The 576,716-nt window shown below is 38.8% G+C and overlaps 3 protein-coding genes and 1 long non-coding RNA gene across 7 annotated transcripts; 3 read left to right on the top strand and 1 right to left on the bottom strand.

Annotated features, from left to right (window-relative positions):
* Positions 1–252,676: 252,676 nt before the first annotated feature.
* On the bottom strand, positions 252,677–254,477 carry LOC138718188 (uncharacterized). Its single transcript, XR_011337021.1, has 3 exons — positions 254,357–254,477; positions 253,670–253,840; positions 252,677–252,766 (listed from the first exon to the last, which is right to left on the bottom strand). It is a non-coding gene; the product is annotated as an uncharacterized lncRNA (long non-coding RNA).
* A 35,143-nt stretch (positions 254,478–289,620) lies between these two features.
* On the top strand, positions 289,621–464,493 carry CRIM1 (cysteine rich transmembrane BMP regulator 1). Of its 2 annotated transcripts, XM_069852493.1 has the most exons (17): positions 289,621–290,083; positions 303,374–303,547; positions 370,909–371,151; positions 381,650–381,770; positions 393,672–393,793; positions 404,219–404,401; positions 408,325–408,522; positions 425,292–425,420; positions 437,484–437,640; positions 442,300–442,421; positions 445,983–446,192; positions 449,591–449,806; positions 451,473–451,694; positions 455,511–455,705; positions 457,100–457,222; positions 458,898–459,085; positions 461,595–464,493. In XM_069852493.1, exons 1-17 carry the CDS (start codon positions 289,753–289,755, stop codon positions 461,769–461,771), a joined length of 3,111 nt encoding a protein of 1,036 aa, XP_069708594.1. In that variant the 5' UTR covers positions 289,621–289,752; the 3' UTR covers positions 461,772–464,493. The 2 variants fall into 2 exon arrangements, with proteins under 2 accessions (XP_069708594.1, XP_069708595.1); XM_069852494.1 differs by lacking the exon at positions 425,292–425,420.
* An 881-nt stretch (positions 464,494–465,374) lies between these two features.
* Positions 465,375–495,142, top strand: FEZ2 (fasciculation and elongation protein zeta 2). Of its 3 annotated transcripts, XM_069852491.1 has the most exons (10): positions 465,375–465,644; positions 466,963–467,071; positions 470,125–470,241; positions 472,161–472,305; positions 476,955–477,223; positions 479,884–479,964; positions 484,652–484,727; positions 487,177–487,242; positions 492,472–492,500; positions 492,951–495,142. In XM_069852491.1, exons 1-9 carry the CDS (start codon positions 465,412–465,414, stop codon positions 492,480–492,482), a joined length of 1,107 nt encoding a protein of 368 aa, XP_069708592.1. In that variant the 5' UTR covers positions 465,375–465,411; the 3' UTR covers positions 492,483–492,500; positions 492,951–495,142. The 3 variants fall into 3 exon arrangements, with proteins under 3 accessions (XP_069708592.1, XP_069708591.1, XP_069708593.1); XM_069852490.1 differs by lacking the exon at positions 492,472–492,500; XM_069852492.1 differs by lacking the exons at positions 479,884–479,964; positions 492,472–492,500.
* A 16,386-nt stretch (positions 495,143–511,528) lies between these two features.
* On the top strand, positions 511,529–543,749 carry LOC138718182 (visual pigment-like receptor peropsin). Its single transcript, XM_069852487.1, has 6 exons — positions 511,529–511,831; positions 520,862–521,067; positions 534,682–534,781; positions 536,908–537,012; positions 540,982–541,205; positions 541,867–543,749. Exons 1-6 carry the CDS (start codon positions 511,711–511,713, stop codon positions 542,302–542,304), a joined length of 1,194 nt encoding a protein of 397 aa, XP_069708588.1. The 5' UTR covers positions 511,529–511,710; the 3' UTR covers positions 542,305–543,749.
* The last annotated feature ends 32,967 nt before the right edge of the window (positions 543,750–576,716 follow it).

Raw genomic sequence — 576,716 nt, 5'->3', positions numbered from 1 at the left:
ATATATCTCAGGCATCTATCCAAGGAAATGAATATGTATAGCAGCCTCTACAAACTTCTGTCTCTTAAATTTGTTACTCAAGCCCCATTTAACCATAGAGCTTCGTTTGTTTTCATGATCACTGCTTGCATGATGCCTGGTACTGGGATTCATTGGTGCCAAACTAAAATTAAATTTGGTTTTAAATCCTTGGAAACCCTACAGAAACACAGAGTGATTGTGCTACAGAGCACAGAGTAGAGAAGTCTGACTTAACATGCTGTTTCTCCAAAAACATGTTTATTCTTTTCAAGGAATATATTTGTCCCACTAATCACAGATATTGCCAATCTGGCGACATTTAAAAGATATGAAAATCATTTTGATAGAGATGTAACTGCTTGGGATTTAGTGATATAATTCTCACTGAAATTAAACTGTAGCACACAATGGGAAACATTTGAGAACTACACAGGAATAAAGACTTGTGATTTCTGGCACTGCCTTTGGCATCATGAGTACCTGTGCCTGGAAGAAATACAGAGTATTGGTGTTGCAAATTCCCACAACTAACTTGAAGCAATTCTTGCTGTCTGACTTTAAGACCAGAGTTTTCATGTGCCACCTCTTGCTCATGATGTCTTACAAAGTGAACCCTTCCCCACCCCCACCCCCCAAAAAAAAGTCCCTCTGAATAACAGTTTTCTTCTAAAAACATGACTGAAGTAATAAGCATGCTGTATACCAGACTGCCCTGCAGTCATGCCACTGGTGACCTGCAGCACCTTTCTGCATGGCCTGCAAAAGATTTTAATCATAGCTGTTCCTTACATAAATTGCTGACAGATGAGGAGACAGTGGCTGCAGAGCCACTTTTAGCGATGTCCCCTCTCCATGGTGATCAGTGTGGCACCCAAGAGCAATCCCATACCAGGGACAGGCATTTGGTTTGCAGCCTATGGTCTGCTGACCCACCTGTAAAGTAGTTCTCCCCAGACAAAACTTAGAAAGTACATGGTGCAGTCTATAATGCAATTTTAAATGGTATTTACTTCACCTTTCCCTCCTCTAGAGAAGGAATCAGTTTATCTGGCTTGATTTCTTTTCCCCTTGATATTTCAATCAGTAATTTCATCCATATTAAATGAATACCACCTATAGAAGGCTTAATTGTAAGTTACAAATAAATATTCTTAGAGATTCAGATCATTTTTCAGATTGTGAATTAATCTCACCTCAGATTTTGCAAATGTGTTTTTTGTTTGTGGATGCGTGTGGAATATTCTACAGACATACAATTCCAGCTATGCTCTTCTCTGTAGTTTGTCCCAGCGACTATTAAGGTAGTTGGTCACATAGTTCTTATTGAAATTGCACCCAGGGTTTAATGAAGTTTACAGTATAAAAAGCAAGACATTATTATTGTACTTGTTGCTTTGGATAATCTTGATTGTACGCACAAGCACCCACACATTTAACTCATCTACGTTTGAATACAAGGTTTTAGACTGAAGTTATCTGCTAAATTTATTGTGGGGAAAGCCCACTAAAAGTGCCAGAGCTTAAACCTCTGAAATAGAACAGTATTTCTGGGCTATATTCCCACATGGTTTACACAGTTGTAGTGTTACTATGGGCAAGGTAAATATGTTGGTGTTTCAGTCCAAGAACGCAGCTTACAGTCTCTGCAAGTGCCCAATTGTGTAGCATTTCCCCACTCTACATGACTGTCACACAAGAACCAGCCTTCCTGTCAGTGTTTACATTCTCTTCCAGGAGAACAAATGTGTTGGAAAAATCCCTATTATCTCTTCCAAGTTCCCTTTGGTCAAACATAGGACTGTACGGGGGGGATTGGGTGCTATACCCATACAACAGGTACTGCTTTTCAATAACTGCTTGGTGTCTCCAGAGTCAGAACTGTATGGCATCACACAACTCTCTCAAGGTCCTGTGTTGTCATTTCACTCAGACACAGTCTTTTTTTTTTAGTGTGTATTCTCCCTTTCTTCTTTTTCTCTAATGTGTTCTCAGGAACAAAACTTATTGGTAGTAAGTACCTTACAAGCAAACGCTTGAGATACCAAGGATTATTAAGGAAGTATCTGACAGTGATATTTTATGCTTGTTCTTTCTCCTTGGTACTCTCAGGAAGCCTAATTAACATTATGGGATCTGAATACAATATTAGTAATTATTCTAAACATCCAAAACATTCATACTTATTTAGTTCCTACCTGATAGGCTCTACTGTCCAAATATTTGCCAGGGAGTCAGCCCGCAGTTGTGCAAGATTTTCACATGACTACACATATCAGAAAAATACTAGAAATATTGTAGATGGTGGATGTCCCTATATTTTCCATGTTCCTTGGTTTTCTCACAGCATCATCTGATGCAGTGTCAATTTCTAAATTACATCAGGCAAAAGTAAAGGATCTTGAATTTTGTCTTTCCTCATTTGAATACTAAGAAGTTGCAAAGTGTTGACTTTCAATGTTACTTTTTCTGGCAAAGTGAAAAAATATATAGAAGAGAAAAAGGGCACATTTAAAATGTCATGGTACTTTGAAAGGATGAGGGGAGCCTCTAATTATTTTAATTCTAACCGCAATCACTAAGCTATAAAATTCCTGTCCTCACCCTTCTATTAAAAAATTAACAGTTTTGGACTACTTTGCTAATTTTTTTGTCATACTTCTGAAAGTCTAAGGTCATGTGAACTGTCTGCAATTAGATTACCCTGTTAATAGTATTTCAGGATGCTGTACCTCTGTGGCATAACCTCAAACACTTTGTGTAAACAGAAACCACCTTTTGGAGTCAGTGGGCATTTTGATGAGCAGTTATTGAACAACCCCTTAAATCAGCTTGTGGGGCAAGGCAAAGCACATCGATGTGGCTGAGTGGGAGTCTGGTTTTGTGTTGTAGTCAGCAGCTGGAGAAGGTTGGATAGGACAGTATGTTTGACTCAGCCCTCAGTGTTACATGTAGAATAACATTCTAACTACACAATCCTGCTGTAAATTCAGATTAGCTGAAGGCAGGGAGACAAAAGGTACCTTTATCCAGAAATGCAGAATTTTATCCTTTGTTTTAAGATGAACCCATTCAATCACCTGTGCTCTTTATCTTATTACTGACAAACACTTAGCAGTTGTGCGGTCAAAACAATGTTTTGCCCAAGAAGAAGAAGTGCAAAATAGTTTTAAGGAATGAAAATAAAATATTGCTAAATTGTATGCAGACTATTTCAGATTGTTTCCTGTTTGGTTTTCCATGAAGAGTTACACATTGCACTATTTGTGTTAATACAATAGATTTTCATTAAATACAGAATAATATTGTGACAGATTAAGGAGAAAATGAGTGTGATCCTTAGCTTGAGAACTGGGCTAAAAAAAGTTTCTATCAACTTTATTCAAACTTTTCCTACCCTTTTCAAGTTTAGAGTAGTCAGAATTTCCCCTGCCTCTTTCTGTAGAAGATGATGCTTTTGTGAAGCGAAATAATTGTTGAAATTGGGTCACTTGAAGAGGCAGAGTGGTCACGTCTTCTCCAAAGTTATGGCTTTTAAATATTTTCATATTTTTTAAATGGAGAGCTTGATCTCTGCTAAGTATCTCAACAACCCTCATTTATATAATTCAAGAATGTCTCAATTAGTCTAGTATTAATTAATGTCCTTAAGTGTTTATAGTTGATATGACTGTCATAAGTCCCATATCCCTAATTACTCTGCTAATTAAAGGAGAGTCCCATGTTTGTCTTAGTCACACCTGCCTCTGGAATTTCTGTAGAAAGCAAATTTAAAATGCATTTTTCTCTGGCAGTATATGGACTGCATTCTAAGCTTTAATGAATGTAACATGATTTCTTCCTAACAGATATATTCATTCTGCAATAAATTCAAAAGTTTTCTCTAGATGCATCAGAGAAACTGGAAGCACAGGTACAGCGAACTTCAATAAAATACCTAGATTTTTACAAGAGAGATATTAACTAAACTTGAGCTTTCAATGCATCCTGCTTTGGCTATTCCTCCCAAATTCACAGCAATGAGATTATCTGGAAGTTGTGCATAGTTTCAAAGACTATATTTGAACTATCATTCAGGAATGATCTGAAATCCCATGTCCTGCAGCACCATTTTCCTGTTCTTCTGCATCCTGGTACCTAAGGCCAGGGGGCCAAAGAGGTGAAAGCCCAAGTAGGCAGATGGGATAGAGCTGCTACCTCCCTGCTCACGCAAGCCAGGCACCAGGACTGCAGAGAGCACCATTTAACACACCTGCCCTCTGCTTAAATATAACGAACAACTGCAGTTCATGAAGAAACAAAATAATAATTTAAAAAGAGCAAAGATCCTGAAAAAAAAATCCACCTCCTGAAGGGAATTTTGACTTAGCTTCAGGCTGTATGATGTACCAGACTAGGTCCTCAGGTATTTGCTATCTGATATGAATAAAGCACTAACACATGCAGTCCTTAAAGATTCTTCTAAATGACAGAGGAACTAAGATACTTACGCTCACTAGCAACCTGACTCTGCAGCTTCTTCCTGCAATAAGGAACCCCTGGGTCCCAGCCTGTTTGGGTTCCAGATTCCAGCATCTCTGAAATTTGCCTTGGCATTTCCAGCCTTTCCTTCAGTAGCACTAACCAGGTCAGAGAAATTCAGTACATTAATAAAGATATAATTGTACATCTCCATTGTTGCTGTTGTATGACTTACTCTCTCAAGTATAAGAAGCAGATAGAACTTTTCTCATGGGGTGGTGAAGAGCACTTCACAAAAGGGTATACCTGTTCTTTTCCTGAGAGCTTATTCAAAAGTCATAGATAAAGAATAACTACAAAGCTCAGGTGAAGGTATTTTCTGATGCAGATATGCCAGCATCATGAAATCAGGATGATTATGAAGGCAGGTAGAGGATACATTTTTATCCATGAAAGAATAATTTCTGACCTTTAAAATGCACTCTTTATTTAATATTAAAGAGGAAAACCACATTCCAGGCTTCTAGGATATCAGAAGATTGTATATGGTTAGTGAAGGAAAAAAAAACCTAAAGGACAAAGGATCATTTCAGTCTAAACAAGTACAAATGAGTGCTTCTTCTACTATCATTTTTAAAGCCAAAGTTTTTGTGCTATTGGTTGTCTGAATATATGCTTGCTTTGCATTTTTTAACACTACAGTGTATACAGTGCCACTTACTAGGAGGAACTGAAATTTATTACTGTTTGCAGGATTTTTATGACTTGGAACAATAAAGTGATTCAAAAGGAGTGAACATTTCAGTAAAGATTTTTTTTCAACTGTGTTGTCCATTTTTTCTATGGAAGAAAAACCATAGGTAAGAGGATTAGACTAAATCACGAATAAATGCCAATTTTTTTCTCTTTCTAGAATAACACAATGCATCAAAGGTTTCAATCATTTCACACAAGTTTAAAATTCCTAGTAGTCTAGCATAAAAGAAGGCATTATTCAGCATATAGTGCTTTTAGTTTTTAAAAGAACATGGTGTTGCCTGCAGAAATTATACATGTCCAGAGCCACATTAATATGAAGAATATGAATAAAAATAGGTCAAACTGAGAAAGTTTGGATATAAAGATGACTCAGGCCCAAAATCTAGGCAAGAGGTACTCTGCAGGGTCCAGACTGTGATTATAAAGCTCAAGTAGGGACTTGAGGCTCCTGAAGCCCATAGTGAAAATGTTAGACACTGTGGTATGAACCTATAATTGCACCCAGATGTGAGTGATGTACTCTGATACTCAAATAATTTTCCATGGATGTCGAGCACCTTTATATAAGAAGCCCAGATACACTATTGCAACCAGCTTCCCCTGTGCAGACTACACAACTGACTGGATCTGTGCTCCAGCTGTCTCACACGCCCAGGATGTGGGGCACTGCTCCTCTGCTCTACTCAAAGGCAGCTGACCATGAGACCCAATAGAGCTGTTTCTGGCCACACTCCGAGCTGAACAGAGAGAAAGAAACAAGGTGCTGAGGATGACATGGAGAATGCCGGAGAGGAGCCAAATGTCTTCACAGGGAACAAGACCCAGGTCCTCCCTTGGGCCAGACATGCCACCAGCCACTTATGTAAAGTGCAAGCCAGCTTGCAGAGAGAGCAAATGTAGCTCACACCCACTCAAAAAGTACCACATAGACATAACCCTCTGTAAGAAAGGAATGACAGAACAACTCTGGCTGGCTGATCAGAAACAATAGGACGCCTGCAGCTTCCAAGCCTTGCAGACAAAGACTTGCAGATTCAGATTTTTCTGAATGCTGCATGCAAGCTTGTGTAACTCTGTCCTGGACTGAGAAACGCTGCAAAGCAGGGATGCAAAGCAGGGATACAATCCAGGGCTTGTGCAAGCACCTCAGTCACGGGCCCTTCCTCCACTGTAAGGTGGGAGAGATGATAGATACGAAGCCCTGGGGGACACACGAAAGCTCAGAGCATGTTTTTTTTGCCCTGAAGCTGTGAAATAGTGGGAAGCAGATATAGGGAGGGTGAGTACCAGCACAGCCTCCCAACATTGCAGCCACAGCTGGCAAACAAGTGTATAAGCACGGCAAAGACACATGGGATGTCTAAGGAAAAAAAAAAAGTCCTACTCTCCCAGTCTCAGAGAAACCCCCCTAAAAATGAGAGGTATGCTTCATTGCATGCAAAGAGGAGTGAGATTTGTGTTTAACCAAATGAAGAGAATTACAATCTCACTGCTGAGTACCTTCACCTGCTTTACATTTCCTTTGCCTAGTAAGAATTGGGCAATTTTGGCAAGTCACGCCACTGGTGTCCAAAGTGAGGAGGAACACAGGGACACCTCAGCACCCCCATGGCAGCTGGAACCCTCATGGCTGCCCAGAGCCAGACCCACTGTTTGCCTCCCAAAGCCGACTGGCAGGTGGGAGATGTGAGGAGCTGAGCAGGCAGGGGCTAGGATCTCTAACACAGATGAGCTTTGGGAGGAATATGGGCATATCGGCCATATTGGGATAAGGTGTGGAGCTATGGGGGCTGAGGGGCATTGGAAACTGGGACAGAATAGGTCAAACTGCATCTGAAGTGCTGAAAGTGAGAATTTAGAAGAGAGAAATCCGCTGGGAGCCATAGTGGTAGCTAAGTTTACAGCCATAGGAAGTTATTAAATTCTACTGTCTTTCGTACCTTCAGAAAAAAACCACCTGAAAAATAGAAATGAGCTAGTATAAAGGGGAGGACATTATAAATAAAAAAAAAAGTAAAAAGAAAATCTGAATTTCAACCTAAAGATCTCCTCTTTTCAAAATACCCTGGAATTTTCATTTTAATATCTTCATGTGAGGCTTAGTGTTACAACACTATACTCAGGCTCTGAGTTTCAAACCGAGATAGGTAGCTAGAGAGACAGTGGCAGATAGCTACGTAGGTCTGCACAGTTCAATCTGCTATTCTTCCATTACAATCCAAGAACCTAATATTTGATAAATTCTTTGTCATGTCATAGCTAATGAAGAACAAAATATGGTAATTACAGCTGAGTGAAAAATCCCACTAAGAAAGGAAAAAAAGAGAAGAGCAAGAGAGATTTAGAAAGCTGTCTCCATCCAACATCAATCTAAGCCCAAGCCTCAGAAAATCAATTAGAGGCAAAAATCTTTGTGAACTGGGCTTTGATTTTCATAGTTAGCGTAAACATTATAAAAACTGGCATGTCAATTCAAGCTGGAAATTTTCATGTGGAAAATAAGAGATCTAACTTTTTTTTAATTTTCATTTTCAATTGGCAAAAATGAAGTTGAAATAATCTTTTGGCATCAACTAGTTCGATATCAGTAAATCAAAAACAAAAATGCATAACCATAAAATTCCTACTTCATCTACTAGATACCCCAAATCACCTATTTCTCAGACTAAGACTACTATTTTTCTGAAGCAGGCAGTAGAACCATGATTTGCTGTGACTCATATTTACCCCAGCATGAATCTACACATTTGCAATGTCAAAAAGAGGAAACTTTGATATGAATAAAAAACCCAGCTCAGGCTTTCCTGTAGAAAAGAGCATGACAAATTGCAAGATCTCCTTTCAGCCTGCAGGTTAAAATTGATGTAGAGATCAGCAGATCAGCTGATAAGCGTGAAGAATACAACTGTATCTGGCAAGTATTATAACCTTCAAGAACACTTGGCACATCTTAAAAATCCGTTGCTGTGAGGTGATGCAGTTTAAAAGGTTAACGAATTTATAGATGTCTCACATTCTCATTTCTAGCATGGATCTTTCCAAATGTGTCACATGTACTCACCCTTGTTGAAGATTAACTGCACAACAACTCTGTAGTGTTAAAATGAGCTGTGTGTGAGTTCTGGGAGAGCAAACCCAGGCCACAATACTTACAACAACGCAAAAATATCTTGATAACTTAAGTAAACTGCCAGGTTTCAAGAAACTTTCCCAGAAACATTTACCTTTGGTCTGTGACCAGGTATTAAAATTTTTACTTCAACAGAACTTAAATAGAAAAGGTTTCTGGGGTAAAAAACCTAAACTTCATTTTACAGAAGCTACTTAATTTTAATAATGTACTCAAGACTGCAATAGTATGATTACTAGCCCTGTCTGTTTTTCCTGCTTATGTCAGTGTTATACTTCGCATTGCATTCATCTTTTCAGTAGACAATAAAGACAATGCCTTCTAAAAGGTGTTTACCACTTTCAGTAATTGTATAGTTCTATGAACATATCTTCAAATTCAGGTATAATGTCCATAAAGCCATCACATGCTGGAATCCAGTTTCTTTGCTAATACCCATCATGAAATTCACTTCCACAGAGGTATTTTTAATAGCTTCCTGTCTAGAAACGACTATGAAATATTTTTATAGATAAATGGAAATTTGTTTTTCTCTGATGGCTATCCTATTTCCCTGTAACATACTCCTGTTGTCTGTGTAGTCCTTACCAAGAGATACTGCATTCCTCAAATAATAAAAGCAATCCTTCAGGTGCTGCTCATTCTGTTATAGCCTTTACAGGTGAGTAAGTAATTGCCTGGATTTGATTTGTTCTACTAAATTTCTTTTATGTCTTCTAACTGCAGCAACCTTAAAGATGCTTTTGCTTTCCTGCTAGTGTTTAGCGGGGTACGTTTTATGAGATCTATTTGCTAAATCTGTACTTTGCCATACTTTACTCGCCTTTGCTTTCCCTTTAAAACTTTTCTTTCCCTGTTCTTTCTGAGCGAAGTCCAGCTTGTGACTTGGAAGCCCAGATTGAAACTGAGGAGAAGGGCAGGGACCGTACCTCTGCCAAGGACTGAACATGGTCCTGTGCTGATGATGCAGTGGGCAATGCTGCTCAGCTGACAGTTGCGTGCAGGCAAGCATCAGCAGGGATACTATAGATAGGGATAGCGGTCCAAAGCCTTCCACCTCTAGCATCCATGGGTGGCTGTTGCTGAGGTAACTAATCATGAAGGGGATATCCCAGCTAATTTTGGGCACTGGTCAGCAATGAATTATTATTGCATTTGGGAGGGGAAAGAAAGAGAGAGGGATTTTGAATCACAAGTTTGTCCTCAGGGCAGATTTCATACAGAGCCTGGCTCAATAGTCTGTTGAGAAGTAGAATTTAGTTGTAAAGCTGCAGTTTCTCTCCCTAAACAAATCAAATTTTCCTTAAGGAAATATAAAGCATAAGATGAAAGATTTTCTTTTCCGGGAGATATTTCCAGAGGGGGAAAAATGTAGTAACTTTTGTAGCTGGCTTTAAAGTCTGATTTTCAAACTCTGATTGGTCCATTCATAAATCCTCCCACAAGCCAAGTAAAAACCATATGACTTTGCTTAAATATAATTTACTTTTTATTTTACTTTTTTTTTTCCTGTCTTCATCTTATACTTCATTTTCAAGTAAATGACTAACCTTCCTCCCACCTATGCTTTCAGGCTTCAGGCTGAATGTGATTTGTTTCACTTTAGTACTACATGTTTTAAAACATGAGGGAAACATGCACTCACAAGGAAAAGCTATATAGCAAGGTGTGACCAGAAAGACTTGAAAAAGGAATGAGACAAGGTAAGCAAGTATAATAAGGGATGTTTCCAAAAAAACAGGATATGTCATGCAAATCCATATTGGAACAAAATCAAAGTATATAGAGTCATTCCGCTACTTGCAGTAACTTAAATCTCTTCACTCCTTTCTCCCTCTTCTTCTTCTGCTTGAGAACACAATGAAGGACCTGCACTGCTCACTTTGAGTGGCACCATACTGCAGAAATAACCTCATGAAGTCCAGTTTCTCTGCCTAGTGAGAACTTGTTACACAAATTGTTGCATTCTATTACAGCACCTGTCTTAGCCGTTCTGCTGAACTTTGCTTGGCTGCAGGAAAGACTTTGACGGTTTTGTCCTGAAGAAGAAAGGAAACACAGTTTATTTCTACTGAATGCCGTTCCCTTTTGAAAAAGTCTCATCCTTTTCTTTCCCAACTTCTAGAAATCTGGGTGATTTTTCCAGATTAATCTAGCTCTCTTGCTAGAGTCATGCTGGTGTGTTCTCGCCTTAACCTCATGCCTGGATGCCCTGCACAAAAAGGATCCTGCAACTATAATTAAAATAGATCCATAAGCTGGTTCACCAGCATGCCTGTACTCGCTCCCATCTGTTAAGGGAGCAATAATACCCACTAACAAGGTAATAGGCCAGTTTCAACTGGGCATAAAAGCCAACTGAAGATTAGCTTAGAGAGGAATCCTACCAAACCCAGCAAGTGACATATTTTCTGCCAGTAGGACCTTCTGTTTGCGAACAATGCCAGCTCAAACCCAAATGCTTCATTACACAGGATTGTAGCACCTGCTAACATAATCCAGTGAATCAGTTCCTTTCCTCTGCCTCTAGTTTCCTTGTCAAGATGACCGGGTAGACCTTTGATGGCATAATATCATTATTTATGCACACTTCTTGGTGATATTTGAAGCAGCACCTCCTAAGTGCTAAGACCCTAACACCTCTAATTTGAAGGTGTCCTCTGTAGAATCCTTGTGCATAGACAATAGAAGGTTCAGTTTTGAATCACTGCTCTTCAGAAATCATATCTTTTCCCATGCGTTTTACACAACCCAAGGGAAAGACCGAGATAAGAAAAACAAACAAACAAAAAAATACCACCCCCCCCAAAAACCATAAACAAATTGAAATTGTGGTTTTATATAGCACCTTACAGGCTGAGTGTACCTACCAGCACCTGACAGCAGTATGAACTGGGTGATCCCAGCTGTCCTTACTATATATTTTAAAAGCACAGAGCTTAAGTTCCAAGAGAAGGTTTAGTGTTCTGGAACTTAAATGGTCAGAAGCACTTCCCTCTGATCTGGAAGAAGAAAATTTCAACCTAAAATGAGGCTGAACTTCAGAGACATCTGGTCTGCTCTCCAACATGCTCAGCCTTACTTGCTGACCCCTTGAGGGAGACATTTTCTGAAAGACTCACCCATACCTCAATCAGACAGAGCAAGGATGCTGCTCTTGCTTTCAGGGCTCCTTAAAAAGTTATGACAGGACTTCTGAGGGTGGGTTTACTGCAATGTGTCAAAATGCCACAACTGGTGATCTTGGCCTTACAGCAGTAGGTGGTGTGCTACCACACAAGACGTGAAAGCAAGCATCCTGTACTGTAGCTTTCAACTAATACTACATAACAGCACAATAGTATGGTTTCTAGTCTTCTCTAGCTAGATTTGGTGAAAGGTCTTCTGCTATAAAAACTTGGCTGTATATTTGAGGCAATCTAATAAATAATTAAAGAAAGTACCTACCTTAATGAATTTTTTAGAACTTTAAATTTAATATTTTATTATGAGATTATTTTTTTTTCAGTTTTCCAAACAGATTCTCTGCAAGAAAAGCTTATTTTCAGAAAATTCATGTCTGGGTTTGCCTCAATTCATGTCCTCTATATCTTTTATAGTGGTCAAAATCCTAGAAGAAATGGAGGGATGGAATCAACCATAAGCTGAAACAATGAGAGCAAAAAGAACAGAGGGAGATTCAGCACACACACAATTCTTACTCCGCTGTGTGACCCATGATACACAGGGTACACAGAGCAATGGTAACAGAGAGGCTAAATCCTCTGCTAGCATTCCCTCTGCCTCTCTCCTGAGGCAAATATGTTCCTGCAACATATTTCTTTGCTCTAATGATAATTTTTTAAGTGTATAAAGCATTCTGTATTTATACCACTCCAGTTAGTCTTTGTGGTACAAGAAAGCTTAATTGGGACTGCCACTGCAATTTATTCATAGATATAATTCCAGTGAGAAAGGACAGTAACACAGGATTGACAGAGAGTCCTGTGTGGCTGTGAATGATGAAAAAGAATGTTTCTTGTAATATGCTGACACTGTACAGAATTAGGCTTTGTGTTTGGCAGTCATAAAATGTCTTTTGGGATGAAAGGCAGACCTTTTGGTTTAGATAGCTCCTATTTAATTATGTGGCATCCAATGTAATAGGGTTTATTGAGAGGATTCAAAAAGGGAGACGAATGGAAAGGACTTTCATACATATTCTCAGTTTTTCCCCGAATCTTTTTTATTATGCAAGTACTCAGGGATCCTACTAGAGTAAATTCTGATTAAATACTGGAAGTGCTTTCATATTTTAAATAGTATTAGACAACGTTAGGAGTCTAAAGCTTCCCTTGGATATGTCAATCGGTTGATTTTTTTTTTTCAGTAACTGAATGAAACCCAAAGAAATCATTAGGTGTTATTCAGGATTTAGTCATTTTTTTTCCTTATTTTAACCTAAAGTTTTCCATGTTTCATTAAATTACATTATTTTTGTTCTGATTGTTATTTCCTATATAGGAAACATAGGCCAATTGGCCAGTGTACTTCATAAACCCAGATTAATTGATTTCAGACAATTTCTTCAATGTATGGTGAATAAATTGTATTTTATTATTGTTCTCCCATGAATTTTCAATCTCCTCCTGCTTTGTGTCATCTGAAAATGTGATTGGCATTGCCTCCATTTCATTATTCATTTAATTCATGGAATCATTCAACATATACATGGGATGGCCTGAAGTGAAGAAAAATGGACAATGAGATGCAAACGCTCTGTATCAGAATTTGTCAGCAAGACATAAAATGAGAAATCCAGAAAATCAGTCTGATTTCTGAAGTGTTTTAATGAACCTCTAGGCAAGATTCATTAGGGTTATAACAAGAATGTCACATTGATTATTTCTTGGTTAGAAACTATTTAATGTTTGTTAGAAGTAGTTACATTCTTGGGAGACGTTCACATGAGAATCTGGATCCAAACTTCGTATTGAGTTGATATCAGATGTTCACATATATTATGTTAATTTGGTGTAAGAAACTAGGACAGATGAAAACAGTGTTAACAATGTGGTAAACAAAAGAAAGCACACAGAGCTTAACCTACCTGGGCATAAGCAAAGAATTATTTGAAACTGTAACATACCAATACACATACCAAATAAAAATATCTATGTCCATAGAAGGTGAAATACGTAGGTATGTTGATCCTTTTTCTCTGGATACCTATGATTTCCAGATAAAACATTACATGCAGATAAATGTTAGTAATTTTAAAATGCCATAAAATTGTCCAGTGATTGCTATGGTAACAGAAAATCAATCTGTCACAAATACCAGCTAAATAAAGAATAAAAACGCCACTTCATCTTTTTTTTTGAGCTCATAATTAACATGGTGATATAAAAAACAAGTTCCTCATGGCATTTTGTTTCATTAAATTCTTCTCTATCAGAATCAAGGAATCATAGAATAGTTTGGATTCGAAGATACCTTTAATTGTCATCTAGTCCAATCTGCTTGCAGTGAGCAGCGACATCTGCCACCCAGCCTGGTGTCATCTGCAAACTTGCTGAGGGTGCACTTGATCCCATTGTCTGTGTCACCGGCTAAGATATTAATCAGTACTGGTCCCAATATGGACCTCTGAGGGTCATCACTTGTCATCAGCCTTGATTTGGACATCAAGCCGTTGACCACTACCCTCTAGATGTGATTATACAACCAATTCCTCAAATTATACAACCAACACCCACTAAATCCATATCTCTCCAATATAGAGAGAAATATATGGAAGACCATGTGAAAGTTTTATTTACTTGTTTTGTGCTATACTTACATATTCATGAAAGTATTCAGTTGTATGGATTATGCTGTAACTATAGGGCAAGAAAAGGCAGACAATAGGGTGTTGTTTGTTCCCTAAGTTTGCTTAGGACAACTTCCTTCTTCAGGATCATACAGCTATTTTCTCCCCTCCCAAAGTTATTCAGCAATTCCTTTTCTACTTATAAACTACTACTTGAAACTAAATCTCAAAATTACTTTTTTTCATTGAATTTCTCTAAAGCCTGGTAATAGTGTGGTTGATTGTCACTAGAAAGAGGTGAAAAAGCCAGGTATGGAATGTCTGCATAATCTTTAGAACAGTGAGTTGATCACTTCAGATTGAGTTAACAAGCCCAAAATTCACTAGCTTTAGCTGCAAACCTCTATCTTAAGAATATATTGGGCTGGTACAAGGATGAGACTGTTTAACAGTCTGCATTTACCTTGCTTTTGGCACATTTTAAATACTCATGCACAATTTCTGAAAGTTTAAACCGAAAGGTAGCAAAGTTTCCCTGTAAAATTTCTGGATTCATCATTTACCATAAAGATGAATGAAGGCTCACTTGAAGTGTTTTAGGGCACAGGGAGAGAAAGCACTAGTGTCTGCCATGAAATCTATCATGATGGGCACTGTTGCAGGAAGAATTTATCTTGTACTGGCAATAGCTCTGAATGAACATAACTTTGTTACAGGTTTACCAGGCAATGTTGCCAAGCCTGCAGTCCAAGTGGCCCCTCAGATATGGACTAATGATAATATTGCCAGCACATCTCCAATAGAGAACAGCAGTGGTTGCTGGTGAAGAGCATAATAGCAAAGCAAGCACACAAGCACATAGTAGTACTTCCCTATGTGGCCATAAAGCTTTTTGTCATACCACAACTGCAGGAGAACATTACAGTATACTTTCATTCTTTCTGGGAAAGCTAATTGCCTCCATTATGTTCAGAACCCATATGAATAACAGTCCTTCACTTCCCAATTCATTCCTATGAGAACTTCCCTTGATTCCTTGAGCTTCGAATAGCCTGTGGCAACTAACAGAAACTCTTGGACCCAGATGTTTATATGCAAGCCATCTTTGTTGTGAAATTTTCCAAATGTGGAGGATGATTTCATTCACACATACCTAACTTTTTAAGAACACACTTAGCTGTTTAACTATCATGCCTTGTTTCAAGAAAAGTCACTATATTTTTGAGGCTAGTGTGGCCATACATTTCCAAAGTAGCCATGCAATGTATGCATGCATTTATTTAAATAAATAAATATATGTTGTACAAATAATCACAGAAAAGATAACTGAGGACATAATGAAATGTCTTTTTTACAGATTATTTTTCCATCTAGCACTTTAAAAAGATAACATCTTCCTCTAAGAGATGCAGTCAACATTTCTGACTTTAATTTTACACAAAAAAAAAATCTTGATAGCATTTAACATTTAATTTGTACTCCCAGATCTTTCCTGGAATGACCCTTTTCGAAATTACATTTGAATGTGGGATTCTCATACAGACGAATGCTAATACAAAAGAATGCTGAAGACAACTATTAGCCAGTACCAAAACTTATATAAAGAATTCTGATTCCCAGAAAAAAAGACTTATGTGATCAATTTTATTTTATTATTAAAATTGTTTGGCCAGCTTAACTGTAAATATTATGCTTAACTGTGTAAACAGATGATGTTAATACACAACACTATGGACTCATAACCTCAGAGAAAGAGATTTTCTAATCAAATGCCAATGTGTGTTATAATTTGCAAATTAAACATATATGTAATGTATATATATTCTATGCCATAATAGCAATCACACACAACAACTAACGTTGCCCTAGATCCTTTGTGAAAAGTGCTCTGAATTTAAATTCCTGTTGAAATAAAATTCCTCTCAAGAAACCAAACTGTATTCCATTCAAAATACTTCAGAAAACAAAATCCCATTTTAGAGGCATCTGACATTTTCATGGTGGCTATATACACAATAGATATACTTTATATATCGTGATGCAAACCAAGGGCTTATATTTTCTATTACAAGTACATTCATGTGTAAGCAACTTGCAGGCTAAACTTTTGCAACTGAAAGGACAGAACTTTTTAAGAAATAACTGCCAGCAGAAGGAACATCACAAAAAATTTTGAAAGCAGTCATGAATCTCATTATGGACAAATAAGGGAGAAATTACTGAGGAGTACACAGTAATATAGATAATATAGATAGCAATAACTGTCTCTCAGGAAAGGCACCAAATAGGCAAATTTATTTTAAAGTGGGTAATAACTGTAATACTTCACCAAAAGAATAGTAAGACAACTTCTTAAGGAAACTGATTGAAAAAGGTCTATTTCCACTACCTCATTGTTAATAAGAAAAGGGTGCTGATTTTCATCTATAGAGCAGTGATTCATTTCCTTCACCTCTCTAGAGCACATGCTTCTGGAAAGAAAGACAAGGATGCCATTATATGAAAACACATCTGCCCCATGTGGACATGTCTACAGTAGCTTTTTTTTTGTATCTCATTAAAACATGCAATAAGTACCTGTGAAAAATTAAAAAAGAAGGAGAAATCCAGTCCATGTCCAACTGGGGTTCAAGGCAGAGAATCTATTTCTTGTTTTTAAAATCTGCTTCTATATATATCTAAACTTGTTATATCTTCCAAAAAAAAACCATGGAGTAACCAGCAATTTTCAAGCAGGAGAAAAAAAGAAAAAATAAGAAAGCACAGCAAAGGAATTTACATTTATAGCAGATTTATATTCTCTTTGTGGTGTCACATTCAGACAGAACACATGACTTCATCTCTTTAATTTAGTGGTGTAGTTTTTTTCATTGTCATTTCCCCTAGACTCACTAAGTTAAAACAAAATGCAATTAGATATTTTACTGGGAGCACAGATCACCCCCAATATAAACTGTCTTGAAATGAGCATGAAGAAATCATGACAGGTGGAGCTGGCTTAAAATATAGGACCATACTATTCTAGCTTGCACAACGCAGAGTTATTTTACCGATTAATGCTGTGCCTTTGGCTGTTAGTATGATACTGTCTTCAGTTAATTTGTCCAGTTCATACAAAGGACCTGGAGCCATATGATCAATAGACAGTGTAGTGATAACTACTCTGCTCTTTATTTCCTCTACTGACTCAATACAGTGTGAACATTAACAGCGTTACAGGTAAAGGATGATGGAAGTCAAGGAAATAGTAAAACTATTTGAAGACAGTCCCATTTTCCTAGTATTTAATTCTTATAAGTCTCCACCTTTACTTTCAAATGACCATATTCTCCCTTCTAAACATTTCAGTTTTCATTTGAGGTGGGACATATTAAAAAAAAAACAAACAAAACCAAAGCAAAATGAAACTCACAGTGATATAATCGCTTGGCAGCAGAACATGAAGAATCTCCTCCAAGACTAATGCAAGCTTGAAATGTGAATTTTCATGGAGGTACTAGAACAGCTCCTTTCAGCATTTGCAGGACTGTGTGAACTTGTACATGTATCACAGGGAAAATTGCCTTTAATACCACTCTTATCTTCTTTTCTCCTGTTTTTCTCCTGCACATTTCAGCATATCCATATGTTACTTAAGAACCCTCCTCACTCAGGGTTTTATATGTTCTGGGTACTTTGGACTTCTCAGTCACTTTGAAAGCCAAGGCACCCACATCAAATATAGATTTGGGCACTATACAGCCCAGATCTACCGTAAAGCTTTCAGTCTCTGGGCCATTAATTTGGTGTGAAAGAATGGGATATTAATATATTACACTTGCTCTTTTTTAACTATAAAACCGTTAGCTGGGTCCCCGTGTCCTAACAAGCTAATAAAAATAATTCACTTGCAGTCTATCAGTAAGAGACAAGGTCAATTGTATGCCTCCTTTGCTCTCCAGTACTTCCCAGAAGACCATGATATCCAGTAAACTGATAGTTCTTCATAAATAACCACATATGCATCTTCTAAGGAGCTCAGCTATCCAATGTCAAAGCTGTGTTGCATCTGTACTCTAGACTTTGTTTGCCAGATTAGTGTAATTTTTAAGAATAAAACATTTATTTGATTACTGCATTTCTGCATTCTCCCTTCCTAAGTAGTGCAATCTTGCATCATTTGTGGAGACATCAACAGTAACTAATATTGTAAATAAAACTAAAATTATAAAGAACATTTTGAGGATATGAAATATTACTAAAAAGGAGAAGGAAAAAGTTTGTCATAAGAAGAGGATGTTGCTTGATAGCATTTAAAAGCAGTGACCTGAGGCCAAGTTCAGACTCAGCCAGGGAACCTCACTGTGCCTTGATACACTGGTCTTTGCAGAACTGAAAAAATGTTTGGAGATAGAAGAACATCATCACTTAGAAAAGTTAAAATACATGGCAGGATTAGGAACTGCCAAGCTCATGACATTAGTCATTATGAGTTCTGACAGTTTCTCCATAGGTAGATGACCCTTTGATCATGGAGGTGATGTTAGCCCACATTGGAACATCTGATACCAGCCACTGTCAGAGTCAAGGCAGAATGGCCTGAGCCGTTCTCGAATGCCTCTGTTTCCCAGTGCCTGTGGTAACTCCCTGACAGATGTGCTGGTATTCTTAACAGCCATTATCACTTTGTGCTGACTGGATCCCACACCAAGAATCCTCAAACATGAGCAAAGTGGTAATCCAGCTTCTCAGTACCTCTGTTATGGTGTGGAAAATGTCATATTGCACACAAGGAGGAAAATAAAGAAAAGAAGAAAAGAAAAAGAGAAAAGGGAGGAAACCAGAACAATATGCCAAACTGCAGGAAGGAGAATTGTTAATAAAAAAAATTTCATTTAATTATTTCCTTTTTAATTCCTTCCTTCCAGCTCACCAGGCCTTATCCCCATACTAACTACTGTTTATATCTTATTCATTTATTATTATTGTGATATGTTGCCCAAGTATATCAGTTCTTTCTAATCTTTCCAAATCTTTTACCTGCACTTTATTTTTGGTGAATGAAAAGTCATAATCTCTTCAGTGGTTCAGGCCCATGGACCAGGATGGTCCATGAAAATTACAGAGGTCATATTTTTCATTGTGAAAAAATTGCTGACATGAATTAAGCATTGTTTTCATTGAGTGATCTTGCGTAGTCACTTTGGTTTATATTCATTATCTCTTACTTTTTACAAATACATTATGAAGACAAATTTCATACTCTAATCTGTTCTTAAAGCAGTCACGGTGGCTATTTGTTATTCATAATTCAAAACTGATAATGAGTTTCCTAAATGGCATGACATTATTTCTGCTTCCAGCTTTGTGGACTGAGCTATAATAACTGCAGACAAATCATTTTAGGGGCCCAAATTACTACCATACAAGCACATTTACCAGTACAGTCACTATTTTGTGGTAATAATAAAATGAGTGGTTTCTAGTTTAACTACAAGTGTACCTCTTGACGTTATCCATGTCGGTACATACAACCTGTTCGATCACAGCAAGCTTTCCTGTAACTGCAGCACTCCGCAAAAAGAAGCTGTAGACACCAGAGAAGTGACTTCATGGCTTACTGGCAAAGTATTCTCGCAGGGCAAACAGTGGTACATCACTCACACAACAGAAGCTCGGAAGAAAGGTCAGATTTCCTTTCAGGAGAGCACCCCAGTCCCTACTGCAGGGGCTGCTGCAGCATGGAGTGTGCACAGGGATGGGCACAGGGAGCAGTGCTACGTCCTGTCTCAGTGACAGAATCCTGGAGATGGCCTCAAAATCTCTGGCCAGGCATATCTCATGGCTTTGCCAGATCGACCCTTAGACCTCCCAGCAGAATTTCTAGAACTGGGGCCATTTTGATGGAGCCTTTGAACATAAACACAGTTATAATCCAGTCGGTCTGCATGAGAACATTATGTGTTACTACTGCATTTTTCCAATGATGCCACAACACTTACAGGCCTCATTGTCCCTCATACGCTCTCCCCACCTTCCCATGGCCAAGGACGCCATCTCAGCCCCAGAAGGCAAATGCTTCAAGTGAATAGGTGTTTCTCTATGTTTCCATCTGCCTTCCCCTAACTTCTGTGGAAAGAAATTCAGTGGGGAAAAAAAACATATCTTCTTTTCACAGTTTCCCTGGAAAACAGAAAATGGGAGAATTTCTTATTTCTACCTGAGACAGATGTGGAGAGAAGAAAAACACTTCTAGATGAAACAAATACTCTGTGTCCACATACATGACAAATGACAACAAAACTCATCTGAGACTCATCCTAATTTTGAGATAGCCTGCTGGTGACCTGTGGGTGGATGGAGGAAGAACAACTGTATTGTTTCTTTATAACTCATATTGAACCTGCAAAAAAGTACTCTCTCACATTATGCTTTCCTGAACAAAGACCATCATTAAGGTAGTAGCTGGAAATTAGTATAAGAAAAAGCAAGATTCTTCACAAATCAATCCTAAACCTATTTGTTCTCACACTTTAAATGGCAGCTTCTGGCAATGACTAATACTTAGATATATTCTAAGGACTCTTAGAAAACATGACAGCTGTCCTGTCCTGACATTTAAAAGCAGATTCTCAAACAGCCCACAACAGGGAAATATCCAGTGCTCTGTGGATCATTAACTTCCTTAGGAATCCCTGTATAACAGAGACCACTCAGGACCACTTTATTTCATTACCACAGAAACTTCTGCAAAAAGAATTATTAGGAACTCAGTACTCTGTTCTTAAGACTTCGTCTACATCAGACCACTGTGTCTCATATGAAATGACACACAGAATGTCCCCCTCCATATATTTCCTTCTGCTATTTGCATTTATTAGCTATCAGACTATGATGCGTGTTTAGCTCACTGTGTATTTGTGAAAGGCATGATGTTTTATTTCAGATACATGTTTTTCCTGAATTGTTAAGAAAAAGCCTGGTAGAACCAAAATATATGTCCCAGACTCACCTGGAATTGTGCCTTACCCCACTGAAAGAATCATTGATACAGTTTTCTGAAGAAGATCTCTATGCAATGGCTTGTTCCTAAAGCCTGTTTATACTCATCCCTGTAAGTCTACTTCCCTTAATAGGAAAATGTGGTTCATTTTCAGTTTAGTTTACCTTAATCTAATTTTCTTTTTAACGAAGATACTGGGCAAAAAGCATTAATAAAAGAAGATGGAAGTGAAGAAAATATAGCACAGTGGATCAGGTCACGTCACAGAGACTGGCCTGATCCTGATTTCACAACAGCCACTATATTGGGATAGAAAAGTGCACAAGTGAAAGACAAATTCCATTAAAAAATAGTTCACCTCACCAGCTGGTGAGAGATTTGTTCCCTTATTCACTGGTTTCTAACGCTGCAAACTCTTCTGCTGTCAAGCACCCATCCCCGAACTTCCCATCTATTTGAGTGCAGGTGCTTACAAAGTATGAATTTATCATTCTTTGACCAGTAACTTCTGCAACTCTGACTACTGATGTGAAATTTTGAACATATCCCATCTCCAGTTTGGGCCATCTTTTGTGACATAAGTGCATTTGAGATATTAACATTCCAAGAGATTAGCTAAATAAAAATAAACTAAAAATTCATTGATTCAAACACAGTAACTGCAAAACTTTTTTTAATCTGCTAGATTTATTTGCCTTACATTGCTGGGCAATGGAGAAATACAAGAAAGGTGGAAAGCACAGTTTCAAATTTTTGTATGGTCACCTAACACTCTGATCTAAGGAAGAGAGACAAGCTGAGATCACTCTTGGAGCTGCAAACTCCGTGTCTGCTTTCATCTATTTGCTCTCAGGCTGTCAGTGTCCATCTATAGAAATGGAGTTAATAAGGATACATCACCTTTGGAAACACATATTCTGTTATGGAAACCAGTGTGCTTCTGTTCAGAGATATTCTCAAATCATTGTTACAATGCCTTAGTTGTTCACAGTACTGTCTTGCTACATACTTTTCATTAGCATCCCTAGGATTCTTGTGAAAGAGTCGGGCAAGTGTTATAAATACTGTTATCCTCATTTTACAGAGGGAAAAGTAAGACTGAATGCTAAAATGATTTGTTCCTCACTGTGTACTGAAGCAGTGCTAAAGTCATGATTTAGAACTCAGTGTCTTATAATACCAAGATCCTTTCTTCAGCCTCATTGCTTCCCAGTGCCTCTTCTGAAGACACAATAAGTGTACCAACAAGAATTCACATAAAATATTTTCTTCCCTCAGCAACTTGCAACTCAGCTATCATGTAAAAATGCCATATGCTCTTTGAAGACAATATACCTGCCAACAATGAAAGTAATTTGAGTGGTTTAATCACTAAATTTGCAGTTATGTGATTATTTCTCTGAAACTAGTGAAGCATGCTTTGATTAACCATGTTTGAGGATGGATCAAAGATGGCTCAGAGATTTTTGACAGAATTGTCGAATTCAATTATGTCATAGATGGAGATAAAACTAAACCAATGTCAGACCTAAAAAGAATTATACAGAGTTATACTTAATTGAAAAACTGAAGCTTGGAAGGAAAATGTGAAACTATAATGCCATAATAAGGTGTTAAATATTGCTTAATTACTGTCTTTTTAATGTTAGTATACAGCAACATAGCATAAGAATCTGTACATGTGTTGTAATAATCATTTTATCACTTGGCAGCCATATAGATTAACGAACTTTTGAGTGTGCTATGGGCCTGTCTATCATAGAGGAAATAAAGGAAAACAGTCATAAAGAAAGAGGGTGGAACACTGTGAGATGGTAGGCAAAGGGAGCTTATGTACGTTTCTGATGGGAAAGCTGGACCATGGGCTGCAGGAGGCCCCTCCAGGTCCAGGTCAACCTCTCCACAGCCGTCAACATGTAACAGAGACTGTAAAGAAGTGGGCACAAGAGTTGTTTCAGGTGTTCTTTTTTAGTACAGATTTCAGTCCCATAATACTTTCCTTTTGTCTTCATGGTGCTACATACTGGATCCATAGTGCAACCTCTTCAATTGTATTGTATGTTTGCCTTGGCCTAAATGATTGCTCCTCCTTTACTTAGTATTAAAATTCTTTTTCCTTTTCCTCTATAGAAGGAGAAATATGACTGGATATGCGTATTAATATATCTTCTATGCTATTCAGGTGCTCATGCTCATCAATAGAGTACTTGAACTTCTTCTGCAAGTGCCCCCTGCCCTTCTTCTGAGCCACTATATTGTCATTAATGTTTAATGGCTAGAGGAATGGGTGAGAGATAAAAGACAGAAAAGTATGTGCAGATTTTACTCTGCAGAGAAACCTGGTGACCCTTACTATCTGGTTTTTTTTTTTACAGTGCAACCAGGAAGTCAGCTAAATCCTACTTAATGCAAGTGATGATGACTTAAGATAAAGAAAAACAAAACTGAAAAAATTACACAGAATTCTCTAATGGTATTTTCCGCAAATATATCATTATACAGGCACTAAAGTTTTCTCTAAAAGACATTAAACTTATGATGAATTTCTTTTCAACACAGTGATGCAGTACAACAGTCCAAATTTTAGGCCAATATATTTAATTAGTTTTCCCCTAGCCAGAATAGCATGCCTTCAGGACTTTCATAAGGACTTTCAGATTGCCCTTGCATGCCAGGGAAACCTTTAAAATTTAAAGGAAAAAAAAATTCATTTGTACATTCTGCAAGCTGAGGAAAGAAATCCTGCTTGGTGTGATTTGCTATAATGATAAATTTATCAGAAGCTGTTCATCTTATCTGCTGCAGAACTGCTCTTTGATGACATTAATCTGCAGTAATGATTACAGGAAAGTAATTCAAAGCTGCTGAAAGGAAAAGGTGACATGATGCTTCCCATCTCTTTTCTGAATGCTGCCTCAGATTCTTCAATAAATTACAGATGCATAGGAAGAAAAAAGATGGGTCACATGCAGCTGAATGCTTTGGGGAATCTGGAAACATGGAGCAATAAGAGCAATATTTAGACTATTTCTGCAATGAAACATACATTGTAGATTCAAGGTAGATATTTTGCAGTAAATGGGACAGATTCAAAAGTTTTGAGGGTGTTCAATATTATATATTTTCCACTAACTGTCAGTGAAGATGAATTGCAAATTATCAGTAAGTTAAAGGATCATGGTATTTCATGTGAGGTAGATTCAGGGTACTTTTTAGCATGGCCTTTTCAAAATAAGAACACATTCTATGACAGATTGTAAGAGACTTCTAGAGCTCATCAAGTCAGATCTTTGAGCGGTACTTCTAGGCTGGCAAGAGATTGAGTCACAAAACCCTGGCCTAGCTGTTTATGTAGAGCATATGACTTCTCTGGTGACTTCACCCAAAGCTGCATTTCATATTTCAAGAGTTTTCCAAGCTGCAACCTGTGGTCATTGCCTTTTGTTTTACTGTTTCTCCTTGTTTTACCAATGACTTCTCAAGTTATAAACCAACACAACATTGCTCCCTGTCTCCCAGTTCTGCCTTGTTGATGAAGATTCCTAAATTGTGCAAAATCATAGGATACCTTACAAGGTTATGAATCACTCAATAAATTGTCATTTTAGGGTCTAGCTCAGGTGCAGTATTCTAGTAGGAAACAGGATATCACCACTGTGAAATTCTGCATCGAGTAAATGTTACACCCGTGTGGAAATCATTTTGCAAAACATTTATCAGAGTCAAAAAGTCAGTTGTTATGTCTACTGAGGCATTTGAGAAGTGTTGAAGGTCTGCCCTGGGACTCTGTAGTGCCCTGTCTGCACCCTCACCAGCAGCCTTTAAAACAGCTGTAGCAGGACCTGCTCAATTTCACTCTCTCTAGTGCTTAGGGGGATGTCTCCTGCTGTCACACTCAAACATCACTGTGCCCTGCCAACTGCCCAGCACCACATGAGGGATGGCAACCATGCTCACTGACAACAGCAGCCAGCCCTACAGCTTACGCTATTTCTGATCCTTGGCTAACAGCTCGCACTGCTTATGTTTCCTACTTCATTGGGAAGGCCTGTGCATGCATGTAAAACTGAAGGGTAGGAAATTGTTGCACTCACCCATATCGAGTCCTCTGTCTGCTCTGGTTTACCATAGGTCTTGGGGGAATGGAAAGTAGAAATGGAACGTCTACCTTATGTTGACAAGACATCATCAAGTGAAAGAATTTTTATTTTCTTCTTAATGTAGTTCAGCTTAAAACTTCTTTGGCCTTTCCCAGGTAAGATCACATGAAAGAGGATCCTCTGCCACACCTACAGTAAGAAAGTATGCTTGTAGCATCATGGCCATAGTTCTAGAAAAACGTCAGTGCCCTTTGCATAAAGAAATTTATTTTCTGAGCCATTGTAGCATGCTCTGCAACAGTCAGTTAACCCCTGGACAAAAAGCAGATCAAAACTGGCTGTTCACTGAGTCGAGAGCACCAATAAAAGTGATTGCAAGTGCGTCTCTTAAAATAAAACCTCAGACTAACATTTTTCTGTAGCCTTTGTATCTGGCCTTGTGAAAACAGATCTTCATAACTGTGATTCAGATAAAATAGAAAATCAGGATTTATGTTTCAGTTACTCATTAAATTGTGTCATCCCAGAATATTAAGAGCAAATCATGCTGTACAATTAGTATTTGCATTCACACAGATGATAGTGACTGTAGGATTGATCTCAACTTTCTTCTACTGTCTTCCCTCTGAGTCCAGATGCTGTATGTGAAGAATAAATGTAGTATGAGAATCATCAAATCTCAGATAAGGATCTGTAGAAAATAAAAATGCAGCAATGCCAACTGCTAGCCATATATATTCTCCTGCATATCTCTTTTAAATGATTGTCTCCTGTCTTTCTGTCTTGACAAGGCCAAATTTTTGTCTTCTTCCTGTATTGGCCAAAGAATGGGGATGAGACAGGACTCCCTTTGCAGAGGGATGAAACAGCTGTCAGGAATGTTCAGGCATCCCAGAACCAGAGATACTGCCTCTCACTAGGCTGCTATTGTGGTACATGGAAGCTGAGTAAAAATTACACTGGATGTGTTGTCTTGGGCACATCATTTGTGAAAGGTGCACTGGTTATAGTAACTTGGCGTTGGAACATGTCAGGAGGGCATGCTGACAGGAATTATCTCGAATATCCGTATGGAATAAGTGCAGGTAGGCATGGCACCTTCTCGTACAAGTTGCCAGGGAGCACCCTTGAAACGGTGATTCCCAAGTGAGTATCATCTTTTTTTGGCTATGTGCAAGAACTCTGGGTGTTATAGTATACCTTTAACTGACATTTTCCTATAAGAAACACCAGCTGGAATAGCATCATCTTGCTCCTGAAGCCATTCTTGGAGCTCAACATTGCAAGTAGTCAATGCATTTGGCTTTGATTATGCTTACAGCATCTTGGTCCATATAAACACAGCAAATGAAAATATGGGATTTGATTATTTCAGTACTTAATGCTTCCTTTAGCTTCAGGTGAAGTAGCCTAAAGAAAAAGATAAAAATTAGAACATCTTATCTGCAGTGGTACTGAACAAGAATGAATTATTCAAAATGAATCTAAGGGGAGGAACATTTATCAGTGCTTATCAATAGTAAAATTATTCTCTACTATAAACATCAGAGAAGGCAGGTTTAAGTAAATGCCATGTGTTTTTGAAAATCATGTCCTAAAGATTTTCTTTCAGCACATAAGAAAATATATCCTTCCAATAACTGCAACACTGAGGATAGAATTATAAAGTAGCAAAAAGCTGAGGAAAAAAAAGAAAGAATTTTCCTTATGAAAACACAAAAAATCAAATGGTAAAACACTCATTTTTATACAACAGACACATGAACTCTTTCCAGTAATGACTAGAGGGGAAATGTGAAGCCTATGTTCAGGGATTATAACAATTTTGTTAGGAAAATGCTCTTAAAGACAGTTTCAAAAGAAAACTACAGCTGTTATTTTTCCTAATCCAAGTTGAGAGTTTACAGTACTTGGACAGCAATGTGTTTGTTTTGCTACACAGCTACCTACAAGCATGCCAGAAGCTGTAGAAAGAAGGAAAACGAGGCACGTGGAAGATGTGTGTGTTGACTGGAGCCAGTGTTTAAAATATAGAACAATTACTATCATACCACCACAGTTTGACAGAGCACATTTCTTCCAAAGTTAAACTAGTAAAAACATCTAGCTTTTCTTAAGTATTTCTCATCAGAAGATCTCAAATTATCATCTATAGCAGCTATTAGAGCTCAGCCACAGGTATTCTTCACAGCACATCTCTGACTTTCCATACTGTCTTGGCCTAGGAGAAATGCTGGGACACTGTGCAGCCCTATAAGCAACTACTACTCCCATCCCTGGCAAATCACACTCCAAGATACCTCAGGGAATTAACATCATCAGGTCCACATCATTGCTGGTTTTATCACACTGTAGACACATCAGGACTGGAGACATCCCTTACTCAGGGGCACAATCAATGATAACATTATGCTGTCTCTGAGGTCACATCATGATCCCATCCAAGTAAGGAGAGGCAGCTTCAATGCCTCGGTAATCAGAAGCATATCCACGTAGACCCCAAAGTTTTTTTTCACTCTAGTATACTGCAGGAACAAGTGACACGCTGAAAATGGAAGCCAGTAGGAAATATTTTTGATGAGTAAAGCCCAAATAATTGTTACGGAAAGAAGTAGTATTTTCTTTTTTCAGTTTCTGATTTTGATTTTAGTACACTTGGATAGCTGTTGCTTTTATATCTAATAAACATGGACAAATTTTAATGAACTTGGAGGGAGGCATGGCCCACAGTCCAGGCTCAAGAACTGTGGAGCAGAGGTGCAAGGAGACCTTTATTTGTTTTTTTGCAGTTCTTCAGGCACATGTCCATGCTGAACGAACATATGTCTTTCCTACTTTGAGAGCATAGTCCAGATCATAGGAGGTATTCATCTTTGTTCCCTTAGCAAACATAGCCAGTAAAAGCTTCCAGGCATATCTAAGCTCAAGAGGCACCAAGATTACAACCTTACTATCATAGCCCAAGGCATGGGCTGAAATACTGAAACATGACTATTCAGGATCCAGGAACCATTTGGGAAGTTGCATGTCATGGTACCATTCCCAGAAGGCTCCACGATGAAGTCTTTTTTGAGTATGAGATGATATTAAAGCCTGAGACGACCATATTAAAATGTTACCCATCTCTTAGAAAGAGGTTTGTTACACGAATATCAATGACATTAGAGAAAAAGAACCATGTCTATGTATGTAATTTTTTTCCCCTGGTTCTTTGTATTCCCAAAGGGAAAGAAATAAAAGGAACAATTAATGGCTAGTTGCAGTTCTACCTTCCTACCATTGCCTAAAACAGCTGAAAACAAAGATCTATGCTTGACTTACGGGCACAGAAACGTATTACTGCACAGTGAATTGAGACTTGATGACTGGGCACAATTACTATTCAAAGCTGACTTAGTAGCTTGGGATAGATATTGGTTTTAACAGCAAAATAATCACAAAGCAGGCTTCTGGAATTAGGGACTCTTCAACATTCTTATTCACAAATACGGTAGAATTCACGTTCCTCACTTGCACTTTTGTAGACATACTTCCAATTTTTTTTGTCTACATAGAAATGCTCTGAAAGTATCAGAGAAGGTTCTTTTCTAGAGAGTAATGAAAAAGGTAGAAAGAAGCCAGTACACAAGACTGACAAGATTTCAGGAATACAAGGGGCATGTATATCTGTTTTGGCAATAATACTAAATATACATATAATACTAAATATACATATAATACTAAATATACATATAATACTTGATGCCAGAAAAGAAGTTCTATGTGTTTAGCTTAATACAAAGAATTATTATTATGTGAGCTCATGGAAGAGCTACATGGGGAAATATTGTGTCCTATGTTGAAAATATCAGTTGGAAAAGGTAAATATAAAATGATGAACGAAAAAAAGTGCTTTTTTGGAGAAGACATCCTATCTTCATTTAATAGTACTGAGAGAATGAGATCAAATTTCTCAGACAACCTTCTCTGTATTGAGCTAAACACATAGAATTCCTTTAGTATCCAGATGGAAGACATATCTTCCAGAAACAAAAAACTACTTGTAAGCATTCTCCTGTGCTGTATTTTTACTTATTTTCCAAAGTGTGGACTCCATAGGGTACACAGTATACCACAGACTGCAACAGTCTCATTATTGCTATAATTATAACTTTTACAATTCTACTCACAGTTCTCTGTCTGAGCATCCACAGGCACCTTTTATGCTCTGAGCCACTGTGAATCCATGTTCAGCTACACCCCCCTACAACCACCAGGGCCTTTTCTAACTAATTCTTTTCAAAACAGTGTCACACTCTACAAATTATTGATTACAAACATTAAGAATCTATGTTATTTTCCATGGTTTATCACTGAATGTGTCCAGCTTGCTTTGTAAAGCTGGCCTGTTATTCAAAATTTGGTGCCTAAAGCAAGAGTTAACAGATTCTTCCCACCACGTACAAATCATACATATACATATACGTATGCGTATGCGTATGCGTATGCGTATGCGTATGCATAATTAATTCTATTTCATTCTATCTCACTAGTTACTGCAGAGATGTTTTTATTTGAATAACACATTTCTTTGATTTACTTATATGTGGTAATAGGCTTCCTTATCTGCATTAATGGGGACTCTGCTGGAAGTCTTCACACTACATCAGCTTTTTTTCAATTTACTTTCACACATAAAATCAGCACCAAGACAGTCATTCAAGAGTTTACCCAAGACATCATTAGGAATCCTGAAATGTAGTGGGAAATAGAAGAATACGTTTCCCTTTCATGTTTCCATATTTTCTTGGTTAGGTAAGAGTAGGCCTTTTTAAAAATTACAAAAAAACCACAACATAAAACTGACAGAATGAAGTACTTAGAAATGCTGATATTTGCCAATGTTATCAATGAAGCAGTAATATTAATGCTCTGTTAAAAGTTATTGATTCTGTGGGAAAATAGTTGTTCCCAGGAACTTCAGCTCCTCTCAGCTATCAACCACTTTTATCAAAGTTGGAAATAATTAGGAAGTAAAAAATCAAGCTTATTTTCCCCTCAAAATGTTTGCAGCTGGGCATCCAGCAAAATTATCATAACAATAAATTTGAATTGCCAAGAATAAAGGTTGTTGACTGAGAGTAAAAATAGTGACAATTCCCAAAGGCAGGGAGTGGTTTAACAGTCTCACAACATTAATGTCATATTTATATTTCCATTGAGTTATCTAACAAAAAATGAATAATCTTCAGGACTGTCTGCAACCATTTTTATTCTGCCTTACAATTTCAGAAAGTAAAGAAAACTGCAAATTTCAAATGTGCATTGAGTTTTAGGTAATAAAAAGTACATTAATTTTTGCAAGAAAAATACAGCTTTTATTTCAGATAAAAATATTTTTCATTCAAATAAAAGAAGGCAAATAGGATGACCTATCAAGTGTATACATCACTAGATATGTAGAAAGATTATATTGTGAGAAGACTACTGATATTTCAGAATTTGGCTTGGCATCAGAAGAGATGAAACATTATCTGTTTTAAACTCTAGAAATGAAAATTTTAATAAAACTAGAGTAGGTTACTCAAGACTTCAAAATTTTGAAAGGGTGCTTTACTTTACTTAAGTTTTCTAAATAAACAGAGGTTGAAAAGAAAGGGAGAAACTTCCTAATTCCTGTATTTATATTTAGTGACAAAAGAAATTTCAAACTTAAAAAAAAAATGTGAAGAGGCAAAATATCATTGCTTTCACTACTCGATTTTAGTGCAAAAGTAAAAACTACTTCTTTTGCAGCCTGGGCGAAAAGGGTATTTTGACAAGTTTAAAATTATCTATTCATCAGCTTTAGTAATTAGTTTTTGCTTTGCTTTTCTGTGTATTACTACTAGGATTTCATGTACTTTTATTAACTTCTTATTATCCTCTAGCTCTTTTGCTTCATACAAATGATATTCCAGACCAGATTTAATAATTAAGCCATATTGTGCAGTTGCTGCTGGTCACATTGCAGACTTTACAGCCTGTGGACCGGTGACAATTGCATGTATCAAACCTCCATATTTGTAGTGTAATTGCAAGTATAATTTATGTAATTGCATTATCTTTGTAGATGGTAATGGCAAATAACAGGATGATAAAAGGAGAGAAAGGACTGCTTTGGATAGAGCAAGGGCAGTCAAGGGTGTGATGTGGTATGGGTAGTTAAATGGAGAAAAAGAAAAAATTGTACAAATGACAGATGACATGAAAGAAAGTTTGGAAAAGCAAGGACCAAGAAGAGGGAAAGAGTGCAATGGGAAGGAAAACTGTTACAGCAATGATGACAGGAGAGCAAATGTACAGGGCAGTGAGTTTACAGGCTGGGACTCAAGCATTCAAGAGCATAGTTTAGCAGCTGACATAAAGGAACTAACAGATTAAATGAAATTATTAACTGAGGCAATGTCTGTTTAGAAGGAAGGAAATAGGTTAAGTTACCAACTAAGTCAGCTACCTAGGGGAAAAAAAGAGCAAGTAGCAATGAACAGATTAAGCAGATAAGTAGCAGACAGCAGCATCTCAGTGAAAGAGTTAGATAAGTTATTTAATAGGTCAGTTATCAATGGGAAGAGAGATGAGTCAGCAAATGGACAAATAAGTAGATGAAGTAGTAGATTAGAAGCAGTGAGACGTAACGTAATTGGTGAGAATTAGCTGTCAGAAGCCAGATACCTGGAAAGAGTTTCTTAAAGATGCTGAGTAATTGCAGCAGGACAGGCAGAGATGCCTGCAGGGATGCTGCTCTACTAGCCAGGTGCTTGCCAAATATCACTTAGGGGCTGAAAGCAGAAGTGGAATAAGGCTGTAGCAGTGCACATTTGCTTGCTTCTAGTGAGAAAGGAGGAAGGAAGAGGCGGCCATGGTTCTCAACAGGGGAATGGCCCTGCTTCTTGCGTATCTTAGGTTGCATGTTCCCAGCTTCATGCCTAAAGCTTGTTTGGAAGATATGTAACAATTCAGAGCCCTCACACTGCAGTGAAAGGGTGACAAATGGAAAATATGAATCTTGTTAACATAACTTTGTGTGCTTACTATACAAATAAAGTACCACTCATTTGTTAGCCTCGTTTCCTGTGATGTTTCATCAAGCAAAATAGAGAGCTATGATTCAAGCTTCACTTTCAATTTTACCAGCTGCTCCTTCCTCCCCCCAGGTTTAGCAGAGAAGACAAGCTCATTTCTGAACTATCTGTGGCTTCTATACTATTGGACACATGTAAATATGTTGTGAACCAGGATGCCTCTTTGGTGCATGGGGCAGCAGAGATGAGAAACAAAACTGATGTTTACCAAACAAAAATAAAATAAGCAAATATTAAGTGAATATACATATAGGTCCTATATATGTTACCTTTCTCAAAGGTATATCATTAACTTGAATTTTTAAACAGTAAGAGTGATAATTATTGAGGGGCTTATTTAAATACAACTGTATTATTTGATGTACTGCTCAATATATTGTGCACTTATTTCTTGGCTAATGGTTGTTCTGCCTTGGGAAAATGTGGAAGTTTGAAGGACAAGAGAAAGTAAATTTTTGTTAATGTATTTTCATTGGGAAAGCAAAGAGATCTTATGAAGGACAGCTGGGATGTAAAGCTATTCCAAACAAAGACAAGGAAACTAGAAAAGGTGTCTGGGGAGAACGAAAGAAGCTAGGAAGGCTAGTTTCTAAGAGATTCAGCATACATATACAAACAGATAAAACTACTCTGTGATTTCCTCTGATTTTATTTCTTTATGTATAAATAAGACTACACCCCCTATATATCCAATAGTTCCAACAGTCCAGTTTCTATGACACCTTAAAAGGATTACTTTGAATGCCTTGAAAGTCTTTTCATCATGTCTTGGAAAGCGATGAGACAGAGGGAAGCTCTGCATGTTCCTAGAAATTAGTGTCATACTTCTTATTTATTTGCCCTTTGCATAGACTGAATCTTCAAAGGTCTCTCAGACTGGACTGCTGTGCACTTGATAACAGAAAGGGCATATGGTGGATGCCAGAGTTTGCTTTGCATGCTTGCGCTATTGTACTTGTGTGCAAGATTCTTTAGCTTTGCACACACAAATTGATGGGTGCTCAGAATTTGCAGGTTTTGGAAAGAAAGCTTTTGCCTTTTGAGCCGTTCATCCAGTCATAGCTTCAATATTCAAAGGGAAGTTAAATGAAAGTTAAAAACTGGAAGAGAATGAGTACTTCCCCTTTGCTTTGGAAATTTCCTGTTTTTTTCAAACTGCCTCCAGAACTGCCATTAGCAGGCCAGAAAGGCCATCTGCTCATATGCTAAGGAGTACATTTTCTAGGCTTATGAAGACAATAAATTTTAATATATGCTTTTGTTTACACTTTTTAAGTTTTGAAGTTTGGGGGCTTTTAAATCTGAAATTACAAAATTTATCTCTTCCATTTGCAGTGGGTATGTACTTTCTCTTCCTTCACAGAAACAAAAAGGACTGCATAAATAATCATGGAGAGGAGGAAGCTGATTCCCTTTCTGTCTGACTGCTAACAACAGGAGTCCTTGATCAAATAAGAACAGTAACCGAATGAGATGTTTTTCATGAGCTTCAACAGCATTTTAAAAATTAAGTACAATAAGATTTAATATAGAACAACAATAAAATAAACACAACAATAAAAACTGCCATAAAAATATATACCTGTAAAATTTGAGGTTGACTACAATTTGCAGACCAGAGTACAGTGAAGTAAGACAGTAAAGAATTTTAGGAGAGCTATGAGAGAGTGGCAATATAATTCATAAGTGTCTCAGGAGCATGACTCACACAGTCTACAAGACCTACATTTTCATGAATTTCTATAAATGAACAGATTTAGTACTGTTTAAAGATGAAAAATAAAGCTTTCCAAAGTTATGTTGGTAAATGTAGATATATTTTACACATTATTAGCTATGTGTACAATGTTCCCAAGGATTTAAAAAAACCCAAAGTATAGGAAAAAAATAAAGCTGGAAACCCCACTTCTATAATTCATTGTAGAAATAAGCTACAATAGCATCATCGTGCATTATTCTTTATCATGACTGCAGTCGCATGAAAACTGTACTCACTTGTGCAGTTCTTGGATGTAAATTCTTTGCTATTGCAGCATGGTTACCTTTTATCTTGCTTTCATTTAACTTCAGAAAAGAAAAGAAAATTTGAGTTTTAAATTTATGTGTCCTTTTTCTATGAGGAAAAGTTCTTATCAGAAGATAAGAATTTATATGCATTTATTTGGAAGATATGTCTATGCTTACACACACACATATATTTTAAATCTCTGAACTTTCTGGATGCCTTCTCTCTCTTACTGAGTCCCAACCCCTGGTACTTCTCATGTCACAGTAAAGAAGGATTAATCCAGGAGCAACAGGGTTTAAATAGCCAGGAAGATCTCATCTCTATTCTTCTTCCATTCCATCTTCCCCCACGACTTTGCGCAAGTTCCCTGACTTTTCTGCTTTCATTTATGCTGCCCACCTGAGTGTTCCAATCCCATTCTCAAGCCCAGAATGCTGCAGACATAGACATCTTAGGGGAACATGGTGTCCCTCACCTGATGCGGATGGAGAAGCCCATCTTAGAGCTGTCTCTGCCACCCCAGAAAACTTTTGCTTTCCAAAGCATAGTGTAAACACATTAATCACGAGGGAAAGCCAGAATCCCATGTAGGACAAAACCAGGGAAAAGATAAAAGATAAGAGCCATGGGGCTACATGTGTTTATGTGCACTGTAGCCTCCTTTGGCTACCATGGAGTTGATGTGATTTCTCCAACTGGCAGTGCCTGGCAAGCAGTCCTTCTTCAATGGTGTAAGGAGTTGAGGCACTTTAGCAGTAATGGCTCTGTCTATGTACCTAAGCTAGATAATAGTTACATCCTAACTTTTCAAGCTTACTTGCATATAAAAGAGGCAGAATCCTGCTCCTTTCAGAATTCAGGCCTCGAAACAATCAGCTGCTGTGCTTGTACTTAGTTTCAACCACATGAAGAAAGCCTCTAAAAACACAAGAAAAATTCCCAGTTTGAAGAGGGACTAAAGTTGAATGTGTCTCTAACACAAGAACTAACTCTTGATGCTATGAAGAATATGTCCAATGTGGTAAGAGGCTGAGCAATGGTTGCTGGTAAAGAAACTGCCTCACCTTGTTCAATGCATACTTTTTTTCCCCGCCAAGAAACTCTCTTTTATCTCCTTTATTTTTACTCCTCCTATCTACCCCCTAATCTTTCCCTCAAGGTCTTGGCTGAACAGAGGGCTGATTTTTTTCCTGCCATCCCACACACATCTTGTTTTTTCAGTGATTAATTGTAATCTCTGAAGCAATGGAAAGCCAAAAAGCCCAGTAAACTGTATTCATTTAAAAAAACATAAAAGCCACATCAATGCATATATTTACATGGGTGAAAAATAGAGTAGCATATCACCCTACAATAGACAAAGCTAAAAACTGAATTATATCACCCCATCAAAGAGGACCCATTAGTGAAATAAAACCCAAAGCCTTGAATGCACTGTGGAGCAGTAGAAATTCCTAATGCTTATATGAAAAATAAGAAGTGTTATGAAAGCAAAGCAGTAGGAAGCCTAGTGGGCAAACAAAACTAGTAAGATTAATACTGAAATAGGTGCTGCAGTAACGGCAAGAATTGCTTAAGGGTGAAAGATCTAAGTGGTAAATTAATATATACACATTTCCCTACTTAAGGGAACAAGAATTCCCCTACCAATGCTGAATGAAAATAGACCCTTTTGACTCATAAGTGTTTTGTAAAGATCTTTTTTTTAATCTGGAGAAATGTAAACAGGGAAATTTCAACCTCAAATATTGCTCAGCTTAAGAGAACTGTGTTCCAGTTGGATGGATGGATGAATATAAATAGTGTATTATTATGTATATTATAAACTTGATTTTTGGCTGAAGAGGAAATAAAGACATTTCTTGTTGAGCTGAAATGCTGATGTACTTGCTGAAACTGTTTCTGACTTAAAATAAATCAAGTGTAACAATTTGGCCATGGTAAATATGCTAATAACTATCTGTATGCGGTTGATAAGTCTTCTATGTCGCCAATGTTTTAATTTATTAACTAATGTGGCAATGATCACTAGAAAAATGAATAAGTGAAGTAGTCAAACAAGAGGTATAGAAAGCATGTTCAAGGAGGTGACTCTTCAGTGCACTTTCCTCAGGCATGCTTCCAGATGCTGTGCTACCTCACTTTTCCCAGGCTGTGTAAGAATAAATAACAGTTTTAACAAAAAAAATATTAACTATACATCTTGATATAAATAACCCTATGATTTTCAGTAAAAGTTTTGGTATGATTAAGAGACAAATCTAGGGCTCTTTCTAGGACAGAGCAAGTTAGGGCTTTTCTACTTGGTGCTTGAGCTCCAATCTAGCACAGAGTGACTTTTTCTAAACTGATGCACCTGAGGAGTATACCTTGTTTATTGGAACTAGTCTTATCCTAGATAGCCTGATGGCCAAGAGAAGTGTAACAAAACTGAATAATCTTGTCTAGACCTCTCTTTAGACATTTGGGCTGTTGGCTACTTTGGCATTGGATTAATGACAGTGACATCATCAGAGCAATAATTGATCTAGTTTTAGCTCAAGTGGTCTGTGTTCAATATTTTTCACTACAGAGTAGAGAAAATATAGATATTTCTTAGGAAAAGAAACATACGGGTGTTCAAAACAAAAAGTCATCTGATACTATTTAATTAAACCCTGTTTACAGATGCCAGTTGTAATCCATACTGCCATTTGTTTTTACGATACAAAGAGCAAGAATTATTTGCAGAAACTGTTGAAACCTGCAAATAGTTTCAAATCATGAACACTTTTTAGAATTCAAATATTTGTGGCAATTCATGGGCAGCAGAGAAAAGACAGGCAAAATTAATTACATAAATTTCTCATTGTGGAGTATTTCACTTGCTTCTTAAGTGTAAATCAAGAAATAAATACAGTTTCAAAGAAACTTGAAACAAGGAAGGTACACAGATGAACTATTCCTGGCTGCAAGTACATTGCTGTGGTAAAAAATCACCTATTACTCTATAATGCAATTTCGACTTTGACAAGTCATTTAATTTGAAAGTCCATATCTATGCACAAAACACAAAAACCACGTTTAATAAATATCAGTAAAGCCCTAGTTGCGCTTACACGGTATGTTCAGTTTTGTGCAATACCTAGCAATAGGTTAGAAAACCCATCTGGGTTACAGATGACAAAGTTTGCTTGCATATTTAATTTCCTTCTCTTCCCCTCCTTCTTTATTTTTACCCTGTATATTGTAAACATTAAATGATAGGAATTTCAGTGTTAACCTTACCTTTTAGAGTTTGCAGAATATTTAAGCAACAAAAATTATAAATAGCATTCTAGCAGGAGATTGTTCTTTGATTATGAGACAGGATTTTATAGAGAAGAGAAGTAATGCTGTCTTTTCCAGCTCACAAAATAATGACTTTGCTCATGTTTGTCTGCTATTTCTGATGCTTCCCTGACATTAGCCTTCAAAAACTGCTACTCTTACATTGTTGAGGTCTTTGAATGTGATATCTTTCCTGCAACTATTTTTATCAATTTCTGCCTTCCTTTTTTTCTGTCCCTGTATCTCTTATATGTTGAGATCTCTCTAATTTAATTTAGTAATTTCTTCATGGTGGAAGACATTCACTTCTCGAAACGTTCATATGTTTGTGTTTCCATGAATAACTATCTACAGTAATGCTTAAAGGGATGGATAAAAAGGTGGACTGATAAGTTGTGTATTATAAAAGGGCTTAGACAGTTGGAATAACTGAGCAATGCCGAAATGGCAAATAACAAAACCTATGTCTAGATTGGGTGATCTCCTCTAACTATAGGTGTTAAGAATACTCATGAAAATTTTGTGTGAAATATTGCTAAAAATAAAATGGCCACGCTAATAGTGGTCATTAACCTGCTGCAGTTTGTTGTGCTGGCTGTCATGCTTTCTTTCATGCCCATGTAGTCTCATGGGCATGCCATCACTTGGCAAATTTTCATCGACACTAGAAAAAAAGTTGAGATCAGACTGAATGGGCTGACAGAGGATGTGGAAAACTGCAGTATATCACTGATTTGCTTAGTTTGAATATTCTATCAAAATAGACTGTTATGCCACTTTGCTGGTACTTTCTATCATTCACAGGTGTAAACTGTAAAGATGATTGTTCTGAACTCACAGAAGTCTGCCTGCGTGACACAGGCTGCAATGTCTTGCACATTGTCACAGTGTCTTGGAAAAACAGAGGTGTAAAATCGCTACTTGAAAATGCTCTTTAAAAGGAATTGTATAACACCCCCACAATGGTAACTGAGAGACAGGCACTTAAGAAACACAAGTATATCCAGGAAACCTTACACAAAATGTGGTCAAAACCAAATAAAACAGATATAACTACGAAGAGCACATTCAATGCATGATATCACCTAAAATGTGCTATGCTGGAGATTTTCTGAAATGAGAAGATTTAAATCTAATTTAAACTTTGCTAAATCCAAGGACTTCCCAAGGTCATAAGAAAAGCCCCAATATGAAAGTAATGAAACTCTTGTGTGAATTTTAGCATTGAAATATAAACTAGAACACGAACTTAGATTTATTTTAATGTCTAATTTATATGCTCTTTCATTTATGTCCCTATATAACATCTGAGTCTATTCTTTGACTCCTATTGCCATAACTCTTGGTTTATTAAATAACTGTCTTTGGTACTTCTGACTCTTGCTTTATAAAAGGCACATTCCTTGGCCACACTTAAAACCTTCCTTGAGGTCTATAAAGAGTCTTGCAGATATTATTTTTCAAAATGTCAAACAAAACAAAAAAATATGACATTTTGAATAATCAAGTTAAAAGTACATTTACTGTACTGTGAGGATCACATCTGGCCTGTTTTAAAGAATTTCCTTGGAGCTGCAAAGTTTCTGTTCTTGTTTTTTCCTGTTAAACTTCTTAGAATGCTTCATTGCTATGAGAGCTTAGACTACAAGGGAGCTGCTACCATGCAGCTTTATTTGCATAATGTGATATAGAGCAGTAAGATCTGGAGTTTTCTTCTTATTTGAGAATGCAAATTAACACACTTTGCTTCCTCTGGACCTTTGCAGCACAACACCACTGTTTGACTGATCATACACAGCTGACTCTGCACTCCTTGTCTACATGGTCACAGAAAAAGGGCGAGGAATAAGATATCACTTGTGGCACGTGGTTGGATGGACTCTTAGCCCAAGTACCTGGGGGAATGCAAGCACTGGACTCTATTGCTGTGCTGGGAAGGTAGGCTGGTCTGAACAGAGAGGATGCTGCCAGAGGTATGGTGCAGCAGCCATTGAAGCACTTGCTATGTCACTGTGTATACCAAGTATCACAGTACATTCAATTCATGCCAGAAAAACTCTTTTGAATGCATGTCTATGCCTTGAGGGAGTGATCTAGCACTATATAATTATTTCTTTATAGCTATATTATCAGCTTGCAAGTTTCCTTATCCAGCATGTCTGCTCTAACTCAGTCCTGAATGGCACTGTTCCCATTTGACCAGGTAACACGGAAATACGCAAACAGCACTTAGAGAAAGAGCTAAAAGATAAAATTAGACCCTTTTCCAAGAGCCATGACCTCAGCCATGAAATGACTGGGATATACAGAAGTTCAGCAACTTCCACAAAGAGAAAGAGGGAGTACTTGCCAGTGCAGCCTCATGTGGATCGCCCCAAGCTAGCTCCAGGCAAACAACGCATCTACACAGCACTGTGTGGCAGAGCTCAGAAATACTAACTGTGAACTTGAAGTTGCCTTGTCAGAGCTATGCTCAGGCTTACTAGCATAGCCAGTCTGCAAGGCTAATTAGCTAATACACCGTGCTGTGACTAGACTGCTCCTGCTACAAGGGCTGGCCTTTTCAGGATGGATAAAGGATACATTTGGCTTCATTTCATTGTACAGACTGCCCCTGTCATTCATATCTAGTTTTGATGAGGATGCAGGTTCCCTGAACACTACCCTTTTACTCCAAGTACCACCAAGCCCTCTTGACGCTGACAAGAAGGTAATTAATAATCAGTGTATCGCTATTCTGCAGGCTTCAGAGGAACAGAGAAAATCAGCAAGCAAGCTCTGAACAGTTTAGCTCAAGGATCAGACAGGGTCTTGCTGAGTACTGCAAATCTCAGCATGGTCTCACTTAGTTGTCAGGTGTTCCAGCAGACTGTGGTGCAAAGGCAAACCAGGTTCAGGCACATAAACTCCTTGGCCTCCCTCTATGTGAGAGGGAGGCCAAGCTGAGGTTGTGGCCCAAAGATCAGACTCTTATGAGTAGGAAACCACCCAATGCTGCCTCTCCACCCAGTGGACTGTACACACAATTCACAATGCACCCTTGAAATCTCTGCCTCCACTTCTAACTTATTCCTCTTAAGGATCTGGGAAGGAAACAGAAATTCCTGTGGAGGAGTAAGGAGATTGTGATCACATAAACTCACAGCAGCCTATTTCATGCAAGCCTTAGTGAAGCATTTATTGTTCTTGCTATTTTTCTCAATGTGTGGGATTTAGTCAGTTTTCAGTTCTGATTTTCACTGATTTAATTGGGATAGAAGAGGAAACATCATCAGTCTTTGAGAGTATCATCATGTAAGGCCTTGTATTATCTATTTTTTTCCTTTCTATTGTCTTGTTTTTTTTTCTTCTTGTATAAACTTGACCTGGAAAAAAATATGATCTCATCCATAACAGAAACACTCGACATGGTCATTCACTTCTAAACATTTCCGCCTCAAAACATTCTAATTTCTTTGTAAAATAAGCAGTTTGTTCTTGACTTTTACTTACAGAATATTTATTCATTAGTTTAGGGCTAAATCTACAAAGGAGCCTAAATCCCAGCTAACTGTCCATTCTGTACCTTACATTGATCCCCTCTTTCCTCTTATGCAATACCTCAATTCCTAGAAAGTACATTGAGGTTTAGGTCTTTCTGAACGCTGGTTGCAGTGTTAACCTATAGGCTATAGCTCACTCTGAAGCTTCCGTATGAAATAATATCTCACAGTACCTCACTTCACAGCTAGAAAAGTTACACAGGAAAATGAAGACCAGCTCCTACCTAGTCCAGGGGCCACTGGACTTTCAATGAATATTTGGCACATTAGGGATCCTGACACTTACGATGGAGCTGTGCCTGCTCTGGTAGGGAAAGGGTTAGGAAAGGAAAGGGGCTGCTCAAAGCAAAAAAGCCTAAAGGTATTCCTCTAAAGGCCTGCCTCTCCCGCACAGCTACCAAGATCTCAACATCAGTCTCATCCCTGACTTCAGTCTCCCAGACTATCACCACAGCAAGGCTGAGTCTAAGGAGTGCATATGTAAGCAAGCTTGAGGCTGTCATCACAGCAATGATGGTCATGGTCAGTGGAAGTTAATCTTAGTCTGACAAACAACTGCAGTTCTTGTAATTTCCAGCTGTTTTTCTGCAGAATAGTACAGATTTTTCTTAAAGTAATTAAAACAATAATCATCTTATGAAAACACTTTACAAGATAATCTCCTCTTCAGTTTCCTTTCTATTTTCTAGGGAATTACTATGGATAACATATAAAATAGGTAATTAAATTTAATTTCTATTACTATTTTGACAGTCTGAACTCATTCCAAGGTTGACAGATTTAATTCCTTCACACATGGCTTATATTGTTTTTAAACAGAATAATAAGTGGCATGATATTGTTTCTTGCTGTGGCATCTATGTCATTATTTAGCAATATATCCAAATTATTTAATCTGAATTGATAGCCATTAAAATTTTCAAAGTAGAAGTCTAGTAGGGATAGACTGAAACAGCATCACTGCAATCAACTGTACCATGCTGATTCATACAAGCTCAAAATTTAGCCTGTGCTATTGCTATCACTTTTTCTTTCCTCTCACCTAATTTTAGTGTATTTTCTTACCAACTATCTGGACCAAGGCATGGAAAACCCCTGTGAATTCACTCTAAGCCCAGTCCTGCAATGCAGTGAGCTAAGCAAGGGGTGGTGTGTCCACTTTCAGTTCTAAATCATGTAGTTTATTTCACCTCTGAAATGATAGACCTGTATTGAAATACTGAAATCCTTAACTGTATATATAAATATTTGCATTCTGCAAAAGTTAATAGCTTTTTTGTGTGCAAGGGTAGAGGAAGTTTAATAAGGTCATAATTTCCTACCAGCTATACTAAGAGAGGGTCACTTGGAGGTGCTGCACATCCCAAAATGAGATGCAAAAGTCCATAGGAATACTTTGATAATGACATTGCTCTTTATATTTCCACATTGCTGACTTTTAGTTTTATTTTCACCTTATCTATTATAAAATGAATGTGAAGATACAGGCTAACGTAGAGCAGAGTCTCTGATAGCTAATCTTGAAGAGAGCAATATGCTAAAGCAGAAAATAAGCCAAACTTAAAATAAATATATAGACTTAATGACTACAAGTGTATATTCAGTCCTTTACACTTGTGTTGCATTCTTGGGAACCGTCTGACCAAAATAATTTTTGGCTTAGTTTCTGACAAGAATGTCATGATACCACAATTTAGATTTCAGCTTTTTGTCTGCAGGGCAGAGAATTTAACTTGTGTGCTATCCCAACCCCACTAAAGTAAAACTAAGGAGCTACAATTTTAAACCAAATGTGCTAATTTGAGCTAAAATAGAACCAGTTTTCTAACTTGGGCTAAGCCTTATCTAAGAAACGTTGTTTTTTTAAAGTTAATTGAACATTTTTCAGACAGTGTTTCTCTCTAGAAGTGATGATATGGGGCATTGTTACGTGGAAAAGCCATTGCATATAGTTATTTCTATAGAAACCAAGGCCATCCTGGAGCTGACGGAATATCGTAAGTCAGAGGTGAAAAAGGGTCACACCTGTAGGGAGAGGCAGACCGGACAGGTAACCCCAAACTGACCAACAGAGTATTTCATCCCATACGTGTCATACACAGTATAAAACTGAGGGATCAATAGGGTCAAATTCTCTTCTTTGATGGCTGGGGAAGGCAACTGGGTTTATAACTGCTTGTGTTTGGCTGCACATTACACTGGCCTGGGTCTAAACCATGACACCCTTTAATTATTGCAGACACAGCAGCTGCACCAGCGGAAACTGTACTCTTGGACTCCCCGTACTTTCCTCTTGCAGACTTCAAAACACATCTCACCCAACAATAGCACTCACTGAAAACAGAAGTGTGGGCCAGCCTGTGATGTTCTGCAGAAGCTGTTGTAATCTTATCTCAACCTACTAAAGAAGAAGATAGTAGCTAGAGAGGCTATAGATGGGGCAGCAGCTAAAGGGATGCTATGTTAAATGGGAGAATAACACTGTGGGGATGGGGATGGAATTAAAGTATTTATCTTCTCAAGAAAATAGCAACATCCATTATCTCTGCTTATCTACGTTGTTGCGAATATGCCTTATGTAAGAAACTTCCTTTTCCTTCTTCAATTCAAGGTAAGAAAATGCTTTCTTATTTCACCATAATTAGTACAGCATTAAGGAAAATTTTATATAGTCACGCTGTGGACAAGACGAGAAACATTTTGGGGGTTTTGTTGAGGAATGATAGCAAGATTTAAGGAAGCAATTACTAAAGAATGCAGAGTGACTGTAAAAATATTCCAGAATGTCTATTTGCAACACAGGACCTCTGGCATTTTAAAGGCCCCTGAAGGTACTGACACACTTGCATAAATCCTACTGGAAGAAAGTGGAGAATGTGTACATATTAATAGTTAGCTTCATCTTATGAGAGCAAATCCATCTCCAGCAGTATTGTTAGGCTAATCAATGTTTTCCACTAGAACTAAATCAGTTTTTGCCAGCAACAGACTACTTCTGCCTACACAGGTGGTCTACCTTGGCCGTTGCCAATAGCACAGGGAGCTGATCAGGTTTAAGAGCCACAGTAGCATACTTACTTTGGGCTGAGGTTGTGCAGATGTCAAAAAAAGCAGACATTTCCAAGACAAAAAAAGTGTGATAGAACTTCATGGATACCTTGGCTTGCTTCAGGCAGAAGCTTTGCATAGCTGGCCTCAGTTTACTGTTGCTGAGTTCAGGGGGATTTTTACAGGGCTTTTCTTGCAGCTGACAGAGCATGTCATAGAATCATAGAATCACAGAATCATAGAATAACCAGATTGGAAGAGACCCACCGGATCATCAAGTCCAACCATTCATATATATGTCATATATATATATATGTCATATATATAATCAGCATCTTGTACTGCTATGAAGGAGTTGGTGCTGAATGGCTGAAAAATTATTTTGAAAGAGAAAAACAGAGATGAAACACATAAATGATGAAATAATTGTGCTTTCATATTTGTTGGGTTAGAAGTGTGCATCCAGGCTAAGCTGTAATGAAGATCTCCATTGAACCATTATTAACATGTCCAGAATCCAAACAAGTGTGCTGTTCATAAGCCAAATTCCATAAAGCAAATGTGAAATAGACAGATTTACCTTGAAGAATCTGTAGTCAGGGACTGGAGTACTTATTAGAAATTCTTGGCTTCCCTTCTTCAAAGCATTTAAATTCCAAGAAATTGTTTACAAGAAAGCATAGGGAAAAACTCCAGCATGAAGTGAATCAACAGGAAGAAAGAAATGGCTGTGAAGTAACTAGGAGATAAGTGGATTAATCTGGCACAAAATTTGGCAAGTTTTTTTTTGCTTGAGGTTTACTAGCTGAAATTTGAACTGAACATGGAGCATCCTGTGGGGTATTTAAACTTCTGGAATCCCATTTATCTTGGGAAGTAAGATGTTCAGTTGCTTCTACAGGAAGATCAGTATTCCAGAAGATTATCTTCAAGCTGCCATGATTTGTTAAATGAGGGGAAAATATGCCAGTTGGTAATCAATTGATTTTTAAACATTACAACTATTAAAAATTATTAAATACAGTCAAAGTAAACCTCAAACCAAAAAGGTCATTGTGACTGAGAAACAAAACTTTAGGGTATCTCTAAATAAAACATAGATTATTTTTTAATGTGTATTTGTTACTGTATTTAGTGAGTTTGTTTTGCTCCTGAAGGAAAAATTTGATAAAATCAAACAAAGTCTCAAAGGGCTACAACTCTGATGAATCTGTTCTGAATGTAAAATTTGACCCCATGTTAGAAACCACAGTAACTGTAAGAGTTACTAATGCACAAAGGGTTATTGCAACTGTTAAGAGCAAGCCTGTCTGACCTGTAAGACTGATGAGATTCATGTACACGGTTGGTACATTAAAGCCTGTCCAGACCACTTGCTTCAAAATGCTTCTTCTGGTTAACTGGTTGGGGCACAAGTAGCAACCACAGATTGCTCTTCCCTTCAACCGTTGCAGATGGCACAACACATTAAGAAGAAAATCATTATATTCTCCTGATTCTGCAATAACAACTGCCTTTTGCTGAACAGATGACCTTTACTTCCTTTCAAACTCAGAGGACAATGAAGCTACAAAGCACAATCTGGTCATCTTTGTGGAAGCAATGCAAGATGCAGAGGAAAGAATTTACAATGCTGTTACACTCAGACTTCTTAATTTATTTTTTTCGTTCTGAAGTTTGATGATAAGATTCTAGTAAATTATGTGCTTATGTTAATGTAACATTAAGATTGATAAATCAAGTTCTCAAATGTCATGAAATACAGAAGTCAAGCTGAAAGCTCAATTTTTCCTTTGGTTCTTTGCCTCTTTCTTTAAATGTGCTCTTTATAATCTTACAAAGTATTTCTCACATTACAGAGGAGTTAGCATAACACAAACTGGAATTCTCTCAAAAGCTTTATAAATAGTAAACACATGAAAGAAAATGCTGTGTAGCTAGGATGTATGAACAAAGGAATGATTTATTCACAAACATTTCCATATGTTCTTCCTTGATTTTCAGTTTGGCATAATTATTTCTCTGTCTTGATCATCTCTCTGTCATTTGTAAAGAGAGATTTTGGATATCGTTGCTATCACAGAGGTGCTCTCTCTCCCAGAGAAAGTGATATTCATGTGCAAATGAAAGTATTCACTGGTGAATACAAGTATTCATTTTTTTCCCTGCCAATATTGCCAGCTACTGAATATAAACCTTTCTAACCTCAAAGGAAAGAAGAGGAAAAACTGTGGATGTAAGAATTGATTCCTGGATAGTCGTGACTGAACAACTCTCGTAGCAGCAGGTAAAATCCTCCTTACAGTCAAAATAAGCATCAATTACTTGGTGGCAGCCATCCTCAAATATGGGCAAAGAAGATAATGTTGATCATTTGCCTTACTGCTCCTTCCTTATGCACCAGTCACCCCCCTCCATGACAATTTTCTTATTCCTTTACGAATAAAGCCCTTGCAGATCGGCAGAGGAGGGATATCATAAATGAGACTGGTTCATATGCACATATGTCCTGTAGTTTCACAGGAGGCTGGCATGTAGGGCTCCACCTTCTGTCAAAATCCCAGTCAAGTATCAGTGCTGTTTTCCCCATAATCTGCCTCAAGATAGGAAAAGTACTCTAATGGACCACAGACTACATAGCTACTTATATGGGTGTGCAAAGTATCTCTTCAACACGTCTAACAAAAGCTGTGTTGAAACATGAAAATTTATTTTTCAAAGCAGGACATTACCAGCTGGATGAATAGCAAAAAGCCTTGAAGATTACATGACCCATGATCACAGTCTTAAACAAACAGGACTATTCAGGCTTCCTTGGAAATGTAAGTCTCTTTCTACAAGAGGGAAAGAGACCAAAGATTGTGGGCATGAGGATGGATATAGGCTGTCATATATGGACTTTCTAAATAATGCTTTCAGATTATGATTATTATATGACTAATTTAAATCAAGTGTCTCAGCAGAGACCCTTACTTTGTCATATAAGCAACTATTGAGTAAAATTTTCAAATATGATTATGTTTTAGTCCTTTTCTTATAGAGTGAAAGTGCTTCTGCCTTCAAATTGTGCAGCTCAGGACTTCCTGGTGTCTAATGGGCAAATTCAGAGTGTGCAGAAGAAAAGAACTTTAGTTTCCACCACTTTAAAAAAATGCAGTTTGGAACACTTGAGACACAGTGATTCACAAAGTTATCTGCATCGTAAGATTGTCAACAAATGAGCTTTGTAGTGCAGCATTTAAGGGCAGATCATATGGAGAACACCAGGGAACATGATTCCTTCCTCAGCACTGATCCACTGACACAAAGCCTCAGTAGGGACAGGGTAGGCTGTAGTCCTAGATCTCTCTCTCCTTCCGCACCAGGGGCTGCACACCTTTGGCTTTACCCTGAGGCCAAGGAGTCCCATTCCTGCCCTGCACATGGGCCAGTCCACCCATGGCAGCACTGCACCTTCGTAGGAGACTGGCCCTACATCTGAAACACAGTCAGAAAGAATAAAGACAGGAGAGTCCTAAATGCCTGTAGCAATCAGACCTGTTTTCTGTACACCAGCCTTCTCCAAATCATTGTTCATGAAGCTGTCAGAAGATAAACAGTATTTGAGCAGTCTGTACTTTATTTCTCAATATGAAATGTAATATGATATCTTGTATATACTCCATCTAAATATGAATGGACAGTGTTAGAAGTTAGCTAGTCAAGCATATTACCCTGGATAACATCTACTGAGATTTATCAGGCTCCTGACAGCAATTTTCATCATACAAGTAAGCACAGTATTATGTCTGTGACTGAGCACTCTTGAAATTTTGATAGCTTTCAGTCAGAGACATATCCCTGGACACAAAGAGAACTTTTACAATTCTACCACTGCATAGTTGTCCCAGTTTTAAATAAATTATATGAATCTTAGCCAAAGATGTGATGCATACTGCTTTATAGCAAGTACCTGCTGCATGTACATTTTTGAGTGGTCTCAGATTACCCTTTGTGGAGTAATTTTTACATATTGTGCATAAGGCTGTGTTCACCCTGAGGATATATTCAAGGTGAAAGCTTGGTCTAAGTGACATGTTTTGTATTTTGCACCTGTATTGAAGATCAAGAGGGAGAAAGACAACTCCAGATTTGAAGGGAAGCCACAGAGCCTGTTCCAACAAAGCAGCGGGATTTTCTCTCAGACCAGACAGGGTAGGAGCAAGTGAAAAATCATCGGACCCTCTTCAACTACCATCATATACTGGTGAAAGGAACAAAAGTCTGTGCATTGTGTGAAGAAAGGATGCTTTGCCACAAAAATCAAGCACCACAAATTACTTCCTGTTCCTACTCTGTACAGTGAGGGCAAGCTCTTCTCTGAGGCTCAGTGTTTTGGATACTCCTATCGTAACCTTCATTTGGACATTACATTACATGGCATGATTTAGCCTAATGAGAAAAACTCCCTGGCAAGCCAGTTTTTTTGACATAAACCTGTTGGTACATCATAATGTTATTTTTAAGTCCCCTTCCATTAAATGTAATTCTTTGTGTCTTAAATTATTTTGGACAGTTTCCTTTAACATTAACTAGAATTAACATTTACATTGTGATATATTGCAAATGACAGCTGTTGGAGCAACTTTTTCCCCCAAGAACTATATTTCCTACCAGCAAGGTAACCTCAGAATTTTGGGGAATTATTATATAGTGTTGTTTCCAATCAAAATAAATGCGTTCAGTTTTCCTATAGGCAGTGGCATTAAATAACAGTTACACAGCTAGATCCTGTTCCCACTAAAATTGGTGACAAAACTCCCATTGACTTCATGAGAGGAGGATTTAGATCATGGTTGATTTACTTTAACATTCATAGAAATTATAGGTTAACCTCTAAATGTAGGGAAAGTTAGGCCACATAAGCCACCAAAGACCTTGATATTTAAAACATATCTCTTGCTGCTACTTACACATCATCACATATACCATCAGTCTCCCCTTCATACACTTTCATTAGTACAGAAATGTTTGTGAATGTGGTGAAAACAACTGGAATAATTAAGGCTGGTTTTAGGGGCAATTGCAATCAGCAGGAAGGGGAAGTTTACCTGCTCTCATTTTTCCAGACAAGGAAAAGAAATCTTTTGAAATTTAGCTGCCAAAGTACAAGGAAAGGGGCTTTTTCATGTTTAACTGTACCCATGTGCAAATTTAAAACTCCCTTATTGTTCCCCTAGGTCCAGCGATCTCTAAATTACCTAACCTCTTAAATAACATTCTATCTTCTTGTGTCAGAAAAATATGCTTTCAGCTGTATGATATCTGGTGTGCCATTTATTTTTCAGAGATTGTTGTTGTTTTCAACTGTGCATCGAGCTTTCCCAGTCAGCTCTGCCATTCTCCACTCCAAGGAAGGAGTGTCTCAAGAAGTCACTTTACACGGAGGAGCCTTTCACTAAGGAAATATATAAGTCCTGACCTGTGCAGAGAGGGTGAGGAACTTCTCCATGCAGTTCCTGCAAATCCTTTTTAAGAAATCAACTTCCTTCAGGAGAGTGTCTCCAGGTTAATCCTTCCAGGTCTCCACAGCAGCTTGTGGAGTGCAGTGTTATTCAATGTGAACTAAAAGTTTCTGGAGACTCTGACCTCTAAGACTGCATATGCTACCTCATTTCTGCAGTGATCCCGAGAGACAACATACCTCCACAGCATGAGTCCCTTCCTGTTTTTCAGGCTTCAAGGAAATGGATGGTTATTTGTTGCAGGCCCAAACCAACAGTAAATATCAATATTTCTTGCCTGACTCAGCTGCACTGCTTAATGTATTGATCATCCCTTGTCTTCCCATTCCTGTTTCTGTGCACTGAAAGAGGACAAATAACCAGGTTCACAGCATTTATTCATGTCAGTTTACTACAACACTGGTCTCAGGGGCACAACAAGAATTCCTGCTTCTTCCCTTTCCTTTGCAGTGGTGCAAAATGCAAGTCAGAGCTTAGCCTTCCTAGCCTTGTTTATGAATAAAATATGTGAATGTAGAAACCTGGAAATGTTATTGGAAAGGGCAGATGGAATGTAAATTGCCTGCAGTCCTCATTGTCATCCATACTGCCAGCTGCAGAAGAACCTACAACTCCACTCTCTTCATCGCAGCTGTATCCTGCCTCAGTTGGTAGCACAGTTGCAAAAGTGCAATTCCTTATCCTGCCATGCAGATCACTTACAGAAATAATGTTAGGAAAATTGTAAGAACCAATAAATTAAGATTATTTTTTTCCAGGTTCAGATCAGTTAATAATACTACATTGCTGTCTTAGAATCTAAATTCTTTGCTAAAACTGAGCAAGCTGTAATACATGGGAATTTTGTAAATATTAGAAATCCCTTCTGTATCCAAACAGATAAAGAATAACATTGATAATTTTCCTGGTACAGTAGAAGAAATACCTGAGGCAATAAAATATTACAAGGGATGTTTTCCTCACCAAATTTTATAAAATCTTGAAGGCTTAGTTGATTCTAGTTCTTTTTCTATAGATATTTAAAGAAAATGAAGAAAATGGCTATTTTTGTTATTTTCAGTTGTAGTTTTTTCTTAGAATGCTGCAAATTTTTTCATAGGACATCAGACAGTGTTCCTGCCCTTAAAAAAAAAAAGTGGCTTTGTAACTAAATAATGTTACTCCTATTGTCAAAAGAAGTCATCACTGAAATTGTACTCGTTAAAATTAAATATTTATCCTCTTTAATAACATGTACCAGTTCTGTTACACAAATATTAGATGTCAACACGAGGGAAGGAGCATAAAACAGACATGAAATAATAACAAACTCCTTTGTATTATAATTATGTATATAATAACAATACAAAACTCAAAAGTGTTGGATAAAAAAGCTGGTACTGTATATAGTGCGTAGTATTAGGATGGGGGAAAGCCATCTCTTTATCAGGAAAAATGTCACTGAAAATTCAGTGCTTCCAGCCCCCGGAGTTTCATTTGAGTTTTTTTGTATAAAGAAGTAGACTAATCTTGTTTTAAGTCAAGTCCTTTGATAGGGAAAAACGCTCAAACCAACCAAACCAAGACAAAAAAACCACCCCAAACAAATCAAACAAAAAAACCCTAAAAATTCCAACCCTTAAAAAATTTAAAAGGAATATTTTTTTTTGTTTCTTTTTATTTTCAGTAAAAAGCTATCCCCCTTTAGTTTACTGTTCCCTAATATTCTGATAATAGTGCAAAATACATGAGGTACCAGGACACTTAAAACAGGAACTGGTTGTGCTGTCACAGGATCATTTAGGTTTTGCAAAGTACCACTTCCTTATGACACCAATGTAAATATACGTGATTTTAGACATCACTTTGGATTTACCTTTGTGATCTCCTCAATTTTAAATGGCAATAGAGAAGCCCAGCAGCTTTTAAAACTGCCAGCTACTGCTACAGGTTTAAAGACTAGTCATAAAATGCAAATGGAGGGATAACTAACATGGGGGGGATGAATAGATCATGGTGATACAGCAGATGCTTCAAAATACATTGTTTTCCTTCAATTTAGGATGCAGAAAGTAATTTAGAAAGAAGAGTGAGGAATGAAGGTTTCCCGCTTTTCAAAAGTAAGAGTAAGGTATTTCCCTGAAAGACCTCAGATTGCAGGAGCTGCAAACAGCCTGTGGGAAGCTGTTCCACACGGGATCTTACACAGAACTGTTTCACTATTTGTTCTCTGAAAATGCTGCCTAGCCCCTCCTTTCAGTCTGTATTCATTCAGATGAAAATACGAGAATGAACTTTGACAAAACAGAGGGATTGCAAAAAAAAAAGCCTACGTCAATCAGCCAAGCTATATCAAAGTTAATGAGCCAGTTTATCCTGGCTGAGGTATTGGCCCCTAATCTCTGTGAAAGAATTCATCTGCCCATTTGGTACAATAAAAGCCAACTAAGCTGTGAAATTTCCATTTCCGAGTTGGATAGGTCTGAGGAGGCGTGTCGTGGATGGAAGCAGCCCTGATCTCAGTGCCAGCCAGGTAAGGAAGGATCCCCCTCTGGTGCTGTGGCTGTGAATTATCACATGAAAGGCAGCAACTGATACTCTGAGAAGTATTAATCTGAAGTGTACTATTTCTTCTTTTCTGTCCTAGAAGTAGACCTCCATGTGCGTAAATAAATACTCAGCCCAGTGCCAAATGTCAGCCAAGCTATCCGCCAAATAGAAGCTTCCACATATTTATTTATGAACTATCAGCAGTGCATTTTAATGCTAGTATGGATTACTTGCACTCGATATCACCTGGAAATTTCTGTTAATCAAAGGTGCTTAACCTGCATGTCACTCCTCAAGCTGATGAGAATTGTTAACTTTTACAAAGGTGCCTCACAGTTCACTTCCCTGCATCCTGTGTTTATAGGCATGTGTTGGGAGTTCTTGTATTTCACATTTCTGATATAACTTCTACAAGTGTGAAAGAACATCTGATGAAAATGCCTTTCTTACCCCGGCTCTAGAAGAAAACACCACCAGTTAAAGGCCTTCTTGTGTCTTTTAATACCGGGTTTTCAGGTTTTGTTGATTTATTTTCACTATTTTACCTCTGCCATATTTCCCCCAATTCTTCCTCTTTCCATTACTTCAGGGCTAAAAGAGAAACTGTTAACATTAACTATTGCTGGTTTTGCTCACAGGGTTGATAAAGGGAAAAAATTGACAAAGAGAACACTAACTCTCCATTAGCCTCTGTTCTCATTTACATCCAGCTTAATTTAAAACCATATGTGTATTTCACATTGTGCCAGTGTAAATGACTACACAGGTGCAGAGCAGTACAAAGTCTGCCCTAAAAAAAAGGGATGTTCAGATCATCTATGAGCACTGTTACCCAGGAGACCAGTTTATGTAGTGAGGTTAGAGGAAATGACTGTAAGAGAAGTCTCACCTTGAGTTAATGATCCAACACACAAAAGATTTAAAGAGTGAAAATTACAGAGGAATGCATGACTCAAATTGTACATACAACTGAACAGACAGAAATGCATATAAATGGACTCAGTATTTCAAACCTCAGGATAATATGAATAGGATTAACCTCAAGTAATCTACCTCCTCTAGGACAGACTGCTAAAGCATTTTTTAATTTATTTTTCAGTAAAACCACCCTTGTATAGCTTGTCACATCAGCACAGTCTCATTGAATTGATTACAGTGTGACACATACAGCCAGATCACTGAATGTACAAGGATTGAAAGCATGATGGAAAAACAAAGGAAGGAGTAATTATTGGTGTAGTCCACTAAGTGCTTCAAAATCCAAAGGGAAAAGGCCACTGGAGATGAAATCAGAAAGTGGCTGTGTTTCCTTGTGCCTGAGAGATGCTATGTGGGTGATGAGTGGCTATGAGGGAGCCAGGCCCCTCCATACGGGTAGGGCTGGGTACAGGGGTGCTTTCTGTGAGCTCCTCAGCCACATTGAGCCATGGGGCAGAGAATATTATCAGGGAATTAGTGGGTGGTGGGTGTGGCCAGGCAACAGTCTGGCTCCTGGGGGATGCCTTCTTCAGGCAAACCACAACCTGTCCAGGAACATACAAGAAGGTAGCATGTTTCCTTCACATATGTCACCTGTTTTGTCCTGGGCAATCCACTACTTTGCCCCTCAGCCCAAATACAGCCAGGTGAATAAGTCCTTCCTCTTCGTGTTTCAATTGAGGGAGGCTGTATTTTCTTCTCTCTTTTATACTTAGAATTTTATCATTTGGGGAATAACTCTATTCTCAGAGACCACCCAGAAATTCTTGAAAGAAAATCTCATTCTTGTTCTTAACTCTTTTCCCTTTGACTTGTTTTGCTGCTCTTCACTTACACTACTCTTTGCCTTCTTTTCCTTTATTTACTCTGCATACCATATCAGTGTTTCAGCTCATTTTCTTGTACTTTGATCTCATGTGCTCATTCCCACAACAAATGTCGTTTCCAAGAACCATGATTCTGGGGTCCTGACTCCCTTGCCTTTTTCTTCAACCTCCAGAGAGACTGCAATACATTTCTTTGCCTTTTGAGCTCTCTTTTATTTTCACTTGATTTGGCTCTTGATCTCCTCTTATGCTTTCCTTTCCCTGACAATCCCTGATCATGTCTCTTCTCCACATGTCACTTTTTGCATTTGTGCTGAAGAAAAACAGGGGATAAAGTCAAAGTTGCCTTCCACCTCACCTTTCAAATCCTTCCTGACATGCTTTACTTTTGACCTCTTTTCACTCAATTATTCAGTCCCTCCTTATGTCTCTTATGGAATCTAATAATTCTTGTTTTCACAAACTTTGCTTTGTGCTTTTTCACCTCCATTCTCTATCCTTTCTTCAGAAGATTTTGCCTTTATGTATTAGTTACCAAAGCCATGAGTTCTAACACCAACTTGGAATATCTTAATTATTGTATCACCTCTTAAGATATTTTAATTGACTGCTTGTGATGTAAAAAATCCTTTTCATTGATATTGAAATATAAATATAATACAAATAAAAGCATCTTGTGGATTAACTTCTAACAGATGCATTAGGCATGTGGAATTTGATATATGATGAAATGTTATTCTCATATATCTTTTCATTTTATTATGAAAAACAGGGCTTCAGTTATTCAGGGTTCACAGGATTATGAATCAACAAGTCACACTGAGGAAAAGAAGAGATATTGTTCTGTTCTAGGCTTTTTTAGGTAAAGCTGTAGAGATTGCCCTGGGATTGTTGCACTTGAGGCTAGATGCAAAGTTAAGGTTCATTTTACTCATCCTTAAGCCTCAGTGGAAGTCACAGACTCTTCATATGCGTCTGTATTTCACTACATTTAACATGCGTTCTCAGAGGAAACTGCTGGTTTGGGCCTGGCAGAAAAGGTGATTTTCCCCCTGCCCTGCCAGCAGTCCTGGGACCTGACTCTGGGAGCCCAGGTCTGGTGGTGAATCCTTCTGAAACACAGGCTCTTTTCAGCCTAGCCCAAGAAGCAGGTAAGTGTTTTCATCATAGTGAACAACTTCAAAGGGGCAACCCCACCTTCAAATATCTTGCAATCTAGTTTTTTGAAAACTGTAGTAAACACATTATTCCAAGTGTTTGTAATAATTCAGACAGAGGAAATCTCAGACAGGGATTTTCTGAATGTCAGCCTAGCCTCTGCTCCCTGGGGTTTTTGCTAAGGTAGAAGTGCCTGAACTTCGCTGACCCCTATTCATCCTGCCCTGTTAATCCTCCCTCATGGTGGGTTAAAACCAACAGGCAAACCAGGTGCAGCACAGCGCAGCACAGCCCCAGAGAGGGAATGGTTTGGGAATCCCAGTCAGGATGGGGTTACCTACCAGACCCGGAGTCCAGGGCCTCCAGGTATCTATAGGATTACACAGGGGCTGAAAAAGAGTCTGGTGGTCCTTAAGGGATCTTCTTAGGAGTCTAAGCTGGCTTGTAAGTACAGACATACTGCGTGTGGAATGTTTCACAAAAATGGCATGTGTTCCAGGATATCAGAAGATACTTGAGAAAGCGTAACTTAAGGAACTTCAACTATGGGATAACACACACAGTGAGACTCTCAAAGACATTTCTGGCATGGTCATCAACACTTTTAAACAGAATTTTGTACAATTAAGGTTTTGCAGTAGTCCCATGACAAAAATCGTTTGTTTAATGAGCTGGCATTCAAAGCTACTAATGCTACTTACTGTTTTTTTATTAGCAGTTGTGAACACCCACCTAAAGTCTGAGGATGTTGTTGGCCTCAGAAAACAATGTTTCTGAGGGAAATGAGATTTATTTTTTCCATCTGATCTACCTTGCTCAAAAGAGAATAAATGCTTAAAGTGTTTTAGTGCCATAAGTAAAGCTCTGGAAAATTATCCTTGATGCTGAACTTTTTCATCCTGTGAAAGTCTGGATTTTCAGCAACAAGGAATAAAACTTATTATCAAGATAATGATTCAGGCTGTGAATTTATCTTGCTGCAGATTCTCTGAGGTAAGTCCCCCTAAGAATAATGCACAGACTGGAAAAAAATGACAGACAGATTAATTTTTTTGTATTTACCAAGTAATTGAGTGTTTTCTCAGTATTTAGAAAAGTCAAGTAGTTATATGGTTTGGTTTTGCTATTCATTGACTTTGGGATTAAGTGTTCTCTCATATACAGTATTTCTCACATTCTTATGGCTTTTGTATAGTCTGTATTGATTTACTATATATTTAATCAAAATTTCTCATGCCACATGTTTTTGCTCTCTTGATACTTTCAGCAAGGAGTAGAATCATTGCAAACCAACATCTCCTTAAAATGCAGCCCTCCCTTCCACCACCAACAGTAATATTATAAAATAACAGTGATTAGTCTCTGTCACTGTAAAGCACTTAACCCATTTTTGACAATCCAGCCTTGGTTTCCATGGAAACAGAAGACAGTAACACAGAGGAGAGGACTAATTTTTTGCTTTTTTGGAGTTCAGCTGCCTTCCAACTTCATTCACAAATCCCCCTTCCTCCATATTTTCTTCTTGAACCAATAGATTTTGGGATTCATTGATTCAGTCATCTGAGGTTTTCACTCTGCTGTGACTAGTTTTAAAGAAAATTTTTGGCCAGCAAAATTTGACAGGTTGATAGGCTTGGATACTGGCGTCCTGAGTTAATACACCAAGTGATCTGAAGTCAGTTTCTCAGAGATAACAAGAAGCCTTAGTGGAGCCTACTGGTGTTGTAATTTAGCAGGAGTAAGACAGATAACATTGTAATACCTGGATTATTCATTTTATAATATTGAGATACAAGTGTAGAGATTACTAGCAGCATATACATTCAAATAAGATTTGGGTTACTATGTCCTTAGAAGGAGGGTTTTGGCCTTTCTGAGAAAATAGAGATACATCTTTAAAGTCATGTGAAATATATTAATATCTCACTCTGGTGCCTTAAGAACTGATGAAAGGATAACTTGACTTTAGGTTAGGTCCAGAAAGTACTTACTAGAGTTTTAGAAATGAACTATATCAAATCAGATTAGTTTTCTGTCTGTATAGATAAGTAATTTTAAAGGTCACAAAGGTGAATCAGTTGCAAAGCATTATTTAGCTCATAGTAATGCTAAAGACAAGTACTACATTCCAAAACTGAGGAAGTTGAGCTTCTTTTCCATGCAAAACTTTTCCATGAATAAAAATGTGATTTTTCACTATTTTTTTCCTATCACAATTTTTTTAACAATCGCTTTTGGGGATAAATTAGTTACCCTAAGTAACTGATTCACTGCATTTTCTGTTCAAAGACTGCTCATATAAATCACTAAAAGCGTAGAATGACGTGTTGCTTAGACAATGCAATAAGTCTCTCTAAAACGTAGGAGACTGATTAATTCTTAGGGCTTTGATTTTTTCTAGTTTAGGAAAAGTATAAGAGAGAATAACAGAACATCAACAGGACTGGGTAGGGAAGTAAAGAAAATCCATTTTAAAGTGTTCTTTTTCTTTCTCATTATTGGCATTGTGGCCTCCTGAAGCCAACAGGATTTGTAACTTTCGTTATTACTTATCTTACTATCTGCATTATGTACTATATGGGACTACTCAATGTGGACTAGGGTTTCTTTGTGACAGGTATAGTGCAAATGCACATCTGTCCCTGTCTTGAAACGCCAATGGCTTTGATTTCAGTAAACACCACCTTGGTGTTTAGGTGTTGCTTTTCATCTGTTCTTGTTATAAAGTTGCTTGGTTTTATTCCTGACAGGGGAAAACAAAGTAATATAGTCTATATACATGTGCTTCTTTGTTACACCCCCAAACTATAATTTATTTTCATATCTGTGCATGTTCCTCCATAAAGAGCACATTGTGGCACTTTATCTTCATTCCACTGTTCCTAGAGAAAAAAAAATATATTAAAAAGTCTTCTCAGTCTCCCCATGCTCACTAGGAACAGCTGCTCTATGCACAGTAGCACCGGCAGCCCAAAACAGAAGCATTGCCACCAATGTCTGTGCTTTACCATCTGACTTCAAGCAATGGGGATGTACCTGCCAGACCAGCATAACCTCTCCAGAAGTGGCACATTTCTGAAATACCTCATGTTTTTCCTCTGTAATTGTAGGGGAGACTTGCCTGGTACCATTCTTTCAACCTTGATGCTTCCTTCTTCCTCCCTTCGAGTCCCCTCCAGACACACGCCCACTCATTCCTGCAGTTTGTCATGAGTCACAATGCTGCCCCAGGTGCCACCAGCGGTGACAGAGCAAGAGTCTTGCCACCCTAGAAACACCACCTGGCTCATAGAAACCAAGCCCCTTTGGTACCAGTGGAGTTACCCCAGACCCTCGGAGAAGCAAGAGCACATGGATAAGCACTGCCACATTGATCAATTTTCAGGCATCTCAGGAGTTGTCTAGACTCCACAGCAGGTGCTATCAAGGTTTAAGCAGCTGTTGGCATGTATTTACATCTTTAGCGACATCACTTTGTTCGTATAGTCATTGTCACTGCTAACAGGATGCTGTTTCCAACAGCCTTATCTCTAACACCTTTAGCCACCACACAACCATACATCAGAAGAAAAATAACTGGATTTTTTTGATGAACAAAATAAAATTAATCCCCTAGATTTATGTATACAGAGAACAACTATCTGACAAGATAACTCATGTTCAGTTTGATTTTATTTTTTTTTTTACAATTACACTTGTCATCACTGGGTGCTTTTTACTAGAACCACCACGAGACAAATGAGCAACAAATATACAATATTTGCTGCTGTCATCAAGGGATACATTTCGGCTAACAAAGCAGAAGTGAAACCTTCCAGTTCTCTTTCCCTATCTTCTCAGTTATCCAGACCCAAAAACTTGATTTTAACCAGAGTAAAGACCTCATCCAATATATTTATTTTCTTCCACAACAGCTAAGCATTAACAGTTGGCTCACACTTGTGTTTTCATAAAGGGAATCTTCCCCAGTCCACTCCTTTCTTTTCACAATTCTTGTTTTACAAGAAAGGTGCCTTTAGAAAGTCATACCATGGGACCTTTACAATAGGCATTGTGCAGTGGTACCAGAGAGAATAATGTTGGCAACAGTTACTTACAGTCCATCCACCAAGTAACACAAAAGCAATTTGCAGAAATACAGGTCTAAAGAGGACCTTGAGAGATTACCTCATTCATCTTTGTACCAAGGCAAAGAGGGAATGAGTGGAGTTACTCAGTAGAAGGGAGTAAATACGGTACAATGATGTCCTTCAGAACAAAAATTGCTGTAGGGAAGTGAATATCAAACTGCAAAGCATTTTTAATAGTTTCAGTGAAAGTTTTTATCTTAAGAGTAGTAAAAATTTTATATATAAAATTTGTACTGTTTGGGGGAGGTTATACTTTTATTTAGCTAAATTTTAATGCCAGTGAAAATAAAGTAACAGGATGCCCTGCGTAGAAGTTAAATAATTTGCAGAATATAAATTAAAATGGAAGGATGCAATGACTGAAAATGTAATATTTGACAGAATTCCTTCATTTTACTTCCATGTTCTGAGGCACTAGCATTGGTTTTTTTTATATTTTGTCTGTTGCTACACTTTAGAGGTGAGTATAACAACATAAAATTGAAACGAAAGATAAAATTTAAAATGTAATGACACCAAAATTTTTAGACTGTAACAAATCTATGTTATAGAAATGTCTTATTTTGTTTCCTATGGATTTTTATGTTTTTAAATCAAGACATTTTACCTGATGAGGATTCAGTACTCTGATTCCTTTTCTTCAATATTCATCTTTAAAGTACTCACAACATGAATGGCGATAAACTTCTGATAGCTCAAACCTTACCTTACAAGGGCTTTAACAGAGTGACCTTAGTACTGAGTGTTAGGAGAACAGCCTGCTAAAACCTCATGCCAATGTATAAACAATCTTTCCCAGAGGATATAAATTCTCTATCACAGTTTTCTTGTGATTTTTGGAAGTCAGTATGTACTCTAAATTTTGGCTCTGTGAATGACTTTGTGTCTCTCTTCTGGCTTGTTGGCTCCATTTTTTCTTACTCCCCTAACCTTCCTGGGTAAACTGTGTGAAAGATAATTTAGGTTGGCAGCTCTCTATTACTCTGCTCAATATGTTTCTCCAGCACCCGTGCCCTGTCCTCACTCATACACTGCATGAAAATTTTAATGATTAGGCTTGTATCCATGATTTGAATTTAGAAAGGTGTTGGTGGACTTCCAGAAAGTAAGGCATATATCTTCACAAAGAGGACTGCAGCATCAGTGGTCTCCAAGGATGTCTAATAGCTGCAAGTAGCCCTAATTAGTGAGAGGAATCTGAAAAGAAAAAAAAAAAGACATTAGGATGGACATCTGGTGCAGTTTCCTGATTCTTACCTCTTAAAAATGTAACTTGGAGGCAAAAACTGTAAACTGAGTAGTAATCCTCCTGTGTCCTAGTGGATCATGCACTGTGAAAAACATAACACTTTGATCATTTCCCTCCATGTATAAACAAACTCCATCTTCTGTTCCCGTTTATGCTTAAAATAAAAAGGTGCTTAGCAGTTCACAAGCCAGAAAATTTGTCTATTAATTCCCTTATTGCTACGATAATGCTCTTATGTGCTATGAATTTTTTTCTACAGGAGTCAAACTACGGTTGCAGAAAAACAGTGTATGCATAACAACAACAAGCAATTATCAGAAGAGGAGGAGGACAATCAAAGAGCTTTTGCACTTTTGGAGTGTCGCATCAGCTAGCTTGGAAAAAGCAAATGTCTGAAGCATCAACATATCACACAGCATTAATTTCTATCTGAAGTAGGGCAATTCTAGTCTAAGTTGTTCTGCCTCCCAGTTCCCTCCACTGTTATGTCTTTATTTCCTGGACTGCATGTCATGTTATTTTATTTCTCTCTGCAAGCAGTATTTAAAGAATTTAGAGACCCATAAACAAATCACCATCTTAGCCAAACCTAATATTTTTATTAATTAATTAGACACACTAAAAAAAATAATTAGACACAATTAATTACCCCCCAACCCTTCCTACTTCCAATGATGCTGTGGCAGCAGAAGAACCACAGCATTAAAACTGTCCCTTGTTTCATGGAAAGTGTGGTGAAACATAAGAACCAGCTCATAAAAGAGAATTGCTGCATCATACTCCAGATTGCTGCCCTTTGACTTGTCATTTTTTTTAGGCATCCCAGGGGAAATAAAACATGATAACACATAAGGAAAATTGTTCTTCTTGGGAAAAATCTCATAAACAATTATGACATGAAAAGATACAGAGGAAACTATTGGCAGCTTTTTAGAAGGTGCACTTTTAAATATTTCCTGTAGTAGTCTTAGAGTTTTCTCCAAACATTTCTCTTTTCTGTTTGTAGGCCTTCCCATGCGGAATTTCTTAATAGCCCACAATAAAGACAGAGATGATCCAGGTAGGAAAAGAAAAATTAAAGAACCACAAAAGAGACCAAAACAAAAAAAATCCCAATGAACAAACATAATGCAAACAATTAAAAAAAGGTAAAATTAGCACCTCTAATTCATACCAAGTGTTTCCTCTAATTTCAGATTCAATTACATGTATACAACTATTAATAGCTTCCATTAGTGAGCACTAAGTAGCTCAATGAAACATCATCTAGCCATATACTGACACATATTTTACCTGATTAATTTATTTATTATGCTCTATTAAAATTGAGTAAGTAACTAAAATATACATCAAAGGCTGATCTTTATGTCCTTCATTCTGTACCTACATTTTGTTGAGAGCAAAACTAAAGGCTACAATTACCTGTTGCCTCTATGTCCACTATTTTTCCCTTTTTTACCCCCTTTTTTGTCTTTTTAGTAGGTCATAGATCCATACCTAAATGCATCATCAAGAAAACAAGGTTTGGAATTGATTTTATTTTGCTGTAAATGCTTTTATTTCTGATGGGGGTGTCATTCAGCTTGAATGCTTTGACTTGGATCCTCAAAGACAGGATTATGACTTAAATTATTACAAGATACCAAAAATCTAAGAAATTTTGGATGGTTTATTAACCTCCTACCAGGAAAGAAGTAAGAAAGATAAAAAAACCAAAATTCTATCTTCAGAAAGGAACTTCTTTCTTTTTCTTTGTGGAATAATAGATTATTAGAAACAAACTCTAGTATGCATTTAATGTACCTATTTCTTCCCTAGGCAAATCCAGATGAGTGTTTCTTAGCTTTCTTTCCAGAAAACACCTTTCATGCCACAAAAACATATGTAATGCCAAGCGTGCACTGAAAATTCCGTGAAGAGGAAGCACATTAATGGAGTTAAAAAATATATTAATTAGTTCCCATAACTCGTCCACCCAACACAGGAAGTTGGAAAGCTATGTGAAGAGAGGAATTTGTTTATGAATTGGGAAATATTTTTTAGTGGTTTAAGTCCCTATTATTGTTTCTAAAGACAATAATATTTTTTACCAGGTGCCTGCCACTTCTCCTTAGAAGGAGGCATGTACCATGGAAGTGTATGCTGTTAGAGAAATAGTACAGTGTGTTCTCATTATGTATTGTTTTTTTGAAACATTACGTTCTGAATGGGTCATGGGCAGCTAATTCCCAGGGAAATCAGTGACATTCAAGTGCTTAAATACTAATTAAAGAAATAGGCCATCCATCCAAATATGGAAAGGAAATAAGACAAATATTTTAGTGCTTATGGATTATATTTAAAGCACAAAAAAAGATCCTGTGGTAAACTTGCCTCCTGGCTGTTGGGTTTTAGCTACTGATCATATTAAATTTGGTTTGTTACCAACACCTCAGGGTTTTCTTAGTCCAAAACTGGAAATATCAGTAGGATGAAGAATTCATTGTTCTTCTGGAGAAGAGCTGCTTAGGTGGGAAAATAGGCCCTTATCCTGTAATATCTCATGCTACAAGATCCAGTGCAATTAAATCCTGAGACTAATTCTGTAGCTCAGGAACCAAGAGTGCAAGGGGAGAGTCAAAGAGGTGGTTACAGAATATGTTCTAACCTGTCACAGTAAGAAAAGGTTCAGTTTGATCACTGGACATGTTTTCTTACTCTCAGTTGGAAATTATTGATGTACAAGAGTGAACAGTGAGTTAATGTCAAGGTTCTTGTGAAACTGAAGAAATCCGTGATAGAAATTTTTCAGTTATCAACTGAGGCTTACAGTGAAGAGTGCATGTCTCATGCACGTGTTTTTGAACAGCACAATGATTTTCAGAAGGAAGAGAAAGCATGAAAGATGATGATCGCCCAGGCCACCGACACACAGCAGTCACCAATAACAACATTGAAAAAGTGTGAGATGTGATTCGAAAAGACAGAAGGCTAAGATGTTCATGCAGTAACTTAGAAAGTTCATTTGGACAGGGAAAACGTTCAACACATTCTAATGGAAGAACTGAACGTGAAAAAGGTTTTCATAAAAATATTTCCAAAAAAAATGCTATCATATGAACAAAAAGAGAATTGCAAGGAATTGTGCTTGAACCTTTCGCAATACATTGTGGCTGAACTTTGTCTGTGAGGAAGTTTTTGTCTAATAACATAACTGTACATAAGTACTCACCCTACTGGCCAGACCTGGCTCCCCTCCTCAAAGATCAAGTCAGTGCTCAAAGGAACGCATTTTTTGTTGGTAGAAGATGTGAAAGCAAAAACAATGGAGATCCTCAACAGCCTTTCAGAAAATGATCTGAGGAATTTCCTTGAAAATTGGCAGCATCATATGCAGCTGTGTGTAAGCTCAGAAGGAAACTATTTTTCAGGTGATCATAGTTGATTTTCTTAATTTGCTAAATAAGAGTTACAGGCACAGTCTCAGGTTTTTTCTGTGTCAGATTTCACATTTTAGCAACGAGAGAAGTGCTTCAGAACACCTCTGGCCGGACTGGTTTGCTGTTGTTAGGAAGATGAGAGTTGTGACCAACATGTTCCTGTGCTGGAGGAAGCTTTAACGCCGAGAGGTCAATAGAAAAACTATAGTGAAAAAAGTTCTTCCCAAATTTTCAGTTATTTCTGAAATTATTGTTGTTCCCAAATTTTCTAGTCCATTTTCTATCTTTGACTGAAGCTGTCAAGTTTTCTGCATAGGCTGAATTTACATCTTCCTGCAGTTTATGCTTTGTAAAAATCACTGAGGATGTAACTATCAGCCTGAGGAAAGTAAAACCCAAAGCACGGCAACTAATTAGACACAAACCAGGATATTTGAACCAACTATTCATGTAAACGTAGTCTTGAAAGAGCTGAGTGAAAACCTTTCATATTTATGGTGTCAGTTAAACAGAGTTTAACCCTGATGCCACTTGCCAGATTTTGCCTGAACAGTATCAGTAGATAATATTTCCCTAAAGACAGCATAACAGACCATGCTCAGTCCACAGGAAGGTGAACCTAGGATTTTAAATGCTAAGAGCATTAATCTCTGCAGCTTCAATAAAAGAAATTAGCTTCTCAGCTGGTAGCAGTTTGTAGGCTGTCATTTAAAGCTACCAAACCCTGGTGCATCTACAATCATTTATCTACAAATCAGTGGCTCTATAAATCTCAAGAACTGTGTATCAGACATCTGAATATAATGTATTCATACTTCTGATGTTTATGCAGGTAGTTCACATAAGGCTTGTGGCACTTTCATTAGATGGACAGTCAAAAAAAGGTTATACTTCAGAAACAACATTAAAAGAAATCTTGATAACAAGACTTCAACTACAGTTTTCACGTATGTCATCATAAATGCCTCAATCCTGAGCCAAAGTAAACTTATTTATAAGTAGTACATATTCTGCAATGGGAAATCTCCAGGAAAGTGTTTCCTGATAATCATTTTCCAGCAGAAAACACTGTAATGAGGAATTCCTAAAAATGTGGAATTTGAAAGGTGGACGCTGGTCCTGGAACAAGGTGAAAATATGACTATCTATTTATAGAAAAAAACAAATTTCCTTCTATAAACAGTACTTAGGGGGAACCAAAGCAGGATTTTATAGCTTCATTGTATGTTGCAAAGTACTCCAAGCAGACCAGGGAGCTGGCTAGAAGAAAAGTAGGGAACTTGACAAGCACTGTATAGGCTATCCAGAGCCAGAGATATTTATCATGGTTACATAATTGAAGGTCTAAAAAGTATCTACATGCAAATAGAAAATTAAATTACAAATCAATCGCTAAAAAAGAAGGTCCCAGGAATTTTGAGAATTGAAGATTTATTGTTGCCTCAGTTTTTATTATCATTATTTTTAACTAATAACACCTTCAATTGCAAGGAAAAAGAAAAAAGAAACAACTAGAGTGTTACCATTTTTTGGTGTTCCTTTCTGATACCACACATATTTTCCGAAAGGATGTAAATATTTCCGGCAGAAGCGGTCTCATATTAGGTGTCCAAAAACTGAAGCATGCAGAAGAACCAGACATATTTAAAGAACTTCATTTACTATTGTGGTGGCCACAGTTCTGTGTGTTGGTTTGCAATACACAGATTCCTTTTCTGTAACTGGGGGCTAAAGGTGTAAACTGTGCATTCAATTAACAAGATGTGCTGGACTAACAAGAAATGGCATTATCTTTATCTTTGTTATCCCTGTCCCTTTTCCACATTATGTACTGTTAAGAATAGGTTGGTTCAGCAAATGGTTCTTATAATATTGTCAGCTTCCTAGATCTGATTTAGATTTAAAATTAATAAAGTTTCCGTCACTGACAGGTTTCAAATTAAAAATGGGAAATAGAATCCTGTCAGCTTCCACACAAATAAAAAGGCAAATAAAAAGAACGGAATACTTCTTTACAGTTATATATCCTTCTTTTTAAACAAACTTGATGACATTTCAGATCTTGGTTGAGTTGCTTTTTGGGCCTTTGAAAAGCTTGGGGTTTAAAATAAAATTGCTGCTGCTTCCCAAAAGAGGTTACTTTGGAGGAGGCAACAGTAATGATTGGGTACACCATGAGGCTGTGTAGGGAGAGCCTTGGAGCCTGGAGTAGCAAGGAACAGAAAGTACTACAGTTTGTGTTGAATCACAGAGGTTCTTACTGACTCTGAAAGCAGAAAAATTATGGAAGTTTGAAGGCTATAAAGAAGTGACAGAAAAATCAGAAAATAGTTCAAAAAGTTGAGAACTGCAGTCATTTCATGACTGTGGCTACTCACTCAGTGTTGCTTCTTCTTGCACACTTACTCTGACATAGTCCCTGTTCAGAGCTTCTATGCTTTATTTCCCTGTGCTCCTGAAGATAAAAGCCTAACTATATTAATGAGATCATAAGGCATTTATTATGCCATAAAACACCAAAACCAGATTTGAACATTTGGAATTTCTTTTTATTTGGAGATACTTTATTAGAACATTATTAACGGGCTCGGTAGTTTTAATATCTCCACTGTACTGATTTGCAGTGGGGGTTTGGCTAGGATTTGTGGTTTGCTTTTTTTGAACGTGACTTAAAGAAAGAAAGAGAGGAGGCTCTTCATACAAGATGGGTTGCCCTGAAGCTATGACAGAATGAAATTTTGGAAATAAAAACAACCCACAACAAAGAACTTAACTCTGCTGAAGCTACCCTAATCACTTCCTATGCTTTCTGAATTTTCTGCTGAGGTACTGAGGACAAATTACAGGTCTGAATGTGAATTTTCTTATACTCTTTGCCTTCTGAATGTTTCAAAAAAACCCCAGTTTCTATAAAATAAGTTGATTTACCCCTCATATCATCACACATTCAGCAAATTACTTAAGCACATGCTTCTGTATCTTTAATCACATTGTTTTGATGGATTTGGGTATAATACTCTAGCAGGTTTTAAAAATCGTAGAATCATAGAATCACCAGGTGGGAAGAGACCCACCAGATCATGAGTCCAACCATTTCTATCAAACACTAAACCATGCCCCTTAGCACCTCGTTCACCCGTGCCTTAAACACCTCCAGGGAAGGTGAATCAACCACCTCCCTGAGCAGCCTGTTCCAGTGCCCAATGACCCTTTCTGTGAAGAATTTTTTCCTAATGTCCAGCCTAAATCTCCCTTGACGGAGCTGGAGGTCATTCCCTCTTGTCCTGTCCCCGGTCACTTGGGAGAAAATATTCAAGTACTTGAGTGCTTTGCTGAATGAAGTGATAGAAGCAGTAAATATAGGCTAAAAATATGTGTATACTACCTAAGCAGCAAAAATGCCAAGTAAGAATTAACTTTCATCCTTAATCCTTTGGGTTTTACCACAACCAGAAACCAGTCCTGAATACTGCTGAATTTGTCCATCTACTACTGACAATTAACAAATAGACCTTAAGACTATTAAATGTCCATAGTTGTCTTACATATGATGTAGGTCTCAGAATAATTGAAAGCATTTCAAAATTCTCTTTTTTTAAATAATATTTTCCTTAAATCCAGACTACATGTGTTGTAAAATAATCAGATGATTATATGATCGTTCATGTAGCTTAACTATTTCTTCCACTCTAGCAATTCTTAAATATTTTGTCTCTCCCCGAAGCCTCATGTATTTCTCACTTGAAATGAGATCAAGAAAACATTCTATATGATAGCATGAAATTACTTGATTTGCTTTTCTTACGCAATATAATTTTAAATCCTAAAAACTTTAAGTTCCACATACAAATTTGTTTCCTTTATGTCTGCTCATTTTAAGACAGATATTCTATCTATATCTGTTTTATATATACTTTTACAAATAGATAGATTAGCTATGCTTCTTCTCAGAATGTACTAGAGGGTTTGCCTTTGCAGGTACAGTTGCTCAAGGAAAGAAAAATGTAGTCTTGCACACAGAGTGGTTTGCTGGTTCTTTTAAAATTACTTTTTCATATTCTTGAACTGACATTGTGCTACTGAGTGTCCTAAGCTCCACCACCATACAGCAATAACATCCCAGGAACTGATGAGCAGAGACAGCCTGTCAATCATCTTGCCCCTTGCTGCCATAATTTAAACAGATGCCTTATGGAAGGGCCCATTTTGAGAGGGAAATCACTACATCCAGGACAACAAAAGCATATTTGCAAGTTTGGTTCTGAAAACGTAAGTCATACTGCATCAACATCTTGAGTGCAATAAATAACACCTCTGTAAAATCCACTGTGATCTAACTATACTTTCTAGACATTACCACAGGACTATCAAAGAGGTGGTAAACATTTCAGTAATGTGAGCCATGAGACTTGCTGTATTAAAACATAGCTAAAGAAAGGATTCAGTTTGCATGCCTGGAATATTCATCTGTGTTTCCCAAGCTTTATGAAACATTGTACCATATAACAATGCTTTGGCTTTTGAATTAAATTAGATGAAAATTACTTTCTTTGAGAATTTTACTAGAAACAGTAGACCCAGTAGATCAGCCACATAAAAAGTACATGAGACTTTGAGTCTGTAAAGACCAATTTTATAGAATCTAGATTTATATTATAGACAAAGAAAAACTGCCATCAGATCATTTATAATTACAAACACAGATTTTCTCTGTGTAATTAAAACACAACTTTGTAATTATGAGAATGAAAAATCTGGCATATGAGCTTTTCCCAAGTACATTAACAACACAGTAGCAAATGTAGTACATACTGACAAGCAGAATTGATTACTGTCATCAGCTATTTTACTCAAAGCTTTCTTCCTGAAACTTTATTTCAGAAACTGAAGCCACGTTTCTTAGGTACTATAATTTTATAGTATAATAAGCATTGAAATAGTAATTATGAGATTCTGGAAAAAAGCTTTTTTTAATGTTGCTTAAAACATTTACTTTTTCTCAGGCTTAACGTATTTTGTTTTAGATCCCAGTTAAAACAAAGGTCAGTATATTCAGGTCCTCTGAGGCTATATCATTGCTCTTCATCCATAAGTAATAATCAGGAATAAAGAATTGAAAAAAGTAGAACTGTAATGTAATATTTAGGCCTACTACTTACTTGTTTCCTCTGTTATTCAAGACCTATAAAATTTTCAAGTTTATAAGAGTTATCATCTGTAGTAAGATAAAATAGATTCTGCAAGTCTCCAATATTCCACTGACAGTATTAATCATCACTCAGTAAATTATGCTTGCTTAAATGCCCTGTTCTTCTTGGCTACTTATCTTTTGGATGTGCTCAGCTAACTCTGTGGATACTCTGAATCAGGATACATCCACTGATTTTTGTTTTCAAAATTCTTAGCCAAATGGAGCTTTAATTCTAGGTAGGGTTCCAGATGTTATGGTAATATAAATACTAAACCCAGAAATTACTGTAAAACTTGAGTAATTTTAAGAAGTTAACCTTGTCTTGCTGATTGCTTGAATTAGAAAAGGTTTGGATATACCTGAAGAGATTATTTTCACTTCCATGGGCTTTCCTCTACATCTGTTGGACAATAGGAAGTGCCCTGAAGTTGCTTTAGTGGAGGTTTAGATTGGATATCAGGAAAAATTTCTTTTCTGAAAGCATTCATGAAGCTTTGGAACAGGCTTCCCAGGGAAGTGATGGAGTCACCATCCCTGGAGGTGTTCAAAAAAGGTGTACAACAGCACTTTGGGACACAGTTTAGTAGGCATGGTGTTGGGCTATATCCGGACTTGATCTTAGAGTTCTTTTCCAACCTTGATGAGTTTTTTTTTAAAAAAACCTTAAATATTCTATGATTCAAGAACTTATGGAGAGAGATTTATTAGAAATCAACACCAATGTTTCAGTGCCTCAAAGTTAGCTACCTGTAGGTAGGAGTTGAAGATGTCATCAAGACACAGAAACTGAGAAGGCTTTGCCAGCCATGATCACAAGTCCCACACATCCACTGCATAGCTTAAGCCTCATCAGAAATTAAAGCTTTGAGCTACGTAACCCAACTATTTATAACTTCATCAGAGTCTCAGCCCCTGTATCACAAGAGCTAACTGAAGAGCAGCAGTCATGTGGAGATGAGAGGAGAGTTTCGTTCTCTTTCTCCACTGTGACCCAGTCTTGGTGCTTTGTCATTTCACTTTTCCCCTTGTCCCATGAACACATTAGTTGTTGTCCTCCTTCCTCTAGCACCTTATCCTGTGGTCATTTTTGGAAGGTGATGGCAGATTTTGCACCAAATGGATACCCTCTGAAGATTTAGAAAGTGGCCCATTGGTTCATTAGATGCAAAGGATTTCTGAGAGACAAATTCATATACATACAGGAAATGCAACATGATTCTCTGTTCAGACAAGGCAGAAAGCAATTGAACTTATGCTGGAGAAGTGCTACAATCCCTTTTTCTTCCGTAAAGTCCACGGGTGGGTGGGGGCAGGGAGGTGGGGAATAACTTAATGCAGGTGATGGCTGATGCCTCGAATAGCTGGAATACACAACACAAAACTTACACTGAGCTGGTCCCTGCTACACAGAAACATGTTCATTCTAGATTCTGGTAAAATTAATAGACATTCCTAAGGGCAGGCAGATAAGAGGAGAATGGGAAAGAGGTGTGACCATAAGTCTGACTAGTTTAAAAAATAAAAATATTGTAAAGTCTACACAAAGCAAATTATGTACGACATTTCTAAATGCAAACATTATGGCCATTCAAGGATAATGTATATGTACTTTATGATAACCAGCAAGATTAATTACACTGATTAATTACCCTCAGGTACCTCCATACCAGCTTCTTCCTTCTCTTTTCCTGCCTCTACTGAACTGTGATTGAAAATCAAGTATTGTCTTTGCAGTTTCAAAGATACTCAAGACCACTTTGTGACTTTGAGCTCTTTTACAATTACAACCATCCAACCCATAAATTCAGAGATTCACAAAAAGTGTTGAAACAGACAAGGTGTCTGCCAGTTCTGCAGAGGAGGAATGGTCAAATCATACTGATGCGCTTCACATAAATTCCAGTACTCTGTGGCCACTCTGTTGAAAGCTCACCAAAACAGAATGAAAGATTAGAGAGGAGGCAAAAGCAAATTTTGAAATCTTTCAAATGTGTCCCGACTGGCTTTTATTTCAGCTTAAATTGACATTGTTCAGCAATATGGGGCTCAGATGGCTGTGACCAATCATGGTGCAATGCTGAGAGTATAAACTGCACTGAGCCACATCAAGTCAACAGTAAAAGCTTAAACTTAGTTTTAGCTGTAGGTCTGCTCAGACTCATCTTTGTGCAGTCCAGAACAGTAATTGCAGGCTCAGATATCTTCAGCTTGCCATCAGCTAAATCAGAAATCTCAGCTCCAAAACTCCTTGGACTACAGGCTCTGAGCTCAACATCCAAATCCAAATTCAGTCAATTGCAATGGTTTTAATTTGGTTTGGGCATCAGCTTTTGTTATGGAAGATTAAAACTGAAAAATACTTCTCCAAACAAGGTTCAGGGAAAAGTTCTGATTACATCTTCATTTTATGGACATAAAAGCAGACCCTTTCAAGCCAGCAACATCTGTCACAACACACAGTGCCATCACTTTTCAACTTGCACAAGCTCCCTGAAGGGGACTGCTGGCACTGTTAAGCAAACATCCCCTGCCCCAGAGGGATGCGCAGTGCTGAGATTTTTACCCAGGCTCCCCAGGCTGCTTGTGGAGAGCAATAGTGCCATGCCCAAGATGGCTAACTGACTGGAAAGCCACCAAAGCCCATCAAGTTCAAAGTATGGACTGGATGTTGTCCTCCTGCACCCCTAGGCAACACCCAGCCAGCCAACAATCAGTTCTCAAAAATGCATCTTGCTTGATTTCTTCTGATTGAAATTCCTCCATGAGTAGGTGCAACATGATCCTCCTCCCTTCACCATCAGTGCCCTGCCATCTTGGCAGGAGACTCAAATTTTCCTTTCCACTTTTTTGTTCCTTTCTGCAGAATGGCATAGCTTCAAAAAGAAATACAGTCAACTTCCCTTTTCTGTCCAGGTGCCTGGCTTAATCTCCCAAGGGGAATATTCTCTTGGCTTTTGTGAGACCTGATTTAAGTCATCACTGTGAAACAGAACCTGTGTCACCATGAGAGGTGAAGGGCAACCAGTGTAATGTGGCATTGCCATCCCCAGCACCACTGTATTATGCTGTTATTAACCCCCCTCCTACACAGCCACTTTTTCAGAAGGCCACCTTTGTCCTGCAGTTAAAGGAATGCCTAATTTACGACTCCTAAGAAGCTTTAAAAGTAAGCCTAATTATGGTGATACCACACAGCTACTAGAAAAATGACTACTTAGAGATTTAGGCAACTGCTGAGAGAAGGGTTTTGAGAACCTCTGTGGTACCTAAATATGATGCTGAAAGAGGCAATTAGGTGCCCATATGTGGACTGAGTTCTCTGCTTCATCTCACTAATGCAGTTAAAGCATGTATTTTGACTGCAACGCCAAGCAGGGTCATCGTACACTCAAATTTGGGTATATGTCACCCAAACTCTTTGCAGAATCAGGATCAGGACAAGAAGACATCACTGACAATTAAAAAAAAATGTTCTAAAGTATGTACAAAGTCATTACTAACATTGAAAAGGAAGAAATCTACATAAAGAAAAAAAAAAGGAAAAAAGAACAAAGATCCACCCTTAGGGCATGTTAAAAAAAAGGGACTAGGCAATAGTTTTAGACAATAAATACAGAAAGTTCACTTCTTCTAGTGATCAGTGATGCAGATTAGTGTCCATTTGCTGGTTTTGCTCAAACCTAATTTCTTAGCTCAACCATCACAATAACATGTTATGAGAATCTTGGGGGAAGATGATATTTTTCACATTTAGCAACATTTCTGCCTTTGCACACACAAGGAGTTGTGGTTTCTGGTAAATCTGTTATCTTTATTTCTGTTTTGAAGTAATCCTACCTTATTAGTTGACTAATTACATAGTTCATCCATATTTACTGTTCTCAGGCCAATGTTACTTCATTTCTGAAACATCTTCACTCAGAAAAATAAGAAAAAAAACAAGCCAGGAAAGGCTGGGGAGTGGGAAAAATTATTTTTAGGAGATTCAGCGTAGGAAAGAGCAGGCCTGATCCAGAGCTGTCTAATCAGTACCTAAACCCCCTTGCAGCCCTTTATCAGTGTTTTAAGCCTTCACCAAACAGTGGATATTTGATGGCTGATTATAGAAATCCTTATTTTTCCATATGAGCTGTAATACAGTTTTAATGTATTCCCTCTATTTGGTCATACAGCTAGTTTTTATTATCAGCACTATGGAAGGAACCCAGTTTATCTGTGAGTACAGATGTAGTCATTTGCAGAGATGGCAAAAAAGAAAGTAATTATTTACCAATGTGCTTTCTTTTGTTTGTCCTCTTTCAGAGAATTACTTCTGGGTTTATAGATGTGACCATGAGTTACTGTTAGGACTACATTACAAAAATCCAGTATTACATTTCCTTCATAATCACAGGTACTCCCCACTGATCACTGGGTAGTTTATGGGTTGAATTTTTTTTTTTAAGAACCAAGTTATTCCAAAGCAACCCTTTACTTTAATTTCCTCACAAAAATCTTACCTTAATGCTCTAGCATCCCAGTGATGCATGTCAGTATTCAAAATATGCAACTTATCTTTTCTTATCTGCTTTACAGTTTTGTTTCCTACTACTTGCTAGAATAGCAACAACTGTTGAAATACAATTAAGACTCCTACTAATCAGTTTGTTCATCCAAGCTATCTGCTAACATCATATACAGACAAGATAAACAGGCAATTACCATGGAGAACATTTGCTAAACAAAGCTATAATTAATAATAAATGAAACTGAGTTTCCAACTACTTAAATACAGTAGTTATTAATTATCATATGGCCTCAAGCTATTTGTGTATATAATTTACAATTCTGCATGATCTCAGCTGCATTCTTTAAAACCTCCAGAGTTATCTTATGCATAAATTTAAACTCCAGTATGTTGGTTATGAAAGTTTCTTCTGGCTTCTGCCCCAACACTCTCTTTCATAATGCCAAGAAATGCAAGCTTGTATTTATCTGGAAGAAATTACAATTTTTAAACATCAGCATATAGCAGATGCCAAAACTATAGCATGCAAGTGAATTAAATCTGGCTGGCAAACCTGTTTTGTCACCTGTCATACACAATCAGTATCCAGCTGTACAATAAGCAATGAGAAGATAGCCAGCACTGTCCTACATATTGTTCACTTGAAAAATTATCAGCAGATTTATTTTCATCACCAGGCAGCTTTACCAGCCAGTTTCCAAAGTACTATGTAATTTAAACTCTTATTACATGCAGTACCACTTCTTTGGAAAATTAGATATTCTACATAATGTTAAACCAGATATATTTCCTACTTGAGGCCATAGTGCTATGCGATGCCTTCAGCATTTAAGTGCTCGCCCTGAAACGGGGACCATGGAATACTAGGCTGCTGCTAATACTAGTCACAATGCATTTTTACAGCAGTATAGTCCCCAGCTCCAAGATTATCACTTCCTTCTACATCTTCATTTCTCACCATGCTACTTTCAAATGGCTCCAAGAAGTCGTAAGTCTTTTCCTGGAGTCTTACCAAATTTAGAAGCTGGGCTACCAACAGGGGTGTGTGTTTTCAGTGACAAAGAACAGACATTTTTGAACAGGCCTGTTCATATTTGCCTGGTGACATAAGGCACTGTAAGAACTCTGTTGTAGGAAGGAAAACCACAACATTCACATGGGCCGGTCCCACTAGCATTACTCACGTCTTTCTGCCAGCGTACCCAAGATCTCTTTCACTTCCTTGGGCTACAAAGCTCTTACTGTACCTTATGTCCTTTTTTAAACCGCATTTATTCTGGTTTTACATCTTCTGACTGCCTTGTCAGCCACCCCTGAGAGAAAACACCCTTTGGTTGACCTAGTCTACCTTCAACTAACTGTCAGAGATTCAGTCATATCAATCAGACTTGCCTACATATTCTGTCATATATATGTCAAATAATTGTCTGCTGGAAGTATAATACAGCAGAGAGGAAACAGTCTAGGAGATTCCTGGCATGTGTGGAAAACTTCCTCACACAACTTGTGAGTGAACCAACTAGGGAAGATGCACCATTGGACCTGTTGTTTTTGAACAGAAAAGGACTTGTGGGAGATACGATGGCTGGAGGATGCGTGGTGCACAGCAATCATGAGATGACAGAATTCTCAGTTCTAGGGAAAATAAGGAGGGGAATCAGCAGAACTGCCACCTTGGATTTCTGGAGGGCAGACTCTGGTCTGTTTAGGACACTGGCTAAAAAGTTCCTTTGGAGGCAGTCCTTAAGGCCAAAGAGGCCCGAGAGGGCTGGATACTCTTCAAGAAAGAAATCCTGGTGACGCAAAAGCAGGTCATCACTGTGTGCCGAAAAAATGAGCCATCGGGGAAGAAAAACAGCCTGGCTAAGCAGAGAGCTCTGGGTGGATCTTGGAAAAAAGAGTGAAATATATGAGCTTTGGAAGAAGGAGCAGACATCTCAGGAGAACTGCAAGGAGAAAGTGAGATCATGCAGAGAGAAAATCAGAAGGGCTTAGATTGGCCAACTAGAGCTTAGATTGGCCAATTCTGTGAAAGATAATAAAAAATGTTTCTACAAATATATAAACAACAAAGGGAGGGCAAAGGAGAATCTCCATCCTTTACTGGATGCAGGGGGAACAATAGCAACAAAGAATGAGGATGAGGATGAGGTACTTAATGCTTTCTTTGCCTCAGCCTATAATAGTAAGGTGAGGTGTTGTCTGTGTACTCAGCCTCGTGAGCCAGAAGACAGGGAGGGAGAACAGAACAAAGCCCTCATAATCCATGAGGAAATGGTCAGAGACCTGCTAGGCCAATTAGACTTTCAGAAGTCTTTTTTCTATGGGAAAGTTCCACTTGAGTGGAGGTTGGCAAATGTTACACTCATTTACAAGAAGAGTCATAGGGAGGATCCAGGGAACTACAATCCCATCATTTATGGGAAGATCATGGAGGCTCTAAAAAGGAATCTGAACGCACTAGATCGATGGGCTGAGACCAACGGGATGAGGTTTAACAAGGGCAAGTGCAGAGTCCTGTACTTGGGACACAAAAAGCCTGTGCAGTGATACAAGCTTGGGGAAGAGTGGCTAGAAAGCTGCATGGCAGAGGAGGACCTGGGGGTGTTGGTTGACAGTCGGCTGAATATGAGTCAGCCCAGGTGGCCAAAAAAGCCAACAGCATCTTGGTTTGTATCAGAAACAGCATGGCTAGCAGGACCTCACTGTCTACAACTATCTGAAAGGATGTTGTAGCAAGGTGGATGTTGGTCTCTTCTCCCAAGTGATAGGTGATAGGACAAGAGGGAATAACCTCAAGTTGCACCAGGGAAGGTTCGGATTGGACATTAGGAAAAAATTCCTCACAGAAAGGGTTATCAGGCACTGGAACAGGCTGCCAAGGGAGGTGATTGAGTCATCATCCCTGGAGGTATTTAAAAGAAGAGTAGATGAAGTACTTAGGGATATGATTTAGTAGTGGACAGGTACGGTTGGGCTTTACGATTTCAAAGGCCTTTTCCTACCTAGTGATTCTATGATTCTATGATTCCATACTGACGCTGCTCTTCTCTGTCCCACTGAAGATGTCGAATCTCAGTCTTAGATTGGCCCAGTTAAGAAAAGGTCAGTGAAAATACTGAATTACCATTTTTTTAAAAAATACGCATATTCTCTACAAATGCCTAATTAAGTAATTTAAAAAGAGATTGTCTCCATGAAATGCAGCATCAGCCTGTTAGCTGGTATCCCATAATGTTCCCCATGTAATTTTCTTTTAACATGATCAATTCCTGAAGGTGAGTCAAGTTGGTAATAAGCACGGTAATTGCCATAAAGTATCTAATGACTTCTTCATGTGTCACACTTTTGCTGTTCATCTTGTCAATTGTACTCAAGTATGAAAGGCAACCTTCAGCCCAATTCAGATTCTAGTCCTTGGAAATGCATGCTTTTAACTAAAAGTTGTAACAAGATCTTTGGCCTCTGTGGCAGACCACAAATAACAGACTTGAAATTATCTGGGTGTAATGATGGCAAAAGTGGCCGTGTGCTTGTTGCAGGCATGGTCTGAGTCCATAACTGGATGTTGATAACTGGAGGTGGTATACTCTGGCTTATTTTCTGGGAACTTTGTGGTTTTAAGCTATGTGTTGTTAGGCAATTTCTTGAGTAACAATTTTGTTTTAAAAAAAATTTTAAAAAACAAACAAAAAACAAAAAGAAGAAGAAATAATTCAAACCCAATATTTCTGCATATTTTAATAACTGACTTTTTTCCAAAAATTAAATCAAAATACCATGCAAAGGAGGTAAGTGAAGGGTTTGCAAATCTGAAAACTGCCAACAAAGGATAGCTACATTTCTAATAATGACCTTCTAACACATCTGGAAATCTCTCATTGACAAAGCATTCTTGGTTCAGGAAAGTTATCCTCCAAGGCAGAGAAATGTGGGGTAGAAAAGATGAAACCTAGTATCTCTGCTCCCCACAGCTCCCACAGATGTCTGATCGTTTGTCACCACCTTCTGCTCTGCGAGGTTTGGAGTCAGCACCAAGATGACTGGTTTAAGTCACCACAGTCCCATGTTTCTGGGAAGACACTATTTGCAGCAGGGAACATCATTAGACATGAGTGGCAAGTACAGCATCAATGGGAGCACTTATGGAGGAGAGGAGAGATGGGACATGGCAGCAAGTGCTTTCCCAAAAAGGACCCCACATGGTGATGAGAAAATATTCTAACAGGTAAGGTACAAAGACTTCACAGGAGCTCAGACAGCCCAGTGCAACCCAAAATCAGAAGAAAATGGATAATTTGGGAAATCTGGAATTGTGGAGATGGAAAATGCATTTTGTTGTGATCAAATACCTGTCAGGGTGTTTCATTTGTGGCCACAGGTACAAAGAAAGTTATACAGAAATTTTGGAACAATTGTGACAGTGATTAATTCTTAAGGGAGGAAATTAACAAATTTCCTTTTGGTCCACACAGATGTCACTGAACTTTATATTGTTACATGGGGTTACTGCTGCGCTCTCCCCAGTGAGAAATCCCTGTAGAATTTCTGTGACTAGACTTCAAAGTCATCTGAAGAGGGTGGCTGCTGTCGTTGGTAGCCACGTGAGTCAAAGATAGTACACGCTCATACACAGAGATAGAGATATCTTTTCTGTGGTAACGGGGGGAAAAAGTGGCTTGGACATAAGCATGTAGAATGCAATCAAGCCACACAGGAGTTGCCTGTCCACATGAGGTCCATACTCCCTCTTGATGAATACATGGAGTACCAATACATTGCAGCTTTATTACCTGGTATGTGGAGTTAGTGCTTTTCCTTTTTCTGCAGAACACCAGGCACCAGTCCTGTCCACAAAGCTATTTCAATCCTTGTGAACAAGTTTTAGAAAAACTCTAAAGGCATAGGCTTTGTATCTAATTTCTCTCCTACTTTTTTTGAAAAATCTTTCGGTCAGAATCTCTGATATTCTGGTTGAAGACGGTGTACAACTAACCCTGGGTGAAGCCAACTGTGTTTCTTAGCAGCACACTTTTTGTTTAGATTCTCTGTAAAAAGAATACTTTATTGGTCTTTTAAAAGCAGATTAGAAATAGAAGGGCTTTCTTCACCTCTTGAAATATTGATATCTCTAAACTTAAAGAATTCGGCAAATATTAATTGTAAGAATGCCTGTTCTGTATGAAAACCTTTCTGGTCATATGATTCTTTTACACATTGTCAAGGGATGTGACGGTCTTTAAACAGCCACCCTGATGTTCTTGGGGGCACAAGTGTTCAGCAGTTCATTGTATCAGTTGGATCACATTGAGAGGAGAAGGAGGACCTGGGGGGTGTTGGTTGACAGCCGACTGAACATGAGCCAGCAGTGTGCCCAGGTGGCCAAGAAGGCCAATGGCATCTTGGCTTATATCAGAAACGGCATAGCCAGCAGGTTTAGGGAGGTTGTCCTGCCCCTGTTCTCGGCACTGATGAGACCACATCTCGAATCCTGTGTTCAGTTCTGGGCCCCTCACCACAAGAAGGATGTTCAGGCTCTGGAGCGTGTCCAGAGAAGAGCAACGAAGCTGGTGAAGGGGCTGGAGAACAGGCCTTATGAGGAGCAGCTGAGAGAGCTGGGGTTGTTTAGCCTGGAGAAAAGGAGGCTGAGGGGAGACCTCATTGCTCTCTATAACTACCTGAAAGGAGGTTGTAGGGAGGAGGGATCTGGCCTCTTCTCCCAAGTGACAGGGAGACAAGAGGAAATGGTCACAGGCTGCACCAGGGGAGGTTCAGGCTGGACATCAGAAAAAAGTCATTGGAAAGTGTCATTGGAAAAGTCATTGGAAAGTGTAATTGGACCCTGGAACAGGCTGTCCAGGGAGGTGGTTGAGTTGCCATCCCAGCAGGAATTTAAAAGACAGGTGGATGAGGTGCTGAGGGGCATGGTTTATTGGCTGATTGGAATGGTTGGACTTGATGATCCTGTGGATCTTTTCCAACCTAGTGATTCTGTGATTATCTATAGATTTCTGAAAATACCTTCATAGTAGAACTGTTTCTATAATTTCACTTCCCCAAAATTTTTATTTATTAGTTCTGCTTGTACTTTTAAATCTTCTTCTACTCAACTAGACATGGTAAAAGTGTAGTAGGAAGAAAAATCTTTCTTTTGTCTATGCTGGCTGAAAACAATTCATATGTCTTTGCGTGTCTAAAACTGCAAAGAGAAACCCGAAGATAGCTCCATGGTACAATTTTTTTCTCATAAACAGTATTTTAAAAGACTTAATTTTCTATTTATTTTCTTTGGGAAAAAGAATATTAACATTTCTGGAATTTGTCCAAAATTAGCCTTCAATTTGTCTGAAAGATTTGTAAGAAGGGAACACTTGTCCCACTAAAATGAATGGAAGTTTACTATGTGACAGCAATGGTGATAGAATTCTATTCAGAGATCTTAGGCACCACTGGATGAATGTTATCTGAAAGTCAGATCAGATATCGTGCCCCAATATCAGGCATAAAGTACACATAAAATGTAGCTGGCACTGCTTCACATGAATTAGTTATTTTTTCATATTTTAGTGTTAAATGTTTTGTTGATATTTTCCCATAAAATAAAAAAAAACCAGAAAAAAATATGTGCATTCTAAAATCATCTATGCCATTAAATAATGTCTTTTAGAACAAAGTAAAATTAGGAAATGTTTTTATTATTATTTATTTATCATTTTATTTATTATTATTTAACCCAGTTAAAATGCTACTCTGGAATGACCCCGAAGGAATGATAAGCACGTCACTATTTTGAAGTGGAAGTTTTCTTAGTTTGAAATTCTTTTGTTAAGTTGACATTTATAGTTTCTGACACCTATCCACAGGATCTCACCTTCTTTCAAGATATATTTTGGGGATGAATGGACAGTCATATTCTTTTATGTCATCTTCCATCTCATAAAAACAAAGTGCCTGTGCCAACATCACTTTGTTCTATTTCTAGGACATGTTGTCTCAGCAGGAGTCTAACTGAATTGTGAGATACAATCTCAAAATATCTTGGTTATTCATTTTTTTTTTAAATTTTATATCCTTTACATAGACAGATATTTCTCTGTCATAGGCAATGGCAGCGGTCCCAGAAGCTCTCAACAACAGACTGAGAAAGAGCAAGAAGTTAAGTCCTGAAAATACTTCTTTTCTTTTCTTCCACCAGGAAATCAAATGTTTATCCTTATGAATTACAGATTACAATATTTGCCAGGCCAACGGTCCTCATGTGGGTCTAAAGATCTTGTTCCACATGAAAAATCATAAAGAGAAGAAGTTAAAGAAAAGGAGTTTGCTAACTGCTTGTCAGTTCATTCAGGAAGCAGAATGCTTATGTTCATAACCCACTGGGTATTGACCCACTCTCTGCTGGTAAGTTGACAATATGTTTGGACTCAATAACATAATAAATTAGTAAAAATTCAGTGTTGCTAAACCTTTCAAATAAATTCTTTTGGTGCTTAGCCTTTTTTCTGTGAGATCCCTGTGAAAGTAAAATGGTTTTGCCTAAAAACAGTGCCTGAAGACAGTCAGACTTGTTTTCATACAACTTTCTGCATTGATTACCAGATATTCCTTAGCAGAGGATATTAAAAAACATTAGTATGCCAGAACCATGTGGGAAGTGGAATGCACATCTCTAGCTCTTTTTATAAATTAAGTTAATAATCTAAATTGTATTAAATTCCATCAGGTGCACTGCCTTTGCCCTAAGCAACCATAAAATACCACATCCCTGTGGGATTCTGAGATATAGGAATTTTTCTCCTTGACTATGTTGCTGTAAACTCACAGATAAAGAAAACAAACAATTCAGTCATAGTTTCTCAAGGTTATTTGATGGAGAAGACTTAGAGATGATTTCAGCGCAGGCAATCATCAAAAACAAGCTTTGAACAGATTTTGTGTACAGGGCAATGAAGGAACTGAAGCAGCTATTGCAGCCTGGTAACATCAGTTCTGCTGCAACATTTCCCCCTGAGCACAATCTAGTTTATTCAACTTTATGCAGAGAAGGTCCAAAATATTACCTTTGCTGATTTCACATAGTTGGATGGGATTTATTGAGTGTGTAAGGGGATCATAACGTGAAAAGGTTGTGTCAACTTGTAAACTATATTCAGGGACACCACTCCTTGGCAGGTTTCTCATTTATGTAGCAGAGGAGAAAGGTTTTTGGTCTGTGGCCTCCTTTGTTCCAAGTACTTTACCTGTGAATTATGCATCGACTTCTGTTAGTGGTCTGAGTTTACACAGAAGTAGGATATAGTCCTTCTGTAACTTCCAAATAACTTCTTCCAATTACTCAGTAATAGTTGGACTCTTCCCAGCATAGGGATGCACAGCAATTTAGGAAATATGATACACATAAATATGAAACATACTATCATTTTCTAAGGAAATGTGGACAATGATTTAAAAACAACTATGTGGATTTTAACATCAATAAATCATGTGTAGAGAACTCTGAAATCAAGATGAATGCCTAGTAATTTCAATAGTGTGAAATGGTATTGCCTTGGCAAGATTTTTTTAGCTTTTCCAGATGCCTTTTATCTTATCTGCCTCTCAAAGACAACAGATATTTAAAGCTAACATTATCACATCAACACCTAAACATATAACATTCATGTTTTCTTCACTCAATCAGTCTCTTTCACATGGGTGTATTTAAAAACAAACTTTATTTAGATCATACAACAATGTCTGGCTCAGTTCACAAGGGAGATAGAGGTTGGAGGTACCAGTGTCTCTGCCCAGCTGGGTAGAGATACCTATGATTTTTGTATTAGGGATCCTTGGTGCTCATATGTGAGCTTGGACCCCTACATTTTCCCAACTCACATTGCTTGTATGTTAGATCCTACTCTGATTCAAACCAGGAGCAAGGATTCAAATAAAGTGCTTTGGGGAGGAGCAGGGCACCTGCTTAGACATCACTTCTGCCTTACAAATACAATGGTTGCACCTCCTTATACAAAACTATGTTTAAGCATAGCTCTGAAAAACAAAATAAGTACAGGTCAAGATTCCATTTATCAAGTCTAGCAGGTGCCTAAATTTTGCTATGGGGCATAACATAGGATAATAGTTTCTCCTCCCTTTATGTGCTCAATGCAATCAACCTTAACATAGGACGTGTATGTTCAAAACCCACATTCAAATGATTTTCCTTGGACTCACATCTACCCTCATATGCTATGCTCTAAAGCTTTCTGGATTAAGCCTTTCTCCTTCTCAACTTGCCCTACATTTGGTCGGTAAACAACCAAACAACTAATTAGCCCACCATGAAGGCAAAGTGTGGATGTTGGTGTTGTGTATCTTGCTGGTGTCCCTTAAACACAAACCTTAGGCCTTGCTCATCTTCTCTCTGGCCTCATGAATTATTAGCCCATGAAGATGGGAAGGGCTTCAAGATCAAGGATTTAGAGAAAATTTCACTGCAACAACATGTGTTATTGTTATGATACAAGGTGCAATAACTATGAATCATCATTAAGTGGGTTCAATCTGACAGATCTGGAGAATCAGAACTGGCTGCATATGGCTTGTAAGCATTACTTAATAACCACAAGGTTCTTGTTAGATGCAGTAAAAAAAAGCTCATGTAGAGTTAGGACCCTGACTACTCTATAGCAAGCAGAAATTAAATTCTACATTGTTCTTTCTGGGTTCCACAGAATTCTGGCATGTGGAAAATGCTATTTCCTAGTGAAATAACTAGAGGAATGAATAAAATAATCAAAGTAGCAGAACTGGGTTGCTTCTCTGGGTACTAAACTGTTAGGCTTTTCCTTATCACTATCTTTAGAATAGTTTAATTAATCTGTTCTTTTGGCAAAGTCAAATAATTCACAGTGTTGCAGAAGTTATCGGGGGAACCATGGATGGAGGGAGTACATTTTAGTATATAGAATGCGTAGAAACTGGTTGGATAACTTAGCTATCTGGATTTTCCTGGTAAAATAATCACTAGTGATATAATTAATAACAATTACATTCAAAGATTCATCTTTATGTCTCAAGCTTAAGAACACAGTGAAATGGATAGGGCTGATTGTGGCTTCTAGAGTTACTTTTTCAGGTTGCCTGTAGACTCATTAAGACCATATTGCATTGCATGTGCTTAGTTCACATTTTCAAGGTCACCTACTACCAAAAGGACTGATAAATACATGCGCGAAACCTCATTGTATTACTCCCTCTTCCACACTGCTTTAGCTAAGATAACCTGCCATTGCATCTGCTGCTCATTGCTAAATTGCTGTTTTCACAAATGTTTAAATACAATCATATACTTTAAAGAAATTGTTCCTTTTATTTTCCTTTATTCTAAAATATATGAAGTGGAAAAAAGTGCATGCTACAGCTAAGCACATGTAATGGTGCAAACAATCTTTTCATTTCTAATTCAAAATTGCATTAATTAAAAAAATTATACAGTCCCATAGCATATGGGTTGGCAATATTCTACTATTTATATGCCTTATAGATGTACAATGATCCTGGAAAGAGGAGATGGGAGAAGGGACATTAAACAATGCAATAACACAGAACCACAGAACACTGAAATTATTGCTGTTGCTTTCCAGCACATTGGAAGATTTGTTGCTAATGTTTATTTCTTGTCCTTTCAGCCAAAATGTCACCAGCCACAATTGTTCCTGACTAAATTAATCATATTGGGCCATATGTTTCCTAATGATCTGCAGATCACAGTTGGATAGCAGCTGTTGTAGACCAAAGGTATGAAAAATAAACAAAGAATGCATCACCATTAAAAAGCTGAAAGGTTCCTGTGATTACAGATCTCTATCAGATTACAAAGTGTGGAGTATATTGACAACAAGATCTTTGCAATGCATGGGGGAAAATGATTTGCTGTAGCTTTTTCAGAAGGCACGCACATGTCAGCATCTCTGTAGTAGCTTGTTCAGGTGAAGGAAAATCAGTTAAATAAACACCTCTATCCTAGCACTCCATAAGAAAATATCCTTACTTACAGATAGAAATGGCTAATGAAACTGGAATATTCCTTGGCATAACATTTTCACCTTATTAGCTTGACAATCCCCTACTCAAAGTTTGCACTGTTTAATACCTTTGATTTTAGAGGAGTTTCTCAATAATCATGCAAATCAATTACACTTACCTCAAGTTACTAATTTGCTATAAAACACCCACGAATTTAATTACTGATAATTGCATTTTAAAGTGAAAATTTTGCCATTAGATACTTTTTCCTCAAACCTCATTTTCAGCTTTGTTACTCATAGCTTCTTCTTAATGAAGATCATCTTATGTTTTGAAATATATGCAAGCACAACATAAATTATAAGGGAAATGGCTGCATGCATTTTAGAATTAGAGAAATAGAAAAACAGCATTTCTCTTTCTGGTAAAGAAGTGAATAAACAAAATTAGGTAAGATATGAAAAGGTATTATAAGAAGAATTGTTTTACTTAAATCTCAGTACTTTCTCCAGAACATGGAATATAAATTAATAGTACTTATTCTACAAACGCTGAAATTTAAAAGTGAAAATTTAAGTTTTAATAAGTTGGAAAACCAGCTGAGAACGTATAGGAAAAAAAGTAATGTAAGAAGCATTTTTTTTCTTCTACGTACAGTTGCTGCCCACCTTCTTTCTTTCAGTCTCAACACAGTCCAGAGCTATTAGGTACATTGAAGATTTATCAAAAAAATAAAATATGTCACATGCCTTCTTTCTTTTTTTTTTTTGTCATGCTGAACCTCTGCTTTTTACTTCACGTTGCTTTGCCATTATGAAGAAAGAATTTATCAGTTTTCATAGCAGTCAGCATTTTCCCCCTCATTAGAGGCACCTAACAGAAATGCAAGGCCAGACTTCAGCATGCTTCAATAAGGACTGCATTTTTTCATCTTCAACTTTTTCAGATATAGCTGAAGTTACTTAAATATCTAACTATTTGATTTACAGATGCAATCAGGTAGCTGCATATACAAGTGATTGCAACTGCAGGTGTTAGATTGGGAACTATCATCTGAAATTCTAGTTCAAAATGTACAAAATAATTACCACTGAAATAATTCAGGGATTTTATGTGTGTTCATTGAACAAGTAACCTTTGACACTTGGCTTTCTCCCCATGTCAGAAACTGTTTATATCCCTGGGTAGCCTTCCAGCGGGTATGTGCTCTAATTACCTTCCCTGCCTTTCTGTTTCTTATACCACACAGCACCACTTGCTCTGGCACAAGTGAAACATTTATTCTGTGTAGGTTGTGCACTTAGTTCAGTTTCAGAATTTGTTTTATATAAAGAACCCGCAGACAAAATTAGACTCTCACATAAAAATGGTGTGATCCACGCACTAACTCCCTTCCTCTAATCTCTAATCTTCCTCTAACTCCCTTCAGCTACATCAACAAAACAATTCCCAGCAACATTGAGGGCTTTATGTAAGACCTTAACAACTGAGCACAGTGGGTAAAATCTGACTCCCCACGTTAGTACTACATCTAGCAAACAGATTCAAAATCAATGATAGTATTTTACCCTTCTGTCCTTTTATATGCCCTTTAACTGCCCTTGGAGCAAGATAATCAGTACACGTCAAACAAAAAGATAATGGAAGACCTTTCTCTTCAAAATGTTTTGCATGAGACAAAGTGACTTTACCAGGTCATACTGCAATTCTGTGCCCACAGATACCTATTTTAAGGACTAATGTCACCTCATCCATATGTGTAGTTTTATGTACAAACAATTTATAAATTACTAAGGGACAACAGGTAGATTGCCTGTAATAATGTGTTCCTTCTGCACTCTTATAGGAACAATAGAAATCTTAACCTGCTGTCCCTGGACCCTTTCCTATAATTTCTGTTTTGTCCAGGTTACAGAAGGGCCATTACAGTGACAAACAAGTTTCCAGGTAAGAACTGTATTGATGGTCACTGTAACTGCTCTTCTTGCACATCCTCTTATGAAAACTCTGAGGCTTGTAGAGAGAAAGAAACAAACACTGGACACTACATTTTTTATGGACACCACCAAACATTGTACATCAAAATAATGTAAATTATTCAAAAACCTTAAGTGTAACAAAGAAGATTTTAGTATTTAATTGAAATATTTGTAGTAATTTTATTCTATTTATTTTATTCTAATTGATATATAATTAATGGTTTAAAGATGTTTTTCAGTCCTAAATATTGGCTATGTCATACTCTTCTCTCTTCCGTGCCTAGATGAAATTTAGAGGCGTATGTCATATGTTTTCCTTTCATTAGTCCCCTACAGGATGCATGTTGGTGAAATTCATTAAGAGGGGTTACAAATGCTATTCTTAATTGCCTGAATTCCTGTGAGTGCAAAGAAAAGCATTCCCCAAGCAATACTGGAAATAACAGCAGAAAATAATAAAAAAAACCCACATTACATTTCACCAAGCAAAAATGCAAACTACAATAATTAATCAGGTGAGATGAAGGAGGGTAACAAGAATTAATATCATCTCCTGAAGAAGAGGAAGATCTCTGGGTAGCCAAAATACCAAGAGAGCTTAGCAGTATGTGAGCGTGGGGAGCTAGGCACTAAAGGTTTAATTTACTCAGGACTTCAGGGCATCTGCTAAACTTCATTGAGAAAGGACTGTCTTATCCTGCAAGAAGAAATGGCAGACATACACCAGGCAAAAGTCTAGGCATGTAAAGTTACATGAAGTAACATTTAATAGCTATGGGGCTTTAAAATGTCCTGCTGCTAATTCCTGAATCTTACCACAGGTCATCAACAGAATAATTAGAAATATTTCTACTGACATCAGCAGGTCTTGGGCCAGCTTCCAAGCAAGGTGATGGCAACCAGACAAAGACTTTGCGTCAAGCTACAGATGTTGTCTGGGAGGTAAGTGCAGAGTCTGTTTATTATGATTCCACATAGAAATCTGCAAATATATCAGGGCTTCTTAATATCATAAGATAAGGATAATTAAAAAGGAAATTAGAGTAGAATGACAAATGTGGCTAGGGGGGTTGTAGTCAATTAACATATGGAGATTGGCTGGGTTATTGCTGTGAGAGAGCATGATGCCAAATGAAGCCTTAAAAGGGTGCAAATGCCAAAATTGTCTAATACTATTTCTCTTAATAATACAAAGAATTAGCTTCAAAAAACAAGCCAAACAAAACAAAACAAACAAACAAAACTCCACAAAGATGAACCTTAAGGTGGAAATTTAATGCTTTCTATAAATTAGGAATTCCCTATTGGATACCTCCAGTTACCCTTTTTTTTTAGCTGCTAAAATTGTCTTGGAGAAAATATTACATTCTCTATGGCTAAGAAAAATTCTGGAATGCAACAAAAGAGATGTCAATCCCCTAGGAATGAATTAGTGCCTTCCATCCTTCTCCAGCATGTGGCATACCATGTTGGAAGGAACCATGGTCACAATGTCACCAACCACTTGTTGACTGTAATGTGATTTTCTGTGGATCCATTCTCCCCATCGTGTTCGGCCCTTGATATTTACCTTTGTGACATCTGGAGTTTTAGAAGTCTCTAAAACTTCACAAAATAAAATTTTATAAATTGATAAGAAAGAGACCAGGTCTTTTCTGAACACCTTATTGTTGGTCATCTGACTTTTGGAAATCTTATCTGTCTCTGAGATGTAAGGAGCAAGATACAGCAGATCAGAGACCAATAAGTACTAAAGAAACTTCCTTCTTTCAGATTAGTATCTAAAAGGTTTTGAGCATGCCCAAACATCTTCAATCACCAACCTTTAAATTACTCAACATACCACCCTTCCTTCTGCAGGGCTGTTGATCTTCCTGCCCCTCAGGAAGCTACAAAACTGCTACCAGAGCTGCAGATACAGACAACACAATTCTCTCTGTGTCTACTGCAGCATGGTAGTGACAAGCCCCTGATTATTTCTGGCTTTTGGAAAGACAACAGGTACACATCAGGCTATGAAATGGGTGCAGTATGCAGCAAAAAGAAGGGCAAAAACTCTTAAGAGCTGTCATGTTTTCACAGGCTGTAACACAGCCTTGGCACATGCCAAGTGGAGAGGCAGAGCGAGCTGCCTGGGAAGTGTGTAATGTTTATCTTCCCATCACAGAAACATTTTTCCTGGGCCTGTCATCATGCATATTGAATACTTGCCTGAAGGAAACAGAAAGGTTTGCAGTGCTTCTCTGTGGATACACCAATATGCCTTTCAGCATCGCTGAGGCAAGATAGTCCCACTCTGTGGCCGTGGGACTGGGTCTCAACCTGCTTAATAAGCTTTGGAGAAAAATACAGAGGGGATAGTGCCACATGCCACATGGCAGAAAGCATCTGTAGTTACGGAGAGCAAGGAAAGAGTTGTATGGGACAACTCTTTGAAAAAGTCTTCGTGGAAGAAGGTGTCTTCAAAAAGAATCCTAGAAAAGTATCACTCCTTTGTGGATGTCAGAAAGCACAGAGAGGACGTTACTAATGCCTGAATAGTCATACCAAACATATACAACTATCCTGCCCCCCAAATGATGCTCATCGGGACAGACAAACAGTAAGATGTTTGCAAGCCTGCAACTATAGTCCTCTGTGTTTGACATTATTACTGGAACTTGTGCATGTATTTAATGATTGCTATGGTATGTTGTTGCCAGGGCTCAGGTTAGGAGAAACATGTGATGCTTTTATTTCAAACTGAATTTAGAGAACTTTTTTTTTAGGCCAAATATATGCTTGGTAAAGAAACTAACATAGGGGTCCAGAGAAGATTTTTTTTTTTTCCACTGAATTTTATGCCTGGATATGACAGATTTGGTGGTACCTTATCAAATAAAAAGAAAATTGAGAAAATATAGGACGGAAAAAATGGTAGAACTAGTTATGCATTTGGTAGAGGTACAGCAAGAGGTAATTGACCACTTGCTACCAAGAAAAAAATAAGTTCAGTAGGTTAAAAGGCACTGGAAACAAAGTTGATGGCAATGTAATTACTGAAAATGAAAATGGTTATGATTTTTATCGGTCTATAGAAGAATTACACAGAAATATCACTGCAGCTGGTGAATCTTAAAAGGCAGCTGAGGAACAAAAACATGCTTTATTGCCAAATGGCCTCTCTGGCAGCTGCTGTGCAGTCAGTTACAGTGGGGATGCATTTTCCAGGAGACTGCTCTACATGACAATTCTCTTGGCCCTTCTGCCCTACAAGGCCCTTTTCACACTGGAAAAGATGGTAGGCATGAAACCATCCATTTCATTTTTTAATTCCTTTTCTCTTAGATATCTGCGGTCCCTGGCTGTGGCAGGATCATAGTAGCACAGCCAGGAACTGCAAGCCGAGGGTACCATAGATGATGGGCAGCCACCAGGTGCTCAAGTGGGCAGTGCCCCATCTCATGCAGAATAAAAGGGGATGAACCTTTCCCCTTGAGCAAAGCCAGGCTGAATTCTAACATACATGCTGTATATAAAGATTTCTTTTTAATTCTGCCAAAATTAAATCTACATGCTAAATGACTCTGTTATTCATTAGTGTACAACTAGGACCATGTTCACTGGTATATGCTGCCTGCTTTGAGCCATCTAGTGATGCAAAGCAGCTGTAAACTTAACTTAACAGCCTGATTAACCAGGCTTACAGCTGTTTTGAGGGGCTGGAGAAAAGCAACATATCTGGAGTCTACTGGTAAATCTGTCCTGTCAAAAAAGAAAAAACTTGCATTATTGTTTTATGACATCTTAAATAATGTCTGTCATAAAGAGACCTTTGCTAGCTGCCATTTGGTAAGACATGGTTCTCCACTTTGTTGCACAGTTTTTCAGCATTTCCTAGTCACAAGAGAAGAAAAACACATCATAAAACCAGAGTTTAAATAAACAATGTCTTTGAGAAATATATGGCATCTGAGAGCATGAATTAGGAATTATTCCTAGTTGAAGCAGAGAAACAGAGAGATGAATGGCAGAGGAATTACATATTGTGGAGACATTATATTATCTTACAGGAAAAAAAGACACTACTAACCATGCCCTTCAAAATTTTCCCAGTGTAGCAGCAATCTTATCCAAGAATAACTGAGAGCCTCTATGTCACCCTGGCAACCTCCAAGAAACCTGTGGATGGTGTAGACCCATGGAGGTAGACAGATTGTGGTATATCACCAGCATTGTGCTTTCTCAGATGTGGCTTGTCATGGCTCTTCTGCCAGAAAAGGTCATCTGTGTGGCTCCTGAAAGGAATGCTGCCATTCTGCCCAAGGCCTCCTTCCTTGTCCATTATGCACACTAATGAAGGGTCACCTTAGGATCAGGCGAAAGAGGATTTCAGGAACTGTCTCTAAACTGATGGGAAATCCCAATGCGCTGGTGTCACAAATAGCAATGTGAGAATATTTAGACACCCCCACCCCTGCCTTCCATGGCTGCAATGTTGGGCTGAACCACAGTGTTTGTAAGCTGACTTTATATAAACTCCTCCAATGAGTGACACATTTTGAAAGACAATCACAATCACACTTCCACTGAAACCAAAGAAAGAATTGTTCTTTCATGTCTTCCCTTTCATTCTTCCCCTTTCTGTGCTTGCTCAAGGCTTTGCCACACTTCCCCTGCCCTTCTCTCCATACTATATAGAGACCTTATTTCTGTCTCAGTCCTTTGCCTTAGCAGGCAAACATGTCTAAGCAAAAACAAGAAGTAAAAAAAAAAAAAAGCTTTTTCAGAATTAAATTCCTTAAAAATGAAAGGGAACAGACAATAACAGTGCATCCCCTTGATCTTGTTAGCAATATGTCTGGTTTCCTTCAATGCCTCTTTGCAATGTAGTTTTGAGTTTCCCTTTTCTTCCATTCCCATTTCTGAATTCAGCTGGAACTCTGGGGACTCACCAGAGCAAGTCATCTTCAATGGGAAACTCTAATGCAGGGAGATAAAGGTCAAACAAAAAGCTAGGCTCATTATGGAGAATAAGGAAGAGCATTTTTTTGGCTGCAAGACCTATCAGGCACAATAGGAATGGTTGGACTCGATGATCCGGTGGGTCTCTTCCAACCTGGTTATTCTATGATTCTATGAATACTGACCCAAATGGATGCAGAAATTAATGTCAACATAAAATAAAACATTTAATTTCTATTTTCATGATGGGAAAATTCCATAATAACTGATCTTTCCCTGGAAATAAATTGATTGACATAGCCTTTAGTTTTCCAACGGCAAATCTTTCTGTAGGAATTACTTCCCTCAGCCCTTGTCATGCCTTTTACAATGAGCAAACAGCTTTACAATATAAAACTCTTTTATTTCTTATTAAAGTAAAATACTGACCTGAAATAGGAAAATATTCAATGTTCTTGCTCTCTTGCTGTCCCTTTGTGCCAAGTCTTATACAGCAATTTTGTGATTTGGGCTGTAATCTACGGAAATTCACACTTTACTGATTCATGCAAGTTCTGGTGGAAAGTACTCTTCCGGTAGGTTATCTTGAGTGTTGGAGTGCTGTAAAGGCAAATTAAACTGAACTTGAGCTCTCCTTCTCTTTCTCGGTGTGCAAACAGATGGAGGGGAAGACAGCCCCTAGCCTGCACACCAGCAGGCAAATGGCAGTAAGGGCAGCAAGCATTTAAGAAGAGGTTTGCACCCAGCTGATCGCACTGGAGCTGATATCTGGAGATAAATCATTCAAGGTTAGAAATTTAAAAGAGTTTAGAATACATCCACTCTCTCTAGATATGCTAGTGCCTACTCAGGCTGGAGGTACAAGTGGAACTCATAGTTTAATTATAAAACAGCAATCAAAAAAATCTGCTTATGTAAGTATGTGTTTCCATTAGGGAAGAAAAATCATTACCGAAAACAAGATAAAAAGTTAATGTGCAAATCTCCTTTTTCTGTGCATAACTTCATTAATGCTGGATAACTACTCAATACTTAGCAAGATGTTAATTGTAGAAATCTGTTAAAACAGTTGAAATCAAATGCAACCTAGATGCCTTCTTAGCTTGTAGTTATCTTAAGAGAACCAAGCTCGTATTTTTTTTCAGTGCTTTTATGACATGGTTTTTCTTCTGTAAATAAAGCTTATGGCCTTAAGGCAATTGCCTTGCTGGGAATACAACAGTCTCAGGTATAATTTGCAAGCAAAAATAATCAAGATGACTGGTTCCCATTTGTTTATTGAATGAATCATGCTGAAATTGCAAGGAAATGTTGGGACAAAACAGCTTGTTAACAGAGGAGAACATTTTCCTCCTCATATTTGCAAGCATTGCAACAACAGCAGTGTAGGACATGATAAGAGATTTGGGCCCTCCACAGTGAAGACTCATGCATCACTCATCCTTTCAGGTGCCTTCTATAGACAAGAACACCTGGCCTTTCAACTTGACTTGCCATTGTGGTTTCATTTTCCAAAATCAATTGCAAAACCATGGTTTTCAGTTACGCAGAGTTAAGCCCGTTACACCTGGGCTAGCCACACACTGACTGCAGGTATGTTCATATAGCCACAGGCAGGCAGAGGTAAGTGAGGCTTTGTATACTGAGCTTCAGCCCACAACCATGTAGCCACCTAAGACTGAGTCTGCCCTGCATGAGCTCATATTCCCCCATCTCAACGCTGGTCATTATCTCAGGCCAAGAGCTGTGCTCACTGCAAATTCATGGCTTCCCCTTTGCTACTGAGAAGCATCCAGCTGGCCCACAGCACGAGCACAGAGACCTGACGTTTGCCTGCCAAATGCCATACACAATACCAGCAAAATACTATAATTGGTTTTGAAAACACATTATCCCAAGAGGGGAAAAAATTTCAGTTTAATGAAAAAGCCAGGAAAATTTGGTCTTCTGGCTACATGAAATTCAACTTTTTTTCATTATTGAGTGCTGAGCACCTCGCACACTTCCAGTGATAATTATAACAGCAGTAGCAATAATAATGATAACAGGAAAGCAAAATCTGAAACAAAAGGCAGAGTTGAACTCAAAATACTTAGGAGATGTTAAGTTCCATGCTGAAAATTATGCACCGAAAAGGTACAATTTAGGAAATCATACTTAACCAGCAGGAATAAAAAAAAAATAAAAAAGAAAGGATGAACTATTTATGAGAAAAAGGATGAAACTGTTCAGAAAAATCTTTTGTCACTGAAACTACAAAAGCAAATGATGAATCAGCTTGTGACATGCCATTAGAAGGAAATATCTCTTCCCTGTAAAAATGGCTTTTATCCAACTCAGAAATACAATCATTATGTTACATTTCATGGGATATCATTTCTTAGGAAAAAAACCTACACCAAATAGACTTCCTGGGCCAAAATAAAGCCTTTTAACAAAAGTAACTACTTCAAACAAACAAAAGGCTTGTGGACACTTTCATAAAAGATGATGTCTAAATGATATTATTGCAATGACAAAAAATCATGGTTTAAAACATGCTCATTGCTACCACCTCCTCCTTTTACATGGCCCAAGACAGGCTTTATTATACTAAATCCAACCAAGTCTAGGTGAAAAGATACTATTAACAAGTACTAGCAATTCTCTGATTATAATCTGAATTTGCAGAGCAAATAACCTTTCATTGGTCAGAAAGTCTTTGAAGTTGTTGATTTAGGTTTTATGGAAAAATTCAATTGTCAATCTAATCTAGTGTTTGATGAAAGCAAGTAAGCATGTTAACTATACTGAAGTGATTTTTTGCTCATAAAGTAAGCTATGTAAATATTTCAAGTATGGCAATACTTAAAAATTCATGCCTATGCATTACACATTTTTCTTCATATGTTCTGAAAGTTAGGTACATTCAGGAAGGAAAATCTTCCTGAACTGCTACGACAAACACTGCATAATGAGACCTATGGCTTTTCAAAGCACTACTTATGAATACACAGAATAATGGATTATATCACATTACAGATATAATCTATAGACTCTGGGATATTGTATTTATCACAAGTAGCAGAGATTTAAGAGTTTTACTGTTAAATCCCCTGAGTTCTGACAAAGCAATACCTCTATGTTTTCTGCATATTCTGTATAAATACACATATGTGTTTGGAAAAGAATATGTGTGTCTGACTTCATATATCTACACACTTAAAAATAAAGAAATGCATGCCAATAGTAACAAATATTTCTGAAAAAGAAATAGCCAGTATATATATTTCTTGCTTAGACAACCTGGAGAGCGTGAAGGATACTGGGTTTCATACTAGGCTTCTGCTTTGATTTGTCTCCAAGGGTTGGCTACCTTTCTCCTGTGACTCCACTAGGTACTGGCAGAGATTGCAGACCTCTTACAACTAGGTTGCTGGTGCTGAGCGACCATAGCTGAGCGATGGTGATAACTCCTATGGTTATTGTGCCTTGGAAACAGACGTGGGGAGAGAGCAATGCTGAAAGCCACAAAAATAAGTTTTTGAAGAATATATGCTTAGAAACTTCAGCTTTCATATCAGTCTCATGACTGCAAACTTCTCTAGCCTTTTAAGGCTAGAAGTGGATCCTAGGTCTCTTTGGAATTATCCCCTTCCTGGCATACCAAATAATCCAGTTTTAGTTCTGTAGATCTGCAGACTGTTCAGCTCTTAATTACAAGGAATGTCAGTGTTTTGGGGACTCTTTCTTGATCTTCTTGCACTAGAACTACTATACTCCTAGGGAAAAATATAGGTGTTTGCTCAAGAAAGAAAACAAATATGTGGCAGGTTAGACTGCAATAAACAGTAAAAAAGGTATCAATTCAAAACTGCTCAAAAGTTAGGGTGTTAAATTTAGTTTCTGTAGAAGAGTGTAACAGACAGACAAGATAGTTGAAATTAGTATACCTCTTACATATTTAACCAAAAGGATCTCACCCACTTTTTAGAGACAGATGAAAACACATAACACAAACATTAGAACTGTACGCAGAAAAGCGCATCATTGAAAAAACAGTGGAAATCCTTCATCCTTTTGTCTTCTTGTGTTACAGCAAGGCACAACAGACAAATGAACTAATCAATCATAGCTTATACACTCAGACTCCTAAGGCTTGCAGGATGCTCTGTAATTTGTGATTTGACCTCTTGGTGCCTTCCTTTTGCTGAGGCTTTTACAGAAAAAATGATGTGCCAATAACAAGTGACACAAGATTCATCTTGTCTGACTGGATAGGTCACAGCAACAGTTTGGGTTAGTCTATAGCCACCTGTGATGGCTAGGAAAGATATACTGAGGTTCTGTGGAATTACTTCCTAAAAACATCACCAGGAAAGCCACAAAACACACCAAGATCTATCAGATGGAGTATCAAGTGATCCATAATACAGATACTTGGTGATCTTCTCTTGTCTCCTGTAGCAGCAAGCACTAGAATAGAAATATCCTGGCTTAAAGGAAGGAAACAAAAAAAACCTGAATATCAACTGGTAGCACCCTGCACTGCAATTGTGTCCACTGCACTGCTCCAGTGCAGGCAAAGCTTTCAGCGTAATAGGGCTGGGGCCATAACTTCCACACTGCTGTCACTTTGCTGCCAGCAAATGAGCGTAGCCAAATTTAGTGATCAGGGCAGGCTTCCTATTGTGTCTGGCTGGTCTTTAGGTCCTAAGTGGGCTTGCTAAGCTCCCTGGCTGGTGCTGGTGAGGCCTGCAAAGTGCTGCAATGTCTTTTGGATGGTGTACCAATGCACTCACTGTGCTGGCCCAGGATCAAGAGTGCTGGGAGTACATGTTCCATGCACCTGCTTGCTCAGCATCCTCTGCAACTGTATCTATGTCAACTGTATTAGTGCATTATTGACACTTAAAAACCCATTTGTTATCCCCAGCCAGCATGGATTTACAGCCCATTGGGTAGTAGCCTCTTGCCAGAGTACTTATGAACACTTCAAAGCTATGATAGTTCACTGGTAACAATAAACGTCATGGTGTTATATCAGTCCGAGTCCCAGACTGCTGGAGATTAGTGACCCATACTTGCTTATGCATTAGGAAGGCAGCAGTGGGAGTCGTGGGGTTATCTGCTTTTTTTGTCTGTCCGTCTTTGCTCTTTCTATCAGGCCATAAACTGATGTACTGAATGCAGCTGTAACACATCCACTCCTGCCACATCCACTCAAGATGCGCTGCCTACACACACACACTCACCTCACTCATTGCTCTGCTATTTACTTGTGATTTATGGTCTGCTGGTAATACTCATAGACTGGGATTAGAAATGTTGCACAGAGTGAATCAATTATACTGTACTAGATTGATAGGTCACCTACTGTATTTAAAAATAATTGAACTGTGAAATGATTAGGTAAACTGAGAATTTCTATGAGTTTGAGTGCTAGGTAATTATAAAATGGCAATTATGGAAGAACAAAAGTATATTAAGCAGCAGTGACAAGAATAAATGTTAAATTTCTGGCACTTCAGAGGTCTGTTTTTAACTATAGTATGTATGAGCTATCATCAAATCAATGAATCTAAGCATGGTATGAACCTCCAAGAAGGAAGAGTTAAAATGGTATCAAATGTCTTAAAAAAATTTACTGATTTCTAAGAAAGTAATACCGATAATCAAGCTACTAGTGAAAGCAAAAGTAAGTATGAAATATTGGTGAAATAACCATAAATGGAAAGTTGCAAATACCAAAAAAAAATTTGCTTTAAATTAAATAAGTTATTTTACTAATTTTTTACAAATATGGAGCAAAACAAACTGCATCATTTTTAGAAAGAGTTTTTTTAATAATTCAGGATTAGGCAAGGAAGATAATTCATACAGTGGTCTTATATTGAAATCAGTAATTCTGGTCACAACCAGAAAAGTAGGTACAATAGCATTTCAGACAGAAAAGAATATTAGCAAAGTTCAGATAGTCTCTAATTGTGACAAAGGACTGAATACTGGTGTCATAAATATAGTCTGCTAAAAAAGTAAATACAGAGTCAATATTACCACAGACATATATGCCTTGTATTCCGCCAGATAAGATGAGTGACATTTTTTACTCTCGGACACATGTACTTTCCAGTGAGGGCTACGAAAGAAGTCTCCTGGAAGTTTTCTCAAGAATAACTACATCATTACAAAACTTTGGTCACCACTGAGAGATGTTCTAGCATCTCAGCTATGTGGAAAAGGGAAAATACAGAAAAACCTGATCTGGTAATCTGTAAGCCAAAGTGTTTGTATTCGATAATGTCAACAACAGGCCTCTCATCTGCTTCAGGAGAAATAAGAAAAAATAAAACTTACCTTCACCAAGAGAGGGATGCTCGCATGTTCCCTTCTCAGTCACTGTGGGAAGGCAGACTTCAACATGGTCCATGTGTTTCCCCAGCAATTTTTCCCAGGACCCTGTGCTGGTAGTGGGAAGAACTCAGGGACATGAGAAAGGCCACAGCTGTCCTTCTGACCCCACTATTCCACCCTCTGCCTCCCAAAGCCCATTCATCCTGTAATTCACAGTAAATGGCCCCATGGTTCCCAGTGAATCCTCTTGTCGTATCTCAGTATGAAACATTTTAACAGCATCTCTCATCAAAGAGTCACTACTTAATGGTATCATAGAGTCTTGTTGATCAGATTAAGAACAGAGCTGCTCTAATCTCAGAGTTTTGGATTTATTGAGAACAGTAATAATTGAAGCTAAAATTACTGAAATAACTTACAGAAGTAACATGTACTCCAGATTTCCATTTTAAATAACCTAAAGTTTCATTCTACAGTATCAAAATATCATCCGGCTTCTTTTTTCATGTTTATATTGATTTTACAGTTTTGCAACATCAATAGTGAGAGCACACTCTATGTCATAAGATATTCTATGATTTTTTTTTATTGTTACATTATCAGGAGACTTTATTAATAATGATTTACCATCTTGTTTTCAGGTTCAAAATACCTTCTGCCTGAGTTGTATTGACAGTATGTGCAATAATCAAAGTTTTTTCCAAGTGAAACCTTTTCAAGGACAGTTTCCTAACAGCCTGTAAAAACTTCATTTATCCTGGCAAGTAATTATTCCCAGAAGTAGTATCATGAAGTCAATGTGACTATCAACCTGATCAAGAAGAGCAATGATGATCACAATTGACTATATTTCCCTAGTGATTTGAAAGATCTCTGGTATTTAGAACCCCTTCATCCACTACCGAGTCCAGCAGGAGCTGAAGGGCTTCAACAGCATTAAAGGCACTCAGTGTCTCCTAGGATACTACTCCTGAGGGAGTAGTAGATTGTGAAAAAAAATGTGATTATCATTTGACCATGTGGAATAGCATAAATTGACTAATCATTTTAAAAATAGATAGATCGATAGATCGATAGATAGATAGATAGATAGATAGATAGATAGATAGATAGATAGATAACAACAAACTCAAGAGAAGACCCCAAGTAATGAATTGCTAACCTAGCTTCAGAAACCGACTATGTAATCTGTGATTTAAATACATGACACTGCCTGTACGGTTCCTTGACTTCTTGTTATTTTAAAAAGCAAGAATAAGTTCCTCATAGCCCTTTACACAGTTTTTATATCATCATTACAATATACATCTGGAGCAGAAATCTCACTATGAAAACACATAACATTCTCTGACCATCTTTTTTATCATTGTCATTTGCCTTGCATTTTATAACATATATAACATGTGTTTACTTTCCCCATTGATGCATAATAATGGTGATGGCTGATCTGTCTAGTACAATCAGCAGCCCATGAGAAATTTCATAGAATTAGTTTCTGGTGTGCATTGGGGGAAGGATGGAGGCATCACAGATGTTGGACTGTGATTTCTTTGTCTTCACTTAGTCTCTTAACAAAATGCAAATACTCTTTCTGTCTAGCATGATAATTTGTCTAGTGCAATGTTCAATGATAACAAGGGAAAAATGCTTAACCTAAGGTACTATACTCTGCACTCAAATAAATTGCCTCTTTAAAATGTGCATGCACAACTTGTGCTTGCATAACTGTGAATTTAAACTCTCAGTCCCAGTGAACAGCTCCTCTGATACTGTACTTATATTAAAGGAAAACTTTCAGGACATTCCTAAGAAACTAATCCCTGGGAGGGATGAAATTCAGGAGAGGCTAACAAGGCTGCACCTTTGATGCACTCTCCACACAGCAAAGCCAGACAGGATTATGCCAAAGCCTTTAACAAAAGTACTTGAGGAATTTTAAACACAGAAGTATCTCCAGTCTTTACAATATAGGTCATTTTTCATTAGGCCTTCTTTTGTACTGCTTCTAACCTATCCCTCTTTCATATGCAAGTCAGTTTACTGGGATGATATGAGTAAATGTCACAAAAGTGCCTGTGTAGTCATCATGCTCTGCAACACAGCAAATATTCCTAGAGTATGTCAATGTAGGGGTTAATATATGAAAAAGAAGCACTTTTCTTGTTCTTTACATTAGCCTTTCTTCCTAAAAATTATTGTATTACTATAAATTTTAAAAGTTATGACCAGTGATATGTATATACACTACTTACAATCTTTTTTCAAGAGAAGGGAATTTATGTATCTAAAAATACTTTGAAAAATCTGTCACAGTTATATTATTTTCCAAAACTTTGGTTAACTCTCATAGCTGCACACTTCAACGCTCAATTTGTTATTTATTGATAGTCAGTTCATTGTCTGAACAATAGTGTCAAAATCATTCCTACTCAAGAGCAGTTTAGAATGGAAGAGAAAGTCACCTCTGGTAACATTTCAAAACACACTGCTAATTACTAGAACTATGTTTTGACTAGTAACAATACAAGAATCTTTTTCAAAGACCTGACACCTTAGCAAGAGAAACCCCTATGTCATTTCATTGCATTTTTAGAGGTTTTAAATGACAGAGTTGGTTCTGAGAAAGTGGTGATAGTATGGCAGAATGTCACAAGATGACTGTGATAAATGCAGCAGCAAAAGAAAAGAATGCATAATAGACAATGAACCTCAGAACCTATTATTACTGCTCTTCCAAGAGGTAGGATTTCCTTAAATCAATTTCATATTTCAAAGGGTTTTAGTCAGCATTCCAAAATGTTTCATTTAGAATGTAACAGATCAAAATCTAGAGACGCTGCCCAGGTGATTCCTGTTAATGTAATGAGAACTGGCTGCGAATGCCTAAAGAAATATTTTTGAAGATCTCACTGTCACTATTTAAATGAAAAGTCAAGCCTACTTAGCAGCTCAACTTTGTGTCATAATAATTTTTCCTTATCCTGCTTTTAAGTACCTATGAAATATTTTTTTCTAGAGGGATCAGAAGAAGAGGATTTTAAACAGTCGTCTCTGAATATTTCATCCCTAAACATTTTGGGTTCTCAGAAAAGCCCTCCATAGCTCCTGGAGGGCAATAGCAGCCAAGGGACCTGATCAGAGATGTCCATTTCACAGAATCATAGAATCATAGAATGGTTTTGGTTGGAAGGGACCTTGAAAAGAATCTAGTTCCAATCCCCTGCTGTGGGCAGGGGCACCTTCCACTAGATCAGTTTGCTCAAAGCCTCAGCCAACTTGATCTTGAATATCTCCCGGGATGGGGCATCCATGACTTCTGTGGGCAACCTGCTTTCCAATTCCTCACCACTCTCACAGTAAAATATTTCTTCCTAATATCTATCTAATTCTCCCCTCTTTCCACTTAAAGCCACTAACCCCTCTCCTATCACTACACTCCCTGCTAAAGAGCCCCTCCCCAGCTTTCCTGCGGGCCTCCTTTAAATACTGGGAGGTCACTATAAGGTCTCCCTGGTGCCTCCTCTTCTCTAGGCTGAACAATCCCAACTCTTTCAGCCTGTCCTTGTGTGGGAGGTGCTCCAGCCCTCTGGTCACCTTTTTCATATTTTACTACTAGAGTCATGCTGTAAGATCAGTGTCATTCTGGGCCATCCTTCAGTGATTTGATTTCCTGGGCAGGTCAATGGATACCTAAATGTCTGTGAAATGGTTGATGGCAACAAAGTAATGCTTCTGTATTTCCTTTAATGACTATATCTAGCTTTCACTGCAACTCTACCCCATTAATCCCACTCGAAGAGCTAAAACACTGAGGTTCCATATATCCGTATAATGGGTTGCATGTGTTTTCAAGGTCTCTTTCATTTGTAAGTTTTCCTAACTCTTAAAGAACCATTAATGAAGTATCTGAACTCTTTGGCATCCTACACAATGTAATAAAGCACTTCATGCTTCAATAAATTCCTGATAAGAGTCTCTCACCACCTCTCATATACCAGTCCCAAGGCCCAGTGCTCCTGTGCCTGCAAAAGTTAGAGTGTGCAAAGTCAACTTGCTTTGCATTTGTGGCTGTAGCAGGAAAACTCATGTATGTTAAATCCTGGTCTTGCTTGAGTGGATGTACAAAGAAAACAGAATTTCTTTCAGTGAGATTGTAGAGACTATAGGTGTCTCCATACTTTTGCTCAGGAGTACACAACCCTGTTTTCTGCACACAGCTCAGAGGCTGTGGTTTCACTGCTTGTGCAACTCCATACTGACCACAGAAATTAGCACAGTGTGGGCCATTTTGGATGACCTGGAGTTGTTCTGCTCAAGCTCACCTTCAATCTCTGCTGGGAAACCTTATTTTTGATGGCACTGCTGCTGGTTGCAGCCAGCATCTTTCTTCAGAGTTCCCTCTCATTCCCAGGAGCAGCTTGAAGGAGCCACAGGACAGCACTGCTAGCAAGCTATCCCCTTCCACAAGCACCTGGTCCTTCACTCCATAAATGTCTGCAATGACACCGTGTTGTGGTGGAAAAGGGGTTTGAAGCATGCTAGACACAAAAGTGGCATCCAGCATGATGTGGGATTTGACAGGCATCTTTTTCTTAGATGTAACACTAGGACCCTTTGCCTCTGTGCAGGGTGGCTCTGTGCTTGCTCCTACTATCCATCTGAAGTTGTTCAAGTTTTTTTACTTTTCCTCCTTTAATTTTCTATGACTAGGGGATTTTTGGTGGCAAGTCTGATTCCTGTTTCTATGACCGTGCTATTGATGTTTACCTCAGAGAGCCACGCCTGGGCTTGTTTAGAAGGGTAGATAACGAGTCAAATAAAGCCTGTGTGACAGGTCAAAAGAGAATAAATCTCTTTAAGAGCATAAATCAGTCTCCTGGAGCTTGTCCGTATAGAGGCTAAAGACAAAGTGACAATCAAAGATGACAGAGATCAAGGGCTAGAGTAGCCATGCTGTCTTGCAAGGAGTTTATAATCTTTTGGTAATTAATCACCAATAATGGGGCCTGATCAACAAAAACCTACAAAAACTACTGTCCCCCACCCTTTTGCCCAAACTGAACAAAATATGGAAGTGTCTTAGCTCTGTGAAAATGGGAAGGGGTCTTGAAATATTCCAGCATATCAGTTGGGGTAATTCAAATTAGAGTTTTTTACACAGATAGACTTTTAATTGTGGTGAGTAAGAGAAGAGAGACTGGATCTTCTTTTGCCATTTTTCTTTTTCCTATTTTTGTTTGTATAATTATTCTTGTATAAAAATTGTTATTGTTCTATAAAAGATAACTTACCATCCAAAATTGTAGTTTCCTGGCATAGAAATTTGATGAAGGAAAGTAATTCATGCCAGAAAAGGGAACACTTTTTACACTCCCAGGTAAGGCAGCTTATCTAGGCACCTCTCAGCCAGGAATGAAACATTGCTCTTGATTGTAGCCCACAGCACAGTCTCTTTATACTGCTCCATCAAACTAAACCAGACTTCAAACTTGATCTATCCAACCTTTGCAGTGTTGCCATTTAAGCTTCATGCTGTGAGACCTCCAGCTAACAGCAGCATGTGGGACCCTGACAGGACCTTGCAGCACCCACTAGATGCCCCTGGCACAGGCTGTGCCAGCTTTCTCCAGCACCACCCTGAGCAGGCTGGTGATCAGATCACTAAATGGGCCCATTTTGGTGACTGTTGAGGATCTGATCCTGTCATTCTCATGCAGACAGTGTTACAGACCAGAAAGAGCTGCTCTCCTTAGGGCTGTTCCTAAACTTACAGGTTCATGGCCTGCATGTCACTTACATGGTGATATACTCAGCCCTTTATGGAAATTAAATAATCCAATTTACCCATCCTTTAATTTATTTAAATTATTTTTCTATGAAAACAGTAGATTATTCTAACATTTATCAGCCTTTCAGGATTTCTAGATATAATAAACATTAAAACACACCAATGCCACCACTCTCCATGAAACATTCAAGTCTCCTGCTAGAAGGATCAGACAAATTCTGTTTATGGTGAACAAAGGTTCCTGCTTCAGGGAAAGGGTAGCAGTGGGGAAAAAGAAAGGGAGAAGATGGAGGAGGCTTGGGCTTCCTCCATATATATGAGTTTGTACTCCAGGCTTTTCCTGGGGAAGTCCTGAGGGAGTCCAAGCCACAGAGCTCTGCCAGTCATAATCAACTTCACCTTTTGCACTTGGATGCTCAGCTTAGCTGGGCACTCCAGAAGGGATCTGATACTCATTCAAAACACTCAAACAGCTTTTTTTAAGATCAGATGATGCTTGGGGCATCCTTTCTCTTAGCAAATTTGGTCCTGTACCAGCAGAGCCAGGATGTTCTTTTTTAAATGCAGATCTAAGGGCCTTTGTTTTCCATCTGTTCTGCTTTCCCTGTGTGTACCAAAATCCAGTGGTTGCCTTGCCTACTGTTGCAGTGCAGACATATTCACTTATGCTACATTCTGGACCAAGAAAAAAAGAGAAGTGCTCTTTCAAAGAAGGAAGACTGTGCTATTACAAGAGCCTGGTGGGAAGGTTTCATGTCAGTTTAGGATATCCCATTGCTTCATTAAAAAAATAGGGATGTTGATAGTCTACTAAATATAGTTAAAGGGTGAGTTTGAAGAGAGCTGAATAATTAAGGATATTAATTTGATTTAATCAATTTCCAGGGATGAGTTATGGCTGGGGAAATCTAAGAACCTTTGAATGTCTCAGTTTGCAGCTAAAAATTGATTTTTAAAAAGTAATAAGCTGAGAATGACCGAGAAACACATTAGCTGAAATCAAAGTGATGAGTTTAAAAAACAACCAATCAGAAGAAGACAGATCTGACAACATGAAGTAAATTATCTAATAAGTGAGATTAGGTTGAAATATTATGACTAAGAAAGCAAATCAAGCCTTGCAGCCAGCAAACACTATGCTTTAAAAAGAAGGTAGATTGTTCTCAAAACTCAAGTTAGATGAAGGTATTATCTAAAACAAGAAGTAGAAAGAAATCTCAAAATACAACTGACAAATCTGCAGTACTCTGTAACTAAGGCAGAAGTTGTGGAATTTCATCCCAAGGTGAACCTAGTCTGCTTTATGGTCATCAAAAATAGTGTTTAACCCTTTAACAGAAGCAATTTTTTACTGCTTCTTCCTCTTCAAAATTCATCCTTGGTTTGTCCTTAAAGTCTTGGTTTCTGCCTGAAAATCAGTTGTGGAAGTGGTATGAGATCAGAATCAAAGTTATGAAATTTGAATGAGATAGGAAATTAACATCCCAGAATGCTTTATCATTTGTTTGGGGGGGTTTTGTATTAGGGAAAATATATAAATATAAATATATACCATTCTTTTAAGACAGGTTAAAAAAACCCTCAGTGCTGCACTTGTAACAGCTATGTCTGCACCCTGAGCTGGCGTTCCTAAAGTAAAAAGTAAAATGGAAACAAGTTTTAAGTAAATGTTTTCCTCCATCCAACACAAACGAGTTAAAACAGCGCTAGCACCTTTTCACCAAACACTGCACATGAAGCTTCAGAAATAAAGTCATAACATATTACTCTGCACAGATTTTCAGGGAGATTAAATCCACCACTGAACCTCAAATGTAACACCTCTGTGGACATCTGGTTACTAGGCTGGATTGTCAGCCAGTGCCAACACCAAATTACTGCAGATGCTGGTGCTTAAAATCTCAGGATATTAGGAGGGTTGGCTGTTACCTGTACTGCAGGCAAGTGAGAGAACGTCTTGGTTTCCAAAACCTCACTGAAACCCTGTTTGTCTCCCTGGTCATTTGTGCAATGCTCACTGGTACAAACTCTGAGCCCTCAGTCATTTACCTGTCCCTCAGCCTCAGAATAATTTAGCCCTTACAGTGAACTTCTGAGTAATTAACACTTTCATTTCCCTACAGGTTTCCGTGTGTTTTCACATACCAGGGCATCTTTCAGAAGATAGAACACTCTGCTTTACTTACTCTCTGTTTCATACAGAAACACAAATGCTCTCTTAGGAGAAAAATAAGAGACTGACATTGTACTGCCTAACCTCTGTTTCACAGTTCCTCCTCCTCCATTTCCTTCTCCTCCTTCTACTCCCCGTATGGCCATGTCCCAGGGAGTTCCTGGTGGGCTCATGCTGATCATTCCCAACCACCATGTGAAATACCTTCACATTTATGATATTTCACCTCCATCTAAAAGACATATCGTTGCCCAAGGTATTCTCAGTATTAACTGGAGCCACACTAACCCCTGTCTGTGTGTTGCAGATAAATTGTTCTTGGAGACCTATCTGCTTAACACCACATCTAGCAATCATGTGCTCTTCTTCTGAGACATCATTAAACTTTCTGTTTGCTTCTTTGTCACTTGTGAAACCAACTTTTTTTTCAAAAATCCCAAATGTCTGCAGTGCTCAAAGGAGCTGAGTATAGGCAAGAGTTGGGCTTGGATTTTCCAATTTTATCTCCATCCTTTCTCTAGGATAAAGCATTAGACTTTAAGTAGTGAATGGACATAAATCCCAATGATTTCTACTTCCCTCTGCCCCCAAGTCACAATCTATCTGTGTGCAGATGAAATAAAATTAATTTTATTTTCCTAAAAGATATAATGAGTGTGGAACCAAGTTAAAGAAATGAAAAGCAGGATATGAAGCTTTCAATAAAAGTATTTTTTTTAACACATGAAGAAAAAAATAGTTATGTACAGTAGGAATCTGAGAAAATAGATTATAAAATATCATTTCTGCAACATGCAAATGTGAAATAAACAGAGTTTTCCAAATCAAATGAGAAGGCAGAATTACATTATAAATGACTGAAGCACTCCTTACACTGACTTTTTTTAAAAAAAGAGCAATTTGAAATCTCTGGGACAACATGACCTGATGAGAATTTTTTGTCTTTCTCTCCTGTAGTGGTCTATGCAGCAACATGAGGTAGCTTTGCAAACTAACTATCACAAGCAAAGATTTTAAAATCTCTGAAGACTCAGAAATATCAGAACTTGATAGAACCCACTGTGCTTCTGTTGAAGCATTGACACCCTGTCATTCACTGCTCTGGTTAGTTATAGTCTTCATATTCCTTTTCATAAATCAAGCACTACTAAAGTTTTCTTCAGGGAGAACTGTTTAATTGCTGAGCCACATTAGTGTCTGCATAAAAAAACATCACCTGCACCACTTTATGTATTAAAGAACAGTTTGGAAATCGCCATGAAAAAGACCTTTCTCTTGCTGCCTTCATAACCTTATACCCAAGGAAGTCAAGTTCACACTATGAATTCAGTGTTGCTGAACTGCTAGGTACGTTGATGTCAGAGAATATATAGTAAGACGGGCAAGATCAGGTTTGTTCCCAAAAACAAATGCTCACATTAAGAGCCAAGCTAGGGCACACAGGAAAGGAATGGAAAGCCCTGCCTCACCCGAAGAGTTATGTTTAAGCACTTAATTGCCCTTAATTTAGTATGTGTTTAAAAATGCAGCTGAGCCTAGAAGAGTAGGAAACCCATAGAGAAAAACACTACATGATCGCCAAATTAATGATTTCCGTGTAACATGTATACACGAGGATGAAAGAGCACACTTGCATTCCCAGGTCTGGGATGCTGCCACATAATGTGCATGTTTTCACAAAATGTTTTCCATTAGTAAATATGTGTTACCTAACAAGTTACATTATCCTTCCCTATATGCAGAAGTTGTCAAATATTCTGTACAATAAGAAGCTTCTGCACCCTTACTAGGACAAATAAGACTTTTCTGAAATGTACTTAGAATCATAGAATCATAGAATCATAGAATGGTTTGAGTTGGAAGGGACACAAAGATCATCTAGTTACAAACCCCCTGCCACAGAGACACATCCCACTAGATCAGGTTGCTCAAGGCTTCATCCAACCTGGCCTTGAACACTTCCAGGGATGGATCATCCACAACTTCCCTTGGCAACCTGTTCTAGTGCCTCACTACTCTCATTGTGAAGAATATCCTCCTTATGTTTAGTCTAAATCCGCCCCTCTCCGATTTATATCCATTCCCCCTAGTCCTGTCACTACAATCCTTGGTAAAAAGGCTCTGCCCATATTTCTTGCACATTCCCTTCCGGTACTGGAAGGATGCTATAAGGTCTCCTCAGAGTCTTCTCTTCTCCAGGCTGAACAATCCAAACTCTTTCAGCTTGTCTTTGTATAGGACGTGCTCCAGCCCTCTCATCATCTTTGTAGCCCTCCTCTGGAAACATTCCAACAGTTCCATATCCTTCCTATGTTGAGGATTCTGTGGCCAGTTCTGCTTGACCAGTGGAAGGATAATTGATAACTATTAATATGGACAAATACTGGCTATTTTTTGTCAACTGAAATAAGGGAAAAAGGAAACACCCAAGGCTAAAAGCCAATATTGAGGATGGTGTGGCAGTCAGACATCTAAAATTAGTTAAAATTTCAGCACTGGTTCATTAGCTTTGTGGTTTCAGCTGTTGAGTCCTAAAACCTCCACCTCTGAGTATCTTGTCTCAGACGGTTACCTGCAGAAGCTGGTATTTCACACAACAAAGCATTTCCCTGACTGAGATCAGTTCAGATGTAAGCAGTTTGTGACAACATCTGTAAACACAAAACACACCGCAATGTGATACTCACAAGATATTATTTTTACTTTATATGTGGCTCATTAATATCAAGAAGCTTTAAATAACTCTTAGGAGAAGGGTGTAGGAACAGGCATAGGAAAATAAAAATAAACAAGGCAAGTATTATGATCTGGGCAAAAATTACAAAATAAAGATGAGCAGACTTTAGACCTTGTTCCAGCTTCATCTTGATTCCAGCTTAAATCCAATGAGAATCTTCAATCTGACTTTAATGCCTGTTTCATTAGTATATAATTCCCTGTTTGAATTTCATTTAAATATGTATATACACATATATATATGCATTTATAAAATATGTGTATGTATGTGCATATATATATGCTGTACACCTACTAAGAACCGGAAAGGAATAGAAAGACAGATGTATAAATGCACTTTACAAAATAAAAATGGATTATAAACTACAGGAAGACAATAAACCTGCCTTTTTCATATCTGAATTCTATCAGGAAAGCAATCTCTTTATACTTTATTCCTTTTCTTTTTTTATTTTAATATGTGCTTACAGTATATTGTTTTCATAATAGATTGGCAGTGTGCTGGGAATTAAGTCTGTGTTACACACAAACAGATGTTATTTTATAGAATGTGATTCAATGCAGTGGTACTAGGTTTTAGCACATAGCCTGCATCCCACTTACCCATTGGCAGTTTGTGTAGTTGAAAAGCAGGAAAATACCAAGTCTACGTTGTAGAAATTATTTCAAGATATCTGTTTCCCAAACTTTGTTTTTACGGGAGACTTTTCCATGAGTAGCTTTAAACCAAAGGTTTTGACCAAGCAAGTAAGTTGAAAAGCATTTCATAGAATCATAGGACATTAGGTTGGATAAGACCTTTCAGATCATCAGCTCCAACTGTACATGTCTACTACTAAATCATGTCCCTAAGCACTTGATCTACCTGCCTTTTAAGTAACTCCAGGGATGGTGACTCAACCACCTCCCTGGGCAACCTGTTCCATTGCTTGAGAACCCTTCTGGTGAAGAATTTTTTTCTAAATGTCCACTCTAAACTTCCCCTAACACAGCTTGAGGCCATTCCCTCTTGTTCTATCACCTACCACTTGGGAGAAGAGACAAACATCCACTTCTCTGAAGCCTCCTTTTAGGTAGCTGTAGAGAGCAATAAGGTCTCCCCTCAGCCTCCTCCAGGCTAAACAACCCCAGCTTCCTCAGCTGCTCCTTGTAAGACTTCTTTTCCAGCCCCTTCACCAGTTTCATCACTCTTCTCTGGACATGCTCCAGGACCTCAATGTCTTTCTTGTAATGAGGGACCCAAAACTGAGCACAGTATTCGATGTGTAGCCTCACCAGTACAGAGTACAGGGGCAGAATCCCTTCTTTAGTCCTGCTAGCTACACTGCTTCTGTTACAAGCCAAGATGTTACTGGCTTTCTTGGTCACCTGGGCACACGGCTGGTTCATGTTCAGTTGACTGTCAACTAACATCCCCAGGTCTTTCTTTGCCAGGGAAGTTTCCAGCTGCTACTTCCCAAGCCTGTAGTGCAGAACAAGGCTTTTGTATCCCAAGTGCAGGTCTCAGCACTTGGCCTTGTTAAACCTCATCCTGCTGGCCTCAGTCTTTCTGTCAGGCAAATTTTCCCTCCTTACCTTTTTATTCCAGACTATGATGAAGCAGAATTCATCTTTAAAATCCTATATAAATGTACCTGATAAAAGGAGGCAACTGGGGACAGCTTACACAATATTCTGATGGCACAGTTTGCTTGTCATTTCCATTCGTTCTTGGTTTTTTGTGGTCTTAAGGGAAAATGTTGTATGTAGACAACTGCCATCTTTATTTTGTCATAAATTCCTCACACATCTGGAAAGCCCTTGCATTCAGCACATCCTTTGCCAATGATGCAAAAGCAAGCATCTGCTATGTGCCTTTTCTGTAGCACAAAAAAGTTATGGAGTATGAGAAAATTATATCAAGTTATTGTTCTCTTGATGCATTTTTTTTGAGCTCATTTTGTGATGGTACATATAAAGACGGATAGTGGCTTTCTGAGAAGTTTTAGCAGAGTCCTAAGCAAATTTACAAAGGAAAGCTGTAAGTGTGTGTTGTTATGGCTCATCCAATATGACAGGGGAGAATCTAATGATGCCAAGCTTGAGAGTCCAACCTCTGGGGCAGAAAACGCCAGAGTCTCCAAGCATACCTTCAACAAAAGGTCTGTATTTTAGGACCACATTCAGAGTCTTAAAACAGCAAATGTCTCCGAGAGGAGTGCTTTTCCAGCAGGCCTGAACTGGGAGTGGGTCTGCACTTTCCTCCCTGCTTGTCACAATGCCAATGCAGGAACCTGGGAAGCAATTAGCCCTGAGACAAACCAGCAATCCAGGGTTAGCATCATGCTTACAGCAACCAGTGAAAGAGGTTTTTGCAGATCTCAGTAAGCAGCCTTGGCCTTTTGACTTTCACTAATGGCTTTTGAGCAGCAACTTTATTGGAAACTGTCTCCTTCCACAGGTGGAATACTTGTGTGTGTGTGAGTGTGTAAGTGTGTGTGTGCATGCACATATGTTTCTAATTAAATCCGAATCCCTTGTGAAGTAAGACATTTGCTGGGGAAGATGTTTCTTTTCCCTTTTTGGGTTCTCCTTCAGTTTCTTAATTCTGGAGAAAAAAGTCAAAAGACAATGCACAAGGGGATCATGCTTCTTCATTAGACATTTTTTGTTTGTTTCAAAAGTCATGTTTTTCATTTCTGGAACATTGTTTGGCACTGAGAAAATGGAATCATCTAAGTATTAGCACAAACAAATGTATCTAGTGTTGTGCTTACCAGCCATTGGTAGTGAGTAACAAAGTCTGCGAAGCATATAAAAAATGCTGATAAAGCTCACCCTCAAAGGAATCTACCTATGTTCATCATATGCTTCATGATTGAGAATATCCTCTGGGGAGTTAAACCCCCAGAAGAAAAGGCTGGAAGGCTGGAGAAAGAACTGGATCATGAGGGTGAATAACTTGAGCCATACAACCATGGGCAAAGCGAAGAATGCATAGAGCGGTCACAGCAACCATGGGCAATACCATGGTCAAAGCCTAGCGTACTTATGAAACAATCAACTTTAAGAGAACTTTATTTTTTACACAATTTCTCCTAACCTGTTCCCAGAATAAAATATTGTCATGACTTGCTTCAATTAATTAAACCCAAATACCTCTAAGCTTCCACAAGCCTAGCAGTGACAGACCATTGTCCTTACCTCTGGATCACACACACATTAAACTGTCACATTCAGTGTTCTTTGAACATTGAGTATGTCCACAGACATAAGAAGGCGGCTTTCTGCATTGTCTCCTCCATAAGACCTTATGCCATATACACTGCTTGACTGCCAATCCCAGGTTTGATTAGGTTGGACAGCTGTAGAGCAGAAATGACTGTATATCTGATTTCCTCTGATTCAGACATAAGATATCCCTTAATGATGGGGGACCATTTAGAAACAAAAGTACTGAATAAATTGTGCAGAGGTAAGTTTTCCTCTTCCTACATTTTTTTCTTACTTTATCCCCCCGAGTAGTATGCCGAAAGGCCCGAGGCTTTCTTGAATCTTTTCACTCCCTTGCAGTTACATTTTGATAATCTGAGTACAGAGTTCAGGCTATATCTGCCTTCTGATGGCTCTAGCCCCTGCGAGGCAGCCTGTTCATTCCCCTTTCAGCTACAGCTAAGAGACTAGGACAAATATGAGACTGGAGTTATACAGATCTGCTGTATAAATCAACCAGACAAGGAACACAATTTATATAACCAACCAGACAGTTTATGTTGCAGATTCACTTGTCTCAGTTGCTTTTTTAAGACAGTACTCAGAGAAAACAGCATTGTTGCAATGATATGCAGATCCATGATGTAATGTGTCAGATTTCAATATGCTCAAATAATAAATCTCTAATCTTTACCACTCGATCGTGGTCAAAAATCTCCTGAGTCAGCATGTGAGACGCTGACATTTCTAGTGGTAATCTGACATTAGAAAATTGAGTACTTCGTATTGTGATAAACACCACATTGTGCGGGCTCGGTTTTTTAAAGAAAAACATCCCATAATTTAGTCCACTGCCAGTCTATCATCTATTTCAATAACTGTTGTTTATTTTGAGTCTCAGTCAAGTTTGTGGATAAACTCACTGAATAATTTAACCTTGAAAGAATATGCTGCCGCTTTAGTCATAGGTCTAGACATTTTTAACACATTTTCTCTATCTTCTGATTTAGTTCCATAAAATATCAACATTTCTCTAAGGTATAACAGCCCTTCTTCTGGAACAGGTATTCTTCTTTTCTTCAAGCCATTTTGAACAACAGCTCCTAAATCATGATTCCTTGCAGCCAGTTGCCAAATCAAACAAGCACGACGTATGGGAGGCTCTCCGAAGGGATCTAAACAGGCAGGACCACTGGGCTGAGACCAATGGTATGAGGTTTAACAAGGCCAAATGCTGGGTCCTGCACTTGGGACATAAAAACCCTGTGCAGCGCTACAGACTAGGAGAAGAGTGGCTAGAAAGCTGCCTGGAGGAGAAGGACCTGGGGATGTTGATTGACAGCTGACTGAACATGAGCCAGCAGTGTGCCCAGGTGGCCAAGAAGGCCAATGGCATCTTGGCTTGGATCAGAAATGGTGTGACCAGCAGGTCCAGGGAGGTTATTCTCCCTCTGTACTCGGCACTGGAGAGACCGCTCCTGGAATCCTGTGTTCATTTCTGGGCCCCTCACCACAAGAAGGATGTTGAGGCTCTGGAGCAAGTCCAGAGAAGAGCAACGAAGCTGGTGAAGACGCTGGAGAACAAGTCTTACAAGGAGCAGCTGAGGGAGTTGGAGTCGTTTAGCCTGGAGAAGAGGAGGCTGAGGAGTGACCTTATTGCTCTCTACACCTACCGGAAAGGAGGTTGTAGAGAGGAGGGAGCTGGCCTCTTCTCCCAAGTGACAGGGGACAGGACAAGAGAGAATGGCTTCAAGCTGTGCCAGAGGAGGTTCAGACTAGATATCAGAATGAAATTTTCCACAGAAAGGGTCATCAGGCACTGGAACAAGCTTTCCAGGGAGGTGGCTGAGTCACCATCCCTGGAAGTATATAAAAGATGGGTAGACAAGGTGCTCAGGGACATGGTTTAGTGGCAGATAGGACTCATTGGACTTGATGATCCAATGGGTCTTTTCCAATCTGGTGATTCTATGATTCTATGATTCTATGATTCCAGTCTCAAGTACACTGGTGTTAATTTGGGAACTACACACATTAGAGCTTCTCCTGGCTGTGAAAGGCAAAGAAGTCTCTGTACTGCTCTGAAGAGGGACAACAGGAAAATGCTGCTGCATGAGTGGGGAAAAACTGACTTCCTATGAAAGAACAATTGTTTCAAAATCAAAAAGCTTGTATCAAAAGCTTTGTCTGCAGGTCTCATCAAATAAAATGAACATTAGAAGTATTTTTAAAGTTAATAAAGCTAACAAAGAAATAATGCGGACGTTACTGTTCCTTTTGTCTTACACTCAACGTCCTAGTTCATTGCTGATTTTGATGACCACCAAGGATGTCAGAATGTAGCATGCATGCACTCGTGTGCCCTCCTGCCATACTCTTTCTGAGCACTGGTGGAAGAGGTAGATCCCAGATGGACACGGGAAATCTGCACATCTTTGCATCCCCTGTGTCCAGCTGTCTTTGCTAAAATGCAGCAAGGCCATTCAGTTCATCAAAATTCTGTATACTCTCATATCTCCTATCTTGAATGTAAATGATAATGTTCTCTTATAAATATTTTAGTTCCATTTTTTTTGAGATCCCAGACAAGGAAAAGTAACTATCTTCTTCTTCTCTTTCCTCTCTTATTCAGACTCTCAAAAAATGGATTCACACACTAGACCCATCTATTTTTCTGGATCATTGCAGTTTTATCTGTCTATTTCCACTTACTTTTCTGGCAATGGGCACTGCTGATTGTCAGCAAAGATCTGGATTTTATTGATCAAACTTCCCAGGTCCTTAAAGGATTTATCAAATTTTGGCACCTAAAACTCCCTTATTCACCTTCTTTTGGGCAGTATATTATGAGGAGACAGACATCAGCAATCTACATTTATCAAGCAGAGATACTGATTACTGAATGTTTGGCAATGCTTTTATACCCTTGTACCTGTATAGAACATGTATTCCTTCAATCTTCAATTTACTGCAAAAGCTCTTTTTTGACACTGGAATCCCATCTTCCCCAGGCAATGTCAGAAGGGATTTAATAAAGAAGGTGACAATCACATAATTACCTCCAGTCTCATATTTCAAAGATCTCAGCCTCATACAAGCAACAGCCTATTGAGTTCTCCATGGATTGACCCAAAAATAATACTGTTATCACACCTTTATTTCCATCGCCATCCTATTTGAGGATTCAGTTTTAGTTTATGCTAATATCCCAGGTCATGAAACAATATGACCAGGGAAGAGATGTATGTCTTGATCAGCTCTTCCGTCTTCAAGGAACAAGTATGCTGAAATCCAGGCAGAAGAATAGGCAGGAAGTTGAGAGCATTTCACATTATCTGGGGATAAAACAGTCCACAATGATCACCTACATTGTCAGATAATTAAGATAAGGAATATTTTGATAAAAGACAGTTTTTCTCAAGATCTTAAGAATGAACACATAGCGATTATCAACCCTTACTGTTTACATGTCCTAAAATCAGTAACTAAAACACTATTTTCTCCTAAGGGAATAAAATAGTGTGTAAAGTATGTCAGACGTGAAAAAGAGTAAGGCACAGCAGATTGGACCTTGTGGCAAAGTTCTGTATAACTTACCAACAGGGTACTGTGGACCTGGCCTGGCATGAGTTGAATGGCTCAGAGTAGGTGACATGTCCCACTAGATAAGGCTACCCAAGGCCCCATCCAACCTGGCCTTGAACACTTCCAGGGATGGGGCATTAGTTGGTGGAATAGTTTCCCAAGGGGTGAGGTGGAAATTGCATTGCCTGGAACTTTTAAAAATAGAATACAAAATATAAGCAAACCTACAATAGACAATGATCTTGCAAGGACAAGAGGAACTATTCAGCCTTTTCCTTCTCTAACATTTGTTCTTACGTACAATTCACATCACCTTGTTCAAGGTATGTCCTCCCTGTGTACTCAAACAGCTGCAAAGTTCAAGAATGGTAGTCCTCGGCTTGAACACTAGATTACACACCTCCAGTGTTAAATTCACAGCTGACAACATCCTACAGCTGGAACTGAAACCCTCATGTCCGCTAAACTTGAGCAAAAAAAAGTGCAGCTAGACCATTCACTCCCCAGTTACGTGGCTTTTTACTAAATTTTTAGACAAGAGAATGAACACTTGAAAATAGCTGACAATGAGGATGAGGTAAGAAAATAACAGGTAAGAAGAACACAGATGTAATTTGGATGCCACAATGAATAAGGTTGTGAAAAATATGGGGCAATGTTTGCTTGTTTCCCATGGGTACAAAAAAAATCTTGGTTCTTAAATAGAGAAAATATACAAACAAAAGAGAACAAGTAAGATTATCAAACATCCGGATGAACTTGGAAAACAGAACGAATACCAGGGTGGCAGAGGCAGTTAATATTAATTGTTTCACTAACACCTGATATAAATGTGGTATGTTAGACAATTATTTATGATACTGGTTTATTCAACATTTTAAAGAATATAGACTGTATAAAAATGAACCTTACTTTTTAAATTTACACCGGATTGTAAGGAAAAAGGTAAGATCATAGTATTTATGGGCAGATTGCTGTTCAGACAAAAGGATTTTCAATACTTTTGATGCTATAGGATGCATGAATGAATATAGTTTCAAGATATTTTAACAGTAACAGAACCATAGAATGATTTGTGTTGGAAGGGACCTTAAAGAGCATCTAGTCCCAAACCTGAGCCATGGGCAGGGACACCTTCTACTAGATCAGGTTGTACAAAGCCTCGTCCACCTGGCCTCAAACACCTCCCAGGATGGAGCATCCACAACTTCTATGGCCAACCTGCTCCAGTGCCTCGCCATCCTCAAAGTAAAAAGTTTCTTCCTAATATCTAATCTAAATCTCCCCTCTATCAGCTTAAAACCATCACTCCCTGTCCTATCACCACAATCCCTGATAAAGAGCCCTTCCTCATCTTTCCTGTAGGCTCACTTTAAGTTTTGGAAGGCTGCTGTCAAGTCTCCCCAGAGACCTGAATTATTTTTCTAATGTAATATAGCAATGTAATAGTTTGACTTTCAAATACTCTTGTAACTAATCCAAACCAAGGGCTTGTTGTGATACTGATGCTTTCAAACAGGAATGCCACCACTTGGATCTCCTGAATGGACTTTGCTGTCAGTCTGGACTAGATTACAGAATAACTACTTTGTAATGGGCTGGCTATTCAGCCATTTAGTGAATTGAAATTCTTCCTGTAATAATTGGCAATGGAAAACTGAGCTAAGATGTTCAGTCTATTGCAATGGGAGAAAGTTGGCCATCACACAACCTGCTTGGCTTTCAAACTAGACTGCCTAAGCAGACCCAGAGAATACAATATCTCCTAGGAAAGGAGCATCTGTAACAGCATACATTGGTCACCAGGTCAAACGCATTGTGTTTAAACACAGAATCATTTATGGTACAAGCAAGGTGGGGGGGGGGCAGTGTTCAGAAACCTCCTTTCTCCTTGTGGATTGCAACAACAAATGGGATGGATTGCAACCTCTGAAGGAGCAGTGCCACAGTTAAAACACTGGGTGATTCAGTGAAAGCGAATTCTTGTTCAAAGAAGGAAACCAGTTGCCTCTTGTTCCAGCAGCAACTGAATGTTCTGTACTGGAAGATATGCAATAAAGCTTATCACTCTGCTCAAACTGTTCCCATAGGATTGCTTGAATGGGGTAAGGAGACGAGAAAATTTCTTGCTCTACAGAATCGATACAGTCTGCATACAGGAATTATTCTGGTGAAACTGGAATATTTTTTTTCTTCCAAACTATTCATGCTTGGAAAATTTTGCCTAACAGATTGTTATTTACATCTGCTGTGGTGCTATGAAGAGACTCTATTTTCCAGGACCACATTCAGTTTGTACCTCAGACAGCAATGAGTGACTAAAGCTGAACATTAAATGTTATAAACTCTTTGTAAACCTCAATGAAGTGAAAAATCAATATGTCTCAGTTCTTACCAGAAAAATTATCATGCAAAGGAAGAACCTCATGTGTTTGCTTGAATGACACTGAACACTTACTGAATGCTGTTAGGGTGAGAAAGAGCGATCTATCAAAAATCTGTGTACACAAAAGAAACTGAATTATACCCCATTTCCTAGTCTCTCTGACTCCTCTCCACTGCTTTGTGGAACAAAGAAGAAATTGCTACCTCTATGAGTTGTGTGTGAATTTGCAGGCTCACATTGCACCAGCTGAAGTACAGAGCAGACAGTTTCACCAGGATTCAAGCTGTTAATGGCTAAAATTCTGGCAAATATTAAAGCTGCATTAGAACTAAACTTTGCTGAAGTTAACACAGAGAATTATCACCCTTACTACCAGGGCCCGCAGAAAGGGCAGCTAGAATAAGTATCACAGGAAAGCATGGCTGAGAGCTGGAACACCCGTAGAACCTGTTTGGTTCTGGCTTCTGTGTGTTAGAAAAGGCAAGCAGGAGCAGGCTGCCTTTTATGGATCCTCCCAATCACTCCTTTGACAGTTATCTGGTAAGCCACATTTTCAGGTTTGTAGCACTAAAACTTGGCTTTTTCCAGGTCTTCCTCTGCCAGAGAAATATTCTATAACTCACTCACTCCAAATAGAGCCTGAGTCTGCAGCTACTCTGCTTTTCCACCTATAATTAAGCATGGGTATACCTGTCATTATCAGTAGGCTTTGATTTGGGAGACCACTTTTGAATTAAGTGGCCCCAAGGAAATTCTTCCATAGAAAGAAATGCAGTACTTATTAACCAAAGGGTACACAGCCATTATAACAAAAACTAAAACTTTACATGGACACTTAAAACACTTCACATGCACATTACCTTCCCTATATGACCTTATTTCATTCCTACAAATAATATCTCACCCAGCTGGTATCTTTTGCTTCCCCTTTTAAAACTCATTTTTTCTTCACCATGCCTAGGCTTTGTTTCTTTTCTGCTCCTACTTAACGTCCCTGGAGGCTCCAGGTGAATCTCACTAAAGTTGTTTGCTCTTCTTTCTGGGAGCAAGCTGGAATCTGTCTTCGAAGAGGGTTTCTAGGCTTTACCTCTAAGCTCGTTTCTGCTCTGGAAAGAAATAATTTCAAGTTTGCAGAGTTCTCTAGGTAGTTAGATACACAGCATTCATGGAAATGTATGTGAATGTAGCTGGGCTTATATAAGACTGTCAGTAACCTAAGATGAAAGACTTCCAGGAGTAGTAAAGGGCTACACTGCTTATACCAGATGCTTCTGGCTTGATTGCTTATGCCAAGGAGCATAAGAACAGAATAGCTGCAGATGCTTTTGAGGGAGAAGCTAGGAGTTTGGAATAGTAGCCTCTCCTAGAGTGGGAGAATATCTCCCTTTAAAGAAGCAGCTGTTGCTGCCTTCAAACTGCTCACACCTCGGGAAAGGGAGGTTCACTATCTCTTCTTCAGCTTCTTTGCATCCCACACCAGCAGCAGTTCGGCCACTGCCAGCCTCCACCTCTTCCTCCTTAGGGTAGGAAAATGCAATTCTGTGTTTCTTGGATAATGGACACATACTGCACAATGACCAGCAAAGACTAGCTTTGGGCAGGGTAGCAAGAAGTAGAAAGCTTGTAAGTGGTTCTCCTACATAAGCAAGGAGTTTTGTCCCCACATTGTTAGTCTTCACAACATACCACTTACTTAAAGATAATCTGGGGCTTGAACATATGAGTTATTTTTCTCTGAAAACTACTTTGAATCCACACGTGTGCTAATCTCCTAAGAGGAATCCTTAGCAAACAGAGCAGCTCCTTTGTTAGTTTTTGAAGTAATGAATGCAAAACTCACTTTTGCGAAACCTGTAGCCTAGATATGAGCATGTATTTAAAAACAAAACAACAAAAAAAACCCAAACACACTAACACTAAAGGGAATCACTGCTTATGTTTTCTTGAAATTGCATATTTGAAGAGAATTTATAAACTCACTTTACTTGCAGATTTTTTCCACAGAAGCCCTGTCAAGGGCATGTGAAATAGAAACACTGGTTTGCCAGTGCCCAAGAATAACTGGCATCAGGCCTAACTCATTATTTTATCAAGGATCTGGCAGTCAATCAATAGGAAATTATCTGTGCTGTATTGACATAAATCATAATTGGTTTCCCTTGAATGCCATGCCACGTCCTTAACAGAATGAGTTACTCTATGCTCTATGCCAGATTTTTTCTTTATCAGTTCAGCTCAAATCCTTCTTTGAATGCAGATGAACAGTGGTATACCCAGCAGAGTAATCCCTGGGAACACAAGAATTGCCTTACCCAACCCAGAATCCTGGTTCTAACAACAGATAATACTTGACATCTCAGAAGTCAGGGAAGTAAGGAAGAAAATTCATCTGTTCAACCATGCATTGTGATTATAGGAAACTGGATTTTAAGAGGCTTCTGTGTTTGTTCTCTAAATAGAAAATTTGGCTGCATCTCTTTTTCCCTTTCTGCATAGTATAATACATAGCATATGTGCCTATCAATACAGCATCACATTCACATCCTCAAAAGCCTGCCCAGAAGTTGTTTTCTTACTGAGTACGACCTTTTCCTTAGAACCTGAAAGAAGAGGTCTGTAAACCTGGGGTTTTCTTTGTCCTCTATATCTCAACTGGCTGTTTCTTCCATAGGTACAAGTGTTACCGAAGTTCATGGTGACAACCCAGCCTTTCAAATTCTACTAGTCACATTCAGCCCATTCAGGTATTTGAAGAAACCCAGCGCAAAATTAAGCCAGCTTTGCGTTGAAGGCCTGACACCTTACTTGCCATCAGCTGAGAGCTGGAGTTTTCTGCAAAGCTCTGTTAGTGCAAGGACTGCCAGCACTCTCTTTCTTTGAAGGTTGCTTCTCTGATGATCAGTACCAAATGGGGCTCACACCAACTTCTCTTTCCCTCCAGTATTGTTTTCTCCCATTAAAAAAAGACTGAAGAAGCAGCAGTGAGGATTACTCTCCTAAGACCTGCTGACTCTCTGTTCTGGACTAGAAAGAAGTAGAAAAGAAAAAAAAAAGGAAAAAGCTATAAGCTATAAGAAAGGATTAAGGATGGATGTGGGAGAATTTCATATGCACAGATTCCTCATGAACGGGAAAGTTTTCCACCATGCTACTGTCAATGAACCAAATCATGCCAACTGGCTTCTGCCTTTCTGAAGGAAGCCACAGGACCCAGAGCAGACCCTGCCTCAAGAAGTGCTACTGAAAGGGTAAACTGAGCTGCTGATGCTAAATTAAAAGAAAAGCAGATCCACTGTGTTTACAGCAATTAGGAGCAAACCTAGACTAATGTAACACTAACACTGCAGTAAATCTCCCCTCCTGTTTTCCCCAGCCTTTGTTTCTGTATTTATTATACATATTTCCTCATTATACATCAAGAACTATTCTACTTTGAAATTTTTGGTGGATTAGTAACTCATAAATTAAACAAACTGCCATTTAGAAACTTCTTGGGGTTTTGGGTTGTTGTTTTGGGGTTTTTTTTCCCTTTTTTTTCAACAAGATCTTCTATGTGGAACAACACGTTGCAGGATGTACTTCCATCAGCCAAAATAAGCATATTTTGTATCTGTTCAGGCATAAGGCATACATCTTAGATGCACTTGTATTATCTCACTAACAAAGCCAGACCCAGGACTTTAAATGTCCTGTAATTTCTTGGCACTTAACTGTGTGCTTACAGCAATATCATCGGCTGACATTTTGTTGATTAAAAACAAACCAAGTAAAGCACATGCAGACACTTGACTTAAATGATTATTCACATACTCTCATAGTTCAGATGAAAAAAAACATGTTTATTTCTGCAGCATAACAATTTAACACATAAGGTGGTGTAACAACAAAAGTTTTTTCTCCCTTTTAGCAAAATTGCCCTTACTGTAGGCCTGAAAGATACATCTACAGCAAATTGTTAAGTGATCTTTTAAATATCTTTCACTGTTATTATACTCCTGGAAGCTATTCTCAGCTTTAGAAAGATCTGCTTGCTTTAAAAAAAGAAAAAAAAAACCCCAAACCACACAACCCCCCACAATCCTTTTAGATTGCAATAATTTAAAAATTAAATAGATTATTTCTATATTGTAGACCACAAAAAATATTCAGGCCATATAGATGCATACTATTAATAAATACTACTAATAATTAATAATTAATAAATACTAATAATAGAACACAGTGATCTCAAAGAAGTTAACAACTGTTCTGATCCAAGAGCATTGAGGTTTAACAAGGCCAAGTGCCGGGTCCTGCACTTGGGGCACAACAACCCTGTGCAGTGCTACAGACTAGGGGAAGAGTGGCTAGAAAGCTGCCTGGAGGAGAAGGACCTGGGGGTGTTGGTTGACAGCAACTGAACATGAGCCAGCAGTGTGCCCAGGTGGCCAAGAAGGCCAATGGCATCTTGGCTTGGATCAGAAATGGTGTGACCAGCAGGTCCAGGGAGATTATTCTCCCTCTGTACTCGGCACTGGAGAGACCGCTCCTCGAATACTGTGTTCAGTTCTGGGCCCCTCACCACAAGAAGGATGTTGAGGCTCTGGAGTGAGTCCAGAGAAGAGCAACGAAGCTGGTGAAGAGGCTGGAGAACAAGTCTTACAAGGAGCAGCTGAGGGAGTTGGAGTTGTTTAGCCTGGAGAAGAGGAGGCTGAGGAGTGACCTTATTGCTCTCTACAACTACCTGAAAGGAGGCCTCAAGCTCGGCCTCAAGCTCCGCCAGGGGAGGTTTAGGCTGGACATTAGGAAAAAATTTTTCACAGAAAGGGTCATTGGGCACTGGAACAGGCTGCCCAGGGAGGTGGTTGATTCACCTTCCCTGGAGGTGTTTAAGGCATGAGTGGACGAGGTGCTAAGGGGCATGGTTTAGTGTTTGATAGGAATGGTTGGACTCAATGATCCGGTGGGTCTCTTCCAACCTGGTTATTCTATGATTCTATGATTTCATACAATACAACTAGATATTTGAGAATATAGTTATCATGCCAAAGTATGATTAGTCACTTATGCTAGAATTACATAACAAGACCACGAAACAGGATAGAAAAAGGTAAAGAAATACAGAAAAAAAAATGCATGTCATACTGTGAAGCAGAGAAGGAGACACTTCCCTGTGACTCTGTGTGAACCTGAATGGCAAAACATAAAGAATTTAACTGTCCTAGGTAGGTATGAAATGAAGTCATTACAGTAGATATCAAAGTTTACATGGAAAAATACTCCAGGCACAAGGTAGGAGTTTGAAATGCTGTGAAGAGTAGAAAATGGATAAAGAGAATAAAATCATTATACTCTTTAGGAAGATAAGCCTAGGGAAAGCAGCTCTGTCATCAGGTGCATGAATGATCTGTTGTGATGATATATATTCCACAGAACAGTTAATTATAGTTATCTCTCTCTTGCAGATATGCAATCAGAGCAGATCTTCATTCCAAGATACTAAAATATTCCCAGGAAATATCTGAAATAATAACAATACAAGAGGAAGTGTAAGCAGCAGTGGGAAGTGATGCAATACAAAAACATGCTTTCAGCATCATTGCCAAAACGTCCATTTTATGCTAAAAGGTTAGTAACATTTTCTTTCTCTTATAATAGCTTCATAGACAGATACATCCTCAGAATAATTTCATGCACAGATAACTTTGTCAAGAGGGTCTCAGGAGAATTTCTGAGAAAAAAGGTATCTGTCTCACACAAAAAAAAATAATAATAACAGCAACTTGGGACAAAAGTTTGATAGATATGAACAAGTGAGAATAGCAAGTATAAGCAATTCTGACTTGGATGAGGGACAAGAGTAACAGAACAGAGGAGAACAACATCATAGGAAGAACAAAAAGGGAGAGAACAGACTGTATTTCTGAACATCTCAGTTGCTTGTGTACTAATGCGAAAAAGCTCAAGGAGCTGTCTGGCAGAGCTGGAAGTCCTTAGACAAGATCAAAATTATGAGTTGACTATAATAAAGGCCTGGTGGAATATTTGCATGGGTGGAATACTTAACAGTCTATTCAGCCAGGGAAAAGGAGGGAAGAGGTGATGCTGGGTGATAGAATGTAAAATATATAGATCTATATAAAAACATCTTGATAACAATAAGGAAAAAGAGCAAAGGTATTATCCTTGCAAATGTCAGCAATCAAACCAGGAGGATCAAGCAGAAGACACTTCTGTGAGAAATTAGCAGAAAACCCCTAAGGTACAGTCCTCCACAGTAACAGGGTTCTTGAAAGCTCTGAGTGTCTCTTGGGAAAGAAACAGAGAAGGCTCTCCAGAAACTTCCCAAAGAGGAAATTTGATGGTTTCTTTGATGTAGAAAATTGTCAAAACCACCAGAAGGGAAGTAGGTCTGAATCTGAGCCTAGTCTGCAGGGAAGAGTTATTTGAAAATGTCAGAGTGGAAAGTAAAAATAGGAGAGAGATGAAGAAATGAGAGTTAAAGTTTCACCACAATTGGGAAAACGGACTTGGCAATAAACTGCAAGAAGCAACTCAAAGAACTGGTAAATAAGATCCTCTGGGAAACAGGGAAAAGGAGTTCAGAAATGTTGACCCCTAAGGTGATAACAATGTAGAATGTTCCAGTCTGTAAGATGGTTAGGAAAGGTACCAAGAAACCAATCTGGTAAATCAAAAGGACATCAGAGAGAGGAAGGAGATTTACCAGAAGGAGAAATAGTCTTACTACTTTGAATGACTAAAATCAGAAAGGTCATTGTATGAAATTAAATGTGAATTATATATAAAAGTGAGAAAACAACATGCCAACAGTCCATAAGGAGAAAAAAAAACCACAAAGGAGCTGGGGAGGCCTTGGGGTGGGGGGAGACAGAGGAAGTTAAAAAGCTGAAGTGCTTAGCACCTGCCTTTGCTTCAGTATTCAGTAAAATGCCAGGCAAAATCAAAAGCTATCAGACATAAGGAGTAAGAATCAAGGTTACTTAAAGGAAAGATAAGCTACAGAGCACTTTAACGTGGGGTTGGTTGTTTGGGGTTTTTTCCAAATTACTAGACCTAGTGGAATTCACCTTCGGTACTTAAATGTGGTGCATCAGTGACAGAATCAGTAATGGTTGCCATGAGAAAACTTTCATGAACAATGGGTCTGGAAAACGTAATAAGATCAAAGAAGCAGCCTATTTAAAAAATGGTAGAAAAGAGGAGAGTGAAGAGTTCAGTTCACATGAGTTCCCAGAAAATCCTCGAAAATCAGACAAACCGTTTGTAAAAATCAAGACTACAGAGAGACAGGTAATAGGACAAGTGGATTTGTCAAGCACAAATCAAACCAAACCTATCCAATTCTCCTCTTTGACAGGAAATAGGTTTTGCGGACAGAGGAAGACATGACAAATGTCTTCACTTTTGTCAGAATCTTAAAATTGTGTCTTGTGACATAACAAAAGAGCTAAAGAAACTTGGTCCTAGGTGAAGCTATTAAAATACAGGAAGGAAAATCAGTCAGATACCCAGAGGAAGGTCCATGGTCAAAACAGAAAGCAGGATCAAGCAGATTGTCACTACAAATGTATCCTGAGCTCATACTACATATCATAGTTATTATGGCCTGGAAGATAGCAAAGGCCATATAATTGTCACATTTTCATGTGACACAACAAATTAGAAAATCAGGTTAGAATCCAAAGTGAACTTAGCAAATTGAAACCATGTTCTTTAGAAATACTGACACGGTAGAAAATCTGCAGAGAAGGACCACTGAATTTGATAGATGATCAAAAGCTGAACATCAGTCACCAATCTCATGTTGTAAAAAAGTTTTACTAGAATGTGAAAACAGAAATATTTTCCGAGACACATAGAATATGTCTTCCACTCCATTTCCTAAAATTCTTTGTCCTAAGAAGACTTTGTCCTAAGAATACTTTAAGTAATACAAGCTCAGTGCAAGAAAAGAGTATCCAAATCCTCTTTATAAAGAATAATGATACATGAATTGAATGTATCATTATACTGAACAGTACTCCGAATTCACATTGGCAAGAATACAGACATGCTATCAAAACCTGTGACATGAATATAGTCTATCTCTGTCATGCACACATTTGGCATGTGGAAGGATGCACAAACCTCAGACATCAATTGATCTCAGGAAGAAGGCTACAAGATTAAAATCAATTAACAGTAAAGCAAAAGTCTTCTTTATCATCTTATCCCATCCTCTCATTTTGTTACCATTCCCTTTTACAAAGCAAATGATAACAAATTCATTGCAACTTATATCTATATTTATAGCCGCCTTTTGATCATCATGCACTGCCACATTTTAAACCACAGCAGAACACGATTCTTTAGCTTCCTTCTTTGGAAACAGGATGTATTGGCAGAAGTATATAGAAATTTTCTTATTTTTGTATTATTAACTGGAAAACAGCTCCAGATCACCCAGCTGCCAACCTGTAACAATGATAAATAAATCACTCAGATGCTTAAACGTGGTTTTCCCAGCAATGTTAGAATATGCTCCGTTGGGTTTCAAAAACAGAAACAGCCATAAAGGTCCCCAGAAAACACAAGTTTGGGTGAGTTTTCTGAAGGAATCACATCCTCTGTTGGTGTAAGCAAACTTGCTCAAACTTCCTGCTCTGACAATCAACTTATAGCCACATGGGATACAGAAAGACAGTTGCAGCACCTTCTCCGGTGGCTGTACTGGATATTTCTACATCACTGAAGGCTCAGCTCCTCAATAAAAAGGTTAAAATGATAAGACACAATAAAACAAGTATTCATAAATACATTTTTATGTCTTTTTTTTTAAACACTAATTCCAAGGAACAGAGAATGGAAGCCCCTTTGAGACAAAGCCTTTATAGAGATACCCTAATCATGGGGCTATGAATGGTTGCCTGTAGGCTGCCATCACTAGTCACGCACAATTGGCATGGTTACAGTTTCCTATCTTTTTTCCTATGTATCTGCATAATTCCCAACACTGTGTAGCATGGGAATTCCAGATTACTCATGAGAGCATAGGAATTACTACATAATCTCTAAAACTCATTGTTGACTCTTTTTAAAAAAATGACCTGCAGTTCTGCATAAACTGAGTAAGAAAAATATTTTATTTTTAAGGTTACCTATTTCACATTACTCTATACAATATAGAATTTCCTGAAGTTTTTAAACATTTCGAGAAAACCAAAATTTAACAAGGAATAAGTTGTAAACAGTGCCTATGGATACACATGATGAATAATTAATAAGAAATATATCATCAAAATGTAATTGAAGGAAGCCTTTTTAAGCATCAAAATATCTTGATGTGAGTAATGAGCTCACAGTACTTTAAATAAATGTGTGACTGTCAAGTGGAAATCAAATAATTGAAATCAGTTTCCTTCAAATTAGTTTTTATGTTGAAATAAAGTATTTCCTGAAGCAAATATATTCACCTTTTAACCTCTGTATTTTACTTACTCAAGTTGCCCTCATTTTTTAAAGTTGTTTTTGTGCTCAACCAAACCTCCTCTTTAATACGTCATCTATTCTGTGACAGATAGAAGCCTATTCATAGACCCAAAAATTAATTTGATGGATATCTTTATGTTTATCATATGACACCCTACAGAGTTCTAGGCAGCTTCAAATGGAGATTGGTCACAAATATCTCCTTAGAAATTTTGCGTTATGTATGTAACAACTATAAGGTTCAATGAAAAAAAGCCTTGGATTATGAGTTATCACTGAAGTAATATATTATTTAGCCAAATTTATTGTGCTGTTTGTGTACGTAAGTACCACAGCCATTTGTTATTAGTAAGGGATTTGACTGATAGCCCAGCAATGATCTGGAGGACCAACCTGAGATGGATACAGGATAGATGAAAGCAAAGCCATTAGAAAGGTAAGAAAGAGGCTGAAGTAACCAGAGAAAGAGAGAATAGGAGGTAGGAGAGCTGTAGGAGGCAAGACAAGCTAAAGCCTCTGAAGGTACCGGACCTTGAAGCTAAGAAATAGGCAGATTCTGAGAAGGGAGCCAGAGGAGGGATGGAATGCTGTGACGTGACCTCAAAGTTCAGTAAAATCTTATGCCCTCAATAATGAGATCCGTAATTTGTGTTAGTAATATGCCATATGTTCTCTCTAAATAGAGCTAAGAATGTACACAGGCTTCCTGATGTGTGAGGCCTATTTACTTGTACAAAATTTAATAAATGTTATTAGTAACTTCATTATGGGGCATGGGTGCAACAGCTCTCACCAGTCATGTAGTAGGATGCATAGAAGCTACAGGAATGACCTTTAATGCTTCAGAAACCCATCCAGGAAAACCTCTCATGGCATCTCCTAGTCAGGGGTAGGAAGGAGCAGTCACTGTTAAGCAGCCAATAATGTCCAATTCCAGATAGAGTCATCAGTCCTCAGCATATATGAGTAAATCTGAAGTGAGACTGTCCAAGAAAGGATTTCATTGCAAACTTCAGCTGTTTAAGTGTGTTGCCTGATACAGAGTGCTGCTGTGGAAAGTGGAGCCCAGGGCTGACATCTGACAGCTGGGATACACTTGGGCTGGAAAAATGACACAACCCTAAAAGGTACCTGTCGGTTGAGTTTAAGTCAAATTGCATTTTATTCCTTTTCTTATTTGGTTCCAGTCATTCTTATCCTTGAAAGTATGATCTTAAAACTCTGATTTAAGCTTGGCTAGCATTCCTGGAAAAGGACAAACTAAAGTAAAGCGCTCCCACTGGGAGTTCTCAGACTGCAGGGGGGGTAGTGAAGTAATTATATCAAGCGTGGGCAGGCAGGCCTGAGGAACCAGGAGCCCTTGACACCAAAGAAACAAAGGGACATAGTGAGGAAACACAGCATCTGATGACAGTTTCATACTAGGCTGCAAAGCAGCTCTGCACAGGTTGCCAGATACCTGCCTTTAGCCAAGGCAGGCACCAGCCTGTGCTCCTCCTTTAAGAGGCAGGCACCTGAGCCCCTTGCTGCTATGGAAACCAATGCACTGGCAAGACGTTTGCAAAAGAGTTTGTTTAACACAGGTGGACATGCTTGGAGTCCAAGATCTGAGAGACTGGTAGCTCCCAGCAGCAAGGTAAAGACAGGAAAAGTTTCAGCTGACTGCTGGCAGAAGGGAAGAAACTGAAGCTGGCCAGGCTCTGTTTGAGGATCAGCAGTGGGGAGGGAGGTGGGGAAGAGGTGGGAGAGTATGTGTTTGCTTGTGGGAGGAAAGCACAAACAAAAGGTTTGGGTTAAAGATCAGGAGCTCAGATTATCCTGTGAGCTATGAGGTTGAGTTTGCTGATGTGATACACTGGGACAGAAAAATATAAATAGTTTACTTATTGTCCTACAGCTGCTAGCGTTAAAGGCTTCTGCAATACTAATGAAGCCTTTAATTTGAATGACATCTGGAAAACTAAGCCCAAGGTAGACAGTTTTCATCAGCAGATAAATGGCCCACGCAGACCACCACAAGGTAGTCGTGCCAATAATTCTGGTAACTGCATAGGTAGAGACACAGCCAGCTTTGTGCTTTTGCACCTAACACACACAGACGTGCAGATTCAATAGTTCATATGGACATTCAAGTATGAATTATTATAATAAATAAATTATTTATGTGAACAAGTGTAAACATAGAACAAAAAATTACATCCATTTACAGTGCATATTATTTTTTCTCCTGCATCCCAATTTCAACTGATAAAGAATTGTACATCACTGTTCTTGGTCAACTTTCTATAATGAAGGTGAAGTGTTTCCAGTAATATAATTTTGTATCTCTTCCTCCATCATCCAGTTGATACTTGGTCCAGGGCTTATTAGACAAAAGCTGAAACATTCATGCTAAGGACCACCACTGCTGCTCTGGGATGAGTTTATAGCATTAATCAAATGTTACTTCATACTCATGTGAGTTGGCAACACCTAAATGAACCAGAGTAACAGAATCACTACATAGCCCCTAATTAAAAAGTGTTTTGCTGTCTCCCACATTGAAGAGAGGACCAAATTAGAAAAAAAACAAACCTGAGTAAAAGTATTTACTTTAAAAGGCATCCCCTTCTCCTGGGACAGACTTAAAACAGCCTTGAGCCCATCAGAACGCAACCTGCGTCACCCTGAATCAAATACGAAAAATGATGCTGACATTTTTCTATGGGCAGAGAACTCTAATCTATCTTAGAGTTAACATTGCTTATCTCAACATCTTGAAAAGGTCATTAAGTACCCACATATTTTGGCTGGCTTTCTAGGTGGAAGAAAGTAATTTTGCAGAGCTGCTGGTCCAGCCACTGGCAAAAGGAAATGTCTTACTGCATGTCACTCACTCCTGCCTTGCTACTAGCAAATAAACCTCTTTAAACTTCTTGTGTTTTTAAGCACAATAGCTTCAATAAAAAGTGTCAGGTCTCCAACAGCAAAACATGTTCCCTGTGTCCATCTTCTCTACTTCTGTTCTGTCCTTCAGTTTGGACTGGGGTACTGACCCTGTTTGGAGACACTAACACAAATAATATTGTTGATTTGCTGGCAAGGAACCTTGGTCTGCCATCTCACAGGAAGTGAGGAATTGCACTTAAATAGCTCCACAGAAGGGTTAGATAATTCAGTGAGTATTTGCTTAAATAACTGTTCCAAGGGGAACAGTTTAATTCCTAAGCAAATTCCTCTGCTGGGTTAAAAACTGGTTTAATGGCAGGGTCCAAAGAGTGGTGGTTAATGGAGTTAAATCCAGCTGGAGACTGGTGACAAGTGGTGTCTCTGAGGGTTCAGTGCTGGTCCAGTGCTGTTCAATATCTTTATCAAGGACCTGGATGAGGGGATCGAATGCACCCTTAGCAAGTTTGCAGATGAAACTAAACTGGGAGGAAGTGTCAATCTGTTGGCGGGCAGGGAGGCTCTACAGACAGATCTGAAAAGGCTGGATTGATGGGCTGAGGCCAATGGGATGGGGTTTATTTAACAAGGCCAAGCACAGAGTCCTCTGCACTTGGAACACAACAACCTTGCGCAGCACTACAGGCTTGGGGAAGAGTGGCTGGAAAACTGCCTGGCAGTGAAAACCTGGGGGTATTGGTCAACAGCCAACTGAACATGAGCCAACCGTGTGCCCAGGTGACCAAGAAGGCCAATAACATCTTGGCTTGCATCAGAAGCAGCGTGGCCAGCAGGACCAGAGAAGTGATTCTCCCCCTGTACCCTGCACTGATGAGGCTGCACTTCAAATACTGTGTTCAGTTTTGGATTCCTCATTACAAGAAAGACATTGAGGTCCTGGAGCATGTGCAGCAAAGAGTGATGAAACTGGTGAAGGGGCTGGAAAACAAGGAGCAGCTGAGGAAACTGGGGTTGTTTAGCCTGGAGAAGAGGAGGCTGAGGGGACACCTAATTGCTCTCTACAACTACCTAAAAGGAGGTTGCGGAGAGGTGGGTGTTGGCGTCTTCTTCCAAGTGACAGGTGATAGAACAAGAGGGAATGGCCTCAAGCTGCATTAGGGGAAGTTTAGAGTGGACATTTGGAAAAATTTCTTCACCAGAAGGGTTCTCAAGCACTGGAATAAGCTGCCCAGGCAGGTGAGGTTCTTGAGTCACCACCCCAGAGGTGTTTAAAAGGCGGGTAGATGAGGTTCCTGGGGACATGATTTAGTAGTAGACATGTATGGTTGGGGCTGATCATCTGAAAGGTCTTATCTAACCTAATGATTCTATGATTCTATGCTTTTAATAATTTTCTTTTAGTTTTTTTTCTTTTTCTTTTACTCTATTCTCCTTTGTTTGCCATTATGTTATATTTTCTTCCCTTATGTCACATCCTTTGTGTTTGGAAGTATTTTAAGGGACTGGGGTAGAGCTGGGAGTGTAAGAGCTGTCTTTTAGCCATTTAAGTTTTAATGAGCAGCCATAAACAGCTGACATCATGTTCACAGGCCGGAGGATTAACTTCTTGTTGGTTTCTCAGAGCACTGGTCCCTACCGAAGCTCTTCTAAAAAGTATAAAGGATGGGAAAAGTAAAAAAAACCCACTTGGTTATGCTCATCAACCACTGATACATCAGGACACTCCTCCTAAGACTCCTGTAACTAAACCCGTTAACTCTCTCTGTGGCTATGGCTAGTAGAAAATGGCTTAAGTCAAGGAAATAGCTCTGTCTTGGCACAAGAAATACAAACCAAGGTTCCAGAAGATTCAGATTTGAGTGAGAATTTCTACAGTTCCTGTATTTCAACTGAGCTGTCTTTGATGTCAAGAGACTCGGCTACAGAGCCTAAGAACAAAAGTCTGTCTCCATACCACAGACCCTCTGTCATTTTTCCGTGTTATAAGCACACAGCAGGCTGTGCCTCAGCAAGGTCTCCAGTTCATGCAGAAAAGGAACCAGCTAGACAACTGACACTATGCTTTCTGGCTTTTTTGAACTATTTCAGAGTAACTAGCAAGATTAATGCTGAAATTATTACTGGTAATAATCTATAAATATTGGTGAAGTGATAACATTTTCCACTTGGTGGCAGATATTGCTTTTAAAAATAAGCACAAAGCTCATAAGGTATGTTTAATAAGGTCTTTTACTGAAAAAAAAAATCTCTGCCATCCCTGATGGGCTCTGCTTGGATGTAGGGCTGAGCTGCTGCAGCTGAGCTGAGCTGCAGTTTTGGGGCAGGGACATGCCCCAGGAGCCGTGTTGCACAGCTGCGTTTCCTCACATTCTTCTGGGCCTATCCAGCCCTATGAGTGTCCTCTAAGGATGACAGGAAGATTTTACCTTTACCATTGAAGGAGTCCTTAGTGCTCTATGAAACCCCCAGTCCTTGGAGAAGGCCAGAGCATGCAGGTTTTGAGCATGAGAATGTCAGCAAATGTTTAGCTTTCTGCAGGCTTTGTAATTGAGGAGAGATGCTCTTTCTGCTCCTCCGTTCTCCCATTTACCTTGTCCGTAGGCAGCTTGGTGCTGAAAGGGCCATTTTTTTCCCCCATTCCTTCATGTGGCACTGTGCTACGGCAGAGCACTCAATGAGGAAGGTTAAATACACTGTCCCCGGCCCAGGGCATATGAGATGCAAACTGCTGGGAGCTGGAGAGTCCTCTGGGGAGGTAATGCTGGACCATTGCTGCCTGCTCTCCCCAAGGCATCCACTGTCAGTTTTTCTCAGGGCAGAGCACTGGAATTACTGAACTGTTAGCCTGCCGCAGGACAACTGACTTTTTGTTATTTTCTTCTAAGGTCTCACATCATGGGAAGGCAGAGGACAGATTTTACTCTAGCTAATAATGAACACCCCAGAATCACGTGAATTCCATCGACCTGCAGGCAGGACTGTTGCACCTTCAGTCAGGTTACTGACAAGAGACAAGGTCTATATAGTAGCTAACAGTCAGTTAAGTCCATGAATCTCAATGTATTTTTGCATTAAAATCTTTTCTTAATAAAAAGGAAAATATTGAGGTTTTGACATGATCCTTAAAATAAGGCTTTTTTTCTGGTGAAAATTTATGCTCGTCCTCAAAATATGGCCATTGTCATCTAATTTTCAGCTCTGAGAATACTTTTTGAAGAAATACTATGTACACTGAGAAAAAAAAAGTATTGCAGTGATACTTCTCTTCTGAGCAGAAGTGTGTTGTATAAAATAACTGTGTCACATGCTCTTGTGGACTGATGTGTCCTTCATGTAGCAGAGCCCTCAATTTCTAAATAATGCCTTCATCTCTAATGTAGCTACATACTCTTTCAACAAAGAAAACATATCCTCAGACCATGACACGTACTTCTGTAGCTGAGGTTTATTTGAACAGCACTGAACAAGAACACATAGCTATGCTTCCTCTCAGCACAAAGCCACACTCAATGTTTCCTTCTCTCACCAGTGAACAGGAAGCCAAGTGCTTCTGCCTAGTTATCCTGACCTTTCCGCTATCAGGAATTGATTCAGACTATTCAAGGAGCAGAGAAAGAGACTCTCTTTTTGCTTTGGTAATGTGTTTCTTGGTGGCAGCATAGCCCTCTGACATTGTAGCATCTCTCTTCAGCATTCATTTCCTCTTGGACCTCCAGTTTGATAAAAAAAAAAAGCAAACAAACAAACAAACAAAAGCAAAGCAAGAGAATATATAAACCATTACCATCTAGCTAGGCATCTCTTCTGTCTAAGTGTGGCACTTCACCATTGAATTATAAAGCCAATGAATTACATCCCAGAAAGGGTATGGGCTATTGCTTAGTGATGCTAATGATATCTCCCTTCCTCTCTGTTACAGCCACCTCTGTTTCAAGAACTGACAGTGGAAGGAAAGTGGCTTTGTTATAGCCAGAGAATAATACATGACACAGACAAGTGATGACTCCTATGAATGGCCCACTGAGAGGGCCAGATGCCAGAAATTTCCTAGCTCTGCCTCAAAACCAAAATTACATTTATTTCCACTTTTCAGATAGTTGGCATATTGTTTTCCTTGTGCTAACTCAACCACACCATGTCCTCACACAGAAAGTGCTGGAGAGCTTGCAGTTGGAGAGTCACTTTTTCTATCTCATCAGTTTGTCTCTTGCTCATCCTGACCTTCTCACAGGGCTTATTTTCCTCTTGCTGTTCACTTTTCCATGTCCCACTCTCTGCCACTAATGCCAGTGACAAGGTGGCTATCTAAATTTCCTTTCCTTCTAACTCTAAAGATTTTTCCCATCCCAAAAGAAAAATTTAAAGGGTAGCTAAAATATTAATTGAACATAAAATTTTGCTCAGAATTTTTCCCCCTGTGTTTTTGATATGTTGTATTTGCTATGACTAGGCTGGTCATTATGTTACAGAAAAACAAACTGTTATAAGTGCAAAACCATCAAGATTAGAAATGTGTAAAATGACAAGTAAGTAATTAGCACAGTTTAGCCCACTTTTCTGATTTCTATTTATTTATTTATTCATTCATTCATTCATTGGCAATTTTGTATAGCGTTGGAAACTTTCTTTCAAGCCAAGTGGACTACTGAATACCCATGCCATCTGCTTGAATATCTGATTTGCAATACGCCATCTATATGACCTTCAATTTTCAAGTCATTTTATAACTCACCAGTCTGTACACCTGGCATAATATCCTCTCTGTGTACCTGATAACTGGTTAGCACATTTTACACTCTCTCATGGCAAACAACAAATATTTTCTATGCTCATCACAGCTTTGTTCCCCATTCCTCCCTGTGCCTTTGCTATTACAGGAGGATGACATAATGAATTTGTCAGAATCAGAGTCATTTTCACCTGACATTTTGCAAGAATATATTTGCTTTTAGCACTTAGGTTTTATATTGTAGTTTAGCTTTTTTTACCAGTGAATCAAACTCTGTTAGAAAATACCAGGGTTGTATTTTATAAAAAGAAAACTGTGCAACTCAGCATGGAAATGGAGACTACAAAGAACATGCAGGACAAAATGCAATGGACAGAGAGCATTACTCGAGCACGTGCTCACCACGTGGTATTCTTCATACAAATAGTATCTGATGCTATCGTCACTAGAATTGTCCAAAAGAACGAACAAAGGCAAACAGCTTGCTATGTTCTCCAGATGGAGTTAAGTGAATGTCTGCCCCTTAAAGAATTTTCTGAAAAGTTTATATGTCCTGTCCATGAGCTGCCTGGTTGTCAGTGATTTTTCAAATGCATTCAGCATTTCCTTCTTTGCTCCCATCCAGTCAGATGCTGCTGATGCAGCAGTACCAGAAATATGACCTATGTTAGAAAGGAAAATGCTCACCCAGCACATGTTCAACATGTGCCACGGTGAAGATACCAGCCCAAACAGATAACAAAAGGCAAAAAAGATGTCTCCCACTTCTGATCACTGACAAAGTAAAGAACTGAAGCTCTTAGATGAGGCTTTTGTGGTGAAGGAAACTCCCTTAGGGCAGTACAGGACAGTTGGGTGGGAAATGGTTTGCATTCAGCAGCACAGTGGAGAGCAAATGGAGGTAAAAGAAGTTTACTGGCTTCTGCGGGGGCACTAAGGAATTTGTTCACATCTTACTGCCCAACCTTGGTCATTGGGAAAAGCAGTTAACCCACTCTTTGGTTAAAGAGAAAATGGGTCATTTTTCTGTTGGGTTCATGTCATGTTTTCATTGGGTTTTGGCATGAAAAAGGATAAGGCAGGCAGGGTGAAGGCATCTAGTGTTTCAGAAATGAACGTCAGTAGGTCAAACAGAGGTGCACCTCTCTCATAAAAGAAACAAGGGTGCCACTGAAATCCATTTCCCTGCAAACCAAGATGACAGCTGGTAATTGGTATTGAAGTGTTTCCCCGTCACCTCAGTTAAGTTTTGCAAAGTCTGCTAAGACTAAAGTAAACATTATCTAGTCTTGGTTAAATGTTGCCAAACAGGACTTGGCACTGTGAGTAGAACTGGCCATGCACTTTCTGATGTGTTTCTTGACTAGATAATACAGATTAGTTATAACCAACGCTGTGGTCCAAATAATGTTTTTAGGATAAGAAACAGGGAAAGGAGTCATCTCTGTTTGCCCCCACAGCAGTATCAGAGTAGTCAGTAGGGCACCTCAAGCCTTGCTCTCTCTTACTTAGATCACAGATTGTGGTCTGTTAATGCTGGGTGAGAGCCTGAGCTATGTCTGCCCATACAAGGGTCAGTTTGCCATCAGCACGTCAGGTTCTTCTGCTTGATGCCTGTGCAACTATTGAATGCAACTTTTGACATAAGGAGAGAAACACACTTGCCATAATTAATGCACATACTCTCAATGAAAGAAAACAGTAGAGCAAGTATTTGAAACTGGTTGCCTCCACAGCCTGCTGGAGTTACACAGGTCCCTAACTCATGGTCAAAATATGTCTTTTTACTCAGACGGTATCCAGTTTCATCCAGTCATAAGAAAGGAGGAAATCCGAGCAGTGTTCAAGCATAACCCTTGTCGCACATGACTTATCGTGCCACTCAGTGAGAGACGGCTGAGACCCATCTCATTCTTCCCTTCCGCGTTTTATCCAAGGCAACTCCTACCTGTTTTGGAAAATTCTCTGTTCTTTTAAGCCTCGAAGCTTTTAGTAACCTGCTGTCATCTATGAAACCAAGATCAAAGGCAGCAAAAGTGCCTGTCTAATCTTGAATGTAATCCTTCTTACATGGTGTTGTTTCTGAGCTGAGGATACCAGTAGTCCTTCCATCTTCATCTTTGAACTCAGAGCTTAAGTCAGCAGGTCTCTCACACCGTAGCCATTACAGATCTGACTATTTTCCAGCTGTCCACTTTCTGCTACTCTTCATGGTGTGTAGTACATAAAGACATGAGCAGAGTTTAGTTTGTGACTAGTCCCACAGCATATGACAAAGCTACCAGAAACTGGCCTGGAATCAGATCTGTCATTTTGATCAGCAAAATGAGAGTTCCTTACTGACTCCTTGGAAGCAAGACCATACAGGTGAGATACTACAAACAACCTTCCCTATGAATTCCAACATACTGTCCTTATCTGACACTACAGTTCCACATGTAAAAATGGGTTTGACAGAAGTGGAAGCTGGGAGGCCAGCATCACCAGACCTTTAGGAAGCTGGAAAAACAAAGAAACAGACCACTGTATTTTCTTTAAATGTTTTTCACCACATGGATTGTCTTTTAGCTTTCATTCATGCTTTATATCTCACATCTGTGTGCATTTGTTAGCAGCATCCAGCACAGACCACAGACCTTCCCCCGTGTGCATCCTCTGAAAGCCTGGCCTGGCTCTTCCTTCCTTGACAGGGAAATTAACATCACCCCTTTAATCTTCCCAACCTTTTCTTGGGCTTCAATATTCCAAATATTATGTAGTTCTAATTATTCCAGTAAGACACTAAAAAATCTCAAGTGCTTATATTCCCCTAAAAGCTGGCAAGGGATGTGTAAGTTGTCTGTGCTTTTGTTTCACTTAACTTACTAAACACTTTGTTTTCCCTTTCTCTCCCGCTTGCCAACACAAAACCAAAATCTGCAAGCTTCTCTCTAAGCCATCTTGTGCCAAATTTTCCAGGAAGTAATTTGTAGTGCGGAGTCCCATAAGAAGCTGTTGTTCCCATAGAAGACATCTGCACTGAGAACAACAGCACAAGGAGAGATGAATAAAAGCTACGTAGCTCTTACGCTCTTTACATCTGTGTAGCTATAGCATTTAGTAAGCAAATTTCAAAGTTTCTGCTGTGATTTTTAGTTTAATCTACGACAACATTTGCTGCATATAGGAATTATTTCCTTTACAGATCTTAAAGAAACGATTTATGATTTTTATCTAAGATTCAACACATTGATGTTACTTACCTATAGTGCATTTAGGATAATAGGTCTAACTTTAAACAGCAATCTTTTCTTAAGCTTTTAAAAAAAACCAGTGGACTAATTTAAAAGCATTTGTCTCCCAGGTAAGTAAAGTTAGTCATTGTTCATTGAGAAAAACATAGCTGCATATTTACCTTAATACATTTTTCTGTTGATTAATTATGTAAAACAATATCAGTTTTTCTACCCTGGTGTTAAGGAAAGACTTCTATTTAAAAGAAAGACTCCTGAGAAAACAAATTTCATTTCAAAGGTTATTAGCAAAGAGAAGCCTTTGTTTTAGTCTTAATGGAACCATTCTCTTAGGATGACACAAATATCCATAAAGCAACATGATTTCATTTGGGTTTTAAGAAAACAAAAACAACTTTATTTTCCCTTGACGCAAAACAAGATTAGCTGGGTTTTTTTTGTTGTATTGGGTAATACAATAATGACTGGATTGTTTGTCTCTGGCCATCACATAAGCATGCAGGCACATAAAAGATTTCCTCCACAGAGCCGCTTAAGAGCAGGAGGCGGTGTGCCTGGAGCACAGCCCTCTTCTCCCACCTGCTGCTGCCCCAGCTCCCAGGGCACAGATGAACCCCACCCCTGCAGAATCGCACTTGCCTGCTGGGCAAAGCTATCTCCCAAAGCAATGCAGATTTACTCCTACAAAATTTGCTCTCTCTGCCGCATTGTCATGCAGTCATAGTGAGGGAGGGAAGGAGGGAAGAGGAAGCTGGACTGGGGTCTCATATTCTCTAGACCAGCCAATAGACCTCATCTGGTATACACAGAAAATGAAGCGGCTGCTTCCTAAGTACTGCAGGGTGTATATTGTCCTGCGGTCTGCAGCTGTGGGGGAGGCTATCCTTCCTCCAGCCAAAACCCACAAAGGGCTTTGTTTACATCAGTGCAGCTGTGAGGTCCCCCAAATGCGAGCCAGCTGTTAAAAGCCAAAGTGAGCTCCTATACAGTGTGAACCAAACTGTCCTCCTGCATCTGCTTCTTCAATCCCATCCAATAAACTGTCCACTAGTAAAAAAATGGAACGAGGCTGCAAGACACAGAGCACATGCTAATGTGATTGTAATGGTTGGTCAGTATACCCTACCACGGCAAAGGAGACCTCCAAGCCCCTGGCAAGGCGCTGGAGAGAATCCCTCCTCTTTACAGTGGGTAAAATGGTAATATTCCAAAATATTTGCCTGGTTTTTACCAACCCTCAGACAGGAAAAATCTCCAAAAGGATAAAGCCAAGATGAATCACTGACTTTTCCAAATTTGTTAAAAAAAAAAAAGGAGAAAGGAAAAAAAGAAGGATCAAAATTTGCTCATAGCATGAATCTGAGAGCTGGCTGGACCTAATAAAAATCTCCTCCTTTATACATGTTGCCCTATGAGAGTTTGTGACGCCTAACTTCTGGAGGATTTTTCTTTTTTTTTTTTTTAAGTAAAAAAAAAGACAACATCAAAAACCCTTTTACAGCACAGAAAAAGAGATTACGGTGTTTGTAGCAGGTATCTGCAGGAAATTCTCCAGTTATCAGAACATGAACATGTTCTTAAATTAAACTGCTAAGAAAGTTCAACAAGTAGAGCTAGGTTTGTTTTCTTCATGGTTTATTGTGAGCTCTAGATACCTTACACTTCCTCAGGGCAGAGCCAATATCGCATTGGGAAAACATGTTATGCTCCAGATTTATTTGCATATACAAGAAGAGTATTTTGCAGCACAGTTTGATAAACAGTTTTTAAACAGCAAATGCTACCGATAAAAACAAGGGCAGGGGTTATGTTGTGTTTTTCGAGATGGAGGTTTTCTTTGGAGGCAGCTGAAAGGAGGTCACATAGAAAGCCTTATGCTTCCTAGAGCCCTCCGGGAAGTAGTACTCTAAACAAAGGCATTATTAAAGGAGTCTTGTGCACATCAGTAAATTAGCCCTGGTGCCTTTACTACATTTGTATCAAACCCCATATTAATATGGGCATCAGTTCTATGACACATTGTAAAGGTTTAGGGACTATAGCACAGATGTGTTACAGCCATTTGCTTTGTATGGTTTGGAAAATAGTGTTCAATACAATAAATCCATTTCCAGAATGTGAGAAATAGACTTAATTTCTAAATAAGAAAATCATTTTTAGGAAAGGCAACGGTTATGTCAGGGAGTTAGAAATTAATTTTGATAAAGCATTTGCCAAATATTAGAAAATGTAAATGATGCATAAATAATAATTCCATAATAAAAATAAATGCCTTTGCATTTAGTAGGGACTTTCCCTCTCTAAAATGGCATTTTTTTTACCACTGAACAGCTGATGTTATGATCAGCAGGAATAAGAAGGAAAAAAAAAAGTCATGATTAAATTATTTTAAATGGACAGCTAGCTAAATATGTAAATAATTTATGCAACATTCATTTCCTAATATTTCCTAAGAAAAAATATCAGGAACTCTCCAGTCAGATTTTCCAAAACGTCCTGAAGGATTGTTGAAAAATGACCCAACTGTTCCTACATCTGCTTAATTAATGCAAGTGAATGTGTCAAATACTGTTCCTGGTAATGGATTAAGAAATTATCTACAAGCAGCTTTCAAAAGCTGCAGGCAAACAGAATTTCTCAATATCACTATGCAGAATATCCTGCCCTGCATGAAGGCATATCTGAAAAAGTTCAGGTAAAATGAATGGGTTATAAAAATATGTACAGCCTTAAATTTTCTTGAAGCAGACCAAAGCAGCATTACCATAATAGTTACATCTATCATGTCTCCTGTCACATAATTCCTGGCTCTCCTGCTTGAGCTTCGCTGATCTTGAATGCGTATTTCTCTCTTTTTTGCCAGTGTATCTGTAAAGCTTCAGGCAAATTTCTCTCACTGATCCCTTTGCACATACTCCCTGAATCAAGCCAGAAAGATGCTTCTCATCTGCTTCTACAAATTTCCGCTCCTGACATATTCTGTGATGCCTTCAAGGAGTGAAACCCCTCATAATAGTTGGCATGACTCAGGAGAGCGGAGATCACCATAATATTACTTTGAAAAATGCCTTTTTTAATTCGATGAATATAGTTGACCGGTACTTGCATGATTATATTGCTTGTGCACAAATAGTTTCCTCCATTTACTTACATTCCTAGCCTCTTTTGATGAAGACAAAAAACTACAACCTAATTTTTACAGATAGGAAGGGCAGAAGGCAAAGGAAATGTGGAAGACGGGGTTTGAGATGAAGAATCCAGATAATTTCATTGAACTAGAACAAATATAACACTATGATCCAGGGAAGGGAAGCAAGTCTCTAACCACCTCCTCTTGGATCATGGGAGCTTTGTTCTGCTCCTCTAACTCTTGGGTGTGTACACAAAGGGAACAACTTTCCTTATTATTAAAGACTGAGGCAAAGAAGGCATTAAGTACCTCAGCCTTGTCCTCATCCCCTGTCACTGTTGTTCCACCTGTATCCAATAGGGACTGAATATTTTCCCTAGTCCTCCTTTTATTACTAATGTATTTATAAAAAGATTTTTGTTATCTTTCATAGACTTTGCCAATCTGATTATCTGCACGATCTCATTTCTTCCCAGTAGTCCACCCAAGATGCCTGTCCCTTCTTCCAAAGCTCATAGACATTCCTTTTTTTTTTGATATCTCTGAAGATCTCCCTACTCAACCAAGCTGGTTTTTTCCCCTGCGGGCTTCTTTTCCGGAACATGGGGATGGCTTTCTCCTGAGCTGCTAGGATTTCCTTTTTGAGGAGCACCCAGCCCTCATGGACTCCCTTGCCCTTAAGGACTGTCTCCCATGGGACTTTGCCAACCAGCCTTCTGAACAGTCCAAAATCTGCCCTCTGGAAGTTTAATGTGACTGTTCTGCTAATCCCTCTCTGCACCTCACCTAGAACTGAAAAACCTATCATTTCTTGGCATCCTCCAACTGCCACATCCCCCACAAGGCCTTCTCTGCTCATGAACAGCAGGTCCAGGAGGGCACCTTCCCTTGTTGGTTCACTCACCAGTCATGCAAGGAAGTTGTCTTCCACGCACTCCAGGAACCTCCTAGACTGCTTCCTTTCTCCTGTATTGTACTTCCAGCAGACATCCAGAAGATTGAAGTCTCCCAGGAGGACAAGATGTAGCGATCTTGGGACTACTCCCAGATGTTTATAGAAAAGCTCATCACCTGCTTCTTCTTGGCTAGATGGTCTATAGCAGACTCCCATCACAATATCCACCTTCTTGTGGGCTCCTCTGATTTTAACTCACAGGCAATCAATCCCATCATAACCATAATCGAACTCAAGCGTATCAAAGCTCTCCCCTCTCTCTATTTGATCACCTGACATCTCTCTAATCTAGGTAATTTCTTATTTAAAAGGTCACAATTTTGAGCTTTACCCATTGCAGCTAGAGGGTCTTCAGATATGAACAGGAAAGCAGGATGCTCCCTGCCCAGCAGGCTGCCACCAGGCACATGATGAGAGAAGATGCAACACTCCTTAGATGTCTGTAGTGTCATTTCACAGTACAGTCAGTCACCAAATAGGAGGATATGTTCCTGACTCTGTTAAGTTTATACAATTTGAAGTCTAATATGTAGGCATCACATTATCTGTACATATTTTTGATCTCGTTCCATGGTCTTGTACATGTACTGCTGCATTTCCTACTTTGTGTTTTGCCACAAAACTCTTGCTGCACAAGGACTTTTCTCTTGCTATGCAATCATCCAGTCTTCTTCATCACTGGTGATGCTTCCCAGTCATGCATCATTAAATTCTACACAGGCTTACTCTTTGCATCAGGACCTTTGATGAAAATATTAAATCCAACCAGTCCTGAGACTGTACCTTGAAGAACACCATCCTCCACACAGATGTTTCTCTTTCAGCAGAACCTAGGTCTTCAGCCAACTCAAAGTATTTGCCCTAATCCTTATCTTCTCTAGATAAGGCAATAATCCCCCAAATGGCATATACCATATATTTTACTGATAGTTAGAAGCATTCAATTTAAGGTACCACCTTTCTTTTCCCTTGAAAATCAGTAGCCTTAAGAATATTTAAATATTGAGTTAGTCTGGTGTGAACTGCGTTTGAAAGACTTTGTTGAACTCTATCTACTGTTCCATTCCTGTCTGGTTTTCATTATTATTTCCTTCAAAATTCTCTCCTCTTCCACTGAGTACTCCTTAAGTCTTGTTTATGGAAGGCTACTTAGTAAGTCATTAACCTGAAATGCTAGACATTTATCTGCCATAATTTTATGCTCAAAAGACTTGGTAGGTTATGCCTTAAATGAACATAGTTAAAGTACAGGAAAATTCAGCTGAGGAAGGCTAAGAAGCTGACTTCTATTGTCAAATTTCAATTCCTATATTTGTTTCCTGGCACTGTTATACCACAAAGAAACCAGAGTATGCTGAGAGACAAGAATCTCCAGGACTGTCTTCTAGGAATCTCCCATGCCAAATTCTTTGTTCTTGCCTGTGGCATGTGCTTAATCTCTGCGCCAGGTCCTCTCCCTCCACCTTGGCTCCACCATCCATCACTCAGCCCTTTGCCTCTGTCTATGTGCAGAAACCAATGCCCTTCAATGAGAGCCCTCAAACTCATATAGGGCTGGGGAGCACATCAACTCTATCTCTCCCTCTCATCCCACCTGGTTTGAGGATCAAGGGTCCCTACTACTGCTGCAAAGTACAGAACAGCCCCACAGTGCCTCCTCTTTGATAGAAGAGGGCCTGGGAAAGTGGCAAAGACTGGAAGGGTCCAGGGCTGCTCAGTCTCGTCTGAGAGTGCTCAGACACATGCTCTCCATGCCTAGAGGAGCAGTGATAGTCAGCAAGGCCCCAACAATTAGAAATTTCAGACAAGGATGGCCAGATGAAATATCCCTCTTTTGATCTGCACTTTGTAGGTTGCTCTCTGGCAGCACAGCATGTATCCACATGAGTTGTTTGGTGCCTGAATCCATTTTTTTCCTCTTCGTCATATGTAACATTTATTTCTCACATACAATATGCAATGATTTCAGAGTTATTTCAGGATTCTGGAAAAAATCCTCCTCCCAGATGGTTTCCACCTGTCTTGTCATGTGTTCTGCTGCCACTCCTGATTCCCAGGAGCTGTTTTACTTTTCCTTCTTGATATAAAAGTATCACTTTTGTATTTGAGCTACATTCAGTCAACTTGAACATCTCATATTGAATATATTCTACCCCTTATTCTTTTTGCAAGCCCTTCACTTAAAGGTTAAATAATTTTTAATAAGTTCTAACACTTCCTCTAGAAGGCTCAGTTCACTCTGATATTTGTCACTTTTTACTTTGTCGCATACTTTCTTATTTGTATGAATTGACTTCTTTGCTGTAATAATTTTTCATTTGCTATGTGCTTACTCCTACCATCATTCAGAAGTGCTGTTGACTCAAATAACTTTGGGAACATTTCCTCATGATTTTCTCCCTCTGCTTGGTTGGCAAATTCCTGCTAGGTTTTGTAATTTTGATTAAGGGAGACTTCTAGCCTCCTCCACATTCAAACCCCTCAGCACTTCAGTCCAGTTGACTCTACTAAGCACTTCCTTTAATTTCTCAAATTTCACCCTCCTGAAATGACTCTATTTATTTTAATCAACTCATGTTCATACAATGCAAGGTAATTTTCTACAATCAGCCCCTCTAGAAGGTCCTTATGCCTTCAAAAAACTTAGTATAAAACAGGTAAGTACAAATTCTCTTTGCCCTTTAGTGATTGTGACAGAAAGAAAATGAACAGCATTTAAGGACTCTGAGTTTTTATGATCATAATGAAGAAATAAGATCTATAAATGCAGTTTTCCTTCACAATGAGCCTTAAATCTGTACATGCTTTGTCTGACAAACTTTGGGTTTGCCAGTGTATTGAAATAACATGTTCTGAAGGCAAAATTGTAACTTTATGGGAATGAACAAGGAACTGAGTTTAGTAACTTTAGGTCTTGCCCAAGAGTTGTGCAAGTAATACCAGGTGTGGAAGCTCTCAGCCCACCCTCAGAGAAGATGGCTATATATCTCGTCCAAAATGTCAGGAAAAACAGGCTGATAAAAGGCACCCAAGAGTAGATTCATTTTTTTATAGTTTTTCATGTACTGTGTGTATTTTTGCAAAAGTTCTGGGTAACAGTTGGGAGTTCAATGTGGTGAGAAAATGTTGACCTAAAAATAAAATGTATTATCTGGCAGTAACATGATGTCTTTAAGTGAAAAATAAAATACAGGTCCAAATTAAAACACAGGTGTTATACTAACAGGCACAAGGGTTCAGATGTTACGTTCATATGAGGAGATAAAGTTTTTGCCGTCAGATTAGGCTGTCCCTGATTCATCACTCCTGCAATTAGAGATGGATGAAAATTTTAATAAGAACTCACGTTAACTGGTTTTGTCCCCCAAAAAAACAGGCTTAAATGACCCAAACTTGTAGCTTCATGATACTCAATATTCAATATTCAAGAAGAATTCAGATGTCTAGCCTGCACTCTGAATGTCTTTGCAAGTCTTGAAATTTCATTGCAACTGTTTACTCTGTAAAATGTTCCTACCAGCCATTTGTTTTCTTGTTTTGCTCAAGAGCATCCATCGCTTACCCATAAGAAAGAAGTGTTACAGCATACCACAAGAAACAGAAAAAAAAATCCCAATAACAGATAGCCACCAGGACATCTTCTCTCTAAGAAGTCTGTGCGCTTGTTAGCCAGTAAGGAGGGGTGTGAGGCAGGAGTGGAGGTGCCTATTGTGAGAGGTAGCACAGGTAATTTCAAGATATTCTATTTATCCTTATACTATATGCTTCAGTTCAAGCCCAGTGAGTGGGTTGTCACAGAAAGGTCTCCAGGACAAGTCAAGCTCCGTCTCTGCAGTAGCACAGAGTAGGGAGCGAGGCAAACTGTCCGACCACACTGCAACAGCTACACAGCTACTGCTCACTTCCACCAGAGACATCCCTGATGTATGCTCCGTGCTTTTGCACTGAGCATTAGAAACATAAGAGCATTTAGTACTTCTAAAAGTCAGTGGGTATTAAGTTCCTATTTCCCAGTAAGATGCTTTTTGCAATGCAAAATTCCTTTAAACAATGTTATCCTTAGGCATTTCATATTCTGTGTACAATTACAAGTCACAATTAAAAATTGGACTTGAACTCATGATTTGCTTAGGGTCTTGTGAAATTTTCCCCAGAAGAAATAAGCCACAGTGTGAGCATTATGTGACAAATACCTACAAATAAAGATGACACACATGAAAGTCCTAATTAATCAGACCAAGGAGAAAGTTCTTAATATATTCCCCAGTTTTATGCAAAGCACTCATACAATGTTTTTATTTCCGCAGTTTCTACAAAGAGATTATTATGGGGTTAGTCTAAGCCAACTGAAGCAGCAGACTCTCACTTCTCTCAGCTGTTTTTCAGATCCCAGGCATTCCTCTTCACTCATCTACTCTATACCATGAAGCCTGGTCTTCTTTGCCACCTATCTTATACCTGAGAATAACAAATATACAAAAGAGGGAAAACAAGAGCAGTAGGAGCAAATAAGAGTGAACCACATATTATAATAAAGTATACAGCTTTTCTTCTTCTCTAGTATTTACTAGAAAATAGATATCAGGTTTCTGACTGACCAAACCAACTGCAGCAGGCTTTGAAGATGAATGAAGCTTTAAAACATTGTTTAAATACAGGTTTCTTATGATCCCTCCTCACAAAGAATTAATCAGTTCAGCATGTGAGGGGGTGGGTTTGTCACTGTTGAGTTGATGTCTGAATCCCCTACAGACAAAGTAAACCTGTTTTCTTTTAAAGAACAAAACTTTGTTTTTTCCTGAAGAACCACAATTCATAGTTCTTCCCAAAAGGAAAGAAAGAATACCTATGTTTATATTTTTGCTCTGAGCATGTATTTTTTTTTCACTTGGGTGTTCAGCTATTAACATAGTACTTAATAAATTGAGATTTTTTTGAAACCTGCCCTCAAAAATGTAGAAGCTTAAGACAGCTATCAATGTCGTCAATAATTATGTTTTACAATTTCATGGTTGTCTTGTAAGAATTCCAGATAAGTCAAACAAGAATGATTAATTGCTATGGCAAAATGTTATGGACATTAAAAAATAATTTGTCATTGTAATGAATTATACTCTTGTATTACAGCTAATTATTAATGCTTGCTTAACTTTGGGGAAGGAGGGTGATAGTTATTTGATTACTGATTATAATTTTCTAATTACTGCTGGCAGCCAAATAGTTTTCTTGCACTTCCCAAATAACAGCTATTAGGCTAAAATGTGCCTGGGCAAATCTCCTATATGTTTGCCCAGCTCTGCAAATGGAGATCAGAACAGGGTAAAAGCCAGGGCTCAGGCTGAGACATCCTGTTCTTTTTCACCATGCAAATGTATATTCTTCTGAATTTATTTCTCTGCCATTCTTCTCTTATACTGTCTGCACCTTCCACACATTATGAGGAGATTTCTTCTAGGAAGAAAACTTGGAGGAAAAATGTGGATTTCTTTTAGCTGGTGGCAGTCAAGAACACTATGCAAATAACATACTTCACAAAAACACTATGCAAACTCTGTTTATGGCCACTGCCTGTAACACAGACTGCTCAGGCATTAGCAACACCTCCATCAAGGGCTATTGCTCAGAAACCAGCAGGGAGATGAACCAAAGACAGAGATATATCCTCCACAGGAAGAGGAACTGATACCAAGTTAAAGAGAATTTTAGAGAGACAGGCCTTTTACACCCTCTTTCATTTTGCATCAAAGGTGATTTCAAGAGATACTGCAAATCTCTTGCCTTATCACATGCTGGTTAATAGGCTAACTACTTAACAAACCTCCAGGTAAATGCAGCATGGCACTAATCTTTCCATTTCTATTCATAATAAATACTTTGCTCTCCTATCAGAATTCTCACCCATTTTCCAACGCTAACATACTGTTCAAACATTTCCAGCAGCGTTTTGTTCATATCTATGCACCACATTGCTTTGCCAGGTCAGTTTGCCATCCATACATTTCAATCTTGCTCTCAGATATGAGTTTCAGTATCTTTTGATATGGCTACTATTTCACCGCTGTCACAGAGCCCCTGTTCCCCATGGATGGCACTTAAGCTCTCCTCATTTATAACAACATTTCCTTAGATTCCAGAAAGCCTGTGGATTCTATTGTATGGTGCAAACATGTGCTACCTGTAAGAAAGCTAAAATTGAAAAGAACTGGACTAAAGTGGATAAAAGTAAATTGCTATAAATATAAACCCCAATTTTACAGGTTTTGCTCTACCTATACTACCTTTAATAAAAATCCTACATTTACAATGTCACTCTTTATTTAGTAAAACAACCCTTGTTTGAAGATACTTACAGGAACCACCTCTGCACCTTCCACTTAATTTACTAAGTTCACACACTCTTTTAGTCCTCAGAGGTTATCAATTCTTAGAAGACTGTTCATTAGTGTGGGGAACTCCTTTTGTATTTTATTAAGTAGCTGAGCAATACATGAAACAAATTCTTGTAATCCTTCATGTATTTACTCTTTGGTCCGCTGGTCCTTCTCTTGGGCAGCTGAATGACCTCAAACACAACAGTTGTACCACTGAGGAGTCCAACAAATCAGTACTTATCCAAGTCAGTAAAATCAGGACCCTGTTCTGACCTCTTGCATAACATTTTTACTCCTCCACTTCAAGAAACAGTAACTAAAACCACTGCCCACAGAGTTCCACTTTGTAAAGATCAAGGTAAACTTAAATGATAGTCTGACTTGATGCAGTGAACAACAAACTGCCACAGCAGAGGAGCAGGTCCATGTGATGATTACTTAAAACTGTAATTTGGGAAAAGAAGTGGGGCAACCAGCAATGGCAAACTTTTCTGCCTGTCTCATGAGAAATGTTTGATCCTGTACATATGAGTGCATGGTGACCATTTCCCTGCTTGCTTCAGAGATGAAAGAGGCTAGCAGAGGCTTGGAGTTGAATTATTTGCTGAATTTTGGAGTGTGATTTAATTACAACTACAACCATTGCCAACTATATAGATTTCTGAGGTGTTAAATTCCTGCAGTAGATGAGCAGATTCCCTTAGTTAGCTCCTAGACACTCTTTTGGTGGGTTTGATATCTGTCTTAAATCACACCAAGGACCTTATCTCATCCTAGAGATGCGCAGATGCGAGCTTAACGTTAATTTATTGGTTTGGCAAAACAAAGATTAATTTAATGGTTTTATTATTAATCAAAGTATTAGCTACTGTCTCTAGCTTTATCTTGAGTATCAGAGTCCTAGAAATTAAATTTGTAGTAATAATATAAAAAAGACCAAGAACCATCTCAGTAACTGTTAAAGAAATATGGCAAACTTTGAACAGAGCCAGAAGGAAGAGAAGATAGTGTGAATTAATCTTAGCCAGAGAGAGTCTTAGAAACTCTCAAATTACAGCCTGCTGTCTCCTCCCATACACTGTCAGCAGTAGCCAGCTCCGAACAAGTCAGTATGTGGCTGTGAAAACATATAAAGATAACCAATATCCCAGGGCATCTGAAAAAGCTGTCTCCAAACTCAGACATAGTCCAGAGGAACCAGTAGGGACTCTGGCAGTAACAGATAACAGTGGCTGGGAGTAAAAAGTCTATAATTCAGCTATATTTTCCACATATCCCCTACTGTTGTTCCTGAGAAGATGATCGTCATCCACCAACTACAGATTTAAGGCTACTCACACACATTGAAAATTGACTATAGCAGCTGCAATTAACCTTTGCTCTTCAGCAAGAAAAGCCAGCTTTTAATGGGCTGATACTGAAACCTACGTGGCGTTTGAAAGCATACAAGTATTAATGGGGGGTGGTTCCTGAGGTGCCTCCTACATAATTGTGCTCAGGAACTGACAATCAGCCTCTTGCTAAAAGTCATCTTCTGATGAGCAATATTTAGAGTGAATTTAAACTCTCAGGACATGTCATCTGCAATGCTTACAGAGCACCAGAAAGCATTAGGAAAACAGACAGAAAATGAACACATCAACTAATATGCCTCAACTGAGTCTCCATCTGCAGCTGAGCAACGGGAACATAACTCACCACCTTTCTCATCCTGATCCAACTCACATCCTGACATATGTCCCATGAGAAATCTTGGGCAACCAGTGCTTCAGTGGACTTCATGGTTTCATTAGGATATTTATTCAAGAAGACTTTCCCATTGATCAGGAGGAGAAGACCTACCAGGCAAAAGGCTCAGAGCTTTCGCAGAACTTGGGGCCAAAGGAAAGCCCCATTAGGTCTTGACTCTAGCCTAGTGAGAGAGTGAGTCTGATTGAGGCTCATCTCCATTGCAGGACGGGGGTTTTGACCCAGTTTTAATTGAGCTCTGAGTTTGGCAGACAGCTTATTTAGCGTGCTGCAGCTTGGGCATCTGTGAAGAATCAGACCACATTTGGCTGTGGGACTCCTCATCTGACAAGAAGGCGTGAAAGGGTATTTTGCAAGAACCATGCAGTGGAATTTCTGTTATTTATGGGTTTTTTTCCTGTTAAAATTCATGGAGGTTTGTAAGTATTTAGTGAATTGATTTTTATCCTAACCTCTTCTCCCTCCATATTTTAATCTTCTCAATGGAAAAGAAGAGGGAGGGGATGGCCTGTGGGGAGAGCAGATAAACAGTTTGTGAGAAATCATAAAGATTGGGTTTTTTTTTCCTGGGGGGAAATATTTCTTTAATACCATCCCTACTTTTACTGGGAAAGTGGATTTGGTTATTTCAATTTGCCCCAGAAATGTACTTTCATCCAAGGTTATATTGAACTAACCTGTCTAATGTTTCTTTTTTTCCCTGAGCTTTTCCCTAAAGAGGTCAAGATTGTTGTGGCATTTGAAATCTGCCAAGTAGGTATTCATTCAATTTTCACCAAATTTCTTCCTCCTTTCCTACAAGTGCGGTTACTGCCTTGCTACAGGTTTTTCTTTATAAGAACAGCTGCAAAATCTTACAATTTTTTTGTGCCAGCATCTCTGTCAGGCTGCATCTTTTATGACCAAGATCTCAGAACTTCAAGTAGAGACTAAAAATGAACATATTCAGATGCTGTTAAATAATCACAGTAAGAATAACAAATATACATATCATTTTGAATTATCTCTGTAGCATATAAGAATGAAATAGAGTTGACTCATCAGGTTAGGTGTTAAACATCTAAGCACGTGCTGTTCTTTGGAAATACTCAGATAAGTCTAAGAAATCATGTTTTCCAAGTGCAAGATAGCTGAACCGGTTACTAGATAGTATTACTGGTAATGTGTCACAGAAGAGTTTGGCAGGAGTTCATACAGGTACCTTTGTTACCAATGACTATCTATTCACCATTTAAATTTAAAAAATGTATCAATCTCTTTTTCATGAAGTATAACATATTGAAAAGTTCTATTACAACCCAGCAAATTATAGTGGCTGCATGTATACCATGAAGTATGGCATGTGGGCTGTGAGTTCTGCTATGTACACGTCCTCCTGAATATTGTCAAGTTGAGCTTTTCTTCAACCTCAGCCTCCCCTTAGCGTAATAGGAGAATGCATTTTATCTAAAATGGGCAAGTTCCTAAATTTCTCCTGTTCTGTGATGGACTGCAGCCCCACTGGCTGTGAACTGGCTGGAGAAAATTACACTATTTGTGCAGAGTGAAGGTGGCAAGACATGGCCCTCAGAACAGCAACAACCCTGAAGGCAGGGAAATATTCAGGAAAAGCTTCTTCTTCTGAGGCTCTGACCTTGATGTTCTTCACCAGGTTTCTCCTGCTGCCTCTCACTCATCATGCAAAGGACAAGGAAGAGCTGTTAATGTGATGGATTAAATGAAAGCAATTATAAAATTAAACAGGAAAAGGAAAATATATGAGAAAAAGAGACATTACACTAAGGACAGTGTAAAGGCAGCTAGTAGTATGACCTAAAGCCTCTGCACAGTGGAGATGTCATTTAGGAAATTACATCTTTTGTATAAAGCCAAGAAAAATGTCAGTCTCTGGTCTTAGCTAGGCACCTTACTTTGGAATATTTGTAATTTTTTCCCACCCTCCTGAGCTCCTGTGACAAAAACAAAGCATTATAGTAACTGACGTTCAGCATAAATGACCACTAGACTTTGGTGAATTTGCCTCAAGAGCATGCACACACATTTCTTCGGATTTCATTGTAATCTTTGCAGAAATAAAAAGAGATCTCTTGTAGAAAGAGGCCTTCTTTTCCTGGATGTCTGAAGGTGAATATATATTTATGATTTATTTGTCTTGCAGTAACACGAAGAGACTCCAGCTGAGATCACAAGACTGCTTTTTTCCAGGTGCTCTTTACACAAAAAAATACAAGTCCTTCCCTCTGAAAGTTTACAATCTAACTATGGGAGACAAAGCATTATTGACTCTGATTTTGCAGAGATGGCTTTAAGACAGTAAGAAGTGAAAGAATCACTCCAGAAATCACAAAAGGAGCCCATAATCTAAATTTGCCATGCTTTATTGTTTGCTAGAGTGGCACAAGTTTTGCTTGCCTCCTCTTCTGGTCTATTAGGTTTGTTCTGATACTGCGATAAATGGAGTCCTGCAGATGGTGCATAGAGCAGGCACAGCAGCCAGGAGCACACCAGTCCCTGCTCATCGACAGTCCAGGTCATACTACAAACCTTCTGTCCAGTGTCTCCTCCTCAAGGTGAGCTGGGGCTGTTTGCTTTAGAAAACAGTGCAAGAGGCCCCTTGAAATGATCCATTTCTGCAAAGAGGAAGTTTTCGTCCTTCCTCTCAACTATCAGAGATTTCCTCATCCTCCAAAAGTTTGAGATTTTGGCCTTTTGGGAACATTTATTACCACTTTACTTTGGATGATCTCATCATTCATGTAAAACTCAATTCCTACATAAGGAATGTATATTAATGAAGAGGTCGAATAAACTCAGAAGGGATTAATCCTCTCTGGTCTCCATTGGGAAAAACATTTCTTTTAGTCTTGGCCTGTTTTCCAGACCAATAACTTTTTGCATTTATTGACTCTTCAGAGAATATTCTTCCAGCTTTGAGAAAGTTAGCTAAATGTTCCTTTCCCCTATAGGTATCCTGTCTTTCACTTTAGTCACCTGTACAGTACATTTTGGTAAACTATTATCAATTACTTCTAAAGTCCTCAATATTTTTTAAACACTATTACCATTTTATCTTGTACACTGCTTATTTGTTAGGAAGAGAAGTGACAATAGTGTCTCTTAGTGCATCTTGTTATTAGGACACAGCAGAGGTGAATTACCTCTGACTCTACCCAGCAGAGCAAAAATGCATCAGAAAGAGTAAGCATTTCCAGAAAAGGTCTCACCCATGCATACAGAAACACCTTTCCTCCCTCCCTACTCCCACTAAACACAGGTATTATCTTTGCTAATATCCAGCTTTACAATAGTAATTCGTTTTTATAGTTTTCCTGACAAAATATACAGTTGGACTAGAAAGTTCACACACATGTTTAGCTAAAACCCTGGGAAAATGTTTACACTTCATTGGCTGCAGGAGCTTCTTACTGTTTTACTTCTCCCTCCAGTATCCATTGTCAGATATATTCCTGCCTTCAGTCTTGTCTTTACCTCTATATGCAGCCTCATTTCTTTTACTAAAAGGAAGTTACAGTGTTTATTTGAGTTTTGAATAATACCTGCTATATTGGGTTTGCGTGGCAAGGTTTTAATAGCAGGGCATCTACAAGGGTGGCTTTCTTGAGAAACTGCTAGAAGCTTCCCCTATATCTGACAGAGACAATGCCATCCAGCTCAAAGGCTGACCCACTGCTTGCCAAGCCTGAGCCAATCAGCAATGGTGATAGTGCCCCTGAGATAAGGTATATAAGGGGAGGGGGGAACTCTGTATTTTGCAGCTGGAGACAAGAGTGAGAATATGTGAGAGAAACAACTCTGCAGACACCAAGGTTAGTGAAGAAAGAGGGGAAGGAGGCACCAGAGCAGAGATTTTCCTTTTCCCTTGCAGACTGCAGTGAAGAGAATAATGGGGCAAACTGTGATTCTTCTGCCCATGAAGGTTAACAGTGGAGAAGATATCCACCTACAGCCTGTAGAAAACTTCATGCCGGCGCAGTTGGATGCATCTGAATGAGGCTATGAACCCTTGGGAAACCCATTCTGCAACAGAGTCCTGGCATGACCCGTGGATCAGTGGAGAGAGGAGCCTACCCTGGATTAGGGGTACTGGCAGGACTTGTGACCGCATGGGGGTCCCATGCTGGATCAGCCTTTTCCTGAAGGACTGCACCCCATGAAGAACACACATTGAGGCAGCTTGGGAAGAACTGTAGGCTGTGGGATCGAGAAGTTCATGAAGGACTGTCCCTCCTAGGAGAGCCCCCATACTGAACCAGGGGAAGAGGGTAAGGAGTCCTCCCCTTGAAGAGGAAGGATAGGCAGAGGTAACATGTATTGAACTGATCACAACTCCCATTCCTGACCTCCCCTGCACTGCTGTGAGTAGAAGGTAGAGAAAATCAGGCATAAAGTTAAGCCCAGGAAGTAGCGAGAGGTGGATGAAAGTGGTTTATGATTTGGTTTTATCTGTCTTTATTTGGCTATGATATGATCGGTAATAAATTACATTAATTTTCCCCAAGTCAAGTCTGTTTTATCCATTACAGAAATTGCTAAATGATCTCTCCCTTTTCTTATTTTGAACCATGAGTTTTCATTATATTTTCTGTCCTCTGTCCTCTGTCCTGCCAAGGAGAGAAGTGATAGAGTGGCTTTGGTGGGACCTTGGTGTCCAGCCAAGGTCAACCCATGGCACCTGACTATTCTGAATCAGTATCCACCTCACCTTCACTTTCACTATCTTCTTAAAAAACATGCAGCTGAAGATCTTCATACCTTCTTTTAGTACTTTTTCTGAGTTATGAGTCAGCTTGACTTAGCAATTCTCACCTCAGCACTACAATTTTTCACACACCACTCTCTTCACCCATCACAAAGTTTTTCTGTTTCTCAGAGGCTCTCTGACTGCCTGCCTAGGCTCAATATCATTACGGTAGTTATTTATCTGCTTATATTGAGTACTTCTTTTTGAAAATCTTTCCATGTCACTTCTGCTACAAACTCTTAATGATACAAACAGCTTCGTGAGCCTCCTCTGCATTCAAGCCTTATATCTTCCAGTCCAGTCTCACAAAACTGATCTGCCTTATTTTATCAAAGTTAAGTGTTTCAATTTATTAGTCTTACTTGTCTTAGTTGTGCTTGTCTAGCCACTCAACTCAAATGGGATTTGTTCATGTTGACTTGGTCCGTGGTTACTTTCTAAAATGTCATTTCTTCTACAACATCAGTAACTGTTAATCTAAATCAAGTCTAATAAAACACTGCCTCTTGCTGTTTCAGAAATTTAGTGAAAAACTGTTGGTTATTATACCCTTGCATATATGATGCACTGTTACTAGCAATTTTTTATCCATTCTTTTTCCTTGCATGTTAAGGTCACCCAAAATTACATTGTTCATGCTAGATTTGACTCTGGGATCTGCAACTAACTTACAGTACCCTCCGGGTAGAACTTTTCTTGAAAACTATCTCAAAATGGACAGTGACCCAAATAGGGTTGGTTTGGGGCTTTTTTTAACCAGTTTTATCTCCATTTTCCCAACTACACACATCTAAGTGTCTATATGACATTCACGTCAAGTTTCATGTTACAAAGTAGCTAATTAGGGATTTTGTATAAAAATGATGTGGTGGTTTGTGAGTTTGTTTCTTTGATGAGAGGCGGACAATGATATATTTGATTTTCTCCTTAACCAGATTAAAAACAGATCAAAAGATTTCTCCTCATGCCCTTAAAAATATACATTTGGGTGGAAGCCAAGAAAAGAAAATATGATCTGCATAGATGAATCAGTCTTAATAATTTATTAGTCTAAGAAAAGAGGGCTTATAGCTGAAACTTTTCTGTATTTTTAACATTTGGTGCTAAGGCTCCATACAAGATAGCTATAAACTACACACAATATTGCTGAAGTAATTAATATTTAGAGAAGAATATGCATATCTACATGTAAATTCAATTTATACCAGTGGTAATCCAATGTAAGTTCACACTTTGGGAAACAAATATTTTCCAAATAGAATTGAAACACTTTATTTTTCAGATACTATTTTACAGTAAGTCTTCCTGCATAAATTTTGTTTTCCTGTACAAATTGTGTTCAGGGGAAAACAGCAGAACAGATACATTTGCATTTATGTTAAAAATGTGGTTGTCACTGATCAGGGAGGGAATACATAAATTCTGATTTTAATTACCAGAGAAAAACAAAGCAGCCACTATTTCAATTGCAACTGTGCTACTTCGTAAGCTGCAGCTGACTGATATCTTACTACTCTCCTCTATCGGAAGCCAACCACTTCCACAATAACACACAACTGAGCTTACTATCCTTGAAAGTAATAAACAGTGCAAGTGTATAATCTAGGATTCAGTATAATAGTTGTGCTGTTTATTTTAAACCCCAGGAAGCTCTGTTCAATTCCTTCTCTCAGGTGTTTTTTTTGAATCCCTGAAAAGAAAAATAAATATGACTTTCTGTGTTCCAGAGGCACTTACATTGCATCATGTGTCTTTATAATTAACACTTTTTTTATAAAGGTGCTTTTTTCCGAATGCCTGCTTTCTCTTTCTGTTCGAGTGAGTGGCACCCAGCTGGGGAGTTGTAGCAAATGGTCAAAGGGCCTTTCAGCACTCCCATTAGGACCTGCCTTTTTAAGTGTTTTATAATGTGGCCGTTTTTATTCACATCAGGCTAAATCTAGGCAAGTAGGTCCCCATCTTAGGAGTAAATTGTTTGTTCAGAACTGAATTGATCCAGTTGTTTCTCAAGAATGCCAAAAATCATGGTTCCCAAGGTCAACTTCCACCTTGCAGGGGACCCAGGGCATAGCTAGGCATTACTTAAACCTTGGTTTGGAACACGAGTGCCCTCAATCCCTTTCATTTCTCGCCCATCCTCCTGGTCAGCTCTGTCATTCCTCTTTGTGCAGGACCTTAAGTGAGAGCCACTTCATTCTTCAGACTGTTTTGGGAACTTCCCCATTACTGTAAACTAATGTATTGCTATTTTGTCAGGAACAAAAGTGACTCCAAGCATTATCTACAAGGATCATGCTGCAGTTACAGTCAAGACTGCATTGACAAGCAGTGCGGGGGAAGACAGACACGCCAGCATGGCCCTGGAGAGGACACAGAATTCGTTCCCAGGAAGGCTTGCCCCTGCCACCAGTCCTCTGCTTGGGCGTGAGGCAGGGGAGCACTCTAGGCTCACAGCCTCTCCAGATTTCTCCTGCAACAGGCTGCACACTGCTGGTAAAAGCAGCTGGTGATCAGACGTAGCATAAATCCTGCTGCATGGCTTTGCCTTGATCACATTTACTCAGTGTAATATCAAGTTGCTGTTTCCAGATAGATTAGATGATATTTTTAAGATTAATGCATTTTGATTTCAAGAGTTCTTTTAAATTATTACTTGAAGTATCTCAAATCAGGAATTACACTGTTTTCTCTTTAAAACACATTGATTGCATTTTAAATACATTGTACTCTATTCAAAACAGAATGTAATAGCCTTTAGCCCACACTGTTGCAGTACTTCTTCCCACTGCTGTTTTTAGCAACATAAACAATGTATTAATGTTGGGGTGTGAGGGGTTTATTGTTGTTTTTTCCTTCTAAATGATTAGGTCCACTTCCATTTCAACTGAAATACAGAGACTATTTTCTGAGTACTAAATAAAACCAAAGGTATTGCTTAATCCTATTATTGGAGTCATCATTTTATTATCTATGGTTCATCATAGAAATTCCAGGGGCTCTCTAGTGTCCCGTTAGCCATGTCTGCAAATGGAAGCATCCCCAGTAGTGCATAACTAACACTAAATTGTCTTGAGCAGCTAAGCTGGTATGTTGCCCTGTATTTGATTAAATTGTTCTTTTGTTACCTTAATTGTAAGTGACTTTGACAGTTTTATTTTCCCAGTTCAACAGTCTTAGCAGAAAGATAAAGTTCATATAGTCCCTATGTATCCCACTATGTGAAGCTTAATGCCTTCTGTGAACTGTATATAAAATCATTTTTTTTTAAATGCAATCAATACGTTACAATTACTCCCTCTACTTTAATGCTTTTAACCTTTGGCCTTTTCAAATCTTTGTATTAAGTGGCACTGTATCCTCAACTATGTAAATGGGATTCTGTACCATTTTATGCAACTTCTGTCTGTAAAAATATTCATCCTTATAGGAAGAAGTAGCACAACAAAATTATAGTATTTTTCTTTCTATTTTCCTGTTTGATGCAAATTTTGTAAAAATGCTTTTGGTCAGCACTGCTGTTCACTGAGGAACTAATTCTTCCATGTTTACTCACCACAGGTGAGTGCCAAATAGAAGAAAGCATAGTAGAATTTAGCTTCAAATATTACAGTACACACTGCACCTATCTACAACATCCCAAAGGGTGAAACAGCCACACAGGCCAAATACCAGCTAGGTCATCCTGTTCAGAGCTGTGACAATTTAAAATTAATCCCAACAGTGTGCACAAATATTTTTATTAAATGTAGTTTTATTTGACTAAAGCATTTAAGCTTTTTCAGTTTGCTATGGAACATGTACTGCAGAAAAGTATATCTCAATTTTTGAATGCTTTCTGGAGGCTTACTCTTTCTCCATGTTATTCAACCTCTCCTAGCTAATATCTGTTTCAGGGCTGCCCTCAGACATGGCCCTCCCTTTGCCTGACCTATTTGCATGCTAGACACAAAAAAAGATGAGGTATGCTGGGATGCAGACACACACCCAACATGTGCTGCCAAGGCAACAGGAACAGGATGCATTTTCTAATGTTTCAGATAAAGAATGGATGATGTTTCAGTCCTGCCAACACCCACCATTTCCCTTGGGAGAGATGAACGTTGCCAGCAGATCTAGAAGTCATGTAGGGTAAACACTTTGCACTTGGCTTATCTTGAGTTTGTCTGATTAAGGTAAGTACAAAGCGTGACTTTCAACAATATTGTTTAGAAAATGGAATCTGAGGCACTTCCTTCCACTCTTATATATATCTATATATATAAATATCTCAACATTAAGACAGCCTTCATGCCTTCTTCCTGCACTGTGATCTGAGAAGACATAATCTGATCCTTATAGTACATGTCTTCTATGTAACACTGGCACACATCTTCGACCACTTGTGATATTATTTAGTTTCAACTCTTCCATCAGGTTCATACACTTATGCAGGTGTCACGTCAGTCTAAACAGCAGGTAGTTAGTCACAACCTTGGCACAAAACTATTTGCATTGAAATCCAGAAAAGGACAAATTAATCTGTAGCTGTGGATAGATACACAAAAAATAAAAAGGCAAATTCAGTTAAATAATTCACTTATATCTGCTTAAAAGTTCTCTAAATTAAATGAACTTAAAAGTTACACTCCACAGCAAACAACTCAGTTGTGTGATGCTGGGCATGGAACTTTCACCTTGCTGCAGGATTCCACATGTCAGCAGAGGGATAGCTGGGAATGTTCTTGGGAACAACAGAGCACAGGAAAGAATCTGTTAATTGTCTTTTGGAAGCGTTTTTCATACACAGGAAGGGAGTGTCATGTCCATTTAGAAAGAAATGTATGTGCCTGGAGCATAACAATTTCTGTGAGAAGCCTGAGGAGTCTGGCATTGCAGGAAGCCTTACGCAGCCAGTTTATACATTATCAGATACCAGCTTCAACAGCCTTTCAGATACCTTCATAGTTTGTCAGAAAACAAGTAGGAAATCCACTTTATGTACCTCTCTAAATGTATATGAAGTATACACATGTTGCTGAGGCATGCATACTGAAGCAGCTCAAAGCCCTCCAAGCTGAAGCTGCTGCAGCATGCAAGGCACTCTCATATGAAATAGGAGACCTATGTGCAATAAGATGCTCTGTCTTGCAGCCCTTTGCCATCTCCCACATCCCTAAATGGTGAAGATGAAAACTTTCTCACTAGGCTACAGAGTCAGACTCAAAACAATGTTAGAAAGTGAAATGTTTGAATATATCCATGGTATACAAGGGGACACACACATTGTTCCTGTGTGTGAACAAATCTCTGATGATGAACCAGAATTAAACTGTTTCACCCTCCCTAAAAGCAGCAATATAAATTGGGTATAACATTCACCATAAATAGTATTTGCATATTCATAGATATCAGACAAGAATGTTATTTATTATTATTAGACAGACTGCTATTTTGATCAAGACAATTAGTTTTTCATTTTCCCTAAACCTGATTTAGCTGGTTTAGTAACAGCAGTTGATGCATCACAGAGGTAACATTTGATTATCTTTTTTAGTAACCCACATCATATGAAAAATTTTAGTGGTTTTGGAAAGAGTAAGCCAATGTTATAGGAAATATTTCTAAAAGCAAGGTAAGTTTGAAAAGTTGTTCCCAAAATTTAAATTACAGTTATTTGCAATAAAAAGTTTTTAGTGATCCTCTGACCCTGAACAATTTGTAAAAAGAATATATAGTTCTGCGCAACTTTAGTCACTGTAAGATGATTTTTAGAAAGTATAACTTTAAATAAAGTTATAGTTGTAGGCAAATCTGAAGAGGCTGTGAAATAGAAAATCCTGGCACTTCATGCTTACGCTGTTATATTTTAATCTACAGAATTATCCAAACAGTCTGCATAAATGTATTGAATTTGGGAAGCTAATTGGATTTACTGGAAATACAATTATGTACCTACATATTCAGGTATTTCATGTCCTCTGACATTTATTTTTCAGCCGCAGAGTTTTCATTTTATTCAGCTGCTTATGTGGAAGTCTTGTTTAGGATAGCAAATAATAAAGATGTTAACATTATTGGCTTTCGTGCAAAGGAAATTCTTCTAAAATACATGTCACCATACCTTGAATCTCTGGATTTTCAGAATTTATATATGCCCTTGTCCAAGTTTGTATCATCTAAACAGCAAGTGGCCATTCCACTCCACCCACTGAAAAGCTTTCCAAAACCTCTCAGTAAATGAGGGTTTTTTCTAGTATCTTTTCTTTCTCCTTGCATCCAACAAAAGCATTTTAATATTACATCAGACAAAGTTTCCCTTGTGAACTGGCCTCATTTCCACACAATATTAATAACATGATAAACTTTCAATGCATTTTTAAAATCTGAGATAGAAATAAATCCCCATATGACAGACATAGCTGAGATATCACATATGTGAAAGTAAACACATATTGAAATGCTTTGCCAAATATGAATGTGTGCTCAAAGATAAGTATATGTTTAATTGTTGGGACATTTTTTAGTATCAGTAAAGTTTGTTCCACTTCTTTTTTTCTTTTTTTAACAAATCTTATTAATAAATCATAAAAAACATTTTAAAAGTAGAGTTGTGATGGTTTTGTGAAGGGTTTCCATTCATTATATTCTCAGAATAATGTTTTTATCAATAAATGTTATTGTTTATTTCATATTTTTATATTATCTAAAATATTTTTATGAAGTACATTACTTTATGAAAAAATGTCTTTTGTTTGACTCAGCTAAATTATGACCTTTCCTCTTTTTTAGTTTATATATAGAAACTGTAATTTGATTTCCTCTTATTTTGTTGTTTCATTCATTTCAGCTATTACCATTGTGGGTTTACTTGTGTATGCATAAAATTAGCCCTTAAAATGAGGCAAATAATGAAAATTCCCCATAACATCATGATTATTTATTAAATCTAAGAGCTCCACAGTGAGTGTAAGCTACAAGTTAAGCTCTTCTATGTAAGTTAACAATTCAGTATGTTGCAGACAATGTGACCAAGCTCTATAATTATCATCTACAGTTTATTTTCCAAATGAAAGACAACATTTTTTTATCAGAAAATTGTGTGTGTCAGAAAATTGTGTGTCTCAGAAAACTGCAGACGCATTTCTATATTAAGCTGAATATTTAAGTGCTGAGTACGTAATATATGAAGAAGCTGGGGGCTAAAATCTATGCCTGTATACATAAAATTAAAAGATAAAATCATAAACAAGGCTCTCTTATGCCATATTCTTTGCAGATAATTATATTATGTGCCGTACCTCCTTGTAGTAGCCACTCACCTTTTCCTGACTGGGCTGAGCAGCACACAATTGCTCTTCTACTTTGTACAATAACAAAAACAATGAGGTCAGGACCTCAGTTGGGACTTTGGGGTGGCAGTGCTATTATTATGATTACTATTAGTCTTCCTGTTATGTTTAAGATACTATGCTATATGTTCTTTTTCTAGCCCATGTCAAAGCGGCCTTTCATAAGCCAGTAAAGAGCTGATGAGATATTCAATCATTTCTTTTCCTCCTTCCTCAAACCCCACTTCTTCACAAAAGAAAAAGAAATAGAACTTGAATGGCAGCAAAATAACTAAATAACTATGCTTAGTGCTTACATAAAATTCACAAAGATATTGCCTAAGATTTTTTTTTTGTTTATGAAAGTATTGAAAACATCTGAACAGAGATAGAAGAGCAGGCAGAACCAAGTGATGATCCTTTACACCAAAACCTCCCAAAATCTTGCGGGTTTGGAATTTCATTTTTTATGCCAGTGATATATAAGCCCCATATCTCATAGTAATATCACTTCTATAAAGTTTATACAGTTGTGTTTTCAGAAAGTATAGATCATATCCAAGCCAAGTATCAAAACTTATTCATATTCTCTTACCAGTTTACTGTGAGCTTTGCCTGCTGCAAGAAATGCAGCCAGTCCCACATCACCTAAAATATTTGCTCATCTTAGAAAGAATTTCCCAAAAACCCAATTTATTTTCAGCACAGTACATCAATTCATACAATAGAGATTAACTTGCATGAAGAATTTGTATTTATTGCTAAAATAGTTAAAATTGCTAATTTATTTCCACTATTATGTGAATTCCATCAAGTTTGTTTCTGGTTGCTCTACAGCAACATAAATGAAGTGACACAGCTGAAAAATCTGTGCCAAAGCTATACTTTTACACTTGCAATTCTTACCCCACTTGTACATTTTCCTTGTTATTTAAGGGGGAATTCCCCCCAGTTCTATACATACATTGCCTTTCAGAAGCATCTCTCTGTTTTTTTTCTCATCTGAAGTATAAAAATCAGTTGCATTGTTCCATCCATGCCTTGAAGAGAGACATTCACACAAAAGTTGTGGGGCCCTTTCACACCATGGAACATTTTTATTGTTAGCAACTAAAATCATCCTCACTATCTCCCACATCCTCACTTCCTGACTACAATACCATACTTTGCTTGCTGCCTGTACAACAGTCTTTATTTGAAGCTCTTCCCCAAGTTCTGGGTCCAAGTTTCTATACAGAAGGAACCTTCTGACCTTTTCCAGAGACCTAAAGATATCAGGGGAGCCATAAGTCACCCAAATCTGGCAATAAACCTGTCTGCATGTCTATTCTTTTTGCTCTCTCTCCTACGCTTTCATATTTCATTGTGTCTCTCACTGGTGATGGCTGTATATACTTACTTAATAGAATACTCTCTCTTGTGCTCTTGATAAAGACCCCAGCATCCCACCCCAAAGATTTTACTGGCAAATGTACAGAGATGTTAAATAACCACAGCAGAACTATAGGTGAGAGTTTCCAGAACTTATGGGTTTGGCTGATCCAAGATGTAATAACCTGCAAACTGTCAGCAAGCCATACAAAACTGATACTGCTGTGGTCTCCCCACAATAGGCTGGTGACAAACTGGGCAGGTATGCAAACCTGCTCTTGACAGCTTCAGTCCTACCCGCAAACACCCCTCAGAGACTGCAAAGGGTGAATGAAGAAGGGAGCTATAGGAAGGTGATGAATCTATGGGGCTACTAAGAGCTAGTTGCAACATTTTGCTTTCCAGTTGTGATTGATGAGGCTAAGGAAAGGGTCAGCATGAAGATTACTCTTTTCCTCATTCTCTGAAGAGGCACAAGATAAACTGCAAACAGGCTGCATGTTTGGGGTTTTTTTTTACCTTACAGCAGTGGCTAATGATCCCAGTAAGTAATACATTTAATAAAATTATTTGATGCAACAATTTGCATCTGTGTTAATTTGCAGGATTTGCAAAAGCAGAGCCAAATGCTGACTAGCAGAGAAAAGCAAGAGAGACCCAGCCACATTTAACCTGGACAAGCTTCCCTCTCAGCACTCTCATATGGCAGCAAGCAGAGCTCCGCGTGCAGCTGAGCACTTTCAAGGGGTTTGCAAACATTTTATTTCTGAATAAAACCTACTTTTCACAATTATCTGAATCATTCTCCATTTTGGCTGTTGAATTGGTCATAAAGAAACCACTTAACATTGTTTTAAACACTTTCCAAACACCTCCCAGAGCTAATAACACTGCCAAAAATCTTGCCAGCAAACACATGTGGCCCATAGCTTCTGTTACAATGAAATAATGGAATAGGCACAGTGGTGTCTGCAGAGGCCCTTTATAGAGTTCACAATAAAGTGAAGGGTTCCAATAAGAATGTGGCACAAAATAGTCACCTGCTTTTCAAAATCACATATATGGCAGACATGTTTGTTTCTAAGGGGAATACAAACACACAGCATCTTCATATTTCCAGTAGTCAAAGTCCTGGCATATTAACATGGACAAAGCTAAATGTCAGAGCAGAAAACCCATTAAAAGAATCACATTAAATTATTATTTACTATGATAGTAATAAAAGAAAACGTGCTCTGAACTCAGGTAGGCAGGTTGTAATACTGACTGTAAGATTTCTCTCAGAAGAATACAGGTAATTTTAAGTAGATAGATGGAAATATTCATCAAATACCTACACTGCTCAGTAGTTTATCAGCCTTTTCTCAATCATGTACACCAAAAAAAACTGATTTTCAACACAAATCCTTAGGAACAACCCTGAGGTCAAAGGCAGCCAGCCTGAACCAGGTGGGTCATGCTACCTGCCCTGCACAGGTCCCCATATACAGTCTGGTTTGGGTCCTCAGGAAACATAGAATCATAGAATCACAGAATAGTTAGGGTTGGAAGGGACCATACAGATCACCTACTTCCAAACACCCTGCCATGGGCAGGGACATCCCACTAGGTCAGGCTGCCCAACACCCCATCCAACCTCGCCTTGAACACCTCCAGGGATGGGGCATCCACAATTTCCCTTGGCAACCTGTTCCAGTGTCTCACCACTCTCATGGTGAAGAAATTCTTCCAAATGTCTAGTCTAAATCTGCCCTTCTCCAGTTTATACCTGTTCCCCCTTGTCCTATCACCACAAGCTTTTATGAACAGTTCCTCTCCAGCTTTCTTGTAGCCCCTTTCAGGTACTGGAAGGTCACTGTAAGATCTCCTTGCAGCCTTCTCTTCTCCAGGCTGAACAAGCCCAACTCTCTCAGCTTGTCCTCATAGCAAAGGTGCTCCAGCCCTCGGATCATCTTTGTACCCCTTCTCTGGACCCGTTCCAACAGTTCCATATCCTTCTTATGTTGAGGATTCCAGAACTGGACACAATACTCCAGGTGACGTCTCACAAGAGAGGAATAGAGGGGCAGAATCACCTCCCTCTCCCTGCTGGCCACACTTCTTTTGATGCAGCCCAGGACATGTCTGGCCTTCTGGGCTGCAAGCGCACATTGACGGCTCATGTTGAGCTTCTCATTGACCAGCATCCCCAAGTCCTTCTCTGCAGGGCAGCTCTCAATCACGTCATCCCCCATCATGTACTGAAATCAGGGATTGCCCCGACTCAGGTGTAGGACCTTGCATTTGGCCTTGTTGAATCTCATGAGGTTCTCACAGGCCCACTTCTTCAGCCTGTCCAGGTCCCTCTGGATGACAACCTGTCCTTCCGATGTGGCAACTACACCTCTCAGCTTGGTGTCATCTGCAATATTGCTGAGGGTGCAACATGGAGAGGGGCAGCTCAGGCCACGTGCACTGTGTCTGTGCATGGCCTGGGGACTTTTCCCTTGATGCCTACAGGCAGGGACTGGGAGTTTCTGTCCCATCCTCCAGCCCAACTGCTGCTGCTGTTGCACCAGCTCCAAGCACCTTGCTGAGAGGGGCAGACAGGACATGACCCAGTCTAGGCAATGGGATCTCCAACTGGGAAGAAACTATAGGTGTCAGTGAGAGCAAGGGTCAAGATCAGGCACTTACCTGAGTATACTTACCATACTTACCTGTATGATGTAAAATGTTTCCATGTACAATGAAGCACAGGAAAAATTTATAAAGGAAATTAATAACCTGTAGCTTCCTAGGCAAGGTGTCTCTTTTGGTGAATATCTCAAGCAGTTTTCACTGTGCTTGAATAACCAGCAATTATTTGCTTTATCATCTTTTCTGTTCATTGAATCTGGACACCTGATCGGGAAAAGGAAATTCTGCCCTGCAATTTAGATCACAAGTCAGGCTAAAAGAAACTACTGAATATTAAATGTTCTGCAAGATTTATAAAATTTCCATGAACCAAAGAAGCTTTTTAAAATTACTTGGCTAACAAATGTAAAAAAAATAATTCTGGGAAAATAAGTGGTGCTTCATGAGAGTTCCAGAATAGAAGTAACAGCCATTATGTTGTCCGAACACAGCTCTATATTTAGGTGATTACTAACTTTGAATGAAAGTATAATTTTTGGAAGGGATCTCCTGAGGGAAACTCCCTCAAATCAAAGCCTGGCAACAGCCCAATGCCTTCCTACCTTTTATAAAACTTCTTTTTTCAGCCAATACTGTAACTTTAAAAAGCAATGATGCAACTCCTTCAAACACATAGAGTCTGCATCCTTCAAATAGATCTACCTTTTTAACTCCCACCCTAAAGAAAGAAAAGATAAATGGATGCAATAGCCTAAGTAGGCAAGACTTAAGTTGGATTTGATTAAGGAAGCTCTTAAGTAATCAAGATTCCTTCCCCTCCAATGGAAACATGAACTATGTCCTCTCGTACAATAGTGCTCCCAAGAAGGACTTCCTGTGGATGTTTTGTTAGCATTTTTGTATGTCCATGTGCCTGCCTGCGATAGTACGAGTTGCTGCAACGTGGTGGGATTTCTCTGTTATATGCAGTTCTGTGGTACTCACTGCCCAGCTCAGCACACTGTCGAGACTCACACGAGAGCAGAGCATGTATTCCCTGTTGATTTGTCACCACAATTAAGCAGACTCATAGATTCTAAGGCTGGAAGGGAGTACTATGACCAACCCTAGTTTCACATTTCTCTTTTTGCAAGTAAAGGATCGTTTGAGCAAGACTGGAACAGGCCAGCATTAGAGGAAACAGATATCCTCATTCCTCATAAAGACAGTATTGAACAGAAATGTCAGGGTAGGACCTTGTTTGTTCTGACATAACTAGAGACAATAATAAGCACTTCTGTCTCAATCTATAACCTTCACTCAGGTTTTATCCATTTTTCTATACTGAGTTAATAAGCTCTGTGTTTAAAACTCAACTGCTCCTCAGTTTCAGGAACAGATCCATGAATATCACTAACAAAAGTACCTGCTTCTTCATTCCCATAGAATATTCACAGGATGATCACAGGAAAACAGCCTTTCAATAGTTTGTGGTGCACTAACTTACTAAGTTTCTCCAAAATGCAATGTCCTAGCAACCAGAGCTACGTTAAGGCTACTGGATGATCACTAGACTCCCTAGGAGCCCTGATATGTAAGATTATACTAACTAATTTAGAGCAGAGGCATCATTTGTGAGAAGACACAACTATAATATGAACAAACAGTCTGTGCAAATACAACCATGGCGTATGGCTGGGGGCATGCACTGCCAAAGAGCTGGTGGATACAGGCCTTTTGGCTCTTCTTTCCTTCTTACCCTGTCCATCACTCCTGGTTTCCTGAGCTGCAACAGACAGTATGAAACAGCTTTCCTCCAAGTAGCAGGGAAGTCACAGCTGCAGAACATCCATCATTCTTTGGGACAGAGTAGGATAACATAAAAGAACATGGAACCATACAAGTGGGATGTACAACCTCAGAAAAACACGTCTTCACAGGAGATTCTATAACAAATTTTTGTTTTTCAAAAAGAAATATAATATATATATTAAATATATATCTATAACTCCCAACCAATCCAGTCTTTGAGAGAACATTTTTCCATACCCTCAGAAACACTGCAGGTACATAAATATGTATATATATGTGTATATATATATATGTGTGTGTGTGTGTATGGATGGAGACAAGGGGAATATAGCCCCTCCCACAGTAGGGGAAGATCAGGTTCGTGAACACCTGAGGAACCTGAACATATACAAGTCTATGGGACCTGACAAGATGCATCCCAGAGTCATGAGGGAATTGGCTGATATGGTGGCCAAGACACTCTCCGTGACACTTGGAAAATCATGGTAGTCAGGAGAAATCCCTACTGACTGGAAGAAGGGTAGCACTGTGTTCTTTTTTTAAAAGAGTAGAAAAGATGACCCTGGGAACTACCGATCTCTCAGCCTCACCTCTGTCCCTGGGAAGACCATGCAACAGAGCCTCCTAGAAGCTATGCTAGAGCACATGGAGGACAGGGAGGTGATTTGAGACAGCCAGTGTGGCTTCACCAGAGGTAAGTCCTGCCTAACCATACTAGTGGCTTTTATGATGGAGTAACCACATCAGTGGGCATGGGAAAAGCAATGCATGCAATCTCTCTGGACTTCCATAAAGCCTTTGACACAGTCCCCGCAACATTCTTCTATCTAAATTAAAGACATATGGATTTGATGGGTGGACTGTTTGGTGGATAAGAAATTGGTTGCAAGGTCACATTCAGAGAGTAGTGGTCAATGGCTTGATGTCCAGATGGAGATCTGTGACATGTGGTGTCCCTCAGGGGTCTGTACTGGGACCAGTGCTGTTTAATATCTTCATCAATGATATAGGCAGCAAGATCAAGAGCACCCTCAACAAGTTTGCAGATGACACCAAGCTGAGCAGTGCAGTTTTCACACTGGAAGGATGGGATGTCATCCAGAGAGACCTGGACAGGCTGGAGAAGCGGGCCTGTGTTAAGCTCAGGAATTTCAACAAGGCCAAGTTGAGGCAATATGCAGTTTCATTACACTACAGGGGATGATGTGATTGAGAGAAAGACTTGTTCGTTGATGGGAAGCTCCACATAAGCTGGCAATGCACACTCACAGCCCAGAAGGGCAACCATATCCTGGGCTGCATCAAAAGAAGCGTGGCCAGCAGGTAAAGGGAGATGGTTCTCCCCCTGTACTCCACTCTCGTGAGAACCCACCTAGAGTATTGTGTCCAGTTCTGGAATCCTCAACATAAGAAGGATATGGAACTGTTGGAATGGGTCCAGAGGAGGGCTACAAAGATGATCAGAAGGCTAGAGTACCTCTGCTATGAGGACAGGCTGCAAGAGTTGGGCTTGTTCAGCCTGGAGAAGAGAAGGCTCTGGGGAGACCTTATAGCAGCCTTCCAGTAGATGAAGGGGGCCTACAATCAAGCTGGGGAGGGATTTTTTACTAGGGCATGGAGTGATAGGATGAGGGGCAATGGTTTTAAATTGGAAGGAGGAAGATTTAAATTAGACATTGGAAAGAAATTCTTTATTATGGAAGTGGTGAGGCATTGGAACAGGTTGCTCAGGGAAGTTGTGGATGCCCCCTTACTCAAAGTGTTCAAGGCTAGGTTGGATGGGGCATTGAGCAGCCTGGTCTAGTAGGAGGTGTCCCTGCCTATGGCTGGGGGTTTGGAACTCAATGATCTTTAAGGTCGCTTCCAACCCAAACCATTCCATGATTCTGTGATACACTCACACAGCTGCACTATCCAGATCACATTTAGAGCTTAAGTATACTCCCAGGAGAATTCAGTCCATCAACAACAAACTCCACCATTTTATCAGCACTGCATTAAAAATAAATCTTGTTTGAAGTCTGGTACATGATGCTACCACACAACAGGGGAAGACCCAGGCCTGCTTCACCTGCCAAGAGTGAAGGGCCACTGCTTATGAGTGCAAAGGAGGAGGCTGATTGAAAGTATTTGGATGTACACAATAAAGGCTAAATTCAGGGAAACACCTAAATCAGTAGGCAACAGCTTTCAACCTCTCTTGGGTAAGGCCAGAAATTACTTTCACCTGCAGGAAAGTAAAGTCTAATGAACATTTGCAATGTAATGATAAAACTTCAATTCACTTAAATGAAAGCACCTGACTATAAAACATAATTTATTGCGTACTGAATGAGAGAAAAGGCAATTACAAACATAAAATAGAAGAAAATGCTATTATATACTGGATGGAAATTGCTATACTGTAACTAAGATAAATTCACATTTATGTATATATCTAGGGAAGTTCCAATCTACGATGGCTACCTTGGAAAACCATTTTGCTTTTTTGCAGTTGTTGACTAAGTAATGGAGGTTACATTTCAGTGAATGGAAGAGTCGAATGTTAATAGCAGAAATGCTTTATTTTTGGCTTGGGAAGAGTATTACTTTTCCAAATGAAAAAATGGATCCTGCAAACATTATCTCTCCTGCCCATGAGCAAATTTACCGTTGTTTAAATGTTTCTAATTTGTGCTTGCTTTCAAACAGTCCAAAAGTTAAGCAACAGGACTTTGCTCTGAACATGAGAATTTACCAAATAATCTGAGTAAAACACTTTTTAATCTTTGGGCAGTTATACTTTTTTTATTTAGACTCTATATTATTCATAGAGGTCACTGGACATCACAAATGATAGTATGTCTGACTCTTTCCTCCCCAAAACTTTTAACCTGCAGACTGTGAAGCAGAAAACAGTGAATTATATTCTGTCCTTCTGACCTTTTCGTTAAGCCAAGTCTGCTCTGCAGTTTCATCAATGAAGAAGTCACATTTATATTGCCCTCCTTCCAAAAGGCTGCTAAGCACCAAAGTGACACAAGGGTATTAAAAAAACAAATCTGAACAAATTACACCACTTTCAAATGCACATCCATACTGCACATAGTAGACCTGATCCAATGCCCACTGAAGTGACTTGGGATGGCATTTACCTCTTTTAACTTTAGACATTTAAAGGAGGGAAGAGCTACACCTCAGCCAGATTATGCCTTTGTAGTCAATGGAGGAGAATAGGTCCTTCAGGGTGTCTCATCTAACCAGTTTTGGAATTCACAGAATCACAGAATCACAGAATCACAGAATAACCAGGTTGGAAGAGACCCACCGGATCACCGAGTCCAACCGTTCCTACCAAACACTAAACCATATCCCTCAGCACCTCGTCCACCCGTGCCTTAAACACCTCCAGGGAAGGTGACTCAACCACCTCCCTGGGCAGCCTGTTCCAGTGCCCAATGACCCTTTCTGTAAAGAATTTTTTCCTAACGTCTAGCCTAAACCTCCCCTGGCGGAGCTTGAAGCCATTCCCTCTTGTCCTGTCCCCTGTCACTTGGGAGAAGAGGCCAGCACCCTCCTCTCTACAACGTCCTTTCAAGTAGTTGTAGAGAGCAATGAGGTCACCCCTCAGCCTCCTCTTCTCCAGGCTAAACAACCCCAGCTCTCTCAGCCGCTCCTCATAAGGCCTGTTCTCCAGCCCTTTCACCAGCTTTGTTGCTCTTCTCTGGACTCTCTCCAGAGCCTCAACATCCTTCTTGCGGTGAGGGGCCCAGAACTGAACACAGTATTCGAGGAGCGGTCTCACCAGTGCCGAGTACAGAGGGAGGATAACCTCCCTGGACCTGCTGGTCACGCCGTTTCTGATACAAGCCAAGATGCCATTGGCCTTCTTGGCCACCTGGGCACACTGCTGGCTCATATTCAGTCGGCTGTCAACCAACACACCCAGGTCCCTCTCCTCCAGGCAGCTTTCTAGACAGACTTCTCCCAGTCTGTAGCACTGCATAGGGTTGTTGTGCCCCAAGTGCAGGACCCGGCATTTGGCCTTGTTAAACCTCATGCCATTGGACTCTGCCCAGCGGTCCAGCCTGTTCAGATCCCTTTGCAGAGCCTCCCGACCCTCCAGCAGATCGACACTTCCACCCAGCTTAGTGTCGTCCGCAAACTTGCTCAGGGTGCACTCGATGCCTTCATCCAGATCATTGATGAAGACATTGAACAGGGCTGGACCCAGCACTGAGCCCTGGGGAACCCCACTTGTCACTGGCCTCCAGCTGGATTTCACACCATTTACCACCACTCTCTGGGCTCGGCCATCCAACCAGTTTTCCACCCAGGAGAGTGTGTGCCTGTCCAGCCCAGAGGCTGACAGTTTCTCAAGCAGAACGCTGTGAGAAACTGTGTCAAAGGCTTTGCTGAAGTCCAGGAAGACCACATCCACAGCCTTGCCCTCATCCAGTAGCCGGGTCACTTTGTCATAGAAGGCGATCAGGTAGCACTCTGGAGCTCCTCATTATTTTTTTCCCCCCATTGATTATAAAGTGATCACAGAATGACTCAGATGACTGATTTATAGACATCTAAAGTTAAGTTCCAGGAGGAACTGGAAGTTCTGGCTCCCAAAGGGATTTGTTGGTTTCTTTTTCACTCCCTACAAGGTAGCACCACAGTGCAAGTGTAAATCAGGACAAGGGAATTTTCATTCTCTGTTGTTATAACTGTGAAGAAGAAAACTTTAGAACAACCTGGTGGAGGATAGGAGCCCCCAGTTCTTCCCTGAGAAATCCAGAGTGCCCCAGCATGCATTTTCTGGGTTGCACAGATCTATGGAGATGGATAGCAAAGCAAGCATTTGTTTAAATTAATGAAAATATATTAAATGTAAACTTTAAGTTGTCCTACACCTTCAGGAAATATCACGTTCTTACTTTACACAGAAGACACCCCATGCTGTCTCATGTAAGCCCCACACACACGGTCCTCAGCCAGGACCTAGCACAGGAGTTGGGGAAATCTCAAGTGATTATAGAGTTGTGCCCTAATCCTGTGCTAAGGGAACATCCCTCTTATCCCTACCTGAGGGCAGATAGTGACACTTTTAGGCCTTCATTATCCCCTCACAGTACTGTCTGGCAGATAAGCATTGATGGGTAACAAACAAGATGGCCATGGGCAGCAGAGGGCAAAGAAGAGTACATGCAGCTGTAGTCACTCAAGACCATGACTGTTTCATGGACTTGCTCTAAAGACAGAGTGGAACTTGCTCTGGTTTAAATACGCAGAGAAGTGTCTGTTCTATACACCTCTGCATTTTCCACTTGCAGCATTTTTGGTGCAATTCTAAGTTGCCAGCAAAGTATCTAATGTAATTCAGAAACAGGGCACTGAGACAGACAGGTAAAAGCCTTTCCCTTTTGTTCTAACTCTGTGACAGCTGAAAGTAACTGAAAAAAGCCACTAAATTAATTGAGAACAGAGTCAACCCTCTTCTGTTTTGTTCTGTGAACTGCCAGGAGACACTAAATATAGAATTTATGCTGTAATGTGAGGCAGCCTTTCTCATACTTAGTATTAAAAAAAGTTCTTTGGTTTTATATCAATTATTTGATTTCTTATTTTAATTGTTGAAATTTACTTATGAAACCAGATATGGAAAGATTCTAAGTCAGGAGTTGTGCATGAGTAAGAAGTACAAGATTAGGCTCAGTGTTTAGCTACTGTAAATGGAAAGTTGTCTTGTTTTTTCACAGACGTATGTAACATTCTGTATATAACAAAAGCGGTTTAAAAAAAAAAGAAAGGAAATAAGAAGGAAAAGAAAGGGCTTGAATTTTCAGTGGTGTACTTTCAAGCATTTGCATAAATACTTAATGCTTCCAGCTTTGCACTCTCAAGAATACATAAACATGATAACTGGTTTCTTTATGAAAGAATAACGTGGGCCTAAAAGACTATATAATAAGATTCAGCCTCCTTTGCAAAAATTGCTAAAACCCTGATACTAACGTAGTATGTGCCCTTAAGGAAGGCACACATTTAAATGCATTAATTATAATGTGTCGAGTGTATTACCCAAGAAATGGATTTCTTTTTTTTTCCTTCAGAAGATGCTAATCAGGTCCTATGGCAGATTTTTTTGAGAGTGGAAGTCCTAAGCTTTTATGCTTTTCTTTAAAATAAATTATGAGGAACAAATTTCATTCTCTTACCTTCATTTTTTTCTTGCTATTATATTTTCCCCTGTGCTGCCCAATCCATTCCAGAGATGATGAGCCCAGAGACTCATCAGAGAAGAACTGCCCATTTTTCTAAGTCCTGTTTGGAGATTTTATGCACAAAATCCTCTCTAAGTAAACACACAGACAAACTTTAAATTAATTACTTTTGTGATGGTAAGGTTTTCAATTAATTACCTGAGAACACTGGTGAACAGGGTTGAATTTTAACACTGGTAGTATGAATGCATTTCCTTCTTATGCTTGGGAAAATGATCTCTTCACCTGAAGCTTCATACAGCTCCACACAGCATCAAGTGGTCAGCTTTGAGCCACAAAGACAGATTTCTGTGAACATAAAGATTTCATTGCTGCAGATAAACAATAGTTGCAGTAAAACATGTTTGCAAATTGTCTTTTTTTTATAATTGCAAAACATTCAAATTAAATAGGACATGGCAGCCTGACCTAGTGGGATGTGTCCCTGCTCATCAAAGAGGGGTTGGAACTAGGTGATATTTAAGGTCCCTTCCAACCCAAACTATTCTATGATTGTATGATTCTACAACATAATCTCAGTTTATTTTAGTCATTGTATTTGGATTGGTCTATCTAAGACTTCTCACCTTTTTTCTGACCCAGTGCATGTACAACAGTCCTCCAGTCATACTTGCACAGGAAGACAGATCAGGAAGAAGGCTGGGTACCTGAGTCAGTAATGCATGACTTGGTCATGGAAGGTAGGAAACAAATTAATGAATTTAGCTCATTACATTTATCAAGACTGTTTTCTGCTTTGGCTTCATTTCACATAACTATTCCCTGACTTCTGCCTCACACCCGCTCTGAATCTGCATCAAACTGCAGCATCCAAGAGCAAGAAGGAATAATGCAGAAATCCACTGATTTCTTGGCCTTGAGAAGACAAATGTACCCTGGATCCCACAAAGAAGACAGAAGATGAATGGAGCAGCTGGACTGTGAGATTGAGTACTTAGCTCACGTGAGTACAGCTGGACAAAGAGGCAGCATGGGACTTGTAACTCCATGGCTGAAGGTTGGGGATCATGTTAACTGGAAGTGATGTGGGGGGATTTGTGACAGAAAGGGAAGTTTGCCTCTGTCTTTCCTCCACTTCACATTATTTTATTTCACTTCTTTTTCTTCCTTCCCAAGATTCATTAATCTGGCTGAGTTCAGCACATGGGAGAACTGAATAATGACGATTTTACACCCTTGCCGTTCACGCAGATCAAGTCAGTATTTGGGCATATTGACTTCCTTCTCTTCTTGAACACGAACCTCACTCTCAGGTCTCCTTCGCTGTTGGTCCTCAAGCAGGTACTTACTTTCACTTGCAATTGTGAGGAAGATGCATCTTCAGATGGATGTAGTTTCTGATAAAATCCTATTACAGGTGTTTGAAATAAAGTAAAAATGAGCTGGGCCTCTTTTTCTCTCTCTTTTTTCCCCCTGTTAAGTTATTAAGCCAAATGTGACCATTTGTCAATACAGAATATACTCTCCTTGCAGAAGAAGAAAAGTTGGCTTGATTAAGATACTAACATGTGAGGAAGCACCATGGGCTTAGCTCTGCATAGAGCTTATTCAGGCAGGCATTCACAGGGAAGACCAAATGTACTGAACAGTTAACCAGCCATGACCTTTGATAAACAGGCTTGCTGACACTCTGCTGCCTTTCTGTAGTCAGTCTTGCACTGTACCTTGTACCTCTTTCTACACAGCAGCATGGAAAGAAAGGGACTGAAGTCAACAGCGTTATTTCAAGTTCAGACCACAATGTCTGAGCTGACAATAATCCACTGTCCTCTGCATTTAATGTGGCTCTAGCCAAGGTCGCCTTGAGAAGTGGTACACAGAGAGGACGTTCTGTAGATGCTCTCCACCAGCAGTGCTTGCTCCCCCTCCAGCCACTGCAATATTTGCTTAACACCTCTGATTCTGGGGTAGACTTTAAGTGTTGTTTAGTGGGCGGGGAAAAAGAGCAAAGGTAGGGGAAAAAGGAAAATGCCACAGTTTTTTCTGCTAGTCACACTGAGAATGTATAGCCGAGGGAAAGGATGAGAGATTGATGATAACTGTCATTTAAATTCAAGGTGTTAGGTACTCAACAAAACCACCACAGAAATCCAGAAGGTGACAGTGTGGTATTTCTCGGTAGTTTGTCTATTTTTGTTGTTGCTCTCAGTTTGTTTTGCTCAAATCCTGAACTGAGATTTTTTCATTTAGAAATTAAAAAGAATTCCTGAGCTAATGTGATACTGAGTCACTGCAAAACAATACATTTTCTTTATTTCCAGGTCACATTTTATGCTCAAAATAAAACAGTAACAAAAATAAAAATACTTCTATGTTATTCAGAAGAAGACTTTGTTAGGCAGCCAAGAATTGTCCCTCATTATTTCAGGCTGTCATTGAACCTGACTTTTGTACTAATAATATTTTTATTACTTTTCATTATTTGGAAACATGAGCCAACACTAGCCAGATATGTCTGAGATGAGTGATCACAGCTCCCAGTCCTGCACACATAGTTCACAGCAGAAGAGACACCCTTGACTTCCTCAGCACAGAGCACACTGCTAGTGCAGAAAAGCCACCATCAGCCCATGTCCAGGCATGGCAGGAGAGGCCCTGGGAAGCATGCAGGAGCTCACACCCCAGAAACAAATGCAGGTGCTCTACAAGGAGACCCCCAGTGGAAAGGAGTAAGTTTAGGTATAGGGGGTACTCAGGAGATGTCAGTGGTATCAACATTCATCAAGAGGCTTTGATCATTACTCTAGTGATCTCCTCATTTCTCAGTGCTGAACTTCTCGTGTTTTGGGGATATCTTATTCATTCAGACCCCCTTGTCATCAGCATGTACAAGCCTTATGACTTTCTGTCTCTCATCACTTTCTAGGAAGTCCCTATCTGTAGCTGGGTGTGTATGCTTGCTCTGAAGCCTACCACCCTTCCACTTTATCCCATCCTGTTTTGGTTTGGCCACTATTTCAGCACCTGCTTACAGAAATATAATTTATGCAATTGGTTCTTGTAACATATTGAAGGATATGGCAGAAGTTTCCTATTTGTTCTTCCCTCGGTCACTCTCTCTATCTGATAAGAAGTTCATTACACTTTCCCGTCTCAGATATCTATTTTCTACATACGTCAGAATGAAGCATTCCCAAAGTTATTTCAGGAAGTCTCTGAGAGCTGAAAGCACAATTCAGATTTTATGCATTTTATTTTTCATTCTTTTTAAACTAGGGATATACACACTCTGTGGCTGTGTCTCCTTCTTTTATGAACAAAAGGGGACTCTTTTGTCTCTTCTGGGCCCCTCACCACAAGAAGGATGTTGAGGCTCTGGAGCGAATCCAGAGAAGAGCAACGAAGCTGGTGAAGGGCCTGGAGAACAGGCCTTATGAGGAACAGCTGAGAGAGCTGGGGTTGTTTAGCCTGGAGAAGAGGAGGCTGAGGGGAGACCCCATTGCTCTCTACAACTACCTGAAAGGAGGTTGTGGAGAGGAGGGAGCTGGCCTCTTCTCCCAAGTGACAGGGGACAGGACAAGAGAGAATGGCTTCAAGCTGTGCCAGAGGAGGTTCAGACTAGATATCAGAATGAAATTTTCCACAGAAAGGGTCATCAGGCACTGGAACAAGCTTTCCAGGGAGGTGGCTGAGTCACCATCCCTGGAGGTGTTTAAAGGACGGGTGGACGAGGTGCTAAGGGGCATGGTTTAGCATTTGATAGGAATGGTTGGACTCAATGATCCGGTGGGTCTCTTCCAACCTAGTTATTCCATGATTCTATGATTCTATGATCTGACAACACCATGCTGCATGTTTCATGATTGGGTTCATATTCCTTCCACCTACACCAGTGTCTATCACCATCCACATACATACCTCCAGTTAGCTCTCTCAGATTTTACAGAAAGTAGTCCTTCATTTCTCTTGATAAGACAAAGATTCCTACAAATATTCCTACAAATATAGCTTTAAAAGCATTTGTAAACATAAAGGTAGATGCAATTAACACCACATTGATTAAACGATCATTTTAGTAGGAGAAAATCAGGGGAACTTGTGTTTTCACTGCAAAACAAAGCAGCCCATAACTTTCACAAAGATGGAAGAGTTTCACAGCACCGCTAGGAAAAGGAAACTATTGCATAACCATACCTTCCATGCCTTCTCCATTAAAAAAGAGCTGTTTGAAAGCAGTTGTGATCACAAGAATGTGAGTTCTCACCATTTCTAGTCTACTGTATGAGGACAGCACTTGATATTCTTATCCCATTGTAACATTATGCTGACCTCTGAAAACTCAGACTGAAGGTTTCATTTCTATTGTGCCTGGTCATGGCTTCCACAAGGTGAATCACTCTCCCTAAAACTGCACCCTGCCACACCACCTACCAGTCCTCTTAAAGGAGAGATTATCAAAAGAGATTATCAAAAATGTACATTGCCCCACTAAAAGTGGTAAGTCTCACCTCAACTACTTGGAGTAATTATTAACTTTTGGTGTGGTTAATATCTTGTAGTTGCCTGACTTCCAATTCTTTCTCAAGAGTAAATAGTTCACATAGCAAGAGCCAACAAATTCCTGGGATATTTTTAAAGTATGAGATCCTGAGCTGACACAGATGTCCTGCTACCTAGCCAGAAAATGTGACTGCCCTGGCTACTACAGTGCTTCACCAATGAAAGAATCTGCCTCTTCATCTAGTGTTTTGAGGATATTTTGAGGTCCAGGTCTTCCTTCAGTTGGAAGAAGAGATTATGGTCAACCCAGAAGTGGCAAAGAGCAATTCCTTCAGTTGAGGTTATCCACAGAAAATAAGCTGTTTCTCTTCTGGCTGTGTCCTATGCTCGATATTTTATTACCTACCCAAATGTGCTCATCAAAACAGATCTTCCAGTACTATTTGATTAATTTTCTAGGCTATGTGCAAAGTTGTAGCTTTACTTGAGATCCAGTTCATAGGTACAAGAACTTTATTGTTGAGGCTTCTCTTAAATAACATCAAGTAAAGAGACGGAGCTTTCTCACAAACACCTCAGCCTCCTACAGAGGTTATGGACCAAATGAACGGACATGAAATCTAATACTTTAATCCTTGTTAATACTCTCTTTCTTGAACTTTGCCTGCCTATGCCCATTACCACACCAAGCCAAAACCTGAGGTTCTCACACTTATCCATTCCCCAACACAATTCTAGATAAACGATGCATTATCCTCATTGTATTTCTTTTGTAATCTGTGGACATGCTAAGACAACTACCCATGTTCACCACTTGTTTCAGAAAAGTACTTTGATATGAACTTTAAGACAACTTCAGAATTAACAGAAATTCTACATACAAATTACTAGTTATATTATCCCTAACTTACAATGCCCAAATTACTTAGGCTGTTCAGATACCTTTGCCCATTATCTGGTTGAAATAACACTGTGATTAGGAAGGGTACGTGTCCCTCTATTAGATGATTCCATAATATTTAGACCATTCTGTAACTCTCACCACAGTAAAATAAGGCTTTTAACTGCATCGGTACATTTTCTCAGATGAATACACTGACTGAATATATAAAGTATACAATCTTGATTTTTTTTCTGTAGGGGATTTGACAGTCAAAGACAGGACAAGTTCCTGGGCTTTTTTGTTTGAAAACTGCAGTCTTCTGCAATATATTTATGTTTTCTTCAAAGTTATAGAATCATAGAATCATAAAGGTGGTAAGAGACCTTTAAGATCATTTAGTCCAGCCATCAGCCCGACACCATTGTGCCCACTAAACTGCATCCTGAAGTGCCACATCTACATATTCTTTTAGCATCTCCAGGAAGGGAGACCCCATGACTTCCTCGGGCAGCCTGTTCCAATGATTCGCCACTCTTTCAGTAAAGAAATCTTTCCTATTATCCAATTTGGACCTCCCCTTGTGCAACCTGAGGCCATTTCTTCTCATCCTGTCACTCATTACTTGGGAGAAGAGACCTGAACCCACCTTGCTACAACCACCTTTCAGGTAGTTGTAAAGAGCACTAAGGTCTTCCCTCAGTCTCCTCTTCTCCAGACTGAACAACCTCAGCTTCGTCAACTACTTCTCATAACACACGTACTCCACACCCTTCACCAGCTTTGTTGCCCTCCTCTGGACATGCTCCAGTGCTTCAATATCTTTCTTGTACTGAGGAGCTCAAAACCGAACACAGTATTCAAGGTACTGGCTTCACCAGTCCTGGGTACAGGGGCACAATCATTTCCCTTCTCCTTCTGGCCACACCATTTCTGATACAAGCCAGGATACTGTTGGCCTTCTTGGATACCTGGGAACACCGCTGGCTCATATTCAGCCAGCTGCTGACCAGCACCCCCAGGTCCTATTCTGCCAGGCACCTTTCCAGACAGTCTTCACCAAGACTGCACCATTGCAGGGGATTGTTGAGACCAAAGTGCAGAACTTGGCACTTGGCCATGTTGAATCTCATAAAATTGGCTACAGCCAATCCAGCCTGTCCAGGTGCTTCTGCAGATCCTTCCTACCCTCAAGCAGATTGACATTCCCACCCAATTTGGTTTATCTGCAAATTTACTGAGGGAGCACTCAATCCCCTCATCCAGATCACTGATAAAGATATTAAGCAAGACTGGCCCCAACACTGAGTCCTGAGATTATATTGAGATAACAATTTGCGTTTAGTCAATAAAAAAATCCCATTACATCTTCATCTTAGTTTCACATTCTTTATCGGGCTTCGTGGCTGGAGTATGCCTTCTTAATGGAGAACACTTCACCATGTGCACAGTGTGCATGCGATCTGATTTCTGCTCCCCTTTCATGCACCACTTTGCATGAAGAAAGCAGTGACTGAAGGGACACACACTTATCAGTCTTTGTCAGGAGCTGGTAGTGGCAATGCCAGGAAAGATAACAGCCCAGAAACCACTTAGCACCAAAGGGCAAAAGAAGAAGGAAGAAAAAATAAAAGCTTGCAGGCAGTGGAGAGCAAAGACAGCTTTTAAAGGTATATGGACACTTTATTTCAATTGGCACAAAAATACATGTTGCAGGAGTGTCATGAGTTTGTAGGCACAGAAATAATTATTTGATAAATTAGCACTATTAAGTGTTCAAAAACAACATTCCAAAGTTTTGCAAGCTACAAAAACCAAGTATTAGGTATTGAAAAATACTGTCTTTATGTATTTTTTCATGCTGCTTAGTAGGATTTTTTACAGGCATAGGTACTGGCTCACACATTATGCTAATTCATATTAAAAATGCTATCTTTAGAAGTCCACTTTCAGCCGTGCTTAAAAAGAATATGCAAATATACCTGTCTGTGCTATTCTGAATTGTGAGAGACTAGTTGTCTGTTCTGCTACGTGGTTAAAGTAAACTGAACAATGCCTTCTAAAAGAATTAAATTAAATTTTCTGCTGAAAATTGAGGTGTTTGATATTGGTGGAACTGAATGTAGAGCTCTTTTGAACAGCATGAGAATGAAGACTACTCCCATAATATTTCAGTGTTATCCCATTATCAAAAAAAAAAAATCCCTTGCACAGTTTAATCAGATTTAGGGTTCCTTAAAGGTGAGTAAGTCACCACAAAGCCACTAAGAATCATATCATGCATCTCTGCTCCCTGCCCCACAGGGCTCTAACTAAATTATTTGTCTTGTGGTAGCAGAATGTGCAGACTATGGGGAACAGCTGTGTGCAGTGCCCTCCACGAGGTGATGTTTAAGAGCAAGTTAGACTGTATCCATAAGCAATGAGAGTCTGCACATGTTTTTTCCCTGCAGGGAGGGTCAAGACATTGCTTGGGGGCCTTTGCAACTCCCGATTTATTTCTATCACCTTGATGCATCAAGACTGGGGAGCAGCAAACCATTACTCCTACTGCACATCATCCTATTTATAATATCCACATGTGCTCACACCAACCCACCTCAATTCCTTGTTTTGTTCCTCTGCCCTGCTGTGTATCTTTCCATGCTAAAACAACACGAAAGAAAATCCCACAGCTGCCTCTACATCTTTCTTTTAAACAAGTCTAAGCCGACCTTCAATGCTTAACTTGCCCAAGCCATGAGGCAGCCCTTGCTTGGGGTGAGCCTTGGGCACCTTGGAGCGAGCTTTGGGCACCTTGGAGCTCAGCAAGGAAACCCTAAGCACAGGCCTCGAGGGAACATTCTGTGCACAGTGGTGTCTTGAATGTAGCAGATGGAGTTGTCCCCACCGTCACCTCTTCTTCACTTTATCAGCCAAATCAGCAGCTGGATATGCACAATGCTTTGCAGTACCATCTGACCAACTTTAGCCAGAGGTTTCAGCCTGTTTGCTTAATCAAGGGGAACAACACACAGCAGCAAGGTGCTACTGTAGAAGTCAAGTGAGGTGGAGACTGCAGAGTGGTGGCAGCATGGAGCAAGTTCTTCAGCTGGCACTGTGTTTGGCCAAGGGAAGTTGCCTTCACTTGGGGTACAAACTCAGCTGCTTTCAGGACTTCCCCATGTTATCCTGCTCCTCCAAACTACCTGAGACAACATGGCCATCCTTTATAGGAGTCCACCCCCAGGAGTTGAGAAACTACAGAGCAAGATTTATTCCTCCGTGGTCAGTGATAAAGCAGCATACCTTGAAGACTTTTCATTAATTTTGTCCATTAAGGATGTGTATTAAATACTTATAAAGTGCACAGCATCAGCCATGTAAAACTTCAGTGTAGTAGGGAGGGACAACTAAATACCAAATGGATTTTAAAGCATTTCACTTAGCTGACAGTGGCTTAGTGCATTCCTAATGTATTCATCTCATATGCTGAGCTATATGTCCCAGTGACAAGCTAAACAGTTTCAGAAAACCATTTTTCAGTAATTCTTACAAACAAGAAAACATCAGCTATGGTCCAGCTGAGAAATCTTTTTCACTTAACAAAGTGTAATGCCTCTAAAATATGTGGTGACCATCAATGCAATTTGTAAATAAACAAAAAAACCTGAGTATTTCATTATTTGCACTTGTCTGTACTTGTTATTAACATAAAGTAGAGCGAACGAGAACAGACAGTCAATCTGTTCTATAAGTAAACATTATTGGAAAATACAGCTGCATTACCAACAATGTTCAGCTTATTATTCTAAATGGATTTTGTAAATTGGTCTCCTTAATATACTACCACAATTTTTATAAATTTCTCTATTAGAACAATTTATGGAAATAGTGTCATGCAGATTGTTAGTAAATTGAGTCTGTTTTTCTCTTATTCCCGTTCTCCTCTGCCAGTGCACAATCCAGCAGTTATAAGGATCAGATTCTTCTCTCAGCAACCCTGGCCCGATTTTTAGGAGAGAGAATCTAGATCCTCATTTTTCACAGAATCACAGAATCACAGAATAACCAGGTTGGAAGAGACCCACCGGATCATCGAGTCCAACAATTCCTAAAATCCCCTGAAATAAAGAAGGACTCTTCAAAATGTTTCTGTAGCTGAGCTAAAATTAGTTTACCCATTACTAACAGGATGCTCAAATATTTCTTTTCTTCCTCTTACCACAGTATTAGGCTAGATGGCAAATTCTAAGTTTCTTTTAAAATAATTTGGTTAAATTGTCCATGCAAGTATTGAAAGTTACCCAAGATTTCAGCAAATTAGGGAGAAAAAAAAAAAAGCACACCTAAGAAATCAGCAAAGTGTGTAGAAAAGGCAAATATAATTAACAAAAATGTGGAAATTATCCTTGCTCCAGGCTGATTTGTGAAGGATTTGCTAGCATTCCCCCATTACACACAATCCTGACTTAAACTCCTTACATTTTTACCTTTTCATCTATCATAAACAATATAGGCCACAAAGAAATGCATTCCAGATGATACAGCATAGCATTGCAAACAACTTAATCTCAAAAAACTGAAAAACGTGAAGCTAGATCTTGTGTATTTTCAAAGAACCAATGGAATCCCATTATTTGAATAAGTTTAGTACAAAGCTGTTAATATTTCCAGTATTAGGACAGTATCCTGGATTGTCCCACGTAAAACTGCAAATCACTTTAATGTTTGGAGCATCATAGAATAAGGATCATGTATAAACTGAAAAAATATAAAACGGAGCTGGTAGCTCAAAAGGAGGGCCAGGGGGTGGGGTGTGATTTTGCCTCTCCAGCTTCCGAAGGCTCACAGAGGTAGCAAAATACTTGACAACAAGTGTAAATAAATGTCCTTGTCCCTTCCCTCATTAAGAAGTATTTCATGGAGGAAAGGCACAGGAAACGAATCTTGTCGAGAAAGGTTAATAGAGGTGCTGGAGATCAGAGGCATCAGGGAGCAGGGGGCTGCATGAGTAGACAGCACAGAGATGCTGCCTAAAGCACACTGTCCCACCAGTGATAAGCAGTAAGTAAGGTAAGTAAAATAAGAAACAGCTGAGAAGTAAGAGAGGAGACAACTGAGACAGGCACAAAACAAGGAAGTATACATCAGACCAGGTGAGGTATGAAGGAAATGTATCTGATTATTGGACAGGGGTGAGAAAGAAGATATACTGGAGATACATTTAAGAAAGAGCAACAGTTCTAGAGCAGGGCCAATAAAGGCAGGAAGGTAAGATTGCTGTCAGGTATGATTTTGCCATCAAGCCCAGAGATTTTGGCAGGTTTCTGCTGCTCTTAGAGGATAAATGGCCTAGTAGTGAGCCACAAAGCTTTGGGATAGGAGCATCAATTGTGGTGCAGACTTGCTGCCATTTCACCCACTCATGCTGCCTGCCTTTTGTCCCTCCTAGACACAGGGACTTCCTCTTAAAATGTGTTTCTGTGTTGCAAGAAATTCATATCAGACTCCATATTAGTCTTGCATTAATGAATATGATAATATATGATTCTTTCACCCGATAGAGAGCATCAATAAGACATCCTGGACCCTGCCTCAGATGGAGCAATTTACTTTTACTATAGCAGCAATCTGTAGATTTCTTTCTCTAATATTAATAAAGGCTTAGGCAAAACAAGGAAACACACCATGATCAGCATATAAACGTATTTTAAAGAAGAAAAAAACATGTGTAATTTTAAAAAAGCCCAAAAATTGAAATCCAAACTGATGACTTGGTTCTGCTTTCTTCATGTTCTGTACTAATTTTCTATTTAATATTTGTTTTTTAAAATCAGCTTCATAACGTGATTAAACATTTCCAAAGGAATGTATAAATGTGAAAGTTACAAGAAGGCATGTGTCAAGGGTCCTCCAAGCAACAGGAGATCATCAATGTGTCATGGTTGTAATACAAGTATGAACTGAAGCCACACAGTAAATTATAAGACTTACTCCTCTACATTTGTTTTAATTGTGAATTGTTTTTCTTCCTCAAACTTATCATGATGTAAAAATGTTGCAAGAAAGTCTCTTAAGCACCTGGACTTCGCCGCAGTTTGGATTTTCATTAATAATGTTTGCCATCCACTTCCTAGCTAGCTTTTTGTGCTTGGGGCTGAGTTTGTTTCCATTTTGTGGCAACCTACTGGCATGCAACCCCTAGAAGTGAAAAAACACTTTCATGATGTTTCTCTCATCTTCTGATTTTAGCCAAAAGCAACAACCAGATCACCGGTAGGTCATTAGGTAGCACTCTCCCTGTTTACTTTCCTTCCCCGTAGCTTTTGTATTGTTATTTTAGACAGCTTTATTATCACAGTTGAGAATTACATGAATTGCACCATTATATCTGTACAAATGAAACCATCCATACTTTATTTTAATACACATATGCTCACATACATGTAGGCATCATTACTAAATCAGCAAGCAATGTTGTGTTTGAAAGAGAAGACCAGGATGCATTTAAAAGAAACATTTGCCCTGACTCAAATCACTGTCATGTTTTCAAGGTGTATGACTCATCTGATGATCTTTTTCTTCCTTTCCCCACAACAGGTAGAACAGTGATCAAGAAATAAATGACAGAGTCTTAACATGCAACTAGAGAGATGTAATTAGAAGCTCTGAAGGCTTAAGAAAGGGAGCTCCCTTTGTAACACTCGGCTTGCACTTGCAGGCATTATTTTATAGTCTTGTTAAAATACAAAACCAGCATAAAAACAGGACAAGGACTCTTGATCATAGGTTCTGTTTCAGTTTCATTGCATGGATGTTACAGTAGTTTAATATATTTTCGCAGTGCCCAAATTCTTCAAATAAATGACATGAATAGATTCCTTTATACAGACACCAACAAATGACTGAAAATTCCATTAAATGCACATTCCACCCAGAACACTGGAAAAAGTTGAGACAACAGGAAAGGTTCTGAAACATCATTAATGCGTAGGATGCAGGTCTTCACGTTGATTTAAAATACAAAAATGTGGTTGAGGATCAGAACCTGCCCTACTGCCAAATAAGGATGGATATAAGGCACCACCAGAAGTTCTCCCCTTAACTGTGGCTCAAAAGCTGATTGCATAGACACACCAGTGAAGAATCAACCTTCTCTTCACAGGGTATGAACTTTTACCATGATCTATACTTTATCTGGTAAGTACCAGAAAAGAAAAGGAAGTCTAAGCTGCAACTAAGGTGAATGAAAGAAGAAGGAAATACATCATACTATGAAAAAAAAAAAAAAAGAAAAAAAAGAAGAGACATCTAGGAGAGACCAACCGAAGCAAGTGGAAGAGAATGAGATGAGCAGGCATGGCTTGAGAAACAGTTGCTACAATGGGAAAGGGGTGAAGACAACTCAGTGCAGAAAAGGATGCAGCAGAGGGCTGAGCAAAAGTAAGATTTAACAGAAGAGTATATGAAAGCTAGAAAGGAGGTCATATATATATTTATACACACACACGCTATAGCAGGTGGGAAAATAATTCCATCTTTCTTTGAAAGATGAAAGTCAGTCTCAATTGAATTCCCTTTATGGGCCAGGTGATGGGACTGGTCACTCAGACCACTGGGCAATATGACTATGAAATCCTAATGTTTGCTCTCTGAGAAATGTGTCACACTTCAGCTAAGACAGAAGTCCCTTGCAGCATGCATTTCCCCGTCCATTCTCTCACATATTTACCTTAGGAGCACAGTTGGGTGAGGACTTTCTCTGTCCCAGACTTTTGCTACAGCTGGAATTTTAAGCTGCTCAAATATGTCTACATTTCAGAAGTTTGCCTGAATTTGGTAACTTTGGAAATTTTATTAGGGATCAATGTTTTACATTTTACTCCTTCAGAGGGTAGATTATAAAGGAGCACTGCTTTTGCAAAAGGTCCTTAATTTAATTAAAACTTACTGTGAGATTTTCAATTAAGAATCCTGGGTTTTCTCACTAGTTTTGTTTTTTCTGTCTTTGTTTTCTCTTTCCCTCTTCACTGTACCAAAGTCTGTCCCATTGCTCCCAAACTAATATAGTAATATGACAAGAAATATCCCTTTTTTATTTCAAAGGGTAGAGATACAAGAAGGTAAAAATCCAAGTTCAGTAAATATTTCAGAGCAACAGAAAAAATAATCAAGGGACAGTATGAAGCAAGTACAATCGTTTTGCCTTCTGTGCGGTTTATACGCATCTTATTTTTGCTTATTTCCAAAGTGTTCTTCATAACCTTATAACCTTTCAATAGAGACTTCTTATTTTGTTTGTACCGATTTTTTATTCTCATCTTTAGTAACTCCACTTAGTTTCCAATTTCTGTACAACCTCTTATTGTGCTTGAGTCAGTGAGGGGGTCGTGATTTAGCCTGTAGGTCTCTCACTACCCTTCCTCATCTTCCTTGCACAGGGATGATTTGCAGCTGTGCTCTTTGTAATGTTTCTGCAAGCAACAGCCAATTAGCCTCAATTCCTTTTACTCAGATTTGCTTCCTGAGGGTCCTAAGTAAGCTGGCCTCTGACATGGCAGAATACAGATTTGTGTCCACCCATAGTCTCTGTTGGGCTGCTTTTTCTCCTTCTCCCCCCAAGAGTAAGGAACTTCATCATTTCTTCCTTCCCTGGCATTCACAGCCTACCCTGCCCTGCTGGTTAAGATTTAATCCAAAAAAAACCCAGGGTCCCCTCTTATCTTCTAAAAAAAGTCATCAACTTTTTTCAGTTGTTTCTTTCCAATCATTTGCCTTTTTATATCCCTGGATGACTGCACAGTTAAAATCCCTTTTCCCCACTGGTGATCCTACAGAAACTAATCATCCCTGTTTGGGGATTGCTGGGGAATCTCTGACATGGCATTGTCCTTGATGATTTCTCATTTAATTGATCCACTCTTCAATGTGACTCCAGTAACATTTGCACTGGCAGAACCAAAGCTAAACAGTATAATTAACCTGAGAAGGAAGAAAACAGCTCTATTCCACAGAAAAATGTATAAAACAATTTACAGTTCTGCAGGACTTTGAACTTCGTGCTCATATACTGGGAGCTTTTGTTAGAACAGAAAGAATTAGAAGGAAAAACAGCACACCACTATAAAATAAACAGCGTAACAGATTTGGTACTCTGCAAATCCTGAATTCCTCTTAGCTAAGTTTGAGGGTAAAGGAAATCTTCCATGTTTTAATAACAGCCCTTTCTGTTCACTAATCAGGCAGCCATTGCCTGGTCTTTCTACCTCCTATTTCCCAGGTTTCTTTATGTTTTGGTCATCAGAAAATTTTGATTTGAGTTACTTATCAAGCAAATGCTCCTACAAATAGTTTCTGGACATTCAAACACAGAAAAGATCCTTGTAATAATTTGCACTCCCATTTGCCCATCTTCAGAAGACTGACAAGGAAAACAAAGCAAGCCTCCACCATGGTTCTGCAATCGTAGGAAAATATTCTACATTTGAGAAAGTGGGAAAAGTAGGAATAGTTGTCAGGATATGAACTCCACTTTCCTTTCAAATCAAGGACTACTAGAATGCTACTGCCAAGGTAAGGAAAATCTCTATCTGTTCCCCACAGCCTTCTGAAGCCCCTTTTCTGGTTTTCTAGGACTTACACAGCTTTATAAGGCACCTCTGTAACCTTTTCTGTCATCTACTGTTTTCAGTTTGCTGTCTCCCTGCTCTCAGGAAGCACAACCCTGCAAAAAAGAAAGTAATGCTCCACAACAACTGGTCTTCACCATGAAAAGCTGGCAAAACCATTACTGGACTGGAGGGCATTTTTTCCTCTCCAGATCTCCAAGTGGAAATCCATTTTGTATAATTTCAAAAGTATTACTTTTCATCTGTGAATTAGCACAGCATCATATGCTTTCTATGTCTGTACAGGAGCTCAAACCTAAAGAAAATCTGTCATGGTCAAGCACAGCCTGAGTCAGGATTCCAAGCCATCCAACAGATTTTCTGTATTGTACAATAACCATCTCTAGCAGGAAATTATACATAATAGTAACGATCTGTGTTGTTTGCAGAGCCTGTCTACAGCCAAGAGGTGTCCAGAATGTGGGTAAAGACAGTCCTTGTGAGAAAGAGCCAAGAATAGGGACATCAATCTGGCCTACAAGGCATATATCTGAGGTATAGATGAAACCACCAGAAAAGAAGCTTCACTGGTCATAAAGGCATAAAAGTATTTCCCTCTGTTTGTAGAGAGTTTTCAGATATGCAGCTGTAAAGTGCTTGATAAGAAAAATCCTTCATGATACATATCTCCAGAAACAGATTTAATTAGTTGTGGAGTATCATAAAATGCCTAGGAAGTAGCCATTTGATGATGTATTCACCTGGGAGAAATTTGAGAAGCAGTTCTTCAGACCTGCAGACATGCAAGATGAAAGAATAAACTGATCATTAGCCAACAATGAAATTAAAATCAAGAATACAGTAACTGGAAAAAGTGATTATCACCTCCATTAAATTTTATCCAATTTACTATCAAGTGTGGTGACAAAAGGATAAGAGTTGGTGTCCCAACACAGACCCAGTGAGCTGCTGCATTCCAGACAAGAGGAGATGAAAGGCACCCCTTTGCACTGAGGGTTAGGTAGGACTTTCTCATATCAAATCCCCTGTTTTCGGGATCACAATATGTTCACCAGGAACTGGAGAAATAAAGCTAGCATTGATGAATAATTCAGACAAGACTTGAATTTGGAGTCGCTGCTCAGGCCTGAAACAAAATGCTGTTTTGCCCACAGATGAGCTGTGGGATTTCTAAATTAAGCTGTTTTTTCCATGACGTGTCTGAAGCTGCCAACAACAGTCCCTTCTTACCCTCCACAGGCCATACTTTTGCAGGGCCGCCACTTGCTTCTGCCAACTATTAGCAAGTGATGGTGTGACTTAGCCAGTGGCCACAAAACCTGCCTTGTCTCCACAAAGCCAGCTGTCCATGACAAGGTCCTTCTGAATCTCCTCTCAGCTCCAGGTGTCTACCTGCATCTTGAGAACTCCCTTCCCGAAAGCAAGGCACAGTGCTCCTCACCTATTATCATAAAATCATAGAATAGTTCGGGTTGGAAGAGACCTTACGATCATCTAGTTCCAACCACCCTGCCATGGGCAGGGACACCTCCCACCAGCCCAGGCTGCCCAAGGCCCCATCCAACCTGGCCTTGAACACCTCCAGGGATGGGGCAGCCACAGCTTCCCTGGGCAACCTGTTCCAGTGCCTCACCACTCTCATGGTGAAGAAATTCTTCCTTATGTCAAGCCTAAATCTGCCCCTCTCCAGTTTATACTCATTCCACCTCGTCCTATCGCTACAAGCCTTTGTGAACTGTCCCTCTCCAGCTGTCTTGTTGGCCCTTTTCAGGTACAGGTAGGTCTAGTAAGGTAACTTATTTAGACTTATTTAGGACTAAAGCTACCTTACATAGAAAGATCATCAAAATACTTCACTGAACTGTCAAGATAATCCACCAGTAATTTCTTAGCTTGTTCTTATAAATCTACCCAGGACTATCAGTAGACCAAGCATACTCCATGAATCTACCATCAAGTGTGAATCTGCAAACCAAGAGGATAAACTTCACTTTGAATAATCTTCATGTCTGTGATTAGACATGGGTATTTCTTATTTCCATTTTTCAGGCTTACTCTGAAGAACAGGTCATATTTAATGTCCACTATATGGGGAACAGCCCACCAAAGGAAACTCTACTTGGGATAATTCCACAAGTATTTAGAAGAATACAAAATTCATTAATTTTCCTCCTAGTTCTCATAATACGCCTATAACATTTTACAGAAAGAGAGGTTTCAAGATACTAATTCTGTTTCATTCCTCAAATACCATAAAAATAGCTTTCTTGATGTATTTTGATATTTCTGATCCATTTCCTGATCAGAAATGCAAAATTCAAAGGTTAAGAAAATGTGAGAGGTTAGCCAAACATATTTGCACCTCAAAAATTTTACATTTATGGTTTTCGCAAAATCTAAATGTCATTTCATACAAACAGATTTTCCCACAGCTCTCCTTAATTCTCAGAGAATATGATAACAAGGATATAGCCAAGAGATAAAATCAAGATTAATGAGTCATAAATAAGGCACTTAAAGTTGAATCTGTGGGATGATGCACACAGGAAAATGATTAAATGGTCGTGATGCATCATTCAAGAGTAAACTTCAGGAAAAAAAAAAAGTATGTATCACAGGAAATATATTTGCATTAGAAGAGAACTGCATAACCCAGCAAGGCATTTCCGTTTCTAGTTATTTGCTACTGTGATTCAGTGACTGGATCCTGGTTTTGTGAAAATGTTCCTGTACACTGTACAAAAGAAATAAAAAGTCATCCATTTTGATGTTAATGTAAAGGAATAAAATCTGAAAACAATATCTGCCTGCAAGAGACCCTTATAGAAAGATGGTATCCAATTAAAAGCAGCCTGTTACCTCTATTGACATAAAGCTCTTCAGCAGCATGCACATTTGCAGTGCCCTAGGCTATCTTAATCTATTATTTTTAGTTAATTCATTGCTCAGGTGTCAATTCTCTTAGGTTTGTTTGCTGATAAAAACAATCTGTTTTTTCACATTATCTCTAAAAGAAAAGATCCTGAATCAGGAGTGCAGAGCTAGAAACTAGCCTACACTAAAGAAAACATGGAAGAGGTTAAATTATTTTGAACTATTATTATCAGCTAATGTAAGTTAAAAAATTGAAAACCTCAAATGTTTCATTTGCAAAGTAAGGGCGACTTGACCTAACATTTTCCTTGGAGAACAATTTATTCTTTTAATGTTGTGATTTTTAGTTTAATGACAATGCTGAAGATTGTCTTTTCCCATTGTTTGTCACACTGAAACACCAATCATAGCTTTGAAATACATTCTCTCAAAGGAAAGACATTTTTTTCACATTGATAACAGTCTAAGATGATAGTCTTAGCTTATGCTAAACACAACAGGGAATTATCAAGACGTCATTATTTTTCAAACATATTTCTGAGAACTAGTGTGTCTAGGTTTCACACTAGCACTAAAGTTGATTTAATATAATATAAACTTGCTTTAATATCTCATAGGTCAAGTTTAAAAAATCATTTATGAGAAACACTGTCTCTGAGAATTACAAAGTATGACGGTTCAATGGCAAATCTGAAAAGTGTCTTTTCTTTCTGGGTGTATAGTTCTTACTCTGTGAACAGCTTTTTGGATTCTGAAAGTTTCATTTGTTGAAGGTTAATTGACTCTTCTTTTGACAGAAAAAAAATCAACTTCAAGCAGAACTTTGAGAGCCTACTTTCGCCCTAGTACTCTGTCATGCTAATGACTTCACCCTGTATGATGACATGACACATCAACTCAGAGTGGGACAGCTTACTGCATCTTGTAAATGTATACAGCTTCTAGTAAGCTAGTTTCCCTTATCAAAGCCCACGTATTCTGAGGCAAAAGGATCGGAGTACAATCCAAAACAGTGAGTTCTGGGAAGGAAATTTGAGACAGGTAGATGAGACAGAAGAAAGTCAGTTATTTCTTTCCCTTAGGCTCTACTGACATAGGAAATTTTTGTTACAAGTAGGATCCAACATATTGTTAAGAGGCTTTGAAACCTGGTTGGCCTTTTTCTGCTTTTCTTTGACCACCAAGTGCAGCACCACGAGAAGAGAAACAGTACAACAGGATTTGGCACCAGCTGCCATAAACTGTTCCAAGTTCTTGAGGATTAAGAACTGTGGCTGTACCCATACCTGATTTACACTACTACTTTTAAGACTAGAATTTGACATATGAATGAATACAGAACTGAATTTAGAAAAGGCAGAAAATGCTGTTATTAGAGCAGAACAGTCCCTCAAGCAGGTAGCTGCCATCTGAAGACAAATATGGCTGTGCTAAGGGACATGCAAGCAGCCATCCTCACCACCGCATCCAGCCTTGCAGCTGTGGCAGTTGCAGGGTGGAAAACAACTCTACTCATCCTCTCCATCCTCCCTCTGGGAGAAGGCACAGGCAAGGGATAGTCTGGTGTCCCACATGGACACTAGCCCACAGGAAGCTGGTAGATGTGATTTTCTCATGTCCTTCACACGGCTCTGGTTGCTTCATATGTCACTACCACCTGGTGTTGGGAAGAGCAACTGGGAAACATTTAAAAACCCTGGCTATCATAATCCCTTGAGCCTGAGGCAGGACCAAACACTGACCAGATTTGGAGAACATGCATTTGTTCTTTCAAAATATGGAGCAAGGAGTCTTGCTAAGGATACAAATAAAGTGCAAGACAGAGTCTCTCAGACAGCCTGTATGAAACACCTTTGAGTCTAGAAATGATACTTGGAGAAGTGTCAGAGTCACAGCTGGTAACCGACCCTATGCTGTTAATTCCTCAGAATATTTTTCTGCTACGCTATGCTCCTCAGACACCACCTGGATGAAGGATATCACCTGGGCACCCTTGGTGCTACTAAAGTCCCTGTGGTATTTCTGAACTCCTCAGGATGCACTATCTGTCCTGCCTCACTTTCAGATTGGGGTATTAAACTGTGACCTAAGACATCAGCTGGATTATATATTTATCCAGGCTGTCAATAGACTAGTACAGCATGTGACTATACACTATTAAACAGCTTTTGGCTTTCGTGCAAAGCTGGCCATCATTCAGCCATGCGTAAAGTAATTATGTATAGCACTTCATTGTGTTTAGCCAACCTGAGACAGCTGCTTAAGTGGTAAAGAAATAGATTTCAGGGAATTTGTCCTGACTCCATTTTTCAGGTGTTGCATGACCAGAATTTTCCAGCACAAAGGGCCGTGTAATGAGACCTCTTTTTAATTCGCAGATGGGTGTGTACAATCAGGCCCATGATGAACTTCAAGCTGAGCTGGGGAATTTGGTGCAGTTTTATAATGCTTTTTTTTATTGAGGTATCCAATTCTTTAGAGCTGCTCCTAATAGCTACTTAATTATTGTCTTAATTTTATTGTCTAGGCTTGAAGTATAATAATGCTACTATGTTACACATATTCCACAAATAAATCTTTTTCTATTTACTGTTAGCTGATTACCTCTTCGAGATTACATACTTTTTCTTCAAACTCAAGCTCATTTGATATGGTTGAGAACAATTTATGAAACACTATTTGAATCAAGAATCATTTTTAATGAGTATATTTTGCAAAGGGAAACAACACCACAAAGGGAACACCAAAACAACACCAAACAGGGAAACAACACCACAAATAACACTAATTAATAGTTTTGTTTGATCCAGGGAGAAGGAAAAAGCAAATAGAAACTCAGTCATTGATTTTTTTCTCTTGTAGAAAATAACCCTATGTGTTCTCCATTGTGTTCAATTTTCATTTCTTACTTTGTGTAGTATATGCAAGTACAACATCTAAGCAGAAATAAGAATGGGAAAATTCTCTTTCTGATAGTATGCAGTAAGTAACATATTTCTTGTGACATTTGATCAGAAACAACCTTTGTTTTAAAACTGCTAAAAATATGTCAGTTGGAGAGGCACATTTTCATTTCCTACCTATTTGTTCAGTACGTACAAACCAAAAAAGTGAAACAATTAGACAGGTTGGTTTAATAATTCCTGAAGAAGGAAGCAGGCAAGTACTGTTCAGTTCTTTAAAGCTTTCCCAGTTGTATTTCTTTATTTCCTGCATTCATCAAAAGGTTAAAACTTCTTTCTCTCTCTGCCCATTTCAAGACCCTTACCTAATGACTTAGTAAGCAGGATCCTAATGAGTACATGATGACATTGAGATCAGACATGGACCAGCTTCGCAGTCAAGGGCAAACAAGCCCTCCCCAAAGGTCGGTACTCCCCACACTAACACAGAGAGACCATCATTTTGCAACAAAGTACTAGTTTGCTCTGCAATAGCTTCAGCTTCTCCAGTAGTGATACTGAGTGCATTGATGCACTAGCTCCTGAGCAACCCTGCTAGAACAACCCGTCATATTATTCTCTATAATACAGCCTGCTTCCCACCAGGCAGTAGGACTGGGATAAACCACTACACATCCATTTTCAGTCCCTGTGTTCATAGCAGCCTCCTCCATGGGCAACAGGTTCAGGTACTAAGACTGGATGAGTTCACTCTGTTGAGAGACAAATAATCTCACTCTACACTGTGAATCAGGCTGGAAACTAAGAGGGTGGTGCGCAAACAGTAAACTAGATCAAGAGAAGTTAATACCCTGTTTTGCTCCAGCAAGGCTGTATGGGAGGGTCCAGAAGCTGATGGCCATGGAGCAGGGAACTCGTCTGCAGATACACAAACTCAGTAGGCATGTTTCTGATTTTGTGGAGCACTTCTCAGCAATGGTCCCTCTACATTTGTTGTTCTAATGATCAGAGTTTTTAGGGGTTTTTGTCACAATACCCAAGTTTCCTCTCAGGGTCTTCTGAGAGGAAGACCTTCTTGCATTTCACATGGAACAATGACAGTCCAGGAACATGATTTTCCCTGTGTGACGTAACGAAAAAAAAATAACATAGACTTCTTTGATAACACTTAAATTACCAGTACAATTTATAGAACACAGAGATTATACAGATGTTTCTAAAATACATCAAGTAACCAAACAGGGGCTTTGACAGCAGTCATATCTATTTGCTATAAAACCCTAGATATATAGAAAGAGTTGTACCCTTTAGGACAACTTCGTGGTTGCTGTAAGTTATTCTGTCTGCCACTGACCCAAGGGATTACTGTTACACTGAGAAGCAACACGAAAAGGAGTGCTTCACCCTCCCCAGGTCCTTGTGCAAAGCTCCAGGGCTTTGCAGGCACCAGGACTGGCTCAGGGTTTCAGCTTTAAGGAAAGCAATGAAGGCATTTCAAATGGCAGGTGCAGAGCAGGTACAGTGAAAAAAAGAGTGAAGTGAGGATCTGGTCTGTGCCACCAGACTGCAAATAATTATGCCAAGGCAGCCTTAGTCCAGGGTTTTCCACAGGGATATTTGCTGGTCAATAGATCAGAATACCTAACTGACTGCTTGCCAGCATTTTCTGCTTTGCAAACAAAATTAATATCATTCCTTAGGTATACACATTGTAATACCAGTGTGTGTTTGGATTCCTTCCAGGTTTGACATTTACTTTGAATTTCCTGGATTTATGTTTGTGGAGTTACCTTTATAAAGCAATTTGAAATTTACAGATACACAAATACCCCTCTAGGAGAGCCAGGCTGTGTTGTTGTTGTTCACAGAATCACAGAATCATTCAGGTTGGAAAAGACCTTTGAGATCATTGAGTCCCACCGTAAAACTAACACTGCCGAGTACAACAACATTGGTCTCAAATGCATGCATGTCATATGGCAAGTCAGTTGACTTTAATCATGGTGGACATGAATGTCTCATGGGACTTACAAATCCATCAATTGCTAGCTACAGTAAGGGTCAAAACTCATTTAATGTAATGTCAGCAAACATGTGGTGTAGACTGATGAAACTTCTTCTTGTGGTCACATCCCAAAAGGCCACCCCAGAAGGGTCTCACAGGGATCTTCTCTCTGATGAATTCCCCGGTCAGGGAGAGAAGGCAGCAGCACCACCTGGTGCAGTCACAAGCCCAGCAAAGGGCATATATATCGCCTGAGCTTCTGCCTAAATATTGTGTTTCTGTGGCAGGGATATGCAATATATTTTTTGCTCTCCAGATGATTAGTTTTTAACTGTATTGGAGGTCTTTCACTGTATGTTAACCTACAACTATTAAAGCCAGAGATGTTGCCCTTCTCTGTAGCACCTATGCATGCCACCACCACCAAAACTGTATGGATGACCCTATCTTTCAAGGACTTTGCCCATCCATGCCTGCTGCTTTCCAGAGCACAGTGTCTCCAGAGCAATTCAGAGTGAAGGGCAGGCTCACTGGCTGGCTCTTCCCCTCCTTCTCGTCCCTTGGATGTTTCAGTATGTATTGAAACAGCAAAATTGAGCAACCAGCCTCCAGCTGGCTCTGCATTATTCTAAGCAGATATCACTAAGGCAGAGGGAGAAACACATTTTGCCGAGGCTGCAAAGAAATGCAGTATTTCTTTTTAAATATTCATAGCCAATTTAAAAAGGGAAGTACTACAATTGCTTCAGGACTGCCTTTGGCTCTGATTTGAAACAGCTGAGCGAAGCCAAATTCTCAGCTGTTTCTGCAAAGTGATTAACACCTGTTGAAGATGGAATAAAAGTATGAGACAGAGTTTAAGAGTAAATATCAAAGATCGTTATTGTAAAGCTAACAGTAACATGAGCAACTGATCACATCCCCATCCATTCACACTGCATCACTCCTGGGAGGGAAGAAAGAACATTAACACATCCACAGCACACAAGCAATGTGTGCACATATTTTCATCCCTTTCTTCAACTATAGGTAGAAGAATGGCTCCTCAACTCCTGTTACCTGAAGAAAATTTACATATAGTATTAACCCAGCATGAAATAACATCTACCCAGGCATGCGACTACTTGGGGCAGACAGATGTATTATAGCATGTGTAGTTGTAGTACTTGGTAGCACATCTCGGGTAGGGTGAGTGTCCTCAGTGTGTGATTTCCCAAATTTCTTTTTTCCTGTGCTGCAGGGACAGTAGAAGTGTATTGTATCTCCCCATATGTTCACTGAAGGCAGCTACCTGCCTCAGGGACCAGGATTTCTCCTCAATGCCCAGACAAGAGCCTCACCCCAAAGGGTACAGGAGAAGGGCTGGTACCGCTGGAGCTCCCCATCCTCCCTAAAATGCTCTCCCAAGGGCCACAGTGAAGCACCAGGCCATGCAGGTTGCTTTGCTGCAGTTCTTCATGTGTTAGCTACTGACATGCTCATTTCTCTGAGGCTGAAGCTGAAATTGAAATAAGTGACCTCACGTTTTTTACCCCACAACAGTTTCTTCCCTGCTAAAGATCAGCTGCAGGCTGCTCCCTAATGCATCAACCCTTTACGCAGGTCTTGCAGGCAGAACATGAAACTGGGCAAAGCAGGAGCTACTAGGCATATCTTGGGGGGTGGGATCACACACGCTTCCAGGGAGGGAAGCACTTCAGCCAGAGTTAGAGTCACACTTGCAGGCTCATCTTTTGAGAACCTGACTCAAGAGCACCCATTAATGCAGACATATACAAACGTGAACCAGACCACAGCTACATGCATCAGCCAACCAGCTCCTTGAGGCAAGGAGTCCATAGCAAGGGCAGCTAGGAAAAGAAGCTCCCTGGGATAGCACTGGTTGGGACAGAGCCTGGCTCTGCACTCTCTCAGGCACCAATTAGACCTCCACAACATCAGGCATGTGAATTGTCACAAACTACTCTCAACAGTAAGGATTGTGCTTGTACCTGAGCCATGTTTTGGTGTGTGCCAAAATTGTCTGTGGCATAGAGAAGGAGACCACATGTCAGCTGGACTTCTCACCTTGTACTACCATCTTTCCACTATCTGCTGCAGACAGCTGCCACCTCAAATCATGTAAAAACCTGGATGAGGTGAACAGCAGCACCCCTGGCTTTCCTCTTGATGCAAACCAAGGAACTGCATCTTGCTTCTCTCCTGCAGATGTGTCGTCCTTCAGACTGCACCCAGATGAAAAGGCTGACAAAGTGGCCGCTTCCACTGCACATCACAGCACAAGTCCTCCATTCCGAATGGAGGCAACAACATAAAGAGTTGCAGAGGCCAAAAATTGTTATGCATGTTTCCCCAGAACCAATTTATTTTTATTCGAGAAGGCATAAATAATAGAAAAGCCTGGATTTTGTCAGCTGATCTCTTATTTATTTTCTCTGGTAATTTATTGTATCTCCATTTATTTCTTCCTCTGATTTCAGTTTCTGCTCTGGATTCTTTTTGATTGTGGTTTCCTTAAATATCATGCACACAAATTAAATAGCAGTGTTCAGAAAAAAAAAAGTAGTCACGTGTGTAGCTAGCAGTGTTCAGGAAAAAAAAAGTAGTCACCTGTGTAGCCTAGAACCCATGCAAAATGCAGAGAGTACAGAGAATGAGAAAAAAAGTATTGACATTTTGATTCTGTTTCATTTCAGTGTTGTATATAGAACACTGTATTTCTGAAATTATTAAAAATAAATAAATAAAGTAGATATAGGAAGGGTTGTGAAAACATGCTTTGAAAGGATAAAGAAACTGGAAGACTATCCATAAGAAGAGAGATTATAAAGATTGAGAGAGAGAAAGGAGTAAGAGATGATATGCAATAGGTGTAATAATGAACTTTGAGAAAAAGTAATTCAATACATCCTATTTCCATTATATAAAAGGACGATACTACCACTGCAGAGTAGAATTTATTTCAATATATCATGAAAGTTTATTTATTCATTTCAATTATAAAATGTTCACAAAGTCATTGGATGGGCTTAAAAGTAATCCATAATAAAAATCTACACATTATACTTAATGCATTTTTTCAACAATTCACAGAATCACAGACCACAGAACCATAGAATTGTTGCAAAAGATCTTTAAGATCATTGAGGCTAACCATAAACCTAACAAAGCCAAGCCCACCACTAAATCACATCCCTAACTGCCACATCTACACATCTTTTAAATACCTCCAGGGATGGTGACTCAACCACTTCCCTGGGCAGCCTATGCCAGTGCTGAACAAGCCTCTCAGTGAACCAATATTTCCTAATATCTAGCCTAAACCTCCCTTGGCACAATTTGAGACCATTTCCTCTCATCCTATCACTTGTTACTTGGGAGAAGAGATCTACAGCTGCCTCGCTACAACCTTCTTTCTGGTAGTGGTGAAGAGCAACAAGGTCTCCCTTCAGCCTCCTCTTCTCAAGACTAAACAACCCCAGTCCTCTCAGCTAGTTGTCATAAAACTTGTCTTCCAGCCCCTTCACTAGCTTTGTTGCCCTCCTCTGGACACGCTCCAGCAGCTCAATGTCTTTCTTGTACTGAGGGGCTGTTCTTGCTGGCCACACCATTTCTGATACAAGCCAGGATGCTCTTGACCTTCTTGGTCACCTGGGCACACTGTTGGCTCACATTCAGCTGGCTATTGACTAACACCCCTAGGTCCTTCTCCATCAGGCAGTTTTCCAGCCAAGCATCCCCAAGCCTATGTCATTTCATGGGGTTGTTGTGGCTCAAGCGCAAGACCTTACACTTTGCCTTGTTGAACCGCATGCATTTGGCCTCGGCCAATTGTTCGTTGTATACCGTTCATCTTGAAATGTCCTGCTTGCACCTCTATAGCATCTAATGCCACCAGCTTCATTGTTAAGTTACTAGCTGGACTAGTGTGACTAAGGGTTGAAATGTTGGTGTCTCTGCAACTGTACAGCCTTTCCCAGATCCAAATGAGCAGAGATAAAATAATGTATTTAATCTTAAATGTAGTAGTTTATTACTTGGAGCACTTCATTTAAAAAAAGCATAACATTCCACATGTCCACTAATTCAAACTAAAAAAGTACCAAAAAAAGAGGCTACTGAAAGTAAAGCAAGGTTCATAAATCTTTTTAATGCTTGAATAGCTAACAAGGAAGGGCATGCAAGGACAGACTTGGTGATATAATCATTACCAAGAAAGGATTTTGTATCAGATACTACAAAAGTGTAGAATTTAAAACATTTGAAATTATTGCCCCAACATGAATTTCCTTGGGCCAAATTACCATATTTCTGGTAATTGCTTCAAGCATTATCTGCAATCACAAATTACTTCATTCTGTCATTCACATGAAAATAATCCAAAGACTGTCCATGCAAGTTTGAAACTATTTCTCCCTGGGCCACTGCTTTCAGATGAATGTTGTAGAGCAGCATTTTTGACTGCCAGGTCCCCAGAACCAAATGGGCCCATCTGACTGCAGCACTTACACACAGAAAAGAAGCAGCAGAATCCCCCATTTACAGCTTCTAATGATTCCTTTACTTTTACAATTGCCACTGTTTAAAATTGAAGGTGATCATTAAATTCTCACATTCTCATTCCAACTTTAAGGGTCATCAGATCTCATTTCTGGAAGAGGTGGTCTTGGTGGTGTCCTCACTGAAATCAAAAAAGTTACTATACCAGACAGAAATTTCCATCTATGTTTATATAATAGTGTTCTCCTCAAAACAAGTTTTCTGAGCATCATTCCTGCACAAAACCTGCACAAATGTAGTCACAATGAAACTTATATTAAGTGCCTAAGCTATCTGAGATTCGCCAGTAATTTGACTAGCTACAATTAGCTGGATGTTTTCCAGAGGGATTCTTTGGGAGAGAAGAAAGGCAGGGAGGATAATGTGACCTATGGAATCTTCCGGCATTTCAATGAATTGCATTTTCTTGTATCTATGGATATAACCCTACGTATTTTGGTATACTGCTGTGACAAAAGCTTATGCATTTCGTAAAGGAGACAGTCTTTAGGCACCCATTTCAACCATGGCAGCAAGCTCTGCAACTGCTTAGGAAGCCAAATATTTGGAAAGGCCTTGGCTGTGAGCTACCATAGTTACATTATCATCCACTTCAACTCAGGCCAGATATATCCATATGAACATCAGAACCAACTTGGGTAAGAGATAAGAAGTGGGTACATAATGACATTTTTTCTCTGTTAAAACAAAACCCTGAGTTATAAACACCAAGGGTGAGAAACATTGATCCTCTCTGACTATGTACGAAAGAAAGCAAAATCAACAAGCAGAAGTTATTGAAACCACACGTTAAATAGAAGAAGCAGGTATCATTTGACACCATTTATTCATTAAGAGGTTTGGTTATTACAGAAGTATGAGACCAGGCAGAGCACAACACAGACAGGGGTGCAGACATGTGACAACCCATCAACCCACCTCTATGATGCTGAGAAAGGGGCTTTGGTTTGGCGACCTTCTCACACAAAGGCTCAGGGCATTCATTTCAAATCCAGCAAGGGCTCCACGTGGCAGGGCATGCTCCATTAAGAACAGTCTAGGGAAAATCCAAGATTTGTTTCCTGTGCTCTTGGGCAACAAGGCAACAGTTTGTCAGCATATGGTCTGAAAAACAGCTACAATCTGAGCACCAAGGATCGGGGCTTTTTCTCTGCTTTTTTCTTTTTTCCAATTTGTTCAAAGCAGAAATCAAACTGACAGTCTTGATAATCACAAGCAGTGTGCTTTGGCAAGTACAGTATCTGTTTCCAAGTAGTGGCAGCTGAATATAGCAGGCAATTCCCAACATCCTACCCTAGAGTGGGTACTCTCCATCTACCTTTGCTGTGTATTACCTCAACTGCCAAGTACTAAATAAATAGAATAGAAAGAATGTTGTCGGGTCACATCAAGACCTGAAAGTTTAGAATTTCTATAAACCAACATGAACAAGACTCTGAAAACCCTCCCTTACACCTTTATGTCAAAAAAGAGTAAGGTAGCAACCTCTGTATTTCAGTATCACACAGGTTCACTGGGTAAAATTGAAAATGTAGTTCTATCATTGTAGCTTAAGTTGAAAAAATTGGAAAAAAATTAAAAACATAAAAGGAAAAGTAAATTACATTTTATAAAACATCTCAGTGTTTCAACCTGAAGATTTTGATTTAATGTGATAGGTGATCTTGGAGGTAAGCATTCCAGATTTCATGTGCTTTTTGAGCTTTAATTAAATAATTTGCAAAAGAACACCATATGCATGCAGGCTTCTCAAGGGATAAGCATGTAAATTTCTGCCTTGATATTCACAGACTGTTGAACCCATTCAAGCATGGATGGAGGCTCAGGGTTTTTTTCCTTTTCTTCTAAGTAAATGTCTGAGCATCTAGTAATCTTTGTTACTTTCTTCAAGGTTAAAGTTCCCCAACATACAAGTTAACTATTTCTGAGAAATTTTCCAAGAAAGAAAACAAATCTTTGTGAGTGCTTTTGTTCTCCCGTAGTAATAATAATAAAAAAACCCAAAAACCATTAAAGCATATGTAATGCAGCAGTCAGTACCTATTCTAGCTGTGCAGCAGTACTAACTTAAAAGAGCCCAGAACAAAGGGAAGGCATGAATAACTGCTAACACAGGCACCAGGTGGAGCAGCACATCCATCCATACCCTGACTTGTCTGACTCATCCAGCTTGTTTTTATAGACATTAACCATGAGACAAACTCTACTGTTATATGCGGATTTGATAATACATAACTAGTTGGTGGCTTAACAACTTACAGCAAAAATAAGGCAGTAATCATGGCAAGGGGAAAGAATAAGATACCACAAAAGGAGTTGAGTGAGCCAGCAATTTTTCGAAATCTTTGGGAAGTTTGTCAGACTGAAGTGATTTTGGAAATAGGAGCAGTTTATAAATTGGCAATGCTGCTACAGACATCACTAACTAAACTAAAGAAATCTTCATAAATCTGTAGTATATATTTTAAAACCTGAATAACAACTGCAAGTATCGATTCTTTGATCAGAGGGATGACATGAGTGACAGCTACACAGGTGGGGTAGAGCAGTGCAGGAGATGACCAGACCTGAGATTTAATTCTAGGAGAGACTCACAACCCTTTGACCAGAAAGAAAGCCCATCTCAAACTATTCCTTACACTGACTAGGATAAAAAAAAAAAAGCCAACGAGTCTTAAAAGTAAGAAAAATGAGTCCCAGTCTTCACTGTAGTCAACAGGAAATTTGCCAATAACTTCAACTGATGTTAATATCTGCTGAATCCTGCTATTAAAGCGGCTGAAAATATTTTCTAATGGGAAGAAAGCACTGAATTTAGCCTTTCCACTCATTAGAGACAGCTATTATGATGATTTGGCATTTGTTAAAATATGTAACGCAACTGCAGTAACAGGGAAAGGCTCTGATGGCCTACAAATACGATCACAGTTCTTTAATTTATGATTTCTAGAATCACACGCAGGGTGGAGAGTTTTACCCCACTGCTTCATCACATTCATCTCAGCTGCCTCACTGCCACAAAAGAAATTCTGTCCAAGAATGTTAACCTGAAAGCTCCAATTTAACTTGCTCCATTTTTATGCTTAGGTATGTTCCCTTACGGAAAACTATTTTAAAAGTAGCTTTTTATACACAACTGCAATTTCCTATGCAAAACTTTGTGTGGGAGAAATAACAGCATGATGTTTGTAACCTGTAAACTCAATCTGGGCACAGTTTAGTGTTTGATTTTGGTTTTTTTTTCACTTGAGCTCTACAAAGCAAGAGATCAACTCTGCAGTTTTCAAGTTTTATTAAAACATAAAACTAGTGTTCTGGAGTTGGAGGCAGTCCTAGACTTCCAATAATCTCAGATTTATATCCTTCCCCCCCTAAAAACAATTCCAGATTGTGGGATATGCGTTGGATATGGCTTTATATTTAAGATTTCTTAAAATTCCAGTGCACTCTATCTTAAATTCAATTATAAAATTCATTTAAGAGCTTCAAAACACCAAGAAAATATGCTTATAAAATTGTGTTAATTAAAAGATTCTTCAAGGAAAGCTTCTCTTCTGCTGCCTGACTTTAATCCTCCATTTTCACTTGAAATGTTATAGTCAATAAGGAAAACCTTTCACTGAAGAAACTTCAGAAGAATGAAGATTTCTTACCCAAATGTTAGACACTCTTGTTTACATGCAGATTATCCATACAGTTCTCTAGTCATTCTTCTCACTGGTGTTGTGCAGGTATATGTGTTTGAAATAGGTATATATATATATATTATATATATATATATTATATATATATCTCCACTGAGAAAACACTTGAAATCTAAACATTAATTTTATTCTTAATAAAATGGTATTATACACAATGTCTTAAATTTCAAAAACTAAACGAGTAGAACTTACGAGATAAATGTGTGTTGTTATACCCTTGTTACATAGATAGAAACCATGAGTCTATCACAGATGAGTCTACGGAGGTTGTTCAAAGGGAGAAGCAACTCTGCGTGCAAACATACTATCTATAAGAAGAGTATGAATTCGAGTTGTACTTTTTTTTCCCAGAGTGTTGACACAATGTCTACCATGCCAAACAAGAGGTAAACTAGCAGAAAAAAATAAAATAATTTAGCATTTAAAAATTGGGTCCACATTATGTCAAATCACTAGCTTTCAGGCAAGAACTACACTGTCCTTTAGATCATGCCTTGGGCATATTGATAAATACTGTTTCATATTGATTAATATTATTGCATAAAGCATACAAATATGAAGATTCCTGCTGAGAAGCTGTCTGTTCATAGTTAATTTCCAAAACAGAAAGCAAGAACTTCTGAAAAGTAGCTGAGGTGATGAGACACACTGTACATTTTTATTTCTTAATTTTGCTGATAGAAGGTGTCAACACTTCCTTTTGCCAAACTGTTCTATAGTTTACTTTTTCCAAACACCTACTTTAAAAAAAATTAATTAAATAACGAAAATTCCATAAAATAATGTCACAGTGTCATCTTGGGACCTGTGCCTCACTGAAGATAATGGCAGCTGCCCCCAGTAACAGTCAGATGTATTCCCACTACTCAGTCTTATCCATCTGTGTGATGCATTTGAACCCACCGAGGTATCAATTTCTGTGGCATTCCAAACACAATATTCTTGTGATTTAAACAGCTGGGGTTTTTTTACTTGCTGTGAAGACACTCATGGCTCATCCTTAAAGGAGGAAAGTGCTGCAAATCTGATTGAGGGACATCTGAAAATTCAAATAGAGTTTGACTCCAAGACAGTAGCTTATACTGCTGGAAAAGGACTGAAATTTCAGATCCTCTAAAATCTCTCCCTAACAGGAATTATGGCACCAGCCAGCAGCATTAGGATTTCATGAGTTTTTCCCTAACCCGGGAAAGCTCTGATCTCAATGAGGGCTGAGACCACTCCCATTTCATCCTTCACTTCCTTACCTCTCTTCTATACTTGTGAAATAGTGAGAGAGTTCAAGAGGTAGTTACACCACTTCTATCTTAGTAATCTATTTTTTTCTTTCCTATTTTGCTAGGTAGAAGATGCTCATGTATTTTTGTGCTCTTAATTTTCCTAGTGTTAAGAAAGAATCAAAATGTAGCTTTATATTTCCAGATGTGCACAAATTTATTTTAAAAAGTGAAGAGGTGGGCAGAAAAGTTCCCATGGCTTAGAAATTATATGTAACATTGCACAAAATTGCTCTTTAATGTATTTTCTGAGGTCTCTGCTTAATCCTGAAAGACTTGAAATTGTCATCTTCAATTTCTGGTAAATAACTTCCATCAAACTTCTGTTTATCAAGACTGTCCTCGTCCAAGCCTGTGCTACCTATTACGGCACTCGTGGGGCTGGGCGTAGAAATTAGTCATTGCAGAGGAACAGAATCTGGAGAAGGAAGCTCGATAATTGGCTCTGAAATGGTGGTTTCAGCATTGCATAACCCAGCTTGGTGCTATGCCTATGTCCAGCTTTGAGAAAATGTGCCTTCTGAAATTCCTAGCTAAACAGACATGCACTTCAGGGTTCATAAACAGTGTGGGTTTTCATCAGGTTGGCAATTTGGATTCATTTTGATGCAGTGCTGTTGTCAATTTGTTGACTTGATTTTGATTTGATGTCTGTAATGCTCCATTTTTACTTTCATGGAATATTAATGCTAGATTGGTTTTGATTTCATGGTTCTATTTCAGTTCAAGTTTCTTAACTAAATGTATTGAACTGATACTTCTAAGGGAATTTTCAAAAGTGCCTAATCTGCACATTTTTTTCAGTACGCAGCACCAGTGTAGAGTTTTTGAAGACATGGGTAAATATCAGCTAGTCAACCCAAAACTGTAACTAGCACTCAGTGCAGGAGTTTGTCCAATACAACAGTAAGCAAAATAAAAACATCATTCAATGGTGCAATTATTTGTGTGGAAAAAAACCAACAACAAAGATTTGCATACCTTTTATTTATTTTTAAGAGTAATTATTTGTAATATTTTCTAGGATGAAACAGAACATCCATTCTTGAATACTGTGAGAGTCATCCAAGGTTGACAAAGAAAATTATGTATTTGCGCACCCAGATGCAGCTATCTGAAGTGGCCAGTTAGTCACCGTGCACTACCTTCGCTGCAAGAGGGGACAGCAGTCCCTGCTTGCTTTTGCTGTCTAGAAGAATTTATTTCCACTGCCTGTCAGAGACCAGTCTATCAAGTTATGTGTCTAATGCTGCATTGTGCAAATGGTCCACAGAGCATACAGAAATGCACATGGAATTTCTGTATTCAGTCAAAGGTTTTCTGATGAGGGGCAGGGATTGCTAAACTGTCGGGAAAACACATCAGAGGGTGCTTTGTGTCATTTCATTGTTCTGTAGTGAAGGATACTGAAGAATCATTAAGTTCTGCATGCATAACTCCGTACATTCAACTATAAAATTGTTCTTCACCCAGTATGTATACATATTGCCAAGTTGGAAACAGCACTGCAATTTCCTAAGTCTTCGCCCTGTGCTTGAACTCCAAGGCAGTCTCATCTCTACTTCTGCACTGAATTTGGAAGTATCTCACAGCTAAAGTGAGGCTAATTCAAAGCTAAGGACTTTTGTGACTCTCAACACCTTAATCCACTGCTGGCTTGACTTGATATTTTAAAAGATGGAAACTGCAAAATGTAAATGTTCACAACCTCAAGACTATTTCACCTTTTCAGCTCAGTTGTTCTTTGGCCTTCTCCAGGCTCTCAAGTTTTTTCACTCTATTTTTATATGCTGAATAGCTAACTTCGGGCTGTCGCAGGTCACATTCTTACCAGTAGCTGAGGTTATTTTTTGCTACTCACCATCCTCAGCTCACTCTGCTTATGCCAAGCAGCAATTCTCACCCTGCAGTTTTCTTTCCGTAAATCAACCAAATAATCTCAGTCTCTGCAGAAAAGCAAATTAATCTGGTAAGCAGTTTGTTTTGTTACAGCAAGGACTTGCAGAGGTTAAATCATGAAGGTTATTGTTTACCCATGTCCTTTGGAAGTCAGACTTGGCATGCCCAAATAGGCAAGGGCTGCAGTGAGAGTCTTGACATTCGTACTACTGCTGCGTCATCCTAGACTTTTACCATTTTACCAAGACAACTTTGCGTTTCTTGTGATCCTGTTCTTTTTACCAAGACAACTTTGCATTTCTTGTGATCCTGTTCTTTCATCCTGCCTGCTTATCAACACTCCTACCCACTGAGTTCCCAGGTCTCTTCATTGCAACCCCTTCCCAAGCTTCCTCTCCTCCCTATCCAAGAGGCCTTTTCCAAGCACTTGCCATATGCCTGGCCCCACCAGTCAGTGCTGTACCTCTCATGATTTTATATTTTTCAGTTCCCAGAGTAAACTGATTAGGTGAGAATCTTGGCTTATGGTTTTAAGAAAGTTTCCTAGACCTTGTGGTAGCAAAGAGAAACTGAAAAACATGACGCAAGTGCACCCTAAAGGCTAAGAAACCTGAAGACAATAAACCACACCTTTTCTTTTTAAAATCTCAGTGTTAAGTTTTTAACCAATCTCAGGGCTTTCTCGGACTTACCTTGTGATGTTTGAACATATAGGATTGACGGTGTTGCAATCTGACCAACCAGGTTGGAAAACAGCATCCTACAATCCAGCTGTTCCCTGGAGCCCACTTCCCACTGGCCCCACCAGATTACATCTCCTAAAATATCCTTCTTCTGAGATGTACTAGGGACTCCTGCTCACTCCAGAGGGTCACATAATAAGTTAATGTTTTCCTGAGCCACTGCTTCCCCATTGGTGTTTTTGGAAAAGCTAATGACCATGTTAGTTTTCTTAGCTATCCCAGGGAGAGTGGCATTTTTCAGGCAAGAGTGGATATTTGGAAGCAGGAGAAAGAGGTGTGATCAAATCCATGTGTTTTCTGTTCCCAGAGGAGTACACTTTCAGCTCTCACCAGAAAAATCCTTTCTCACTTGTTTTTCCTCTGCAAAGAATGATTCCAGGCACTCCTTCAGCTTGGTAAACATACATAACCTGAGGTTGGATTTTTCCAAGTAACAAGCTTTTGTTTCTTGTGTTCTAATTTCCAAACATAGCAGGCCCAGAATAAAGATTTTTGTAAGATTTGCCCATCAAAGATTATTGACTTCCTGCCTAACAAACATGGCATTTCATTCCAGCTGCCGACTGTTTTTCCTCTGTATCTTACTCTGCTTTCAGATCCAACTGTCATGCTAGACAGAAGAGCCTGCCTCCATTATTTCCTCTCTAGCCTCAGTAAGTGCTTATATTTTAAATTTAGATTGATTTTTCCCTCTGTTCCATGAACACTGTCACTTGGTCTTCTGACCACACCAGTCCACTCACGACAGCCAACAAAATTTGCAAGACACAGTCTATGTTTTGTAAGTAGACTGAAGAATGCTGAATTCTAATGAAACGAGGCCAACATAATAAAAAGCACTGAAATTCAGTGCTGATGTTAAGAACATCACTGTTAGATTTAGCCCTGCTGTGATAAGAACTGCAGGGGTTATTAAATGTGTCCTTATTAATAGCTCAATTGATGGTTTCAGTAGTGATGCACAAGTTGCTGCCAGGTGTTAGATAAAAATAACTAAACACAGTACAGTCACAACTGTGCTGATCGATGTGGGTTATGACAAAGAGTCTTTTAAAGGGAAAAAAAGTATTAGAATCATAGAATCATAGAATAGTTGGGGTTTGAAGGGACCTTAAAGATAATCTAGTTCCAACCCCATCGCCATGGGCGGGGACATGTCACACTAGAATATTCCCATATAGAATATTCCTATATAGAATATTTCCCATCTTTGGTCTGATTCATAAGCCTCACTCGAAATAGCCTTTTTGTTGTTGTTGGGTGAACAAACAAATTACTGGAAATTCCAAGGGGCTCCAACGACATAAACCCGCAGCTCCTGGGTACACGACTCAGCTGATGGGAGATGATATGGGGCATCTCATCTTAAAAGGCAAATAATTTCATGGTTTCCAGGCTGAAAGGCTGCATTGAACAAAATCAGACACAAGTGTACATGAGAAAATCTGCAGGTCCTCTGTCTACCAATCAAAAGCCTAACATGTGCCATACACAAACCAGATAATTAATGACAGTCTTGACTTTGCTCCTAACCTTGTGAAGAACATGTCTTCTGCCACTGCAAAAAAAATCACACACTTGAAGATGAGCTGTCCCCCTCTTCTAAATATGAACTACAGCTACTTCCCCAGATCTATGCTTTGCTGGATGAAGGTCAGGATGTAAGGAAATCACGCTGTTGCTGTGGGTTAAGGCCTACTGAGAAGAGGTTCACTGGGACTTTCACAGAGGCATTAAAAGCTCCTGTAAATGGAAGCAGCCAGTTTAAGGAGGATGGACCAGGATGGAAGGCACAGAGACAAGGGAGACTGCAGTCTGCTCCAGTTGCTGCTTGATCTTTGAAGATAGCAGAGCCTTTGTTTAATATATGCTTTTAGGCTAGGATTGAAACACTCAATAAAAACATACCTGGAGCTAACAGACAATTAGCTTTTATTGCTACTGCTTTTTGTCTGTCAGTACTCCTTAGATTAACTGCTTTACTTTTATTCCAGTATTTGAAGAAATGGTGCTATTACAAGACTTTCCTCAGAATCGGTGAAGTGGTTTGTTTTGGTAGATAAGAGTACATTATAACCCATAGACTGTGCTAAACGTACTAAGTGGAAACTGAAAATTTTATAGGCAAAATGCCTGACTTCTGCAAGTGGCATTGTCCACCTTCACTGGGAGCTGGGTTTACCACACACGAAGCTTCCTGCTAATTGAAATCAGTTCAAAAACGTGCATGGGAAGCTTTTACAAACTTTACAGAAACATAAACCAGTGGATGCCATTATGCTGCTGAACTCACAGCCTGAAATGCATGTTAAGATAAACAAGCTTCTCTTTGGATGAGCTTTGCCTCCACCCCCAGAGCACAGGTTTCACCTGTAGAAGAAGCAGAGCAGAACCTTTTTTCTGCTGGTGTACACCAAAGGCTGCTCTCCCACAGAGACTAAGGGGATCAGGCTCTCTAGAGGGTACTGCTTGTTTCTCAAGGTCAGACAGCATCAATGCATGCTTACATTTTCTCATTTTTAACTTATATCTCTTATTCTCACAGCCCCAAGAGAAAGAGGAAGGTGTGATCTATCTCTTGCTGAAGATAAAATGCAATAGCCACTTTTGCTTTCTGAAAATGGCTGGTAGCTGTGTTCCTCTTTCTGTTCCAATGACTGCCTTAGAGAAAAGCCAGATGATGTCTCCGTTTAATTCCACATGCTGGAGTAGTGACATTGGCAATATCAAGGCCAATACTGTGCCCATTTTTCCCCATGGTAAAAGCTGAGAGTGTCTTTAAGAATTCTGTTGTCAGCTATGTCCATTGCACCACATAGCAAGAAATAAAGCAACAGCCAGCCTAGGGATCAATATTAAACACAGAGATGATACAAATCACTGGGAAACTGAAATGACTCGCGGGCTTTGTGTTCAGCTCCACACCTACATCCTCATGGTTATTACTTTAAAAATAAAGTGAGGTAATTTACATTATTTGCTTTAACACTGCTATAATTTTAGTGACAGTTATGAAGGAACTGTGTTTCTGTAAAACTCACACTTTGCAAATACTAAGTTATACAATTGTTTATCAACATGCCGGTTTTATAAAACAATGGAAATATGGTAAATGCAACTAAAACCATGCAGTTAAGTTCAAACATAGATAAATAATGAATGGAGACATCATTTTGTCATGAAAACCAAGTGACAGATTAATAAAATTTTCCAAACATTTCAATATATTTATCATACACCTCCACTGAGCATTTCTAGCTGCAACGTGTTTGTATAAGATTATTTTTTAAAAACTAAGTTTTAGCAAATGTTTACTTTCCCAGAAGAATAATAATTCTGGACTGGGCCAGTGGTCCACGGGGTGAAATTCATAACAACCACAGCATTAATGCAGCTGCATGCTGGACTTGGCCTTCATCTTTAATATTCTTGTGATTAAAGCATAAATGAAACGAAATGTTTTCATAAATGAAAACAAGTGAATTCCTGACATCACAGTTGTCAGCAAGATATTTTTTTCCACTTACTTTTCCAGCAATAAAATTTCACCCACAACTGAGACTGAGAGTTGTTCTTAATTTGTTGATTTTTTCATCGTAATTTTCTTTTTCCCTAAGATTTCTGACATCTTTCTTTTTACTTTGACCTCCACTTAAAATGGCAATAACACCTTGTTTTTCTTCTTTTCTGAGTAGCTGAGGCTATTTTTTCCTAATTATTCTTTCCATGTACCTTGCCTTGCATTAGTCAGTAATGTTTTTTAGCTTTCACCATACCATGCTTTAGCTTGCTTTCCTCCTCCTGAGTCCCTCAGTCATCTCTCATCCAAACTAACCAGGATCACTTTGTCTACTGAATATTTTTTATCTCAGTGCTCACACACTTTTCAAGAAAAATATGCATGTAAACACATTTGTATTCAGAAAGGATGCCTGAAGCACTTCAGTTTTAACCTTTGCCCATACAAAAAATTAACCATTTAATCCCACTTCAGTCATTTTTTCCATCTTTCAGTCAAGATTGCGCAGCACTTCAGCTCTCATTCTGTAAAACCCTATTCGCCTCAGCCATCCCTCTCATGAGGGATGAAGCATTTTCTGAAAAGAAAAATCAATTAAAATGTCATCCTTTTCTTCACTAGTTTTTTTGTTAACTTCTTCAGGGATTTTTTTTTTATAGAGAAGATGTTTATCAAATGAAACACAAACTGGCTTAAAAAGATCTGAATATTATGTCAGTATCTCCAGGTGTCAGCACTCTGACCTTGTAAAATCCTTTATTTTTGTCCCTCATAAAGAATAAGTTACAGAAAAATACAACACGTGGTGAAGACTGAGACAAATCTTTCACTGTACTGCAATGCTCACTCTCCTTAACTATGGTTCAGCAAGCTTACAGGTTTTCGTGCAGGTTTCCTGATTTCACTTTATTGAAGACTTAGTTCTATTTGGTCTTTAGTACCTCTGGTTATCTGTTTAACGTGTTTCCTACATCTATAAATTCTCACCTTTTTGTCCTCTTTATTTCATTCAGTTGGGCAAAAGTACCATTTTTTGAATAATTTCTGTTTGCTTCGGAAAAAAAGCACGTGAGCCTTGCCCCTGAACCTCAAGTGTTCCCTCTTACTGTCCTGCCTTTCATAGTATTTCACTCTCTTAAATGCTTCCAGGTGGCCTTCACACTAGTGTCTAATCATCTGCACATTTTAAAGTACCTTTATCTGTAGGATTCTTTTTACCATATTTCTTACTAAACAAAATATTTCTTTCTAAAGCAAAGTGTTAGGGTGATAATTAACTTCTATAACCCATTCCTTTGGAATATTCATCAGTTTTTTTAATGGAAATATCTAAATTTAGGTTGAAAACCAAGTAATTTGATTTTTTCTAAAGCACTGAGCTCTCTGGCACCAAATGGAACGGCTCAGAACTTTTAAATCATGATATTTGAAGGTAAAAAGGTAAATCTTTGCATACCTGTTATTTTTAAAGTCCTGAGCTACGACATTTCAGAGGAAGAAAGCAAACTTTACATGGCACTACAAACATCCAAAACAAACAGATAACATCCAGGAAACTAGGCCTGCAAAAACATTTTAGATATATTATAGAAAGCAGGTCTGTTCATGCTTTAGGGCCTACTCATAAGCAAAAACTTTATGAGCAGAAATCTGAGGACATCAACTAATTGCTGAAGACAACAGAGCAATTTAAATCTGATCCTCTGGATATAATATTAATTATCAACATTTTTACAGTACTTCCATCAATATCACATACACAAAGCCCCCAGAAATTAATTTGTGACCTCAGCCTTTCTTTCCTATAGCTATGTACAGATTGACGTACTTTCCTGAGATGCACTTAACTTCAGTTAATGAAGCTATCATTCAGTAAAAGAGAAATGCTTGAACAAAGCTTCTGGTATTTATCAGGTAGGTGTAGAGAAGTTATGAGCCATGGGATCTGACTGACACCCAGCAGTGACAAGTCTTCATGATACAGAAATTCAGTTAAGGTTTAATTTCCAAAAGTATCTGTATCCTTGTTCTATTATTTTGCTATTTTTCCAGAATCTCCCATAAGCTGAGTGGCTGCAAGATCGAGCATTTGCAAAGCAATTGTAAAACACATTATTCTGCCACATCAGATTAGTTAGTCTGGGGCCCTTCCTAGCTTTCTTGTTCAGCCTTATGTCAGTACCTATGCCAAAGAATCATAAGAAAAAAAAATAAATCAGCATCAAAGTAAAACAAAAGTGTATTTTGTTTTTTATTATTAAAATAATGCAAATAAAAGCAAAACATTTTTTTAAAATTAGAATACACATGAAGTTCAACAGGAATTTCTGAACTCAGTTCTGAGTCACTCTCCTACAAATTTCAAAAGCCAGTGGAATTCTTGACACTTAAACAAACTACAGCAAGTCAAAAATATCTTAAGATATGATTCACATGATGTAATCCAAGTCATTCATATAAGTCCATTCCTCTAATAAATTACTTAGTTAATTAGGGCTCCACCATGAGTCAACACAAAGATAAGGGCTGTTGTGCTAAAGCTGTAGTTTCACTTTGTTATTCCAAGCAAGAGATTAGACAGTAATCTAACGTGATTTTTAGTTGTTTCAAATATGGGAAAAAGAAAATGCACTTTGATTCAACAATAATATGTTAATGTTCATCATTATTTTTACCAGTTTTGATGGCCTCCTTCCCCAAGAGGCTCTTATTTCCTTGAGACATTGAATTTCTGTTTCTACGAAGATTAAATATATGCTAAGATGTCATGTTTGAAAACATTTACTATATCAAAATCATTTTATTTTTCAATATTAGTTCAAATGCCAGAAGGTTCTTCCTAAAATGTCCATAAAGGTCTTTCAGGTACATTTTGGTACTGATTACACAGATGGGAGCAAGTTCTCAGTGACAGTAAATAAAATGTCTTCAACTACTCCTAAATGATTTATTCCTTCTGATGTTCCACCCCACTAAGTAACTATTTCTTGATTCCTTGGTTACTATCTGCAGTAGTAATTGATGGCTTCTGCAGTAGCAGTCCTTACGTACAACTGTAAGTAAAGTAGCAAATGGAATGGAGTGGATGCACTAACTCTGAAGACAACACAAAATGGAAATTCCTACTAGAGAACTGCTTAAAGACATGTTGTCAATAACCTTCTCAGTCATTAAAAGAACTACTGGCAAATCTGTCAAGAGGAGATGTAAAGATCTTCTCAAAAGAGCTCATCCAGGTTCTTCTCTAATGAGACTATCCAGGCTCTTCATCAACAGACAGACAGATAGGCACATCACTTAATTCCTTGAGCCACTGGAGCCTATATATAACCCCATCTTCCTACAAGTCAAACCATAACAGTGTCTCTACCTACACTCCAAATCTATCTCCACAGTGGCCATAACTAATGACAGCAGCATCTTTGAAGAGAAAACCCGGTCACATAGTGGGCAACCTCCTAACAGATGTGACAGGTTCCACAGCTGGCACATCACATGGGTTTCTTTGCCCTGCTGTCTCTCATAAGTTTGCTGGTCTTTTCTTTTTTTCCCAGCTGGGAGTAGTAGACATATATTTAACAGGAAGTAGAAGATCTCAACTTAATTGTACAAAGAATTCAGGTGACTTAGAAATTGGAAAGATGATATTTAGTGTCAGAAGCCACCTGGCAATGTCCAGCATTATAAGGTTTCCTTACATCTGTCATTTTAAAATGACAGGTGAGGGTAGAGTCTTTTCCTTGCTCCTTTTTAGTCTGTTTGCATAGCATATGGCCAAATCATTATTTTTTTAGGTCAAACAGTCCCAGGTATACAAGCTGCAGAGCGACAGTGACACTGCTATGAAGAGCAAGCTGCCCTGCCCAAATTCAATGAATACACTGTAGAGATTCTAGTGGGTTCATGTAACATTATACCTATAAATTAAAAGGTTTTGGTTTTATTCTTCACCGATATTCTTCAGGCTTGAAATCAGACAAAATTTTTCGTGGAAAGGGTCATTGGGCACTGGAACAGGCTGCCCAGGGAGGTGGTTGAGTCACCTTCCCTGGAGGTGTTTAAAAGACAGGCAGATGAGGTGCTGAGGGGCATGGTGATTGATAGGAATGGTTGGACTCGATGATCCAGTGGGTCCTTTCCAACCTAGTGATTCTATGATTCTATAATTCTATGAATATTGCAAGTGTGGGTTGTCCATCACTTGGCATCTTCTGCATTCAACCATTTTATAAAAAATTAAGGTAAAATAGGAATACCCCGTGGCAAAAGAAAAGAGTACTTATGGCCAGTCTGGGCTCATTTTGCACAGGGATGGGTTATCAGATGAGCCCTTGCAAGGGAGATGTGGAGCTTCACGTGTTCTTCTGCTTTCATCCCCAATCCTCTGGGGCAAGGCTGGCTCCTGCCATTCCTAGCAGGCTGCCATGTTGGGGACGTGCTCCCCTTGGCAGGGTGGGAGTTGCACGGTGCTGTCGGCACTAGAGGGCACTCCGGGATTAGCAAGCTGCAGCTCTGCGCTCTGTGCCTTGATGGGGACACCATGGGTCGGGCTGAGCACCGAGTTCCCATCGCGTATTTCCCACCAGAGCGTCCCTGGCATGGTGAAAGCAATTCCCCTTCTGCACTCAGCCTGAGATAGGAGGAGTTTCCGCTGCTAGTGAGGACCTGACCAGATGGTATTACAACTTTGTCAGCATAGATAAATAATGGTTGCTTTAGGTGTGAATTAATGAGCTCGGTAAGAAGTGATGTGGTTCATGACAGATGAATGATCAGTGTAGCGCAACTTCTCAGTCACTGTGCTGAGTTTCTTTCCTTGTGGGGCAATAAGTATTACTCTGGCTTCACCTCCGAAAGTCCTCTCTTGAAGAAGCTCAGTTTGCCGGTGCTCACACATCTTGCAGAAAATGCCATGCCTTCGTGAATGAACATCTCCATCTCCTCCCCAACAAGACAGGGAGAATGCAGATTTCCAGAGGTCTGCTTTTCCTCCAGTGCTAGCAAGAAAACAGTTTAAGAAGTGTACAGTTGATGGGCTAAAATATGAAAGAGGGGAGAGGGCTACTGTACTAGGGTGTCACTTTCCAGAAGGCAGAATAAAACTTTTGCTGAGGTTCAAAGGCTGCCTGTGGCTGGAACGTGAGAGAAGCCTGTTCCCAGTGAGCTCCACTGCCCTCTTCGTGATGGGAGACTTAAATTGACCTTAAACCATCTCCAGCTGTGCCTTAGGAAGTCTAGCCTTAAATAGTCTCAATGATGTTGATTCTAAAATATTCCCTTCATGACTAATTCATATTTTTCCTTGATATTTAATCTAATTTGCTGCAGGCTAAGCCCTTTAGTATTTTTGGCCTGTTCACAAACGAAAATGACTAGACCCTGTACTCCTCTTCATTCTCTCTGTGGATCTACAGGTACTTATTATCTCTCCCTGGTCTTTTTTCTGTTTCTTCAATAACTCTCAGAGCATAAACACATCTGCTACTCTTCTCCTTCCTAGTTAAGGGAGAAGCAGATTCCAGGTGTTCAGAGATGGCTGAAGCAGATGCTGTCAGCAAGTTTTAGGTAAATGCCACAGCCCCCCTCATTTCCCCCCACATCTCTCTGGACCAAATCCTTTTGTGTCTAAATGCCTTTAATTACCACATATATGCTCTTACTGAAATACTTACACCTGGGGTGTTCTGCTTGGTTTTCCGGGTAATATACGAGAATATCTTCTCCACTGCTTCTGTTGGCTTTAATTTAGCAGTTATTGCGCATTTCAATCATATTTTAAGCAATGTATGCTTTGCAGCCTGTGCTTCATATGTCCCTTTCAAATAGTAGTAGGTCTGAGATTGATACTGAGCTATAAGATTCCACAAGTCTTTTACAGAGAGCTTCTCAGTGATAGGAAGGAAGGAAGGAAGGAAGGAAGGAAGGAAGGAAGGAAGGAAGGAAGGAAGGAAGGAAGGAAGGAAGGAAGGAAGGAAGGAAGGAAGGAAGGAAGGAAGGAAGGAAGGAAGGAACCTGCTCAACAAAAACTGGCATTCTATGGCCACCAAGTTTCTTGCGCTCAAGGAGCCAATGACTCTGTCATCCTGGAGGGAAGGTTGTATTCTTTCCATTTCTTTAGAAAATACTCTGAAAATCCAGACTGCAAACAAAGTGGCTTATTGGCTTGTGCAGCAGCTTGGACAGCAGTGCACATTCCAGCCCAAGTTTTCATAGGCAGCCTTGGGCAGCTATTTTCCAACGTCCATCTCCCAATTTCACCTCTACAAATTGGAGGTAACTTTCCTTTCCCATCCGGGAAATGCATAGATACTAGTGAGATATTTGGATACTACTAAAAGAGTGCAAGGCAAAACTTGCATGCAGTCAAATTGCAAAACTCCTAAAAGACACACAAAGTAAAAGGAAATCTTATTTCATATTCTTCATCTTTCATTTACCTACCTGTAACACCAGAAGTTCCCTGGACTCACTGCTATTCCCTCACGTTGTCTTCATAACTGAAGCTTTGATCTGGCCAGATCACTTAAACTTGAGCAAAGCTTTTTTCATGCCCTGCTCCCAGCAGTGGCTGGGACAAGTAAACGAGTTCATTGGAACATGGATTTATTTGCGATTTGGGGTACCATAAAATGACTAAGCCGCATATAATAATATATGCAAAACCACTTCTAATCTGTTTTATGTGGGTAGCTAGGGCCCGGCGGTCGGAAGATCTCGCGATGTACGGGAAGGTAGGACCCCCTCCCGGGTAGCCAATTGCGTATCAGTTCATGATGTAAGCAGACGGAAGTGACGTCGTAAGCCCAAGCTATATAAGGCTGTGTTAAGTATCAATAAACGCCATTTGCCGTCCACCACATTGGTGTCTGCGAGCTGATGGTCCGAGTGGCCTGGGGTTGGCCACCGTGTCGTTCCTGAACCAGGTCGCCACGCCACGGGAGGCAACGCCACCCGAAGGCAACAGTTTTTGTCATTTATAAAGACATTGTTTGAGGGCTAAAATGGAGAATGAGCAATTTAATATCAAAAGATCACTTTTTGTAAAACGAACGTTCTACCTTAGAGGGGTAGAAAAGGAGAAGCATTTCCTCCTACTGCCTGTGCCGGCTGCCTGTGTCCTCTAAAGCAATGATCCAGACCAGATCCTTCCAGTCTTGGTCATACAGGCATGATCTATGAAAAAGCAGCCAGTGCTGGAACATACCTTTCTAAAATAATAAAACCAAAAAGTTAATTTAGGCATGCTATAGGGATATATGTGAAGCCATCAGGGAAGAAGCAAACCATGCAAACCGAGATTACTTTCTAAGCCGTTGTCCCACAGAATTACTTGAACACGTTAATCTAATTTTGTCAGATAACTGTGGAGCATTTGGGCAATATAATTCAAGTTGAGAAAGTGTGGCCCTTTAAAAAAAAGTATTGGATACACTGCTTATGCCCTGCACAGTCTCGATGAGTGTGCACAGTGAATGTGAAGGATGCCTATGAATATGTGTACACAGTGAATGTAGAGGCCTGCCAGATACAATATCTAGCGCTTGCAAAATTGTGCTCATGTATACCAAAGAGTGTCACGGGGCTGGAAATCTCAGATAAAATAAGCAGCTCTTCAGAATCCTCCCAGATATTCTACATGAAAGAAAAAATAATATTCAGGAAAAAATGTACGTATTTCAACCCTGTTATAAAATATTTCATTTTACTTTTATTCCTTCAGCCCATCGGCCAGTAATCACTAATGAATGTAAGTTACCACACTGAAATGGATAGAATTACTCGCATATTGGCGGGTAAATAGGTGGCTGCAGTATTCTGTGCAGTTAAACATTAGTGCCAATGGCATGAGATGTAATTAGCATTAGTGTAATAATAGCATCATCTCTTGTCTTTTTTTTTCCAGTCAGGAATTAGAAATAAGAAACATAATGACGTCAGTCTGCATGAGAAGAGTGATGGATCTGCAGAGTTTTACAGAACACTGCAAGCATCTTGCTAGTGCAAACAACAAGAGCAACTCACCATAAAATTAAGGGAGCAAACACTATCCACTCAACAGCGTATAACACAATGTTGTTCTTTATTATATAGTTTAAAAGGGGCAGATTTACTTGGTCATAAATTAATAATTCAGAAGGTGTAAGAAGGCACAGCCAATTAGCTGCAGTAATTTGCATTTTTATGTTCCTTCATTAGTTTTCTAAGCTTCTTCTATTATAGCAAAGCAAATGCCATCTTACAAAAGGTGAACAGCCAGCCAACCTGTTTTTTGTTTGCATGGTAATGAAGCCTCTTCAATTATTGAAAAGCCAAACAATTTAATAATTTTTAAGACAAAGCTTTGTTGCTACAATATCTGTTCTTTATGTTGGCTGTCACAAAACATGCTTTTTAAATGTAATTTATTTTAACCTGAAGCAGAAAGTTTATCAGGTGGTTGATTTTCTGAGGTTCCTAAAATCATGCCTAACTTTAATCGTGAGTGATGCCTTGAAGGAAGGTATAAAAATTCTTTTAACTTAGAGGCTGACAAATAACTCTGCATACGATGGCTTTGTTTGCAGGGTAGGGTCTCTTTACTGTTGTTCAGGAATAGAGTGAGAAGGGTTTAATATCTGAATTTAGAATCATAGAATCACAGAATCATAGAATAACCAGGTTGGAAAAGGCCCACCGGATCATCGAGTCCAACCATTCCTATCAAACACTAAACCATGCCCCTTAGCACCCATGCCTTAAACACCTCCAGGGTGTTTGACTGTTAGTGAAACATCCCTTTGTTATCAAGAAAGGCAGAGATGCTCCCCCATACTGCAGATATCTGCTGGCACTTGCACTTTCAAACGCTTCCTGCCGCCTGCGCCAGGGTTCTCCCTTTTGGTCATTACTATGTATGGGCACAGTCCTGCTAAAGCTGATGTCTTTAGCTTCTGAGAAATACTCCTGAGGCCTGCATGGCTAAACCTGTGGGTGTGACTGAAGCCTTGGCCACCAGAGTGCCAAGTGTGCTTTGTCTCTGCCTTCTCATGCAGGGCACCAGCAAATCCCACTGGCTTCTCAGAGAGCTGCTCCTAACCTACAGCTGGCCTGACACGTACTTATTTTTCCATTTTTACTCTGGTATTTTCCTTTCCGCATGCATTCCATGTGAAGCCATTTCATTTTATTTTTATAATTGTTTTATTTTTAACACAGTTCCTCATTCCAGATGTAGATAGTACATACACGCACTCAAGTGTACATATAAGCAAAGTTATGCTGAGGCTGCACCTTTACATAAATGTTTCTGTGTCAGAGTGTAAATGAAGAGAACTCTCCAGATGCTTCAGAGGGCTGGTGGGGACTAATCTAAAAAAAAGAAAAAAAAGGGAAAAAACTAAAAAATATATAATATGTTTTTTATATGTTTTCTCGGGCAACCTCTGAAGTGACTTGGCTCTTCACATTGTCATGAATGCTACTGGATGGCTGAAAAATCATAGAATCATAGAATAGTTTGGGTTGGAAGGGACCTTTAAAGGTCATCCAGTCCAACTCCCATTTATAGAAACATTTGGGAAGAAGAGATAGGAAACCTGCCCTTTCTCCATTCACCTGTGCAGGATGCTCATCATTTGGGATCTTTGGTTTTTCTAGGGACAACCTGGATTGCTGCCCCCCACCAAGCACCACAGCACCACTCCCCAGCCCACTGAAGTCCACTCCATGTTCTTTCCAGTTGTTTCAGCATTTTTTTTTCTTTTAGCAGAGCTGGAGTTCACGAACTCTAGAGATAATCTTGGGCTTTTTGTCAACAAAGTACAAGAAGGCACAGTTTCTGTCATTTCAATGATAGTGCAGATAGTATGCTCATAATACAGACCAAATGACCCACCATAAGAGCAGCAGCAGAGTGTGTTGGCGTGTTGTAAAAGGCTTGTTTCCTTTTAGAGAGGAAGAGGCTGCATATGAAGGCCAGACTCTGAATCACTCCAAGCAGAAAGGGGAGGGTGGCAGAGGAGTGGATGGCTGAATCAGCTGAAAGAGCTATGACTCAGCAGCAAGAAACATTATGCCAGCAGGTACAAGGAGGTGAAACAGGTGCCAGCAGGTGCAACAAGAAAGGAGAAACAAAATAACTTGAGTTAATATGTGCTTTTAAGTAGAATTCACTAAAAGGAAAAAAAAACATTTGAGCAAATAAAGGCATCTGAAGGCATAAAGGAGAACATTTTCTAATATCATAGTAGTGGTGGGAGTTTATGCCCTTGGGTTCTTCCACTTCTCCCTTTGTCTTCAAGCCCAGCCCTATCATGTCTCTTGCACAACCCCATGTAAGGGGACAAGGGCAGCCAACAGGCAGGCTGAGGCTTTCATTTGTATTCCCACATCAGGAAAGACCCTCCTCCTGACTACCAGAGCTGTAGTGCATTACTCTTTCCCCTTCCTGCATGGACAGAAATTAGTATCTCTGAACATGTTGCTTTGCAGATCAAAGACCAGATTTTGTTCTTTATGTTAAACAGAAAAATCATTCTTTCATTACATAGTGAAAATTAGAACATTTCATATGTGTGTGCCTGATATTTAGCTTAGAAATTCAAATTATCTGCAAAGTACATTTTTCAAGAACACCAGTAAGTCCTCACCACAGATCATCTCAACAGACTAACATGTCTATTTCACATTTTTTACCAAAAGATATCAATATTGGAAGGAATCTGTTGATGATCTAATGTGACTGCTTTCAAAATACATCTACAGGACTCCCATAAATTAATTTAGGTATCAAAACCAATAGTGTGATTATGCCAGACTGGAAACAGATTATTGTCTCAAATATTCTGTTCAGAGGAAGTCCATTGTAGTCTTCAGTAAGTTCTTCCAGTTCCCTTCTCTATGGTAAGTTACTTCAGACCTAAATTTTTCTAATTCTAGGCAATGGATTTTTATAACGATTGTCAGAGAAATTAAAAATGCATATGTACCAATTTTCTGGTTTTTACTCAGTAAAGGAATCTGAACTTTAGTCTTTCATTTTCAGCATATTTTCCAGCCCTATAAGCTCACCCAGAGTTCCTGTCAAATGCTTTTTTTAAAGGAAAACAAAATAAATTTTATGTGTGTATATATATATATATATAAAAAAACCCCAGAATTCTAAAAATATGACCAGAATAAGAACAGGGTACTGTGAGCAGTGATGGAACACAGCAGTGGAAGGATGCTAAATCCCATCACAGGCACACTGGCAGAGCTGTACAATGCCCCACTTTCTACTCTGTCAGATGCACAAAGCCCCAAGCCAGACCTTGCCAAGGAGCTATGGCCTCTGTAGCACCTTCCCTTTTCCCTCCCAGTAAATCTACACCTGCTTTTATTCATATGCTCCTGATTATTGTTCAATGGTCATTTTTGCACTTTGGTCGTGGTGCACCACAGGAGCTCCACGTGTATCTGATTATCCATTATAAAATCAAATCCTTTTCAGCCCTTATTGCCCAGCATGGAGTCTCTTCCGTCCTGTAAGTGTGGCTTACACTGTTCCTCACTGCATGGGCTGCCAAAAAAAGTCTTGTTCCATTTTGTAAAGAAATTCAGATTTCTCTCTGTCACTCACCAGCCTTATTTATCATTTAGTTCTCCACCAGTTTTAGTGGTATAAGTAAACTTCATCAACGAAATGCCATGTTTTCTTGTCTCATTAACGAAGATGTTGTAGCCAAGGGTGAAACTCAAAAGGAAACATCCTTTACCATGATGATCCCTCATTTACAGTTATAAGACCTATTAATTTTTAATTAAATTCATAGATATTAGTATGTTTTTCTATTGTGTTATTTTCTTAACAAATTGTCTTGTGGTGTGAATACATGTCCTTTCAAAAAGTTTATTAGATAACAATATTATCTTGATTGAAAAGAACTTGTAATCACATCAAAGGGTGGTATCAAATTAGTATAACAAAATTTATTTTTGCAAAGCTAATGCTGATGGACATTAATTGTGTTTAAGCAATCTCAGTTTGGTAGGCCCTTAATTTCCCGAGTTAGTCCTGTTACCATTTTTAAATATTGGCACAACATTAGATTTTTCCCAATGTGAAAATTCCCATGTTTCAAGACTGTAATCATCAACATTAAATGCCCATGGGGATGTTTTGCTAGTTCTTTGAAACTATCAGATACAAGTTAATTAGGCATGCAGATTTGCATTTGCTGAATTTTTCATTCAATCCTTTCCACACAGACTGTTACAGCCAATACTTTTAACATTATGAGCATGGGAATCTTTCTATTTGTTCTCAGAAGACATAGCTATATGCTTATAAATGATAAATTTCCACTATGTATATACCACATAACAAATGAAATGCTCTGTATATTAGGATAAAATAAGTTGTAATTAAGCTATGTTATTAAACATTTTTACATTTAACTGTTATGGCTATATTTGCCATAGAAAAGGTCAGATAACTTAACTGAAGTCAGCATGAAATGCCAGAAAAAGCAGATATACCATATTTATTCCTCTACATCTCATTTTCTTGTGGTCATTCTACTCATTATGAGTACAAAGTATGACTGAATCTAGACAAACGTGTTAAGGGCTTCTATTAGCAAATTTCTTGGTACAGCTATCATTATTTTTTTAAGTTGCTATGGAGACTTACTAGTTTCAGGCATCACTGTTTCGATGATTTTCCATAGCAAGACTGCTTGGGCTCCAGTGCGCACCCCAAAACAACCATGAAAGTCCTGCAGGATCATTTACCTCCAGTTGAACATACTAAAATACCTACACAATTGCCTAGAATATGGTTGTAAGCAATAAGTTTTGCTAAAGGATTTGAGCTGATGACCTACTTACTGAAATTATTGTTAGCTAGAATGAGTTTCTTAATTAAGATTTCAGTTAAAAAAATAGTTTAAAATACATAGCTGGAAGAAAATAGGCAAAGCAGAGTAATCTGTTAAAATAATATTTTTATGCTTACCCAATAATTTATATTTTAAACCTCAAGACCAGAATGCTCCTGGCAAATCTCAGACTTCTTAGAAGTTAAAATATTTAATTCTGTCAGGTTTCTTCTCTCGTTCTTTATGCTTAAACAGAAATAACTATCTCCATTTTCCTTTTAGATAACTGTTGCTTTGTAGAATTGTGGAAGAAATACATTTCAAGAGTTGCATACCCCAGTGGCAGTAGTGTCAAATGACAAAAATAATAAACCACCTTCATACGGACAAAGTATATAGCTATCGTGTGGATGAATGAAAAATCTCACAATGCAGCTGTGTAAAATATTCTGTTCTGAATTTAAAATACCCAGGGCCTGATATGCCTTCCACCCACTGTGCAGAGATATAAACAGCCACGAGTAATTTGGTTTATGCCAATGGACGCAGCACGCAGGAACTCAGTCTAGGCTGGGACCTCGCCTCCCAGAAAGGGTGGGGAAGAGGATGCTCTAAGTTTACTTCCTGGTATTTATATACACTGATGCTTCTCAGCCTTTGTTGTAGCCTCCTTCCTTGTCTCCACTTTCTACACATTAGCTTCAGTGATATTTTGTTGGAAAATCCAATACTGGCCAAAATCTGCAGGATAAACAGCCACCAAATATAGCCTTCCAGATAGGAAAAGGAGAACAGTTCAAGTGAAAACCAAAAAGAAAGTTAAAGAAAAAATCACTAGTCCAGTGATAGTTCAGACTGTTCAGATCAGTGATTCCAAGACCTGGTTCATTATACAATAAGGCCACAGAATAATTACTGCTGTTGACTAAGCGAGGATGAGGTTTTCTTAGAGCACTCAGCCTCCTGACTTCTACCCTCTTGGAGAGCAGATGACCCCACACCTGCCTTGCAGCCCTCAAGTGGGACTCTGCAGGAACAACAGCTGTCCTGTTCCCTCTTACTTCTCATCGTCGCTAACATCCACAGGTCTGACTTGCTTTCCTGGAACTCTTGTGTAACTCAGAGCTGTGGTTGGATGTTTTTATAAGTGTAGCTTTTCTTTGCCAGTTTACTGAAGCCTACTGATAAAGAAAAAACAATAAGAACAACAAAAAAATCTTTCTATTTTTCTCTTAATAATTTTATTTCAGTATTTGTAAGAAGCACCAATAAGGATCTTCAGTTTTTTAGATGTGTCCTGCTTTTTATTTTTCTAATGTTGCATTTTGTGAGTTAATTTTGTTTGCAGGTGTTTTGCCTGTATTGCCAATATGTTTTCCATTAACATACATCTTTGTAAGCCTACATAGACAATATGATGCTCATCTAAGATTTTTTTTCCCAGAAAATCCACACACAGTGTGTGTAACTTTGAGTTTTCACTTCAACAACAGCACTTTTTGCTGAAGAAAAAAAAAAAAAGAGCATTTCTCTTAAACAATCTAGATTCTCTACTTGCTAGACATATATTAGCTTATGGCAAGCCTACATTGGGTTGCAAGCCTCTGAGTGAGTTTTGAACTAGTGACTAACAAACTGAATGGCCAAACTGGTGCTATGGACACAGATGTGTAAGTTAATTAAATTCTGTGACAAGGAAGCAGAATAGTACTTGTATTTATAACCAAGTGGGAAAGTCTTAATTTTTTTTCAAAACCAAGCTTATGTGGAATATCTCTATTGTAATTCAAGAAGATAAAGATGCAAGATTGTGGCACCCAGTGTAAATGGGCAATGTACAGAATATGTGGACTAGTACACCCTGTATTTTCCCTAATACAGAGTAAGTTAACAACATAGAGTGAAACACATAACCAAATAAAACAATGTGTTTGTATTCCACAGATCTGCCACTTCTTGGTCTGACATATCAAAACAGTCTGTATTTTAAGACTGAGGGTGGATTTATGCCCCAAATCATTTAAATTGTACATCAAAATGACCAAACTATGTCAGACCACAGGTTCATCTAGTCTAGTAGTCTAAAATGATCCCTCTAAATCTGTGAAATGATCTCCTCAACCTGTGACAGCGTGGGAAACTTCTGCTTATGTAAGTAATGTTTTACTTTAAATAAAAATAGTCTGTGATACATGACAATAATAGCACAGTTAAAGTCTGAAGTATCTATCCATTCACGAAGAGTGGGCTTTTTAGTATTATTTCAGCCTCTGAAAAAAAAGCACAATCAACACAGTTACAGTGTGTGAGATGGTAGTAACTAACAACTGAAAAAAAAACCTAGCTTTCTGATAAATTTGTTCCTAGTCTAGCACAATAAAAGCATTTTACTTACAAAAAGATTGCATTTACAGTTGAGAAAAAGTGTTCCTGCAATCTCTCAAACCTTTTAGGAGGAACACAATATGAAGATTTGTTTCTGCCCAGCATTTATAAGCCATATTTTGCAAATACATTTTTAATAATTCGTGTGACTCTGAATTCATACCAGCAAGTCAGAAGCAGCTGTGAAAAGCACTTCTGAACAGAACTGATCTGGTGCTACAAATTATTATAGACTAATTGCACCCAAATGATTGATCCCTACAGTCACAGATGGACTCCCCCACCCCATCCCCAAGACTGGAATGTGTCCCAAAATGAATTAGATGTAAACTGAATGACATTAATCAGCATGAAACAGAAAGCTCAATGAACTTCCATGTAAAGGGAAATGTGCCCTTAAAGCTCTACTCAGTCAGAGCCGAGTATGATTAAGAACCATGAATAAATGACTAAAACTCAGGAGTAATGGTATTTGAGCAAAGGTATAGCTCTGCTTTCACTTCCTGACTTTTGACTACTTAACTGTGTAATTTTATGTTTGCATAGTAGATTGCAGAAGCGCATGTATGGACACTGTGGCTAACAGCAAGGAATAAAATTAAGAGCAATGAACAAAAAACACAAAACAAATAGCTGCTACTGTTCATTTTAAAGGATTCTATCTACTGAATATGTGGTACTAAATTGACAGTCATGTCAGGAGAAACTCGAGCACCTATGGGCTTTGGAAATGCTGGTCAAGCTCTGCCTGGACAGTGCTGGGATGAGGGGCATTCTGTGTTCTCGCAGCTGACCTGCACCAGAAACAAAAGCCTGCTTCTGACTGACAGCCAAAATGAGTTATCAATCACAATAAATTGTGCACATCTTCAATCCTCTCCTTTCTTACAGTGAAAAAAAATGAACAAAATTAACATGAAATTACTTGAACTCCACTGAGATTAACAAAATAGTTCCAGTCTCATTAAAACTGCTCAGAATGTAGCTTAGTTTGGGGGTTTTTGCCATGTGACATCTCCATATTAAAAGACTGACAGCTTCTCTTATGCCAATCTTTCATTCCATTTTGATTTTTCATACAGTGAAGAAAATCCCTCACACAAAAATTAGTATAAGTGGAAAAAAATGGTTTGCCAAACCCAAATAATTTTCTTTTTCAAAACCAGATATCATATTGTTTTTTAACTAAATAGCTGTCATGAAAACCTTTCACACAGACTTTCCTCTATTTCGGAATTTGTACAAAACTACTAAATTCCTTCTGTAGCAGTTACACTTATTTTACCTTTATTTTAGGTTCTGTTCATAGGTAAAACATGTTGAAATACAGATTTCTTTAAAGTAAAAGGGGTTGTAAAAGTGCAGCTAGACACCTAATGATACTTCCAATGGCATCAAGTCGCATAATTTCTATGCATATGGCAAAGATCTTTTTACTCAATATTTCAGATTCAGGTAGCATTTGATACTGGACCTGATGCACGGGATCCTGAGTTGTTTGAGGTTCCACCTTCTTCTGGGGACCGCATCCACTTCACAGCATTTAATACTGAGGAGCAATACAGAGCCAGAGGTTTCCCCTTTTGTGGCATGAGAGGTGAAACCAATCTGTTCATTCCTCCCTTTGACCACACAGCCTCAGGAAAGGCTCTGCCAAATGTAGCCACGAAGTGATTCCTAAGGTTGAAACCCAGTATTTCAGGGTACAATTTCTTTTTCTCAAGTAGATGATCCCTAGACCATAAAAATCTGCTGTTTCTGCCAGTTAATGTAGGAACATTAACTCTTGTTCAAGCTGCAGTAAAACTGAAAGTCTGGATCCAAACACAGCTGATGACTCACTTGGAAAGCTGCTACAGCCACACATAACAGCACTTGTAATAGCAGCCTTCTTTTTTTTTCAAAAAAAAATAAAGAAAAATTACATGCAAAAAATGGAAGTGGATTCTCCTTCATTTATGTTATGGAGCTCTATATTCACTCTTGTGTTTTTCGTGCATACTGAATTTTATGACTTCAGACTCTGAAGGTGAAAGAGTAAGAAGTCATTCCCTTATTCTTGCTATGAATACATAGTAGATTAAGTGCAAATATAATTCTTAAAGTAGATGTGCATTTGGTCTGTATTATGTTAATTATACCTCTGTATATCTGCCACCCAGTTAGCTCCCAATATAGCCACGCAGCTTCAGTGGCTTTACACAACTGAAAGGAGAAAATAAATCATAGCTTTAATGAGAGTTCAAAACTCTGTAACAGAATTTGCTGGAAGAAAAATGAAAATAAGTCAAACTGGAAAAACTTTGAAATAAAAGAGAATATTTCAGTAGGTATTGAAACATGACCTAAAAATGCCAGTAAAGCACTCTGCCTTTTCTATTATTTGAACTGCTAGAAGTATCTGTACTCTCTAGAGTAAAAGCAAGTTTTCACTCCTAGTAAAATTGCAACATGTGGATTTTTCAGAGTGGTATATTTTGTGCTACTAAACCTCACTTATTTAAATTGACAATTGTGCTTATGAAACACCAAAACTCATTCAAGGAACGTTCAAAATAGCCACACTTGTCCTTTAAAGATGAGATCTCAAGAGAACTAATTGATCAATATTCAATCTCTCCAACCAAGATCTTATCACTTGGAGTGTATGTGTGTGCGTGTTCTAAGATATTATCACAGGATGTTTGGTAAGCAGCTTGCTTCAGGAGAATATAGAGATGAGGAAAAAAAGTTTTCTGCGTAAAAAGTCAGAGACAAAAACTGGCAACACATGTAAAAAATTCACATTTTTGCTGTATTTCTTTGCTCTTGGACTTATAACGTTCTGAGAATCTGTGTTAACTCTGACCAGTTAAAAATAAGCACACAACAACTGCAGAAGCTCCAATTTTCCAATTGCTATTGTAAGGAAGACAATTGTCCTACATATGTAGAGTAACCCTGGAAGTGAAATCTATATTAGCGTACCTACTCATGACTTTCTGAACATTGCATGAAGAATGACTGGGGAATCACTCCAGCTGTTTGCTTGTTTTCTCTTGGAGAGGGAAGGCATGTTTGACACTGTTACATTATCTCTGCAGCATAGCTGCAAAGCAATTGCAAGTAGCAAGATAAATTAATTTTTAAAAGATAGCACATTCCTCCATGTGACACACAGAAAAAAAAGTCACATTTCAGCTTTGAATTGATTTATGAAAACTGTCTTTTATTTATAATGAGTAAGACTTTAACTGCAGAAAAACAGCAAATAAGCAGAGAATGCCGTAATACCTTCTTGGGAGTTTATAAAATTGCAAGTCTGAGCTTCAAAGTATTGGCTTGGGTTTCAGGGTTTTTGTCACATCTGACATGTGACACATGTGCAACAGGTCATTTATGGTTGCTCAAAGTATATATGAAATACTACACTCTAACCCTGAACTTAAGGAAAGAATCAATTAAATAAAGTATATGTGCCCAGTAATGTCCCTACAGTAAATCAAATAATTACACAAAAGTTATCACAGAACATTCATTCTTCCTAAAGTAACTACTATTTCAAAATACTGATATGACGTAAACTTGATAACAATTTTTAAAAAGCCCATAGTGTTCTGTACAGCGTATCCAATTAATTTTGTGTCTTCTGTCATTCATTTAAACAGAGTACAGACAAGTACCAGTTCCATGTGCACAAACAGCAACACATCTGAAAAGAGCCTTATTCCCAAAGGGGTAGCAGCCAATACACTTTAGACTAAACCTAAATATCCTTTCTGAGGCACTTTCTTCTTCAAAAGAGTTTTGATTTTATTTTGAGATTATCATAAAGGAAAGAGAGGCAGATTCCAAAGTCTTTCACAAACTGTGATTTAAGAAATATAATTAAGGTATACATTGTTTCATGTTCACGTAATAAAAACTTGGAGTGTGAAACAGAAACTCACACTCCAAAAATCAATAAGAGAACTTCAAATATAATGCCAAGAATGTTAAATCCATCATTTGCTTAGATAAAGTTAGAGCAAGTGAATGTTTTAGAGAACAATGGCAACTACCCAGAAGCCAGCTGTGTACATGTTTTTATCTCTAAAACAGCTGCTACATTTGACTAAACTACTGAGGGAGAAAGTCTCCTCTCCCACTGGACACTATATTAAGTAGCTTGCTGTAATTGCTGCATAGCACTTGGCAGTTGCAGGCATGGTAACAGTTAGCATTAATAAAAGTAGAAACTGTTCTCACAGTTGCGTGTCTCACAGTTGCATGTGTGAAGCATATCACATTTAGTGAGACAAACTGGACATCCACAGTACAGATGACAGCAGATTGTGACAGAACAAATATGTTCGACTCAGTGTATATCCATGTGAACACATACAGCACCAGAAGTTAAGTAATTATGTAGTAAGAAAATTAGATAATTATTAGTGAAATCACTACTTATTAATTTTGAGTTCTTCCAGAGCTCAGTGTTGCACTAATAAAAATTAGGAACTTTGAGGGACTGTTTTAATTTAAGCATGAATGTCTCACTACATAAAAAATAATGTGGCTGTATGCATGCTTAGATACATTTTTCCTTATACCTTCATCTGTAGGGAGGGAATGAGTCAGAGTAGCCAGCATATAGCTCAATCTGTACCTGTCTATTCCCAAAATATCACAACAAATATTCAAGGATCTTTTCAAGTGACAGAAGTAAAGGTCAGGGTCATAGCAAAGGGCAGTTTGTGGAGGAGGGGATTAGCATTTCTCTAAGTGATTTCTTCTTCCATCTATTTTTTATATCCACTGTAAACAGACCTCTCTAATTTCAAACACATTTTTTGAATTCTGCAGAGAAGTCAGTTCTAAAAAGGTGACATCCAAAATAAATGTTTTTGTTGGTTCATACATCAGCTTTCCTTTCTTCTCTAGTATAAATACAGGTGGGAGAAGGCATATTTGTGTGTATGTTCTGCGTATACACAAATATCAGGATAGCCTCTGTTTAGCATTCTCTACTCACACACTACTTAGGCAAAGGTATTCGCTTCAGAGCCTTGCTACTAAGATTTCTTTTTTGCTTCTATTTCATTGAAAAATAATTATTTAATAGCTTGATTAAATTAGCATTTATCTGTTTTATCTGGCTAGTAGACTAATGCTAGATGAAAGTTCCAGGTGCTCAGCTCCCTTGCAAAACAGATCTTTATTTTGGATATCCAAACAGAGGGCAATTTTCCAGCATTCCCACCACCCCATGCACACACCAAATTCTCCACTTTAAACAGCTGTAAGCTGTGTGCTAGGTCATCTCTGAATTCATACAGACTGCATTCACTTTTCATTTATTTTTAAAGATTGCTTTGAGATTAGAAATTGGTAAATGGCTTTGTGGAAGGGTGACCCCTTCACTGCCACCCTCTATCTTGTCACCACCCAGTAATAAATGGCTGCTTCAAAATGCAAACTGAACACAATGTTTCCCAAAGATTGTAATATAAAGTGCTTGTTTCAGGTTTTTTCCCACTTGTGTTTTGGCAAGCAGTTTTCCAGGTCAACATGAAATTCATCAGTAAATAGTTTTCTGTCTCTCAAAATGTGTAGCCAAAAAGCATAAAGAACCTGATTCTCAATAGCTCTTCAGTTCAGGTCCTCACCTACCATTTTGCAAAATGAAGACAGACAAGGAAAACAGAACTACTGATCTGACAGCAAATCACAGTCACCTCATACAGGTATAATTGATTCCCATTCAAGCTGCTGCAGATGGCGCCAAATTCTTCTCTCCTTACATATGATAGTTGGATCAGTAAAGGATCTTGACCTCTCTCCAGCCTATAGAAAGAGAGAAAGGAAGATGCCACCCTCAAGTGTGTAAGAGGAAGAAAGACGATATAGATTTTTCATGCTTTTAAGCTAGTCAATTAAACTAGGAGAGCAAGAAAGGGAAAACGTTACTTAGGGATGAAGATGAAGGAAAGAGAGTGGTTTTATATGCTTGCTTCAGTGTGGATTTTGTGCAGCCTGTCAGAAGACAAGCATCAATTTTGTGTCTTCCTGCTTCTGTGTTTCAGATAACCATTTCCCTAACAGGAAACTTCCCCTGCCCTAGTTTTCTTTAGCTTGGACCTCGCTGTAATACACGGGTTTTTTTAAAATTACATTAATATTAAAAAAACTGATTAAATTGGATGGTCAAATAGAAAATTGATAATGACAAAGAAATGATAAAAGAAGAATAATGTTTTGGGGGTTTGTGAGGAGCAGAGAGAAGGGGAGCAAGCATATACATGTGTATTCATGCATGGAAAAGTAGTCAGGCTTAGTGAAACACTGATTGAGGGAAAACCAATACATCTTGACTGGAGACCTTGGAGTACAAGGTGAGGAGATGGGGGTGGGGGGGGAGGAGGGAGGGAGATGTACCAGTATCATTAATTAATGTGTCTGTGCTATTAATTCAGATACACTCTCATTACTATATATTTGCCTATCTCTACCTTTCAGTAAGATAATAAAATGGATGAGTCTATGATTCCTCTTCCACCTCCCCCCCAAGCAGACAATTCTCACTTCTGTTTCAGATCATCACATATAACAAGCTTCACTAGCAGCAGAATGAATTGAAAGCAGCTCCATGAAAAGCAGATGAGTCATAGAATCATAGAATCACCAGGTTGAAAAAGACCCAAGGATCATCGAGTCCAACCGTTCCTATCAAACACTAAACCATGCCCCTCAGCACCTCATCCACCCGTCCCTTAAACACCTCCAGGGAAGGTGAATCAACCACCTCCCTGGGCAGCCTGTTCCAATGCCCAATGACCCTTTCTGTGAAATTTTTTTCCTAATGTCCAGGCTAAACCTCCCCTGGTGGAGCCTGAGGCCATTCCCTCTCATCCTGTCCCCTGTCACCTGGGAGAAGAGGCCAGCTCCCTCCTCTCTACAACCTCCTTTCAGGGAGTTGTAGAGAGCAATGAGGTCTCCCCTCAGCCTCCTCTTCTCCAGGCTAAACAACCCCAGATCTCTCAGCCGTTCCTCATAAGGCCTGTTCTCCAGCCCCCTCACCAGCTTTGTTGCTCTTCTCTGGACTCTCTCCAGAGCCTCAACATCCTTCTTGTGGTGAGGGGCCCAGAACTGAACACAGGATTCGAGCAGCGGTCTCACCAGTGCCGAGTACAGAGGGAGAATAACCTCCCTGGACCTGCTGGTCACACCATTTCTGATCCAAGCCAAGATGCCATTGGCCTTCTTGGCCACCTGGGCACACTGCTGGCGCATGTTCAGTCACTGTCAACCAACACCCCCAGGTCCTTCTCCTCCAGGCAGCTTTCTAGCCAGACTTCCTAGTCTGTAGCACTGCACAGGGTTGTTGTGCCCCAAGTGCAGGACCCGGCATTTGGCTTTGTTAAACCTCATGCCATTGGTCTCAGCCCAGCAGTCCAGCCTGTTCAGATCCCTTTGCAGAGCCTCCCTACCCTCCAGCAGATCAACACTTCCACCCAGCTTAGTATCGTCTGCAAACTTGCTAAGGGTTCACTCAATGCCTTCATCCAGGTCATTGATAAAGAGTCTCTAGGGAATAGACCAAGTGATAAAAAAACAGGTCACCAGAGTTCACCTGGAGTTCAGCTCAGATCATCCCGAGTCTTGGGAGGCTGCCTGAGGTGGTAAGGAAGTAAAAGTACACTAGATGAGATCTACTCCCACAGCCCGACGAAGCTGCATACCACAGCAATGACCACAAATGCCCAGGTGTCCATCCCTTATGCAGCAGCAGCCACAATGCAAAGAGAGAATGCAGACCCCATCCCTGCCTGATGCTCCTCAGATGGCTCCATAGATGCTGGCACAGCTTCTGACAGTCACTGCATACAAGATCTGGCAGTGTCAGGACATGCACAGAGTAGGACTCAGAAGATGCCAGGGGGAGAAGATGTTCAAGAAGTATATGGATAGTCCCAGCCAAGCACCATCCATCAGTACTGAGATGGCAGAAATATATCATCTACACCAATGGCATAGATAATGATGGGGTCGCTCCCCAGAGTTGTCACCAACAGCACCCAAGACTCTCCCTTGTTGCAGGAATGCAGTCTACACCCTTCCTGTTCATGGTTTGGGTGCTTTTAGAGGGATTGTTTTTCCCAGGCTTTCCCCATTTTTTTTCCCCACTCTGGTGTTTCCCTCTATATTTTGCCCATCTGGAGCACGGTGTTGCAACGCCATGCTGATTACCATGGTTGAGTTCAAGAAGAGCTCAAAGCAAGACAGTAGAAGCACAGATCAAGACTGCAAGACCTTTGTTTTCCCCACACCTTGGATTACACCTCTGCCAAAGTGTGTAACTGCATAAACAAAGCCTAGACTAAAGAAAAACTCAAAGACTAAATCAGCTTAAAATTAAGACATGTATAGTAACTCGGGATTTTTTTCCTGAATTCTTGTAATAAAGTAAGGATTCGGGGCTTTCAACATATAGCAAACACATACAAGAGTAGTTTGGGAAGAACTGGGAGGGTAACTATAAAATGGTAGAAGTCAGTTCTGGAAAAGAATTTCTGTGCTGTTTGGCTGGCTTTGAAGGATTTGTTCATTTTAATACTGTAGGTATTAAATACTGTAGGCATTAAAATGTTCTGTTAATGATGTGTTAAGGCAGACACAGATTTACCAGAGGTTCTTGGCAGATCCAGGCTATATCTTCCCCACTGGGCACACAAGGTCTTGGACAGACAACATTTAGTTCTTATTTAAATCAAGGAAAACAGAATAACTGCTTTCTAGGTCTGGGTGAATTATTAACGTCAATTGTCCTTTTCATGCTCCTGATTTTTGCCAGAAAGATGACTGTAGGAATGTTTCATTGTGAATTTTACATATCTCTCTCATCTTTTGTTGCTGTGGTGCACGAGTCCACCTTGATTCAGGTTATACTGTTCTCTGTGGCCAGGAGGTGTAGCCAAAGACACTGAGTCACTTCTTCAGAAGGAGTGGCCTTTGAGGATGTGGTTTTAGCTTACTGGAAAAATTAAATCCTAAGGCCTACCTGTTAGTCACAAATTCTGTACTGAAATATAGGATGGGTTTGGGTTTTTGAGCCTGCAAAATCACCAGCAATAATTTATTGAAGGCAACAGTCCTGTATTTCTCCTTAAGCACTTCAGGAAAAAAAAAAAAAAAACACTAAATTATCTGCAGAGGTGAAATGAAAGATCATAGACTATCAATGATCCTCTATAGATGTTGTTAGAGAATCACATAGACACACCGACTGAAAAGCCAGATTGTTTTATCCTTATTGGTCAAGTTCTTAGTAACTGTTGAGATGATTAGTTTAATTATATTCTTGAACATGAAATCTCTCTATGCTAGTTCTTAGGTTAGCATGATTTTTTATTATTTACCTTGCTATGTTAAGAGATGGATTCTCAACAACAGCAAATCTACACTCCTTTTTTAAGAACAGGCCACCAGCATATATGGCAAGGAAAGGTTATTCATGTGCATGGCTGAAGACTGGCAGTTGGGAGAGCTGAACTGCAGCAATGATCACAATATACATTACACTCAGCATCTAAACTACTTCTCTTGTGTTCACAGCCCAGATTCTTGTTCCAAGATGCTCATCTCATGCAGCTGACATGTGGAAGATTCATCACAGATTCCTGTCAAGTCTAGAGCTGGACTTACCTGCGTAAGTGTTGTCCACTCCATTCCCAACCTCCTCTGGCCTGGGTGCTTCCTTTCCCTTTTCCAGACTCCATTATGGGACATGAGCACGTCATGAGAAGTTCCATTCCTCTACAGATCCACCTGGTAAGGAAGGCAGCAATTCCTAGTGCACCACCTGCACTGTGCTGGCTGAGGTAACAACCTCTTCCTCCTGTTTCCTCACTCTCTATATCAAGGGCTGCAATAGCTGGGGGGTGGGAGGCGGGTAGGGTCGGGGGGTGAGGGCGGAAAAAAAAACCAAAAAAAGAAAAAAGAAACAACAGCAAGACACAGATGCATTTTCTTGTCTGGAAGCACAGCATCTGATAAGGATGCACGTGATTTCAGGCTGTTGACAGCAAATTGGATGAATGCTGTTTTGCACAGATGTGCAACTAAGCAGTCACTGTATAATACTATGTTCCCCACCTTAGAAGGAAACATTTTTGAAAGAAGGAGCGCTATCCAATTCAGCATGATTCACAACCATCATTGAATTAAAGAGGATGGTTTGTGTTTCTGGCTAGTTATACTTGTGTGACTTGGTGGGGTGGAGGAAGAGGAGCTAAAGATGACTGCTTCATTAACTTTGTGAGAAATCTTTCAATTTTAGGATGAAGCCAATCTGTTTTAGCTGAAAATCAAATTTCAATAACACACAGGATGAAGCCTTGAAGTTGGCACAGAATGCAATACTTAGCGGGCTCAAAACTGATGTAATAATTGGTGACAGCTTCATTAGTTTTTTTCCCCAAAGTTTGGTCTTCCTTTTCAACTACTACCATTTGTTTGATACAGTTCAGTCACTACCAATGGAAGATGAATTTAAGTTCTGATCTAAAAATAAAATCTTCCATCATGTCCTTATTAATTCCCAAGCCGATTCCTTTCACTTATTTTTATTTTAATCTACCCCACCCCATCACCACTCCCTTCAGAACTGCCAGTTTACTAACTGAGCATTTACATTTTTTGATTCATAATACATCATCATAACAAAGTTATTCTTGGTGGTGGGTCTCTGCTGCCCTCATGACCTTTTTTTTTTTTTTTTAAATCAAAGCAATTCCTTGTGCCAAACTGAAAGGCTTGAACAGTAAATGCAGGCCCAAGGTTACAGGATGAAGCTGCTGCAGGTCCCTCAGAAAGCTCATATTCTTTATAAAGTTGTTGAACACTGAGTTGGCTGTGCCAAAACTTTCAGAACTTTAGAAGTAACTTAAGGGAGCAACTCCTCCCCAAATCTTTTAATTTATGCAAGGAAGGAAAAGAAGTATTCAACTCAAATAGGTTTCAGACATGGAACCAAAGGTGCCAAACGTCATGCTGAACCAACTTCTTCTTCTGACAATACTTAAGTCACGGCCAATTTTATATCAGATTTTCAAGAATACGTGCAAGGAAGATCCAACATCTATAATAAGGATTGTTATTTTACTTATCCAATCATAACTATCCAATTACACTTTATGTAAAAATATCACATATACTATATTCCTTCAAAAGTTTTCTACGTAAATTTCCTTCACAATGTAAGTTATGTATCTTCCAGCATTCTGGTGAAGGAAATAATTTCAATATTCACACTTTGATACTGAAAAAATTTATCAAAGTTAAACTTCAAGAAAAGGGGCTTTGCCTTTTATTGAATGACTTGAAAATGGTTCAGAATTATTAATTATATTAGTCCCATTCTACTAACAAATAGCACTGGCAGTCCCAATAAATCCAAATCAGCATGTTTAAAGAATTTTCAAAAAATCTAATATTCACCACTTATTTTTGGTTGAAAATGTCATCCTTAGACTCTGATTTCAAACCATAAACTTAAAGAAAAAGATTTTACCTGCAGCTGATAGACTTGGGTGAACCTAAAAAATGTCAAAAAATATAATGTTTCAGTGTAGCCAAGAATCTGTGGGAGTTATTAAACATGTGAGAATTTTAAGTAGGAGTAGCTAGAATCTAAGCATAATAAACAATATCACCGCACAAATATTAAAGCTTCCCATAAAAAGTTGTAGGGATTTTTGTTGGTATATTCTCAGTGATACCATTCATTCCCTAATTTTCCTGAAAATGATGATGCTGTTGTAATTCTTCCAAGGTTCAGTTCCTAGTTTTGTTGCCAGAGTTGCATGTAGGGATGAATATGAATGGTGCAGCAGTGGCACAGCCATGGTTAAATGATATGGAACAGTCACGTTCCTCCTTTTTTGGAGCAACCTATCTCTTGCTGGTTAAGCTGACACCTGGGGTATTTATCCTCTCCAAAGCCTTGTGAAAAAAATAGTAGATTTGTCTCTACTCCTGCAATGAGCTTTTCTGTCTCTGCTCTTTCCTGTGATTTACCTGATTTTTTCCTGATTCCCTTCCCTACTGAGTCCCAGGCCCTGCTCCTTCTATCCATTTGTGACCTCAGATGACAACTTTAGCTGCTCCATTAAGCTTGTCAGGCTCCTCAGGACATATAGAATCATAGAATAACCAGGTTGGAAGAGACCCACCGGATCATTGAGTCCAACCATTCCTATCAAACACTAAACCATGCCCCTTAGCACCTCGTCCACCCGTGCCTTAAACACCTCAAGGGAAGGTGACTCAACCACCTCCCTGGGCAGCCTGTTCCAGTGCCCAATGACCCTTTCTGTGAAGAATTTTTTCCTATCTTACCAATGCTTTCAAATGCAGGTCTCTAATACTGACAGACCCCACCAAAATGTGTGAGCAAGTGTTTCTGCAGGGATTGTCCTATAATCCTCCAGGTCTCACCCCTCAACTTCACTTTTTCCAGCAGGGAGCACTACCATAAACTTGACCTCTATTGGTTAGATTTTTTTCTCCTGTGTAGCCCATGGATCCACCTCTGCCTTTCCATTTGTATTACTAATTTGGGACTGCCTACCCTCTCCTCTTTGTCAACCTACATCCTTTCCTGTTGCTGAAATAGAGATTTCTCCTCTCTCCTCCTGTCACAGGGAAAAACTGTTCAGTGTGCATAGCTTAACCAAACTGGAATCAAAGCGCTTTATTGATTTGTTAATGGCATAATTAACTGCCAGTCAGTAGATCCATAAATTTATGACCAATATCAACAGTAAACCAGATAAAACATAATACTAAATGTTAATGAAATGCTAATAAACACACAAGCTTCTAAACTCCCTTCTGTGAGTAATCCCAGAAAGGCCTATTCCCCCCTACACACAGTTAAATACATATTTATGCATACGCACACACACATACAGCAGGGGGGGTGGCTTACAAGCTCTCTTCTCCCAGGAACCCATCTTTCTCTGCTTGCAGACACCTTCAGAGGGAGATGTGGGTGCTAGCAATTCATGAGTACCCATGCTGCTCCCTGCAATCCCCTAATGCATGCAATGATGAGGAAACACACATGGAGGGCACCCACAAAGTCCCTGAGTGTGAGTCTCTGGTTGTTGCATCTTACACCATGAGGCTCTTGGCTGGGTGCTGGCTACCCACAGCTCTAATGAGGAGGCTGCTCTTCTCTCCCGGACAGAGGTCAAGGTGCCCACAGGGTGAGTCCTTGCAGTGTTGAATTAGGTTGTGTTGATTGCTATTTCCCCTTGAATATCTCCACCCTCTTCTTGAAGTTCTCTCAAACAGAAGATTTCAATTTTTCTGTTATATGTCTTCTCAGGCAGACTATGTTTTAAAAGCCTCTTTGTGAATTCCAAGTTGCTTTTCAATCCAGATGATTAGATTGGGGCAAACATCCAAGCAGTTTTGGGTACTCCATGCAAATACACGCTGTGTATCACCAGTTCCCTATCTTAGGGGTGTTTTTACCCAGCCCATTTGCCAAAGTTGGGCCATATGAACACCCAGACACCAGGATTTTTATTACTATTATCAAAAGCTCTATTGAAACTTTCACACAGGTATGTAACTCATTTTGACTATTCCTTTACTGAGTACTTCTAATGCCTGACTCATGTTTAGGCTATCAGGCTATAGATGCCTCCTTAGCAGCAGAGAATTTAGCTTGTCTGATTTTTCCCCAACTCACAGCCTTGTATTTTGTACCATTCTCATTGTAAGCGTGGGAGCTGCAAGGAGAGTGGCAACAGCCAATTTGGATGGCTGCAAAAAGAGAAACAGGCTTCGATATATAACTCCGAAACTCAGTGCAAAGACCCAAATCCATCAAATCAGAAACTAGCTAGAAGAATTCAGTGCTTGTCAATATTTTTGTGATCTGTTACAAATGCAAATGTTAGCTGACTCATTTCAAACTGGTTTTGACAGTGCAAGTTTGGAGTTGTTTTTCTCTGAATGATGATGGAATATTTTGGAAGGAGTATTACCAGAAGCCTGATGTATTTTTCATAGGCTGAGAAATAAAAAAACTAGAGTAATTCAGAGACAGCTTGCTTTGGTTTTGGTAAATTTTATTTTGTTTGCACTTTCTATCCTCTCTCAGTTTGTCTTTATTACTTGCTTCAAACAACCAGTGATATAAAACCACTTGAAACCCATGTGATAGAAGTGGTTACATTTTATCTATGCCCTCCAATCAGTCCAGAAATTCATCTCTGTTCCATCCTCCTCTCTGTCCTGAGATGTTTTACCCTTCCTTGTCTGACATTTTTATCTGGGAAAAAATATAACCTTACATTCTAATCAGGCCAGAATTTTATCAGTAAATAAGGTATGCCTTTCAGAAATCAAAACTTGCTTGGTAAGCAGCAATTGATCCCTGGCTTTAATAATGGAAGATGTTCTGAACTGTTAATACTATTACCAGAAGATTATTTGTGAAGCTATTAAAAAAGGCCTAAAATTAGGTTCATCCAGGAAATATAATAGTAATTAGCTATATGATACTCACAGGGACTTGGTTGCAGAAATTCCTGCCTGAAATATTTGCACTATTTTTCTGTACCTTGCTGATTCACAATTTCATTTCACGTTCCAAAAGAAAGTTTATCTTCTGTCCTATATCTTATTTCCTCTACATGATGTCCTAAATTGTACTTGAAGCCTTGCTTAAGAATTATTCTAAATAAAGATATTTCATTTGTTTTGGCACTTTCTCTTCACAATTTTTCCAGTTGTCTTCATGCTTTCACCAATAATTTTAAAATACAACTAAAGAGAACTCCATCCTGCATTGTATATAGCAAAGAAAGATCATATTCTATCAGTTGAACATTCCCGCTGCTGGAGAGAAAGCGTGAATGATCCTGATTTCTTTCAGAATTTGGCTTCAACTGACCTAAAGAAATCAAAATGTGTTAACTGCCCCCATGTAAAATGCATGTGGAAGATGGTGCTAGTGGAAGAAAGAAACTATGTTTCTTTCTCTGGCCTATTGTGTGCTATCTTCACCTGCACATCCACTGAGAGCTCAGTAGCTCAGATTTAACCTACAGTCAATGTTTCTTTGTTGTATTGCACAACATCTCCTGCATGGATAGAACAAGATTTTTTTCCCCTATTAGTGTCATGTTCACAATTATAACTTCCTTTATACTGAAATTACAGTTTCTCTAGTTGTCTTTCAGCTGGTCTACCATGAGGGTACCCCATTGCAGTAGAGCAAACAGGCAACTCACTTCTTCAGCAAAACTTCACAGACCTGAAGGCCTCTGCACTGACAGCTTCTAGCTGTTGAAAAGGGATGTCGGAATTCTCAGCATCCTGAGAAGCAGCATTGGTTACCTGAACGTGATCAATAGGAGTCAAAGAAAAGGTGAAAAATAACAAGATGCAAAGCTGATCAGAATGTGTGAACCTAAGATTCAAGAGAAGTCCTTGCTTCAGAGTTTTAGTTTTTCATTTCTCACAGTACAGTTCCTAGGATCTTTCTCCCTCCTCAGCTTCAGCCCATACAAGGGACAAGTAAACATTACATTTCTCAGCAGTATATGCTGGCTCATTCATATATGGATTCGCATCAATGCCCACCACTACCTCTTACATATTCACAGGAAACCTACTGTTTTCTTCTGCTTATGCTCTCCATTTTCCCACTTAGACTCAGAAGGGCCTCTAAGGTAATCATATATCTCCCACACACAGTAGCTGATCTATTATCTGATTTCCTAATCTCTTTGAATGGGAAGATTTTACTCACCACCTATTCAGTGACATGTTCTGTGTTCCAATTCATGCAAACATTTGGATGGCAAAATATCTGGCAATGATCTTTCCAAATTCCACTCACAAGACATTCTCTGTTCACTTGATATGTTGAAATGAGGTGCTTTACACCATAAATATAATTTTTGTGCATTCTTTTTATGGTCTTCTTATTTCAGTGTAAAGAAAAACAGCTAAGAATAATAATTGAACAGAGAGCTGCAGAGTAACACAGATTAATATAAAATGATAAGAACTAAACAATTCAGCTTCTGTAATAGCAAATATGTCTCTCTATCCTATTAAAATTCTTTGAAAGAATTAATACAATGATAGATAAAAGCAAACTGATGGATACAATTAATTTGTTCTTTCCAAAGACTTTTAAAAAACAAATCTCCTAGAAGTGGCTCTTAAGATTATTCAGAAATCTTAGGTGCCTGAGGGTGCATCCACATCAGCATTTTAATTCAAATCGCCCTGATTTTCTGTGCTTTGGATTGCATTCTAGAGCTGCCTCGGAAGGCACAAATAGGTTTCCTTCCAGACTGAGCTAACCATAAGATCTAAAGCAGATCTGTCACAATTCAAATGCTACCCACTACTTAACCTCTAAACTTTGTAAGAAGAGATGTAGCTGAATGCAAACCACGAAAATGCATGAAGCATGTACATGAGGACTCCAACTGTTTTGGTCTATCAACTTGGTTCTCCAGAGCTGTTCTGCCAACTGATGCAGATCTAGCCTAGGGCTAATATTCACCAAGTGAACATTACTATACCAGCTTATCTATCATAAGCTAGGATGTCCCTTTAGGGTAGTAAAAAATTAACTTCACATGAATAATCATCTGCCTCTCCTGGTAAAATAAAGTCCCTCAAAGCAACTTACCATGCAGGGAGAACTGAAATGTGTGGTGGAGACTGCTGCAAGGAACCCGGTGGTGGGAAAAGACTAAGGCAGCTTGACACACCAGTGGAGTGAAAGGACTTAAAGTTAACAGGCAGTGGGGCAGATGGTGAGACTAGGAGGATTTGAAGGGAACCTGGAGGATAAGGGTCAAACTGAGATGGAGCAGTGGAGCTTTCTTCAGGTGTCTATGAAACAGGGATTAATGCTGTTTGTCTTCTGGCAAACTGTCACCCCTTTCTCAGCCACAGGGCAGAGCAGAGGAGGCAGGAATTTGCTGTTTACGCAGCACGCACTCCTCTTACAAACAACCCTTGTGCCCTTTGGCATAGACGAAGCTGTTGGCTCTGCTATTGCTGGCTACTGCCTACTCCGCCCGCATAGCAAGCTGGCCCTGTCTGTTTTGAATGATACTGCCCAAAGAACAAGGGTCTTCACCGGTGCACCAGCTTACAAGCTGCCTCGCCAGCTTCACTGACTGGGACAGTCTCCAATGGTGTCTGTTATGACTCCCCTATGTCTTCAGGAATATTCTCTACAGTCTATATTTAGAATCATAGAATCATTTAGGTTGGAAAAGAACTTTAAGATCATTGAGTTCAATGATAAATATTTCTAATATTACGACCAGGCCAATTGCAAATATCACAAAAGGCAAGTGTCCTGAGATATTTCACTGCAGTCAGATCATTCCTAGCAGCTAGTCTAAATGCTAAAGGCAGAGAAAAATGTATGTAAGATCAACAGAGTCACTAACTGACTCTGAGATGAGGCTCTTCTCAATTCTCAGATTGAGACACTCCACATGTGGTTCAATTATTATCCTTGCATTTTTTGGCATTGAAATCTAAATACTTAAAATATGTTTCTACTCTGCTGTTCGCAGCAAAGCAACATGTTCTTAAGACTACAGTCTTCTCTTAAACACTTCCCAGGTATTTTTTTGCTCTTTGGATGTCTCTTAAATGGGAACGTATCCAGACCAGAAATCTAAAAATGGAATTCCAGGTACTGTTTGTATTGGCGCTTTTCTGCAGCTCTCTCCTTCCTCTTTGCTACAGCTTCTCTGTGTGCAGCATTAAATTACAATGTCCTTTTTCTACTGACATATTGTATTGCAGTTACATGAGTTTGCTACCTACTTTTAGGCCTGTTTCAATACTCCCTCAGAGGTTAGTATTAATAATAACCGTCACTCTTTTCAATATTAATTCTCCAAGACAGACTTCATCAACTGCCTACATGCAAAAAGGTTCTTTAGATACCAGCATCATGACTTTGTGCTTACTCATAGAAAATATTTTACGTAAACTCAGTGCTTAGAAAGAGAAATAGCAGTTGAAACAGGGCTATAAAAACCTGTGCATTAAATTGTTTTGATGTGAACAACAAGAAGCTTGGCTGAATGGCCCATCTCAGTGTCTTCTGGACATTTTCTCCACTTTGAGGTATTGTGACATTGATTACTTTTTGTTTATTGAATATCTTGAAAAATCAAAGTCTGATTCCAGCAGTAGTGACTTCAGCAGGGTTGCTTCAGTGAAAACGAAGGCAGAACCTGCACATAGTATGTTGTGTTAGGTCACCACATATTCTTTTTGACTCGCTTCCTCTTCATTTTTAATGTCTCTTTGCTGCCTTTTTACTGAAAAAAGCCTAGCAAGACACTCTGCTTTCATCTGAAAAAGTAAACCTGGCTGATCTCCAAGATTACTCAGTTTAAGTTACCTGGAACATTGTTTTACACGGGAACCACATGTATTTACTGGTAGGAAACCCAGTAATTTTATTCTCCATAGGAATCTTTGGATGCAAATATTAGTGGTATAAGCATGGAGGGAAAAAGGGTTATTCTGAATGAGAAGCCTACTGTTCATGAAAGCAGTGTTTGATACTTCAGCTAAAATAATTCTTTACAGGGAAAAAGAAATGCAGAAGTACATTAAATAAGTAGTCAAATGAGTCTTTTAAAAAAAAAAAAAAAACAAAACAACAAACCAAACACATTGCTATCACTTTTACAAAACACCATGGGAGGGTGGATTTTGGTTTCATTCCCCAGCATGTTAAATCATAACTAGGCAGAGTGATTTCCTGATTTGTTTTTAATTGCCAGCATACACAGACTGTATTTTCAGCATGAGTTATTTTTATTTTAGATTAAAGAAAATGGGAACAATAACAAAGTCTTCATGAGAAAATACTTTTCTGTAACGTATCTTATTGACTGCATTACAAAATGGGAGCTGTCTTTTCAGAAAACCAGTCAAGAAAAGTCAAAACACTCAGAAAAGTAACTGCCTAAAGTCCCAGAATAAGAAAGGATCTAGGCACAAGTCTGACTTCAGTGAGACTTGTATGCATGCTTTATACAAAAACATACCTAAAAGTCTTCATGAATCAGGAGTTGGTTTTATATATACATACATATATAATAAATATTTGTTAATCCCTGTTCATTGTTATGGATTCATTAATAAAAGGATCATATGTAACATACACCTAACACGGTTCCCACTACAACTTTACATATATGTTTTATTCTGTATTTGCCCTGTGGCCGAAGGTAGATTGTCAGGAGGGGAATTGGCATTTGCTCATTCTCAGCTCTTAATCTGTATTAAAAAATTCACATTCTGCTGTAACATTTTCATTTACATCCCCTTCAGGCCAATAAAAATCATAATCATTTTCCTGCCTAGTAACTGCATGGCCATCAGCTTTAATTTCAGCTTAATTTTCCCTTCCTAAACATTTTTGTCTCATAACAGCTGGTCAATATATTTCTTCATTATGTCCTTTTTTTCCAAAAGCAGTTATGCCATGCTCCCAGTGATATACCTTCTTGACAACACCTTTGTCCTAATTGTTTCATCCCTTGTAATTTTATGCATACCTTACTGACAGATGCAGAATGACTGGGAGGTATATACCATAGATTCTATTTCATTTACTGTATTCATCCAAATCCTGTGCAAAGTAAATCATATCAATAATAAATCAAAAGTCCAGAAAGACTTTAGTTAAAGTTAGTGGGATGGTGGGCTCTGATACAGAGTTTCTATTTGCACACAAAATACTACTTCATTTTCTCCAAAGCTTTCTAAGCAGCAGGTCTAACCTGCATTAGTGAATGTGTATGAAATTATTTCAAAAGAATTGCAGACACACACAATTTCTACAGATAATACAGAACAACCAATAAACTCCATGAGTTTTTATATTCTGGCCACTCAACAAAGCTATGTGCTGCCTTGACCAGCTGGGACAAGCACCAAGTATAGCTAACTACATGACTGATTAATCATCTCTGCAAACTCCAGATGTGACTCTGTCTCAGTTATGTGTCCTGTGACGATGTGAAGGATTTGAGTTCCGTTCAATTTCTGCCACTTTACTACCCAGAGCAATTATTAAAGTTACAAACTGCATTCTCAGGAAGCAGCATATTTTCTGAAGCTGCTGTTTCAGAACTCGCTCTTTCAGAACCCTACTTATTCAAGTAATTCTGCACACTAACCCATGGCACTCTTTCAGTGCCTACTCTTCCATGATTTAAGAATATTCAGAGAGTTCTAGTTACAGACACAAGTCCTTTGGCATATCTAAAGAAATACCAGGCTACTGGCAGGTTCTTAAACCAGAAGAGTGTTTACAACAGACACGTGAACATTGGGTAGAATCTACTAAATAGTGCTGTTTGTCAGTGGACTAGACCTTTTTTCTTGCTCATGACAAATCAGTGATGATGTATAAATCAAGGCAAAGAAGAGAAATAAAATTTCCATAGAAGTGCTGAAAAAGTGTCCCATAGCCTAATCTGATGTGTCAAATACTCCCATTGCTCAAATCCCTGGCAGAGAAAGAAACTGTCTTTTATATTTAAGAAAAAGGTAGCAAAATTATACAGGCAAAAATTATACTACAAGTAGCGTTAGTAATTTTGGTTGAAATTCAGCAAAGCTTTTTAGAAAATACTTAAGTTGTCTGCTTTTGTAAACTGGAGTAATAATTAAGATGTCCTTAATCACCTCTTTCATTTAGTGAAGGAAAACATTTTTAAGACCAAATCAAATGGAGCTTGTACTTAGAATGCCAAAGCAAATTAAGAAATGGGATAAGGGAATGGTGAAAAATAGGGAAAGTGAAAATAGGGAACATAAAGTTTAAATATTTTTAGAAATACATGCTAATACATAATTATTGTTGATGTATGACAATATTTAAAAACAATACCTCCTCTTACCTGCTTCTCAGCTTAGCCATCCTTAGTGTAATTGGCTGGTTTTCTAAATGCACCTTCCCCAGGACAAATATTAAGGTAGAGGATGTGAAGAAGTGCATGAGTGGCTCTCAAGAGAGGCTCTCCATGAACACAGAGCAACACAGAATGAAACTTAGGGACATCTGTACCAGAAGCTGACAAAAGCAAACCATTTGTGGGAAGAAGACAGCACATACAAGGACAGACCTCATGAAAGTAAGGACAACAAGCATGGGGATCAAGAGGAAGTATTTGGTTCAGTTCAGTTCAGTTCAGGTGATTCTTGCAACCTGACTGCCACTGAACTGTCAGACTTCAGCCTGAAAGCTATGTCAGGTGTTTGCAGGCTTAATGAGTGTCCTATTTTCTTCCTCTTCTGTGTCAGTGACAACTTACACATATTCCTTTCTGATGTGTATAAAGAAGACATCAAGGAACAGTGTAAAAATCTCAGTGGTGGAGTTATTTTTTTTTTCTTGTGCCCGTGATAGATAGATGATGGCTGAAGTCTGTCACTCAAGTGTTCTGCAACCTCTTCCCTGCCTGGTTCCTGGAAGTTAGGTATCTGTACTCAAGGACAGATGCAATGTGGTGTAGTGGTGTTGCTTTGGGTTCTAACTGTTGGGAAAGAGCTGTGAAAGGCCTCCATGGGGTCTTCCACCCCTCACCTTGGAAGCTGCATTCAGGCTTAGGCCCTTAAATTTGGTTGTTGCTTGAGAGGTTTCTGTTTTATGCATGTTTGTGCCTGGATCCGAACATATTTTTCTCCTCAAAACAGAAGACAACTAAAACACTGACAACAGATCCTTCTACCTACTTTTATGATGAATCTTCAGGTGCGATAGCTAGGTTAAGGAGAATGCTCAGGCTTATGACTCATCTCCGCGTGAATGGAGAATTTTTTAACCTCTAGCTTGTGGTTAACCTGAATCCCTCTAAATGAAACTCAGAGCATTCCTGTCAGTGGACAAAAGTGTGGCAAGGCATAAGGCTAGACATCATACGTCTTGAAGTCTAGAGGAGAAAACAGACCATAAAACCAGGAACTTCAAAGGTTTGGTTTCTGACTGTACTTTACTTATGTTATCAAAAACATAAGCTCATGTATATATATTAGTAGGGTTCATTGATACGTTATTAGCTGTGTGGTAGACAGAAACATAGACACAATACCTGTTTGGGTAACAGCCCACTCAGAGCTGAGTAGTCACCTCCTAACCACTCAGATCTCCCATTTCTTTGATCCTTGAAAATATTTACCTTTCACTGAAAGTCAAACCCTCCTTCTAGTCAACTAAACTATCAGCTGCACAAACTTTTGAAAAATAGCTGCAAAAAGTTTTCTACCAAAAAAAGCACAAATTGATTTGTTTGGTAAGATCTATTCTCTATAAACTTGCTCTGATTCCCTGTTTATGGATCTGTTCCCTTCTGGAAATATAGAATGCACCTGCTTGCTTGGTTGTAAAGGGCTTCTGTGTGATGGATCACTCACATATATGCCTGTCCCACATACAAACTGCTTTGCAGAACTATATCAAAAATTGGCTTAACACTTTAGATCAGCAGCTGCAAGTTTCAGTCTCACTGGTTGTTTCTAGATGCTTCATACTTTCACCTGTGTCATTTTTGTTGATTGAAGGTAAATTTCTGAACTCCTATCCTTGATTTCTCTGGGCAGGTTTTCTCTTTGCACTTTGAAATATATTATTATGTCAGGATAGTTTTGTCCCCCGTTTACTTAATTTCCTCTAACAGGTGAGACAATTATGTCTCAAAACAGTAAAATGAGGGCGGTTGGTGCATTCTGAGCATAAATGCCTATGACCATTGAATGTTCTTAGGTCCAGGTGCCTAAAACCAAGACTGCATTAGCTAGATTAGCAAAAAAAAAAAAAAAAATAGAAACAAAACAAAAAAAATAAACAAAACAAAAAATCCCTGAATTGCCTGAGAGAGTGACTGAAAGCTTTCACGTTTTGCAGTGTATTTAAAGGGAAAGAAACAAATACAGAAGAGAACTGGTACAAGGTATGGTTATTTCTGGTGCCATTCACAAACGTTTAATTCTTGGGTGCTTTGGTGAACTGTATGCACTGCTGGCTTTGTTGTGTACAGAACACCTTCAAGGATCAAGATTAAATAGCACTGGGAGCAAAGCAGAGTATTTTCATTGGCAGATAACACATAGCATTAGGGTTTTTTTTTTTAAAAAAAGCAAGTAAACTGGAAGTTAGTCCATTTCCCAGGTTATAAAATAAAGTAATCTGCTGAGTTTCAGCTGCTTATAGCCAGCAATACCCCAAAACTTCAGCCTCGCCTACAACAGAATTCCCACTACCAATTTACACTTTGAATTTACTAATATAAATATAAAGCACTCCTGCAGTTCATCTGTTATGTATGCCATGCAGCTGTGCTGTCACTTTTGTCTGTGGCAGGGACTAGACGCCGCTACGAGCAGCACTGATCTCTTGCTCACGCAAGGCTGTATGACGTTAACTATTACTACCTGAGCAAGACATGTTTTCACCCCTATTTATCAGAGCATTATTCAGCCAGGAATTGAAGGTTTCAATATAAATGAATAATTTTAGCAGCAAGCAACGCAAAACTGAGGTGCCTTTCACCAGTCTCAAAATATCTTGTTTTCCTGGATCACGTCCATAGCCTGTACGCCTATGATAGCTGTAGCCTAGCTGAAGTGACTCAGTTGGAGTCAGGATGTAAAGTGAGGATTTTAATATAGATATTTATGCTGAATCTAAGATTATTTCACTTCCATATAGAATCATAGAATGGTTTGGGTTGGAAGGGACCTGAAAGATCATCCAGTTCCAACCTTCCTGACATGGGCAGGGACACTTTCCACCAGACAACACTGCTCAAGGACCCATCAAACGTGGTCCTAAACACCTCCAGGGATCCACAGCTTCCCTGGGCAACCTGTTCAACTGTATCACCACCCTCATTGTGAAGAATTCCTTCCTAATGTCTAATCTAAATCTTCCCCCTTCCAATTTAAAGCCATTCCCCCTCATCCTATCACTCCATGCCCTTGCAAAAGGTCTCTCCCCAGCCTTCCTGCAGCCTCTTCAGGCACTGAACTTTTGGCATTCTGGGTGCAGTTAGGTGCCATCACTGATGACTTCTTCAGCACTGTGTGCTCCAAGGGACCCCAAGGTAGCATAAATTTTAAAACTAGGGTCTGTCCCATGCATCAAGAGACTTTACTATGAAAAGATACTAGAAATAAACCAGCATGACTGGTGGAAAAATCCTGAACTTGGCAGAGGCCCCAACCCAGACAAGCAAACTGCTGATAGCATTGAGGCGGGCTGAGAGAGCCGCTGTTGGAAGCAGAGCTGCCTCTCTCCCAAGGTCAGCTATTTGAGGTACAACCAACAGGACAGGAGGACGCTCCCTGGCTGAGCCCCTGCCAGGCACCGCGGAGGAGCAACAGCTCCCATTTTGCAGCGACTGGAAGTGATGTACGAACTCATTATTCCTACCCAGGGCTTGCCAGTGGCCTCAGACAGGGCTGAACCCTCTCCGCTTTCAGGTTCCCTTCAATCCACAGGACTCCCATGCGCACTGTGTCTTCTTTTCCTCTGCAGAAATAGTGGGTTTAGATGAATTTTCACAAGCATAGTAGTTGTCAGGCTTCAAAGAAGATGAATAATACAGTTAAATAACTTGATGGTGTATCCTTTTTATTGCAGTAGAAATATTGCACTAAAACTCGTGGGTTTATTGCCCTCCTACAGACCGTACGCAGTGTTCCTTACTCCCATGTGGGGCATGCTTAGAAATCTTGCCAGTCCAGCATGTCCCATGAATAATTATACATTGGTTTGCCTGGCCTGTGACCTCAAATCACAAGGCCTTTCTAAATTACACCAATTGTTAGTGACTGGGGAAGCCCCTCTGTGATACTATTTGAATATATGCTCAAACCTAAATGTGAGTAATTCTTTATAGCAAGTACAATATTGCATTTCCAGGCAAGCAGGATAAGCAGAGTGTTAAAATATACTTGTTTCAAAGAACTCTGCTTTATCTTCTGAATAAATCATTTCAGCGAATAACAGCAGTAACAACCTATTCATTTTAGCATCAAAATAGCAAGAATGTATTTTAAAGCAACTATTTTTTCCTGACCCAGGAAATAGCCTGCTTACCTCCTTTTTTAAATACTATTTTTATAACTCCCGGTGGCCTGCATTCAGGATAGAGTTAATATTTTTCTCCATGACGCAGTAGACAGAACATGCTGAAACTTTATGAACCCAGAAGTGTATTCTCTATGATAAACAAAAACAAACTAAAAAAAAATCTCTAAGGACTCCATAACTCATGTGGCTTTTACCATCTGGCACACAGTCCTGGCACACTGTAAATCTTCGCAAGTGGAAACTCCTTTACAGACCCTAATACATAAAACCCATATGCCAAATGCTCTTAGAGGCTACCCTCTTAAGTTGTAGACATCACATTACAGCAGCATGAGATCTTCTGTAAAGAGAAAATTTTTATGATATTTCAGATAGTAAAAAAATCCATTACCTCGAAACCGTAGCAGCATGGATGCCGCTAGTGAGGGAGCTTTTAGAGATGGTGTCCTTCATTAGAAAGGTCACCGATCACACTCAACACAGACAGCTGGGACTTGAGCAAAGGCAAAACAGGAGAACAGGTTGAATGCTGAGAGCTTTAAAGATAATTCCGGGGTTATCTCTGGAAAAAATTAAAACAACTCACATCAAGACATTTAGTAATATAAGATAGCAAGGTTACATTTGATGAATACCAACCGTAATGACAAATATACTCTGTGTAAATCTGAGCTTCATGACTTTTGGCAAGGATATGAGCCAGCAGCTCAAAAGTCCTGGCATAGATCATCAACATGCCTGTAAGTTTCTGCAGGCATAAATACATCTGTTAAATAATTTCTTCTCAGTCTATAAAGTCATAAGTGTTGACCACTTCATCACCAAGCTCTGTTATAGGTCACTTCTGGCCTGCTCAGCATGAAGGGCCAAAAGCCCTGAGGGAGCTTTAGGCAGGTTCCCTGAAGTGTTATGTCTCTTTCCTAGCTTCTCAGAGGACACAGAAAAGCAGAAGGCCTTTAAAAAGGCAGATTACCCTGTATAAGGACTATCCTTATAGGTTACTACATTTTGATGCAAGAGGCATAAAAAGGGGTCTAACCCTATGAATAATACACGTGTTGTAATGTGTCCAGCTCACCTGCTCTGTAGAACCAACATCTTTTGGATCTGTTAAAATGAAGTTAATGAATATATGGGATAGCTGCATTCTCCTCAGTCCTCATTTGTGCTTTCTCTGAGGAATCATCAAAATTTCTTACCTGAACTGGGGAAGCAGAAGAACTGCATGAGGATAAACCCAAATTATTCCACAGTTTATTTTATTCACCAGGCAAGAGTTGCCCAAATGTTTATGTCACACAGCAGCTTTTTCTGATGGCATCGCTCAAGTCATACAAGGAGTGGCTGAGGAAAATGGGGTTGTTTAGCCTGGAGAAGAGGAGGCTGAAGGAAAACCTTATTGCTCCCTCCAACTACCTGAAAGGAGATTGTAGAGAGGAGGGAGCTGGCCTCTTCTCCCAAGTGACAGGGGACAGGACAAGGGGGAATGGCCTCAGGCTCCACCAGGGGAGGTTTAGGCTTGACATCAGGAAAAGATTTTTCATGGAAAAGGTCATTGGGCACTGGAACAGGCTGCCCAGGGAGGTGGTTGATTCACCGTCCCTGGAGGTGTTTAAGGCACGGGTGGACGAGGTGCTGAGGGGCATGATTTAGTGATTGATAGGAATGGTTGGACTCGATGATCCAGTGGGTCTTTTCCAACCTAGTGAGTCTGTGTTTCTGTGATTCATGCAGGAATATCCAGGTAAGCCTCTGCTGCTGCATCTGGCTTCCCCTAGAAAGTGGTGACTGAGCAAGGGGAATTCAGTTTTATTTTAACCTAATGCCTGTACACAGAAAGAAGGTGACACAACTTAAAGATGGTATTTAAGGTATAACAAGTAAAAATTAATCCAGTCTGGAAACCTAGCTTCTTCTCCATTCACACATCCACTTAAAATTTGCAATTAATTACATTTTTTCTCTTAGATAATTAGGTAACTCTAGCTCTCCTTTGTAAAAATCTAAATAGATATTGGAATTCCTACCATAATAACACAAGCATCAACTTCCACAGCTGTTCATGGCCATTTTCTGTCACTAATGTCTGTACCAAGGGAAGCAGAGGAAAGCATTTTTTCTTCGTGTGCTATCCAGTGACTTTTATCCCGAAGTGCATTCTCCATTGTTCACAACATTCAAGTACAGAACCTCTGCCAACATTTTAGTACTGTTGGGATACTTTTATTAAAAGGATAAAGATATTTTTAATTTGAAAAATGTTTGAAATTTTTATGGCCCCAAATTTAGTAGTAAAGCAAGAATAAAAGAATTTGATTTTGGTCATGGTATGTTATTTTTCATACTTTAAATTACTAGTTATTATCTGATTATTTATTCCTTTTACCATAGCACCCACTAACTCCATCAGAGGCTAAGATTTCACTGTACTAAGTACAGGTAAAAAAAAGACAAGGAAAAAAATATTGCCCATTCCCCTAAACCTTTAAATCTAAGGGTACATGCAGCAAGTCCCTTGTAGCCCAGGAGTTATAAACAGGGAAGTATCAAGAAATGGTAAAGCCAGTTTGATCGATATGATGGACTGACAGCAGTTGAGATAGCCTTGCTGCTCTGGAGGGATTCACAGGAAATTTCATACATGAGAATTTTAAGGAAGCATTTACAGGCAGATGGCATGCTAATTTTGCATAGGTTCACAGGGAAAACTTCCAAAACCTAACACCGTAAGAGAAGCAGACTTAAAAAGGCATATTCCAAAATGTTAATGGGTGGATGATAGATGCTAAAACATTAACATGGCAGGAAAAGGAAGCAAGATCTTAAAACTGATCTGAAGAGATGAGCGGGAAAAACAGTGCGGGAGGAATTCTGAGTAGGAAGAGTAGGACACTACACTGTAGGTGTTGAAGGGGAGGGAGCCCATGTGGTAGTGCACAAGAGGGGGTTTGAGCACAGTACTATTGCACAACTTCAGGGATGCCTGAGTGATACCACAGGCCTGCATGATGTTGAAGAAAATGATGTTGCTTGTTCTCTAAAATCTCTGTAAGGATGGACACCTGAGCCTGAATATGAGGAGCTTTTAAGGGGTTTTGTTGGAAGTATCATAAGTGGAATCTCATTTTCTATTAAGTGTTGAACTAAGATTTCTGATATAAAAGGGAAAATATCCCTATAAGTCTTAACAGTAATGTCTGCCAGTGATTTAAAGTGCAGAACCAAGGTAAAGTGAGTTAAAACAGGGACTATAGCAGAGAGTGTAAGAGGTCAATATGACTTTAAAACTGATATTCAACAGATATATCTGAAACTACAATTCAAAAACATTCTATATAATCCTTAACATGAAAAATTATTAGGCAAGAAAAGTGAATAAAAGACCAAGTCAGAGTTGGTTGAGAAATTTTATATTATCAGCATTTTTAATTAAAGTGAGAAAACCATAGGCTGTCTATTCATACCACCTTCTTTAGGAATCTTGTTGAGGTTTAGTTTCATGATAAATTTAAGCTGATCTAAAAACAACTGATGCTGAAATGCCTGATCCAGCTTTCACCACATTTCGGTTACTTCTTTTCTATTACCAAGATGAATAATTTTAAAGTTAACCCTGGGAAAAAAACCAGTTTGAGCTTTAAGCAAAGTGCTTTAAGCAAAGCCAAATGACAGTCCTGCACTTGGGGCACAACAACCCTATGCAGTGCTACAGACTAGAAGAAGTCTGTCTAGAAAGCTGCCTGGAGGAGAGGGACCTGGGGGTGTTGGTTGACAGCGACTGAACATGAGCCAGCAGTGTGCCCAGGTGGCCAAGAAGGCCAGTGGCATCTTGGCTTGGATCAGAAACGGTGTGACCAGCAGGTCCAGGGAGGTTATTCGCCCAGTGTATTCAGCACTGGTGAGACTGCTCCTTGAATCCTGTGTTCAGTTCTGGGCCCCTCACCACAAGGAGGATGTTGAGGCTCTGGAGAGAGTCCAGAGAAGAGCAACAAAGCTGGTGAAGGGGCTGGAGAACAGGCCTTATGAGGAACAGCTGAGAGAGCTGGGTTTGTTTAGCCTGGAGAAGAGGAGGCTGAAGGGAAACCTCATTGCTCTCTATAACTACCTGAAAGGAGGTTGTAGAGAGGAGTGTGCTGGCCTCTTCTCGCAAGTGACAGGGGACAGGACAAGAGGAAATGGCCTCAAGCTCCACCAGGGGAGGTTTAGCCTGGACATTAGGAAAAAATTCTTCACAGGAAGGTTCATTGGGCACTGGAACAGGCTGCCCAGGGAGGTGGTGGAGTCACCTTCCCTGGAGGTGTTTAAGGCACGGGTGGACAAGGTGCTAAGGGGCATGGTTTAGTGTTTGATAGGAATGGTTGGACTCGATGATCCGGTGGGTCTTTTCCAACCTGGTTATTCTATGATTCTATGATTCTATGATTCAGTGGATTGACCTGATCTCTCCATGACTGCACAAGTCACTATAGCTTATGCAAGGGGCGCAAGGGAGAGGGCAGGAATGAGCAGTTCTGAATGGGACGGAGGGTGGAAAGGCAGAATTGCTCCTTTCCAGGGCAGCAGCTTTCAGTCAACTTAAGCCAGCGGTACTAAAGAGTCAAAGCTGAATGTCAGACTTTGGTGCACTGAATGATGCTTAGGAGGAGACTAAGTCTCCTATACTTTGTGTATTTCTTTCCACACTTCAACAATTTTACAATAAGTGAAAAATATTTTTCATGTAAAAGAGCAGTGGTAAAAAAAACCCAAACTCTTCCATAAATTACATTTTTTCATGGTGAAAAAAAAGAACTTTCACCACATATTTTCTTACACATTCTTCATTTACTTCAGTCTTTGCATTCCCCAAAAATGCATACATATTTTACATTAATTTCATAATTCAGTTAGTTGTTGATTTAAAGGTTGTAGCAACTTTTCACTTTTGCTGAATTTCTCTATCCTTAATTTCTTTCTAGATTTAGCAAAACATAGTGTCAATCTGAAAAGTAGAGTTTGTTTTCTAATTTTTTAAAGTATGCTAGAATACCCACAAAGTTGTTCATATTTTCTGTATGTTCTGTTTTTCTTTTTGGTTTCATCATGGATTTTCTCCTTTGAGCTTGTGCCTTATACAGTAATCAAGCAAAAAGATACATTATGTAGAAAATTAAAACTTGGCAGGATAACGTTGCAAAAACTCTACAAATGTAAATAAATAAATAAATAAATAAAACTCCTAATTGAAATTTACTGATGTTCAGGCTTATTGAACTTAAGAAATGTAAGCTTGAAATCATAGAAGTAGATTTTAGACCGCTGATTATTTTATTTAAAACTGCTTACATGCTCATCCAATCAGGTAACTTGAATAATGTATTATTTATTATCCTTTCTCAACTAAGCAAACCAGCTTGTAATTTAAATACCTAAACACATCACTTGTGCACATTTTTTGTGACCCATAAATGAACCTAAATTGCATTGAATACATTCCCATTGTGAATGATTTGGGAAGGGCACTGTTAATTGCTAACAGTTAACTGTTGTAGATAAATCTCAAGCAAAAACCAAAAAATAGTTACAATTTCCATTGTGAACTAATTGTTTTTCTCCACCAAAGTGACATCTGAGCTTATTTTAGGTTAGATCCAGAGATGCCAGTGAGGAAAAGCATTGTCCTTGTAAACCTATTTTATCAGCTTTGATTTGCTCTCTAATCTTAATTTTGTTTCCTCCTCTTTTTCTGCTCATTTACTGCTTTATTTCTATTTTTAACTACTGGGATCTGAAGTATGTTGCCCATAGTTTGTATTTTGTATCAGCGTGTCATATTTCAGATCAACATTGTATTTTTTGTAGTATTTCATATCAACTTGTCTTACCTCTATGAAGGTTTCATGACAACAATGACATCATAAAAAAAGGCTATGTGAATTTAGAAACCAAGTAAGAAAAGTCAACAAGGCCTTCTATTGCAGTAATTGAAAACTGCACAACTGATTCATTCTGAATGAAATAATATCCTAAACAGATCTGTTCTAATGATATAAGTGTACACAATATCTTTCCTCTTTTTTCCTATTTTAGGAATTCATGCAACATCTTAAAAAAAGATATTCAGAAATCAAATGAATAGAGTACGTAACTAAGGTATATAATTATAAAAAGATGGGATAAAATTGAAGTGCTGAAACAATTCAAGCTTACATCAAAATGTATTAAAACTATGACTATTTTCACATAATATATGCAACACTGTTCTAAATTCTGTGCAGATTCAGTACTACTAAAGTGCAAAAACAAAAAGGCAAGACCGTACTTGTCATGAGCTGAAACCAGGCATAGCTGCAGCTCTTGCTTTGCCTTTGCTGTTGTGGCTCCTGTAGTGGGTCTGGTGATACAAAAGAGGCTGTTAAAGACCAGTTCATAGCTTCTTCTGTTTCATCTGGGACCCTAGCATCCTTCCAAATATGTTGTATCACATCTCCAGAGGCCCATATTAATCCTTAAGGGCATCCTGTTCAGGGAAATTAAATGTAAGCATGTACTTAATCACTTTCCTGAATCAAAACCTAAACCATTAACTTTGTTAGTGCAATTTATAATAGATTTTGTAGGAAGAGCAATTTCTATCATATTAGAAGAAATAATCCACCTTGCTGCCTTATCCTTTTTAATAACTGATATTCTCCTCTGCCATTTTTGTAATCCTACATTAACTGTGAGATTCCCTACTGAAGGTATAAAATAGGCCTTATGAAAGATATAAGAAAGAAAGAAGCCCAACAGTATGTTCACTGAAACTATGTTGATTCTGTGCTGACATTCCCCAAAGACAATGAGACATGATTACCTACCTATTTCTTATAAGTTTTGTTATTCCTAAGGATGTGGTAATTTTTCTCCTATAACCCTTCTTGTGAATAATTATATGAAATCAATAACTAAAAAAAAGACTTTTTATTTTCAAAGGACATTCATTTCCATGTAATACTTGACCCACACTATTAGACTAGAATAATATATCTAGTCAATAGAATCAGCTTAATTACCTAGGAATTATGATATATGATAGATTATAGAATAGCTATCCCATTATAAGGAATGTTGTTTAAGGAGTATCTGTATTGCTTGGAAAAAAAAAAAAGTTCACCTAAATATAGAATAATATCACAAAATTATCTCATTGGACTCTGAGATTCTGATTCCTTCATTATTCTTGATCCTTTAAAATTTAAGGAAAATCAAATCCTTTCAACAATACACAAGGAATATCTTTCTCTTTTCAAAGAGATTCTCATCTATCAAGCGTGTAAAAAGCAACAAATCATCATACCTCATCCACAGCATCTGTTGCTAAATTTGCCTCTTTTCTACTTACTCAAATGTGAGGAATATTTCTAGAGGCCTACATTTTATAGAGTTGACATGCCAAAAGTTCACTGACCACATTGCCAGCTTCATAATAGCTTTGTTTGCTAGTTACTTGTTTCTGAGTGCACTTGTTCAAAAGGCTTTTGAAGCTGCTGATGTGTTGTATTTAGTTCTTTCGAAATGCTGAAAACAGTGTCTTATTATGTTTAGCTTTTAGCTTACTTTTGTAACCGGTTCTAATTGTTTAATTTACCCATGCTTTTTTAAGGTGGACAGCAGCAGAAAAATCCTCTATTCTTAAATTACCTGAAGATTATCCTTCAGTGAACCGTCATTACATCAAATTAGCAATTAAATAACTTTTTCACAGAAACTAAATTACAGCTATGAGGTTAAAGTATTTAGATGGAATTTAAGAGTTCAGGGCTTGGCCAAGGGTTCCCTGCCCAGCTTTGGGAAGGAGTATCCATGTTCTTGCACCCAAGTTCACCCTTTGCAAATGGAAAAAATAGCCCATCTCTTCTTCCCCACATTTGTACATTATTGGGATTATAGGCAATGCGGATCAAGAGTTTTAACTGATTATACACTAAGGATCATAATTTGTTAACAAATTTAACAGGTTCATGATTTGAAGGGTAAGAATAGTCCTGATGAGATGCTCTATATGTGACCTACCTTTTCTGGGTCATTAGGGCTATTCACAAAGTATGAAGACTATTGTGACATTTTTGCAATTAGGATGCTGTAAATTGCCTTTTTGCTCCCATTTTTAAGAAAGACGTAGAGCCAGCTTCTGGATTAGCCAGCATGATAATGACCAAGATAGAACGAAAGGAGCCTTTATTTCCCTTTGTGCCATGACATTCTGAATCCAGGCTGAAGGTTATATCTAGCCTACCTTTTTGTGACACTGAAAATGATACGTGCTTATCTCTCAACATCAGGTGCACTTTTCTTCAGCTGTCAGTTAGACTCCATTCTGTTGTTAAAGGATTTGGCAGTTTGCAACTATTAAAAACTGCTTGGAAGCGATATTGCTGTCCTTGGCTGAGCTTCACATTTTAGCTGCATCACTATTTAAAACCTCTGTATTTTCCATGTGGCATGAATTATGAAGCATCATCTTTCAGGAGAATGGACAACAGCATTCAATACAAACATACAGAGTATACCTATCTTCCTAACATCTTGTTTATGTATTTAGTATATTTGTTTAATATTTACTTAACTGCACATAAGAGAATAATATCTGTGAGTTGCACCAATGAAAAGTAGAATATATAATCATCATAAAAATGAAAGTCAGAATGATAGAATAGTCTTTGTATATTCACACCAGCAGGAAAACCTAGAAATTACCTGAATTTAATGTTCCCAGATCTGAAATTCCTAAATAAAGAACAACTCAGGCTCTTCAGCATTTTTCATACAAAAGTAACATGACCTTAAGGAGAACAAATAAATTTAAGATATTTTCCATTTGACAGAGAATTAATTCTGATTTACAGACACCTCCTTAGAGAATCCTCTAACAGTAATTTCTGTTCTTAGCAACAAAGGAAATTCAAAGTTGAGTACCTCTGTGACTTATGTTATACTAATGTTTCTGAAGGGTTTTTCAGGGGCTGGGGTGGGGAGTGGATTCTCATATGAGAAGACCATGGATATGCAATTATTTCCTCCATCTATTACATGATAAACATACTTTAGAAGAAGAGTGTCTAAAGTAAAAAGAGTGTCTTCCTTTTTAATTGAGATTGATCTGAAACCATGCCTTTATGCTTGGAAAATATTCATTGTCTTCATTTGTATCATGTTTAAATATACCTGATCCTTCTCCTACTCAATTTAGTTGTAAAGCCCTGGAAAAGAAGCCTTATTCAGATAAAATACATGTGTTTCTCTGTTTATATGTGGATTTAATATATATATTTCCAAGCAATGAATAATTACAAAATACGCTCAAAAGATTTCTCCAAGTCTCTTACTTTCTCTCTTAATATGTTATACCCTTGGTAGGAAACTTCTCATTCTTTGAATATTTAAGGCAATAATATTATCTGTCAGCGTCAAGTATGAAGTTAAGACCATTTATGAATATAACCTTCCTGCTGGGCAGTCATTAAAAAGATTTTCTTTCTGATTCATGTATAAACATCTAGGTTAGATTCTTAATAAAAAGTTGAAACAAAAATAACAGAACTATTTGTGGTTTGTTACAGTCACTTCTATATCCAGTTGACCTTGTCCCAATTTTAGCTTTGTTTCCTTTTTCTATGCGGCTTCTGGGAACCTGCTTTGAAAATAAAATCTACTCAGAGGGTCAAATCCTGAATTTCTTACTCTGAGAAAATTTCTGTATGTCTTTGCCTGGCAAAAACTTGAAAACAGTTGCCTTTATCTTTTTTTTTTCTGAATCAGATCTAAAGTTCAACTGCTAAGGCAATGGGAAGCTAAAACAAAATAGGATATAGTGAATGCAGTCTATTTGTGCCAAATTAAGATTCATAATAGTGGAAAACAAAATACTACTCAAGCACACAGGAATTTTAATAGTAAATAATGGTTGTAAATTCAACATTAAGAATTTGGATGTGGGAAAGGGACAGGGCAGGGGAAGTTAAGAGGTGAAAGAAAAAAAAAGACAAAAAGATGTAAGCTAACTTCACCTATGAATCTAACATTAGCTTCAGCAAACTTATTTCCAATACAAACCACATGCTAAGGACTAGATTATGCCTTTAATTCTCAAGTACAGAACAGTTTTCCCAGGTTTTCATCCTGAGATGAGGGGGAGAAAGAGGTAGTGCACATGCTGCTTCCTTCCCCCATAAGTTAAGGAAACATTGTCCTATCTTTTAACATTGCACTGAGCTATAATGCAAGATCAACACAGATACCTGCCTCTTCTTTGTCCCTTCTTGCCACACAGTGACAAATTTCCCTGTTTGTAATTTATGCTAAAAAATTATATTCTGCTCTGATAAACTAAAGGAATCGCAAAACTTATACCTCAAAGATTTCATAAATCCGGTTTTGCCAAGAGACATAACATACATTAATTGCGAAACACTAATAAAAAATCAGAAGGCTTAGTTTGTAGCTACCATTGTACTGTGAGCATTTCAGATGCAGAAGACAGACATGTAACTCATAATTTCCACATAAACTTTTTTGATCACATAAGTGGTGACAATGGCTGAGAACAAACATTCATACGTGCAGGCCTGTGCCCTGGTCAGCATTGCAATTCTCCATTAACAGAGTTAATTGCTAAGTATCAAATGCTTTGACTCAGTATACTGTCAGTGGCTAAGAATAGATCTTTCACAGCCCGACCAGGCAATAGTAAATGAAGTACTCCACAATGCAGAACAGAGCCTGTGACCTCCACAGTGGCAGAGGTAGACTGTGTAGATGTTCACTGGCCACCCCTTGACTTTTTCCAAATCAGCTACGTGCTAGCATACAAAACCAAATTGCCAGTGTGTCTATGAAAGCCATGATCTGCAAACTCTATCCCTGTCTCCTTTTGTTTTTACCAGAAACACAGAGAGAAGTTTTACAACCGCCTCACTTTATGCTGAGTAGTAGACTCGTAAGACTAATAGAAGCAGTCACGTCATTATGACAGGAAAGATCCGTGGGCCGGTATATCCTGCTCTTCTGTTCTGATGAAGGAAGTACATACCATTTGTTTCTTCTAGTAGTATAGCTGTTGATATTGTGTGGGACTATCAACAAATACAGACCGGATGTTATTCCTACTGAAGTATGTGTTGATACTCCCATGAGGAGGACAGGTGCTGAGAACTTTTGAAACAGGTGCTGCAAAACATATAGCTAAATTTGGAAGAGATTTTTGGATACCACCTACGTGACAGGACATGCAGTATTGATTTCAAACTATTTAGACATTCATCTTGTAGAAACAACACACAGCAAAATAATTTGAGAGGAAGTCTGCAGCAGCACAGATACCTAGTCACAAAAACATGGCAGGAGTTTTACAAGATGATATATTACTAAGTGAACAATAAACCACCATATTCAGCATTTAACATTTTACATATTGCATTTTATGCCCGGCAAAAGATTTGCAAGAAAATGCCGATGTACTTAGAGTTTTGAAAAATTATCTTCTTGAGCAGTCAACAGGATACAGAAAGGCTCTTCTGAAGAGCATCGTGAGCTGTAACATCCTTTGGAAAACAACAATTTATTTTCAGATAATGTATGTCCCAGGTAAACTACATTCTATTAAGTAAAATAGTAGATTGTAAAGCAATCAGATACATTTGATCTCAATTAAAAATGGTCTTAAAAGAATACTGAAGTAACAAAATGATAAAATGTCATGTTTAAAATAACTTTGATTTTACCTACTTGAACATATGTACTATAACAGTTTTGTTCTACAGTGCACAAAAGTTCCTGGCAAAGTAAAGATTGTGCAGGTCTTGCTTTGGTAAAGAGAAGTAAAAGAGAACATTTTTTTCTTTCTGCGTCTTTTGCTTCATCCATCATCTATCTCAGACTCTAAATGGTGGAGAGGAATATGGCATAAGATAGGCACTTGAATTAGCCAAACAAAAGTTATGCAACGTCATATGCACAGTCACTTGAATAGTTTGGTTAGAAAGTACACATGAGAAGTTGTGAGACTTTTTATTAGTAAGCCTTCAACAAACTCTACTGAGGATATTGAAAATATGCTTTTAAGGGTTTACAATTCAGATGATTCTGCATGGATGTTCCTCAGATCAGTACCTTCATCTGTCTTTTTTCAGGACTATTATTTCTGTTATTCAAAGCAATCTCAATGGAGATGGTAGAGCTTTACAAAATATTGATTTTTGAGAAGAGAAGATAGCCGAACATTTACACAGTACTTCTTTACCTTTCTTTCATTATTTTTCTTTTGAATTTAGGTTAAAATCTAAAATCTGCTTGGAACAGAGGATAATGGTAAAAATTTTCATTTCGGATTGCGGACATTAGCAAAGCTATAGGCAATTGTAATGTAAAGAACTATGCAGTGTTAACTTTGAATGCTAGTACTGATTCCACTTAAAATACATCAATTTCAGTATTATCTACTCTGCCCCGTGATGCAGAAATATGTAGGAATTAAGGCTTTTGCATTTATGAAAAGCTATTTATTAATGCAATTCATTTAAAAAACTGGAAGGATCAATTTCCTCCCAGAATAACTGAATGAAGCAAAGTCAATTCCAATGTTCAATCTGACAATGTATGCTTTCTATTACTTCTGCAAAAGTCTTTTTGAAAAAGGACTCAGAGGATGGAAAGAATTAAGACTGAAGAAACACCAAGAGATCTGACATTATGAACTCTTCCTTTCCCTCCTCTGGCTCATTTAAGGACTTTTCCCTTGTTCTTAGGAGTGCATTCCCCAGGAATGAAATAAGATCACTCCCTGCTTAAAAAAGTGCAGAAGGAATAACCAAGCCAAGTTCTGTTCCACTTCTGCTCTGGCGTACAAAACAAGCCTTAATTCTTGGGGGAGTCACCTGCTCCCAAAGGCATGTAGCAGTACCATAAATATTTCAAATACTGCCTGCATGCTGGGGAGATCCAGGAGGCATTGGGGTCTCACTGGAATAAGATGCATCCCCTGGGATGTCATGAGGTTATGTAATGCCTAGCTGTGCCTATGGGAATAACTGAGATTTCTGTGTTGCTTATTAAAACTCAGAATACTTCTCACTCCTTTTAAATCTACATTTGTGGTTTCTTATTAACTATTCCTTTAGCATATTATCAAAGTCTGATGATACAAAGTCCAGTGTGTGCATTCCTTTACTTTTAGTCCAGATTCCCCAGGAATGTGAGTGGCAACAATAACATTTTTAAGCTTTTGTGTTACCTATCTGCCAGCTCCTAGTAAGCATGTTGGCTACTTTTACCAAAATTCAGCAGAAAGCCAGAAGACTCATCTGTATACATTTCCTACAGATTTCATGAAAATAAATGGCCAGGGAAGTAAGGAGGACAGAGACATTGCTCTCCTGGCAGAAAAGGCATAAGAGAATCCACATGGAAATTTACCCTCAGAAACAAATGATATCAAATTTTGCTTCATTAATTCCACTGCTCAAGGAACAGGTTTTTTTAGGTAATATATCTACACTGGAAATTCAGATGGTAATAATATCTTTGCTAAGTTATAGGGCATTAACACTTTTGTACGCTAATGTATATAAGCAGCAAGACATAACAATTGTCTGATCTAGCTCCCATCAACATCAGAGGAATCTTTCCACTGAGTTAAGTGGGAGCTGGACTAGGACCAGGCATAGTATTATCCATATAAACATTTATAATAGCAACATTAAAGCATAATTTATTCTGTAAAACACGCAAAAGGAGAAACAAAAGAAACTTTTAAATTCAATTTTAAATGCCATGGTAGGATTTTGTTTATACAAACAGCAGCATAAAAGGAAAACATAACTTGATATTCATAAAGGCATAAATAAGTGTACCATAAGTGCAAGTAATGTTTACTTCCTTCACTACTCCTGCAACTTTATTATATTTTGAAAATGAAATTTTCCATTATGATAGTTCCTCTTCAGTCACACTCTGCTAGCAGAGGTGTTTTTCACTCAGGTATAAGATGGCCAAAGTTATTCTGTTGGATGGAAAATTAATGTGCATGAGGTATGGAATTCCATGACTCCTTTTTTAAAACATCTATATAAATTAGCATAAAAATTTTTAGAAGACTTGGCTTTCATGGGCTCATGGAAGTCTACAGAGGCTTGGGTAAATGCCTCCATTGAGGAAATATTTCATATCTTCCAGTAGCCTGCTATTCCACCCATGAGAGCATTCATATGCTTTTGAACCTAAATTTAAGTTCAACTGAAAAGCCATTAACTGTACAGATTAGTCCGGTACAGGAAAAATCTGCATGGAGAAATAGAAAATCCATGGCAAGCTCCTAGTAAAGTTTCTACTGCATTGTTCTTGTAGGGAGAAAAGAGGATTTGTGTTCCCACAAAATGAGCAGTCTCAAAATTTAAATAAAAACCTGATTTCTTTTTAACGTTATCCAGACAAGCCCGGCTTGCTCAATAGCATGTACAAAATTCTATTAAAAAAATGTAGGTGAGGTATTTTGCTTAAAATGTGAGCACTTAAGATACATGTTATAAAAGAAACAAATAAACTGATTGCTGATTTTGCCCGAGAGAGCTGGGAGAAAAAAAACTTGGCAAGGTGGGGGACAGTTGTGGCAGTAGTGTTTAATTTAAAATATTTATAAGTGGACTCCTATTTTACTTTTCTTGTCTGGCAGTAATTTTGAGAAAAGTTGTTTCTATAAGGAGATCATCATGTCCTGCAAAAAAACTAAAGAGGACAGCATGCCACTCAGTGCTTAGGAAACAGATAGCTGCACTACAATTTGGTTTATCCAAAATTTGTCAGGAAAAGAGAAGACTGCTGTGGTGGAGACCTGACTTGCAATAAGAGAGTGGATCACATTATTACCAAAACAGCAAGAAATCAGACTGCATTAAATTGGTTAACTACATCTATAAGTAACTTGCAACAGATTGATCTGTAGGCAATTTATCATGAAAGATTATCAGAATGATTATTTTCTGAGCAAGGCAGGAATATAAATGAAGCATTATGAATTCCTGATTTATTCTGTGTCACAATAATTCCATAAGTACTTTAATGGAAGAAGCTTTACCAAGATAGTAGGAATGTAACAATATAACACAGTACATTTTATTGTTTGTAGATTCCCCCTTATATTCCTACCTTTGTCCTATATTTTGTTATGAAGTCTTGCTTACTATTTATCATTCAGAGAGTATTTAGACTTCTGGTAGTGGCTTTGGTCCAAATGAACCAACATGACTCATTAATAACATTTGGGAGAGTGTCACTGAAAACAAATAGAAGCTGGTCACCAGTTTGGTTTGAATTTGCCAAGTGATTTTAGCAGAAATGCTTTTACAATATCAAAAGTAATAATTGACATGTATGCAAAATGACTTGTTTCAACATATTAGTATTTGTGCAAGTGACATAAAAGAAGAGAAGGGCTAGGCTCTGTAGTTAGACCATCCAGATCAGAAAAGGGAGATGCCTGCTACATTCCAGCTTCTTGAGTACTTTTGAAATAGCGTTATTGAAGAGTTGCACCATCCCTTCACTATTCTCTAATATCCTATGAACAGGGCTTTCTATATGTCTAACTGATACTGTTTATTGTGAGTGGCCTATTTAGAAAAAGAGAGGTATAGAGAGAATATAGTGGTTGGCAGCTGGCAAAGACATGAAACATTGTGCTCATTGTGCCCTAATACAAAGTGAAACATCTCCGTCTGGAGAAACTGAGGATTTACCTGGAGCCATCTACACTGCACCATGAAAGTGCTGCTCAGGAAGGAGGATAACACAGGTTCAGGTCCTCTCTGGTAGAGAAAGGATCTCCTCACCATTTCCACCCCCTTATTGGACTGCCTGATGTAAGAAGTCCTGTCACTAATACCATTACAAGTCTCATTCTTGATCTCCCTGACTTTTATTAGTGTGCACGTGAAAACTGAAATTCTTTAGAAAAAGCAATCTAACAACTAGATGCTACCTAGATATTTCAGTTTCAGAGGATCAAAAATCAGATTTCCCCCAGTCTGGAAGAATTGTGCACCATTCATTTTTTCTGGTTTTTAATCTTGGTGTCAAGAAATAAAAATATCCAAATAATCTTATTATTTGTGTTAGTGGTTTGACAGCTGAACCAAAAAAAAAAAACCCAACAAACAAAACAAAAAAAATCTAAAAATAAACAAACAGAAAAAAACCAAAAAACAAAATCCCCCTTAGAGTCTTTATCCCCCAAAACAAGCTTCTTTGTGTAATGAAGCAGAAATGAGTGTTGCCCTTCAAAGAAAAAAATCTTTCAGATTGTGTTGAATAATTCACATTCTGTTTTCTGACTGAATTTCATAACAGTTGGTTGACTTGTCAAGAAACCACGTGATCATGTAGTGCACATTTGGATACATGTAAAGATGTTCAACTTATCATTACTTTGTCATCTGCATTTCTGGGAGTATGAAATCTGCCTCATTATCCTTTAGATTCCTAGCTTACTTTTGCTGATGTAGGTGAATGGTCACTGAGGCACAATATTATCATTGCTGCCATACCTCCCGTATCTTAGAAGAATGTTGCTATTGGATTTGCTGCTGGTTGTTATTGCATAAAACAGAGACTTAAACTAAAAATGTCATCTGTTCAGCACATATGCTTTTATTTCCAAGAATCTGGATAAGTTAATTACATTATCTAATACAAAATGTGCTTCATAAAAAAAGCAGTGTTGGAACAAATAGTTTTAATTAATACTAAATTTTAATGCAAGTCATTCTTATGGTTTAACCCCACATGGCCAAAATGTCTATTTTCCCAGACAGAACATGCTGGTTTTCACTGATATGATATAGGTAAATTCATGTAAAAAGATCATTTAGTCTACTAACTTTCACTTTCACTAGCTGGCAGCATTTATTATCCATGTTTTTTTGTGTTCTGTATTTGGTGGTAGAGGATGCTGCATACCAGACTGCACCTTCAGTCTCTCTTCTGAGCTAGTGCACTTTTTTACTTTACTGCTATACTACTACTTCCTTTGTTATTGCCTCAGTTTCTCTACTAGGGTGACTGTTTTTTTATGAAAGCACAGAAAAATCCTTGTACTTTGCAAAGACTGCATTTAGAGTCTGGGCTAGGTTTCCATCTCTGGATGGAAACTGCAGCATCAAAAAAAAGTTCACTTAAATAAATGCTTTTTTCATTGTCTTCTGAGGCTAACAAAACTTGTGATCTGTCAAATCTGAAAAGCAAATTAATTTCAAAGATATGAAGGTGTAGGAGGAACTCTGCTGCCCTACAGAATTTATCTTGTGGTTGTCAGTAAAAGTGCCTGGGACAGTCATAGCTAGTGTGGTAATGCACGAAGACATTGCTTCAAATAATTTCCAAAATCTCTGGGGGAACTTACATATAACATAGCAGGATTAACTGAAGCAAGAAGTGAGGTCTCCTACATATCCAAAATACGGAAATATTTTGCAGGGCTTTTTTCCTCCAGGTTCAATATAAATTTAATTTCAATTTCATGTGACTGTGTGAATAGAGACAGCTACGACTCTCTAAAACCTGTAAAAATTCTGTGTTTTTAAACTTATCACAAGCCTCTTCATAACAGTCCACATTTAGGAAAATAAGAAAAAAAAAAAAAAAGGAAAGGAAAAGAAATAAAAAAAAAAAAGGGAGAGAGCAATTGAAGCCAGGATGATAAGAATGTTGAGAAGGTTTCAGTGCGAATACTCATGCAGGTGAGAAGTGCCTTAGAGCTGCAAAGGTGGCTTACAGATAGCTCCCCTAAATGCCCAAGTTTCCATTGCTTTAGGTGGCATACTTCCCTTCATCTTAGAGAGACTTTATCTGTACACAGTAAGGTGTCCTTAGTCCACAAGGAAGTTCTAGCTGATTACACATAAATTTGTAGGTGTTTACCCAGAAGGTCCCAGTACCTGACAGATGAGACCAGGAACCAGTGGTACCTTGAAATATGAAGGTAGTTATACTACCAAACAGTACAAAATTACCAGGTACCAGCTTCCCTGTCACTTCTTGGCCATATGCAATGATCAGCCCTCCTCTTCCCCTGCTGCCACTCCCTTCCTTCTACAGCACTGGTTCTAATCACATTTAAAGGACCAAAAAGTTAAAACTAACATGCATTTGTGACAGAAAGCAGCCATTTTTGAAATTCACCATTTCTTAATGGCCTATAGAAATTATCTCCTTTTTCTTATTTTAGGATGAAATTATATTTAGTTTCATTTGCTGCTTTTTCAATGGGATATTTTAACAATATAGTTTTCACCTTCATAGATCCTAAAGAAACACTTACAAATGCATGTATATTTAGGAACATCAGCTTGACTAACATTAGCATTGCCCATTTCAACGTGAATTATAAAGATACTGGTGATTTTGTTGTTCTAAAAATAGTAAATGAAGAGAAAGGAAGTTTTCTGCACACAATGTAACTGTCAAAGAAGCAGAAAAATACATCTAAATGGAGTACTAGGACTACCAAAGAACACTTTCTTTGCCCCCCTTGACACAACATTATATTGACAATTACTGATTTCCTTTAGGTTCCATCCAGCAGTAAAGGGCATCAGTGGTCTGTACCACCTGACAGAAATTGCCAGTGCACAGTAGAACTTGAGCTCTCATCTGACTGATCTGAAATACATGCCACAACAAGAAACAGCATTCTTCTGCACTATCCCCAAATTGTCAACAAAGCTCATTTTACAGTCATGATGCACCTTTGTATTGACTGACATGAGTGAAAGCTCTGAACTATAGAACACAGGAGAGGAAAGTGGTTCGGGGAAACAGGCACAAATAAAATAATATTTTGGAATGAATAGGAAGTTCTGCAAAAGACGAAGGACCTGATTGCTCTCCAAGCTCCAAACAACAATTTCAGACAATATGGTTGCAATTTAATAAAATATTTCTATACCACATATGAAGTGCTTTTCAGTGAGGTGCCAGAAAGTGAAAGATCAGCCCTGGCTGCCCTGAGTGGGCTTAAATACAATGCCTAAGGGAATCTGAGATCACTTCAACACTATTACCCAAAGAATATTCTCCCCAGCTGAAGGATGGAAGAGAGACACACATTGGCATTTAAAGCATTATAATCTAAAGGAAAACTGTCAGGTTTAACCTTTTATACATGCTATGGCCATTAAATATATGAGACTATTTATAACAAATGTATAACAGGAAAAGAACAAATAAAGAAAAATCTCTAAAATCTTTTAATATAACAAACAATATTAATAACTAATGCATAATCTACATCTGAGACTTGCAAATATCCTGATAATATTCCAGATGTTGACTGTTCCTGGGTAAGCAGTCTTATGTCCTATTTATTCTATATATGCTATCAATATTGTCATGGTTACACTCCAGATAAATTATGAATATATATGTACAAAAATTCTGAGACCTGTTAAGTAAGCAGTAGAGCCTTGCACACTGCTTCTGTGCCAACAAAACCCCAAGTTTATTACGTCAAAGTTCAGGAGAAAAGAGAAATGAGAATCACAGTTGATACACGTATTTCACATCAGTAATTATCAGCTAGAACTTGATGAAGTTAATTAGAGTATTTCTATCAGCTTCAGTAGGTGTTCATTCCTCTAGTTATGTGCATAAAGTTCTTGTAATGAAAAGTTAGATTCAGTGGGTTTTAAGGGAAGCTAAATGCATATTTTTCTATTAAAAATATGTTCATCAGACAGCCATAGTTAAACCAATGACCTTTTTGTCACTCTTTAGCTTTAATCTCACTTATTAAAAATTGCATTTAAACAGGAAAAAGAGAAAGCATGGAATATAAACTAAGATGTCTATTTGAATTATTCATGGTGATCTGGAAAAATTAATTGATAGAGAGAGAATAATAAATGTCCAATGAGTATTCCTTTTGATAATTTTCAATTTTCTTTGCCTATTTTGTAAAAAGAAAAAAGATCTAAATTACTTTAAGTCCTCTCCTGCATGAACATATTTTCTTCATGTTGTACATTACTCAGTGAGACTGAACCCAGAGATACCAATGAAAAATCTGCCCTGCTTATCCATTAATACAAAGAAAAACAAAACAATAAAAAAGACTTTCTTAATATCCTAGAAACTCAGAAATATTTTTTCTACACTAAAAGGAAAAATATCACCTTTCACTACTTCTAGATGCTATCTAGAGTTCCCAAACACACCTCATTCCCTTTCATGACAAAGCCCAGATCTCCAATACAAAAGAGCTGCTAAATCTCCTGCCATTTCTATGGAGTTAGGAGAAGTCTAGTGACATGTTTGCAAATGATAACTATTAAGTAGGGGATATTTTCTATCAAATCAAAGAGTTTCATGATAATTCCTCTAGAAAGAGCACAATTGTACCCCAACGGTCTCTGTCATGTTGGGGAAGTGCTGTTAAAAATTGTATCTGAAAGACAAGAGCCTGAACACGCTGCAGATTTATTAATGATTGCTTAGCCTACTCTTTAAGAACATACTTTAAATCTCGTCACCCATCAGCTGGAAGTGATCACCCATCAGCATCAAACCACAGTAGGAGCCACCAGATGAATTTTTCATTATTTGTAACTCGTTTTCCTTTCCCATTGAACACTTTGTGTATGCATCCACCACTGTATTCATTTTACCAGTGTTCTGCATTTTTGGCAGCCCTGGTATGAAGAGGCTGGCTTTTCAGCAGAAGTTATTCAGATTCAGGCTTTCAGATCTGGAGGATGCTGGCCAAAACAGCAGCTGTAACAACTTAAGCTAAAACAGAAAACCTCAGCAGAGCTAAGAAGAATGCCTTTGCCAATTTATAGAAGGCAGATGAGTTGATCAGCTAATACTGTACCAGACCATTATCAAAGTTTTATAAATCACAGTAGGAAATTAAAATTGGGGCTTTTGTTCTATTTTGGTTTCTGTGGTGAATGGAAATAGAAGCTTTATGAAGTAGCTTGTAGTAGTTTGTGAAGCTTTTTGTGAAGCTGGCCTCTTCTCCCAAGTGACAGGGGGGAGGACAAAAGGGAATGGCCTCAAGCTCTGACAGGGGACGTTCAGGCTGGACATCAGAAAAAACATTTTCATGGAAAGGGTCATTGGACACTGGAACAAGCTGCCCAGGGAGTGGGTTGAGTCCTCATCCCTGGAGGTATTTAAAAGACAGGTGGATGAGGTGCTGAGGCTCATGGTATAGTGATTGATAGGAACGGTTGGACTCGATGATCCTGTGGGTCTTTTCCAACCTAGTGATTCTGTGTGAATTCTGTACTACAGCTCATTTTTAATAGCACTGTAGATAGAATGAAGGTAGAAAGGGAGGCATAAGCCTTTTTTCTCTTAATTTCTTATTTTTAGTTACTTAAATTTTCTGTAAAAAGTGCTTCATCATTTAACATCAACTGTGAATAAATACAACTTTAACTGTAGCTTTCAGTGTAGGGCTAGGAAGACCTTCCTTTCTTACAACAAATGTAACTGATCAAGTATATTATGGAATAATTTGTAACAGAAATTACCAGGTGGACTTAAAATCCTGCATATTGCACGTTTCTACTTTTTTACACCTCCCCTACAGAATGAAAAATATTTTACCTTTCTATATTTTAAAAGTTTAATTTTGCCCCAAAATTGTGATATTGAGAGTGAATAGCTACAGAACTTTAAGAACTTAAAAGAGCACATTTGTATATCTTGCTTATAGCCATTCTAACAGGCTGTCTATAAAACATGTATTATTCCAATTGTATAATTTAAACTGAATCAAGGAACACACTTTCTTTTATGAAGGAAAAAAAAAGCTCTAAGTTGAGAGATAGCAAAATGTTATCAATGAAGGAATGTATTTGGGGCTTGATCTGCTGAAGTCTACACTAGATCACCAAAGAAAGGGAAGTGACTAAAGGCAATTTTACTCTTGCTTCATGCTAGTTATGAAAACTAATTCTGAAGGTGTAGGAAGGACCTGGACTTTGGTTACATCCTGCTGTCAGTTTTCCTGAGTCTCTTTCAAATACGGCACTTAGGCATTATTTCCTAGAACTCAGGGAAAAAAAGGAGTCTATGACCTTTGGAAGAAGGGTCAGGCAATTCACGAGGACTACAAATACATTGTGAAGTTATGCAAGGAGAAAGTTAAGAGGGCCAAAGCTCAATTAGAACTTAATCTGGCTATTACAGTAAAGGACAATAAAAAATGTTTCTATAACTATATCAGCAACAAAATCAAGGCTAAGGAGAATCTCCATCCTTTATTGGATGTAGGGGGAAACAGTGACAAAGGATGAGGAGAAGGCTGGGGTACTTAATGCCTTCTTCACCTCAGTCTTTAACAGTAAGACCAGTTGTTCTTGGGGTACTCAGCCTCCTGAGTTGGAAAATTGGGACAAGGAGCAGAATGGAGCCCTCATAATCCAAGAAGAAATGATTAGTGACCTGCTTCACCACCTAGACACATACAAGTCTACAGGGCCAGATGGGATCCACCCAAGAGTACCAAGGGAACTGGCAGCAGTGCTCACCAAGCCACTTTCAATCATCTCTCTGCAATCTTGGATAACTAGGGGAGGTCTCAGTTAACTAGAAGTTAGCAGAGAGACAGTACCAGTGGTTTTATCCTCCTAAAATGTACCACAAAGAGTAGGATGACAACAGGACTGGAACAGCACTCTAGTCTCAATCTGACCAAGAGATATACCTGAAGGTGAAGAACAATTCTAAAACTCAAGTCTAGATGGTGGCAGTGCTACACCTTTCCATGATAGACTGCAGCTGAGACAGAGTACGAAAAGGCTGTATACTTCTTGTATAATGTTCACAGGTGTGATCTGCTGGCTGCTTGCAAATCTAGTAACCAAAAATTACCTGTACAACCAGATAAACTAGCTAGTAAAAAGTAAGTTTTTACTGCTAGTCTGCATTGCTGTGAAGAGTTAAGCAGACAAATCATAACAGCAAATCTTTCTTCTAATAACTAAGTATGAAAACTCTAACAGCTTTGCTGCCATAAAACAATAGGAGCGCTGCAGCAGCGTTTCTAGTAGAATTCAAAGACAGTCTTGTGAGAGTTCGTTAACCTTTTTTCCAAATTTGCCAGCTAAACTGTATGTATCATCTTTTCTGAAGGAAAAAAATATTTTTAATAACAAAAATGCAAAAAGGAAAAAATGTCAGTCAAGTACCTAAAAACCACATTAATTATATTAAACCTAAGAAAGTGTCTTTGATAAATAAACTCACTATCATGAGTTAAAGCATGCTAAGATCTACCCACTCAGTCTAGAGCCTAGTTAACTTGGGGGCAGGTTACAAAAGGCTGCGGTCAGCTGTAGGGGCTAGACCAACTAGCTAGGAGAGGAGAGGGGAACTGCTGCTTTAATGTAATTCCATAAATAAGGGATTTCCTAGAATGAGGGATCTGCTACAGCTAAAAAGCAATGATGAGCTGAAGTTTTCATGAGAGGAGAACCCTTCTGACTTAACAAGATGTTGACATTAATCCCTTATAAATCAGGACGGAAGGACTGGGACAATAGTACTGATGCTGCCTTCTGTTCTTCTTGTTTTATTTTTAGGAAGTGACAGAACTTGAAATGTCTAGGAAGATGCTAGTACCTTGCAAGTTCATATCAATTGTAGGATGCTATTTCCCATAACCGTATCCATCTCATTTTTCCCCTGGCTTGAGAAACCTTTCTTGTCTGTCCCCTCTCTATCAGTTCATACTAATCAAACCATCCTCCCTCCCATCTTTCTTACTGCTGAGGCTTATCTCATGTTCAGGGCTTGTTTCCTCTCACCATTGTTTTCCCAACATTACATGAAATGCTAACTTTTGAGGCAGAAATGTTTTGAGATGCGGGAGACGCTGTGTTCTCTTCCTAACTGTATCAATGCCCTTGTTATAAGCAAGCTGTCTTACTTTCCACCTTCTTCCCTTCCCCACCCGAGTCCCTACAATTAAGATTCCAAGTTCACACTTGAAAAGATAAATGCTGTTCACAGCACTGGGCAAACACCAATGTCCAATCACTTCTTTCAGCCAAGCTAGACCAGGAAATCTACTGAATGTGTCTTCCTGTAGACTGTAAGAAAAGAAATATGACCTTGCATGGTGTTGAGTATCTTCTGATATAGCCTGAGTGCATTAATGTTTTTTGAAGCCTACAACAAAATAAAGACTCAGTCTACTTAGCAATTTACAAGACAAGCCACCATATTTGTAATTATGAAAAGAAAAAAATCAGAAGTTAAATAATTCTTGCTAATATACTGACATCAGTAATGGGAGGCTAACTAATATCACAACACGAATAAGAAAATATTAACATTAAAAATCCCAGCACAGAATAAGTAAGGCCTAGATACCCTTGAAAAAATATATTAATCTGGGTTTTGCCCTATGATATTACAAAAACTAACATGGACTCAACAATTGATATGAATGCTGATTCATACTAATATTTTTCTCTCACTGTAATCACACCACAATAAATTTGGACATATGGACTTTGCAAATGGTATCCAAATTGTGCATAGTTTTAACAAGCTGTTAAAAAGCTGAACAGTTAGACTGGATATTTACTATCCATCAAGAGAAATACAGAAGATCAAACAATTTATAGAAATGTTGTTTTACTTTGGGAAAATGTCTCTGCCTTATTCTCATAATCAACATTAGTCTTCTAGAATGGCTGAACTAGCAAAATCTGATTTCCTTGAGATAACTGGTAGATATCAGAAGGTAAACTTCTTAATTTCATAGAATCATAGAATAACCAGGTTGGAAGAGACCCACCGGATCATCGAGTCCAACCATTCCTATCAAACACTAAACCATGCCCCTTAGCACCTCGTCCACCCGAGCCTTAAACACCTCCAGGGAAGGTGAATCAACCACCTCCCTGGGCAGCCTGTTCCAGTGCCCAATGACCCTTCCTGTGAAAAATATTTTCCTAATGCCCAGGCTAAACCTCCCCTGGTGGAGCTTGAGGCCATTTCCTCTTGTCCTGTCCCCTGTCACTTGGAAGAAGAGGCCAGCACACTCCTCTCTACAACCTCCTTTCAGGTAGTTGTAGAGAGCAATGAGGTCTCCCCTCAGCCTCCTCTTCTCCAGGCTAAACAACCCCAGATCTCTCAGCTGCTCCACGTAAGACCTGTTCTTCAGCCCCTTCACCAGCTTTGTTGTTCTTCTCTGGACTCGCTCCAGAGCCTCAACATCCTTCTTGTGGTGAGGGGCCCAGAACTGAAGACAGGATTCAAGGAGCGGTCTCACCAGTGACGAGTACAGAGGGAGAATAACCTCCCTGGACCTGCTGGTCACACCGTTTCTGATCCAAGCCAAGATGCCATTGGCCTTCTTGGCCACCTGGACACACTGCTGGCTCATGTTCAGTCGCTGTCAACCAACACCCCCAGGTCCCTCTCCTCCAGGCAGCTTTCTAGACAGATTTCTCCTAGTCTGTAGCACTGCATAGGGTTGTTGTGCCCCAAGTGCAGGACCTGGCACTTGGCCTTGTTAAACCTCATCCCATTGGACTCAGCCCAGCGGTCCAGCCTGTTCAGATCCCTTTGCAGAGCCTCCCTACCCTCCAGCAGATCAACACTTCCACCCAGCTTAGCGTCGTCTGCAAACTTGCTAAGGGTGCACTCTATGCCTTCATCCAGGTCATTGATAAAGACATTGAACAGGGCTGGACCCAGCACTGAGCCCTGGGGAACCCCACTTGTCACTGGCCTCCAGCTGGATTTCACACCATTTACCACCACTCTCTGGGCCCGGCCATCCAACCAGTTTTCCACCCAGGAGAGTGTGCGCCTGTCCAGGCCAGAGGCTGACAGTTTCCGAAGCAGAATGCTGTGAGAAACTGTGTCAAAGGCTTTACTGAAGTCCAGGAAGACCACATCCACAGCCTTTCCCTCATCCAGCAGCTGAGTCACTTTGTCATAGAAGGCGATCAGGTTAGTTTGGCAAGACCTGTCTTTTGTGAACCCATGTTGACTGAGCCTGATCACCTGGTTCTCTTGCATGTGCTTCATGAGAGCACTCAAGATCCTCAAGATCACCTGTTCCATGAGTTTCCCTGGCACTGAGGTCAGACTGACAGGCCTGTAGTTTTCTGGATCCTCCCTGCGACCCTTCTTGTAGATGGGCACAGCATCAGCCAGCCTCCAGTCTGGTGGAACTTCCCCAGTCTTCCAGGACTGTTGGAAGATGATGGAAAGGGGTTTGGCCAGCACATCCGTCAGCTCCTTCAATACCCTTGGATGAATCCCATCCGGCCCCATAGACTTGTGGGTGTCTAGTCGGGCTACCAAGGCTCTGACCACCTCCTCTTGGATCATGGGAGCCTTGTTTTGCTCCTCTAGCTCCTAGGTTTGTACACAGAGGGAACAACTTTCTTTACAATTAAAGACTGAGGCAAAGAAGGCATTAAGTACCTCAGCCTTTTCCTCATCCCCTGTCACTGTTGTTCCTTCTGTGTCCAATAGGGACTGTATGGTCTCCCTAGTCCTCCTTTTATTATTTATACATTTATAGAAAGATGTTTTGTTATCTTTCACAGACTTTGCCAATCTGATTTCTAGTTGAGCCTTAGCCCTTCTGATTTTTTCTCTACACAATCTCACTTCCCTCCTGTAGTCCACCCAAGAGGCCTGTCCCCTCTTCCACAGCCCATAAACGTTTCTGTTCTTGATATCACTCAAGATCTCTCTGTTCAACCAAACTGTTTTTCACCCTGCTGGCTTTTTTTCCGGAACATGGGGATGGCTTTCTCCTGGCTGGTAGGATTTCCTTTTTGAAGAGCTCCCAGCCCTCATGGGCTCCCTTGCCCTTAAGTACTGTCTCCCATGAGACTTTGCCAACCAGCCTTCTGAAGACTTCAAAGTCTGCCCTCTGGAAATTTAATGCTACTGTCCTGCTAACCACCCTCTTCACTTCACCTAGAACAGAAAACCCTATCACCTCATGATCACTTTGTCCTAGTCATCCACCTACTGCCACGTACCCCATAAGGCCTTCTCTGTTCACAAACAGCAGGTCCAGGAGGGCACCTTCCTTTGTTGGTTCATTCACCAGCTGTGCAAGGAAGCTGTCCTCCACACACTCCAGGAACCTCCTAGACTGCTTCCTTTCTGCTCTATTGTACTTCCAGCAGATATCAGGAAGATTGAATTTTCCCACAATAACAAGAGGCATTGATCTAGAGATTAACCCCAGCTGTGTATAGAAGAGCTCATCAGCTGCTTCTCCTTGGCTGGGTGGTCTGTAACAGACTCCCATCACAAAATCTACCTTCTTGTGGGCTCCTCTGATTTTAACCCACAGGCACTCAATCTCCTCATCACCATAATCCATCTCAACAGTGTCCAAGTCCTCCCTTAAAAAGAGGGCTACCCCGTCTCCTCTCGTACCCTTCCTATCCTGCCTGAAGAGTTTGTACCCCACCATAGCTGCACTCCAGTTTTATGAGTCATCTCACCACGTTTCTGTGATGGCAACGACATCATAGGCTCCTTGCCCTACGACAGCTTCCAGCTCTTCCTTCTTATTTCCCATGCTGCATGCATTGGTGTAAATGCACTTCAGCTGAGCTGCCGAGCCTTCAGCCCTCTTAGAGGGAACAGAGTTCATTCCCAATTGCCTGGTAACTGGAGTAGCTAGCACCAGAGTGCCCATATCTCTCTTAGCACCCCCAGGTGTGTTCTCCTCCACTTTTTGTGTGGTGATGTACTGGTGATCCTCACCAGCACACCCTCTCCGAATCACCAGTGCCCCACTTCCAGGCTCGTTCCTGTCTAGCCTGGTCTCAACCCCCTCCCCCTTCACATCTAGTTTAAAGCTCGATTTATGAGCTTAGCTAGGTTTTTAGCAAGGGCTTTAGCCCCCCTAGGAGACACACATGTCTCATCCTTAGCAACAAAGCCTGGGGGTGCGTGAGCCAGCCCATGATCAAAGAAGCCAAAGCCCCTTTCCTCACACCAGGCTCGGAGCCAGGCATCAATTGAATTCTTCTTCCTGACTTCCAGCTCCTCTCTATTTAGCCTTGGGATGGAGCAGAATACTATTTGTGCCCCAGAGCCCTCCATCATTTTCCCAATGGCCCTGAAGTCTTTCTTGATGGCTTTGGTCTTTCTGTTTACTAGATCATCGTTACCAGGTTGGACTACTATCAGAGGATAGTAGTCTGTCTCATGGACCAGGGAAGGAAGTTTTCTAGCTACCTCCTTCACTGATGCCCCCAGTAAGCAGCAGACCTCTCTGTGGAGTGGGTCCGGTCTGCAAATGGGTCCCTCTGTTCCTTTTAGGAGGGAGTCCCCTACAACAATCACCCTCCTCTTCTTCTTGATGGAGGATGTTTTTATCTTTTTCTGAGGATGGTGCGGCCTAGGGGAAGATTCTAGGCTGTGGGAGCCATCATCCTCATCCTCAGGGTTGGATTCCACCTGCAGTACCTGGTACTTGTTCACCAGGGGGATCTGGGGTTTTGCTGTCTGGTTGAGGGGAGCAGGTTTCCTTCGTCTGGCAGGAACTTGCTGCCATTTTCCATCTCTTGTAACCTCAACCTTGCAGTTTGCAGGTGGATGGTGTTTGGACACACCAGCTCCAGCAGCCTGCTGAGTTAGTGAGAGGGCACTACTCCACTGGTCTATCTCCCTCTCACACTCCCTGATGGTCCTCAGCCTCTTTACCTCCTGGTATATATAAAGTTGTAGTCAGAACAGCATTTGACTTTATCCTGAATATTTTTGCTAACCCACATCGCTATCTGCAGAAATCAAGAAGGTGACTATAGACATGAATGGAAGCAGGTCAGTAGTGATAGCCGTTCTTTACGGCCAGTTACATTTCTCAGCATTAAAACCTAGAAAGAGTTAGAAAAAAACAGTGGAAATATGATGTGATTCCTCAGAACGAAAGCTCTATCTAGCTTTAATAAAGACATCAAAAGTAGTTTTAATTTGCTAAATAAGAAAAGGGCCAGGTTGAGATAGTCTTAATAACTCCTGGCACCTGTGAGTTCCAGCAGTCAGACCACAGCCAGAATACGCAACATGAACTGACAAAGTTAGGAAAAACATTGTCAGGAAGCTCACAGGGATTTATATAGCCCCCTTGCCATAAAGCAGCATCAGCTATAGTTGCCTCTCGATCAACTGCTGATGGCTTGTCTAGGTTATAGATTAGCCATGCTGCAAGACCACAGACACTTGAAAGGCCCAGCAGGAGCCAGCTTAAGTCTGTGAGCAGAAGAGTTCTGCTTGCAGGACACTGCCACACACGGTGTGCCCCATACCTGACTGGGTCCCCATCCTCCACACCACCAGGCTGATATCAACAGCCTACCCTTCTTCCCATTGCATTCTTACTGCATGATTCCAAATACCGCTTTGTATTCATCTGGTACTGCCTGTGTGCTTGGGTGTAGGGTTCAGTTTTGCGGTGGTTTGGGGTTTTTTTTCCCTTTTTTGAGGTGACTCTTGATAATCAAGAGCTGATTAGGCCCACACATGTGAATGTACCTCATGAAGTGAAATTCCTCTAATACAGAAGACACAATTTGAATATGTTTTATCATAGAATGACAGAATCATAGAATCTTAGAATCATAGAATGGTTTGGGTTGGAAGGGACCCCCCTGCCATGGGCAGGGCCACCTCCCACCAGACCAGGCTGCCCAAGGACCCATCCAAGCTGGTCCTGAACACTTCCAGGGATGTGGCATCCATAACTTCCCTGTGCAACATGTTCCACTGTCTCACCACGCTCATCATGAAGAATTCCTTCCTAATGTCTAATCTAAATTTTACCCCTTCCAATTTAAAGTCATTTCCCCGCATCCTATTACTCCATGCCCTTGTATGAAGTCCCTCCCCTGCTTTCTTTTAGCCCATTCAGGCACTGGACGATCACTGTAAGGTCTCCCTGGAGCCTTCTCTTCTCCAAGCTGAACAACCCCAACTCTCTCAGCCTGAGTTTGTAGCAGAGATGCTCCAGCCCTCTGAGCTGGACTTATTCCTCCTCTGGACCTATTCCAACGGTTCCATATCCTTCTTATGCTGGGGATTCCAGAACTGGACACAGTACTCCAGGTAGGGCCTCATGAAAGTGGAGCAGAAGGGGGGAATTACCTCTCTTGACTTGCTCTTCACGCTTCTTTTGAAGCAGCCTAAGATGTGGTTGGCCTTTTCAGCTGTAAGAGCGCATTGCCAGCTCATGTCAAGCTTCTCATTAATCAGCACCCCCAAGTCCTTCTCTGCAGGGCTGCTCAAGGTATAATGCTCCTAGAAAAATTGAAATGGGACATCTTCACTGTCATCAATGTTATTAAAAAAATCTTTTTTCAGTGGTCTCTGAATAAGGTTGCCATTCAATCACAATTAGACAACCTTCCTTTTAGCATGTGCATCAACTGCAAACCAGATGAAAAGCTATTTTTGCCCCTATTTGAATCAGTTATTTGAAGAATTTGATGCTCAGTCAAGTTTTGATGAGTTTGAACTGAAGTACTACAGTTGAGGCCTGACTTACCCTGATAAACAGCTGCCCAAGAGCTTCATCTTTACTCTGCAACTTAAGCCTCTTGGGCTTTACTTCAGGAGTTCAAAGCTACGCTCAGAATAGAAAGTACCTTGCCTGGAACTGTATGAACTTCTCTTAGACATATTAAGCTAGCAAATCAGCTATGACAAATTTTAGATCACATCCAGTATAACCCTCATCCTATCTGATTTAATCTATTTTATACTGCAGTTGTTGATACACAGCAGATTGCAGTGAAATAAACACAGTATTTTCAGGTTTGTATTTTAATATTTAAAATCTTATCAGCATGCAGCACTGTGGAAAGGACTGTAGAGGCTGATCTAATACACCTACTTTTCTGGAGGCCAGATTTTCTGTAATAAAAATGCGTGTAATCCCTAGAATTACATATTAGTTTAAAAGACTTCTACTTTTCTTTTGTAAACTGACAGCAAAAATTGTCTTTCCTTCCTAACTGTGCTTATTTGTTAAAAAGATCTTCTTTGTGCTAAAGAAGCTAAAATCAATGTGACCTTGAGTGTCATCAATTTAAATATCAAATTGCATTTCTAGATATAGCAGTTATTTCTCCTTATAGGTTCCTGGTAGATAGTAAATAGATATATTTACTCCTGTATTAAATATTGACTCCCTAGTTCTTCAAGCTTGCAAGTTTTAAGGTATACATTATAAAATGTTCAGATCTGAAAAACTCCTTAGCTTGAATGCACAATAATTTCAGCGATTTAAATACAATGTGAAGAATTGTAAACAATAGAATTATAGAATGGTTTGGGTTAGTAAGGACCTTTACAGGTCATCTAGTCCAACCCACCTGCAGCTGCAGCGAAATCTTCAACTTGACCACATTGCTTAGAGCCCCATCTCACCTGACCTCGAATGTTTTTAAGGATGGGGCCTCCACTACCCCCACTGACAACCAATTCCAGTGTTTCACCACCCTCATCAGAAAAAATTTCTTCCTTATATCCAGTCTAAATCTACCATCCCTTAGGCCAGTCCTATTCATTTATAGCTTGTATGTTCATAAGTCTTATTAACGTATAGTTTCTAAATTTGTGGAAAAGCTTGCTCAGATAAATTAGTCATATAACCGTAATTTAAAATTGCTTATGCAGTTGCTTTGAGGCTATTAAAAAAAGAACATCCTTTTACTTGTATGTTCCATATAAGCAATCCAAGATGTATGAGGAAAAAGCTACACACAATTCTGCCTCTCAGTTATTCTAGATGTAAACGTTGAACTACAGAGTTGTCCCAAGCTAGGGATTCAAATGAGAGGAGCAGCTTATAGGGCTGAAAAAACAGCAGAGACAACCTGATGGGATATTTATTTATTATGAATTTGTTCAAAACTCTTATTATAAAGTTTGTTTCTATTCAAATGAATTATTGAATTTGCTTTCCCAATTTCCCACCTCTTCCTATTTAAGCGTTTGAAAAGCCTTGCAGCTACTAATATAGTAAGTCCATGATATGCCTGTGAAGAAGAGTGAAACTATTCTCATGTGCATTCAGACTGATTCAGCACTGCCTATATTAGGGGCAGGCTTCTTCCTGATCCTTTTTTCAAAAGGAGTCGAGATTGCTCATGTGCGTAACCTGTCTAGGAAAGACTTTATGTCAAGAGACCACTACAAAGTAGACACAGACAGTCTTAAACTAAAGCATAAAAAAGGAATTTAACGTGCAGCAAAGACACGGTGAAGCACAGAAAAGACTCAAAATGTTTGTGTAGGCAAAAGTACAACTTTGATATTAAAGTTGCCAATGTTCCCCAAATTTAGAGATACAGAAGGGGCTACCAGTATGTATCAGCAAAGTGGAAACAAACTTCTGAACTGAAATGAAGACATTTTTATATTTTACTTGGGGGTGGAGGGGGGAGATATTTTCATTTTTAGTAGTATAAATGTTATCTTTGCCTGTCATTAAATGAAACCTGCCTTTCAGTTGTAATTATTGTGAATATCAGACTTACCAGGATATTTATGCTGAACTCCTAATTGTTACATGGGGAGATTTACCAGTAACAAAGGGAGTGTGTACAGGACCGAGGAATTAGTAAAGGGAGTAGTAGTTTTCTCACAGCACTGTGTGGTTTTGCAAAAGCTTTCTATTACATGATGACCAAGAAAGCCATACAGCTCTAGTCAGTTATCACTGCAACTTCATCCAGGCTAGATATGGTTCCGATACAAGACTAATATTACAGGAAAACAAGCCCAGGAAATTTTAGCTGCTACAGCCTGTTTATCAGAATGTACTTCTTCCTCCCACTGCTGTATTTAGCAGATTCACTAACTTGTTTCTAGGGGAAATTAAAAGTTGGATTTCATTTCAGGAGCTAAACCTACTTACTCCTAGGCTATTTGGATCAGTAGACCCCTTAATAAATCAAGAGGCAGCAAGAAGCAGGGAAAGTGAAATTCCCTCTAAGGACCCTTTACTGCTTCTTGCTGGGAAAAGCAGGGATGTTCACTTTCCCTGTAAAGTCATCAGATACCAGATTTGCTGATTTCCAAGGAGTATCTTATTGTCCCTATGGACTGTACTCGTGTTTGGGACAGGAGCATTGTCTACCTTTCCTGTTGAATCTGTGCCACTGTGCAATGAAGTATTCAGATTCATTGGGCGAGAAAAAGGGAAACACAAGCATACGCATGAATAGTTCATGACTTGTACCTAAAGGGCAAGGCGTGAGGAGACAAGAACCCTAAATTTTGGTCCTTGTTCTATAAATATTTCTGTACTTTGCAGCTATCCTTGTGTAAACAGTCTGTGAAGCAGGTTACTAATCCTGCTCACAGCAGAAGCTGCTCTCATTTGGCCATCAGCTCAAAAGTTTGCTCTCTTTTTCTCAGAGCCCTACAACACTCTTATCTAAGCTGTCCATAGCTTCCCTCTTCATCTGTTTTTGTACTGCTTCTAGCGCTTCTTTGTTCGTTCCCACACAGGCAAACAGGCACAGTAGGCCCAATGAATTCTTTGTGCATTGAGTATGCTGTACATCAGTACAGTACACAAATGGTAGGTCTGGCATGTCTGGGAAATATTGAACTGCCTGTGCACGCAATCCAACATGTCTGGGATTTCCATGCTGGCTGTGTTCACAAGTCCTGGAAAAATACCTACACACTTTTCCTAGATCAGTTCATTTTTCCACATGAAAGGATTATTATACTGTAATCAGTTCACTTTTCATCTTTTGATATATGAAGCTTATTGAACTCAAGTCTCTGATCATGTATTGTATTGTGCAGCATCCTCTCTAGCACTGAAATCACTTTTGTGATTCTTTTCTGCACAATCTCGGGTTTGTGAACAGCGTTTTAAAAATACAGCAGCAGGAACTGTATGTCTCATTCAAAAAGCAATCTCAGCAATACTATACACAGAAGGTAAAACCTCTTCACGCGCCTCGTCACTAAAGGACACAACCAAAAGGCAGTGCTTCCAGTTTGTGGGAAATGGTGTGTTTTGACAGACTGCTCTCACCCAAATCACAAGAGGGTTTTTTTGGTGGAAACTTCTGGTGAATCAAAAGCACTCTGACCCCTGCAGGTGCTTCGGCAAACTGACACGAGAGGGCTGAGGCTGAGGGAATAACCTACATTTTTGAGGAAACGGTACAAAACTTGCTCGGTGTGTTGCTACACCCGGGAGTATTGTCCATCTGCTGTAACGTTCAGAGTTTGAGTGCTTGTCTAATATGCCCTTCAGGGTGCTTTCCTGACTTACTGCTTTCCAGAAAACAGGCGCACACGGTGGTTTTGGTTGTTCTCAAATGTATGCATTAGGTTTATTTGTACAAAACCACAACGCCTTCAATGACATCAGCTTGTTGTTTACTTTCCAAGTCTATCCCAAAAAGTAGCACAGTGTCTGTTTAACTACTGATGCCCAGTATGGGCTGCTTCTCATTGCCCATTTGTTGTTGAGATCTGTCAGCTAAATGGCCCTAATCCCTGTGATGCATGCTGTATTGATAGTGTTTTATCACAATAACGACGTTTCACTGGAGAAACAGATCAATGCCTTGCAAACTATTGGGGCTAATTAAAACATCTGTAGCTCTTGAAAAATAATCTTGTTCAATTTAGTTTAAGTTCTGAATGGATCAGAATACAGCCAGACATTCTGACGTCATGAAAGCATTTTTAATAACAGAAAAGCATGAGAAATTCTTTCTTTTATATGGATATGGAAATGTTTTATTTTTCAGCATGACGTTACATGTCTATTGTTTTCATTAGTAATGGGCCTGTGCTAGTAACAGGGAACCTTTGCTACCACCAGGCATTTAGGCTTGAGTGAATGACAGTGAATTACAGACTTTTAAAACACACCAAGAAGGTTCGCTATTGCTGACAAAGCTTTAGACTAGTTTCTCCTGTCACCAGCAGCAACTTGTCCTTTCCTTTGCCAGTGCGGAGGTTTGCCCTTCTATGGCAGCTCCTCCGTTGACACGAGAACTGGTTCTTTCTGCTGAAGCAGACGAGCCCGTGGGACTGGAGAAAGCGTAGAAGCCACACCTTGGCGCTCTCCGTTAATATTAAGTTTCCAGAACCTCTCTCCTAAAATTTCCCACATGGCTGGCACCAGTACGCGCAACCCAAGACTTTCCAGGCTCAGCGCAGCTGACACCACCCCACCTGCCGAGGGAATGACTTCATCCTCCCGCTCGCCACGGCCTCGGGCGTTCCTGACGGCGCAACACGTCGCTGCGGGAGCTGCCGTCGCATCCCGGCCCGGCAGCACGGAATCACAGGACAGTTTGGGTTGGATGGGACCTTAAAGATCACCGAGTTCCAACCCCCCTGCCACGGGCAGGGACACGTCCCGCTAGATCGATCAGGCTGCCCGTCCTGCACAGAATCTTCGAATCGCGGGGCTGGAAAAGACCTCTTAAGCTCATCGAGCCCAACAGCCTCTATCCGCACCGGGCTGCCCTCGGGAAGGCAGCGACCCGCCGCTCCGCTGCCGCCTCCCCCGCCCGCGATCACCGGGGGCGGACGAGCCAGCCCTTTGCCTCACGGCGACGCGGTTCGGTCCGTTCCCCCTCCCCGGACCGGGGCGGGCGGCTCCCGGGCAGCGGCCGCCCGGGAGGGAGCCCCGCCGGCAGCCGAGGCGCCCGCGGGAGCAGAGGGAGGCGGCTCTAAGCTCCGGGGACGCGGGGCCCCTTCCCCCGGGGCCCTTCGCGGGGCCCTCTCGCTCCCCACCCCCGCAGGCAGAGGTGTCCCCCCGAGCCGTCCCCGGCGTCTGGCGCTGCCGCCGCCTCGCTCCGCGCTCGGAGCCCCGGGCCGGGGGGAGGGGGAGGGCAGGGGGGAAGGCGGCCGCCGTGGGGCCCAGCCCGCCGCTCGCTCCCTCCCCGGCCCCGGGATCTGGGGCTGCGGCGGGGGCGGGGGGCGGAGCGAGCGGGGCCGGGGAGGGTGGGAGGGGCCGTCGCGAGCGGCATCCAATGAGGAGGCGCCCTCGGTCAGGCGGGGCGGGGCTTGGCCGCCCGCCGCCCAATGGGGGCAGGGCGGGGGGGGCGCGTTGGGAGCGGGGCGAGGCGCAGGCAGGAGGCGAGTCGGGGCTCGGGCAGCGAGCCGGGCAGAGCAGCCGTCGCCTCGCCAAGGGGCTCGCTCGGGCGGGCAGCGCCGCGGAGCCTCAGCACAGAGCGGGGAGCTACGGGCGCCGCTTCCCGGAGCGGACAGCGGGCGGAGCCGCCGCCCGGGAAGGAAAAAGAAGAAGAAGAAGAGGAGGAGGAGGAGGAGAAGTTTGGCCGAAGCGGCCGCCGCGAGAGGAAACTTTGCTCGGGGGGCCGGAGGCGGGGGAAGGAGCCGCGGCGCGCTCGGGTCCGGCGAGGGGGCTCCCGAGAGGCTCCCCCCGGCCCAGGCCGGGCTGCGGCGGCCGGGATGTACCTGTCAGCGGCGGGGAGGAGGCGCCCGGGCTGGCACCTGGCGGCGGGGTGGCTGCTGCTGCTGGCCCTGCTGCTGGGCGAGTCGGGGACCCGGGCGCTGGTCTGCTTGCCCTGCGACGAATCCAAGTGCGAGGAACCCAAGAGCTGCCCCGGCAGCATCGTGCTGGGGATCTGCGGCTGCTGCTTCATGTGCGCTCGGCAGCGGAACGAGAGCTGCGGGGGCGTCTACGGGCTGCACGGGGCTTGCGACCGGGGCTTGCGCTGTGTCATCCGGCCGCCGCTCAACGGAGACTCCATCACCGAGTACGAAGTGGGCGTCTGCGAAGGTGAGAGGCGGCGGGACGTTATCCATCCATGTATCCATCCCTCCCTCCATCCGTGCCGGGGGTGGGCGGCGGGGAGGAGGACGCACCGGGAGCCAGCGCGCCCTCCTTCCCTCCCCACGCCCGCCTGTCCCGTCTGGAAGCGCGTGTGTTAGGATTCCTCGCCTCACCCTCTCCGCTTAAAAGTTTTTTACCCTTCGTTCTCTTAGCCTGAACTTCCACGTTCTTCCACTTCGTCGCTTTCCGCGGCGCTTCGCTGGCTTGTTAATACCTTATGTCAACGGCTGATGCCCAACTAAAATTCCTTGATAAAGGGCTTGGCGGATGGGAATGGGCTGAGGTCAGTGGTGCACACGATGCCTGTTCCAGATTCCCTCCTCTGTAAGGAAACACAAAAGCTGCTCATCTGTTTGAAAGTTTTCCTTCCTGTTCCTGTCACTTAATATCTCCCTGCCTCCTACTTTGAATATGGTGGTAAGGAATGCTTTTTTCCCTTGCTGGAGCATCAAGAGGGAGGGAGAAATCCCCTCTCGGAGTCACTTCTTCCTGCCGGCTGCTTGTGAGGTGACGAATTGCTGTGAAATGCAAGAAGGACTTCACCCATCCCCTTCAAATTTGGTGTCTATCATTCCTCTGTTTTTTGGGGGGTATTTTTTATTTTTTTTTTTACATATATAATTTATCAAAAGGCCAAAGACCAATTTTTAGTCTCTCGTTGCGTTGTCCATCCAGCTCCCTTTTCTCCCAAGCTGAGGGACAATACGGCATTGTAAAGAGGTTACAAATAACCAGTAGCTTGGGATACGTATAAATGTATGTGAGACCCGGAGCGGGGGCTTGGACAATTCTGGAAAAGGAGAGGGAAGGCGGTCTGCGCTCGGCGGGTAGAGGGCGGTAGAAAGTCCAGAGAGCTGGCGAGGCAGCATCTGCCCCAAAAACTTGCATTTAAAATGATGCCCTGCTTAGAGACGGCTGCAGCCCCTCGTTTTCAGTGGGCAGCTGACCTTTGTCCTGGCGTTCAGTATTGGTTTGAAACTCCGTTTGCCTCCCTCACAAATAAACTGCAAAAGCACAGCAGAGCAGGGCAGTGTGTCCTGCCTGTGTTGTAACCAGTGCCATCAGCCTCTGCAGTTGTTGGTTGGGGAGAACCAGCTCCAAGGTTAGAAGCTCTGTTGTTAAACAGTTAAAAATGGCCCTAAGCTGCCTGGAAGACATTATACCAATAACATTCATGGTGGTGAATATTTATGTCGCTGCAGTCTTTCTCGTTATTGTTTTTAATATGTATTGGAAAAGTTTTCTTAAACAGAGAAGTACAAGTGAAGAGGGAAGGGGTACTTTAAAAACCTACCTGATTTTGGATTAGTATCTGGTTTTGCATGTTTTCAAGTAAAAGCTTGACTTAAGCAATTCCCCCCACCCCCCTTCTTGGTTAAAGGTACTAAAAGCCTGCAGTCATTAAATGCCTTAATGTTCCAACTCCCTTACTGTATCGCAGTCTCTGGCAGTTTAGGAGTATTTCATTCCTTTGAAGTGATGCAATCTGTACGTTGCTGTAGTTCAACTCATAACACGTCCCGTCTACTGTTGAAAATAGTATGAAGCATTTGTTGGCAAAACCGCATTTCAATTAGTGTTGTGGTTAGGAACTAGTTCCAGCTGTCCCTATAGGGATAGTCAGGAAGATAACTTATCTATTTAATTTTCATTCTCGTAAATGAAAAGCAACTGAGCTGAACTGTCAGCCTAATAAATAGTCCTGGAATACCTATTACTGAATTGTCAGGCAGCTGCCTCATTCTAAGCAAGACAAGTAATGTATTCTTCATGGTGTGTGTTGTGCTGCGAGGGGTGGCAGTAAGGAAGGAAGAGAACATAATGTACGATCACTAAAATAAGGTTGACTAGCTCTGTTTTGGTTTTGGTTTTTGTTTGTTTTTTTTTTTTACCACTGTGGCCTGAATAGCTGTGCAGTTTACAGGCACACGTGCAACATGCTAGGCTGGTGATGCCTGAAGTGCAAGTAGTATTAAGCCATGTCTTTATCTACTTATGGAATAAAGGTCACTTTTTTTTTTTTCTTCCCTCCCCTCTCCTGGCTGCTGGGAGCGTAGACCTTTTCCTACCTCAGTTCAGAGAGGAGGAAATGGAAGTGACTTACAGAACTGTGTAAATAGAAATTTATGTTTTTACTCTCCTATCTGTAGCCTTTTCTTCCACAGCAGTTTTTTTACACTGAAATGACCCCTACTGGCTACAGTTATAAGCATTTTTTTAAAAATCATTTTTGAGGCTTCAACAGTGTCTTAGTTCATAGTATCAACACATAGTAGGCTACAGAAAACTTCTAAGAGCTGGAATAGCAGCAGGTAAAAATACTTGTCTGTTAACTTAGTATTTAATCCACTCAGCATAGTTGAACTCTTAACACTCGATGGAGAAGACTGAGGCATCTGTCACTAGTAGCCTCAGAAACAGTGTAGTCTTTGTTAAACCAGTGTTCATTAATGAAATCTGTTGCTGATTCTAGGTTCTTTTCTTAGTCATTCTAAAACCTGAAGGAAATCCTAATTCATCTCACCACCCTAACTATTCCCATCTTTCTGCAGTTCTAAGGCTCAATTTTTGGCATTATCCTAAAGTATGTCAATACCCTTTCTTGATGCAGATGTGGTCTTAGTAAAGAGTAACTCTGAGGTCTGCTTCCCTCAGCCTGGATGGGTACTTTTCCTGAAGGGCAGTCTTGAGAGACTTTAAGCATCTCCAGCCCCTCTGACTTTGCAGGGATGCTGCTGGATTGGTTTAATGAGGTGTGAGAACCTGGACCGCCTTCCACATGCTTCTAGCATTCAGAAATTTTGAGCTTAAAGCAGGGAATGCGCTTGCTGTCTGCCTTTAAAGGTAGTCCTAGAGCCACGTCCTAGACAGGGGTTCTCCAGAAACACGTTAGCCTTGGCTTCTTCAGCAGTCTAGCTGGGCAGTGTTCCTGCCTTCTGGGCAGTCGAAAAGCCTTGGAAAAGCCCTGCCAAAGAAGTTCTGTTACTCTGTGAAGGCATTTGTAGTGATGACTCTTTTCTTGCCTCTGTTTCAATGCCTCCCAATTTCTAGTCCTCTTAGATGAAGAGGCCTTGATTGCTTTGCTTAACTCTTCTGAGACATAACCATTGCATGTAAAATAATGCTGAATATTAGCTGATATTAACTGTGTAATTGAAATCTAACTTAAGCCTTTATGATATGTACTTGACATACAAAGTTAATGAAACTGCTAGTTTTACTGTGTCCTTTGGTTCCTTTAAGGATGTACTTCCATATGAGTTAGCCTCTAGGCAGCCATTGAAAGAAGGTATTTCTGCTTCAGTAGCTTACCAATAACATGTAGTACTTGGTTGGCTTTGGGGGCGAAGTGGAGGGGATAATACAGTTTTTGCTGTGCCTTTTTTGCCTGCTGTAGCTAAATTAAGGATTGCCTTGAGTGCTTGAGGCTTCTTTGTCTTGTGTGTAGCTTCTGAACTGGGGTTCCCTTGGGACTAGAAGAAAGCTACTGTAGCGGATTTTGGGCAACTATTATGTAAGTGGGTTAATGATCTGGGATGATGGTAGAGACTTGACCTACTATGGCTACTCATAGTACGAGCTGCAGCTTTTTGGGAGCATTACTGTTGATCTGACTCCTTGTTGGGACAAGCCCAGAGAGCTTGAGTGTTCCCACATACTCGTGCTTCTAAGCCTGCTGTGAATTAACTGCCCTCCCCTAGAAACTTGTAATAGAGTATGATCTGTAAGTGCACAGTATGTTGCGTGTAATGAAAGCACAGTGAAACTCAAGATAATGTGAAAAATGGAATTTTGAAAGCTTAGCATTTTTCAGAATTAGGAGGAGGAAAGCCAAGCTTTTTTTTTTTTCTTTTTTTTGTTTGGGCATTGGTTTGCTCATGTACTAATGGAGTTCTCTTCTGCTTTTCTGAAGTAAGAATAACTTCCTTGTAGACTTGCTAGTATTTTTACCACAAATAGTGGTGCTGCTTGTAACTTTTGTAGCTAGTACCTTTGGGAGAACCTTGTTTTCAGTTGTTTTTTTGGTCCCATGCTCTGTATCTAATGGGCCAAGGTACCCAAAACTAGGACGTGATGCTTTTGTCTCCAGGCAGGCTTCTATACAGTGTGCTTGGCTTCTTGCCAACAGTGCAGTCTGGACCCCTAAAGGTCAGGTAGTATTTTATTTTGAGTACAAGTTGCTGAAGCTCAGGTGATTTAGAAGTTGCATATGGGTAACACGGTTGTTTTTATCTGACTAGAATAGTGTTGCCCAGCTTTCTTAACTTTGTTTGTTTTCTTGCTCTGTTAGGTAGTGTGTGGCTGGAGAAATGTCCAAATAGTTCTGATGTACCTGTGTACAGAGAACTTCCTCCGCTAAGGTCAGGTGTTAGTGTTAGAACTGCTGATCTAGTTGGGTATTTATCAGTATTAAGTGGTACACCAAATGATTGTTGCATGAAGACAGTCAAAATACTTGATTCAAAGACTCTTGGCAATTTGGGTTCTCAGGGAAAAGGTGGAAAAAAATTCACAGTGTCAAAAAATAAAAAATATCACTGAACTTGTGGAACTGGAATAGGAAGTAATTCTCTGGTGAATGCTCAGCTTCTGATATGCTAGTGTTGACCATATTTAACAGTTCTCTTACCTCGGTCCCCAGAAAACACTGGACACACACAGAGACTTCTTATGCACAGGCTGGATAATTTGTAAGCTGTTTCTACTTGACTTGTGTCAATGTTGAAATATCAACATCAGTAAGAACATGTAACTTTGAGTGTGGCATGGAATTTGAATTAGATCAGCTGCTTATTTGACTTGGAAATGGTTTCCTTTCTGTTTCTGGGCGTCATGTTTCGATTATAGAAATCACTTTTTTCTAATATTCCAACAAAAATGAAGTAGGGTCCAGGGGATGTGAAGAGGGATACTGATGCAGGAATTCATGTCGTGGATCAGCACAGCTGGTTTAAAACTAGCAATCTCGCTGTGGATAGACTGAATGACTAAATCGCATAAAAGGGAGTATTCTTAACAGAAGCTATTTGTGTTATTCTTTTAAACCATTTGATCTCACATGGGTACATTGACCATCCTTAGATGGTGTGAATTTTTGCCTATAGAAAATAGTTATTTCATCAAGTTCCCCAAAATCATGCTGCTTAGAAAGATTTCTTTTAAACTGTGTTCAAACTCGTCAGTAGTTCCTTCACATCTAGGCATGTTTGCTGTTTTAAGTACCCTCTAGCCGATTCAAGAATACTTGCATAATTTAACTTTTTGCATAGTCAACCAAAAATGTCATTTGACTGGCAGGCATATTATGCAATAAATAATCCATTAATATGGTTAAAAAAGAAGTCTTCTTCCTATGCAGCCACCTCAAGGATTCTTCATCTCAATGAGTAAAGCTTATAGTGTCTTGCAAATGTGACCAAATGTTTCTGTTGTAATTGATTAAGTATTTTCTGGAAGTGATGTATTAAATGTCTCTTGTGACTTGTAGACTGGTTTCATTTGAGAATACATTTAATCTACAGGGAAGGTAAACTTAGAAATTGTGAGTTCAGGATTTTGCCTGAGACTTCAGGTGACATCAACCGTGTAGTCTGGCAGTATTATTTTTTAATTCTGCCTTTTGGTATTTACACATGCAGTTTGGAAAATGACTGATACTAACATAGAAATCTTATATATATGGAGAAACTTAGCAATCTAAACTAAGATGGGAAGATAACTTTGTCTAAAACCTATCTAGATTTAATCCATATGCTTATGTGGGATTTAAAGATGGTCCCTGAGGGAGCTGTAGTCTAAATAGACTAGTTTGGCCATGTTTGGAGGAAGTAAGCCCTTAGTAATGCATTGAGATAAATGGAAGCTGTTCACACCTTTACCAGAGGCAATATTCTGAAGTTCCCAGCAGGTTTCACTGGACATGCTGGGTACTTAACTTCAGAATCTGCAAACCATGTTAACACATTGTGGGTCGTGAGTGTGTAGATATTGCAATAAGAAAACGAACAGGAGAAGGTAGGGCTGGGAACAGGAGGAAAAGCACTGGCTCACAGGCATGTACCCACTCCCATGCCCTTGCTCATTTCCAAACTTTTAAGCCAGCTGCTTTGATACTGGTACGTTTCAGGAGTTTGTGTATTTTTGGTGGGGTTTTTGTTTTGTTTTTCAAATTGGTGAAAAACCTAGCAAGTGTAATGTTTCTGAATCTGAGAGCACCCATTCTGTTGGGTCACTTACCCTTGAAACTAACTAAGCTTCAGGGTTTTGCTACAGCATATATTGTGCTCTTTTGAGGATTTTTTTTCAGAAAGGCTGGATGTATGCATGTGGAGCTATTTCTTCCCCTAGCTGATGGGCTGTTGATAAAAAAAGCTGGGATTGTACTGATAATGGTATTACATATGCCAATGTAAAATGTGCTGCTTTGATAGTAGAAAACGCTGAAGTTGATGAATGTCTTTCTTTAAGTTGGGGTTTAGAAAAAGAAAAAAGCCTTGATGATAATTCTAAACGTATGTGGAGTTTTTCTGACAGTCTTCTGTGACTAAGAAATTTGGTGTAATTTCTCTGAAACATCCTGTAAATCTGGTGTTCGGTGATGCTGTGTTAATGATTGAGGGGGGGAAAAGTGGCAAAAGATCTAGGATATCAGGTTTATTCTGTTGTGATAGTGTGGTCTGCTTTTGGCATGTTTGGCCCCTTTCTGAGGCTCTAGCAATATTTATTTATTTTTTAAGAGTTTTATAGAGCTAGAGGAAAAATCTGCTAAGACAGCTGAAATGCTGCTGTCTGTGCTCATTCTAAGAAGGGGAGTACTGGCAGAGGCTCTATCTGACCAATTAAACCCTAGGACACTGCAATGTTTCCACTGAACTATTTACAAACAAGATGTGGTTCTGGGCATAAGAGTAAAATAATTTATTTGCAAGCCTTTTTTTCAGGTGCTTAAGTATCTAGGAGTCAGATTTCTAATCTAATTATTTATCATTCGAGGCTGTCTTTGAGGCAGAAGGCTCTTGGAGGTATCTTTCTGTCTTGTTGGGAGAAACACTAATAGTGGAAGTATTGCTAAACAAACAAAAAAGGCAAACAAAACAAACCCACCAGAAGACGCTAAAAAAGGAAAAAGAGGGGAGATACCTGGAGAGCTGAAATACTGCAGACATTCCAGGCACAGGAAAACTTGAAATAGCTGTCCGTGTCACATGCTTCACCTAACGCTTCCATTTATCTCCTTGCTTTCCTCATGGCTTCTGTGGACTTTCTGATAATTGAGTGGAAAGTTGGTTTGTTCAAATACTTTCTGCATTCCTTAGTATGAAATAACTGCCTTGCAACACTTTTGCAGAACTGCTGCAGTGAAATTTTTTTCTCCCTGTATTGAGAAGTTGATCACTTGAGATACACACTCAAGTTTAAATAAGATAAAGCAGGCAGTCAAATCTGAAACAAGGCTTACTTGTATGGTGTTCCTGGGGTATGTGAGTGTTATGATACAGTTTTGTTTTCTAGCTTTGAGCAGAAATTCTATCAGTAATCTAAAGGGCCCTTTTGAACTGCTGTGTATTCCACATGAGAATCTGGTCTTGGTAAGAGGACCCTTCCAAAAGACGGAAAACCTGCTTTATCATAAAACTCAGCTGTGTTTCTTGCCATGAAAGTTCCTACTGGCTCTTGTCGCTGATTCATGACTTCACTGAAAGTTGTGAGGGGATTGCAGCCAGTACATAAGCACAAACTTGCTTCAAGGCTAGCTTTCCCTTCTGCTGCTTTTCAAGGTCTAGGGCTGGGTTTCAAGCATTCTTTAGTGGTGATTAGTCATTTCTATTGTTCAGCTTCTCCAAAACATGAATTTCCTTTCCGTCGTTCTTTTTCCTGTTCAATGAGAAGCCAAAGCCTTCTGGCAAGAAGCATTTCCTTTTTTTTATTTTGGAATGTCTGTAGAATCCTTTGAGTCTTAATGAATACCACTGATTTGAAAATGCTCTTCTATGTACCAGTGCACTAGAGTGGCACAACTCAGACCTTGGGTCTGGTTTGGTGGAAAAGCTTCTGAAAGATTCCCCCTCATCCTAGGACAATACTAGCCTCAGTAAGGATTACTGCTTTGTCATTGTGAAACTTGTTCTCTCTCCTTCTTCAAATACAGGATTTAAAAGATGCAAAAGATCCATAAGATGTGACTTTTTCACTATCAGGTCAGCAATGTGTTTGATGGTCTCTTTGCTCTTTCAGCATCCTGAGAACCTGCTTGTCATGCTTTAGAATGGCAGAAATAGCTGCAGTTAAATGTAAATAATGTGAGTTCACTCAGTTTACTCCAGTTATGTTTGCTTCCTCACTCCTGAACTGTAATTTAAGATTGTGGGTGTGCTGCATGTTTATTAGTTTTCAACAGTGATACTTCAGTGACCACTCCAGTGTATTGCTTGCTGGTATAAGGTGATGCATTATCTTTATAAACAATGAAGGAGAATAGTATACGGTTTTTCAAAAAATAGCTGATATTCATTATTTCCACAAAGTAAAAGAAGGATTGGGGCATGAAAGAGAAGATTGGTGCATAGAAGGAATTGAGAACTTGGAAGGGAAAATCCAAAAATTTAAGCAGTGGAGGGGGAGACCCTGATAAGGTCTTTCCTTGTACTTTTAACTTGTGCCTGTTTTGAGATGATGTTTTGCATATGGGGACAACAAATGCAAAAATAGTCAGTTGATGTGTTCTTTAAAACTAAGGCTCCAAGTTTGTTCCTCAGTTGTGTGCTTTTCTGGAAACAAAAGCAGCTTTTCAGGTGAAGGAGATGTAAATGCTTCAGTTGTGAGCATTGTGCCTCACATGCTACCATGGTGCTGTGTTGTGAGTGCTGGTATTTAAATTTCAAAATGGAAAAAGTGATAGAATGCTGCTTACTAGAGACATGTTTCTCAGACTCTTTCCCAGACTTGACCTGTGTTTTTAGGACTTCTTGTTCAACTTGGTAATGCCTTAGTCCTTTTCTCTGTTTTACATGCATGCTATGACAGGATAGTTCAGCAACCCAGAGCAGAACTTGTTAGCAAGCAGAAAAGTTTGCCTTGTAGAAAGTGGTTATAGGAATGATGGAATAAAATGAAAAAAGTTTGGATTAATGTGATGCTTCCTCTTCCATGGGTTCTTTATAGTATGAAAGCACAGTTAGAAAATTTTATGAAGTGTTATGTCCAAGATTTAGCTTTGGTCTGACTAAAGGCAGAACTACTTTATTGTCTGAAAAGGAAACTTGCCTAAAAGAGTTGGAGAGAGTAGGGGACTGCATGTAGATAGAAAGGATTTGAAAGAGTGACATTGAGGCAGTATTTATTGGCCTGCTGGTGCCAGGAGCAGTTGAGTGTGTGTGCAAAAGGTAGTTGAGTGGCTGTGTAAAACCAGTCCAATGTCAACTCAAGACTGAGGTAAAAGAATGGCCCCTCTGTTTTTTGCTCCTACCTGATCATGCTAGGACAATGAGATGGTGGAAATTGCAGTTAAACAAAGATCAGTTTGGATGAAAATGAACCGTTTACTTGGGCTGCTCCTCAGATTTTCTTCTAGGAATGCCTACTTGACTTTTGTATTTTAAAGAGTCCTAGGAGTCAGGCGGTGGGTAGGGTGCACATACTGAAGTTTGAGAGATTCTTATATTTGGATTTTGTCCACTCTGCTTGCAGAGAAATAAAGCACTCACAAATTACTAAATCTCAGTTTCTTCCTTCATGTCATCCAGATTCGAGTGGTACTCATGAAAGGGCACTCTCCTGAAAAGGAAGCTGTAAAGGAGGTCAAAAAGAGTATGCAGGAAAATGTTTGTGCTATAGTCTGTAGTTGTTCATGAACTGTCCCAGGTTTCCAAATCACTGGGGTCTAAAAGTTTGTTTTTTGAATGCGATGATTTTGAGAGTAATATAATAGAGACTAGGTTATATGCTTCACAGAACCTAGACTTTGTTCAAGACCTGTTTCTGTTATCGAGATATTGCTGACCCCTAAAAGAATGAGCATGTTGTAATGGACCACCATTTATCTGCATCAGGCAGAGCTAGATGCCTTTCCATCAAGTAACTAAAGCTTTTAATTGAAGTGAGACATTGGATTCATCTCTTTAATTCATGTGAGTGCTTTCATGTCATTCCAAGGAATTTTGTTCTGCCTGCACTGATGTGACTTCTGAGGGCTTATCCTGTAAGTGGTAAAGAAGTATTCATTTAACAGAAGCTCTAACTTCTGTTCATAAAAGGACAAAATCAACCAGGAAAAGAAATCCTAAGTATGCATGAGAGATCATGCTAGACTTACCATTCTAAACTGAAATAAGCTCCTGTTACATGTTTGCTTCTTCGTTGATGAGATCTTGTTTCTAAATGAAATCGTGTGAAAAACAATCTCGTAAAAGATGTTCAGGCTAGAACTGGATTTACAGTCTTCCTGTCCGAATGTAACTTTTTTGTATTCGCTCCCAGTAATGAAAAATACCTTGTGTCAAGATTCAGCATGTTAGATGTGTAGATGTGTATCCTGCAAGTATTCCTGAGGGATTTCTCTCCTCTTACATCCTCTTAATGGTTGTTGAGCTCATTTTTGAGGGGTGTGGTATTGAAGATTTTAGGTAAATCTAGTATTTGGCCATGTGTTCTTGTGTACCTCCTTTTCTGCTCCCATCTGAAAAGCCATGAGAGGTGTCAGGTGAGATATCAAATGCTAATCTCTTCTGGTAATCACATTATTTTGTGGGTAGTGCCACAGCGTGGGGTGCATCTGCATTGGGGTGCTCTGCTGTGAGGAAAGGATGGTTCTGCTGCCTGTGCTAAGGGGGTTTCCAGCTAATGTAGGACAAGCAGCTCTTGTGTGATAGGGAGTCTGCTGATCTGTCTGTCAGCCTTGAAAGGGCCTAGTGCTGAAATATGGGGCAAAACATCACAAATTATCTGGACTGGTGTGCTGGAAAAGCAGAAGTGTGCTGTCATCTCTGTCTGCATGCCTCACCTCTCTGTACTGCACTGGTCCCAGGCAGCTGGTGGATAGACCAGCTCTAGGTACCTTGGGGGCAAGGGCACACTGTCACATGAGCCCCATGGCCGCTGCTGGCACAGGCAGAGCTCCTGGCCTGTATGTGGTTGTAGGGGAGGAGAGCCTGTCTGTCAGAAACAAGGAGCAATTCCAACTGTTTTCTTAAGACCATTAAACAGATGAATCTGTGGTCTCTGCAGTTACAGAATTTGAAACATCAAATCTTGGAGCATAGCTGTAGCCCCTTTTGTACTTGTCATTATGTGAATTACTGCTGCAATTTGTAAGATCCAGATTGTCCGGGCTGTATTCCGGCTTCTCAAAAACAGGATGTATTATTGTTCTCCAAATTCTCATGATTTTTTTTCCTCACTCAGCGTGTATGGCCTCCTCACGATGAAAGTGTCCCAAGCATTACTGAAGCAGCATCTCCTCTTGAAGGAACTCTATTAGTTTCTTTTCAGGAACTTCTACACTTCCTTTGACTTTTACTGATACAGTTGCTGTATGGGATGATACGTTAACTGAAAAAAAGACCAATTATTTCTTGGAGTCAATAACTACTCTTCCTTTGCTATTTTGATGGAGTAGAAGAGCCACAAGATTTCTATGGAGGTTCCCTTCACATCTAAAATTGACTTAGTTGTTTATTCTGTGCTTTTTGTCAGTAGGGTACTTCAGCTCTTGACAGAAAGTGAGCAATTGATTGTAGAGAGAGAAACTTACCTGTGAGAATCTGCTGTGACACTTGCTGTAGATCCTATACAGTACTTAACTGGTAAACAAGTCTTTCCAGAAGTTGATTGTGTTTTACACAAAAAAAAAAGAATGGCAGGTTAGCAGATATTCTGCATATTTCTGAGTGGGCAGTACTTGCATGTCAACTTCTGAGTGTGTGTGTATACTGTTATTTACTACGAGTTTTCTAGACTTGTGTTAGTGTCAGACTGCTGAATGACAAACAGTTTATGCTTGGCTGTTGCCTCCCATACCGGAGGACAGCTTCCAATAAGCCCAACAACAGAAAACCCCACCCTTCATAGCTGGAAGATGTTGTTAACTTTTGAAGTGTTTCTTGGCAGGACCTGTGTTGGAAACTTGCTTGTTGATAGTACGTAAAATAGAAATGAAGTACAGAAGGCTCAGTGTGAAAGTTGCTTTGCTGTGATATAGAAGTATGTAAAGATTAAAAAATAGGTATTTGTTCCTTTTGTCACTGCTAGAAGCCAGTGGAATATTTAAGTACTGAATAGTATTTGTCTTGGTAAACAAGAAAAGATTGGCAAATGATTTGGTGCACTTTAGTGAAGAATACTTAACACCTAGTTTTTCCTCAGTCTTACATAATAAGCATGCATCTTGCTTAAACATCCGAGTTGATGAGATGTTGCTGTATGTGCACTTGACCCGGGGGAGCTGAGATTTTGTAGGACTGGTAATGCTGGTGGAACTCTTGATCAACTGGATTTATTGCTTCCTGGAGTGGGGGGAAAGTTATCTTGCTTCATGTAAGCTTCCTTCTAAAACGAAAATGAGCAGTGGGAATATGAGTTACATACACTTGTTGGACTGATTCAGAACCAAGAATTATTTGAGCAGATAGACGTATTCTGGCGCAGCTATCCCCCTTGCACCTTGACAGCAAGGAGCATGATGTACTTGAGCAATTCTCCTAGAGTGTGGATGGTAATCCAGGAGTCCTGGGTCACCTTTGGTTGTATTACAAAAAGGCCTGGCATCATGCAGTATTTTTATAATAAGTTATTTCTGTGGAGTGAGTTTTATGTGATGTATTTTTTAATCAGGTTTAAAAATGCTCTTTCTGACTCAATTTTGACTTCTGTAGCGGCTGCAGATTCTGTCCAACATTCTCACTTCCATGATAAATTTAACTTCAAGTATCTGTAAAAGTTATTTCGGTTAGAATAACACTCATTTGTACTACAGTTAGGCATTTCCCCGAGACATTGTAGTTTTTCATACAGATGGAAGTAAATAATGCCACTAGCTGTAGAAAAATGGGCAGTAGAGCAGTTGCGGAATGTGGCATTTGGCAAATCCCCCGGTTTATTAAAAAGAAAAAATTAATAATTTGTTGTCTTCTGTTTAGCACCATATTTAAGTAATGGCACCGAACTCCAAAGCAGCTGAATTTATATACTGCAGCTGAAATCCAATAGTGAGCAAGTTTTTTTGTTTTTGGTTTTTTTTAGATGAAAACTGGGATGATGATCAGCTTCTTGGATTTGAACCATGCAATGAAAACCTTATAACAGGTTGTAACATAATCAACGGGAAATGCGAATGTGACACCATTCGGACCTGTAATAATCCATTTGAATTTCCAAGCCGGGATACTTGCCTGTCGGCCTTAAAAAGGATCGAAGGTAAGCACTTGTCTTCAGTAATTCAGAGTTAGTAATTTCTCTGTGCATTTGATTAAAAGGTAGGGGTTAGTTCTGTGTTTTAGGATAACTTGGGTAGTTTCAGATATGTGGTCTTCTACTTTTCAGAAGTTGGTTGTATGTTTTATGGGAAGTAGGATTTCAGTAAGGTTGGCTTTCTAAATGTGTAAGTTTTAAGAATGGAAGAAAGTAATGCTTTGTGTTATGTTTGTAGGTTTTTTTAAGACTAAACCCATTCTGGTTTTAATTTGTGGTAGCTATCTTCCTGTATCTTGAGCTGTAAAGCAGTGTGGAAAACTCTATTTAGACATATTGATGTGACTGAACAATGAATAAATACAGTGGATTTTAATAGCAGAAGTACAGAAGAAGTAGTTGTTGATCTTACTTTTATTTTTTTCTTCTGAATGCATGAATTGCTATTTTCTTTGTTTACATAATGTAGCATTACTCTAATGCTCGTATTTTTCAATTTCCGTGTTCCTTTGATTACCCTTGCATTAAACCACATATGTTTATGCTTATGTATGCACACATGATGATTTTCTTTTTGGTTTTTTTGGTTTTTTTTGTTGTTGTTTTGTTGTTATTGTTGCTTATGGCTGAACAGGAAATGAGTTGGCTCAAATATATCCAGTTGGAATGAAATGCCCATGGTGTATTTCTAGGATTGTTTTGAACAGCTATTGAAGGCTTGATCTTGAGCCCTTTCTATGATGCTGTAATTACTGTTTGTTTTTCAGAGTGTTCAGGAACATGCAAAAGTTGATTAATGGTGTGAACCTGCTTAATTAGTCTAATTTAAAGCAGTGTTTGAAGTCATATCAAGTAAGGAAATGTATCTATAAGGCTGCTGACCTCTTTGAGGTTACTTACGTATCTATAAGGCTCCTTAACTCTGAGTTAAGGAAGTGTGGTTTGATGTCATCTGTCATTCTTTTTGTGTTAAGAAAATTGATTTTGAGCTACAAACTTCAGACAAGGAGATATCATGAGAAAAATGTAGCTGGTGGAGAAGTGTTCATTATTGTTGGTCATGATGTTATTCGCTAAAGGCTACAAGTGCTTTGTGTAGTTTTTTGTGTTTTCTTCAGCTCTAGGAAGAGGAGAAGCACAACCCTTCTTGGACTTTTTCTTTTGGCACCGTAGTAGTGAGCAGTAGAGTATGCGGGTCCTTAAGTAACCTTACTTACCACTTCCTTTTTCAGTTGTGAATGTGTGACTAAATCTATAATAGTTCAGCAGGACCTCTATTGGCGTGACAATTCATTGTGTGTTTAATTTGCTAAGGAAATGTGCGATGGGTGCGTTTTGGGGAGTTTTTCATAGACGTGGAAGGAATGATTTTTTTGTTTCCCCCCGACCCCGCAGTAAATTGCCTTCTTGTTAGACTGAATTCCTTTTTCAAAAATAATAGCATTTTAAGCTTAGTCATGATGTAACAATATTCTACATATAAACTGTCTGGTGTGACAGTGATGGTGTGGCTCTTTTTCAGAGGTGCTTTTTTCTCTTTTTGTTTAATTGTTTTCTTGGTTTTATTTCATTTTTTCTTTTTTAGACATGGGGAGCGTATTCTTCCAAAGCCTCAGACTGCATGGCACCAGTAGAAGAGTTTAGGACCTGTTGATTTTTTTTTTTTTTTTTTTTTTAATCCTTCTCAGACAGGAAAGATAGTTGATGCACATGGCGAAACAAGAACAGTACCCTTAAAAAACAGAAATCTGGCAGTTATAGCTTGAGTGATAACAGTCCTGCTTTTACTCATAAGAATGTGAATTTGCATTTGCATCCTCAGACTATCAAACCCTGCCACTGAGGAATGTTTAAACTTAAATGTGTCCTTATTTCCTAACAGAAGGGCAGAAGCCACAGCATAACTTTTATTTGTCTGCATTTAACAGCTGTAGTCGGTCAAATCTGCCTACTCTGTTTTGCACTGTAAATGCTTATTCCCTCTTCTTCTAATTAGGATTTGGAATTGAAAACTAACTGCTTACAGAGGTTGTTTCTTCAAATGTATTACAACTTGTTTTGGTAATTAAAATATATGCTTCATCTTGTACCTAAGCTAATGGAAAAGAATGCTTCTGTAGAGGTTGTGAACCATCCTGCTATAAGGGAATGCATGCATTTGGGGCTAGGAGAAACTGTCTGGAAAAGCTATCATATACTTAAATAATAATAGATTCCTGTGCTGGGGTGGGTGCTTTTTATTTGTTTGTTTAAAATGCTTTTGCTTTTGATTACTGTTTTGGTGAGTGCCTGCTTTAATTTGGTTGAGGAAATCCTGTATTCTTGAGCTTAGAAACCTTGTTTCTATTTAGGAGACCCTAATGGTGACAGATTGGTTGAACTTAGACTGCTGGAGTGGACTGTGGAAAACATGGCCAGAGGGTGAAAAATGATGAGATGCCACCTGTCTGCTGAGCCACTGTAACAGACAGAAGTCTAACGCTTCTACACATTTCTTGCAGTTATGATCTGCTAAGAATTAACTGCAGACAGCACAGAAGAGTTAGTTCTTCAGACTTAGTGTGAAACACTGAGGATTGGGGGTGAGGGAAGTGAAAAAAGAAGTAATTTTTTTCATCAAGTTACATTTGTAGGGCATTGGTAGGTGGTAGCATTTAAAACTTGTTGTGTAGTGCAAGTCCAATTATCTCAAAATCTTGCCTGGCAGGTGTGAAGAGTCACTGAAGTCAGCACCTGAAGTGAGACAGCCTCAGTAATTTCAAAGACTGTATTCCAATTCTTGAATCTTCTTTTTCTCTCTCTATGCTAGGCACTGGCAGCAGTTCAGATAGCTAAGCAGAGTTTTAAAGAATAGGAACTGAAGAGTGTTCATGAACTATTGGAGTAGGTCAAGACCTGTGCTCTTGTGAGCTGCCTGTGGAAAGGCAGTATGTGTTGCTGCTTTCCTGCTTCAGAAGCAGTGTCAGATCTTTGGAAAGATAGAACAAGGTCCCAGGTGGAACAGCTATCTCCTCTTCCCTCTGGGAGGTAGGGGGGGAAAAGTTGTGGATCCAGTCTTTCACTAGGCCAGCTGTACTTCAGATTTGGATCATTGCAACTGGTTTTACTAAATTCAGTCTGCATTTTTTTTTTTTTTAATATAAGCAGCTGCCCAATCCTAATCTGCTACTTTGAAGTAATTTGGCTGCAGTGTTTGTTTTGATAATACCAGGTAGAGGTGTGACACACAGACAAATGTGTTCTCATGTACTATGGAGAGCTTAAGTGCCACTAGCCATAGCAAAGGTGGTATTTTTTCTTTTTTCTTTCAAGTTCTCTGCATGTACGTTTGAGCTGTAAGAGGAGAAACCAACTGGCTTTCTTTATCTCTTCGTACTCTACCAGAAGCATAAGCTTTTTCAAGTTGAAGTTAAGCCCAGTCTTTATTTAGAGTGAGGGGTAAAATTTGTACCTTTTCATGATGGAAGATATGATTAATGCTTTAGGTGAACGAACACCCTTCTCTTGCACCTCTGTCCACATGTGAAACTTGCTGCTGATACTAAGTTATTGAAACTTTTATTTTAAAATAATTGCTTAGTGGTTGCATGGCTTATACCTTTCTGAGCTATTCACTGCTGTCCTTCATAGGTGAAAGGAAAAGGTCTTTTAAGTCACTCTATCTATTAAACTGGCTTATTGCAACATTCTCCTTGCATTCCATTATTTTTTACATGTAACTGAATAACTTTATACTGGCAAATGTTGCAATACCAGTTAGACCAGTCCTGAAATAACAAATATGAGAAGGTAATTTTATTCTGAATGCTTTTTGGTTGTTGTTAAGTCTCTGATTTTGTGTTAAACTTCACTTGTGTGGTCTTAATGGCTGCAGCTATGCTGAAAAACTAGAACAAAATAAATCCGGTTTTATGTTGAATTATCAAGCAAGGAGGGGAGTGAAATACTTTCAGATGTGCTTGATCTGATACACTTTCCACTCCTCTCACGTAACAATTAATGTATGTTTTTACTCAAATAACTGAACTTTGAAAGTTGGCATGTATTTGCAATAAGGAATGCAGCTGTGGCAAAGGTCCAGATTTTACCCTTGAACATGCTTGTGAGAGCCAAGTAAATGCATTTGAGGGCAAAATTTCACATGAAACAGAAGAAAAGATCAGTATAGCTTTCAGGCTTTGTTTCCAAATGCCTAGATAGAGAAGGGAAAAAAAAAACCATTTGATGTGAGAATTATACAGATTAGGAATACTGATATAATCTTGAATACTCTAATCTTCCAGAAACCAAACGGAAAGAGAACTTGCTAAGTAATTGATGCAAGGCTTTTGTGACAGTACGCACATCTGGCCGTGCAGTTGCCTTCACAGCCTAAGAGAGTGCTGTTAAACATGCCGGACTTGTCACTTTTCTGACTCTGGCTCCTCAGAGAACTGTTCCCTGATGAGAATCAAGGAAGTATGATCTTTTTCTAATGTATCGACTAGCATGTCCTATTTTTAATATTAGTTGTCACACAATATCCGTGCCATGAAATTTGAAGCTAACAATAAGAAAACCTTGCAGTAGTTCCAGGAAGATATCAAAAGGGAACGCTGTCTTTCATATTTCTGTATTGATGAGGCTAGATGCTTAATTTCAGGCTTAACTAGTTTATTAATAATGCTGTTTATATTAGTGAATGGGGGTAAACTGCATTGCAGAAACTGTTAGGAGGGAAGATTGAAGGAAGAACCCAAAATAGAGCAGCTGGTTTAAAAAAAAAGAAAAAACAACAAGAAAACAAACAAAAAAACCCAAAACAAATTAGGAATGTTAGCATCATAAAAATTACCATTATAACTAATATGGTATCTTTACAATTCTCTCTTCCTTTCCATTTTATGTAAATGTGGTGTTTCTGCTGTGTGGTAACTGAGCTTATTTTTCTTCTGTTCTACATTTGCTCTTGTGAGCTGCCACTCTTGCCTTTCCTTCTTCTACAAACAAACCCCTTGGAGTATGTAATGCTTCTGAAGTAAGTACTGGATCTTCAATCTGTGACACTTCAATTTCCTTCTAACTTGCAGTTTCTGAGATTGCCACACGCAGAAGTGTAACTTTAACTGTAAGACTTAGGAGGTAATACTGTGTTACTGTGTCACAAATACATCCTGCAAAGCTAGCTATCAGATGTGGATTGTCAAAGCATGGTTGTTCTTAGAGACAATGAAGCATTCTTTTTGCCTTTTTCTGTTTCAAATGCTTACCTGCATAAATTTGAAACTGAATTCAAGATAACCTGTTGTACCTGGAGCTTCTATAAGATAAAGAAAAGAGCAGAACAGGTATTTTACCGCTGGTAAGTTCTTGCATTTGCTAAGTTCAGTGCCTTCGAAGTGTCATTTTCCATGCTTACAAGTTGGCTGTGCTGAGCTATGTCCACAGCAAAATGAATGATTGACCTTTTAATATGTGTTACAGTTGGGGAAGAGAGAAAATAGAGCAGGTGACTTTTAGCAGACTGCTTCCAGATGCAGTGTTGATTTTGAGGATCAAATGTTATCTATGCGTGACAGAAGAGACCTGAGCAAAGATCTCAAATTGAACGGCATGTAAGCATTATGCTAATGTTGCATACTGGCAGGAAGCTATATTCCTGTGGCACTTGGTGTGCTGGGTCACGGGTCTTGTTTTGACAGGGCAAGTCTCGTTTGGATATGTGCGGCATTGATGCTGACAGATAAGTGAGTGTAGGATGATTGAATCCTGGAGAAGAGGAGGCTGAGGGGAGACCTCATTGCTCTCTATAACTACCTGAAAGGAGGTTGTGGAGAGGAGGGAGCTGGCCTCTTCTCCCAAGTGACAGGGGACAGGATGAGAGGGAATGGCCTCAAGCTCCAACAGAGGAGGTTTAGGCTGAACATTAGGAAAAAGTGTTTCATGGAAAGGGTCATCGGGCACTGGAACAGGCTGCCCAGGGAGGTGGTGGAGTCACCTTCCCTGGAGGTGTTTAAGGGACGGGTGGACGAGGTGCTGAGGGGCATGGTTTAGTGTTTGATAGGAATGGTTGGACTCGATGATCCGGTGGGTCTTTTCCAACCTGGTTATTCTATGATTCTATGATAGTGGTATCAGTGCCATACTGTTAAATGTGGCAATTTTAATACAGTGGTTGTAGCTATAAGTAATGAGGAATGATTTATTGTAAAATAAAGTTTACTTTTCTGTTCGATCATCTCCAGTGAACTTTTTGTCATTCTGAATGGTTGTATAGCATGGTGACAAATGTACTTTAGCTCTTTGTTTCCAAATTTAGGCCTTGTATTATTTTGTGAAGTTTTATTGTCATTTTGTTCTAAATAGGACAAACATTATGCAGCCTCCACAGAATCAAACTAACTGTTCTGTGCAATATAATGAAGTGTCATCAGCATAAGTTTGTCTGTGATAAGATGGATGGAGATGAGAGTTGTGGCAAAATCCTGTGAACTAGTTGGGTTTTGGAAGACTTTACTAAAGCTAGATAAATCCCTTCCAGAGTATGGAAGGTGGAAGGGAAGAGGAGAAAAAAAAGCAGTTTTTCTGGAAAACTTCCATTGATTCTACTTCAGAACAGGCTGCAGATAGGGTGCTTAATAAGCTTGGTTTGTATGAGCCTGTTTATCTGTATTCACTACTAAAAGATGAAACATTTCTTTCTGCTTGTATACAAAAGCATTTGCTACTTAATATGGAGATAGTGGATGTCCCTGTCAAGTAATTTAGAAATGTAAAATTTGTTCTCTGTAAGCAAGCAGAAGGATTAATATTGAAATAGAATTGTGATATTATTGTGATAAGGAAAACGAAAGCATTCCCTTAGGAAAAATGTTTGTTTTTTTTAAAAAAAGTATAATAATAGTTTGTTCTCTGCATTAACTTCTCAACGCTGTTGTTTTTCTATGCTGATAAAGGCAAGAGAGGTTTTTTAAGTTGCTGATAAAACTCTTAGGGTCTAGCTGAATGAAACCTTTTTTTTTAATGTTCCTCTTACAAAGACCTCTGAGAAGAATTTCTCACCCTACCCCAGAGTGTTAGCAGGGTGACAGTTCACAGCATAAACAAGTCCAAATGTGTTTAAGGGTATGCAGACAACCTATTGTAAAGGAACTTTTCAGAACTGGGTTCCACCTCTCCCATGACACTGCAGTGAGATGGAACTCCGGCTGGTATCCTTACACACTAGACCTGAGTGTAGGCAACACGTGTGTGCCTTTGGTGGATGCTTAAAGCTAAAATGCCTGTGCTTTGTGTGCTGGGCCATTGATCTGCTTGCTGTCAATGTTTTGGGCACATTTGTGCTTCTAGTTACTGATAAAAGATTACTCTTCATAAATACTTGGGCAAAGGGTGTGTTTCATAGCTGAAACACTGACCTTGAGGCTGAATTCCCTTCTCAAAAGAAAAGGGGGGGAAAAAAACAACCCAAAACCCGAACACCAACTAAAGGCATTCTTAGCCTTATTTCTGGCAACCTATAGTTCTAGAAGGAATCGTTCTCCAAAGGAATCTGAACAGGCTGGACTGACGGGCTGAGTCCAATGGGATGAGGTTTAACAAGGCCAAGTGCCGGGTCCTGCACTTGGGGCACAACAACCCTGTGCAGTGCTACAGACTAGGAGAAGTCTGGCTAGAATGCTGCCTGGAGGAGAGGGACCTGGGGGTGTTGGTTGACAACCGACTGAATATGAGCCAGCAGTGTGCCCAGGTGGCCAAGAAGGCCAATGGCATCTTGGCCTGTATCAGAAATGGCGTGACCAGCAGGTCCAGGGAGGTTATTCTCCCTCTGTACTCGGCACTGGTGAGACCGCTCCTTGAATCCTGTGTTCATTTCTGGGCCCCTCACCACAAGAAGGATGTTGAAGCTCTGGAACGAGTCCAGAGAAGAGCAACAAAGCTGGTGAAGGGGCTGGAGAACAGGTCTTATGAGGAGCGGCTGAGAAAGCTGGGGTTGTTTAGCCTGCAGAAGAGGAGGCTGAGGGGAGACGCTCATTGCTCTCTATAACTACCTGAAAGGAGGTTGTAGAGAGGAAGGTTCTGGCCTCTTCTCCCAAGTGACAGGGGACAGGACAAGAGGGAATGGCCTCAAGCTGTGCCAGGGGAGGTTCAGACTGGATATTGGGGGGAAAAAAAAAATTCACAGAAAGGGTCATTGGGCACTTGAACAGGCTGCCCAGGGAGGTGGTTGATTCACCTTCCCTGGAGGTGTTTAAAAGATGGGTGGATAAGGTGCTCAGGGGCAGATAGGAATGGTTGGACTCGACGCACTGAGAGGTCTTTTCCAGCCTGGTGTTTCTCTGATTTTATTATACCCCTTCCTGAATTCTCATATCTGTTCTTTTCTGTTGGTTTTTTTGGTTTTTTTTTTTCTAGGTTCCTTCAAGTGTTCTGTATTCAAAGTTTTTCCTTAAATTTTTGCTGTTCAGATTCAAGAAAGCTTCTATTCTCACTCATTAATTGACTTATATAATGTACATTGAATCTAGTATGTTATGTCAACTTATGTTAGAAGATATAAATTCTGCCTTTCTGTCCAGAAGAGGTAAAGCTTTTGCTAACTCTTAGCTTTGGTTAGGGGGACAGCAAATAGTACTTTCACATGATCAACTGTATTATAGAGACATGCAAAGATTGTTGTCATAGTGACAAACCAATCTGCATAATTTAAGGTGATAGAATTTAAATGACTTGTCAGACACATATACCAGAATCACAGCTTCTGTAAATGAATGCACTAATATGTTAAAGTTAAACATGTGTGGCGCTAGCATTTAACTTTAGAAGGGCAAAGAAAACACAGTCTTGATATAAAACAAACATACGTTAAAAAAAAAACAGATGCCAAAACTGGAAATTCAAATCTGCTTTTGATCTCTGGCTAGTAGATGCAGCCACATGCAGCAGCAAAGGAAATGCCTAACATTCTAGCCATTTGAGCTGGGGCTTCCAGCTCTTTGGCGCACTTACGTGAGTAGGTCTGGTCTTTTCAGTTGTCACTGCAGGCTTCTTATATAAGTGAATAGGGGATACAGTAATGCCAAAAGCATGTTTCATCTTTCTGCTTTGTGTCTTTCTGTAACATTTATTAATTGCTTTATGAGAGGTTGTAACACAAGTTCCTAATGTATTCTAATGTTTAGAAGCCAGGTTAGAATGTTAGTATCAAGATTTTCCAACTTCATTATATATGCAATATTTTTATAAACCTAATCTGAATGCATCTTAAGAAAACTACTTCAAACATCAAAAATTGTCCAATAAACTTGTGACTGATAGACCATACTCGAACAATGGATAGGGAACAAGATGTTGAAAAAAATTTGTTTAATAGAAACTTAATTATTGTGCTCTTATAGTTTGTGGGCAGTGTGGATATTACTTGGATAGATCATGTAAGGTAAATCTAAAATCACAATCTCAATGCTTCTGCTTTTCAGAAGCCTTGCACTTCGTACTGCCACATCAGCTGTAGAGTTAGTGATAGCTTTCTGAGCATCCAGTCCTTACTTGCTCTCTGTGTGCAAGCTACTGCTTTCAGCTTTCAGCTTGCAATAACGGGATAGTTTCTGCTTGTGCTTTGATGTCCTGTGAAGTAGGCAGACTGGGTGGAACAACAAATACCTTGAGCCTGGAAATCAGCTGTTAGAAGCTAGAGTGTTATCAGGTGCTAAATGCTTTCTGTCTCCTTGAACTGTATCTGTCCCTGAACAAGATGGTAGCAGGCCCCACAAGTCCTGAATAAAATGAGCAGAGAAAGACAGGACTCATCCAGTCTTCCCTAGAAGCTGAAAAAGACAGAGTGAGCCAAACAAGGTCAAACTGGAGTGCGTGCAGGTAGGCTAGGGAGTGGGGGGTGAAATGAGAAAGAAATGCCTATTTATTTTTTTTTTCCCCAAATATTGTCTCCTCATGGTGGAGAGGTAAAATGCTTAACAGATTAATCTGCTTATGCTATGTCTGATGTGACATTGTATGTGTTAAGCAAGAAATTGAGTACTTCAGGAAAGTGGAATTTTTGAAGAACATGAAAGTAACTGGGAGTGGATGGGACTTGGATCCTGAACTGAGGGCTGTACCTGGATAGTAGGGCTCCTGTAAAAAAAATAGGTGACCTGATTCACTGATAGGTGTGGATCTCTTGCAAAACTTGATATGTGTAATAACTAATAAAGGAGTCTGAGGCTCAGCTCTGGAGATTCATAGAAGTGAGGAGAGGATAAAGTTGTTACCCTTCTCAACATGTAAAGTGTACTATTTTAGAACTTTTTATTACTGCATAAGGATATTCAAACTTTATCAAGATTTTTTAAGTGTATTTCCTTAGTCTTTTTCAGAACTCTGTATGGTGTTACTAAGATTCCTGAGCCAGATCTGTAGGAATTAGCATCACATAAAGAGTTGATACACATTGATAATGCCTGAAAACAATTACTTGTTCTTGTGCCACTCTGAGCAAACTATTTATTGAAATGAGGATTAAGTGAGGACTCCTATGAACCTCTAAATAACAATCCCTTATGAGGATTGTCCTATATAAGAAGCTATAGTTTACTGCTATACTTCGCAAGTTCCTTAGGTTGCAGCTAAGTTTCAGCAAAGCTGTTCACTATTAATATGGAGTGAGATTAAGTGAAACCTGGAAACTGAGATAAGAGATATCTTCATGATAACACATCCCTAACTTCTTTTGAATGATACCATGGTGTTCCAGTAATGTGAGTGGCTTTTTACCGATAAATTAGAACACTCACTGTAAGAAAAACCTACAGCTTTTTGAATGAGCTGTCATTGGTTTGGTTCAGGAGGCTGCAGGCAGAAGCAATCTGTCTGGTTTTTACTCAGTCCTGCATTTGTAAAGTACTGCTTTGCCAGCACAATTACTCCAGCAGTCTCTGTTTTCCTTCTCAATCCTAGGAACTGTTGCTGTGAAAGCTGCTAGCTTGTTGACAAGGGAAAGAGCTTTACTTTCTAGCAGAAATCTAGTATGTCTTTACAGCTGCAGTTCACAAAACTCATTGCTAAGTGATCAAACATGGTTTTGCATGAAGCTACACGTGCACCTCTTAATCACTGGTAGTTCCTACATGCTTGTTTTACAGCTATAATTTATGCAGCTGAAATTCTAATATGTGAAATATAGAGCAAGAAGGAAAAAGTTTCAGCAAATTTGCTTTTATTTCCTGCTAAGTCCAGCAGAGATCTGTGAATCGTTGCTAACTCTGCAGTATTGGCACATCTGCAGTATTGGCACATCTGCAGTCTCCTGTGGCATATTTTTTCCCCTTTTTCCTCACCCTTCAAGGGGGAAAATTGCCATAGGCTACAGCTGAAGAACCCATGGGAGATTGCTATGGAGTCTGAGGGAAAAAAACTTGAGAAGGCAAAGGAAAGATATCAAAAGGATGGGGCTTATATGTGTGTAGTGCTTGTCAGCTTGCTTAAGTTTGGGGTATTGGTGGGGGTAGGGGTTATGTTTGTTTTTGTTGTGTGTTTTGTTTTTCTTTCTGGACTGCAGCTAAAATCCGATCTGTTATTTACTAAGGAATCTGTAGTTGATATAGCCCAGAAGTGCTCATGGCTTATCAGGGTTACAGAAGTTGAAAAACAGGGGATGGAACCTTGAAATACCTGTGAGTATATAGCCTGTTGAGATTTTGAAGTCATTTCAAGTTACGTTGTCAAAACTCCCATAGAGGAGGCATATCTGTCTTGCACAGAAATGAGTTGTTTACCTGGCTACATCCATGTAAGGTGTTTTCTGTCTGTGCCTTTGATTAGATTGTTTGTTGGGGTGGGGAGAAGTAATAAGAAGAGATGTAGTTTTGTCTGGTGGTCTGGACTGATCGTGCCAAAGTTGAATGACTGACTGATACTTAGTTTCTCATCTGTGTTTTGTGTAAACAAAGACTGACCTAGTTTAGGCATTAAAGTGCTTCTGGCTTTGAATCCCAAGTGGGAAAGGGGGATTTTGAGTTTATGGCCTGGCAGAAATGGGTGTTCCTGCTAGCTGCTTGCTTTAACTAGCTCCTGCCTCCATACTCCTCTGTCCCTGACCCTGTTGCCTTGAGGTGACAGGCTGCCGGTCCACGCTGTGAATTGGGCAGGGGAATCCCTTAAGCTGTTGGGGTCAACAGTGATTCTTTATTGACAAGCAGCAATGTTGATGGCGATGTGAGGAAACAAGGCTTTTATCAGTCTGCTGCTTTTGCCTCTCAGTCTCTCTTTCCCCGTTTCCTGCCCACAATTACTTTTGAAACTTAACCTGATTCCAGCAGTTATGAAAAATGGATACTGCAATACTGAAAATGGCCAGCTGACCATGAGAGAGACTACACAGTGTCATCAACTTCAATACTAAGCAGCAGAGAATCTACAGAAGTTGCAGGAAGCACGAAGAGAAATATAGTGTGAGTACCCAGGCAGCTAGAAAAGCTTCAGTTGAAACGCTCATTATCTTGGATGCCACAGGTTGTGATTCAGGCTTGATAATTTGAATGCTAGTGAAACCATTCGTTCTGTTCTGTGCTGTCAAATGCTTCTAGTTAAAAAAAAGTTAAAGGTGGTAATAACAATATGGTAGAAACAATTTGAGGATCTAGATGCCACTAGGTGGCAGAACCCCTGCATCTCTTCTGTGGATGTCTTTTTCTGCATCTTGATTCTTTGTCTGAACATATTGAAAATACTTTTCAGCTATAGTGTAATGAGAATAGACACCAGTGGGGATGCTTAGATGCTGTTCTAGTAGGGATCATAGTGGTCATTGTTGTGGGAAACATTCAGGGTTTTCAACACTATATCCTGTATCCTGTCTTCTGCCCCTTCTGAAAAGCCTGCTACTCAAAGCAATTGCTTGCATTTAGTTGCGTTTAGGTGCTAGCATATGACTCTCTTCTTCCTCCATTTCTTTGCTATATTGTCAATAGATCAGAAATTGGGAGATGACAAAATGATGTTTGAGGAATGTGTTTTAAGGACTGATGGCAGTGTCAGGGGCACAGAGATGGTGAATTTGAGGTTAATCTATGTCAGCAGGCATAATTTTTTGAGTGTAGGAAGCTTACCGTGTTATGGAATGATTGATTTCTGGTGGTGACATATTTGTAGCTGAATAAAGGTGCCACATAGAAACAAATGTATCTTGAAGCAATACCTGTTAAGAACTGTCTTTAATAAGGTTCTTCTTTGCTTAGTGTTGGTCTTAGATTGTAATGTGCTTGTCATTCACTAAATGTGGGAGATGATTTTAGCTTAAATTTGTGACTGTTTTGGCTTACGGAGCAGCTGGGGAGGTGGCTGAGAACAGCCCAAAAATAAAGTCATTGCCTGCCTGTATTTACTAATAGAGCGTTCTATTGATCTTGGATGTGGGGACATGATAAATTCTGCAATTATGATTGTAGGTTTACATCTTGTAATGCTTGAGGTAGGGTCTTCATATTACCTTTGGGGATACACTGGGATCAAGCCAGAAGACATCCACGCCCTTGTGATCTACTTCATAAGTATGCTATCTCTTCTAATAAAGATCTTGTTGAGTGGGTGCCTAGTAATGACTCTGGTAAATAGTGATGCTTTTAGATTTGTCATTCAATATGGCTTGCTTTCTTTAGGTGCTGTATTTTAGGAACATCTTCTAGATATTTCAGTGTGAGTATTAATACTGAATAAAATTCAAGTGTCAGATTTCAAAGCAACTTGATTAAAAATTTAAAAAAGGATTAGTCACCAAAATGTGATGCTCCTTCTGATTTTTGCATACAGTTGATGCTGTGCTGCAACAGGGGAGTTAAATACAGATAGTTAGTTCTGATCGCCTGTAAAGACATACAAAGGGCTGCCAGCTTATTCCATTTTTGGGGGACCTAGTGGTTAATTTGTAGCTTTATTTTGCAATTCTGGAATAATCATGGGTTGAGAGTGACTTTTTGAACATAGTATCTTGAAGAAATTGTGTAAGTTTTTTTTTACTTGGTAAGTAAAAATAGAAGTTTGTATACAAAGGTTTGCCCCCACTTCTAATTTGCTTCCAGTGCTGCAGTCAGGTGTGCACAACCTTCTTACTCCTACGTCTAATGTGCCTACTCCTAACCGTCTTTTCTCCAGCTCCCTTGCATCAAGCAGTCCTCCCTTCTGATGATCTTGTGCATGCCCACACCTCATGAACACCTCCTTCCTCCATGGATCTGCTCTGAGCAGCTTATCACTACATGAAAGTGCTACTGTAGCCACTGGCTAGCTCTGCATTACCACTTTGAGGATGTGAACAGATGTGTGGTGTTAGGTGTAATTCTCATTCTAGTCTGGACAGTGTTGTTTTGGTTTTGTTTTGTAGGGTTTTTTAAAGAAGTTCTTACGTTGTCAAATGCAGGTAGTGTGGCCTACCTTGAAAAGCTCTTTATTAGTATGTGTGTCTGAAAATGGTCTGTCTTTACCATTTATTTAAAATTATTAGTGTTTCACTGAAGGACCTTTGAAATGTGTAAGGGAATTTTGAAAGAAGTACTGTGAAGGAAAAATTCAGCCAAACATTAGGGTAGTTTGCAGGAAGGTGCTACTTTGGCTGTAAGCTTATTTATTGTTGGAAGATAAGTTAAAACAACCCCCTCAAATACCAAAAAGTCATCAGTTTTTAATGTAAATTACATGTAAATTTTTTTAAAAATACACTACATTGACAGACATGCCTGAAGCATTTTGGTGTTCAGAATTGTGTATAGTTTCCCTCTTTTATCCTGTTCATGTCATCCACCTCCATATACCACAGTGGTCAATCAGCAGGCGTTTTCTGCTGTAAAAGCTATGGATATTTATGCAAAATGGACTTCTCGAGAATTACTTCTCTACTGTATGCCTTCACTTCCTCACTTGTAGTTATTACTCTTACTTCAAAGTATTTTGAAGATATTTCCTCAACGTTTATGAGGAGGCTGGTTATTATGGTGATAGCCATTTGAATAGCAAAAGTTTGGAATATTTTTTGTTGCTGTTAATTAGAACTTGACATTTCTTTAAAAATTTTGTGTAGAAAACAGTTTTCCTTTCAGGTAGAAGTGTTTTGACTCTGTGCTTCGCTATGCCATGTTGAAAATAGCTGGTGGATGGACCTTGGCAACTTGAGAGCTCTGATACACAGGGTGTGTGTTGCCTGATGAATCCTAATACTGTTACTTAAGGCAGTACATGGCATGCCATATTAAACTGGTCATGAAAGCAAGTTTGTACTAAGCAGATGAACTCTGAGCAAGAATGATGCTTGGATGTAACATGCCTATTTTGTTGACTGTTTTGCAGTGATGATGATTTCTGATGAAGCTATTGCAGTGATGTAGAGAGAAAATAACTTCTTAAGCAAGCCTTGCCAAGACCTCAGATGCTGAAATGTTCAGAGTCCCGAAGTGTGTAATCTTGGCAAAAAGGACTATTAGAAAAAATGTTGTGGAGACACTTAAAATACTATTTTAAAATCCTGAGTACAAATCAAAAGATAGCTGTGGAGTATGGGTTCAGAGAAGCAATACTAGAAATATGCATTTCTCTACTCTTGATAAGAGGATGACTAACACAGAAGAGAAACTTTGTGGCAGGGGTCTTGCATGAGGTCCTCATGGGTTTTTCTCTGTTTAGAGACAGGAGCTGGAAGTCCACAGCAAGGAAAAAGTCTTGTACTATCAGCCTTGGATTTCACTACAGCTGGTTTTGGAGAGTGTGAAACACTATGATCTGCCTGTGAGAGTGGAAACACCCTTGCTTGAAGAGGAGCTTGGCTTGTCCTGGCATACAGGGTTGTACTGAGACTGAGTGCAGTGGGTTTTATTTAGAGAAGGTATTTCTTAATTCCTGAAGAGATGATGATGATCCATTAGTTGTTCTGAAATGAGAGACAGAAGACTGACAGTGCTGCTTTTTATGTCCAGATTGTGGCTGTGGTCTTGTCAGCCTGGGGAGAAACAAGTCTTGTGCCAGTTTCTGTATGAAGTTTAATTACAGCCTTGCAGTTCTTTTTCCAGTTCACAGTAGACATAATCGCTGACTGGGATGCAAGTCTTAATTCTGCAATATAGATTGATGTGGGACATTCTTTTTCTGTTTATGAGAGCGCCTTTGGGGAGCAATGCATTGGTCTTGTTTGTCTTGTGCCCCTTTAGGGACTGGCATCATCCTGGGATGTTGGGTTTGTATTTCTTCTGTGATTCTGTCTGGCAAAGAATCTAGACAACAAAGTTTCATAGGGACATCATACTGGGTTAAATTAGATTTGGACTGTGCAGCCAGTGGTTCTTACCAGCTCCAGCATGATCCTTTTTAGCAGGTGGATTAAGTCTATCAGCTCTGCAGTCCTTGGCTTCCATCAGTCTTGAGCCTGTGGATTCGTTGGCACTGGAGAAGGTAAGTCCCTTAAAAGGGAATTTTCTTTGGAATAAAAAAAACCCCAAACCACCAAACCCCACATCACTTTCAGTTTTTGAGGAAATTACTGTGAGAGCTAGTGCTGTGTATTTAGACCTTCATGAATGAGTTTCCTTCCCAAGAAAGCTATCTGAAGTCTGCTTTCCATTAAAGTTCTATCACTAATGCTGTACAACAAGTGATCATGTTGCGCTCACAACTCTTGCAGAGAACTGTTTCTCAGTGTGGGTTTGAGGCTCCCAGCGTTTTGCCAGGTTCAAGAGTATCACAGAGTATTCAAGAGCAGTACCATGGCCCTTCCACCTGTGGCTCTGCTTTGCTCTGTTTGGCTGGGGTGAGAGACTAAGAATGGGCTGTTAGTGACTGTGAGCATTTGTAGAAAATACTGACAGCTGTTCCCCTTCTCTAAGGGCATCAGACCTGCAGCTGCTCCTTGGTAGTGGAGCTGCAGCTGATACATCAAACTGTGCAAGAACAAGCAAGTCAAGCAAGAACCATGCTTTCCAAAAGTTTTGAGATGCTCTGCTTATGGGCGTGAAGATGTTGACCTTCCCAAAGGGTAGTGGTAGAATTACTTGCTTTTAAGTGGTTGTTGCTTTCCCTGCTCCATTAAGACTTAGAAAAAGGAATGCTAGATGTATGGATGTTTTATCTGTGAAAACATGAAGTATTTCTTACAGTCATGTCATACAGTTTTGTCACTATTGTTAAGGCGTTCATAAACAAACTGTGGCTCTTAATGTCAAAAAAAAAAAAATTGAGACTTCCACTGTCTGTGACTTGAAGATATCTACATATTTGTAGTTATTACTATTCTGCAATGAAACTTGTGAAGGAGTGGAGGCAAAGATGACTGCTGTCCGAGTCAATTCACTCACCTGCTGCCACTGCAGGTCCTGGCCACATAGGAGTTTAACTGCTTCTAAGTTTTCAATTCTTAATCTGTAAAACAACAGATAATAGTTAAAAAGAGGGAACAGCATTAAGAAAATAATGATAGATCAAGAATTTAAGAGTTGAGGATGAGGGCTAACTATTGAAAACTGTCCCTGACTCACTTTCTAGGCATTCACGATGGGAGATATTTTGGGTTGCTGATGCACATAGGGTTGAAGTGTACTTTTTGTCTTGCCATATTTCTAGCCTTTTTGACTGGGAAACAATTTGAGTCATGAATGAATGTTCAGTGCAAATTATGGTATTGGTGCACTGCAGTTTTCACTTCAGAAGCTTCTCTTGTAGCAAAGATGAGATTATAATGATCAATGTTATATTGTAGGTAGCTTGATTTGGAAAATTCCTCTTGGTTAGTCAACAAACAAGGTGGAAACTGAATTTCCTTTAGTTTTCTTGTTCTTTTTGAGTTTCCTACTGTAGTCACTTTCTTTTGCATACTAACATTTGTGTTGACTTTTTCCTCAGTTAGTAGAGGGAAATTTATATTCTTACATTTCAATTAATTCACCTCTAGTGTTAACTTTTTAGGGAGAAGTTCACCATTCTTTATAAAGAAATCCTTTCTCTTCTATTTAAGACATCTGCTTTACTCTGTTCTGCATTTATCCAGAAATTATGGATGTTCCCACTTGAATATTATGCCAGAAATGCTTCTAGCTAATTGCATATGGATGTACAGGATAAGTTTTACCACACTTTATAATACGTCTATTTCTATGCTTCTGTGATCAAGAAAAACAAAATATTCTTAAATACTGTCACAACCAAACTAAAAATAGGTTTAGCTTTAAGAAATAGAAAACAAACAAACAACCCAAAACCCTAGACCAAATCAGCACTTGGAGGAGGTAGAGGAAGCAACACCCACTCCCTCTGTATTTCCTATCTCTTACTTAATTCCCAGCATTTTGCTTTCGCATAGTCATGTTTAGGTCCTCTAGTAATGTGCAGCCTGACCGTCTGCCGGTTAGACTTTATTTCTTAGAGAAATTGAATTTCTTTATTTTCTTGAAGTTCTAGGTTGTATAAAAAGCAGGTTTCTTGTGCTAGGTCAGCAAACCCGCAAATATACACTATGAAAACCAAGTGCTCAGAGAGCTTCTGAACATTGAAGTATGGTGGAGATTTCCTTAGTTGCAGTCATCAGAAGCAATCTCATTCTCATACTTTTGCAGCATGCTTGGCCTTTTAACATCAAGATGAGTAACTTAAGTAGAAGCAGTCGATCAGCTCCTTGCCAGTTGTTTTTAATTCTTACATGAAACATTTCATCCTGCAGGTTTAACTTCTCGGGTTTAGAAATTACTTTATTAATAAATTGTGACAGACCACACAGTAACATTTCTTTTCTAGTCACTTTGGGGGTATAAAATATTTGATGTGAATGTTGAACAAATCTTCCTTTTTGTCCACTAAATATTATTTCTTCCGCTCACTCTGGCCCAGCATTGTGGGTAAATCTTCGCCCATCTTAGTCTTCACCTGTAGTATTTCCACCACTGTTTGAATTCTTTTCATTCTGACTCTTTTTATACAGAAATAATTATTTTTCATAATTTCACACTCATCACCGTGCTCCCATTAGTTCATAGTACCGAGCAGTGATTGTTTTATTTAATATTGGAAGTTTGCAATTGCTTTTTGTTACAGCACGCCAATAATTTTATTCATTAAGAATCCTCTATTCATTAAGAATCCTCTTTGGTTTATGACTATGTGTATGTAATATACATGATTTCAGATTATCTGTTTGTCAACTGATATATTGCTAATTTACTATTTAAAATTGATATCTTGGAATTAACTTTCAAATAAATTTGAAGTCTTGGTTAGAGAACAAAAAAAGCCTGTGTATCTTTGTAAGAGTTGAAGAGCAGCACCAAAATACTTCCAGAGTAATATAATAATGTGCTTAGCTTCATTCCTGTCTCTGCATTGCCTGCCTGTTGCCTTTTACTTTCAAAGCTGGTGGTACAGGTAAACACTTCAAAGATTGTGGAAGAGGATGCACTTGAGCTTCCCTCAAAGCACTTTAGAGAGAAAGTACAACTGACCCATCAATGAAATTCTCTATACAGCAAATGTTGGTAAGTGTATTAAATGAACTGGAAAAAATTGTCTATTTTAATTTTAGCAGTTATGTAATAGGACTATAGTGTCTAGATGTAAATGCATGTTTGCTGTTCAAGTTGAATGGTGCTAAATTAATCATCTTGTCTTTATTTCTTGCCTTCTTTTGTCTTGGATCTACAACTGTCCATTTCTTTCAGATAATTCAATAAATTAATTTCCCTAGGCTGTTGCCTTTCTTGACTGTCTTTCTTCCTTGCAGCATATTCTTCTGTTCCTTTCAAAGCAAGAATATTTTGCATCAGCAGCTTTACTTATCCATGTATGATCTTAAAGCATAGCTTTTCAAGTGGAGGAGGGAATAGTTTCATCAACTATCTGTGGTAGTGCTTATAAAAGTGCAAAAACAGCGCTTAAATCTTGCTGATTATTTGCTAACAACTTTGAGTGCGTGTTTGCACTTAAACCACTGTTTAGAATTGTTCTGTAATCAAATTTTCTTTGTCTTTCTAAGACGTGGGGATATGTGATCTGCTAGTAGCTAGGTGAGTGTCAGCTGAATAAATTGTAACTGCTTGGCTTGCTAAATGCAAATTAAAGTTCATAAGTTTAGTTGCAATTTTCATTTGGGACAGGGTGCAGCCCCTGTCACTTCTTGTCACAGCTTAGATGTTAAATTCTAGTTTGTTAAGCCAAGGTAATGTTAATATGGTGGAGATATTTGTCCTGGGCCTCACTGGAAGTACTGAAAATTTAAAATTTGATCAGTGTTATCAGTCTGAGTTCTACTCAGTTTGTTTTATATTATACTGCTATAACTAATACTGTTACTCTAAATTAAAAAATATATTTTGTATTTTTCCCTAAGCCCAAGAAAGCCCCTTCAATAATAAAGCAGATTTTTGAAACTTCATTTAGAAAAGTCATCCTTGTGGAAACTTCTTAGGAAGTTTTACGCAGGCATTTTGTATAGCTTTGGTTTCTGTTCCACCTCCTGCTGAAGATTCAAATACACTTTCTCATTAGTTAATTCTGACTCCAAATGTCTTCAGATTAATTAAAAGTAAATTCAGGCGTTAGATGTTCATTTAATTTACTGAGAAGTTTTGTGGAAGTTCTGCTTAGTCCCCTAGTGATTGTAGCACAGTTTGGGTTGTTTTTTTTTTTTCTCAAGAGCTGCATGTAGTGGGCTTTCTGTCAGTAGAGGCTGGAGTCATCATTTCCTTCCAGCATTTTAAAACATGATTCTTGATGGCTTGAGTCACTGTGTTTTAAGCAAATCACTGCCTGCTTATCTTACAGACTTTGTATTAACAAAAGCAAAAATGCTTTCTAAAATACTAGTTGTTCTCTGCTGCAGAACTATTGAACATCCTCGACAGAATTTCACTCAGTTCAGGCTTTTCTGGTGTTGTCATTCCTGATAAAACTCCATGTGGTAGCTACTGGTGTAGTTATAGTGAACCTTGAGAAGCAAATAGGCTTTCTCAGACAAAGTATTTTATTAAATGTGGATGGAAACCTGTGTTAACTCCAGTAAGGACTGAAGCAAAAGAGATGTTCTCTCATGGTAGTATTTTGAAGGTCAAGGCTCTAAAGGGCTTCCTTCACTCCAAATTAGTTTTAAGCCAGAATATAGCTGCAAGACAGCAAAATTCAGAGAGCAGAAAACTTAAGGCCTTCTGTTTGAATATTGAGAGGTAAACGCTGCTTCACAAAAGTTCACTTCTATGCACTGCTTCAGTCTGAAAATATCTGTACAGAAATACGTTCCTTCAAGACGTGAAGTGATAGTAGTCAAGCATCAAAGTGTGTATGTGCTTTTTGTTAACACTTTGCATTGAGGCTGAAAACTGAAATGGGCAAGTAAGTGATGCCTGTTGATGGGAACTTAGATGAAATATAGAAACAGGCAGTAGCATGGTCAAGAATTGGAATATTTTAGATATGAAAATGAAAGTGATAAAGTAAATAGATGTTATAGTTGACTGTTTAAGGCCTGGGTGAGAATTAAAGAGGAAAGGTTGAGGTGTGAAGGTAGCTGGTGTGGTCCACAGGAAGGTCTAAAAGATGTACAAGTTATGTGCAGTTTTGGGAAGAAAAGGGAGAAGGTGAAGGCAGTCACTAAGAAAAATCCTAACTCTATAGCTGTCGTGCTAAGTAAGAATAAGACAGTCATGAGAAGACTGCAAGATACTTATGCTGCTCAAGAGCAGTTGAGAAGAATGTCTGTCACTCTGAATGGAAAAGTGTCACTGTTCCTAAGGAAAGTTTTTTGTAGATGGAGATGAGTCAGTGACAGGGAAAGTACAGAAGATAGGACTGAATGATGTGAGGAGTATTAATTCTCTGAGGCACAAAGGTCAGCTGTGGATTGGGAATTTAAGGGCTCTTTTTTTCTTTTGATTTTGACAGAAACATGACATCTAACAGAAACAAGTGATACTGTCATCCTGGAAAGTCATTGTAGTGTTAAATACCTGTTGAAGGGCTTTTGGCAGCCTGATGGTTTACAAATGTGTTCAGACAGCATTTGATAAGATAGATATTGAGTAGTGGCAAGGTGCAGTCTGTCAGGGTGAAGAATGGCAATATTGGCAGTATTTCCAACTTATGAGTTTGTTTTCCTGGGTCAGGGCATCTGTGTGAAGAGGTGTTCATTCAGGGGAGGAGAGAATGGAGTAGCATTTTAAAGCAGCTGTTACTAGTTTTGATAAGGTATTTGTCTGAGACTTTTTGTGCATTTTTCAAGCAATGCTCATAGCTGATAGTACCTACTGGATCAAGATTTTTGAACACACAATGGGAGTTAAGTCTTTAGTACACTGGGGCTTTTTTTTTTTACTGCTCTGTTTAATGCTTAGTGAGAAATCAGCTTTCAAGCTTTGGAGGTATTTGACTTCTGGCTTCAAACTGGGAATTCATCTGCTTTTCAGTTGTCCTAGCTAATTCCATGAGCAGAAGTTCTCAACTTCATTATAGGTGTTGGGTGTTTTTGAATAGCAGGAAGAATTGGGTTGTTCAGCTTTTACACAAGCTTATATGCTTGTTTTCTTCCCCATTTAGTATATTTCCTAGTGTTCTTTAGCCATGATTTTTTTTCCTGCTTGATTTTTGTTAGTAACATTATTACCATCATTTTGGCTTTTTTTTTTTAAGCACTGTCTGAAAATACAGGTGCCCAGGTGCAGATGTCTGACTCCAGTTTTGCAGAGAAATTAAATTGCATTATTTTGAGTTACCTCTGTGAGAATACTCTCAAGGAATAGTCCTTGGCATTCAGTGAAGAAGAGACTACATTCCTTCAAATTTTCACCTCAGTGAGGATGTTGTCTGGGCTATGCTCACCTTAAGTGTTACGAGCTCACTGTGTGTCTCAAATCAATAATATATACAGATGTCGCTTCGCTGACATGCTGTCTTTCTCTCTGGATTATTTATTTGCCACACAGGATGTTTCCTGTTGTTTGATTTATTGTGTAATGATAATTATTTTCTCATTTACTAATGTGTCTCATTTCACCCCTCTTTCTTAAATATCTGTAGTTGTTCATTGTTTACAGCTACATTTTACATGCTGGACAGACCTGAAACAGAAAAATACAAGTTTTTGAGCTTTCTGTCTTTATAGAATAGTTTCTGTAAATGATAGTAATATGCGACTGTCCTTAAACTTTATATCATTTGTGGGATCGGGGGCTATTTTTGATTGTTGGCTCTAAAAAGAGCAAATTTTCAGACTTTATGTAGGGAAACTTTCTTGTAAAAGTTTCTTGTAAAAGAAAGTTAGCATTAGGGAAATGTGAACCTGAAACAGAAAGATCTCATTCTTTTTTTTTTTTTTCCCTCATCACCTAATGTATCATCACATCAACCTCTTGTCTGTAGTTAAGCTCTTTTTTTTTGTCTTTGAGTTCCATAGAGATTGTTTCAAATGTGATAATGCCAGTAAGTTTGGCAGCTGAGATGCCTGTCACTATTACCTCAAAATAAAACCACAATTTTTCGATAAAGCAGTTGTAATACTTGGAAAAAGCATGTTACAGGCATGAGATCTTGTGACAGCTTTGTCAGGTGTCCTTATTTTAGACAGGTAAATTGTCTTACATCAGCTCACACAGTTCCTAGAAACACTATTTTGCCCTAGTCAATATATTTTACATTCTTCCTCCTCAAATACTTACGAGAACAGGTAATTTTTCCACCCCAATACAAAGATTAGATTAATCTAGCAGATACTTACTCTTCTTGTTGGAATTTGTGAAAGTAAGTATAACGTGCTTGACCACAACCTTTTTTAAAAAGTCATGTGCATACAACACAATTAAATTTACTGATACACAAGTACAGACAGAATAGTTTAAGATGGATTATATGCTTAGATCTTTTGTTTTGTCTTTCCCCTAGAAGCTGCATGAATAAAAAAGCATAAGTCCTTTCATATCTGTCTTCAAAGGATGGTAGCTAATATAGTTAAATATTGCAGATATTTTACGTTTTTTGTCCTGGCAGCAAATCATCTTATCTTTGCAGAAACAATAAGTGTCCTTAATAGCAACAAGTCCTATTCCTGTGTAACTTGCTATGCTCCATTAAGTTTCAGCTGTTCTCCTAGTGTTTAGACTGCACAGATTTGGAGTGAGCGTGCATTTGGCCTCCAGTAACTGTTCATAGCAGCCTTTCTTTTCTTTCTGATTTCTTTAACAGAGGCTCCTATTTAAGAAATTTGTGGCAGGGAAAAATGAGAAATCAGCCGCAAGCCATCACTTCTTCTCTCCAGCCTCCTAATGCCTCAAGCAACTACTTTTGTTTACTTCCTTTTCATTACTTTGTTGATGAAATTTTTCTAGATTCTCACATGCAGTTTAGGTCTCCATGCTATGGAAGTGTAACTAAGATGGGAGTGCACAAGCCTGGTACTTCTCCAATGACCTTGATTGACAATTCTTTTGCTTCCTGGTAGGTGGGAGCCATAACACTTAGTGTAAGGACTCTGTTGTAGGCTGGAGGAAGAGGAGGGCTGCAATGAACAGGACTACTGGTAAGTAACACTTCCTCCCCTCCCATAAGTCTTTAACGATAAATGGTGATTGTTCTGGAAAAATGATTGATTCTAGATGAAAATATGTCTGCTCCTGAGGCTTTCCAGGAAATTTTCTATATTAGTTAGAGACATGTCTTAAACTCCCAGAGGGTCAGAGTTGCTAAGAATAGTTCTTCCAGGGAATGAGGGTACAAAGGGCCCTCTGAGTGTGAGAAGCTTCAGAGTTGTGGGATTTTCAGTCTTCAGCATGTTTCTGGATTAAAAGAGCTCAAAAAATAGTGTTAGGAAACTTTAAGAATATATAGTTCACTCTCAGCAAAAAAAATTTCACAAAATCATATAGAACATATTTTCCCTGTGAAAGGCATAAATGTATTTCAAAGTTATGTCTGCTATTTGGCTGTATAGCATTTTGTTGCAGGCAGATGTGTGTTCATTAATTGAATTGCTTCTGCTCTGTGTTTGGGATAATGTTTCATTCCTGTACTCTTAAAATCTTTAAGGTTTCTTGATGATGGTATGGTAGGCTTGAGGGAAGAATTGTTGCTGCTCACATATTGGTACGAGTAAAGTCTGTGGCACATTAGTTTGTAGCCAGAGGTAGAGAAGTGTGAAATAGTGGCAGCTGCCTGTCTTGTCCATCTTTACACAAGAAAAGTGAGTGGTGCCACTTAAATTCAGTATCTGTTGCCCTTTGTATAGCCTTGCAGGCAGATGACTCTTCTATGCTGTGTTATGAAAATTACTAGTTTTGCATATAGCATCAACATTACAGCTCTTTCTTCAGTGTTGATTTTCAGTGGTACGTGGCTGCTTGTTGTGTTAGAGCCAGCACTAAAAATTACTGGAAAGGTTTCAGGAAACATCCCGGCCATGTTTCTACACAGATTACCCCTGGCTCCCTAGTAAGTTTCACAAGGTATTAGAAGGTTATGATAATACGTAGAAAAAATCTGGTGGAAGTTACTGTGTTTTACAAGTACACTTTGCAGTAATTTTACAAATGTAAGCACAGAAGCAGGTTACAGAATTGTTATTCATCACGTAGTGTTCACTGTCTGAGCAAGCAATGACTTGGGGTAAATTTGTGTAACCAGAATGGAAGCCTCCAGAAGGCTATCCCACAGTTAATTGTAATATTACGTTTTCGTGAGGTTACAGGAGCTGAAAAGAAAGCAGTGAATTAATACTGAGGAAGTATTGGCATCATCTTGGAGCTCTTAAAAGTTGTGTTTAAAATTGTTTACATTTACAGATGCATGCAAGGAGAAACATTTTGGCTCTATGTTGTCAAATAAAACGTGGCACGTAAGTCTTTAGCCCTGAGTTTGCAAGTTACACAGTTCGTTTCACAAACAATGTATCGCTTGCACTAACACTATTGGAATGATGTCCAGTAGTGGTTCTAGCTAGAAATGGCATTCTTCTCTGCTTTGATACATCTAGTTAGCATCCATGCCATCTTACCACTTCTGATTGGGAGCAAAGGGAGTGATAGCTAGAAGAAGAAAAACAGAATCAATACAAGACAGAGACGGGTCCTCTATATTTTTTAACTTTTCTTAGAAAACACCTGAAGTCTCCTTAATCACTTCCTTACCTTTTCTTGCCACTCTGAGTTGTTCAGAAAATTGTAGTGATAATATTCTTGCAGGCTTCCCATTCCACTTGTTCCCATGTGTTTCAGAAAAGCTGTATTGCCTCACTCTGGCAACAGCTGATTTTCCTTCTCAAAAGAACTATATGGATATGATGAATAACTTCTTATATGTGAACTATCCCATATGGAAATGATCAAAAGACATTAGCTATGAAATAGCATGTGATGTGGGAGTACCATCATTACTGATACTCCACTGGATGAACAGGGAGAAATATAGCCATCTGACTAATGATTGATAGCTTTTAGGTGATTATAGCTAATGGTAGTTGTTATACATTATGCATAGACCTTAAAGAGGAAAATATCCTCCAAGACCAGAAACTGTATATTATACTTGGAGTGGGGGAGAACAAGACAACCCATCGGATAAGAAAAACTTTTGGAATCAAAGATTAACAGATTTTCAGAAAAGGCATTGTAAAACAGTTGAGAGAGATGAAATGAGAAATGGTACTGCAATGTGAAATAAAATAAAATGTCCCCAAAATAAAATAAAATGTCCAAAAGTGACAGGGGACAGGACAAGAGGAAATGGCCTCAAGCTCTGCCAGGGGAGGTTCAGGCTTGACATCAGTAAAAAGTTTTTCACAGAAAGGGTCATCGGACACTGGAACAGGCTGCCCAGGTAGGTGGTTGAGTCACCTTCCCTGGAGGTATTTAAAGGATGGGTGGATGAGGTGCTGAGGGGCATGGTTTAGTGTTTGATAGGAATGGTTGGACTCAATGATGCAGTGGGTCTTTTCCAGCCTTGTGATCCTGTGAAAAACAAATCTGAAATTTTCTGTAATGATGCATGCAGTGAGCTTCACTAGAAACCAGAAATGCCCACTGTGATGACTGTACGTTAACTGAAAGAACAGTTGTTCAAGAGAAATCTGGCATAAGAAGAGTTGGATGCTGCCTTCTTTGTAGCTGCCTGTGAGGCAGTTGAAGTCAGCAGTTAGATCCAGTTCACCCTCCTCCTGATAAGGTCTACTTATCAGGAAGGACTGAAGCAAAGGAGACAGAGTAAATGAGACTTCCCTGTATGTTTTTGTTGCTAGGCCCTCCATCCATTGGACAGCTGCCAGTCATCTTTCTGCTGCCAATGTAGCCTACAGAAGTTCTTGTGGATTTTTCCCCCACTAACAGTTTCAAATCTAGTCCAATTTTGGCTTTCTTAACTTCATCCCTGTGTGTGTAAGCAGTGTCTCTGTTTCTCCTGAGTAGCCCAGTTCCATTTGCACTTTATTTTGGGTTTGGACACAGTCAGGAACTACTCATTCAGGAAGTGTCTAGGAGAGGTTAGGTTAATTTTAGCTGTTCAGATTTGCATTATTGTATGCTGAATAAAATTTTGCAGACTAAGAAAAGATTGACCCTTTTTACAAGGACGAGATTTTTAAGAAATAGTTTGCTGTATTTGCTAACAGTGGGGCTAACTACCGTTCAGGTACACAGGAAGCAGGAAAGAGTTTTTTTCCAAAAGTCAGCATTAAAAATTCAATGAAAGGCATAATTGTTATTTGTCCTTGTTCCCAAGATATTGAGTGGTACATTCTCTTCCTTGATGAGGTTGTATGGAAAAAAATACTCATGACTGCAGTACAGATAAAAGTTTTAGAAAACCAACATTTGATAAAAAAAAAAAAAGGTGCAGATGATGAGAATTTGGGGGTTGTTTGATAATAGCAGTCCTAATATAGGTGGGGTGAAATCTATGAATGGAAATGACAGTAATGGTCTGTAAGTTGTCTTTTCATGTTTTCCTAGTAGATTAGAACATCCGTAAAGTTTTAATATCAGTGTTCTGAAAGGAACATGGGCTGTACACAATGAAGCCAAGCAAGAGAGTGGCCTTGCACTTGGGTCTGTGACCAGTAGACATTGCAGGGCAGAGCAGTGTTTCTGACAGACAGTTCCTCAACAGAAGGTCCTGATCAGAAGCCTCTTTGTGAGGCTTCTCCCATGGAGATTTTTCCACCTTATCTGTACACTTTGTGCTTTTGTAGCTATTCTGTCCCTTGACTTTTGCCCCAGCTTGGTGATCTATAGCCTCTTCATTGTTTTTATTGTCTATAATTTGCAGCATCGTGCTTTTCATACGTACTATATTAAGTGATTGGAGTTGTATAGGTGTTTCGTTAATCGTTATAATATTAAGCAAGATAGGAAGGAATGGGTGGCAAAACCAGAGTTTTTCTCTGATCTTCATGTTTACATAATGTTGTCAATTATTCACTTTGTTCTTAAGGAATATTGAGGAATTCATAAGTCTGCTTTAAGCAAGTGTTAATGTAAATAAAGCAGGATTTCAGATGCAGCCAAAGCTGAAATGGTCACACATACCAGAAAGCAGCGTAAGCATAATGAAGGGCAATTGTACATGCTAGAATATTTATTGGAAGAGTGCCTGTATATTAGGGTACTGTATCATGTTGGTAGACTAGGTTTCTGTATTGTCAGTCAATGTTCTAGAAATGGTAATAAATAGGGTATCTAAGCTGACTCATGATTATGAATTGAATAACTCTGCAAGAAGTCAAGTCTATTATGCGCATCCAGAGCAACTAGAATTATGTAATGGGATCTTCACTGAAATTTTCTGTCCATGTCATTTATATTTTAGAGGAAGGCAAAAGAGAGGAAGAAATTTGAAATAATTACTGGGCAGGGAGGGCACGAACAAAGCCTTTTAATGAAAAATGTAGTGGGGAAGAAAGTCTGTTGGGAGACAGCTGTAAGAACGGCTGTAGTGGAGTCATTTGATCTCTTTAAATAGGAGATCTTCCCTGAAGCTCTGCAGAGAATCATCATCTCATTCATCTTCCTTCACTAGTTTTTTATCCTTCAAATATACCTACCTAGTATGTGTTAGTATTGATTTCATAAATATAGAAATTTTAGATGTGGTAACTCATAATTGTTGAAACTTTACCTCCTACCTTCTATAATCACTCTTGTAGCTATTTCTGTGCACAGGGGGGCATATGCAGATTTCTAAAATTTCAGAACTCCCTGTATGTATTTTTTTCAATCCGGCATGTTTAAATGTAGGTATCGGTCATATTTTTAGGATGAGAAGGAATAGTTTATAATTCTTAACTTTCTGACTCTGTAACATAGTCATAACTTGCAGAGACTTACGGTGAAAGAACATCCTGCATCACTAAAGGAAATTTGGCACTTTAGTTGTACTGTGTCCTCAAAATTTAGGTTTTCATGCAACTTTCTTGTTCATTAATTATAAATTCTTACTTCTGTGGTTTCTTAACATGAATTTTTGAGAGTTTAACTGATATTTCATCATCATTAAATCATATTCCAATTTGTAGTTTCTGAGGGTTTTTTTTAGAGGAATAGAAATGAAAGGAGAAATATTTTCAGCAGCAGGTACGATGTTTTGGGGAAGGCAAGCCAAGAAGCAGTGGAGAAAGTGCTTAGGACTGCTTTGAAGGATTCTCCCTTTAAGTTGCTGATCATGTCAGCTTTTACTTTGTGCTGCAGTATAAATATGGAAAGTATAGTACTACTTATAACATGTTTGAGTCTGAAATATTAGAAATAAATGAGATACATGCATCTGTTTCCTGGATATTTTTCTAAAATAAGGAGATTACAGTGTTTGTAAGGGAATTCTGGAAGCTCTTAAATTTGAAGGAGCAGTTCCAATAGGTTTATTAAATGCTTATGATCTCATAGGTATTTTAATGTGTAGAATTCAACATACTTATGTGTGCTATAGCATTTTCAAGTACCAAATTCCTGTAGTTTAAACCTGAAGATACTGTCCAACTCGACCCCCAGTTAAAAATTACAAATGGCCTTTTAGCCAGTTCAACTTAATTGAAGAGATAATTGGCAAGAAGGTCCATGCAGTACACACCTTAAACTATATCACTCATTCTTTCCAAAAGAAACTTTAAATTGAAATTTAGACCTTACTCTAAGATGAAAATGGGCATTCAGGCTAGTTGTTTTCAGACTATATAATAGAAGCAAGTGTGCTGGTTAAAGAATTGCTTGTATGCGGCATCAGCATTTCTCCTGAGAATGATTCTAGAGTTTTGGAAAGAGAAGCAGAGATCCGCTTCGTAGATGTTGTGATGGCTTTGCTGGTTTCAATGCCTTCAGGTAGAACTGTCCCGCTCTATGCATACAGTGAGTCTCCTAAAATAGCAAACTTTCTTCCCTTTAAAAAGGGTTATGTAAAAGTACAAAATATGAACTTAAGTCAACCTGCGTTTACCATAGGAACTCACATCTCCTTGGTGAAGTATTAAGGTTAATGGTTTAAGGTCAAAACTATCTATTCTGTCTTTGCAGAGTTTTACTTTCCAACCAGGCAGTTTTCACAGGTTTTCTGAGACACAGCAAACCTTTCCAAATCTCCACCTAGACCCTGGGACGATCCTGTTGTCTTTCTCACATCAGTGTCTTGTCTGTTCACCTGTTCTCTGCTTTCTCGGGAGCCTCCTGTGCATTGAGAGCCTGGCTTGCTGTGTCTCTGCCTGCCTGCTGTCTATTTCTGTGCTGCAGCAGCTTCCCATGGATGGATATGGTTAGCCTCCTCTAGGGAAAGAGGTGCTTTTCCCTTTTTTCTCACCTGGAAGTGTTCAACAGGTTGGACAAAGTAATCAAGCAACCTTCCTCATGGCTGTTCCACCATACTGAGTGTTTACCATACTGAAGAATGATATACTCAACACCAAGTGCTAAAAGTGTGTGCCCTTGAGTATGGTGCACTATTATAGGGATGCTTATGCACAGTCTGAAATACCTTGGATACTGGAAGAGCATAGCTGTCTTAATGAGCACTTGACAGGTTAATTTGTGGTGTGTTGTCACTGCTTTCTCTCTGTATAGGAAACTGGCAGGAGAACTCCCCAGTGACCAGTGGTGTGCCTTGGATTACTGTGGTAGCCCTACAGCACTCCAGTTTATGATTCACCACAGGGTAGTTGCTTTGTGGTGAACCATAGGAAGTCAACTTGAGACTATTGCCAGCTGCTGTTTCCACTGCTGGTAAAGTTCCAGAGTTTGGAGAGAGGCAGAGCTGACAAAGTGGTGCAACTAGTAAGGCCAACTCAACAACACAAATCTGAAAATCAAGCATTTAAAATAAACCACATCTTTTTACATTGTGATTTTTTTCTAAGGCTTTGTAATAATAGCCCATTCCAAATATTGTATTTCTGAAGGAAATTCTCCTTTCATGAGGAATAATCACCTTGAGCCAAAACTTGAATTTTCCCCATGGCTGTTAAACACAATATGAACCTCCCCACCAGTGTCTCGTGTGCTGAGGACTTCCATTCTCTTTCAGTTGGGCATAGTCAGCCATTCTGGTCTTTCACCCTGTTATCTATCCTACTATATAAAAATGCGTACTTACTGCTTGTTTTAGGTTGACAGCTTCATTATTATTGAAATTCAGCTGATAGAAATAGACAGGAATCATGGAATTCAGAAGGTAATTATTTTTATAGCATCAACATAATCTTGTGCTGCAGTCATATGCTTTGTTTTATCCAGTGTGTGTACTAAAAATGGTTGTTTATTGTTTGTGAGTTGCAGTAATCAAGTGTAGCAGTGATCAGTGTGGCTAGTAACATAGGCAAGCTGGGTTTGAGTTTTTTGCTTGATTTTGGTTGAGTTTTTTGATTGTGTGTTTAGGGGAGTTGTTTTGGTTGCTTGCTTTCTTGTGGTGTGGGGATTTTTCTTTGCTTTCTTTTAATGACACTACCATAATGTCCGCATGTCTTAGTGGCTTCAATTGCATTAGGGTTTATACAAATTCAAAATGAAAATATTTTTCTGTCCATTTTACCCAGGCAGTAAGCACTAGAAAACAAATGCGTGACTACAAAAAAGTGAAAATTTGTCTGCCATGGAGGCTGGCATTGGAAATTAACATTGTCAAGACTTGTATTGGGTATCTTAGCTGGGGCTTAAGGGTCTAGGAACAACAAGTCTGTGGAACAGTCTAAGTAATCTGAGAGTGGCAGCCGCACTTTAGTTTGGAAGTGAGAGTATCTGTTGTTCTTCAGTCTTGCTCTTCAGCTGTTATCTTGACTTCTCTCTTTCTTTAGATTGTGGTTACATACATATCTTCATAATTCAATTACTTGAATAATCACTGCTTGATTATTAAGCAGTGAGCAAATATGGGTTAGTCTAAAGCATATGTTGCTTTTTAAGGGCACTAACTAAACCTTACCCAAGATAATGTTGTTAGATGTGCAGTATACTTATTTTACTGTTCTTGTTTTGACTTGCTCTATATGCATAGGTCTCTACTGCAAATACATTTCAGGGAAATTAAGATAACATGATACTGTCTCAGAGCACTACCGTTGTTTTTTTTGTGAAGCAGTTCGAGAATCTTACCAATGATAACTAGCTTCTTCTCTTAGTCTTCTCTTAGGAAAGGATTTCTAGATGCGCTTGGAACTTTTTTAGAATTGGAAATGTTAATTCTGCCTTGTAAGGCAACTTCAGTGTGTTTAGTGTATAAAGAGAAGCCATAATGGTTATTTTTCTTAGAATTCTGTAACAGGAGAAAAGATCCATTTATATGGGGGTAAGCATGTGGATTTGGAAGGTGAAAGTCTAACAGATCTAGAACCTGCAAGCAAAGCTTAGAAAAAGATCTCAGTGTTAAGGGTGGTTAAGCTTTAGGTTTGGGGTTTTTTTTCTACCATTTGCAATTTCAAAATCAAGATCTGAATATCTTTCTTAAAAGTTTCTTGAGCTTGATTTGAGACAGTAGCTGCTATGATTTGTATGTGTGTCATGGTTATTACACTGGACAGTTTGTATAATACTGATTATTCCAGTTGGTATTAAAATACTTCTGGGTGCCATACATATGTGATAATACAAAGGTTTTATTTGAATGGAGTGTACAGCAAGGGGGTAATATACATGGGCTGCATTAAGAATAAAAGACAGTCTTCTGGGCTAGTCAGCATGGATTTGCTAGAGTGAAATCATGCTTGACCACCTTGATAGCTTTCCACGATGAAATGACTGGCTTGGTAGATGAAGGGAGAGCAGTGGACCATTCTCTACCTTTTGGCACTGCTTCCAATGAGATCCTCAGAGAAGCTGATGAAGTATGGGCTGGCTGAGCATATATTGAGGTGAAAAGGGGCTCAATTGGCCAGGTCCAGAGGGTGGTGATCAGCGGTGCAAAGCCTAGTTAGAGGCCAGTAACTGGTGGTGTACCCCAGGGGTCAGTACTTGGTCCACTGCCATTCAATGTCTTCATTAATGATCTGGAGAATGGGGCAGAGCATACCCTCAGCAGACTTGCTGATCTTAAAGAACTGGGTGGAGTGGCTGATACACCAGTGCGTTATGCTGCCATGAAGGACCTCAACAGGCTGGAGAAATGAGTTGGGAGGAGCCTCATGAAGCTCAACAAAGAGGAGACTCAAGTCCTGCATTTGAGAAGAGAAAGCTAGATGCATCACTATGTGCTGGGGGCTGTCTAGCTTTAAAGCAGCTGGGCAGAAAAGGTCCTGGTTGTCCTGGTGGACACTATGTTGACCATTAGCTATCAGTATAACAGCACAGTAAAGCAGGCTGATGGTATCCTGGCCTGCATTAGGAGGAGCGTTGCTAGCAGGTGGAAGGAGATGATCGGTGCCCATTTACTCAGCACTGATAAGGCCATACCTGGAGTGCTGTGCTGAGGTCTGGGCTCCCCAGTACAAGAAAGACATGAACATACTAGAGAGGGTCCAACACAGGGCACAAAAATGATTAATGACTGGAGCATCTCTTCTCTGAGGAAGGGCTGAGAGCTGGGAGAGCACCCTTGGCTAAGAAGAGAAAGCAAGGCTCAGAGGGAGTATCATCAGTGCATATAAATACCTGGAGGATGTATGTAAAGAAGACTGAGCTGGGCTTTTTTCACTGGAGCCTGGTGACAGGACAAGAAGCAATGGACACACAGGAGGTTCCCTCTGAACTTCAGGAAACACTTTTTCACTATGAGGGTGACCGAGTGCTGGCATGGATTGCCCAGAGAGTATCCCAATCCTTAAACATACTCAAAAGCCATCTGCTCAGGTCAGCCCTGCTTGAGGAGGGAGGTTGCATCAGATGACCTCCAGATGCCCTGTCCTGTCTCAATTACTCTGTGATCTCATGAACTAAGACAGTAAGATTTCATAAAAAGTTTTAAAAAATAAAATCAGAAATGGGCCTTTTAAAGTAGTACTCAGTTGTGTCATAGCTTGTAATATTGTTTTTATTTTTTCTCCAAATTGAAGATGTTTGTTACGTGGATTACTTAACAATTCAAGGCCCAGAGTTTCAGTTAAGGTTTGAAATTGGAGCTTGTGAATTTGTCTACTGATTTAATCAGAATAGTACCACTTGTCAGCCTCCAACCTCTGTAAATGATGTGTGCTCCAAACAAAGCTTTTGCTTGTGTGGTAATATTCTGGCAATGCACACCCCTGCTGTAGACACAAAACTGTTGAATTTGTTTTATTGAAGGAAAAGTGGATTTTATTTCTTAAAAAAATAACAAAAGCACATTTGCAAGGGTTTTAATGCCCTCTTTTGCATCTGTGAATGTCTGCATGGGTTTTTGAGAAAGAACGCGTGTAATACCTATTGCTTGACTAAAAAAAAGATGTAGTTCTTACTGCACGGGAAATTTTCCAGGGTGTGCTAATAATGACGCATAAAACAGGAAGGCACTGCCTGGATCATGCTATTCCATCCTTTGAACATAAAGACTAATCATTGCTGTCAGTGTGACTTTTAAAATAAAGCCTCAAGCGTTTTGCTTCTCAAAGAATTGTTGATAAATAGAAATACCATCCAATTCAGAAATTGTGATAATCATGTACCAAATGTTTGAATTTCAGCTACCATTTTCTTAGTATGCTCTCATCATACTGTATCAAATTGCAAATGTTTTATTATGTTAAAATATTAATAATACCTTATTAATTAAATGATACCTTTAATAGGTGTTACAATACCACAGTATTCCAGAAAATGTCCATTTTTAAAAAATCAAATATTTTTCATATATTTTTGAAAGGTTTTTGCAGTCTTCTGTCCTCAGACTTCAAAAGAGGAAAATATAAGTACTAATCTTTACACTGTGGCTTGATTTTCATACTACTACCATTCAAGTTAGGAAGAAAATGGCTCTTGGTAGTGTATCTCAGCTCCTATACGGTGTTCATTAGCACATACTCTACCTTCATACTGGCCAAGTTTTAATTTCAAAGCCCAGTTGAGGTAGTCTTGGCTTGTTTCAGAACTGTACAAGTAACCATGAAGTGTTGTCTGAAGAAACCTAGTCTTTAAAATAAAACGTTTGAAAATACAGATGAAAACTTTCTCTGCATGTATTTACTTTTTCAGGAAGGAAGATAGCACAACAAATGTTAGCATCCAAAATTAATTTTCTCAAGTAATTATGTTGCAAAGAAATGTGGAATATGAGCCAGAACTTTTTTGTTACTCTGCTTTTGAGGTTTTGTACCTCTCTCCCTGCTGCTTTCCATCAATGTCCTACTTTGCCTCAGCAATCTTTTGGCGTTTTTCTGGTTCACTGGAAGTGCTGTAGAGTTTAGCATTTTGACAGTGAGAAAATCCTGACTTGTACAGTAGACTAAGCCTTAACTTTCTGTTACTATGATGATAGCTAGTTTAAATTAAAAAAGATGAAAGATACTGTGGGGCTTTTTAAACTGATCTCCATTGCCCCATGAAATGCTTAATCCTTTAATTCACAGAGCTAATTTAAAGCTAAGGAAATATTGCAAAATTACATTTTAGATTTTTTAAAATACTAACAGGAGAACTTCAGCAGGATGAGGATATTTCAGTGTGTGAGGTGTTTCCTAGACACAATTTCCTAACTGTGCCCCCTAAAGCCTCATTGAAGAAGGTGTGCAAATCAAGTTGTGCCTGCTTTTTTCATGTGCGGTTTGCAGTGTAACTTTAAAGCAAATGGATAAGTGATCATCTGCCACTTGTCTGTGTTACAATATTTGGAGATTGACAAAGCTGCCTCTTGAGTTAATGAGGGCACTTGAGCTTCTGTCCCTGAAGTAAAAGGCCTTCAAAAAGCAGCTTTGTAGAAAAGCCATGAAGAGCTTAAAGCTGACCCTTCAAACAGCAGTAGGAGCTGTTTAAATCATCTGACAAGTAATGCTGACTGTTTCCAGTATGGAGAGTTTCTTCCCTCTGCTGGCTGAATGGTTCCAGCTTCTCTCGCTCATTTTCCCACTGTCTGTTCAGGTTAATCTCTCCCTGCCCCTCCACCTATGCCTCTTCTACTCCGCAGCTTTTACCTTCTCCCACAGTCTTCTGTACAAATTTTGTCACTAACAAAGTTCATAAATAACAAATGCAATTATGGCTGTATACCTTCTCCCTACTTCTAGTATACTAAAACCAGTCTTCTTCATGACAAAAGTTTTAGTGCACTGTCTAGTAATACAGCAGCATACTCTCAACCTTGGCATGGTTATTGCCATATAAACAAATATGTAGTACAAAAAATTACTCACCATCTTAAAAAATGAGCAACAGGTTAAACTTTTTTCCTTTCTGGAATATTTTACCCTCGTTTTGTACCCTTTCTCACTTATTTATCAGTACTGTATTTGCCCCCCTCACTTTTAGACATTGAACAAGTTTTTTTTAACTTCCCATTTTATATTGTAACAGAGCGCTACTATGCATAGTTAAAATACAGTAGTAGGCGTATTCTTTGAAAGGGCTGAAGATTTCACTGGGTAATTTGGATTAGATTAGATTAGTTTATTATTTAGTAGTGTAATTCTGATATAGTTTACTTTTTTTTTTTTTTTTTTAATGTGTCAGAAGTATGAAGTACGGGGCATTTCAGCTAACACGGGGAGGGAAGCTGGATAAGATAATCCTGGCCACCAGAGGTCTGAATTGCCTTACCATATATCCAGGCCTGTACATTGCATATTAGCATGGGGGAAAACTGTGCTGGGTGTCTCAAGTTGAATGGATCAAGGTTGAATGGATCAGTTTGAGAAACTCCTTTCTAACTCCTCGTCATTGTTACACAAGATTGTTTCGGAGTCCTGCATCTTTCATGGTACCTGCAGTCAGCAAAGAAAGATGCACGTTTTGTACTTCACAACTAAACATGATGATTCTCTGCCAGCTACTTTTAAAGGGCAAAGCAGTATTGAATTAACAAAACAAATGGAAAAAAGACTCCCAAACTCACTACCAACTGAACAAAAACCTGAAACAACCAACCTAACTCAAAACAAACAACAACCCCCCCATGTTTTCTGTGTTTCTGTCTCTTGGCTAGCTAGTTAATTGACAGTAGTCAAATACTGGCTTTGTTCCTGCCTTTGTTCCCTTACCTTTTAGGAGTTTTTTTTCTCAGACTGTCCTTATTTGACTGAGTTGGCAAAAGCTTTAAAAGTACTTGGGTAGAGGTGCTAGCAGATTACATAAGCTTGGGGAACTAGAATAAAAAAAGATCAACATGCTTTCAGCCCTGACAAGAACTGTCAGTATTGCTTCTCTTCTCTAATTTCTTTGAAGAAATCCAAGTTGACGTTGCTGAAATGTGTTTTTTTCTCCTTAATAGTAACACCTAGGGATGAAATGCAAAGAATTCTAGGTTAAAAAGCTTGATTTGCCAGCGGGAAGCAACTGAAATCTGATTTAAAGGGGAAATGGTAAATAGAGTTAGTTAAATAACATTAGTTAAAAATCATTATTACAGACTGTGACCAAATCAGAGACTTTCAATGCCATCTTATTTTATTGCTTTGGCTTCCTCTTACCATCACCTTTGTATAGTCTTTCAAAACAATGTACTTTTTGTTTAGAAACTCTGGGAAATATCCATGACACTTGTGGTTGTCTTTCATAGAGAACCACAGACACATGCATCTGAAATGTGATTGAAATCAGGAGTTGAAGAGCAGGGCTTGCTGAACTGGTGACTGGATGGCAAACAGTATTAAAAGGCTGTTTTAAGACTTTTTTATTTTTTTTAATAGGCCAGTGCTGCTTAAAAACAATATCTTGACATAGATAATTACTATGAACTGTTTCTGCTTGCAAAAGAAAGCAATTTATGTGGGCCTGAGGAAAAGGAGGGATTCTGTAATAGGAAAGTGTATAGAGTACTGCATTGGTCTCTTGAGAATGTGCAGCAGACGCATTAGGAACAGTGATAGATGGGGTAAACCTCTCCAGAAGAAAAGGCATTAATGCACTGACTCAGTAGAAAAAAAGAGGAAATTAGGAAAATCAAATGGGTGGGGGAAAATACATCTGAACAGGTTTCAGTGCTAAACCAAAATAAACCTGATGAATTGCAGTGAAGAAAAAGACCTAACTTTTCTTCACAAGCAATATATATTTTTTATATGTGAAGTAAAAATTACTCAGCCTATATCAAGATAGGAGAAACAGATGAACCTTCTGTTACAGAAAGGTTGAAATGACCCTTTTGAAATCAGATCTGAATCCAAGATGCTTTTTTGCTATTGACAGTCTGTGTCACATTCACCTTTTCTGATGAAAATATGTGCGTGTCTCCAATGGAGTGTATTTGAACACTTGAGAAGCACTCTGACCAGAGCAGCCTGACTGCTTGGGGGCACAGTGAGATTCCTGTCTTACAGAGGTAGCAACCACTTCCAAAGGGCAGTTGTTCTTCTGCAGTAGATTAGAAGTTGAACATTTACAAATGCCTTCCTTTGGGCTCCCGTGTGTTTTTTACAGATGCCTGTTTGTTGGATCTGAAAGATAATTAAGTAATTGAAAAGATTAATTGGTTTCATAACTGAATTTGCATTCCAGGGATTCTGAAATTGCAGGGAACTATTCATGCAAAAAATGCCTTTGTGTTAATTCTAAATAGCTCTATAACTATGAGACCTGATTGGATTTATGACTGTAACCTTTAAACAAATAACTCATCTGTCTTCAACATGATTAATTATTTTGAACATTTAGGGTGAGATTGATTGTCAAAAGGTGATTAAGATGTCTTTATCTAATATTTTTAAATAGAGAATTTAGAATTTATTAAGTTGTTGCTATCCAGCTGCCTCTTACATGGAAGAAAATATTCTCTTTGTATACTTGTTTAAATAACAGTAGTTACTGGCAATAGATCTAATGAAGGTCTATACTGTAGTGCAAACAAAAAAAGATTAGTATTTGAGTTTGCAGGTTTTTGTGTTTAAAGCCAATGATAGAAACAAACTCCTACATTCCTTGTTCTAGAGCTGCTTATTTAACTTGTCTTTTTTTTTTTTTTCCCCATGTTGATTGCTCTTCAGGCCTAGATTGTCATAGTATGTTATAACGGATGTCACTTTGTGGTACAGTGTAGCCCTCTATAATTTCCTTCTGGCATAGTAGCATTTGGGAAATTGGGGGGAAATATACAAACAAATACCACTTGCCTCTTCCCCAAGCCCTGACTTCCTGACTTTTTTCAGATGCTGCATGCATGTTTTTATTTTGGTTTTGTCCTAGAAGGCAATAATAATTACATAGATATCATTGCTTAGCTGTAGATGAGTGTGGAAATGTTAGTTCATAAATACTGTTTTTTTTAATTTATTGGATGCAGCTTTGTCGCAGTTTCTTCTAGTTAATTTGTTGTTCGAGAGAGTGGTTTATATTTGAACTAAATTCCTTGTATAACTGTTTATAGTTGCAATGTTTCCAGGACTTTTTTGGGTATAAAATCTTCTATTTTATTAAAAACACACTAGACAGTTGCTAAGCTTGGGATATATAATTTTATTTTCTTTAAAATTCAAAGACATTACCTTAGAATTTAGGATTCAGTGAGATTGACCTGTCTCAGCTTCCTTAAATTTAATTTTACTTTTTGTTCCTTTGTTTGTAGGTGGGTTCCCTTTCCCACTTTCCTGATTGCACAGTGGGACTTCTCCCACTGCTGCTGATGCCCCAGATGGTCTCCTTGCAGCAGGAGCAGCCTCGGCTATTCTGTGGGTGAGTAGAGGCCATTAGGATGGAGGCCTGGACAGTAGTGCCACTCCTCCTACCGACCTGTTCTTCAGTTCTTCTTAGGCAGCATTTGAATTTCCCTTGATGTTTAAGTATACAGCATGCAACATTTGCATTTCCCTCTAGGTTACAGGCATGTTGAAGGTCTTTTGACGTAAGTTTTCATCTGGAAAAAAACTCTTAATAGCCTCCCCGTTATGTGGTTATCAGACTGACTTTCTGCAGCCCCTGATTAACCGGTGAACTGCTTTCTTCTTGCACTGAGAACAAAGTATCTATTCCCATGTGCCTTTCTGTCTCTGTGGTTCCTTCTGTCCATCAGTAATCTTGGTCACAAAGCTAAGAGACCACCAAGTGTTACAGATTGTGGCTTGAATGCATTCTTGTGCTTGCTCTGTTTCTTACTATTTTGTTGATCTGGCTCCAAGTCTTGCTTTGTCAGTAGAAATTGGTAGACAGGTGCAGAATGGGAAAGAGAAGAACAAACAAAACCTTATAGCTTTTTACAGTACTTTATAAAGGGCTTCTTCTAAAAAGCCCCTATAGGGCTTCTGTAACTTGTATGGTTTTGGAGGTGATTAGCTAAAATAAAATCATAAATTGAAAACAATCTCTTTAGTTCCACCCCTTTTTAAATGCATTTTCTTATCTTTTTTCTGAAGGATTTCAACACTCTGCTTAACTCCTTGATCATGAAACTTTACTTGTCGCTTGGCAGTGCTGCTAAATATAAGTTAGATGAGTCTTGGTGGTTTGTTTGGGGTTTTTTTTTTCAAATAAACAAGTTTTCTCATTACTAAAAACGGTGATATTGAAAGATGCCTTCACACTGATTGTTATTTGGTTAGCTAGTAGCTCCATTTAAGATTTAAAATAAACCACTACAGTTCAAAAGCTATATAATAGCTGTTAGTGCTAAATGAGCATCTGAGAGGTTCATATACTAACATATTATTGCTAAATCTTGAAAGTCGATAGTGAGTGGGTCCTTGAGTTTTTGGACCAGCAAGCACATGATAGTAATTTGTGGAGACTGCAGAGGTGCCTAAATGAGATTCTGAAGACTGTGTTGAGAAAAGGACCTTTGCTATTCCTTAGTATCTTTGAACATTATTTAAAATATAGCACCTCACATCCAGGAAAAAAAGTGAGTGAGCAAGCAAAGCAGAATAAAAGACAACTTCTGAAGTAAATGCACTTTGAGGTAGAGAAGGCCTCCAGGGTTTCTACATAAGTTTTTTGGTTTTCTTTATACAACGATTGAGTATTCTAGCATTTTTAAGAGTAGTTTATTATAACCTCTGTTCTCTTTCTTAATCAGCAGTTCTCAATGTTTTACTTGAGTATTTAATTTGAGTACAATTTGAAATTGTGTTGTGTACAAGGCTGTAGTTAAAGTAGACTTAGTGCATCCTTTCTAAGGCCAATGTAAATAAAATTGCACTAAATTTAGACTAAAAACAACTGCAGTGCTTACAAAACCAGGTTAATCTTATTCACGTTAATTTGGAGTTTTTCTCATTTCAAGTTGTAGTTGATGAGAGAGCTTTGAAGAAATTTTGTCCTCAGTTTCTTGAGACTTCTTATGGCTCATGTTTCTTCATCTCTAGCTCTGTCTTGACCTTGACTGTACATTGCTTTTTATTATTCTTTAGTTTTGCTCTGTACTTAAATTTCATACGGAAAAATCCTTCCAGAAAAAGCATATTGTTTAACATGTACCATTTAGACTGTTGTCCCATCCAGTGTTAAGTAATGCGTTGCTCTCTTTGTATTAATATGTTAGAAAATTCAGTAATTGATTTTTTTTTTTTTAACTTACTGTTACTGTAAATCATAACAGATGCTATTTGGAAATGCTCTTGTTTTTTTTAACAATCTCTGCAGAGAGTAGTAGTACTTTATAGTCATACAACAAGAAGTGGTTATGGTGTTACAATTTTATTTTAAGTAGTGACTAATAATATTTTTACATTTTTATGCTTGTGTTTGTGTTGTTTGATCAAAATAGTCTCTTAGTAAAACTAAGAAAAGAAGTGTTATCTGAACTCAAATTATATTTTTGTCACCCTTTACATCAGGTTTTTGGTCAATATGGGTTTAAAATTTGCATCTCTCTGAGTACCTGAACTGTGACTGAGGCAGACGTGTTCACTAATTTGACAACAGATAGATGCGAGATGGAAGTAGAATTCAGATGTAGCATCTAAGTTAATTTTGTTGATACTTGTATGATAACCACCAATTCCAGGAAAGAAATCTCTGGTACTCAGGTGCATATTACTGCTGATTCTGAGTAACTGGGTTATAATTTAGATAAATGTAGGATTTGAGGGGGGAAAATGCCCTCATCTGGTATAACTGACATAGTCAATGCACAAATACCACATCTGCATAGTCAATGTAGTTGCTAGGTGTCTGTGAGAGGGATCCTGTCTGCATCAAATGTCTGATCTGAAGATTTTTTGAATTCTATTGCACAATTACATCCCTTCACTTTGTGTGCAAACATCTTTGCAGCATGAGTCTGCATTACTTGTTTATCATAAATGTATCTTGGAAATGTTATTCGGTGTTTGACTGAAGACTGAAAATGGTATGACAATTACTTTTCATGCAGCTATACACAAGCCTGCTGGAAAAAGTATGATCAGATAGATAAATGAGTAGGTGTAGTGCTTGCAGTGTTCATCCGCTCTGTGAGTGACAGAAGCCATTTCCATTGCAGGGAAATTGGCAGTCGGCAGGTAGCCAAAACTGCCTTGGCTTTCTCAGGTGCCTCTCAGGACCAGGATGCTAACCACGTCCAACCTGGGATTGTTTTGGGATGTAAGTGAGCACACAGCCCTGCCAGGTTACCTTCTGCTCCACATGGTGCCATCGTGCTATCTGCCTGCAGCTGTCATGTGGGCAGCCTGGCTCTTCCCCTGGCACTGCCTTCAGGCAGAGATCCCTGCTATGCAGTAATTCTCTTCTGTTTACTCTGCCTAGCATTGAGGGAGGATTTTGGTGTTTACTGCACTAGTGAATAAAAGCTGTCAACACAATATGATATTCCTCCTCAACTTTATTGCTTGCTTCATTCATTTGCCGTTTTTTCAAAGTAGTTTTTGCACATGTGATGGTAGATTTTCTTGGTAGAACAAGAGCTTGGTTTGTGATTGAATCTATCTTCAGGTGGTGTTTTATCAGTCTCTTTAGTTCCTCATTAAAACAGTATCTTGATAGCCTAGTAAGCTCTGCATATTTTATAACAATATCATCATAAAAATCAAAATAAAACTTGACTTGGACAGATTTTCTGCTACACATGCATTAATGGACAAAGTGGACAAGTTCATCACTTGTTTTTCCCCGTTGATAATGTTTAATGGAAAAAGCTTGTGCTGGGAGCAGGTATGCTAGAAGAAGCTGAAGGTTGCTCCAAGGGTCGAGTAGACCTCTACCCACTTGCAGTTTCTTTTTGCTGTGTTCTTGACTCCGTCCAGCATGTTCTTCAATACTGCACTCTCTGGAAAGCTCACCAACGCATTGGCTTTTTTCTTCATTGTCATGGTTGATTCTGCAAATGTAGCCACCTTTTTAAAAAGTAGACTTTTTGGCTGCATCTTGTTTCTTGTGGCTTTTGTGATGCTGTTGGTCCTGTGAGGAGGTCAAGTTCAGTTCACAAGGGGAAAATGCTTGTGGTGAATGCAAGCAGTTTTTGCTATGCAGCACAGCCTGTTTGATGATCTGGATTTTTCTTAGTCTTTCCATGTTTTATAGTTGTGGGTTTTTTTTGTTTTTTATATATGTTTATAATCATAAGTATGTATGCACACAGACTCACACACACCCCATCCTATACCTATAGACACATTTGACTAAAACTTCATCATATGATGTCAGAGTGGTTCATAACCCTGATGTATCAGCCAGTTCATGAAGGTGCTTGCTTTTATAATATGAACTTGAAGGACATAAGAGGCTACTGATGCAGAATATAGAATGTGTGTTTATGTTTGAGAGGGCAGAGAGGCGTCTAAGATAAGCAGTATAGTTTATTGGTTTGGGCTTTTAGCTAATTTGTGTGGAAACCTTCCTACCAATTGAATTCTTAAAGAAAAAGCTAAGTAGTTCATTGCTTTTGTATTGTTTCAAAGAATAATTGTGTATCATCTGAAATGTTATGCTTAGTTCAGCACGGGCAGAAATATAGGGACCAAAATGGTATGCTTTGTAATTAGAAAAAATGCACTGATTATAATAGAAGAGTAGTTTTGGTGTTTATTTCCCCCCCCCCAAATTTTGTTTAACAGTCTAAAAATAGTAACATAGCAATTACTTATTCCTGTAATAACTATATTTAACTTCCTACATTGTAGAATAATATTAAAGCAGACTTCTTTATGTGTAGTGAGGCTGCTGTATAGTGACTGTGAAGGGACTATATATGCAGCACTAAATAACATTATGTTATAAACTATGGACATTTCCAATTGTCTGAACCATATGTTTATATAAATAAATTGACAGTTTGAGTCATTAACATTTGTCTCAAACCAAGTTGTAATAATTTCAGAATCACAGAATGGTTTTGGTCAGAAAGGACCTTAAAGGTCATCCAGTTCCAGCCCTTCTGCCATGGGCAGGGCCTCCTTCCACTAGATCAGATTTCCCAAAACCTCATCCAGCCTAGTCTTGAACTCTTCCAGGGATGGAGCATCCACAACTTCTTTCGGCAACAAATTTCTTTGCTTTCTTCCCACTTTGAAATGTAGAGCAGAGTATTAAACTTTTTTTTTGTATGTTTTAATATTTGTTTAAAGCTGTAAGTAAAATATTTTTCCAGGTGGCTGATAAGAGTGTACTTCTATACTCTTATTATCTCGCTCTTTAATTGTAAAGAGTGTTACTGTCTCTATATATGATTTTAAAACATATGTATAATAATATTTTTGAATAATTAAATTATTTTAATTTTTTAAAAAATTAAAGCTTTGTGTTTAATCATTAATAAGAAAATTATTGGCAGTAAAAAAAAATCATTTTTACAGCACAAAGAAATAGTTTCACATAAGCTTTTAAAAATAGGGGTTTTTTTTCTGCAACACTATTCTGATTTGCTGTTCCTGAACAGTGGAGGGAAAAGAAGACCATATTGTTTGACGTTCTTGTTCTGAAAGAGTCAATTTCATTTGGTGTTAAGATGGTAACTTCTGGTATAAGCTAGGAAATTTGGTTCAAGTATGCTGATTTGGTTATTCCCCTATACATGGGAACTCTAGCTGGACTGTGTCTAAATGGTGTTTTAAATCTCTATTACTGGAAACAGCAAAGCTAGAAATAGTTTGCACATGCTGTAACATCCTGCCAATTGTTTGGGGTCCAATGTAGTCACTCTGCTGTCTGCTTGTTCAGTATTCCAGAAATTATTCCCATATCCTTCTCTAATAAAAACTCAGTTTTTGTCACCTGATATTTGGACAGAGCCTTGTTAGTCATCATTCTTGTGTATTGTGTTTTTAGTTTTCAAGGAAATGGCTGCACTTTGTACTTTGAATTATGCAGTTTGCTTCTGCATATATACATGTGTGTAGCTGCTTCAGTTCATTTATGCCTGATACGGCAACTAAACCCATATTTTGATGTGGGGGATGCATTTAGTAATCTCTTTCCTTTTCAGTGCTACAGATCTTGTTTTCTTGAAATCTGATGCAGTTACATTGAAAGCTTGCCTTTTTTTTTTGAAGTTGCACTTCTAAGCTCCTTATATTTGTGAGCAGTACTTCTTTATATTTTCTTTTCAATACATATTTCCTTGAGTCAGCAATGAGTCTTCAACTCTGGCAGGTTTAGGCTGGAAACTGCAAGAAAAAACTACTATACTTACAAAAAATACAGCAGACTGCAAAGGACACAATTTTTATTTTAGCATTTGCAAACCAGGAGTGTAAATTTACAGTGTATTATTTTTTAGGATGTGACTGCCCATATGCACTTTTTTGTCATGTGGTGTCTGTGGGCTGGCTTGTGATGTTTGATAGGTAAACTCCTTACAATTACCTTGTTTTTACTTTTTCTTAAGAGCACAGTGTTTATTCCATACCAAAGGTATGGTAAATAGTTTTAACACAATAGTTGCTTTTATAATAGTTGTGCCTTTGTTCCTGTCTATAAAGAGTTCATCAGGATTTCATCTTGTGTTATTTTGTGCTGTTCTGTGAAAATGTTTTGTATGAAACCTGAGTTGACTTTCATTGCCATTTTGGTGAAGCAAGAAAAAAAATGAGTTTCTCATATGGCAGAGTTTTGACTTGCATTCTTATATTTGTTACTTAAAGTATTATTTAGCCTATTAACAACATGCTCGTCTATTTTCTTATCTTTTCTACTTGTTTTTCCCCATATAGTTAGGTAGATGTGAGAAATCTGTTTACCTTTGTTTGAAGCTGAAGATGAAGCTTAGAAGCCAAAAAAGCATACTCAAAACCTTGCTGCTTCCTACAAAAGTTATATGGGAAGTAATTTTATCCTCTTGCGTCTTGCATCACCCTCTCACAGATGCATTCTTCTGTTCTTAATATTAACAATCCAAATGTCTTTGATTTGGTAACTAAGATGTAATGACACTTTCCTTGCTGCATTCATAGAGGATAGATCTGCCAGTTTTACTATTGCAGCTGTTATCACCTAAAAAACAGCATTCCAGGTGTATCAAACTATCATTTCTAATACTTTGTCAAGACTAAAGCCTTCTCTCTCTTTGTTTCATCTGTATACTTAGTGTGTTACTTTCAGTGTTCAGTTGTTGGCAGTGTCTGTTTCTCAATTTCTAAAGCACCTGTGCTTTTTGCTCCAAGGAAATATTTATAGGAACTGGAATTGACAAGTGTTGTTTCTTTCCAGCTTCTTTCATTAAACTTGAATAGATTTGTGGAAAGTGGCTTCTGTAATTGCCTGTGGTGGAAAACATTTTAGTCTGTGTAAAATTATATAAGCATTAATTGATGAAGGGTTGGAAATTTGGTTTTATAGAAGCTTCTGTCCCTGAAAATGATAGCATTTAATTTTGTATAACTAATGAGGTAGCCTCAGCTGGAAAAATCATATTCCTGTGAAATTGTAATGAGAGTGCCCTTAAAAATAGGGGTTTAGGGTCATGTGCAGAGAATTAGAACCTCAGTATCTTCCGCATTTAAAGCGGCAATTGTGTGCTTACTGTAGATTCTTAAGGAAAAAAGGAAATGGTCTTTTATCAGGAGAATGTGCCGGTATGTCCTAAATGCAGAGTTCCAGGACAGGGTTTAGAGCCCAAATCCTTCTGAAGGTCCTTTTGTGATGATAATCACCACATTATTCTCTTTCCTCATACAGATGTTCATGACCCCCCTTCTGGAGCCTAGATAACGCCCAAAAAACTCAAGAGGCATATGGTGTTTTGACTTATACTAGGTATCACATTTCCTAAATGCATAGTATCCCATTGCATGTAGTACAGGTGATCTTTCAGAATATAATTTGAAGGCAGAGTTTTTCTTAATTCCATTTCTCTTCGAGAAATGTACAGTTGCAGACCTGTCAAGTTTCTCTTAAAGTTTGTTGCTGAACCAATATGGCAATTATAAAAGTACAAACTAAAAAAGCGTGATATATTCTAATATACTTGTCTCGGAGTAGTCCAGTTGCGCAAGCAGTATGGATAACTTTGCTATCATGATGCTGATGAAGCCAAGAGAACCAACAAAGCTAAAGTTGCCTAAATGATAATGGATTAGGCTACTAAGGCACTGCTGCGGTCAGGTTTTGCACAGCCACACTGCATGGAACAATTATGAAAGTACACTGGATATTTATCTTTGTTAGTGACTAGGTCAAGACCTTCTTCTATATCATGTTTCAGGTGCAAATTTGGTATTGCTAGTCCTCTCAGTTATGTTACTGTCTCTGAAAGTTATTTAGAGAATTACTGGGTTCTGGCTATCTTTCTGGGGTTTTTAGCTTTTATATGTCAAATGTGTTTTAAAGCTACTGATGAGTTCTAATTTTTGTGTTTCTGCATGTATACCTTTAAATGCAAGCAAATGTATCACTTGAATCTTCTTAAGAGAGCAAGGAGGTATGTTTCCTTCTGCTTCTTGTTTCTTTGTGCACACTGCAGAGTTCAGGACAGAAAGGCTGTTAAAACTGCCATTGTAGTTGCTGTGTTCTTCTTTTGCATTCTTGGTGGCATTTTGTATGTGAAACAAGGTAGGTAGGAAAGCAAGTTATGACTAGTGTTGAGATAATTTAGCAATTTAAATATTTTTGTCTTTAGTTGTATAGCTCTCTGCTGATCTTTAAATGTGTAAATTGAAGTGCTCTTTGCTACATCTGCTTCTACATTATTTAAAACCTAAGTAAGAACAACAAAGTGCAATCCCAAAGCAAATAAGCAGTAGGGGTTTTGTTTTCTTTGAGGTTTTTTATTCAGTACCTTGTAATGTTTATGACAAAAAAAGCTCCCTGTGCTGTTATCACAGAAAAACTCTGCTCTGGGCATGCTGTACATCAGACGTAGCTTTGACCTTGATGATTTTTGTATTTGGAGATAACTGGAACAGAATCGGTGTTCATTATACTCTTTCCTTCATCAGTTGTCTCCTTTGGCTTTGATATGACATTATCTGTCAAAAGACGTGCTTGTAGCTGGACAGGATATAAACAGTTCAAAAATATTTGCAAAAGTTCAATAGATATTCAAGAAAAAAATCGCTATTCTACTTCTCTAAGGATTCTAAGTGTTCTTTGGACATGAGAAGGCTAAGGAGGATTTCATACAGTCTTGTAGCTCTGTCAAGTTTAAAGACCAAAAGCACAGGCAGACTTTTTTGCTCTTATTGTTCTACTTGGACTGTGGCAGAAGCTTATTTGAACTGCATGGAGTAAGGGTGAGTGTGTAAGATGGAGACGACCAGGAATGTAAATGTTAAGTGACTGTAGGTGAGATAAAGAGACTTCAGAAGGGAAGAACAGGGATAGGGGGAGGACAGGCATTTGAAGAGGAGATGGGGAGAGGGAGATCAGCAAAGGTTTAGGTCTTTGCACCTTCTATCTCTGCAATCCAAGCTTGGAATGACTAACAACTCAAAATATTTGTTAAAAAAATGTTGAGTAAGTTGGATCTTGACTCACTAATGTTGGTCAAGATAGAAATTCATCATTTGCTCTGTCTTGCAAGGTATTATTGTTAGAAATTATTTACAAACATGGTATATTTATAGAGCCTCTGTAAATGCTTTAAGGGTTTGCTTGCTTATTTTAAGACTTTAACATGGATACAGTGGGTTGGATGTTTTGCTTCTGTCCTTCACTTCGACTTCTTGCTCTGGAATCTAAAGTATTACAGAAATCTTCTTATTTGATAGTACTGTTTATGAAATTGAGTTGCTGCAGTAAAGTTCATACTGCAGCCAGCCTGCCACAGTTGAAATCTCTCCTTTCCATGCAGATATATATGCTGCAAGATGATATTTAGGTATTGTTTAATATGCAAAGTATTTATTTTTAAAACACAATGTTCTAGTGTCCTGTCAATATGTCCTCAGTAAATTTTCTCTTAAAGTCCAAGTGGTATTTATTTTCTTTTTAGGAGATATTGCTAGTAATTCTAATTTTAAAATGGGGAAAGAGGGGTTCCAGTGTTTTTGGTTTTTAGAGGGGAAGAAGTGTGGTACATTACACGTATGGCCTTGCTCAGTATGCAGATCTGAACTTAGTATATAAAATGTATTTTATATATAAAAATAAAAAGATAGTGTATCTGTTACTGTTTATTGTATTAAATGTTTTGACAATATAGTAGTATATGTATTATACAAACAGTATCTGAAATGTCTAAGACAGCTTATATTACAAATTTACCGAAGTAACTCTTATATTACACCACTTGTAAAATAGATAATTATTTTTATTTAACGTGATGGTGTTGAAGCACAGAAGTGATGTAGCCATAGCATCTGAGCTTAGTTAGCATCAGAATTGTTGCCCACTTGCTGTTGGCTACTGTGCAACTTTATTCTTACTACTTTCAGATCACTACCTCATGGCTATGCTTTAAAAATTAGCTGCATCCACTATTGAAGAATTGGTATGCCTGGTATTACCAGACAAACAAAGTCGTGACCATGGGTGTGAATGCAAGTGTATTTGTTTTATTTTGGTGTTCATAGCAGCCAAACCCTTTTTGAAGGAAAGCACTCTGTAGTGAAAGTGAAAATGATTTCTTATTGTAAGTCATGGTCACTTAATATTGAGTTCTTACAGGAAAAGAAAAAATTACTGTAGACCAGTCACGTATGTAGTTAAACACCATGTAGGTATGACTAATCTGTATCTGTCTACTTATTCTGTGTGGTCCTTTTGACTGGATGTGTCCACATGTGTGGTAAACTTGTCACTCAATGTAACCAAAAGTTTCCCATAACTGAATTGTGGTTGTTAGTATCGGGTGGGTGTGTTTAGATGGAAGAACGTAACCTGTTGTATTGAAGTTTGGTATGTTGGGACACGCCTTCTACTTGACCTGTATACACGAGGCTGTAGTCTTTTCAGACTTGTCTAGACAAGAACGTGCATCTGAATGGGGGGCTGCCCTGACTGCGTGAAGTTGGAGAAGGTGATAGCTCTTAGACTGTTAGCCTCTTAGATGTCAGGAGTTTTTACTTGGAAACAAGTGAGCTTCCAGAGTAACTTAAAGTTATGTTAAATATTTTGAGACAAACTTGTCTTGGGAGTTCATAGCAGTAAACAAAATCTAGTACTCTGAAAATTTCCTCTGGTTTATTCAGAATTTGACTAAAAAATTTTTAAAAATAAACTTCGCATTTGTTGGTCATAGACATCTAGCTACAAAAGAAAATATTTAAAGTTTCTGGAGTTTCTGTTTGGTTTGCTGCACTGTAGAAGCCGATGATGGGATGGAAAGTCTACCTTAAATTGCTTTAGTAATAAGTAAAAGGTCCCACTGGTCAATATGTTGCTAACTGTAGAACTTTCTGCGCTCCTGAAAACTTTATGAGGGAAAGAGCTTAGCTGTCACAGACAGGAATAATGACTTATCCTGATGAAGGCTGACAGTGCGGCAAGTTGAACATGAATCAGCAGTGTGCCCTTGCGGTGAAGGCAGCCAACTGCATGCCAGGTTGCTTTAGCAGGAGCACATCCTGCAGAGCCAGGGCGGGAGATATTCATACCTTCTCTTCTGCATTGGTGAAACCTTGTCTGAAGAAGTGTGCCCAGTGTGGGTATCCCTAATGCAAGAAGGGTGCTTCAAGAGAAGGTCAGGGAACACTGTCTACAGGAGGTGGCTGTTTTGTTTAGCCTAAAGAAAAGGAAGCAGCAGAAGGGACTTCATTGCTGTCGTCAGCTGCCTTGTATTTGGCTGCAGAGGAGATGGAGCTAGGTGCTGCTCCAGGGTGCACAGTGGAAGAATGGGAAGCATCAGATATCAGCTGCAACAAATAACATTCCAGTTAGATGTTGGGATGTGCTTTGTGAAGATGGTTAAATGGAGCATCAGGCTTCCCAGAGAGAGGGTGGAATTGCCATCCTCAGAGTCATCTGAACTCGCCTGGACCTGAGCAGCTGACATAGTGTCAGCCCTGCTCTGAGTGTGGGATGGGACCAGGTGACCACAAAACATCCATTTGAACTGGAATTAAAGTGTAGTTGGCAGACTCAGGATAGAACCTTACCAAAAGCGGTGGCGGTGTTTAGACTTGCCTTGAGAATTCTGAAATGGCTTGCCTTGGGGGAAACACCCAGAAATTTTGCTTAGCAGCACTCAATCACTCTTGAGAGCAGTTGTGAACTGCTTATTACCTGCTAGGATTTGTTCTATGGGACCTGTACTAAACTTTGCTGACACTCCCCACCACCACTTCCATGCCCCCTCCCACCGTATCCCCCCCCGCCCCCCCCCCCCAAAAAAAAAAACCCAGAAAAATGAAACCAACCCCAGACCTGGACAACCACTGCCAAGGGCAAAAATATTCCTATTTTGCAGGAGGAGCGTTTCTGTGCTGTATTTACAAAGCAGCATATGTGAGGCAGTATGTGATGCATGCTGTTATGGCCTTCAGTGCTTTATTGTTATGATGCACATTGCTATGTATGTGTTACAAGAGAAATCTAATATTCTGTCTCTTAATGTTAGGTGCAAAAATGTTTGGAAAGGAAGACCTTGATATTTCCAGTACCTGTCTAGCTGCTTCATGGTAGATGTTTTATTTATAGATTAGGAAGCTCATGATGGAAATTTGAAGAGCTTAGACTTTACACAGAAGAGCAGAGTTTTCACATCAGTGTAGCGGAGCCAAAGTATGTGCTTCGCCTGCTACATATTCCTGCTTCTCATTGTGGGTCAACATAGACAAGTAAAGGTGGCCTGAATCATTACTGTGGATTATGTTTTGAAATAAAGTAGTCCTTTCTCAAAGAGATTTGTTGACCGTGTTATACTGTTGTGTTGAACTTCGAGTTATGCATTCAGCAGACTTGCCTTTTAGAATTATTGATCTTGTTGGTGAATGACAGGTTATTTCTGATGATGAAAAATGCAGTCCGATAATGAGAGACTCTAGGGGCCACCCTGGGTTGGTTTTCATACTCTTTTGCAAAAGTCTGGAGGCATTTGCAAAAGTCTGAGGAAGGTCTAATGCCCTGTTTTTTTTCTTTTTCTCTATATGATGTCAGCTGGAACATATAGTTTCTATGAGACTTTCTGTGACACTCTACCCACTTCCTACTCTGGCTGGTTTAGCTGCTACCTGTATCTCCTATCTCTGTATCTTCTTTCTTAAGGTACATTTGGGACAGCTTGACAATTTACTTCGTAGAGCTCATCCTGCTGGGACAGTTGTTGGCTCTTCTACTGGGCCTTTGAAACAACTGCCTTCTGAAAAAAATTGTTTATGAAAGAATAATCAAAATGTGTCTTGTTCCATTCTTACTTTATTCCAATCAGTATAGTATGCATCTAGCAAGCTATCCAACTGTGTTATGGGTTTATAGAGTAGGAATTAAGCGTTAATTAAAAGAAGAAAAATTAATACATCATACTTCAGTTTAGTCTGAATTTTGACTAACTAAAACTTAGTAAGTGGAAGTTTCTCTGCAAAACAGCAATTTGGAATTACTTGCCAGTGAATGATTAGTGAATGTTCATTTGATAATTTTGTGTTATCTTCTCTTCAGCTGATTCTACTCAAAGAAGTATACTTGGATGCATTTTTTTGGTTGCTTTCCTTTTTTTTTTTTTTTTTAGCAGCTAGGGATCTTGACTGAAAAAAGTGTTGTGTTGTACAAAGCATGGTACCAAATGCAGAACAAGTTTCCTTGCATTTTGAAAGCAATTGGGTTTAGAAAAAGGAGTAGATTCGGAAATGAAAGGGGCGTGAAATAGCTTGTCTGAAGTACCAAAACAAGGAATAGTAACTCAGTCCAGTTGAATCTTGTGCTAAAACTTTGTCTTATGTCTTCAGATTTTTGTCTGTTTGGACTATCCTTTCTATTAAATTAAAGTTGCTTGGTTTGGCTGCTTAGTTGTATAAGACACACTGTTTTTTGTTATGCTCGTTTTGTTTTTTTCTGTTCTTATGATGGTATTTTTTTATTAGTTTGAGGGTTTGCAGGGGTTTTTTTGTGTTGTTTGTTGTTTTGTTGGGGTTTGGGGGAAGGGGTTTTTGTTGGGGTTTTTGTTTTTTTTTTTAGTCAGTACTCTTGCTTACCACATTGTAATGTAGAGGACATGAGACAGTATAAAATCACCTTTTTTTCTTTTTAAGCATTCACCTAAGGCATTAATGGGACACAGTGTACAGGGATGGTATGCATGTGGTAATAAATAGAGTAAAATTTACAACTTTTTTCTGTTGTATTCCAGGTATTTTTATGTTGATGACATCCTGAGGGCATACTTTCAAAGGTTGTGGGGTTGACATATTTGCATCCTATTTACTATTACTTAGTCTTATTTTTCCTGCATACTTACATTGCAAAGATTGGAAGAATCATTAGATAATCATTTATTTGTAAGCAGTAATACTGGGTGTTATGTTATGCCACTCAGTTTTTGTTGAAGAGTGTGGATTTTGAGTTGTGCTAATGAAAAGTCTCCTTTAAAACTCACCTGATTAAAACCACCTTCTGTAACAATTAACACCTACAAATGTTTTAACCTAAGATCTGGTTTTGAGTATAGAGAAACATTTTTCATTCTTTCTCATTTACTTCTCTTGCTGCTGGTTTACTGTGAGGACTGTCATTCACTGAGGTGTACTGAGGAGGAGGTATCTTAAGTGCCATGTGAGATGCCTCATCGTGTGAACAATACCAGATTTTATTCTCTCTGATGTCTTTCCAGCCAAATGGGGAAGAACAAGGAAAATGTTGTTTAAAGTAGCATCACTCTGCTTAAGCATCACTCAAGCATCAGCGTCTATGGCATCTGGTAAAACTATTTGGTGATTTTTTGCTTTCTTCTGTTATCTTATTGGATGTCAAGAGGCTTTCTTAGTTAGCACTGCTCAGGCTTTGCCAGTGACCAGTTCTCAGCTTTGCCTATATGAGGGAATATTCTCAACCTTTGGATTTCTTAAATGTATTACATGAGGTTACATGTTCAGTGCAGTATCTTGGTTGTAAAGATCATTGCATCTTTTGAAATATAATTTCCTAGTGTTTGCTAGTAACCTCCCTTTTCTTTCTTTTGCATTTCTTTGATGTGGTTCGAGGAATAGAATGATTTTTGTCCACAACAACTCTCAACTAAACTTTTGATCTTCCTGTTTGTTGCTTTCTAGGATGTGTTTGAGGTAGAATCAGTATCATTGTAACAGAGCCAATTCCTTCCTTGGGACACTTGACTGTTATAGTTCAAAACTGCATTTGTCATCCTTTGATCTGTAGAGGTTTTTTTGAGGTTCGGTGAGGAATCTGTCAGTTTATCAAATACATCATTGGTGGCTCTCAATTTTAGCAGTGCTAATGTCACCTTTGTGGATTGGATGCCTTCTCATATGCTTGACCAGTTTATTAATAAGGTGGTATTTCTTGTCTGTGATCACTGAGCCTTATAGTCTGTAAAGTAACATGTCTGCTGCAAATTAATATATACTATTAATGTACATTGATTGTGTCAGATTCCTAAACCATTCACTGTACAGAATTTGATCTAGAACTGGCTTTGGGTGTGACAATGTTAAACCTATACCAGGAGTGCCATCATGGGAATCTTACTGGAAATAATACCAGTTTGCTTCACTTCACTTATGAAGTGCAACTGTATTTACAGTTTCCTGGCAGTAATTTCTGCCATTGTGCGTAATGTTCCACAAATCTGTCGTGCATTTTAGTGCTTATAAATTAAATCTGCATTTGAAGCTTAGTCAAACTGCCTGAAAAAATTATGCTAGTTAAGTACTTCTGTTTCTGAACTTCTTAGTTTTTTCTTTTTCTGGTTGTGTCATGGGAGTTGGTATGCAGAATGCCACAAGTAGGCTTTTCTTTGGTGTTTAAGAGAAAATAATATTTTGTATTGAGGTCGATTGTTACACAAACCAAGTATGTTGCTGTATATTATACTAATGGGAATATCTTAGGAAAGACAAAAGGTTAGAAAAGATATGAAGTAGATATTTTTGTGATTTGCTTTAAAGAGGGCATAAGCAATAAGTGGATAACTTAAAAGGAGAGGATGATGAAGAAGAAAGAAGGAAAAACACAGGGTAAAGAATCAGAGTAAATGTCTGAGCCAGGGTAACTTGTGATACTCTTCTACTTTGATATTCCGCACCAAACAATACACTTGGGGAAAACTGATTATCATACTTGGAGTCATCTGGATCATTCCTCTTTAATCTGCTCTTGGAAACAAGCTTTCTAGCTAGTTAATACACAACTGTGTGCTTCAAATGAGATCAGAAACTGAATCTAATTAAAGAACGTTGCAGCCAACAATATACTGGAATTGAGAGATTATTTTTATATATTTGGCATAGGATTGTTGGTCTTTTTCCAGACTCGCTGTCTTTTGTTTGTTATAAAAGGTGTTGGCATTTATCCAGCTTGAAATAGACGGGTCCAAGTTTAATGACGACTGCAGTCAGCAAAATCCTTGTACTAGTGTTAACAGAAGCTCAGTGCTGTGTAAGCTCTGACTTTCTGGGGTTTTTTATGTTTTTGACATTTAATTCCCCTCTGTGGGGTGTTGCTGCTTTGAGGTATAATAAGGGATACTACAACAATACGATGATATCTAGTAGCATTTAATGTATGATGGATGTGAAACTGTGTTAAATAATGTTGTCTATCTTGGGTATTTTATTTATGTACCTACATAGCTTTCTGCAGGCAACCTGTTAGTGATTATGTGAAGAATAAAGACTGTAGTTATTGTATGTTTCTCAGTTTGTATTAAAAGTAATCTGGCTTCTTACAAGGGTTTTATGTGGCAGTATTGCAGAATGGAGCCATTTGATTGCCCTTCCCATGCTGTGGTCCCTTGTGGTCTTCAGTCTGTTTGAAGACTCATTATGAATATGTGTGCATGTGACATGTTGCCTTTTTAAGTTTTCATAAGTGCGAACATATTTCTGGTTTGGAAATTGCTGTAGTTTGGAAGTAGGGAGGGTACGATGACTCTCAAAATATCCAGTTGTTGGTCTGTTTGGGTTTTTTAATCAGTTCTCAAACTTTTGTGCAAACAGTTGCACAGGTATCTTCTTCAGCTACAGCTGTTTAGATCAGAGATCAAATTAAAATTTCATGTGCTTCTTTTTGTCTTTTGGTGTTCTTTTTCCAACAAATATTTTTTTTGCATTTGTGAGTTATGAAAAAAAACAAGCCTATCTAAGCTAGCACTGAAAACAGGTATTGTAAGTAGCAACTTAAAATTAAATAAAGCACTCGAACATCACACAATGAATTTTTAAATTTTATTTTTCCTAGTGCACATGTTCTTTGGATTCATATCCAAAGAAAGCCTATATCCAGATAGTATTAGAGTTTAAGTATGCAATGTTTTTGCATTGCATATGAGAAATTGCCCCCAGTAAAAGAACTAAAGAATAGATTGCTTTAAATTCTTTACAACAGAGTCTTCTGACATGCTGTTTTTGTGCCTCTAGCATCTTAAGTGTCAGATGTGGCAGCTTATTAGAAGACTGTTTTTGGAGATCTCTGTATTCAGTGAAATGTTCTCAAGTGAAGTTTTGTTAAGTGTTTATTTCTCTGCAAAAATAAATGTAATATGAACCCATATATACTTTTTCTGGAGGACTGAGCTGTATATTAGATTTTCATGTTCACAATTCTTCTTGTAATTGGAAATGCAAAAATATTGTGGAAGCTCTTCATTGCAAGGCAGCAAAAATTTCTACTCACGAATTCACTGGATCAGTGTAGATTTCACCCAAAACTATAACAGCCCCTTTTGCTTTATTATATTTCCCAATATAACTAGAGCTCTTTTTCTGTTATCCTAAGTAGTATATAGGAATTTTGTTTATTAAGTTGATGAGAGTTTGATAATTGATGAATTGCAAAGTAACAGTTAAGGTAGCTGGTATTAAAATTCATTCCAGGGAGGCAAATTTAACAGATATATTCATGTTAAAAAAAAAATAAAAGAAAAAAGTAAGAATTGAGGAAGATCTATGGTAATATGGAAAATCTTACATAATAGAAATGCATTTCAATTCTAAAAGTAGCAAGGCTATTAAGAAGAATTTAGGAAGAAGCTGAACCAGGGAGGTCAAGAGAGATGAACCATAGCAGCTGAAGAACAGAAATGTCTCAACGCTTGGGCATTGGCCATCACTGTTTGAAGTAATCGTAGAATAACCAGATTGGAAGAGACCCACCGGATCATCGAGTCCAACCATTCCTATCAAACACTAAACTATGCCCCTCAGCACCTTGTCCACCCGTGCCTTAAACACCTCCAGGGAAGGTGACTCGACCTTCAGATACAAAGGTCCTTTGAATGTAATAGCTAGGAAAACTAGTTTGTATAATGGAGTTTACATACCAAAAGAATCCTAAGACATTTAAGTTCTGGTTTTATTGTCTGTTGGCTTAGCTTTCTGGTTTGATTATTTTTTTTAAAAAGACAGTAGCAGACATCAGAAAACTTGAAGAAAGCACCTATCTTAAAGTTGGTTTTATTAACTTAGCAAAGCCAACAACTGAAGGGCAGACAGAAGTTGATTCAGTTTTACTTAGAACAAAAAGTTGTGTTCTGTTGATTATGAAACCCTTCACTTCTAATTTTACATCTTGGTTGCTTTTTTAAATTCGGCTCTAGAAAACCAGTAGATCTTCTTGCTGTTGAGTCTTATCTTGATTGCTAACTTCTGATATATCTGAATTCTCGTCTCTTTATAAAATTGTGTATTTTGATTGTAGTTTGCATTTATTGAAAATGCTAGTGTTTTCTGGGTCCTTGTTACGCTTGTGTTTTCAGACCTTGGTTAGGAAGCAAACAGTGATTTGAGACTATTATTTAAGTGTGTTTGTGTGGCACATTGTTTGGTATTCCTTTAAGTCCAGAGCTGCCTCCAGGGGTGTTAGTCCTTTGTGGAGTATAGGTTGTGTGCTCAAATTCAAACCCTTTTCTTGTCACATCAAGGTGTGTGTTGCAGTACTTCTCATTCAGTGAATATTTGTGATTGTTTCTCCAGTTGTCAGATAGCTTGTATTTTTCTTAAGCTCTTTTAAGCAGAATTGTTCCAAATATTTTGCTTTATCATCATTTTGGTACGCATTCAGCTTTACCTTTGGTGTGCTGCTGCTTATATCATTGTAATAAATAATACTTCCTGCTTTAGGTAGAATTACTACTGGTGTACATTTTTGAAAATCATTGAAGTGTATGCAGTTTATACTGGATGCAAATTTACTGTTTTCATTTTTGGTTTATTTCCATAACGTTCTGTCATTCTTTAAAGTCTTGGCTCTGTAGCACCTTAGCATGGTTTACATACTCATTCTTTCTTTGGAAGTTTCGGTTGATTGCCAAGATAAAGATTGACCAAAAGTAGGAGTAATATTGTTCATCTAGAATAGTAGGGTCTTTGATGTAAAGAAATGACAATATAGGATGTCATGACAATGACAGTATTGAAAACACTGGGTGTTTTGGTTTGGGGTTTTTGTTTGGTTTTGTTTATTTGTTTGGGGGTTTTGTTGTTTTGTTTTGTGGGTTTTGTTTTTTTTTACAGTGAAGGCAACCCAGCTGCAAATCTGACTACAGTTAGTCCTCTGCTCATATCTCCATCTAACTTCTGAAGTTTTGAAACTTTTCAATGCTGAAGTTTAAAGGTGCTTTACTGCAAGTAAAGTAGTGGAGTCACCAGTGGACACCTCCCTCCCCCTGTCCTTTATGCTGCAGTCTGGGCTTGCATCGTTCTCTCCGCGTACAGTTCTGTCGGATTTGGATTAGCTTGTTGGTGTCAAGCTGTTGATTTTTATTTTAAAAAAGCTACTCCATGTCCATTGAAAGCAGGTTTGTAAGTGAAATTGAAGAAAACTACCTTTGAGTTTTCCAGACCTGACTGTTTCTAAGCCCAGTGGGAAAATGCTTTGAGCTGGTTAGTCTGAACCCAAGTGCAACTACTGCCACAAACAATATTGGTTTCATAGAACTTGCATTTGCATTTAGATGCAGGGTATCTGACAAATCCTCAGTGAATCTGTTAAAACCCTTTCTTTGTTAGACAGCAGTTTGGGTTAAGTCTTGATTGCAATTCTGGTGTGTGTTTGGTATTGAATTACCGTTTTTTAAAATATTTTCAGTACTGGAAAAGGAAAAAGTTCAGGAAATGGAATTATAATGTCCTGAGAGCTATTCTACCCAAATGGGATTGTTATCTTTCTTGGCTCTAGTTGTCTTGAGTGGCGTAACCCTTATTCCTGATTATTTGGTCCTTGAAATGAAAAATCTTTGGCAAATCCATAGTCAATATAGACTTGCAAAGATGTGCATTGACAACTGCATGTTTAGTAAAACTTGTGTCTGTCTGTCTTTTTGTGTGTGACTTTTTTTTAACCCAGGTTAGTTGCAGGCTGTTGGTGTTAGAAGGCTGGACTATAAGATGGCTGAGACGGATTGCACCACTGCGTAGTATGTAAAATCCAGAGTGTTAGAATGCTGGAAAGTGAAGCAAAAATCATTTAAAAAACAGAATGGATTTTAAATGAAGTTCAGCATTAGGTAAAAGGTCAGGCTGTAGTTTCTTTTTTTATTTGTAGCTGTTCATCCGTATACAGTACTATGCATATTGTATGTGTAAGTTAATCTCATTTTTTAATCTACTATAACTGTTCTTTTGATTCTTGAAAATCCTTTTGGGTATTTTGCATTCCAATATCGATCCCCGTCTGTCTGACTACTTCAGCTGGGTAATCATTTTTCTTGTTTATCCCTAATCCTTTTAATATTTCCTTCCTGCCACTGTGTAACAGTACAGTTTGCCTATTGTTTAGAATGTGTTTCAGTGATGACTGTAAGACTGTACAGTAGAAGTGGCTGTATTTTAGCCTAGATTTCACAAAACCAGTTTACAATGAAACAAAAATGCAAAGCTCAACAACATGTGTCTTCAAAGCATGCATGCTGACTTTAGCGCATCGCTTTGCTTAGTCATACAAAATGTTCCCCTTTCTGAACCATATTCTGTATTGAACTGCTCTGAAAAATTAAATATGAAGCTATTTCAACATGCTTCTTATTCTGTGTTCTTCTTGGAGACCTAACAGAAAAAAAAATTGTTCTTTTTTTCTATGTAGTGTATGTATAGCCATACATGTACATATAAAAAACTTGTTTTTAAAGGAGCAGCTGTAAAATAGTAAGTATCCCAGCAGAAGCGCTCAGACACAAGACTGATAGTTCTCTTTAGCCTTCTTCTTGAATGAAAACTTTCTGTCCTCATTTCTATGGTGACTGAGTAAATATGTCTCTGGTCACATGGAGTTTTGACTAAATGATAAAAATCCCTCCCCGAAAATGCCTCCAGAAAAGCATGGATCTGTTTTGTTTCGCCTGAAGAATGAGGAGGAAACCCTCCCACCCCCGGTAGGGTTTTCTTCTCTATTTCTCCCACACTGTTATACCTGAAGATCCAGTCACTGTGCCAATGCTTTAACTGTTCTGCTTTTCTTATTAACTGAGCTTGGCATGTACTTTCTCTGTGTGTCAAAGCAGAGCATGCAAACATAATGAAGGAAAAGAATTTGATACAGAAGTGAAAGGAAAGGTTTTCATTTGTCTTCAGGAAGCATTTGTATTTCCATACTACTTTGATACTAGCCAAGATAGGAGGGTATGTATGTTTTGTTACAGCTGCTGTATTATAACAATGCAAACAAACAAAAAAAAATCAATCTGAGATCTAGACTTCTGATATTTGTTGAGTGCTAATAAAAACACCTCTAACTAGTGACTAGTTTGAGTGAGTATGTATAAACCTTTCTGGAAGGTAAAGAAGCAGCCTTCTCTCAGAGGAAAGCATTAGCTGTAACATAAAAACTTTAGTACCTTGCCATTATACCTCCACTTCCCCATAATAAATTCATATATTACAAGTCAGTTGGATGTTGTTGTGCCTTGACTTTTGAGATGCTACAGCTTTTCTGTGCACTTCTGAGATGAAAATGAGACGTGGTTTTGAGACATACTGACTTATTAAATGAATGATCTCTGTCTTAAAGTATGCAGCACATTGTAACATTCAGTTATTATTGTCCATGTACACATAGTAACTCAAATTATTCTTGATAATTGTAGGATGTCTTCTGTCATGTGTTTAATAATGGCAGGTTCTTTTTGTAGGCGAATTGCAAAATAATAGCAAGTAAGCCTGAACCTTCAGACCTATAGAAAGTAAAGTTTTTGCCTTGAAATACAAATCTGGCTACCAGTAATAATTTATACATAGAAATAGCACTGTCACTGATTAACTGAATGATTTTTTATATGGTCTGTAAAGCTGCCTTTTAGAGTAGGTTTGAAGTTTGTTTCCAAGGATAGGAGTCTTATTTTAAATTCATCAAAATGTCAGTTTCCTTGTTTGGGTTGTGTTCAATTTGTTTAAAAATGTTATCTTTCCAGATACGCTTCTGATTTTCTTGAGAAGATTGACTGGCTCAGAATAGATAGTTTGTAAAAGCTTCACTGATCCAGATTCTTCTTTTATCTCTATAGAGATTCTTTGTTGGCTCAGGCTGGTGAGATGTCAGGGATATCACAACACTTCCAGCTTCAGCAGTGTTTGAAAAGCTATAAAGAGAATGTGTCCCACAGAGAAATCTCATCAGCAAACCAACTCATAGTTTGTTCTTTGTGTAGTCATTTGAAATGCTGCATTTTGAACATAAAGATATTTGTAGACAGCTAAGTTTTTCTTGGTGGGTAGTGGGTTGTCTGTTCAGACTTAATTTATGAGAAGTTTGATGGATTCAACCTTGACAAGTGATTGTTCTCCTTGTTAATAGTTTGCTTTCTTTAAAGGAGAGACTGAAATGTGGTTAAATTGTGTATGCTTTTTCCATTAATTGCCCAATTCTGTGAAAATCAAACAGCAAAAGTGCATGCAACTCTTCATTAAATTAATTGGCAAGTTGTATAAGCAATTTCTTGCCTTGCTAAAACGGTCAGCTTATTAAATGAGACCTGTCAGCTGCTTCAAGGGTAGAGGTAGAAGAATAATAAATTGTAATTAGAGTGATAAGTGTTCTGAGTACAAACTCTTCATTATAGAACCAGACACCTGCTTTAACAAACAATTTTACGGTATTTCTACATACAGTTAGGATTGTATAAAATTGTTCTTGTGAAGGACTTGGCATCACGATTAGGAGAATATCTGTGTATCTTCGTGCCATGCAGTCTGTGTTAAGATGGCTCTTTATACAGGAGTAAGTATCTTCTATATTTGTTCTGCTAATTTATTTCATAGTAAGTCACATACATATTAGGTTTTCAGGAAAAGGGAGAACTATTTTAGGTGTGATACATTGCTTTGAAAAATGAAGTTCTGTTTCTGGATACACGTAGTATTTTTTAATCTTGATTATGACAATAAATGGAATATAATGAAATGGAGTTTAACCCCTGGTGCTTCGAAGATGTTGGTAGGAGGATCCTGATTTGTGTAATAGACAGTAACTTCAAAGAACATCTGGGAGACGGCTCAGTGCTTCATAGTTTATTTGTGTATTTGACAAAGAAGCAATGTTATTGTTGTGAATCTACCTTGGTCTATTGAAGCTGTTTTGAAATTGCCTTTTGGTATATAAAAGGGATAAATTAGCAAAAAATATCACTGGCGAGTGATTCCACTATTTTTTTCTGTGGAATGCAGCTTACCATTGCCCCTCCTTTCTGTCTTTTGAGATAGTCTGTTCTTGTGTTCTTAATTATTCTGCTCTGACCTGGGTTTTTTGTGTTCATTTTGTAAGGGCTGGAAGTGTTTGCTAATAAACGAAAAAGAGCTATTAAACTGTTCCTCTTGTTTGATGAAATCTTAAATAGCTCTATGTAATAGAATTAAATCAGGAATCCTGCTAAAACAGTGACATTTATGGCTCTGTTAATGTTTGTAATTTATTTTGAGAACAAATTCATTTTTGATCCTTCTTTGAGCAAGTAATTGAAAGGTAAACAAATTTAGTGCTATGAATTGTAGAAATATATCTCATAGAAACCTTTATCTCTGTAAAAAGAGAAGGTGAGTATGTTTGCCATTTGCTGAGGAAAGAAGGAAAAAACACCTTGAAACTTTTCTTAATGGCTCTTTAGAGGTAATGTCTTTTATTCAGGCTTGGTATCAAAAAGAGAAGCTCTCGTCAGCTTTTACTGGACTGCAGTAAAGCAGAACTCCCGTCCCAGTGAGTGCTGGCTTCAGCATGCAGTTACGCTAGTATCGTGCTAGCTGATTAAAGTTTTAAATAAAATACAGTGATGTTATACTGGAAGCTGCTGGATTTTCATGTTTTAAATAAAGATTGTTTCCAGAAGTATGCAGTAGGGACTCTACAAGAAAACACTTTAAATACCGTCTGTCACCTGTCGTTTCAGCTGCTTGATCCTTTCTGCAGAAGGATAAACATCTCTATATCAAGAGCCAAACCGTGACCTACTCTGCAGAAAATTTCTTTCCCTGCTCTTGGCTATGCTGTGGGCTGGAGTTAGGGAAGCTGAAGGACAATTATCTGTTAGCTGATTCAGCTTGGCTTTAATATAGTTGACTTTACTGTTGTTCGGTTGAATTTGTATTCTAGGAAAGGGAGTGTTTTACCATGTATGTAGTACTTGCAAGCACAACGTAGGGAGAGGGACTTGTTTGTTTGCTTTTTCGGACTGTGGCAAAAGTAATAGTGACATTGGACTAAAAAGAGAAACTGAAGTCTGATTTCTAAATATCTGCTGGTGTTATGTAACCTGGTATTGAAACACATATGTGGCTTTGTATGGTGGTGGTAGATTGTATTTGAACTATTTCCTCTGAAAGCAATGCTGATTTCGTATAATAGTAGAGTCCTGTTGTATTTTGTTGCAGTTTATTATATCAAAATATTCTGATGTGCAAAAGGCTATCCAAGAGAATAACTGAAATGAGTTAATATTTTGTATAAAGATACTTGTCATGGTCCTCTACAACTTCTTTCTTCTACTGCTTGTGATGCTTCTTACATGCTGATAGTGATATATTCTTGTTTTCTTCATATTCTTGCTAAATCTGCAATAGGCTTTGCATTGGTCTTCAAAATAAGTGTATCTAGAGTCCTGGATAGGCTGAATCCCAGCAGCTTGAAATGCATTTCTGACAAAACTTGCAGGTCTGAAAGTTGACTTAAATTAGTCAAATACGATCCTTAAGGAAACACTTGTCTTGATATAGATATATATATGAGTGCAAGTGCAGAAAAGTAAAAATAGTGGGCAAATTTTAAAAAATGTGTAATATGCCTTTTCATAAAGCAGGCTGCATGTGAATAGGATTATCTGGTAGTCATGGAAGTCAGTAGATCACTGGATGCACAATGCTAGGGCAGATCAAGTAATGAACCGTGTGAATTTAAGGGCCTGTCCTAAACATGAACGTCAAGGGCTGCTGCTGCACTACTGCTTTATCACTTCTCTGCGCTGTTGAACAACATGCAGTGAAAAATTAAAAGATTTTTAAAAGCTGAAATGTGGAACTTCTTATTATATCCATAAACTAAAGAGTATAATTAAAATCCTGAAACTAGTATGTTATCTATTATTTATACAACGTTCTGTAATGTACCCCTGTAACTCGTAATGTGCCACCCGAACAATGTTTTTATTAAAGCAGATAAGAACAAAAACATAAGGGGAGGTTAACAGAAGTTGGTCTTATAAGTATTATTTAAAATTCCAGGCATATAGCTTAGGCTGTTTTAAAGATAGATGGAAATAGTGGAGTTTTTAACAGTAAGAAAAAGATATGATGTTATCTAGTATCACTTTCATATTGGTAATCTTTCCTTGTAAGAAAAAAACATAAAGAATTTGGTTGATGCTGTTTTGCTATACTTGCCAACTAAAATTGGGAGGAATGTTTACATAATGATTTCCTCTTACGTTTACTAATGCTAAGGCCTAGATTAATATTTTTCTAAGCACTTATTTCAAGGCATTATATCCTTCTTTAAATGAAACTAAAGCACATATAATGGATCAACCATGTAGACAAGCAATACTGCTTTGATTACTCAATATGTCCTAAAATTCCAAAGAATATACCAAAATTAAGTGTAAGAAAGGTACTCTGGGGAAAAAGAACCAAACCACATACTGCTGTTACTGATGCTCAGTGTGTGTTTGGAAGCAGATTTATACCTTCCGTTGTTTGTAGTATAAAAACCAAACACAATGTCCAGTAACTTTAGTAACTCCAAAACCCGTGACTTATTAAACTCATGGAGAAGATGTTCTTGACTTTTTGTCAGAGATGCTCATATTTGATAAATCTCACTCAATCATGGAAATAATCAGTAGAGATGAGTTTTTAAAATTATATTAGCTGTTTAAACATCAGATTGATAAACTTAGTGTTGTTTTTCCTTGTTTCTACTATGCTGTATCTAACTTGAATGATAAGCAGAGTAGTCAATGACTCTTGTTGTGGAGCTTTTCTTCTAGTCAGACCTGGGAAGAGTCCCTGCATTGCCCTCAAACACTTAAGTCCTCATGTCCTATTGACCTAAAGGTATTGCTCTTCTGAGTGTCTTGAATCCACCTGTTTTTTAACAGTGCTCAGGTATATTGAGCCAAGTGAAACCCTCTTGGATACAAGCAAGTTTCTCACCATTTACTTTATGGACTAAATTGGTCATGGGAGTGGTCTGTTGTTTCCCACTGTGGCTTAGTCACTGGAGAGTATGACACAACATTTTTACCACAATAAAGGTTTGCTTTTCTTCAGAGTCAGAAATCTTAACTTCTTTTCCAAGTTTTGGGAGAGTGTTACCTAGTTGGTTAGGAACCTTCTTCTATGTTTTCATTCTCTCTTTGTCTTGGTGGCTTTCCATCTTGTCACTGTTGCCACCAGTTTGTTGACCTTGCGCCTTAATATTACTTTTCTTATTACTAGTGCCTCAAACGTTTTGTGTTTGTAGCCAGTGCCAGTCAAATTATTTTACTGTTCAAGCCACTGAAGTACATGGGCACAGCACTTTTAATATGAGCATTAAGAGCACGTAGAGGGAAATCCTCTTCTGCTAATGTGTGGACTTTTCAAATAAGTTAGCTATTGAACTTTTAACCAGCTTTTTGAATATGTGAAATCTCAGTTCAGGTCAATCAAATTTAATTAATTGATCAATTAAAATCAGTTGTTCATTTGTAGTGGAAGGTCTTAGGAAACTGAAGGTGTAGGTGTGAATATCAGGACTGTGCATTATGTGACAAGTTGTTTCTTAATGTCATGGCCAAATATGTAGCTTCACAGCTGTTTCTGAGGCTGTGTGGGTTCAGCAGTTACACGCGTTGCACAAATTCGAAGTTTTGCAAGGGGGATGGTGCATTATGAAATACTTGACAAACACAATTTGTGGTTTTTAAATTTACACCATAAATTTTGCTTATCAAAACACTGCTTTACTGATGTATGACATGCTGATTTTTTCTCTCCTTTTCAGAGGAGAAACCTGATTGCTCCAAGGCCCGCTGTGAGGTCCAGTTTTCTCCTCGCTGTCCAGAAGATTCCGTCTTGATTGAAGGTTATGCTCCTCCTGGTGAATGCTGTCCACTACCGAGCCGTTGTGTGTGTAATCCTGCAGGCTGTTTGAGGAAGGTTTGCCAACCTGGCTATTTGAACATACTGGTTTCTAAAGCATCAGGAAAGCCAGGGGAATGCTGTGATCTCTATGAATGTAAACCAGGTAAAAGCAGACATGAATTTTTTTTGTTTCACTTTTTTTTTAACTATCTGACAAGCATCTTAATTTATATAATTGCATTTAATGGGCCTATATAAATTCTTATTCTTCTTCAAAATTAAAATGATTATATGTGGACAATACTTATTTGAAAAAAAGATAAAAATTATGATAAATTTTATTTTCTTTTTTTCTTCAGACAAAAATTTAAACAGAGGAACAAAGGAAGAGTAGCTTAGTAAGAATTTTGAACTTCAGGTGCTGCTAATGAAAGTGACATGCTTTCTACACTAATTAGATTATACAAAGGTTTTTCATAATAGGAATACATTGTGGGTGGACAGGGAGTTAAAATTTCTGTCCTACGATTTCTCTAGATTACATAATGATGACCCTTAAAAACTGCAGAGCAGGAGGGTTGTGAAGGAGCATATTGAAAGACTTCACAACATTTCAGTATTTGCCCATGTTCTGTTTCATAAGAACACAAATCACCCTCTCTTGTGATTTATTATTCTTGGTGAAGTGGAAGAGTTAATTCACTCTTCTTTTTGATCCAGGCTTTGGTAAAGATGAATGATAAAAACAGAGGGATGAAAGCAGGCATATAAAATTGTATAATCCAAAATCTTATATGCAAACAGGTTCAATTATGTTTAAGCTGTGCTTTTTCTGTGCTTGTTTAACATTTTCTTAAAACCTTCACAGGAGAAGATCATACAATGTTTGTATCTTCTAGTGCTTCTCTTTGTTTTTCCCTAATATCCAGCGCAAATCCGTCTGTGTGGAAGTTTAAGCAAACTTTTCATTCTTTGAAATTAATTTCTTTTTCATTTCATTCACCAACTACTAAAGTGTAGTTGGTGAACAAATCCTGATAGTCTTTACTCTGCAACATTTTGACATCTTTAGTCTTCTTTCAGCTAGAATTAGCTGTAATTTCTTATGGCATAGTTCTCTTGGACTCCTTCGTTATTTCCCCCTCTGTAAGTTTTCTTTATTTTATCCATGTGTTTTTATAAATGTGGTGTCCAAAAGCAGATTATTATTTTGGGCAAGTCTTCATCAGCACTAAATACTGTGTCATAGAATTACTTTCTTTCTAAATAAGAGCTGACCCTTTTGCAAGAGTTATATTTAATTTGTGAAATGCTGTGATCCAGGATCTTTCTGTAGTATGACTGCTACTGAATCTCTATATCTGTACAATTTAATTCTTCCTATATGCATTTCAAGTATGCCTTTACCAAACTTTATCTTGATGACTTTGCATTAATTCAGTTATTTCTTAAAGTAATTATTAGCTCTGATCATGTCCCACTGACTGTTATTTGCATTCCCATCTTGCAGTTTGCAAATAACTCTGTCCAAACGTACCTTTGTAGGTTACTTCTTGAAGGTTGTTTTCAGCTTGTTAGTTTTACAGAATCTTCAAATTGAATATGTGTTCACTTATTCCATTGCTGGATTTTTGTAACTGTGTGTTTTATCTTCTGAAGCAGTGCAGGGAGTTAAGAGGTGAAGGTACATGGGGACTGCAAAAATGAAGATGCATGTTGGGAGGGTAGAAGAGCAGAGGCTTTGAAGAGATTGGTGAAGGATGCTTATGGGATTTAGGGGAAGTGTAAGCTTTGCAATGGAGTTTAGAAACTGAGAGACTAAGGAAAGCAGAAAGTTCTCTCCTGCTGTGGGAAATAATGGAAGTGTGTTTCTTAAGTAGTGGCTAGGAGGCTGAGGAGTGTAGGTGGATACTCTTGTGCACACCCACAGTAATAGGTGACAAAAAATGTATTCAGCTATACCACAAAATACAGGGTAAGTGGGGCCCTTCTTGTTGCAGTGCCTGGCTTCTGAGGGGAAAAAAAGAGAAAGAGTATTATTAGTCACTATATAGCCTGATTTTTGTCAGGCTAGGCTTCAGTGGCTGTCCAAGTTGTAACTTCAGTCTATACATTTCTTTCATTTGCTATTTGACATAGTGGGAAGATTTCAAGGGAAGAATGATCCAACACAAGACTGGAAGACAGGGAAAAGAATAGGTGAATGTTGGCAAATTTTAGTAAACTCCGAATGACTTACCACGTAAGGCTTTTTTGTTTAATGGCAGTTGTCAGAGGAACCTTGTTTTCAAAGTGTGAGAACTGTACTTTTACAGACAACATAATTTGTACTTGATATACAAAGAAAATTGTAGATTAAACAAATACTGAGTTTTTTAGTGTTTTCTTTCTTGTACAAAGTTTAGGGATTTTATTTTTAAATTTGCAAGTTAGCATGAACCTTATGGGGTCTTTTTTCCATCTAAACTGTTCCTTCATGTGCAGCACTTTGTGGTTTTAAATTAATTTCTTTATTAAGAACAGACAATGGAATATCTTGTTTTATTAGAATCATGTATTCAGAGGCTTGTAGAATTATAGAATAATTTACACTGGAAGACTAGCTGACTCTGGAGGTAATCTAGTCCATGCTGCCTTTCCTGCACTGTTTTATGCTATCTGTTGTCACGTGTAAATACATGCACTGTTCTATATGTAGTAGCATACAGCTGGTTTTATGTATATGTGAACACTGTGTGAATTATCTGTGTGGATTTGCTGAAAGAGTGGCCATAAACTGAAGTCAGATAGTGTTCCTTACTTGGCAGGAACTTTTATTCAGCCTGTGGTAAGACTGGTAATAAACTTTGTATCTTCAGAATTTGACTAGGTATGTGAAGAATTGTATGAAAGCAGTGCTCTGTTTCATATTTCCTCTGTTTTTAATGGCACCTTACTGAAAGAAATGGGACAATGGGCAGTATAAATAAATAAATAAGTGTTCGTGCAGAGTTTCTTGCAGGGTTGCCACCATTGGTTTTACTAAAGAATTTCAGCATGTCTACGAAGTTTACATATCAAACAGAAAACTGACTTCCATGCTTTGCAACAGACCTAAAAACTTTAATTCTGCGAGTTCTGCTACCAGAAAACTGCTCTTGCACCTCTGTGTATGCTTAACTAGCCTCCATAGGGATCTTGCACTGACAAAGTCATTCTGGTGGAAACAAATTACAGGAAGCTGAGAAGACTGCTTCCTATGAGAGCAGTGCTGCCTTATGCCAATATAAAGTGTACAAGTAAAGCATAAATTGTGTTTATTTCTGTTACTTAAATAAGATCTCACTGCACTCCACTTTAATGTAGCATTTGAGTTTGGAGCCTTCTGCTGAGAACTGCATATGCTCAAATAGTGTGATTGGCAACTGAGTTTCTGAAAGGAAAATGGGAAGTGTTTCCTTAACACTAAATGCTAGAATAAAAATAAAGTCTTTCATTTTGAGATCTACTTCTGGCTGTTCTAGATTAGGAATATAGTGATTAAAAGCATTCGAGTTCAGTTAAAATGAACAGTGAAGAAACTTAGCAGCTTAGTCTGTTAACCTCCAGGTTAATTTCTCTTACCTGTTGCTCCACTGAGCATCTCATCTCAGCTGTAGTACCTACTGAGAACAAGTATGTTATATCCCTTTTTTTTACCCCTGCGATCAAGGTCAGAGGTAAGGTAACAGTGGTCTGATGCCACAAGCAACCTACTTTGTTCCTACAAGCTGTGTGTATCTGGCCATTAATGAGCAGTTAATTTACTGAATGCACACTGAATTTATTTTTAAGCTGGGAGCTACAGTTCTTAAAGTGTTCTTAAAAATAAGGTTTTTAATCTTAAAGATAGTTTGAATGAGTGGTCTCAAATGGAGCAGCATAATCTGTTAACAGTGACAATAACCTGAAACAAATTTTTTGGGTGTATATGTGCTTTTTTTGTTAAGAGGCTAAAGCACTATAAGCAGTGATGTTTTTAAAATAATCTTTGTTTAGATGGACTTAAAATCTAGTCTAAAAGGTATTTTGTTGGAGCTGTGATAGGAACTCCAACTGCCACTTCTGAATAAAGGTATATAGTTTACTTTGGCAGTTATCCAACAGACTTTTTTTATACCTGTGTTGATAACATATTACATATGGTGAAATGGAAAGTGTCATGTTTTAGTTTCTGACATCCTTGGGAAAGCATTGGGAAATGTTTGTCATGCTAGAGAACCTCTGTTGAACACTGCTCATTGTTATTTGTCTTGCAGTCTTTCTGGCAAAACTTTTATTACCTTTTCCAGCACCCTGTCTGACCTGAAAACTAATGAAATAGAGGGATTTTTTTTTTCTGGTACCAAATCTTGGTTTAAACACAGTTGTAAAGAGAATGTTATTGTTTGGCTTATTTTGAGGGCAAAATCTGTGCAGTGAGGGCTTGATGGAAAGTCTGAGATCAGCAAAATAGGTTAGTAGGTAATGATGTGGAGGGAGGTAGCCTGTGATCCACTCTGGTACAGCTTCAGCATTGAAGATCTGGCATGGAATTTTCAGTCTTAGAGTAAAGACAAGGGTCAGGAAACTCAAGCTTTTATACGTAGTTGAGAGAAGTAGAATTATACAGCTTTTTTTTTTTAATTTTCTGTTGCTTACAGAAAGAGTACAAGTGTTCTTTTGGATGCTTTGTTAGAAGCTGATGTTGAGAGAACTTAAGAGTTGAAATTGGGAAAGGACCAGAGAAAATGAGTGGGGAAGAATAACAGATATGTTTCTAATGGAGCTGGAGAAATGGCTTATAAGTTGACAATGATGGTGAAGAAGGACAAAGGAAATCAGCAAATGCAGAAGTCCATGCTGGGAAACACCTGTGAGTGGAAAGTTCAAGTGATTCAGACAGTGATATAACTGCATTGAAAGTCCAGGAACATCATCTGTATTTAATATGTTCTGAAGTGTGAAGAAATGTAAAATGGATGATGCATTGTCATGGAGAGATACTTCCATGCTTTCCTTCTCCCAGAGCAGAGAGTGCAACTGCCATTATCAGATGTAGTCATGTTGTGTTGTTATTCATGAGACATCTGAACTGAAAGCAAAGGGCGATCGCGTGGTTCTTCATAGTTACTGTAGAAGCAGGCTGTGTACCCTTGCACTGGACCCACTGAAAGCTGTGACTCCTGGAAAAATTTGAAGCCTTTACTGTGCTGAGCCACTGTGTTGCATCAGAGATGGAAATACTGTGTTGATCCTGGACCATTAGATGCATAGGTAGCCACTTAGATCTTGTCCCTGAACTGTACATTCTGTTCTTTGAAAAGCCAGCATAAGAAGTAAAAGCGAAACTCAGTATACTTGTGTTAAGGTATTCTACTACAAAGTTATTTGAACCTAGGTATTAACTGTTTCATGATACAACTGTGGAGATACAACTGTGGAGAGAAGAACCGTTCACTTCTACTCCTGGACTTGCAGTGGAAGTGTGCCAGAGTTGTACTGAAAGACTTTCCTGGACAAAAGCATCAGTCTCTCTCGCTGAGCTCTGCAGCAGCTCTGAAGCAGAGGGTAATTGTAAAAAGGTCTAGACGAATGCTGACTCTTATCTACAGGCAAGAAGGGAAAAGCAAGTTATAGATGTAACGGCATTTTCTAAATCGATTCTTTTGACTCAAAAAGAGAGAAGATCATACAAGCTAAGCATCAAGAAGCACAGGCAAGCCTCCAACTCTGAAAGAAGCCAGTCCCATTTCTGCCTTTCTTAAAAGAAACTTGAGACCTCGATTCTGTCTTGTCTCAAGGGCCATTTCAAGCTGACAGTCGAAGTAGCATTCAGAACACATAGTGTAACCTGAAGTTCACTACCAAAAACATTCTCAAAGGGAATGTTTTTTAAACACATCGAGAGAGCATTTGTAAGACAATTAAGGCTGTTAGTGTTTGATAGGAATGGTTGGACTCGATGATCCAGTGGGTCTCTTCCAACCTGGTTATTCTATGATTCTATGATCAGACCTTTTGTGTTTAGTCTGTAAAAGTGGTTGTGCGTTACTGCTGCTATGTGAGACTCTGCAACCAGGTACGGTTTCTGCTACATTCTTGTAGAAAAATTAGTAACTCTTATGCTAGCGTTTACAAATTGAGTGCATGAGAAAGTTCCTCAGGACTCATAAGCAAAGATTAGAATCATGGAATCGTTAGGGCTGGAAGGGACCTTAAAGATCACCTATTTCCAATTCCCTCAGGACTCTGAGATGCATTTCATCGGGTCCCATAGACTCATATAGGCTCAGGTTCCTCAGGTGGTCATGAAACCTGACTATATTTCTCATCTGTCCCATATCTCTCTGTACCTTGAACTCCACCAGTATATGATCACTGCAGCCCAGGCTGCCTCTGATCCCAATATCACTGATGAGTTTGGTTGTATTGGTGACCATCAGGTCCAGTATTGCATCTCCTTGGGTGGGAGGTCTCTATCAGCTGGACTAAGAAGTTATCCTCAATGCACTCTAGAAGTCTCCTGGATTGCCTACAGCTCGCCATGCTACGTTTCCAGCATATGTCGGCGTGTTTGAAGTCCCCGACTAGGATGAGTGTGAGGCCTCCTGTCGCTAGAGGAAGAAGACTTCATCAGCTGGTTCTCCTTGATCAGGTGTCCTGTAGTATACACCAACCACAGGGTTCCCATTGGTTCTTCTGTCTTTAATTTTGACCCACAAGCTTTCAACCTGTTTGCAGCTACTCTTCCATGACAGCTCTTCACCTTCTATCCCTTTCCTGAGATAGAGGGCAACACCTCCATCCCTCCTATCCAGTCTGTCCCTTCAGAACAGCCTGTAGCTATTGATAGCCACACTCCAGACATGGGATTCGTCCCACCACGTTTCTGTGATCATAACTAGATCATAGCTTTCTAGTAGCACGGTAGCTTCCAGCTCCTCCTGCTTGTTACCCAAGCTTTATGTTTGTGTAAAGGCACTTCAGCTGGGCTGCCTGTTGCATCACCTTCCTAGTGGACCCTTTATTACCTACAAGGTGTTTTAGAGAAGTATCCTCCCTAACACCTGACCCTGACACCTGTCCTCCCACCGCATGTTACATGCTAGCTTGATGTTAGCCCCCTCTCCCTCCATATCTAATTTAAAATCCTGTCTACAAGCCCTGCAAGCTCCTGGACAAAAACCTTCCTCCCCCTCTGAGAAAGGTGGCTCCCATCTGATACCTTTTAATCCCAGTGCTTTGTAGGCCATCCCCTTATCAAAAACCCCAAAATTATTGCGGTGACACCAGCCATGGAGTGTTAATTGACTGGATCCATCTGAGCTGGAAGGAGGGAAGAAAAAAATCACCTGGGTCCCAGATTTCTTCAGTATCTGTCTCAGGGCCCTAAAAGGTTGATTGAGTGCATCTTAGTTGATAGGAAATTGCAGTGTTTGGGTTCTTGAGGGCATGTATTTGTCAAACCATATATTTAAAACTTAAAGTTCCTAGGATAAACAATTTTGTTTAGACAAGATTTGATATTTTTAAGCTTATAATAAAATATATAATAACAGCCTATAGTTAGCCTGTTTACAAAAAGTACAGTTTGTAATTGTTGAAATAAAGTAAGATGTGAAAACAGAACCAGAATTTCAGTTGCAAATGTTTGCCATCTTATTTTTTAGGACCATAGAACGGCTAGTAATAAAAGTATGTAATGAAAAATCTTTGTTCTATATGTTCTAATAATTTACAGCATTTTCAACTTATCTGCAAGTTTGGCTCAATAGTTTTACCATTTTGAGAAACCCATTTAAACCTGAAAAAAGTAGGCACTTAATTTTCTTTCAAATGTATTTTCTCTTATCTCTCCATTTCTTCTGTGATGAAAGGCTTAGAGAGTTGCAACTGCTTAGTCTGGAAAGGAGAAGGTCAGGTAGATCTCATCATTGGATATATACCTGAAGGGAGGGGGTAAAGTTGGAGCCAGGGTTTTTTTTGGTGGTGCACAGTGGCAGGACCAGAGCCAGTGGGCACAACCTGAAACAATGGAGGTTCCCTTTGACCATCAGAAAATACCTTTTCATCATCAAGCAGGTTGAAACTAGATTATCTTTAAGGCCTCTTGCAACCCTAACTATTCTATGATCCTATTTTTCTATAAGAGTGACCGAGCACTGGCACAGGTTCCCAGAGTTGTGGTGGAGTCTCCATCACTGGAGGTATTGAAAAGCCGCCTGGACATGGTTTTGGGCAGCCAGATCTTTGTGCCTGACTTGGGAAGGGGGCTGGACCAGATCACCTCCAGAGGTCCTGTCTAGCCTCAGTAGTTCTATAGTGAATCTAATAATGTAATAATAAAAATCTCTCAGTTTTGAAAGGAAACTGAGGTGGGGTATGAGTGTGGATTATAAAATTCTGTGGGTGGTGGATAAGCTCAGTGAATACCGTTTGTTCACCAAATCCTACTAATCCTTAAAAGAATTGGAAGGGACTAGTAAGAGATCAGTATAAGATAAATACAAATGGGTTAATCAAAGCAAACGGGGGAACCACTGAGTGACTCCACTTAATTACATGAGAATTTTCTTCGTAATTTTTTTCCTGGGTTTGTACTTTTTTTAATAAAGAATGTTTGGGCTGCTTTTCAGTGTTTGTGAACTGTGTACTAGCAGACTATAGCCACTGGAAAGAATATGAACTATTGAGGGAAAAAAAAAGAACACCTTCCTTAAGACCTGGTGATGCGAATATGGAGTTTCCTTGTTTTTCTTTCATTGTTATTACTGGTATATGGAAAGATGTCTGCAGAAATAGCTGTGCAGTAGCTGCTTGTTGGCTGTTTTCACACAGACCGCTTACTTGGGGAAGAGGCAGAGGGAGCCTGGAGATAGTAGTGTTACTAGTTTAAATTCAGGAAATTGGACATTGGTAGTTACTTGGCACAACAGAATCATCCAAACTGTTTCGATCACGTTGGGCCATAGTGATGAGCTTGTGATTCTCAGTGCCTGTTGTGATAATGGAGGAACTGCATGTATTTTTCTTATGGAAGAGGTGTTTCAAATGTGTTGTTTTTAATAAAATGGAACACAAAGCTTTAAGGCTTTTTAAAGTGGAATATTATAAAATTAAGTATTCCTCTCTTAAAGGTAAATAGATATCTCTGTATGTTTGCAAATAGATAAGAAAGTTGATTTGGTAACTGCCATTGTTGAGATGAGTAACTGGAATATTTTTATTTAAATTCGGTAATTTTCTGCATTGCTCTGCAAAATGGACTTTAATTAAATGTATTGTTCATTTCTCAGTGAGAACTCGAAGTTGTCTGGTTGCTCTGATTTAGCAGATGGCTCCATTTCCCAAATAACTGGAAAAGGGCAGATTCTAAATATCACTTATACAGAGCATACTCAAAGTCATGTACTTTGAAAGTTAATGATCTTGAGGACAAACCCACTGGTCCTAACCTTGATGAGCTGCAAGCTGTTTTCATTGAACTTGTGCTTTTATATAAGTGCTCAATGAAATATGCCATGTAGGTGTAATTCTGAGACTATTGTCTTGTTATGACTGATCAAATTAATGCTGATGTGTACATTGGAGGAGCAAGCCTGAAAAATATAGAACTACAGGACAGAAAATGGGACTTTGAAGGGTATCGGCTCCTGCAAGAAGTGTATTGTGCCATTGCCACACTGCTTTAGCACTGCAGTGAGCAGTCAGAAGTGTCAGTACTAAAGTGAAGTTTAGTCAGTAATCAAGGATACCGTACTATATAATTTTCAGTCTAATGTGCAGTTCATCCTGCCTACTCAGTCATAGGCTGCTTCTTTCTTTAAAGAGGGAACCATGTTTTGTTCTGTACTTTCTCAGTATAATTATGGTACGGGATAGCAAATAGATTATATCTGAGCTGGTATTGTTTGTTAACGTGGGAGGTATAGGACAAAATAAGGTACAGATATGTTTCAGCTTTCCTGACTATTACTCATAGGATTAAATGTATATTTAGCCTGATTTTTTTTTTCTTTTTTTCATTTCTAAGTATTTGTTGCTTCCTAAAAAGTGTTGTTCAGTCTTACTAGCGACACAGAATTCTGTCTTTTTAATGTAGATAGGTATGGCATTCTGCATGTATTTTTTGCCATATGCAAATGCCTGAACACAGCTTAATGGAATAACTCTTAAAAATGTAGTTCACACATGCAGGCATAAATTCACCGTGTATCTTTATTTTCTTTTTATTTCTGATAATCCAGGTATTTTACTCTTTAAAGAGACTCCAATCAGGAAAAAAAACCCAATGAGTCGTTAACTGTTTTAAAAGCTGTGGCTAATATATATTCTCATTAACCTAGAATATTTCTAGTAACATAATATTATTCACAACTGTAATGATCGTTTAAGGATGCCCATCTAACTTTTTTAAATTTTTTTCTGTGATTAATATTAGTTCAGTTGCTTCCCAAGTCAATAATTTCTAAAAGCGAATCTTAAAGACAATGGTAATGTAAAGACTCTTGGTAATGTTACCGACTGAGCATGCATTCATTAGATATTTTTTCTTATTTAAATTAAAAGGATGATGCATAACTGGTTACTTATGATGAAGTAATTGCAAAAAGCTTGTAAAACATGAGTAAAAGGAATTTTCTTCTCCCCTTCCTCCATAGTGTTCAGTGTGGATTGCAGCACAGTTGAATGTCCTCCTGTTCAACAAGTTGTTTGCCCACTGGATAGCTATGAAACCCAAGTCAGACTGACGGCTGATGGCTGCTGTACCCTGCCCACAAGGTTGGTGACTTGTTGGCTGAGTATTTTCAACTTGTTCAAGTACTATAAATACAGGATAATAATGCATACTTCTGTGCAATAAATGTTAATACAGAATAAAAGGTACGTGAGGTAGGTTAAAGGTATATTAGGCTGGTAGAAAACTGAAATCTATCTTTCTTAAAGCAGAAGAAGAAAAATGTTCTCAGTGCAAATGCACGAAATTGATCTTTGCTAAAATTATTTGAGGCGTTTAGGCCTCTAGATTGATTTTCATTGTATTCAGTTAATTTTACACAAGTAAATTATTTTGAGAAACTTTTGAAGGCCTTTGTTGGCAAGGAATTAAGCGATGGAGAGGGCAAAAGATATGCCACGGAAAATCTCACCTAGTAAAAGAAAAGAAATATTTTTTTTTTTTCGGTATGTGGAAGACCACAGTAACAAGCTGAAAGACATTGTCTGCCTGAAAACATAGGGAAACAGAAATTTCTAGTATTAGCTTCCGTTTAATTTGTTGATCTAGGTAAGGCCATTCAGAAAACTAAGACAATTTGGAGCTGGCTTCATTCCAGAATTTTGCACCACTGTTTCAGCTTCTGTTTTTACAACAATCTTCTCAAAATCAGATTCGGCAATGTGCCAAATAAATATGAATTTGACCGAAAAGTATCAGCAATGAAAACATTTTTTTTAAAAAAATATTTCTTGTAGAGATAACTAGTTTGTTTATTTGGTATGAAGATTTACACACCATACAACATTGCCATATTCTTAACCCCTTGTGACACTGCAAAGGATTGATAAACTTGCAATGAGTTCAGAAAGTAGAAAATGGCAAAGGTTGTGTAATGAATCGGAGATGTTCCCTCCTGGGTACCGTTTGAGTACACGTTTAGTATGGTGACTTCTTTGAAACTCTGCTTTCAATGGAATATGAGGGTCTCTTACTGCATGAAGGGTTAAAAATGTATGTATATAAAAAACAACAACCTCAAGGGCGGGAAGAGAAATCTGGGGAACTTCATATAGTGCAGTAATACTATCTATTAAAATTCTAAACTTGACAAATGAATGACTCTGTCATTCAGAGCTCTTATTTTCTTTTGTGTTTTTTGTTAGTTGTTTGTATTCTGGACCACAACATAGTATGGATTCTCAGTATCCTCCCTTTATTCTTTAACGTGTTCTCATTAAACTTCCTAGGAATTACAGTAGCTTTGTATTACTTGAGACATGACCTGGCTAGTTGGAATTGCACAGGAGTCTGTAGATTTAAACTAGTTATCATACTGGCATTGCTGCCAGTACAGCTCAGCATGTTCAAAACAACTAGAATAAAATGCTACTAACAACTGTATTCAGAAAGATACATTGTGAAGAAAAAGAACCAATCTCAGATGGAAGTATCATAACCTTATAGTTTATTTTATCACTCCAGAAACCTTGATTAGAAAATGACGTATAGGCCAAATTATTTTTTGTTTCCCCAAAGTAAGTGTTCTGTATTCCTGCTGTCTAGTATAAGTTTTGGGTTGATTTTTCTGTTGCTTGGGCTGAAGGAATGAGAAATACTCACTTTATTCTTGTAGCATGTGTTCCTCCTGTCAGGAAATGTAGAGTACCAAGAGAATAAAACTTCATTTACTACAGAAAAATGACCAGCTCGAAATATTTTCTATTTGTAGCACACACATGGGAACTGATCTTAAATAAAACACCTAGAGTAAACATGTACTTGAAAGAGTCTTTTTTCTTCTTTGATAACGTTTAAAAACATAACCAGTTGGTTTGCTGTGTTTTAACTGTAACTGATGTCTGAAACATACTTGTAAACATTCTTGGTACTTACATGCCAAAGCTAGTACTCCCATCTCTTGCATGCAAAGATTCCAGTTGTACAAGCAGGCTTTTAGAGTTTGTGATAACTGTGAATTGCACTGAAGTCTCTTGGAAATCAGATTGCTGTACATTCCTGTGATTAGAGTTTAACAAGGGATCAGAGCTGGGATAGATGAATTCGAGCTCCTGGGGTCTTATGATCAGAGTGAACTCTTGCAATGCATATTAATAATATTGAAGACTCCTCTAGCAGTTCTAGGGGGAAAGTGGGAATAATAAACAAATGTCTGATACTGTAAGCTCTTGTATTCAGAGGTTGTATTTAGTTTCACACTGATTTCTAATGCAGTACCACAAGCAGGACAGCCTACTGATTTGGCATTAATATCAGAATACTGGTTTCTTCAGATTTCATCAGACCATCATGAGACAATTCCCTTAAATTTCCAGCTGTTTTGTTAGGAAAGCTAAATGATACTTTTGTCTCTGCCCATGGGTCAGGGCAAAACCCAAGATCAGTAAAGCTAGGGGATGAAAGGGTTGCAAATAGCTGTGCAAAGGAAAATTTGGGGTACTGATGAATGAAAAGCTGACCATGAGCCAGCAATGTGCACTCACAAAACAGAAGACAAACTGAATCCTGGACCACACCAAAAGAAGCATGACCAGCGGGTTGAGGGAGGTGAAACTGCCCCTCTACTCTGCTCTGGTGAGACCCCACCTGAAGTACTGTGTCCAGTTCTAGAGTCCTCAGCACAGGAACTTGTAAGAGCAGGTCCAGGGGAGGACCACAAAAATCATCAGAGGGATGGAACACCTCTCCCATGAAGAAAGACCGAGAAAGTTGGGATTTTTCAGCCTGGAGAAGGGGAGACGTAGTGGCCTTTCAGTACTTAAAGGGAGCCTACAGGAAAGATGGATACAAACTTTTTAGCAGGGCCTGTTGCAATAGGACAAAGGGTAATAGTTTTAAACTAAAAGGGTGTATTCAGACTAGATCAAAGGAAGAAAATTTTCTACAATGATGGTGCTAAAACACTGGACTAGGTTGCCCAGGGAATGGATAGAAGCTCCATCCCTGGAAAGATTCAAGGTCAGACTGGACAGAACGCTGAGCAACCTGATCTAGTTGAAAATGTCCCTGTTCACTGCAGGGGGGGTGAACTGGATGATCTTTAATGTCCCTTTCAACCCAAACCGTTCTGTGATTCTGCTACGAAGTTTAACGCAGAGATGTTTAATATTAAGTGTACAGAATCAGTTATCCTTAGGTGGTTTTGGTTTTTTCTGTTGTGAAATAGCTTTCTTCAAATTTTCAGATCCCTTTGAGAATTTATTTTTAAGTGTAAAGTCTTTATAAAAATCTGGTTTGGATTTTATCTGTGAAGCATGGACTGCAACAATAGGAGCTGATTTCACTGATTAGTATTGTCTTATAGCTTTATTGCTAACATGGTTTCGTACATTTTTCATAGGATTACATGCAACGGAGTAAATGGCTTGTTTGGGTAGCTCTGCACTAAACTGTTTTATTTTATCTCTTTTCCTTTCTGGGTGCTCTCTTTATTAGAATAATTTGAAAAGTTAGTCTTTACTAGATCTCCACTTCTTGCTCTAGTTTAATACTCCTGCTTCAGTGCTCTTTCCTCTTCATGTAATCTCAGTCTAGTCTTTTCCCTTGAGCCAGTTTGCATTCTTCCTGCCTGTTACAATTTTGATAACTTCAAAGTTCACTCAGTGCTCTGTTATTCCAGAGGGTTGTTTGGTTGGTTTTTTTTTTCCCCCCTCCAGCTATTCTTGTCAATATTTTAATAAGTAGAAAGATGTTAGTACTGTGCCAATATTAAAAAGAACAAAAACTAAATAATTAAAGTCTTGGTATCAGTTCTGAGAAAAATAGTGTAACAACTGATAGAAGATTGAATTGAGGATTAAAGGATGTAATTATAGCTAGAAGCAACCAATGCTGTGTTGATAGAGGCAGTTTTATGAAAATTGACTTTGTCTTTTGAAGATACTAAACTTGCCTTAAAAATCTGACCATCAGAGTGATTTCCTTCTCAATTTCTGTCTTCTGTAGTTGCCAGTCCTTCTCTTTGTATTGCATTCTAGCTAAAAAAACAACAAAACCAAAGCAAAGCAAACAACGAAACCCCACAAACACCTCAGACTTTTTAATCAATATTGTCTCACAGGGTTTACTTCAAGATTGAAATATATCCCCTTTCCCAAACTATTTAACATTGAAGAACATTTCCCACACCTTTCCTCCTCCAGATTTTGTAAGTGAATCAGTCCCATGGGTCAGCACTATGTTCCTTTACCTTCTGTGATGAACTCTTGCAGCCTGCACATGCTGACTTTATCTTGCTGATAATGTCGGGATATAATAATATCCATCTGAGAGGAGACAAGCATCCAAGAGTAGATTCACTAAATTCCACATAAGCCTGAGTATGTTCTAGATTATAAGAAGTTTGGAAATAATTTATATATGTTTATTGATCAAAATATCCAATAGTTTATTTTATATCTGAGTCTTAGATTTGGAACAAAAAAAGGCAATGTCCAGGTTGTTGTGAGGAGAAGGAAAAAAACAGATGCAGATTAAGCACAACAGATAGAAATAAGTTAGAGAGACAGAGATGTTAATAACAGTGAACAGCTTAATAAATTTAAAGGAATAGGGAATACAAGTTACAATGCTGATTTTATATATTAGAAAAGAGAAAAAGAGCTTGTTACAGCTACAGTCTTGAAGGATTGGAGCCCAAAAGACTTGGGCTTGAGGGATGAGCAAATTAAGATTCTTTGAATTGGACTATTTTACTGTCAGTCAGTTACACAGAGCTGAATGGTGTTGCAAATGCAAAACTCAATTGGCTTGAGTGGTGTCACTGTGATGATAGTTATTGCTGCCTTGGCATACAGCCATACAGTGTGGCTTGTTCTGGCAAGCAGTCATTTTTTCTTGAAGTCCAGGATAATAAGTTTGGGATTTTTTAAAGCTGTCTCAATAAAACTTGAACAGAAGCTCTTGAAACACAAGATGTTTCTCGAGCCTGATGGCTGACTTCTGCATGTCGAGACCTCTAACAGAAAGAAGGCATGAGAACGTTTTCCGAAGTAGCAGCATGTCAATCTTCTGTAGAAGCTGTAAGACGTTGTAAGTACAGGAGTCTCTGCTTGCATGTTTTCCAAGATTGAATTTTTGCACCTGTGTTGTATATAGAAATGCACATCCACGCTCTTCCACCAACTCCTAGGAAGTATTGAATTGCAAAGCCTTTCAAGACAAGACTAGCTAAAGGAAGGGGTGCATTTCCCATAAGAAGACAAAACAGGGAGGAATATTGATCATAGTAATGAAAGCAGCTTCCTTTTTTGTGTATGAGTGTTTATTTAATCTGACTAAGTGCTGTGTTAATGGTACACTTGTTCCTTCACTCTTAAACTTAGGCAGAAATTTTTACCCAGATAAATTAGAGTAACTCTTAATTGTATCTACTTTTAGATGGCATTTTTTGCTTGGAAGTAGAATGAGATTGTAGTGTCTATAGAACTTGGTTTTGTTCGTATTTTTGAGAAGCCAGCTGGTGGTTGAATTCTTTCAATTTGTAATAAGCTGGTAGGCATATCTTTCTGTTACAAACTTTTGTTTTCACTTGTAAGTCTAAGAATTAATGTATACCTTGATCACACCTAGTATTGCTCTCAGTCCTCCCCCAGAAGATTCCCCACTCTATTGTATTTATTCTACTTAATCAGCTGTTTAGTTGTTTGAAAACTGAATAGGTGATATAGTTCAGAATAATTTCTGACTTGAACAGGAAAATTTTGATTTGTGTCACAGAGATCAATAACATCTTTGACCATTGTCTTCAAACTCACAACTGTCAAGATGCCCAGGGAGACCCATACACTTGGATGTTTGCATTTTGGAAGGGAAGTGGATACAAGAATTTCCCAGCAGTACTCGGAGCAGATGATAATATCAAAATTACCAACGATACATCAATGGAATTTGAAGTTGTTTTTCCTCTAAAAAATAGCTGGAAACAGTGTGCTGGACTTGAGCAGCCGCAAATCGCTGCTTCATTTTTTCCTTAAATTATTTAATAATTAAAAAGTGGAACTGAAGTTTTTGGAGCATTTTTAAATAAGTAGTTTCGCACTACTCTTACTTGAAATGTCATTGGTGGAATTTCAAGAATCTTGTTTCTAGAAAAGGGTTACCGTTCTTGTGTGCATCATTCCTACTACATGGAAAAGGTCTCATTAGTTGAATGGAGTTGTTTGGTTTCAGAAACACTGGAATTCTGGAACAACCTTCTGGCTAATTTTTAAACTTAGTCCATAGTGGAATAAGTTCAGAAGCTAAATGATCAACTAATGGTTTGGCCACATTTTTAGGAAGATCATATTTGCCTGTTCTGGGCAGTTCACTAACTGGCCTCTTATGTGAAAACAGTATGGAACTGCTCTCAAATAGAACCTTAGTCAGTTTATTCTTCCTAAACTGGTACAGAATTGCCTTCAGGGGTATGAGAAAGGCCACAAGTGACATTGTAAGGCTAAACACAGAGTAAATATTGGGAAAATAGGAAATAGACCAGTTGATTTAACATTAGTCAAAGGCTGAAATCAAGACTTATAGTCAAATGAGCTCTTCAGATTCCATAAGCCTCGGAAAGGTTGTAATCTACTTGATGTGAACACCGATTTTACAACTTTTGCCCTTATTTAGCATTTTTGCTATGTTTTAATGCTAATAATACAGAAAAGATGCACAAAACCTGTTACCTTTGATGGTACCTTTTAATTAAAAGCTAGATAGCTGCGTTTTGTAATATTTAAATGTCCCCTGTATATAAGGATTTCTATACTAATGGAAAAAATGATTATATTAGGTATCTGTTTGTAGATACCTAATTCAGAATTCTAGAAAGGAGTTTGTACTTGGGAACACACTATCTTTGCTTTCTTGGTAAATAAACCCACTGGATAATTAAATTAGATACTAACTACTATACTAACTACTTCTGAGCATTTGGAAGTGGTCTGACGAGTTACATGCAACTTCCATAGCTCTGCCATCTCTTTCTACAGGTTTATTAGTGATTGCAGAAATAAAATACTAAAAGCTTTCCAAGAAAAAGGAGTCTTTTCATTACTGACTTGCTTAATCACATCTTCAGAACTAAAAATGCAAAATGCATAAAACTGTGACCCTGAACTTGTGGGCAAAAACTCTCCAGTCTATGTCTGAAGGTTTAGGAAAATTCCAGCTGTACTTTCTGAATGGAGGTGACTCAATGGCTTTGTCTTTGCATGCAGTGTCACTGTATAGGACTGGAGGGGTGGCATTTTGTGAATTCATTAAGCTGTAACTTGACTAGTTTAAAAGTCATCATCTTGCCCACTTAACTTATGTAGTGATTTCAAGTGTAAGTAACACGGACATAATCCTTTGATTTCAGGAGACTGCTGTGTTAATATTTCATTTTGCTGTATCTTCATCTTTTTATGCCCTGTGCTTGATGAGAGGAAGGGTCCTGCATTTAATCTCCCTTCCATGCCACTAGTTCATCAAGCTTTCATAGTGCTGGGAGTTCTCTTCTGAAAATTCCTTATTCTACAGTAACCTTAAGTGTTTTTTATTAACAAATCTGTGGAAATTTTCCCTACTACATTTAGGTAACATAATTACTAGTAATATTAAAGCAAGTTGTAATAGGTTCCTGCAAAGAAAAAAAAGAAGTATCAGGATAAAATCTCCACAGGAATGTGATGTATGTTGTAGAAATGTTTTTCTCTAGTCTTGGTGCTTTAGTCTTAATTTTGTTTTGATCCTCAGAATAAATGTGCCTTTCCTTAACACACATCTACCTCAACCTTCCCATTCACTGTTACTAAATCTTTTTTCCAGGATGCCTGTTCTTATTTTCATAGCCATTATGCCTTGTGCCTGAGGAACTTTTTCATCCTATGATCAAAACAACTTTTCTGAGGGTAACCAAGCTCTTCTCTCTTTTTATCTGTTTAATAACAAAAGTAAATGAACCAAGATAAATAAATTTTAAATAAAAATTGTCATTTGCAAGTATTTGGTTTGATTATTTTCTTTTTTTTTTTTTTATCCTTTTCCTTTTCACACTTCTGGTGACATAAAGGAAAAAAGGAAAATTATACAAAAGCAAAAAAAAAAAAATGAAGGGGGGGGACACTCAAACAAAAAAAGAAACAAGTTCTGAAAAACTTAACTGAAATTAAAAATCATTTGGTTTGTATTTCTGGACCAGCCATCTTACTCCATCTATAAAGCACCGATTAATGAACATCATCTTATTTCAGGTACTTTATATACTGAAGTTCCCTCTGCTCAGTTGTTGAGATTTCTATGATTATTGTTGCTATTACTTTTTTTTTTTCGTATCCAATTCTTCAGGTTAAAATTCCTTTTACCAGTCAGGTTAATTGTGTATTTTCAGGATTTCAGCACAGGTAACTTCTTAGTTGAGATTCTTGGTACCTTTCAGGCCATCCTACCACCTTTTAAGGCTGCACTCCAGGAAGTCTCTTGCATGACTGTTTGATTCTCTTGGTTTTTATTGATGGGCCCTCTTGTTAGAGGACATTGCACTCTTAAAGTACTTTTTTTTTTTCCGTTGTTAAAAGGACACATTCTTCTTGATTTGTCTTGAGTGCTGCTATGATATAACATTCCAAGAGATGTTTCCATAGAGCCTTTGCTAATAAGGTGTGTGATGGGTAGATACTGAGCACAAACTTCTGAGTACATCAAGTACTTATTTTCCTTTAGTCTTGGAACTTTTGGATGGCACTGTGCTATTTGGCGTTGGAGTGGTGTCACTGCAAGTTGTGTAAAGAGATAAGGTGACATATAAAATTGTCTGCTCTCAGGGAAGTTTTCCTTATAGTAACTTCTACTGTTTCTGTTTTCCTTAGGGAAGTTACACTTACTGAGGGAGCAGCTGAGAAGCAACTTGTGCCTTACTGATCAGCAGTCTGAACAGCTTACACTTTATAGAAGTTACCTAGAGAGGGACCATGGACACTGTCAATGGGCTTATCACAATCTATCTTGCTAAACTTCTTCAAACCTAATGCCCTTTATGAAGGCTAACATATGCCCTGCAGGTGGATAGCTGCCTGTGATAGAGCACAGAGCTGGACTTCAACTTCTCTTCCATCTGTCCCCCTTCTCTGAAAGGCACTTTAGAAAAATTTAGTACTAAATGCTCATTTTGCTCTCCCATTGAAAATGGGATCTCTTATTCCAAATTTCCACATGTTGTTTTGGCAGTGCAACAGCTGTGCTTGGCTACCAGAATTTTTTGGGGTTTCATCCTTAAAGATTTGTCTTCAAAACAATGTTTTCTATGCTAATAGCCTGTGTGATGGTCAAACGTTTTCCTAGCAGAGCTGCCTGGAAAGAATGCAGGCTATTTAAAAATCCATCTGAGACCCTTTGCTGCTTTGACACGCTGCTGGTTTTGGATTATTTTTTAACTGAATGGGAAGTCAGTTTATAGAATTATGGAGGGTGGGGTTTTGTTTGCTTACACTGTGAATGAGTACACGAAGCTTTGATTACTCTGAGTGGGAGGGAGGCTTTTCTGCAGAAAGGAATATTGGCTACCACCAGCCTTTTAAACATCTTTTTCAGCCCTTTTGGAAAATTGTCTTAAGTTATTTAATCCAGTCATTCATAATACTTCTGCAACTAAAATAATCAGTGATAATGAATGTGAGGCAAAAAACAGAGAAGATACAGGCATGTTTGAAAAAGCTTATTGTGAGGGCCATAAAACTGGGAGTGGTAATTTCAGCTCATGAGACTTGGAAAATCAAGGTACACAGCTGTGTTTCTATCCCATGTGCCATTTTCTCTGTGAAAGATAAGACTTTTCAGGAAGGTGGATCTACCTGTTTTCCCGGACATTATCGGGATGTCGAATAGAATCATAGAGTCGTAGAATAGTTTGGTTTGGAAGGGACTTTAATGATCACCTGGTTCCAACCCTCCTACCGTGGGCAGGGGCATGACCCAGTAGATGAGGCTGACCAAGGACCCATCCAGCCTGGCCTTGAACACTTCCAGGGAATGTAGGATGGTCGAAGTGAAAACTAGTAATTTTCTTTAGGCTTTTAATGCTGCTTTCAGATTGTGACTATACTTTCTTTTTATATGTCTTCATAACATATGTTACATTATATATGTAGGCACTTATTTCTGTATTTCATCCTTCTTATGAAGGAAAAGGATCTTCCAAAGCAATTTCTGCTAGATGGGTTAAGGTTCAAATTCCTTGAACCTGACAGTACTAATAGTTCTTTTGTGCTGACTGTTAGGGGTCAAATTTTTTCTTCTCTCTACACCACCCCCCTACCCTAAGTATCTTCCTCTTATTGGGACAGCACAAGGTAAGATACTAGTAAAGAATTCTGTAAGATCACTGACAGAGTAATCTTAAAGGGAAGCTGCTGTCACAAATCCTTTGAGTTATTTGATCACATGTAGTAGAAGCCATAGTACTTTTTTTCCTACCTCTCTGAAGTCAAAGGGCATACTGTAAATAAAATAATTAGATTCTCCCTTTTTTTTGTATTTACAAATAAGTTCAGAAGAAAATATCAAAAGCAAAGGTAAATAAAACTTTGATCTCTGTACTCTTACTTTTTGTTGATTTAGTTCATTATTCTTTACTGTTATAATAAGAACTATTGTATAAAAAATAATTTAAATGCCTGTTTTAAAACTGTCGCCATGCTGTAGTCTATATGTGCACATAGAGTTCAATTGCTTCACTTTATCTTGACATATTTAATGTTATTTGTGAGATGTGATATAATTAATACTATTTTCTCAAGGGCTTGTTTATGCCTTTATAGTAAGAAGCTGCTATAATGCAATATTTTAAGAACCCTTTTTAGATAGTATAATAAAGGTGCTGTGAGATTCCTTGACTTTACTTGTATTTTTTTATTGCAAACTTCCTTTTGAGTAATACCTTATGGTGGAGAATAGAACAGTGTTATACTGATGAGGTGAAAGGAGAACTGTTAAAACCTTCTCTGTAAAGAGGTGTTCTCAGTCATGGAACTCTCATCTGAGATAATATGACTGTAGGGCAATTCAGGAGATATGCGTAGTAGAGGGGACCTAAACTTCTTGCTCTTTAAGCATAAAGAATGAGCAAACACATTAAGTGTTGATAATGCTTCTTACTAATGCGTGGTTTAATGGGGGAATATTTGAAGCAGTTATTAACGAGTAGAGTTCTTAATTTCATTTCTTTACCTCATACTTACAGGACCTTGTGCTGAGGTTTTTCTTTTCCTTTTGAAATCCAGGTGTTCTTGTAGTATGCTGTAGTAATATACAAGGTTCTTTTCTATTAAAAAAAATTGAGAATATTGTTTTTGGAATGATCCAATCTCTAAAACTAATCATAGTATTTAATATACCTAGCCTCGTACATTATTTGGCATCTCATGTAGTTAGTTGCTTCTCCACAAAATGAGGCAGGATCATCAAAAACCAAAGCAGGGCCTGCTATTATTTTCGTTTGGCTTGGACTTAATGATTCTGCATAGTCTTTCTTTCTCTTTAATTATTCCCTATATAGAACTGGATATTATGTTGCTTCCTAATGAGAGAACACTCATGATGACTGGGTGCACTTGCTGCTGTTAGTGTTTCACCAATTTTGATTTTTCAGAGAGAATTGAAGGAGAAGCCTAATTTTGCAAGTTGGGAGAATTATTTTCAAACAGTCTGGAACTATGGTTTTCTACATTTTCACATACAGCACTAGAGAAGTGCTGGTGTTGCACAATACCTTCTTGTTTGCTTACAGTGAGTTCAAATGGTTAAAAAAAAATTCAGGTTGAGAATCTATCTTGGTTCTTTGATTAAAAAATTTCATTCTAAGATATGAATATGCTAATACTGGAACTTTTGCCCTTGCTTTCCATTTTCCTTTTGCTTATTCTTTCCCCTTATATGTGTCTTCATGTATTTATGGGGTTTTCCTTACTGTTCTTTGGTTTCAGATGCGAGTGTCTCTCTGGTTTATGTGGTTTCCCCATGTGCGAGGCAGGCTCCGTTCCCCAGATAGTCTCACGTGGAGATGGAACGCCTGGCAAGTGCTGTGATGTCTTTGAATGTGTCAATGGTACGTGATGCTTTCTCTTACATAATCGTAGAATCATTAAGGTTGGAAGAGACCTCTAACATAATCCAGTCCAATCGTCAGCCCAATACCACCATGCCTACTAAACCATGTCCCGACGTGCCATATTGACATGTTTTTTAATGCGCCTAGGGATGGTGACTCCACCACTTCCCTGGGCAGCCTGTTCCAATGCTTCACCTCTCTTTCAGTAAAGAAATTGTTTTCCTACTATCCAATCTAACTCTCCCCTGGAGTGACTTGAGGTCATTTCCTCTCATCTTATCCCTTGTTACTTGGGAGAAGAGACCAGAACCCACTTTGCTACAACCTTGTTTGAGGTAGTTGTAGAGAGCAATAAGGTCTTCCCACAGACTCCTTTCCTCCTCTTCTTTTGCACCTGGAAAGGAAGATTTTATCTGTCTGGGAGATGCAGGGCATTTGGTTATTTTTACCATGTGGTCAAGATATAAGAGAAATTTTCTTGAAGTTCATTCAGTAAGGGGGAACTGGAAGTTCTGCTGAGTGTATTTAAGTGGGTAACTGTGTCATTTGTAAGTTGTCGTATTTCTTTAATTTCTAAAGCACTTCTTGCCATGACGCAGGGAATTTTAGTCTTAGCAAGACTCCCTCACTGCATGTTTTTCTAGGCACTTCTTTGCCAGTAGCAAACACTAGAGTCCTTTAAGAAGTAAAATATTTGTTAAGCATTGCAACTACTTGTTACAGTACTGCAAACAGAAACATGCTGTTTAGACTGTGGGGTTCACATTTACAAAGTAATTTTTAACACAAATATACAAACTTTGGAAATTGTAAATCAATGTGAGAGTAGACTGATTTGTATTCTTTGCTTCCCAGTGTAAATGTTTAGAAATTTTAAAATAACCTATAACTTGTTATGCAAGTGACTATGTGTTAGGACTGGTTATGCTATATATACAGAATTGCATGTGTAGTATATATGAGGAGTTGGGAAGACTTAGATATTTGAGTATTTGTGGATAGAAAGGGAAAAATACTCTTGAGAGGTTGCATACTGAGGTAATTTCTGAGCTTAAGAATTATATGTTGGTGCAGTATTTACTAATTAATATATATTCAGCAATGCTTAATCTTCACTAATGAATGTATGATATGTTTGAAATAGCTTTTATTTTACCTTCTTCATTGCAAATGTACATAAACATACATAGAGAGGGAGACACTTCCTCAGGAGTATATCTGTGATATTTGCATGTAGTAAAAATTTAAATACTCAGATGCTGATTGAAAAATAATACTTAGTACATAAAACGGGGCATTATCCATCCAAAATAATTTTATACAAATAAAAGAATTTACATCAGGAAGAGTCAGAGATTCAGGTTAATTCTTACACTATTTGGGATAGATAGTATACAATTACTTGCAACTAAATTTTTGTTTATATAGTTCCTTTTGTACTGAAGTAATATTGATCTTCCTTTGTTTCATATTCATGTCATTCTGTTAAAGTATCCTTTCTGTATTTGGTGTAACTGTGTGCCACACGTCCGTGCAATGTTTGATTCAAGACTTATTTTAGCACTTTGAACAAGAAATGCAAAGCAAATTTCTGATATGACTCTTTGCTGGTGTAAAACAATCTTAAAGGTACAAACCACCCTACTGATAGTTCTGCTTCTCTTCAATCTGTGAGCTATTTGTGGGTACTGCTATCAAAATTGTTGCAGTATATATCGTTATCAGATGTTAGATGAAGCTGTTTAAATTGCCCACTTGTTTTGTCCTTAGACGTTTTCATATCCTGTTTCCAAGAAGTAGTTATATTTATTTTTCATAGCTAACAGTGAATTCAGACTGTCTTAGCAGTGTTGCCCTGTGCATCATTCCTCACTAACTTACTCCAAAGGTTCAGCCTGCTTTTGGGTCAAGATTTCTTTTTACATCTCCAGCTTTCCCTTTCCTAATACTCACCTTAGTAATCTATGAAAACAGAATAAACTGGAAGAAAAAATACAAGTTTTTGAAGGGAAGTTGATGCTAGAGAGGGAAGCAGAAAGGCCAGATTGGAGGAAAATGAAGTTTGGAAGAAGTATAAAAATTATTTTCTAATAAGTTCTTGTTAAAGGCAATAATAATAATAATTTTAATAATTGAAGGAAGGCTAGTCAGGACAGTTAAATATTCATATTGGGGTTTGTTGCTTTTTGTTGTTTTGGGGTTTGTTTTTTTAAAAAAAGGGGCAGGTGCCTTTATGCTACAATCAGGCTCTAAGAATTTCATCATAATGTGACATGGAAGGACTTTGAATATATTTAGAAGTGAGAAACTTCCAGATGTAGTTATTAATGATGCTTAATTTTGAAAAGAGGAAATAAAAGCCTAAAGAGAAGGACTTGGGTCTGCTGGTGGATGAAAAGTTCAACCTGAACTGGCAATGTGCACTTGCAGCCTAGAAAGCCAATCATATTCTGGGCTGCATCAGAAAAAGTGGGAGGTGATTCTGCCCCTCTGCTCTTGTGAGAGGGCACGTGGAATACTGCATGCAATTCTGGAGTACTTTGCACAGGAACGACATGGATCTGTTAGAGTGAGTCCAGAGGAAGGCCACAAAGATGATCAGAGGGCCAGAGCACCTCCTATATAGGGACAGGCTGAGAGAATTGGGCTTGTTTAGCCTAGAGAAAAGAAGTCTTCTGGGAGACCTTAAAGGGCACCTACTGGAGAGCTGGGGACAGACTTTTTACCAGCAAGGATACGATTGAGAGAGAACAGTTATAAGCTGAAAGAGGGGAGATCTGGGTTAGATATTCGGAAGACATTTTTCACTGAAGGTGGTGAGACACTGGCACAGGTTGCCCTGAGAAGTCATGGATGTCCCATTCCTGGAGGTGTTCATGACCAGATTGGATGGGTCTTTGAGCAACCTGACCTAGTGGAAGGTCTCCCTGCCCATGGCAGGGGAGTTGGAACTAGAAGATATTTAAGGTCTCTTCCAGCCCAAACCACTCTGATTCTCAATATTTTTATCAGCAAGCTGGAAGCAACTGTGAAACTGCTGATGAGGAGTTCTGTATGTGACATTTGGACTTTGTGGCAGATCATTGGTAAGGAAGACAGAGCAGTCATAGAACTGGATCTGCATTGCTTTATAACTTGGGGCTTTTCAGGTGCATTTTAGGATAGTTAGGTCGTTCTTGTATCAGGGACAAATACTGCAAGTCATACTGCTACAACCTCTAAATTCCTAGGAAACTAATTCTGACAATAAGTTTGTAATGCAATGACAAACTGGTTAATATATGTATTTCTAAAAAAAAATCCTTACCATTGCTTCTGTCACTTTAAAATGAAGAAGAGAGGGGGAATGTTCATGAGACCAATAGTTGAATATAATTCCTAGTTCTGGTTTTTAGAACGGTCTCGAAATTTAAGCACAAAAGAGATATAGTAGATATCAGTGACAGATGGAGGAAATATCTTACAGTGATAGGCTCAGATCAATTTCTACATTTAAAAAATTGCTATCAAAGTAATAAGATCCAAATCTGTAAGATCTAGGACATGCTGTTCTCAGCAGTGAGGGTGGTTAGCTGTTGGCACAAGCTACCGAGAAGATGCTGAATTCCTTTTCTTCATCCCTTCCAATTAGGATTAGATGCCTTTTTAAAGAGTGTGTTTTAATCAAATGCAAGTTAATGAGTTTATAGATGGTAAGTAGGGAAGTTGTGTAATCAGCATTACTGAGTTCCATTAGTTTTTTCTGTGTTTGAAAATCTCTGAAAACAGGCAAGAGGATGGAATAAAAAGGACATGCAGTCACATTAGTATAGTTTTCCTCGTATTTATTTAATGTTAGAATTAAGTAATTTGGGGTAGGGGGCGTAGAAAAAAGCAAATTGGGAATAATACTGATCATCTGAGTTACCTTAAAATAAACTTAGACATTGTGAATATGTAGACTGCAAAAATTCCTGTTTGTGTATTGTAGGGTAACTAAATTGTGTGCTGCTATGTAGGAAAGAGGTCTGCTCTTGTTGCAGAACAGCATTGGCTGATGTTGAGGATGTAGTTAATGAATAAGGACAGCAAAATGTGTTGTATAGAGACTGCCATGTGTTCTCTTTGTCAGCATTTTGGGCACAGATTAGTCATTCTTTCACAAACACTTTTCCTGGATTTAATTTAAAACTGATATACAAGCTCTGAGATATGTCTGTAGATTTTGTCATTATCTTTATTACAGATACACACTGTCTCAAACTAGCTTTTGGTTAGTCTGTCAGAAAAGCATATTAATCTACAGATAGAGAAACTTCTACAGTAATTACTCTTTGCAGATTGTGGAGTTGGTTTTGTTCTTGTTTCATTATAAATTTAGCAATAGGTCAATACACTAATTATTTTCGTGCTTTAGATCTATATTGGGTGTGTGCTTAGGCTTCCCATCATGTGTAAACTTCTGTTTCTCATAGTTTGTTATGATATGGACTCAATCACAAAACAACATTTACTCCCGCTTGGAAGTCATTTGGTTTAAAAAAGCAGGTCACTCTGCCATAGAAAGTCAAATGTTTTAAATTCTCTGAACCTTGACTTTGCTCGATGTAATATTGGGGAAAGTATCTGAAACAATCCAAGTTATTCCCAGTTACATTTAAAACAGAACGAAAAAGGAAGATGTAGAAAATTGAAAGCTAATCAAAAAGCCAATGAACCTAAAATTCCTAGTAAAAATATTTAGTCTGTAGATGTATATACATTATATATAAGTAAATAAAATGTAAATATATAAAAGAAGGATTGTCAGTTGTCAGGACCACAGGTGGACGTGAAACCAAACTCAAAGCTTTGACAGTTGGCGGGTTGGTCAGTGGGTAGTAGAGACCAAGTTGTGAGTAACATAAGGACGAAGTCTAACTCACTTCTTTCATGTCAGTTAGTGAAAAACAAGATGCTAGGATATTCTTTGGGATTGATGGTATGTCATGTACAAAAAATATTAGATGCCAGATAGTGCTGTTCTGTCTAGTTTTAAAATTAATTAATTAAATAAATACTTCTACTATTTACTTTGGTGAAATAGCAGTGTTTCTTTACTGAAGTGAGTTTTCTTGGTAAGCTAATGTCTTCAGTAATTTTCTGACTCAGATATCTATTTCTAGAGGCTTAAACTTGGACAAGGTTGCTAACACTTTGGAGGACAAGGTTAGAATTAAATATTCTTCTAAAAGTATGGAAGAAATGGTTAGACCTGTTAGGACGTCAAATCGCAGCCTTGCTACAGATCTGGGAACTTTTTCCTGCAATTTTTAGCTTCTTACATATACTAGAGGCTTTCCACAGATGTACTGGCAATGAATGCTGAACTGTACCAGTACATTTCAGTGACGCTGAGATTGTTTCAGGTGCCTCTCTCCTTGTAACGTGCCTAAGGCTAAACTGATCACAATATGTATTTCCTCCTGTGATAGACTAATGGAGATTACTGGGATTTAAACACATTCCTGTGTTTTGAAGAACATGGCTTACTTCCAAGAATCGTTAGGCAATTTCTTTGAGAAAATCTGTCCCTGTTTGTGGGGTTTAGAGCACAGCTATGGTCCTCGGTGGCCCCAGCTCCTCCTTGGGCTGTCCTGGTGGTCTTCTGTGTTAAGGTTATAATTTGCTGCAGGATGTTAAAAAGCATTGCTGCTTAATTTCCAGAAGTTACAGACAAAAGGGGGATAGCCCGGAGGAAAGCCACAGAAACAATCAAACAATGAGAAGCAGGTAGAGGTAGAGCTAATTCTGTTATGGGATCTTTCCCTGTTCTTTTTCATGGTGAAACCTCCACTCGGTACGATGACTTGGAAATAAATCTTCTGTCTTTATGGGGAACACCTCACAGTCTTGCCTACTGTTTGTAAGAAAGACACACATAACCTACACAAGGGCTGTTTTCCGAAGCTGCCTAAAGGTTGCTGGATTGGGATCTACTGCTGAGGTAGACAGAAAATTTTAAGACTGCTGTTGAAAGTTGGCACTGTGCATAGATTGTGACAGCTGGATATAGAAGTGGTTTATTCTGTGATGCTACAGACTTCTTTTACTAGAAACCCTAGTCTGAACATTGGTTATTTCCATTTTGTTTTAAAAGTGAATCGCTGAATTTTATTTTCCTCAGTATCTTTTAATAGCTTCTACAGACTGCAAATACAACAAAATAATGTTTCTTTCCTTTAAGCTGTGCAAGTATATATAAATAATAATATAAATGTGTGCATAAATAATTGCTTTGATTTAAATGTAAGAGAGGTCTGTTTGAATTCTGATCTGTGTATTTCTGGATCACCATTATAGAAGACGCAGGACCAAAGGACTTTCAGAATGGTCCTTCAATTGTGTTAATAAGGAATACACTGCACTAAGCAGTGCAACTTGAAGAGAATGAGAAACCAAATTATTTTTCTACCTAGCTTGTTTTTATGTATTTGCAAGGAAACAAAAGCATAGTGTGCTATCCTTTAGCACTGTTATAGGCTAGTTCCGAAGAAATGTATCCTTCTGGTTTTTAAACTCCCTGTCAGCACAGCTTTTGAAAAATTGAAAGCTTTTCTGTGTTTTGTTTACATGGACACAGGATTTCAAGTTTACTGGTTTCCTTCCCTTTCATTTAATTGAAAGTTCAAAGCACAAGCACCAGTTCCTTCCAAGAGTCTGGTACAAATCCTTCTGTACACTGAAGGAACGTCCAGAGTGCTGGAATCACGATCCTTTTAATCCTTTAAACAACAGAAAATTGTTTTGAATCTGGCTTCCGCTTCAGTAGGGCTGGAATTTCTGATACTGCAAAAGAAAATGCTCAAACTTGCCTGCAGACATCTGATGTCTGAAGCATCTCATGCTCTCAGCATAACCGTGTGCAGAATTATTGCCTCGCAAGGGATGGATTGCCAAACTTACATGTGTTTCTGAGCAGTTCCATGACTCTAAACAAAAACCACCAGTATTGGGAAACAACAGAAATCTCAATAACAGAAGTTTTATTTTGCGCTAGTTCAGCCAATAGAACTGTATTTAATTAGATTTAAAAATATTTAAATATTTAAATATTTTTAAATATTTGTATTTAAAAATACAAGGTAAACTACCTTAGAAGGCTGATTTGATAAAGTAAATTGTTTCTGTTTGCAGATGAGATTGGAGATAAAGGTCTTGAGAAATAATCACAGTTTATGTCTGTGTAGTGTGAGGCTGTGTGGTTTGTTGTGATACTGCCTTTAGGGTTCTGGCTCCCAGAAAAAGGGCTGTGGCTCTGAGAGGCAATCTGTAGAGCTAAATTTGTGCTGGAGTTGTTTCTCGTTTAACTCCGTGTCAGGGACTTTAATGCCGAATCAAGTCCACTGTCTTAATCTTGCTTAATTTTATATAGGAGCAGAGATGTGATATAATCTGTCCTTCCACAGCCATTGTTCTGGATACTGCCTGCTCTGACCTAGCTCATATCACAGATAGGAAGTTGCACATCTGTACTTGGTCTGGATAAAACTTAGATTACTGGGTTATCTGACATCTGGCAGACACTGAGTTCATGTTCACGAATCTGTGGCCTGGATGTCTATCTCCTGCCCGGTGTTCTATTGTGCAAATCTGCATCAGAAAAGGTTTTGGGGTTTCAGATATATTTAAACACTTTACATTTTGAAGTTCAGTCAAATTATGTTAGTTTGTCACGCAGCAACACTTTGGTACTTGAAGAATTCTCCCTGTAGTATTTCTTAGTTGGCAAAATAATGAATTCATGGTTACTGGCATTCAAGAAAAGATGCATTTACTTAATGTTGGCTTTATGTCCTTTCACTCTATTGTGGCTGCCACATGTAGACTAGTAAGGCAATAAAATTACCACTTTTTTTAGAAAAAGAAGAGAGAACTGAGAGAATCTCCCAGCATATCGTGGTTGAAGAATGCATCATTAGAATTCCATGGCATGGTGCTCACTCTTTCATTAGGCTTCCACTTTATGAGTATCTAAAGCTTGAGTTCTTAGTGTAGTGCTTGTTTTGGCTTAGCTGTGTCTTACGCCTGCACTCTTACATATGGTTCTTAAAAAAGTAATCCTTGTCCAATAGCCGGATGTATAGGCTTAGGTCAGTAGCTTAGCAGGAATGGATGCACTACCATAAACATGGATGATAAAAATATATGTGTAAGTGAAATCCTGTGGTGGTTTTCATTGTAGGAATAAAACATACTGTTTCCTTTCAGGCTTTACAGCTACTTGCTTGGTCTTGTTTGGACATTTTCAAAATTAATGGTAATTCGTGGAAGATGTTTCTATTTCTAACTAGGCAGGAATTCAGATCTACTGTTGTGGAGGGAGGGGAATCAGTAAAAATCTGGAAAGCTGCAATCAAAACAGTAAAGTCAGAAGCAAATGGATTAAAGGACTTTTGAGTTGTGTTGGCACTTCTTCCTTTTTGAGAAGGTTTTTAGACTAACAACTTGAGCTACATAAACTTGAAATACTTCCCAAGTGTTTATGTGAATTGCTTTCTAATGAGGTCATAGCTGTTTTCCCGGACACAGTGGTATTTCCTCCTCTTTTTTTTTTTTTTTTTTTAATGCCGCTTTCTACATTACATCTTGAAGACAGAAAAGGCAGTTGTATTAAATGACTGAAGGTTGAAGTTCAATATAAGCAAGTGTGGAAACAGACTAGAGTCCCTGCAATGCTTTGGGGTTTTTAAAAGAAACCCGTATCATTGTCAAAAGTAACTCAGATGAAATGCTTTTAGCCACCAAAAGTAAGATGATTGAGATGGGTGGGAAGGAATCTGCAAATCCTGAGTTTTCATTTAAATATTTTTCATCTCCCGTGTGTGATTGAGTACTAACCAAAGAAAGAAAAATCACCTGACCACAAAGGGCTGAAAATTGTGCCCACCATGTGGCTAGGCATTACACATGTAAGTAAATAGTCTTTTCTATATATTCTACAGAAATCAACAGCATAGGCAACTGTCCTTTCTTTCCTTTGCCATATTTGCCAGATGTAAAGAAACTTGATGGTTTTAGTTTTGAATATGTTGCTGAAATAAATATTCCTCGTTGCAGAACCTTTGGCTTTTGAGATTGCCTGTAGCGTCTGAAAAAATACATCTGCTTACTAGATGCTGTTTTACCTTAGATAGCTGTTTTCAGGGATCTTAGGCGAGTCTCAAAGAAAACAAAAATGTTTATTTTGAAGTGGAGAAGAGGGAGGAGGCTTAATTAATTTAGTAACATAATGATGAAGTGTGAAGTAATGAATTCCTAATGACTAATGTGGTGTACTATTGAATGTAAATTTACAGTATTTCTTCTATGGTATTTTGAATCACAATGCTCCAGGCCTCAACTGTGGAGCTGCACAGTGGTCTATGTGTGTTGGTTGCTGATTGAACAGAATACACTCTGCTTGAAGGACATGGTGGAGGGTGGAGGAAAGTTTGTACCTGTGCAGTAACCACAAGGTTAAAAGTCCTGTAGAGACCTTATGATATGTTCTTCATGTGTGGGTCTGCTTCATTTTCTGAAAGCAAACCTCTTTGGTATAAAAGAATAATTGGGGAAAAAACTGGTAAAATCTGCAGATTGTTTTGTTGTTTAGTTAACATCTTCTTTCTTTTTCTTTTTTTTATGTTAAAGAAGTAAATATGCAATATCCTTTGCAAAATATTTAAACATTCTCAGAGGCTTTTAGGTTCCCATGATTTAATTGTGTTAGGGCTCTGCTGTAGATGTAGGTGTACAAGAAATAATCTTGTGCTTTTGAAATGCTAAAGTGGTCATGTAAATATTTATTACAGTGGAGGTTATTTTCTGTGAGGAGTATAGATGTAAGCTAACTAGCACAACTGTAGGTTGCTTGAACTAAGAAGTGTTCAGTTCTGCATAACAGATCATGCAGTCATAAATTTTTGGGTTTCTTTTAAACATATCCCTATGGACTGGACAGCTTTAGTGCAATTTATTGAACCTACGTACCAAGTCCTGCAGAAGGGAATGTGACACTCATGGAACATGAGAAAATGTCTCCTTAAAACAGCAAAAACTATTGCTTCATGTGCTGAAATTTGAAATACCTTCTGGCTCACCCAGAATGAGAAATATTAACACCTAAGAAGAAATGCAAACACCTTAAACTTCCGTCAGTATTCTAATTTTTAAAATGGACACTTCTAATTGTAAATAATTGCTCTGTAAATAATTTTGAATAGCATTTTATTTTCTTCTGTTGTTGAAACAGCCAATAAAATACTCTGAGTTCTAAAAAAAATAAGTTTACATTTGAGGTTAAAAATTGAAAGAAAAATCAGTGGTCTCTTGGTATCTGTTTTTCTCAGTGGCAACATGAGTTTGACTATTTCCCATTTATCAATAGCTGTAAAATACTTCCCTTCCTCCTCCTTTTTCCAGAAGTGAAGCCAACTTGCATATTTAACAGCATGGAATATTATGATGGAGACATGTTTCGAATGGATGCTTGTCGTTTCTGCCGATGCCAAGGTGGAGTCTCTATTTGTTTCTCTGCCCAGTGCGGCGAGCTACACTGCGACAGGTACTACGTACCAGAAGGAGAGTGCTGCCCAGTGTGTGAAGGTACATTATCTTTTTTATCCTGTTTGCTTATTAATTCTGCTGCTCTGTTTTTATTTGCTTTTTCAATGCAAATGAGTAAATAAGTGCTTTATTTTGTTTTTGTAAACTTTGCAGACTCCTCTTTAATTCAGTTTACTTCTACATGTCATGGTTCCTGTGTACGAGTGTGCTGTCTTGGGTTTTGCAACATTTCTCTGATTTTCTCCTTTGATATAGATCAGTTTAGTTTTTTTCCCCTTCTGCATCAGAACTTCCTCAGACGTGGTCAAGTGTGTAGTACTTTTGGGGGCGCTCCTTCCCAAAGGACATAAGCAGCCGTTCCCGGTTTCTGCACCGGCTATTTAGACAGACTTCTCCAAAGTGGTAGTGGTAGCCCGAAGACACATGTCCATTCCTTTGCAGTCTACTTCTCCAGTCTTGTTCTGTCCAGGTAGAGCAGTGTGTACACTTTACATTCTCTGTAGTTACAGAAAAGGAATGAGGCAGTGATCTGAGTTGCACTATTTTTCTCTTCTGCCTTTGCCTTATTGACAACCACTTTCTCACTGGTTAGGCTTGCAGTCCTTCAAAAAAAAAAAAGGATTCTGTGGGATATTTCATATTGACTGTCTTGCTTACACTAGAGAATATTTGACACATCTGCCAGAATACAACTAGGATTCCGGCAGAGGGAGATGGGGCTGATGCTCTGCACTTGGGTCTTGCCCCAGTGGGGCTCAAGTTACAGCCATGACATCGACAAAAGGCCTATGAAGCACCCTGGTCCCTGTGTTTAAATGTGAACCTAGGACTGACTTATCATTAAGCAGAATAAGCTGGAAATCTCAAATCTCCTCCTGAGAGGAGAGGAATCTAATTACTAAAGTCACTTGCAAACACTTTGCTGTGTGCTTAACATCAATTAATCCTGTAGTTCCTTGAAGAAGCAAATAAGCCAGAAGATCCATTATAGTGGTGCTTCATTCCAAACAGAATTAGGAAAGTAAAGAACCTGATAAAAAGGACTCTAAGAGAGGCAGCTGTAAGAGCTGAATCTTCTCAGTCAGCACAGGATCTAGGGAAGTATACTGTTTTGGCAGCTTGCTTTGTTATAAACTGTTGAAAGCTTTTTCAGAGATATAGAAAAACAAAATCTGGATAATGAAACATCAGGATGTTAAGGTGAGAAGTAAGAAGTCTCTCTTTAAAGAGTATTTGTGTTTTTATATATTTTTAGTGTACCAGTTCATACCAGGTAAGTTGATATATGATACTCACATGTAGAGAAGCTGAAATACAAATGCTGTAATCTTGAGTGTTCTAAAGAGATACCAGTCCATATTTGCCCTGTGTTTGAGATCTGTTGCCGACATTCCTTATAGACAACAGTTGGAGGCAGGATGCGAGACTTTTTTGGTCATACCTTGTAGAGTTGTGCTTCTGCTTTTAAGAGGCTTTAAACTGAGAGCGCAGGGTGGGGTGGGGGGCGAGGGGGACAGGGGGATTCAATGGTATACCATAATTTAATGACAGATTGAAAAAGTTCAGAAGAGGCGTGTCTGATGTGGTGAAACCTTTCCTGAGAATGTGCAGATTGGCTCCTGAAAAAATTGCTGTATGAGCTTCTGACTTTATAGAATATATGAAATCTGTTGGGTTTTCCGATAATTATTAACACTGTTTTTCATGTATGTGAGTATTATGAGATTTAGCATTATGAAGTCGTTGATAAACATATGTAGAAAGATATATACTTGCTGCATATGGGCTCTCTATATCAGCTCTGTCATACTCAGATGTGGATGCTTGTTTTCCACACTGGATGTACAATTCTGGAAACGTCCTTTGTCTTCCTTTGTGATTTAAATACTCAGCTATCTTATGTTTTATCAATAAATTGTTCTGCCATATCATTCCACAGTGTTAAAAGTTGTTTTTTTCCATTTTTGCAACCTTTGATTCAAAGACAATCAAGAAAATCTGTTAACATTTCTTTTGGGGTTTGATGAATTGGTGTATATTGTGCTTGCAAATGGAAATTGCTTTGTAAGACAGGTCCTTGTAGATAGAATAAAAGGCATAATGACTTTAATTATTCGGTACAATCTCTTTCAAGTAATGGCAGTGATTTAATTTCTGCTCAGCTGACAGAGATGCCAAGTTACAGGATCCTTTATCCAGCATTCTTTGACTTGCTTGTTTCTGTTGCGTGCTTTCTGATAGGGCTTGTAGCACTAAATCAAGCCAGCAGGTCAAGGGAGGTGATTCTGCCTCTCTACTCCAGTCTGCTGAGATCCCACCTGGAGTACTGCATCCAGCTCTGGAGTCCTCAGAACAAGACAGACACAGACTTGTTGGAGCAGGTCCAGAGGAGGACCACAAAAAAATGTTCAGAGGGATGGAGGCACCCCTCCGATGAGAAAAGACTGAGAGTTGTGGTTGTTCAGCCCAGAGAAGGCTTCAGAGAGACCTTATAGCAGCCTTTCAGAACTTAATGGGGGCCTACAGGAAAGATGAGGACAAACTTTTTAGCAGGGCCTGATGTAATAGGACAAGAAGTAATGGTTTTAAACAAAGAGTAGATTCAGACTAGATTAAGGGAAGAAATTTTTCTGCAATGATAGTGATAAAACACTGGAATAGATTGAAGGGGGTAGAAGACTCCTCCCTGGAAGCATTCAGGGTCTGATTGGATGGGACTCTGAGCAACCTGATCCAGTTGAAGATGTCCTTACCTATTGCACAAGGGAGTTGGACTAGATGACCTTTAAAGGTCCCTTCCAACCCAAACTATTCTATGATTCCTTGATCATGGATGTCTGATTTCTCACTTCTGAATGGTTGGATAGTAAGATACATGTTGTTTATTTTTCTTTAAACATTTAAAAAAGAAAGAGAAAGCTCTAATCCATTTCTTAATAACTCAGTTTATGTTAAGTGACACCTAAATTGACAAGCTAAGTCTTAAATGGCAGAATGTATACTTAACACCCTGCTTTTCTAGTTGATGGAGAAGTGCCATTTTTTTCTACCTGTTCTTTCTCTTTGATTATTTTATGAATTATTTTCAAAGTGATTAATTTTTTCTTACTACTGCTTTCTTGATGATAGGAATGTAAAGAAATATAATGCTTTCTTCTTTTCTGCAATAAATTTTAAATGGCAATTTTCCCCTGCATTGTGTAGTACAGATACCAGCCCTTCCTGCCTTCTCGAGGAGGAATTATTTCTCAAATTCCTGTAGGATTCCTCAGCATCAAGAAGTGTAATTTGCTGGCTCAATTTATAGCTTTAAATGCTACTGACCTTTTAAGGGTACCACAAACTTTGTGCTTTGACTCACATAAGACTATTGCAAATAAAGCAAGTCTTGCATGGCTTTTCTGTGCTTTCTCTGTATTCCAGTGTCAGTCAGAATCCTGTACATGAGCTGAATGATAAAATTCACTAGTTTTCCTGGACAGATTATCTCCAAAACTGTAATGAGACATAATTTAAGGCAAGCTCCTTATTCCAGCCAGAGAAAATGTGCCAGAGGTGCACTGCCAGAGGTGCAGTGCTGACAGGAATCTAAGATCCATTTTGGTTTGGAGAACAAAATCAGAAAATTATGCCTCTTTGGAAACATAACCCAGTCATTTGTAGGTATGTTTTCTGTTTTAGGTCTGCTTATTGCATTTTGAGTGGATATAGTTAAAAATAGAACACAGAATTTGTGAGTGTTTTCAGTATAAGCTGACAACTTTTTGGGGAGTAAATTTTTCTAAGTTTCTATCTTATTTTATTGCTGTGTATCACAGTGGTTTCTTTTAATAGGTGATAATAGGTGCCCTTAACCTGTTTTTTAGGTAACATAAAATCACAGTGTTGAAGTTATTCCTATGTAAACTTCAGACATAAAAGGGAAGGTAAAACTTGTTCTCTTGCCATTCCTCTCATTTCAGACCCAGTTTATCCAGTAAATAACCCCGCTGGCTGCTATGCCAATGGTCAAATCCAGGCCCATGGTGACCGCTGGCGAGAGGACGACTGCACTTTCTGCCAGTGCATCAATGGAGATCCACACTGCGTTGCAACAGCCTGCGGGCAGAGTTGCCTCAATCCTGTTAAAGTCCCCGGGGAGTGCTGCCCAGTGTGCGAAGGTAAGACCAGTATTTCCTGTGTTATACTTTGGTCTGCCCTTACTGGTAATTCCTGGTTTACTTGAAAATTCTGGAAGATTTAAATAGCAGGTACAGCATTACCTTTGGCTGAATAAACTAGAGAGAATGGAAAAAATAAGCATGGTTTAAGTACACCTGTATGTGGCAATGCCCAGTGCTCTTTTGACCAAATAGAGCACAATAAGAGATTATTCAAGATCAGCATTGCTCACTAATTTTTACTCTTAATTTTACTTAAAGCTTATTAATAAACCTAGGAGAAGCTAGAAGATAAATGTTCACTGGCTGGTATTACTGATAATTGGATAATTCCTGGTATGTTATTCGTCAGTGTCATTTAGTTAAAACTAAAATACTCTTTACATAATGTAGTTTGATACTGAACATAGTTGTTGTGTAACTAAAACATCATTATTTCGGTGAAACTTACAAAGGATGATGTTATCTGGGAAGTAGATTCATTTTTAGAGTTTAAAATGCAGGTTTCATTACCTCATGGAAATAAAAATATAGAATCATAGAATAACCAGGTTGGAAGAGACCCACCGGATCATCGAGTCCAACCATTCTTATCGAACACTAAACCATGCCCCTTAGCACCTCATCCACCCGTGCCTTAAACACCTCAAGGGAAGGTGACTCAACCACCTCCCTGGGCAGCCTGTTCCAGTTCCCAATGACCCTTTCTGTGAAGAATTTTTTCCTAATGTCCGGCCTAAACCTCCCCTGGCGGAGCTTGAGGCCGTTCCCTCTTGTCCTGTCCCCTGTCACTTGGGAAATATCTTGTATATCTTGGGAATATCTTGTATAACGACTGAGGTTTTACCTTAACTATATGGTAAATGCTTGTGCCCCCTGGCAATGTAAAAATAAAGATTTGCAAACCAAGATATTAAAATAAAAATGAATAATAATTAAAAAATTATATTTGTATGTAAGATCAGAGATGCTTTTTGTGGAGTATTGTTCATCATGGAAAACAGCAGATTGCTAAGTTTAGAAATTATTTATTTAGACTTGTCTTCAAAGCCATGTTTACAATGTACAAATGCTTGTGGGTGCTCAGTGAGCTACTGCTTATTTTTTTCCCATTCCACCTCTGATAGAGCAAAATTAATTTTCTGTAACTACGTGTGTCTCAGGGCGCTTCTTCAGTTGCAGTATCAAAATTCACTGGGATACTTACTTCTTAGGATAAATCTGAGGAACATATAAATTTCTTGCAGGTACACTTTCATTCCAAAATTCGCATCACAAGATGTGAAGAAGGTGTCTAATGTATAAAACCCGCCAGTAAATTTAGAGGGTTGCTACTTGCACTGAATTAATTTTACTATGAGGAAGCAGATTTACTGCTTCTAAACCCTAGTGATCCCCTTGTGAGGGATATTGCAGAATATGTGCTGTCACCCTTCATTATTTAATGTATGTGAGCAAGCTTGGGAAGATAGTACATAGAGAGAGGTTGATGCAAGTATTTTCAATATGTCAACATAATTTTTTTTTTACTACAATGAAAGAAGGGTAGACCAATGTCTCTGTTTTCCTGTTCTAGATTGGAGAAAATGGATGAGAGATAATTGGATTAAATGGTTATCTATATCAGACTGAGATAATTATGATGAACCGTGGGAAGCAAACACAGGGTACAGCGTAGGCTTCCATCGTTCATTATTGAAGGTCACAGTATAGCCAAGCTGGTGCTTCATTAACATACCACACTAATGCCTCTACAGTGCTTTCAGGGCACAAGTTAGCTCATCCAGACTAGGTTAGGTAATTCTGTGCTATAACGTGGTTTTTTTTATTCTTAGAAGCAGAAGTAATTAGCAACTGCTGAAGTCTGTAAAAAGTTGGTGACTTTTGTTGGGAGGGTTTGTTAAATTATACTTATAATCTAAATGACGTCAAATAGATCAAGACTGACCTAAGAATACCATGTTATCAATATTTAAATAAAATTCTTGTCATCTTAATTATATTTTCTCAGAAAGTAATTTGAGTTATTTTGTTTGTTGTGTTAGCTGTTATGTGATGTACACTTAATTGCCTGGTTTTGAGTGTAGCATCTGGAGGAGAGTAAACTGAGCAGTAGTTTGAGTCATTTCCTAAATTTTAAGCTTAAAAGAATTACAGTTCATTTTCTATTTCTTTGATAAAGCACATACTACCAAGTTTCATTATGTAGGGATAATGAAATTACATGTGTGATGGAACCAACGATTAGTGCAAGTTTTAGTTCACACCAGGAGGAGATTTGAACATACTCAGGTACCAGTGATCAGAGAGTACATATAAGCACACTTGAATCCTCTCTGCTTTCATTCCTTCCCTCCTCCACCCGGCAAACAAAACAGATGATCATGCTTCATAATGCTAAGTTATTTAATTTCAGGAATTTACATCAGGGATTATTTTAAGGGTCCAAAATCTGGGTTGTTAAAGCTCAGCAGTGAGTTCAGATGCTGGAACCCAAAATATAAAATATATAGTTTGTTAGTAACAGCTTTGGATGACTTTATGAAAAACAACTTCAGCATCTGGGACTTAACAATTTATCTTGAAGTAATAGTAAATAAAAAAATCCCTGAAAAATGAAGCACTCAAGGGTAACAGTAAAGTTCTTGAAGTTAGGGCATCAAACAAACTCAAAGCTGCTAAGCCTTGTGATTAGCAGCCTGAATTAAAAAATATTTACATCTATTGAAGATGAAGGTATTGCCAGATTTGAAGTTTAATTGCAGAGACTTGTGTGTCTTGCTGAACCTGTTAACATTTTTCTTTGAAAGCTTGCATTAGGAAAATTCCAGAACATTAGAGAAAGAAATAATCTGTTATATGCTGTCTGTCTGCATACTGTGTATTTTTAAGTCATTTTCAAAAAACTTAAATTTCAGCTTATGGCAGCAGAGAATTTTGCATTTACCATAGATTTATAGCCTACCTTCAGGGTGAGATAGCATCATGCTTCTCAAGACTTAAATCTGAGGTTAATTAAGTTTGTATTTGGAGATTGATGCATGGCTAAAAAAATAACCAATCTGGTTTTCTTGCAATACAGCTATTGCTCACTAACTCACAAGGCAAGGGGCTACATGGATAACTGTTCTTTGGTTTTTCTCCTTGTAGTAAAACTGAACTCAGGAAGTATATTTGCCACAGTCCTTAACATTGCTTTCTTTGCATATCTTACTATCCCGAATTTTGGTTATAGTTTTAAAGATACCATGGTCCTATCTGAAATACTGCTTTGTTTCTGTCATCCAGCCAGCTGACATATTTGTTCTCTTAACTAGGTAGGCTGCATGCGGCAGTGTTTCTTCCCTTTTTTAAGCAGCATCTCACTGATATTCCTGAGGGTTGTTTCTGTTGACAAGGTTCTGCTTCTGATACTGCAGTGCATATCAGTGACTTGCAGGGGTGGTGGGATCAGGGGAGAAGAAAATGCTGTTTGGAAAGTTGGCTGAAAAATCAATCCCTTGATTTTAATGATTCTAATGAAAAAGATAGGCAATATGTTTAGTGAAGATCTACAAGCAATAAAGCACATTCCAGACGCAGTTTTTCCTGAGGAATTAAAAGCCTTCACTATCAGCCATATGATGCTTTTCTGCATAACTGCCCCATTAAATCTGCATAACTATAGCTTAACCTTAATTTTGCAGTGTAGCATATGAGCAGACATGTTGACTGAATAGAAGCTAAAACATTAATAATGTTGCAGTAATAGCTTAAACCTACTGTCCTGTGCTTTCCAATCTGTTCTCCTTTTTTCCCATCCTTATGCATCTCTTATCTCCTGCTGTTCAGCATAGAAGACCAAAATCCGTATCTAGCATGCGCCAAGTTCTGGGATCACTGAAATTACATAGTATCATTTTTTTCAACGGTGCAAATTATTTTGGCAAGGGATTCAAGGGAGAAAGCAGCATAACTTGGTGATATGTTCAACAAATGGGCAAAATTAATGCGAACTGAGCAGGTGATTTTGAGGTAGTAGTTTATTAGTGATTGTAAGGATAAGCATATTTTGTTTTACACTTTTCTTTTGAATGGCTTCCAAATCTCACTTTTCAACTCACACTGTAAAATGCTCAGTTCATAGAGAATATACTATAGTGAAATAATGGGCTTTTTTGTAGGTCAGTCTAGAATAACCATGTATAGTCATTCCAAAGTTGTATTATACAATTTCATATACAATTTCATCATGCATATACTTTACTTTTCTGCTCTTACATTAATTGTATGTTAAATTTCTTAAGCTATAGCTCTTACTTTCTACATTAACTACTTCACCTTTTGAGGGACTAGTGCAGAATGTAGGAATTCTGCTAGAATCCTAATTATGCTTCAGCTCTAAAGCAGGAAGATGACTGATGCCTGTAGAAAGCTATTATTTTTGTCAATTTAGTTGCTGATGGACCAATTCTAGCCTATATTTCCATTTCAAAATAGGCATCAGATCAAGAATAAGACAGAGACGTTATATGCTTATGACTGGTTTTTAAGCATGCTTTTCTTTCTCAGACTTCTGTTTACATGTAAAAAAGTATCCAGCTTGCCAGCTGCAATTGTGTGAACTTACTATAAGCATATCAGATATCTCTTTAGTATGTGAAACAAAATATTTGGTCAAAGATGTTTGTCATTTGCTTTGGTTTGGATGCGGAAGGGTAGATGTGTTTGTGGGGTATGAAACTGATGGACAAATTCCAATGAAAGCTGCCTATGATTATGGGCTAGCTGCAGCTCATGCAGAGTAACTGGTTATTACTATCAGTCAGTTCTGGCTTTTCCTGCTTTGTCTTCCACCTAAGTGCTGTTGCACCTACAGTTCTACCAATTCAGTTATTTCCTGGCTGCTTTATAAGAGTTTACATTTGTGCAACTAAATAAGGATAATATTGTTCTTGGATTACATTTTCAAAAAATTTTGCAGTCAGTGAATCAAAGTGTAGTAGAAATTCTGTGAACGCAGATTCTTGAAATGTCATCGCAGAATGTCAGCACACAAATCTATTCAGTTTATGAACACAGTAAATTCAGACTGAAGTAGAACATTCCCCTCCCCCACAAAGAATATACTGATGGTGTTAACTGCAGCAGCGAGAAGAACAGACTGCAAGGATTGTTGAAGCTGAAATTATACAGATATAGCTGTTCACAGCTTTCGACATTAGAGATCAAGCAGTAGCATTTGTGATGTGTAATATTACCATACAGAATTGGTTTGTATCAGTTTTCCATCGTAAAGCCTTTTTAATGCATCTTCGCACACTGCTGTATTATTTATCCAAAGTGACTATCCTGTGTATTTATGTAGCCCACAGGATACATATTCCAGTATTGGACAGCCAGATTACTTTGAAATGTAAAATTTTCTGAAAGCTTGTCTAGGGGTAGCTGGACTTGGAGAAGAGGGTAACTATTCAGCTCCCATCACTCCTTCAATTCTTGAATCTTGGCTACCAGTGGTGCTGGTGGAAGCAGAAGGGTGAGTGAAGTGCTCAAGATTCTTTATATTAGAGCTCCCTAGGGAAATTGTTGGGGAGGAAGAGACAGGAACATGGCGTGAGTGTATGGAGGGCCAGGGGTATGTATGGGTATGGCCCTCCAATATGATGCATTTGTATATGTGTTTAGTCTTCAAATATGTGGGAAGCCTTTCTTGAATTGCATTGAAGTTGGTATCAACTAATATCTGTGCTGGGTCGAACACTGATGTTTTCACTACCTCAAAGGAAAACCAAATTTATTTTACCTGCAGACAAGAAAGCTAAAAATAGCAGCCGGTGTCCTGGAGAGAATATGAATTCATATGTTTGTTTTAAAGCAAAGAGTTGGCAGAAAGATATTGTCTAGATTTAACAAGGGCAAATACAGTGCACTATGCTTCCTGACTCTTCCCGAGTCCTGAACCAGAGTAACTGATAAACAGCAGTTCTCCAGGAGAAATCTTGTGAATAAAGGGAAAGTTGAACATGGATTAATAGAGCCTTGAGAAGGCAAACACTATACTGAAATTTAGATCAAGAGTACAGTCTGCAAGATCTGAAGTAATCCTTTTTGCTCTCTTTCTTTGAGTGGGCATGTCCCTAGCTGACATAGTATGCATTTGCTTGTTTTCTGGACATAGTTCCCCTGAAAAATACTGAAGAAATCTGGAAAGAGTCAGGAGAGCTATGAACACAGTACAAAATTTGCAAAACACCCTAGGAAGGAAGACTGAATAAATTGGGTTGGTTTAGCTTAAAGAGAAAATTATGAAGTTGGAATGAGAAGGTATCAGTCTTCAAGTGCCTAAAAGGTTGTTGCAAGGAAAAAGATAGGCCAAGAATGAATGGATTTGAATTGCAAGAAAAAAAAGTGTGTTTTAGAGGAATACAGAAAGTTGTTGAGAACAATGAAATTCTCCCTGTGTTATGTTGTGACTCAAATTTTCTTTTTGATGTGCTGAGGGACATGGCAGTTGTTTTCAGCCTCCACAAAAGGGGATTCACTCAGGAAATTGCATTCATAACTGGAAGTAGTAGCAGTAATTCAGATGTAGCTTTCAGTGTTTATGCAAGTGATGGCTCTGGCTTACCAATAGATAGCTGCTGCATTTTTTTAAGTAAATACCAAAGTGATCAAAGCCCTTTTGACAACACCTTTTGTTACAGTATATTCACACCTGTCACTTGCCAGTTTCTTGACACAGCAGTGTCTGAGAGTTGTGCTGGTGCCAGGAATGTATAGATGAAGCCCAAGGTGTGAGCAGGGAGCTGGCTAATTCAAGGCAAGTGTGTCTGAGTTGGGGGAGGAGGTGGAAAGCAAGGGCCATCGATAGGGCATGAGAGTAGAGACAGAGAAACATTGAGACAGGGTGGTGTGGACGGGAAGACTTTCATCAGCTTGTCATCAAAGTGAAGCTCTTTAGTCTACAGCTTTTAAGGATGGGCATCTGCTTTCACTGGTGAGATCTGGGAAAAGCAGGCACTATCATGTTCTGTGGGTTCGACACAAAGAATTAGTTTTAAGCTTCTGATGGATGTTTCTGTATAGCTTCTATAACTGCTGTAATGATATTGATCCTTTGGGATTTGCCTTCGTTTGTTTAATCTATTATCTGTTTAGCCTGTTTTTTCTTTCTTTGTTTTCTAGACTGTCTTCATTAAGAGCCAAGGCTTAGGTAATCACACTGGCCCTCTGTGCTTTCCACTCAGTTTTAGAGCCAATGGCTTCTCATAGCATGAGGAAGTCTCAAACAGAACCCATTTCTACAGATTTGATGAAAACAGACAGCTAGGTGGATGGGAGAAAGTGGGTTTTCAAGTGGTATTAAGGGACTGCACAACTTGATATGAACTCACACATCTTTAGGCTCGGCGGTTCTCTGTGGCACCTGGTCTGTGTACCTGTCCTGTTGGAGGTAACCAGATCATTTGCAGTCAGGTTGCTGTTAGTGTTGCTGCTTAGAGAGCTGCTTCCTTCTCTCTTGTGCTCACGGTTGTTTGGTTATTTTTTAAATAAAGTGGATGTGGTTTAAGTAGGATTTTTAATTAATTTTACCACCAAAAAAAAGTGGATACTGGAGCTTAAAATAGCTATTTAGTATCAATATATTATAGTGTATCAATAACAACAAACAAGCTACAGTGAAAGAAATAAGCATATTTTCCCCAGGCCATCTCCATCTGTGAGCAACAGCCGTCTGCAAACTGGAATAATAGTTGTGTTCACAGAAAGGAAATATTGGGTTAGGTAGTATAAAAATCCGTATTTTTTTTTTTAAACAAGATATTAAATACATGTGTTCAGAACTGGCACTGATCCCAGAAATGTGCCTTAGGAAAGTGTGGGTTCACTTCTGTTCCCTTGTATCTCCCAGATCTTGGGCTATTCATGGGGAAAGCTGCAACCCAGTCTGTGGATACACAGTAATTGGTTGTCTTGCAGTACGTCCATCTGCACAAGAACCCTCAGGTACAGGTGGCAGGGTGCCAGCATAAGCTGTGAATGAGAAATTAAGTGTTAAACAAAAACCCCTCTGAGGATTTTCATGAATAAAGCCTGCATTACTTTGCTGTCATTATGGCTGACACTTTATCTTCACAAAAAGAAATTAACATTTTCATCAATAAAGGGCTCCAAACTCTGGCTGAGATGTGATTCAGTTCAGTTCCTTTAGCATATCCAACACTTCATTAAGTAAAAATAGGTGGCAAAGTCCAGTGAAAAGAAATTTACTTCATTCAGGATGAAGTCAGTGGTAGTGAGCAGTGTTCACCAGCACAGGATTTGGGCCCAGAGATCATCTTAGAGCATGAAGTATAAGTTATTGTTCAATAGCAGCACTATAGCTCTCAACCAGCCTTTTCATCAGAGTCAATTAGGGGATGCGAACACCATACTGTAGAGAACTGGGGTTACATTTGCCAGATCATGATGATTTAGTATAGTGGTTTTAGAGAAGGCAGCTGAGCCATACAATCCAGAGTATAATGGAACTGACTGCCAATGGAAGTTTCTTAGAATTTAAAAAAGTCAGGAAGACTGTGCTTGTATAAAATAATGCTTTCCTAATTTTCAATGATTGATCATGAAGTTCGGTGGAAAACTACTGAAAGGATAAATAACCAAAGAATCCTAATGAATGTATAACAATGCAGCTAAGGATGTCTCACTTATAAAAGAACCTTATGGATCCTCTAATTAATTCTTTTCAGTGCCTGTAGCATTCATGAATTTGCCCTAAATGTGTGCTAATTTGGTGTGTTTGCTGTATCTTCACCTATTAACAATAACTGAATGGCCTTCTTAGCTGTTTGGACATTTGATAGGCAGGCTTCATTGATTCTGCTTTAGTAAAATTGTCAAAAAAGTCCTATGAGCATTAAAATATATTTGAAGGGTACTCGTGCCTGTTAAACTGAAAAGTGGAAGAACTGATTATGACTGACAAAATTATTTAACCTCATGTTGGAAATTAAAAGTCTCTAAGTATTTTGATTGCATCACTGCAAAAAGGAAACTTTCCTCATGCAGCTTTGGCATCTTCAGTTTGCAACAATAAATATAGTCTTGGATTGTAATAGTTACTTTTAAGTAGTTTCGTGTTGACAATATCAGTAAAGTCTGAAACAGAAGCCTGCCAAACCGAACTGTGGATTTAGAAGTATCAGTGAATATATTTCCAGAGTTATTTGTGACATCAGAGAATTGTATCATCTGAAGCCCTCCCATACATTTTATAAATAGCTACATAGTGCTGGATTGTTGAACCCTGATAGTTAACACAGATAACCAAACACTGGGAAAAAAAACCCTGCAAGGCATTAGGTATTTCAAACCCAGGAAGGAAATTCTCTTGCTGAGGACTCGAGACTGATATTTTTCATGTAATGAACTGGAGGGGCGGGGAAGGCTGGAATGCAAGCTATGAGGATGGAAAACATTTAGTCACTCTTGGAATGATATGAATGTTTTTACAGGAAGCTTAAGTAAACACACATGCTGCTGCTTAGTAGGCTGCAGTTAACTTTTTTTTGGACAACAGACAAAATTCAAGCAAGTATGCAGACTCAAATGAAGTGTTGTTGAGCAGCACACCCTTCAGGACCAGGTTTTAGCCAACTATCACATAAAGCATTAGGTAAAAAGTTATACTGCTATTCATTTTTTTCCTTAATTTTTATAGTACGTGCTTGAATGCACAGATGCTATATTTCTTTAAGTTGGTTGATGCTGGTTTAAAAGGATCAGAACATCTTAATTCCTGTAGAGGTAGTTTGTGTTATAAAACGCTACAGAAGAGGGAGCCATTTCACTTTCCACAAAGGCATTTATTATTGATATTAGAGGTATTTCTGCATGTATAGAACATGATTTTGACTCAGTTCCCTAGAACAGACTTTCATTTCATGCTCCCCATGAGAAGCTGGGCTTTCTAGAATCCTCTTCTGTTGATGTTTTTCTTTGTACATTGCTAATGCTTTCTCCAGATAACCCAAGACCAGTCACTACAGAACGTGAATGTGCTACTATTATGAAACCTCTTTGTTACTGTGAAGTTGGCTGGAAATGCTGTTTTTATATGAATACAGATAAATTTATATATAAAAACAGAACAAGACAAGAAAAACATACATACATAAAACACGTGCAGCTTTGGGATCCTGAATGTCTGTTTTTGTTGAATATATGTGGACTGCTGTCAACCCACACTATGCTGTAGTTTGTTATTATGGCACTTTGGGACACTTTACATAAAATGTTGGTAGACCTCGCTAGCTTTCAAGCATATGCACGTAGAGCAATGCAGAGTAGAGCTGCACTGGGGAGCACCAATGACAACTTGAAGAGAAGTCAAAAGTCCTGTATCTGCTTAGCTAGGGTAACAGTTGTATTTGAATCAAAGTAAACGAACTCACATGTTTGATACATACTTTTATGGCAATGAAAAATACACTAATTTTATTATGGTAGGTATAGCTTTCTCCCCCTTCTGTATTGAAAGGGCAACATTTACAAGTGGAATTAAAAACTGGAATAAGTGAGTAGCGTGAAGTACATGTCCCATTACATTTCTAGTATTTCTGGATTAAGATACATGGTGGTCCAGATTTCTAACCATTGATTAAGAAGCAGCCATAGACATTCCCTATTTAATTTAAATCAATTTGTGTTAAACAATGGTATATTTAACAATGTGTAGATGAAAAAAACATAGAATGCAATAGTCGCTTCTCTTCTTAAAACCGATTTTGTAGAAGCTTGGATTAGGTGTTTCCATCACATGGCATTGCTGAAAGTGTGAAACAGACCCTGTTTTGAATTCAAATAGTGCATTCCAAATGAAACAAAGTGAAGAGCTTGTTTTAAGTGGTTTTAATGTAATAAAAATAATAAAAATACCTTGCCAAGAGGTGAGACATGCCTCAGATATTAACATAAAGAAGGACAATAAATGAGACTAATTAAAAGTGCTTGTGGCCTTTACTAAATAATGCTTCAGAGAGAATTACTGTTATAACTGTCTGGAAGAAATTTTGCTGCTTGAATAAAAAGCTACCCTTTTTAAAAGTCATTAAGTAGATTTCAGTGAAATGGTATTAGGCAAACGTACTTTTATTGCAAGAGGAAGGGAATCAGTACTTGGCAAAAGCATAGAGAAGCCATCAGAAATGGAAATATTTATCTTTGGATTTTGATTTCCTGATTAGTATCCATCAAGGATATTGCTGCTTTTACTGGAAATACCTTGAATTTGTGTGAAATTAAAATTTGTGGAGTTGTGCAAGTTAGAAAGGACCACCAGAGATTTCACTAGTCCTACCTCCTGCTCAAAGCAGGTCTGGTAACATCATGATCACAGGGTCCTTGTTCCAATTAAATTTTGAGTAATTTGAAGGATTGAGAGCTCAAAACTGCTCTAGGATATTGCCGTAGTTTGACCACCCATGTGGTTTAAAAGAAAGAATGAAATAACTTTTATTTCCTGTGTTCACCTTTGTGTTCGTTGCTTTCCATCCTAGCCTGGAGCCCCTCCAAGAAGAGCCAGACCTCGTCATCTTTCTGCCCTCCTGTTAGGTAGTGGTGGACAGTAGTAAGATGCTCCCCTTGCCCTCCATCTCCAGGCTGAAGAAGCCCTGGAGTCTCAGCTTCCCCTCCTATACCCTTTGCTCCAGCCCCTGACCAGCTTAGTGGCTTGTGCTGGACTCACACAAGTGTGTCTGTCAGTGTGTCTCTTCTACTGAGGAGACCAAAGCTGGACATTACACCAGCTGTGGGCTCACAAATGCTAAATAGAAGGGAAACATCACATCCCTGCACCTGTAAGCCCTGCTCCTGCTAATACAGGTCCCTCTTGTCCTTCACACAAGCCAAAACTGAACTCTCAGTGCTCTTGTAATACACGCAGCTTTGCAGTAGTACAGTTAAGTGGCATTTCTGTTTGTTTTCTGATATGAATTCAGTGGCAGAGTTCAGATTTTGAACAACTAAGGGTATGATAGGAAGATGTGTATCATTTTTCATTCTGGTACCAACCTTAAGGAGGATTTGTTGGTTTGGGACTTTTTTTCAGTTCTCTTTAAAATTAACTAAAGAATTATGTAATTGAAATCTCTAAAGTTAGAAGGAAAAGTGAAATCTTGAGAGAACTATTCATTTTTAACATTCAGATTAACAGTAGAAGTCAAAAAGTTTGCAGTTAATTGTCTCTGTTTTTTTGTTTTTGTTTTAACTTGCTTTACAGGGCTTCAGCAGTCTGTAGTGAATTTGAGTTTTCTTTCTTTTCTTTTTGATAACTTTAACTGATCATATTGTGTGTATAATAAAATTTAATCCTAAGAAACTCTTTCCCTGCTTTCACTGAAACATGGATTCATCAGTTTCTCTCCATTTCTGAATACTTCAGCTGAGCATTATCTGAAGACCTCACTACTCATCCAAGTGTAACAAGATCTGTACAAGAGTCACAATGCCAGGTCATCCTCTGGTGTTGTGTGTGTGTATATATACAGTATTTCACTTTAAACAGAAGAAAGCATCTTGCTCTTTGTAATACAAGCTGTATCACATCACTAATCATTCATGGGAGAAGCGCAAATTCTCAAAAATCAGAAAATAGCAGAAAAGAGGGGCCTGGGAATTGGTTTGGTTCATAATATCAAAGTATCCTGGATAGGAGAAGACCTGTTGAAAATACGGTTTTATTCCACCTTGACAATGTCATCTTATAACTTCCAGTTTGTATTGGTTTGGCTAACATAGGCTCTGTAAGGACAAAGCTGGTTCCAGGCACTGCTTGGATGTCACAGTCTTCCCTTCTTTCACCATAAATGCACGCTTTGATTTCAAACTGGGATGAATGAGATTCAGGGGTTTGATGACATACTGTAGTATTTTTCAGTGTCATTTCAGTTATTTTTCAGGATGATATACCACTAGGGACTGAAATATCTGCTGTGGATCTCACAATTTTTGAAGTTATTTTTAAATAAATGGCAGTGTAAAAAATAATTTAAATTTTTTTTTATCAACCTCACTGCAAGCAAATTACTAATTGTCTGCGCTAAAATTCAGCATAGAAAGCATCAGGCTCAGAGAGAGTATATGGAAGCAAGATGTTCAAATAGAAATATGCATTTAAATTTCTATATATAAGCACCTGACGTTAGCAAACTCTAGGCCCTGTTAAGAAATCAGTTGTTTTCATCCAGAGTGTCTTTAATCCCCTTCTCTTTCTGTTGTTCTTCTCTCCTTCTTTCTTTCTGTGGTATAGTTGTACTGTTGGTAAAGCATATAGACAGAAACAGCACCCATTTTTTTCCCACCTGTTGCCTGTGCATTTGTGCACTGGATCTTTCTTTTGCCATTTCTACCAAAAGCAGCAGGGAAAGCCTAGTTCAGACCGTTGGTGGTACATGCTTTCTCAAACTAAACTACTGCTTCCCTATTCAAATAGCCAGAAGCCTGGCAGAGCAGAGCTGACTTTATTTGTTGAGTCTTGTCTAGCGAAGTGAAAAGGGTTGATGTTTTTTCTTTTTTTTTTTTTTTCTGGCTGCATTTTTGCACATGTGGGGGTAGGGAATGAAATTATTTCTTTTGTCCTCTGCTTACAGCTCATTGAGAAGCAGGCATGCATATAAAATTACTGTATCTCAGGGCTTACCTTTAGGGCCAGGAGGGAGAAAAAAAGATTTGTGAGCTTGTCTGGAAACACTGAGGATGCTAAGAACTGGAGATAACAGAATAATAAACCACAACAAATAGAGGGGTAACAAAAACTTTCCAAATTAATATAATGACAGTTTATTTTTGTCCCTCATAAGAAATACCACATCAATGAATGTATCAAAGGAGCAAAAATTTCTTGTGTCAGTGTGTCCAAGATGCAAACAATCAAATATGAAAGTGTAGCTTTGAAAAGTCACCCAAAAATGCATAACAAATATCTGCTGGGGTTTTTTTTGCTAGCTATTAAATTATATCTACAAATATATAGAAGTTACCTTGAGGGGTAAACTTCAGTGATGGTGAGGTGAAACACAATCGTGTTTCTATCTAGGTTTAGTTTACACTCCAGTGGATCAATGGATCAAAACCGCATCTCAGCTTTCAGTGAGTTTTTGTGGAGTTTTTAACTACATATTTTTACTTAATTGTCCTTCTGTCAGATGGTAAAGCTACAGTCTCCTTCAGTTCTCCAGCATGTTATTGTCTGTGAACTTTGCTTGGAATAGCATTAATTATTTGTATGATTGTAGTGGTTTTAACTACCACTGAGTGTAAGTGCTACTGTGGCCGTTTTGTTACTTGAAGTTTAGGGTTTGGGCTGGCTGGCCAGTAACTTCAATGTCGCTTCAGGTTAACTTTTGTATTCTGGCCTTTTGCATACTTTTAATTAGGAAATAGAGCAAGGTAGGCAAGGAGGTTTCAGAATAGGCACTAGATGCTAAAAATCAGTTTGTTTGCAAAACTAAAGATGAGATTAATTAATGCAATTTCTAGAATGTATCATATTATTGATAAATATCAATATGTTTTTGATTCCTAAACTAACGGTTTGTTGAAGTTGCAGATGTTAAATATTAGACATTAATATGACCCAGTCAGTGTATTGAATGAACTTTAAAACAAATATGAAGAGTTCACTGAGATCAGAAGAAGTCTAGTTTGAGAATCAATGGATTCTAATGTACATTGGTCGTTATGGTCACTGTCCCATACTACATGTACAAACTCACAGCTGTGAAATGAAGAATTCACAGAAATTTATAAAATCTCTCCTTTAACCTCCAGACTAGTAATTTAAATTGAAGTCTTAGTAGAAAACCTGCAGAAGTTATAATTTAAAATAGAAGATATTTGAGAGGCCTACAGAGATACAAATACAATGATACAAATTTCCAGCTTGTATTGTATTTGAATAATGATGTTGGCAGTATTTTATATGCATATAAAGTATGTAGCGACTTTTCCTACAAAAATTACACAAGCAACAGAATTTGAAGGTTACTTTGAAACTTTCAGCAAAGAGAGAAATATGAACCATGACATCTGAGATAAGTTTGAAGTTGTCTAACTTCACCGTGGTGTCTTTCATGCAGTTTTCCCCTCCAAACTCTGTACTTAGCTAACCTAATGTAAAAAGGATTAAACATGTTCACCCGCTGATGTTGTGAAGGGGAGACTAGGGCTGGGAAGAAGCTATGAAAGCTGAAAATAGTGAAAGACAATGAAAACAGAAAAGCCCAGTCGCATAATAAGATAATTTTCACTTGACTGGAAGGCAAAACATGGGTGCAAAATCTGCCTGCTGGACATGGAGCCATTTGTGACAAGAAGTTTCTATTTTGGTGAACACTGTATAATTACAACAGCTTAATAAATGCTGAGTAGTATTTTACCCTGGATCTGCAAGTAATGACTAGCTGCCTTTAAGTAAGGATGACAAAATCTGCCTTTCAATGTATTTGGTTTGAGGATGAGAGATGGCAAGTTGTGGCCATCTCCAGTCCATATAAATGTGCATACTGTGTAAAACATGTTATGTTTTATTGCCCTGATGGTTAATATACCATTTCTCCATATTTTCACAATTTATCAGTTCATTTCTTGAATTTTTTTAAATGTAGTTTCCTTTAAGTCTTCATTTCTTAAGATGGGAACAGGATAAACTCAAACACTGAAATAGTGAAACAAAAGCTCACAGTTAGTTCTTTAAAAGTCATGCAATTTGTGTTTCCTAAATGCTTAGTATAGTATTAGTCATGCTTATGACTATAAATTCCTTAGTTCTTGAGTTCTGTGAAAAAGATAAGATAGGCTAAATTAGTCTCACAGATCAGAAAGTAATTCAGGAAAGTATAGATGTTTCATTCCTTCTGTATTACATGTTAGAACAGTAGTGTTGCAGTTCATTTTTGTTTTCTTAAGTCTTTGGACGTTGTTTTATTCCAACAGCTTTGTATACTAACACCCATTAAGGTTTCTGGCTACCATGTGTATTATAAATATGTTGGAGTATGAAGTTTAAGTGTTGTCCAAAAGTAGGTATTATACTGTTCCTGAACACTTAATTATTGGCAATGTTATCCTCAACTTCAAAACGTATAATCTGATACTGCAAAATGTGCTATAAAGTAATTTTATTTTTTCTTTTTCAGTGACTAGATGTGTTAAATGGTTCCTAGAGATCTTTCACACAAAGCGTATCTTACATTCTCTTTTGGTATTTAAAGTGTCTGCTGCTTTAAATTTCAGTAGAAATGATCTACTGTGTTTGTGTGCTTTGATTTACGGTTCGGTTGTATGAATCAACTGAGCTTTGGAGAAAACTGTCCAGTTTCTGAAGTAAAACAGTGCACGAATTTCCGATTAAATACTTTTGGAGAAAAGTAGCAAAATAAGTTTTTTATATTTGGTGTTAAACTGCAAATGCAGGAAAGCTGTTTTCATGGTGTTAAACTGCAAATGCAGGAAAGCTGTTTTCATGGTGAACAAAAAAAATGTAGTATTTTTTCCTGTTTCAATATTTCAAAAAAATTCTGTAGATCTATACTGTTTGTGATGAGCAATGAGCATACATCACTTCAAAACAGAGTCTGTTTTTTTAATTGTTTCAAAATTATCAAGAATATTCATTAATCGAAAACAAAATTTAAGTTATTCTCTTTACTGTTCCATTGTGTATGCCATTTTGCAAACTTCAAGTAATCAAGTGCTTTCAAATTTATTGATTTTTTTCTTACCTTCAGAACCAACATACATCACAATAGGACCGCCCACCTGTGAGGTTTTGGTGAACTGCACTTTGACTGAAAAAGACTGTATCTATAGTTTCAAACTGGATCAAAATGGTTGCCGCATTTGTCAGTGCAAAACTAGTGAGTATGAAAAAAAACAGTGGCTTCCACCTTTTATATCAATCTGTATGTGAAAATGCTAGTATGCCGGTTTTTCCATTCATAATGTTGATTATATGTTGTGTTGGTATGCATGTGCTTTATAATTGTTCATCTTTAAAGGATGAGTTCCTGATTCTGACATTGCTGGTTTGCTTGCTTAACGTGATTTTAGAGGGAAACATAAAATGTCTAAATTCAGGTAAAAATGAACACTTAGGTAAAAAAGGTAATAATTTGGGACTTAATATTCATTCAGACTTTGGGAAGTCTGATAAGACTTCCACATTTCATTTTCCTCTGCATATATAAAAAACCTTAAGAGCATCTAGGTTTGTGCACTTCAAAGCCTCTTACTGCTAAACAGCCTATTTTTAACTTAGGGTATTTTTTCTCAAAACTTATGGTTTGAGGATAAATGTTTGAAAACTACATGCAGTGGGGAACATTTATAATTTTATTATTTTATTTCTATAACATATTCTTATAATTATATAAAATACTTTAGTTAAGATTTATACAGTCTTTAACATCTGTTTCTTCCCTAAGGAGAACCCTTGTACCTTGTGAGAACTTTGTGTATACCAGTGAATCAGCAAAAATCTATTTTCTGCATGTGTTTCCTTAAAAATTCAATGTTTACGGATGTAATATAAAGCAAGGTCAGGTTAATTATTGGAATTGCCAAACAAAGGACATCTGTGGAGTACTAGTCTCAGCTGCAGAATGCATCACTCTGGTTGTCGGCTCAGCCTAGAAGTGGGCTTAAGCTCTCTTCGTAGTTTTATTGTAGTTCTGCAGATTCCTTGTAGCCTCTGAGGCTTTCACAACTAACGTATTACTCCATTCCTCTTTTTTTTTTTATTTCAGTCTGCCCATTTTCAGACACTTTCTAAACCAATACTGTGATTTGGGGAGTCCCCAGTAGAAATGGCCAATATAAAATTAAAGAATTCTAGGATTGGATTGGTGTTTTACTTAAGGAGCAAGAACGGGGTTTGTCCTGACTTTTTAAACTTTATTTGGGGGAAATGTACATTTCTCATTTCCATAAGGTAAAGGACAGGGCATCTTAATAACAAATAAACAAATGGCAAGCGATAATGTCATTATGGTAATACAGAAGTAATACCTGTGATTACAGGTTATGTTTGTGGCAAGGACAACTTTCCATAGATTGCATCCAAGCTGTTGCGTGTGTAGTTCTTCTGAAGGACAAATCTAAAAACGTTAAGCTCTGCATTTAAGATTGTAATTTGGTTTTCCTATCTTTTTCATTGTTAAATTTTTTGGCAGTTTGACACAAACAAGAAGATGGACATTGTTGGCAAATTTCATCATCTATGGCTGTGTGTGCAGCCCTTCCCTCCAGTTTGGTGCACAGGAGACCCATCACTGCAAAGAATGATTTCTTTTGTCCTAGTTGCCAGATTGCGTGTGTACACATACCACATCCCAGGAAGTCTCTGTTCTTGCTTGGAGTGTTTCTGATTAAGTAGAGCCTAAGAACCTATTCAAGGGAATTTTTCTCGTGCCAGAACTGCTTGAAATTATTTTCGTTTTGCAATAGAAAACCATTTGGAGCAAACTTAGTAGAGTAATTTGTCTGTTATCTTTCTTTCAGTTAAATAGCTTCAATTGCAGATTGCTTAAAAACTTCCTCAGTCATTCAGAGAAAGGAAAACCTTTATTTTCTAAAGAAGTGAAGAAAAATCACAGCTTTGGAAGTCTTCATCACTTGGTGGTTATCGATCAAAATGACAGAAATAGAATTTTTCTGTCAAGTAATCTCTCTCACTTGCAAGGCTCTGGACAAAAGAGCGTGTGAACACTGTGAAGAAAGGAGTTTTAGGTCAAATATGGTGAAAACATACTGCACTAGTTCTCTGTGTTTTGAGATCTTACATGTTTTTGTGTACAAACCAGTTTAGTTGCATCTTGGCTCTCTAAGAATGTGAGAACATGTATTATCCTTAGCTCACATAGTGATATTCCCAGAAGTCCACACGACTATCTTTATTCTGCACCCACTTGTTTCTTTCTGGTCTAAGCTCTTTGACTGAATCAGATTTAAAGTGCCCAAGCAAGGGAGGCCTACATGCCCCCCCCATTACCATTTGAAGTCATTGTATCCTAATTCTACTAATCTCCTTCCAAAAAAGGTTCCTTTTTTGCTAATTTCTCTTTAGATATCTCTGCTGAAGATTTGTTACACTTCAATCTATTTCAGCCAAAAAAAAGCAAAATGACAAAGTGGAAAAACATACAGTAAAGCTGTAAATTGTTCCTCATTATTATCTTAATTTACATTCCTGTCACTAGAAATCGGTGCAACAGGTTTATTTGAAATAATTATCCAAGTAGAATATCATTAAACTTCTTTGGTGCTTTAATGTAATTTAGTTTGAAGTTTATCCAGCTTAACTCAAGCCAACTACAGAATGAGAAGGAAGAAAGAACCAGACCACATTATTCTAAAATACAATTTTTAATAGTAGGAGTTTACTTTTTATTTTATGATTCTTCCTTTTTTGCAATGAATGCAAAAACATGCTGAAATAACATGTAGCAAAAACATACATGCTGTTAAAGTAAAATAAAATAAAAGCAAAGGCAGACTGCAGTTGTAAGAGAAGAGAGGGGAAAAGAACTACCACTGAACAAAGAGAGAGCACAGACAAACGTGAGGGGAAAGCTCCAGTGAGTAAAGATGGAACCACAAATTATGAGGGAGAAAGAATGATCATACTGACTGGGAGCCTATATAAGCCAAAGCAGCACTACATGAGGGTAAAAGGAAAAATTGTATAATCCAGGATATAGAAAGAACAAGTTTTATCCTTGTAAGATACAAGGATAAAACTAAAACAGTAGAAAAACCATGAAATGCATTAAAAAAAAAAAAAGAGGTTAGATTGTATAGATTATATAACACAATACAAGAACAAAAAGCAAATAGAAAAAAAGTGAATAGGCAAAAAAATTGTTACTTGTAGGGTGCAGCAATTGCTATTGTGTTTGGATTGTTTAGGCCTTTGCTTTCATAGGGAGAACTGCAGTGGATTAAAGTCTTTAGGAGGAGGAGTACATTAGGGGAATGAAACAAGACTAGTGATCAGCTCTTTGTGAGGCAGGACTCCTGTTGCTCCAAAGATGACTAACGGGAACATTGAATAATGCCTGCTGATTGCAGTAACATAGGATTTAAAATGGGATAGTTACTGCTGGACACTAAATCATTCTGCAGTGAGGGCCAGTATTTTATCTGGCCTTGTCTATTCCTTGTGTTATATATGAAGAAGATTTTGAAAGGCTTTTTCTATCTTGCAACTTAGACTATAGCATTTTACCTCGAAGTGAATATGAAGTACTGTCAGGGTATAACTGTAAGCATGTATGGCTTTAGTATTTTTTATCCTTTCAGGTCTTACTAAAATTGAATTAAATAAAAGCATTGCTGTCAATTTTAAAAATTGTTTGCTTCACTTAGAAGGCTTGCTTTTACAGTTACAAGATGCATCTGTCATGCAATTTCATTAATTCCAGACTGCTTGTGGAGAGATACAATTGTAGAAGACTGAGATGAGTCATCTTCCCTGCACAGCATAGTGCATCATCATCCACTTTGTGTCGTGGTCTCTTTTGTCTGTCCAAGCAAACCATGAAATCACTATTCAAATATCAGAAATCTTGCTGTATTTTATATATATAATTATTATGTGTTTGCAGAGTGCTCCAGACATAAACTACCCATTTCCCCCAGACACATTCCATATAGATACAGACATATTTTCATAAGAGTGTTGATACCTTTTCATTAATTGAAAAAAAAATGTATTGTACCATGTAGTTAAAAAGGAGATACTATCTTTCACTCATTCACTCTATACTAGCAGCCATCTCCAGCATGGACTTAAATTTATTTTGGTCACTCTACCACCCTTTGTAGCTGAGGCAGCACAGTGGAATTTCAACATGGAATTTGGGTTTGGCAGTGTGCGATGTGGTTTAGCAAAGGCAAGATTACAAGATTTGAGAAAAGTTAGGTAGGTGCATCTGTATAAATAGCAGTGGTTAAGACTCTGGAAATGTGGAGTGACAGTGGGAAAATCCTAAGAAAAGCTTGGCAGGGCCTACAGTGGGAGAATACTTCTCCACCTCTCTTCTGTGTGTTAATCGTCCAGTAGTTAGAGTTCGGGATGAGTTTTTTTTAACGTTTCACTCTTCCTAGCCAAAAATTGAGTATTTTTTTTCCTTTATTTGTATAAATAATCCATGGCCAGGGATGTGTTCTGAAAGCTTCAAAACTCCCTCGGTGTTAATTCTTTTTATGTAAATAACTATACTTTATATTTGTTTTGCTCTCAGACTAAGGTGGGACAAATAATCACACACATTAATCATGCAAAATGTGCACTTCAGAAAATGCTAAATTCCAAGAAATAGTAAAATAAAATATAAATTAGGTAACACTTTTCTATTGTAGCAACAATAATCTTCAATCGTTACCTTGATTTAGCAACAAATTCCACAGGGGAAAAAAAATTATAAAACCAAAGACATTCCAGGTAGTCTGCCTTAGGGCAAGGATGGCGCATCTTGGATTTTTTTAATTGGTAGACTTGTCAGAAAAAAAGATGGTTTATTATCCTTCTGCAGTGGTATGAAAGTGAATAGCTATTATATATTAGACCTCAGTTAGTGAAATACAGGGGATGAAATATGCTTTTTAAAAATTTAAGGCTTGTATCAGAAAAAGTAAAAGAGAAATATTAACTCTAAATACATGTGTGGAAATTAGTGGAAGTGCTCTCTGAAGAGGGTGGAATTATGATGAACTACTCATGCCAAATAAATGTTATCTGTCTTCTCACTGTTTTAATAGTGCTTCCAATATATCTAATATAATAGAAGCAGATAAGAACTTCACTTGCCTTGCGGAAAAAAAAAAACCCAAACACAACAATATGCTGCTACAAAGTTTATGGAAGCTTGATCATTTTCCAGTAACTCCACCTTTAAGATATCACTGTTACAATTCCACTTTCATGAAGTCATGTGTGGTATGTGAATCCTAGAGTTGTTTAGAGCAAGTATCCAGGCTGGTAATTTGCCTCAATGGACTCATCAGATTATTTTTTTCAAACAGGGTTTTTCTAGTATCACAGTGCCCAGTCCCTTCATTTTTTTACAGCTATTGTGAATCATAAGTTAATTCTAACAAAAGGAGGGAGGGTTAGTGTGGATCTGTGGAGGCAATATATTCAGAGAATTCCAGTTACTGATAAGTAACCTAGTTTTCTCCTTCATAAATTTGCCTCCCCAGATCCCCACCCCCGAAGATTTACCAGCACTAGCAATCTACACCAAGAGGACGGCTGAGGAGTGCTTAATTATAAAGGTACTGTGACACAGTTCTCCTGATATTATTTAACCTCAGCTTCAAGAAAATAATGATGGTAAAGGTATGTAGCTAGCTTTGTGTAGCCACACTACAAATTTAAAAAAAAATGGACAGCAGCCTAAGCCAGGTTGAAATACTGACATAATTCTTGTCAAGTATCTCTTAATATTCTCTGGCAGTTCTTTTTTATCTGTGAATTAGAGAACTGAAAACTAGAGTATTTCAACAGGCAATGCTGTTGAATAATCTCTACAATACATTTTTGAAAGTTTTTAGAATAAGATGACTTTCAGTCTTTGCAGTAAAATTATCAATATGTCCATATGTAAAATTATTTTTCTCCAATTTATTATATCCCTCTTAGGGCTTAGAGGGCTTTATGTACTATACATATGCTATATGAAGGAAATTAAGTCTCTTTTTTTAACTAAGAGTTACTTAGAATTACAATCAAGCTATTAAACCTTTTGAAGACCTTTTTTTAGACCTAAACATGCAATTCATGTAATTGAATTTTCTTTGCTTTTCAGTTTGATTTTTGAGCAATATTTTGTAACACTGCAAATATTCATAGGACCATGCAAGGTAGTGATATGAGCACTATGAAATTAGGAATAAATTATTCATCTGATGGTTTGAATTCAGACCAAAGAATTGTGATTACTTTTGAGATACATTGTTTCTGAGATACCATACCTGAGAAGGAGAGACTGCTTTGTATCTGGAATATCTGACTACTGAGTGAATTATCACAAATTCAAAGATTGCATAACCTGGGACAGAATTTTTTATTGTCTTTTCAGGATGGGTCCTGGATTATAGTAGGTCACGTCAGTATATCAACTGCTCTTACATGCTGTTTTTTGTATGAATCTATCTTTCCTTTAGCAGCCAGTTACTCAATCTGACAGCCTTTTTAAACAAGAGTTGATGTTAGTTGTTAGTGTTGAGAATAAGATACTTAGCAGAGAAGAGTTTAAAAAACACCAGATAGCTTACGTGCAGATTGCTATGTGGAGCCTCACCATATCTGGGTAATCAGTTCTTAAGACAAATGATTCTTCAGAGTGTTGTCACATCCCCTATATCCCAGAAAGTTTCCCCTTTAACAGTATCATGCTCTTTTGAAACTCTAATACTTGTTTTGCTATAGTCTGTGTGTATGAAACTGTGAGTGGGTGAAGAAGGTGGAAGAAAGAAACCTCTGTATTTAAAAGGAGTTTATAGGCAATCGTAACCTTGATGCTAATATTTGTTATTAATACACAAATGTTTTTTGGAAGACCAACTCATCTTGAACTGTTATTTCAATTTCTACTTGGTTTTGTCCATTTTGTCTTATTAAATTGATCAAAATTAATTCAATTTTAAATTCCCATATTGAAGTCAGTATATAATGTGTTAGATTGTTGCAAACTACAGAGAAGAGTATTTGTTAGAACTACAGTGTTTAGAGGGATGAAAGTCAATAAGCAATAGCTTTTGCCGCTATAGTAAGATTTAGTGAAAACTCCAACTAGAAATGTGGACCCATTGGTAACTGACTTTGCTGCTTTTGCAGTCATGGTTGCACGTGGAAAAAAACACTGCGTAGTCTTCTTGTTGGGGCTAGATACTTTTAAGTATTCAATGCATGTTTGCCCTCAAGTGAGTATTCGTTACTAGCAAGAAGCTATTTCAATAATGTCGTTGGTTGAGGACAAACAGTCTTTCCATGATTATTGTCCTAGCCTTCTGCTGTACTTAATTCAGTTGAAACTTCTCCATAATTTTATGTAGTATTTCAGCTAATCTCTGTTAAAAAGCTAAGTAGTTGTGGTAAAAAGACAGTTATACTAACCTGAGACATTCAGGAATACATAAATCTTTTTCTGGTGTCAGATCACGTTGGTATAATTCTCAGGTCAACCAATATTCTACACGTAAACTTTAAGCTTGTAGCACAAATTCTTGTTTATTGCCTATGGGCAGCAGGACTTTATGTATTTTCAGTATTACGTTTCACACCAGTATTATTATTTTACCCCTCCAAGGCCACATGTCACCTTGCAGTAAAGGATTGTTTTCTGTATTGACATAGTCATTGACGTTTCATAAGAAAAATCAATGAACATCTTTCTACTACTTATGTAAAAGAACTGTGCTCTTCAGCCAGGTATTTCCTTGAGCTGCATAATGAGAGGTGTTTTCCCTTTAATGGATTTTCTGTTCATTTAATATCTGTTTTAGTCTTCTATCTCTTGTCTAACCATTGATCTGTTTCCCTCAGTGATAGCATTATAATTAATCAGTCGGAGAAATAAAGATGGCTTATATTCTGTTATGTAGAAGCTTGATCTCATTCTGTTTGTTGCAGCAGCATGCAGGTGCATATTGCACTTCTCTCAAACTCTGAAAAGTAGTTTGCCTTCTGCTTTGGCCTTTAAAATCATAGAATGCTTTGGGTTTGAGCGGTCTTTATCGTTTATGTAGTTCCAACCCCGCTGCCATGGGCAGGGGCACCTTCCACTGGATCGGGTTGCTCAGAGCCTCATCCAACCTGGTCTTGAATACCTCCAGGGATGGGGCATCTACAGCTTCCCTGGGCAACTTCTTCCAGTGCCTCACCACCCTCACAGTAAAAAATTTCTTCCTAATGAATAATCTAAATCTCCCCTCTTTCAGCTTAAAATCATTAACCCTCATCCTATCACTGTTTCCTACCTTCTCCTTTCAGACTATCTGATCCCCCCAATATCCTCTAGAAGCAGTCATTAGCCTAATTAGGGCTGGATCTCTTCTCTGCAGAAATTAATTCCATGATTTGGGATTCAAGTTCCTGATGAAATTTATCTATGCAGAGCTGGAAAAAAGCCCCAAACAAGTAACTTCCTAGTTTTTTCCACAAAAAAATTCTTGCAATTGTTTTGTGAGCTAATTCACTTTATTCTTTAATATTTCTTACTTTTAAAGCAAAACCTTAGCAGAAAATCTGGTTTTACTTATCCTTTCATAATGAACTTGTAATTATTTTATTAATTATTAATTTAAAGCTATAGCTAAGGCTGTAGAGGTACTGCCAGGATGGCAATTGCATACACTGAATTTGACTGTTCTGGTTTGAAACTTTAGCCTTGTGATTTTTACTATTTTATTTTTCCTCCTTCTCTGAGTGATAAACTCTACTCTGCAAAATGGATAGGTTCACTCTGTTTCCTGAGAAAATGCCCAGTTTAAAATGGTGGACTAGGGTTTTTAGCAGGCCTGTGCAGCAGATGTAAAGTGTGTATGTGTACCAGATGGTACTACAGTTTGAGACTGACTGTAATTATCATGTTTTAATAATATTTCAGTATATTTCAGTAGGAGAAATTTAGACGGTTAGATGTAAAGTCAAAAAGTGAACAGAATTCACTTTATAATTTTCATGACGCTAACTTTCTCATAATCTTTCTCCAAAACTATTTAAAAGCTATCTCCATAGCTTGTAATGTCATACTGTCAGAAATTTAAGTGGGATAGCATGTTAATTTTAGTAGCAACTATCTTCTCAGATGGAGTCATCTTATTAGAAGGACTGTCAGCAGAGGTCTCTGGAAATTATTCTGATTTCCTCATATAGCATTGACATAAGACTAGTAATTTCGAATGTGGACAGATACCTGTATTGACTTCACCATATTTTCCCTGTGTATTTGATAAAGCCAGAAATTTTATGATATTTTGTATGCTCTTCAGTGTCTGTTCTTGAGAGCCACAATGGTTAGTCTTTGACTCGAAAGCTCTGGAGAACTTTTCTTTCTTGGCCCATTACAAATGAAAATTTGTTTTAGGATAGCTCACTATGTAAAAGATTAAGCAAGGGAAAAAATATTGCCTTGAGACTGGATCTTCCAGTTAGTATGTCAGTTGACTATTTGAGTTTTTAAATATATTAAGCTACTTGGGATGAAGCACTCTTCCTGCTTGTATAGCACTGTCCTAGACATCTTGACCCTTTTAATAAGGTATATTAACTTCACATGTAATAAACTTGTTTTGAATCTCTGAAAAGCAGTTTTATTAGTGAAATCAAACCCATCAAAGCAGAAAAGAATTCTGAAAGCAAAAGCATATTTGTCTGTGGAATTCTGAGAAATCATTATTTTGTAGTCTTCACAAACTTCGTACTCAAACCTGAGTGTTGCATTTCCGTAACTCTCCTTAACACAAAATGGGGTGACAAGTAAGATGAAGAATTATGCCCACTAAAAAAATGTTCTGTCATTTCTATTTCTTTAGATATTTTATATCTATATCCAGCACTTCCTTTCACTTTAAGATGTCTATTAATTTCTCCCACACCTTTTCATTTGTACCTTTTTGTTCCTTGACCTGTCTTCCATAAGCCTGATGTTTATGGAAGCCACCTAAACACTTCATCTCTGTGACAAAGTACACTTCAGAAAATGAATTATTCTAATCAATCCAACCTATGCAATTCTGAGATTATTCACTGATAAGTTCTGAGCATCAGCAGGAGCTATCATAACTTAACACTATATCAGATTTCATAAATGAACTTCATTATTTTTGGAGATATTTCAGTGTAGGTGTACTTCTCCATACATTTTTTACAAAGTTCAGGTCTGACTTTAAAAATTATGACTACCTTTTAAAGTTGCAGGTAATGAAAAGCTTAGTTAATTTTATTCTCACTGTATCTTGTCAGGAATTCATTCTGTGCAAACATCCTAGTGTAAAAGCTCATAAATTAAGGACAAATTCTCATGTACATGCTTCAAGGAAAGTCTTTATCTTTGTGTTATAAAAACATCACTCTTTACCAGAGGAGAGCATCAGTTTTCTCTGCAGTATTATGTTTTTCAATCAGCATTAGTGATTGTGTATTAAGAAGACCTAATATTCTTGATAAATTAGCCTGAACACTATACTTCAAAAACTTGTAAGACATCGTGAAGGTCTTTGTATATGTATTTCTCTTTGAGTAAAGCAAAAACTTGAGATAAGGATTACTGTTGCTGTGCAAAGGTTTGATCTGACTGAGAGTAGATGCTTAAATCTTGTGCATTTGTGCTCTGCTCACAAAAACAACAACTAGAATGCTTGTGAAAGAATATGGCATTTCTTTTTCTGTATTCTGAATGATAAAAAAAACTTGTACCCTTTTCACTTCAGACACCATGTTTGCATAAAAGTAAAGAGGTGGAAGCCACGTATGTAATGATCTTCATCCTACTTAAACTGAGAGCTGCCGTTTGGCATAATAACGCTTTTAAGTTGCATTGCACTGGTACAGCTAAATTCCAGCACAGAAGTAGGCAGTGAACTTGCCAGTTTTCTCTAAGCCTCACTCTGAGTGTTAAGAAACATGCCTTCTTTGCCAAATGGGCATTAGCCTGGTAGAATAGGTGAGGAAACACTTAGCTTAGCTGCATCTGTTTAAGTCTATATTTTGCAGTCTTAAATGCAAAAATTACAAAAGCAGAATAAAAAGCATTTAAGTAAAGCAAAGATTCTTTTTGTGGTCTGCCTCCAGTATATTACCATGCTAGAGGTGTGAAGATTATCTTCTCATTTCAGACCCACAGAAGTAGTGCAAGGAACAGCGTAAGTCAATGCCCTCATCTCCTCTTTGTAGAAGCTCTGTCTGCAAATGTTCATACCCCTAGAGGGGAGCATGTTTGGAGGAGCACTCTGCAGCTGCATTCTGTATAACGAGCACTCCAGTTTATACTGGAGTTCAGCTGTCCTTTATATATCACCCTGAAAGATGGCTTTTCGGATATCACCAATCGTATAATTGAAAGTCTTCAACAAAAGAATGTTTCCCCTCTTCTTCTATTTCGGTCTACTTTGGCTATTGTAATAATGTGTTTGGCATCCCTAATGTAACAAAAAATGTTATTTCTGTTTCCTTTCACCTCCAGAACCAATTAATGAACTTTATATCCCAGTGTATGTTAAAAGTAGTCCCTGGCACTTTCAAGAAGAACAAAAAGAAACTGATCATTCTCAAAATAGTAAATTCCAGTAAGACTGAATATAATGATCTTTATTTATCTTTGTATTGGAGAAATTCAGATGCCAGCAATCTAACATTTCCCTTACACCACAACAGGCTGACAAAAAATGATAGTGGACTTCAGGAGACAGGTCTTTTATTCTAACATCTCTATGTTTTGATTACATGTTAGGTTACTACAGTTATATTTTTAAAAAACAGATCTTAATCACCAAGCAGTTGACAGTAAACAGTGTAAGGAATAAAAGCTGTTAGTATATCTCAGCCTTTCATTCTGATTTAAAATAAATAGAGGGGAAATAAAGATGTTCTATGTTGAACAGAAACAGAGTCACAGACGATGGACTTCATTGGCTGTGTATCTGTTAACAAAACCATGTTAGTTTAGGGTTACCAGTTAGTACTCCTCAAGTTCTTGACTAGAACTGACGACATCCTGTAGTGTCTGCTCATACTCTTTGGGTCATTACTTGAGACTTCCATCAAGTATTTTAAAATTAAGGCAGTCCAAAGGTAAGGATTGCAAGTATTTAAAAAGTTGTGAAGTAAATAGAAACAGGATTTTTAGTCTGCTGAAGATGCATTTGTCTGATATAACAGTTTTCGTGTTGTAATAACCTGCATGTGTCCTTTTCAGGGGAGGAGCTGTGCACTGGACTCATTTCGGGCTGTTCCTTGGACTGCTCCTTTGGATTCCAGACTGACATCCACAACTGTGAGATCTGTCAGTGTCGACCACGGCCTAAGAAGTGCAAACCCATTGTATGTGACAAATACTGTCCCTTTGGATACTTGTACGTATTCTCATTCTGAAAGCATGTTTAATGCAGTCCCTGTACATGTTGAAAATATGCAAAATCCAAGCATATGTACTCACATTTAGTTGGTGGCAATGACAAAGAAAAAAATATAGGGAGAGAAATGTTATTACTTGGTGTGAGATTAAAGTAGTCTTCAAACTGGATTTTGATCAAGAAATTAAGAAGCAGCAACAGATAATAAAAGCAAAGTAGTGCTTAATTTTTTTTAAAGAATACGTCATGAACAAGATGAAAAGGCTGCTTACAAGTAGTGTCTCCTGCATGTAGCTTTTTGAAGTTCTGTTCACGTGTTTTGCTGTGATGGCCATTTATTTTATTCAAATGATCTCACAATATTTCAAGTTTTTTTAAATGTTGATATGCAGTGGGCTAGTTTTAGTGAGACATTTCTGATAGTTAATTTACAGGATTTGTGAAGAAAAGTACTGTTTTTTATGTAAGTTCTTGTAAATGTGTTCAAAACCTGTAATGTTGCTGGAGTTCTTTCTCCAGAAAAGGAAATATTTGCAGTATTTAGTCATTTGTAGAAGAAATTATGAAAACAGGGCAGATCTTATGTCATACATATATAATATATTTATATTTATATATATTTTACCAATGCATTTAATTTTGGGGTTCATTCCATGTTACTGACTGCTTTTCATAACAGTTTATTTTAAGATCAGCTGTCATGAGGTAGAGATTAATGTTCATATGTAATTCTTTTCTTGGGATTTGGAGGGAAGTTTACTGATGTTGCAAGTCCTAGTGCTTCACACTAATACCCCTTAAATTTCTGGTTCATTTCAGAGTTCTATTTGACACTTGTTCATAGAAACATTCTTTTAAGATAAGTTAAGACAGTTTGCATTCTTGGGCCTGTGTTCCCTGTGGGTGTGACTGGCAGTTATGTTCTTCATCTAAATCTACCTCAATAATGACTAGACCATGTATAACTGCTGAAAAGAATAATATTTTCTTTGGTCCTTTTTTCTTCCTTAGCATTTAGTAAAGATGCACCCCTTTCTTCTGCTTACATACAGTTTTACAACTTCTGATTTTTGCTTTCTTTCTTAAAAGGTTTCTCTTTATTGTTGTATTCTCTGTACTTCTTAATGTTGTTAGTTTTGCAGTGAAGTTGGCTGTTCGTTCAAACTGAATTAATTAATGAACTTTGATTAATTCAGTAACTTTTTATTTGGTTTGAGAGGTCTGACTCTGTGGTCTCTCTTTCTCTCGTGTACTGTGACTTAACTGGTTTTCTAAATAACGTTTTGATCCAGCGTCCCATAGTTTGTCTGATTTGTGAATGTCATCCTGCTGATACGTGTGCCTAAGCACTTAAGGTGTGATTATGCTTAATAGATTTGCGATATGTGTCAATAGTAATCTAGCTGATTGTATGGGGAAATGTAAAGGTGTCCGTGCCATCTTCTTCAACATGGACATATCTGAAAGCTTGCATTAATGCTGTCTGTCTTCCCAGAAAAAGTTCAGTCTTCTGAATGAAAATCAAAGAAGACTGAAGAGAAAAAAGATAGATAGAATTAGCTTTATGCAAAAAAATCTGTAAATTTATTTTGCTGGAAAGCTCTCCTGTAATAAAGACCTGACATCTTGGTTTCTGAGAAGGATAGGAAAAGGCCTATGACTATTGTCCAAGAGCACTTTAAAGACAGAAATGCTTCGTCCTAGGTGCAAGTATATTTCATGACAATCATATGTCAAGGATAATCTGTTAAAGGACACAAATATCAGGTACAAATCCTGATTATTTTCTGAACTTGTGGAGGAAGCAGCCAGTGTCTAAGAAACTGTGTGATACTTTCACAAGTGAGAAAAGTTTAAAAAATATTAACATTTATGATGTTGAAGAGGAGAATAGGCTTTATTTTCTAGATTAGCTGGGCTTACTTTGTATGCCTGTGGAGGATTAAAACTAGCAAGTAATACACTTCAGAATGAAACTCAGATCTTCAGAAACTGAATGTATCTGGAATTTAGTGAAAAGGAAGAAAAATGGTAAACAAGTTTAAAAGGGTAAATACCGTATCTCGCAGTTTGCAACTATTCATTTTAAGTCGTAGGCATGAAGAAGTGACACCTCAGTCAGACATTGACTCATGGAGTATCAAATCTGGACAATTTAATGACTTTCCCAGGACTCCCTAGTCCAAGGCATGCTATCTTCCTCATTGTACCATATCCCATTCAGAGGAGTTGTGGGAGGTTGGTGAAAACATCACACAGTTCAGGACTGCTCCGTGGGCTAGCGCTGAACCACATGGCTTATCTTCAAATAGGAGGAATTATAAAAAAAATGAACGTTCAGCCTCTCACAGAATTACACTGCTTGTTGTAAAGAGTAGCATTTTTTAGCCTGTATTTATGACTCATTTAGTATATTGACCTTCAGAGGGAAATTGCAGATTTCTCTGTTTTCTGTACTTCGATAAGCTGAAACACATTCTTCTCTTTCTACTTCTTTTTAAAATGAAGTATGCATAAAATATTTTTGTTAGAAAAGCCATGTGAACTGTGTAGCAAGAGCATTTTAGAAATTACAGCAAATACTAATGGGGGTAGCAGGGTAGCTGGGAATAAGATAAAGAAGTTTTTAAAACATGTTGATTCGAATATGTTGCAAGGGTTTTAGGAGCCCTGTCTTTCCCTTGCATTTTTATACATCTGAAAAAAGATTGAACTTTAAACTTTTTTAAAGCTAATTGGAAAATAATCTTCAATTAAAATTCTGAGTTTAAGTGTAGAGTGTAATTTAATTATGTGCAATGCTTGGCTGATACTTATGAGTGTTTAAGTCTTAAGACAACTATAATTTTTAAAGAAATGGAAATGAGCACCCTAATCTCACTGTCTACAAAATAATTGCACTAAATGAAATCAATAACATTTAAAAACAACTACGTATGTAACAGTTTGTACTATAAAGGACTAAAATTGTGGTAAGAACTACTATAAGATCATTTCACTTCAAGTCTCACTTTGGTGCTAAAATTATCTAGATTTGCAGCTGTGTAGTACATGTTTTCAGTTCTTTACTGCTACTGTGCCAATTTCTCTTCTAAAATAGCAGTCCTTACGTGTCTTCAAAGCCTGTTACGACCACCACAAGCATGAGATGTAATGGAAGACGAGTCACTATTTTAATATAAAATTTCATCACAAATACAAAGCTAAAGAAGCAAGTATTAAAAGAAAAGTATATTAGAGGGTGAAAAGTTAAGGAGTAATCATCATAGTTTTGGGGGTTGGGGTTTTTTTTAAGAATGCCAAAGGTTAGTACTGGAAAATCTGAGTCTGTGCATATTTAGAGAAACCAAAACCTTCTCATGATTGTCTGCAAAAAAATGCTCAATATTCTTCACTCTTTGAAAGTGATGCACATTAATGGCAAGAAGCTTTTCTTTTGATAGTAAAAGATCTCTGGTTACAGAGATTAAGGATGAAAAAATAGCTAGATAGGACAACAGAAAGTCTTCCGTTCTCCAACCTACTGTGTGGCACTTTGTTTTCCTCAGCTTTTTTACTAAAAATTAATTTTCTAGAGCTTGTTGTGAAGACATCTAGAGATCTGCATGATTTATTTCTTCTCTGTTGCTCTAGATGATGTTATTTAACTCCTCATGTCTTGTTTCTGTTTGGGGGTAACTGGTGTGCATTTAATGTTGTAGTATTCAATGACAGATTAATCAGGTTCCCAATAAATGTTTTTCCCAATTTTAGTGAGTTACCTTGTTAGAGTGATATGTTTATCAGCAGACATGGAAAATCATTTAGTGTTCCACCCCCCCCGTCTTGAACTTCATTGCAACTTCTTTTTCCCCTGTATCTTGGGAAGGCACAGAAAATTACTCATACATGAAGAGAAATAGTACACTTGTGCCTAGAGTTGGAAGAAGACACACAAATATTCAGTATAGGTTTCTCAGAAGTAGCATGTTTATGGTTCTCTGAAGAGATGCTGTCACATGATGCCTAGCTTCCCTTGGAAGTTTTGGAAGCATTTGAGTTCTTGATTCTCTGCGCTTTGTCTGCTGAAAAGTCCTGTAGTTTTTTCTATTTCAAAATGTGTTACTGTGTGTCTGCTACTTTTTATATGGGTTATTGGCATTCCAGGTGCTCGTTTTCAATTAATTTTGTGGCTGCTAGTTTAACGTTTTCAGAATTCTCTCTGTAGTTTTAATACACAAGAGAGGAAACCTACTGTACATTACCTTTTGTTAGAAGAAGAAAGTTAACAGTAATTTGTGTTACAAAAACATAGTAATTATAGCAGTTTTCTACCTACCCCCCAAACTTCTTCACAGTTTTAGAAGTTATTCAGAAATAATAACTTTTTCACTTGAAAAAAAAAAGAATTTATTGTCAGTAGCAGTCACAAGCATGCACATTTGTATTATTTCCTATGGCTTTAAAGTACCGGCAGCAGAGATTTTACCAGTCGCATATAGGGAGCACACACTAGGGATGAAGACCCTGTAGACCCACTGAACCTGTGTGTGCCAGATAAGGGTAATTTTCTTTACTTGATCTGCAACTTCTGTAAGGGATGCTTTTGTTTTAAAGATCATGACATGTAAGTATTTGAAGTAACCTGTTCTCCTTCTACAAATTATTTTGATCATCTAGGAAGAACAAGCACGGCTGTGAAATCTGTCGGTGTAAGAAATGCCCAGAACTGCCTTGTGGTAAGATCTGTCCAATGGGCTTCCAGCAAAACAGTCACGGCTGTGTTATCTGCAAGTGCAGAGGTAAGTGCGAGTGCATTACCACCTCTAATTACAACTTTTTTTGAAAGCAGTTGGAAGCTAGAGAAAGAGAAAAAGAAAACTGAACAGAATATGCAGAAATTGAAATATTGTAACTATTGAGAAAGTAGTTCAACTGTGCTCAAAGGAGCGTATGGTTTTGTAGGTGTTGGTTATTATCTGTGTTCATCTTCGCTTCAACAGAAAGCCTCAGCTCCACTTTCATCTCCCAACAGAAAGTCACAAAAGTCATTTTGTTGTCATTAATAAAAATTATATTGGGCTCTTAGTAAGTGACTGCTAGAAATAAGCTAGTTGTGGATAGGTCTTTTTAGCAGTAGTGTTGCTCTTAGCTTCTTCACTGTCGTCTTTTCTTTACAAACTCGAGTTTTTTATTTGATAGATGCCCTGTTTCTTGGACAGTTTTCAGGTGATCCCAGGGGACAGACAGTGAGTACAGAAAGCACTTACCCAGGAAAAAGGACTGGGTATTCTTAAGCTAAAATATTCACACATGCCATGTCCCAAACTTGTAACCACCAAGTTAGATGAGGAAATTGAGTTAAGATATGCATTAGTTACCTGTTTTAGTTTTGTGCTGCTTTTAAAATGTCTGGTTTTAAATGTATTTTCAGTTTGTATTTTTGTATTAGTCTGAGCATCAGGCTTCTTTCATTGCTTATCTGCATGTGTTGCGTTTAATAACTTTTCATTTGTATTCAGGCTGTCTCTGATTCTAACTGCCCTTTCATGCTTATTTTCTTTGATTCTTAATTGTGTGTTTTGATTTCTAGCTATAGGCAAGTGAGTTTGAGTATTTTCCCATTCCTTTGTGTAATGACTCCATTAATTTTTGACAGCTTTTTTTTTTTTATTTTAAAAACTGATAAAATATAATAAGACAAGTTACGGAAACATGGGACTGGAAGAAACTAAGTGAGTTCCTGAAGTCATTCTCCTGTAGCTGGAAGCAAACATGCAATCATATAAATCAGAAGGATTCAACATTATATTTTCTCCACATGACATCATACACTGCAGACAATTATAACAAAAATCTTAAGACTTCTAGCAACCCCGCCCCCCAAAATGTTATTAATGTGCCTTGCAGATATGAGAAGTAGAGACAGATCCCACTGACATAAGCTGAAATACATGCCTTGCACTCAAAATAAAAATTCCAGAAATTAAATAAGAAAGGGTAACCGCTGATTGAAGTCCTGTCAAGACAATTCTCATCTCTTTATCTTTTCATTTGTCTCCATGTTCACAGTGCACACACTTTTTCTGATTGTTGTGATGCTGTGATGGAATAAACACAAAGTTTTCTTTTAGGTATGCTGTAATTGCATCCTAGACCATTCACATATACAGCTCCTCAGTTACTAATTATTAGTATGCATACTTTTAAGTGCTTTCCTTAACAAGGATGGATTTTAAAACATTTATTTAGCAAAAATAACTTGATCCCTCTTTAAGTAGTGTCTTTTGTTATCATGATCATAAAGATACCAAGCCATCAGCATATCACTTCAACATGATCATTAGCTACTTGTCCAAGAACAATTAGACCAATCACCAGTGCATTTGGGAGGAGCTGTGGGTCTTTATTAAAATTTGAACACCAGATCCCTAAGAGGAAAGGTTGGGTAAATCCCCTGCCTGTGAATTATCTCCGTTTTCTGAAATGATTCTGCCAGAAATAGTGTACGCTAGGATTAATAGAACTATAGAAATACAGGGCTGGGATAGTCCTCTGGAAAACGGAAAGTCTGTTTCTCTGCCCTTGCATAAAATTGAGTGTATCTGGATAATCCTTGACAGATGTTTGTGAAAGGTATAATGTATTAATAATCTCCACTCTCAGAAAAAAAAGGGAAAAAAACCAACACGCAAACAAAAACTCACAGAAAACAAATACCTCTCAAATGATGTTTTTCTGTAGTTATCAATATGTGACATTTTAAAATAAATTTTCTAATATTTCTGTCTACCTTCCTAATAATTCAGCCGGTTACTTCTTGTCCTAAGCTCAGCAGATGTATGGAACAGCTAAGCACCATTCCCTGTAGAATTCTTACAGTATTTAAGAGGTTGCAGCTGAAGTCCCTAAACAATTTTTGGTGTTTTCTAAGTCAAATAACCCCAGTTATTTTGGTCTGTTATCACAGTTCAAAAACTGGGCTGAACTTAAACAGCAGCGAAAAGTCCAAACTAGTAGTATTAGTACTGCATTAAAATTTACAGTGCTCCTGTACTGAAGTTGTGGATGCTCCCTCCCTGGAAGTGTTCAAGGGCAGGTTGGATGAGGCTTTGAGCAACCTGGCTAGTGGACAGTGTCCCTGCCCATGGCAGGGGGGTTGGAGCTAGATGATCTTTAAGCTCCCTTCCAACCTAAACCATTCTATGATTCTCTGATCCTATGACTGAACTGTGTATTGGGTTCTTATTGTGATGACATACGTCAAACTAACTGTACCATCTGCTTGTGGTTCATAGACCACCTTTGTTAGGTCTGCCACAGCTGAAGAATGGATGACTTACATGTTAAAAATTTAAAAATCCTTTAAAATTAAATTTTTTTCTAAAAATAAGTATATATTTTTTGAACAGAAGGTGAAGTAAGAAACTCATTTGAATAATCTTGTATGTGTGTGTCAGCAGAACATGGAATATGGTTGACATAGCACTGAAAACAAGTCAGCTCACTGACAGCTGTTCCTAAATCCTTCATAATAGAAATTATGTGGGAGAGGGAGTGTTGGGCTCTAAATTGACTCTACTGATTAACAAAGAATATATTGAGACTGAATCCCGCAGCCCTTAAATACCCCTTAAGATACAAATGAGATGTTATCCTGCCTAGAACAAGTGCTTGTGTGTTCTGGCTGAGTGCAAGTAGTGCAACAATCCAAGCTACTGCATTCTCATCACAGTAAAAGCTAGGAAGGAGGGATAAAATTGTCAGAGCAGTTGTCTTCCAAACATCTCAGTTATCATAGTAATGTAAACATAATTTTTTGTAGGTTAGTGTTTTATGAACTATTTCCAGTATCTAGCATAATCCTGTAAGAACTCACTTGCAGTTTTTTTCCATTCATGTGATAAGACCATCCTTAGGTCTTGTAAATGCTTTTATATTCTCCTTGCTATCAGATACTCACATGATAGATAATCTAATATTCTTTTAATATTTTAGTATTTAGTTTTAACTATACTCTGTGCTTGCTGCTATTTCTCTCTGTTGCATTTCTCTATTTTTTTATATTATTTAAACTATATTGCATTTCTCTGTGATTAAAAACAGTGTAAGTACAACACGAAGTTATTTTACTTTCCAAGGAAACACATGCTATTACATCCTACCATCCTTTCAGTATACCTTTTAATTGTTTCATGTTTGTTATTAGTTTATTTCTCAGTGTAAATGATTCAATTATTTGCTTGGTCTTACATGTGTTTTAAAAATAAATGCAGTTCAGGCATGAAGTTGGTTTAGGTTTTTTTTTTCCTAAGTAGCACATGCTTATGAGGACTCTTCATTTTCCTTTGATTTTTGCACAGAGGCAACTGCTTCTCTCATGCCTCCCGTTAAAACAGGCTCTTGCCTGTCAATGGATGGGCGCCGACATGAGAATGAGGAGAGCTGGCACGATGGCTGCAGGGAATGTTACTGTCACAATGGGCGGGAAATGTGTGCCTTGATCACCTGCCCCGTTCCTAATTGTGGCAACCCCACCATACATCCAGGGCAGTGTTGCCCATCATGTCCAGGTAACGTGCTTTTTTCTATATACTTGTAATCCAGTTTCATTTCACGTGTTTTTTGTTTCCTAATACATGAAAATAATCTCATGCATCATTCAGTAATAGGTCTATATGTAAGTTCCTGTGCCCAAATATAACACGTGAGTGGTTTTCATTAAGATCTCAGCTATGAAAAATGGGAACATAAGTATTTAAAGCATATGCTTGCTTTGGGTCCTAACATGTTAATCTTTGACGGATTGAAATCTTTACACTAGAAACTTTTTATAAGTTATATTTGGAATACGATTGGAATAGTTTGGGTTGGAAGGGGCCTTAAAGATCATCCAATCCCAACTCCCCTGCCATGGGCAGGGTCACCTCCCTCCAGACCAGGCTGCCCAAGGCACCATCCAACCTGGCCTTGAACACCTCCAGGGAGGGGGCATCCACAGCTTCCCTGGGCAACCTCTGCCAGTGGCTCACCACCCTCGTCATGAAGAATTTAATCCTAATGTCTAATCTAAATCTTTCCCCCCTCCAATTTAAGCCATTCCCCCTTGTCCTATCACTACCTGCCCTTGTAAACGGTCCCTCCCCAGCTTTCTTGTAAGTCCCCTTCAGGTGCTGGAATGCCACTATAAGGTCTCCCCAGAGCCTTCCCTTCTCCCAGCTGAATAATAGCAAATTTTTACTCATACACAATTTTGTTACCTATAATAGCAAATATTGTAAGAAGCCATTACATTTTCTTCTTTGGTTTGAAGTGGAGTTTTATTAAAATTCATCTCCTGTTCTATGTTTCACAACCCTTTAAAGGAGTACATATTTAAACAGATGTCTTAAGTAATTGAACATTATGGTTCTATGTTCTGAGGGAAGGTTCCTCTGCCACCAGCAGCGGAAGATTATTTTAATGCTTTAGGTGGAAAGGCCAAGTACAATTAATGTTGCATTCCAGTACAGTTTTAATAATAAGTGTTAATATGGGAAAAAAATATGAAAGATGTTGCAAGTGTGGGTAGAATATAAGATTAATGCCCAGTGTCTTTAGAATGATTCCTACAGTATTTTATGTGCCAAATAGATTAATTTATAATACAATCTTATTGTCTAGGAATTTATTGGAAGTCATGTTACAAGTAGGAACAATGAGGCTCGTGTTAGTATTATGAATAGCAAAACAGTGAGATAGCTGTGGCAAGACAGAAGCAATTACAAACTGTAAAGAACAGGAAATTCAAGGGTCAAAGGAAGCAGGCAGATGCGCTTTCTGAAAGTGACAGAGAAAAGTGTCTCCTCCCTAGGATCTAAGATAACCAAGTCTTTTTAGACTGGTTAGAGAAGTGGTGATCTCTAATCCAGTTCACACTGTGTGGTAACTGGAAAAACATAGTCCCCAAAAATGTATAGGACTCCAAGAGGTCTATCTGCCGTTTGGCCTCTCTCAGTCTGCACTGCTCTTCTCCCCTCAGTATTGAGACAGGCACCAGTTCCTCTGGTTCCAAGGCCAGCTGTGGTGTTGCTTTTGGCACTGGCTTCATGGAGCCAGAGCTAGCTATTTCCAATATTAAGTAGTTTACCAGTGGTTATTGAGGCCAAGCTCTTAGTACTTAACATCTTAGTATTGACAACCATTAATGAAAATTTTAGCTGACTTGGAAACAGTGAGGAGGTATGCACACTAGGGGACCCATCCTATGCTCTCGTGCTTCTTTCCCATTATCAGGCATCTAACTAGTCTGACAGGGACTGTAGAAATCATAAGATTTTTAAAGGAATCTTAGTGTTTTATCAGCTTTTTTTTTTTGCCACCACAGTATGTGATGTTGGTCCATATGCATCCTGTCAGGTATTGTCATTCTTTCTTCCAGCTCCGGTACAAGAATGAGCAGTACCCATCTTCTCATATTTCTTGTGGATGAGATTACTGTTTGATTCTGAGCACCAGCAATATTGGTCTCTTGTATAAAAGAGCAGTTGCTTACCCAGTAGTGTCCTTTCCGTTGAGATACAGTGTCTACATAGGTTTCTCTGTCTGACACTCTTTCCTGTTTTCCAGGTACTATTCACCTAGCTTCTGTGTTAGCAAAGTCATGCTTTGTGTAGACCCTTACAACGTTAAGGCAGACACAGCATTTTTTTAAAGTGATTGCATATGTAAGTGTATGAATTAATATGGCCAAATTAGTCCCAGTGTGGTTTTATTTCCCCCACTGAGGTTTTCTTTGTTAGAAATGTACTTTATTTTACACTGTATTGATTCCCCACTGGTGTTGTTAAATGAATATAATGGATTTCAGTAGACAGGAACACAGTTTGGAATTGTGAAACCGTGAGCATGGTACTCAAATGTGTCTGGCATAAGGATATTGAAATAATTAGCAATCCTGATGTATTGAGTTTTGAATTGCACTGTTAACATACTGACAGGGAAGTGGCAGCTCTCAGAGATCATCTTTCAGACCGAAAAAAGGTGGTTATGTTCGATTTCATGTTTAGTTTTCAGCAGAGCAAGATAGACTGACTTCCAAAATATTCATTATAACCATGTTCCTATATATTACAAGGTTTAAGTGGATTGTCACATTGCTTGTGAAAAGCTCCAGGTTTCCTGTAAGATTTGCAAAGCCACTAACTGCTAGTGTTTTGCAGAACTATATTTCCCAGATAGAGAGTATTTGTTTGGCTAGTTGCTCCTTCAGGAATATGAAAGTTGTATGTTCGTAACAATTCAGTTGCAATGATATATTGGTCTCAATGCTGCTAAGGGAGCAGTAAGCAATACCATATGTACAGCAATACTATGGTTATGCTTTTCTGATTATGAGCAGTGTATAAGCTGTAATAAGACAGGCCTGTGAATTTGCAGAGAACTAAATGCAAAGGTTATGACTGAGAAAAATTCCAGAAAATCATTAATATGGCCTTTGCCATGGTAAGTTAGGATGTCATTGCATAAATCGTACTATATTGTGGCAGCAGAAATAAAAAACATGCAGCGACATGGCAGCAGACCAGCTACTCACTTCTGGTAAATGCTATTGAATCACCTGTAGTTCATAAATGTAAGCAATACCCAAAGCATAGCATAAGTGAATCAGTGAAAGATAATTCCCCAAAAGAAGAAAACCCCGAGCACATTGTTAATAGACTAAGATCAGCCACAGTCCTTGAGTTCCTTGAGTTCTTCTGGTCATTCTCCAGAAATGAAAGTAAATGATTGAGTGGTCTATCTTCTACATGGCAATGTCATACAACAACGGGCACATAAAGTCAAAAGATTTTCATTCAGAATATATTTATAGCTGTTCTTGTTATTCCTAGTATTTTCAATAACAACAGAAAATATCGGTCTTGGGTGTGTTGGTTAATCATTAGAGTCACATTTGATTTTGCTTGTCTTCCAATTCTGTTTTTCCCAGATGAGGTAGTTGTGCAGAAGCCAGAGTTCACCAGTCCATCAATCTGTCATGCTCCTGGTGGGGAATACTTTGTAGAGGGAGAGACGTGGAATATTGACTCTTGTACACAGTGTACATGCCACAGTGGACGTGTTCTGTGTGAGACTGAAGTCTGTCCACCTCTTCTTTGTCAAAACCCCACCCGCACGCAGGACTCCTGCTGTCCACAGTGCCCAGGTAAATATCAGCAACCAGCTTTCATCAGAGTTCTTTCTTGATCTAAGAATGTATGATGTGAATATTGAATGCTTCAGGATGTGCACAGTTGCTTGTTGTGGTGTCTTTCTTCTTTAGATGTTACGAGTGAGAGCCTGCAGCCCTCTGTTTCAACTGCAAAACTTGACTGCATGCGAGAGATGTCTTAAATTTAATGGAAGTTGTGGCTTTGAAGTTTGAAAGGCAATCTAACAATTTAATGGTTGCATGGGAACCAGAATCCTCAGTTGGAAGGTTTATGAGATATGCACTGGCTCGTTTATGGAAACATGCAGGATTAGAGAAACTTAGTTGAAGTGCTAGGCAGATACAAGCTTGTTTCTTTTTCTTTCTACATACTTTTGTCTCTGTGAATCATTTTATTACTATCTTGTCTATTTGGGATTTGGTCTCAGAAACAGTTCTGTTTGCTTTTACCATCACGCGGTATGATTTGAGTGTGACTAGAAGGCAACTGAGTAATATCAAAGCATTCCAGCCCAGCAGGTGTGCCAGGTTCACCTGGACTGCCTCACAGTGTCAAGAAGGTAACAGGATTTGCTTTCCCCCAAGGAAAGAGATGCAATCATAAATTAATACGAATTGCTATTTTACATAGAAAATGGGGGAGTTTATTGCAGTGGGAATTTATTTCAAACCTATGAATTGAATGCATGCTGACTGAGAAAATATTAGTGTATTAAAAAAAAATCAAAAATTTGCTTTAAACGAAAAAAAAGTTAGGTTTTGCCATTTTTTCTAACAGCTTTTGGAGTTTTGTGTGGTTTTTTTCTGACTAAATATTTTCAGTGAAAAAGTTAGCATGTTCTCCTGACTTGCATTTTTCTCATTAGTAACAGTGAGCATTCATTCATGTTGCTTAACTTTAAAATACTGTTTGGAAGAGCTGATCTTTCCTGACTGGCTATAGTCTCGTAACTTCCACAGTTAGATTGAGAACCTGATCTGAGTACCCTTCTGAATCCTTCTCGCTTTCTTATATGGTTTTTGCACATACAGTCATATTTCTACATCTGAAATGTTTGTTAAGACACAGCTTCATTGCAGAAATACATCTTCCCCATGTGCAGGCATGAGTATTAAAGCAGACCCATTGGCATCAAGCTGAAACCCGATCAAGTACCTTTTGTTTCACAACAGCTTATAATTAACTTATGTAAGTCCACTAGCAAAGGCAACAGCAGCATAATAGCTTTTCACCTTACATCATTCAAGGATTTGAATTGGCATAGCAGCAGCTGGGATTCAAGTTTTAGATTTAAAATTTATTCTCCCTGATTTAAAGTGAATTCCTATATGCCACTCAGTTCAGAGCATTCAGAGTGGCTTTCTTAGTTGCTGCTTTTGATAGTGATTGGGTTTTCACTTTGCTGTCTTTTTTTTCCTCTTTCTTTTTTTTCCTTCGAGTAAATGCAATAAAGGTCTACATAAACTTTATTCTAGAGCACATCACAAGATCCTCATTAAAAGGACTGAAAAGGCGTAAGGCTCTGTCCCTTCTAGTTGTTCTGCAGTAGTGAGCCAATGTATAATAATTCCATTGTGTTCTTCAAGAGTGAACTCTGAGGAGAATATGAGAGAAGTTAGCTACTGGGAGTGAAATAACTTAATCTGTTTATATTTACAGATGAGCCTCTTCAGCCGTCTTCATCAAGCAATGAGAGCATGCCTAGTTATTGCAAAAATGATGAAGGAGATATTTTTCTGACAGCTGAATCCTGGAAGCCCAATGTCTGCACTAGCTGCATTTGCATGGATGGTGTGATTAGATGCTACTCTGAGTCTTGTCCACCAGTGTCCTGTGAGAGACCTGTTTTGAGAAAGGGACAGTGTTGTCCCTACTGTATTGGTGAGTCAGAATTTTAGATTACTGATCACTTTTTCAGTGTATTTTGACTAGGAGTATTTATTTACAGATTACTTTTTTTGAGCTTGCAGTAAGTACAAAGGCTGTAGAATGGAAGCTGCTAATAGAGAACAGTTGTATAATGCACTTACTGAAATTAAGTCTTTTTAGCATTGTTGGAAAGCATTCAGATCCTACTATAACCTTGATTTCCAAAAACAGTAGAGGGAGATACAATAGGAAAAGAATTCAGTACAAAGGGATATAATAAAATTGACAGGTTTTGAACATGTGAATCGATTTGCCCATCTATAAACAATACATTTCTTCATCAGAAAGATGTCAGAAAGGTTTGAAGTCCTTTCAGATATATGCCATTAATATAGCTCTTGAAACCTTTAATTCGTTGCAGAAAAAAATATCTTTAATACTAGGTGAGAAAATTCTATAGGATATGCAAGGAATTCCATTAAAGTAATGCCTGGAAAAGTTAAAGTATTAAAATTGCAGTTGCCCTTGGAACCTGCTTAGATTCCTGATGAGAACATTTTGAGGGGAAAGTACTTTCTTAGCATGGTTTACATACAAAATGGGGGAGATTAAGTTTCTTTGGCAATGTCTTTATAAAGGCTTTTCTTCCAGTGACTGACCGCGCAACTATAAAGATCATTTAATTCAGAATACATTTTAACCTGAAAGAAATAGAGTGTATGCAGAGCTAGGCAATCAAACCAGTAAAGTCAGAACATGAGCCTCAGTATGGTACTGGAGAACAATTTAGGTCAAGGAAGGGATGCACAACAGGGACTAATGCCATGAACTACAGAAATAAGAACTCTAGAACTTTGTGCTCACGCCTTGCGTGTCATGTTTGCAAACATGCAACAAGTAGATATGGCTTTATTTAATTTACTTTGAGTCCCATATAGTCGCACAATATTGAAAATGCTTAAATGTGAGAATAATAAAAACCTCAACAATTTTCTTTTAGTAGCAACTGCTCAAGCAATATGAAATACAAAATCAAAATTTTAGTGTTCAGATATGAAGATTTTCAATGATAATATTTTTTATTAATATGAGCTATGCTATCTTGATAGTATTTTTTGTGGTCTAAATAACTGAAATTCATGGAAACTTACTTATTTAATGATGTCTATGAATTATATACTTTTGCCTGTAAGAGGTGCAAAGTCATGCACTTAATTTTCATAGTTCTTCCTGGTTTACTCCTTATTTCTTGATAACTGTGGAGCATATCTTTGTACAGATTCTTCCTCACTATTTTCATGTAATAGTTGATAAAATGCTTAGAGGCAAACTGTGGAAAGAGACCTTCTTCATTTATTGGAATTTCAAACATTAGGCAGGGTTTTAGCACTGTATTTTATTTTGTTTCTTTCTGGATACAGATCTGGTTAATGCCTAACAAGTTAGTATAGATTGAAATTAAGAATTTTATAGGACTTGAATGGTTTATTGTTTGTCTGAATCCTCAAATTCATCCCATGTGTTCAACATTCTTCTTTCTCATGCAAAGAAAGATTAATTTGGAAAGATAACCCTCTACTTCAGAGCAGATAAAGGGATGTCTTTTTGATTAGAGACAAGATTAGTCTTCCACAGAAAACAGAGCAGGGACTGTTTGTTTACCAGATGTGGTTGATTTACTGATGCAGCTAGAGGAAATTTGAGAGAAAATAGATAGAGCTAGACACATTATTCTAAACTGCATTTTTATACGTGGGTTTCTTACTGCAAGTCCCTCATTTCCACTGTCCTTGAGCACTTGTTTGTGTTCTGACTTTCATCCTTTGCTTATACTTGCACAGAGATGGATATCAAAATGGGAGACATATCCAAGATAATCCTTTCTTAGGTCTTAAAAGTTTCCTTTGGAGATTCAAATGTGCTACACTGCTATTAAATAGTGAAGAGTTCTTTACCAAGTTGAAAAAGCCTGAAAAAGGTAGAAGACTTTTCCAACCAAACCAGCTTCTGAGTAGAAAAGGTCTCCTGAGTGGGGCAAGATAGCATTTTGGGAGCAAATAAGTACAAAGTGCAGAGGGAGTTCTCAGCTTTAGGTTCCAGGGGGCAGTGTTGGGTCCAGTTCTGTTCAATCTCTTTATCAATGGTCTGGATGAGAGGATTGAATGTCCTCTTCTAAGTTCACAGATGACACTAGGCTGAGTGGAAGTGCTGATCTGCTTTTGAGAGTAGGGAGGCTCCGCATAGGGACCTGAACAGGCTGGATTGATGGGCTGTGATGAATGGTTCTACAAGGCCAAGTGCAGAGTTCTGCACCTGGGACACAACAACCCCATGCAGCACTACAGTCTTGGGGAAAAGCGCCCAGAAAGCTGCCTGGCAGAGAAGGACCTGGGGGTGTTGGTCAACAGCCAGCTGAATATGAGCCAGCAGTGTGGCCAGGAAGGCCAGTGGCATCTTGGCCTGTATTAGAAACACTGTGGCAAGCAGGACCAGGAAAGATATTGTGCCCCTGTACTGGTGAAGCTGCACTTCAGTTATGTGCTCCTCACTACAAGAAAGACATTGAGGTGCTGGAGCATGTCCAGAAAAGGGCAACAAACCTGGTGAAGGGGCTGGAGAACAAGTCTTATGAGGAGCAGCTAACAGAACTGAGGTTGTTTAGTCTGGAGGAAAGGAGGCTGAGGGCAGACCTTATCACTGCCTACAACTGCCTGAATGAAAGGAGGTTGTACCGAGGTGGGTGTTGGTCTCTTGTCCCAAGTGACAGGTGATGTGATGAAAGGGAATGGCCTCAAGTTGCACTAGGGGAAGTTCAGATTAGATATCGGGAAAAATTTCTTGACCAAAAGTGTTATCAGGCACTGGAACAGGCTGCCCAAGGCAGTGATTGAGTCACCATTCCTGGAGATATTTAAAAGATGGGTAAAGTGCTCAGGGATCTGGTTTAGTGGTGGACAGGTACAGTTGGACTCCTACATTCTCAGAGGTCTTTTCCAACCAAGCAGTTCTATTATAGGTAATGAGCAGTAGAGGACTGCTCGGGCTCTGTGCCCCTTTCCCTAGACATATTGACTTTCTGACCTATGCAGAATTCCACTGACTTTTGTGTGCCAACATTCAGGTCACCTGTGGAAGAACCTAATGTGCTTTTTGCAGCCACCTTTTCGTCCCACACTTCCTTTCCCATGTTCACTCCAATACTTGGTTACAAAAATGTACTTGGAGAGGTCAGGACCCATACTAACAGCCACAGAAGCCGTGGGATACCCAGGACCTCGGGAGTGTTTATGCTTTTCTGATCATTCCATTAGTATTTTCAATAAGGTATTTCTTGCTGGTCTCCTTTTACATTTGAATTTACTCTGTCTAGGTGTGTTGCACTGGCCTGCTGACTGCTAACCTTTTTATTCCAGATAATGTCAGTCTATTACATTGTCACTAATTAAAAGCTGTACCAATGGCCAAATTATTTAATAAGTCATTTATATTTGGGAGGTAAATCTGACAGTTAAGAGTGTCAAAAATTTAAAAAAAAATATGTTTCTCTTAATTTTCACAGCACATATGATATAATTTTATGTCCCAATAAACTGTCCTCTAGCTACAAGCAGCCCAGGATAATTGTCCTTCATAAAAAAAAAAAAAATAAAACAAAACACCCAGAAATTAAACTTTCTTTAACAAACATTTTCCAGAAAATGTGGGGAGGGTTGGTTAATTACAGCTGGGATTTCTTTGTAAATGTTGTTTCACTTTTGGTTTTGGGGAAGAAATCAGATTTGTGTAGCCATTACCCTGAGATCACACTGCTCTGTTTTCCTTCAACAGAAGACACAGTTCCAAAGAAAGTGGTCTGCCACTTCAGTGGAAAAACATACGCAGATGAAGAACGCTGGGACATTGACAGCTGCACACACTGCTACTGCCTGCAGGGTCAGACTCTCTGTTCCACTGTCAGCTGCCCAGCCCTTCCCTGTGCTGAACCCATCAATGTGGAGGGAAGCTGCTGTCCCATGTGTCCAGGTAACGTGATGTGATAATCCAGGTTACTGTAGTGCTGGTTTTCCAGGACAGATAAGACTCTTTAAATTTGTTTTTGAGCTTCTGTCTGTATTTGAACAGTATTAAGAAGACAACAGTCATTTAGACCTCAGGAAAATTAATATTCTTAACACTGGCATATTGTGCAAATACATAGTTTGAATTTTACTTATTCTGAGAACTCTGAACTCAAAAATTAGTTGCTTGTTCCTGCTCTGTCCTTTCACAAAGTTATGGAAATACATTAGTGAAGTAGGAAAATGAATCACAGAAATACAGAATCATTTAGGTTGGAAAAGACCTTTAAGTTCAAGTCCAACCATAAACCAAATACTGCCTAGCGCACCATTAAACCATGTCCCTAAGTGCCACATGCATGCGTCTTTTAAATATCTCCTGGGATGGTGACTCAACCACTTCCCTAGGCAGGCTGTTCTAATGCTTGACAAATCTTTCAGTGAAGTAATACTTCCTAATATCCAATCTAAACCTCTTCTGGTGCAACTTGAAGACATTTCCTCTCATTGTATCACTTGTTACTTCAGAGAAGAGACCAACACCCACCTTGCAGGTGTAGAGACCAATAATGTCTCCCTTCAGCTTCCTTTCCTCTGGACGAAACAACCCCAGTTCCCACAGCCACTCCTCCCAAGACTTGTGCTTCAAGCCCTTCACCAGCTTTGTTACATCTCTGCAGATTCTGTCAGTGATTAACATTTCTGTCTTTGCTAGTCTCTTCATTGCTTATTCAAATATCACATTGCTTGATCATTTTAACTTGGCTTAAAAATAATATGAAATTTTCATAGCTATAAACACAAGGGACATAAGAATTGCAACTGGGTTTTTATGCTAGTCCTGACATATTTCTGCAGGAGTTTGCTCATGTTATTCAGTCAGCTGGTAATTACTTCTGACAGGACAGCTAGGGAGATGGACCAGTTACCCCTCTTGCAATTCTCCTCCTTTGAGGATTACAAAAGAGGGAAGGCAAAGAAACCAGCAGTGACAGTTCACATATCACCTGGGAAGGCGTAGCCTTCCTTTGGGATTTTTGTTATTCAGTATCACAAAGGAGCAAGCCTGTAGCAAAGTGTGTATTCTGAAATGGTATTTTCCAAAGCAAATTGTCAAAAGGGCTTTATCATCCCATTCACATTAGGATAATGATAATGGCAGCAGGTGTGTATCCCACATACAGTGTGAAACAGGTTTTAAAACAAAATTTCTGACTAGCAGGATGAAAATTCTGAAATAAATGAAAGGATTCATAGGAGAAAGCACTGCAGATGATCAAGTATATTTACTAAATTAAGAGAAGCACTGGGAAGTTGAGCAGCCTGTAATTTGTGAAACACGTTAATCTCATTTCACAGAGATGTATGTGCCTGAACCTACAAACATCCCTATTGAGAAGACAAATCATCGAGGAGACATGGAACTGGAAGTACCAAACTGGCCGACGCCAAGTGAAAATGACATCATTCACATTCACAGAGGTAAGATCTGATATAAAACTGGGTTAACTTAGGTCTCTGTTTATTCCCCATGTTTTAATGCGTTTACTTGTTCTATTCGGGTATCATGGGTATAATACTTTGAAAAGGTGGTTATCTGAGAATATTCTTCAGTGCTGAATTCTTACATGCATTTTTGCTTTCAGTAAAGACGATTCACTCAATTAAATTATATTTAAACAATTAGCTCATATTATCATGCCCATCTTGAGCTTGGAAGAAACATCGGTGTTGTTGTGGTGGAGTTCTGTAAAATAAAGGATGCAGTAAAATTACGAACAAGGAATGATTCTGCAGTGACTTTTCTGATACAAAATCTAGAAAGAATGCTGTTGTCAAGCTGCTGGAATCCATAGACCTTAATTTGATCCATTTGACGTTCTTCCATTGATAATCAAAAATGGGAAAACATGTACCGCAACTTAATATACATCATAGACGTATGCCAGAGGAAAAAAAAAATACGATTTCACAGGTCTAGTGACAACAGGGCTAATAAAATTGTCCAAGGATGTAAATCCATCTTTTGTTTAAACTGTGCTGAAATCACAGGGTAGGGGAAACACTCTCTTTGTTAACTGTTTCTAATTGAAGGGCTGCCTAAACTTATGTGTGTGTATGTATATAATGTTTTTTTAAATCCAAGGATGATCTCATAGCATACTATCGTTTGGTGGCTAGCAGAAAGGATACATGAAATGCAAATGCTTTACAAAATTGTAAGCTTATGCTTCCATAATTACAGCATTTTCATTTCTCACAGACATTAGTAGATGGCTTGCAACTATTTTGGTTGGGGATTTTAAACATGCACTGCAAACTGTGCAAGTATTGCAAGCATGACTGAAAATCGTCATTCTTTGCAATTACCTGTGAAACTTGTTACATTCTAGCAGACTGCCAGCAGTCTGTTTTCATAGGCTGACTGGTGCAAGTATTGTAATACACTCTCAGCAAATAAGAGTCTTACCAGTTGTTTGTTCTGTTTTGGTTTGTATTTATTTTTTTTAAAAAGGGGCTTTCATGCTAGCATAGAAACACAGGTTTGTTTGTTTGGTTGGTTTTTTTTACAAGTGGGAGTTTGGTTGCAATCAGATAAGAAGATGCAAATGCAACTGAGCTAAGAGATTGTCAGACTTGTTTATTATCGTGCTTTAAATTCCTCTCTTTCTGATGGCCTTTTCCTGGCTAATATAGTCACTACATAAGATACTACCTTTCAGTTGTTCTAATTTATATGAATAAGATGACATATCGGAAGAGAAAGTCCAAATTCATCTGATTGACAAAATCAGCAACTGGGATTTTCATAATTGCATTCTTCGTGTTTAAAGCCCATTTATAATTACAAGCATACCTCATTTTATTGCACTTCATTTTATTGTGCCTCACAGATATTGCATTTTTTATTACACCATTTTTTAGCAAGAGACTATTTTTCAATTAAGATACGTACATTGGTTTTTCAGACGTAATGCTATTGCACACTTAATAGACTACAGCATAGTGCAAGGATAACTTTTATATGCACTTGGAAAACAAAAAAATTGTGTGGCTTGCTTTATTGTTGTATTAGTTTCATTGCGGTGCTCTGGAACCAAACCTGCAGTATCTCCGAGCTATGTCTTTGCTAACAAATGCTCATTTTGCCTTGCAGACATGAGTCATCTACAGGGAGAGTACAGAAGTGGCAGTGGACCACACCCGAGTGAAGATGCATCGGTTAGCTCTGTTGCCTTGGTGACAATTCCAATCACGATAGCGCTGTTACTCATTATCGTCCTTTTGCTTGTCAATCAGAAAAAGCAGTGGATTCCAGTGTCCTGCTACAAAGCTCCAACAAAGGTGCCATGTTTATGTCTATTTCCAGGCTTTCACTTTTTTGGGAAACAAAATTAACTAGAATATTGTGTAGGATGTCACTGAGTTCACATCATCTGAACTCTCTCTTTAAATTATTTTCTCTTTGTCTTCAACCATTTTATACCAGTTGGTCTGCTAGTATTTATTTAGTCTCTTAAATTATTTTTGCACTATCAAATGAAAACATTTCCTGCTCCATATAGTAATGAGTTGCCTCTAGATAGCAATCAAGGTTAGAAAATAGTTTTTAAAAAAACAACTCTATATTTGTGTAGGTAAATAACTGCAATTTTCTTACTTGCAGTGAAACTTGTAAGAGAATGTTTTTGCTTTCTTAACTTTCATTCATTTTAGAACTCTTGTCCAACATCAGTTACTGTATGGACTAGTAGGGTTTATCACATTTTTTAATAACTTCATCAGATGGTTCTGAGGTTAATATTTTAGGAAACATCTACCAATTAAGTCTTCTGAGACTTCCAAAAAAAACCAAAAGGATGCAGGTGAAAATAGTTAAAAGAGTATAATGTTGTTTTAGAGTATAATGTTGTTTTGAGCAATAGTTTCATCAGCAAACTAAGCTTTATTCCATATTTAAATGCCATTTATATCAGTTCCCTGATTTATCCCACTTAAACTTCCTAGCTGTAATCAAACAGACTTTGTCCATGCTTGGAACGCCATTTGAGAGCATCTTTTTTTTTTTTTTTTAAAGTTCTGCCTAGAAGAGTAATACAATAATTTAAGAAATGAAGTGTCCATATCCTTTCTGCTGCTGCAGAGCTTTGTTTTAAAAAACAAATCCAGAAAGCTTGCAAATACCATCACAACATAAAGTTTAACTCAATTTTAATTAAATAGGAATCATAAGGATTCTATGTTACTCCATTTCCAGTCTTTCAAGACAAGTAAGCCGAGATGCAAATCACAACTTTCTAACTGTGGAACTATAAACACTAATTCTACATACTCTCTTACTTATGAAACATTGGTTTCCTCAAACTGTTCTGTTGTTGATACATTGTTTTTTCAGTCTCACCAAAAGACATCATCCATATGCTAAGAAAACTCACTTTAAGCCACATATGGATTGAATGCAAGACCGTGGTTATACTGAAACTCAGATGTTTTCTGAGGGTCTTTGTCTTAAATGTATCTTTCTTTTAAGGTTTCTTCAACCCAGTGTCACTCATTAGTTTCTTGTATTCTTTGCTGGGTGACTTGTGGTTCTTAGTAATAAAATTTGGCAAGCCCGTTTTGGCTTATATTCTTTCTGTTCAAAATTGTTCAGCTATTTAAAAGAGAACAGAATAACTGTGCTTAAATCTTATAAATACCTAAAGAAAGATTATAGAAAATATGTTTAAAATTACAGATGGACTGCTAATGTTTAGCCCTGGTACTGTTAACATGAGTGAACCTCAGGACTTCCTTGTGAATCCAGTCAAGACTTTTGAAAAGCCAAACGTAAAACATCTTTTAAATAACAAAAATCTGGGTAAAAAAAATGTTTTGTGATAAGAGTTACCAAATGTAAAGTTTTAGTAATAAAAACTTTTCTGATTTTTCTGATTTAAGTCTTGGAAAAAAGAGGCTACATCAGCGGAAGCCATAAAGTATGCTTACTGCCTGTCTTCCCTTGTGCTTAACTCATAGACATTTAAGGCTGTGTGCACCCAGCATTGTTTCACCTTCCGCTCAGCTGCAGAGTCTTTCAGTTGCAGGATTCTCAGAGAAACAGCAGGACTGGAAAGCCAGTATACACGATTCATCTCTTTCTTTGAGCAGTTATTGTACGTGCATTCACACTTGTAGATCACTACATAATCAAACCCTCACTTATACACACATTTGCCTACAATTAAATCCCTATTGTACACTTTCAAGGAAGTAAAGACAACTCCACCAAGTGCCACATTAACACTGGCATGCTCACAATAACACATGACTTTGCAAGGGCATAAGGCCTAGCAGATACTAGATAAAAGGTGGATGATTTCCTGATTAAGGAAGCAATACATAAACCACCTTGGAATGGAATGCGGAAGGATCCCATAGGATCCCATGCCAGGATTAACTATAACAGCTGAGATCTCTCCCATTCTCTTAGTTGACTTGCAGCTAGGAACAAAACATTCTTGAAAATGATCAGCAATAAAGAGGGTTTCAAGTCTTGGAAACAAGCTGCTGCACATACAGGGCAACAAGGTTAAGTCCTTGTGTGGTACTAAACTAACAGAGAAGAGTTTAACTAGTCCATCTGGTGTATGAGAATACCAGAGCTCTATTCAGAAGATGAAAATGGTGATTCAGAAGAGTGTATTGGTCTGTTATTGTGCCTTTATCAAGTTTACCAGAAGTCTGGACGCTCTCATTACTGATTTGATTTTGGTTTGTGCTTATGGACTTGACCCACAAAGACTTTTTTAATTATGTGTGGAATACAATTTTTTTTTATTATTTACTCAATATTCCCCTTCTGTTTTAACAGCCTTCATGCCTAAACAATCAACTGGTATATGTGGACTGCAAGAAAGGTACCATGGTCCAGGTGGACAGTTCTCAGAGGATGCGAAGAATTGCAGATCCAGATCCAAGATACAGTGGATTTTACAGCATGCAGAAACAGAACAACCTACAGGCAGATAACTTCTATCAAACAGTTTGAAGAATTGCACCCTTACCAAGGATATAAGAAAGAAAGAAAGAGAGAGAGAGACTAAGTCTGCTATTAAAATAAAACTAGAATTGTGCACTTGCTTAGTATTGGATTTGTGACTACATGTACAGCTCTAAGACCTTACTGGGATGAGCTCTGACTCCTGCAATGTGCCAGAAAAAGCATTCCCACTTTTCCTTGAGATAACTGACCAAGTGTTTTCTTAGAACCAAAGTTTTAAAACTTGTTAAGATGTATTTGCTTGTAACATAGCTATAGAGGTTTTTTGGGAGGGGGAATCAGGGGCTAGGGTTAGGCAAGGAGGTAAAAGTAAGCTTCAAAGAAAAGCTGGTCATCCTTGGCTGGAGAAGAAAATGCATAAATAATACTGCTGAGCAGCAGGATAGTGCTTTTTCTTGTTGCTCTGACATTGCATCTGTTGCAGCAAAGCCTAACCCCAGGTGAAAAAAACATTAAGAGGTCTGTTTGGGTTTTTTTTCCAGCTGTTGCTACAGTAATATACTCCTAGAACAGAAATTGTCACATCACAGGTGTGGTGTAGCTGCAAATATTTTTCTATATGATGAGAAGCTGCAGTAGTTAATGAAATAGTGAGGAAAAGATTATAGCAGATAATAAAGGGTGGGTTTATTAAGGATGTATAAAATTATATCTTGTGCTGCTTTTTGTTTTTATTTTTGTTTTCTTCAAAGCTGATTGGCTAGATTAGCCAGACTTCAGCAGAGTTAGGAAATGACTGAGGCCTAAGTAATTCCTGATATGAGCACTGGATCTTTTGACAGCAGTATTGAAGGAAGGAAGGAAAAGTCAAGAACACCATGCAGTTCCAGGGGCTTTTGTTTGTTTGTTTTGTCTGTTGTGGGTTTGTTTTGTTATTTTATATCAATCTGGTTGTTCATACAGGAGAAGGAAAAAATATTTTTGTTGGACAAAGCTCTTGCTTACAAGAGAGTAAAAAATGAGACTGTTTTAAGGTTGTTGGTTTTTTTCCTGTTGATGTTCTTATTTACTGGTATGCAGATTTAGAAACTACTTCCATGCTAGGAAGCTGCTTAATTTTAATTGTATATTGCTCAAGCACCTTTTTTGAAGCTCAGAAAAGAAAAAAGGAGATCATGCTTCTTTAAACTTTAGCATTATAGGAGTATTTATGTAAATATAATTATGCTAAAAACAACAAAAAGTATTTGTATGTTTGTGTATATATATGTATATACAAATGCATGTAGGTATACATATGTATAGATACGTGCATGTGTATATACACTATACATATATATACTGTATATATAAAGTATTATGTATACAGTATATATTTTTCTATTTTTTTTTTTCTGGTTGAATGTATTTTTATCTAAGAGAGATTTTACCCAGATCAGAAACAGATAAACAGGCATTCCATATCGATGCGTAATTGCTTGTGAGTTTAGGAAAGACAAGAAAAGAGCATCTCATTCTACCTACAGTTTGGTTTGATTTGAAAGTGTTTGTGTGCGCGTGTGTGTGTGTGCACTCTTGTGTTTGCGTGTGTACAGTTCGTGCACGATTATAGCAGTAAGCGTTGCTCTTGCTACTTGCTACATTTCAGGGTGTTTCTTATTTTTCTTTTCCTGCTTAGCCTTAAAAAGGCTTTTTAATGAATGCATTGGCTAGAGACACTGATGACAATATACATGCGGCACTAATCAGCTCCATAGAATAACACCGTCAGCTCCTGGATTTTCTTTTTTTTCCTTTCTTTCCTTTTTTTTTTTTTTTTCAAACAATTGTTTGAAACAACTACTGGAATATTGTCCACATTAAGCTGGAAGTTTGTTGTAGCTTGCCTCATTTATAACTCTGACTGTATAATACAATGTTAACTTTCCAAACAGGTCTTGGCACTTTTATACTAATTACCCATTTGTGCATTGCCTTTTTTCTTTTACAAATGCTTGTCATAAGAGACACAGATACCCAGTATGCTTAATGTGAAAAGAAAATGTATTTTTTGTAAAGGAACTCTCAAGTATTGTTGTAAATACTTGGTCAGAGGTTGCTGAATTTTAAAACTGAAAAAAAAAAACTAATTTATTATTATAATGACCTAATTTATTAATCTGAAGATTAACCATTTTTTTGTTTTAGAATATCAAAAAGGTGTTCTAGCTGTTTGCATCAAAGAAAAAATAGGTGTATCATTAAGGGTCAACATTTTTTCTGCTTATGTAACTTCAGTTTCCAACCACCAATAAGAAAAAATGTCGTCTCCCCAGTGTTTCTTACTCAATCTGATACTGAAACAGAGATGTTTCTATCCAGTTAATACACAGATTTTGTCAAGACAAAACATCCATTCCTTGCATAAGAGTAAGCAGTCTTTATCCAGAAATTGTAAATGCTTGCTTTTGTTTTACAATCAAGGCCATATTCTGAAAATATTAGCAGGATATAGGACATGGTGTAAAATGTTTTTTATTATTATTATTTTATTATTATTATTTTAAAGATATGATTTATCCTATGTGCTGTATCCATTACACTCTTTTACTTTGGTTCCTGTTGTGCTCTTGTAAGAGAAATGCAGATATAATTTTCTGAAAAATAGATGCATATGTGGCACTCGGAGTGCACTGCGGTTCAGCAGATTGCTTGTTTACTTTTTTAACTGTAAGGCGGTTTCTTGTAATTTGGCTCTTGGCAGCACAATAAAAAATTTTAAACCTACTGATGCACGTTTGTTCAAATATTTGTATTTATTACTTTGTTATAGTAGTTCTTGACATGTTAGTTTACATCTTGATATTATGGGGTGGTTTTTTGCTGGGAGTCTTGCCAACCCTAGATCAGAATGGCTTAGAACACACTGCGGGAAAAGTCTGCACTTAGCATAGAATCACTAAGTTGAAAAGGACCCACTGGATCATCGAGTCCAACCGTTCCCATCAATCACTAAACCCACTGAAGAATTTTCACATTAGAGGGGTTCATGGAATTCCAGGCAGTTTCAGCATTCAGTAAAGATCAGCCTCTCAAAACAGAAAGTTTCCCTGCCATCAAGTCCACGGGTGTCGTCGTACCCGTCAGAAAGCCACAACCGCTCACATGGCTCACTCACAGGAGGTCCTAGAGATGAGAATCTGTAGAATTCGACACTTCATGAACCTCCTCAGCCACAGATCATTTTATTAGCCTATCATTTTTTTTCTTCAATTAATTCGCAAGTTAATGAACTCAAGGTGAGGTTCTGCTATCTAACTCCCTGAGGAAAGGTGGTTTTCAGCTTAAGGACTAGATCTCTGACAAACAGACTCCTTTTTTTTCTTTCAACACGGTTTCCCTGAGTTTCTGCATTCAAAGCAGCAGTGGGTCAAGTATCTACCAGCCGTTAACAGAGAGACCCCTATCTTCCAGCTTTTTATCCTGGGCTTTTCAGCACAGACCCACATGCCCCGCCCCTTCCCTGAGCCCTCAAAGGCTCCGCCCCTCGCACGTCCCGCCCCCACGCGCGCCCCGCCCCTTCCTTGGTCCTCACAGACTCCGCCCCCTCACTCCCCGCCCCTTCCCGGATCCACCAGAGGCTCCGCCCCCTCGCCCGCGCCGTCACGCGCCCCGCCCCGCTCCCGGGCTTTCGGCTGCGGCGGCGGCCATGGCGGCGGCGGCGTCGCAGCGAGACCCGGGGGACTGGCAGGACTTCTCGGGCTTCCAGCCCTCCCCGGGGAGCGGCGCCGAGGCCGCCCGCGACAAAGGCGGCTGGGGCGGCGGGGGAGACCTGGGAGCGAAGCTGTCGCTGTGCTTCGAGCCCCCGCAGGCCCGGCCCGGCGGCGAGAGCCGCGTCCCGCTGCGGCCCCTCACGGAGCAGAGCGCGCTGCAGGACGACGAGTGAGTGCGGGCCCCGGGGCGGGAGCTGCGGCCCTTCCCGGCCCCACGGGAGCGCGGGGGTCGGGCGTGCGGCCTGCTGCCCTTCGGGGAGGGCTGCGAGAGGCGGGGGGATCGCTTCTCGCCCGCAGCTTCGCTGCCTGAAATGAAACACGGCAAGTGTGGCAAGCGGGTGGAGAGCGAAATCTCGGCTGCAGCTGTGGGGGTTGTTGTTTCCCCTTTCTCGTCTGTGCCGCTTTCCTGCTTTTAACATTATTTTATAAGTATTTATACTTGTTATAGAATAGAATCATAGAGTAGTTTGGGTTGGAAGGGACCTTAAAGGTCATCTAGTTCCAACCCTGTTATTTTACTGTACGCTTCAGTCAGCTTGTTTGCGTTAAAAATACTGCAGTTTTACTTTGAGGTAACTGAATTGTATGTCTTATTCTAAAAGAAGAAAAATACCCTCTTAGCGAAGACTAAGTATCTATGGTCAGAGCACGGAGGTGAGCTCAAAGAACCGTGAAGCGGAGACTTGGGGTTGTGCTCTGCCTGCCCTTCTGTGCCAGGCTCGGCCGTTCCTCTGACCCCCTCTGAGCCTGGCTAGGCAGCCCCCTCCCAACACGCACCCACAGCGCAGAGGCAGGGTTCGTTGGCTGAATTGAGGCAGCAGCCTGCAAACAGGGCTGCTCTGTTCCAAAATCTGAACTGGTATGCCAGGATAGGGCTGCATACCCAAGTCTCTTGTACAGCCGGAGAGGTTGTACGCTGAAGCCAGTTAAGATCAGCTGTAGGCAAGAGTGACAGGCTGAGCTCAGCAAGACTACTTCTGGATAAAACTAAGTTCTTGCAAAATTGTAATGAATTTGTGCATGCTCGCTATTCTTTGACAAATTGAAGTAGAAAGATTTGGCTCAGAATTTGCTGCTCAGCCTCCGCTAATTCCTAATTCTAACATGCAAAAGGCAAGGAAAACAAACAGTATGGAATTTATAGCCAAGCTCAAATTTCATCAAAGGAATGACCCATCCAATCCCCAGAAAGGCTTTGAGCTTGGTTATATAATTAGTAACAAAGCTGTCTCTTCATCACATTGTTTTATTCCACCCCTGTGTGCACATTACTGTTCAGAAAGGGGAAATAAGTTGTGTTCATCAAAAAACATTTCCTCTTAGCTTCAGAACATTGAAAAAATATTGTCAATAACTTGCAGATGAGCATATCAGGAGGAAAAAATAGTTGTTGATATAAATATATCATCTTTACAAATATGTTTACTGCTGATCAGTTGCTGCTTGTTTAAAAGCCTATGTTTTTGTCACTTTATTCTTCTCTCCAGGATTTGGAATGCTTTGACTGATAATTATGGTAACGTAATGCCAGTTGATTGGAAGTCTTCCCACACCAGAGCTTTGCACTTGCCGACACTGAATCTTTCAGAAAAAGGGGTAAGTTCTGATCAGCAGAAATGCCCTCTTTGGTGTACTCTGTAGGGAAATAAAACAACTTGCATTTGCATAAAAGAGTGTTGTTTTGAAGTGGCTTAAAATATTTTTAGTGCTTGGCGTTATAGGTGAGAGGTTTTTAAAAATCAAACAATTATTGATGTGTGTTTGCACCTCCTTGAGTTGGAATAATTCAGGGTTAGTTTCATGTGGGTGTTCATTAGAAGTGGAGCATGACAGGAAAACTCGTAAAATGAAAAAGCGTTTAATATTAAATCTACTGTCTGTTTTGTGTTGAACACTTTTCTGGGTAGGGGAGGAAGAAAGGTGGGAATATTTTGGTTTAGTAAATCCAGTAGAGACTTTAAGTTGATCTCATTCTGCAGTCAGGTGGTGACTACAGTGACTTCATTTACTGGAAAGGTGACCTAGGAGATACTGAAGTGCAAGAGTTTGTTTTGTTTTGTTTTTCGAATTTAACAAGTAGAATAGTTATCTGGGGAAAGAGCAGGGAATGAAGGAGCTTCAGACAGGTTTATAGAAAGGGTTGTCCTCTGATCTTGTTAAAAGTGGATTAGAACGCATCAGGAAGAAAAGCTAGGAAGAATTTGTGTCTCCTAGGTCTTCTGAGGAAACCAGTGGTTTATCTTTTAAGCATAGTGAAGTTGAGTTACGTTGTAAAAATGTCTTTATGTGTAACCTGAGAACAGGGTAATGCTTTGACTTCTGCCATTAGTTGTATAAACCGCAGCTACTTCTTAAAATGACAGGAACAAAGATTGTTCTGCTAAAGAGGATGCAGGGGAAGATGGCAGTTTGGAACTCGCTTGCTCGATTTGAGTCTGATGATTGTCCCTTGAATTTTATTTATTCCAATTTTTATTATATAGAGAATTCATTCTAATTTTTATTGTAGCGCTTGATCATATTTTCTAAGTGGTTTTAGAGTCATTAAATCCTTAGTTTTAAAGTAAAAAGTCCTATAACCCCCCATGCTGTGACTTTGTTGTATAACTGAAAAATAAGCTGGAAGACTCGTGGATTTCTTGATAAGGAACTAGGTACAATATGAAAAAAAAGTATTTTGTATTATTTTTGTAATTTTTTTTCAGGAAATTATGAATTAACTACATAAAAAAAAAATCTCAGGTGGTGTTGATAGATTAGAAAGATTCTTGGGTACTCTGCCTCTAGAGGAGGAATCAGTTTATGGATTAAACATATATCAGCTTTCACTCCACCTGGCATGGCTTTTGATGTGTCAAGCCCATCTGTTTGGGAGTGCTTGACACACTTTTTTTCTACTTTTCTGCGTTTCAGCAGTATTTCTGGATATGTGACAGCACATATGGACCAGCTGGCTGCTTGTTTTAACTTTCTTACAATGCATACTAACAGCTAAGCAACACTTACTTGATGCCTTTGAAACTTAATAACATACTGTTAGACTTGTGCTGAAAGTATTTCTCTTCCTGTTTAGGAATTAAAAATGTAAGGCGAATGAGGTTGATTGATCTAATCTTTGTTTCTTCACATCACAGATCTGTGAAAACTTTTAAACAGCTCTGATGATGGAAATGTTGTGCAGCGGTGCAAGGAATAGGGTTGCATAATTACTTGCTTATTATGTTTTTGTTAGATTACTTTTAAACAGGTCATTCCCTGATAGAAGTGTGAGGACAGAAACAGCCGTGGAGTGTGGCTGGTTGGAAGGCCGGGTGGTCCTTTCTGTATCAGTGGTAGCCTGGGCTGTATTAGCCTGTATTACCAGAATATATTCTGATAGTCTCTCAGATGTTGAGAGGGTCAAGAGGGGAAAATGACCTCCTTCTAGATGAACTGTTATTCTTGCTTATTATCCCATAGTTGTTGTCATAACCCTATATAAATGGAAAAACATTCAAGGACTGCTGATGTTAAAGAATGTCAAAAGTGGGATATATCTGTGCTGTAGGTGAACAAATATTCTTAGTGGAGTTCTGTCACTGCGTAGTTATTGGAATTAAGATTCTGAAAAAAGTGGACATTTGATTTCATTCTGGTGACTGAAGAAATACAAATTGTGCGTTTCTCCCTATAGACTAGTTATCTGGGGATATTCGTAGCATCTTCAAAATTAATTTGAAAACTATTAAAGGTTTCTGAAGAACTGGGTAAATTGGAGGAATTACACCAAAGAACTGAAAACCGATATGGTGAGACCAAGGACTTTATACAGCTAGTCATCATGCTTGTAAATTAGACCAAATATCAGCTAGGGTAGTTGAGCTCAAAATGTCAAAGGTTAGGAGTTGCAGCTTTTGAAGGGTGGGAGGCTGGAATCCAGTAATAGGCAAAGTGCAGAATGAGCAAGCAGCTTTGTAAATCACAATATCACTGTGTGAGAGTGAAATATACTAGACCAATTAAGAAGGACATTTAAATCTTTTACTATATGTGTATCTTTGGTTCTGAAGGATAAGCGTATGGTATATGTGTGGGAACAGTGTTACTTCTGTTTCTTTTCTAAAAGACCCCAAGATATACAGCAATATTTTTTTAAATAATCTGGGGTGATAACCATGGTCTGCTTTTTTGAAACAACTTTTCTTGTGTCTTACTATGTGAAAAAGTGGAACTATAAAAGCACCTAAAACAACAGGCTTGTGTAATGTTACAGATTATATATAGGTTTTTATGCTGATTTCTGTCTTCACTTAAGATTTAAATATCTATAATGGATCGACTGCCTTCTATGCAGATATCCATGCCTATCATTGTGTATATGGGCTTTATAAGCTGAGGGTGTTTGAAGACTTGAAAGACTGACAAGCTGTTTTAACTTTCTCCAATTACAGTTTTGATTTCAGTTCTTAATGTACTTCAGTTTCCAGGTATTTGGCAGCAGGAGTCATTGATTCCATTATTAAGGGCAAGAAATCTGTTTCATTCTTAAAATCTTAGTTCCCCATTTGTTTTTTATATATGTACACAGGGTTTTTATATATATATATATGTAGACACACACACAAGTGTATGTATATATTTATATAAATACATATTTTCATGCTTTTTAGGTAAATGATAACTTGAACCTTGACCTGTCAGATGATGAAGAGCTGAGAGAACAGTTGGATATGCATTCTATCATTGTTTCCTGCATCAATGATGAACCACTCTTCACAGCAGAGCAGGTAGCATTCAGCAAAGACAGCGTTGTTGGTGTAGTATTGTTTAGTCTGTAATTATTTTTTGTTCTTCCTTGATGTTCACCATAGCTAAGCTTCTTGGTTGTTCTTTAGTTAGGGTCATAATAATTTGTGAGGTATTACTGTGTCATTGAGATTTGAAAATTATTCCAATGCTTCAGGTGAGGTCGATAGTCCAAGGTCTTTGAAATCTTTCTATGTTTCTTAGCAGGAATTAATCAGAAACATTACTAAATTGATGTATGTGTTAAGAAGCAAAAGTATTTTCAGAATGTTGGTGACACTGGGGAGTTTGTATTTTCCTGGCGTGACTGTATGGCTGCCCATGTCTTCATGTGGCTTTGTGATTAGCAAGAATTCCTCGAATCTTTTGCGTAATATGAAAGCAGATCAACAGTTCTGCTACTAAGCTTTGAAATTACTTGGTATCTAAAGGCTTTTGTTCCAAATCCACGGATTTACTGAAGTTGTCTTGAAAATTTCTCTTCTGAGTAAGGTTAATAACTGTCCATTGAGATCCTGCTTTTTTCAGTGATGTATTTTCTTGTTTAAATTATTACCTGTGAACTCTGAACATGGTTATTGAGACTAGGAGAGACAGGATTGCTTGAACTGCCTCAGCTGTTTTTTGCTGTGAGGTGGATATCAGCACTGTCTATAGCCTTTAAACCTCCAAAAGCTGATGTGTTATTTATTCAGCTGTTCAGTTAATAATTTAGCCTGTAGAAATATGTTCATTTCTATACTGAAAAGTAAACTCTGTGCACAGGCTTCCTGTTCTCGTACTTTCAGTCTGGCTCAGATCTTACACCCAGGGATGCAAGTCAGCTTCAGGTTGTGATGGGGCAGCTCATAAAACTTCTGATAAGATTTTTACTCTATTGAGAACTTTTGGGGGGTTTTTGGTTATTTTTTTCCTTTTCTCCTTAGAGAAGTGCGGTGAAATAGGGTTCTGTTTTCCTTCAACTGAATACTCGGGAAAGATATTCCAGCTCACTCACTTTAGTTCAGTTCCCTTAAGCAGAGCCATGCATACCTTCATATGGAAATAATTGTTCAGTTTCAACACACTTTGTTGTTAGATCACCAGTTTACCTTGAAAAGGTAGTCTTATCCATTGTCACGGTTTAGCCCTGACCCAGCTAATTTTGGCAGGTAAAACCATGCTTCCAGTTCCCTTCCCTCCCTTCCTCCAGGGAAGGGGGAAAAGAAAATGGAAGGAAAAAAAATTGCAAGTTGGAAACTAAAGCTACAGCTTTATTATTATTGTTATTATTATTATAGCTACAGCTTTAATGAATTCTAATAATGATGTTGATGATGAAAATAATTAGAAAGTAATAAAATATATATAAAGATCACGCCTCTACCCCTCAATGACTCTGTGTCACCACAAATATAGTAAAGCAGACATGAGAGAATGAGGCCGCAGCTAGGAGGCAGCTGCGCTCAAGAGCTGGATTCAGGAACACACGGATCTGGGATCAGGAGCAATGAGACAGATGAGATCCTCACTGGACATTGACAGTTAGAAGAGGAAAAGACCTTTGTGGTCTCTCAATTTTATACCAAGTATGACGTGTATGGGATGGAGTACTCTGTTGGTCAGCTTAGGGTCACCTGTTCTGTCTGACCCTCCTTGCAGGTGCTGCCCTTTTGCACTAGTTTGAGGATGGCCTTGGGTAACTAAAACCACAACATCCTCAGAGAGCAAGCATGGGAATGAAATGTCAATATGATTTTGTTGATTCTCCTCAATCCAGTCTCGGTATTAGTTTCATCCAACAGCATCTTCGCTAATTGAAAGTCAAAATTCCCTTATGCTCTTAACAGCATTGCTTCAAGTTGTAGGCTGTTTCTCTTTCTGCAGGGATGGTTTTTATAAGGGTTTTTGGTTTTTGAAGGTGATTGAAGAAATAGAGGAAATGATGCAGGAATCGCCTGATCCAGAAGATGATGAAACGCCCACTCAATCAGATCGGCTCTCCATACTTTCCCAGGAAATTCAGACACTCAAGAGATCCAGTACGAACAATAGCTATGAAGAGAGTAAGTGATATTTAGTATTTCACTCTTACACTTATTGAAAATAGTTGGAAGGATAAGTTTACCACGTTTGATTTATAGCAAGTCCTTCTTAGGAAATATCTGCATTTAAAAATGCTATGAAAGAATAAGCTAGATTTGGAACATAAATAGAAGACTTATCTTTGTCAGCTTTCACAACTTAGAATAAAAATAAAACTTAAGAGCATTTCAAATTAAAGCAAATACACTGCAGCTCAATTCACTGGAATGAGGTCCCTTCATAGGTCAAGTGATAAGTCGATCATTTTTATTAAACTTCACTAATTTCTGTGTTTTTCCAAGTGAGACACTTTCTTGAGGACAGTACACTGTGTTTAAGAATCTTAGCTAAAGCTTTTGAGAGCTATGCGGTCGATAAGGCAAGTGATGTTTCTTTGGTACTTTTTCAGTCACTGCAACATATCTCAATATACCGTAACACAAAAATAATGAAACTATTGCTTCTCTTTTTCCCCTAAAGGGCCTTGACTGTTTTTCTCTACTCCTCTTCAAAAAGTTTAAAAGTTTAAGAAGACTCGTGTATCATCTTCTACTCAAACCATTTGTTCTTCCCTATATAAAAGGAAAGGAGAAACTACATGCATAGTTTAATTGTAGTAGCTTGAATTGTATGTGAAACAAACCTCTGACTGATTAGTTTCATGATGGAAACTTGTTTCATCTGTGTGTTTGTCAAAATCAATTCTAGAAGGTAATAGGAACACAAAGAATAGTTGCCAGATGCTCCTCCTGCTTTAGGCACTCTTAAAATGTTTGGTGCTTTCTTTCCTATGGACTAGCTCTGCAATATAAATTCTGTAGAAGATTTAGAAAACCAGCTAACCTTTTGTGATATGACTTTCAGTTTCTGCTACACTTCAGATTTATGGAGGAGACTCCAATTTTCATGGTTGAAGACTCAGCTGTCTGGACATATAAATTTCAGGAATGTGAAAGCAAAGTGTATCCTGCTCAGCAGGGCTTCCTGCTTTTCTGACAGTTCCATGTGTCCTTAGGTTTGGAGCTAATCAAGCTTGCTTGGTATTTCATATCATATTTATTTTTCTCTGCTTTAGGAGCTCATCTTGTCCATTGCATCTCTGTAGTTTAAAGGTCAATCTTGACCAACAAAGTCTTTAGTTATTTTGGCAGATAATTTAACTTTGCTTCAACATATTTTCAATCTCTCTCATATCTTTCAGGTCAATATTCTATGAAAAGCTCTTGCTTCCTTTTTTTGTGTGCTGAGGTACTTAATGCCTTCTTTGCCTCAGTCTTTAATTGTAAAGAAAGTTGTTCCCTCTGTGTACAAACCCAGGACCTAGAGGAGCAAAATGAGGCTCCCATGATCCAAGAGGAGGTGGTCAGAGCCTTGCTAGCCCGACTAGACACTCACAAGTCTATGGGGCTGGATGGGATTCATCCAAGGGTATTGAAGGAGCTGGCGGATGTGCTGGCCAAACCCCTTTCCATCATCTTCCAACAGTCCTGGAAGACTGGGGAAGTTCCACTGGACTGGTGTCTGGCTGATGTTGTGCCCATCTACAAGAAGGGTCGCAGGGAGGACCCAGGGAACTACAGGCCTGTCAGTCTGACCTCAGTGCCAGGGAAAGTCATGGAGCAGGTGATCTTGAGTGCTCTCATGAAGCACATGCAAGAGAACCGGGTGATCAGGCTCAGTCAACACGGGTTCACAAAAGGCAGGTCTTGCCAAACTAACCCGGTTGCTTTCTATGACAAAGTGACTCAGCTGCTGGATGAGGGAAAGGCTGTGGATGTGGTCTTCCTGGACTTCACTAAAGCCTTTGACAGAGTTTCTCACAGCATTCTGCTTGAGAAACTGTCAGCCTCTGGCCTGGACAGGCGCACACTCTCCTGGGTGGACAACTGGTTGGATGGCCGGGCCCAGAGAGTGGTGGTAAATGGTGTTAACTCCAGCTGGAGGCCAGTGACAAGTGGGGTTCCCCAGGGCTCAGTGCTGGCTCCAGCCCTGTTCAATGTCTTTATCAATGACCTGGATGAAGGCATTGAGTGCACCCTTAGCAAGTTTGCAGCTGACACTAAGCTGGGTGGAAGTGTTGATCTGCTGGAGGGTGGGGAGGCTCTGCAAAGGGATCTGAACAGGTTGGACTGATGATCTCAGTCCAATGGGATGAGGTTTAACAAGGCCAAATGCCGGGTCCTGCACTTGGGGCACAACAACCCTGTGCAGTGCTACAGACTAGGAGAAGTCTGTCTAGAAAGCTGCCTGGAGGAGAGGGACCTGGGGGTGTTGGTTGGCAGCCGACTGAATATGAGCCAGCAGTGTGCCCAGGTGGCCAAGAAGGCCAATGGCATCTTGGCTTGTATCAGAAACAGCGTGACCAGCAGGTCCAGGGAGGTTATTCTCCCTCTGTACTCAGTACTGGTGAGACCACTCCTTGAATGCTGTGTTCAGTTCTGGGCCCCTCACCACAAGAAGGATGTTGAGGCTCTGGAGTGAGTCCAGAGAAGAGCAACAAAGCTGGTGAAAGGGCTGGAGAACAGGCCTTATGAGGCATGGCTGAGAGAGCTGGGGTTGTTTAGCCTGGAGAAGAGGAGGCTGTGGGGAGACCTCATTGCTCTCTATAACTACCTGAAAGGAGGTTGTAGAGAGGAGGGTGCTGGCCTCTTCTGCCAAGTTACAGGGGCCAGGACAAGAGGGAATGGCCTCAAGCTCCACCAGGGGAGGTTTAGGCTGGTCATTAGGAAAAAAATTCTTCACAGGAAGGGTCATTGGGCACTGGAACGGGCTACCCAGGGAGGTGGTTGAGTCACCTTCCCAGGTGGGCGAGGTGCTAAGGGGCATGGTTTAGAGATTGGTGGGAATGGTTGGACTCAATGATCCAGTGGGTCTCTTCCAACCTGGTTGTTCTATGATTCTATGAAACTGCTTCCGAATTAGTCTGTTTCTCTCTGAAACTGTTACAGGGTTTTCCTAGAAACCATCTCGCTTTTATAAGACAAGTCAGAGGTGTTCAAGTTTAGGATTGAGAGGAGGAAATCCAAGGTTGTATTTACTTTTTACTTGGCTATGAAAATAATTGTCTTAAGATAGTCCAAAAAGAAAACCAATTACAGTTCTGGTTACACATAGAGGTAAATACACATATTTAGCCTGTGTATCCAAGATTTAATCCGAGTAGTCTTCTGCATTTTAATTAGTCTGCCTTGTTTCACCCAAATCAGCTGAGTATTTCCTGCGGAGCCCCTTTGTAGCCTTTGGTCATGATAACTGTTCTGTCATCAACAAGTCAGGGTTACAGTTGGACGATCTGAACCTATGGTTTTGGGACACTTTTTTCTTAGACTGTGAATCTGGTTCTTAGACTCACTGGTTGTCTCATCTTTCACAAAAACAAAACCATGGTGCAACCTCTGCTGCTTAGCCTGTCCTTGGTACTGTATGCATGTGTTGGTTTTTGCTGCTGTAATTTAAGAGAAAAAAATCACATTTCAGCTTCAATCTTCTAAGACCTATGCTTCATTGTTGTTTGTGGCCTTATCTGTGTTTTTCAACACTCGTCAGTAGGTATTTTCTCTTACAACAGTTTTTTTTAGACATATTTACTAGGCTAATTCAATGTAACCAAATAATTAGAAACATCCATGCAGTGTCAATAAACAGATTGTGCTCTTCAGTGTAACCAGGATGAGCCCTTCTCAAATGCCAGTGAAAATTACGTTCTTTGACATAACAGCTGCTGGGACTGACTAGCTTCCTAGGTTTGTCAGACTTATTTGGGAATGGAGAGCAGTCAAAGAGCATACCCGCTTTTAACCAAAGCAAGCCTCAGAATATTATTCTTGGCCATAAGTTCACTCTCTGTAACATGTGACCCAGTAGTACCTTTAAAATGCAAACCTGCAGGGTTTTTTTGCTTCCAAACTGACATTTTACAGGCTTCTTGTTTAGCATTAACCAATTCAGTCTAATGCTTCATCAAAACTACTAATGCTTGGTTTTGCTTGAGATGAGTCTGTCAGCTCATTTTGACCTAGGTCCTTGTTTCAGGCAATACAGGCCATGTTTTTGATTACAATCCCCGGACAAAGGAGACTTGGAGAATTTTGTTGGTTTTTCTACTAAATGCATCTAAAAATTTTATCATAAAAGTTTTGTACAAGCTTTTATTAATATGCATGTATACATTAACAATATCCCTAAGAAGATTCCATCACTCATAAAGTATAATTCCCGTATTACTGTAGGTGAAAAATCCAAAGACTGCAGAAGTGCTAAAGTGTTTATTCTTTTCTCAGAAAATATGGAGAACTTTTATTTTGAACAGTGAGCGTAGCTGGAAGGTAATAGTTAACAGAGGTGTCAGTGTTAGAAGTTTAGTGCCTGCTTCAGTTTCCTTAAGTAAAATGTGCTCTTCATATTTGCAGATTATCTCAGAAATAGGAAGAAAGCTTAACAAACTTCTTGTTGCAAATCTAGTTGCCTCTGCGGTGTATCTGTTCCTTTAGGAATATTTTGTTCTATTTAGTTTTAGAATTGAATTCTATTTTTGTTTTGAAATATTTCAGATTACTTTTTTCTGTAATTCATGTAAGTGTTATCCTGTGTAAAATCTTGACAGATTGCTCTTTATATGAAATTTTTATAGGAGTAAAAAGACTGTCTGTTGCTGAGTTAAATGAACTGCTAGAAGAAATTGAGACGGCTATTAAGGATTACTCTGAGGAACTAATACAGCAGCTGGCTCTACGAGATGAGTTGGAGTTTGAGAAGGAAGTGAAAAACAGCTTCATTTCTGTCCTGATAGAAGTACAAAACAAACAGAGAGAACACAAAGAAACGGCAAAGAAGAAAAAGAAGCTGAAAAATGGTAGTCCTCAGAATGGCAAACAAGAAAAAGGTCATATGCCTGGAACAGTAAGAAAATTTTTGTAACTATTTATAGATTAAAAATACTTTTTGGTTTTTTCCATATTAGAAGTCATAGTCCTAGGTTGTATCAAGACATATGCTGCCTTCATTGGCAGAAAAGGCTTAGGCATTTCCTAATGATTTTATCTTCTTTTTTAACATGGTCACAAAAAATAGCATCTTTGGATGTACTGCTGTGTGTTCTGTTGTCAGTAGGCAAACCTTTTGGTTTTATTGTGTGAATTCTAGTATGTGAGTACCACTGTTAGTCATACAGGAATTTCAGTGTTATTGTTGGTGTGGTTGTACAGATAATTATTGATCATGTTGGTTTTTAGGTAGGATAAAAAAGTCTTACCTATGATCTCTTTACACCTGTGACAGAGTGACTGTGCCCAAAGAGAGAGACAGAGGTGAGGCCAAAGTGTAGTTCAGGTGTACAGGGAGAAGATAATTTGTTTTATTCTTCACACAACATACATTTTTCCTTTTGTTGCTAATTGAAACACAATACAAATAATAGGAGGCACAGAATGAAAGAAATAAGGCTATTATCTTGCCAGTAAAATTTTTTCTTTCTTTTCTGCCTAGTGCAATTTTAAATTACTTAAGTGGGACATTAATGTTAGAGTTTGTAAGCGTCTCTTACAGGCTGTGTTAGTGTATTGTAGATCTTGGCAAAGTCCCAGAAAGAATGCTTCGGTTTGACATCAGATGTGAGGATTAGTTTTTTAAGCATAAGAAATAAACATTTGTAATGAAACATTAATTCTACAGAATCTATTCCTAAACTTAAAATAATAAGATCCCTGTGATATAACTCAGTGGAGTTCTTATCTTGTTTGTCTAATGAAAAGCTATCTTTTGTGTATATAGCTAAGTTTTAATGGAACTCTAAGAAAGCATACATCTGGAAACCTATACAAAATTGTTATCCCTTTGCCAGAGCACAGTGTAAAGTTCAAATGTGTTCCTTTTTTGATTTGCAGTCTTGGAAAAGCAATAAGTAGTATTCGAGCTAGAAAATAAAGTAATTATTTGGTTTTGAATCTTGAATCAAGTGATTCAGAGGCTGTTCTGGTTAGTTTCAAGTTTAGAGACTCGAATCATGCTTTCAAGCATAACGGTATGTGGTCCTAATGTAAGACATTTTTGTATTTGGTTGCTTCAATATGTAGATGTGTCAGATTGCTTTCTGAGAGGGGTTGAACAAACTAGCTTCTAAGTAAGACTGTAGGCTACATCTGTGTGATTCTTCAGAAAACTGGCTTCAGTACCACCAAGCACAGATCTGAGAGCATTCCCTCAGAAAGAGGTGCAAGCTTCATTCCTTCAGTACTCTTTGCTTTTTCCTTGGGTTTTTCTTTTTCTTTTTTCAAGGAGAATATTCATGTAGATAGTATGTTCAAGTACCTTTGTGAAGAGTGTGTTTCTGTTAATAAACAATGTAGAAATTAATAATTTTATTAACTAAAACTATAATGAAGTATTATTTAAATAAAAAGGTTGGAAGTAAAATTACATTTTCATACTCTTAAGAAAATCAGTTCTCCTGTAGATACTATAATTGAATGTTAATAAATAGAGGTTTTAATTCTTTGTCCTTGATACAAGTTTCAGGTAAATTGCTTTCTTTGACTTCTAAAACTTCTATCTCTCTCACAAGGGCAGACTGGGGAGTAACTAAAAATAGTCAGGACTTGAAGATACCAGTTATTTAAGTAAAATATCTTAAAAGAGTTAAGATGGCTTTGGCAACATCTGTGTCTTTACTGACCTCTTTGTGCTTTAGAAAGCAAATGAATGCTGTATTCCAGCACATTTTATTCCATTTCTTGCTAATAAATACATTCAGATGTGCTGAGGTGTGCACATCTTAATGCCCTGTGTCAGCAGCTTGATAGTTTCTTCATCTTATGTTCTTGTCAGTTGCTGATTTGTATATCTCATGGTAAACATCAAAATTGTTCTGATTTTTTTTTCACTTCTCTAGCAAGCAAAAGGGATCACAGTGTTCAAGGAAAAAAAATATGGTTGGATTATATATTAATTTTTCTTTGCTTGGATTCCATCATTCCATATAATGGAGCTTGAAATTAATAGGTGTGCGCTATTAACTAATTGTGTATGGTTTAACTATAGTACTGCAAAGAAATGGGGAGTACAATTGATAGTTAATTATTGCTTCAGCTGTGAAAAAGGAAGCATGAAAGCACAATGTTTTAAAAAGGTAAAGCTGAAAGTTACTACCTTTGAGTAATGTTCCTAGTAGGTGCTTAAAATCTGAGAAGTTGATATGAGTGGTGTCTAAAAGCATATTGCTCAGGCACTAATTTTAAAGGAGATTGGACTGTGAACTGAACTTTCAAAAATACTACTTTTTACCTTTCAAAATGGAACAGCCTTAAAAGGCAAGTCTCAATTATTGGATCTGCAGTGTGAAGATTTTAAATTTTCATGTAGCTATACTGCTTGAGTGTCATTGTAAGGTTTGCTTTTTAATTATAAAAATGCATTAGGTGAATGAAAAAATTAAAATGTGCTGTAATACATCTTAGAGCTTGTCTTTGTCATTTGTCTGTTATGGTCTTGATGAATGCTGATTAATAGTCTTCTGAACTTTTCTCTGTCCCTTTTTTCTTTCTGCTATGTTTCACTACTTTTAGCGCTTCAGCATGGAAGGGATCTCAAATGTCATACAGAATGGCTTCCGCCACACGTTTGGAAACTCAAGTGCAGAGAAACAGGTGCTGGGCTCTATTCTCTTTCTTCCTCATTTTTTGTCTGCACTTTCGGTAGGAGCTGAGATTTTGAAAATTGACAGTAGTTGAAGATAAGTGCTGAGAGAGGAAAAAAATAGGACAAATATGTTGGCATTTGTACTCTTTCCCTGCCTCAGGACTCTAATCGGCCTACAGTCTCTTTCTCTGCTCAACAGCTCGAGGATATCCTGGTGCACTGAAATAACAACCCTTATTTCATACCCAAGACTCAAATTCTGTTTTGGCATAACGCATGCTTCAAATACATTGCATGTCTGTGAAAATCTAATATCCAATCAAAGACTATGTATCAGGTTATGTAACATTTCGGCCTTCAGCATTGAGGACTTGGGTGGTATCTCTAACTGGAAAAAAAGGGCTTGTTCTCTTTTTTGTCTTAGAATGTACAGAGCTGATATATCTAAAAACAGAGTGGCATCTGGAAAATGCATGGACTATATTGTATATCTTTTTGCCTTCACAAACTATGTGTTGTTGAAAGTAGACAAATGTGTGCAATGCTGATTATTGATATAAAAGACAGAAATGGTAGGAAAGTTTGTGTCTATTCATTAACTATTTAGTTGTTGAAATATACAGCACAGAGACCCCACTCCATTGGATATCACTGTGGATGTTGCATACAATGAGTTATGCTTTATTTCAAACTAATATTTAATGGTTTGTTTCAGAACTGTAGTGTGCATTTTATTAAATTGCTTCTGTATTTTGGTAACATGATAATGCTTATCCTGTTGTTTAGGCTTTTGGCACACATACCTACCCACCAATTACAGTTTATGCAGTTGTGTTAGAGGAGGAGCGTGTTTGATTTTGGTTTTTTTCTTTTTTCTTTTTTTTTTTTTTTTTAATCCCTGCTGAGAAGTCCATTGAGGCAATAAACTGACTGGTAGTTTAGAAGTCATGAGTGATTAGGCTTTTTGTCTGGAAGATACTGGGGTATCCTGCAGAGGGTTTCAGGAGGTAAAACAACTCTTAAGTCATTCCTGAATCATGAGGATAGAAATGACGGACTTGCCCTCTTTTTCAAGCAAGAGAGGCCTGATAATTCTCATACTCTCAAGTATGAGAGTTCACAAATGCATAGATCCAGCTATTTGTTCCAAGCTTCAGGGATCTCAAACCTGCATAGAGTTTACCTAATGGAGTTTTTATCACTCTACATTATCTTAATACTGGTAAAGTAATAGCTGTGCTGGATTTGGGTTGAGGTTTTTTTGCTGTGTTTACCATTTAATAATAAATTACAGCTGTTCACCTGTATCTTTAGATATTTTAAATATCACGTATTTTAATGCAGTGAACAGACGGAGCTGTGCCAGTCTCTCTAACTTTTGCTTTAAATACTTTTTATATGCCTGTCTATTCAAATACATCTTTTCTTCTTTTAATGACATCCTAACTTTCTAGAACTATCTTGCAGTCATTTTTTTAAGTTAGTTTACTAATGTTATTCTTCATGTTGATTGTATTTTTCCCCTAGTTCATCTTATACTATATCCTTGTTAGTAGATTTATGGGTTTTTTTCCCCATCCTGTATCCTAAAGGCAATCATAGAAATAACAAAAATTAGTCCTAGAAATCCATTCTTCTGTAGTGTTTGGGGTTTGGTTGGTTGGTTGGGTTTTGTCACATTACCAAACCCAGGTCCTGCTTTTAAAATATTGGTGTCATCTTCTTACTACAGAGTAAAAAATGTATCAGATGCTCGGTTGCTTAGTGCTGCTCTCAGAATATTCACTGGAATGTTTTTTCAGAGTGTATTGTTGTTATAAACTCACATTCAGGTGTTTTCTTCTAGCAGGGAAGAGTTAACAATCCGGAGTCGTGCTCAAAAAAATGCAAGGGCAATTTTTTATGTACCTTATAAGGCAGAAGTTCATACACATAAGTCACAGCATTAAAGTTTATGACAAGTTCATAGTTATTTCAGATCTCCTTTCAGTCTTTAATGTTATTTACCGCCTTTACTATTTTCTATGTAGAATTACTCTGATAGAGTCAGTACTTTGCTTTTTAAAATTTTAGTGATTTTTGTGTGTGTGTTTGAGACATAAGTGAAAATTACTTGGAATTTTTCAAGAGAAACCTCCAGTGGGGAACAACCCATTTCCATCTGATAATGTGGTTGGAAAAAACAGTACCATCTGCATAAAAGACATCAAAGTGTGTTGGTAGGGCACTCTCTGATCAGAATTTTTGCAGAAGAAAATTCGATAGTCATCTTCGTGTTTATTTTTAGGCATATCAAACACTTGTTATGCGTGATTACAAATTGTAGTGGGAATTGCTGCTTACCATATTGTCAAATCTACTTCAAAAATGTAGAGGTCATGGTGAACATTTGGGCATATGTCAGTATGTTAAACTTGAGTAATTTTTTCTTCATTTTCGTATTATGTTATCCTTCACACAGCACTTTAGGGAATGAGTTTTTGTAGTGCTATTGTGCTGTACAGTGGCAAAGTATTGTTGAGAAAAACAAGATGACTTGTGAAAACTAAGAAATTGCTTTTTTTAAATTATTTAATTTTAATTATTAAATTTAATTATTTAATTGTTGGAGAGGAAAATTAGAAGGTAGAATTTACAGAAAGAAAATGGGGAATATTGGTATTTGGTCCAGTGAAACATGTCTTGTCTTAATATTTTATTGCCTGGATAAAGGGTAGAATGCTGCTTAGTTTTGAAAGCTGGAAATAGCAGGCTGAGATCTGATTTGCATGTTAGTACATCTACTTTCGTCTCTGACATTTGCAGATTTAACAGCCTTATATCTAGCTATTGATTCCAGTAAATGCAATTCTCTAGTGATACCTATTGGTTACATCTGCTGGGAAAGAAGTTGAAAACTGACCATTTCCTAAGAACCGTTGCGCACTTTCCTCTGCTTAATGGATGTGAGAAAATGTAAAAGGAAAAGGGAGGGAGAAAAGTGCCCTGTGTTTGCATAAGGTCTTGGTGAGGTGTCAATACAATCCTGTACAATAGATTCCCTTGAGTTTCACAGAACTGGGTCCATCTGACTTTTAGGCAGAGGATATGGCTGGGCATGAGGTTGATGAGCCCAGTCTAAACGTTTGGTAATACTAAATATCCTTCTGCAAAATGAACCTCTTCAGTGTTACACTTGCTCAAGTGCTGCTGCTAGGAGAGAAGGAGACCTTGTTTAGGATGTGTTTTCTGATTGCTGCGTGGAGAACCACATCTCTCAAGTTGAATCAGAGAGTTGCTTTGCCTACTATCTTATAGCTATTAACTCAGAATAATGTTCTTGTTAAAATCTTAAAAACTGAGTTGAGGGATATTTCAGAAAGCTTGTTCATTAGGGAAAATTTCAGTGATTTTGGTACTTTTGAAATGCTGACCTCTTTGAGAATGTGTATTCTTAAGTATACATTTATTTAAGTCTGCAAAGTAAAATGTAGCCTAAATTCATTTAATAAAGGAGCAACAGGATTGCTTCAAGAATTTGAAGATAAATCTTGGTATTATTGCAGGTATGAAAATCCTGAAAGATTTACGAAAATTTTTTACTTTTTTTTTTAAAGCTGACAAAAGATTTCAGTAAAAAGTAAATAGAACAAAAGTGGAGTTGGTTAGAAACAATCTGTTAGCACACTTGACTATTAAAACTGAGAATTAAAATCCAAAGAGTGGGCTCTTATGTTCAATTAGGCTTGCTTTGTTCCTTCTGATTGGAAGTATGTAGTGTAAGAAGGCAAAAGTTGTTTTTGCTTCCGCATAACTGTAGCTCAGCCTAATTTTCATTGTTCAGAGAACTATGGATAACCTTCAGAGCTTGGGACTATGCTGTGTTCTTTAATCTGTCAAAATCCTTGGAATGTATCATATTCTTAGTAAGAGTTAAGCAGTCACAGAAAATCCTATGGCTGTTTTGAAGTTGTCCAAACATAGCTTGTGCTGGGTTTGAAGGTGTTTGGTTTTTAATTTTCCCAAATACTTGTTAGCACGCTTCTGCAAACCTGAACACCTTACTTCAGGCATCCCCACAGCCTGTATCATCTGTGTTCTGAACTCCTTTAAAAAGCTGACCTAGGAAGATAATTTTTTTTTTTAATGTGCTTCCTGGAAAGAAATAATTACTTCCTGATTTTGGATGCAACTGGTGACACTCATGTTATATTTATACTTTGTTGTTGTTCTTCAAGAGCAACTCTAGAATTTGTTCATCTGCATTTATAGTGTTGTTTGAGGGGAGGTGGTGGGAAGGTTGTTCTCCCAGCTTATGTATGATTGTGAGGAGTACTTTAGGTATATGAAGGTCTTCTGGTTGAATTATTCTGACGAAGGAGGGGAAAGATTTACTGTTGTTCTGCATAGGCTCTCAAGAAGAAACCTGATAGAGAAACTTTTTACTGTAAACACATTACATTTTTAAAATACTTTTCTAGTTATTTAGCAGCATGACTTCTGTGGTCACATAATTTGAAAACAAATAGAAGCTGGCTTCTGTAGTAGGCTTTGGGATAGGAAAGGTAGAGTCTTAATCTCTGATGAAATATGGTCTTCCAAAAAGCTTTTATTTGTTGCTAGCAATTTCAGTTGCTGCAATTTTTGCAAAATAAGATGCAAGCACCATTAATTGCATGAAAGGACTATCAAATAACTCTGTTTTTCATTTAACAGTACTTAACAACCGTCATTCCTTATGAGAAGAAAAATGGACCCCCATCTGTGGAAGATCTTCAGACATTAACCAAAAGTAAGCAAATCAAGTTCCCCTGCTGATCCTGTCCTATGTTTCCAGTTGTGGTTGCTCAAAACTAAGGCATCTCATCCAGTTATCTCTTCCCCTTTAATTAATGGCATATATATAAAGTTGCATGGTTACTAAATGTGTACTTTGGCCTGTTTTTACTTTTCTTGAGCCTTCACAGTACGTTGTTTTCTAGCTGTTCTCTGAAACCCTGAAGGCTAGACATTTACATGTATCAGAAAGTAAATGTTCTCGTACTATTTCAACAGGTGGCCTTACGGAAATACCATGTGTTGTGGAACTTTCAGTATCTGATATACCCTTGTGTGTTCAAACTTGCTCTGCTTTATTGAGGTTATTGTCCTGATGTTCAATAATTGTTCAATAATTGATACGGATGTCAGGACACTTATGAGTAGTTATACTTGATTGTCTTTAAAGTAGCCTGCTTCTCTCTTTTTTCCTGATTAATAAATTTTAATAGTTAGGAAATACAAACCAAACGGAGTTTTGATGGGGCTTTTTGTTGCCTTTTCTTCACATCTTTTTAGGACAGATTCTTAAAATCATCTGTAAGTTCTAAATCTGATGGTTTTTTTTTAATTCTAATTTGCAAGAAAAAAATATTTTCTCAGGTGGTTAAATACACTGTCTTTGGGAGTCAGAGGCATGTCCTTTATTTGATGTTTGTAGAACAGTTTAAAAATAGATAGCAGAGTGCATCAATGTATTTGATCAGATTTAATGCAGGGCTTTGGATGTAACTACATCGTAAGGTACTTTGCAGCAGCACAGGTCCGTGATTCCACAGGTGGCTGAGGTATACTAAAAGGCTAGATTGATTGTTTCCTAGAAAGAGAAAATAAATATTGTACAAATTCTATAGGAAAGGCAGTGTTTAAGCAGGAATTAAATTCTCTTTATTTTTCTGCAGTAGGCACCTTTAGCCGGTAATTCATACTTTGCAACATATATATTTTTTGTTTTATATTTACTCTTGCAGAGAAATTTCATCCTCTTGCTATATTTAAATTCCACTCAAAAATATTCCCGAAATTTAATATTAAACAGAGAGCAGATAAAGCTTCCTGGCAGTTTTTTGCATTGTTTGCCAGTTTATTAACAAAATGGCTTGTACAAATACACTGCAAAGAGTATTCATGGTATTGCCTTCTGTGGGCTGCTTGGAACTTGATCCTGTGACACAGTTGCAGATTTCTGACTCACTCTCTGTACAGATATTAAAGCAGGTGTTTGGGGTTGTTGGATTTTTTTTCTTTCAAAGCTGTGTATTCCATAGTTACGAACGCTAATACTTCAGCATAAAAATTGAAATAAAACACTTGTATTTCAAAATCAGAATTTCATATGAGGAATGGCTGAGAGAGCTGGGGTTGCTTAGCCTGGAGAAGAGGAGGCTGAGGGGAGACCTCATTGCTCTCTATAACTACCTGACAGGAGGTTGTAGAGAGGAGGGTGCTGGCCTCTTCTCCCAAGTGATGGGGGACAGGACAAGAGGGAATGGCCTCAAGCTCCACCAGGGAAGATGTAGGCTGGACATTAGGAAAAAATTTTTCACAGAAAGGGTCATTGGGCACTGGAACAGGCTGCTCAGCGAGGTGATTGATTCACCTTCCCTGGAGGTGTTTAAGGCACGGGTGGACGAGGTGCTAAGGGGCATGGTTTAGTGTTTGATAGGAGTGGTTGGACTCGATGATCCAGTGGGTCTCTTCCAACCTGGTTATTCTATGATTCTATGAATTAGGAGCCTGTGAAATAGTGCTATTCAGTATAATTCTGTACTTTTGATTCTTTCATTTGTGTCCAGGCCACTTAATAAAGGTTTGTCATTGTTTTTGTTTATGGAGTAGCGAACAGGCATGTATGTCTCAAGTTGAGCTACTGCAAATGCTTTTAGTTCCTCAGAAATATGCAGAGATGATAAAAGTCACAGACTTGGCATTCTGGCATTATTTTAGGTTAAATCTGAATTGAATCATGTATTAAAGAATTTTTTTTAATCTGTAGCTAGTAATAGTCACCATTTCATAGAAACATGGAGTGGTTTGTGTTAGAAGTTATGTTTTACCTAAGATTTCCAATCCTCCACTACATGTTAGCACATTTCATTGTTGGATGTGATTACTTTCATTTGGAGAGACATTTTTTATGGGGAAGAAGTGCTTTTTTTGTTGCCATGATGATTATGATGTGTTGTTGTAATTAATTAATCACATAAAGTAGATCTCTTGTATCTATCTACTCCGGAATTGAGTATTACATAAGTTAAAGGTTGAGATCTGTCCTTTGTATCTTCTTATATTCCGATTAAGAGTTTTCTTACTAATCTGTTAGTAATATCCCTATCAGTAGTTGGAAGATTTTCATGGTATTTTTTTTGAGAATGTTGTCTTTAGTTTATGACTAAATATCTTTTTTTTTTTTCATACTTCAGTCCTGCATGCCATGAAAGAGGATAGTGAGAAAGTGCCAAGTTTGTTAACAGACTATATTTTAAAGGGTGAGTATGTTTCTTAGCAGGGATTTCTTATTCTAAATTAGGCTAATGTGCATACAGTGTTATTTGAAAAGAGCAGTCCTACAACATTCATTAATTCTGTTGCCAGTCTAACAACATGGCTCTCGTATTCTGATACATTTTGTCCAAGGTTTCTGACCATATAGTTCATAAATAAAATATTTTTCTTTTGTTTGTGATAGTGTAATATAGCAAACTATATGGTGTGTATTCCATTGGCTGAAGGACATCTGCGTGAGCAGAGCATTCGGGCTTACAAAGTTGAATGGGTGTAGGTAAAAACTTGTGTTGTATAGTTTTTCAGAATTGAAACTCAGACTGCCTATAGTAATATATTTGCTAGATGAAGTGTTCATAGCTTCATTTTAGAAGTGTTACCTTCTGATCTATAGTAAAAAATAGTTTACATTTACTTGTTTTACCTTTGTTATGTTTTGTTTTAAAAGTCTGTGTACTAACTGTGTATTTTCTGGTCTTATACATTGGTTATATTACTAGAATGTTAAACATTGAAAAATCACTGCTCTATCTTTAAGGAGTTGTTCCAGGTAGTTTCCAGGTTCTTAATTCACTTTTTCTTTCGACTTCATTTTTGCCTAGATCTTACTAATGCTTATGTTCTTATTAAATTCTTGACATATAGATGATCCCATCTTCTTTAGTGTTTAAAGTTTAGCATATGCATCGAACTCCCACAATCCGAATAAGCGAGTGTACCAAAGCATGATGGATGCCTTTTTATTTGCCGCCTAAATGTATATTATGTTCTGCTTTGTGTTCATATGCTGCAATTTTTTTCTCTTGTTTTGGTATGCTTTCTGAGTCTTGCTATTTTTTTCAAATACAGTCATCTGGCTTAACTCCTTCCATATGATTTTTGAAGGGGTTTGTATTTCTTACAAAGACTTCTAATCATTCTCATCTTGCAGAAATTTGAAAGTACTTCCAGGTTAAAGTTTTAGATGAAGTTCAGTGTGCCCTTACTTCAGAAAATCTGAAAAGAGCCATGCAGTATTCCAGAAGCTCCAACAGATTTCCTGTTGAAAGGGGCTCATTTCTAAGTTTCATGTAGGGTTGCAGAACTCCATGTGCAATAAGAATGTAGAGATCCTTTCAGTTGATTCCGTTGATTGCTTCATTGTTTACTTACCCTTTCTGAATATCCTTCTTATATCAGACAGGTGTATTTGTTTATGAGCTGAAGGCCATTTATGCTCAAGATCAAGGTTTTTTCAGTGGTAGTGGCATTAAACTTTAGTTTAATCCTCTTTGATCCAAGAGGATGAATTGCTGTCAATAATTAAAGTTGTTTGGTTTTCACCATAATACGTCTGATAGAAAGTGATTGAAATGGATAGTGCTCTTTCCAGTGTCTCTTCTTATTTTTGGACATAGCTATCCAGAAAAGTTTTTAGATTACTAGGATACTAAGAAGAAACTGGCTGCCTAAGGAAACAGAGAAATCTTTTCCATGAAGGGCTTGTAAACGATTAACTGAACATATGACAGGATGATCCGGGAAGCTTGATACTGAGGTTCCCTCCTACCTCTGCCTCTGCATGCTCATGACTTTAAAATATATTAAAAAATATCATGCTCACATTAAATGTATCAGCTCAAACAGTTTTTCATGTAAGAACACTCCTGTCTTTAAACTGTAAAACAAATTATGGGAGTATAAAGAGTAGTCACTCACTCAAGTCACTCATACTGAAAGGGGAAGGTGATTTCCCCCTCAGTTACATCACTAAACAGAACTAAGGCTTTCTCAGTCTTCTGTGGGTATGTTTGTACAATGGCAAACAGTTGTGCAAGCTAGTGATGACAGGATGTTACCCTTCCTTTCAATGTAGCCTTAACTAATCTTCATATTGCTATGTTTAGATAATGTTAAATATTTATAGATTGGCTGGCAGCATTACATTGTAATGCGGATTTATCTTGCGGAACAGGCAAAGTCTTCCAATTGTTTTCAAAGCTGTAATCTGTTTCTCTTCTTTTTTGGCCACCAAAACTTCTGGCCTGAAGCCTCAGTGAGGCTTCATATATGGCACAAAATGCTGCCAGCCACCTGCACATTGCCTGAAAGTTATTTTTAAAGCTTGTTAAAGGAAGATTACATTATTCTAAACAACTACTTGAAGCAACATTTGGCTCAATTTTTGCACCTGAACTTCCATCCTGCTCCCTGAATTTAAGAATAAAAGGAGTGACCTACATTTTGAAGCGTCTGTTCTTTTCCCTGGAAGGAAAAATTGTGACAATTTTTATGAGGATTTAGGGGTTTGAATTTGTTTTCCAAAAGAAACTGGATAGTAACTAGTTCTAGACCCAGTAAAGTCATCTGTATGATATAGTGATAATCGTATTCATTTTGCATTTGTTTAGTCTATGATCCAGCTGTTGTCTTACCCTGAATAGATTCCATTTCTTTTTATTAATCAAAAAAAATTAAATTTTGAACTGCGAAGTATATTACTGAAGATACTTAGTTCTGTTATTAATCTGTTAACTTCATCTTCATTTGATGATAATTTTTACCAAACATATAAGAAAAAAGCAGGCAGTAAATTCTATGTGACAACAGGATATGTGTAGCGTTATGGAAAACCCAGTTACTGTGGTATTTGTCAGCACAGGTAAAATCTTTCTAGCTCTATGTTCCATTCTACACAGCACATGAAAAGAAAAATCTTTAGAAGTATGTCTTTAACAATTTTTTTAAAGCAACACTGTCTTTTTATTCTATGATATTTAAAAAAGTTAGAACAATCTTGTCTTACGTGGGTGTTATGGCTGCACGCAGCATTAGTAATAAACTTTTCTAGATAATGTTGGTCACTGTTGAAAAGTTGTTTAGATTGTTTAAAATCAAGAGCTGAAAAAGAGAAGTATCAGGAAAAAAGTTATTCTAATAATAGCCGTGGTATTGTTGTCATGATGTAATGGGACAAATAAAACAAGAATGCTGTGAACATGGAAACATTAATGGAACCAGAAGACTGAGCAGTAGGTGCTGATTTAGCAAGAAACCTTGCCAAATTTGCTGGTGTTTCTGATACAAACAAAAAGATAGTGAAGTTAGTTTTTATTTTCTCTTAATTTCATGCTATTTTATAGAATTGTCACCATCTAGAATATCTGGAACTAAATGGTAAAATAATTTTGAAGTTTGTAAAAGAGTAAATCTGGATCATGTAGGAAGACACATACAGGCCCCCTCTGTGCATGTGCATGTTGTCTAATATGTGATGTCTTCATTTAAAAATGGTCAAGTAAATTCGTTCTGGCAACGCATTTTGGCCAAGAGCTGGAGCTTGGAACTAGAGCTGTGAGAGTTTTGCCACCAGATCTGCTGTTGACCTTCTGTCACCTTGGAGCGTTCTTGCACTTTTTTTCATAACCAGCTAATGCATGTGAAACGCTGGAAGTAGAAATCCTTAGAACATGGGAAGTACAAATGCAGTGTAGTAAAGAAGTAAAACCTGCCAGCGCAACTCAGTTTATTTCATGTTATGGAAAAAAAACTCAACCTGTATGCATTTCTGAATAGAATTACCGTTTCGAAATTATTTCGGGTGCTTGATTTTTTTTTTTTTAAAGCATACAATTTTCCCAATTTCTATCACCACCACGTTTCCTCCAAAATGTTAAAAGTGTCATCGTTTTATCCTCATGCTTAAGTCCTTCTTTCCAGTGATCAGTTAGCTCTTCCCTGGATCTGTTCCATAGGGAGTACCTCCTCAGAGGTAAGTATCCCAAAGCCAGACTATGTTCATATTCCATTTAGAGTCTTGTATAAAGCAGTAACTTACCATCTGTTGTTCATATTAGTCTTGATGCACCCTAAATTATTTTAAAGGACCTTTTTTTCCTTTTGTGGGCTTTTGTTTCTTTTTGATTTTAAGTGAACATTTTCATCCTGAAGTTGGTGTTAATGAAAAGAACTTAGTGATTTCCTTTGCAAATATATTGTAGTTCTCTTGCCAGTGTAGGATTCATATTATATTTTATAGATTTAGAATGAAAATAGAGGGTAATATGAAATTGATAACTATTTGCAATTGTGCTTACATTTTTCTGAATATAGTTTTTAACATATTAATATATCTTGTAACTTGGGATCATAAAGTAGAAACTGGTATTTGGATGAGGGTGGAGGAATGCATTTGCTGACAAGAAAGAAATATCAAATCAAAACTGTGACATTCTTGATCATAGAAAGCACATTTTTGGGCTGAAATCAGCAGCTTATTGAGCTCATGATACTGCAGAGATGGAGTTCATAGCAAAGTTTAAGTAGAAGCTGAGGAAGGCATGGAGGAAAGGGGAATTCCCGAGTTTTATTGTTCTGGGAGTAAGCAGGAATATCTGAGGAAATCTACTGGAAGCAGCGGTTCCTTAATTTAGCCACCTAGGGAACAAATCAAGATCTATGAAATGTTGGCCTGTAGATATACACAGACTTAAACTATTAAGAAGAAGTGGTTTGATATCACATCTACACACTTTATTTCAAGACTTTTAGTTTTTACTTGCAGTTTTAAACAAAATTTGAAGTTTTAATTTTATATACTGGGATAATTTTTTAATATAACACCCTACCAATGTGATTCACAAGCTGAATAAATCATTCTCGGTAACCCTGAAAGGCTGTTGTTTTCCTTAATTTGAGAACACATGTAAGTATAAATAATTGTGACATTCTTAAAACATAAATATTATATATAACAAATACGCACATATTTGTTTATAGCTGAAATAAATGCCTTTGAAATCAAATATGCCATTACAGTAAACTGTTCTAAGATGGTTCTGTTGCTAGGCTTTGTGTTCTTACCTAGATGTCTTTAAACAGTAATTGTAACAGAAAAATACAGTGCTAGAAATACACTATTTACTACTGAAATGCATGAAATATGTCTAATATGATTTTCTTTTAGGTTTTTTTCTGATTCTAGATGTCACGACAGCAGAATCGTTTTCCATCTTTCAACGTACTTTGCTATTTCATAGCTAATCTTTCAAGCTTCTATTAAAGGCTTAAAAAAACCTCACAGTTTTTGTTTTACTAAAGCAAGAATTTACACCTTGTTCTATGCAAGTATTTCAGATGACAAGAACATTTATTTTCTTGCCTTTGAAGTTCTGTTTTACAAAAAAGTTTTGGTTTTACACCTGACTTCTTTATTTGCTTTTGTGTTGTGCTAGCATTGGTTTGAAAGCTGGATTGCTCTGAGGTTTGTGTCTTACATGTGAAACAGGAATGAGAAACACGTGAAGGACATGTCTTATCTTCCCACTGTGTGATTCAAGTACATGCACCAGAATGTGAAATTAGAGTTAGAATCTCAAAATGTCAGTAGATATTTTTAAAATAGAACTGCATGCGTCACCTTTTATTTAATGTTCTGTTTTCTAATAGGACACCTCTAAAAGCACTGTTTAAGACATGACCTTTATTTAACTCATTTCTGGGTAATTTTAGTTAAAGTTAGTGGGTTGTGTCACTTAATTATCTTTCGAGAACAGGATGATAGCTTAATTGCTGGCTTGAGTTGATTTCTAGTTTTACCTTGTTACTGATAGGGTAGAATTTAACATTTAAGTATTCTAGTATACACGACACATTTTTATACAGACTAACTTCTCTAATGTTCATCAAGATGTATGTTGTGGTTCCTTTGCAGTTCTGTGTCCTACATGAAGAGGGCTGCCTTTCAGAATTAGCCATGCCTCTCCTTGTGATAAGAAGCTTTCCGTGGATAGCACTCAGTCTTTTTCATTTGGCACTACACCTAAACCAGTATGCATTTACTTCCTCTGTATGTGCGTGGATTTTCTGATCCTACAGTAAGTCTTCTGGGCATGACAACTCATCCGTTTTAACTTAATAGTGCAATGAACTGGAGCAAGGAACAAACATTGTACAGTTTTACTCACATTGTTCTGGCTTTTTAAATTCTATTTTTACATTGTATAGCATGTAGTAAATCCTCCTGTACATTTTGTTGTTGGAAGGAGAAGTAAACTTTGAATAGTGTAAATAAAATAAGCCTCATTTTAAGGAATCCGTATTTAAAAGAATCCTATAGCTCCTATAGCAGAGATCCAAAAAGGATCATAGTCGGGCTTGGACTAAAAGATTCAAGTGCATTCTCCAGGAAGCACTCCAGAACAGTGTTGGAGGAAGTCTGCATTCAACACTTCTTTTAAAATGGTAACTTTTGATTGAACTAAACATCAGTATTGTTTATACAGTGAACAAATCCAGATTCTTTGATGGTTTGGCATAAGTAATCGATGCATTACCTGTCCTTGTTATCTAACACAAACATGCAAGTAATGTAATATTTCATATTTGGTTTTATTTTAGTTACTAATGTTCATGTGGATTAGATATTCTTCCATATTGCTGCTATAATTTTACTGTTTTTAATAAGTGCTTAATCTTAATGAAAATGCTTCAATATATAAACATTTTAAAAAGCTATAACTTTTTAAAAAATACATGTACAGTTTGAAAAACTTGCACCTGGATTCCAAGTTAGTATTATGTTGATACATTGGTTGTTGTGTATCTCTAAATTTTACTACAAATCTTTCTTACAAATTGTATGCACTGTCTCCTCTGTGGTGATGTGTCTGCATTCAAACAGATGAGAATGTATTTTACATACGTTGTAAAAGAAACATACCCCATAATCTCAGCATTAAATACTTGTCAAAAAAATTTTGCCAGTCTTAAGGGTTAGATTGAAATATAAGCAGTATTAATAAAAATAAAGGAACTATTTTCTAGGTTGAATTTCTGTTGATTCTACATCCAGATTTATATGATGTATATGTGAAGGCACTGGAAGATAAGATTCTGAAGAGATAAACGTGTCTTTTCCTCAAATAGTTTTTCACATTTAAAGTCTCTGGATGTTTTGTTAGTTCAGGAGAAATACGGACTGCCTTTTGTCCCTTCTTTAATACTCATTTTATCATTGTCACCAAATATTCATTTTCATCAGTAAAACTCATTCTGTTTGAAAATATTCTCAGAATACTTCCTTTTTTTTTCCCACTGACTGCATGTTTCGCCTTCAGGAATATTCTATTGCCTGGCTCACAGGCTGGTGTACAGGAAGTCCCTTGAGTGAAATGGCCTCAATATTTTTGAGTTTTGTGCCTTTTTCACTCAGTCAAATTTTTGGCTTTAACTTCTTTCCTCCTTCCTCTCCCCCTACCTAACCACCAATGGATATTTGCCAGCCTGCTCAGAAATAATAGATCCTCTGCTTAAGTGTGTCAAATGGGCGTTTTTTGTTGCTTTATAACAACTCATTTGTGGTTTCTGTAACAAGAAAGATTCATTTCTCTAGCTGATGTGTTAGAAGCTCATTACGGCATGCTTTTTCTGTAGAAACGCTTCATGTTGACTATTGATGCCTGGAAGTTGACAAAGTGGATGACCTTGCTTTGCTTCATTTTTTTTTTTTTTAAAGATACACATGTTGTGCAACACAACATGTCTCCAAATGACGTCTATTCAGAGGTGTTTCAATCTACTTTTGAGGCTTGAGGTGACAAGATGAAATAAATAAATAAATAAATGAAAATTAAGGGAAGAACTGAAAAAACCCCAATCCCAACACTACAGACCAAAAACAGCTTTTGTGAGCTAAGCATCTGCTTAGGTAGATCATGCCTCTAGTAACAGTAAACAAGATTTCATTATGAAAAGCACCTGAAAGTACATGTTTACCTTGTGTTTAGAATTTTGGCATTACACAACAGCTGCCAAAGATGGCAAGTATTACTTCTGTACCTATATATGTACATAAAAAATACATCTTGAAACAGGAATAAAAAGAACTGTGCACATTTGCTTTTCTGCTGACTTCTATGTAATTCATGTTCTCTATTATGCATCATTGAACCTTTCATTCTTTCAGGGAGCTGGATTTCATTTTTTGGGGGGGGGTGTTTTTTATTTTTTGGGGGGTTTTATTTTTTTGTTTTAGCACGTGATAGCTGTAAATGGCCACCCAATAACAATTGCTGACCAATACACTAGAAGAGATTTGGTAAAAATACTTTTTTACCAAAATCTGCTCCATTTTCAATATGAAGAGTACAGGAAGCAGTCTCCTTTAAAATCGTTTAATTTTAAGTTACTCATGGCTTATTTGTATTGCTTGCTTTAATAGCTTTTATTTTGGTGGGTTTTTTTATTTTTTCCTTTTTCTACCCAGCCCTTTTTCTGGATTTCAGCTCTTTTGTTTGATGTAAGTTTATTCACTTGCTAGCTAGAGTCAAATTTTGAGTCAAGGACAGGACTGTGTGTCAGAAGTAGTCAAGAATCCTAGAATTATGTTTTCTTGGTTAAGGAAAGAAATGTGAAAACAAGGTCAGTTCCCTTCTGGTGAAGGATAATGATTTAGCTAGACCCCTAGCTGGTATAGGTAATTGGTGATGAAGAGCGTCATTTGTTGTAGACTGTGGCAGGTAATTGTAGCCTGTAACTTGGACTGGTTGGTGGTTTTAGTGCTGCAGTTCACATCATTGTTGCCCCCAGGCTGGATTACCTTGGTAGTCTCTGCATGCTGTGTTACTTGGAACCTGCAGCCAGTCTAGAAATGGCGCACTGTGTGCTTGGCAACAGTTCCGATAATCAAGTGTGTATCTCTGCACAGCATCATTTACAGCAGCTGCCTCATTTCCAAGGTGTCAATTTAAGATACGGGTTTCAGCTCTTGGAGTTGTAGAAGGTACAGGGCCTGTGAAGCAGAAAACCTGCTTCTCCAGCTGTGGCAGCAGTGGCCAGTGGAGATCAGCAGCTGGCTTCGCTTAAAACAGCATCTGCCCAATTGAGTTGGGAAGGGCCTAGAAGCAAAGCTTTCTACTAGAGCATTCTCAGCATTGATGCACCCAAGCCTGAACTTACTGACTTGTCTCCTCCTTCTGCAAAGTGTATATTTTTTGTCAGGGGTGGGGCTATATTGTAACAGTAACAGAATCTGTGTAATTTTGGAACTGTTTTCTGATTCAGTTATCAGTCCAATTTTTAAATTTCTTGTAAGCTTCCAAGTTATCCCTGCATACAAAATCACTCCAGAAACCATAAAAACTGTCAGAAATAAATGGAGCTTGAATCATGTCGAGTGAATTTAGTGTTCTTCTGGGCACAGCAGTGTTTATTTCAAGTGTCAAAAGAAACTCCCATTGTCGTACAAGGTATCCACCTGTTCTAACACTAAGATAATAAAATTTCTTTTAGAGGTGTCTACAGTTTCGTAGGTAGCAGTGAGGCCTAGGAGGGTTTTATAGGGCGCATCTAATGATGGATAAGTGTTAGATACCTTCCTGGTAGAGAGTTTATTACTGAAGAAATAGAAGGAATGCTTTCATTTTTTTAGGTACTTTGTCTTTGCTAGTAAAATGGAGTGTCTTCTTCCCTTGCTTCTGCTTTTTGATCAGGACCTAACTCAGGACATCTTACCTTTTTGTTTATATATATTGATCAGCAGTGGCTCTCTGGATTAACTGATGAGTGTCCAGTCCTAACTATAATTGTTGAAGAAATCGTATGAACTGGGAATTTTGAATTTTAATTTTGTTGCTGTGTTTTGGTTCTCTCCTTTATTATCTGCAAAAGTTGGATATAATCTCTATGCAATGAACGCTAATTCAAACAGAGCTCTTAATTTGTGTTTGGGTGTTATATTAACTCTGTGATAAATATGCATTTGCGTTTTCTGTAGTGTTGCAGGCATATTTAGGCATTCAAGTACATGTTTCTTGCCAACAACATGTTATAACCTAGGCTGAATACAATGGGGTGAAAAACTGAGCAAAGAAAGTGAAGTATTTGGATTTTCTTTGTCAGGAAAATGTTTGGAGGATGCCCCAGGTTTTTCAAAACTACAGAAAGCTAATTTTGGTGCTACATCTGTTTCTGTCAGTAAGCACTCTTGCACAATTCTATGGCGTGATACTATTCAGGGAACTGACCAATTCGAAGAAAGTAATCCAGATTTTCCCACTGACTGCATTTTTTTGCCCCCGGGAATATTCCCTTGCCCAACTCAAGCAGGCTGGTGTACAGGAAGTCCTTCAGGTGGAATAGAGCATTGCTTTTAAAATGTCAGTTAATTTTTGTCTGTGGGTAAATCATGGACTGCTCCTGGGAATGGTTATCCTTTTGCTTGTATTGCCTTCACAGGAAAACTAATGGTTAAAAGGTAGCCCCACATAGATCCTGTTAATCTGCTCATGAAAAAACCCCATCTCTGTGGTATTATCTGCATTCCCCTTTTTCCAACCTGAGAGATACAAATTGTCCTTACTATAAATTTGAGAAAGACAAATGCAGAACTTCTGTCACTTTCCATTTCAGAAGAAGTTGATGATGTCTGCTAGCGATGGCATGAAAACAGTTGAATATAGAGCTGCATCCTTGTAGGTGCATTTGACATTGCTGTTATTGATGCATGGAGGATGCATTGATGCATGGAGTCCTATCAGCCTGATTTAAACTTCATCGTCACTGGAACCACCAAGCTTTTGCCTAAAATTGAATGATTGCTTGCTCTAAATATATATTCAAAATTGTGAAATACCGAGCCCTAGGATGCTTCACTTTGTGTCTGGTGCAGTGAGTGATTCCCCTGTGAACAATCTGGTCATTGAAGCACAAGGTGACACTGCAATTGCCTTTTGCACCAAAAAGAACAAGCTGTGCTGCATAAGCACTTGGTGCTGAAGGATGATCTTACAAAACCACTGAACTTTACAGTGGTGACAGCTTCAGTAGGACAGGGCCTTGCCATTCTTAAGATTTCTTTAGGGCATTTCAGCTACAAAGGATGGACATAGAGGTCTTTTTTCCTGTTTCTGTAGATACTGCTTTTCCAGTGCCTCATTAAATTTTTTGTACTGCTCTGAACTCACTGAAGTTGGAGTTCAGTATGATTTTGCTGGCTTAGAACAGTAAATGAAATTTGGGGAAAAAAATCAAGTAAAATCCTGTAGCCTTCCTGCATGTTGGGTTAGGTAACTATTAGTGATCTTTTTTTGTCATGTACCCTTTGACATAAAAAATAGTTAGATTTTCTTCTGAAGCGCTGAGCAACAGCTCTGTTGGATGTCTACAGATGGTTCTGTACTCTTACAAATGGCTCCCAGAACAAAGTTTACCTATGTAGCCAAAATTTTTTTTCAAAAAGGTCAGAATTTTAAAATACCTATTTAAATAAACAAATGTCTGAGGAACATAGAATGGATTTCAATGGAATTTCCACTAGTATCATCCCTAAACAATGCACAAGTATGTTTTAGTAGTTAGAGCAGTACCAGGAACATGAAATGAGAACATACCACACAGGCCATACCTTTAGTGTTCTGTTGTAGAAACTATTCCCTGGAACAGAGGAACAATCCACTCCTCACAGCTGAAAACAATGCCAGAGTCTAGGCATCTGGAGGTGTTGGAAGATCAAGAGATCTGTGTTCTTTGCTACTATGGAAGTGCTCAAGAGAAGGTGGAGATAATTTGTGGATGGATGGACCTTAAAAGGTAAGACAGATATACTCAGTATTATTGACAGCGGGACCAACTAGAAGGTCTTCATTGCTTCCTTCTGGCCTGTACCTCTCATCAACCTGTGTTTACTGGACAGTAAGCTGAGTCCCACAGTAGCCAACTTGCACTGCTTCTGTGGATGTTCCTTTCCCCATGTTCCTTTCTGCCCCTTCCCTTGTCTGTGCTCTTTCCTCTGCCTGCTCCTCCCTGTTTGCCTGAGGCTACTTTTGTGGTAACCCTTGCCCGTCCCTCAATTATCCTCCTGCTACTTCAAACCGATGTTTTTTCTTTTTTTCCTTTCCCAGCCTGGTGGCTTTTCATGTATGTTACCATCTGCAAGCTCCTTCTTTTTAAATACCCCATGGAATGTAAGTAAAAATTCATGTCTTTGAAAAGGGAAAATTCCTTAGAATGCTGGGAAAACTGTATCTAAGAAACATTTCAGAGAGTAAGTAACTATGTGTTGGGGGGTGTTGACAACACCAAGGGCAAACAAGGAGGTGCAGGTCTGGTTGGCTGCAGTGGGCTGCTAGCATAGAGAAGCACTGTCAGACTCAGGCAGCCACTAATGCAGTGGGTGTGAAGTTGATCGGCAGAAACAATTTGGCTGCTGCAAGCTATTGAGCCCAGAAGAAAAGGGAAGGGGCTGTCAAGAAGGAGCATGTATGTGTGAAAGGGATGAGGTTGCCAGTGCGTGACTTCCGAGTAGGAGAAAGTGTGTTTGGGAGCTGAAACTCCAATTATGTGTGTTGGTGTAAGTAAGTTTATGGAGGCTGGAATGTCTAGTTCTTAGTTACCTGGGCATAGAGGAACACCGTGTTTTTTCTGCCTACTCTGTCATCAGGTGCTAGAGGGAAAACAAAGCTCAGCTGCATGTTTATCTGGGGGGTACAATCCTGCTGTGGTCAGTAATGGCTTCTCAACATCTTTGCACAGACATAGCAGTTCAGAATTGATGCATGTCATATCAGCCTTCCTGGTGTCTACCTGTCCTTTAGGCTCAACACTTCAACTGAATGCATGTTCTGCGGATGCCTTGGGCAGCACAGATGACAGGAGGTAATTGATATTTATTTTTTGTGAATTGGACTTGGATACCCACAGAACCTGGTATCTGCAGAGCAGAAGAGCCTCTGCCTTCATTCTTCGAAACAGGAACTTTTGCAACTTGCTATCAAAGGCAGGGCTGGTACCCGTAACCTTTGTGCTTGTGAATTGTCCCCAGTGATGTCTAAAGGCTTGTATTATGAACAAGGGAGCCTATCTAGTTACAGGATCTGTGGGAGCCATGCAAAGGCTCTAAAGTGTTGTGAATGCTTCAGTGTATTGTTTCATGGCTTCCTCTACAAATTGATGCAATTTTGCATATGAGAGACATCCGTGTGGAGAGTGTCTTGCTGGAGAATATGAATGGCTACGTGCAAAGTCTCCTGGGGTCCACTCAGCCCCAAGACCCGTTCCAAGGACACAGCACAGTCCTGCTGTAGGACACAGCAGCCTTGCAGAGAGTATCAGCTACTTTTCAATCCCAATGAAGTCTTTGGCTCTCTTAACAGGAACACAGCTCTAGAAATCTGGGTCTCCATCATGGCCATGTTTGTCAGGCCCTGCAGAGTCTCAGGCCTCTTGAAGACTCTGCTTCATTCTGTACCAGTCAGATTTGTATTCTCAGTCCCATATCATAGTCTTGGTCAAGGTTAAGACTTAAGTGCCACGCTTCAACAGTTCTGGTCTTTTCTGTAAACTGTAGCTTCTCTCGGACAGCACGATCACTGCTGTTTCAAGGGGTCCAAGCTTGTCTGGGCTGGGATCTCTTAAGCCTTCCGTTTGTCTCTTTCTGGAATCTCCTGCTCACCTGAAGTTAAAGAGCATGTTGCTGTCAGTCTGCAAGTTCTCATGTGTTCCCAAGTGACTGCTTCTCCCCCAAAAGACTAAAACTGGGGACTCAATATGAGGAATAGAGCCTTGGAAAGTAACAGCCTGTTGACCATCCACTGATATTTTTACTCTTACCCCCACCTCCTTCCCACCCTTCGGTGTTCAGAACAGTGCTGTTGTGTTTGGATGCAGTCTTGGCAGAGGGCTCATATCAGCCATCTGATGGGTTTTCCTTTTAAGGGCACCAGCAGGAGGATCTCTGTATTTATCCCTGTGCATTCTGGAAATGACAGGCTGATGTGGTTAGAACTAGGTTAGGGTTAGCATCCTTTCTGAAATTAGGCCACTGAATACTGCAATGCCTCTCAATTTAAAAGGGGAACCCTAGTCCCTTCTTGTGGTCTTTGTTTTCCGTTTAGAAGAGTAATTTCTGCTAGAATTGTTGTAATGGTGCATCGCTGTTTGAGATCTGGAGAGTTCCATTTACATATTTACATTAAATTTACATTAAATTTACATTAAATTTACATTAAATTACAAATTTACATTAAATGCCCTTCTGTGGCATTTAAGAATAATATGAGTTAGTCAGGATTCTTTCTAAAATTACACGTTTAAAGGAATATTTTGTCTCTAAGTGTCCGTCTGAAATACATGTACCTGCCACATGATGGCAGCAAGCAGTCGCGTTTGAAGCATCCTCTGTCAGTTCGAGTATTACAAGAAGTCCAAAGGTAAACTACTCGCACTAGATCACTCTGTGAAGATGATATGGCAAGCATGGGAAAGCCTTTGTGCGTTCTTATTCAGTATTAAGGAGAGCCGTGTTTTACAAAGTTTATTACAATATGTTAATTTGCTTAACTGCAAAGGCTGGCCCAGGGGATGGGCTCTGGATACCTTACCAAATAGTAGTTTGTATGGGACTTCGTTCCCTGGGGGGTTAAATGCTGAGGGTGAGATACGTAATTTCTTTTTAATGCTGCCCAGTGAGTACCTACTTAATTCTTACCAAACTCTGAGGAGTTACCATTGCCCAAGGTCATCAAAGCTAAATGATCCGTCACTGCAATGTGATGGAGTCACTGTAGTGTGATGCACAGCTGTAATGTTCTTCTCTTTCCCTGGAATTCAGTGCCTGTCTGACAGCATTTAGTGCCTGGAGCCAGTCATTAACATTTTAATGTTTGTGTACCTTTACTTATAGCTAGTTTGCTGTCATCTCATCTGAAACAATATTCTATTTTTTTATATCCAGGGTTCTTTTAAGTCCCTTGTAGTGGTCCCTGATTAGTTCTGTGGTCAGTATCATCAACTGTGGTCAGTGACCTGCCCCAGCACTGACTGCTAAAAGCACTGTATTCAGTAAGGCTGTATGTGAAAGCTAAAGGGGATTTATCGCCTTTACCCTTTGAAGGATTTGGTGAAATTAAATTGTTCTTTGGAAGTCCTATTTTGTGAAAGCGAGAATTTTGTCAGAAAATACAATTTTAAAAATCAAAAAATGCAGAGGTAAAGCAGGATTTGTAGCCAGTGAACTCTCTGCCCTGTCAGTATGTCCTACTGCCTCCAACCAGGGAACTGCATCTCTGTCTCCAACACTGCAGGTATGCACCCCAGTGCTGGAGTGCAGGGATAGTCTCTCTCCCCACATGACTAATGAGGTTTACAAATGTAAATTGCACTAATTGGGATGCTGCTGCTGAAGAGGCTGCATTTGGGCTGCTCAAGAAACAGTGAGGAAAATGGCCAGAGCTTCAGCTCTCTCTTCCTACCAGCCTGGACAACTGCACTGAATTGCAGGTTAACTCCGTTTTTCCTCTCTTTTGGTCAGGTGTTCATAAGTCTCCTCTTTTACTCTCCCCCCACCCACCCCACCTTAACTTAGAACATTTGGTAGGTCTCTCCAGTGCAGCCCCTCCATGGGGGTCAGAAAGGCAAGGTGCATGTCTGTGGGGCACAGTGGAAGAGGCAAGGAGTGTGCAGCACCCACCAGATATGAGATGAACAACACACACCTGGAAACCACAAAAGAGCAAGACACGTGCTCAGTGGGGAAGGAAGTTACACCACCTAGGGAGCACCAGAGACCACACACTCTCCCAAAAAGGCATAAAGCCAGGAGTGAGGCATTCAGCATGATGGCTGCTATGAGGAGGGCAAGTGACCTAGAGAAAACCCTGGATTTCAGGAGAACATACTTGGGCTCCTTCAGGTAGCTTGTAGATGGGGTCCTCAGCTTCACAATGACAAAAGTAGCAAAGCAGGAGAGTAACATGAAGGAAAATCTCAGCCTCACAATGAGGGAGGAGGGGGAAAGATGCTATAGATTTCAAGTGTTTTGCTGGAATAGTGAGCATGCATGACTCAGTATTGGAGAGCCTTGTACCAGACAAGATGTGCTGTTAGTAGCATTCTGGCAGGTAGGCTTTCTTGGCTACCTCTGTTAGCCAAAACAGGGATGTATTAATTGCTGTTCTGGAGCAGTCTGACAAAAAAAAAAGTTTGCTTTTGTCCATTCTTTTCCCCGTGCAGATGATGGTAGGTGTCCTGAATATCTATGCCCAATTGTTTGATGTCATGACCCTTTGGAGTCCAAGAAGTCATTTTCAGTATTTGAAGGAAAATATCCTGAGAGAGTATAATGCTGGGATGACACACTTCCGTGTCACAGAGATGAATAATCTGAGGCTGTGCCAGAAATAGTACTTGGAGAAGGGCTTCTGCTCTTCTTTACTGCAGAACACCTTTTCCTGTAATACGGGAGACAGCCTTCTTCCCAGTGTTTGTGTGTGACGGGGTTAGGCTGGGGCACTTCCATGTCTTAAGCGAGAGGGAGAGAGAGAGAGCATACTGTCTGGTGACTGGCATGGAGGTGCTTGGCATCGGAAAACACAACCATGTGTGGAAAGCCCTGAGCTGGGGAGAAAAAGACACAAACTGGATCTACCATCATTGAAGGTGTCAGACCAGAGGCAGGATGAAAAGACTACTCTACCAAAGCACATCTCCTCCTTTCCCCTGTGATTTTAGCAAGTATGTGTAGGAGAGGGAAAAATGGGCTGTTGGCAGGATCTGCATGATCTCATATGGGACACAGATTTAGGTTATAGGTTTACAGGTTTAGGAGGATAATTCCCAATTTGATGTGTTCAGTCAGAACTCTCCACTCTTCATTCCCACAGTTCTGTGCAGACTCCTCAGTGGTTAACTGCATCGCAGAAGCAGTGCTGAGAAAGCATCTGGAAGATGCTTTCCCTCTGCTGTCCTTGCAGGTGAGAAGATTTTCATTCCTGTCTAACAGCTGGTTATGGTCTTTGTAGTCATCCATTCTCAGTTTCCTGCTTGTAGCAGCTTTTCTTCCCAGAAACCGCAAACAGAGTGAAAAATCCAGCATTTCTGCAGTCACCTCAGCTGCTACGCTGAGACCTGGCAGCTGTTTTGCTGTGGGGAGAGGAGGAACCTGTCAGAGAACAGGGGCACAACCTCTTTCTGTGACAGATTGCTATCGCTTGTGTGAGTTTGTCTCTGTCACTCGGAATTACCTGAACATCGTTCAGTGTGGCTTTGTCTTGCCCTAAGTAGAAATGAACATTTCTTTATCAACAGCATTTTCAAGTCAAGAATTTTGCTATGATGAAAAGCATTTGGCCAACTCTTTTAAAGATTCTCTGAGCTGGTGTGTTTTCTTTTTTAGCATTAATCTAGCTTAAAAACCACAACATGCTTATGTGTAGCCATAGGGTGACGGCATGACATGATAGCAAAATCAAAGTTTAATATTTTCTTTATAGAGACTGTAAGTAAATTTAAAGGTGAAATAAATTCTTTAGTCTTCTCTAACAGACTGCTAGGGTTTTGCCATCCTCATAGCTATATCACTATTGCTCCCCAAATATAAAGCCACAGAGATGTTTAAAGGCACAGTTTTCATAATCCAGTTTCTATCTCTAAAATACTGTCCTGACTCATGGTTAATTCCTTGCTGTGGTAAATTCCATATTTTCCAACCTATAAATAGAGGGCATACTGAATTTTATGTACAAATACAGATCTTGTCAGTGTTGCGTGCAGATGTGTCTTGAAGTGGTATGGTGACAGAAGAACAGCTATGAAAAGCTGTGGAAGGATAGAGAGGGAGTTAGAGAGAAAGAGAGCGAGAGACAATAAAAGTTTTCAATTAGCTTTTGGGAGAAGAATAGTAGTATTAACTGCCACAGTATGGATAGCTCTACTGACTCCACTTTCCAGCCAGGCTGTTAAAGGATTAGTTTTTTGTAGGCTTTTAGAGAAAGGTTTCAGCAGCTCTGAGCTTTACAATTCTCCTTTTCAGCTGAGAGAAAGTATTTGAAAACTTTATGAGGAAGCAAATACATTTGATCTCTGACCTTGTATGAGAAAAGATCCCTAGAACTCACAACAGATGCAAACAAGGCTCAGATCACTTAGCTGATGTGTGACCAGGCCCTGAGCTTGGCAGGGATCTGTTGAGTCTGCCTGGGCAAATAAAATGTCCTTTGTGGAAAGCCTTGGCACCCTAATGATGAAAAGTGCTGTTCAAATTTTAGGCTTTACTTTTGCAGTTTGCACTGGTAGAGTGACCCAAGGACTGGCTGACAGCATTTAGAAAACTCAGTTTCTGTGCATCTATGAACAGTGATGGTCTCTGTTTTCCCCTCAGCAGATACAGCCCTGGCTGACCTGCTTGAACAATTATAAGTGAAAGCGAGTGCGTGGTGCAGTGCCTGACTCCTCCTCCTTGTGTTGTCAAGCTGTGCAGTTTTGATATATCTCCTCACCTCTTCTAACCTCACTTGGCAGCTCATGCTCTTGCCCAAATAAGCAGCCCATTTACTTATACACCAAGAAAACAACCCTGAAAAGCCAATGCTGCTTCTTTTGAAGTGCCGAAGAACTTTGCCATTCATTTGCAACATCAGGGAGGCTGTATTTTTCAGACAAGCAGCTCTGAAATCCATGCTGGAGTTGTTTGCCATTTTCTCCTCTGAGAAATCATCTGCTTCCATCACTTCCCTAAAGTGTCGTCAGAGCTGAGTCCCTGCAAAGAGTACTGATGTTTTAAAAGTTCCCAGAGAGAGAATAGATGATGTTTTCTCCTCTGTAGGGCTTCTGTTATTTTGAGTCTTTCTCTCTTATAGGAATGCTACTTTACTTTGGCACTCAGTCACATGGAAAAGCTGTTTGTAGCCCTGCATGGTTCTTCAGCAGAAGCTACAGATGCCTGTCACCTGTCCTAAACAAGGCCCTGACAAAGTAATGTGAGAAATTCTCAGACAGCGCTGTTGTCACCCTTTGGATTTGAAGTTGCAGTGTAAATATCCTTTTGTTAAGAAGATCAACTTAGAAATGTGTACTACTTGAAGGTTTAAAAAATTAGGATTATTTTTGAGGTACCTTTATATGTATTTATCTTATCTATGTTTAGACACATGTTCAGATATGTCTCGCATCAATGTTTATCATGAGAAAGGCTGACATCTGTAGGCTTTCTGTGTACAACTGTCGCATGTTGAAGGCTGCTGAGTGATGGTGTCTCTGTCTTCTGTAAAATTGTTGATCTGGACCTTATGGTGAAGATCATAGACAGGTATTGCTATTGCCCACCCTTAGTGTCCTTTTAACAGAAGAAGTTAGGACAGCATGTTAGTAACTCTCAGTTGGCATTGTAAAAGGGTGAGAAAGCTTTTCCTGAAAACTTTTGCAATCCATACATCTGAAACTACTTGTTCTCTGTTGCACGTTGGTTGGGACTGGCACATAGCTTCAAATTTGCCAGGGAGGGGCAGGCTGACAGTGATGACACATGTGCTTTTTATTTAGGAAAGGATGCTGAAAAGCAGTGAGATTAAAAAAAAAAAAAATGAAATGAGAGAATCTACCTTCTGGTTTTGTACAAGTCCTAAGGGTTGGATTGGAACAAAAATAAATTAGCATTTTGCCTCCATAAAATCATTACAGCCCTTCCTTACAGGCAAAAGGCTTGGGAAGAGAGAATGAATGGCACAGGTGGTGCTTCTGGGGGGAGATACAGGCTGAAGTGCTACAACAGACACAGGTGTCTGCTTCTGTGCCTTCATCTTTCCCTACAGACTTATTTAGCAAATATGTATGGGGGTGTGCATGCTGTAACTGTCTTAAATCTGGAAGTCTTGTACAGCAAATTTGTGACACATGAGCCATTCACTGCAAATGCCAGGGATGAAGCATGGCTGGCAGTGTTATTTACAGGGCTCAAGTGCAGGAAATTCAGCGGAGCAGCAGTGCTGCCTCTCCTCACCTGACTCTGAGGTGCACTGTCTTAAGCCATCAGCTACTTGTGTTTTATCTATAGGGTAAACAATACAGTATCTATAATACTTCCTAAATATTCTTAGGTAGAGGTAGAGAAACTCAACATTTGACAGAGCTTTCTGGCATTACCAAGTATATAGGGATTGTGACTTTTTTACTTTCTTTCTCCTGCCTTGTTGCAAATGAGCATGAACTGGGTTCCCCTCTCAGCTGGAGCACTGAAGTGCTGCTGCAACACAGACAGTAAAACTGCCCCAGTGACAGGACACCAAGTCAGCCACTGATATGAAATAGGTATGTCTAATCCTGCTACTATAATGAGCTCACCAAGGATGTCTGGGAAGCTTTTAAAGTGAAAATCCAAGTTTTGCTAGAGCAAGAACTACAATAACAATTTTAATATAAAAAAAAAATTAGTGCAACTTGTGAAGACAAGTGCTCAAATCTTGAATTCCCCCATGTCGCAGAGAAGTTCCTGCCTTCCAGCCAAATTTCTACTCTTTTTTCCATGGCTGCTGAGAGTTCCTGGTCCTTTCTCTTCCTTAGGAAACTCTATCATCTCAAAAGCAGGAATTCCCGCTTCTCAGTGCAATCTCTCATGAATTGATTCAGATGCCCCAAGAGTTTTAGTTTTCTTTAGCATCACTTAACCTTCTCAGTGTAAGTTCAGTTCAGAGCAAGGAGTTTAAATAATACATAAGCTTCAGCCACCTAATCTGCACTAGGTAGTTTTGCCTTCTCCTGAATCATCTTTCAATATGAAAGTAACATATATTCAAAGCTGCAAGATAGTCTGTTTTCATCTAAACACAGTATTCCCTGAGAAATTGTTAATTTCAAACTGTATATTGCAGTAATAAGCATAACCAAGCATTTTTTTCTGACAGGTAATCTTCTAAATCCGTCGCAAACCTATAGAGCACAATTCCTCAGAGAAACATTAGTTTTCAAGATTGATGAGAATTAGAGTAAAGTATGAAACAGAGCAGGCTAAATTCCATTAAAACCGTAGCAGAAGCATGGATTTTACCAGGTATTAATTACATGATGTAATCATTTTCTTAACTGAATTTGGCAAGTAACCTAACACAGGAGCTAGAGAATGTGTTGAATGTGTTTGTTTTCATGCTAGAATGTCACAGGCAAGGAAACAGTCTAGGGTTAGACAGTCATGTTTTGAAACCTAAAATGAAACATACTCAACCATCTATGACTGCTCTTCAATTTAAATTTTTAAGATGTGGGTTTCTGCTATAAAATTGGAGGTCACTAGGTCACCACCAGCTAACCTCAGCAACAAGAAACAGATTCAGTTCTGCTTTCTAGGAGGTAAGCTGTTCCATGTGGCACGCAGGTAGCATGATCATTCATCCACTGACAGGTTTTAAGCATCACTGATCTGATCTGTTTATAGGGATTTTTCTTCTAATTCAGTGGCATTAGAAAAGACTTTGCGCAAAACAAGTGTATTTTCTTGGAAGCAATGAACAGTACACAATCTGAGTTTGGAAAATCATGTTACTGATAAGAAATTCTTTTTCTGGCTACCTCAATGAAATCCATCGGTGTAACTGATAATTGTATGATTAGTCTTTGCAGGACTAAGTGGTATCTTGTTAGACATGGGCAGTTTTTTCATTTTATAGTGAATGCTATAATGAAAAATATGAACTGAAAATTGAAATAATGTACTAAAAAGAAATCTGCATAGAGATGTTCCCACACCAGATTTGCTCTAAAATTCCTGTGATTCTTATTTCTGTAAAATTTGACAAAATGTTACAGCTTCCAAAGACAAACAGTATTTTTATTCCACAGAACTAATCTCCATCTACTTATGGTTTATTTTAACCCACTCCTTCTGTGTATTTTTACCTTTGCCTCCTCCCTCTTTTGTCCCTTTCTTTACTCCATGTGTAACAGGTATTATGCAAAAATAGCACTATGAGAACTTACACTAGCTTTTGGACAAAATCATTTCTTTAGCAACTGTCTAGTTCTCAGTGTTCCTCAGGGAAGATAGGTGCTTGTTAGAAACATATATCATATGATTCCTGTCACATGCAAATTGTAATTATTATGATTTTTTTTGTTTGTTTCAATGTACTGAAAACAGTCAGTAAACTGAACTCTTTGTAACTAGCCAGGCCAGTAATGCTGCTGTGATACTTTCCTGGTATATATGTCACTTTGAAAGCATTTAGAGAGGTGGTTAGGGATTAAAAGGCCATTGCACTTTTTTAGCAGCCCAAATAGAGGCTACCTGCTGGCTTATATCCGCTCTAAATTGGCTTTGCTGGCCACTTGGAGACCATTGGTTGGTTCGGAATGCCCATAAAAAGGTCTTCATTAACCTGTCGTGTCACAACCCAGTCGTTTCATCTCACACTTTAATCAGGTATCCTGTTTCAAAGGGTTTCTTCCTTCATTAATCTGCCAGTAACGGCTACATTAAACTTTCAAGTGCAGCCAGGAGTATTAATTTCTTATATTCATTTATACATAGCATAGGAGTTTCATCTTCTGTTAGACTTGAAAATGTGTCTTACTGATGGTCTTAAAATTCAAGTGCTGCTTTTACTTGCATCAGTGAGGTCATTAGGCTTCAGGTAGCAGTGTAGCATGCAGGATTAACCCCAATCTGCTTGTGCCAGTTTGTGCAGTCCCTCCCTCAAAAGTCTGGGGAGAGCAGTTTGCAGGACGATCATCTGCCATCTGCTGAGAGAAAGCCCTTCTGGCCAGGTGTCCAGTACTGCAGCCTCTCTTCCCACAGCTGACAGGAGACAGGTCACAAAGCTCTGTTATACCTGGCAGGGAGGTCACAGCAGGGAGAAATGCTCACCTAAAAGGTTTGGGTAGGCAGAGGGGGAGCGTATAGCAGGAGCCATAGTACCAGTCTCCCAAGATCCGTTTGTATTGCTTGTATCCCTTCTATGTAGCCAGCCTATAGCTCCCACGTATTTAGGAAAGGGGTACTTTAGGGGCTTTTCATATCCAAAACAGCTTTTTTTCACATACCTACCCAAACTCCTAGCTGCATCACACACAGTAATTTCTCCATATCACCACAGCATTTTAGCTTTCTTCTCCTTTTTATGGAACTGTCGATGGCGTATACTGCTCCAGTCTGTTCAAAGCACTTTGCAAAGGTAGTAAAGGCACTCAGGGATAATTTCTGTGAGACCAGTAAATTGGTGACCATGGAGAGACATGAAACAAAGCAACCATAATCTGCAGAGGGAGCCTTCCTCTCATTCGGAGGTACAGTGACCTATAGACACATGAAACAAACCACAGGAGTTCTCAAAGCCTCTATCCTTTATTGAGGGATGCTATCAGAGAGAGGAGTAGGGAGAAAACTGCAAACAGGTCTAGGTATGAAGTCAGTGCAGTACATGAAGACGTGGGGGGAAAAAAGTCATCAAAAGGGGTGATTGTTGGGAAAACAGTTCACATTGATTATATTTTGTTCTGCTCAGTATTCAAAGGCTCATTCTATTTTTTTTTTCTTTCATGTCATTGTTATTGCTAGGTGCAAGGCTTGGCAGAAGATTTTCTCATTGTAACGGAAAGTTCAATTGAAGTGTCCATGGAGCTGCAGTATTTGTATGAAAACAAAAGAAACTTGCAGCTGGGAAAAGTCAAGATTCAAGTTCAGGTTATCAAGGCAAATAATATGTCTTTTATTGTAGCAGAAGGGAAATAATGGTCGTTACTTGTTACCACTTAAAGTGCTAATGCCTAAAGAGGTCATATGTATGTAAAACATACAGTTTCCTTGAACAACTGACATGAAAAATCCTCTCTGCTGGTTTTCTGATTGTTCCTGTCCCTGTTTAATCAGAGTCATAGGCACTGGCATTTGTGTGACAACGGATGCCAAACTCAGACTTGGAAGTCCAGGCCTGTGCCAAACACCATGGAAAAATAACTTGTGCATAAAGGGAAGTGATTAGGAAGCATGCTCTGCGACCTCAGCACTGCCTGTAGTGTAGGAGATCAGCAGTGGAGGGTGATTTGTGAGGGTGAGGGTGATTCAAAAGACTTCAAAATGTTTTTTCAACCTGAGCTATCAGTTCCCTTCTTTTTAAATTAGCAGCTATCTGGCTGGTAAAGTAACTTCATGGCTTGTTTCTTCTGCCTTGTTAAAGTCACTTGCTCAGGAAGTGATGCTTCCCCATTGTTTTCTAATGTGCCTTTTTAAAAAAAAAATAATCTGTGCATGATTTTTCTTCAATTTCATTTGAACTAAAACTCTACTGGTCTTCAGTGAAGGCAGAAAGACAAAAGTACTGTCATTTTATCAACCTATCAATATGCACTGTGTTTTTGGATATGGCTGTGAGTCTGTAGTTATGTGCTGTCACCCTCTTTTAAAGAAAGTTGGTTTTTGTCAGATATACGCTGACAGAATTCATTAAAGATTTTTGCATGTAATAAGGATAAGAGGAAATCTGCTGTCTTGGGTTGGGCATGGATTCACAGGCTGTATTAATAGATAGGATTAGCGAAGAAGAACTGGTCAGAAGGCTGCAAAGCTCCTGTCCCTTGAGATTTCCTTCTTTAGATCATTAGTCTCATTGAAAAGCTCCCTTGAACATAGAAACTGAGGAAAAGGCTGGAACCATTTTATTTTGCTGGGACGTACTGGGGAAACGGAAATTTCTGGGTCATAAGCCGGCCTGAAAATGTCTGTCCAGTTTTCTCCGCAGGCACCCTGGAGGAACAACAACGTCAGTTTTCTGAGCAGAGAGGCAGCTGTAACTGAGCAAGGAGAAACTATCATAGGTTTCTACCTACTGGCTTTAGGTATGTATTCAGAGTGGATGTGAAAGGAAGCTCCTAGGTAAAGTTTTATATAAAGTTCAAAGTGATTCATTTGAGTTTCATCCCTAATGGAACAGGATGTTAGAAAATACAGCTTCTTTTTTTCAGCTATTACAAGATCAAAGAGGTGCAGCTTTCTTTTGTTAAAAAGAGATTAATAATCAAAGCAGCAATCTTGAGGAAAAAGAATAGTCAAGCCTGTAAATTTTTAACTACTGTTCACTAAAATTAATATGTGGGAAGATAAAGAAGTGCCTTATCAGAAGTACATGATACTTCTGTGTCTTCTTGTGTTTCAGTAGCACCGAATTCATGTTCTGTGATTTTCAGAGTTCTGAAAGCTGACAGTGAGTTGTCATCCTAAAATTTCCTCCTGCAGAGACAGAAAATATAGTTCTATAGTTTAAAACTTTAAAATTTTAAACTATTTGTACTGCTCTTGCTTTAAATGTTTGATGCACATAGAAATAAACTTCTTTTAACAGGATCTATGAAAGATCTATGTACTAGAACATTATTTTGTCTTAGTGGTAACAATGCCATGTGTTTATTTTGGTTCTGCTGTAAGATAGCTATTGTAAGTGCAATTTTGGTTTGTTTGTTTAAATATTGTCTGTTTGGGGCAGACTTATTGCAGGATACAAGGAAACTTCATGAAACTTCAAAGAATGCAGGTTTGCTAAGTAATCAAAATTTCCAACAATATAACCCCACAAGAAAATACAATGAAACACAACTTTCATTAAATCTGTACTTTCAGCAGAATATACAAAAATGTTTCTGTTTTTAAAAGACTTGATCTAAGCAGATTTTTTTTCTTTTTCTAAGCTTATCACACATTGCAAGTAGCTTGTTAGCCCTAAGCTATTGTTTTAAAAATACCTATGGAAGTTAAGATGTAAAATCATAAGTATTTTAATATATTTATATAAGACTTCCTTTTTTTCCCCAATAGGAACTAGGGTGAGGAAAGTCGTGTTTACAATAAAAACAGAGACTCTAGTAGAAAAATATATGGCTTGTGTCTTGAGAAACTCAATTAGAAGAGTGGCTGTAAGATGCATCAAAGTAGTTCCAATCTGTTAACTTCTGTGTATCTCTTAATGAATGGTTGGAAAACGGCTGCACCATCAGCTAATTAATTAATCAGCTGCACTTAAGACTAGAAAGAACATCTCAGGTCAGCAAGGCTAGTCCCCTGCTGTGACAATATATAATCTCATTTACAGAGCTATCATGCTTACTCATATAACTGGCTAGGGTTTTTTTGGTGTTGCTACCACTCTTGCAATTGACAACCTATTCCTGACATTATTTCTGTGTTGGATAGGAGCCTTTCCCTTAATTCTTAGCTAAAGTGATCACACCAGCTTTATTTTTGCCACTCCTTTTAATTTTTTTTGCCTGCAATTAACATCCTACAGCCACTCCATGTTCCTGAAAGAACAATCATACCTTGTGATCAACGTTTATATTCCTATATTAATGAAGGAAGGGGGTTTTTGATTGTTTGGTTGATTGATTTGGGGGGGAGGTATTATTATTTATTTATCTCCTGTCATAATATCCTTTCCCTTGCTATCCCAGCCTATGAACCTAGTAGCCTTTTGCACTTTCTTTTCCAATCTAGACTCATTCTTTTTAAACTTATATCCAGGACTGAGTATAGCATCCAAAGAAGGTCTTTGCATCACTAGTCGTATTAATTTAACACTTCCTCAGCTCTACTGATCCCTCCTACTGTTGCCTCTGCATCAGAGTGGTAGTTCAAACTTCTTCCATCAATCATCCAACAGAGTTGTTTCCCTCTGCTGCTTCCTAATGATAACTCCACATCTTCAAGCAAATACTTTATAAAGTACCTAGATGTCTGAGCTTTTAGGTTGCTTGTGTACTGGTTTTTGAGTGCTCCAGATCCTTCTGCCAAGCTTACAAGTTCTTGACATATCATAACTGCTGTTCTTGAAACTTAACCTCCAGATTCAGAACTCAGATTGCATTTTTTTCAGAGTATACAAGACCAGTCATAGCACTACTCCAAGTTAAGTGTACCATGAATCTGGTTAACATATAATGGAGGTGGGTACTCCTTTTTCTATAGGGACTTAAAAAAAAACCCTCCTAATAATATGTAGATCAGAAAAGACCCCATGTCTTTTTCTCCTCAAAAATCTCCCGCTGCACTTCTGCAAGCACCAGCCGTGACAATGTGCAACTGTTAGCTTTATGTTCATCAATAACTTAGTCTATCCGGGGAGCAGTGATGTGACTGAACAAAGTACTCTGTTATACCAACACTCTCTTGCCATTCTGGTAGCAGGGAACAAAGACCAGTCCATCCATTATCTTTCTGTACCTGTGTTTCTTTAAGGGTCTAGAAAGGCACTCTGTGTTTGCAGGGTACTTCCTTATACAAAGTTGCAAAGATGTTCATATTTCATTTATTTTGGAGTTTTGATGCCTATGAAAAGCAGCTTCAGTGATTACACTTCTGTAATTACTACAAGTTTTCTTTTGTTTTGGAACCAATTATACCAGTGCAGCTTTTTGCAAAATCTGACATACATTTGCAACACCAGAGGTATGTATGTGATTGGTGTGATTTACTCCATACAAGGGGTACCTCCGAATCAATTCACCTTCACAGGATGAAGTAAAAAAACCAAAACAACTACCTTCAGCCCCGTCTTCCAACAGTCACACATCTTAACAGAAGACATTAATATCCAAGAACCATGACCTAACACTTTTTGCTGAGCTGGGGCCTCTTTGCATGTCCCCTTCTGGAAATTCTCATGTCACAGGTAGCACAGATGTCATATGTGACAGACGGGACAGTGTCATATATCATAAAGCAGTCAGGCTGTCAGATTCAGACAGAGGGATTCTCAGGATACTGTATGGAGACCTGAGCTCACAGATCATGCTGGAATAGGTATTGCACATTAATGTCATCATCTAGGTGCAAGAGTACATTTTGTTAATGCTGATGGATTTTGAGATCACTGCCCTGCTTCCTGGCATCTGAATCAAGGTTCCATCATTCTCCCTGCTAAATCTTAGTCCAGGGGAGAGCAGCAGGGTGGCTCACAGCAGTGAGCCATCACAGCGTGCTCAGAGGGATTAGCTGTAGGCAATGGCAGCCACAGTGTTACCCTTCATTAGTTCAGCTGTGTCAGCATCCTCTTTCTGAAGGCAGCATTCTGTTCCCATCCTTTCCTTCCATGAGCTCTTTGACAAGACAGGAGGGAGCTCATCCTGTTCCTAGCATTACGTCTGACCTCTGGTTGCCTGTGGGTAGAGTCTGCAGAAAAAAAAAGTTTGTATAATGAGAAACTAGACCTGGGGCGGGGGGGAAATGAAGCATTTATTTTTCTCCATAATTATTAAGTAAATAATTCTTTTCTACATTTATACACAATTTGTTGAGTGCTTCTTTGGGAGCATTATTGTGGGACATTATTTGACAGATAAATCTGAGAAGGTAGGAAAGAAAACAAGCTTTTCACAAACATTCATCCACAAAATTATTTCATTGATTGAATGGCTAATCCATGCTTTGTTGTGTCTAAAATATGATGATTCTTCTCCATCCCACCAAAACTGTCAGCGTGTCCTGGATAGGATATTGTGTATGAATAATGAGCAGGGAAGACTAAAAATGGAGCAGGGTCATTTCACAGTTGCAATAGGTAATGAGAGCTTTGTAAATTACCCAGATTTTTTCCCAGTTTTAATAAAGTGTTCTAGTCTGAAAATCTTTAACAGCAAATGTCTTCAGATAGACATTTATGCCTGTGCGTAGGTAGTGAAATTAGTAATTGACTTTATTCCTGCCTGCTTTATATCTAGATGCTCAATCCAATTTCTGTCCTAGAGATAAGGTTGTTTGCTGAAGGAAAAGTGTAGTTAATCTTGTGACATTGAGCATTCCACTTTTGCTCTTATTTCTTGAATTCTTCCACTTAAGGCTCTCTGTATGTTTTAAACTCCAGATGGGTGAGAGGTAATGTTCATTTTTCCAATTCATTCCTGTAAGATTTTGCAAGTAAAGGCCATGAAACAATGTCTAATAAGAACAAGTCTAAGTACAAAGCATAATAACCTGTCTTAGCTGGGCACACATGCAGTCATCTACTAGAAATGTGACTAGCTTGGACCTCTCAGTTCCCTTGTACCAAATTTAACTCTGTAAAAACATAAATTTAATGGCAACAATGAAATTGCATGCAGCCTCAGGTGTTTATTGCTTGTCAAAGACCATCTCAGGTACGTGTGAGAAAAAGAGGGTATGCCTGCATGCTCAAGACGAAGGATTTGGCAGAAGTCTTGTAAAATTGTTGTGTTCCCTCTTAGTTGTTTCCAGAGCTAAATAATCTGGCTGTTCTCAGTTGCTTTCAGCAAAGGGATTTTCAACAACCCTTGTCACTCTTGCAGTCTATTTATTCAGCACTTTTATTGCACTGGCTGGTGGACAGCATGCTGATACAGGGCTTTGTCAACAGGGTTTCAGTTCCTGACTACTGTGCCGCCCCCAGAAATCATGGATAACACCACTGGCCTCCTTTGTGCAGTGCTTTTGCCATCTGTGGATTCAAATGTTCTCTTAGGGGATATTATTCCAAGGGAGGGATTACTACGGAATTATATAAGGTTAATATAACATTTTAAATACTGCTTTCCATCCTATTCCTCCTACCTCCCAGTGTTTGCAAATGGAGTATGAAGTGCTTTTCTGTGGATGTCTGAGGAGTCAAGGTAACTCCTTAGCTGTTTGATATTCAGCATTTATCAGTATTCATTTAACTTATACTCTTCTGCTCTCAGTCCTGCCCTGTGCTAATAAACATCAGTAATTGTATGCTTTTTGCATACTTTGCCACTCCAGAAGTGCCAACATCTCTCATTGATGAGCAGCCCATGTCAGACAGCATTACAGTTTATGGGGGAAATGGGATGATTCCTCTCTGAAACTTATGGTGGATGGAGGCGCTTAGTTTCTTCCTATCTGCTACTTTTTTCTCTCTCAGCCATGTTTTGATCTCAGGAGGAACCTGTCATTTCTCCACAGGATTACCTTAGGATGCTGGGGTTGAATCTGGGGTTTGGTTGTTGGGGTTTTTTTCTCATATACTCTTGTGTCGTTCTGTTGTTTATTTCTTTTCTGTCATCTGTTTTATTGAGATGACAACTGGTAATGCCAACCTTTTATAGCACTTCAAAGTTCAGAGGTTTCTTTCTGAGCTCTTGTTCTGTGTATGATCTACCCTGAGGCACACACTGCCTGCAAAGTAGTCAAGGAGATCCTTACCCTCACCAAGTGTCAGAGCTGTTGCTGTGCTTCCTCCACGTTGCACCTTTTTCCCTATTGTACTGTAATGTTTTCGGTGGAAAGTTGGTTCTTTTGACATGTTAGTTTTGTGTTTTAGGGTGGGAGATTTTGGGGTTGGTTGTTTGGGGTGGGATTTTTTTGAAAAATCAATCAGTCAACATAGTTAGCAACCCTAGACCAGCACATCTGTCTGACTGTGCACAGTCACTGCTCTTGTTGATCTCATTTTTATGCAATGACAGGTTTTGTCTCTTGTTACTCCAGAGCTTTGGTTCCTCCAATTTCTTTTAATCAGAGTATTAATATCTTCCCAGAGAGATCAGACAAGGGGCTGTATGCCTTTGCAGGTCCTCCACCTGCTTTGGCTCAAAGGATTGTGTCTGTCCTCAGAAATGCTGTGCACACACTCACTCAGTAATTTTCTCCCTCTCAAAGCTTTCCTTATTTCGCTCTCAGTGTGTGAACGTAGTTTCAAAAACAATCACAGATACTGTGCCTCTGTCTAAAATATGTGTATTGCTTTTAACATGCTTTTTCATAGAATCATAGAATAACCAGGTTGGAAGAGACCCACTGGATCATCGAGTCCAACCATTCCTATCAAACACTAAACCATGCCCCTTAGCACCTCGTCCACCCGTGCCTTAAACACCTCCAGGGAAGGTGAATCAACCACCTCCCTGGGCAGCCTGTTCCAGTGCCCAATGACCCTTTCTGTGAAGAATTTTTTCCTAATGTCCAGCCTAAATCTCCCCTGGCAGAGCTTGAGGCCATTCCCTCTTGTCCTGTCCCCTGCCACTTGGGAGAAGAGGCCAGCACCCCCCTCTCTACAACCTCCTGTCAGGTAGTTATAGAGAGCAATGAGGTCTCCCCTCAGCCTCCTCTTCTCCAGGCTAAACAACCCCAGCTCTCTCAGCCATGCCTCATAAGGCCTGTTCTCCAGCCCCCTCACCAGCTTTGTTGCTCTTCTCTGGACTCGTTCCAGAGCCTCAACATCCTTCTTGTGGTGAGGGGCCCAGAACTGAACACAGGATTCGAGGAGCGGTCTCACCAGTGCCAAGTACAGAGGCAGAATAACCTCCCTGGACCTGCTGGTGACACGGTTTCTGATACAAGCCAAGATGCCATTGGCCTTCTTGGCCACCTGGGCACACTGCTGGCTCATGTTCAGTCCCTGTCAACCAACACCCCCAGGTCCCTCTCCTCCAGGCAGCTTTCCAGACAGGCTTCTCCTAGTCTGTAGCACTGCACAGGGTTGTTGTGCCCCAAGTGCAGGACGCGGCATTTGGCCTTGTTAAACCTCATCCCATTGGACTCAGCCCAGCGGTCCAGCCTGTTCAGATCCCTTTGCAGAGGCTTCCTACCCTCCAGCAGATCAACACTTCCACCCAGCCTAGTGTCAGCTGCAAACTTGCTAAGGGTGCACTCGATGCCTTCATCCAGGTCATTGATAAAGACATTGAACAGGGCTGGACCCAGCACTGAGCCCTGGGGAACCCCACTTGTCACTGGCCTCCAGCTGGATTTCACACCATTTAGCACCACTCTCTGGGCCCGGCCATCCAACCAGTTTTCCATTTTATCACCATGTTTTCATATTGTCAGGGAAAATATTTCCGTACTTTCTGCCTTGAAAACTATTTTGCCTTACAGAAGACAGAAATGGTGTACACAAACAACACAACTATCATGTTTGCGTTGCAAACTATCTTGATGAACTCCCAAAGCCCTCCTCCTCCAGTGCCCTGCTGTGCCTGTTTATAATACCTAGACTCAGACAAAAGTCAGAAACATTTACTGACTTAAAGTGCGTGCAGCAGCTGGATATGAGACTCGATTAAGAAACATTGTCACCTAGTGGCCAGAGTAAGATATATATTTATTATCATTGATGTTATCCTTGTAACAATATGTCTATGTGAGTTTATTTATATATATATGTATGTGTGTGTGTGTGTATCATTGCACCAGTGACTATTTCTGGTTAATATCACAGCCCGACAAGTCAGCTCTTGCCAGTGCAAAAGCAAGTCAGAGTAGCAGCAGTCTGGCCATTTTGTTAAGGGAAGTTGTTAAAAGGAAATTGCAATTCAGAGTGCCATACAGATACTGTCCCATCAACCATCTCTCCTTCCACTCCAGACTACCCAGAGCACCTCACCAGGCATCCAACTTTCTGGGGAGCAAGCACCTTGCAATTTGGCATTTCAGCTAGTGATACTCCTGGATGGCTAATAGAGTCAGAGGTAATTCCCTCCCCTCCTTTCCTAGCCAAAGCAGCTTGGCAGAGCAGCATTGAGTTTCTGATGTGAGGTTGTTGGTGTTTCCTGAAGGAAGGCAGCTGCCCTCTTGCTACAACATTAAACCCATTGGCCATCTTTCATCTCGCAAACTCCTTTGAATATCAATAGGTGCTGTACAATGACATCATGTCAAGTCCCTCTTCAGTGCATATATTCACCTCTGGGATATCTACTGCTTGTGGCTGGATAGAGGGCTATGGATCAACACTCTTCTTCCTTTCCATGGCATCACTACGGGGAACAAAACCACCAGCTGCTAGGTTCCTAAACCTGTCCTAGGCTGCAAGCACTCAAAAAAAGGTGATGTTTTGCTCCACATTGCCAAGGGGAAGTGAGGCCACCTATGTCAGTGGTGGCAGAGCTGGTTTGAGGGGTGGAAACATAAGCCAACAGAGAGCCAGGTGCTGTCTAACCTGCTGCTCAGCCCCACTCCAGCAGCCACCCTGCAGTCATCCACTTCACCGGTTAAGTTCCATTTTCAACATTCAGCCTGATGCTGTAGAGTAAGTATTTTGTTAAAAGTCATTCATTTCTACATAATTCAAAAAAGTGGGATGCAAGCTACCAGAATCTTACACAAATAGGTGGAACAATAGCTGTGCATATTTGGAAATGCTAGGTCCCTCCAACTGAATGGCTGACTTTCACCACATTTACAGTCATCTCCATTGCATTGTCCTCATGTAACTAGACATACACCAGTTGGGCATCTCTGTTCTTGGAGAGTAAGAGGTGACACGACTTTCTTTAAAAATAAGTTTTAAAAATACATTAAAGCTTCCAAAAGGTCTGTTTTCTTCACATAGATTATCAAGTGTATTACTAAAAAATATTCCCATCTGGGACAGGCTTTGCAGCAAGGAGATCCTGGACTGTTCTAAGAGAAGAAACTTAATTGTTTTAGCTTCATTTTTTGAGAGGAAACCAGTTAAGCATCTGTCTGTCTATGTGCATGAAATTTCAGCATCCATTATTGTATACAACATATGTAAACAGCTGTAGGTTTTGGCAGATTGTAGTCTCTGCTCCACTCTACCAATCTTTCCTCTCTCCTTTTTTTCCCAGTGCTACATTTCATGAGTTTCATCTCTTTGATTAGGAAAAAAACTTCTCTAGGCCCTTAAATAGTGGATCTTTGACAGATGCAGCAGCAGCTGTTTGTCTTTGTTCTTTTTTATTGCCAGTTATTTACTATTCCTTCTTCTGAAATGTGCCCAGATACTTAAAAAGATTCCATGCGTAAGTTTTCCAATGGATAATATGGCTTGATTTGTTTCTCATGGAATAAAAGGATAATTTTAAAAGTGATGTGCATGTTTGCCCACCAAACTGCTTCTTGTTTTATTTCTCGATTTCATGGATTTTTTTTTTTTCCAGGTTGGCTATCTTGGTTTGGAAACAGCATTGTGATTTTTGTCCTGTATAAACAAAGACATCTTCTGCAGCCCACTGACTACCTCACATTTAACTTGGCAGTATCAGATGCTAGTATCTCCGTGTTCGGTTATTCAAGGGGAATCATTGAAATCTTCAATGTCTTCAGAGATGATGGATTCATTATCACATCAATATGGACTTGCCAGGTAAGACTGGGTTATGCTTAATTAGACAAAATAGGCACAGGTATTTCTGTGTATACGCCATGTATAAATAACCAGCCAGGACCAAAAAAGTGAAAAGAAATACTAACTGACCCTCCAAAAGGATAGTGGTCTCTTTTTCTGTTGCAGTCATAAATCTTAAAGCAGTGTAGACTCCTACTTGACAAGGTTTGTAGAGCAAAGTCCACACAGTACTTCAGTACTTACAGCTCATGTCCCCTCCCTTTCAGTACAAAGGTGCAGTTTACTCAGAGGAAGACTTCCCACACAAGACTTAGATTAACCTAGGAGCCATAGTTTGATCTAAAAAAATATTATTTTTTTGTTTAAAATATGTGTCTATAGCCATTTGGCCAAAAAGGATTTATCAAAATTAAGCTAATTATTTCCTCAGCAAAATCCCACTGTTTCTCTAATGAGAACACCTACAATTGTAATCAAAGCCCTGTTGAGGAGAAACTTCAAGGGCATCTCTTAAATTGTTTTTATTAATGAAAACCTTTGAAACCATCAGATAAACAAAGACATAAACCTGCAAACTGTAAAATTCATACCTACCGTCAGAATTAAAGATTCCCATTTTTCCCTATTTCAAAGAAAGCTAGAATTATGATCAAGCAAGGAAGGGTGAAATCTGGATCTCCAGGTTCAGTTCTAGCTTTGCTGCAGACTTCCTGTGTAAGACAGTGTAAGTCATTCATTGTGAAATCCTGAACCTAGTTCTGTGGCTAACTTAACATTTATGACCCAGCAGATTGAAAGAGAGAGCATTAAATTACCCTTCTATTGCCCCAGTCTTCCAGAGCCCTGTCTATGCTGTGGCTCCTTTTTTGGGCTGTAAAAATCAGCACACACAGGAATCAACACAGCATGGCACACTGTCTTCTGTTTATCAGCCTTACCTCCTTCTTCCATGATGTCTCTGCCTACAAGTCCCTCTTTGGCAATTTGGAGTTTGAGTGCTGTTACTATGATGTGGCTTTTGTATTTTTAGATGCAAAAAGACTAGGATGGTGTTGTACTTAATCTTGCAGTGCCTGAACTGCCTTTAGAGGAGAGAAGCAGTCCATAACATTTTTGGGGTAGTCAGATAGTTTGTTTGTCAGCGTATGTTAAATAATTTTATTTTGATCTCCTCTCCTCATTTTAAAAAGTATTAATTTGTAAAATATGGATATCAAACAAATTTTTAAGGTATTTGGATCAAAAGATTTTGTTCAGGACATTAATAATGCATTGTTTTTCAAAACACTGATTTGCAAAATACTAAAGTTCTGCTTTGGTAATCCTCTGTAGGCTTTAAAAGTTTACATTTATAATTTCAAATAGGAACTGATACTGTATTAATGCTAACTAAAAATTCATGGTAACCTAGTAACGTCAATTTGTACTCTGAATGAATTATTAGAATTTGTTGTGACTCGTTGAGCGGTTGAGCTGTTTGTGGCTTGTTGAGAGAAAAGCAAGTATGAATCTTGTTTCCATCAAGATTTTTTTTCTGTGCTGGGGGGGTCTCAAACATATTTAAAACTTGACACCCAACTTATTGATTATTAAATTTGATAAAACAGAAGCCAGTGATGAAAAAGTAACTTATGGAAGTGAAGTGGCTATTTTTAGGAAGAATGTTGTGCAGAAATAGCAGGAACCTTCTTTGCATAAAAATTATGTGAATATTTCTCTGTGTGTGAAGACACACAGCACAAAGGTCATTCTAAAAATGTTCAATATTGAACAGCAGTAGGGATTTTGGTATTTATGAAATGTGATTGTTAATCCCATCAGAATGGGTCTCACATCTATAAGATGAGGAGTGAGGCACCTGGTGCCAGGAGGGTAAAGCCCATGCTTTCTGTCACAGCTCTCTGAAGTCGATGTCTCTTGTTCCACTCACCACACTGAAGTTCCTCTGCAAGCAGCAGTGATGACAGTTCGGGCTGTTGTGCACATAAACATGGCTCTAGCCTGTGTATGGCCTATGTGTTTTCTGATTTTTTTTTGTTTGGTGAGTCCAGAGCATGGTATTACTTGGCTTTCTGTCATTGTCCGTTTCACAATACATTTGCTCCTATGTGATCAGTCAGTTCCTGCTGTCAGGTATGCTTAAAGAAACTTTATTTTTCCAAGCTAGCCTGTCATTTCTGTTTATGAAGAAATTTCATGAGCTCACCTCACTTAATCTACCTATTTTCCTCTCCTTTGACTTGGGCCTCCTTCTGTGCCCACGGGTAATCTTTCTCAAAATTAAGGTTTAGCATTCTTGGCTGCACCGGATGGAGGGACTGGAGAAAAGACAGACAGATACTATTTCTCTTTCAAAACAGCCTAACCTATGAAAATTCTCTCCAGCTAAAAGGACCGTCTCATGGTATACCTACTGAATAAGACAGATATATGTGTTCATGTCCTCCTCCTCTGTATGGAAGAAACACCACTGCTCTCCCCATGCCAAACAGTTGTTTTGGTTTTTTTTTGATGTCTGACAAAATTCTCCTGTCAGGAATGAGGTTGTGTGGTAGGTCTCTATCCAAATGCTGCCCCTGCTGAGTACTGCATATGGATATGGTTTTCCAAGGGTGGCTTTTGGACTCTGCTTTCACTTCCCTGCTGTACCACTATGTCCTTATCTGGACAGAGGGAGGACAGTCAGTCTCTAGCATATTCATTTTTTAGACTCTGGTAATATTATCAGTAAGTAAACTAATTCATATAGTCAAGTTCAGGTCAGGCGATGTAAGCTAGTGACCCAGAGCCATCTGTTTCCCCATTGGAAATTCCCTCAGGATATGATTTTTTCCTTCCCGTACATTTCTAATTTGCTTGTTCTGCTGCATCAAAGGTTGCACTGAAACCAGTAAATAACATTGTGTGCAAGTGTTCTTCCATGTAGGAAGTAGAGAAATGTTGATTCTGTGCAGGTAAACACCATAGTTTCTTCTAAACCTTATTAATCAACCAACAGAAAGCTTTTCTCTTCTCTGTTAATCATGTGGTGAATACAAAAGATGCAGGCTTCAAGAAGCTTTTATATGTAGGGGAAGGATTTTAACTTGCCTGATTCCCACAGGCGCATTGCGGTTAGATCAGAAACCAAAGACGGACTCTGAAATGCATCCTTCATAATCCTAGTACTTTAGTTTAAAGTTGTTTCCATTAATTGACTCTTCTAATTTCTTATTTTTTATGAGAATGTGGTTTGGTTATTTTGACATCAATTTGATAAATACTTAAGAATTTTACTGCAGGGGTCAAGAAAATTGAATGCTCTCATGTGCTCATTCTGTTGGTACAGGCTTCTCTAAAAAACAACATTACTTACATCTTAGGCATAAGAAACAGTCAGAAATACCTTGTATTCATGCAACAGAACAGAATGTAGTTATATACAGGTATCATCACAGACACACCCACTGCCACCAATGTGTTGATTGATGCTATTATTGCAGATGCACTCACCTCACTACTAGTGTGAGTGACCCTGGCCCATCTGGCCAGCCAGATGGTGCCAGAGCATCTCCAGCAGATCTGGCTCTGCACCGAAACAGCCTCAAGAGGGAACAAAAACCAAAACAAACAAAAAAAAGTTCAACTTTGAGGTTATTAGTGAGCACCGCAGTAGCCTGCCCAACAGGATTCAGCCCACACTGTCTCCATCCCTTCAGCCTGCTCTCATTGTCCAACCAAGGGCCAGCCTGCAAGGACCTGCCTTCCTCCTCTTTTTCTGAAGCTGCTTTGTGTTGTGCGGAATAATAAAGCCAAAGAGAGGAGCCAGAATGAGAGAGAGATGATTGCCTCACACTGTGGTCTCATCACTACATTGCAGTGAGGAAACCTGGATTTGAATCCAGCACTACTTAATGCTTTGGTGTTTTATACAGTATTTCTGCCTGGCATACCTTGTAGAGAAACAACTGGAAGTGTAGTGAGCAACAGGGCACATTGCAGATGTGTGTAGTTTTACTCTGTTACTCTTAATTCATTTGTGCACAGTTTACCTGACACCACCAGACCTGTGGCATATGTGCATCTGAAAGAGCTTGATGTGGCCAGAAGTCCAAAATTTTCTAGAAATGCCAGACTTAGCATGCATGCATTGAAGAGTGCATGACCCATGGAAATGTCTAGGATTTCCTGCACTTCAGCAGACTTTTTCGGATTGTGGTGTTGTAGGTGATCAAGTTGCCAGCTTCAATCCCAGATAAATATGGTTCTCGTAGAAAAGCAGGATGTGCAATAGCCCTTCTTTAACAATGCTGCTGTTGGACAAGGAGGGTTCACCTCCTTCCAGTGGGTACCCTCACCACTCACACAGAAAGTTTATCTTCTCTCTGGTCCCAGCTCTAAAGACAGCAGAACATACCCACAAAATGAATAGTCTTGGGGCTTGTGCTCCCAGACAGGGGACATGGATATGGGCACCTTCGGATGGAGAAAAGTGAATTCAGCTCTCCCACACCCTCCACAGAGGAAAGGGGAGAAAGTATCAGCAGTCTCTCTGCTTTTCACAGAAACACTGCTTTATTTTTGAAAGGTCTTACACAGTTAAGAGAAAGTTCTGATTATGAATACCAAGCAATTCCAATCTTTTGTGGCCTGGAGTGAAGCATTAAAAATCAAGAAGGACGTGAGATAAATCCCTCACCTTTTTCTGTTGGCTACTTTAAGAAACTAGTTTTTCAACAGCTTTTGCTATGTTCAATCCAGGAGTTAAGCTCAGAGCCATGACTCGCCTTGCACTGGGCAAGGGACCAGAGCCACAGCCCTGCAAAGATGAGCACAGTGGCTCTTGCTCCATTACAGACCCCTGAGGGTCAGCACTGATAAAAAAAAACACTGAAGATATTTATAATCTTATATAAATTGAGTAGGTTTGAAGAACTTATATTTCTGTCCATTAAATATAACTGGTATAACACAACAATCCATTGACTAAGTAAGCTTAGGTTGTGATTTATGCATTTGTGTATACCAAGACACTGTTTAGGTATTATAGTATGTGACATGGTATTCCCTCGCATTCTGGATGTGATGACTGACTAGTAGTATATCTCAGCAGTCAGTGTGGTGTTATAATAAAAGCAATATCAGATGCAAGGGACCAAAGTGAAACCTCACCGGCTTCCTTCCTCCTGCCTTCCCAGCCCTTGGGAGGTTACTGAAGAAAATGGCAGGCAGTATCGTTGCAGCCTAGTGTCTGTATGCATTCATCAAATGTCTTCCAACGTAACCACCCATTCACATTGCTCCGTCATCCTTCACAACACGATCCTCCTTCCTACTCAATCTGTTTGTAACAAGAATCCTTCGCTCATTTGTCTCACCCTCACCTCTGCCTCTCATTCTCCCCAGCAGCCATCCTTGTGAGTGCCCTTCTCGCCACAGACGTCTCACTCAGAAAACCCAGACAAATCCATAAGCTGTTCACCTTTACCCTTAGCAACATCCATCAAGGTGGATAAAGGTTTGCTCACGTTCATCCTCCTACTCAGCTGGCTATGGGGAGATGTAATGGTGGTTGCTGGCACTGTCTTTACCCACATCTGAGAGCACTTGAATGACCGTTCTTCCACATTTTCCCTCCTCTCTCTTCCTGTGGGAAACAGTCTGTGCAGATACACCTTGAATTCACCAGTGATCATGCACAGTGGAGCAAGAATATATGCTGCAGGAATGCTTTCATTCTCAGCATGGCTTTCTGCAGTGGTCCAACTTTGGCAGATTCCCCCTACAAACTGAACTAGCTCAATCTTATGCAGTGTAAAAAATCATAGAATCATGGAATCATAGAATAACCAGGTTGGAAGAGACCCACTGGATCATCGAGTCCAACCCTTCCTATCAAACACTAAACCATGCCCCCTGGCACCTTGTCCACCCGTGCCTTAAACACCTCCAGGGAAGGTGACTCAACCACCTCCCTGGGCAGCCAATATCACTTTATATTCTAGTGTTCAAACATGAAGCTCTAAGACTGAGGTTATAATGGAAGAAACCAGATTTTCCTTTTTCTCAAATCATAATAGTGTAGGAATGTGGTCTAAAATCTGCTTAGTTGAAAAATGTTCAGCTATCTACCAATACGATATTAAAATAAATCAAACAAAATGTAAAAATTAGTGAAAAAATTGTCATTGACTATCCTAGCTCAGTACTGTGGTGTAACATTGCTAGGATTTTACTTATATTTAGCTTATTGTTCCTGACATTTCAGTGAGATGAAAATAACCCAAAGTCAGATCATGGAACTAGCATTAAGAGCATTAACAGATAAAATAGGTGTTAAAGATGCTGAAGAAAAGCTGTGCGACGTTAGCTCTTCATTCCACTCACCTTAACATGCTGAATCACCATAAAAGGTAGGATGTGGAGACTGATCTATAAAACAAATTAAATAAAAAGAGTGTCCTTTACTTTACCTGTGCTGTGCTACAAAAATCTTCCTCTCCCAGTTGTTTTTCTGAGCACTTTTTAGATCTCAAATATTATGAACACAAGAACGTAGCCTCATTCTTGTTTCCTTGAATAACTAGATTTGGATACTGAAAAAAAAAATTGTTCCAGAGATATTAGTCTGCCTTATTTCTTTATTTTTCTGGTCTGCCTTGATATAACCCAAAGAGTATACACATTGTGGTTTAAGAAATAAAAGCAAGTTATACAGACATCTGTGAGCTAAATTCTGATGAGAAGAGTACTTCATCTGCAGAGAAGGGGAGAAAAACTGTGCATTTGCACAAACAGAATCATTAGCAACACAGAAGATCATTTCAGTGTAACTAATGTGACTGCAAGGAAGTTATGCTAGTTTTCATTAGTCATGAATTCTCCCTCATTTTCCTGAAAATTATTGTTATGTCTGCAGCCACCTGTGACAAATTAGGAAAGTTATATATTTGGTATTTGAAAAACTGAATGCTAAAACTATCTGTTTACTTCTTTAATAAGCCTAATGTAGCCCACACCACACCCACACTGTGTCAAACCACACCCTGCTGCCTGGAAAGGGTATTTATTGTCTGATAGCACTCCTACAGAACCAGGAATTTCCAAAGCCTAAGTTTCAACTCCTGATCTAGCTTTTCCTCTCAGAGGACTTTGAAACATCCTTTCCATGTTTCCTTATATGGAAAACAGTAGCCTTTCTCATTCTTCTGTGCTGATGTGTGTTTCGAAGAGATTTAATGTCTTCTTAAAAAATGCTGTCCATCGTTACTTTTGCCAATCAGCATCTCACCACAGGGGTGAACAATTTGTGTTCTTGTGGCTCCTCACTTCATGCTGCATCCTCTCACTGACTTTTAAATGAAATTCCATATGAAACTTAAAAATCAGACTGATAGTATCTGAGTATGTTAAATAGTGCTACCTCACATTTACTCATCTTCTATTTCACAGATATATATTTCATTAATTTAGTACACCATTAGCATATAGGAAGAAATTCCTGTTCAGCTTCTGACCTTGATCCCATGCTGACTGAATCAATTACAAGACAACCATTGCTTGCAATGGGCTTTATATGACATGGCATCCAGTATTTCCACACCACTGTCCCTGCAGAAGGGATGAAGCACCTGGTGGCTTACCAGATAGCTCTTTAAGGCCAAGAATAATCTGTATCTTTTACGTTTCCTTCCAGGCTGTCCCTGGGCCACTAGGACTCCTTGGCAATATGCATGACTCTCCTGTTAGGAGCTATCAGGTCCAGCTTAGCATACACTGCTGTGATATAAGATCCTTACAGCCCATACACATTTTAGGACTATAAGCATTTTCTTGGGACTAATCAGTTATTTTCTGTTTCTCTGGTTATTTCAGTACAGGATCCAGGGGAGCCAAGTGTATCAACCTAAAAGGGGATTTCCTAGTAATCATGCAGCTTTTTCAGGGTTTCAGGAACATAGCAAGTTCTTGTCTCGGCCACTTAAGGACTGAGCTGGTACCATCATTAACCTGCCCTGCTTTATGCCTAGGAGCTTTATGAACAGAAGAATAACTCCACTGGTGGGCATTCAGCAATCAGAGATGACCTTGTATTAACCTGATCATGGCTACGTAAGCAGTTTCCGTCTCTCTGGGAAACAGCATAGGCAATTGTACTTTGGAGAATCTGGAGTGTTATTTGTAATCTCTGGACTGTGCTGGTAGAATCTGTGAACAGTCTGTGCTACCTCTGCTTCCCTTGAGACATGTGTTAGCCTCCAGAAACATTTATCATAATAATCAGAAAAGGCAAAACTAGAACTTCATTACTTTATTTTGAAAAGAAAAGTATGACTTTAGTCTGATGTTAATGGACCTCAGTTGTAGGGGTAGGATCACCACAGGCCTCAAAGTCAAGCCTTTGCTTTCTGCGGAAATCTACAGATGAGACAGGTGACTCATGAGGTTGTTTTCTTCTTTTATCTGTCTGTGCATTTATTTGTTCATAATGGTGCTGCTAGCAATAAACAAGTAGGCTCTGACTCAGCATCACTGAATAGAAAGGAGTTTTGGTTCTACCCCATTGAAAAGGAGTTTGCTCAGTGTAGCATGGACACTTCAGAGGATGTTAGAGTTTCCTGTCTAGTGCCTCTTAATCTCCCTGTATGGTGATGCACAGAAAGACAATGGCAGTACTGCATTTAACCTGAAGATGGGAATCTTTCCATTGTTTCTGGATCATCAGGTGATATGAACTACATACTTGGGTGCTTTCTCCCAATTTATTCTTTATGGGTGGAAAGGAGAGACAAGAAACCTGCCATGGTCCCATGGCATCAGCTGATCAGGTGCTCTCAAGCATGTTGAGTCAGAATAGTTGAAGCAAGATTATTAGGTGATGAGACTTTGTAAGGAAAATTTGAAAGCAATTTCTATCTGTGTGTTAAATGATGGACATTTTCTGGAGTTTTACATTCACTAACAAGCTCATTTACAGAGGCATGTACTACCACGATTATAACTTGTAACCTGAGTGTACTACAACTCTGATAGCTAAGAGTCAGACCAAAACAAGTATACATTGAATGTCATTTGATTAACCCATTATGTAAACCTAAAATAATTACAAGCAAACAAGCAGATATGCTCTGATTTCTCTAACATTACCAAAGCCAAAACATGACGTGCGTAAAATAATAGCTAGCACTAACCGTACATTTATCTATAGAGCATAGTTAGTACAATTATAAATGCGTATATGCAATTGTATAGGACAAATACTGTATTCATATTTTTCCTATCTTTAAAATGTATACCATCAACAGAAAGGTTTATTCACTTCACAAATGTAAAATGCTGAGCATCTGGTGTTCTCACTTAATAGTTTAAACTATCTAATTCTGTAGCTAATCAGTTCTCATTGTTTATTAGTAAATGAAGTGCAGTTTGTGTCCGAGACCTATAATGGCATGGGTTAATATAATCGCCTCTAAGCAGGGCAACCCTTGAAGTCTGCTGAGACATTTTAAAAGATGGAGTGCAACCGCAGCACAGTAATGTGGCATAAGCAAAAGACGTGGGGAAAATTGCAGTCTCTTTTACTTTCTGTACAACGGTAAATCTTAAAGAAACAGTTTGAATGCTTTAGGAATGCTATGCATTGGGAGATTTAAGCAGTCAGCTGTGAAGACTGATTTTGATTATGAACATTGGTAGTTCTTCCATGTGCCAGAAAAGTTACTGTAAGCATAAATAATCCGTTAATTATTAATTTATTGGAAGGAGGAAGAAATTACATTGTCATTAAACTCGGGTGGAATATTTTCTCACTTACTGCAAATTTGAAGAACTTGTTAAGTATTAAAGCACATTCTATTCAAAGGTCCCTACAGTTGTTTTTCCAAATGTATTTCTTAAAGATTGATTACAAGCTTTTTTGTCCCTTGAGGCTGAAGATTTATTGCACTTATCTGTTTACATTATGATCTTGGAACAATCTTATCTGTATACAAAAAGCTATTTTAAGAGAGCTTGTTGTGATGATTTTAAATATATGCAATAGAAAAATAATCCCTGTCAAAATTTTGTCTTTTTCTTTACTTATTCATTATCTCATATTTAATAGAAGATAATGACAATATGTTGTGGTTCTGAAGGGAAGAAAATGCACTTTAGGAAATTGCAACAGATTCACCAGTTGGCCAGAGGAGGGAGTGATGCAGCCTTTCTGGCTGGTGAGATCAATGTTTCATCCTAAACTGAAATGGAATGGCCATTTTGACAATCTGCTTTTGTACCATTAAACCTTGATTAATCCAGTAAGAAGAACAATAGGCTGTGTTTTACTCTGTCTGCTTTAAATGAAGACAACCCTCATTAATTCAGTAGGGACGCAATAAGTATTAAAGGTAGTAAAACTGGGGCACACCCAAGCTCATAGCTAAAAATTTAATAGTGCACTGGGGAATCCTGAATCTCCCTGCATTGAAGTAAGGTGTAAGAAACAAATTTCCATGCAGTGGGAGCTTTCTGTGCTGCTGGTTGTAAATAGCACACCAAGAACATTAGTGAGATTTAAAATCAGGCACAAGTAGAAAGCAGCAAAAGCATAGCCTTTTCTTCAGTTCTGTCTTATCTCCCAGGCAACATAAAGATAGTAAGTTCGGTGAGTATCTATATAGTCAAGGGAGTAATATTGGTATAGCACCTAGAGAAAAGCTTTTAAAACTGCTAATCTATTCCTAAATGGGTTAAAAGGAAAGCAGGTGGATCAAACTTAATATACAATCAACTTTGTGTTTATGTCAGAATTCACTGTTGTCTATTAACAATGCTGCCATTTGATCATAATTAATAACAGAAAGGACAAAATTGCATTTCACAGAAAATGGAGAAAACTTTATGACTCTGGAATGCAGGACCTGGCTGGGGGATAGAATAAAAGAAAAGAAAAACCAGAACCAGGGAAGGGGAAAAGCACTGATCTTCCAAACTAATTAACTATTATGTACTATTCTAGTATTTCCTTAGCTGTCATTCCATATATCTTTAAGCACTGAGAAAACGGAGAATATCATATATTTTTGTTACCCATATCTATTAATATCTCTGTATCTAGAACTTGGGACTATGCTAAAGCAGTTTTTCTGTTGCTAACTACTTTGGGTTCCTTGCAGTAACATCAGTTGCTACTTAGAATCAGTGTTGTCTGTTCAGGAGCAGAAAAAGTAGCACAGATCTTTCTTCCATATCCATGTGTATGCTTGAAGTAGGTTGGCTACAGCTAGAGTAAGATTTCTCATTTTCTTCTGAAGATGTATATGTGACAGGAATATAAAAGTACTGCAAAATTGAAGGACTTGCGGGGAAACGGCATATACATGGGTTGTATGGGCTGTTCTGCAGCTTGAGAGCCTTCACATTTACCTCCTTTATCCATTTCATCCTGGCAGTCTTGTCATCCCCAGAGCTCCCTCTCCTGTTTGGCATTTCAGCCTGTCACATGTTCCTAAATCCAAAACCTGTGGCTAGCATGAGGGCAGTTATCACAGCCATCCCCAGGAGACCGCTGTCACTTTAGCCACTTACTAACACTAGCAGAACCAACAGTATTTTGATGTACTGAAATGCTGTTATTAAATAATTTGAAAACAAGAGATGGTGTTGATAATAGCTTGGTCCTATGAACTATGTTGATTTAGGTAACTGTATTTGTTTGTTTTAGCAAGGCACTCAAAAGAAAACATTTCGACTTGTTCTTTCTTATGGTGACAGAGTTTCATCTTAAGTGGTAAAGAGCAAGAGTATATTTTTAGACCCACTTTCCTCCCTTGTAATTGTGCTCAAGGGCTATTTGAACTAATCACTTGATGTAATCTGTCTTTGGTCTGACATCAGGAAAGGGGGTGGGGGGAGGGTAATGGCCATATCTGCAAGTGGTAATACATACACTGAAGTATTTCAGAAAAAACTCAAGTTTCAGCATAGGAGGGCTGATTGTGATACACACCAAGAAGCTTGTCCTGTTACTTTATACTCAATCTTGTAGCATTTTAGACTTAATTTCAAAGTGTTTATTTGCATCATTGCTGAAATATTGCTTCCTTTCTAATCTCATAGCTAATGCATTTGCTTAAGCTTATGCAGTGTGGTTTCTCAGTAGTCCTTGGCAATGCTGTTTTCTGCATTTATGAAGCATTGTTAGAGAAAATGGAGAAGAGACAGATATTTGCATCTATAAGGGGCTGATGAGATGCAAAGCACATTTGCATATCCAGGTATTTCACTAATTTTCATAGTGCACAGTTGGACAGATTCAACAAATTGCAGCTTCTAGGAAGTAACTGAGACATACAAGGAAGTCTGTTTTCTGGTATAAACATGATTGCATTTATATACCACGCATGAGCTGATTGTAGGGGGCATATAGGTGGATGTATATTGTTGTAGTAGGAGGTCTTGAGTGCATTTAAAATGTGGTGGGTCTGTAAAAGCTGGCATGAAGAAGTATATAGAGTCAATACAGAGGAGCGTTGGTGGCAAGAAAAAACACTAATGAAAGAAATTATGAAGTAGCCTTTTCCTAACCCTTCACCCAATTTAATTTATACAATCTGCCATGGTCTCAGCTTTAAGCCTGGATTAAAGCCCCAGATTCAGCACTGGGATAAACACAATTCTGTGGGAGTTGTGCCCATTCGCACAAAGACAGAGTTTGTTCCCACAGAATAATGATGTGCCTTTCTGCCAATAATTTTATTACTTGAATGCCAAGTTACAGTCCAGAGACACTTACTTAATATTCCTGCTTCACTCGGTGTAAAACTGGCACCTCCAAGAGCTCCTCTGCTCTGGCTGTTTTGGTGTATCATTGCAATCTTTCAAAAAAAGGATTGGCTTCACCATTTTGCCTGGATCATTTCCCAGTTATATAGTGCTCCCTAGCAGATGGCTACACCCATCTCCACTGCAGTAAGCAGCATCTCTGTTCCTGTACCCCTAAGTGAAGCTCACAAAGTTGTAGCCATCCTGTGCATCTATCACTGAGACACTGACGTCAGTGGAAGCCTACAGAGCCAGAGAGCTCTGCCTGCATCAGAGATGGTGAAGACCAGGGCTGAATAACTACCAGGCAATCATTAGCACCAACGCTGAAACTCAATCTGTTTGAATGATTTAGCTATGGATGTTTTTATTTAATTTTTTAAAAATTAATTATTTTTTTTTAGTTTTTCTCAGTCAGCCAAGGCTATTACCTCCTATGTTCTTCCCTCTGTGGCCTAAAATTCATGGGTTCAGTTTGCACGTTTGCTCTGCCTACAAAGGGCTGCCGCATCCGGTGCATTTTTGCATATTCAGGGCTTTTCTTCTTTTCAGTTCAACACTTTTCTGCTTCATTTGGCAAGTCATTTAGTGGAAGCATAAATGTAAGGGTGTATTTGGTCGTTTATTTTATGTACATGACAGAACACTTATATAATTTTTGAACATTTACTTGCTCAGTGATCCTATAGAAGATAACTGCACCTGACATTTTATATTTCCCAGTCGGCTGGGTTTCTGGAAAAAACTTTCAAGAGCATTAACATGAAAACAACAGGAACAATCCCTGTGGTTCTTTTCTCCTTCAGCTCTCTGCAGTAAGAGAACATCCCGTTCTGCTTTGTTTTTCAGGTTGATGGCTTCCTGACACTTCTCTTTGGTCTGGCTAGCATTAATACCCTTACAGTAATCAGTGTGACTCGCTACATAAAAGGCTGCCATCCTGAGAAAGGTAAGGAATAAAGGCAGGTCCAGTTCTGCCTTCACTGAAGCTGATGCAATTCTGTATTTCTCTCAGTCACAGGCTAGATCAAATATAGATTAGATTAGTTAACCCAAATAAGAGCCAAATTATCACTAGTACACTTTGGTCATGATGGGTTAAATTCACCCTTGTGCCAAAGATACCACAGGTCTTGCTGACCCTTTGTATTCATCAAAATGCAACTTAAATTACTTCTAAGTGATGCATACATGGTTATCTGGATCTTGCTGTAAGCAGTGCATTTAATCTTCCATGAGATTATGTTTGGACAGTTTCCAATCATTAATAACATCCTTGGTTCAGAAGGCTGCCCTACATACAAACATTTCATTCTTCAGGGTGTTTTGCCAAGGTTTGTGCACAGCAGGCATCATGGTACTTTAGATGGTACTGGGAATATTCAGTCTGCACATCTTGCCTCCAGGTTTTGTAGCACTACGCAGCCTGCCATCCCCACATGCCTCTCACCATTCCCTTGGTAGATTGTTTCACACCATGGGAGATGAAAATTACTCCCACCATTCCCAGAGCCGACCATGACCCTCCTCTGCCTGGACAGTCCCTGTCTCCTGCCTGTCTCCCAGGTCTGCAAAGCATCAGCACCACTGCTTTGCACCCACAATTCTTCCTTCTCTGTTGCCCTGTTGATCTGTAACCCAAATATTTGAAACAACCACTGTTCGTTACTCTCTCCAATGCTAGAAACCTTTTACTAAACATTTTCTGGTTTGTTTTATTTTGGTTTAGGTTTTTTTTTTTTTCTAATTTATTTTATTTATTAACCTTAGATATAAATGCTTCTCTAAAGGCATAAGAGTGTCTCACTGTACAAAATCTGGTCTGAAATACTCTACATGTTTCTTGTCCTAAGGAACCCTCATCAGTAAGCCTACATAAACAATCCTTCATCTACACCTTTCCCTTTATACTTCTTTACATCATTACACTCACTCCACACAGGATGAGTAGAAACTTTTCCTTACCACTCATCTTGGACCTCCTGCCTGCTGAAAACTTTGACTTCCACTGGGAGCCCTTTGTAAGCTCTCTTCTTTATACCTACACTTCCCACAAATTTTCCCTAGTCTTCCTTTCACCCATCCATAGATAATGTATTATAAGTATTCATGCCTTTATTATGACTGGCTTGCACCATCTTTCAGGCAGGAGCCTATTAATGTCCTCAGGTAAAGCATGCATAAAAACACTGGAAGCGTCGTATGTGGTTTTCTATTTTTATTATTATTGTGGTGGTGGTGTTATTAATTAATAATATTTGTTATTATTAGCTGTGAATAGCACTTCTGCTGGGAGGTGTTTCTTCCACAGGAAGTTCTTCTGCAGTTCCATGTAATGACAGACTGGTTGAAGTTAATTTTCAACACAAACTGCTATTGGAACTGCTAGAATTTGGCTGTAATATAGTATACATCTTATATTCATTGCATATTATGAAGTCATATTTAAAAACCACATTTCTGTTTTCCAAAGCTGCACTGCATATTCATCTAAGGGTGTACATAATTGATGTTTGCCTCTTGAGGAAATCTGAGAAAGTACTCAGTATAACTTTACAGAAACGTTGAAGAACAGAGATTGGTGGATGCATGAATATTTCCGATGTAAATGAAGAAGTAACCACAATGTATGGCAACAGCAGGACAGACTAAATAATTTGTATTATCTGGCTAATGTAGTTTGAGCATCTGCTGTATTTTCTCCTTTTTTAAAAAAATCCTCTGAGTATAGACTTATATATTCCTATGTAAAATGTAACATACAACTGTTTCCTCTTCTATAAAAAAATTGCAAAACATAAGTCTAACATAGGATTTGTTAATTTGACAGTGCTCAAAACCACAGTCTCCGGCTTAAAAGCCATTCATTTCCACTGCTCACAAAAGGTCTTGAATATGGTCCTGACAGATGTTTTCAAATTTAAGCTTTTCTTATGACTATGCATTTTTTTGTCTTAATATTTTTTTAAATAGGTGTATTTTTCTTATTAGCTGTTAATATAGGAGTGCATTTAGACTTAAGAGATATGTTTGCTTTTCTAGATATTATTTTCTAACTAAACTATGCCATTGCAGGTCACTGCATCAGCAACAGCAGTATGACAGTGGCTCTGGTTCTCATTTGGACAGCAGCTTTCTTCTGGTCAGCAGCTCCATTATTTGGCTGGGGCAGTTATACAGGTATCTTCCAGTTGTACTTATTTGGCACCAATTTACTTAACTGAACAATGATACTTAGCTTGCTTTCTTGCTGTTTGTGATAAACCAGACTGATTATCAGTGGAAGTAAGAAAATCATTCATCATGCATGATATATGCAGAGCATTGACTGCTTTAGTATCAGCTATAAAGAAATTTTTTTTTAAGATATCACAAGAAATACTTGGACCAAGTACATATTACCTATGAAAACAGAGAGGCTAGAAATATTTGGCATGGTTCAGCAATGAGATAAAGGAAACATTCAAAAGACATCCTTCAAAAACTGTCAAGATCAGGAAACTAGAAAATAACAAGTTCCAGCAAGATAAACTTGAAACAAGAATAAGACAAGCCAGAGATATTTGGTGAAACAGTTCGCTGAAAATATGAGAACTAACACAGCAGAATAAGAAAAAGATGTCAGAAACTCTGTCAGTCCAAGAAATTAGTAGGGTACAAGATAAGGTTGTAGCAAAAAAAAGGGAGGGAAAAAGGAAAAATTTTGAATAGAGAACACTGCAGTAATTTAATGGCTGAGGGATATTTCCATACCAGAAAATTTCATAGAATCATAGAATAGTTTGCCTTGGAAGTGACCTTATAGATGATCCAGTTCCAACCTCTCAATCACATCATCCCCTAACCAGTATTGAAACCACAGATTGCCCCAACCCAGATGTAGGACCTTGCACTTGGCCTTGTTGAACCTCATGAGGTTCTCACAGGCCCACTTCTTCAGCTTGTCCAGGTCCCTCTGGATGACATCCTGTCCTTTGGGTGTGGCAATTACATCGCTCAGCTTGATGTCATCTGCAAACTTGCTGAGGGTGCACTCAATCTCGCTGTCAATATCATTGATGAAGACATTAAACAGCACCAGTCCCAGTACAGACCCCTGAGGTACACCACTTGTCACAGATCTCCGTCTGGACTTCGAGCCATTGACCACTAACTCTCTGAATATGACCATCCAACCAGTTTCTTATGCACTGTACCATCCACCCATCAAATCCATATCTTTCCAATTTAGAGAGTGGGATGCTGTAGGGGACCATGTCAAAGGCTTTACAGAAGTCTAGATAGATCACATTCGTCAGTTTATCCGTGTCCACTGCTGTGGTTACCCCATCATAGAAAGCCACTAAGTTGGTCATACAGGATTTTTCCCTGGTGAAGCCATGCTGGCTGCCATTAATCACCTCCATGTCCTCCATGTGCTTTAGCATAGCTTCTAGAAGGATCTGTTCCATGATCGTCGCAGGCACAGAGGTGAGGCTGACAGGTCAGTAGTTCCCAGGGTCGTCTTTTCTACCCCTTTTAAAAATGGGCACAATGTTACCCTTCTTCCAGTCACCAGGGACTTCTCCTGATTGCCATGACTTTTCAAATATCGTGGAGAGTGTCTTGGCAACCACATTGGCCAATTCCCTCAGGACTCTGGGATGCATCTCATCAGGTCCCATAGACTTATATAGGCTCAGATTTCTCAGGTGGTCATGAACCTGATCCTCCTCTACTGTGGGAGGGGGTTTACCCCCCGGTCACCATCTTGCTGTCCCATGACCCAGGAGGGGTGAGGAGAGTGGTTATTTGTGAAGAGTGAGGCAAAAAAGTTGTTGAGTACCTCAGCCTTCTGCTCATCTGTTGATACAAGGTCACCATTCCCAATCTTCAGTGGGGTTACGTTCTCTTTGACCTTCCTCTTCTGATTGACGTACCTGTAGAAGCCTTTCTTGTTAGTCTTTACTTCCCTTGCCAAGTTTAGCTCCAGCTACACCTTGGACTGCTGCTCACCATGCTACTTTTCCAGCATATGTCAGGGTGGTGAAGTCCCCATGTAGGATGAGAGCTTGCGACCGTGAAGCCTCCAGTAACTGGAGGAAGAAGACTTCATCGGTTGGCTCTCCTTGATCAGGTGGCCGGTAGTGTACACCAACCACAACATTCCCATTGGTTCCTTTGTCTTTAAGTCTGACCGATAAGCTTTCAACCTGTTCATGGCTGCTTTTCAACAACAGCTTCTCACATTCTATCCCTTTCCTAAGATAGAGGGCAACGTCTCCACCTCTCCTACCTAGTCTGTCCCTTCTGAACAGCTTATAGCCATTGATAGCCATAATCCAGTCATGGGATTCATCCCTCCTTGTTTCCGTGATGAAAATTTCTTCATGAGGAATAGTTGGAGAAATTGTCTCAAATCATGCCTCTAAAAATTTAATCAAACAAATGTTTTGGAACAAAGACCACCTTCTAGGAGCAATTTTCCGTACTGAGAATTGCAGTGGTTTCAGGTTCCTGGTCTATCTGACTTTGAATACATTTCCATTTAGGCACCCATGGAGATGTAGAAGCCCATCAATGGCAAGCCTGGCAGCAGGCAGTGAAGCAGGGGGTGCCAGCAGACCTGGCTTTTACCTTGCACCTTGCTGCTTGGACCTCTCCTTTCTACACTGCGGCTGCAAGGGTCCCTAGGGCACCACTGATTTTTGGAAATGCCACTAACCAATGTCTCTGCAGATATGGGATAGGAAACACAGCTCTGAATTCTGATTTGCAAAAAATCTGCAGGATTTTCTTTTCGTGTCACCTGGTGGCTGCTTTCATTTTTCAGTCAGAATTTTCACAAACCAAAAATTTGGAATGAAGCCTGATTTTATGCTTGTCTTTGAGCCTTGGGGTTTGCTGATGAAAAAGACAAAGGAGAAAAAAATCTGTTTTGACTACTGAACACAACCAGATAAGTTTTTGGTGTTAAAAATACCAAGCTCTCTTTGATGACAATCATAAAAGGCATATTAATCTTTTGCTTCTTTAATTCATCCTGTTCAAATCTCCTTTCACCTGTGAGGAATTAAGGCAATTTTTTTTTCCTTCAAAACTATCACTGGATGTTACGGAGAGATCTGTTGCTAAATTATGCAGGTTTCACCTGCATTGTATCTCCAGAACTTGTTAATACCTGACTTACATAATTTTCATTCATGCTTCAGTTCTTTATAATTCAATTTGCTGCCATACCTGTCAGAAAAAAACCCAGCTTTTTCCACTTAAAAGGAACAATCATCAATTCACAATCGACAGAAAACCTCTAACGCTATTGAATTCAAGTTCTATATCAGGGCACATTTGCAAACACGTCAGAGGTTCTAAAGAAGTCCCACTGTTATTCATAAGAGTATTTAAGCAGAGACTGCACCATTCCTTTAATTACCTGATCAGCTCATGTCCTTTTGTAAATCCCACTAGTTGCAGATTCTGCAATCTGCCTAAATTCATTTTTTCAGGCCCTGCAGCTCTTTTGTATTTGCAGAATTATGTGCTTCCCATCTAGCAAAAGGTCTCACATCTGTCTAAGTATTTATATGCTTCATCTTTCAATGATATTTGTCATTAGATGTATTGATTTTCTTTCATTTCTCTGCCTACAGTAAAAATTTCATTGCCTTTTATTTCTATTTTAAAAAAACTCAAAATTTTTATTTCATACTTTGCTATGCATGTAGCGACTTTTTACTTTTAGCATATTATCTCTTTACAATTGCCTGTTATGCTGTTACGGTGCTCATCTTAGGAACTTACTATGTAGAAGGTTATGACAAATAAGGGTACATAATACTCAAAAATATCAAACCTACTGAATGAATGTTCTTTTTTTCCTAATAAAGTATCACAATCTCCTATTCTGAAACAACAGTTTGTGCATTATATATTTACAGTGGAAATCTAAACTGGTGAGAATGATAATATGCATTAAAAGTTGTTGCAGTCTATCTGGTTTTGAAAATTTGTTTATGTAGGAAATTATGTTACAGCTCATTAAACTGAAAAGATCAATTCATTCTTTAGTGCTTAAAAGAAGAAAAATACAGCATTTGAAGTGATAAATTAATTGCTCAAAAGCAGATTAAGTGTCCTAAAAATGCTAACCAACCTAATTTTGCTTTTCAGATCGTATGTATGGCACATGTGAGATAGACTGGGCAAAAGCCAACTTCTCTACAATCTACAAGTCCTACATTGTGTCCATATTCATCTGCTGTTTCTTCCTACCTGTCACAGTCATGGTCTTCTCATATGTGTCAATTATCAATACTGTCAAGCTAAGCCATGCATTAACAGGACTGGGTGATCCCACAGACAGACAGAGGAGAATGGAGCGGGATGTCACCAGGGTGAGTTTGGATTTCATGTTTGGTGTGATTTATCTCAATGAAATGTGTCTTTACAAAAATTCATCCCGACTAGAACAGAAAAGAGCAAAATGAAATCACATTTCATTTCTTTATAATCTCTAGTGACCGTCTGCACTCATTGAAGAATAAGAGACTTTTTTAAAACTCCTACCCCGTCAGTTGTCTAATATTGGTACTACATCACATGTGAAAAAGAATCCAAATATAATTGGAGTGGGTTTTACTGCACAAGACCAAATGTTCAGTTTGGTGTATGTTCTTTTCTTTGGGAAGTTATGTTACTTCTGAGCATGTAGAGAAGTTACAATGGAGCTTTCAATTCACTTACCGTTGACTTAAGTCTACCTGAAACCCTGTTAATTAATATAAACATAGAGGCTACTGTAGCTATTTTCATTCTGTTAGGCATTGCTCAAGCACACCACCATGACAAAATTAGATATATAGCTTCTATGTTTGCCTGGCTCCACCAAAGCTTCTACTCTCTTGCACTTGTACTTCTTGCCTGAACTCTCCTGTGAGCTGTACTCTCGCGATAAAGTGAATGTCTTCCTTCCAGCCAACTACTATTCCCAAAATATTGCTTCCCTGATGTAGTCTTCCAGAACAGATTTCAGACGATTCTTCTTCTGTCTTTTAGGTTTCTATTGTCATTTGCACAGCCTTCATCATTGCATGGTCACCATATGCTGTCATCTCTATATGGTCTGCCTATGGTCACCCTGTGCCCAATCTTACCAGCATCCTTGCCAGTTTGTTTGCCAAGTCTGCCAGCTTCTACAATCCCATTATCTACTTTGGAATGAGCTCCAAATTTCGGAGGGACATTTTCATCTTGTTCCATTGTGCCAAGGAAGTCAAGGACCCTGTGAAGCTCAAACGTTTCAAAAACCTCAAGCAGAAACAAGAGCCTGCTCAGAAAGAAGAGAAGTATGCACAAGAAATGCACCCTGCACCAAGCCCTGATTCTGGGGTGGGAAGTCCAACAAATACCCCACCCCCAGCAAACAGGGAAGTGTATTTTGGTGTTCTTGATACACAGCCTAGTAACCCTGATATTGAATGTGATAGACTGTGAGCTTTGGGGCCACTTAACGTGTACTTACTTTGTATTCAGGAAGACCCTCTTAAGATCAGTGCTTGAGTAATTTCCTAATTCCCAGTCCATCTGTTTCTTGCTATAGAACAGATGACTATACAACTCAAGCAAATCAGGCAGTAAAGTGATATTTTTCTTCTATGTAGGTACAAAAAGCTATGAAGCACATTACAATGTCGGCAGCACACCCAGTGCCAGAAACATTTGGCATTCATGCAGGAAGACTGACTTGTGAAGAGCAGGCATTAGCTAGCAAAAATAACTAATATGTTCCTATCCAAATTTTCTTAATTTTCTTAATTAAGAAATTACATTTCCAAATATTGGTTTTGATCTTCAACAGTCCCAGCCATAGAGGATCATTTTAGCTCTATGGTGCAGCACGGCCCAGGCTGTAGAAGATCAGCCCTGCTGAGATTGCTGTGGAGCTGCTGTAGCTCTAACAGCTGTGAGCTGGTAGCAAAGCAGTATGCTCCCTGCAGGGCTTCACGGCAGGTGTGCTCCCAGGGTCTGTGCATGCATGGACGCATGTCTGATCATCTGTGCCTGACTCTGCGTGTGTCTATGCAGGTGCTAGGGTTGTGGATCTTGGCATTTGCTAGTCACTGTAATTTGAATAGTGGCTTCTTACTTTTCCTTGTTGGTCTGCAGAATTATTTCTACTTTCCCTGACCTTCCCAGTGAGCAAGGCCTGGCCGTCACGTTCAGATTCGGGAAAGCTGGCCTTTAATTTTACTGATCTGTCTCCAAACTGGTTGGTTTTCTACCTGACTATTGAGGTAGAGCAAGGCAATGAAACCAAAAATGACACTAAGGTTTTAAGAGTACTGATGAAGTGTGGCATCAGAGCTATTTAGAAAATATAATCCGACTTCACTGCTACTTATAAAGGAAGTTTTTGTACCTGCCTATGGGTAAAAAATGACTTTTAGATAAACATAACTAAGTAGTAATTAAGGGTAGTGATGTATATAGCTTAAATTTAGACTTAAATCAGTAGCAAGACTATCATATAATATCCAATTATTCCATCACCATTATTTTACAGATTCAAAGTGAGGAAGTATATCTTCATAATTCTCCATCTTGGAAATTAAATGCATACTCAGAGACTTTGGTAAAAATGTCTTTGTATTAGCCTTGGAAATTGTGGATTCATTTAGTGACACTTGCAAGTTAAACATGGGGCAAAAAAAGAAGGAAAAAACCTCCCAAACATTGGTTGCTAGCCTCACTGCTCCTTATGACTTTTCAGAATCTCACTGTTCTGGCATAATAAAATGTAGTTGTTTTGCAAAAATATGCTTTTCCAGATGTGTTTCTTGGGTAAGTTACAAAAAGAGCCTGCCTTCATTTCCCTCATTACTCTATTTGCTTTGAGAAAATCACCTGTGTTTTGAAGTTAAAAACAAATAAACATTATAAGGAACAGTAGGGAACTGTGTTTTCTTTCATGCCCACAGATCTGAACTATGAGAGTATTCATTTTTGTGGAAAATTTTGAGATATGGGTGCTATTTCATTACCATAAATAATTAAAAGCAAATAACTAAACAGTTTGCTTCCACATAGAAGCGCATGCCGTAGCTGCAGAAATAGGTGAAATCATTTAAGGTAAAAGCCTGTCACAGCTGGATAAAACCACGCTGGGGTAGCCAAAGTTGGCATATGGTTTTGAAAGCTTCTGCGTGTAGCACAAAATCTACCTTAGCACCCCCGCTAGACTGATCCTTCTTGCTGCTGAGAGTGCTTGAGTTTTCCTCCATAGAGAAGAGCCACATGTCCCCATTGGATCTGGTCCTTGGAGGTACTGGTGGCTACAGGTGTGCTAGACACCTGCCCATAAAGCCCCCCAAGGGTAGCTTTTAATTTGTATTACCACTAATTCATAGATGACTAGGGAAAATACTTGCCCTGCTGCATTCTAACAATGCTGTTGATCTGCAGGATTCAGACATAGAAAGGTGTGAAAAGGCCACGAGGGAATGTGGAGAAACGCTGAAATCTCTAGTTCATACACTATAGTGAGTGTGTATAGTGAGGTCAGATTAAGGGGGTCAGATTAAGAGGTCAGGGGGGCGTAGTAAAAATTAACCAGAATAGGAGCAGAGCAGATGAAAAACGTTAAGAGGGGGAGAACAAGATAAGCAGAGGAGCAAGGGGCAAGGAACCAAAGGTGGCATAGCTGCCAAAAGACAACTGGAAAGAGCCAACACAGGAAAAAAAACTGATTGGACCACAGCAGCCCTCCTTCTCTGCAAGGCCTACAGCTACAGTCCTTTGTGGATATACAGTAACACCATGGGACTGCAGAACTGTAGAGCAGAATATCTGGTTTTGCAGGTTACACAGTGGAAAAGAGGAACCAGGAACCAGCCTGTGCTCCAGATTCAGTCCCAGCAGGAGCACTTTTGTCACTGAAGTTACTCAGGTTAAAAATCTTTTGGCCCTGAAGCATCAGTGCCCCATAGCTCTACCCATAGCACCAGCAAGCAGCCGAAGGCAGAAAAAAGTTCCAGAATTCATTGCCACTCAAGTGCAGGTAAGTGAAAGTGCTTCAGCATTTCAAATGGGTGAACCAACACAAATCAATCTATAAAACACTTTTCCTTCATCCTATATTTCCTCCCTTTGCCTTTGGTTCAACGTGTGCTTGGAAAAGGCTGATGCCTGCTGCTGCCTCTACAGACTGGCTTCTCTGTCTGCCGAGCCCATGCTGCTGGTCAGGGAGGAGCAAAGAGTTCAAGGGATTGAGACAGTTAGTGAGGGAAGACACAATCTAACTATGCTGAAGGGGGATTTATGCTTTTTACTTAGCAAAGAATGAAGTACAGTGCAAACTGTACTGTTGTTTTCATGTAAGATACACTAAAACTAAGTAAAATCGTCTGGCAGAATGCAATAGGCCAAGTAATTCTACCATTTCCAAAGGATCCTCTCAGTGTTTGCTGGCTTGTTCCAACAGGATCTGCAACACAGGTTAACCCTCTTTTACTGCTAGATGAAGAAACTAAGCCTACAAACCTAGCTAGCTGTTTGTTATCTATTTCTGTACTCCCAGCTCTGTTGACGTCAATAAAACACTGACAAAAATTATGCGCCTGAGCATAGTAAAAGTCACTCTGCAAAAAGCTTAATGCCCTTAAGCCTTTAGCTACTCTACATATTCATCTCCAAACACTGGCCAGCTGTTTTCACTAGCAATTCATCAGTACACTCAGCGAGTGAGCTCTTAATGGTTACAGAATATGTGTATTTTTATATTTACGTGTGTATCGAGTCTCATCAGCTCTTAACTGTTTGTTTCTTATTATCAATATTATTCATAATAATCAACGTATCAGTATTATATCATAATCACTGTAGTTATTAATCATGAAGCTTGGTTATTAATACTCACATGTACAGCTTGGCATTGCAGGTGAATTACCAACATCCTTGTCACTGACACAACCCTTTCATGTGAGCTACACAGTTCAAACCATCACGTTAACCCAGAATTACTTCTGGTCAATTTCCACATTTTAAAATAGCCTTGTATGGTTTGGGGTGAGAAAAAAAGTTATAGTTATCACTTGTTTATTTATGCCAAGAAAACCTTTTGACCCCGTGTTTCCCCTGCTGGCATTTTTGCCAAGCTGAAAATCCTTCAGGGTGTCAGCACATTGAAATACAAAACAAAATTTCTTAATGTCTTTGACATTTCTAATGGTAGAATGAACAACTTGAGTGCGTAGTTGAATGGAGTGAGATAGCATACTGCAGTGCAGTCCCTGTTCTCAGTACTATTATTCCTTTTAAACTCATGACTCACATAAAAGCATTTCATGTAGCAGAGACTGTAAAACAGGAAATCCCCCTTCATCCTTAAGAAAATGACTTTATAGCAGTGTGATCATGTTGGGCTTGCACCCTCTTGCAGGTTCTTTTTCCATCCCTATAAATCCTTCATTCTTTTCTGCACAGATTGACAGGATAAGAAGGATACACGTGCCGATCCATGCACAGCTTACGGTTTGGCACTTTCCTTAAGTGAGAGAAACGGAGACAAAAATCTCTTCTTGACAGTAGGGCTGGACAAGAACATTGTTCTCCTGCAGCCTCGGTGAATGCTCTCACCCTGAGCAATAATTAAAAAGATGGGCAGCCAGCACGGCTTCACCAGGGAAAATTCCTGTATGACCAACTTACTGGCTCTCTATAATGGGGTAACCACAGCAGTGGACACGGATAAACTGACGAATATGATCTATCTAGACTTCTGTAAAGCCTTTGACGTGGTCCCTTACTGCATCCTTCTCTCTAAATTGGAGAGATATGGATTTGATGGGTGGACAGTACGGTGGATAAGAAACTGGTTGGATGGTCATATTCAGAGAGTTAGTGGTCAATGGCTCGAAGTTCAGATGGAGATCTGTGACTAGTGGTGTCCCTCAGGGGTCCATAGTGGGACTGGTGCTGTTTAATGTCTTCATCAATGACGTTAACAGCAAGATTGAGTGCATCCTCTGCAAGTTTGCAGATGACACCAAGCTGAGTGGTTCCGTTGCCACACCGGAAGGACGGGATGTCATCCAGAGGGACCTGGACAGGCTGGAGAAGGGGGCCAGTGAGAACCTCATGAGGTTCAGCTAGGCCAAGTGCCATGTCCTACACCTAGGTTGGGGAAATCCCTGATTTCAGTACACAATGAGGGATGATGTGGTTGAGAGCTGCCCTGCAGAGAAGAACGTGGGGGTGCTGGTTGATGAGAAGCTCAACACGAGCCAACAGTGTGTGCTCACTGCCCAGAAGGCCAATCATATCCTGGGCTGCCTCAAAAGAAGCGTGGCCAGCAGGTCAAGGGAGGTGATTCTGCCCTTCTGTTCCTCTCTTCTGAGACCTCATCTGGAGCACTGCGTCCAGTTCTGGAATCCTCAACACGAGAAGGATATGGAGCTGTTGGAATGGGTCCAGAGGAGGGCTGCAAAGATGATCCGAAGGGTAGAGCATCTCCCATGGGAGGATGGGCTGAGAGAGTTGGGCTTGTTCAGCCTGGAGAAGAGAAGGCTCAGAGGAGATCTTATAGCGACCTTCCAGTACCTGAAAGGGGCCTACAAGAAAGCTGAAGAGGGAGTATTCATAAAGGCTTGTAGTGATAGGACAAGGGGCCTGGGTATAAACTGGAGAGGGGCTGATTTACGCTTGATATAAGGAAGAATTTCTTCACCATTGGAGTGGTGAGACACTGGAACATGTTGCCAAGAGAAGTTGTGGATGCCCCATCCCTGGAGGTGTTCAAGGCCAGGCTGGATGGGGCTTTGGATCACTAGCCTGATCTAGTGGGATGGCTCTGCTCATGGCAGGGGGGTTGGAACTAGACGATCTTTAAGGTCCCTTCCAACCCAATCTATTCTATGACTCTATGGTTCTATGATTCACTATTTACAAGTTATTTGGCAACAGGTAAAGAAGATAGCAGCCAACAACCATCACGTTAGCCCAGGTGAATACAACACCAAAAAACACTTTCTAATAAGAATTCTTACTCCAAAGCACACATAGATTTTCTTAATTGTTTTTCCTCATGCATCCTCCTCTGAAAATAAAGCATCACCATGGAATAGTGAAACACAGAGTTCCCACAGTGTTAGCTCTTACCTGTTCTTCCCATAAAGAGTCCATTAAGCATTTACCATGGTAACAGCAAAGAATAAACCTAGCTTATGAGTTAAAAAAATGCTACCAAGAATAATTTCCTTGAAATGTTCCTGCAAAGACAACATGGCTTTGGGGCCATTCTCCCTTTACAACTATGTACAACATAACTGAGGTTGACAACATTAGTTACATTGCCACAATCTATACCTGAAACAATACTCCTGGCCTCATAAAATTATATTCTCCAAATAAGACCAACTCAGTGAATCTATTCAATAACCTAAAGACTTTTCCCTAGTCCCTCCATCTGCAAAATCTGGAATTGTACTTCACCCAGCAAGCTCAGTTGCAGCTCAGTGAGCAAAGTCAGGTCTAGGGATACTTGACATATGGTCTCACAGCTGTAGATCCCAAAGGTTTTAATGAGGATGACATTCCTCAGCTGCTTCTAATCCTGAAAAATCCGATTGCTTTCTGAATAGCAGACCACACCCAAAGCACTTCTGCCATGAAAAATTTAGGTTTATCTTATTTTTTAACATGGGAACTTGCACAGTAAAGCAAAGGAAAAACCAGCTGTAGTCTGGGCAGTCACAGGAATTAACGATGTTGAAATTATCTTCTGTACTTAGTTACAGAAGCAGATTTACCTCATCGGTTGGTCTTAGGAACTTACAGCACTTCACTGACCTACCTGATCTTCTAAGAGCATAAGTGTCTTGCCTTCCTATACTGCAACTGAACACAGGAAACCCCATTTTGAACGGACCATTTTCATTCCTTAGGATAAGAACAACACAGCAAAGCAAGACTTTCCAGATTTCTCACAAGAAAACCACTTCATCCCCAAGAGTCTGCAAATCCTTGGATTAGCCCAGGTTACAAACAGAGGACAGAACACCAGGCCATTGGGTAGCAAGGGGACATGCTCCCAGCTTCTGGCTGCCATTCAAGACCTTCCTTGACACCTGGATAAAGCCAGCAAGCATTGAGCACATTCAGCAGGGCTGGGAAATTAGCCTGGTCTGTGTGGCTGATCTCCCCCTTCAGCACTGCTTTGACTTAGTCACAATTATTTCAGGCTTTGTTAACCAGGCATGGGCCAATTTGACAGGCTCAGCAACAAGCTTAAAAAGCAAATAATCCAATTAATGAAAGAAGCAGAGTGTAAAAGTGTTTGGAAAGGGTTGGGAAAGCCAGGAGGAGCAGCCGGCATGTCCCTGGTGGGACCTCTACCTCCAAACAAGGAAAAACAGAGGCCCCTTGTTAGCTTGGCAGGGACAGCAGTGTGGCTGCCCTTTAAGCCCCACAGTCCTTGGAACTGTGACATTTCACTGGGACTCAGAAAACAGGGTGGGGGGACACAAAGCCCCATACACCATGCAGACATTCAAGCTTGCAGTTAAATAAACTTCAGAGACAAATGCTAACATTTGCAACTGCTTCCCACTTCCAATCCTACAACGATGTCTGAGCAAGGGCTTATGTAAAAATTCCCTCTAATCCATCAACCCAGCCTTCATTAGGCAACAACAAAGAAATGCCAGAAGTGATTTAATAGTATATCTTTAGCCCTGAAATAAGCGTTTGTGCTTAGGCTAAGTGGGAGAGAGAAGTGAATAGAGGAAGATTGAGGAGCATTCGCAATTATTCGTGTTGCAGTCATAAAATATATGTGTAGGGCTATTCATTCAAAATGTTGTTGCTGATAATGGCATTCAGCTGCAGAAATCCTTAAATATCATTTAGAGAGACAGACAACTCCTCTGCCTGCCTGGAGTAGTGAAAATTCAGAGATTTGGCTCAATATCCTTGTACTACTGCTCCAGTTCTGACCCTTGTTGTGTAAAACCTTGTGATTAAGAAGCTGTGTGACTGCAATACACCCCACTACTGATGCTCTTCTTCAGAAAGGATCATCACATGCATTTTCCCTGGCAAAATCCCCCCAACTCTGAGTAATTGCTAGACCTTGGTGTTTATGGCCACAGCAATATTGAGACGTGACCAAGTCTGTAAGATTGGCTGTTAATGCACTGAAAGAAACTGAAGATCTTCCACAACAGCTACATTTGCTACTGCCAGGCCTAAGCAGCTAGAATCTCACCTGCACCCCTTCTGAAGCTTCTCAACACAAAGCTGAGGGAAGGAGAAACAGAGAGCATCACAGAGGAAAGCTCCCCTCTCCCTTCTCCATCATGCCCTTGGTTATGTGTCTATGCCTGTCCCTTGAAGCAGGGGCAGAAAAGGTCATCCCTTTTTAATCCTAAATACATAGGACAGAAATCCTATTCCCTTGCAAGCAGCAGCAAACTGATTAATTGTAACTCACAGAGATTTCATCCTCAGCACCTCAAGATGAGGCAAAGTCACAGAACAAGTGAAATGTTTAGAGACAGGAGGACACCAAGGCCAAGGACTTTGATGCTGCACGATAAGGTTAGTTCCTCTTGTCCAATTTCTTGTGCATGAAACCAGTCCCAGACTTTTTGAAGTTTTGTAGATTAGTAAGAATTGCTACACCAATAGAAAATTACATACTCTACAACAACGATTTATGGCATAGGAACTCATGAAACACACACACCATCTCTGCCATCTCACTGATTGGGTCTCTGGGACCATTCTTGGTCCAACTTGTTGATTTCCACTCCATACAATTGTTGATGATAGAAGTGACTATGTTCCAAATCTCTTCTGAAATACCAGCCAAAGCACTAACATCTAGTTCCTGGGAATCTTCTCTTTCATCACAACTGACTCTATGGTGATTCACTTGCCTTGTCACAGTTTCCTACAGATGAAACACAGAAGACATCACAGAATGTCTTCAGAAACTCTTCCCAAAATAGGAAAAATAAATTGAGAGGTAACTAAAGTCTAGCATTTGTACCAGTTTCGTCAGCGACAGGTGCTTAACTTCTTGATCACCCATTTTCTGAACACTGCTGTTTGCATTTCATCGTGTGCATGCACTGCTTTTGTAGAAAAGCAGACGCGATGATGGAAGAAGCTTTTGTGCAGAGTGCCATACTCAGTTTTCTTTTGAAGTCCATTTATCTGCTTTCTTTCATTTCTTGGATCGCTTAGCAGATATCAGCCTGATTCTATGCCACTGACTCTGTGACCTTCAGGAAGTCCAGCCTTGGAAATGTGAAACTACACAGAGAGTTTACTCAAAACTTCCCATAACTAGATGGAGTTGTTTGACAAACTACATCCCTTACAGTAACACCGATTCCTTTCCCTCTCTGTATGTGAAAACAAACAAACAGAGCAACAGACTAAAAGCAAACAATTGCTAACCACAAGTTAACCCGATTTATTACATGCAAATTAGTACTTGTTTCAATTCTCTTACTCATTCTTGTATTTTTTTTTCTCTTACTCATTCTTGACTTTTATTAGATAATGATAGGTATTCACTTACTGAAAGAAAAGATGAAAAGACAAAACCTGTAAAGCATCACTTTTGCAAAGCCAAAAAAAAAAAAACAAACCGATTGGGAGCAACAAAAACTTTAAAAAGTATTTTCCCCAAAATCACTGTCTCCTTTGCTAGACAAGAATGGCTGGGTGGAAGTAATTGTAGTTAGCACTTCAATGTTTCCTTAGAGGCTTTCACATGTAATGCCACAAAGAAGACAAAGTGAACTTCTGATGGCACTCTGTCAGACATCTGAGCTCCTTAAGTGCTAATGCAGAGTGGAAATACAAGCTATGCCATTCCATGGCAAAGATGGCTCAATGGCAGAAAGCCCATAAGGAAGACAGTGAGAGGCGAGCTCAGAAAATGGAACAGGGTCTGAATGCAGAACCACAGTGCAATGTAGCAGGGGCCTCAACAGTCATTTATTTGGGGCAGCAGCAGCAGCTCCACTACACCAGAGCAAACAACCAAGGCAATCAATAAGCAGGGTAGTGTGTAATATTTAGCATCATAGCTGACACAGCTCGGTTACATATATTATTAATTCATCCAGGATGGGGAACGTGCTAATTCACGTGGCTTTGCAGGCCTGGGACCTCTTTCTCTCGCATTGTCCTGAATCTGGATCACATCCTCTCTTCTCTCTGCAAGTAAATTCTACAAGCATGACATGCCAGACATGTTTCTCACTGATCATAAATGTCTTTGACTTTATGTTAAGGGACTCACAGAAACCACCAGCAATACTGAACAGCCTAAGATAAACTTACCATGGAGAGTTTAAAGCAGCTTCTGACTGCTCTGCCTTGGCAAGCAGTCAGTGGAGATGCGGAAACTGCACCAGGATCCAGACACACTGAGGTATGACTGTATCTGTGACTCACCAAAATTAACATGACAGTTGCCTCGCTCAGCCTTCCTCTGACCTTAGTTATTCCCTGGCCCTCTCCTTGGAATTCCCAAACCCCTACCAGGATGTAACAAAAACCATTAGGATTTTGCAAACCGAAGTCCAAGCGCTGGCCTCAGCACAGGGCATGATGTTGTGGGGCTGTGGGTGCAGCAGCAAGAAACATTTCCTTTTGCCTGATCAGCACCTTCCCCAGCACACATATCTTTGCAGCATGTATCTGCAGAGCCCTGGATGTCTTTTTGGAGCTGTGAGGACAACGGGCATCCCTCACAGGGTGGGAAATCCAGAACCTGTCTGCAACATCTTCTTTTGTTGTTGTTGCTGGATTTAAAAATCAAAGACAATTGCCGCATACATCCCTACCTCTTCTGACAGAAGCCTCCAGGTTTCAAAGCTACTTTGTTGAGCTATTTGCAGAAGAGCTCCCCTATTCCCATCAATCTACACAAAGCAGGCCAGGTTAGAGGAGAGGGCTCTCCTACATTAGCTTCCTTTGCTCTGGTTGGGGAATGGACAGACCAGCTGCAGGGTGGTAATTTGTAGCCAGAGACGTCAGCAAGCAGATGCAGGCAGCAACCACCACTTATATGCCCTGTGTGGAGCGGGCTCTAGGAAACTGGATCCTGGTCTTTTTACAAGTATGTGTCCTCCTCTGTATCTTCACTAACACAAGCATTTGTTCCTTGATTCTGTAAACACTTGCTTCTCAGCTTTTATTTATTTTTTATTTTCTGCAAAGGATGCTTGTCTTTCTTTTCATCTCATACTTTATAGCAATATGCATGTAACTTAATTTTCTCTCTCCCAAAACCCTGTTTTCACTTTCTTTCAATGCATCCACTTGTTTGAAAAGAGCTTTGAGAACCAAAGTTGGAAAATGTCAACTGTTAAAGTAGTTTGAAATCGTTTACAGTGTTTTCCGTAGTATAAAACACTCTGAGGAGTTAACAAGCATAAAATGTAGAGGCTTTCCTGTTACATTTCTTATGGAGTTTTAACACTGGCAATTATATGAATGCAGCTTAATTGTGCTTGTGACTAAGCAATTTATTAGAAATAATTTAAGTAATTTGGGGATCAAAATGCAAGGTTCACCTTGCAATATATGGCTGTGGCACTGGAGGCAAGGAATAGAGGATAAAGCTTATTCAGAGATTATTATTTTTTTTATTCAAATAAAATTTGAATAATTCTTTTTTTTCCTTTTGAATGTAACCAAAGAGCAGAGGATTTAGAATTGCATTGGATCTTTCTTTGTCTGTTAAAGGCATCATAAAAGAAAAATGGCTCTCAACTATTCTATTTCAATATTACTGACTTCATGGTTAATTGAATTGCTACAACATGGAGTTACGCTTATACATGTGGTCTGTTTTCTGCTATTTTTGGGGTTGAGAGGAATTGTTAGAAATTACTGGCTTACAAAAGGTATAGACATAGGCTATTGCACTGCAGAAACTTGTGTCTACATCTTTAATCCCTTAGAGCACACCTCCTTGCTCTATATGCCTGGAAATGCCCCAAGGAGCTTGATGCTTGGATAAAATGGTAGAAATAGGCAGCAAAAAGGGTCCATAGCAGTTCTCCACAGTCTATACTCCCCAGCCCTGACCCATTCTCACACATATTACAATAAAGGTTTAGTGGCAAATATCCTAAGCAGGAGGAAGGCATGTGAGTTTCCTGATTACAGCCCTGCCACACAACTCCCTGGAGCAACAGAGCTGCCAGCTCAGCTGACCCGGTCAGACAACAGCATTTTCAATGTCAGTCTGGTTCACAAGCAGCAGAGTGGATTTTAAATGTGTTTCAGTGACTGACAGTATTCTGGAGCTTTAATACATTCACAGATCAATGAACACCTTGGTGTCAACCTGGTAAAGAAACTCCTACTCCACTGGAAGTGAGAGAAGCAGAGGGAAGGGGCAGGGATTTGGAGGGCAGATGTTGGTATTTCAGCCAATCCACTGGGATCTCTCTGCCTGGGGAGGCCCTAGCATCTCTGTATGCCCTCCTTGTATCCACATCACAGGACCTCCAGGTGCACTCCCAGCACCTTCTCCTTGTTCCATCTCTCTAGCAGGACCCTGATTTTCCCCTACCATGTCCCCACTGCCTCCCCTGACTCTGCCAGCCCCCAGCACCAGGACCCCACAGTCTCTCTCCTTTCCTTCCCAATTAAAGTCAGCCTTTGCTGAAGCACAGGACAGGCTGTCTCCACAACACACCAACCCCCAAACAAAGCATTGCCAGTACCTGGATCCAGACAGAGAGATGTATACACGGGTGTAATGCCACATAGAAGCTGGGGGGATCCTGTGTATTCCCCCTCCATGCTGACACTCTGCCTTCCTACATGTGCACATGGGCATGTAACCCCATTCCCTTTTCCACCAGCTAGATCCTCTCTCTGGAGACAAATGGATCTCTACAAGATCAGTGGGCAAAGAAACCCTGGAGAAGGGGCCAAGCCACTGCCATGCAGCTGGGAGAGAGCTATGTAATCCCTTACATGGTAAGCTTGTGTACAGGAGCAAATGCAGAGGGGATTTTCACGAACTCTGGCAAATACCTGTTTTGAAAGATACTTACTAGTAAAGAAAATACATTAATCCACCCATTAAACACACTGGCGGTTCTGGCCCCACTGCATGTTTGCATGTTGCCTCAAAAAAAAAAAAAAATTCTGCATTTTAAACAGTCTGCAGTGCCAAGAGCTAAAGCTGGAGAAGACAAGGATAAGGGCACCACAGAGGGGATGCATTCAGTTGCTGGGAGGCAACCATGAGCTTTCTACTGTGAAGTGGCTTTTACTGGCATCACCTACTTACTCTGACACCTGATGCCCTACTGAGCATTAACAGAAAGCACATCAGAAAAACAGTCAGGGAGAACAGACAGAAGACTGCTACTGGGTTTACATTTTCCAGGCCTGATTTGCAATGAATAGTTGAGTTTTACTGCCAAGGTAATAGATACTGGGATCCAGAGTGAGACCTAGTATTGTTGAACTGAATTAACAGTAATAATGATAGCCCATGGCTCGCACTGGATGTACACAGATAGGGAAAGTATGCTGTAAAAGCTGTTTGTATTTTCTGAGAGCTGGTCCTTACCTGCAAATTTCAGCATCAAATCCAGTACTGCTGAAACTTTCAATTAACTAAGAGCACTTTCCTAAACAGATTTTACTCCTCATACTGAGACCTTTATGCTGGTGAATCAAGTCTTATATGAGGTAGTAAAGCCAGAGAACATATCTCACTTACCCTGGGAAGACTCAATCCCCGCATACACTGGATTCAAGATGAACAAAATCCATATGCTGCGCCTCTTACAGACCCGGTTCTCTTCAGTCACCATAACTTTTTATTTGAAATAGCTACAGGTTCTGCCAAAAAATGGTTAAGATGGATTTCTATCATGGCAGCCACTTGGTTTCTGATAGTAGACTGATGAGAAGATACAAACATCACAGTCTAATCCCATAACATCGCAGGTTTTAGAACTGGTCACATCCCTTCATATCCAAAGGCCTGTGGCAGGAGGGCAAACTCCTCCTGATCAGCCACTCTTGGCATTTCCAGCCCTGGCATTTACTCTTCCCTTTATTTATGTTTCAACACAGCATTTGTGGCATCCTGTGTTCTAAATCTGGCGTTGAAATACGGGACATAGAAAGTATGGGTAGATTCAGCTGCATGGTAAAAATAATGAAGATTTCTTGATACCCACGATACCTCCCTGTTGTATTTCAAGTGCAAGCGCATCCTCCACCTTTTTTCTTTTTTTTTTCTGTAGATATATGTCTTGAAATAAGGAAAGTGATATCTGAACATTGCTTCTTTCTGTTACAGTCCAAGATCTATAAGCAAGCTCAGCTGACTTGTTGATCCTAACCAATGTGTTCTGCATGCCTTCAGTTAATGCACTGTACATTAAATCACTGTGATAGTATAAAAATACTCCTTACAGACAGTAGTAGCTTATGAGTTTGCTCAAATGACTTGCTAGATTCTATTTCCAAGTCTTTTCTCTATGTCTTTTGATTGCTGTAGAGGTCAAAGAGGTCAAAATTTTCCAAAAGTGACTGCCCAGAGTTTAAAAAACACCAATTTGAATCCACAACCACTGAAATGGTCAATGCTGCATTGGAAAGGCTCAAACTCTCCACATATCAGTCACAGAAAAGGTTTTCTTTCACATTTCCTACTATGAACCCTCATTTTTTGAGCCTGCCCAGATGAGATAGCAGGCTGTCAGGCAGACCCCATTTCCACACCATATGCTGCAGGAGATGCAGAGCAAGGGCTTTATCTGCTTTCACTTGACCATTGCCTCCTGGCAAATATGAAAAGGCTGATTTTGTAAGCTTTTGTCCCTCTCCTCCCTGTGGGGCAAAGAAATGAAGCTGGGACTTGGGACTTACTGACAGACCTCTGCTTCTGTACAGTCTCGGAAAGCATGACCAATGCCATCTTCATTGAGAAACACCCAGCGGGTCAAATTTACACTATGTGAGTTTGATATCTATCCATTTAAGTCAAATGTGCCAACATTATTCATTCATTTGACCCATGAGGTCTCCTCATTCATAAAAAGAAAAACCAGATGCCTGGCTACTCAGTTTCTCTAATTACTTAAAGAAGTTTCTGATGCTGGCAACTGCTATAGCATGCATAATTCAGCCTCCGTAGCTCTCCCAAACACAAGACAAACACATCAGTGTATTTTATATAAATGTTTCAGAACATTGGTTATTTCATTTACTTGAGATCAGTTTAGATGTAAGTGCTTTAAGCAGCTTAAGACAAACAACGTTAACACCCTAGTTGCCTTGCCATCCCAATGACTTTTACTTTTCTGCTGTGTTCTCCATATGCCTTGTTTTCTTCGTGGTTTTCAAGCACAGATTACCTTAAGTGCAGTAATTAATAAGTTAATATTTTATTTCACAGATTTTGAGAAATGTAGAAAATCTGCAAAACTTGAAGACGACTGCCACTTATTAGGAGTTAACACCAACATGAGTAACTGCACTCTGAACACAGCCAGCACTGCCAGGCTGTGCATGACATCTTGGGATGTTATAACCTAGAGAAGATTTTGCTCACTGATTCCTGTGGTAGTATTTGGTGGAAAAGGCTTGAGGGTAATTGTTTGAGTGCAGAATACTTGTTCCTTTTCATCAAAGCATTTGGATGGGATTAGAAGTGACATAGCTATGTGTGATCTTGCAGAAATCTGTTAATTTGTCTGTGCTTTCTGTCCTTAGATGCAGTCAGGACTCCACAGTACTGGCTTACTAAGCCTGCAGTGGTCAGCTGAGAAGACACATTCAACAGTTTCTGTGTAACGATCACAGGCCAGTTAGCTCGGTCCTAGGTCACTTTGATTCCTTACAAATTTCCTACTCACAACATGGAGAGCAAATGATGTCATAGTTTTAAAATTGTGGCCTGGAGCCACCAGAAATGCCGCATCCAGCTAGGGTCCCACAAGTGGTACAGAGACCTGGTGTGTGGGAGACTCTGCACTTTCCCCCTAGAAATATCCTAGCCAACATTCAGATTTCTTTAGAAATTTTTGAAGGATTATCTTGTTCTGTAGCATAGATGAAGATGATTTTCTTTGCCTGTGCCTACACTTGTGAAGCCAGCAGCCCTTCATGAGTGCTGGGTTGATGAGCAGGATGGGCATACATACCATACCATACCGTACCATACCACTCCACAGGTGTATACCCATAACCACCCTGCTCAGACCTCTCAGAAGTAACTTATAGCCTTTGAAGCTACCATCCTTTGCTGTCACATAGATGTTGACCTATGTTAACTTACCACTTGTTAAAATATTTCTCTCTTTCTACAAAAATTTGACCTATTCATATAAATCACTACAGAAAGGCCAACTATGATCAAGAGACTATAAGCCAGGTAAGTGATGAACTCGCACTGAATTTGGATACCTGAGTCCAAAACTACACCTGTTCCTGGTGGTGCCCAAATGGTTGCATATGGTCAGGTCATTGCTTGTCCTCAGCTCAGGGGCCAAGCCATTTTGAGAGTAACAAACCCAGAACAGGTGTATCTATTTGACACTTCAAATATGTGAGGTTTGCCCTACTTCATTTACCTGTATAACTTAAAAATTCTGCATAACAGATCATCTCAAAAGGAAGATTTATTTAAGAGACTGCAACTAAGGTCCATCAGCAAGTGTCTGATTGTCCAGGTCTGCAGCTAACCCTGTTTGAAAACACCCAACCTCCTTACCGAGTCTTGGCCAGATTGTTTCCTCTGTCTGCTCTGACGTTGCTTACACACATCTTACCATATCCATCTCTTTCTGCTCCTTTGTCTTCCAGAGTTAATCCCCAAGTAGATTCAATGCAGCCACTACATTTTCCTCAAAAAGTAAGAACCTTCTTAAATTCTCTTTGAAACCAAAATGTATTTTGACCCACTGGTCTTGTTCGTTAGATGTTTCATTAAGACTTTCTGGGTACAGGTTAGAGGGGTGCGTTCCTTTGCTTTCAGGCTTCATATTACAGTGGAAATGAAACTTCTCTGCATGCCAGTGCTACCCAGTGATTTTGGTAAATATTCTACTGAAGACAGTTACTGAGCTGCTCCTGCTATGGTGAAGCAAGGCTGTAAAATATATCAGCCTTACTAGGTGTGTATGTATCTATGTCATGCAGTAATGAAGTCTCCACCCCTTGAAATTTGTCACCTTATCTAAGTGTGCATTCATATATTTAATCACATTTTCAATGGATCCTGCTAAATCCTGCTTTAACTAACAAGTAAATGACAATATAATCTAGGAAAACTTAAAAACTGCTACCACAATGAGTACTATCAGTCAACAAAAAAATCAAGTGGACTAGAAGCGATGATGGGAGGCATGAACACCTACAGATATGGGGCATTTGTACATCCTTTAGATAATAGTATAGTATTCAATAGTATTTAGTATTCAATAGTATTCAATATCTATTGTCTTCAAACTAGCAGCTTCCTGACTGCACAGTCAGGTCTTTGGCAAACAGATCTTTCCCTGTGGCAAATCCCAGCACTGATGTGGTGCCACCAAACATGGTTCATCTCTTACTCCTGCATTTTGTGTTGCCAGCTCTTGGGTGGCTGGAAATTGCATGTCAGGAAAGAGCATAGGCAACAGCACTCAGAAATGTTGTGATAAAAAAGAGACAGCCAGTGCCCTCCTCAGTGTTTTGTTTTGATATTCCTTAGTGCTCCATTACACACAACGATAAGCTGAATATCCTGTATAATGAAAAACTTGGATAGTTTTTCTGCCCACTCAGTGTTTCACAGTCCCTGCGATGCTCATTTCCAGGATGCCAGGTTAGCTCATAGGCAGCGATGCAGAAATGTGCCAGCCCACTGGCAGCATCCTTGACCCAAGCCCAGGCAGAGCTGGCTGGACTGGGAGAGCTGAGGTGGGTGCAGCTTGAACAGGGCTGCACCACTGCTGAGTTTCTGGAAGCAACAGCACTGTGTTCACACACCATTGCATTTGAGCTTAGCCCTGCCATGTCCGAGCTGGCTCTTTGCCCTTGATACAATTTACTCACAAATTAGATAATTCATCCGTGCAAAATGAGAAATGGATCTATCAGCTGTTTCTCTTGGAAAACTACCTCCCTACAGCAGCAACAATGAAGAAAGGCCTTGGTGTAGGTGCTGTCACAGTTGCTTTGACACCTTGCCAATTGTGTTCAGCATGCCTACAGCTACACCCTTCAGTTAGCTGAGGTGGCTACTGGAAGCTGAACTTTAGGAGGACTTTTGCCTGTGCCAGTTATCACGATTGTCCACTGCTTCTGACATCTCAGCTCCATCACTCAGCACTAGTCCAAGTATTTCCATGCAAATCCTATCATGTGTTCTGCAGGCACAGCCCTTGCTGTCCCACCTTGCCTTGTCTTACTGAAGCTTGCTCTTCAGAATTCTCACTTGCACTGATCTAAGGTCAAGAGGCTTCTTTGACAACCCACTGAGACTTCAAACCTACATAGACATTTCAATATGTACATAAATGCCCATGGATTTCTGGAAATAATCTACCTGAGTGAAAAATAAGTGGCTAAATACCAGTGAAGGTCTGTGTCCAAAAATTTTCGGATATTTCTGTCAGGCTCTGCAGGTATGGAGGTATTGTGGGGACTTCAGCCCTCCACTAGCACTGGGAAAATGGCACATAGCCACTTAGTTGCAAAGCCCCCTTACTTAGATGTCTGGTCCCCAGCACCTATGTACCACTAAACTTCCAGCCCTAAGGTCTCAGTCTTTTTGCTCGCAATTATCTGAATCAATAAATCTCATAAAGCTTTATGAAAAGGGTGATGATACTCTGAAAGTGTTAACTTGAATTAATAAGGCTTTTGCATTGTTTTTTGGGTTTTTTAATTAGATATTCTAGGTAGATCTGCTAATTGGTTTGTTGTTTGAAGGGGCTTTCTGCCAGTCCACTGCATTCTGCCTGAAAAGGGATTACCATGGCAAGCTTGAACTTCTGCCTTAAGAGAATGAAATGAATTATGGACCTTAGTAGCCCAGCTGGGCCCTCTTAATAAACCTTTGTTGTTGTACTGTCTATTAATATGCTGATCTGATATACAGTTTCTGTAAGTACTGCAGTAGAGACTCATAAATAAGAGGTAATCACTTTCATTTAAACCCAGTTAACCACTTAAAACAAATGTATTTATTGAATTGTTAGGTCAAAAGTAGCCAGGACCTACATGTTTTTCCAATATGTCTTTTGAGCTCTGTCTCCTGTATTTATTCTAGATATGGGGGGTTTTTTTCACAATGATCTTAGATAATACAGTGTATGTTCACTCATATATCTTACGTATATACTTCTGAATACATCGGTGGAATTGCAGATTATGGTTTGTATTCCATAAGGCAAGTTAGGCAAGTTAGTAATTTTGTGTGTCTCATTTGTCCAGGGAGACTGACAAGTGAAAGGTTTAGAAGCCTTTGAGAGTACTTTCTTTAATTCTTACACCCAGCCTCATCAGAAAGAAGTCTATGCTAACCTTCATGTCACACTTGCACCTCTCTGTTCCCAGACTCACAGAATTGCTCTGTCACTAATCCTGTGACTTCAGGGAAATTGTTGAGGGAATATGATATTATTCACATGAGTAAAAGCATCACAGCTTGTCACTTCAAAAGCTACTTTTCCTCTTTAAATCTAACTTGCACCCAGCTAACCTGGTATTTATAATCTTTACAGCTGTGTAGTTTACTCCTGGCTACTCGTTATAGTCCTTTTACTACAGGGCTGGACTGCACTGGGAGGCTGAAATAAATTGAACCAAAACATCAATTGAGTAAAGCTTCACTTGCCAAAAGAGAAAAACTTGAGAAATCTGACAGGCTAGTGCAAAAGGAACATAGAAATCCCTACCAAAAATGTGAGGGAGGGAACATATATTTAAAATAGGACCGCCTAATTTGGCTGCTAAATCAGTTTAAGGAGCTCTGTACATCTGTGTGTGCGGGAGGGGGCGGGGTGGGGGAAGAGGGAAAGACATAGGGAAAGAGAGAGAGAGACAGAGAGGGAGAAAGGAACAGAGGGAGGGAGGGACGGAGGGAGGGAGGGAGAGAGAGCAAAGTGCCTTTCACAGAGCTGGGAGCTTGATGGGAATGTTTGATTAGCTCCCCTCTGAAAAAGAAAAGGTGTCCAGGCCTCCCCCTGCTGCCTGCCTCTCATTCTGTAGTATAATGTTGACTGGAGTTTGGGGTACAGAAAAGCTTGGAAAAAATAGCACTTTCATACTGTTTGGAGAAAAGGAATAAAAAGTTGCACACCTCAAGCAAGGTAATTCTGATGCAATTTCTCTGCTATATTTATTTATGGGGGAGAGTGGGGAGCTGCTTTTTTGTATTTTGATGATAGTTAACTGTTTTCACTGCTAAGAAACTGTAGGGACATAATTATTTATCATTCCAGCTGTGTATGTAGGATCAAAGAACTAAGAAGAAGACATAGATGTAGAATGAAATTTTACTTTCAATTATCTATACTTCATTAAGTATTTATAAAAGCATTAAACACCCACTGTTAAAGTGGACATACGTACTCACTGTGTGAACAGCAAGGGCTTACCTGTTTGTTAACGAATGGTGTATATTAGTCACACACCAACAGATACATATATATATCTTCTGTTCAAATAGTGTGTAATAGATAAAGCATTTTGTTCTCTACATTTAAAATGGTTTTGCTTTCAAGACTTTTTCTTTGTCTCTTTGATCAACAAGAAGGTGTGTGTTAGCATTACCTTACAGTTGGAAACACTGATCTCCAAGATACAGCATGGAAAATGAAATTATTCCAGTTATATGTACTTATGGTGTGAGCTCCCTTGCTAGATGGATACAGATGTATGAACAGTACAGTAGCCTAGACGTTGTATATCTTTTTGTGCTGAGTGCTGGTTTTGCTGGTGAGGTTCCAAAAATGAATAGCGTTGTCAAGCCTGCCACAGCCGTTCAGCTTTCTGCAGTGAGATTAGAGTCTCGATAAGGCTCTTCAAAATGTGATTTCTCTCAGACTAGTACAAACATGAGCCAAATGCCCCAAGCAAGCTATCAACCCTAGTTAATATTTTGTTCCTAGAGTTTATGGGAACTATGCCACATCCAGAGCAAATAAAGAATTAGAGATTGCAGTGGCAGATCCTCCCTGGAACACACTCCTTTTCCTCTAACCTCTTCAAAATATAAACAAAATACCAAAACCAAACAAGCACACACAGAGAAAAAGTAGTTTAGGTGGCTCTTAACATACATTTTACTGAGAAAAGTGATGGAGTCACACGTTTATAGCTTGCATTTTACCACATAGATGCTAAAGTTAAAAACACCTTGCATTTGACCTCGCTGAAAAAACATCTGTGTTTTTCTGTATCTGTAATAACATGTTCTTCAGACTTAATGAAGTTCATCACCTGAATGACAGTCATGGCTGTAAGACCAAACTCTTTCAGAGGTGCAAAGAGAGCAAAACCAATCACACTGCGCATGCATCTTGTTTTTGGAATATTAAATTTGATTCTTATTTTAAACAGACTTATTTTGCTTGCATGTTTTATATAATATTTCAGGTTGCTGGGGTTCTCACTGACATGACAAAAAAGGTTTCCTGCCTTTCTGTTATTCAAGACATAAAAAAATACTTCGTCTTAAAAATATTTAGTCCTTAAAAAGGAACCTTGACTGTCCTGCCAATATAATTGAATATTGCTTTGTGTTTCCACCTATAGTAGGAATGTGATTCTTAACTTGCTCACTACTTTGTGTAAGACACTTCTTTCCCTGATAGTATTCTTACACATGGCTTACCACTGGCTGGTTGAGTCAAGTAGATCTATTAGATAAACCAGGTTTCCTCGCACTTGGGATGCAAAAAAAAAAACCTACTCCATGTAGATTCTCTGGTGTCTAATAAGAATGAAATCCTACCAAAGTCTTTCATGTAGCGGAGTCATTAAAAAGGTTCAGCCACAACCTTTACTTTCACAGAAGTAGTAGGAAATTAATTTTTACACTTCCTTTTGTCAAACTAGATAAGTTGGAATATTTCTAAAAGGGGACTGTCTGAAATGGTGTGAACACAGAAGCTGGACAACAAGCGAAGTACTTCATATGAAACAACAGAATTATTTAGTATTTCTGGCCATTGCTTTTTAGAAAACATTGCTAAAAGTAAACCTGAAGTTTACTTTGCAGTGGCATCAAAGACTTGATTGTACCTGGTCTATCTGGAGAATTGTAAACTTTTTTCTTTCCACCCCTCAGCCACAAATAAAGCTTTAAAAAGGAAATACTGCCCAGCAGCTTAACATGCTAATGCAAGGTTCAGGACGTGCACTTTCAAGTATTCGTTTTGCCAAAAGCCTCCTAAATGATGACAGGAAAGTCATTTAGGGCAGCTAATTGAAATAGGCAATGGAAGTGATAGATGATAGATCAGTTTACTATTGGCAGCTGTGACTGTGCTCCTACTCTGGTGTTTTGAGGCAAAACACATAGGAAAAAAATGTAACATTCATAGACATGCACTGCCCTTACAGAGGGACTGGAATGGGCCGTGCCAGACCAATGAGGTGTGTGTTGGCCCGTTGCAATGGGGGTAAGGGGGCACTGTATTTTCTAGGTGTGTGGTGAAAAAGCAATAATCCAGAATTTCCTGAGGTTTCTGGGGGATGTTCTGGCCCCGAGAAGCTCTGAGTTCACAGGACTCATCCAGTCTGCTACAGCACCAGCTGAGATCAGACCTCACATTTGGAGCTCAGAAAGCGGACGCTGAATATATATGTCCTTCCTTCTGAAAGTCAATCCATCACACAGGTCTTGTTGATCCGTGCTGGAAAACAGAAATTCAGAACAAAACAGGAATAACTCTAAAACTAAAGTTTGGGTTGGTGGTGGGGTTTTTTGTTGGTTTTTTTTTTGGTTTAGGTTTTTGGTTTTTTTTTAAGGAGAGAAAGCCAAGAGAGAGAGATAGGTGCTTAACACCTACTTAGAGCACTTGAATTCCTCTTTTGAACTTGCCGGGGCACAAGGAGCCCCCTTGTCCCAGCACTGGCCTGGGACCTGGGACAATGCAGCCCCTGTTCTGGGCCCGGCTGTCACACAGAGACTATAATTATCTATCTTCTAATGACCAGCCAGGCAAGATAACAGTTTTTATGCTATGTTTAGAAAACAATGTCTTACTACAAATTGACAATTCAGCCGCCTGTAAAAGAGCCTCTGTAACAGCCGTGGTGCAGCTGCCATTCTTTTGCATCCCAGTTCCTTTATTTGCTGCACATTTCACACTTGGAAAGCTTGGGTGAATGCTGTGCAGGCAGTGCAGCCTCCTCCTGCCACTGAAGAGGCTCGAAGAGCACAGAAGTGCCCAGAAATTCTGTAGCACTTCAGATTGTATCTCTATTAGTGAATTAAACTCTGACTGTCTGGCATGCAACAGCCTGCATTGCACTTGTGAACTCCTTTGGCCCCTGACCTGAAGCTGCTGTGAGCACTGTGGAGGGGAGCAGTAAGACTGCCTTTTACCAATCCTGATAATGCCCTGCAGAAAGCAAGTTACAGCAGAAAGTAGGATGTGAAGGGACTTGCTGCAGATAAAACAGAAGCACATATTACTGATGAGCTTTTCTCCCAGTGCTGTGGCCCACAGGCAAGTTGAGGGACTACTGAAATTGTGTAGGCTCCTAAGGCATCCATGGGGTAGCTATACTCACCAGCTGAGATTGCACTCTGTGAGGATACATCTGACCCTTGCAAACACTGGGAGGTATCAGAAGTGGGCAGTGGTGACAGCACTCATGGATTAGCTATCTGGGTATTTGCTCTGGGTTCTCCAAACACTGTGCACCAAACTGTGTGCTGGGGCAGCTGAATATTTAGCAGTCTCTGAGGGCTGCTCCCACATCCTCTGCTGGCATAGTACCAGCAGAGGAGCAGAGCCTGCTCCCTCTTTCTGCCGCTGGCTCACCTTACCTCTCTTGCCACCTTCTCTGAGTTGGCATCTCTGCTCTCCCCTGCAGCAGGACAAGACTGGGTCACCTTGGTCTGCTTTTCCTTTTCAAGCTCAGTTTTCAGCAAATGAACCCTGGAAAAACAAAGCAGAAAGTGTTGATCAGAAATAAAATTTCCCTAATGGGTGGAAACAGCAATACTTCTCATGATAATGTATTTTGCTTAAAACAGATAACTCAATCTACAGCTTTTGCTTTCCCTCTTGAAGCAGAGCTCCCAAATCTATAGCTCATATCCCAAACTGTAAACAAACATTGACATTCAGAACATTATTTATAACCACCTCTGCTTCATTCATGTTATCTAGGTTTAAGCAGTTCTTAACTTGGCCAGTCTTACTGACATGACTCTTTAGCCCCCGTTAAGTCCATCCTACCTTTGCTTCCTCTCCAGAGCTTCAGAGTGCATTAAGAAGTCAGTTGCACATTAAGTACACGATCTGTGTCAGTTAATCTTCAATGTGCCTCATTCTACAGGACATCCCATAAGCAGAGAGATAAAAAATACTTTCAAGATCAACTTGCATTTGCAAACTGTTTTTCAGCCTGTCACCTTATAAAATAGCTTTATAAATGTAATACAGCAGCCAACAGTCTCTCAGCTGGCAGCTGGTTTTCATGTGAACTAAGCACCTAATTGCCAAGTGACAGTTTTTCATGTGCAAAAATTTCTGGAAGAATTTTGAATAATTCTTTATCTTTGAATAATGTCACTTCATGCAGCCCTTTAATGTCCCCACTAGGATGAGCTGGGGATTTCCAGCACCTCCAGGCTTGTACATAAACCTGTGGAAATTTTTACCTCTCCAAAATCATTTGTTTATAGGGAAGTTTGGACGCAGCCACCTTGATGTTCCTGCCAGATTCCTTTTGGGATTCAGAAGGCTCCATTCTTTTTATTTTCCCCAAATTAGTTTACCCTCGAGTCCGCAGAACAAGGGTGAGACATAGAGGAAAGCTGGCAGCAGTGCTGTGTATTCTGGCCCTGGCCACTTTCAGTGAGTCAGAGTTAGGAAAGGGTAACGTCTCCATGACTCCAGGGGCTATTTTCACAGCTGTCAACCAGCTGAGGACAATGGGAGCCCATTCTGCTCACCTTGGTGAGAGCCCATCTTTCTCTCCTCTCTCACAAGGTATCTGCAGCACTTCAGCATTTTGTTCTGCTGGGCTTAGTGGAAGAAGTTTTTGGAAATGAAGCTTAACGAAGAGAGGTTGTTTGGAAATGAGGCTGAAAGGGAAGGAGATGAGTGTCCACATTAGGGAGGGAACAAGTTAGAGAAGTTTAGAGTATTTGCAATGGAACAACTGGGTAGAGATGGGATTGTTAGCAAGGTCAAATACACGTATCACACAAGTCAGTCAAATCTTCTTTCGTCCTGCTTTAGGGAGAGCCTTTCTACCAAAGTACATCTCAAAATATTTGGTAATTTGGGGCATGAAGTCTCAGGCTTCCATGGTCTACATCTTCTATTCTTGATGATGAAATTTGTGTGCAGAAAGTTAAGCAATAAGTAGATTTGAAGTAGAAGCTCATATGTTAATCTCCTAAAGCCAAAATTCAGAACAAATTTCATGAGCATGGTAGTGGATTATGCACCATTGAGGTCTACAGGTTTAGTTTTGTTTTAAAAAACAAGACCATAGATTACAAGTTTCTGCTCCCCGTCCATGCGATAAGCAATTTTCCCACTTGAACTTGGGCTTTCAGAAACAGAATGTTATGATTCATCCCTGTGCCGAAACTGCAGGTTTTAAAAGCTTCTAGTATGCAAAACTCATTGATTAAATTTAGCCTGGTCCTGAGACACATTTCTCAACAATTTCTGGGTGCACATACACTGTCACAGTATCCAGGTTCAGGTTCTGGCCACTTTCTCTGTCACTATATTTTCTAGCTCTTCAAGTCCACTCCAGAGTACTTGGGTATTGAGGGATGTAGTTTTGGAAACATAGCCATCTCTCATGTCAGCTGCATAATTCATATGCTAGCAGGCCTTCTCCTGCCAGTTGCCAAGGGCTGCCAACACACATCCTACCAGGCTGCGTAACTTGGCCCACACTACATCAGGTCTCTCATCAACACCTCCACCAACAGCACATCTTCATAAACTCTGCACTACTCATAAAAGCCTCATTTATAATGCTGGCACCCATGCAAACCCATAGCACATTTTCATCCCCAAAGAGTCCTGAGATGTCTTTTCTACTCATTAAAAAATAGAAACAGTATTCATAGATCGACAGTTGTCAAACGGCTTCCAACAACAGCCATGTCTGGTGAAAGACCTTTGCTTGAATGTGCCTGTTGGGTTACAGGTGGGCTGCAAAACAGCACCAAGTGAGAGGGATACAACTGAAAAAGCCTGTGGCAAAGCAAAAGCAGCAATAACCACTAGCTGAGTAGGTCAGCCTACTGCAGAAACAAGGCATAAGTCTCCATCCTTGCTGCAGCCTTGCACCCTGAGCCCTTGAGGAGCAGGACTCACCTTCAGCCCAGGAGGAGAGGAGATAGACTTCCAAACTTCAAGATCACTGTGGAGAAGACAGTAGAGAAGAATCCAGCTTATCCACAGAAGTAGTGATAGTCTCTGCCTAAAGACTAGCCTAGACTAAAGACGAGACTAAAAACTAGACTTTGTCGTTCTCCGTGAGGAGTATGAGAAAGCAAAGATTTATTTAGTGGCCTTAGGAGCCATGGTCCAGATCAGCAGGACATGAATGACACCTCTAGCAGACGATCCACAGATATGACTTTTGTGTCTGGATACCACAACTGCTCATGCATATCCTCTGAGCATCCAGGTGACAACTCTATGCCTATGCTTAAGAAAGGAGGGAGCCTGGGCTCCACCTGTAGGGCATGGAGTAGTGTGGCCACAGCAATGCCCTGGACCATGAAGTGGGAAATCCTGGCCCTTGGCAGCTGGCTCTGCAAGGAGGTAAGGGATTTAGAGGTCTCAGCAAAGCAGTATTAGAAGATGACTGAGATCCATAAGGCATTTTGGAGTAGTTTTCTGATTTGTCTTTTGTATCATAACAGCACCCTTTGAGCGGGGCTTGGTATTTTGTAAACTAAAGGTATCAGAGGCATATCTGAGAGACTTGGAGGAAAAGGTTCCCAAGCAGGAGCAAGGCATTTAGTCAGGAAGAAATAATATTTTTTGAAATATGCAAAAAATATAAGGGGAAAATGTTAAGTAGCACAGGGAGCATGAGGCTTATAATACAAATTTTATAACACAAAATTGAAACTACTTTCTCAATTTTGTTCCACTGGTTTCCACTGCAGAAGCAAATTTCAACTGAGCTTTTCAAAATGCTTTCTACAGCTTCTACAATGCTTCCTGATTTACTGAAGATAGTTTATGTAAGAGGTTTCCTTGATCAAGCATTCATTACTAGACATCGATGAATTTCACCACTTACTGCCATATTTCAAACCAGTGCCACATGCCAGGGTAGTTCAAGCTATATTTTTTAAATTACACGTGTTTGCTGAATCCTTACCAGCCAGTTCATTACTTTGATATGAGGCATTAGTAGTCAAACTGACTATAGGAGGTACTGAATTGATAAAGATTTTCTGCTAGATGTTGTAGATTTGTCAGCATGCTTAGGCATCAGTTTCGCTTTTGACTTAGACATATAACTCATTTTTGTACTAAAGAGTTGCATGTAGCTTTAATAAGCAGAGCATAAATATCCTAAAGTATCTCTAAATTTCTGCTTCTAAGATTCTATCAAAAAAAGAAAGAGTCAAGTTCTGTCTGAACACGCTACAGAAATCTTAAAAATCATCCCCAGGGTGATGTGCAATTTCCTCAGTGCCTTTAACACACATTCTTCACTTTTAGACAAAATATGTACCTTCAGGGGAATTCTGACACAGTACAATTATTTTTAGATTCCAAACAGCACAATAGCATGGTTAGTCAGCGTTCTCTTCATTGTGTATACAACCTAAGAAGCCACATATTGCACTTCTTAAAAAGTCATTTGGAATTGTTAAAACCAGTTCTTGGAAACAGAAAATGCTGTGTTTTCTAAAAAGTGAAAGAAATCTGGCCACGAATCTTATATCCCAAATTGGGCACAGCCTTCAGACTCTGCTGAGTTGCAGATACTTCCTTTTGCCATCAGTTTCTTGGGAAAATGTCAGTGCCAGGGATTGGTGGTACCTGGCTGAGGTCTGACTGATATTAAGCAGAAGTAGTTAAATTAGAAAAGGGAAGGAAGTTCTCTGCAACAGGGAGCAATCTCCAGTACACAGAGGGAGCATGGGAGCAAGGGGGGCAGATACTTGAGCAAATAAGAGCCATGATGGGGAGGGGAACAGAGGGAGAGAATTGTCTGGACAGGGATTCACAAGTTTGAGATAACAGCAATTCTCAATGAACCATAAAAGCTGCGCATCAAAGTGAAAAAAAAATAATGCATAATACATTAATAGAAACCAGGAAAGTACAGTATAATGACCCTCATAGAAATCATCATCTGGATGATCCAAATTCTATCTTCTCTGTAAGTGACATATTCTAAATGTATCTGTTTGTTAGCTGGAAGGGGCAAGTCAGACCAGCATAATTGATGGTTATCTTGCTGAGACAGATGAAAAAGTATAATCATTGCAGTTTTATTTAGGCTCTAAGAAAGGTCTAGCAATTTAAATGACACTGCAATTTTAAATAAATTACCTTCTGAAAGAGCTCTATGGAAAATAGAGAAATGATTTGTCCATGATACTTTAACCTCATGTTTGTTTAATTTCAGGGCATTGCATGAACACAAAATGAGTAGTGCAGGGCTGCCTGGGTGTTTTTATTTGGCTTTACATTGCTGGATATAGCACCTCTTCATTATGCCTGCCTCAAAGGAGCTATTTAAACTGAATTCTTCTTGCAAATATGCATATAAACTTTTCTTAAGGCAGCTCTGAAAAAAGGATTCCTATGCCCAAAATAAAACAGAGGTAGAATTTAAACCTCTGAATCCACCCATACCTCAAGTCCATGACTTGAAAGTGACTTGACGGGTACCCCGTAAGAGGTACTGGCTAATGGGAGTCCCCGCAGCTTTCTTCGAGTCAGTGACCTCATGGGGCAGAGCAGGTACTGTTTAAAACATGATCTGGCAGGCACAGCAATCAAAGCTTTTGTATTATAAGAAGAAGCAAGTGGTGAGAACACTTAATCGGGGATCTCTGTATCAGGGCTGTCTGTGGCCTCAGAGAGTTGGAGCCTATGTTTCTTTCATCACCAAAGAGGTCCACCATCATCAGACTCTGAGACACAAAATATTGTGATACCCCCATTCTCTGTGATGAAACAGAACCTCTCTGCAACCAGCAATGCCAAAGGTGAGGTCAGAAAGAAAGAAACTGAGTGGCCTGATTTGCTGCTTGATTGCTTGCCTGGGAGCAGAGCAGAGCCAGAATCTCTGGCTTTGCTCCTGGAAGGAACAAGTGTTGCACAGTAGCTCACTACTCCATAAAAAGCAGGGTGAATCTAGGGAGGGAGAAGGTCCTAGGACCATGCATCCTCTTCCCCATATGAATATACAAACCACAGGGCTGCAGAAATGTTCCTCAGGCACCTTCATGGCTCTTAGGATCCCAGACACGCAGTAGAGAGGGGAGAATAGGCCCAGGCATCCTCGGTATCCTTTAAGGATGGAACCCTCACTCTCAAAGACTCTCTTCAATCACTTTGTACAGGGCTTGGAAGAGGTGGAGCTTCTACTCTCTCCAAGGTCATTTTGAACTCTTGGGACTTCTCCAAGCAGAGGCTATAACCTCTGACCACCTCTGATCTAACATCATTTTGCACAGGTAGCCAGAGTTTTTCAGGGCACAGGGGGAAAGTGTTCATGTTTTGTTTGTCAGGGGCAATAGCTTTATATCTATTTTAAGCAGCTCACAGACCACTCAGTAGGCTAAACAGCCCAACCTGCCTGTAGTTACCACATGCTGACACCAGTAAGCTGAGACAGTCAACTGAACTTCTTTGAGAAACGAGGCCAACAACTATCTTTGTACAGCAGTATGGTGTGAACCAGCACATGTTCAAGAAACAGAGCAGTATCCAAGCCCTTAGCACTCATCTCTGAAGCAAAAGGCCTAGAAGTTAAGGAAAAACTGCAGCAGCCATCATCTTGCTGCCAAAGGGTCACTATCTTCAGGGTGAGGGACAACCGCTGAACAGGTGTGGAATTTGTCTGGCCACAGAAAGCAGCTGGTGAACAGTCTGTAGCTACTGCTTTGGTGGTAAAGGACATGATTCAAAATTAAAAACCCTGCCTGTAATTCTAATGCCAACTGTGTATGTAACAAAAAGAGTCTTTAAGGCAAAAGCACAAGCTGTCCCCAGGCTCAGAAACTCATTTAACTCTTTTCATTGTTCATTTTATTAAATACACAATTGCATAATATGAGATGTCTGATACTTCTTACTACTCCTCAACCATAAGGGAACGACCTGCAGCCACAAAAGCCTGCGTTGCTTTGATAGGTCTTTCTGAGCCGCTGGATAATCAAGCAGAGGGCACCATGGTGCTCTGAAGTTCAGCACCGCCTCCAGGAAGCATTTTTAGGTTCTCAGTCCTAGTTCCACCTGCCTCCTGCCATCTGGCCAAGATGTGGGGTCTGCAAGCACAGCAGAGGCTCCTCTGAAAGCTGAAGAAGGTTGAAGAATGAACATGGAACAGTAAACCTTGAGTTTCTTATTGGCACTTCCCACAAGCAGTACGGGCAATTAATTTCTTCTTTTGATATGCTGAAGTATATCATGACCTATCTTTGCAGATGGTGCTGGTACATGCATTAGGTTTCTCATTTCAGTTATAGCAAGACCCATATAATTTCCTTCAAATATGAAAGAAAACAGGTGTGTGTTCAAGAGTGGTTTTTAAATTCCTGGATGAGTATATTCTATTTCAGACCACTCAAAGAGCAGAGTCCAGCATCCCATGCAGAAGTTCAAGCCTGGGATACCTACAGGGCAATCTAAGTTTCCAAAACAAATATAGGTATCAGCTTGCCTTTGCTGGCTCAGCAGAATGTATTACTTACCTTTCCAAAATAAATAGCCACTTCTATACATTTTTTTTTATGTACAGACTTACAGAGCAGCACAGTGTAATGCGCGTACATCATTCCTTCCCTCTGACAAGAAAGGGGGTGAAACTTAATTACACATGATGGGTGTTGTTGTATTAACTAGAGTGCACCAAAACGAGCAGTTATTATATCACTGAGCAAGGTGTAATGCCATGGGGGCAGAAAATGAGCATGATAAAGACAGAATTGAATAACTTTTTAAAAAGAGACAAAAGAAAACGGAAAAATATGGTTTATGTTAGAAGATGATGGTCGTCTTTTGTTAATCCAAACCAGTTTACTCACACCTACACTAAGCCCACTTGATTTTCCCATAAAGGGCACATACTTAACTCAACCCACAGTGCTTAGAGCTTGTGTTGTTAACTGCATGTTACTTGCTCAGATAGCTTTCAAACAAGTCCACTTCTATGCTTTTATGGTGCCAGTGCTGCTGCAGTATTACATCTCCTTGAAAAGGGGAACAATAGCACACACTGTTGTAGTACAAAGAGAGTACACAAATTAATTTCTGCAGCATGGGAGATTACAGGAAATAAACTGCTTACTCCTGCAGAGACAAAGCACGTGGCACCAGCAAAGAATTCTGTTTTGCACGTGGAATGGACAGCAGTGCCCAACACCAAATATCAAGGGCTTAAAACCTACGCTTATATCAGAAAATGTCATGGTTTGCCATACAATGAAAATTTATAAGGATTTAAACCATCTGTTAGTTTGTAGCGTGTAGCAGCTTTCTCAGATCTTTATTAAAATCAAGCTGTTAATAAAAGATCTGTATAAAATCTTACCTTATATCCAGAAAGAACAGTTTACTAACTCTTTCTTCCCTAACAATCAAGTTTTTTTAAGTATTTGCAGTAGGGAAGAAGTAATCAACATCCTTTCAAATATAATTTTTATTTCAAAATAAGGATCTGCAATGGAAAAGACTGAACGAGATACTTCTTATTACATTTCTACTTGAATTATCTGGGATTTAAGCACATGTTAATGTAATGTGTTTATTTAACTGCTTTTCTGGTATAAAGTTAACTTCTGTTATGGCAGTCTGAAGGATACCAATGAGAACATCTACTCTGATAAGCTAAGATCCAGCATTAAATCCAGGAGATTTAATACTGAATTGTCACTAGTAACCAGCAATGATGAGGACTGCAAATAACTCAGTAATGGATATCCGATAAAGAGAAATCTCAGCAAAGTTCGGTCCTCCAGACAAATCAAAAGTAGAAATTTTGAGTTTAATGGGATCTATTAATTTAGTAAAGGAACAATAGCTTTGTGTTTAATAGCAAAGCATCATTCTTGATCTACAGATAAAACATCCCACAACATCCCATTGGATCTAAACAGACAAAAAAAGCCTGTCGTATGCATAGATCTGCTTGCAGGAGCAGAGCCCTGATTTCCCTTTCCTTCCCAGAAAAACCAAAAACCCCAGGTTGTTACTCCCTTTGCTATTTTGAAGTAGTGGATGCCATGCTACTATACAGTGTAGGAGATCTCATAGGACTGAAATCAGGTGACTCTCTAGGCCCCAAATACAATGAATGCACACAGACTCCCCACAACGGAAAGCCTGGAGTCCTTAAGCTGGACAGTAATAGTTGGCAGTGTAAATCCTCCTACACTTTCCCTCCATGTGACGACCCAAGGTCTGAAGGCCAGGATTCCCTTGAAAGTGTTGCCACCCGAGCTGTGTCACAGGATGTCTGTGCATTTTTCTTGGCATACCAATGCCTAATGCCAAAACTAATATAGTGGAAAAAATAAGTTTCTTTGCTATTATAATTTATTTCCATCAGGATACGACAGAATACTGGTATAAACTGCACCAGAAAAATAGAGGGTCCACAATTGAATGCTTTGGAGTGTATCGGTAACAACAAATCTGTTACATAAATCTAACAGCCTTGTCTAAATGCTTCTGTTAATTCTCCTATTAATAAAAAATACCTGTAATTGCAGGCTAAGTGGTCTGCTGAACTCATTTGCCCCGATGAGCTTTATATATTAACTCTTTTAAGATTTACTGACCTCTTTCTGCTGGAAATTCATAATATTTTACAAAAGGTAACATGATGTGATGATGGGAAAGCATCAGAGCTAATTACTTTGAACTCTCTTCTACAGCTTGTTACTATTCGTGATTGATAGGAATGGTTGGACTCGATGATCCGGCGGGTCTCTTCCAACCTTGTTATCCTATGATTCTATGATTCTATTTCATTTAGCAGATACACAGTGGAAATACACTGCACTTCAAGTATTTTTTTTCTTTCAAGAGGTGGGCAAGGTCTTTTCATGGAAACTAACAGCAACAACAAAACATTACCACATAAATTCCCTTGTTGCTATGGCTTGTACAGCCTGAGGTCACTCCTACTACACTGTCCATCATTTTGTAGAAAGACACAGCCACTTTCTACACCATCAAGATTCAGCTTGGTGTATTCTGAACAACCTCTGCTGCTTTCAGCTTTAGTAGCCTCACAGTTACTAACAGTGTTGCTTTAGTTTGTTCACTAAGGAAAGACATGGTATATTAGGAAGTGATATTGTTAGTGTATTCTGGGGTTAGAAGTTCTCTGACTGTAGTACAGAAGCAAGAAATCAGAGGTGCAGATGGTCCACGTAAAAAGTGTTATAAATTATATAGGCATAGAACTGTCCAGATTCAGTTTAGTCTAGCATGTAATTTTCATCATCCTGACTCATCCTGCTTGAAAAAGAAGAGCATTAAAATAAAAAAATGTGGAAACATTGTATATGAAGACAGACTACTGATTTTTTTCCTGTCCTGTATCTATTTTGTCAGTCTAAATTTCCTTCTGTAGCAGATGATGCCCTGGTCTTGAGCACACAAATCTCTACATTAAACCTGCCATTGCCATGTTTTCCAGTAGAGAAATATCTTGCTTTTCCTGATCATTTGTAACTTTAAAATTCCATGTATTTTATTCCTCAAAAGCAAGCTGTTTTTTACTTTAGTACAAAACTTTCCATCTGTAAGCATGTAATCAGTTTCTTTGAAGGCCAAGTTTATTTTGTTTCTTGAGTTTTTCCTGTACAACATTCAAATTTTTTCTCCCTCTCAGACTTTTTAATCTGATATTTGCCAAGCATCTCATAGTGTTTCAATGACTGAGATGAATCATGAGCACACAACCCAAGATTCCCACAACAATCACTAACTAACTGCAAAACCAACATGTGTAGTAATGCTCAGGAGAAGCTGGGAGGGGTTATCTCTGATAAGCCAGTTTTCTTGTAGCCTAGCAAATAGCTTCTGGTGTGGCAGGAGTCAGGGATCACATATACAGACCCAGAAAATAACATTGTCTGGTAGTTCTGACAGTGTCCTCTTAACCTCAGCTGCACATGCATGCACACATGCGCACGCACACACAGACACACCCTCAGAAAAAGAAATAAACCAGTAATTTGTCTCACTAACAATGGCACAATTCCAAGATACTTTATACCGTGCCCTTCAGGATTGAACAGACTTGTATTCCTCGAGTGTTTATGAGACTACATGGTGCAGTTTGACATGCAGACAATAAGATTCTGTGAATATGCCTCAGAAGAGTAGTGAATGAACTAGAATAGCTGTCAAAGCATATCTGTACCCATCATGACTTTGCTGCCACTGGCTTCTGAAATAAGTATGTAGAATGAAATCTTGATTTCCTGAGGC

This window comes from Phaenicophaeus curvirostris, chromosome 2 (assembly GCF_032191515.1).
Source record: "Phaenicophaeus curvirostris isolate KB17595 chromosome 2, BPBGC_Pcur_1.0, whole genome shotgun sequence".
In the NCBI taxonomy this organism is placed as follows: domain Eukaryota; kingdom Metazoa; phylum Chordata; class Aves; order Cuculiformes; family Cuculidae; genus Phaenicophaeus; species Phaenicophaeus curvirostris.
The sequence above is the reverse complement of the archived record's forward strand: the minus strand, read 5'-3'. Positions and strand labels throughout refer to the sequence as shown.

Bases quoted from the DNA above. Each gene is read 5' to 3' on its own strand.
- CRIM1 (XM_069852493.1), top strand. From the start codon at position 289,753: ATGTACCTGTCAGCGGCGGGGAGGAGGCGCCCGGGCTGGCACCTGGCG. The intron at 371,152-381,649 runs GTAAAAGCAGAC...CTTCCTCCATAG, and splicing joins TCTCTATGAATGTAAACCAG to TGTTCAGTGTGGATTGCAGC. The intron at 451,695-455,510 runs GTGAGTCAGAAT...TTCCTTCAACAG, and splicing joins GTGTTGTCCCTACTGTATTG to AAGACACAGTTCCAAAGAAA.
- FEZ2 (XM_069852490.1), top strand. From the start codon at position 465,412: ATGGCGGCGGCGGCGTCGCAGCGAGACCCGGGGGACTGGCAGGACTTC. The intron at 470,242-472,160 runs GTAGCATTCAGC...TGGTTTTTGAAG, and splicing joins CACTCTTCACAGCAGAGCAG to GTGATTGAAGAAATAGAGGA. The intron at 477,224-479,883 runs GTAAGAAAATTT...CACTACTTTTAG, and splicing joins AAGGTCATATGCCTGGAACA to CGCTTCAGCATGGAAGGGAT.
- LOC138718182 (XM_069852487.1), top strand. From the start codon at position 511,711: ATGTCTGTCCAGTTTTCTCCGCAGGCACCCTGGAGGAACAACAACGTC. The intron at 537,013-540,981 runs GTATCTTCCAGT...TTTGCTTTTCAG, and splicing joins TGGCTGGGGCAGTTATACAG to ATCGTATGTATGGCACATGT. The intron at 541,206-541,866 runs GTGAGTTTGGAT...TCTGTCTTTTAG, and splicing joins TGGAGCGGGATGTCACCAGG to GTTTCTATTGTCATTTGCAC.